This window comes from Sebastes umbrosus, chromosome 23, assembly GCF_015220745.1.
Source record: "Sebastes umbrosus isolate fSebUmb1 chromosome 23, fSebUmb1.pri, whole genome shotgun sequence".
Lineage (NCBI taxonomy): Eukaryota > Metazoa > Chordata > Actinopteri > Perciformes > Sebastidae > Sebastes > Sebastes umbrosus.
Window position 1 is genome coordinate 21,811,244 of NC_051291.1, and position 576,716 is coordinate 22,387,959.

Genomic DNA, 576,716 nt, shown 5'->3' on the forward strand with positions numbered 1-576,716 from the left:
AATTCCCTTGGAAGTTTCCAAGAAATAACTATTTAATTTAGTAGGGAAAACAGACAAGGTTCAGTTATTTTAGTTAGAATATTAAAAGGTCCCATATTGTAAAAATTAGATTTTCATGTCTCTTATATTATAAGCAGGTTTAAGTGCTTTATAAATACTGTTAAACTATCAAACGCTCAATATATACGGAGAAACACACACAGCCCGTATTCAGAAATTGTGCGTTTTGAAACAAGCCGTTTGGATTTCTGTCCATTTGTGATGTCACCAATACTGTATACAATATTTAGACCATTTCACGGTTTTTAAAAGTAAACATTCTGTGTTATACAATGAGTCCCCAATTTATTTCCTGTTGCAGTGTATGTGAATAAAATCAGCTGCCAGGAAGTAAACGTGGACCCTGGTTGCCTAGCAACGCCATTCCGTTGCAATTCCATTGAAATGCACTAAATGGAGCGTTTCAGACAGAGGGTGAATATAGGCATATTACATAGAAAATAAAGTTTTTTTTTTAACATTAAAGCATGTAAACATGTTCTAGTAGAAACATAAAATACAAGTATGAACCTGAAAATGAGCACAATATGGGACCTTTAAGAAAAATCTATGTAAAAGAATTGTTCTATTTGAATTAACAGCAGACATCCAACTATGAATAATCCTAATAATTTGACTTTTTTTTAATGTTTAATGGCATTAATGGTGCATTTTCACAAACAGTGTTCATTCAAGCATTTTCAGATGCTTGAATGGAGGAAATGAAGCTGCACCACAATAACAGTCAGAAGGAATGGTACAGTAATATTATTATTCATCTTCAGGGTTAATTCACAGTAGGACATTATAATGAGGCCATTGTTTACCCACGTGTTTTATTATAATGTAACACTCAGTGATAGTGGCAGCCACAGGGCGGTGGTACTGTGTGCTGAGAGGAGAGGCGGCTGTGTTTCCGTCCTGTCTCCGGAGCAGCATTCACCGCTCACGGCCCCTTTAAGAAAGCAGCACCCGAACACTGACGAAACCTCCTCGGCCTTCTCCGCCCGCTCCTCCCGCTCTCCCTCCGCTCTCCGTGCCCGTTTCTGTGAAATCAACAAGAGACGAAGAGCAGCTAGTATCTGTAAGCTCCAGGCCGACGGTGCTGGTCAGGTCAGCTCTCTCCAGGCAGGAGGAGACGCAACTGGTATTTTGTTTTCTCAGTGTTTTTGCCACTCGACCCTCAGCAGGAGACGACATTGAGTCTTTGGACAGAAAGCAGCGGATATGGTTGAGATGGATGGATGGAGCGAGGGAGCAGGTTTCACCGTCACACCGACGCTACTGTAGCCGTCCAGAGCTGAGCAGCAGAGCAGCAGTGTACTGAAGGATAAAGCAGACTAAAGGCAATCTCAGTGTTCATGAACTTTGCTACGATTTACGTGCTGGGTAAGACTCATTGTTTTCTCTTTATAACGTCTTCACATGTTAGACAAAATGAAGGGGATTGTTTTCTGTCAACAGTCTGTCTCACTGTGTCGTCGGGTTCAGACAAGATGCGGATCATTATGCTCCATGCCTGTTAGAGATATGAGAAGATGTCCGACCGTCTGAGGGTTCATTAAAACAGTTAACTGGAGGCCTCGTTAACTTCAGACTCGATTGTTAAAATCTAACGGACACGTTTGAATCTAACGGTTCAGTTTGGCCTCGCTGGACTGACCGTTGGAGCCGTTGGAGCCGTTGGAGGGAGTCGTGACCGTTAAAGTCAACCGTCGTCCGCTGCCAATTAACGTTACATTTGATATTAATACCGTAAATTGCTGCTTTTTTAGCCTTCGAACACCCCTAATAACGCTATCACTGAAAACATATATAGCCTAGCTACTTTGTGTTCATATTTTTCAATGAATTTTTGGCAGCCATCGTTCAGTGTTTCATTCATGTCCGTGCATTATTAAAATTAACTTTCCCACTTGAGAGTTGACCTTGAATCTATCACAGACATTAAACGTGATACCTTGTTTGACGTTATTGTCAAAGTTACGTGATGTACCTGAACGTGCATAATGATTGGAAAGTGCTGGTGTGGTGTGTTCACTGACAGTAGGAAAGTTCTGCACTAACAGGTGCTGTCAAACTCAAATTATTTCCCCGTTCATATATCAGTGGGGGGAAGTGCCTGAAATACCCTGAATTGATCCCCGCTTGTTGGCCTCACGCAGAGTTCAAATGTGGTGACACTTTGTCCCCGTTGTCCATCTAATTTGCGAGAGAGGACAGATTGACATGTTGTTAAGGAAGTATTGATTGCTTCATATCCTTGTTTTATATAACTGCATGGTGAAATAATAGCAGGAGGGAGGCTGTGTTGCCAGTCAAACCCTCATGCTAGCTACTATGTGCTTGGAAATCCATCTTCTCAATTTAGCCTTGAATGCACCACGAGAACATACATTGACTATGTTTACATGCACCAAATATACCAAGCCACAGCTCCTACTAAGCAGTTTACATGGCTAATGAACATGAATATTCCATTAATATTCCTGTTTACATGTAGCCGTGCATACTCTGATTTAATCTTAATTTTTTAAAATGTCACCACCATCATCATCATCATCTGGTCCATTTGAGGAGCTCAGGGCATCCTCATCACCAGGGCCATCGATGTAGGGTGACCAGATCCCAACAAAACAATGAAGGACAAAGACTATGTTTGTGTGACACAATGTGGGACATGTTGCTAATGCTGAGAAGTAGTCTTCAATTTTATATAACGTCTGTCTAACTTAAAAAATAAACATTGTTATTTCGCCCTTAGCTTGTAACGTCTCTATGCTTTGCCCTCTGGTTGAAAAATAACTAATTTTGCAAGAACTCTTTGAGAATGACCTTCCACCGGCTTCACCCAGTTACAAGTAGTTTAACAGTCTTTGTTGTAGCTGCGTTTCCTTTTCTTTGTGGTAGTTTCCATCATATTCTGCCTAAATCTGCATAGCTTGTGACTTTCCCCCGTTGGCCGTAGCGTAACAAAGACAGGTTAACCTGCACTTGACCCATGTGATTACAGCCTTCCCTGCTTTCTTCACAGCCGTTTAATAAAAGCCATATTATAGAAAAGTGTCTGTCCTGCAGCGGTTCATCATCTTGTAGTTAATCAAGTTCTGGTCACATGACCGGAGCACAGCCAATACGAACGCTCTCTCAATGAAATGACCTGTGATTGGTCAAAGTCTCCCGTCACGGGCTGGATGTTCTAAATCCTGAAAACAGAGCCATGAGGAGGAGTCTAGTTTTCTCTCAGAACATTTAAATATGCTGAAAGGTTATTATGGGATTTTTGCCCAATGATGCCAGAAATATACTGACTACTGCCACTTTAACATCTGAATAATATCGGCATATTCCACGTCTTAATTTGAAAATGCTCCATTCGGAATAAAGCCTAATTCAGAATATCCAAACAGAATATGCTGGTCACATGACCCTTATCAAATTCAGAATATTGTCATATTTGTAATAATTGTGGAATATGAGTGTGCATGTATATGTAGTCAGTGTTATTGTCTTCACAAGATAATTAACAGTTCAAGAGTTGTGAATGATATACTCTGACATTTTCAAAAAAGAGCCCATGGAAATGCAGGAAAAAAGAGCGGTCACCATTTACATATCTGTGGTGTTTCTAACAACATAAAGGCCAAACACGTCATGCGCCTTTTGTGAAAACACAAACTCAAGCGTGCACTATAACAAAAAATAACTTGGACATGACGTTGGCTTTGACAAAATACATGCCATAACTGACTTTTATTTTTGTTCAGCCAACTCCACTGCATTGCCCAGAGGCTTGCATTAGTGGGCTTGGTTAAAGCATGCTTCTTGTTCCTGCCATTTCTTTATATTGTTCTTGAGTCCACATATGTTGATTAGTCTGGGACTCAGCTGAGACCTCCCGTTTAGCCTCCAACTCCAAACAGAGCAGAATGTGTCTAATAGGTCTAATTAAAGTTATCTGCACTCTCCTCCCTTCTTCCTGCTCCATCCCCAGGGTTGACATCAAATGGAAATAAGGCTTGGTGGAAACACTTAGAATAATTCTGTCGGGCACTTTGGTTGGAGAGGTGATACAATAGTTGCCCATCTCAGTTGGAATGGCACCTGGCAGCATACTTTGTTTCAGACAGTTATTATGCAGCATGGCAGTAACCGGATGCTTTTTTTTCCTTCTGACCATCTGTTGCCTGTCTCTGCTTCACTATGAATGCAGGAAAGTGAGCTAAACTAAAATTTAAACTACTCTTTGGAACATTGTGGTTAAAGCTAGAGTAAGCAGATCGGAGCAAATATGATTAAAAAAAACCAACCTATTTTTATAAAACGATCACTATATCCTGACAGAAGTGCAATCTGAAAAAAGATCATGTGCCTCTGTGTCCTCCGGTGCTCCTAATGGCATCTGCAAGATTTCACAGACCGGAGGAAAACAACCAATCAGAGCCGAGCCGCGTCTGCCGTCTCTGAGCAGCTGTAATGTTACTGTAATGCCTATTTCTCGAATATTTTCAGAAACATTTTGTAGTGCACTGTTTAGCTGTAAAATGAAAAAGTTTATGACTCGGCCGCCATGTTGAGATCAGTTGAGGAAATTCCAAGCACCGCCCACCAGCCGGAGCAAACGTTCTCATTTTACAGCTAAACAGTACACCACAAGATGATTCTGACAAGATTTTATTCGAGAAATAGGCATTACCGTAACAGAATATTGAGTCATATTTGATCAGCGCTGCCTCGTTTGACCGTTTGATCTGAGTTTGTGAATGATTGACAGCTGCCTCCGTTTCAATGAACAGCCAATAGGAATGCTCTCTCTCGGAAATGACCTGTGATTGGCCGAAGTCTCCCGTCACGGGCTAGATGTTCTAAAGCCTGAAAACAGAGCCATGAGGAGGAGTAGAAGTCTCTCTCAGAACTCTTGAATTACAATATGCTGAAAGGTTATTATGGACATTTTTTCCCAATGATGCCAAAAACACTCTGCCCACTGCCGCCTTAAATCTAGCAAATGAGATATCTAAAGGTCACGTTAATCTCTCTCTCTGTCTCACAGTGTCTTGAAACGTTGAATTTCGCTCTACAGGTGAGCCTCTTGCTATACTGAGCCCTGTTTCTACAGAACCAAAGCACTGTGCACGATGATGACAGGATGGTATTACATCGTTTTATGCCGCACACTCCAGTCAGAGCACCTGTAAAAGGAAACGAGGTTTGCATCAGTCGCCAAAGTGAAAACGCTCCACTGTGGCATTCCCAGCTAACAAGCAGCTATTGTCAAAGTTTCTGTTACTCCAAAACAAAACCTGACTGCCTGACATCCCAGAAAATCTAGAAAGTGGCCTACTTGTGCGAGAGCTCTGTATTGTACTCAACAGTGTGTGTTGTTTGAGTAATTGTAGAAAGAGCAGCTCACGTCTCATGTGGCTATACCGTGCCAGTATCGTCTTATAGAGAGCCAGGGCTGATAGTGATGCCATGCACCTGATTAGTTATTAAAGTAAGATGAGTGTGTTGGTGTACAGCTGAGAACATAAAGGTTTATTAACCTACCATTCAGTGTACATTATGAACCAACAAATTGATGCCCAGATGAAAGTAGCCCTCAGAACTAATACATAAAAGAATGTGGTGCCTGTAATAGCACTCATAAAAAATGCATTATTATGGTCCCCAACAAGGTTGTATATCTGAAACCATTGCATGTTATACTTGCAAATCTTGGCTTGTGATCAGTGTAGCGTGGTGAATACATTAGGGCTGCTCAGCTAGAATGACAATTACTTAACACGATGCTATATGACCTAAAACAAATAGTCCAAAAGACAGAAAGGAATCAACTCTTTAGTAAAATGTGATTGTCTGGATTTCTTAGTCTTTCATGATAGTAAACTGAATATCTTTGAGTTTTGAGCTGTTGGTTGGACAAAAGGAGGCTTTTTAAGATCTCTCCACGGGCTCTGGGAACTTGTGATGAAGCTATTTGCTGATATGACCAAAGGATCTAGAATGAATTTAGAAAGTAATTGTTTGATGAATTGATCACAAAACTAATCGTTTGCAGCCCTCCTGTGATCTTCTGTAGCGTCCCACTGGTGTTCCTGAGCTATTCAAATCATAACATTACAATTTTGGTCAAAGTATGTATGTTTTAGTGTGAAAATGTTATTTTCCCAAGCCCTTCTTAAAGCTTTTTCCCACATGATCTGACGTATGTTTCTGCATGATGACGCTGCTACATGTCCAGTATATATTCATCCTTAGTCAGTGTATTAACGTTACATACAGTAACTTAGATGGCGGTCGGTGTGCTCCCAGTGTGGAGAAGCAGACAGGAGTACTGGCACGGAAGCTAAACAATGTACTGCTGTGGACGCCACGTTAGTTGGATCAGAAAGTCACACAATAACATAAACAGTCTTACTGATGGATGCCAGCGGTAGACCAGCAACTCTCGTGTTCTGCACCGTTGTAGTTATTTCCAAATTTAGCACAGCTAACTTTGACCCAGCTAGCGCTAGCGTTCACGGCGGTTATCATAACCTCAGCTCCATGATTTGGTAACCTACACTACTGCGTTATGCTACCGGCTGAGTGGGCATATCCATTTGAAAAAATAGGAAAAGGCATAATGGACTCACCCTTAAAACAAAATTACTTTACCGGTTATATTTTGAATATCATTGACCAAAAAATGGACATTTTAAATGCATGTTTCTTAATGCCAGTTTTGTTTTGCGTTTTAACTGTAGAAACTAGGGATGACTGACAGTCCAAGAACAAAATATTGTCAATTAAAAACATAAGTGGCAAATCCAAACATTTCATGTCATTTTTGTTAAAGGTCCCATATCATGCTCATTTTCAGGTTCATACATGTATTTCTACTAGAATATGTTTACATGCTTGTATGTTCCAAAAACCCTTTAGTTTCTTCATACTGTCTGTCTGAATATACCTGTATTTACCCTCTGTCTGAAACGCTCCGTTTTAGTGCATTTCAACGGAATTTCAACAGAATTGCTTTGCTAGGCAACAGTTTGGGTCCATGTTTACTTCCTGTCAGCTGATGTTATTTACATACACTGCAACAGGAAATAAACTGGGACATATTTAGAATGTTTATGTTTAAAACCGTGTAATGGTCTAAATATTGTATATTTGTGACATCACAAATGGACAGAAATCCTAACGGCTTGTTTCAAACGCACAATTTCTGAATACGGGCTGTGTGTATTTCCCTGTGGATTGAGTGTTTCGATACTTTCACAGTATTTATATAGCACTTACGCCTGCTTTATAATAACAAATCATGAAAATCTCACTTTTTTATAATATGGGACCTTTAAATGACAAACTGATTCTGAAATAGTTTCAGATTGAACTTCTGTGGATCAACTAATCATTTCATCTCTAGTAGGAACTTGAGTAACAAGATTCCTTTACACGATTGTCTTCTGTTATAAAATTGAGAAATGTAGGGCAAAGGGCATTTGTCTGCCTCTTCCAGCCTGATATCCATGAATGACTGTGATTGGCTGTCGCAGCGAGTGTGACCAAGAGTAACCTCGAGCTACTATGGGTCATTAGCAGGAGATTACTCAGACAGACGTAAGCATACACATGCACACTCAGAAACAGTATTCAGGCTTGCGCAGCAAACCCACACAGCTCCTCACCCTGAACTAATGTATGCAGTCATAAACAAACACCATCCGTCTGCGTGCGCGGTGCTACATTTTGTTTTATGTGCGTATCTTTGCCCCTCTGTTATGTTATGTCTTCTAACCTCTCTCTCCCCAAGCTGCTGTTAGCAATGCCTCATGGTTAGGTAAAGGTGGATGGAGTTGTCCTTGTGTCGGCACATAACCGAGCAAATGTATCATGTTCGTGTGTATTCCCACAGTAATACTCACATAGTGATCAGACCTTGAGCCCCTTCTTCCTCCTCCTCCTCCTCCTCCTGTCCTCTCTTTTCATCTTTTCATCCTCCTATTTAAGATGATGTTGTGGTTGAAACTGCCTCTGGACTGGAGAAAGAAATCCTTCAAAAAGGAAATAAATCAAGAAAAAGGTTGCCTGGAGATTAGCACGGGAACAAGTAATGTGCTGTTAAATAGCAGCTTAGTTTATATCAATTATGGCTCTTTCATAAATATTAGCACAGACTGAATGATTTTTTTTAAATAGCATTTTTAATTGAACTCTGAATGAAAACGTCAATTTCTGGGGTGTTTTTTGGATCGGTAAATGTGAATCTGATGCTCATTAGCCTCTTTTGTTCTGGTTTGATTTTATGGTCGGTAGGTAACTGTGGGTTTCTCACTGAGCTGTAGCACCGAGCAGGCTGGTTCAGGTGGTGATTGTGAGAACAGATTGCATCGTGACAGGTGTCTTCTCGACAAGAGGAGCGAAGTGTTTATCAAGCTGCCACTCACCATGTTTCCACTCACCCCACAGGGACGGAAGGTCAACCTCTGCAGTTTCCACTTATACGTGTCCATGTGGGTGGGTTGTCTATACGCGGAAATAAAATATTTGCGCCTTTTCTTCTCATCTTAGTCTCTCCTACACATGTGAAGTTCTGTAAGGTTAATAATAAGGACAAACAGTTAATTTTTTATTTCATTATTGATGTCCTCCCACATGGTACAACAGAATGTGAAATATGAGTCTGTCTGTGTGTTTTACCCCAAAACAGTGTTACTTGTGTCTGCATTTATTGATATGCGGCTGGTAATGTATCATCTAATAATCCAGGATATAATCAGAATAAAAATAATTTAGTAACAAGATCATCTTTGAGATGGAGCTCTCTGAGGTCTGTACTGATGTCTTTGGACTTTCCCATTGTCATGTTTGTGGCTCAATCTAATGTGTGTAGTCCAACAAGCTCTATTTATACAGTTTGAGAAACGTTACCAACTGTAGTAAACCACAGACGCCAACAGGAAGTTAAGAGGCACAATAAGAGCAAGTGTCCTTCATGATGGCAGACAGGAACAATGTCTGGTCCCGCGAGGATCGAGGAGTGATCTCATAAGGGATTTGGGATGTACCAGCCTGTCTGTCTATATTTACATGATATGAAAGTTCATTCATTCAGCCTAAACACCAAATCAGGGGTCAGCAACCTGCGGCTCCGGAGCAACATGCGTCTCCTTAGCTCCTCTCCAGTGGCTCCCTGGGGATTTTAAAAATGGAAATGAATAACTGTTTTTTGTTTACATTTTCATTTTTATTTATCATTGTTGTAGGTCTATGGTACGACGGAGTATTAGGGCCATACTGAGGAAAAAAATAAATCTGAGATTTAGAGAATAAAGTCACAATATTACGAGAATAAAATCAAAGGTTTACAAGGTAAAAAAAAGTTGTGGTATTACGATAATAAAGTCATAATATTACGAGAATAAAGTCATAGGTTTACAAGAAAAAAAAGTCGTAATATTATGATAATAAAGTCAGAAGTTTAAGAGAAAAAAGTCGTAATATTAGGATAAAGTCATAATATTATAAAGTAGTAATTTTACGTGTTATTTTATATTTGTAAAGTTATGACTTTATTCTCGTAATATTATGACATTACTCTGGAAATCTCAGATGTTTTTCGCCTCAATGTGGCCCTAATACTCCGTAGTACATTGTCTCTTTGGCCCTCACTGCATTAGACTTATATACTATATACTTAGACTATAAACTGTGTTACCTTCATCACAATGATCAAATGTTTTGTGGCTCCTGACAGATTTTCTTTTTTGCCTAAAATGGCTCTTCTGATAGTAAAGGTTGCTGACCCCTGACCTAGATGAATGCGTAGTCATTGAGAAACCCAGGCTGGTAGGTCTAGGTTGCCAGTCAGCGGTCTTCTGAGCTTTCAGAAAAGGAGTGAGTAAGCAAGTCCACCCGATTCCACTGTTATCAGGCTATTAAATGTGCGTTATCGGTTGCTATAAGCACCACAGATGTGGGTTAGTAGGAGCCTACCATACCTACTACATTGTGAAAGTGAAAGCAAAACTTAAAAGCAACACGTTCTAACATGTTGTAAAAGTGAATGAAATTTTGCGCTTTGAACAAACAAAACGACTTCTTTAGATTTAGGTCACAAAGCCACTTAGTTTAGAGAAAAACATTATGTTTTGGGTTAAACATTGGGTTCTGGGATAAAGTTGTTGCCAGACACTCACTGTCAATCTATTCATTATATCCATTTATCTGTTTTTTTTACCAAGAGATACCACGTGAAACCAACGTTGTTCTACTATTAGCTCACAAGCCTTGTTAGAAGTGAGAACTGAATGTCAGAGATAAACAAAACGTTCATTTTTGACCCGCCAAAACTTTAAAAAATGATTAATTCACAATCATAATAATTTTTACAGGAAAAGCCCTACTTTTATTCGGCACCTTTCTAAAAGCTCTGTGGATGTATTATTATTTTTTAAATATTCGTCAATATAAAATGTTATCAATAACACCTTTTAAAATAACTACGTTTCAAAAGTGAAATTTAACGCTTATGAACACAAAGACCACTACACACTGTTGGTTTCACACAGGATGCGAACCCCGGCCTCCCGGGTGAAAGCCCTGTGTCCGGTCATTGTTACTACGGTCACTAGTGGTGGCTTTTGTCTCCTTTTATACTTTCTTTCGGTGATCGACCATGTTAATAGATGATAAAACCTTCTATTGGGTGTAGCAGGGCCCTACTGACCCACATCTATGGGGCTTATAACCACCAACAATGCCTATTTAATCAGTCTAATCAGCTGGCAAGTCAGACCTGCGGTAAATTCGACAACAAACCCGTCATCTTATCGGGTAGCCAATCTTCACAAAAAAACCCGACAGTTTATCGGTCAGATGAGCATCTCTGTAGTGTGGCTGCTAGTCGTCCAGTCAAGCAGATTAAGTAATCTGTGAGGATTACATCAAGAAGAGCGACTCTTGATCCCTTTCCCAAATGACAAATCACAGCAGTCAAAAATCAAACCCATTATGTGGCTTCGTGCTTAAACTGCTGGAACGGATGACGGATCGTTGTGATAATTTGTTGAAACGCTGCATTCGGTCCGATCTGTGCTCGTGGAGTAGTACTACAGCTGTTGTTTCACACACTCAGCGTTTCTCATTCAAAGAAAGGACTTAATGGAGGTGGTGTCTAGAAAGTCTACCGTTTGGGTGCAGTCAGAGTTTAATAGGCCAATAGGACATTAGTGAGCTCGTAGCAGTGAGGGGGTGGGGGGGCAGTGTTTGCTAGCAGATGCATTTCCAGTAACAGTTTAGCACCTGTTGTGGTTTAAAAATGACTCCCGTTTTGACGCTAATCATGTTCTATAGCAAATTTGTCCTGTAGTTGTCTTATATTGGTTTACTTCTGGTGAGCATTAACGAGGTCATAAATCCTGGTTCTACCAGGGGATTAATTTTACTGCAGTATCAGGCTACCGCTCCTGAATGCAGAGGAACGCTGCAGCAGCTTGACTCCTGTGACTCTGTAAGACGACACAAACAGACCCCCCGTTCGATCTGTCATCGTCACACCTCGGCCCCTCGGTACCAAAACACCAGCATTAAGCCTTTCACAACCGCTCCCCGCTATGGAAATGTAATCAATAAATTAGGTCAGCAGATCCGCTGCTGTCGACTCACCAGAGGAGTGAAAGGATGTGGTCGTCATGGCGCTAAACAGGGTTACCGGCTCCATCTTCCTGTGTAGGCCAAAAGGGAAGGGCAAAAACGCAATTGCTGACGAGGTTAGAGCTTCAATAGCATTAAATGTTAGAGGTTGGCACGTGTTATGTCACATGTTACCTTGGGGGGGGAATTTGCTGAGTGCAAAAAGGGGATGTAGATGTCTGGCTACTTCAGATTTGGGTGAGTAGTTTACGGTGCTCACAGTGCAAGCTCTGAGATGCATTCCAAAACTAAACACCAAAAAGAGGTAGCACCTACTTTGATGAAATAATTGGTGTCATCACAGTAAAAGTCACAGTTTGTTTTGTTGAAGTCATTGTCTAAAATAATTATTTTTAGATGTGCAAATTGTGTTGATACTGAGCAACAAACAAAAGATGATAGACGTACTGTAGGGATGACAACGCCTGTCGATCGGTCGGTCTATGTATGTGTTTATATGTATGTATGTACTGTATGTATATATACTGTGTGTATGTATACTATATATTAGGGATGAAACGGTTCAAGTAAAAAATGCGACCCACTAGTCCCGGTTCGGGTCGTGTATGAATTGTTCGGTTCATTTGAAATAAGTCATGAGGCCCATTGTGTGCTGTTTTTCATGTAGAGTTTGGCTCACGTTTATTGTTACAATCTTTCTGTAAATTATTAATAATAATAACTTGAATGTCAACGTTATGAATGAAGCTTTGAACTGTACAGCCCTGGAAAACACCTGCTGGGATGGAAGGCGTACTGTCGTGCCAGCTTTGCCGATCCGGGGGAATCTCCCCACGTTCACTTTCCACCAGTCTGTCGGCTCAGTATCCCGTGAAAGGTTTTCAACCTCCGTGTCCACGCTGCCGGCTAGAGCCATGGTGGAAGCCTGATGCACGGCTGCAGCTCCCGACGCTGCTGACTGAGCATCTCTGTCGGGCGCATCACCATCAGCATGTGGGCTCAGCGTGACCACCTCCACCGCCTCTACCGGTGCCCTCTGGTTGCGAATGCGGGTCACTGAAACATACTTTGACAATACATCATTCTACTGATATCTAGAATGCAATTACACATTGTTCATCCTTCAGATCTTTATTTGATAGTAGGCTAGATTGATTACATTTCTCGTGCTCGATCAAATTCTTAATGACCAATTGATTGAACATCGATGAATCGTTAACATCCCTTATGTGTGTGTGTGTGTGTGTATGTATGTATGTATGGATGTATATACAGTATGTATGTGTAGAAGAAGAAGGAATCGGTTTACCACACAGCCGTACCAACAACAGGCCCTGTGTCTTGTGTCCCCGCAGGGTTGCCGTCCGCCATGTTAAGGTAAAGCCCAGGTGCGCGGTGTTGACCATGCTAAAGCGCCTGGACAAGATCCGCTTCCGAGGCCCCAGGACGAGAGACGACTTCCCGGATCTAGCCGAGTCGCCGCCCGCCTCCGACACCGAATGTAGCGACGACATGCAGCTGAAGCCCAGAGCCGCGCTGCGAGACACGGAGGAGCTCTTGCGAGACCCTGTAAGTGCTCACCATACATATAAATGTATATATATATACATGTGTGAATGTGTGTGTGTGTGTTTGGACTGTAACTTTTTGACGCCATATTTGGAGTTGATCATCATGGAGGAAGCAGTAAGTGCTTTTTTTGTTTCATTTCCTGTAGTTTCTTTTGCTTTTTGCAACCTTTTTTCATAAATTGAACCTAGGTTTACATCCTTCCCCTTTCTCTCTTTCTTTCTGTTTCTCTTTCTTTCTGTCTCTCTCCCTCTTTATATCTCTCCATCTCTTTTCATACTGAATATACAGTTACCTTGCTTTTGTCTTGTATATACACATTTAGCCTTGACTGGCTAGGATGAACACACATGGCAGCCTTTTTGTTTTTTAATCTACCCATGAGTTATTCTGTCTGAAAAGGATGCTCTGACCTCAATATAACCTTTGGCATCAGTTCCAGAATAACACAAAAAACAGAGAGGAGAGAGATATGCAGCCGCTGCTTCACCTTTCTGATGTTGTTTTAGCATCCTTAGCTAGATTAATACATGCTTAAGGCTAAAGGAAAAACACAATGTTGTTTTGTTTATCCCCACTTGTTTTTGGTTATGCCGAAGAGAATGATGCAGGGAGGGGCTGTCATGATAAAGACAAATGGAGGAGATGACAGCGATACAGATTTTCCATCGGCAGATACAGAATAGAGATGGCAATCAACAGCAGACGGAGCAGAAATAGTGAAAGCAGCCGGTGAGATGAACAGATATTGGATCGCAGGGAGAGGATGAAAAATGGAAGGAGAGAAAAGATGAAAGCAGGGAGAGTGATAAAGGAGGCCAGAGGACAGGAAGGGAGCCTCAGAAGATTGGACTCTGAGATGTCTAGAGGGGAGAAGATGGACACGATGAAGAGGGAAAGGCGACGACATCGCCAGCATCGAAAAATCCAGATCATGTTTTTTGATACTTCATCCTCCCACGCTTGATACTGTTCATATTTCATGAAATCCGCTGCAGCTCTCTCTCTCGTCCTTGTGAGTCACTAAAAATGGCATTATTGTCGTCATCATCATTCACATCCACCGATAGGAAGATACCCGGATTAAAAACACCGGATTAGTCACTTGATGGTATCATTTCCTGAATGAAGGCCCCGAGGGATCTCTGTCGTTCTTTCACTTTCTCTCTTTGTCTCTCCTCAAAATAGACATCTGATATGACTGTTGCACGGGAGTCTTTTGAGCATTTCTCTGGGTTTTCCTGCATCAGCTTCAAAAGGAGCAAAATCATTTTTAATCAGTGTCTGACTATGGGCATTTACAACGTACAGTATGTCTGTATTTGCATGTACAGTATGCTCTTGTGCCTTCTGTAAGCTGGTGTTTGCATGTCTGGGTGCTGGTGTTTGCCTGACTGTGTGTACCATCCCACTGGGACGCCGTCGCCCACATCATGGCACCGATGAGTCACACGCCATAGCCCCCAAAATAGACCGAGCTATCTCCCATCCCTGCTGGGACACGCATACACACACACACATGAAGCATGCACTCTTCTCTCCCCCAAAGCACGCTGTTGCTTTCAATATCTAAAAAGCTGCCACTGCTTGGTGGCATCCTCCCTGCGTAGTGCCCTTTATAGATCCCTACTGGCACATCAGAGCCCACCGAGACATGCACACTCCAGGACTAGATCACACGAACCGCCTCTAAACCTCACCTTTATTACCTCATATGTTAAAACGAAGACGTGGTGCCCTTGGGCTTTCTGACAAACTAGCCTGCGTCTTCCATACTAAATAGGCAGAATGTCACCGGGGCAGATGGTGCTTCAGTCATTGCACCGTCGACTGCAGGCCTCCCCTTACTCCTCCTGCTAGATCAGGTGGCTTCCTCACTGCATTTGTCATATACTTTGTATCATCTTATTCAATATCTATAGTACATCTAAAGTACATTTTCAGATCAGACAGGTGGGATGATATGATGCAGGTCAGTTCGGTGCCTGATAATAACATAGCAGCAGGAACGCTGGAAGGCAGTCAGAGTTGGGGGTGCTGAGAGACAGTCAGTCTATATAATGACGTCATACTAAATACTGAACATTCATGTTTGTTGCTTTAATTTGAATAGTAGGGGTGTGACCAAATATATGCATCGTCGAGACGAAAAACTGAATTGCGATATCAGGCCGTAAAATATGTACTACGTACATACGGACTCCGGGGTTAAAGCTGCAGCCTCATCCTGCTGCTCTGCAAAGCCTATGGAAGGAGGCTGAGTATGCGTCATATCTTTGGGATACAACACATGCGCAGTAAAATCTGCTCTGCCCTCGCTGAAATTGAACCAATTGCAACGCACGGCCGCAGCTTCAGTTACACTGCACATGTGTCATACCCCCAGAGCCATGTCCGCCCGTGACCCAGCCTCCTTCAATAGGCCAACACACACACAGCGCAGTCAGTGAACAGCTGATCAGAGAGACCGCGGCGTAGACGAGTTGACAGCTACGCCCGTCGCTGTAAGTGCAATAAAACTTTGCAAGTGCAAAGCCAAGATACGTTATTACACCTGTCCACTCCGTCCACAGTCTCCCATCCACCGCCGCTATGTTTACACAAGCAGAGCGTGTTAGCTCGGCGGCTAACAGCTAACTGTAAACACGTGTTAGTTATTTATTTGAGTTGTGAATGACTTTACTTCCTCCAGTAAGCCGTGCCTCAGTGTATGTGTCCGGGGAGTTTACTGTGAAGGGAGGAACGGAAGAGGTGAAGCGGCGATGTGCTGCTACCGACAAGGGTGCAGACAACGGAGGCTCCGTGCTACCAACTCATTACCTTCATAAAGTATATGAGCAGCGTAACCCTCGGCCACACAAGACTGAAACTAAAGCTGACAGTAGGCTGTGTAGTCTGACTGTTTAGGTCAGTTTGTCAACCCCCTGACTGATACTGACTGATGGAGGACAGAGGACAGGAGGACAGAGGACAGGACAGGACTGATACCATAACAAATGGATTTATAGGGCAAACAACAGCATTGTTTTACATTTTGTGTCTTTTGAATAAAAGGCTATCTTTTTCAGTCATATATTTTCATCATTCAAGTTCTGTTAAAATTATTGTTATAATATCGTATTATATCGAGATCGTGAGTCCGATATCGTGTATCGTATCGTATCGTGAGCTGAGTGAATCGTCACACCCCTATTGAATAGCTAAGATCATCTATATCTATATCCTAATTTTCAAGTTCCCCTCTGGGTTTTTAGAGGGCTTAGGTGCTGTGTAGCAGTTTGGGTATGGGGAATAGGGAAGTTTAGGGGAAATTTGAAGGTTTTTGACTTAAAACTATGTAATTTCACACCATTTTGGACCATTATTAGTACTATAGATAATAGCCCTGAATCTTAAAGACAAAACTTTCTATAATTGAATGATTATTGTATTATTTACACATATCACAGCCTTTGTCTAATATTCAGTAAATCAAAAGAGCAGATTCAGAAAACAGAACATGGTTTTATTAGGGCGTAATATTGCGCATTAGTAAACAACCAGTTCAGCTCCGGCATTCTAACAGCATAGACGATGATAGTAGATGATTCGCTCTCGTTGGTGATATTATGTTATATTATGAACATTGTATTGATAAATTACAGCACCCTCATTCTCACCCCTCCAACTTGCCTGTGCCGTCCTGTGCCGTCCTGTGCCGTCCTGTGCGTCGGCTCGTCCGGATGTTCTCCACGTTGTTTTTTTATGCAACGCTGTAATGACCCTGATTTTTAGAAAAAGCAAAATTGAACATCAACATACTGTATGTCAAAGCAGCCACAGCAACTACACAGACAACAACATGGAGCTAATGCACGAAACCTGAGGAGAGGAAGAGGGAGTGAGGCAGTGTATGGATGACCCTCAACCAGGTTAATATAGTTTAGAGTAATGCAAAAACAGTGAGGATACAGCCAGTTCATACAGGAGACGAGCGAGGAGCTGCCGATATGCATTCACCTCGTGGAGTTTTTTTTAATAATATATGTTATTTTTAATTTTGACTGTAGTTAAAGCTGAAGTAGGCGAGATTGGAGCAAATATGATAAAATAAAAGTTATTTTTTATAAAACGGTCGCTATATCGTGACAGTAGTATATGTATGATGTCATGTGCCTCTGTGCACAGCCAATAAGAACACTCTCTCTGAAATGACCTGTGACTGGTCAAAGTCTCCCGTCACGGGCTAGATGTTCTGAAGCCTGAAAACAGAGCCATGAGGAGGAGCAGAAGTGTTGTTATCTCTCAGAACACTTGAACTACAATATGTTGAAAGGTTATTATGGGATTTTTGCCCAATGATGCCAAAAATATACTGACTACTGCAGCTTTAAACAATAGGCCCACAGAAAAACCAGTGGGTGCTGCACCCCCCTCAGCACCCCCACTTCCCGAGCCGATGCATCGGAATAATCCCTGATAGAAATTTACAATTAACTTAATTTTTTAATTGGCATTATTGCATAATTAATAATGAGCATTTCCAAGATAAATGTAATTGTAGATAGTTTCACATACCTGTTTTTTTTATGGATATGTTTCCATTTTGATTAGATGCATTTAATTGTTAAATGAAGTCTCTCAAAGCTTTAATGTTATGTATTTAAAATTCTGATTAGAAGCCACTTATCCAACCATCCGCACTGAGCAGCTCTTCAATTTGCCGCTCCATGTAGAAGTCAGCAGTCTCAGTAGTGGGGTCATGAATGCTTGAGCCTGTAATCATTTCCTGAGGATTTAACATCAAGTCTCTTATATCCTCCAGTTTCATAGTAAGGGCCGAAGATCAATTCTATCATGGCCGAAAAATCCCAAAACAGTCTGCAGTTGTGAATAGTAATGTCTCCGTTGAAATGTAAGCTAAGGAAGTCAAACCGTATGTTGTTTATTTATGGTTTAGACTTGTATCCACCCCAGAATACAGAAGATGTGGGTTTTGTCTACTAGCTGTATGAAGAGCTGTGGATTGCACTAGGGGCGTCACTAGAACCGATACTTCGGTACCAGGTCGGTGACAACATCATGAAAACGTGACAGTTTTTCTACAGTTGCAGCAGGTACTGTAGGTACCGTCACGGCGTCCCAGGAACGTTAGAAAGTGTGTTGGGGACGAAGTAACTATAATGTAATAATGCTTCATTGTGAACAACACATCTGTGTTGAAATCAGCAGGACGAGAGCTAGCTAGCGTTAGCTATTAGCTTTGTGCAGGACTGCTTACCGGCTGCTAACAGCTAACACTTACTAGCTCTGCCGATTTGAACAGGAGAGGTGCCATTGATGTACATGATGATGCGTTCAGGCTCTATTCAGTAAAAGCGAGTATTTGGCGAAGGTAAATTCTAACGTTATCATGATGTAATGTAATCTTGTAAAATGTAATTTTTGGCGAGAAACTTGAATAAATCCAGATGTTTGAAGGAGATGTTTTCACGGCAATATAAAATAGATAATAGAGAGGGAATTATGACCGGTTTAACTTCCTAACAAAAAACAGTACGCAAACGATAATAAAGGAGTGGATGTTCACTGAATTAGTAAGGAGAATCGTGGTATTTCACTGATATTGGTATCAACTACTACATTTCTGTCATGGTGACATGCCTAAATGTCGCCCTTGCAGATGATGCTGTGGAGGATGGTGCTTGTCTTTACCAAGAAGACTGCTGCCTAAACCACTGTGGTAGTTCAGATGGTTTGTTCTGCGGTAGGAGATGCCCGTCTGATCTGAGCATACCTCGGAGCTGAAATGTCTTGTGTTTTGTTAAGCTCTTTAATTTTTATATAAAGTGACAATATTTGCAAATATTGCAGAATTGCACTCCTGGTCCACTTTCTGCAACAAACTGGAGTTGAGTTCTTCTCAGACAGTTTTAGATGGAAATCACAGGATTAACAGGAAATCAAACATGAAAAGTAAAAGTGAAAGTAGGACAGGCAGTTCAGATAATATAACGTCTTCCAAGTAGAGTATAACCACAATATCCTTTACCTGTCTGCATTTTCTGGCATCAGCAGGGGATTCATTACTATCTGTGCTAGATCAGCTCTTAAACTGCTGTAATGTAGAATGATGAACGCTTACAGAAACTTACAAATTCCACTCACTCTTACTTGTGGCCTTATAAAATGTGCATTAGCAATTACTGGTACGCCTATGTAGTCTGTCAGTGTCCATTGTGTAAGAACATTTTCTGTGACGGCCCAGATATCTTTTATTAATTGTTAATTATTAGACGTAGCTAATTAAAAACACTACCAGCTGGACCAACAATCTGCCACACATGGAGAAAGTCTCTCGTGATATGTGTGTGTTTCTGAGCAGAACAAGGCCTTGTAATCACACCTTCTGTTTCCCTTCCTACTGTGAGACACATTGAGCCTCATGAGAAAGTCGCAGGCTTAAAAAGCACACGCCTTCTCACAACATAGAAGACAAGAGTATTTAAAAACTATGTGAGATCCCTGAAGCTGTTCTCTAAGATCAGCGGTCTGCAACCTGAGGCTCTTCAGCCCCTCTCCAGTGACTCCCCGTGGATTTTTTAAACAAATTGTGGAAATGAATAACTATTTTTTTGTTTAAATGTTCATTTTTATTTATCATTGTTGTAGGTTTATGGTACGACGGTACGACGGAGTATTAGGGTCACATTGAGGAAAAGAAATAAATCTGAGATTTCGAGAATAAAGTCAAAATATTACGAGAATAAAGTCGTAACATTACGAGAATAAAGTCATAATATTAGTATATATATATGTATAGTAGTATAGTAGTAGTATAAGTTATTTTCTTTTTTTCTTGTGAAGTTCTGACTTTATTCTCGTAATATTATGACTTTATTCTCTAAATCTCAGATTTCTTTTCCCCTCAATGTGGCTCCTACCTCACTGCAAATGTTTTGCGGCTCCAGACAGATTATTTTTTTTATTTGCCTAAAATGTTTCTTTTGATAGTAAAGGTTGCTGATTTTATTATAGCAGATATGTGATTTTAGCATGATTTCAAAAGCTAAACTACATCTGCTGATCGGGAAATTAGTTCAGGAAGCGATCTTATTGATCTGTGTTTAAGGCCATGTATGCTGTATGTGCACGTCACCGTAGTCAAAAAACGGTTAAAACTAATGTGCTTGTATCCGACTCCGTGTACTTTGTCAGTTCATACACAGTAAAGGTCTTCGCACACCAAGTCCGTATTTTTCGAATGTGTTTTTTTAATCCGTTATTCGATAAAAATTGTTAAGCACAGAAACCTCGCTCAGAGTCCGATGCATTTCATTATTCTATTCGTTGTGAAAATTCGCAGTACAAGACTAAACTGAATTAACTACGTGGGTGCGATGGATAGCACTAGTTCCACACAGGGCTAATAAATACATGACATTAGCAAGAAGCTATCACTTAGCTGCCTAGAGAACAATCACTACTGTCTAATCTTGCCTACATCCTTTGTTTTACATTCATCCCCGATTCCAAACTGTTTTGCGATCACCTGCCACAATCTATCTTTAAATTCTGCATCTCTGTGTTCTCTTATTTCTTTATCATAAAGTGCTTTGTACTGGGAGACGCAGTGAATGTTTATCAGATGCCATGTTGGATGATGACGTTTGCATGGACGGTGGCTCTGAGTGGTCAAACAACCCTCTTGGCTTTTTGACGGAAACTCAAAAACTCAAACCTGTTCCGAAAACGTAAATTACGGAGGAACGTTCTGCAGTCGGCGTGTTAACGTGATCGACACAAGGTGAGGTCGTATTTATTTGTTAACGGCGACAATTTTGGACAAAAAATAGAGAGTTTGTGTGCAAAGGCCACGCCTCGTGCATGCGTGTGTCCTTGCTAAGGATGCACCGATACCACTTTTTTCAGACCGAGTACAAGTCAAGTACTTACATTTGGGTACTCACCAATACCGAGTACCGATACGAGTACTTCTCTGTGCCAAAAGACCCTCGTCCAACCAGCTGGAGGGTGTGAGCGCCACATGGCAGTCTGGGGAGTCCTGCATACGAGGCGGTGCGCCGCGACCGGCTCTAGGTTGGCTTGGAAAGGCTCGGGGTGAAGGTGCTTCCCGGGGCCGTGGACAAAGTGTCACCGGGGCGGACTGTACTCAGTGCGCCCCAACTGCGTCGTGCCCCAAGGGCGGGGCTCGGCCCACGTAAAAGGCGCCAGGGGTCTTGAAATACGGACCAAGGAGTCTAACGCATGCGCCAGTCAGGGGGTGCAAGCAAAACCCTGTGGCGCAATGAAAGTGAGGGCTGGTGCGCGCCGGCTGAGGTGGGATCCCGGCCCCGCGGGGTCGGGTGCACCACCGGCCCGTCTCCGTACCGTCGTGGAGGTGGAGCGTGAGCACGTGTGATAGGACCTGAAAGATGGTGACGAGGGTTAACTTCACGCTGCCGTAAAGTGGTATCGGTGCCGTTATATCGGTGCCGTTGTATCGGAGCGGTTTTGCGAATACGGGAGCAGAGTATCGGACCCGATACCCGATACTGGTATCGCTATCGGTATCGGTGCATCCCTAGTCCTTGCCCTCCCGACGTTCTCACTATGCGTTCACACCAGTCATCTTGGAGCGCACAGAGGGGCTTTTGCACAGTCCTGTCTCGACCATTATTCATCATAAAATGCGTTTGATTTGCAGTCTAATAATACTAACTAATGCTTATAATCAGTTATTAATCAAAGAACATAAATATACATATCAGAAGCATTAAAGTGTTGCATGAACTTCTGTCAGTCACTGGAATTTGATTTCCCCACGTGGGTCCTTGTGCAGGACGACAATCGCAAAAACCAGTCTGTATAACTTCACGTTTACTCTTCTTGGTTCGTTTGTGAAAAGTCAGTGTGAACCGGACCAGAACTAAAATGCAACAATGTATCATTTTTTCCACCTTGGTCTGGACCGAATTAATCCAGCTACAGGTGTGGAAGCACCCCGAGTGTGTAAACTGTGACTCTGCAGTCAGTGGAGAGCTGGAAACGCTGTGTGAGGAGTTTTAGTCTAGACCTGACACAGCACATCCCAAACTTCTCCGGTCTTTAGAAGTGACAAAAAGAGTCTGTCAGTGAGTATATGGATGCTTCTGGAAGTGTTAGAAAGGGTTAGAATGACTTCATGATTTTAAAAGACTGAGTACATCCAAACTGATCATGGGTGAATAGTGTCAGAATAGTGTCATTCACATTGCTGTATGTGTTAATGTAGAGTTTTGTCAAAGTGAACTGTCATGGTCTGTTACACACAAATATGTACCTTTTTTTTTTTTTTTTCTTTTGGTGCGGGCGATTGATTGCAGTTCATTTAGTTAGAAATGACAGAGTTGTAGATTATTTGCAATTTAGATTCATAATACAATGCAGGAAAATGTGTGTTGGCAACATCTGTTCACCTCTGTTCTTACACCAGACAGACAGAGAAGATTGCTGTTCCATCTAGAAGCAGCTCTGCTTACAGCTACATGTTGTTGGAAGGTTGGAAGTGGGAGTGAAGCTATGAATATATCACAACATTAATGATTAAAACATGGACGAGATAACAGAGTTTTTCCAGCAGCACACGGTGAGATTCCTATGCTCACATCAGCCACAGACATGAAGAGAGGGAGGGGGGGGGCACAATAATTAATCAGCCGATAATCGTCCGGGTTGACGTCAGGGCTTGACCTACTTCTGATAACCAGGAGGGACTGATGGAGAGTTGACGGCAGCATTAAACCACATGAAGGTGCGCTCGCGTTATGTACCGTCTTTGGACCAAACCATTTTGAAAAAACAAAGCCCAAACCAAAGAGCGCCGTAGCCGAGCGCTCCCACCGTGTGCTCCTTTCATCTCCTCCATGTCCTCCACGTCTTTGTCCTCTCTGCCTCTCTCTCTCCTTTATCCTCCTGTCTCCATTTCATTCTGTTTCTCTCCTCCATGACACACTTCTAGAAGAGGCTTTCATTTGTTTTCTTTTGAAGTGCTTCTTAATTCAGGGACACTCTCTCCATCTCTGTCTCTATGTCTCCAAACCCGGCTTATCTTGTTAGGCTTTGGCTCTCTTCCACAGCACATTTTTTCAGGTCAGTGTCAGTTTTATGCTATCTCTCTCTCTCTCTCCCTCCCTCCCTCCCTCCCTCCCTCTCTCTTTCTCTTCCTCCCTCCCTCCCTCCCTCTCTCTCTGGCGCTCTGTCTTTGCAGAGAGCACACCAGCTCAAAGACATTGCGGTGTGTGTCTACGCAGGCACACACACCATGCTGGTAGCTGTCGGGGAGAAGCTGCTGCAGCGCGCGTGTCTTTTAAAGGACCCTCGCTGTAGTCGAGCAGCGATTCTCAACCTGCAGTGCTCATCATCCGCCAGCACAGCAGCCATCTCTCCCCTCCTCTCTCGCTCTTTCCTCTCCCTCCATCACCCTCTTTTCCCTCACACTCTGTCCCCTCATCGTCACCTCTCAATCCTCACCATTCACTCGGTCCACCTACACATATGTTGTGTTTGTGTGTCGAGGGTTAAAGCCCTTAGTCATAAGGGTGTGTGAGTCATCAGTGTTGCTGTAGTCAGAAGAGGGGGATTCTCCTCTCTCCTCTCTCCTCTCTCCTTCCTCATCCTCACCTCGCTCCAGCTGGACTTTAAACCGGGAGAGGAAACGTTAGCGTGAGTCACGGCGGCGCCATGCTAATCTGTGTGTGTGTGTGTGTGTGTGTTAGATCATATGGGATATCCCTGCTAAGTGTTCTCTTGTATGTATTTTGTTGTCAAGTCATTCTAAACCTCTCTTTCTTGTGTTTTCTTGAATGCAAATGTTTGTGTGTGTGTGTGCGCGCATGGTCGCTTGTGATGTATGTACACCTGTGTGTGTGCATCAATATGTGTGTATGTGTGTGTGTGCGTGCGTACACAGGCAGGTTCGGGGTCTCCCACCATGGCTGCGGCCATCCAGGACTTCCAGAGGTCGGAGTCAGACCGACTAAATGAAGTCAAAGGTCACCTGGAAATTGCCTTATTGGAGAAACATTTCCTACGTGAGTATACACACACGCACACACACACACGCACACACACACAGACACACACACAGATCACGGTTCCAGACACTCTCTGGTCTTCTTTTAGAGATACTCACTCAGATCGTACACCAATTGCTAAGATTTAAAAACATATTTAAAGAATTTGTCTTCAGAGTCATCACACAAACACAGTCTAAACTAGAGCTGGGATGATACGCCTATCTCCCGATTCTTGGGCGCCGATTCAATATGTGTTGTGATTTTTAAGTATTACGATTTATTACGATTTAGGGACTATTTGTATGAATCAGAAATGTCTTGTTAACAGCGACACCTGTGGCTGTTAAGTCAACGAAAGTCAGCGTCCTGTTGCTCGCGCTTGTGCTCGCTCTACATAGACATGAACGAGCATCGGTCAAAACATTGACGCGACACACGTCAGCTAAAAGCACAATATCACTCTATATTTCAGCTGCTTGGCAGTAATGTTAGCTGACCAGACGAAGGTCTCTCCATGAATCACTGCTGATCTTAGTGTTGGCTTTTCCTGCCTCAGCCTCCCCACCGCGGCCGGCGGGAACAGGGGAGACACCAGAGTTTTGGTCTGAGACGATAACGTTTCTCTCTGCGGAGCCCCGTCACTTCACAAGACACGGGAAACCTCTGTTGGTCTGGAGGAGCTGCAGCAGTTATTTCTGCACAAACGTCCACTGAACATTCACTAGATATTCTCAGAGCTAAACTAACTCTTCTGCAGTGTGTAGTGTGCGCACATGCACGTAAGAGTGGAGCGAAAGAGCGAGAACGAGCGCGGTGTGTGAGTGAAGGCAGGTAGAGGAGCAGAGTACAGCAGAGACTCCGGTCCTGGAGACCAAAGCTACGGTCTCCCCAGCGTCCTCCGACCGCGGCCAACACTGTTTAACAGACGGGCTTCACTAGATACAACCAAGAGGTTTTGGTGCTTCCGTGTAGTTTGTGTTGTAGTCTGAGTCTGAACAGCGTAGCCACACGCGAGCGCACATGGGACACCGACCTGCAATGATTTATACATGTAAGAAGTTACAAACAGTCCCTTTTTACGTTTTTTAACACTAGACCATGGTGAAAAAGTTGAATCATATACTTTAACTTTGGGAAATTTCTAAATTGATCCAGTAAAAATGTTTGATTTTCAGCATGTATGTAGTCAGAGATGTCCTGAAGTTGAATATATCAGTCATTGTCTGGAATTATGGAGCATTTTGTTTTTATAGCACCGCAAGCATTCAGAAATGAAGCTATTTCAAGGTACAAATATGGGACTTTTACTTGGGAATATCTCTAAATTGATACAGTAAAAAAAAATATTAAAAAGTATTTAATTTTTTAATTCATAAGGGACATGTAACACGGATGTAAACGCATATGACGTCACGTTACTCAGACTACATCAATACAAGCGGTAACTTATCTCCGCATAGACTCAAATTAAGCAATTATGTCGATTCAAGCATTGCAAAATCTATTTCAAAATCGTAAAAAGAAATGGCGATACATAGGTAAATCTTTGTTTTTCCCACCTCTAATCTAAACAGGTATTGTAGTTGGGTATGTAGACCAAACATCTGCTGGCAGTTCATGTTATCCCTGTTAAAGTAAATAGTTCTAATAGTTCTCTGTGTTGTTCAGTGTTCAAGTAGTAGTGTTTTACTGGTTTTGATTTCCCACAAGCTGCCTTGTCTTCATCTAATTTCAGTTAGAGGATCAGAATCACCTTTATTGGCCAAGTATATGTACACGCTCTGAATGTACTTAGACCGAATTAGACATAACAGCTAGGAACAAAGCTGGACAAATAAGGGGAAAGAATAGACAGTAGGGATGCTAATTTAGAAAAAAATTCTTAACCGATAACCGACCCTCGTTAACCGATTATTAACCGTTAACTGACCAGATTTGTGCCTCGTGCCAGCTGCAGTGTATGAGCACAACAGACAACTGAGTCCCCAGTTCAGCGTCCGGGAGCGTTAACTTAGCAGCTACGGTGCTGCGTGTAGTGTCGCGGACATGCAGCCACTTTCCCAGTAAAAGTCTCCACCGCACATTTAGTTTAGTTTAGCAGGTTGTCAGCTGTGTGTCTGTAACTTTAGCGAGTGGTCAACAAACAGTGTGTGTGTTTGTGCTACGTTAGCAGCTCTAGCATTGTCAGAGGCTTCGTGCTTGCCGCCGCACACGTAGTCTGAGTAACTTTAGAGAGTTTTCAACAGTCCGTGTGTGTGTGTTGGTGGTGAGTGTGAGGTTGTTGGTGGCGTTCTAGCTGTGAACGTAGGTGTAGCAGTGTGTGGACAGTTTATTTGTCGGTGAATAAATGCTACTAAACTACAACTCCTCCACTCCGCTCAAGAGAGCTGGAGACCGGAGACGACTTCCTGTATCCTGCAACTCTGGCTCCGCCTCTTAAGGTGGACTGTTAAGGTGGACCAGCTTTTCTCCTTAAAGAGACAAGCCGCTCCTCTGAGCCGCTCAGCTTTTGAGTTAATTATTAACATTTCTTTTAACCGTTTTAACCGATAGCTTTAATCGGTTAAAATGCTTAATGTCGATTAACGGTTAAACGGTTAATTATTAAAGGTCCCATATTATAAAAAGTGAGGTTGTCATGTCTTTTACATTATAAAGCAGGTTTAAGTGACGTATAAATACTGTGAAAGTATCAAAACACTCAATATATGGAGAAATACACACAGCTTGTATTCAGAAACTGTGCGTTTGAAACAAGCCGTTCGGATTTCTGTCCATTTGTGATGTCACAAATCTACAATATTTAGACCATTTCACAGTTTTAAACGTAAACATTCTAAATGTGTCCCAGTTTATTTCCTGTTGCAGTGTATGTGAATGACATCGGCTGACAGAATGTAAACATGGACCCAAGCTGTTTCCTAGCAACCCAATTCCGTTGCCATTCCGTTGAAAAAACGGGACGTTTCAGACAGAGCATAAATACAGGTATATTCAGACAGACATTATGAGAAAAATAATGTGTTTTTTGAACATTACAGGATGTAAACATGTTCTAGTAGAAACACAAAATACAAGCATGAACTTAAAAATGAGCACGACATGTCCCCTTTAACATCCCTAATAGACAGGACTATTATGTACACGTATGTGGAAAAATAGGTGCATATTTAAATAGAGATTTTTACATTACCCAGAATCGCTCTTGTCAGTTCCCAGAGAAAAGCCCCGGACTTGTGGCATTCAGCTCATGGTTCTAGAGTATACAGTATATGTGGGTGGTGAGTCTAGAGGTCTTTTAGTGGTGGCTTTGTGTTGTGGAGATGCTGCCTCTTTCTACAGTTTCTTATCTACACGGCCTTTTCCTACAACTTGTGTTTGCAAACCAAACGGTGACGCTAGCAGGGAGTGTCCTCTATTTGATGAGAGGCTCTGGATAAACTCAAATGAAAATCTCCTCTCAACACCCTATGCCGGCACTCACTGATGTCTCATCAATTTACTGTAACAATGAACACACACTTTGAGAGGGAAGCACTTAGAGCTTTTAATGACATCCAGCTCTAGCTCTATGGAGGTTGAATGCATTCGATGCGGGTCGCTTTGGCAAATGAGCGTGATGTAATGTATCTCTTCCAGTAGATCTTAATGTGTGTGTTTGAACTCTAAGCATCCTGTGATATCAGTCTGTGCTGTGGTTTCACAGTCGGGCAGCCAGGAGGTTGCTCTCGGTTGCTGTGTGCAGCTTTACGCTGACAGAACGGCAGTCCAACATAACCCTGATGTGATTAGTACATGAAGCACTGTTGCTCAACTCAACTTGAAAGCTATAATACTACACAATTGTATCTATAAGCACTATTTGGTTCCACTGCTTGCTATAATGTTATTCATTTCAATGACTTTGCCAAATACAGGAGTTCCATCCTGTCAGTCTACACAATATTTTTGTCTTTGACGATGGTCACCATGTCAGATCTAACGATCACAGAGCCATAAACTCTTGCAGTGTCTTGGTCGGATGACTGGCAAGACTACGACCAATCACGGCACGTCGTACTCCACGATCACGCGCGAGTTCAGACGTCATCGGGGAGGCGGTTGAAGCAACTGTCAATGCTTGGGTAATGATCATTTTGCATATTCCCGCAATTAGGACCGGGGATATGCCGGCATAGCTAGCATATCATAGCATATCATAGCATATCTACTCACCTGGTTGATGAAGTGCTTCCGCTGTTTCTCGCCAACATTTGTCTCTTTTGACTCTGTCATGGTACTCCCTCGACGGAACGTCAAATAGACAGGAGTACAGTTGCCACAACTCAATGAATTTTTCGTCAGTTTGGTTGTCCCACCTGACAGCAGCAAACTCACCAACCCTCCTCCTTTTCTCCATGTTTGTTTATTACCTATTGACCTGACTGCGACTGCGCGCTGGAGAGAGCACCTGATTGGTCAACGCAAAGGAACACGTCGTTGGAGATGTCACACTAGGCGTGTCAGGATGAAAAATCCTGACAGGCTAGATTTTTCTTCGGGGTGTCGTGGGGCGTCCCAGACGTGGCGTCGGTTGTCGTGTACTATGACACACTACACAAGATGAGAGGATCGATTTTTGCACACGACACTCATTTATCGTTCCCGATCCCCTACGACGGCCGTGTCGGGCTGTAATCGGGTTGATATCGTATAGTCTGATCTCGGCATACAACCTTTATAATTTCGGATAGCTCAGCCGTCTGCTCACTGTAAAAACAAACTTTTCTCCAGTTTCACAGAAGCAGCTCTAAATGGTGAGGGGAACTATACACACACAGTAATCTGATATTTGGAATGGGAAGTGACAACAGTAACATCCTTGTTTTTCTAACTGTATGTTATCAAACCCTGAAATTACACTGGAAGCATAATGGAAGCAAGCAGCTGCCGAGCTAACGAGCTAACGTTAATCAATTTACCATGCTACACCAAAGAGGAGCACTGTGAGGTGAAGCTTCCATGAAGCAGCAGTGCATCCTCCATTACCCTACAAAAGCTTTCTATTTATTCATTCATTCAGTCATCTCTTGTGTGTACCATGCATACTCTCAACAGTAGAGTGTCTACTACAGGGATTTAACAAAAGGTGCTATTATAAGTTGCTGGCCACATTATAAAACATTTAACACATGATTTACTGAAAACATGTATCTAAGAAGCCTGTCAGGGCAGTTTTTTTGCTCTAAATTATATTAAATCTGCTATAGTATAATCCATTTTTATATTAATAGCTGATTGAATGACTTCTTGTATGTAAAAGGGGTCGCACAAAATGATGATCCCACTGAAAAAAAATTCCTAAAACCTGACTGTATGTTACCGGCTCAACACTAAAACACAGGTAAACAGAGTTAGCGACTAGCTCATGAACGTAGGGGAGCTTTTAGAAGCTAAAGAGACAAATATCTCTCTCAGGAGTTGGTGGAAATCCAAACAGAGCTAAAATAAGAGACTTGTTAATTAATACTAATAATACAGTATGTACTTTAAAGGTCCCATATCATGCTCATTTTCAGGTTCATACTTGTATTTTGTGTTTCTACTAGAACATGTTTACATACTGTCTGCTTGAATATACCTGTATTTACCCTCTGTCTGAAACGCTCCGTTTTAGTGCATTTCAACGGAATTGCGTTGCTAGGTAACAGTTTGGGTCCATGTTTACTTTCTGTCAGCTGATGTCATTCTCATCCACTGCAACCAGGAATAAACTGGGACACATGTAGAATGTTTACGTTAAAAACTGTGAAATGGTCTAAATATTGTAGATTTGTGACATCACAAATGGACAGAAATCCGAACGGCTTGTTTCAAATACACAATTTCTGAATACGGGCTGTGTGTATTTCTCCGTATATTGAGCGTTTCGATACTTTCACAGTATTGATATCACACTTAAACCTGCTTTATAATATAAAAGACATGAAAATCTTACTTTTTACAATATGGGACCTTTAACAATATGTTTTTTTTAAACCTACGCCGTCATTTTAACTCAACTCAACTTTATTTATATAGCACCTTTCATATAAACATGCGGGCCAAAGTGCTTAGCATAGCATGATTAAAACAGACAAAAAATAAAAACAAAAATAGACACAATTTTGCAAGACTGAAAATTACAACAATAAAACAAAATGTTGAAAATAAATAAGTCAATAAAATCAAATAAACACCAGGGATTCAAAAATAGTTAGTATAAACTAACATATAATTTGTTGGAATTAATTTGAACACAGCCTATCCTACAATTGATTGTAGATGGGGGATTATGCTCCCCATTCATGAAAACACAGAATTCATGAAAATACAGACCAGAATCCTGACTCCCTCTCACGGTAAATTGCATTTTCTATGTTGACAAGAACCTGGCGATACGATACGTATCACAATACAGAGGTTCCAATTTAACATACTGCGATACTGTAATCAAGCCCATAAATTGCATTTTTTATATCTAATTTTACTGTCATAGTATCAAGAACACATCGCCATTTGCTAGGGATGCACGATGCACGACGGGTCCAATACTGTGCTCATGTACTCGTACTCGCAAAACGGCTCCGATACAACGGCACCGATACCACTTTACTGTGGTGTGCCCGACCCCGCTGGGCCGGGATCCCATCCCAGCCGGCGCACGCCGGCCCTCACTTTCATTGCGCCACGGGGTTTTGCTTGCACCCTCTGACTCGCGTGTGCGTTAGACTCCTTGGTCCGTGTTTCAAGACGGGTCGGGTGGGTTGCAGACATCGTCGCAGACCCCTGGCGCCTTTTACATGGGCTGAGCCCCGCCCTGGGGGCACGACCTGGTCGGGGCGCACTGAGAACAGTCCGCCCTGGTCGACAGTCGCACCGGGCTGTCCCCGGTGGGGAGAGAGGGCGCAGCGAGCACTTGGTCCACTGTGCGGCGAGGTCCGGGCAGGGAGCGCTGTAAAGTTGCGGCTGCGAGCCACCTCCGCCCCGAGCCTTTCCAAGCCGGGTGCAGCGCACCGCCTCGTATGCGGGACTCCCCAGCCTGCCGTGTGTCGCTCACACCTTCCAGCTGGCTGTTAACGAGGGTCTTTTGGCACAGAGAAGTACTCGTATCGGTACTCCGTATCGGCGAGTACCCAAATGTAAGTACTTGTACTCGGTCTGAAACAAAGTGGTATCGGTGCATCCCTAACATTTGCATAAAATCTGAGTACATTTTTAAAAACATTTTTATGCAGTCAGAAAAGTGGGATCTGCATTTGTTCATTCATCACAGTCCCTGTAACATCCAACATCATAGCACTACTTCTTGTGCAATCTCAGCCACAAATCTTTGCATGTAAACTATTAATTAAAGAAATGGATTCAGTGTTTTTGAGAATCGATACAGTATCACAATACATTATAGCGCAAGTGGAGCGATATTTTCTTACACCCCTATTATGTATAGCAGTTGGCAGTTCTGGATCTACTGTTTATGTGTATACTGTAGAAGGGCGGGGGGGATGGGGGGAGGAGTGAATGGGTGATGAGAGAGAGGAAGAGGGGAGGCAGCCTGATGATGATGATGATGATGATGCTGCGTCCACCCACTCAACTCACACACATTTGCCAGCTTGTCTAACCTGCTCTCCGATGAGGGGTACTGGTTGTCCTGTGCCGCGCAGCAGCACGTTGACAGTCCCGTGGTATGTAATAGACTGTGAAGTCTCCCCCCCCTTGCCATTTGGACTGTGTGTGTGTCTACTAGAGGGAGAGAGTGAGGGACAGGGAGAGAGAGTGTGTGAAAGAGAATACCTCAGGCTATGTCCTCTCCCACAATGCCTGTGCCTGAGCTAAAAGGGCTGGATTCATTGTCACCCCGTCAGGATGCTAGCTAAAAGAGCTCACCCTTCATGGACCTTCCTTCCTCCCCTGTTTGCCCTTTCCTTTCTTCCCTCTCTCATTTTCCTCCCAACCTCTCCCTTTCTTTAAAAAAAAAAATATCCTCTAGAGCTCTCTTTGCCTTTTTCTCTCCATCCCGCTGAGCTGCTCTTTCACATTTTGCCTGCCATTCCTTTCTCTTCTTTTCATTTCCCTTTTTGCTTTCTCACTCTCTCAGACACAATTTCTGAGATTCTCTGACAACCCCACATGCTTGCACGTGCAGGTAAAACAGCTGTGACCTAGTCATGAGCTCAAAGGGTTAAGAAGAGAAATGTAATCTTTGCCCTACCTAAGATGGCAGCCACTTGGCATTTTGTAAAGGGGAGTCCGAAGGGGAGCAACCTTCATACATGCCTGGAGTTGTTGATTGATAAAAGGGTAGTAGTACCTCTGGGTAATGTTGTGTTTTTCTTCCAACATAAGTGCTTTGTGTTTGTATTCCCTCTGTTTTCTTGTAGCAGTTCTCCCTTCTGCCTCTCACTGACTCTTGTTATCCATTTCTCTCATGCCTCTCAGCCTCTCGTCCTATCTGTGGTCGGTGTAATCATACTGCGGGGAACACTGAAGCGTGACAATCCATTAGCACCTAATGGAGTCCTGAGCTCTCTGCCCTGTACTCTATACTTATTGTGTATTCTATTTCTACAATTTCCCTTTGCACCCTACTCTGCTTTCCTGTGCTTTATGTAGTCATTGTATGGCGTTGCACAGTATATAGCCCGCTATAGGAAGACCTATACGAGTGTGTATTCATCATATTCTCAGTTACGTGTTGAGAACCGGCGGATACAGACCTGTACTGCATATACAGTTAGTCATTAGTTAAAGCCGATGAGATTAGTGGGGTGAAACAAAAGAGTCCCTGTAGCAAGACATTATGGGTTTATGTGTTGTGTAATGGCTTCTTCTGGAGCATAGGTAATATAGGAAAACAACATAACATACTGTGAGAAGACTAGCCATAGTTTGCACATTGAAAGGATTAAGAAATGCAACAGTACTAAAGATTTTTGTTGATTTGGCGACACCTGTGGTTACTGGTAGGGCTGGACAATAATTTAATATGATAATTTATCGTCTTTCAATGGAATCGTATCATGATGAAATCATATAACGAGATATCGCGATACACAATTACTTTGTCTAATTTGATAATAACAAGCACATACTAACTCTCAGAAAATCGTGTCATTTTGCACTAAAGTTCTTAAATAAATGAGAAAAACTTTTTCATTTGTCAAGTATTTAATTCACACAGGAGTATACAGAAATAGGCTTTACCATGTGGTTATTTCATATTGACTAGTTATTTATTGAATTACCAGAAAACATGCTATATTCACAACAATGATCTGCTAGCTGTACATTATCCTGCTTATTACACGGCTGCTTACGTAAGAAATCAATAATTTAACACAAAAACGGTCCTCCAGAGTCCGAGGTCAGAACTGTGCCCATAGCAACGGTCTGTTATACATAGCAACGGCCTGTTACACATAGCAACGGTCTGTTATACATAGCAACGGCCTGTTATACATAGCAACGGTCTGTTATACATAGCAACTGCCTGTTATACATAGCAACGGTCTGTTATACATAGCAACGGTCTGTTACACATAGCAATGGTCTGTTATACATAGCAACGGCCTGTTACACATAGCAACGGTCTGTTATACATAGCAACGGCCCATTACACATAGCAACAGTCTGTTATACATAGCAACGGTCTGTTACACATTGCAACGGTCTGTTATACATAGCAGAGGTCTGTTATACATAGCAACGGTCTGTTCTACATAGCAACGGCCTGTTATACATAGCAACGGTCTGTTATAAATAGCAACGGCCTGTTATACATAGCAACGGCCTGTTATACATAGCAACTGCCTTCTATAAAGAAAAAATAGACCTTTGAATGTCGTGACTGATCAATCAGAATTGAGTATTCAACAAAGCCGTGTAATAAATAGTGATAACCTTATCAAGATATGAAATGATCTATAATTCGGGATAGACGATTTTTGCCTTATCGCACAACCCGAGTTACTGGTGTTAACCGCTAGTGCGGTTCAATATTACAAGTCCCAGAATTCTAGGGGCAGCAGACACTCCTTTCTGCTTTGTCAGAAACACAAGAGAAGAACATCTGCTGTATCCGTTAACAACACAGCCAAACAAACCCACATTGTTTGATAAGGAAGTCAGTCAATAATTGTCCGATTTCTATCATGCCATGACCAAGTACAATCTGATTTCATGCTGTACACGCCGCAAGTATTGCTGTATACGCCACACAACGATACAGTAAAGTTTGTTTCCTTACTGAGGATTTGAAGTGTGCAGCCTGTGGCCTGCAGCTCTCCATCTGACAGCTCACTGTGACTGCTTGCTCTGGTTACATTAAACTGATCAGCTGTCCAACATGCTGAATGAAACACAGACAGCTCCCGATTGACTCTGCTTCTAGGTCTTTCATTCATGTTTTAAATTCATCAAAAGTAATCAGATTTCCCAGTTTCAACAGCTTGTAGTGTATTCCAGGAGAAGGGAGCGGAACAGCTAAAGGCCATCTTAGCTAGTTCTGTGTGGACCTTAGGTACAGATAATAAGTACAGGTCAGACCAGTGTAGGCTATAGCTGCCAGTGTTGCGCGATATGAGAGTGCACAGATAGGAGGGGAGTATACCAAGAATGGACTTATAAATAAATGTGAGCCAATGTTTGTTCCTTCGCATAGACAAAGAGGGCCAGTTAGCCTTGGTGTACAGGGTACAGTGATGTGTGAGCACTTTACAGCCAGTAACAAACCTCAGTGCACTATGATAGAGAGAATCTAACATTCGTAAACACTGGACAGATGCATCCATATAAAGCAGATCCCCATAATCTAGCAAAGGTCAAAATGTAGAAGTAACCAATTTCTTCCTACCTTCAATAGAAAAACAGGCCTTGTTCCGATAATAAAAAATTCAACGTGAGGTTTAAAAAAGAGCTGGCTGTCAATTTGTATACAAATGTATACAAATATGTATACATTTGAACTTGTTCAATCTTCTCACCCTGCACAGTTATAATGCTTGGACTAGTATCAACTGTTTTCTTGGATTTTGAAAACAACATAAGCTAAGTTTTTTCTGCATCCAAAACTAGCTTAAGATTATGTTATTGTGACTGAACAATGTTAAAAGCAGACTTTAAATATGCATAAGCTTGGCTGAGAGTGGTGGCACAACAGTAAATGACAGTGTCATCGGCATAGAAGTGGAAATTGGAATTTGGAACATTTTGACCCAGGTTATTGATATAAATAGTGAATAATATTGGACCAAGGACTGAACCCTGGCGCAACTGTATCATTTCCTGTAAATCCCTTATGTGTAGGTAGGCAAGTTGAATGCAGCACAGGAATGGCGGACCCTACCACTAACAATGAAAGCTACTATATAGAGAAGTATTTTACTGAATTTAAATACATTGAATGGCTGTTGCAGAAAAGAATGCTGACCATAAAATGAGTGAAAATGTGAAATCAAAATATATTTAATATTAAAATGAAAATGTTATTAATATTAATAGTATGTTTTCTTTAGTGTATAATCACCTGGAAACAGTTGGTGTTGTTTTCGTTACCTTAGAATGAGCCGTTTATAGCTACATAGGGAGCGGGTCCTCTCCATAGAGTCCGCCATGTTTCAACAGTAGCCCAGAACGGACAAACCAAACACTGGCTCTAAAGAGGGACATTTGTGTTTTCATGTTTTCGCGCGGGCCACCGTAGTTCTCCTACACGCTAGGCACACGGGAGAAGCTGTAGTTGGTCGACCGCTAGATGCTGTCAGATCATAGAGACTGCACCTTTAATATTTTTGAGTTTGGGACCGTTGATCAGACAAAACAAGCCGGAGAATTTGAAACAAAAAGGTCACCGTTGTTAAACAGCCACGACAACTTGCTTGTTAATTTTACGTTGCTCCAAATGAGACCATAAGCTCAACACCTAAAATATGAATGAGACAATTTTGCAGCTGTTAGCCTTTTGTCTCCCCAAGGCTAATTTGATTTTACAGTGTTGTTCTTTCTCTGCGGAGACAAGAACCTGTTTGGCCCTCTTATAACGTGCCTTCCCACAGGAAAATGACTATAATGGCATGATAGAAAATAGGAGCGAAAGACTCATTCCAAACCTAGAAGTGTGTGTTGGTTTGTTTTCCTCTAATGGCGCATCAGCATTTAACCCGAGAGCTGATTTGGGCTTCTTGGATCTCTTTCACACTGGGAGTGAACCGAGCGTAGGCGTATCCTCTCTCACGCTGACGTCTTTCCCTCTCTGCTGCTTAAAATAAAGCTGGGGCCCACGCTGTATGCTAAAACAAACACACTGCTTAAGTATATTGTCTCCTGCCTTCACAGGAGGCATGAGTTTCCATTCCAGATGGTGTGTGCGTGCGTGCGTGCGTGCGTGCGTGCGTGCGTGCGTGCGTGTGTGGAGACAATGGCCCATGCCTTTTCCCCTTGGCATTTGTTGTGATTGACCAGTGCTATTCTTAGGGCACTTAATTGGTTAATTTGTAACCATGTTTCCGGACGCGAGATCAGAACATATGCAGCGGAGGTCGCGATGGCCTTTCTGCTGCATTACAGTGCTGTTTTCTTTTCTCTTTTTCCTCTTCCTTTCTGCCTCCTCATTCACTCCTCTCATCTATTCTCCTCTTTCATTCCTCTCTTCTCCTTATGTTTGCGTGTCCACACACACACACACTCCACGTCAGACTAATCAGATTAGTTTAAAGGGCCAGCACTGATCTCTCAGTCATTTTAATAAATACATAAATTCACCTCATTCTACCTTGACAAAGTGAAGTGCTGCAGTAGTCTCTTAAGTCTGTCTGTGTGTGTCCGTGAGAAGAAGTGGTTCCCTTAAATCACAAAGTACTTATTTTCTCACATACCCCTGTTGATAGCTAGGTGTGGAGATAGTTTTGGTTTAATTTGGTTTCAGATCTCCCTGCTGAGACCTCTAGGGCCACCTCAATACAAAGAATGGATTTTATTTTTTTATTTGTGGTGCAAAACATTGAAAAATGACATTTGGAGAAACACAACAACAGTGTGTGTTACATTGTTGTGGTTACATGTGCAGGATAATCCACAGACCTAGAAAGAACTGCAGCTCCTGATAAACCGTGTACAGTGAGGCCTGTGGATTATCCGCAGCCACAAGAATTATTCAGTGCTGACTGGTTTTAACCAGGTTACTATAATAAGCACTACAGGTGTGCATTATCATTACAATCAAGCTACAAGATACTGTACATGCTAATAATACCAAGTTTTTGCTTAAAATTCAAATGTGAGATAAAAGCGAGACAGACTTCAACCTAGTGCGTGCATTGTGTTATGGCCATTAGTGGCTGTCATGTTTTGATGATGGTCTTCCAGTGGCAGTAGGCAGTATATTTTTTGGCATCATTGGGCAAAAATTCCATAATAACCTTTCAGCATATTGTAATTCAAATGTTCTGAGAGAAAACTAGACTTCTGCTCCTCCTCATGGCTCTGTTTTCAGACTTTAGAACATCTAGCCCGTGACGGGAGACTTTGACCAATCACAGGTCATTTCAGAGAGAGAGAGCGTTCCTATTGGCTGTGCTCTGGTCATGTGACCGTAACTTGGCATTCATTCACTCGATTTCACGATGGCGGCGGCGTCACAAACTTTCTCATTTTACAGCTAAACCGTGCACTACAAGATGATTCTGAGAACATCTGAGGAGAGAAATAGGCATTACAGTAACAGAATATTGATTCATATTTGATCAGCGCTCACTAGTTTGAGAAAAATATACACGGCCGTCAGATTATTTGATCCATACACTGTTTGTTGAGTTTTTAGAAAATGTAATATAAAATGATCTAGATTGATATTATGATATAAAATGACTATTGACAGTGTTATGGATAACACTCTGTGTTATCCATAACACCCACCCCAAATGTCAAAATGAATATGCAATGTTTTAAGAGCTAAAATGCTATACTTTATGTTGCTTTTTTTATGGGTATGGCTAAAAGTCCAAAAGCTGAGATAGCCAGTCTCACTGACGGCTAATTAGTTGGTCAATCATTCCTTCATTATACTCCAACTGGCTGCTTCATCTTCTCTCCTGCAGAGCTCTGTAATTTTGAAGATTTATGACATTAATCACAGAAGACACAAACACAAGGGAGACGTAAAACCTGCAAATGTTTGAGCATGAAACTGTGCTCCTAGTGTGTCTAAAATGACCCATATTGGAGTATATGGATGTGTGTCGAGTGTATTTCTGTGTTTCTCAGTCCTCGCATACTGCATGCCGAGATTTACAATGCACACTCTGAGAACAGCGTTTCCTCGAGGGCTAGCCTTGTTGGTAGTTTTATGATTATTATAGCAATGGATGTTAAAACTAGAGGGATGTATATTATCAACTAGAATATGTCCTGTGGGTGACAGAGCTGAGCTGAAGCGACCCTCCTACTGGTGATAAAATGGCCGAGGGCAGTGCCAACGGAAATCACCTCATGTAATTATGTGAGCCGGTCTAAATGTGCTAAGCTCCCTTTCTCCGTCTCTTGCTTTTATTCTGATTCCCTTTTACTTCTACCTCTAAACCTTCTTTGCCCTTCAGTCCTCTCTGTGCTTTTGCCTACTTTTTATCCTTGGCTTGTTGATATCTCTATCGCTGTTTTTACATCACAAAAGCCCTGATTCTTTAGTTTGAGCTGGTAGAATATGTGCAATCTGTCCATCCTGGACCTGGCTGGCTAAAGTGTGTACTTGTTTGTAGTCTTTCAATATCCTCACATTGCACTGTGCAATAGACAGGTCCTGCTGTCATCGGGTTTATCGGTTTTACTGGTACCGTAGCATTTGAGAGAACTAGATGCGTGTGAGGGTGTGTTTATGTGTGTGAGAGAGAGAGAGGCTATCCTGTTTGAGGTCGTACATTGAAGGTCACTGCGGGGGAACAGGCTTTGTGCACTACAGGGACTTGCTGATCAATACAGTGTCCTAGCTGCTGCCCTACTTCACACTGGGCAGAGAGGCACACACAGAAACATGCACAATGCAGCAGCAGCAGCACAACTGAGAGCTGATGGAATCACAGATGAATTGCAGTAGATCTGTAATGCAATGCGTTCTTTACTATACCATCTGGTATAGGGATGTTCATAATTAACTGTTAACCCACATTAAGCATTTTAACCGATTAACGCTATCGGTTAAAACGGTTAAAAGAAGTATTAATAATTAACTCAAAAGCTGAGCGTCTCAGAGGAGCGGCTCGTCTCTTTAAGGAGAAAAGCTGGTCCACCTTAACAGCCCACCTTAAGAGGCGGAGCCGGAGTTGCAGGATACAGGAAGTCTGGTGACAAGAGGTTAACGTCAGGCTGCTGTAAACTGTATCGGTGTTGTTGTATCGGAGCCGTTATCAAACCACAAAAAGTGACGTAGAAATGGCAGGTTACACTGCTAATAGCTGTTCTTTCTGAGTCCTGTAGTCTGTCTTTAAAAGATAAAACAGAATAAGAAAACTTGTTAAAAGCTCATTAAGATATTCATTTAGAAGTAAAATACATAAGAAATGGATTTCAGTAGTCGATGGGCACATTGTGTGCCTTTTAGTATCTAGAGGGTATACAGCAGTGGAAATGGAAGTCAATGAAAAGTCTTCTTTCTGTATTCTTGGAGATTAATTATGCCAGTGATGGAGTATTCTGCAGGCCTCTGCCTCATTACTGTTTACTCATACGCTGATGATGATTCATTCTCCTTGTAAGACAGCTACAGGACACGCTGCATGATAATGAATGGATCTCGCTCAGCGCCTGCTAAGGAGGCTGTCATACGTGAGCCCCGTACAACAGGAAATGAAGCCTTTGAGGCAGAACGGGTCGAGACAGCTCAGAAGCGGAGGTTTCTGTAATTGGGATGTTTGAGTTTGTGAAATGTTAAATGGACCTGTAATTCATGTAACCTCCGTGTCTACACACAGCTGCTGCAGATATCTCATTTGACATGAGATTCTCTCACTGTACTCTAGTCTACGTCCCAGCTCTTACATTTTAATTTAGTCGTGCCCTCGTGAGTTTAGCCGAGTGTGTGAGAATGCAACAGGTGGCCATGTGTGTAAAGAGAGCAAGTTCTCTCAGTCTTTTGAGCAGATGTCCATGACATACTGTGTGTGTTTCACTGGCTTAATGACTGACATGATCTAGAACAGAGAATCTTCTAATAGCTTCTAGTAAATTTGCAGTGTTGAACTGTGGATATGTCATCTGTGTTCTCGCTGATTCCCGGAAAGCACTCGGTCCCCGGTGCTCAGAGGAGACTGCACTCTTGACCAGACATCGATGATGTAATGATGTCTGTTATCATATTACCGTTCTCCAAACAAGCACATGCTATCCTCCCTGCTGACACAACATTGGATTATGGAACATTGTTTATCTAGATCATGTATTGCATGTTTCTCTCCCGCATAAATATTTGCACACAAATAACACAACAGTGACACGGATTTGGATTCAAACTACTTTCCACACATTTCCTGTATGGCACAAGAAGGAAAGTGTTGTTTTGATGTTACAGGGAGGACTGTGAAGTTTGAGAGTTCACCATGAAGTCAACATAATGTTGTCGAGGGGAAAAAAGTGAAACAAGTGTGTGTGAGATCTAGGTCACCTACAGATATCAGGGCCAGAGTGGAAGGAGGCCACAGAGAGGCAAGATCAAAATCCAGTACAGTACAACCTGAGCTACAGTATAATAAGTATAAAATACAAACTAAAAGGGCAACATTTTGAAAGAAAAAAATAATAAATGATGAATATCCAGGCCTGATATTTTGCTAATTTGATACTGTTATTCATTTAAAACACTTTTAGAGAAACCCCAAAACTGAAAGAACCTGATGTCTCACAATGAAAAATATGATGTTGTATTATACAGAGAGAATAATATTACCATTCTATTTGAGCTTTTCTCAAACGCTCTACTTTCCAGGTCTGACTACTGTTTTCTTTGCCCTTTCTTCCAGGGCTGTAAGAAAATATTGATACACACGAGTATCGCGATATTAATGTTTTGCGATACTGTAATGATTCTCCAAAACACTGTATCCATTTTATAATTAACCTCTTAAAAGTCTGCCTGTGACAGACCCGGCCGCTATTCTATCTTTCAGAGGTTGTAGACAGCATCATATGGCATCATATGAAACTACAAAACCGAAAGAATCCATCGTTACTAACCCTGTCGTACTTGCATGTCACGAAAGAGGTTAAATAACGCTCAGAAGTTGTGCTAAATATGGTGAGGAAAAACTGGCTATTTTCAAAGGGGTCCCTTGACCCCTGACCTCCAGATATGTGAATAAAAATGGGTTCTATGGGTACCCACGAGTCTCCCCTTTACAGACATGCCCACTTTATGATAATCACACGCAGTTTGGGGCAAAGACCAAGTAGATTTTTGCATGCAGTACAAATGTGTTATTTTCACCTTCTCTAAAAATGATATCTGAATATTTCTGCATATGGGGGTCCCTAAACAGTCTTAGTCAGTCTAACAGTCTTAGAATTGCATAAATTGGGTCTCACTGTAAAGCTGAGACTCTTGTGGATCCAATGAGCCCAAATGTATTCATGTGTGATGATGTTAGTCCCCATAGGAGACATTTCACATGATTTTTTTACTCAGATTTGATATATACTATGTGTGTTCTTTATACTTTGACAGTTTTCCTAAAATTAGATTTAAATCGCCTCGCTTACAGTGTCGCGATATATTGAATCATAAACCCTGTATCATGATACGTATCGTATCTCCAGATTCCTGCCAACACACAGCCCTGCTATCTTCCCTTCCACTTCGTCCTCGGTGTCTTGAGTGGCGTGTTAACATCTGCAAATCGGCTGGAGGCCACAAAGCACAGCCTCCCTTTCTGCTCAAGTCAACCAGTATTGTGGCAAACACTGTAGAGAATGGGAACAATGAGAGGCCAAAGCCAAGCAGCTGATTCTCCCTCTCTCTCTCTCTCTCTCTCTCTCTCTCTCTCTCTCTCTCCCCCTTTCTGTCTCTCTTTCTCTGAACCCCCCCCCACCCCTCGGTGCCCCCACCTTCCTTCAATGAAAGGGGCCATTGTCTCTGGCCTGGATTGAACAACTACACAGTACTTTTCCTTTGAGGTCTTAAAAACTTTGCCTGCTTAGATGAAAAGCGATTCGCTTCGTGTGTGTGTATTTACAGTACTCGTGCACACTCACGGATCCTCACGCACAGAAATATGAACATGCACAGACCAAACCACATAACACATGGCCACCCGTATGTACACAGACCCTCAAATAAAGCCATGCTGACACATGAACATGCATAATGTGTGTGTGTCTGACAGCTCAGGGGGGCTCAGAAATCTCAGATTCCAGGTTCTCTTGGTCTGCCGGCCACCCAGCAAAGCCCCACCTCTCTCTCTCTCCACCTCAGCTGCCCTCCTTCTCTTTTTACCAAGCGCCTGACACACTCAGACCAGCTCCGATCACTGACCATCACTCTCACTGTGTGGAGGCCTTTTCACAACAGTCTCTTGTGTCGCTAGTGAGCGATTAGCACTGAGGAACCTGTCTCTGGACGGGACATGTAGACATGGAGCAGTAGGGTTTGATGGGTTTCGAAGAGGTTCGAGGTCATTATTAGGTAGCAGAGGGTACTAAACAAGTTGGACCGGACCAGGAGAACCTGTAGCCCATGGCTCAATTTCAAGAAAGACCCAAAGCGGCCACACTGCCGTCCCGCTCGTGCACGAGCGTCCCGGGGTCCGGCCGGATGCACAGACGGATGGCTTTGTGCAGGATGGAGGACTTCACCTTCGACAGCTTCGAGCTGCTTTACAGCGGAGCTGTCAATAAGATCAAAAGCCACAAAAGTAACCTCAACCTCAGTAAGTTTGAAAATCAGGAGTTGAAGTTCAACCTAACTATATTGTTCTGTAAACTAGAATAAGATGCTGTAACTGAAGCCTCCGTACATTAGCCAGCCTTGTTTGGCAACAACACTGCTCCGTGTTAGTGCTACGTATTGGCAAGAATCTGGTGATGCAATATGTATCATGATACTGGCGATTCAGTATATTGCGAAACTGTGAGCGAGGTGATAGATTGCCTTTTTTTTTTTAAATACAATTTTAGGAAAACTGTCAAAGTATAAAGAACACACTAGAAACACACCGTTTTGGAATAGGCAAAAATAACACATGAAATGTGTGTGCTGCATGAAAAAGTGCATGGTTTTTGCCCCAAACTGCATGTGATTATCATAAAGTGGGCATGTCTGTAAAGGGGAGACTCGTGGGTACCCATAGAACCCATTTACATTCACACATCTGGAGGTCAGAGGTCAAGGGACCCCTTTGAAAATGGCCATGCCGGGTTTCCTTTGAATAGTCTGATTTTTAAGAGGTTAATTAAAAATCGCTAGTGTTTTGGAGAATCGATACAGTATCACAAAACAAAACAAAGCGATACTCGTATATTAATATTTTCTTCCACTGTATACACTGTATATTACAGAGTATACAGAGGTGATACAGTAAACTTCTGTTTTTCATTTGGTCAACCCCAGGGAGATATACAAAATACCAAGGCATTTGATAGCCTTGTGTTTATTGTAATATCAGTCAACATAAATGTGTGTCAGCTCATAAACCCCAGAATGTCAGTCCCTTTTAGTCCTCTCCTAGATAACCTTGATCCTACTAGACTAATATTTGCCAACAGAAATATGATCAACCTCAGTACAACTCTATCCAACTAAAAGTCTCCCACAGTGGTGAATCGTGACCATAGAAGCGTACTTACGTCCTCTGTTTTGTGTCATGGTGTCGATTTTGAAAGTTGTGCCATGTAGGGTTTATAAAGGAAGACTCTATTTGACACCAAAGATCCACAACAACAAAATTGACTCTGACATTTTTTCCAAAATCTCACTAAATCCATAAGTTTTGTTATTCCATTCCACCTTTCAGATATTTTGTCTTAAAGGTCCCATATTATGCTCATTTTCAGATTCATGCTTGTATTTTGTGTTTCTACTAGAACATGTTTACATGCTGTAATGTTAAAAAAAAACCTGCATTTACCTCATACTGTCGGCCTGAATATACCTGTATTCACCCTCTGTCTGAAACGCTCCGTTTTAGCGCATTTCGACGGAATTGCGACGAAATTGCAACAGCATTGTGTTACTAGGCAACAGCTTGGGTCCATGTGTACTTCATGTCAGCTGATGACATTCACACACACTGCAACCAGGAATAAACTGGGACACATTTAGAATGTTTACATTTTAATCTGTGTAAAGGGTCTAAATATTGTATATTTGTGACATCACAAATGGACAGAAATCTTGACAGCTTGTTTCAAATGCAGAGTTTCTGAATACGGGCTGTGTGTATTTCTCTGTATATTGAGCATTTTGATAGTTTAACAGTATTTATAAAGCACTTAAACCTGCTTTTATAATAAAAAAAACATGAAAATCTCACTTTTTTTTATAATACTACAACTTGACCACCTTCGTCTTCAGACTTTAACCTCATCTGATGCTGAATGTACTGTATTACAAACCAAACAAGACCACATTAGCTCCCCTTGGCTTCAGTCGCCTCCTCATATCGCAATTAACCCTCAACATCTAGCATTTTCTGCTGCTTTCCAACCTTTTATTAGCAGATGATAATGTGTATAACGCTTATCAGATTGATGTTTTTGTGGCATTCTCTTCTCAGAGATTACAGTTGTCATGGAAAGCCTGCATGAGAGAGAAGGTCAGCGCTATTAAAAGTGACATCTCTTGGCGTGGCATTTAGCTAATCCTGTGCTTGTGTTACTGATAAATAGCCTTTAGCTGCTAGTCTTCATAATGGTCAGAGACCCTGTGATCTGGTAACCCAGGAAGAAGTTTTATATATAGATGACGGCAATCCATTTTTAGAAGCGGAGCGTGCGTGTTGACAGTATTATTAATATGCTATCTGATGTAGAGGGCCTCTGTGGAACAGGATTCAACTCTGTCTGTGTCTGACACACATAGCATATTGTGTCATGCTGTGCTGTATCGTACACATCTAACACAGCAGTATGGACTCTTGGAATGAGGCCTCTCTGTTTCTGGTGTTGGGGAGGAAACGGTCTGTGTGGAAGGAAGGAAACTAGGGTGGAGAAATGTAAAGGAGTGGAGGGAAAGGAAGGGAGTGAGGGTAAAAGGTGAACAGGATCAGGGGCTTTAAGGTATTGACAACTGCAAATGAGTGACAGCGGCATATGAGTGTAGTACATCTAGTATTCACTCTTTATAGCAGCATTATGATTGGTTGGATGTAAATTACGGCTGTGTATTGGCAAGAACTAAAAATCAAATTTTAGGAAAACTGTCATAGTATAGAGAATACATCACCATATGGATCAAATCTGAGTTAAGAAGTTGACTTTTTTTATGCAATCAGAACAGAGGGATGTGCACTTGCATTCATCACAGTCCCTGTAACATCCAACATCATAGCGCTACTTTTTGTACAATCTGAGCCACTGGTTGCAACGAATATTTGCATGTAAAGATTAATTAAAAATCTGTAGTGCTTTTGAGAATCAATACAGTATTACAAAACACAATATCGTGACACTCAACTGTATTGATATTTTGGTGTAAAAAATACAGTTACGTTACTGTAAATCACAAAATGGGACGACAATAGAAAATAGGGATGCACCGATACCACTTTTTTTGAAACCGATTACGAGTACAAGTACTTACATTTGGGTACTCACACTTCTATTTTCAACAGTTGAGACCAAAATCTGATATTTACTTTACTAAATAGTTTCTGCTGTCGCATGAGTTGTAGCAATCCTGGAAATATCTTTCTATAATGCAACATGGTCTGCTATTTTTCTGTCTTTCTTTTCAGTTTTCCTGCAATAAGACATTAAGGGATGTACCGATACCACTTTTTTTCAGACCGAGTACAAGTACTTACATTTGGGTACTCTCCGATACCGAGGACCGATACGAATACTTCTCTGTGCCAAATGACCCTCGTTAACAGCCAGCTGGAGGGTGTGAGCGACACACGGCAGGCTGGGGAGTCCCGCATACGAGGCGGTGCGCCGCGACCGGCTCTCGGTCGGCTTGGAAAGGCTCGGGGCGAAGGTGGCTCGCGGCTGCAGCTCTTTACAAGGCTCCCCGCCCGGACCTCGCCGCACCTTGACGGGACTCCATGCTCCCGGTGCGACTGTCGACTGGGGCGGACCGTCCTTAGTGCGCCCCAACCGCGTCGTGCCGCGGCCCACGTAAAAGGCGCCAGGGGTCTGCGGCGTTGTCGGCAACCCACCCGACCCGTCTTGAAACACGGACCAAGGAGGCTAACGCACGCACCGTCGGGGAGGTGGAGCATGAGGATCCGAAAGATGGTGACGAGAGGTTAACGTCACGCTGCTGTAAAGTGGTATCGGAGCCGTTTTGCGAGTACGAGTACATGAGCATCGTATCGGACCCGATACTGGTATCGGTATCGGTGCATCCCTAATAGAAAATAATGTTGCCTTCCCTTTCATTGAAACCACATTCACATTGAAAACACATAATGCTGTGTGTTGTTTACCGACAGCATGTGATATTAATTTACGCTATTGTTCTTCAATTTAAAGCAATTATCTATTTCTGCATTTTGGAAGCACCAACATTTAAAATGGACAACATTTTTTAGCGTGATTAATCTTTGAAACTGCCGCGTGTCTGTCAACCAAAGACTGAAGTAACTTAAAGCTTCAACCAATTCACCATGTTTTTATATTAACAATGGACCAAATGTTGACATGTAATGTGAAAGCGATCGCTCGTAGTAACCCAAGCAGCAACCTCCGGGGTCTGAGAAGTGAAGCCAATGCTGAAGTGCCCTACACCTTCATTCTTTCTAACAGCCAGCAGGGGGCGACTCCTCTGGTTGCTAAAAGAAGTCTGATTGCATAGAAGTCTATGAGAAAATGAGCCTACATTGTAAACATGAGTTTATGGTCTCAATCTCTAGTTTCAAGTCTTCTTCAATACAGCATGATGTTCATTTAGTAAATGATGGTCCCATTTAGAGTCAGATAGACCATAAAGCAGGGGATGCTTTAGGGCGGGGCTACCTTGTGGTTGACAGGTCTCTACCACGGCGTTGTCTGGTCTGGGAGTTGTCCGTGTTTTCGATGTAGAACTTTAACCCTTTCACAGTGTGTTTTCAGTTCATGAAAGTTCATTGTAACATTTTGGTTGCCTAAAAGACTAAGCAATAGTAAATGTCTTTTAGCCACAATTTTCTTTGACGGAAAGGACAAAATATGAAGTCTTTTTGTCTGTCAAGTGAGATTGTCATCTGCCACTGCTCACGTTGAGTACAGCGTAAACCACTGGTCTAGTTGTGCCTACACTACCCAGGGTGCATCGCTGCTGCTGCTGTTAGTCATTTGTCTAATAGGTTTACAGTTGGCTGTGGATCTCCTGGCACAGGGTAACCCAGCCGGCGCTAAGCTGCTTAGCAACCTTTGGCCGGCCTCTCGCTTACTCTTTACGCTCCCGCTCTCGCTGTCTTGTTTACATACATAAATACTGTACCATAATAAACACATTCCTATGTTAGCAAATAGAGAGACAGGCTGAGCTGAGCCAGTGGTGTGGGTGAGAGTGTATGAGAAGAGTCATATTACATAGATGATATCATACTTCTGTTTTCTAAATGAATACCAAACTGTGCCTTACTGCTCTTATTTAACCAGAAATTCAAAAAGCAGATTATACTAAGTGAGTAGTGTACGTGGGATCTGGAGATCCAGTGTATGTCTTCTCAGCGAGAGCACACGGTGTTGTTGCCGATACTTCAGCTGCAGGAGGTGCTGCCTATGAATGTTTTATTAGCGTTAATGGGAAGAGATAAAGGACAAGTGAGATATGAGATTAGGTGATGAGAGAGAGAAAGAGAAACTGGCAGCTAAATTCATGTAATATGACTCCCCTACTGTACCGTCTGTGTGATGAAATGATCTCAGGGAGAAGACAAGGGGGCCAGTTGATATACACCTTCTATACACGTGGATGTAACTTTGTGTGTTTTGAGAAGGATTTAATCTGTTTTTTTGCTCGTTCTTGCCTCATTTTGTCAGTCCATAAATGTGTGCAGGTATTCATTCATTTGTGCCTCGTGCACGTGCACACACTTTTATTGCCTTGTCTCCTCCAATATTCATGTGTCCCTTTTAGTCGGGGGGACAATAGACTGAGAGGAAACACTGCTGATGTTGCACCCCGGGCTTAGAAAGCCCTGATACCTGAAACCACCAAATGCTAGGAGCTGATTGATGATGATGATGAAGGAGGAAGAGTAGGGTGGACGTGAAGGTGAAGGTGAAGGTGAAGGTGAAGGTGGTAGATGGAGTAGAGGGTACATTAATTAACATTAGTTAATGCATTAATACGCCTTAATTAATAGTTAATTAACAGGAACTAAAGTGTCTAGTAAGCATTTACTAATAGTGTTCATGTTAACTAAGGTATTCATTTATACATTATTTAATGTTTAAAAAGACATTATTAATATTGGTTAATGCAGTAATAAGCATTAACTAAAGGTTAAGTAATACAATAATAAGCATTAAGTAGCTGTTAACAATTGTCTCTTGTTAACCCTCTGAGACCAACAATAGACCCGTTTTTGGGTTGATACCATTTGTTACACAGATTTGGTGCTAAATTTAACCATTTTTTACCACTTGAGAATTAATAAATATGATCAATAATCCCTCCAAAATACCACATTAAGACACCAAGACCTTGAGAAACACCATAGAAAAAGCCATGCTGTGATTTGGGATCAAAAGCTTTTAGACATTTTGAGATTTCTGCAAGAATTGCATTTTTCGGCGATTGGATGGCGAGCACTCAGAAACCCCCTTATTGTCAATCTAGCTAGTAAAGCCATCCATCCTCTGAATGCTCTAGGTCTCTAGTCTGATAAATCCATCCTCTGAATGCTCTAGGTCTCTAGTCTGATCCATCCATCCTCTGAATGCTCTAGGTCTCTAGTTTGATCCATCCATCCTCTGAATGCTCTAGGTCTCTAGTCTGATCCATCCATCCTCTGAATGCTCTAGGTCTCTAGTTTGATCCATCCATCCTCTGAATGCTCTAGGTCTCTAGTCTGATCCATCCATCCTCTGAATTCTCTAGGTCTCTAGTCTGATCCATCCATCCTCTGAATGCTCTAGGTCTCTAGTCTCATCCATCCATCCTCTGAATGCTTTAGGTCTCTAGTCTGATCCATCCATCCTCTGAATGCTGTAGGTCTCTAGTTTGATCCATCCATCCTCTGAATGCTCTAGGTCTCTAGTTTGATCCATCTATCCTCTGAATGGTTTAGGTCTCTACTCTGATCCATCCATCCTCTGAATGCTCTAGGTCTCTAGTTTGATCTATCCATCCTCTGAATGCTCTAGGTCTCTAGTCTGATCCATCCATCCTCTGAATGCTCTAGGTCTCTAGTTTGATCCATCCATCCTCTGAATGCCCTAGGTCTCTAGTGTGATCCATCCATCCTCTGAATGCTCTAGGTCTCTAGTCTGATCCATCCATCCTCTGAATGCTCTAGGTCTCTAGTTTGATCTATCCATCCTCTGAATGCTCTAGGTCTCTAGTCTGATCCATCCATCCTCTGAATGCTCTAGGTCTCTAGTTTGATCCATCCATCCTCTGAATGCCCTAGGTCTCTAGTTTGATCCATCCATCCTCTGAATGCTCTAGATCTCTAGTCTGATCCATCCATCCTCTGAATGCTCTAGGTCTCTAGTTTGATCCATCCATCCTCTGAATGCTCTAGGTCTCTAGTCTGATCCATCCATCCTCTGAATGCTCTAGGTCTGTAGTCTGATCCCTCCATCCTCTGAATGCTCTAGGTCTCTAGTTTGATCCCTCCATCCTCTGAATGCTCTAGGTCTCTAGTTTGTGGCTGTAAAGCTTCATGAGGCTGTGATTATCCTAGAGGTCACCACAGGTCATTTTATACAGCGAGGTCAGGTTTAAAAAAAATGGTGTCACTACAATGAAATGTCTCCTATGGGGACTAACATCATCACACATGAATACAGTTGGGCTCATTGGATCCACAAGAGTCTCAGCTTTACAATGATTCTTAATTTATGGAATTCAAGACTGTTTAGGGACCCCAGTATGCAGAAATATTCAGATACACCATTTTAGAATAGGAGACAATAACACATTTATACTGAATGTTTTTTGCCCCAAACTGCATGTGATTATCATAAAGTGGGCGTGGCTGTAAAGGGGAGACTCTTGGGTACCCAAAGAACCCATTTACATTCACATATCTTGAGGTCAGAGGTCAAGGGACCCTTTTGAAAATGGCCATGCCAGTTTTTCCTTGCCAAAATTTAGTGCAAGTTTGGAGCGTTACCGATGGACTCCTTAGGTATATATATCTATATCTACCCTCTAGCTCTAAAACTGAACCTGCTACATCCTTGATAAATATATTAATATGTATGTAATGAAGTTCACAGCTAAGTTATTTAATTGAGAGAAAACTGTTTTTATAAATGTTCATTTTCAATAACGGTTAATTAACTTTAGTTAATGCATTAATAAACCTTAATTAACAGTTAATTAACAGGAACTAAAGTGTCTAGTAAGCATTTTTAACTTAAATTAGTTAATTTTTTAACTAATTTTAATTAATGCACCCAGGGTCTGAAATTAACTTTCTTCTCTTCCTGCCACTGTGGCAGACAAGTATTTTTTTATCTCTGCCACTCAGAAATTTTATCTGCCACTTTTGAAATCTCTGCGCTAAATGAAGGAATAACATTTTAGATCTGATGTCATTCAATGTACGATATATTTAACATTATATACTGGACATGGTAAATTACAGAGTTCGAATTACACCGTAGCTTCTGGCCCAATGGTCATTTTGCTGAGCAGATCGTGAACGCCTCATAATAATAACTCGATGGCACCTCCGTTGACGTTAGTAACTCCGCTATTTAACCAAGCAGGACTGTGCTGCCCACCAGCTTCTAACAGATAATGTTACTAACGCTCCTCCTGTTGATTTCAACACAGGTTTGTTGTTCACAGTGTCGCTTTATCAGAGAAAAAATAGGGTGCACCCCCTCAGGTTTAGTAGCGCCATGCTGTTGAGAGCTTTCTTTTCTCTCCGCCTAGTCTACGGTCCAAAACAAACTGCAACATGATGCAGCACGGGTATGCGTCATTGTGCATCCATAAGAGGAATCGATAGTCACATAGAGATGAGATGCCAAGAAAGCAGACAGCTACGGTTCTCTATTCCCTTCACTAGCGTTTTCCCTGCCTGCCAAAGTGGCGGATGTCCTGATGATTTCACACGCCACTGCCAACAATTTACCTGCATTTGGCGGGGTACGGGTGCTAATTTCAGACCCTGAATGTACCCTTATTGTAAAGTGTTACCTTTTAATTATATAGTTATATAGATGAGATCTTCTGCGGGGTAGTGTATCTGAAATACTGCGTGAAATGTTCCACATAAAGTTTGAATTACCTTCTTCCGTACTCATCAGATGCCTTTTTCATGACCCTGAATGTGTGTGTGTGTGTGTGGAGCTCTTCGGGGTCGCACTGTTTTCATATTAAAAATGTGTGATACTGATCTCCAGCTTTATTGTGTTGTTCTCCAGAGGAGGAGCTGAGGAAGCTGCGGGAAGAGACCAATGTGGACTCCCTGCGGCAGGAGCTGGACCGAGAGCGGAGCAAGAGGATAGACCTGGAGCAGAAGATGAACGAGGTGCTCAAGACCAGGTGAGACAAGAAGACAGCGAGCGGAGTCAAAGTGCATGAAGCGGGGCGACAGGAGACGAGGACGGGGAAGTAAATAATAAGGGAACGACAGGAAATGGTGACACAGCACTTTGTAACATTTCGAGTCAGCAGAGTGTATCATCGGTCAAGTCGGATGGGGTGTGTGTCAGTCCCAGTGCTACCCAAGGTTTGGACTATAAATAGAGCAGTAGCTTGGTAGGCGGGGAATTCCATAAGGAGGTGTGTGTGTGTGTGTGTGTGTGTGTGTGTGTGTGTGTTTTGACTGAGGAGAGAAAAAAACAGAAACGAGTCATGCGCCGGTTTGCGTCGCCAAGTGAATGCTGTGACACAGTAGCTATGCTGGTGTCAGGAAAAGCCTGCGCCTCCTGGCACCGAGCGAGGCACCCTTAAACCCAGGGTGTGTATGTACGGCTCTGCGTGTGTGTGTGTGTGTGTGTGTGTGTGTGTGTGTGTGTGTGTGTGTGTGTGTGTGTGTGTGTGTGTGTGTGTGTGTGTGTGTGTGTGTGTGTGTGTGTGTGTGTGTGTGTGTGTTTGTGAGTGATCAGATGATGCTTCTCTGCCTTGCCAATGGGAAATTCCACTGGTGCTCTCCAAGTGATTAGCAGCACAGATACCCGACCTAAAGAATGCCAGAGAGTTCAGGATTTTGTAAGAGGTAAACTAACACACCATGACCTGACTTTTCTCCTGGTAATCCTTCGTCAGCAGCATCCAGCTGGAGAGAAGTAGGTGCTCTCTTTCTGTGGCTAACTATCCAAGTGTTGTTGTTGAGCAAGGCAGTAGAGCTCGGTGACCGTAACGAAAACACTCTGGTTTCACTAGGAAGCTTCCAGGTGTGAACACAGTGTTAAGTGTTTTTAGACCAAGACGAATGACTATTTTGCAACTTTATCTGAATTTTCTGTAGGATAATAATCTGATTAATTATGACTTACACTTGTTAACTCATTTTAGATAGTCCACTATGGCAGGCTACTAGAGAACTTTATTTTACAGGTCCAGAAAGTTCTTTTCAGGAATGTTTAGGGATGCACCGATACCGATACCAGTATCGGGTATCTGGTCCGATACTGTGCTCATGTACTCATACTCGCAAAACGGCTCCGATACAACATCACCGATACCACTTTACAGCACCCTGATGTTAACCTCTTGTCACCATTTTTCGGGTCGTCATGCTCCACCTCAGTCGGCGCGTGCCGGCCCTCACTTTCATTGCGCCACAGGGTTTTGCTTGCACCCTCTGACTCGCGTGTGGCGGCACGACGCGGTAGGGGCGCACTGGGGACAATCCGCCTGGTCGACAGTTGCACCGGGAGCAGGGGGCCCTGTCCCTCCCCGGCGGGGAGAGAGGGCGCAGCGAGGTCCGGGCGGGGAGCGCTGTAAAGCTGTGGCCGCGAGCCACCTTCGCCCTGAGCCTTTCCAAGCCGACCTAGAGCTGATGGCGGCGCACCGCCTCGTATGCGGGACTCCCCAGCCTGCCGTGTGTCGCTCAAACCCTCCAGCTGGCTGTTAACGAGGGTCTTTTGGTACAGAGAAGTACTCGTATCGGTACTCGGTATCGGCGATTACCCAAATGTAAGTACTTGTACTCGTAATCGGTTTGAAAAAAAGTGGTATTGGTGCATCCCTAGGAATTTTCTTGGAAATGATTATGTTATGTGGTAGTGATTATAGGGAAAATTGAGACATAAGTTGAATAGTTACACTTGCAATTTATTGATCCTCATTGATTGATTTGTAGTGTAGCAGGTTAGTGTCCTGGGTCCAGACCTTTGAATCGGCCCACTCCACTGAGCTGCTTCGTCTGGCATCGTGACATCAAACCGTGGTTTCTTGTTTAAAAAGCAACTAAACCAATGAACGCCACGGGGGATTAGCCAATTATCAAATCAGTGCCACAGGCGGGACTAACGCCGTTGTCAAGCTGTGCGCAGTAGACCACATGTCTTCTCAATTAGGGATGTCACTAGAACCGATACTTTGGTACCACAATTCAAAAAATGTGACAGTCTTTCCTACAGCTCCGCAGGTACCAACCGGGCTGAGACTAACGGCGTCCCGGTGTCCCAAACAACAAATCTGTGTTGAAATCAGCTGGACGAGAGCTAGTTAGCGTTAGCTGTTAGCTCCGTGCAGGACTGTGCGGCTTACCGGCTGCTAACAGCTAACGCTAACTAGCTCTCAACCTGCCGCTGACACGAAATAATCCAGTTGTCTGAAGGAGATGTTTTCACAGCAATATAAAACAGATAATAGAGAGGGTATCATGAGCTGTTCAACTTACTAACAGAAACCAATATGGCTACACACCAATGTGGACCTAACATTCCGTCAGATTCAGACGGATACGTTGGTTCCTAGTGATTAGAAATTGGTTAGAATGAAGGCAATGTCAGACTGAAGATGGAAACGGAGTGTAACCAGTTGTCTGATATCAACTGGTTAACTGAACATGCAAAAATGTGATATTTGTCTACAGACAAGCATCATTCAACACACTGTATATGAAGATAATGTTATTTATCTTCATAGGAAATTATTAGGAAAATAAGAAACCCTTTAAAATGAAACATTACCATCTTATTTGTTGAAGCCTGAACTTTTAAGGACAAAGGATTGCTTTGTTTTTTTAGAAATATCAACACACTATTTCTTTTTAGAGCAGGCTTTTATTGGCCATTAACATGATATATGAGTAGCATTAAACTATAAAGATGAAAGGGCACCAACGCTTGCCAAAGCCAATAATCTCTCCGTATGCCGGTTCATCTTTTGATTGATTTTTTTTTTTCTGCATTTCCACCTATTTATGGCAATATTTATGGAGACATTTGAATAGAATTGGCTTGAATTGGTTGGCAAATCCTCCAGCAAAATGTTAAGCTAATGTGCGAGATAAGTTCCTAGGTTAGTAGTGTATGCTCTCTTAGTCTCAGCGTAGGATCTTTTTTTCATTTTTGATTGTCCAAAAAAATTTTGTTTTTGTTGGCACCTGCTATGAGATTCTACCAGTGAGATTATTGACTTCACAACGGCAGATCCACACTGAGATAGTTTCTCCTCATTCTGTCTCCATCCCCGTATGTCTAATCTAATCTAATTCTCCCGACAGTAGATTCACTACATGTTAAAAATACAAACTGCCTGAGACATGCCTCCAGTGGGACTGCAGCTCTGACAATAAGAGAAGTGAGACTAGAACACTTGACAAATCTTTCCGCCTTCTCTCTCTTTTCTTTCCTCTTCAGGCTGGAGGACTCTCCGCCACAGCCTCCCCGGAAACAGCAGTCGCCCTCTAACAATGGAACAGGTACAGTACAGTAAGCCCCCAGAGGAAGAGTGTGTGAGAGAGTGTGAGAGAGTGTGAGTCCAGGGGGACTGACAGGAAATGAGCTGGGAAGGAAGATTTTGACGTCTTCAGAGTGTGGGAGTAAATCAACAGGACTGTTTGTGTGTGTGCGCATGCGTGCAGAGGAGGGAGGTTTGGATGTAGGATGTGTGCGGCGGAGTGCTCGACAGGAACAGAACAGTGTGTCGAGCGTCGGAAGTGTTGGCGGGTTACTGTAGGACACGTAGCAGTGTGTGTGTGCAGCAGCAGAAACACATACTGACACGGTGCTTCCTGGGTGGTGTGCAATTAGTTGTGTCAAGACCGAGAAAGCAACAACAAAAACCACATTAAACAACAAGTCTTCTGTTAGAGAGGTTAATTGATGTCAGCACTACAGATCTGCGCTGCTGTGTTTAAGATATGTCAGTGAGGGAAGAGGGGAGCTCATTAATGCAGTATAGTAGTCAGTGTTCGGGTGTGTTTTCTCTATTGTTGGACTGAATAACAACTATGACAATACCAGTCGTAGTTTGACTTCCAACACCCCTGTGTGTGTGTGTGTGTGTGTGTGTGTGTGTGTGTGTGTGTGTGTGTGTGTGTGTGTGTGTGTGTGTGTGTGTGTGTGTGTGTGTGTGTGTGTGTGTGTGTGTGTGTGTGTGTGTGTGTGTGCGCGTGTTGATAGTGCGTGTTTGGAAAGGGATGGAGGGAGAGAGACAGAGCGGCTAATTTTGGAAAATGGGTTATGATTGTAGATCACTTCATCTAGGGCAGACAGGCCGGTGCTCTAACTAGTGTCGGAGGTGTGTGTGTGTGTGTGTGTGTGTCAGCGTGGATGGATTAAGAGTGTGTGTGTGTGTGTGTGTGTGTGTGTGTGTGTGTGTGTGTGTGTGCGTGTGCGTGCGTGCGTGCGTGTCTGGATAAAAGGGCAGAGCGAGAGTGAGTGTAATCTGTTAGGAAAAGGAGAGAGGATGAACAGAGTAATTTGGGCTGATGGGACTGATGGGTAACTGTAAACTACAAATTAAAGGGGCTTCAAAACTGAATGTCATCAGCACAATATTACATTCTCTTGTTTAAAACGGTGTGTATTTATCCTCTCAGTGACGCAGCGTGCTTCTCGTTCACACGGTCGTTAGTGTAGCCGTTACATCAGAGCAGCTAAGGGGGGTGTTCTTTGCTTAGGGGCACCTAAGTGTTAGTTTTTAAACGTTTGCTAACACCGTTTGCTAACACCGTTTGCTAACACCGTGACGGGGCTCCCTGCTTCCGGTGCAACTGTCGACCGGGGCGGACTGTCCTCAGTGGGCCCCAACCGCGTCGTGCCGCGGCCCACGTTAAAGGCGCCAGGGGTCTGAGGCGATGTCGGCAACCCACCCGACCCGTCTTGAAACACGGACCAAGGAGTCTAACATACACGCGAGTCAGAGGGTGCAAGCAAAACCCCGTGGCGCAATGAAAGTGAGGGCCGGCGTGCGCCCGCTGAGGTGGGATCCCGGCCCCGCGGGGTCGGGCGCACCACCGGCCTGTCTCGCCCGCACCGTCGGGAAGGTGGAGCGTAAGGACCAGAAAGATGGTGACGAGAGGTTAACATTGCGCTGCCGATGTATCGGAGCCGTTTTGCGAGTACGAGTACATGAGCACCAAACATGTGTGCCTCTGGTGCAACAACACAAGTTGTTGGAAATTGCTCCGATTTGGTGAACTCTTCGAACCCTAATCTAAAGCACACACCCTGTTTGTTCTGTCCGGCAGATAAACAGCAGAAGGAGGTGTGGAGTTCGCGGCTGCAGAAGTGGCTGCACGAGCGCTTCGGGGTTTACATCGAAGACTTCCGCTTCCAGCCGGAGGAGAGCACCGTGGAGGCCGAGGAACCGCTAAGTGCTAAAAGGTGGGTGAGAGCTGCTGTGGAATAGAACATGAAGTATCTGTCCTCAGGTATCGATTCTGTGTGTGTTCAAGGAGACGGGCTAGTCAGACAGCAGCTGGGGAGTACTGAAGGTGTGCAGCCAAACAGCAGTTGTCTTGATTGTGTCACATTAGTCTGGATTTTTTTTTTTTACATTCATTGCTTTTTTTTTTACCTTGAATGTGCACTTTAGATAATAATCAAATTCATATTGTGGCATATGTACCTTTGACATGTGCTAACAATGCATCGTAGCTGACTCACCGCTCTCTGAACGGTTCACTCGCTGTACGTCGAGTTGCTAGATGACGTGGTTTCAGGTCAGGCTTTATTCTGCAGAGAGGGGAAGCTGGAAACACTTTTCAAATTCATTTTCCTCTGTTCCGTCTTTCTCTCCTGCTTTATAAAGGCGAGTGAGTCACGCCAGACTGATGAAGGCCAAAGTGTCACCACCTCCTCCTCCTCCTCTAGCTCATAAAGCAGCTTCTTCTTTGTGTGTTTAGAGCATCTGTTTGTTCTGACCTTCACTGTTTGTGTTCCCCGTCCAGGTTAACAGAAAATATGAGGCGACTCAGTGAGTACTCAAAACACACACAAACAAACCTAGAAAACTCTGATAGAAGCACAGTTCAAATAGTGACTTTGCTGTCAGTACAACATTCATGTTTGGAGCAGTTGTTTACTCCTCAGTAGCCTCTACAGAATGCTGTAATGATGGGATATTGTACTAGTTCCACTACCTGTCTTCTGCACATGATTTTCAATTACACACTTAGACATTACCTTGAATTTGAATGAACTTAAAGTACACTTTGACCACCCATAACTGTTTTTTTAAGTAAGAAATGTCCATCTAGAAAAACAAAAATACTCCCTGTACGGTTACAAATTATTTCATCCTTTTCAGTGCCTTGAAATCAGTATTGATACGCAGAAAATAGACGTAATCAGGCACAGTGCCACTATGTATTTGTCCTAAACCACGATGAATATTTCCCTCTACTCTTGTGTTTTTAGAGCGAGGAGCCAGACCCGTCACCAACTTCTTAAGGAACCTCTCCGCCTTATCTAATTGGCACTCCGTCTACACCTCAGCTATTGCCTTCATTGTGAGTTTACACCTTTCTTATTCGTGACTGCTAACACATTACTCTATTACGCTGAACTGTGTGCTGTGTTGAGTTTAACGTAGGGCTGTCATTCCATTCAAAAAGTTCATCACGATTAATCGCAAATGAATCGCACATTTGTATACTGTTCAAAATGTCCCTTAAAGAGAGATTAGTCAAGCATTTAATACTCTTATCAACATGGGAGTGGACAAATATGCAAATGTATGTATATATTTATTAATGGAAATCATTTAACAACTCAAAACAATGGCAGATATTGTCCAGAAACCCTCACAGGTACTGCATTTAGCATAAAACAATATGCTCCAATCATAACATGTCAAACTGCAGCCCAACAGGCAACAACAGCTGTCAGTGTGTCAGTGTGCTGACTTGATTATGACTTGCCCCAAACTGCATGTGATTATCATAAAGTGGGCATGTCTGTAAAGGGGAGACTCGTGGGTACCCATAGAACCCATTTACATTCATTGATCTGGAGGTCAGAGGTCAAGGGATCCCTTTGAAAATGGACATGACAGTTTTTCCTCTACAAAATGTAGCACAAGTTTTTTTAGCGTTCTGCATTATTTAGCCCATGGTTGGTATCAGTGGATTCCTTTGTTTTTTAAAGTTTCATATGATGCCCGTATCTTCACTCTAGCTTAAAAACTGAGCCCTCTACAACCTTGCGTTAGTTGTGTTGATGCGTTAGAGAAATTAGTGGCGTTAAAATTAATTTACATTAACACATTATTATCATGTTAACTTTGACAGCCCTAGTTCTTAGCTTTAATAGACTAGAGAGTGAGATGTATAAATTGACTGATGATCCCCGTTTGGTTGTACATGTTGATTTCTGCTCCACGGTGACATATTACTGTACAGTGGTTCTGCCGAGGACCGCAGAGGTCTAATCAGATCTTCATTAATGTCCACAGTCTGTGATAATGATCCCACTCTAATGCTGACAGGTGGCTTTAATGGCATCTTCCACCAGCATTATAGCACCCCAAAATGAAAGGCTTCAAATCAGTGGGAATCTTTATGTCATCAGTTTGTCTTTCTCGCATGCATAAAGCCACACAGAGGTCTGTCGTATGAAGCTTGGTGGTCAGATTCTGTCGATTGAGCTGCATTATGGGGCTGAAAGGATTCAAATGTTTAAATCAATCTGACTTCAGTCCTGCAAGACATTGAATTAAATACATAATAATGGTAAATGTAGCTCTGTAAACCAAATATCTAAAGTTGTGCTGTGTTTCCTTTTTGCCTGCAGATCTACATGAATGCTGCTTGGCATGGCTGGGCCATTCCAATGTTACTCTTCCTGGCTATCCTGCGCTTGTCCTTAAATTACCTCATCGCCAGGTAAAAACATTTCTCTTCCCTGAGTAGACAGATATTAGAGGAGCTCAAACAAGAGCGTTTCAGACAGAGGCTGAAAAACAGGTGCAGCAGCACAGCTGGTATGAGAAGAATGATGTTCTAGTACAGGAGTCAGCAACCTTTACTATCAGAAGAGACATTTTAGGCAAAAAAAAAAAAAAAAAATCTGTCTGGATCCGCAAAACATTTGAGCATTATGATGAAGGTAACACAGTTTATAGTCTAAGTATATAAAGTATGTAAAGTATATAAGTCTAATGCAGTGAGGGCCAAAGAGCTAATGTACTACGGAGTATTAGGGCCACATTGAGGGAAAAAACATCTGAGATTTACAGAATAAAGTCATAATACTAGGAGAAAAAAAGTCGGAATATTACGAGAATAAAGTCATAACTTAACATACAGTATGTATGTAACATACAGTATAATATATATACTAATATTATGACTTTATTCTCATAATACTACGACTTTTTTTCTCGTAATATTATGACTTTATTCTCGAAATCTCAGATTTATTTTTTTCCCCTCAATGTGGCCCTAATACTCCATGGTACCATAAACCTACAACAATGATAAATACAAATAAAAATGTAAAAAAAGAAAACAGTTACTCATTTCCACTAATTCTTTTATAAATCCACAGGGAGCCACTGGAGAGGGGCTAAAGAGCCACATGTGGCTCCGGAGCCGCAGGTTGCTGACCCCTGTTCTAGTAGAAACCCAAAATACAAGTATGCACCTGAAAACAAGCAGAATAGGTCTTCTTTAAGATGTTTTCATCTGTGAGAAGTATTTCCTGTGTGCTTTGTGTAATAAAACCTTATTAAACTGAACCACTGAGGCCACAGCTGTGCTTATTGGTGAACAGATGTCCACTGCTGACCTCTTGTCACTGTGCGAGCCACACACAACCGTGTGTTGATGATAATGGGCAGACTTTTTCAAAACATGCACACATGCCTGTGTTTATGATCATTATTATTGTTGCTACATGACACCGGTACATCACAGCAAACACTCCTGATTGTGCCCACCGCTGCAGACGGACAAATATAGATTAAGTTATAAAAACATCAACAAAATAATCTAAAGTGGGGCATTTTGATGATCACTATGAAACATGGGGCACATTGGTATTTGTCAGACATCCGTCTTGACTTGGGCTCATCAAACTGGGACACCTTAAAAGTGATGCAGGTCGTAAAGATGTTGGAGACACAAGCTGTAGAGGTTAAAGAGAGAAAACCCCCTCATAAATATGTACATTCTTCTTCTTCCTATCTTCCAGAGGTTGGAGGATCCAGTGGAGCATTGTGCCTGAGGTCTTTGAACCCATGGTAAGACCATTTCACACCTCCTGTTTAACTGCTTCCTGTTTCTGTGTCAGGAGGAAATCATATGTATCAGTGGAGGTTAATTATTAACTGTTGTCTTTGTCCTGTGCAGGAGCCTCCAAAGGAAGACTTGACTGTATCTGAGAAGTTCCAGCTCGTACTTGACGTTGCACAGAAAGCACAGGTACAACACCGCTCATGCTCCCTCTTAACATCAGTTTACACAGATAGTGAAACGGCAGCGGTTCACACAGTGTGCTTAAACTCTCCTTACAGAACCTGTTTGGTAAAATGGCAGATGTTTTGGAGAAGATAAAGAAGTAAGTTTAAAAAATGTTAAGGCTCAAGTCAAATAGTATTTATTATAACTAAATAAACTGACTTATATTTCCCTTCTTTCTTGTCTGCGTGTGCATTTATCTGTCAGCCTCTTCATGTGGGTGCAGCCGGAGAGCACCCGGAAACTCTACATCTGCCTGTGGTTGACTTTCATCACTTCCTGCGTCTTGCCATATAAACTAATGGGATTCATGATGGGTGAGAGACAAAGCTGCTTTATCCTCCTGACATGCAGTACTCTGCATACTGCATTGGCCCTTGAAAGAATGCAAATACTTATACTCAATCCAGTGCACACAAACAAATGCATTCATGCAGCACTTGTGTAACTGTTCTCCTTCTCCCTGTGAGGGGCAGCTGCAGGCTACTGGCTCGCCTATCTGGCAATATTAGCTCCTGCTTTTTCTTGTCAACAAAGTGTTTCCGAAGTTCCGTGGGCTCATACTGTATGTCCTGAGAAGATGCTTAGAGCAAAACTGTTAATACAATGTTCATTCAGCCAGCTAAGTACAGCTGTCACTTCTCATGTGAGGCCTAAATACATTTCTTTATACTGTGAATGATGTGACAATAATGTTCTGTAATCATATTTGGCAGGTAATAGTCACCAACAGTTGTTACGTAACAAATTTGAACTCATCTCAACATCTATTGGGCGGATTGGCATGAAATGTTTTTACAGAAATTCTTGTTGCCCAGAGGACGAATCTAACTGACGTTAGTGATCCCATGGTTTTTGTAGTTCTGAGTGAAATGTCTCGACAACTTGTTGTTATATTCTCAATGCACAGTATAATCTTCTCATGACCTACTGTGTAATCATACAACCGTCGCGATGATGCGAACGCTCGCAAGTCATCAACACGGGTATCTTTCATGGAGGACGGAACCTGCCAAAGACAAAAATGTATAAATAAATGACTCGATGAATGAATAAATATGCAATTAAATGTACCAAAAATAATACTAAAATGAAATATAGGCATTAATTTGTAAAATGTGACATAAATTGATATTTCTGCTTTATTTTTTTCCCTACCTTGTATTAATTACCCTATCCGTTTACTTTTATTTATTTATTTTTTATTAAATTTTACATATATTTATTTTTTGTAGCGTTTATTTTAAATATATATTTATTTAAATGTATTATATATTTATTTAAATGAATTTATTCATTGCGAAATTGTATGTTTTTATTTATGTATTTATTTCTACATGATTTTTCCTTTGCATATTTTATCAATGAATTAATGTCTACATTTATTTTTAATATTATTTTGTATATTTAATGGCATATTTATTCAGTTATCGAGTCATTTATTTATTTATTCATTTATTTTTATTAACTTTTACATTTATTTATTTATTAAATTAATAAATGTATTTATTTAAATGTATTATGTTTATTTACATGTATTTATTTATTATTAAATTGTATGTCTTTATTTATTTTTGCATGTTTTTACCTTTGCATATTTTATCAATTAATTAATGCCTATATTTATTTTTAATATTATATTGGTACATTTAATGGCATATTTATTCATTTGTCGAGTTGTTTATTTATTTATTTATTTATTTATTTATATATTCATTCATTTTTTATTTTGGCAAGTTCCATCCTCAATAATCTTTCCCATCTATAACATACGTCCCATATACTATGAACGTATGCCTCACAGCGCCGATAGCATGGCTGACCGTTCTTTTTCTTGTTCTTTCAACCTTTATTAGTACTGTAATTCTTGTAATTCTCTATTTGTCTGGGTACTGAATTGGACAACTAACTAGTAGATTTTATGTGTTAGTAAACTTACTAACACATAAAATCAATAAATTGCATATTATTTAAGTGGCCCATTGTTTCATCAAAGCTCTGATAGGATCAAAACTCTTTAGATAAGTTTGTTGTTTCGATTCAGTGTTCAGGCATTACTGCAACAAAAGCATTCAAAGTCATTGTTGGCCGCCACCACATTCTGCATTTTTGGTGTTTAGTAACTCTCACTGTTGTTCTTGTGTTGTTCCTTTGTTGTTCTTGTGTTGTTCTTGTGTTGTTCCTGTGTTGTTCTTGTGTTGTTCTTGTGTTGTTCCTGTGTTGTTCTTGTGTTGTTCTTGTGTTGTTCCTGTGTTGTTCTTGTGTTGTTCCTTTGTTGTTCTTGTGTTGTTCTTGTGTTGTTCTTGTGTTGTTCCTTTGTTGTTCCTGTGTTGTTCCTTTGTTGTTCTTGTGTTGTTCTTGTGTTGTTCTTGGCTATCGACATTAGTTTAGAGAGCTGACTCCGTTTGTCCCATTTCACCCTACTCTGCTCTAATATGTCCAACATAATTCAAGGCTTGTTTCTGATAGTGAAGAAAGACAGATATCAGTCCCAGACACTATGAATAGACATTTAAAAGTTGAGCTCTTTTCAATGTGTGATTAAAAAAACTATTGAAATGTGGATGATCTTAAAAGGGAAATTGAATAATGTGAAAGCTACAGAAGTCTGCGCCATAAAAGGTAGTGAGATTTAAAATGATAAAAGGCTTTTTGAACTGAAAAAAGGAAGGCCTTAAAAAGTATTTGGATTATTTGAGGATGCGGTAAGGAGGAAGAGACAGTTTTTCATGACCTTTTTTTTATGATAACCTCTTCTTCTATATCAGTTTTTTCATCCTTATTCTGTGTTTGTTTTCTCACTTCCTCGCTCTCTGTCCTCTCCAGGCCTGTACGCCGGTATCAAGTTCTTCATCATAGATTTCCTGTTCAAGAGCTGTCCGAAGCTGCGGGACAAGTACGACACGCCCTACATCGTGTGGAACAGCCTTCCCACGGACCCTCAGCTCAAAGAGAGGACCAACGCCACTGTGTCGCGGCGGGTAAGGAGGCAGAAATACAAACATATATACACATCTGTATCAGCTCTTTGCCGTCCCTCTTCCTTCATTACCTCCTCTCTCAGGTTCTTGCTTTCCCAAACTAAGTCTTAAGTGGCTTAAACATATAAACACACACTGACCATCCAACACAGCTTAGTCTGAATCCTGTCAGACAGAATATGTTCAAAATACATGAGGATTATTACAGCTACCCTAATTCTTTGTTTAAGCTTTCCCTGTTAAAGGGATAGTTTGCGTGTTTCTTAGTGGGGATGTATGGAGTACTTCTCCATAGTCAGTGTATTACCTACAGTAGATGACGGTCAGAGCCCCCAGTTTGGAGAAGCAGACAGGTGTTACCACGCGGAAGCAAAACAATGTTCTGCTGTGGACGGGGCCGGCAGCAAAACGGATTTTAGCCACCTAAAAGAAGGCTCACTTAAAAATATCAATATTAGTTTAAGTGTACACTATATTTAGAATATATTCACTGCTTCACCTCGCCGTCAGACGGCCCTTTCCGACGGGGAACTGAAGTCGTTGTATCCATCTATGCTCTCGCCAAACTGGAGAGTCTGGTTGCTTTGGCGAGAGCACAGTCAATGGTTTCCTGTCAGTAACGGCAAGGTCAACCGTCCACAGCAGGACATCACTTTGCTTCCGTGTGGTAACTCCTGTCTGTTTCTCCAAACTGGGGGCGTGCTGACCGTCATCTACTGTAGGTAATACACTGACTATGGATGAGTGCCTCATACAACCCCACTGAGAAACACCCAAACTATCCCTTTAATCTAAAGTTGACCAAGCATACCTATAGAAGCTTTGAATCCTGTGAATTCAGGTTATTGCCATATAACTAACAAGCTAATTTAGCAAGAAAGCTAATCTTCATAACATGTTAAAATACCCAAAAATGTCTTCATCAACACAAGGTAGAACGTCAGGTGTGCTACAAATAACGTGATTCCTATAATGACTGAAGAACATTTATATTTGGAGATAGAGATGTCCTTCAACTGTAGGTCAGGTTGAATCTTTCATTTCATCCACTCTCCCAAAGAGAAAAAAGACATCAATAAAGTATGAAAACAGCCTCCCTCCTGTCAATAATCCATCAGCCGCTCACGTGTATGCGTCTCTGTCATGTGTAGGACTGAGTGTGTGAGCATGTGTTGGTGGCATCAGTCACAGGTGTGCTCTGTCGTTTTCTCTCTCTCAGCTCTCTGGCACTGAGAAGGTAGGGACTCTGGTGTGTCTCCCTTTGGTTCCTCCGCTGCGGCCGGGTGTGCCGCAAGCTCACCTCAAAGCGTGTGTGTGCGTGTGTGTGTGTGTGTGTGTGTGTGTGTGTGTGTGTGTGTGTGTGTGTGTGCGTGTGCGTGTGCGTGCAAGATGTGATACACACCTCAGGACTAGCAGTATTTGTAGACAGAATGGATCAAAAGGTCATGATACTACTATTTTTTAACATTACTTTGAATTATTTCATCCAATTCAAATGTAAAACTAATTCCCAGATCGTTGACGTTTTTGATCCATTGACACAGACGGTCCTTGAGAAGTAGCAGTGTGTTTACTGAATAGTTCAAATGCACATAGAGTAGCCCCCTCGACCACTGTACTTTCATATTAGCTCCTTCCCTTTCTCCATTACACGTAGTCATTAACCCTGAAACATCATTGTTGGTTTTTAAATGTCAGCTGACTTCAACACTCTTACTGTAACTTACTGTAACTTCTATGGAGGACTGAACAGTAAAAAAGACCTAAACATGTAAATCCAGGTACATTTCTAGTCTGATTCTACTAACCGATAGAAACTGTTGCTATGTCCGCTGAGTGAATGACGGCCTCACTCTCTGCTTTGCACGTCACACCTGAGCCTGCTGCAGAGAATGCAGAGCAGCACTTAATGCAACACTGAAAGTTGAGCTGTTTTAGTTTTGGCCACTTTTTCTCACCAGCTCTGGGAACACTGTTGTGTGGAGATACTTTGCTTTTAAATATTGATATCTCTCCTTCCTCCTTTCCCCTCATCATCACATTCATTCTCCCTCTCTTATCCCTCTCTCTTCCTCCTCTCCCACATGCCCCTTTTCGTCTCCTGCATGGCGTTTTACTTCCATCATCCTCTCTGTTTTTCCTCCTCCTCCTCCATCTCCTCCTCTTCTTCCTCTTCCTCCTCCTCCATCTCTCCTCAGGTTCAGCCGGTGGTTTCTCGGAGCAGCCTCGCCACCATCCCGTGCGGGGTGAGCAGGGAGGAGGAGACGGGTCGCTCCCACAGCACCAAGAAGGGAGCCTTCCATGAGATCTTCAGCCTGTCGGAGTCAGAGCGCCCTCTGGCGGGTGAGGGGACTTACTGCAGCACAAAATAAAGCCCATCATGTACCGGTTTTCATTTGGAGTGGGCCAAATATCCACAATTCTGCATTCTGCATTCTCATTAATTTCTTTAACCTTTATTTATTAACCTTTATTAAACCAGGTTTAGAGCCAGTGAGATTAAAATCTCTTTTTCAAGAGCGACCTGGCCAAGAATGTCAGCAGTACAAACAGTTTCATACACACACATTAAAAACCAATAGATCAGCTCAAAGGTGCCAAACTGTAAAAGTGCAGGAAAGTCATATAATCCTATTTCAATCAAAACAAGTACAATTATCAATAGAGTCTGTTTCTATAGATTTCACCATGCCTTTAAATTCATTTAGAGTGACTAGGTCCTGGAGTTTAAGTTCATTTAGAGTGACTAGGTCCTGGAGTTTAAATTCATTTAGAGTGACTAGGTCCTGGAGTTTAAGTTCATTTTGCAGGTTATTCCATGATGATGGTGCAGAAAACATAAAGGCCTTCTTTCCCTACTCAGTGTGAACTCTGGGAACCCTGGTCATAAGCATCGTGTCCTGAGACCGTAACCAATAATAATATCCATGTTTTCTGGTTAGAAAGACAGATAAATAACAGGGGAGTCTACCCAGAATGGCCTCATAGATAAAAACATACCAATGGCTAAGCCAACGTACTGACAGAGCAGGCCAGTTTACTTTGGAGTACAACATCCAGTGATGAGTGAGGGCTCTACAGTTTGTAATGAACCTTAAAGCACCATGATATACAGTATCCAACATATGGAGACAACGGACTGATGCATTCATGTAAAGCAGATCACCGTAGTCAAGAACAGGCAAGAACGTCACTTCAACCAGTTTCCGTCTGACATCAAGAGAAAAACAAGACTTGTTTCTAAAATAAAAACTTTCAACTTTTTCCACCAGACTCTGTATATGAGGTTTAAAAGAGAGGTGGTCATCAATTAAAAATCACTAGTATTTGTATGTGGAGACTAGTATTTGTGTGTGGAGACTAGTATTTGTATGTGGAGACTAGTATTTGTATGGGGAGACTAGTATTTGTATGTGGAGACTAGTATTTGTATGGGGAGACTAGTATTTGTATGTGGAGACTAGTGTTTGTATGGGGAGACTAGTATTTGTATGTGGAGACTAGTATTTGTATGGGGAGACTAGTGTTTGTATGGGGAGACTGCCTCAATTTGCACAATTAAGCATCAATCTGTTCTTCAGGTTGATTTTCTCATAGTTTGTAGACATGTTTAGTTTTGACTGGATATTTGAATCCCTTCTCACTGTGTTGTCTCTGTCCTCTGTCCTCTGCCCTGCTGTGTGTGTTCAGTGTGTGAGAACGGCTGGAGGTGTTGCCTAATAAACAGAGACAGGAAGATGCCCACGGACTACATCAGGAACGGAGTACTCTACGTCACAGAGAAGTAAGTGAGGACATTATTTATCATTAATCTTTGATAGCATGAGAGCACAGAGGAGGAGGAGCAGGTAACAATTGAGGCCGGTGGGTTTGAGAAGGTTGGTAACTGAGCTACAACAACTCTCCCTCTCTCCCTGTCGGTCTCCGTGTCAGTCAGTCAGTCAACAGTGGATCAAGTAGGACAGCCTTGCTCCTGAGAATATCTCTGATCTTTAAATGTCTTCACCTCCTCCGATATGTAACTGACAGGAAGTCCATTTGGTTTGTCGTCTGGTTTCCTCGCCTGCTTGTTTTTTCCTCAACACCCCTTTCATCTCTCTCTCTCTCTCTCTCTCTCTCTCTCTCTCTCTCTCTCTCTCTCTCTCTCTGTCTCTCCATCAGTTACCTGTGCTTCGAGAGTTCCAGCTCCAGATCCAGCTCTTCCAAGAAGAATAAAGTAATCAAGCTGGTGGACATCACTGACATACAGAAGGTGATCACTCAGGGAAACACATTATTGTACACGATGTAGGAATTCTGTGCAATAAAACTACTAATCCTCTGAATTCCTCCTCAGTACAAAGTGCTGTCTGTCCTACCAGGAAGTGGGATGGGCATCTCTATAGCTACTCCTTCCACTCAGAAGGTACAGTACAGTGTGGAGAGACTTTTTTTCCCCCTATTTACATTCATATGGTGCTTTTGGATTTGATTTAGCTTTAATGCTAACTAGAAGAAATCTCATATTATTAACACTTCCCTACTGTTGCTTTACCTTAAAGATCCCCTCTAGACAAGCTTCAAGACATATACAAATACTCTGCTTTGACTATCTGATGTCACTTTATCAATTACCTAGTTAAAGATTCTCTACTCCTTCTCCATCTTTGAAAGAAACAGAATCTATGAATACATAGTTTGTTCATTATTTACTTAACTTTAAGATAATGCCGACTTGCAGTTATTGCTTCTGGTGTTTGGATTCCACATTAGAACCCTCCACAGGTAGAGGCTAGATTGCTCAGTAAAATAGGTCATGAGATGACCAGTTCATACTGTGTTTTATATCACTTTAGATTAGCTTGAAGTAGGGCTGTCAACAAGTATTCTAAATTTGAATATACTGTATATCGAATAGCAAAAAAAAGAAAAGAAAAAAGTTTGAATATGAAATTACTACAGAGGCTGTCTGCCTTACGCGCACTGAATGCACCATATGATGGGAGTCACACATCGTCACTTTCATTATTGAAAATGAAATGTAACTTATAGGTCAATCTGTACGAGGAATATTCAACAACCGTAATGATGGCAGAGAACTAGGGATGCACCGATACCGATACCAGTATCGGGTCCGATACTGTGCTCATGTACTCGTACTCATACTCGCAAAACGGCTCCGATACATCGGCACCGATACCACTTTACAGGGGTGCGTCCGACCCCGCTGGGCCGGTACCCCACCTCAGCCGGCCCTCACTTTCATTGTGCCACGGGGTTTTGTTTGCACCCTCTGACTCTCGCGTGGGTTAGATTCCTTGGTCCGTGTTTCAAGACGTGTCGGGTGGGTTGCCGACAACGCCGCAGACCCCTGGCGCCTTTTACGTGAGCCGAGCCCCGATCTTGTGGCACAACGCGGTTGAGGCGCACTGAAAACAGTCCGCCCCTGTCGACTGTCGCACCGGGAGCAGGGGGCCGTCCCCGGCGGGGAGAGAGGGCGCAGCGAGCCCTTTGTCCACGGTGCGGGGAGCGCTGTAAAGCTGCGGCCGCGAGCGACCTTCACCCCGAGCCTTTCCAAGCCGACCTAGACACGGTGGCGGCGCACCCGTCGTATGCGGGACTCCCCAGCCTGCCGTGTGTCGCTCACACCCTCCAGCTGGCTGTTAACGAGGGTCTTTTGACACAGAGAAGTACTCGTATTGGTCCTCGGTATCGGAGAGTACCCAAATGTAAGTACTCGTACTTGGTCTGAAACAAAGTGGTATCGGTGCAACCCTACAGAGAACACTGTATCCAACAGCAAGCATTATGTTACGTCATGTAAACAACGTACCTGTCAGCTGTGAGCTCCAGATCAGACTGGTGACGTAGCCACTTTAAAGATGGGTGAGTAGTGCTCGCTATCTTCCAACGTTTGTACTTTTTAAACAGAAAACACATTTTTTATGTGATGGATAATGTACAGCCAGCTGGTCATTGTTGTGAGAGAAACCCTGACAGGGCGATGCAGAGGGGTCTCTCATCGCCCTGAAGGGGTTTATTTCACAACAATGATCAGCTCGCTGTACATTATCCCGCTTATTACACAGCTACTTACTGAAGAAATCAATAACTTGACACAAAGAAAAATAGTCCGCCAGTCTGACATCAGAACTGCGACCATAGCAACGGCCTGCTATAAAGAAATAAAAAAGACTGCAGAACGTCGTGATTGATCAATGAGAATCGAGTATTCAACAGAGCCATGTAATAAATTGTAATATTTGCTGGAAATGACAGTATATATGACAATAATAAGACAATATAGTCAACAGCGAGTAGGAAACTTTCAGGCGATCTCCGTCCAGCCAGCTGCCACCTTCTTTAGGTGTTAGTAGTAAAACGAGGAGGTATGGTATAGATCAGGTTTGGGCGATTGGATGAAATAATCAGCTGTAGGCGAATAGATGTTCGAATAGTTTGAATATGTTTATTTAGAATGAATATTCAAACGTCCTTTTCGGACAGTTTTGACAGCCCTAGCTTGAAGCTGGACTTGATTATGTTCCATATTAGCTCTACACATGGGAGCATGAGAACACTTGAAACATGTTGAGAACCTCCATAGTTTGACTGTCTGAACACTACTGAACTTTTGACATTGAACATTTGATGATGTTTAACTCAGAGATGAGATCTTCATTACCGTTCTAGCTTTTGTTGCTTTGTGATGTGGACTTCCTGCTGCTTCATTTCATAACAAGGCACTGCAGCGCTAACATGTAAGATGTAGATACTAATTAACAAACATTTGTGTTCCCTCCAGCCATTAGTGTTTGGTGCCATGATCCACAGAGACGAGGCTTTCGAGGCCATCTTTACTCAGTACATGAAGATCATGACCACCACCAAACCGCCGGCCAGCGCAGAGCTCTAGACAGCCTGCATCTCAGCAACAGACCTCCACACTGGGGCTAACGTCTCCTGAGTTTCAACTGGACTGGAAGATACTTTAAGAACACACTCCTCTGCTCTGCGTGAGCCTCCTCCTCCTCCTCCTCTTCCTCCTCTTGCGATGGGCATCAGCCTCCTCATCGACGGCCAGCTTCGATCGGTGGATTTTCCTCTTTAGGCCACATCGGAGAGGACACGTGGTTCGTGTCGGCCTCACGTAGTTAGGATTTAGTTACATCACACACTATTTTTGTGGGTGTCGGATAACGAACAAAATCCGGTAGCTGGTCCTGAGGAGGAGCGAGGAACGGTGTGGTTTTTAATCAATCAGCAGAAGGCTGGCGAGGGAGGCTGGTTCTCCTCTCCCACCTGACTGACCAACTGGTTTCCTGACTTACTTGTTTCCGTGTTTTGCATGTGTGAGCGGGTGTGTGTGTGTGGGCAGAAATGATGGTCTTAAAATTGCGTCCGGTGGCTCTATTTTTCTCTTTGTTAGTGAGTCAGTGGAGTGACTCAAGAAGTGATGAAACAACTAGAAGAGGTTCTTTTAACTGCCAGATCTGTAGGAACAAAGTGTAAAGTTTAGCCTCTTAAATCAGTGTGAAAACAACCGTCGATGTTGAAATATTTAGACGTTTAACTGGCTGATCGGTGCCTCGCGGCGTAGCCCGACAAAACCATATGTGTGAGTGGTCAGTTTTATTTTTGAAACGTGTATTAGCTGTGACAATGTCAGACTTCTGACACAGAGCCTTCCTGTTAGTTTACATCGCTGCTGTCTAATTTCTCGATTTTTTTCCTCTTCTTTCTAGACATGTTTTCGGCGGCGACGGTATGTTTTAGTCCAACAGAAAATGTTCGCCGTGTCCGGCATCCTGCTTCGGTGTTTGTAGGTGTGCGTATGTGAAACGTGGAGTGAAATGTTTCTTTTTTCTTTTTTTTTAAATGCCTTTCTTTTGAAAACTGTCTCTTTGTAACAAATAGCCTTTTAGGGGATGAGTAAGCGGGCGGTCCCGGCGCTGCTGACAACCGCCGTTAGAGGGTTCAAACACTGACTGCCATTTAGAGCTATAGCGGAGAACACAGCCTCCCGCGTCTAACCGTCTCCTTTCAAGGCACAATCTGTATATTTAGAGAGAGATCTTCTTTTCCCTTCCATCAACGGTATTCTCCCTGCACTTTATTACAACGTTAACTGGACTTCCTGACATTAAGTGGTGGCGAATAGACGTTAAATACTCCCCACTTCAGCTGGAATCCATGGTCAGTGTTGGCAAACAGTCCCCACCTCTATATCCTGGGGTGTTTCTCAGTGCAGGACAAATGCTGTCTGAGCATTTGGTGTCAATACTAGGGCTGTCAAAGTTAACACGGTAATAACGCCAAATTAGTTTAACGCCACTAATTTATTTAACGCAATTTGCGTTGTAGCGGGAAATCTGATGAATCCATCGGTACCAACCATGTCATACTAACTTGTCACGAAGGAGGTTAAATAACGCTCCAAACTTACGCTACGTTATGGCGAGGAAAAACTGTCATGTCCATTTTCAAAGGGGTCCCTTGACCTCTGACCTCCAGATCAGTGAATGTAAATGGGTTCTATGGGTACCCACGAGTCTCCCCTTTACAGACATGCCCACTTTATGATAATCACATGCAGTTTGGGGCAAGTCATAGTCAAGTCAGCACACTGACACACTGACAGCTGTTGTTGCCTGTTGGGCTGCAGTTTGACATGTTATGATTGGAGCATATTGTTTGATGCTAAATGCAGTACCTGTGAGGGTTTCTGGACTATATCTGTCATTGTTTTGTGTTATTAATTGGTTTTCAATAATAACTATATACATACATTTGCATAAAGCAGCATATTTGTCCACCCTCAGAGTATTAAATACTTAACAAATCTCCCTTTAAGGTTCATTTTGAACAGATAAAAAAATTGCGATTAATTTGCGATTAATGGCGATTAACTATGGACAATCATGCGATTAATGGTGATTAACTATTTGAATGGATTGACAGCCTTAGTATAAACCAGACTGATGTCTGCCACAGCGAGCCAGACAACCTTCAAACTGACCATAAAAGAAGAAGGTGTTTTGACTTTAACATTAAAGTGTCTCAGTATTTCGGCCAATACCAGCGCAGAAATATCCATTAACCATGTCTCCTTCTGATTGGCTGATCCCACTTGCATAAATGCAGCTGGTCAGGCTTGTTTGAGGTCACATAAGCAGTCATTTAGATTCTGGGTTTATTTGTGTAAATCCATTTTTTTTTTTCCAATCTGAAAACCATTATTATGAGCTATGAAGACATGCCTGATTACTTCCTGTTTTGTTTTCTTATTTTTTTCACTTCTTCGTAACGCCACAGCGAGTAGAGATGGACATCTGGGTGCTCTTCCATTCGTTCCAGATCATCTAAATGTGAGCTTTTTTTGTAATATATGAAGTATACGGATAGACTGAACAGAATATTTCAGCGTCACTTTATTTTAAAGACGCCGTTCGCAAGAATAAAGCCGGTCTTTACTCTCGCGGAACGGTTTGATAATGTAGAAATATGATGCCAAACTACGTCAGACACTTCGCCGTGTTTTTTGCGAGAGGAACGGAGACGGGATACGGGACTGGAGGTCGACATTTCTTTTCAGATTTTGAGACAGAGTAGCTTTTCCAACCTCTCCTATTTACTGTACGCCCAGCAGCACAAGCTTTAGTTTCTAAACGTGTAAATCTAACACTGTTAAAAAGGGACACCTTGACATTTCTATTTTACTTTTATTCTGGTCATTTTAACTTATAGTTTAACAATCCTAAATCACACCGGTGTCATCGTTCCTCCAGAAATCCAGATTATTTCTACACTTAAAAATGTCAAGGTTTCTCTTAAAGTCTATACAAAGTCCTCTTATCATCATTAGAATCAGCTGAGCTGGATATGAAGTTGCCAGAGAAGCAACGGACCAGTTTAAAGAACCACTTTATTAGTTTCTAGTTGAAACTAATTTAAGGATGGAGGTTTTTCTTCGACATCCGTTTGGCCTGTTATTATTCGGCTGCCTTCCCAGACATGGATTTTCTATTTTTTTTGTTTAGGAATAAATTGGATCCATGAACGGAGGGAAACCTGTAGGATATTAGAGCAGGTGAAATCAGTCATTAACGCTGTCTCACTGTGTGATTCCATGGCTCGTTGTAGTCTTTACAGCTTTTACCTGAAGCCTTTTTCTAATCTGTTAACTCTGAGAAGCAGCTCTCTTGGGGGGGGGGGGTCTGGGTCTGGGAGGTCCCAACAAGGCTGCACTCAGATAAAGCACAGAATGTATCACGTTCTAAATGTCTAAAATCTATTTTTCTTTTGCCAAATCTTTAATTTTCTGTCTGCCATATTCTGCCTACGCTCATGTTTACAGAAGGTTGTACAAATGATTTTATTTTTCTGAACCCAGTTTGAATTCCTTTTGACTTCCGGAGTTATGAAGACTGGACTGCTGTTCTTGAATTAATGTCTCATTGGCTCTGCATCTCTCACATGACTGTTTCTGCTCACCTTTTAACCAATAGGAAACTCAAATCATGGCGACAACGACAAGCGCAGTATTTTTAAAGCTCATACATACATACAGCGTGTAAATGGTCATATCCAACATCCCAGTGCTTGGTTACAGTGAAGTGTAAGTTGCAGTGAAGCATCCAGAGCAGAGATGGTCATGATGGACTGAAATGGCAACATCAGTGTTTTTGACATCTAGTTTGTCCATTTTGACTTGATGCACCTTTTTGAAGAGTGAGGCAGGAATAGAATTTGATTCACATTTTTTTTTTTTTTTTAATGAAATCAAACGTGTGCACTCATATTACTGTAAGGCACTTTGGAGAATCCAGCAAAATTCAAAGGAATATTGCGACATTTTAGGAAATTAGATGAGAAGTTTGATACCACTCTCGTGTCTGTACGCTAAATATGAAGCTAATGCCAGCAGCCCGTTAGCTTAACTTAGTTTAAAGGACCCATATTGTAAAAAGGGAGATTTTCAGGTCTTTTATAGAATAAAACAGGTTTAAGTGCTATATAAATACTGGTAAACTATCAAAACGCTCAATATACGGAGAAATACACACAGCCCGTATTCAGAAATTGTGCGTTTGAAACAAGCTGTCACGATTTCTGTCCATTTGTGATGTCACAAATATACAATATTTAGATCATTACACGGCTTTAAACATAAACATTCTAAATGTGTCCCAGTTTACTTCCTGTTGCAGTGTATGTAAATAACATCAGCTGACAGGAAGTAAACATGAACCCAAACTGTTGCCTTGCAACGCAATTCCTTTGAAATTCCGTTGAAATGCACTAAAACGGAGCGTTTCTGACAGGGTGAATACAGGTATATTCAGGCAGACAGTATGAGGAAAATAAAGGTTTTTTTTAACATTATAACATGTAAACATGTTCTAGTAGAAACACAAAATACAAATATGAACCTGAAAATGAGCACGATATGGGACCTTTAAATAATTACTTTGGGAGCATACAAAATATTCATAATTCCATAATATTCCCAACTTTTTAGCTTTATTTACCACTGTCTAAACGTCTACATCTTTCTAACTACATTGTTTAACCTACGATGGTCTATTTGTTGAAACCCACTATAAAGAAGATCAATATTAGATTGTTCTTTAACAGTCTGATAGAAGCTTTCAGTCAGTTCCAAGGTTGATTCAGTATTATCAGTTAAGCTAGAAGATTCTGTCTATACTAGGAAGCTAATAAACTATTCCCCAAAATGTTGAAATATTCCTTTAATTTTGTGAACGTTGCGCTGCACATAATGACTGCCACACTGTGTACCTCGCTGCAGTAACTGTTTGAGGATTTAACTGCTGTTAGAAGTGACTTGTCAAAAACAGTGGTGTTGTCCTCTCAAGGTTCTCCTGCGTTTTTGCTGGTGTCCTCGCTGTTGTATTAAATATGTAGTTCCTCTAACTGTGATTGTTGTTTTTAAGGGTTTTCCAAAAGCATTTCATCCAAGTGATCACCACCGAGCGTACAGCACCGACTGTACAGAGGCTGCAAACAGCCTCAATCTGACATCATGGCTGAAGAGAATTGAACTGGTTAACTAATTAAAGTCCTGTTTTATGGACTGAATCATACAACTTGGTACAGTCAGCTAATTATAGTGTTACTGGGGAAATTACAGCGAGTTATTAATTTGTCACCTGTGACGGTCCTCTCAGACCTTTTTCTCCTTTTTTTGTCAAAGAGGAATTTGTATACAAATTATTGAGCTGTACAGTGAAGAAAACGAAAACCACTGAGTTTTTAAAAGACATGTCTATTGTAAAGGATAATGTGATGTACATTTTTTAATTTAAGTAAATGAATTTAAGGTATTTTTTGCTCTCGAGTCTGTCTTCTTTTGTTCAGACAGTTAGACTTTAAGGTGATTTTTGGCTCCAAACTGCAGTGCCCCTTCACGGCCACAGGAGGTCACTATGAGACCTTGTATCAAGACTAGTCAGCTGGGAGAGTTCTCCTTTTGTTTCCCCCTCTCCCACGGCGAGGTCAAAGGTCAGGGATAGCTGCTCAAGGATATTTCAGTACTTTATTGCCTGTGTAGGAATAAGAAAGTTGGAGGTTTGGCATGTGACACAATCTAACTCCATTTCTATGGTGATTGGACGGCCAAAGAATCAATAAGGAGGTGGATGAAGATGTTTGCAGTCCGTCTTCATCTTTTCTGGTAAGTGACTCAGATGAGAAACATCATAGAATCTGATATTTTTCTATATATTTTTGGGCCACAATCTTAGATGTAACAACCAGATATTGTTCCTTTGTGTTTTTCACACATCTATATATATATATAGATATATATATTTATATATATATCTATATATAGATATATATAAAGAAAACAACTCTTAAATTCCAAACGCAACCGTCAAAATGCAGTTGAGGACTTGATGTAGACCCATGAAATGGTTTCCTTTTCATAATGTTTTACATCCAGCGCAATTGAGCCTAAATAGCACAATTTCAGCTATAATTCCAGGTAGCGTCTGACAGGTTCCCGTTGTGTGCTACGGTGGAAATGAGCGTCCATAAAGCGGATTCAAGCTGTGAAAGTGTTCCGTCTGTCTGCGAGCCCTGATTGCGAGGCAATGTGACGCACGCCAGTATTTCTGTGTAGGTAGAGAACATGGCTGCGATACTTGGAATAGTGTTACTTGTAAGCAGAAATGTTTAAATCCAAGGTATAGAAAGGCCATTCGAAAGAGACAAGTTAGATTATTGACCCTTTCACCCTTTCACCTTGCTTTATCTCATTTCCATTGCAATGTGTGTATCAGTTAGTCACCAGTCATTCAGCGCAGTGGGAGGTGGACTGTTAGGATGCTCTTGACCTAATTTTGATTAAAGCATCAGTAGGTGAGATTGGAGCAAATATGATTAAAATAAAGTTATTTTTTATAAAACGGTTGCTATATTGTGACAGTAGTACATGAGACAGGTAATCTGAAAAAAATCATGTTCCTCTGTGTCCTCCGGTGCTCCTAACGGCATCCGCAAGATTTCACAGACCGGAGGAAAACAAGCAGTAAGAGCTGATCTGAGGTCTGCTGTCCATCTGCCATCTATGAGAGCCGGCTGTCAATCACTCTGAACTGCGACCAAACGGTCAAACTAGGCAGCGCTGATCAAATATGAATCAATATTCTTTTACGTTGATGTTTATTTCTCTCCTCAGATGTTCTCAGAATCATCTTGTAGTGCACGGTTTAGCTGTGAAATGAGAAAGTTTGTGACGCTGCCGCCATTGTAAAATCTGGTGAAGGAAAGCCAAGTTCCAGTCACATGACCGGAGCACAGCCAATAGGAACGCTCTCTCAATGAAATGACCTGTGATTGGTCAAAGTCTCCCGTCACGGGCTAGATGTTTTAAAGCCTGAACACAGAGCCATGAGGAGGAGTAGAAGTCTAGTTTTCTCTCAGAACACTTGAAATACAATATGCTGAAAGGTTATTATGGGATTTTTGCCCAATGATGCCAAAACTATACTGACTACTGCAGCTTTAAGTTGTGATTATTCCAACTACACTTGCAGATGCTAAAGCGTTAAACTATTGCATCCCTGTCCATATGAAAGTATACTAAAGGCTTAAATGTATAATTTATATCAAACTATCTGTATGCTAAATATGAAGCTAATGCCAGCAGCCCATTAGCTTAGCTTAGGCTAACCATTGGACAGAGCCAAGCTAGCTGTTTCCAGTCTTTACGCTGCCGGCTGTAGCTAGATATTCACTGTAGAGGTAGAAATTATGATTCTTTTGCCGATTCGAGTCTTCGTTTGTAGTTCAGTTCATAAGATTTGTAGTCAATCTGTAGTTTGTTCACTTCTTAGCTAAGCTAATGAAAGGAGCTGTGTAGCATTTAGGGGATCTATTGGCAGAAATGTAATATAATATTAATTAGTATGTTTTCTTTAGTGTGTAATCGCCTGAAAATAAGAATTGTGTTTCCGTTAGCTTAGAATGAGCCGTTTATATCTCCATAGGGAGCAGGTCCTCTTCACAGAATCGGCCACCATGTTTCTACAGTAGCCCAGAATGGACAAACCAAACACTGGCTCTAGATATAGGGCCATTCATGTTACGTTGTCACGGCGGGCATCATAAGTCTCCTCCTTTGCACAGACGTTTCATTCTAAACCTGAGAGCTCAGTTGGAGATCAACAACATAAATCAAGACAATATGGTTTAGCTTCAAAAGAACAAAAATCAATCGTGGCTCATATAGAAGAAAGGCAACATTTCATCCTGAACACATTTCCTGCTGAGGACCTGTCAAAGCTTAAACGCATACTGAACCCAAAGTGATTTTTTTTCTTCCATTGACACCCCCTTCACTGATCTGTGTTGACTGTTGAATATGAATCTATTTCCTCTGTAACACACGAGCAGCTCTGACTCCTTCTCTTTGTTCATAAACGCTCTATTTCAAGACGGAGCGAGAGGAGGAGTGTCACAAACTTTCACTCCGTTAAAGGCAGTTTTGACGAGACACCGCAGAGTCATTCGGAGGCTTCTGTCAAGCCCGCCGCTCTGCTTGATGGATTCGGTGTATTTTTAGTCAACCCAAAGGAGACATCGCCACCACACGTGGCACAATTTACCATTTGTATGACGTTGCTAAATGGTGACGCGGTTTGACAGCTCTGTCTCCTTGTCCATGTTGGGGTCACCATCAAAACTTTGGTTGAACAACTTACCGTATCCTTTAAGTCCTTTTCCTATTGGCATTGTATCTGCACACTCTGGCTGTAGCATGAAGCAGCACAGTGTTAAATAAGTGATTAAACTGCTTAACTTGACTCAGGACTTGGTCATTGAAGCATATACCTGTATAACAGCTAAATATCCAACTAAAATCTATTCATTTTAAAGGTCCCATATTGTAAAAAGTGAGATTTTCATGTCTTTTATATTATAAAGCAGGTTTAAGTGCTATATAAAAACTGTTCAACTATCGAAACGCTCAATATACGGAGAAATACACACAGCCCGTATTTAGAAACTGTGCGTTTAAAACAAGCCGTCAACATTTCTGTCCATTTGTGATGTCATAAATATACAATATTTATAGATCGTCACATGGTTTTAAACATAAACATTCTATATATGTCCCAGTTTATTTCCTGTTTCAGTGTATGTGAATAACATCAGCTGACAGGAAGTACACATGGACCCAAATTGTTGCCTAGCAACGCAATTCCGTTGAAATGCACTAAAACGGAGCGTTTCAGACAGAGGGTAAATACAGGTATATTCAGGCAGACAGTACGAGGAAAATAAAGTTTTTTTTTTAACATTATAGCATGTAAACATGTTCTAGTAGAAACACAAAATACGGGGAATATTGGATCTTTAATGTACGGTAAATTGCCATTCGCTTGCAAAAGCAAAATACATTTGATAATGTGAAGTGTTCAATTTTGGTGAACGTTGACATGTTCAATTTGACAATTGCAAACTGTCTTGACAGCTCTGACCTTAAAGAGAAGAATGGTTAGAAACGGGGAGTCCAAAATGGAGGAAGCTATCATATTAGCTGTGACAAACCATCCAAATACTGTATATGTAACCCTGCTCCGGAGTGCAAAGTGAGCAGGCTGTTCTCATACAATGTTTGTAGCTACACAAAAAGTAATGCATTATAATTCGTATAAACCACATAATCAATTCGCTGCTCTGCTCTGCTCTCATACGGGGGGGTACAGTGGATAACGCCGTCGTCGCAATCTTGGAAATTTGTGAGTTTTTTTCTCTTGTAAATTTACCACTTTAATCTCAGAGAATATCAGAGTTTTTTTCTTGTATATTTATGAGTTTAATCTAGAAAAATCTGAGTTTTTTCCTCATAAATTCCCCCTCCCCCGGCTGCGTGATTATTATTATTTTTTATCTACAATGGCCCGAATACGTTGTCATAAAGTAAACATCCACGAACAAGATAGTCAGTACTTGAAAAAGCCATTACTTCTTAACCCTACATCCCAAGCTCATATTTCCCACCTGCCAGGACATTATTCACCCATGGTCCACCTGCACAGGTGTTTCCATTCATCTGGCCTAATTAGACCTCTTCTCGGGATAGTGAGGGAGCATACGGACTGTTCTCTCCTGTTAGATCTGGACTTGAGCTTTTTAGGGCAGGACAACCTTAAAGCTTTGTCTTTCTATTATAAAAAGTTTTACTGTATATTTCTCATATAAGAGTTGTACAAGTATGTGGAGTTAAGTGACTTCCCTTAGTTTCCGACTTAGCTGTACCCAGCCTCAGCCTGAGCCTCAACCTCACTGAAAACACCTGTTTACAATGTTTTTGGCATCATTGGGCAAAAATCCCATAATAACCTTTCAGCATATTTAAATGTTCTGAGAGAAAACTAGACTTCTGCTCCTCCTCATGGCTCTGTTTTCAGGCTTTAGAACATCTAGCCCTTAACAGGAGTCGTTGATCAATCATAGGTCATTTCATTGAGAGAGCGTTCCTATTGGCTGTGCTCCGGTCATGTGACCAGAACTTGGCGTTCCTTCACCAGATTTCACAATGGCGGTGGCATCACAAACTTTCTCATTTTACAGTTAAACCGTACACTACAAGATGATTCTGAAAACGTGAGGAGAGAAATACACATTAACGTAACAGAATATTGATTCATATTCGATCAGCGCTGCCTAGTTTGACCGTTTGGTCGGAGTTCACGAGTGATTGACAGCCGGCTTACATAGACGGCAGCTGGACAGCGGACCTCAGATCAGCTCTTACTGCTCGTTTTCCTCCTCTCTGTGAAATCTTGCCGATGCCGTTAGGAGCACTGGAGGACACCGGAGGACACAGAGGAACATGTTTTTTTTCAGGTTACCTGTTTCATGTACTACTGTCACAATATAGCGACCGTTTTATAAAAATAACTTTTTTTAATCATACTTGCTCCAATCTCGTCTACTGCTGCTTTAATCGCTTAAGTCTGAAACATAGAGAGGTTAGGGAAATACAGAAGTTCTTCTTAATCTCAAGAAAACTTGTATTAAAATTAAAGTGCAAATTTTAAAGGTCTTATTGATAACATTTTTATGTTGACAAATATTTAAAAAAACAAAAACAAAAAAACAAACATCCACAGAGCTTTTAGGAAGATGCAGAATAAAAGTATGGCTTTTCCTCCAAAAAATATTATAACTGTGAATTAATAATTAAAAAAATGTTAGCAGTCCAAAATGAATGGTTTGTTTATTTCGGTGGAAGATATCAGACGTTTGGTTCCCACTTCTAACAAGGTTTGTGAGCCGATAGTGAAACAACGTCGGTATCATGTGGTATCTCAATGTCATCAGTTAGTGTGGAAAAAAACAGATAAATTGCTGAGATTGACAGTAAGTGCTGGCAACGACTTGTTGTACGGGGGGAGGGAGAATGTGACATCTAGTGGCTGAATGTTATCAATGTTATCAATCGCACCTTTAGAGGTCCCATATTATAAAAAAGTGAGATTTTCATGTTTTTTTTATTATTTATTTAGTTCTATATAAATACTGTGAAAGTATCGAAACACTCAATCCACAGGGAAATACACACAGCAGAAACTCTGCATTTGAAACAAGCTGTCAGGATTTCTGTCCATTTGTGATATCACAAATATACAATATTTATACCCTTTACACAGATTTAAATGTTAACATTCTAAATGTGCCCCAGTTTATTCCTGGTTGCAGTGTATGTGAATGTCATCAGCTGACAGGAAGTACACATGGACCAAAGCTGTTGCCTAGCAACGCAATTCTGTTGCAATTCCGTCGCAATTCTGTCGAAATGTGCTAAAACGGATACAGGTATATTCAGGCCGACAGTACGAGGAAAATAAAGTTTTTTTTAACATTAGCATGTAAACATGTTCTAGTAGAAACACAAATTACAAGTATGATCCTGAAAATGAGCACAATATGGGACCTTTAAGTCAGCATCTTATGTTTTTAATATTTCTGATAGCACATACAACAGGAGAAACACTAGGGCTGTGTGTGTGTGTGAAGCTCCAGTTTCTAGCTGTGGTGGGTTGAGGTGACCTCTCTGTCTCTGTGTGTGGTATTGTGTGTGTGTGTGTGTGTGTGTGTGTATGTAGGACAGGCATTTGGCCGCCCGGCAATCAGTCATTAGTTAAATGTTGAAATGATGCTTCCCCCCCTAAAGGATAGCAGGCCATTCTGGCCATAGCTCTCCCCTCTAGCAGCTGTCAGCGCCCAGCATGGTGACTTACACACACACACACACACACACACACACACACACACACACGCACACACACTCGTGCACAGTCTCTCTCTTAAACATGATACATCTGCTTGTCTAACCAAAGCACTCATCATGGATGTTAATGACAATTATAATAATGTGTACACAAATAAAACCGAGTTCATATAGTGCATGTGTGTAATAAAGATTATTCCAGAGCAACGATAAAACTATAATATAATTTCTTTTGGTCAACAATAGCATAAATATGCAGCAATATCAGCTGCCTGGCCTTCTCTTCCTAATTTAATATTCCCTTTCACACACACGCCACATATCGGCTGTTAGATTTGATATGGATCAGAACACTGATCTACGTTTAGTGAGCACACACTTCAATAACGCTCACTTAATTGCATTCTCACCCCAAAACAGCTCCGAGGAGCGGCAGCAACAGCCCCTTTGTCTTCACGGATGATGTGTCTTTTATGCAGATCCGGCGTCAGCTTTACCCTCCCAGTGAACCTTTTGCTTGTTCCACGATGAAGACAACAAAGCTGCGTCGAGAGGTACGCCCACGCTGACGGGAAGCAGCTATTTCTGTCTGCAGGGCCACATTGTCTGCTAATTCACAAAACACACTGCACGCTGGTTTTACTGCAACCAAATGAGGCTTTTCGAGCTGGGGGGGGGAGGGGCCTTCAGGGGATCACGAGAGACAAACACACCCGCCATAGAAAAACTATAAAAGCCTCTGGCTGGTGATAACGGCTGATGGAAGCATTGCCCATAACTAGAGGTAATTAGAAGTTAGTCAGCCTCTTTCTCTCCGGCACAGGGCCGCAGCCACACATTTAGAAACACTGAGGTCTAAGAGTTACCCGCTATCCCCCTAAGTTTCTGTTGCTACGCCTGTGAAGTGAAATTCGTAGTAATTTTAAGTAAATAAACGCAGGTTTCTCATTTCTAGCCGACAACCAGGCAGCAAACCTCCAGAGTCTGGGAAGTGTTTCCAATGCTGAAATGCCTTAAACTTGCATTCTTTCTAACAGCCAGCAGGGGGCGACTCCTCTGGTTGCTAAAAGAAGTCTGAATGTATAGAAGTCTCTGAGAAAATGAGCCTACTTCTCTCTTGATTTATTACCTCAGTAAACATTGTAAACATGAGTTTATGGTCTCAATCTCTAGTTTCAAGTCTTCTTCAACACAGCATGATGTTCATTTAGTAAATGATGGTCCCATTTAGAGTCAGATAGACCATAAAGCAGGGGATGCTTTAGGGCGGGGCTACCTTGTGATTGACAGGTCGCTACCACGGTGTTCTCCGGTCTGGGAGTTGTCCGTGTTTTTAACCCTTTCACGGTGTGTTTTCAGTTCATGAAAGTTAAAGGGACTCTATGTAAGAATCAGAAATTGTTCGTTATCAGCGACACTTGTGGCCGTTAAGTCAACAAAAGTCAGCATCCTGTTGATTGCACTCACACTTGTGCTCGCTCTACATAGACATGAACGAGCATCGCTCAAAACAGTGAGGCGACACACGTCTTATTCAGCGTTCAGCTGTAGGCTACTTGGTTCAAGGAGGGTGGAAAGAGGAGATGTCACGCGTCATCAATACGTCATGTCTTTGTGGTACAACACGTGCAGTAAAATCTGGTCTGCACTCGCGGAAATTGAGCCAATCGCAACGCTCGAACCCGTGTCCCAGCCTCTTTCAATAGGCCTCGTTGTGGTTGCAAAAAACCAAAATGGCTACGGCCAAAAACCAAGATGGCGAAGGCCTAAATGCCGAAATTGAGGCTTCAAAACGACAGTCCACAAACCAATGGGTGACGTCACGGTGGCTACGTCCACTTCTTATGGTGCCTTCAAATTGGGTCGTGTTTACAGTGTTCACCAGAAGAGTCCATATGAACGCCCCCATCTTGTGGTATTTCACGACCTCGTAAGTTTCTGAAAGCTCCGAGTTCACCACTTGTGACGTGTTTGTTGACATTGTGAGAAATGGCGGTGACCATGGAAGTTAATTTCTTGAGGCATAATAAGTTAATATATTGTAATTTTAGTCGTATATTGTTTTTCTTCGTAATTTTATAATATGTCTGGGGAAAATGTCTGTTGATATTTCCAACGGCCTCATCTTTCTCCTCTGTCATTATGCCTTCGCATTTCCTGCATTATGTTACCTCCTTGCTAGCTTGCTAACTTGTTAGCCTCTGTGGCTTCTAGACGCCGACAGTAACGTTAATATTGCGTTACTTAGCGGCGGTGTTCTCACGACTTAACCACTTGAACTGCACGCATACCGTGTACACAACTTCCCATGTTGTAAACACAAGCTCACAAGTTTCATTTGAAGGCACCGTTATATATACTGTCTATCTATGCAGACAACTGTGGATTTTATCAGCTGTAGCTAGCTTGCGTAAGTTCATGCTAAAGCTAAAACGTTGTGATTTTGTTGAAAACTAAGCTAAGCAACGTAACCAGTAACCAGTAACCAATGACGCCACAAAATATTCTAATTAGCTAATGTCATGCCCTTGCCTACCGCTAGGTTACAAGGCTACTGTAGGTAGTGAGCTAGTTAGCCTGGCATGCTAACATTTGTTACGTTAGCGCACATAAAGTTTAATCCATTCTTTACACTTTTGCCTTTCTGTTTTTTTTGTTTTTGGTGAGGTGATTAAGAAAAACACACAAAAATCAAGATCATTTATTTGTACCTTCCCCTTGAAACAAACTGAAAACGCTGCAACACCCTCCCCCCAGTGATTCACCATTAATAACTAAAAGAGGCAAAGCATAAAGAATTAATTAATCTGCGGGGAGGAATTTAAATAAAGTATAAGTCTAGGGTGAGAAAAGAAATGAAAAGACTCTCCCCTGCTGTAAGACTGACCCCTCTCTAATAATAGAAACACTAACATTAGTCTGTGAAGATTAACCAGAATATGTATGATATAAAACATCCTAAAAATGTGAATATGTGACAGTAGAACATGTCATAAGATATTAAAATATGCAATATAAATTAGGACGAACCATAATAAATGAGAGGCACTTGAGCTGCTTAATATCCATAAACCATATCTCTGTGATATATTGCACATAAGTAGTTATGTTAATGAGGTCATTAATTAAGATAATTCGCATTCATTAGCAAATAATTCGATGTCAGCATACTCTTCTCTACATAATGGCCGGTATTAATGGTAGCTCTGCTTCAGCAGGCAGTATATTTTTGGCATCATTGGGCAAAAATCCCATAATAACCTTTCAGCATATTGTAATTCAAGAGTTCTGAGAGAAAACTAGACTTCTGCTCCTCCTCATGGCTCTGTTTTCAGGTTTTAGAACAGAATATTGATTCATATTTGATCAGCGCTGCCTAGTTTGACCGTTTTATCGGAGTTCTTGAGTGATTGACAGCTGCTCAGAGACGGCAAGGCTCCAACTCGGCTCTGATTGGTTGTTTTCCTCCGGTCTGTGAAATCTTGCAGATGCCATTAGGAGCATCGGGGGAAACAGAGGCACATGATTGTTTTCAGATTACCTGTCTCAGTCACTACTGTCAGGATATAGTGACTGTTTTATAAAAATAAATAATAAATACATTTTTATATATATCAATTTTTTTAAAGGTCCCATATCATGCTCATTTTCAGGTTCATACTTGTATTTCATATTTCTACTGGAACTTGTTTACATGCTATAATGTTAAAAAAAAAAAAAAAAAATCCTCGTACTGTCTGCCTGAATATACCTGTATTTACCCTCTGTCTGAAACACTCCGTTTTAGTGCATTTCAATTGAATTGTGTTGCTAGGCTAATACTTGGGTCCATATTTATTTCCTGTCAGCTGATGTTATTTACATACATCTGTAACAGGAAATAAACTGGGACACATTTAGAATGTTTACATTTAAAACTGCGTAATGGTCTAAATATTGTATATTTGTGACATTACAAATGGACAGAAATCCTAATCCTGCAATTCTAGGCACTTTCAAAGTCGAATCAGATCATGGACTCTGTGGAGCACGTAGTGAAGGGATGATGCTTTATAACATTGTTCCGGTAGAGTTTGTATAAACATAGATGCATCATGAAGAAGCAGCTCATGATATACTGTATGTTACAATGAGAGAGATAAATGTTGCTTCACCTTCACCACAAAATCATCACTTTATTGGGATTTAGATGTTTGCGACCTCCTGGCAGTCATTTTAGGTTATGAGCCGCGGTATTTTTTTTGTATGTCCATTTTAATAAAGTGATTTTTCCGATCCCTCCAGCACTCCTCCCTCCGTCCTCATCGCCTGCAGCACCGGGATGCTAAAAGTCACTCAGGGGTCGGCAGACTTATTCGCATTCATGCGCTGCTCCGTTTGTTGGGATCGGGGAGTTTTGACGTACCGGGGTGCCAGCTTGGTTCACGGAAACATTTGACATGCCGGTGCCAATTAGGTCCAAAACCTTCCCTCAGGACTCACACACACACCCACACACACACACTCGCACATAAACGCTCACGACCTTCCCCGAGGCCTCCAGCTGTTTGCTGTATAATGAAGACTGTGAAAGTGGAGAAGGGAAAAGTCTGTGTGCTGCGCTGCTACCTGGAGCCCTATGTAGCTCCAAGTATTTGATCTAATAGCGGTACAACTGTGCTACAAAATGCATTTTATATGCATCAAATATAAGTCAAGCTCATGCTGATGTCTCACACAATCAGCCCCTAATATTTGAAAAAGTTATGCAATGGTTTGTTTGCACTTTTGAGTTCTTGCTGCGACACTTTAATGAGCCACTTTTTGGTTGTTTTTCTCGGCTGTTCTGTTGAACTGTTGTTCCACACGCATCAGGCTGCGCTATCCTCACACATTATGTAACTATACTACATTTATCTATTTTTTTATGTGTTGGATGTTTCTATTTGTATCTCAGTATTGGCCTTCAGCCACATTATTATTGCATATTTGAAGATTTGCCTTACTTGACCTGGCTACATTTTATTGTTCATTCATTGAATGTGATTTAAAGCTGAAGTAGGCGAGATTGGAGAAAATATGATTCAAAAAAGTTATTTTTATAAAACGGTCGCTATATTGTGACAGTAGTACATGAAACAGGTAACTTAAAAACAATCATGTGCCTCTGTGTCCTCCGGTGCTCCAAACGGCATCTGCAAGATTTCACAGACTGGAGGAAAACAAGCAGTAAGAGCTGATCTGAGGTCTGCTGTCCAGCCAGTCTATTAGAGCCGGCTGTCAATCACTCTGAATTCCGATCAAATGGTCAAACTAGGCAGCGCTGATCAAATATGAATCAATATTCTGTTACGTTAAGGTCTATTTCTCTCCTCACGTTCTCAGAATCATCTTGTAGTGCATGGTTTAGCTGTAAAATGAGAAAGTTTGTGACGCCTTCACCAGATTGTGAAATATGGTGAAGGAACGCCAAGTTCCGGTCACATGACCGGAGCACAGCCAATAGGAACGCTCTCTCTCTGAATGACCTGTGATTGGTCAAAGTCTCTCATCTCAGGTTAGATGTTCTAAAGCCTGAAAACAGAGCCATGAGGAGGAGCAGAAGTCTAGTTTTCTCTCAGAACACTTGAATTACAATATGCTGAAAGGTTATTATGGGATTTTTGCCCAATGATGCCAAAAATATACTGCCTACTGAAGCTTTAACAGTTTTCCTCTTACAAATGAAAAGTTTAATTCGGAAGCAATAAAATGTGCGACGGAGTATTAGGGCCATATTGAGGGGGGGAAAAATCTGAGATGTCGAGAATAAAGTCATACTATTTCAAGAAAAAAAGTTGTAATATTAGGAGAATAAAGTCATAACTTAACGAGAAAAAAAGATTTTATGCTGACGTTGCTGCGTCTGTCAGCTGTGTATGTGTGAGAACATTTGGCTGCCGTTCCATATAGACTTTGTTGTGTCTAAGTGTCATTTTGAACGTTACTAAGCATGTTGGTGCCTGTGTACCTCTATCCGTACGCTTGAATAATGATGCTGTTGTGTCTCTCAGCTGTGTGTGTGTGTGTGTGTGTGTGTGAGTGTGAATATGGCCGCCCTGCCAGGCTTTGAGATGCTGTTAATGTTTGTCTTGCTGGATCAGTATCGGTTTTATTGGCCGGCTATGAGGCTACACAAACCAGGAGTTTGAGTGCAAATATGATGGATTAAATATTGAATGATTTAATATAATGTACATAATGTAGGTGGATATGTATAGGCCTACTTGTCAGGTGCCTGTAACACAACACTACCTCTGATGATGATGTTGATGATGTCATTTTAGAAAATTACTGAGCCTTTTTTGGCTGGACTGCAGAGGGCCAGCCGTGCATTCATTGTCGTAGGTGTAGCTACGAACGGTGTTTGAGAACAGCCTGCTGTTTCTTCATCATCATTATCATCGTTTATGTTGCATCGAGGAAAAGAAAATCCAGTAGTGACACATGTCGACTCAGGCCATAGCATGTCACAGACACACACCCACACACATCCTCCTATGCAGACACACACTGTTCTCTCTGAAGTATTCGCAGTTCCTTTAGAGAGACTAAAACTATGAAAGCAAACAAATTGGACTGTGAAATTATCAGATTATTAATCACATAGATAGAAAGCCTGGTATGCTCATTAACAATATACAAGCCAATATGGTGGTTAATGGAGCACTTTGTCATACTATCAATCAAAGATAAACATTCGCTGTTTATTGGCAAATATTTAAGGTGTTGACATCAGCTGGAAAATCTTCTCAAAATGAATCGGAGGAACCTTTTCAAAATAAAATGCTCTTTGCCAAGGACACACTGACTGGTTATTAGCCATCAGGACAGTCCATTCTCCAAACTACCTGCCAACCTCTTCTATTCAAACAACTCCTTTCTTATTCATCGAGCACATTTATTCATGTATGAAAAAAAAAAAAAGAATCCAGGCTTCTAATTATCTTCAGGGTTGCTTTTTCTTTTCAGCGCTCAGCTCAGCGAAACATTAATGCGAGTTGAAGCCCGCCCTTTGATGGCCTAACAAATCTGTCTCTGTTCAAAAGAGGCAAACATGCTTCAACAGTCAGTAAGACAAGAGAATAACAATTAGAACATGCCATTTAAAAACTCAAACAGCGGAGATACAAGGCGACGGCCGTGTTCTTTCGTACGCCGGGGTCGTGACACTTTTCAGATATCTGCGGGAGTTATCTGCTTGATGTGTTCCCTCCCTCATCTTAAACATCTGCCAGTCACTCACACACACACACACACCCACGCACACCATCCCCCGTTCACTCCTCAGACGTGTGCCAAATAAACATCATTAAAAGCAGGCGGCGGCTGCCCCCGTGCGACACCCACCATGCGTGTCGGGTAAACACCACAACAGCTCATTAGCATCAAAAGTCATCAAATCACGGTGTGTGCGTGTGTGTGTGGTGGATGTGTGTATAAGCAAGAGTGTGGTGATGACTGTGTGTGTGTACCTGTACTTACAGTGGCAGTTGTAGTGTAGTAAGAAGAAATATACATGTTTGTGTGTGTGTGTGTGTGTGTGTGTGTGTGTGTGTGTGTGTATACTCGACTTCACGCATGAGATGCTGCATGTATGTGGCTTCGAGCAACGGGGGGAAAACAGTTCATTGTGCAATGAGCAAACTTCTGCTAAAATATTCATGAGTGGCCACCTCAGTGGGGCGCAGCAGGTTGAGTCAGGTCGAGCTCATTTAAACAGCAGAGCGAGCTAAAATGGGAGAGGAAGCTCTGGAGAGCGGCGGTTTGTTGAGGTCAGTGGTTTCAAACCTTTAGCAGCGGTGACGCAAATGTGGAAATAACAACATCGGAAGGTTTGCTTGATGATTGAAGATGTTCCAGAAAGCCTCAAAAGGCTTGGATGAAGGCATCATTTGTGAATAGAGAGATTTAAAAATAAAGGATGGGGGTTATGATACCCAACAATGAGTTATAGCCCTTTTGATACTCTAAATTGTTACACCGATAATCAGAGGTCATGTCTATAATGTTTTGTGAACAGTTTTTCCACTTATATCTTAATGTTTGATTGAAACTCATAATGAAGCAAATGACATTCAGTAAAAGTAAATGGTAACATTTACTAGTCAGTATATTATACAGTTATACAAGGTGAAAAGGTATTAGCATGACATACAGTATGCAAGGTTAAAAGTATTTCATTCTTTTATTAAAGCATGTGTATCAAAAGCATTCATCATATAAGTGGTGTGTAACAATATATAAATACTTTTATTTAAAGTTTAAGTTTATCAGCGTTGAGATTCTCCCGCTGTCATCACTGACGTTGCTGCTGCCGTATTTATTCCTAGATGGAGTGTTGATGGAGCAGCTACAATGTTAGCATAGCCTGGCACTGATCGATCCGAACTCCGTTCAGAAAACAAGCATTTTAAAAGTTGTTTGCTTGTTGTGTTGCAGACAGACCTGACAAAACATGAATTCAGACTTTTTACTAATCAGCATCATAATGTTATTTCAGCATCATTTTGATCCGTTTATTGCAATTAAATCACAACACAGTCTGTTTACTTTGGGTTCATACGGCAGTAGCGACGTGTGGCTTGCTATATAGTCAGTTCAATGTCGCTGTATGTGAATACAGCTCACGGCCGACGAACATAAACAATAGCACATGCACAACAACAGCACTATGTAATAATACATTGAACCACTGACACGCTCCCCAGAAAACCTAAACACAGAACTGTTCTCCGCCTTTTCATTTAGAAAGAGCAACGACCAATGAGGAAACTCCAACAGTCGGCCGACCAATCCTGTAACTTCATCACTCAGTCAGTCAGGCAGTCAGTCACTCACTCAGTGACAGACTTTTGCGTAATTCGTATACATCTCATGAAATCAGTTCGTATGTAATCCATGTAATTGTGAACCAAGAAGTGTAAAGAGTGACAAACGCCGCATAGGGAGGTGGTCAGGGTCGATGGGTGGTTCGAAAAACACCGGACTTTCGCCCAGGAGACCGATGTTCGTACCCCGTGTGAAACCACAAGTCTACTGTGATTTACTTGTCATGTAACATTTGTACTTAAGTTACGCCACTTCCGGAGTTATTTTAACCCAAACCACGATCTTTTTCCTAAACCTAACCAAGTTGTTTCTTGTGAGGATGGAGGAATATTTTGCAAAGACTGTATGCATGTAACATGCGGATATTGATAGAGGTTGCTAGACATTCATAGGAAAACGCATGAAAATTGAGGAGAAACGTTTCATAAGATATTATACAAACCATTGTATGAGGAAACATTGTAAAACACATGCTGTAAACTATTTAAAGCTGCACTAGTTGAAGTCCGGTACACACCAGGAACGTCAGGAGCGCCTGGCGGCTGCGTTACCTGTTGTTTTTTATTTTGCCGTCCGTGTTAACAGGTTAGAGCAGCCATGCTGCCCGCGTGAGACACGCGTCTCAGCTGCGTCTCTTCTAGAGAATAGAGGTCTCGCCTATTTGTGACGCGTGTCGAACGTCTCACAGCAACAAAAGACAGTGAAGGTGATCTATTGACTGCATATTAACATATCAGCTACATTACTACAGTTTCGATGTCTATCTGTAGAAAATGTTACGGAGATGAAAAAAAGTAAAGACTTATTTTTAAATCAACACTTCCTGCTTTCATTTAAAAATAAAAGCCCTCAAGCATTTTTTTCTGTGGACAGACTTCCTTCATTTGTTAACACAAGGATTTTATTCTGAAATATGTGCCGGACAGTGTTGTAGAACATGCAGTGACTTGGAGAGCACCATGAATGAATATAGTACGGAGTTTTAATTGTGGATTATTACTATTATTTACAAATTACCACACGTTTCTTAACCTTTCTCGGTCTAAAATAAATATAAATGATATTTATAATGAAATTAAATGGCCATTAAAAGGCAAACTATATGTAGAAAGAAAGGGCTGACAGCAGCAGCTGACATGCAGCTGAAATGCAGGTGGTGTGAACAACCGACGCTTGAATCACACAGCCACCATGCCACGCAGACGCCACGCACTCCTGGCGTCCCCTGTGTGTCCCGGGCGTAAGATTTGGTCAATGTTGTAAATTGAAACAAAAAACAAAACAAAAAAACTTGATAGGTTTAGGTAACCTTACTACTTGGTTAAGTCTGATCATCAACCTCCTCCCTACAAGGACTTTCGTTTGTTTTCTTTAGAAAACGTATTTGTGATGTAATGTGTTTTCCTCGAAACGTAATTCACAATGCAGTTTCATTGTATGGGAACATCATTTTAAGGAGACGAGGCTGATATATTCATATTAACGATGTGAAAGGGGTCACTTGTAGTGACAAGCTCACACTACAAGAGACACAGCAACAGGCTGCAAGTCATTTTCAATGGAAGCCGGTGACATGAGGCTACAAACTGACACCTGAGATGCTCACAAATAAAGTTGAGTCGGTCTATTTGTCTTTGCTGTTCAACTTTCTACTGTTCAGTCTTACTACTCTTACCAGTGAGTGTGTTTACATATGCACAAGAGATCTGGTTCTGATCAGGTTTTTGGTGTATGAGTAAGGTATGAGTTTTGCCTGTAAATACAATTTTCTGGTTTTGATAAACCTGTGTGTGCTAGTTGAATAGAAACTGGCATACTGTGGCATGCAAACAGCTTATCCAGGTCTCTGGTGTTCACTGCTATACTTCATAACATTGCACCTTGAACTTGAACCCTCTTGCTCATACAGTATATCCCCTGCGCAGAGGATTGTGGGTCAGAATATCCAGAAAAGCATGCTTTCTTGCATACTGCAAAAGGCAGCAGGACATCCTGGTATTTTTGGCATACTGCATTTGATATATTGGGAAATACGTACTAAATAGGATGCAACACACACATGGTCAATCTTTTCAGAGCAGGAGACACCTGTTTTCCTCTCATGAGCTAATTGAGCATCTTTGTTTCTATTGGCTGGTTTGAACTGAACGCAGCCAGATGACGGTTATAAAAGAAGACCTGTGTGAGGAGCTCTGTTTCTTCTCTCTCTGACTGCTGGGCTGACATCTACTATTGTTTTTATTCTCTTTATGGAACCACCATTTGGTTTTATAAAGTTGCCACTTCCGAATCTTTGAAATCTTTCTCGATTTTTCTTTGCTTTTGATCTGATAAAAGCAAATCACTTCAGACAATTTAATGTCTAGATTTGAGGTTTTTTGTTTGAAGCTTTTTATAAAGTAAATTATGGATTCTTACATTGTTTGAGTTCTTTTTTCCCCCTTTTATGTCCCATTCATATTACATAAGACATTTGTTTTTTTGTGGGCAGTTTACACACCTAAATAACAAAGCTGCAACAAAGAAGAACATCTCTCTCCAATTAATTGAGTCCTCTCTGACTATTTACCTTAATTCAGTTCAAATATTGGGTTTGGCCGCAGGCAGTAAATCCACTCTGCACAGCAGGTGATGAAACAAATTGAGAGTGAAAAACAAAATTTCGGGGGAGTCCACAAAGGCAAAACTAGGACAGATGACACAAATCTCAATGCAAATTAAATCCATTCCAATCAGGGTGGCTCGCGTGGTTCAGGGAAAAAAACTACACCGGGAAGGACAGAAAGTCACAGGAAAACAACTCGTAAATAGCAGTAGTTTTTTAACTTCTGTTTATTGGAATTTTGCACTTTATAAATCACAACAATCAACTTGTGAAATAATTCCAGTATAAACCTCATCTCTCCCCAACATATCTCCCACCCCACCCCACCCCCCAGCATCCTCCAAAGATGATCAACAAATAAATATATAACAAACATACAACGACCTCATTTAGATAGACACCAACGAGAAAAGAAAGAAAGAAATTAAACATTTTAATTAAAAACTAAGAAAAACACTCATCATAAAATAAATCTTAGTTGGACTGCTGCATTGTTGCTCCAAACCAAGGAGTTAGGTTATGAACTCTCCCAGTCTGTTGTTTAGGTTATGTTGTCATAGTAGGTAAGAAAAGGCTTACAGACTCTTTCATTCCCCTTCAGTGTAAATTAGATTTTTTTCAATCAAATACAACATAATTTCACTTTGTATGAGACGGTGTCAAGGTAGAAATAGAGGTTTTTGAAAATAACTAGTTATAGTTAAAGATGATAAACATGATCTTTTTCAGGTATTATGGGAGGTATATAGGCTGAGACACACCAAGAACGTCAGAAGCGCGTGGCGGCTGCGTGGCATGGTGGCTGCGTGGTGTGGTGGCTGCGTGGCGTGGTGGCTGCGTGGTGTGGCGGCTGCGTGGCTGAGTTCAGGAGAAGTGTTTCTGTAGGGGAGAATAACTCCCTTTGGCGTGGACTTTGGGCTTTGTAACTTTGCAGACCTTTTACATGCACAAAAAACAATATAACACACTAGAGGAAAGGGAAAAAGCACAAAAGCATAATAGGTTCTCTTTAAGTTTCCATCCCGCACTGTCCATCTTAGTTTTCTCTCTCTTCTCTCACAGTTATCAAACCAGAGGCTCCTCACACTACGCCTCACTTCATCTTCTCCCATCTTTCTCATTTTCCCTCTTCTGTCCTGACACTCAATGTTATTTCTCAAGCTTTTTGCTCTCTTGATTTTAATTACACAAAGTCCTTTGGAATTGGAGAGCTGTGTTGGTGGTCATCATAATGTGGTTATTCATTCATATCACATCTTAAAAGAAGTTAGGAAGGTGGAAGTAATTGAGTCCACAGCAGATACGCGGCTCCTCTGCTGAGGCCAGAGGGTAATGAGCAGAAGCGCTGTGGTGTATTTGTGTGGATGTTTATCAGCCTGTCTATCAATGTTAGGGGGATATGTACAGCACAGTGTGTTTGGAGTTCACTGAATCGTTGTTAAATTCACTTTTGATAGTTTGGAAAAGACAAGATCCAACAGAACATGTAGTGTGGAACTATTTCTGAGCTCTACAGTAGTAGAAGACAGAAATGGTCTTTACTGTCTATTCGCTATATTAATTCGGTATCAGTTCTCCTGAGCCTCAGACAGGATCTAATCTCCAATAAGTCTTCCATTTTTAATAGTATTGCTCCTACAAAAGGTAGAAATATCATGTAACATAACGTAACAGCGTAACGTGACAGCGTAATGTGACAGCGTAATGTGACAGCGTAACGTGACAGCGTAACGTGACAGCGTAACGTGACAGCGTAACGTAACAACATAACTACGTAATTAAATAACGACTGCCCTTAGCTGACTTTCCCATGTAACATAACCTAAAGAAAGCGTAACTATGTTACATAAAAAGCGTAAAGTCAACGTTTTCTTTTGGTTTCACAAAGGACATGAACAACAGTCTCCGGGTTGAAAGTCCTGTGTTTGTTTGACCCACCCACTCCGTGTGGACTCACACTTTATGCTTGATATTACATCACGTAACATTCAATAACAGTCGCTTGATATACTACGTCACTCGCTCTGACCGAATGGAAAAAACTTCCACATTCAACGTTTCCGTGGTTTGCAGAAACGTACAATGTCAACATTTTTTCCCAGGGACTGGTCTGATTAAAAGTCTTCTTGAATCTCACTCCCTGTGGTGTTGTGATGCTCTCAAATGCTGATTTCTTGCTCTACTTTCTGAAGTATCCTTTATCTGCTAGAGGTAGCAGGATTACTGCCCACACTCCCCAGAAAACTTTCCTGTTATGTTGTTTAACAACCTGTGTTCAAGCCTTCCAACAAAAGAGAAATCAGAATTTGTCATTTTAATCTCAAAACTTTGAGGATGTTTGTCTTTAGAGCCTCTGTAGGTTTGCTAAAATACCTTCTTGGCTTCAGTTTGGCTCTAAAGCCAAATGTAATGTATAGACCAAGTGAGTTTCCATGCTTCCTCCGAGATGCATAACACAAGGACGTGTCATTTTAATGTCTGTGCATGACTGTGCAAGTGATGTGCTAATGAACAGTCCTGAGTGTGTTTCCAGACAGTTGGCCCTGCCCTTAGTCTGCAGCCTGCCTCTAATAACTAACAAGTCCTTTTGGATGCGTCCTCAATTTATTATCAACATAATAAACAACTCTTCTAGTCATGCTTTTCCACCTTTAACCAAACTAAGAGACAGGACCTTATGTATCTCTGTATCTCTGCCATTTTATCATCTCCACAGTGCTTTCTTCACCATTAGTAAAATAATTATTAAAGCTGCGAGCAGCGATGAACGGGCCCTCGCACCTTCCCGCGCGTCGGGGTTACTGGCGGGATGCTGATCGACGCGGCCAGGCACGATGAAACCGAACTCTGATGAGCGCAATGACGCCTGCCACAAGACTCTACGACAAACGGTTCATGAGTTATGAAAGGGTGTGTGGCTAACTTCTTGGGGCGGGGCTATGACATGATTCATTGACATGAAAAAGACCTCAGGCCTGGACCACCATCATGGCTGAGAGATTTGGAGCAGATTGGACAAAGTATGCTGAAGTTACAACAACTTCCTGTTTCATGGCGAATCATGCTAAATGGCCGCTATGCCACGGCAACGCCGTTCAACGAAAACTCATAGTCTTCACAAAAATGCTTCATCAAGGTCTTAAGGCTTTTCTGACCACATTTGAGATGGATCTGGTCAACCTGCTAGGAGGAGTACATTAAAATAGAAAACATGTAATTTCCTGTTGCCATTAGGGGGCGCTATGACTCAATATGGACATGTAAATGTCCTTAGAACTGGACCCTTATCATGGCGGAAAAATTTGGGGCAGATCGGACTATGTACATTGGATTTACAACAACTTTCCGTTTCATGGCTAATGGCTCAAAATGGCTGCCAGTGGTTCAGTGAAAACTCACCATTTGAATAACTTTTCATCGTTAAGGTCGTTGGACGGTCCTGACCAAATTTTCAAGTTGATCTAATTAAATCTGTAGGAGGAGTCCATTACAGTACACAGCCTATAAAACGCTAAAAATGATTGAGAATCGCACATTAAATTCAAAATGGCTGACTTCCTGTTGAGTTTTGGGCATACCTCCAAGAGGGTTTTTTTTGCGTCTCCACATGTTACATGTGTCTGCCAAATTTCATACATCTAGGTGAAACCAGAGCGAGGGGCTCAATTTTTCCAACTTCCTAGGGGGCGCTAGCGAGACATTTTGCAACACCCAAGCCCGAGACCCTTAAAATATCAAATATTTCACTGTTACTAATAAGTAAATAAGTATGCCAAGTTTAACAACTTTTTGAGCATGCTAAGGTTGTCAAAAAGGCAATTCATTTGGGAGAAAAAGAAAAAGAAGAATTCCCACAGTTTCAATAGAGCCTTCGCTGGCCCGACGTTGTCAGTGCTCGGGCCCTTATAATAATGCTTTATGTGCTTGGCCTTGAACTATCTTGCATTTTATTTCAGATGAGCCTTCGTGAAACTTATTTTCATTTCGTCCCGACGACAAATTCTTTACCTTACTGCTCATTCTGTTTCAATCTCACCTTTGTCAGCCTTTCGCCTCCCTTGATTGTGAAGCACTTTTAAAACTTTCATTTCAAAAAGTGCCTGTAATGTCTCAAATGATAGTGATAATGATTTATTGACGTTAAAACTGCTACACCCAGCACCTTTAAGCGGGGTATTTTTTGCTCTTTTGTGTCTCTTACAAAGCCTTAGTCAGGAGGAGATTGCACACTGCGGTCAGCTATTTTTTACATCTCTCGGCAGCCCCGTAATACACACTATACTGATGACGGTGATGAACGATCTAATCCAGAGAAGACCAACATTTCACTGCTCCCCCTGGGCTGCAGATGAGACAATCAACTCCTCATATTTATGTCTGTATGATTTAGTGAAGAGCAGGCGGCTCACGTAGAACTGCTTACCTTTATCATTATGGCTGCGTTTGGTAGTCAGCATTTGTTTGGGCCAATGTAAATATGTATATTAGGAAGTCACTGCTAGCGTTTAAACTGTTTTTCTTCACTTTCCAGTGCTTTATGGTCTGTTTTTCTTTTGCCTCTGTGCAGAGCTAAAGTACGACTGTGATATAAAAATTATTCTTATTTCAGTATCGCTTCTTTTTCTTAAATTAATATCTTCTTTGTAATTCAAAAATCAGTGCAGAAATGAGGGAAGTTGCTTCCTCATTATCTCATCTCACCACTTGGTGGCAGTCTGAGAACACAGCAGCACAACTTGGTCAGCTTCAGATGTCCATGTGCAGGGGTCTGCAACCTGCGTCTCTTTAGCTCCTCTCCTGTGGCCCCCTGTGGGTTTATAAAAATGGAAATGAATAACAATTCAATTTTATTTATCATTGTTGTAGGTCTATAGTTCGACGGAGTATTAGGGCCACATTGAGGAAAAAAAAGAAATCTGAGATTTCGAGAATAAATTCATAGGTTTACAAGAAAAAAAGTTGAATATTATGAGAATAAAGTCATAATATTATGAAGTAGTAATTTTACGTGTTATTTTCTTTTTCTCTCGTAAAGTTCTGACTTTTTTCTCGTAATATTAAGACTTTTTTTCTCTTAAAATTACAACTTTATTCTCGTAATATTAAGACTTTTTTTCTCGTTAAGTTATTACCTTATTCTCGTAATATTATGACTGCGTTCTGTAAATCTCAGATGTTTTTTCCCTCAAATTGTCTCTTTGTCCCTCACTGCATTAGACTTATATACTATATAGTTAGACTATAAACTGTGTTAGCTTCATCACAATGATCAAATATTTTGCGGCTCCAGACAGATTGTAGTGGCAGGGATCTATGAGATCTGTCGAGTGGTTCATGGATTTATAGACTCATCTGAACAAAATGTAGAGTTATATTGAGAAAGGATTGACCTTGGCCTGGCTACCTTCAGAAAATGAAGTTCTAGAAAAGGAAACATTTTCAAAAGAAAATGTATGTGTGCTTGCTGCTGAAAATATTAAATATTTGAAAATGCTGAAAGGAACTATGTGTCAATTTTAGTGTGAGCGTTGAGCGAAGTTGAAGCAACAGCGCTGAAAGAAGCTGAAGATTCAGTTGAAGTTCAAGCACTGGAAGGAGTGGAAATGTCACTTTGAGTGTAAGTGATAAATGAGCTAGAAGGGTCAGGTGAAGTGGAAATCCTATAGGATTAGGATGGGATTAATGTCTTTTATAAAAGACATTAATACCACGTCAAGTGTATATATCTAACAACAGGTCAATTCAAGTGTCGCTGAAGTGTAAGCCCTGGAAGCAGTACTAGCTGAGGGTTTTTAGTTTTGTTGTTCAAAGCTGAAAGTGCCACTTGAGGTGTAAGTACCGAAAGGAGTTACGGTGTTAGTGGAAACCTCTGAAAGCAGATCAATTAAGTAAAAGTACAGAGAGTAAAAAGTGGTAAAAAAGAATAAAAGATGAAAGCACTGAAACTGTCTAATCTACATAGTAGCCATATTTTTATTCACATTTTGAAGTGTCACATTAGAAAAGTTGTATGGAAACGGTAGAAACTTCTTCAATTGCACAAAAAGGTTTTTAAGCTTGCTTGAGGTGGTTTTTGCCTTGTCGAAAAAGAGTTGATATGCTAAATGGGATACGGAAACGCTTTTGTGGAATAAGTTCTGACCTAGTGAACGCTAAACTCACATGACTGACCAGCTGATTACGCTTTCGCTGTCTGCACGGATATAGAGTGCAGCAGGAATGAGTCTTGAAACACAGAAATGAGTTCTCATTTTAGCACTTCCTGTTACCTCGTCTGGAAGTCAACGGGTTTTTAGTTAGATGCCTGAAATAAGGTCTGTGGTTAACACAAGCTGAAGAGATTTTAACATTTTGTTCTACGACATAAAATACATCGGTAAATATTCCACTTTTTTTAAATTTTGAAGCTTTTATGTGTCTTTAAAAAGGCGGTTGCTAACAAGTGGCTGAATGAGACTAGTAAACGTCATCACGCCGACTCGTCCGACGTTACAGCCTCGTTGTGTATACTCACGCTCATGCGACTGTGGTGTAGTTGGTTTATAGCCTAACGCAGGGGTCAGCAACCTGCAGCTCCGGAGCCACATGCAGCTCTTTAGCTCCTCTCCAGTGGCTCCCTGTGGATTTCTTTTTTTTTTTAATTAGTGGAAATGAATAACTGTTTTTTGTTTACATTTTCAATTTTATTTATCATTGTTGTAGGTCTATGGTACGACGGTACCACAGAGTATTAGGGACATTGAGAAAAAATAAATAAATCTTAGGTTTCGAGAATAAAGTCGTAATATTACGAGAATAAAGTCATAGGTTTACGAGAAAAAAAGTATTATAATAGTATTATGAGAATAAATTCATAATATAGAGTAGTAATTTTATGTGTTATTTTCTTTTTTTCTCGTAAAGTTATGACTTTATTCTTGTAATATTACGACTTTTTTTCTCGTAAAGTTATGACTTCTGGCGATTGCATTCACACTTCAAAAATCAAAGTGGTGTTCATTCGTGGGGTCTTTAAGTCTATAAGTATCATAAACGTGTGTTTGACACAGAGTTCATTTTCTGCAATAATCCAAAATCAAATGGAAAAATCCGATTGGCTTTTTGTCCAGGAAACCAGGGCGATGCTAACTTCCTGGTTGGCCTACAGAAATACATCATCCCCGCAGCACTCCTGAAGACCTGTCTCCATTTTCCTCTCGTAGATCGGCCGAGGCGACTTGTTTTGTTTCTATGTCTTCGTCTCTCTCTAAATGGGAGTGTCCTTGTGAAGACAGGATTCTACATAAACACATTAACATCAGCATGTGTCCATCTCTGCCTTGACCATCAGGTCGCTATTCCCAGCTACTTGGCTTCTTACCAGGTTTCAGGTTACCATAGCGACATGACGTGGGCGAAAAAGAGCGGGTGAACCAGCGAGTTGTTGAAGATGAAGATGAAAGGAGGTAGAAGGCTGTAATCAGATTGTCTCCTTCGGTCACGCCTCGGATCCATCTTCTCCCCTCCGCCGGCCCACGTCCCGCACACCCGAACCCACCACCACATAAATCACAATCGGCCACAAGTCACCTCTCATTGCTGCACCCGACCACAGATCCACGGAGGAGGGGGGAGAGAGAGGGTGGGAGAGAGACATCGCCTTCACTCTGTGGCCGTGCCCAGACTCTGGGTTTGTGGGTTTGTGGGTTGGGGGGGCGGGGGTGTTTAGTGGTCCTAGCCCTCGCTCCACCCCATTTCCACAGTCAACTTCGAGAAGCTCCATGGCTTCTTTACTGATATAGTTTCTTACAGCACGGTCAAATGAAGATGGATTGGAGGTTAACGGCGTAATGATTCTGTTTTACAGGCAGCTCGCTGGCACTTTCCTCAGTGGAAAACCCTGCTGGGAAGACTGCAGCTGAGGGACGGCTGTTTCTTTCCGTCTCACTATCTGCCCACTCTTTCTACTTTTTACTTTCTTTCTCATTTCTGAAACTCTCTAGAAGTTTTTTTTATCCGCCCCTCCCACCACCATTTTTCCTTCATCCTTAGTTTTTGTCACCGATCCTGCAGGCTGTGAAATAAAAAAAAATAAAATCAAAGTTTCAGTGGTCGACACAGAACCACCAAAGTGCTCCATAATTAGAAAACGGTTCATAATTACAGCGCGGTCACAGGCTGTTAGCTCGCTCACTCAGCTGCCCTGCGTGGGACGGCGGCCTCCTGCAATGTGTGTTTGTATGTGTGAGTGTTTGTGTGTGTCAGCTTCCCTCAGAGAGGTCAGGCTGAAGTTGAGAAGGATAGCAGATGCGCTACCCCATACTGCCTAGTACTACACCAGCTGGGTGCTCTGTCGAAATACTATTAGTCACAATCAAGGAAGCGAGAACATGTGCATTTCATAGCAGAAACACTATGCAGATGATACTCTGAATTCATATTCTTTTACTGTTCAGCCTCGTAACAATGACAAGTCTAGGCCTTTGTAAGCCATCCACAGATTAGGATTTTGCCAAAAGCAATATTAACCAAAGGCCATCTTAACGTCTGGATATTGTTGCCGGGCAACGTTATTTCATTATCATTATCTTAATAAATATTTTTGTGTGGGAGTTTCTAACATTCTTCTGGGACTAAAAGAAGACAATTAGTGCTTCTGAGAAAGCCGGTACAGTATGACCCTCATTCATCGGCTGAAAAAAAATTGATTTTCAATAACAATTGCCTGTTCGCTGCATTTTTCCAGACTGTAAAACATAACCCTGATGCTTTATATGCTTTCTTGCCGATAGATGTTCGGTTGATACCACTCACATCTGTACTGTAACAATGACAAATGTTGTCCAGAAACCCTCACAGGTACTGCATTTAGCATGAAATAATATGCTCAAATCATAATAGGGCAAACTGCAGCCCAACAGGCAATGTCTGTAAAGGGGAGATTCGTGGGTACCCATAGAACCCATTTTTTGACATGGTTGGATGGAGCAGTGGTTTGCTAGTTTCACATGATGCCAGTATCTTCACTCTAGCTTTAAAACTGAGCCCGCTGCAATCTAAAAGCCGCAAGTTGCTTTAATGCATTAATTAAATTAGTGGCGTTAAAACTAATTTGTGTAAACTTGTTGTTATTGCGTTAAAGGTCCCATATTGTAAAAAGTGAGATTTTCATGTCTTTTATATTATAAAACAGGTTTAAGTGCTACATAAATACTGTGAAAGTATCAAAACGCTCGACATACGGAGAAACACACACAGCCCATATTCAGAATATGTTCGTTTGAAACAAGCCGTTAGGATTTCTGTCCATTTGTGATGTCACAAATATACAATATTTAGATCATTACACGGTTTTACACGTAAACATTCTAAATGTGTCCCCGTTTATGTCCTGTTGCAGTGTATTTAAATAACATAAGATGACAGGAAGTAAATATGGACCCAAGTATTAGCTTAGCAACACAATTCTGTTGTAATACTCTGTAGTACATTGTCTCTTTGGCCCTCACTGCATTAGACTTATATACTATATACTTAGACTATAAGCTGTGTTACCTTCATCACAATGATCAAATGTTTTGCAGCTCCAGACAGATCATTTTTGCCTAAAATATCTCTTTTGATAGTAACGGTTGCTGACCCCTGACCTAATTCAAATGAAATGGGATCAGATCATTTCATCAGATCATCCTTGGCATTAAAAGCAAGCAGTTGACTCCTGTCCTGTTTGGCCTTTTCAGATGTTGTGAAATATTTGGGGGTTGCTGTGGTGCGAGGTGTTTACCTGGATCACTTGCCCCCCCCCCCCCCCCCTCCCTCTCTCTCTCTCGGCCAGACCCAGATACGCTGGTTTCTGTGTCTGCCATTTGGCCTCCATCCCCTCCCACGATACCGCAGTATGTTAGTGACAATGACCACAGAAGTGGAAAGTGGACATCTGGTGCACCTGTCCAACACCGCACACACTCACACACACTCATACACACACACTCATACACACACTCTCCGACGTTCTCTCCTTTCAGAGAGTGTGCGTTCCGGTCGTGTGTGTGATGATTTGGCGGTCATGCGTGGTGAAGCTCAGGATCACTGAGACCTGACTACTGGCCCACCAACCAACTGGCTGACCATATGGATGGAAACTACAGCCCTCTGTACTCCTTCTCCTCTCCTCACCCCCCCCACCCATCCATCCTCTCCTCCCTCCCACCCCCAACCCCCACCTGCCCAAGTATCCCTCCTCGCCATAGCACTCCTGCTGACTTGCTCGTTCTTTTTAATGAATCATTGGGTTCACCTGCACCGGAGTGGAAATTCCACCCTCGTCATCCCCCCTGTGTCACACTGGGTTTTATTTCGTGCTCCTGGTGGAGATTCAGAGGGACAGGCGGGCGCATGATGCATGGAAACTATAAGATGAGATGAGATTTTAATCATTCCCTCGCTGAGAAAAGGGGCTGTTGCATTAACAAATAGTAATAGGGGTGGGGGGGGAGTTTAAAACATCTTTAAAAAAACTGTCATATACCGTGCAAGAGGCTGTGTGGAGAGTCCTAGCATCACTACCTCGCTAGCTGCCATTACGTTAGCTTCTCTAACAAAGTGCAACTGTCATTGAGGGTTTCTATCATCTGTCTTTCTGAAAAAACTGAACTTGTTCCTTGCGTTTACGATCCATATTCTACTATAGCACCTTCTATTCAAATTTGAACCTTTTCATGATTTTAAAGGGACTGTTTGTAAGAATCAGAAATGTCTTGTTCACAGCGACACCTGTGGCCGTTAAGTCAACGAAAGTCAGCATCGGGCTCGAGCTTGTGCTCGCTCTACATAGACATGAAGGAGCATCGCTCAAAACAGTGAGGCGACACACGTCAGCTAAAAGCACAATATCACTCTATATTTCAGCTGCTTGGCAGTAATGTTAGCTGACCAGACGAAGGTCTCTCCATGAATCAATGCTGATCCTAGTGTTGGCTTTTCCTGCCTCAGCCTCCCGACCGTGGCCGGAGGGAACAGGGGAGACGCCGGAGTTTTGGTCGGAGACGATAACGTCTCTCCGCGGAGCCCCGTCACTTCACAAGACACGGGAAACCTCTGTTGGTCTGGAGGAGCTGCAGCAGTTATTTCTGCACAAACGTCCACTGTACATTCACTAGATATTCTCAGAGCTACTAACTCTTCTACAGTGTGGAGTGAGCAGCATGCATGTGAGAGTTGAGCGAAAGAGTGAGAACGAGCGCGGTGTGTGAGTGAGCTCCAATCTCGCCTACTTCAGCTTTAATATTTAAAATGTTGGTTCATAATAATTAGCATTAAAGTGCTTCATCAATAGACAATGCAAACCAGGCAATTACATACTAATGACTAACGACCTTTCCAATCATTAGGAAACTCTCTCCTGACTGACATGCAATCATTTATAACAGCGCTGCTTTAGAATCACATGCAAATGATAAACATGTCAATATGCTATTATGTATGATGATCAAAATAAAAACCAAGCTACATGTGAGCCATAATAACATAATCAATGTATACAGCAGAAAAGTCACTCAAACAGGAAGGTTGGTCCCTGTAGCAGATAAGTAATCAATAAAAAAGTCTGTCATATTGGACTAGACATAAATATTTCAATATGTCTTCAGGACTGTCTTCCCGTGTCCAACCAGTTGTCACGTGGAGATGCAACTCCATAGACCTTCATCCATACAGTGTGTTCACAACAGTACACTCAAACAACGTGCATACTAAATACAATTTTTGGAAATTGAGGAGCAGCCCAAAAAATAATGTGAACATTTATTTTAAAAAATGTGAAATGTGGAAACAGCTTCAGAAAAAAATCGAAAATAAGTATCAAAACTTAAAGGGACTATTTGTAACCTTAGAAATACTTTTTAACAGCGACACCTGTGGCCGTGAAATCAACGAAAGTCAGCGTCGAGCTCGCGCTTGCTCGCTCTAAATAGACATGAACGAGCATCGCTCAACACAGTGAGGCGACACACGTCAGCTAAAACCACAATATCACTCTATATTTCAGCTGCTTGGCAGTAATGTTAGCTGACCAGACGAAGGTCTCTCCATGAATCAATGCTGATCCTAGTGTTGGCTTTTCCTGCCTCAGCCTCCCGACCACGGCCGGAGGGAACAGGGGAGACACTGGAGTTTTGGTCGGAGACGATAACGTTTCTCTCTGCGGAGCCCCGTCACTTCACAAGACACGGGAAACCTCTGTTGGTCTGAAGGAGCTGCAGCAGTTATTTCTGCACAAACGTCCACTGTACATTCACTAGATATTCTCAGAGCTACACTAACTCTTCTGCAGTGTGTAGTGTGCGCGCATGCACGTGAGAGTGGAGCAAAAGAGTGAGAACGAGCGCGGTGTCTGAGTGAAGGCAGGCAGAGGAGCAGAGGAGCAGAGTACAGCAGAGACTCCGGTCCTGGAGACCAAAGCTACGGTCTCCCCCGCGTCCAACACTGTTTAACAGACGAGCTTCAATAGATACAACCAAGAGGTTTTGGTGCCTCACTGTAGTTTGTGTTGGAATCTGAGTCTGAACAGCGTAGCCACACGCGAGCATGCATGAGACACCGACCCACAATGATTTATACGTGTAAGAAGTTACAAACTGTCCCTTTAAACAACAATTGATTTGGTAGCATATGAAAAGCCACAGCTCCACTGAAACTTTTTCTGCAGCGGTGTGCACTTGTATCGTACCCTTTTTCCATCTATGGCAGTCATTCCCAAACACTGGGTCGGGACCCACAGGTGGGTCGCAGGACATTTTATTAGGATCACCAAATAAGTGTGTAGAATTTCTTCCAGTGTCTTTCATTAAAGATGTATATGTGCAGTACACCTCAGAGCCACATGAGGGAGCCTGAATGTTCTTATGTTCTGATAATTGTAGCCTATTTATAACATTGAATATAATATGAAAGGCTAGCGTACATTCTGTTTTTACTGATGAGAGTAAAGCCTGTCAACTCTGACTAAATGGATTTATTTGGTCTCATTTATAAAGTATTTAACATGTGTTTTCACATGAATAAAACAAAGTTGTGATTTATCAATCGTATATCTCTTTGAAATGGCTGGTTTACCTATTACAGATAATACAGCATGAGGTGATGTAGAAATGGCAGTAAAAATGGTCAGGAACGTTCATTTAGGCACAAATTTGCTCTTCTTGCGATTTATAGATAAGGCTTATTGTGAATTGGGTCGCGATTGGTTTGTCATTTTTAAACAGCGGGTCACCAGAAAATCCATCCTATCCCACCTCAACTAGCATCAGTCTGTCAAGCTGTTGACCTCTAACCCCTGATGGTGTTGGGCTTGGGGCGAAATGTGTTCATTAAAATACTAAACTACAATTTAACATTGTTTTTAAAATGGATTGAAGTGCACAATATATTGTTGAGCAAGGTCATAGAGTAGATTTGAATATTTAAGCAGTTTGTTTGGACCACTTGGGAGCAGCAGAACCTATAAAGTGGTTATAGAATATGTGCAAACAGCTGCCTATATACACATCAAGCAGTGTAACGAAGGCTCGCTGTTACTGGATGTTACTAACTTAAACTATAACTATAATTACAATGCATAAATGGTTATTGAGCGCACTTTTTAGCCCGTATTGTTAACAGAGTAAATAAACACACAGATGTATTTATTGATCAATTAATTTATTGTCGATGTATTTCAGTGGGGTGAGGCTTGTGTGCAGGGTATTTAACAGCAGGGACGCAGGGCGATTCCTCCTCGTCGTTCTCCTGTAAAATATCAAAATACTTATTAAAATGCACATTGATTTATACCCCAGTAGTGGAAAAAGGTAATGTGGGATAAGGAAGTAGATTGAAGATTGTAGATTGACTTGTATTAACATTAAAACGGTCATGTCGATATCATGCATGGACTTAGCTCTGCCTGTTTCCGTCTCCCATGGTGTTCGGGCAAAAGAGATCCCAGGGGGCTCGGGCACCAATAAATAGTTCCGGGAGGGTAAAACCTGTGGGAAGAGGGTAGAGGGGAGTTCGGCGGGACTGTTTTAAATGTATTTATTCAGGTGAAATATTTATTGGTATTTAGTAAAGATATTTAGGTGTGTATATATTTATTAAGAGTATTTATATTTTGAGTAAGGGTTTATGTAAATATATTTGTATATTTTTGTATATTTGTGGGTTGCATTTAATATAAGGAATGGTATGTGCTAATTGAACAGCTATATAAGGCGGGGGAAGCTCAGTGAGACAAGATGCTAAGGTGGAGGCCAACATGTGTGTACATGTGGAAGAAAAATAAAATGTTTTCATGCTGAAACGCCATCAGGTTGTGGACTTCTCCTCATTGCCTCCGTGACCGCTCGGGCATTCTAACAAGCAGCATTAGCATTAGCTTTCATCTGGAGTCATGTTTCTGGCCATCTGATGAATAAAAGTCCAATATTTACTCTGCTTTTAGCTCTATGATCGTTACCACCAACTCTTGAGAGAAATATCTGGATCTTTAGCTGCTATGACCGGTGAGTAACAATTAGGGGGATCTATTGGCAGAAGTGGAATATAATATCAATAATTATGTGTTAAAATAAGACTTGTTATGTTTCCGTTAGCTTAGAATGAGCCGTTTATATCTACATAGGAGGCGTGTCCTCTTCACGGAGCCAGCCACCATGTTTCTACAGTAGCCCAGAACGGACTAACTAAACTCCTACACGTTTGGCACACGGGAGAAGTTTCTGCAACCTCACCACTAGATTCTACCTTCAACACTATATTTTTAATATAGAAATATTGATCAGTACAGCTTTAATTTAAAGGTCCCATATCGTGCTCATTTTCAGGTTCATACCTGTATTTGGTGTTTCTACTAGAACATGTTTACATGCTGTAATGTTCAAAAAAACACTTTATTTTCCTCATACTGTCTACCTGAATATACCTGTATACCCTCTGTCTGAAACGCTCCGTTTTAGTGCATTTCAATGGAATTGCAACGGAATGGCGTTGCTAGGCAATAGTTTGGGTCCATTTTTACTTCCTGTCAGCTGATGTTATTTACATACACTGCAATAGGAAATAAACTGGGACACATTTAGAAAGTTTAGGTTTAAAACCGTGTAATGGTCTTAATATTGTAAACTGCCTGCATGAAATAAAAATCTGGATGTCATCTAGCTTCCTAAAACTCAACAGCAACAAAACCGAGCTCATGGTTGTGGCTCCCAAGGCCCTGCTCTGGAAGGTTGGAGATCTACACCTGGACGTCGACGGCTGTTCTTTCTCCCCATACTCGGAAGTCCGCAACCTGGGTGTCATCCTGGACCCAACTCTATCATTCCAGCCGCACATTAAGTTCATCACCAAATCTGCTTTTTCCAGCTAAAAAACATCTCTCGACTCCGGCAATCGCTTTCTGACTCCGTGGTAGAAACCCTCATCCACGCCTTCATCACCTCCCGTTTGGACTACTGCAATGGAGTTCTGTCCGGGGTTCCCAACAAAGCCCTGGACAGGCTCCAGTATGTGCAGAACTCAGCTGCCAGGGTTCTGACCCGCACCAAGCCCTGGCAGCACATCACCCCCACCCTCATCCACCTCCATTGACTCCCGGTCAAGTCCTGCGTCACCTACAAAATCCTCCTCCTCACCTACAAATCCCTCAATGCCCTGGCTCCTCAGTACCTATCTGACCTCCTCCACGCTTACACACAGTCCCAGAACCTGAGATCCTCAGGCACGGGTCAGCTCTCCATCCCCCACACACAAACCTGTGAACCTTTGGGGACAGAGCTTTCAATGTAACAGCCCCCCCCCACGCTCTGGAACTCTCTCCCCATAGAGCTCCGCAACGCCCCATCTTGTTGTGTCTATTTATGTCTATGTTAAGCGTCCTAGAGTTTCTTGAAAGGCGCTATATGAATCCAAGTTATTATTATTATTATTATTATTATTATTATTATTATTATTATTATTATTATTATTATTAGATTTGTGACATCACAAATGGACAGAAATCCTAACGTCTTGTTTCAAACGCACAATTTCTGAATACGGGCTGTGTTTATTTCTCCGTATATTGAGCATTTTGATAGTTTAACAGTATTTATATAGCACTTAAACCTGCTTTATAATATAAAAGACCTGAAAATCTCACTTTTTACAATATGGGACCTTTAATCATTTTCATGATTACAAATGAATCAAATCCGTTTTTTTGTACTTTCCGTACTAACATGTGATTGTTAGCATCTATTACTGTCTCCAACAACAGGATAAACCTCATCACATTCTCGTCCTTACATCTCTAAAAGCCCTGGTTTATTTCCACACATAAATATCACAAAGTGTTTTTAACAGAAAAATCAAACAGTATGAGTAATCGCACCTTTTTTCCCTCATCTGCCTGTACCCCAAACTCCCCAGACATCGTACCTGTAAATCCACAACACCCCCGCCAGTGATTCCTCTGCCCCCTTTATGACAAAAAGTAACAATTAGTGTGAGTCCCACAGCAGTGCTGGCTTCATACTTTACTATCCCGTCACCCCCCAGCCTATTCCCAGGCTACACACAGGCGGCTTTGGCACACAATGCTATTATCCAGGCCAGCCCATAGGAAATAGACTGAGAAGAGAGCTTATTGATTGTCTCTCTGTGTGAGAGGTGGTTGATATTCTCTCTCACCTGTATCACCTCTCTCTCTCTCTCCTCTCCCTCCTCTTCACGTCTGTTGCTTTCTCTTCTCTGTCTCCCCGCGTTGCATTACAACCCAAGGCTGCTTCGCCACACAATCATACAGAAGCACACACTTTGTGTCCATCTTTTCTTCTCCTCCCTGTCTGTGTTTCTGCTGTCCCCCCCCCCGCGCCCCCATCCCCTCTGCACCCATGTGGACACTCACATGCAAATTCATGTGCACTCAAGTGCATCTTTTTCCAGTGCGTGTCAGCAGAGTGTAACGTTAGAGAGAAGGAATGTGAAATGATGAGATCAAACCAGCACTATAACTCTCCTTGTTATCCTTATTACCCCTTATTGAAAGTGTTTGTTTGTGTGTGTGTGTGTGGGGGGAGAATGTTAAGAGAGAGAGAGAGGAGAAAAAATCAAAGCCATTAGGCCTCTCCAACACTTTTCCCATGTCTCCCTGTGTCTTTTCACGTGGCGAGAAGCTTTTTGGCGTCGAAAATAGAGTCAATTTATTATCTGCCCTTTCCCACCTAATTCTGTTTCGGTGCCCACTAACACACCACTGTTTGATTTACAAGAGGACATTTAATATTCATGCGTGCCTCGGAGACATCAGCCAAACTCTCCGGAGACAGCCGGAGATTTATCGGCCGTGTGTGCTTTCCCGGTGCGCGTCTATTTGCAATCGAATATAGCGAACTTGTTTCATCTGAAATCGGCTCGTCTTACGCATCTCAATTATCTCACTCTCTCATTGTCTTTCTCTGTTTGCTCCCTTTTTCCCCTCCCGATTCTCGAAGCCTCTCTGAGTCGCAAATACAGAAACATATCGCCGACGCCGAGACGGGGGTCCTTCCACATCTCCTGCAGGCGCCGCCGCGCCATACGCCCTGACTTTTAATGACCCTGTTTGCTCCTTCGGGGGGAGTTCGGAGGAAGAGATTAGAAACCAAAGAACATCCAATATTTCTGAATGTCATCAGCACTAAATAGCAAAGTCCTTTAAGCGCCCCGAACGGAGTGTGTGTCAACCCCCCGACTCGTGCTGCCGTGAATGCACCATGTGAAGGATGTTATGCTAGAAAAGGGAGAAATTACATCTCTGTCTCCATGCGGATTTATCACTGTGTGTGTGTGTGTGTGTGTGAAAACAAGCCATATGTGTGTATTTCCCCTTAATACTTCCACGTCTCCGAGGTGAAGTGTATTCTAGATTGGCTTGTGGTTTGCGGCCGGATCCTGCGCCTCTTGTTTGCACTGGCATCAGGCGTAACCTTTTCCGTGACGGATCCTTATCCACCCACGCATATGCACACACACACACACACACACACACACACACGGGACTTAGAGGAGAAGCCAACTGTCAGCAGCAAGAAATCATCAGCACCATCATCTGCACTCTCCCCTGGTCTCCTGTGTGTGTGTGTGTGTGTGTGTGTGTGTGTGTTTGTATATACGTCGGAATCCGTCTGCATGTGTGTGTGAACATTTGTCTTTGAATCTCGGTGTGTGTGTGTGTGTGTGTGTGTGAGTGTAAATGCTGTCTGGCTGCGTACAGGGGCTGAGGTGAGTGATTGCCTTGTTTCTGTGGGCGGCAAGCTGTGGCGGTTTGCTCTCACTGTAAATTTAGAAGAATTCTTAATGGAACTCCGGAGCTGTCAGACCTCAAAGTGTTGCACCTTTTTTTCCTTTTTGTTCCCAATGATAAGAGAGACGCCTGAACCCTCCACACACAACTTTATTCTCAGTGTCACGAGAAGGAAAGACAGACAGCGGCGGATGCACATGTGTTGTGAGATGTACTGCGGCGCTCTTAAATAAAACGTGTAGAAAAAGAAGCGATCGCTTCACTGCGATGACACTGTTATAATGAGAAGAAGAGTAGTTCTCTGTAGAATAAAAACTGTATGAGTAAAACAACAAGATATCCTTGTGCTTCTAACCAAGGTGATTGTTTTCACACCACATCACAGAAATGTTATCAGAGGTCTGTCTCTTATCTCTATACTGCAACACGGTCCATTTCTGTCTATCATGAGTCCTGATCATCTGATTTTCTTAAAATGACTAAAACTGTCAATAGAAATCAGCTTGTTTTAGAAATTAAAGGTCCCTTATTGTAAAAAGTCATATTTTCATATTATATATACTAATATATAGAGTATATAATATACTATATACTAAAGCAGGTTTGAGTGCGATATAAATACTGTGAACGTATCAGAATGCTCAATATACAGAGAAATACACACAACTCGTTTTTAGAAATTGTGCGTTTGAAACAAGCCGTTAGGATTTCTGTCTATTTGTGATGTCACAAATATACAATATTTAGACCATTACACAGTTTTAAATGTAAACATTCTAAATGTGTCCCAGTTTATTTCTTGTTGCAGTGGATGTGAATAACATCAGCTGACAGGAAGTAAACATGGACCCAAACTGTTGCTTAGCAACGCATTTCTGTTGAAATGCACTAAAACGGAGCGTTTCAGACAGAGTGTAAATACAGGTATATTCAGGCAGACAGTATGAGGAAAATAAAGTTTTTTTTAACATTACAGTATGTAAACATGTTCTAATAGAAACACAAAATGCAAGTATGAACATGAAAATGAGCACGATATGGGACCTTTAAATTAGTCAAGCAAAGACAAAAAGCAGGTTGCTGCATTAAACTGGATTTATGCTTGAAGCAATAGGGTTAACTAGAGTTATAGTTCAGCCTTGGATTTAATCTGTGGATAACGCCGCACTGCAATACTATAGATCACACCATGATCAGGCTGTATGGTGTGTTTAAGGGGACATATAGTGCTCATTTTCAGGTTCATACTTGTATTTTGTGTTTCTACTAGAACATGTTTACATGCTGTAATGTAAAAAAAAAATCTGTATTTTCCTCATACTGTCGGCCCTCTGTCTGAAACGTAAAATACAAGTATGATCCTCAAAATTAGCATAATATGGGACCTTTAAGTGTTTTTTTGCCTAAACCTAAAGAAGTTGTACTTTTGTTTCCTAAACCTAATGAAGCCTTTTTGTTTGTGTTTGAAATGTAACATTTCATTCAGTTATACCACATGTTAGAATGTGTTGCTTTTAAGATTCACTTATACAACGTAGTACTGTAGGCGCAGTAGGCCCCTACTGACCCACATCTATGGTGCTTATAGCGACTGATAACGCCTATTTAATGGTCTGATAACAGTCTAATCGGCTGGTTTTAGCCCCTGTCCCTTTAAGATGCTTGTCTTCACATGTTTTCTGATCCAGGCAGCCCATAAAAAAACTGACTTGAGTTGTCTTATTTCACAGTTTGTCGCTTGGTAGGCACTCCAGGTACCCAAATGTATGTGCACAAGCACTGAGAAAGTGAGCTTTTCATGATACGTCCCCTTTAATTTCCTAACAGTAGCCGTGTTTATATGCAGTAATGATTGGTAGCCGCATGGTAGCTTTCACATTGTTTCATTCGCTTTGAAAGAGAGTAATGATCGTGGTGAGCAGAGAGTTTGCAATGAGGATGGTTTTGCTCGATGTGTGTTTCTGAAAAGGATTTTTGAGTCTTTCTTCAACTTGCCTCATGTTTTCTTCTCAATCAAACAATCTCTAACGGCATCAGAAACTAGTAGACGGAAACACGAGGATGTGTGGAGGTGCACATCAGCCACACAACAACTACTGCGGAAAAATAAAACTTTATTATAGAAATACTCCCAACAAGTTCATTTTCATTGGAAATTGCGGGAAATATCCTGCACGAGCAGATACATCCCATTGTTTTCAAGAAAATAAGGCGATGGCATTTTGAAGATGGTCTTGGAGATTGCTGTCCAACATTTCGGTCTAAAATCTCCCACGTTATCAGGTCATTAAATGTGCGTTATCAGTGGTTATAAGCATCATAGATGTGGGCCAGTAGGTCCCCTTCTACACCCAATAGTAGGTTTTGTCATCTATCCACATTGGCGATCAGCGAAAGAAGAAATAAAAGAAGATGACAGCGGCCGTAGTAATTATGACAGGAGCAAAAGCATAAGTCAGACACTGTAGCATAAACAGCATGAATGAAACTCCATATTGGGTGGAGGTCGGGAGCGATGGATGGGACACAAAACACAGAGCTTTCACCCAGGAGACTTGTGTGAAAAATGAGTAGTTGTCTGTGTTCACAAGCATTAAATGTCTCATGTTGTAAAAAGTGAGATTTTCATGTCTTTTACATTATAAATCAGGTTAAAGTGCTATATAGTATTAACCTGAAAATGAGCATGATATGGGACCTTTAAGTTTATTTTTTGAAACATAGTCATTTTAAGCCAAAGCATGATGTTTTTCCCTAAACTTGGTGGTTTTGTTGACCTAAACCAGTGGTTCCCAACCTGTTTTCCTTTAGGGACCCCTGACGACTCCGGACTAAGTGACATATTTTATGGATATGTCATATTATATTCAATGCGTAACAATAACAGGACAGAACAACTGTACAACTGTACCTAAATAGTAAACGCAATAACTGCAGGAAGTTTGTGTAAAATGAGAGATTTGAATTCATTTTGAGCAGATTATTTCCTTTTGAATATTGCATCAGAGATGAGTTATTTTTTAGGACCTTTTATACAATTCTCTGCATTATGTTTTTTTTAAACAATCATAAATACTTAATCTTCTCTTTTTTGACAAATTCAGTGTTTTCTTCTCCCTGACACTTGGTCATTGTTCCATCAGCTCTTTGACTGTTTTAACTGTGTGTATTTCTAATGCAGGATGAGCAGAGAGAGAAGGCTCTTGTGTTCAGGTATTCATCAGACCTTTATCCTGAGAGTTTTTTTAAAGTTTAAATGATAATTAAAACTTTCAAGTTTAAATGATAATTAAAACTTTAAAAATATCAACGTAGTGAAGTTTTCCTCACAGAAATGAATGAAATGCTGAGATAAAGGCTAACTGCATATTTAAAAAAAATAAAGTTGTCTTATACCACCTTAAATCAAGAAGGCGTCGTGGCCCCCCCGTGAATTTTTGGCGATCCCTACTGGGGGTCGAACCCCAAGGTTGGGAACCAATGGCCTAAACCCCCAAAAGAAGCAGTTTTGTTTGTGTTCAAAACGTAACGTTTCGTTCGGTTTTACGTGTTAGAACGTGTCGCTTTTAAGTTTCACTTTCACAACGGCTTTGTAGGCCCCTACTGACCCACATCTATGAGGCTTATAGCGAGCGATAATGCACATTTAACGGCCTGATAGCAGTCGAGATCTGGTGACGGTGAAGGCCGTAGCACTTTATTCACATCGTTTTCATTAAAGCACTCAGTGACCCCTCGTGCCCTGTATGGAAGCATCTGCATTCACTGTTCCTCCTACTCATTTACTCAGGTTTTTCCTTTGAATTTGTTGCCCATCAGTATGTGGCAATAGGAGCTGCAGGGTCTAATATCAAGTTACTCTGTATAAGTCAGCTGAATAACCAAAAAGGGGATTGCAGTATTTTCCCCCAGGTTTGTAAATCAGCCACAGATCTGACTCGCGTGAGCCAAAAAATACTTTTTTGGAGCGGCGAGCAAGGGATGATGAAGGAAGGTAGGAACAGAGACATGACAAGCGATAAAAACAGTGTGGCCGATTAGATTTTGATAGTCTGCGTGGAGCAGGAAGGCGACAGCCGAAGATGGATATTTGATTGGCTAATGCGATGAGGCGGGTAGCAACAGAGGGCATCCCGTTCTGGCCCTGTTCTCTTTTTCTCTCTCTCTCTCCCTCTCGTTTTCTCTCAGCCTTGACGGAACAAGACCACCCATTGGGGACGTCTCTGATCAATGCAGTCATTATCCTTGCTGCACAGACACACACTCACGGACGTAGGGGACAAATGAGGGAGAGATGTGCTATGACTAGGTCAGAGCGGCAGCAAATGTAAATGTGTCTGGTGAAATATGCTGGCGAACGTCGCACCATTAGCCAGGCTGCAGAGCGAGCTGACTCTCTGGCCTCAGGTACAATAACAAGTGGAGATTTAGGTTTGTCCCTGCCTCTCTCTTAGTTTGCCATCTTTGCTTTTTTTACCCTCTACTGCATCTTCTCCCTCTGTGTTTTTTTATTATTACCTCCCGTCTCGCTGTCGTGAACTACGACTGAGACAAAGCAATAATAATCCTCGCTGACAAACGCTCACTTCCTGTGTGTACCTGCATGCATGCATTGACATGTTTATGTTCTGCATGTGCACCATATGGGATTTTCAATCTGTATTTGTGTGTGTGTGTGCACATCTGTGTGGAGTGTGTGGAGGCTCGGTCCCTGTGGAACAGCAGCGTTGTGAGTGGAGCAGTGTAATGATTCCTGTCTGTTAGCTCTGCACCACCTGTACGCACACCAGTGTTTGCAGACCCCACATGTCTGTTTGCTGTTTCTTAACGTCTCCCCTCCTCCTCCTCCTCCTCCCCGACGGCAATACTCCGTGGCTTCCCTGAGTCGCACAACAAAGAGAGAAGAAAAAAAGAAAGATGTTGTGGTGGAAACAAACGCATAAGATATTGCAGATGAAAGCGATGAAGAGCTGGAGGTGCAGGAGAGATCCTGATGGGGGCACTGGAGGACCTGCTATCGCTTAAGAGCTCAACTACTGGATGCAGAAGACTCGGGGACATGAGTCCATCTCACATCCTCAAAAAAGATCCATTTGTGTGAGCACCACGGAATGAGTTTTGTGGGAAACACAAATGAAGTCTAATACTTGTTACCTTACATCCTGCACAGCGGCATGTTTGATGTTGTCAGCCTTATGAACACCTATCTGTCGGTGGAGCAGTCGGGTGGTGGTGTGAACGCAGCTCAGAGAGCTGAAGTGATGCTCGCCGTCGATTGCTCCCTCGGGACACATCATTTCGCTGTCAGAAGCAATGACCACTTGTATGAATAGGATGTTCAAGAAGAATAGAGTAAAGCAGCTCAGCAGATCTGAGGCAGGTTTGATCAGGCATATTTCAGTCAGCGATGATGAGCAAACTGGTGTATCTACAGCGATGGAGGCAGTACACAGATACAAATATTCCTTTAGCTCCTCTCCAGTGGCTCAATGGGGATTACATTTATTGTTTACATTTTCAGTTTTATTAATCATTGTAGTAGGTCTATGTTACGATGGTACTACGGAGTATTAGGGCCACATTGAGGGAAAAAAATAAATCTGAGATTTCGCTAATAAAGTCATAGGTTTACGAGAAACAAAGTCGTAGTATGAGAATAAAGTCATAGTATAAAGTAATAATTTTACATGTTATTTTCTTTTGTTTTCATAAAGTTATGACTTTATTCTCGTAATATTACGACCTTTTTTCTTGTAAAGTTATGACTTTATTCTCGTAACATTCCGACTTTTATTCTCATAATATTATGACTTTATTCTGTAAATCTCAGGTGTTTTTTCCTTCAATGTGGCCCTAATACTCCGTAGTACATTGTCTCTTTGGCCCTCACTGCATTAGAGTTATATACTATATACTTAGACTATAAGCTGTGTTACCTTCATCACAATGATCAAATGTTTTGTGGCTCCATTATTATTATTATTATTATCATTATTATTTTTGCCTAACATGTCTCTTTTGATAGTAAAGGTTGCTGACCCCTGGCCTAGGAGATTTGAACTCATGGCTGTATCCTATCCTATCTCAGACCCCATACCTTATCTTAACGTAAGAAATCCTAACTATAACTGTAAATTTGATTCTTCAATCTGCACTCGTCCTGTCATGCCTGTGTATTTGATTAGAATGTACCGGTAGGCTACCTTAGATGGACGAGCCATAATATCAACGACTCTCACTCATCACTGGCTAGCTAGCTTAGCTATCATGGACAAAAGATGGGCGTTCAATTTTAGCTACAAGGAGTTCATCATCTAGGCTACGGTTTGAGTATCCTTTCAGTCAACGGCGCTGGAATGGGTTTTGAAGTGGGGGGTGATTACGTAATAGGGTGTTTCCCACAGGATTTTGTGAGACTACGGTGGGCGGACCTCGGACCCTCAAGGGAGATCTGGGGGCACACTCCCTCACAAGAAAATGTTGTACATTTTAAAGTCCCACCCACAAAGCATGGTAAATGAGCCAGGGTCCGTGTTTCAATATGGGTGGGTTGCCGTCATCCCCGCAGACACCTGACACACTGAGGACAGTCTGCCCGGTTGACAGTCACGCCGGAAGCGCCGGGACAGATGGCGCACTGCGCAACGAGCACTCGTCGGCCCGGAAAGGCGAGGGAACTCACAGTTGGAGCTGTGAGCCATCTTCACCTTCGCCTTTTTTCCAAGCCGACCTAGAGCCGGTGCACCGGAGGAAATGCGATGCGATGGTCAACCGACTGCGCAGACCCCGTCCGCTGAGAAGTGTAAAAGTATTTTCAGCTCATTATGAAACTGTAGCAGATTGTGGCAGGCTGGATGTCAGATCACTTTGAACTCATATAAAATATAGACTTTATCACCAACGTTCTATGACCTTAATACCTGGCTTAGACATTGCCACTTTATTAAAATAACACCTGGAAGTGGGGGGACAAAAGGTCTCGCCCCCCCCCCCCCTATTCCGGCGCCTATACTTGCAACCATTATATTTCGGTGTTCATGGTGTTCCCTTTTCATTGTCATTGTCATACAGACCTAACAACAGTGCTGCTGCTTTGGCAGTTATTTTTAATTTAGGACAGGGTGTATGCTTATTTTGCACGGCAGCTGGATTCTTGCAATATGGACAGATCACACGAGAATCCATCTTGTTAGGCTTCAAGTGATGTGTTTGTGTGGCCGTAACCAATCGGCGTGCAGTGAGGAGCTACTGGCAGCTACAGGCGTAGCTTAGGTGAGCGTGAGACGACACGGAGTGGCGACTGTTCGTTTTAAACAACAATGGTGGCTCCTGAAGAGGTTAGCGTAGCTGCAATAGCATCAGTTCTAGCAGAACTGGAGAGTATTTCTTCATTGAAAGAAGAGCAAAGAACGGCACTGAAGGCTTTTCTCGAGGGAAGAGAGGTTTTCACTCTCCTCCTGACTGGCTTTGGTAAGAGTTTGATTGACAGATGGTTCATCCAAACACCTGCCAAGTATTCTGTTGCGTCAGGTTAGGTCTATGCCTTCCTAATTTAGGATTCCTAACTTCCCTAAATTACTGTATCACGGTTCTGTAATAGCTAAATTCTTATCCTAAGATAAGATAGGATTTTTTTCCAAAGTGCAGTTAGGAAACATGTTTCTGTAATACCAAAAACCTAAATATTATCCTAAACTGAGATGGGAAAATATGGGATTTCAGACTTTCAGTAATGAGGCCCCTGGTCATGTTCTGGCTCCATCATTAGAGTTTATAACCTGGCTATTCTTAGCTGGATGGATGGTTGGAGTGACCATCATTGTGACAGGTCACCCTCTAAACCAATATACTGCTGTTAGAGGATGAAACCTCTGCGAAATTGCAGCCGTAGTTCTAGGAACACAGCTGGAGACGTGGAACACATCACCCTGTCAGTCCTCTCATGGGACCGAGGACTTAAGTTGTCAGCGTGCTTCAAACAAAGCGCTCGTCGAACCGTCGAAACAAAGCAGGATTTTTCTCTCTCGAGTTCTCCAGCTCTTCTTTTTCATTCTTCACACGGCACTTTTCATGTGTACAATCAAGTGCAGCGGCTAGAATGTCTTGGAGGAGTAACAGTCCCAAAGTGTGTCCCATTATCCCCATCGTCCCTCTCTATGACAGCGTCCAGAGAGTTTCCACCTCGCCTGTGAGGGTAGCCATTCTGACCAGCTATAAACACTTGTGCCGTCTTTTGACATGTTAGACATGATCAAATCGTGAAACACCATTTCACTTCTCATTGCGAGCATGTCAATAGCAACCTACAACTTTCTCCAGAAATTTAAACTTTTTTTGGCAAATCTCTGCAGCGGGTTAGGGTTAGGCCATTTAGGGTTAGGGTTAACCCTAACCCTAACCCTAACCCACCATATGGCTGGAATGGGCTCACCATGGCTGTCTGAGCACATTCGTAATATTTAATCGCTATACTTGTTGAATCTCAGTACTTCAAAATTGCAATACATATCGAATCGGCACCCAAGTATCGTGATAGTATTGAATCGGGAGATAGGTGTATGGTCCCAGCCATAATTCCCAGGGCGTCAAAAACCACTGCACAAGGCACTCGGGCCTTCCATGAACTACAATGTAAACCCATCTCAACAGTAAACGCACAGAAAAAGTGCTGCAATGACATAGTTTAAAGAGCGAAAGAGACACACAGGGTGGGCGGGATGGGTGGTGGTTGGGTCCAACAAACACAGGGCTTTCATCCAGGAGACCGCTGTTTGTGTCCCGTGTGTTATGTTTCACTTTACTTTACAGCGTCAAGTCACATTTTCACTGTAAAAACGTAGTGACTTTAAGCCCAACCATGATTAGGGATGCACCGATACCACTTTTTTTCAGACTGAGTACGAGTATAAGTACTTACATTTGGGTACTCGCCGATACCGAGTACCGATACGAGTACTTCTCTGTGCCAAAAGACCCTCGTTAACAGCCATCCGGAGGGTGTGAGGTTCACACGGCAGGTTGGGGAGTCCCGCATACGAGGTGGTGCACCACAACCGGCTCTAGGTCGGCTTGGAAAAGCTCGGGGCGAAGGTGGCTCGCGGCCACAGCTTTACAGCGCTCCCTGCCGGGACCTCTCCGCACCATGGACAAAGGGCTCTCCGCACCCTCTCTCCCTGCCGGGGAGGGACAGGGCCCCCTGCTCCCGGTGCTGACTGTCGCCCGGGGCTGACTGTCGCCCGGGGCTGACTGTCCTCAGTGCGCCCCAACTGCGTCGTGCCGCCAGATCAGGGCTTGGCCCACGTAAAAAAGGCGCCAGGGGTCTGCGGCGATGTCGGCAACCCACCCGACCCGTCTTGAAACACGGACCAAGGAGTCTAACGCATGCGCGAGTCAGAGGGTGCAAGCAACACCCTGTGGCGCAATGAAAGTGAGGGCCGGTGCACGCCAGCTGAGGTGGGATCCCGGCCCAGCGGGGTCAGGCGCACCACCGTAAAGTGGTATCGGTGCCGTTGTATCGGAGCCGTTTTGCAAGTACGAGTACGCGTACATGAGCACAGTATTGAACCCAATCCCCGAAACTGGTATTGGTATCGGTGCATTCCTAACCATGATGTTTTTTCCTAAACCTAACTAAGTGGTTTTATTGCCTAATCCTAAGCAAGTGCTTTTGTTAAATTCACAACATTAACCACGTGTTCCCTGCGAGCGAAAAGTGACGACGAGGGGTCTGACAAAGCGTCAGTATGTGACGAGTTGGGATGAGAACTTGTTGGTTCAATAAAATGAACGGACTTCTAGTGCCTTGACTGTGCTGCTTGCAACACAAACTCTGGGTTAGAAATGCTGGATCCCACAAGCTATCTTTTGGGAGGCCTTGAACACACACTCTCTGTCTGTCCAGCTATGACAGCTATAGGTTTCTCACACTGCCACAAATAAACATGACATGCTGTAACATGTCCTTCCTTCCTCCATCACTCCCTGTCTCCTCTCTTCCTCCGTGTCTCCCCGAGTTGGACAGCGATGGCTGGTTGCACAGTAAAGTAGGACGCCCTATGGTCCTGTCACTGCGGGTAAATCAGAAGGTCTCGTATCCGTTCTTACCCACGGCGCATCTTTGCACCGACATATTGGCCTGTTTTTCTCCCTGACGCCTCTGAGATAAGATGTCTACCCCCAGGGAGAAGGCTGCACACACACACACACACACACACACACACACACACACACACTCAGACATTCACACTCCTCCAATGTCAGTTGAACCCCTCCTAGAAGGTGACAGTTTTTGTTTGTCCATGTCCTGCTGCGTTCTCCCCCCGGAGCAGGGCTGACTCTGGAGCAACGCGCCTCAATCATCCACAGTCATAAACAGAAAACAAGTCTGTGACATCAAATGGAGAAGGAAGAATAAGAGGCAGGGAGGAAGGAGGAGAAGCGCAGACACAGGAGAAAATGACTTAAACAAAATATCCCTCAGGGGGTTTGGAGGCTCGGGTCGTAAGGGTGATTGGAGACCGGAGAGAGGAGGTATCAGTTAGAATTTTCTGGAGGGCAAACTGCCTTACAGCGGCAGTCATTTCAGTCACACTGGCAGAGGTGCATTAATATTGGATTGTGCTGCACCTTGCCTTGACAGGGACCGAGACACAGAGGAAAGGAGCCGTTCTATCCTGTGCTGTAAGAAGGCGATATATTTGTGACATTGTGCTATGTCAGAGGTGAGGTTGAAGGTCATACGGAAAGTTGTTAAGTTTACTTAAAGACTCTGAAAACTTAGTTTCAAATCCTGTGTATGCTCTAACACTGAATATTCATGACTAAATAAGCAACAGTCAATGTCAAAGTTATTATTTATTAAGAGTTTAGCAGCTTCCTCCGAACTATGTGGGTGGAGATCGATCAGAGCTGGCACCATAAATAAAAAAATGTTTCTGATTGATGCAGGGCAACTGGAGACATGGCCTTTTTGAGCCTCACTCGCTTCAAACCAGAAGAACAAAAGCAAAAAAAACAAAAACAGAATTCTCTTCCAAAACTGTTCAAAGTTTGATCAAACATTTTGTCATTGAACAACCCCGTCATTCACGATGAAAAGCTGATGTAAAAATGTTTTCAGGGCCTTAACATTTTAGCATCATTTTATGAATATCACAATGAAACTTTTCAGATACTTTTTTTTCCTTTTTGCTCATTTTGTAAATTTGAAATAGAATCACTACAGAGCTCGTTTCAAACACCTGCTACTCTGAAAAAAACAGGTGTTTCTTTATTAATTTGACACTTTTCTGAACACTGTACATGGTTATGTTTTTAAGTGCTAACCATAGGATCGTCGATAACGAGGGTAAAATGTCTCTGTCATATGGACATACTTAGGCACAAACCCCAATAACTATGTTCCCAACTTAAAGGTCACATATCATGTTCATTTTCAGGTTCATACTTGTATTCTGTGTTTCTACTAGAACATGTTTACATGCTGTAATGTTCAAAAAACACTTTATTTTCCTCATACTGTCTGCCTGAATATACCAGTATTTACCCTCTGTCTGAAACACTCCGTTTTAGTGCATTTCAACGGAATTACGTTGCTAGGCAACAGTTTGGATCCATGTTTACGTCCTGTCAGGTGATGTTATACAATATGGGACCTTTAAGACTTTTTAAAATGTATGTTATCAAGAGTTGACAGCAATGTGAGCGGCTGTGTGAGGCTGCTGTAGATAGACTGTATATAAGAAGTTGACGTAGTCACCGTGACATCACCCATTGGTTTGTGGAATAATGTTTTGAAGCCTCGAGTTCGGCATTTTGGCTGTCGCCATCTTGTTTTTTTGTGACACAAGAGGCTACCAAAATGTTTCAATTAACTCTCAAGAACTGAAAACACACTGAGAAAAGGCCGTGGTAGCGACCTGTCAATCACAAGGTAGCCCCGCCCTGAAGCATCCCCTGCTTTATGGTCTATTTGACTCTAAATTGGACCATCATTTACTAAATGAACATCATGCTGTATTGAAGAAGACTTGAAACTAGAGATTGAGACCATAAACTCATGTTTACAATGTTTACTGAGGTAATAAATCAAGTGAGAAGTAGGCTCATTTTCTCATAGACTTCTATACATTCAGACTTCTTTTAGCAACCAGAGGAGTCGCCCCCTGCTGGCTGTTAGAAAGAATGCAAGTTTAAGGCACTTCAGCGTTGGCTTCACTTCTCAGACGCTGAGGTAGCTCACTGGAGGCTGTACATAGACACAGCAGTGCTTTAAGCTAAATGCTAACGTCAGTATGCTAACATGCTCCCACAGTGACAAAGCTTCATTCTGGATGCAGATCTTTGTTCTGTAGCCTATTGTTCAATTAAGTCTTTGTCAAAGTCTTTCATATCTTTAAGCTCTCTCTCACAGACACACACGCACACACACGCACACACTCACACACGTGTTCATAGAAAATATCAGGTCTTTTGAAAAAAATGTGACAAATGGGGACGTGTCTTTCCCAAGGTCCTACAGACCTGGGAATCAAAGTATTTCCGAGCCATGCTTCTACGAATACATCCATCTGTTGAGATTTAAGGCTAAGGCTATATTTAAGGCTATATTTTGGTCAGACCTTATTTTAATGCTATGGATGCTCTATAAACACTGTGGTGAGCTTGGAAAAGTGAGGACGCCAAAAATGTCCTCATTTTTCCAAGCGTCCTGATATTGAAGGTGTGTTATCATAAAATTGTCCTCATTTGCCATGAAAACAAGTACACACACACACACACACACACATACACAAACTGGCGTCTCACAATGCTTATTACTAATACATTGTTTGTGTGTTTGACCAACTTGTATGCAGTCAGTTAGGCTGCTGGTGAAGCGTGCCTCATATTCCCGCACAAGACGAAGCGACTGCAGATGCATTCTGGCTAATGGAGTCATTTAGGGGTAGAATGGTGTCTGTGTATGGTACTTCTGAGCCACCATGCTGAGGCTTGCTGGAGAGGACTAGACAGCGAGTAACATTACAGGGTGTAATTACTTCAAGCACCATTAGGAACACAATAACATCTGTGCTTAGCAGAAAACAAAGTCCAGCACGCTCGCCCGAATGTGTTTGTGCACGTGCGACTCGCTTTATGTGCGTCTGCACAAACAGGGAATCTGTTGCCGGAGCAATCTACTCATTACTTGTTAATCACTTGAAGAGGAGGACCTGTTTGCTAACAAAGCGCCAGCTGAGGTAATGACTTGTCACTACAAAGCACTCTGCAGAAGCCCGCTGGCAGAGGCCAGAGTGTAAGTGTGGATTCAGCAGGTCCAACTCCAGCAGCACTTTGGGTCCTAACCCAACTTCACCTCAGGATATTGAGTTGGGTTGAGTTTTTGGGAAAGTTGCTTTTAAAAGTAAGAAGTAAAACATTTGGAGTAATTTGCATTACTCATCTTCATAACTTATTGTTGGAACATGTCACCTTAGTGCGTTTAAAGTGTTCGCTGTCTAGTTCATCTAATTCAGGGGTCAGCAACCTGCGGCTCCGGAGCCACACGCAGCTCTTTAGCTCCTCTCCAGTGGTTCTCTGTGGAGAAAAATGGAAATGGATAACTGTTTTTTGTTTACATTTTCATTTTTATTTATCATTGTTGTAGGTCTATGGTACGACGGTACGACGGAGTATTAGGGCCACATTGAGGAAAACAAATAAATCTGAGATTTCGAGAATAAAGTCATAATATGAGAAAAAAGTTATAGGTTTACGAGAAAACAAATTGTAGTACTATGAGAATAAAGTCAGAATATTATAAAGTAGTAATTTTACGTGTTATTTTCTTTTATTCTCATAAAGTTATGACTTTATTCTCGTAATATTATGACATTTTTTCTCGTTAAGTTAAGACTTTATTCTCGTAATATTACGACTTTATTCTGTAAATCTCAGGTGTTTTGTGTGGCCCTAATACTCCGTAGTACATTGTCTCTTTGTCCCTCACTGCATTAGACTGATATACTATATACTTAGACTATAAACTGTGTTACCTTCATCACAATGATCAAATGTTTTGCGGCTCCAGACAGAATTTTCTTTTTTTTTTTGCCTAAAATGTCTCTTTTGATAGTAAAGGTTGCTGACCCCTGATCTAAATAATCATATTTCCTTGTTACTGTTAGTCGTACCAAGCCATGAAGATCATTTAGTTTTTATCTGCCAAGGTTTTGAGTTATCCCATCTGAAAGCTGTGTTGCCACTCCCATTAAACACTGAATTTTATAATGACATCGACAAGTAAACCGTATTTAAAGTGGAAGTCATGTCATGGCCGATACCAATTCAGTGTATCGGATCAGTGCATCTCTAGTTACTAATGATAATCCACAATTTGTGTTGGGACTATTTCTTCTGTAAAAAGTGGCTCTAATAAAAACAGTTCCAAATCCAAACTTCGTACAAATTATACAGGCTACAGTATGTGCCACATACTAATCATCATAGTATATTGTTTTAGAAGTTAGTATAAAAAAAATCAACATACTTTACCATTTTATACTAACCAAGGAACTGTATATAAGAGGTAGGCATAGTCACCGTGACGTCACCCGTTGGTTTGTGGACTGCTGCTTTGAAGCCTCAAGTTCGCCTTATTGGTCGTCTTCATCTTGTTTTTTGCATTTAAATGTTCAGAAAGTTAATGAACCTGAGTTTTGTTTGAACCCCAGTCGATTTATCTACCAAAGACAAACGATGAAAATTAATTAAATAATACAACGATCAGCCATAACATTAGCACATCACGGGCACCCTGACCGGTCCCCATACGCAACAAACTGCTCCTCACTGTGTGTTCTGACACCTTTCTATCAGAACCAGCATTAACTGTTTCATCAGTTTGAGCTCCAGTAGCTCTTCTATTGGATCAGACAACACGGGCCAGCCTTCACTCCCCATGTGCATCAAGGACCCTCGGGTCTGACCCTGTCGCCGGTTCACCGGTTCTCCTTCCTTGGACCACTTTTGGTAGGTCCTGACCACTGCAGACCGGGAACATCCCACAAGAGCTGCAGTTCTGGAGATGTTCTGACCCAGTCGTCTAGCCAGCACTATCTGGCCCTCATCAAAGTCACTCACATCCTTACACTGGACCATTTGTTCTGCTTCCAACACAAAGTTCAAAATGTTCACTTGCTGTCTAATATATCCCCCCCACTGCCAGGTGCCATCGTAACGAGATAATCAATGTTATTCACTTCACCAGTCAGTGGTCTTAATGTTACGGCTGATCGGTGTACATAATAGGTATATTTTTTAGTTAGATTTGAATCCATCAAATAGTGGAGCTTCATGCTGAGGCACTAAAACAATTGTTTCTTAAAAGTTAGCCTCCATCTTCAGCATGCAGTGTGTGCCTTTATTACTTGTTTGTTATTATGTTCTGCACAAAGACTGTATATAAGAAGTGGACGTCACCCGTTGGTTTGTGGACTGCCGTTTTGAAGCCTCAAATTCGTCTTGTTGGCCGTCGCCATCTTGGTTTTTGGCAACCGGAAGTGACGCAAAAGGGTGGAGCTTAGTATAACCTAACCAGAAACTGAATAAGACATTTTTAGGCGTACATGTAGACTTCTAGACAATCGGACTTCTTTTTGCAACCAGAGGAGTCGCCCCCTGTTGGCATTCATTAGAAAGAGTGCAAGTTTAAGGCACTTCTGCACTGGCTTCACTTTGCAGACTCGGAGGTTGCCCACTGATACTAACAAAGAGAAAGTAAAAAGTTTTGATACTTATGTTTAGATTTTTTTCTGAAGCTGTTTCCACATTTCCCATTTCCCAGAGAGTTTCCTAATGATTGGAAAGGTCGTTAGTCATTAGTCTGTAATTGCCTGGTTTTCATTGTCTATTGATGAAGCACTTTAATGCTAATTATTATGAACCAACATTTTAAATATTAAAGCTGAAGTACGTGAGTTTGGAGCAAATATGATTAAAAAAAGGTATTTTTATAAAACGGTCGCTATATCCTGACAGTAGTACATGAAACAAGTAACCTGAAAAAAAATATAGTGTCCTCCGGTGTCCTCCAGTACTCCTAACGGCATCTGCGAGATTTCACAGACCGGAGGAAAACAAGCAGTCAGAGCTGATCTGAGGTCTGCTGTCCATCAGCCGTCTATGAGAGCCAGCTGTCAATCACTCACGAACTCCGACCAAACGGTCAAACTAGGCAGCGCTGATCAAATAAAAATCAATATTCTGTTACGTTAATGCCTACTTCTCTCCTCAGATGTTCTCAGAATCATCTTGTAGTGCACGGTTTAGCTGTAAAATGAGAAAGTTTGTGATGCCGCCGCCATTGTGAAATCTGGTGAAGGAATGCAAAGTTACGGTCACATGACTGAAGCACAGCCAATAGGAACGCTCTCTCTCTCTGAAATGACCTATGATTGGTCAAAGTCTCCCGTCACAGGCTAGATGTTCTAAAGTCTGAAAACAGAGCCATGAGGAGGAGCAGAAGTCTAGTTTTCTCTCAGAACACTTGAATTACAACATGCTGAAAGGTCATTATGGGATTTTTTTGCCAAATGATGCCAAAAATATACTGACTACTGAAGCTTTAATGTCAATACATTTTAAACAGTAACTAACAGCACATGTCAAAAGATGAAATAAATAAAAGTTACACCTTCAGTCCAACATATGTCATCATTTGTTGCATGTGGCTACAGGTGAAATATTATGGTAGAAAAATATGTTGACATTGGTACAAACATATCTAGAACTTCTGTGTAAAGTTTGACATCGAATCTTCCCAGAATCTTTTGAGTCTTGTCAGGAAACAGAGGAGAAAAACGCTGTAATATTGTGGTGTTTAATCATGTTGTCACTGGTCCGCCCTCAACACATTGACGTGTGGTCACTTCAGAGAACCTCCTGGAATCCCTCCAGTGACCGGGAACATTCTTCAATATCATGCCAGGATGACGCGGGCTGACATTAGTCTACTTTACAACACAGGAAAATAAAACTGTGGCAATATGTATCTTTTTTTTTTTTTAAACAGAGTTTATTTCTGAATTTTGTTAATACAACTCTGACAATCCACTGTGTACAATAGTGTACAAAAATAATTATAAATAAATAAATAAATACACACAAATATACAAATAAAATAAAATAGTCATAGTAAATAAATAAAAAATAAATAAAAATAAAAATATATATAAATAAATAAAATAATAATAATAATAAAAAAATAATGATAAATTGTTAGAGGTCTAGGACAGTACACTCTCTCATCTAGGGCACCAACATGCATAAAACAAGCACAGGAGTTAAGCCGAAGAGAGACAAATCAGGGGTCCTCCCTGTGCTTCGTTTGAAATATTCCTGGTCAAATATATACACACATATACTGTATCCATATATATATATATATACACACACACGCATACACCAAACTCTAATCAGCCACAAAGTTATCTGAGTCTAAGGAATCAACACGACTAAGAAAAGGTTGCCAAATCAATGAAAACTTGTCGGCTGACCCCTTAATAGTATACAGGATTTTCTCCAACTTAATAAAATATAACATATCTCTGAGCCATTGTGAAAATGTTGGAGGGTTGCAATCTTTCCATCTAATCAAAATTTGTCGTCTGGCCACCAGCATAGCAAAAGATAAAAGGTTTAGTTTATTGTTGTTTATAGTGAACTTTTGCAATATGTATCTTTTAAGGCATAAATAATGCAACTGTAGCGTGAAAACCCGACTCATTCAAAAACGATAGCACCACAGGCAGAAAGTTTTCACCCCCAGTGCACATTAGAATAAACTTCCTCTGAGATGAATGCATAGTGGAGTAAATCACAAATCCCAGCGTTGCTTCCAGACCATTATTACGATCCGCAAGATTAGGAAGACGCTGGGCGTACAGCTTTGCTAATTGCTGTATTAATGCTGATTCAAGGGCCTCTCCTTTTGAGTGTTGGATTTTACTCTGACTTACCATAATAAGGAGAAATGGTTCCGGGCTGTTGCTGAAATTGCTAACACAGAATAGTCATGATAAATTGGTGATAAGTGCTTAACTAATACCTGAGCTCAACCCAAACGCAGTGCGGTTCTGATCAGACCTGTTTAATCAGCATGAAGTCTTCCACTGTTGTTTTTAAGATGCACCTCAGGCACAATCATCTAGTTTTCAAAACCTGCTTCTCTATAACATTTAATGCCTTATGAACTACAATGAAATGATACCATCTCCATCTCATCTTCAACCGCTTATCTGGGGTCGGGTCAAGGGGGCAAGAGCTCCAGCAGGTCACCCCAAACATCCCTTTCAAATGATACCAAACAGCAAAATAATATTTTAGATTTATGACTTATACCCAGTTATTTTTTTGTTAATTTTTGACAGAACTGCCCCATGAACTACTCTTTTGTTTCTGTATTTTTTTTTTGATCATGCTTTTTATTGTTTCCTTAAGAAAAAAGACTTCAATAACCTAAACCCCAACATATAAAATAAAATGGACATATAACAGATAGTAACTATAAATTGAAAAACAAATTAGGAGAAAAAAATGGTAATAATAATAAAATGAACAACAAATAAATAAATAAATAAATAAAAAAATAAAAAAATAAAAAAATAAAAAAATAAAAATGTACTGTAACTGTATTTTTTTTACAGTAAAAAATAGCTCTATAGTTAAGAGAATATTACACAGTAGATCCAAGATGAAATTTATTCAGAGAAAAAATTGCAATTACAAATCTGTCTGCGACTTCAGCACCATGGACAGCGCCGCCATGGATTTATCAACACAATGCACAGTTAGGCTGTTGAGCCGTGGTCGGGGGGGCCCTAGATTCTAACTCGCACAAACCTCAGTCAGATAACGGAGCAGGCAGACTAGACTAACAGATTCAACCTCTCTGCCCCGGCACCTCTCTGTGCTACCAGAGGATGGAGAAGGGGGATGGAAGGTTAACAAGGGGCATCCCCCTCATCCCCCTCAATACTACTGCTTATAACTGATCTATAAAGCATTAGTAAATGTTGAGCTTTGCAGTCAACAAAACAATCTCAATTTGACTCTTAATTTGGAGGAGCTGTAGGTGGAAGTGGACCTTCAGTTGAGATTGGTTTAGCATCATTGGTAAATGATATATTAACCATTTTACCCACATTACTAATCATTGACCACCAACACTTATTGTCATTATTGATCAATCAGCCGTTTTTGTTTTTTTCCAAATTTACAAATTTTGTCTGCTAAAGGGCCGGTGTGTAGGATTAACGGAGATTTAATAGCAGAAATGGAATATGATATTCATAACTACATTTTTTATTAGTGTATAACTAAAGAAACTGAAACTAAGAATGGTTGCATTTTCGTTACTTTAGAATGAATAGACATAAAATCTACTGTAAATAGAGAGCAGGTCCTCTTCACAGAGTCCGCCATGTTTCTACAGTAGCCCAGAACGGACAAACCAAACTCTGCTAACTTTTCCTGCTTAGGCTGGAGTCAATAACGTTACTCACTGCTGCCGTCGCCGCCACTCTCTCGCTTTTACTTCACCACTCACCTCCCACGTACACACACACTCTCAGCACTGGCTCTGCGCCAAATGACCTACAACTGGCTCTAGAGAGGGCCACCGTAGTTCTTGTACACACTTAGCACACGGGAGAGGCTTCAATGTTTGCAATGTGCAACCGCAACGCCAGACCGCCAGAGCCTACACACTGTACCTTACTGCAAATGTAAGAAAATAGCTGAAAGGGAAATATTCAAATTGCTTATTTTGTCCAACCAACAGTCCAAAACTCACACAGTTTACTATCATATAATCTTATTCTCACATTTGAGAAGCTGGCATTTTGCATGTAAAATTACTCAAACTAATGAATCAATTTTGGTGATTAGCTTACTTAGGCAATTAGTTTTAGCTTCTTTTTTTTTAACTTATTAGAAAATAGTACCAAAAAGTAAATTTTTTTCTGAGTGAGATTGTAAATGCAACAGGTACGATAACCTGATAACCTGAATTATTCAGTAGAAGAGCATGGAGAGCCCCTCCAACAATATAAAATGCAGTGTTTTCAGTCTTTCACCACACTCCACCACGGATATCAGAATAATATATTGATTAAAAAACATTGCATGGTTCCAGCTTTGAGGTCTGACCTCCAGCGTGAGCAGAGTGCATTAGTGAGTGGAGATGAGTGAGCGAAGGTGTATGTGGGCGAGGGACGGGAGAGTGAGAGATAAGAGGCCGGTAGTGGCTACTGACTGAGAAGATGGACTGTTATGGCCTCATTGATCTAAATCTCTCACAGGGAGCCTCGTTCCAATCAATACGGAGAGAAGTAGGCAACAGCACCGCTGCTGTCTGGACCAGCGGCCCACCGGCTCACCGGCCCTGCAGTATCGCCTCTCTCTGTCCCTCTCAATTGTGAAAACAATGTAAGTGAGAAAGAGATTCTCACTTACATTGTTTTCACACCGCCCACCTAATTCCCCTCCGTCTCTCAAACAAGCAAATATTTTGGCTCTTGTTAGCCGGCCTGCTGGGGGAAAACAGCAATTTTCCAGATTTGGCCGCTGCAATTATTGGTGTTATACAACCGCGGCTACCTGCTGTAGCGGCACCTTTACCTGACCTCACCTTCTCCCGCTTGCCACCACTGCAGAGCAGTTTGTTTGTCCGGGTGTTTCTGCTGTTTGTGTGCAGAAATGAGACAAAAGGTTATAGGATAAAAAAAACAAGGTGGGAAAGGTACAAAAATCTGTCATACTTAGCTCCTGATTAGAGGAACTGGTTGAAAAGGCCAAATCAGGCCAATAATAATGAAAATATTCTTGAAGTAGGGGTCAATAACAAACTTCATACAGCCACTAGGTCCCCAGAGAGAGTATGTATGAGAGAAGAAAATGAAAAAGGACGAGAGATTGTGTGTTTTTCTGGTATATTTTAAGTGTAAAACTTGATGTGAGAGAGAAAAGAGCTGCGTGTTGAAGCAAAGTGGATTAAACGTTGAGTGACAGCCCCCCTCATTTGCATAATGAGGCAGAAATGCATAAAGAAATTTGAAAAGAAATGTGTAAAAAAAAGAATACAGAAATAAATAAGTTTCAGAAAATTGTGCAAAAAAAAAAAAAAATACACAAATTTAAAAATTAATAAAAAGTGAATACAAAAATAAAAAATAAATGCAAAAATACATAAATAAATAAAAAATAAATGCAAAACATAAATAAAGTCCCCGTAATGTAAATCATACATTTTTAGGGAGACTTGGTTTAAGGCTAGGGTAAGGTTAGATTCAGGTTAACGTAGGGTTAGGATTAGGCAAGTAGTTATAGTTAGGGCTAGGTTAAGTCTCCAGGAAATGAATGTATGTCAATGTAATGTCCTCTAAAGTGATGGAAACATGAGTGTGTGTGTGTGTGTGTGTGTGTGTGTGTGTGTGTGTGTGTGTGCGTGTGTGTGTGTGTGCGTGTGCGTGCGTGTGTGTGAAGGTGAGAGAGGGACAGAGAGTCAATGAGAGTGTCGAGGGGACACAACAGCGCCGTCATCTCCTGTTAGGAACACTTTTTTTTTGTAAAGAGACTACTGAATTGAGGACAGAAGCTGTTTGTGTGTGTGTTAGTGTGTGTGTGTGTGTGTGTGTGTGTGTGTGTGTGTGTGTGCGTGCGTGCGTGCGTGCATGCATGCGTGTGCGTGCGTGCGTGCGTGTGTGTGCGGTAGAGGGTCTTTGCCCCTGTTTTGTCTCACCTTGCGTCTCAGGTGGGATGTGGGAATGAGATAGCGGCTCTCAGGGGCGCTGCAGAGAAGCAGATGGAGAATATATCAATAAGGAAGTAGCAAAGCAAAGAAAATGAGACAGGGAGAGGGAAAACAATTTGGTTGCCACCGCGGACAAGAGAGACCGTAAAAATCCCTCTTGTCTCTGCGGTCATACTAGATCTCACAGCAGAGTAATGCACGGCCATTCTGAGGAAACTCACACATTACAGATTACTGGACAGCTGTCACAGTCGTCTACAAGTGGTGGCAGGAGATCACTTTGAAATCTCTGTGGATTAAAGGAACGCAAGTGACAGGGATAACCTTTATTTAATTCTTTTCTCCTTTGGAAAGTACAACACACACTCAAAAATTTAAGTACTACACTCTTCAGAAGTTTATTGGACTACACAATAGCTCTTGTGGGCTTTAACGTTGTCCTGCTGGCTCGGACTTTGTGCTCCGTACTGACAGGAATGATAAGTTCTCTGTAATACTGTAGATTACAGGCCATAAAGTAGTGTGAAACACTTCAGACCGTACTATCAGACACATTTGAAAAAGCAGGTCTTTGCTTAGAATTACTAAGATGTTTATCTAATAACTCCTTAATGTCTGGCTGATGAAAACAAATCCCTTCAATTAGATTAAGATACATGTAAAACATTATCATTTCAATGATAAGACTACAAATTTGTAACAAACATTGTAAACATTGCATTATTTTTTTATCAGGAGTTTTAAAGATAACAGTGTTTGTCAGGCAGAGAGGAGCTAACTAAAGACTAATTCAAAGACTTGGAGTGTAGGATCCAGTACTTTAAAACTTGACCAATCTGCAACACATTCTCTTCCCAACTCATCACTTACTGACGCTTTGTCAGACCCCTCGGCGTCACCTTTTGGTTGCAGTAAACACCTGCTTAACATTGTGAATTAAACAAAAACACTTGCTTAGGTTAAGGCAACAAATCACTTGGTTAGGTTTTGGAAAAATACGTAAAATTCCAACTTTTGGGGCGACTTCTGGGTCACTTAGAAGGTAGGCTGAGTCCAAGGCCCCGGGTTTGATTCCAACTCATGGCACTTTGTTGTGTCTCCTCTCTCTCCCCCTTCCTGTCATTCTCCAGCTGCACTAATAAAGGCAATATAAACCCCCAAAAAATAATCTTAAAAAAAAAAGACTACATTTCTAAAGTGAAAACACGGGACACAAACGAACAGTTAATTGTAATGTGAAGGTGAAATTTAACCATGAATGTATTAAGAGAACTGGATCCAGCGTTGGAGGCGGGGCCCCGGTCATTCCTATGAGAGTTGCTCATTGGCACATGAAGCCTAAATGGTTCGACTTCCGTCTGGAAAAGCACCCGGATCTTGGCGGAGTAGCGTCCGAGAATATTGGCGGAGTAGCGTCTGCTCGGTGACATGACTCAGTCAGGGGGTCCCAACATCACGCTGTCGTCACAGCTTGCGTTCCAGCCTCGGTCTGGGTCTCATTCACATGAACGGAAGAAGGGAAATAACTCTGGATCAGCTATTAGTGCGTTTTACAACTTTAAAAACTTCATTTTTTAAATAAGGGCTATTAGAGTGTTCGTACTGGGGAGTTGATTCACCAAAACAAATTGTCCGCTGAGTTACAGATGTTTCTTTCCCAATGTAAGTCAAAAAGTATTTTTGGGCCCAATGCATCACGTGACGGACACGGAAGTTGCAGTACTGCCGTTTGGCCACTACGAAAGTAGGGATCGACGACCGGCGCACTTCCTGGGGGCTTGAGCCGTACACCTGCAATGTTTTTTTGTGCCCCTCAAATCCATTGTTGTTAATGTAGACACACAGCAGGCGCACTCAAACGTTCGAGTGACGCCGTTGCAACACGCAAGCATTTCCAAGCGCCCATTTTTCAGAGCGCAACAGCTGCTCCCCGATATAGACACAGTTAAACTTTTGGAACGCTGCTGCACATGTCATGTGACGAGGAACGACCAATCCCAGCCGGCAGATATCTTTTCTTTCTTCTGTAAATATATGGAGGAAAAGTGAATCATTTTAGTGCAGGGCTACCCAGAGCTTTACAATCTGTCCCACGGACTATTTTACTTGCTTCACCCTTTCCGTCCGAGGACATCACAACATCCGGTTGAAAGGTCGGCCAAACTGACACAGACATCGAGTATAAAGCTATTGCGAGGGATTAACGGTGCATCAATGCATTTATCTTTGTTCTGACTTTGTTTAGTTTAGTCAGTGAGGATCCTACTGCTAAATTACCACAACTTCATCATCATCGTCATCGCAGCGCGCAGGTTTTGGTTACTTAGTAACGGCAGGCGCAACCTCCCAAGCACCTTGGATCAGGGCTGGACTGGGACAAAAAATCGTCTCTTGCTTTTTTGCCCAGACCGGCTCCTCCCCCAGAAAAATTTGAGTTTCAGAGACTTTGTTTCCTGAATTCTGGTGACTTTAAAACAATGAACCAACGCGGCGCAAATACTCTGACGCTGCGCCGTTATGTATCTCCATTATGAATCTCCCAGAGAACCTGATATGGAGAGGGCAGAGGAGAGTACCGGCAGCTTGTGAGAAGCTCCGGTACGCATGAAAAGGTCACGGTACGCCAAGGAGTAAAATGTGTAAAATATTGCGTATCGTGATACCTACCGGCCCACTTTGATATGTCATCTCTCATGACATATGTTGAGCCAGGCAGCCATAACTGCTTACCGCACACTCTACACTCCCTCCCTTATCTCTCTCCGTCTCCTCCTCACTGTAGCCGCCCGGCACAGAGTTGTTTGTATGTTTGTCCTTTTGCTCTTTAAACTACGTCACCACACACCTGGACCTGAGTGTCTACTGTTGCCATAGACAGGTTTACAGTGTAGTAAATTAAAAGCCCAGTGCGCCTCAAGGGTGCCATGTGCGTTGGTATCACATGCCGATGGGCATGACAAAGCAATGGTAATTTATGCACTCGGAATGAGAACGGACTGGACCAATATACTAACTAAAGGGCAGGATGTATCAGCCTCTGCTCCATTGATTTTGATGATTTAAAGAAAAAAAAAATCTATCTCTTGTGAGTCCTCCAACTTTATGGAAGTAGAATACTAAATTAATGGAGCCCTTTATGCTTTCCATATAATAATATAATTAACTCGGGGATCATGATTTAATATTACCATCTCTATGTCTGGTTCACTTCTACTTGTGTTGTTAGGCCTGAGGATATGCTGATATATAACTCCGTCTGGGTTTAGATATATAGTTAGATTTAGATATGTTGTCTTTAATTGACATTGAATTGTCTCACACCAGTGTCCAATCATCGTAGACCTATTTCAGATGAACTGGTGGAATTGTGGGGGTCAGTGCTGTAAAAGGTAACAAAGGTGGTGTGGGCCCAAGACACATAAGAAAATTGCTTTTTTATCACTTGCAAAAGGTTAGAACATTTGAACAGGTGTTGGGTTTGACTTTGTGAAGTCATGAGTAGCTAACTAGGACAACCTGCATTGTCTGCAACTTGAAGATTCACGGGATTATTTGGGCGTCACCGCGCTTAGTCAGTTACCAAATTCAGATTACTTTTCAACACTTTTGGAATTGCCCCGCGGTATCAAAAAGAGAAACAAGAACCACACTGTGTGCAGAATGAGCACAGCGTGAAATACCACTCCATCTCAGCGGAGACCTTTGATGTCTGATGTTCTTTAATGAAACATCTCGCTCACATCAGAGCACCCTATTAAATTCCACTCATACGGGGAGACAGAGAAAGAGCGAACAAGTGAGATTGAGAAACGCCAGAGCGAGGGGAGCGAGCGCTGACCTTTGTGTGCGCACGTGGGAGTGTGTGTGTGCGAGAGAAAAGGAGGGAATGAAACACCGCTGGTGTCGAGCACACCATGGAGATCAAGCAAAGGACATGAAAGGAAGCACTTTTCAAAAAGCACTTTATTAAACATTTTCATAAAATAAATCATGGATTTACTCACATCACAGTTTATTTATTTGTTAACCCGCATACGGAGAGCAGGAACATTGCATAAAAACTTAATGTCGAACTGAAATTTAAATGTATTTTTGCTAAGAAGTCAGTAGACCTACAGGTACTCAGTGGGCATTGAAATGGCATAAACAAGAAGGAATGTCTGGGAATCAGTGCAAACGTTAGCAAGCTAAGCTAACTAGCAATTGGCGTAAGCTAGTTTTCCTAGCTTGCTAGCTTCCAGTGGCTGCAATATCATTATAGTTTCCTTTGACAAAAGTGAGTGGGATTTCAAATTTCAGTTGGACTTTGGTTGCATTGTCAGTCACAAATTGCTAAATTCTTAACCTTTTCAAATGTGGTCGTACCTGCAATCCTCACTCCTACAGTTTCTGTGTGTGTGTCTGCCTGTAGCTACATTTCAGTGTGTCTGTGTGCGCAGATGATTTAGAAGCATCTGACTCTTTGAAATAACATCATACTGTAAGCTGACAAAATGTGAGCACTGAAAGTGAAACATTATAGACATTCATAGAGTATTAACAGAGTTGGAGAGGATTCATAGAGACGAGCAGGCTTTTATGGTGTTAAAAGTTAAGGAGTTTGTGTGTGGGGGGGTGCGTATGTGTGTGACAGAGAAAGACAATGAATATCAGCAGCAGCCTAATAGAAAGACAGAAAATGTGTGTGTGTGCCTGTCTATAGGTGCTTGTGTTGCCAGTGTGTTGGCTGCAGTGAGAGAGCATCTGCAGAATGGCAGTCATGAGGCTAATTGTGATAGAGCTAACTCATCACATTGGCACATTCATAATACATTAACGCACACACACACACACACACACACACACACACACACACACACACACACACACACACACACACACACACCAATGATTGCACATCCCTAAAGGGATTGTGGAAAATACACTTAACCCTACTCACACACCACCCGATTTGACTGTTATCAGGCCACTAAATGTGCGTAATCGTTATAAGCATCATAGGTGTGGGTCAGTAGGGGCCTACTACGTTGTAAAAAGCGAAACATAAAAGCAACACGTTCTAACACGTTGTTAAACTGAGTGAAATGTAACGTTTCGAGCACAAACAAAACAAAAAGCTTGTTTAGGTTTAGGCAACAAAACCTACACAAAATAAGTTTAGGGAAAAACATTGTGTTTTGGCTTAAAATAACTACGTTTCAAAAGTGAAAGTGAAACTTGTCATAATTACTATGGTTGCTGGAGGTCGCTGTCATCTTCTTTCATTCCTTCTTTTGGAGGTCAACCATGTGAATAGATGACAAACCCATAGATATATATACGTTGATGCCGCATTGGCCTTTGGTTCATACGTCAACGTCGCCGCCATATTGGGAAGGTCAGGACTGGCCCGTTAACACATACAAGTGAACGGGGACAAAACTTTCTTTTTCTGCTCCTCGTGGATCATAAATCCTTGAATATAAAAAAAACGACTAATTGAATTTTCTATGAAAAAACCTACTCTTGGGTGTGGCGGGACCCTGAGTCACATTTCTGGGGCTTATAACCACTGATACTGCACATTTAATGGCCTGATATTACACTAACAACTTACCCTAACTTATTATTATTGAGTATGTGGTATAATAGAGTTTTATCAATGCAGGAGTAGCATCCTCCGATGGTCTGGCTTCACAAAAAAGGAGCTAATGAGGCTAATTTCACAGCAGCACAATAGATTATCTTTAATTAAGTTAATATTGTGTTTTGGCTTAAAATAACTAAATTCTTTTAGTCCTTCTTTCAGATATCAACCATGTGAATAGATGATAAAACCTACTATTGGGTGTAGCAGGGCCCTATTGACCCAAATCTATGAGCCTTACTCTGATACTCCACATTTAATGGCCTGATACCCAACAAACAACCTACCTTAACGTCTTATTATTGTGTATGTGGTTTCATAGAGTTTTATCAATGCAGGAGTAGCATCCTCCGATGGGCTGGCTTCACAAAAAAAGGAACTAATGAGGCTAATTTCAGAGCCGCACAATAGATTATCTTTAATAAAGTTAACAATGTATAATTCTGGCTAATCCCAGGCGATGACTCAACCGTCAGTAGTTTTTGGCCAGGGAGGAGAAGAGCTCAGAGCCACAGGTGCACCGCAGCAGTGCTGAGACACACCAAATCACTTAGCAACCACTTTGCCTTATTACCCAGAAACCACCGGGGTCCTGTTAGTGTATTAGCAGGGTATTCAGCTCTTTTCATTAGTGCCCCTGGCTCATATCTGCTTTCACCTGGGTCACAGATGAAATGCTTTTTCCCTCCCAAAAATATGCGTTATTTTGGGTGGCATTTTATGTCTTTTCAGTTTATCGGCGCTCTTCACAAGCCTTTCTTTTTCATCCCTCTCACAAAGCACTATCTCCTCGGCTGTCTCTCTCTTTGCTACACAGGGAGAAATCCTATTTGTGTTGTCCTTCATGGCAGTGTTAAAAACCTTTCGCCGATTGTCGCGGCTGAGTCCAGCTCAGTCCAGTTCAGCCGTTTCATCTGGCGGCTTGAGCTTCAAATCTTCCCTTTTTTCCAGAAAGTACAGATAAAAAAACAGGTTTGAATATGGCAGCGTTGGCACTAGCAGCTGTGTCATATCATATTTTCGGTTAGTTAAAGCTGCATGAAGCAATTTTGCACATAACAGTCCCAAATGGCAGCGAGGAGATAACTGAATCTCTTCAGTAACAACAAATCATGCTTCTCTTTATCCTTCAGTTTTCTTCCCTTTTAATGGCTGCTGATGGTAGCTTTTTTCACTTTCTTGTGCATTGGGAGGACTTCCTGCAAGTCTCATTTCAGCAAATACACTAAGGAGGGATGAGACGCCAGCGTTTGGGATTTACACTGATGTGATGCGTGTATTTCTCCAGGAAAAATCTTGCCAAGTGCAACTTGTTTTTTTTGTTTTCCAGCAGCTAAATGTCCCATTCAGCTCTCAGTCCACTGACTAGTGTGTGCTCGGCTCCAGGGCCCACAGCGTACAAGGATCTTCTAACACACACTGCTGCTGCTGCTGCTGCTCCTCGATACCGCGGGCAAACAGCCTGATCAACTGGCACTGGACACTGCAGAGGGGAAGAGAGTGTACACACACACACACACAGACACAAAGAAGCACACAACGCATCATTTAGCCTGAATAACAAACCATCAACTTAATGACTGTGCTCACTTCGATGAGACTTTACTGTCCATGTGGCAGATGTAAAAGCGACGGAACGGCACCCCTGTGTGCAGACTTGACAAGCAAACTTGAGAAAATCTTTGCGGTGTGTTAAGTATAAAGACCTTTAAAGAGACACCTCTAACAGATGTTAGAATAAAGATGGGGGCTGACGCAATATAATGACATATATAGCACATCCTGATGCATAGCCTACAACAACAAGTAAAAGTATACGGGCAGAAAAATAAGCTGTGAAAAGGCAAGATGGCTATTATGGTTACAGTGTGTTACCTCAATTACAGCCTGTGCCTTTGTCTTCTAAATGACACCTGTATTTTTACTGCAACACCTGTTGTTTACTTGCAGGCTTCAGCGATAGTTAATATGATGGAACAGCACAGTAACTTATCATTTTCAACCCAATGCGAGGGGCGTATTTCCAGAACGGCATTCATACGTGAAATAACAATAGCAAAAGTTCAATAGTGACTCTGAAATCTACGAAGCACTACGTTTGTGTTATAATTACATGATGGGATCCTATTTTGTTGTAATTGTTCGGTTCAATCATCATGGCAAGTTTCTTTAAATGTGTATTCCTCACTTCCAAAGCTTCACTCCTCCTCTCCGTTTCGCCCGGGCTATTACCATTAATTATCCGAGCAGCACTCTGGCTCACTCCAAGAACGATTAGCGGCGAGGAAGAGGCAATAAAAGGACGGACTTCTGCTTTAATTAAAGGGGAGTAGCCTTTTAACATGGGGAGGGCTGTTAAATTAGCAACATTACAGCGCCATGCATCATTGGCAAAGTACAATGGAGCATGAAATAAATGATGCGTCCAGCAGTGCCACACCGGCTGTATAGAGATCTGATAGTGGGGGACGCTGAAGTGTGGACAGGCCCAGAATAATGAGGGGGGGCTAATTCCGCAGAGTTGCCAAGATGGTCCAGCAGGGAACAGTGAAAGAGTCTCCTGACCACATACTGTTGGACACTAGCAGCACTAATGGCACCGCTGCTCTTCTCTCTGTCTGGCTTCTTTAACACCAGCTACTGCTAACCATCAAGAGGACCTGCATTTCCTTCATGTTGACTTAGAAGTTACATATTGTTGGATGGTGTTACAGAGGTAACCATGTTGGAACCCTCTTGTTGGGAATAAGTCAGGGGTCAGCAACCTTTACTATCAAAAGAGCCATTTTAGGCAAATAATAATAAAAAAAAATCTGTCTGGAGCCACAAAACATTTGATCATTGTGATGAAGGTAACACAGTTTATAGTCTAAGTAGTATACTATAGTATACTCTAGTATATAAGTCTAATGCAGTGAGGGCCAAAGAGAAAATGTATTACGGAGTATTAGGGCCACATTGAGGGAAAAAACATCTGAGATTTACAGAATAAAGTCATAACTTTACGAGAAAAAAAGTCATAATATTACGAGAATCAAGTCATAACTTTATGAGAAAAAAAGAAAATAACATGTAAAATTACTACTTTATAATATTATGACTTTATTATCGTAACATTACAACTTTTTTTCTCGTAAACCTATGACTTTATTCTCGTAATATTATGATTTTATTCTCTAAATCTCCGATTTATTTATTTTTCCTCAATGTGGCCCTAACACTCGTCGTACCGTCGTAACATAGACCTAGAAAATGTTAACAAAAAACAGTTATTCATTTCCATTTTTAAAAATCCACAGGGATCCACTGGAGAGGGGCTAAAGAGACGCATGTGACTCCGGAGCCGCAGGTTGCTGACCCCTGGAATAGGTCAACATTTTGGCAAATATACTTATTTACTTTATTGCCAAGAGTTATATGAGAAGATCAATAGCACTCAAGCTTAGCTTAGCATAAAGACTGGAAACAGGGGGAAACCATGCATGTATAAAGAGAACTGAATACCGTGTTGTAGGCAGGGCCCCGTTCATTCCTATGAAAGTTGATCAGTGGCGCATGAAACAAAAAAAAGCTTGACTTCCGAGTTTAAATTTCCGAGATCTTACGGTAATTTCCTGCATCCGTTGAGCCCGTAGAACAGGCGCGGTAGGGTTTCCTTTAACTCCGCTTCCCAGCCCTCGCTCCAGCCTCGTACTGGGTCTCATTCACATGAACGAAGGAAGGGAAATAACTTTGGATTTGGCTATTAGTGCATTTTACAACTTTTAGGACGTAATGATTTAAATAAGGGATATTCAAGTCTTCGTACTGGGAAGTTGATTTACATAAAAAAAAAAAAATATCCACCAAGTTACAGACATCTATTTCCCAATGTAAGTCTATGGAAAAAAAAAAGTGTTTTTGGGTCCAATGGCGTCATGTGACCGACTCTGAGGTTGTAATTCCACCATTTGGCCACTATGTAAAATTAGCTTCAAAGCTCGGTGCTCTTTCTGGGGGCTTGGGGGAAACAGCTAGCCTGGCAAGGAAACAAACTCCACCTACCAGCAACTCTAAAGATAACTAATCAACGTCTTGTTTGTTTAATCTGTACAAAAAAAGTGTAAAAACCCAAATTTGCCGTCTGTTCCAGATTATTCCTTGGCTACCTTGTGGTTACCCACAAGTTGCAAAACTCTAGTGAGATGGTTAAGGTTAGGCATTGACCTTGAATGGTTAAGGTTAGGCAGCGAGTCTTGCAAGTGTTTTTGCACGTTTTTGCAACTTGTGGGTCACTTGCTAGACACAACCCGCTGCTGCCTGGTCAGGCTAGCTGTTTCCCCTATTTTTAGTCTTTATGCTAAGCTAACCAGCTGCTCCAGCAGCTACATACAGACACGGTGGTATCGACTGTCTATATACTGACCTTTATACTGTACAAACTTTACACTTTGAAATCTTTTGTATCCTCCTTTATTGTCCTTTGCCCGTTTTCCAAATAGTGTACCAATATAACATGAGACTATAACCATGCTAGCAGCTCAGTAAGACTGTGCTGTGCTAAATGCTAACATCTGCATGCTAACATGTTGACAATGACAATGCTACTAAGGTGATGTTTAGGAGGCCTAATGTTCGCAATATTAGCTAAGTTTGTTAACATGCTAACAATTCCTAATTAGCACTAAACACAGACTACGGCTAACGGCCGACCAACCAACATTACCATCTATGGAGCCATACTGCTAGTGTGGCTAAAAATGGTATGTGTGAGTTTTACTTGAGTGCACTGTGAATACAGAGCTGTCAGACATATAGAACATTACCTATTTCTACTTAGGCTTTAAGTCATGATACCCAGGAACATTTTAGAGAAATTTAAACTGGAGATTATATCTGTAATACCCAGATTTCATTGCCGTGAATGCCAGCACCGTGGTGATGCAATAGGTATGAGCCCTGCAAGTATTTCCCTTTCTTTTCCCATTATACCTCTTCTACGATATTATATTCACTGATTCAAAGCCATTTGCCAGTCCTCAACTCTGCTGAGAGTGATCTAGCCTGTCTTCATCGCCTCAAAAAGTTAATTTCTCCGTCACAGGCTTCATAAAGCGCAAAATAAGCTGGCACGGTAGAAAAGTGATTGAACCGTGCCTGTCTTCAGCAGTCAAAATGATTACTTCAGTTTTACAGCATTAAAAAGCCATATGCATGGGCAAAACATCCATCATTACTGGTAAATGACAATTCAGTTTATTGCTTTTGCCAACGCTGAGTCGAAATTATTTCAGATTTGTTTGTTTGCACCTCGGTCGGACTTTCTTAAGTTTTGAGTTGTAGGCTACTGTACATTCACGGTTGATTTTGTGATTAGTTACCTGACTTGGATGGCAGTGTGAGGCAGGATCTCCCCGTCGCAGGTCCAGCTGCTGTGGGAGGTGCTGTAGTTGCAGGTGGTTTGGCCAGAGCATATGGGACTGAAGCCCGTCTTCTTTGGACTCTCACTCAGGTCCTCTAGTGAAACCGGCTCACGGTGCCGCGGCTGGAAACGAAACCTCCGCACCCGGTGGACCTCCACAAACGAGTGGTCAAACTGGGGGAAGGAAGCAGAGAAGGATGAGAAATAGATGAAAGAGAGGAGGAGGAGGAGGAGAGATGGACGGATGGATGGATGGATGGATGAAGGAACAGATGTGCCCACAGATGGTGCAAAGGTTAAAACCGCCACTCTCCAGAAGCACTTGAGAGTTTCATTTCAAAATGCAGCAGACTGAGAGGGAACACAAGAGTCCATCTTTGTTTTGTGCTTCACCAAATAAAGTTTTGTGTAAAATTATTTTTTGAATAAAGTGCTCTTTAGAGTCAAATGCATTTTGAGTCTATTATTTTCAAGCGTATTTTCATGACTACCCTATTCTCCATGTTTCCATAAGGGTGAAAGGGTTAGTTCGGATTCTACTCCTGCGTTTTGCGAGGTTAAATGACTGTTTTGTGAATTGAGTCTGGTCTGGTCTAGAACACCGTGATGTAACGGCTTCAGTCACTGTCGGAACAGACAGCCCTTTCTGAAGGCGGGACTGAAGTCGTTATATTGCGGTCTGCAAAACCAGACCAGACTCCATTCACAAAAGCAGTTATTTTACCTCGAGGAACACGGGAGTTGCGACTTTCGGATCCGAACTAACGTGGCGTCCACACAGCAGTACATCGCTTAGTTTCTGTGTTGGTACTCCTGTCTGCTTCTCCACACTGGGGGCACGCCGACCGCCATCTAACTTACTGTATGTAACGTTAATATACTGACCATAAGGATGTGTATATACTGTACATGTAGCAGCGTCATCATGCAGAAACCTACGTCAGGTTATAATAATAATGGACCTGCCCTTTAACAAACATCAATTACAGACAAGTGATAAAGGCACTTATTAAAAGATTATTTTAGAGCCTCAGCATGAAGCTCCACTATTTGATGGATTAAGGTCAAACTAAAAATATTATATATAATCAATTGTCATCATTTGTCTTTGGTGGATCGACTGGGGGGTCATTCAAAACTCAGGCTCATGAACTTTTGAACATTTAAATGTCTCAAAGTGAACATAAACTACTCAATCTTAGACACAAAATAGCAGTGAAAATGGGCACATTTCTCTGAGATATGATGATCATATCGGGCGGTAAAATGATTCTTGGCACGCAATTCTTCTTTAGTCTACAGGCTCCTATTGGGTGAGCTAAAAAGCTAATTTCTCCTCCATTGTCTTTCTATGGCCTCCTGCTGATTTCATAATGAAATCTAAAACTACACACAGGTTTCTTCTGCTTCTTCCTCCCCATTTACGAAGAAAGGAAAACGGCCAACAGGAGATCAAATGCAAAATGGAGGGAGGGAGAGAAAAGGTCAGATAAAATGGAGGTTTATAAAAACTATGTAAACGGCAGGAGCGAGGAGAAGAAGAAAGAGAAGAGATGAAAAGAAATAATTTTGTCAAAGACCTCTTTCATCTCACTCAGTGTCGCAGAAAGGTTCAGCTCTGTCCGGCGCACTTTCTTCTACTTCACGGGGTGCCACTTTCTCTCTATCCCCATATCTTTTCTTCCCCTCTTTTCCCCTTTCCCCCCCTCTCTCCTCCTTCCTTCTCTCCCTTTCTCGCCCTCTCTCATCCAGAAAAGCGGAGTGACAGCCATTTATTTCACATCAGACCCACTTTATGACTGCAGCCGCTTTGCATTCATGCTGGACTGTCTGCCTAAAAGGCTTTCTGACAAGGCCATGAATACGCTTAGTGGCTCCTCACTCCTTGTTTCTCTCCGCTTGGCTGGACGGTGATGCTGATATTAAGTGAACTCTGATGCAAAGCCCCTCTCACCGTACTCATACGACTACTTGTCTACCTTTCTGTGTTGCAAGTGAAGCAGCAAAGACGGCCTCAAGCTGGAGACGCGCCACGTCGAGCCTTTTCACTGCCGTAACCCCACACTGTGGGCGCACGGAGATCTGTGGTCCTTAGACGGTTAAAGGGACTGTTTGTAACTTCGTAGCCAAAGTGTCGGCAAAATGCAAATTCTGACCTGATGATGGCTCATTCTGAGGGCGACATTATGATCTTTACCAGATTTCATGGCGATCCATCCAATAGTTGAGATATATGGACCAAAGTGGTGAACCAACCAACTTTGTCATCCCTAAAATTCAAATTGTGTCTTACAGTAGATGGATGCAGTAATATCTTGCATGTGAATCTCACTATTGGATGTTAATATACAACATACTTTATTGGGGAAATTCTCTGTCATAAAATCAGTTTGAGGTCTCTTTGCATTAGCATCGCCAGGGAAAGTTGTTAAATTGTTTTTTCCCACACACATTGGTAATTTCATTCAGTCATCTGGATGTAATATAGTTTATCAGGACTGTGGTATTCCAGGGACATGCTTCATATCACAGAGAGCAGCAAAACCTTTCCTCATTGGCTAATCTTCACCATTCTAGCAGCAGATTTTCAACCTTTTTCTATCATTTTCTTCATTTTTCTTGGTATTAAACGGTTTTCCTTTTCTACGGTTGAATCCATGATTTTAAAGGGGACATATCATGCTCATCTTCAGGTTCATACTTGTATTTTGGGTTTCTACTAGAACATGTTTACGTGCTTTGATGTTAAAAAAAACTATTATTTTTCTAATACTGTCTGTCTGAATATACCCGTATTCACCCTCTGTCAGAAACGCTCCATTTTAGTGAATTTCAACGGAATGGCAACGGAACTGCGTTGCTAGGAAACAGCTTGGGTCCATGTTTACTTCCTGTCAGCTGATGTCATTCATTCATTCTGCAACAGGAAATAAACTGGGACACAATTAGAATGTTTATTTTTAAAACTGTGAAATTATCTATATATTGTAGATTTGTGAAGTCACAAACGCACAGTTTCTGAATACAAGCTGTGCGTATTTCTCTGTGGATTCAGTGTTTTCATACTTTCACAGTATTTATATATCACTTAAACCTGCTTTATAATATAAAAGACATGAAAATCTCACTTTTTTCAATGTGGGCCCTTTAAAGCTGTGAATACATTCTAATCAAATCTTATTACGAGAGTGATATCTGTCTTTGTAATCTGAAATGTTGACCTCAAGAGTATAAACTCACCTCAGGATGTCAGTGTTAGCTCAAAACACAGTTTGCAATTGGAACACTTTCACCAAGGCAGCTACTGGAGATGAAATTACTTACAAGTTCCTTCTAAATGCGATAAACTTCCCGAGGTCCTTCCTGAGGTAATAATTACTAATCACCACACTTCCCCTGGCAATACTTGTGCTCTCCAGAAAGGGCATTAGTCTGGTATCAGCCTGTTCTCCCATACAGCATATCCCTGATGCAGCGATTACCGGTGCCTCCCCGGACCAGGGTGGAGGTTATTTATGATACGTGGGAAGGCACTAGGGCGAAGGCATTTGAACTAAAGTGAACCATACTTGGGAGATTGAGCCGAGTCAGCAAATGGAGGTGCTAGCACAGCAAGTGGGCAAACTCCTGCCTTCTGCTCGCTCGTTTACGGACCGAACACACACTCTCAATTCATCCGTGCACGAGCCGAGCAACTCCCGATGATGAAAGATGAATTCTGCAGCAAAATGATTGACAGGAGGCTTTTTGCGAAGGATGAAATTGTCTTAAAAGTTTTGCTTTATTCTGGTGATTCCTTCACTCTTTGAAGGATGTATTTTTCTCATCCCCCGCTGGATACAAATCATACATTTTCTCAGCTCATCATAACTCTCCAAAGCATGACTCGTACTGTTTATGTGCACTTATTTTGTATGTATGAAACCATAAATCCAATAGTATTCCCACTGGGTAATACCTTAGAAAGTGCTCTTGCAGTTCAATCATACACCAACTCCTTCCCTCCTACCTGGTCGTCTTTGTTGGTGTGTCGAAGGAGGTGTCTGAGGAAGTCCAGACGGGAGCACTTCCTGACGAGGATGAGGTCCGTGGTGCCGTCGGCGAGGTGGGCGGAGGGCGACAGGCCCTGTGGACTGCGGGGACACGCGCAGCTCATACTGGCCGCATTAATGGCGATAAACTTTCCTCGGATCACGCTCCAACCACCACCGCCATCTGAAAGAGGAGTCGAGAGTTGGAGTATGACCACAAATACAGTTTACTTAGCTGAGCTCACTTCTGTTTGACTCACTAAAGTAAAAACAAACAAAAAAAGTATTTTCGATCAATATATAATTCACACACTTCAAAACAGTATTCCACAAACCAGTGGGTGACATCACAGTGACTACGTCCACTTCTTATATACAGTCTGTGCATAAAACAAGGCATTGTCCAAGAAATAAGAAAAATTAAAACCTTTCTACTAACCTCAAGGGACTTAAGCCTCCTGTGAAAAAAATATTTGGACTGTGCCTTTTCTAAAAACAGCATTCATATTTTCTGCTCAGTTCAGTTTCATTCATCAGTATGAACCGCAAGATATTTGTGTGAGGAAACGGATAACTGTTTTTTTGTGCTGTGCACAAAACTTAACCAGAGCTCGTCATTTAAAGGGACTATTTGTAAGAATCAGAAATGTCTTGTTAACAGCTTCACCTGTGGCTGTTAAGTCAACGAAAGTCAGCGTCCTGTTGCTGGCGCTTGTGCTCGCTCTACATAGACATGAACGAGCATCGCTCAACACAGTCAGGAGACACACGTCAGCTAAAAGCACAATATCACTCTATAATTCAGCTGCTTGGCAGTAATGTTAGCTGACCAGACGAAGGTCTCTCCATAAATCAATGCTGATCCTAGTGTTGGCTTTTCCTGCCTCAGCCTCCCGACCGCGGCCGGAGGGAACAGGGGAGACACCGGAGTTTTGGTCGGAGACGATAACGTTTCTCTCTGCGGAGCCCCGGCACTTCACAAGACACGGCACTTTTGCAGCGTGTAGTGTGCACGCATGCACCTGAGAGTGGAGCGAAAGAGTGAGAAGGAGCGCGGTGTGTGAGTGAAGGCAGTCAGAGGAGCAGAGTACAGCAGAGACTCCGGTCACGGAGACCAAAGCTACGGTCTCTCCCGCGTCCTCCGACCGCGGCCAACACTGTTTAACAGACGGGCTTCACCTGATACAACCAAGAGGTTTTGGTGCTTCACTGTAGTTTGTGTTGGAGTCTGAGTCTGAACAGCGTAGCCACAGGCAAGAGCGCATGAGACACCGACCCGTAACGATTAATACGTGTAAGAAGTTACAAACAGTATGTGAGTGATGCTGTATCCCCCTCACCAAACTTCACCATCAATATAGACATTTTATTTGGCAGCCATAGTGGCATCCACAACTAAATGTGTTTTATTCTATTTATTAAAGATGACTTATAATGCTCATTTTCAGGTGTATACTTGTATTTTAGGTTTCTATTAGAACATGTTTACATGCTTTAATATTCAAAAAACACTTTATTTTCCTCTCCTCTTTTCACCCTCTGTCTGAAACGCTCGGTTTGAGCTTCTTTGTACCGTTTCTGGTTTACTTAACTCTTCTCTTTTTACCGCAGCATTAAATCTCCTCCGTCTGACATTGACACTTTTAAATGAGCAGACCTTGAGCTGCGGTGAATACACCGTACTGTAATTTATTTACAATGCAAAGCAGCTCCTCAGCACTTGCAAAACACGCCACATTAGATTTAGTTCGAAGCCGACTCCTTTCAGCCCCCCGGTTTGGATTTTCCAGTGCTGGTGCTGATGTTCGACTGAAACAAACAATCTGTGTAAATTTGGTTTTGAAATTACACTGTGTATTTTGCGAGTGCTTTAGGAGTCCTTAAGGTTAAGCTCCCAGCTTGTTACACATCGGCAGTGATGCTGATGAGGGTCCATTAGGATCCAGATGTCTTGGCAGGAATTCTCAGAGCAGCTTTACCCTGATGATTGAGCCAAGATGGAAACTTTGATGCTGAAAGTAATGTGCGTTGCCCTTGTGGGAGATCTGAATGTTTTAAAAACGCAATCAAGTTTGGCCAAGGAGGGGTTCACAATATCTAAAAGAGGAAGTCGTATAGATAGGAGACTGATTGGATTAACCTCCAGTTTGCATTGTTATGATTAAACGCATCACGCTGCTTCCGAATCTCAAACGACAGACGCGGCGGTCGCACTTCACAAATCACCGTTCTGTTCCTCGGAGATGTTTGCAGTGATGGCGTATCAAAAGACACAGCGTCACCCACGGGGGGCTGCCAGTGCCTGTCACCGGGGTGATAGTCACTGGAGTAAGCTGCAGAAATAAAAGTGATCACAGGCGTCCAAACCCTCAGAGGGAATATTATGTGATCTCGGAAAGCAGAACGATTCATTACCTTTCCCCCTCATTTCACAAAACAAACTTACAGAGGTGATAACGCGAGCCGATGATAACAAGCCCGCCGAGGCTACATAAAAACAACAATATTCTAATTGGGAAGCAGTGATTAAAGCTGAATAATAATAAAAAAAACAACAACAAATCCAACTGTGGACTGTAGGCTTTGCATTAGACGAATGTTTCCAAATGAGTGTTTGCTTTCGGAGGAGAGGCTGGCTCATTTGCAGAGAGAGAGAGTGTGTGTCGTGCCTCATTGATTTAGCAGTTGTCTTGAGATTTCCCTCGCCAGGAAGGAGAAAAAAAAAAAAAACCAAAATCGCAAAACAAACGGCAGCACTGGCGTGAGACAAACCCCCTGTCGGAGCTGGCGAAGCCAAATTTCTTCCTGATTAGTGGGAGGCTGTCACACATCACACACAAACAGGTTGCTTTCATATTTACACAGGAAACACACACACCATAGGAAGTCCCACATAGCCAGGCCGAGGCAGGAAATGTGGATTTTAATATCATGACACTAATTCGAGAAGAAAAAAACACACACAGCTCAAATTACACATACAAACACGCACCAGGGCACACAAACAGGAGTCGGTATACAGAGGTGTAGTCCCGCCCCTTCCGGTGGACCACATGGGACTTTATTTTGGAAAAAAAGTGAACGGTAGTCAGCAGCAAGATACAAATATTTTTTTGATCCCGCTTGAATTGCGCCATGAATCACACATATGATGTTTGTCAATTTAAAAGATAATTTTGCAAGTCAAGAAAGTCAGTTGTTGTAGGTTTGTTGTTTTATAATTTAGTTTAGAGTGAAACCGCTCAGTGAGCTACATCTCTTGTCTCGCACAACATACGTCACCAGCACTAGCTAGCTAGCTAATGACCACGCACAAATGAAACGCTATTTGACCTGATGTGTTTTATCCAGCAACTCCTGGTCTGTTTATCAGCCGGGGAGAGAAAGAAGGATCAGACCCGTTGCTGGTGTGAGTTCATCCCAGTAGGAAACACTCAGGCATCATACTTCAGCGAGAGAGACGTCACTTAATGAGACTTCTTGATGTGTAGTAGGGCTGTCAAAGTTAACGCGATAATGATAAAATCATTTGAGCGGCACTAATGTCTTTAACGCATTAACGGAGGTTGTAGCGGGCTCAGTTTGAGAGAACAGTGATGATACTGGTATCATATGAAACCAGAAAACCTGACGAATCCATCGGTACCAACCATGTCACACTAGCTTGTCACGAAGGAGGCTAAATAACACTCCAAACTTGGCGAAGAAAAACTATCATGTCCATTTTCAAAGGGGTCTTTTGACCTCTGACCTCCAGATCAGTGAATGTAAATGGGTTCTATGGGTACCCACGAGTCTCCCCTTTACAGACATGCCCACTTTATGATAATCACATGCAGTTTGGGGTAAGTACAAGTCAAGTCAGCACACTGACACACTGACAGCTGTTGTTGCCTGTTGGGCTGCAGTTTGCCATGTTATGATTGGAGCATATTGTTTTATGCTAAATGCAGTACCTGTGAGGGTTTCTGGACAATATCTGTCATTGTTTTGTGTTGTTAATTGATTTCTAATAATAAATATATACATATGTTTGCATAAAGCAGCATATTTGCCCACTCCCATGTTGATAAGAGTATTAAATACTTGACTAAGGTACATTTTAAACAGATAAAAAAATTTGACTAATTTTCGATTAATTGCGATTAACTGTGGACAATCATGCAATTAATGCAATAAAATATTTTAATTGATTGACAGCCCTAGTGTGTAGTCTTTCTCATAATGTATTTTCAGTCTGATGGTATGTGTCCACAGCCTTCGTCCTTTCCCCGCTTCCCATTCATTGTCTATGCAAGCAGCCGTGCAATGCAGTCTGGTAGCGTGGCGGAGCGATTCGAGAGACAGAGCGTCACATTGGCTGCTCCTCATTTGCATAAAGTTGAGGTCTAGGCTACTTCATGCAAATCAGGGGCGTCCGATGCGACCTTGAAATGGTCTAAATATTGTATATTTGTGACATCACAAATAGACAGAAATCCTGACGGCTTGTTTCAAAAGCTCAGTTTCTGATTATGGGCTGTGTGTGTTTCTCCGTGGATTGAGCGTTACGATACTTTCACAGTATTTATATGGGAATTAAGCCTGCTTTATAATAAAAAAACATGAAAATGTCACTTTTTAAATATGGGACCTTTAAATAAGGTCCCACGGTGGTCCGCTTGAAGGAGCGGAACTATGCCTCTCTATTTCATCTGCCTCCAGAGGTTTGCGCCGCTGTGTCGGTTGTTTGAGAGAATCGTAGCAAAATAAAATGTGTGCACCACGGTCAGAGTGACACAACCAGGGAACAGGAGGTGACGTCGTCCTCCTCCTCGAGGCTCGAGCGGACGGACCCCGGCCTCGTCGGGGGAACGTGTAATCTCATCAAGCAGACGCAGGGGTGGATGCTGGACATTTGGAAATCGATAGGCGAAAAAAAAGGCTCCGGCGAGGGCGCGGCGGGGAGTCGTGCAGTGTCACTAAAATCAGTTTATATTTTCTCGTCAATAACTCATCAAGAATCTCATTTTGCTGTGCTGCAGGAGAAAAACAACCCCCCAAACAGAAAAATGGAGATATGATGATGTTATTTACATTCGGTCCACTTCAGGTACAGCAGAATGGAAATCTCCCCTGATTTGTGTGACTTCACGGGAGCCAGCATTGGATCGTCTCATCTCCTTTTTTTTGTCTTTTCTCTCTAATGACACCTTTAGAAAAACTTTCACACACCTCAGAAGTGTTTCAAAATAGACAAACTAGCAGATAACGAGGCAGAAAGATGAGGTTTTCGGTGTGATTAATTTGACATATTTCGAGTAATAAACCCCAAACTAGTACCTTTATCAGCTTGTTCCTTCTCCTCTGACATCTCCCAGTCTCTTGACGAGGGCTCGTGCTGACAGATGCGGCACCTGAAACATTAGCGTAACCTTGTTTTACAATCATCAAACCATCAGCGTTGCAGGTTTTAACAAGCTTAGATAATTCATTAGAAGGGAATACATCCAGTCCAACTGAAAATGCCTTGTACTGTGTTAAGCTATTTAAATAGTAGTTGTTAGAAATACTCAAAGGACAGCCTGAGATGCCTTTTTTAAGGTAAAATAAGTTGTCAGGAAACATAATAATGGGTCTCAGCTCCTTTCAGTCCCCATAACAAATGCAAACAATGGCTGCGCCCCAGCATCTCAAAAAACCAAAGCACTTAGTCGAGCGCCTTTTGGAAACGACTGAATGGGCTCTCAGTCCACAATAAATCAGATAGGCTTCCTGACAACGTGAACGATCCCATTTAAGCTCTGGCAGGTGCACTGCTACTATTGAAGTGCATCAGATAAAGTTGTAAAAAGCGGTAGAAATGGATATCTCCCATGCTTTATTCACCCGGATAGACACTGCAGCGTGTCCCTGGGGTCCCCCACGTTGTTCTCGGCGGGGAGGAAAGAGACGGTGCCTTCGTAGTAGTTGTGACTCAGGAAGGTTTTTACCCCTGGAACAAAAACACAGCGTGGGCCACCGTCAATAGGTTTGATTTGTTGTGTTTAATTTAACTCTAATTATACCTCAAATTATAAAAGCAACACATCTGAATACTTAATTGGACCACTATTCTTCTCTGACTATTGTAATTCTTCTATTCTCTAAAGCAGTGGCTCTCAACCAGGTGTCTGGGAGGGAGCTCCAGGGGGTCCCCAGAAAAAATGGGGAATAGTTTATTGCACTATTTAATTCACTAAAGAAGTGTATGTGAATTAGGGATGTCACGAGAACCGATACTTCGCTAACAAGTCGATGCCAAAATTTAAAAAAAAGTAACGGTACTCTTTTTCTACAGTTGCGAAGGTACCGTACGATGCCTGTAATGGTCATTGGTAGTGATGTGACAGTGAGGAAAATGTTCCCACCGGTTAATAAACTTGTGACAACACCGGTGTTACCGGTTACACCGGACATTTTACAAGAAAGATGATGGTCAACATGTGCAGAGCGCTGACTCTGATCTTTACCACCAGTAGAGCTTTTGCTGCGGGGCTCCGCTGCGGGGGTCTATCTGGCGCTGTTTACTTCCTGTCAGCTGACATTATTTACATACACTGCAACAGGAAATAAACTGGGACACATTTAGAATGTTTACGTTTAAAACCGTGTAATGGTCTAAATATTGTATATTTGTGACATCACAAAATGACAGAAATCCTAACGGCTTGTTTCAAACGCGCAATTTCTGAATACAGGCTGTATGTATTTCTCCGTATATTGAGCGTTTTGATAGTTTAATAGTATTTATATAGCACTGTTTTATAATATAAAAGACATGAAAATCTCACTTTTCACAATATGGGACCTTTACAGTACCTTGCAGTAAAATGTGTGCTAGTATTTTGCCCCAGTGGGAAGAGAAATCTTGGTGGTGTTAGTGAGCCTTTATGGTGTTAGTGAGTCCCACCAGCTATGAGCTACACAAACGCTTGCACTGAATCCACAAGCCCAAGGGCTGTGTGTTAGATTTATATCTTAATCCTCCAACGTCTGGACCCGGAGCAGGACCAGCAAGCTCAGGGATAAACTCCAGGTTACCTTGCATTAAAATAAGCCGGCGCGAGGTCAGTAAGCTCAGAGGTCAGTGAGCCAAGGGTTAAAAAAAAAGGTTAAAGTGTGTAGGTAGGCTTAGCCTCAAGAGTCACTCGAGTTTAGAAAATGATGGCCCTCATACCTGACAGGTCATATCTAGCAGGACCCAGCCATCTCTTCCTCTCGCTGTCTGTCAGTACATCACCATAGAAACCGTAGCCAAGCAAAGAGACAGAGTATTTGAGAAAGATGTCATCGTGGTGAACTGAAGACACGTCCATCGGCTGTGAATCACCTGTAAAGAAACCCCCCAGTAGAGTCATAAAGAGCCGCTCCCTGCTTTGTTACCACAACATACACACAACAAGTTGCTGTAATAATCACTCAAAGGTTGTTTCTACACACTGATAACATCTGAGAAAAACTGAAACAGCATGCCACCCTGACACATAGCGTGCTGAAAGTCCACCATGAATCTTTCCATTACTCACTCACCCACAATGATGTGTAAAGCAGAAGTAACTGGATCGTTGGTTCCCACTGTGGCAAAGCAGATGCAATCAGTGGACCCTGTTGGAGAAGAGACACACAGGTCGATGGTCAGTCATTATAGCCCCGGTATAGGCATGTTAAAGACACTGTGACGTGAAAAATTACTTTTACGAAAAAATTCTGTCGCACATTAACTATTATCACCAAAAATTAAATACAGCAATTATTTTTTTTATAGCAAACCTCCACTGTTTAAAGCCAGGATGTGTGGACATTTTCAATGAGTTTCTGATTTTGGTGTCTCTGTGGTAGTAATAGACACCCTCCCGTCTGATTGTGTCAGTTTTTAAAAACAACAACTTATGCCAACAGAAAAACTTGAAAGATCACATACTAGGGGTGTCCATAATTAACAGTTTAAAAAAATTGAGTCCGCTACAAGCTCCGAAAATCGGCAGCTCCTCGGATTTTTAAGAGGTTAATTGAAATTCTTGCGTTAATGCGTTAAAGAAATTAGTGGCGTTAAAACAAACGCGTTATTATCGTGTTAACTTTGACAGCCCTATCATAAATTAAGGAATTGGACAAATTAAATACAAGGCCTATTATCAGATTATAAGGTCAATAGTTTCGAGACATTTCGCTACAAACCACAATTGGTTTGCATCTTGGTGGGGCTAGAGGGAGAGTCAGGGGATCACTAAAGTCATCATGAAACAACGCGTGGGAAACATGAATGTCTGTACAAAATTTTATAAGGAGTTTAGTTTCCGTATTTCCTTATTTTCATGCATCAGTGCAGGTCTGGCTGGTCGACCCAGTTTGTTGTCCCGGGGATGTGTCAACCGTCATGCCCGTTTTTTTTAAATACCGTTTCTTCCTCCAGTGCTGCAGACAGGAAGTGGATCAGATGCTTGGTTTAATCTCTCGTCTTTGTGAAGTTACTGACTTTGTAAATCTATAAATTACACAGTGGAGTTTGGTTAGACCAGGGGTCAGCAACCTTTACTATCAAAAGAGACATTTTAGGCAAAGAAAAGAAAACAATCTCTCTGGAGCTGCAAAACATTTGATCATTGTGATGAAGGTAACACAGTTTATAGTCTAAGTATATAGTATATAAGTCTAATGCAGTGAGGGCCTAAGACACAATGTACTACGGAGTATTAGGGCCACATTGAGGGAAAACACATCTGAGATTTACAGAATAAAGTCAGAATATTACGAGAATAAAGTCGTAACTTTACGAGAAAAAAAGAAAGTAACACGTAAAAATTACTACTTTATAATATTATGACTTTATTTTTGAAATCTCAGACTTGTTTTTTTTCCTCAATGTGGCCCTAATACTCCGTCGTACCGTCGTACCATAGACCTACAACAATGATAAATAAAAATGAAAATGTAAACCAAAAACAGTTATTCATTTCCATTTTTATAAATCCACAGGGAGCCACTGGAGAGGAGCTGAAGAGACGCATGTGGCTCTTTAGCCCAGGTTGCTGACCCCTGGGTTAGACCAACTTGTGAAATTTGTACAGATACAATATCAAATTGATATTAATATGATTTTTTTGGGAGTTACTTTTCATTTAGTGACTCTACAGAACAGTCAACGCACAGTGTCATTAATATAAGTACAATGGGCAGTGTGTCTTCATAGTTGCATGTGTTGCTATCTACATTAATCAGAACAGACTATACAGGCATGTTGTGAGACTCTACTGGCAGGTAAAGCTGCAAGGATGTAAATCGCACGTCTCTTATTCATAGCTAAAATCAGTCATAAAAGATGCCGTGCTTGGTAGAGTTACATGTCTTTCAAAGCTGCGACCAAGTACGACGAATTCAGTGGGATGATTTTATTAGCCGGAAGTAAGGAGTCCTTTCAGTCACGAAGTGAACTAATGGGATCGCTCCGGGCCCTGAGCTATCATCAGCTCTCTTCAGCCAACAAATGAAGGATGAGAGGCATCCCCTGCCTCGAGAAAAATGTTGAGTTTGATATTAAATCTTTCAACTTGAGAGGTAATAAGGCCCCATCTCTCTTCCTGCGCCACATGGCGTAATTTCAGACCTATCTGCCCTACTTTGATCATCTTCAAGTGGTGAAATGAACCTACTACTGCAGCTGATAAAAGACAGAGAGAGTGAGGGAGAGAGAGTGAACTCTAACTAGTGGTGTTTGGAGCTGGCTCACAGAAGCATGACAGCGGAGATCAGCTCCGTCATTCAGCGGTGGACACACAGATGAGTATGAAGATGAGCTCCTTCTGACTCTCCCCTGCACTTTCTATGAATATCACTTATCTGGCCTTCACCTCTTCCCCCTCCGAGCTTCACAATCACACCCGAACACTTTCCGATTGCTCCCGACAGCGCTGCGCCGCCTGCTATTTTGCTGAGCTTAAAAAACAAACGGTGACATATGCTATTTGACTCTTCTGAAGTTACCCAGTAAAAGCCAACTGACTTTGAATGGATTTAAGTGGCTCACACAGATGTTCAATGATGTTCAGTCCTCAGATGTTCAATGTTTTATTCTCCTTAAGTTACTGAACCCGCAGTAGCCTGTTGGCATATTCAGAGGAGAGAGCGTAAACTGTCACAGGGCATATCCTCAGCGGAGAAGCTCCAGTTTTTATCCCCCAAAACTGTCTCGCCAGTAAGATCATCTCGGCAGTGAAATAATCTTTATCTCTGGGACAACAATGGAGTTGAGATGTTTTTTAGCGCTGCCCCAAAAAGGATATTTTTGCTGTTTTGAATCCTCAGTACATGAATGTATTTATAGCTGCACTTGTGACCGTGTCATATCACGACAGCAGTGAACCCTTTCAAACTTGACAAGTGGACCTTTGAACAACTTATCATTCTTGTTTTTTTCATCAAAATAAGCTACTTTCAGTGCGTCAGGATTAACTGGCATTCCTTTTCAGACCATAAAAGCTAAAATCAGTTGTGCAGGAACATGTCATGAGAAAACATCTGACAGAAAGCATTTGTGGAAATTATAGCTCGGTGACAACGAGGCCATAAATTAGTTCATGACTCTTAATTTGAACCTTGGCATAGAGGACTTTGATACCTTACTGACACATTACCAGAACTTTGACAACGATATTGATTTTTTTTACATTTATAAAAATCATGAATCGCACCCAGGTAGCAAAAGAAAAACAGGTCTACAAAGCATGAAGTGTATGGTTGCAGAGCAGTCTGTGACTTTTGTAGCAAAAGCTCAATCCCTGCTATTTTTCTCCTTTAGTAAAAGTACATGTGCCAAGATGTTAGAGACACTTTACATTATCGCCATTATTTGAGACTTTACTGGCACTTTTAAATAGAAAGTTACAAATTGTTTCACAATTAAGGGAGATGAATGACTGACAAAGGTGAGATCTTTTTCCTTAAGTAAATTTGGGGGATTTTTATGCATTTATTACTACCTAGATTTGTTGCCTAAACCTAACTACATGGTTTTGTTGCCTAAACCTATATGTAGTTTTGTTGCCTAAATCTAACTACCTAGTTTTGTTGACTAAACCTAACTACCTAGTTCTGTCGCCTAAACCTATACGTAGTTTTGTTGCCTAAACCTATACCTAGTTTTTTTGCCTAAACCTAACTTTGTAGATTTGTTACCTAAACCTAACTAAGTACTTTTGTTGCCTAAATCTAACTATGTAGTTTTGTTGCCTAAATCTAACTAAGTACTTTTGTTGCCTAAACCTAACCAAGTTGTTTCCTGTGAAGACGGAAGTTTATTTTGAAATGACATTTGTAAGAAAACATATGAAAAATGAGGAATGACTTTTTGTAAGATATCATACGAACCATTGTATGAGGATACGTGTGGTTTATGGTCAGTACCTCAGTACTTTCAGACTTTTTTTCCCCTACTGTGTCCGTAGTTCTCATCGCCCAGGCAATCCATTCCTACTGAAAACGTAAATCTTTGAAAACTGGTTGCAAGTATATACTTTAGTTTATTTAAAACAAATGGGCAATAACTCCCTAAAAACGCTGGGCACTGTAGTTTTTTGCAAATGTTCCTCAAACTGGAATAAACGATTCATTTGTTGGGCACTACTTTTAGCTGCGGATTAATACAAATTCGATGCTTTAGTATTTATGTCAGCAGGACAGTACTGTATATAGGGGATTGATTTAAAACACAGTGCCCACGTTCAACAGTGTGGCTCACTGATGTTCTTTTAATAGATTTCGGAGAACAATGGATCTCGATGCCACATAGAAATAAGATATATCAGGTTTTGACTACACAGACAATACTTGTTAGTACTGCAGTTTATGGATTGTTGTTGTTGCTGCTGCTGCTGTTATTCTCACAAAGATCAAACATCTCCTCTCTGATTGTCAGTAGTTATTTCTGTCAGTGACTGAGTAGAGGAGAAACTCTCAAAGGTGACTTTTTTAATTAAGCTGTGCTGCTCATCAACACACCTGTGCTCATACAATGCTCTTGATGGGATGGCAAACACTCGCGTTGAGTTTCAAAGCACCGAGGAGAGGTTGGCCTTGGTCATTTGAGGGGTTTGTTTACCTCCTGACGGAAGCAAACCAAAGCTGCCTTTAACTGTACAATCAGCCAATAAAGTCCTTGCATTAAATGGCATACAAATGACATTTAAATACCTCTTTGGAGCAACTATTGTACATCTGCAGTACTTGAGAGCTTTCATCCCATGCGGCCCTGAGTTTTCACCGACATCTTAACGTGTCTGAGCTGAAGTGTGACAAGACCTTTCTACAGTCGTATGAAAAGATTAGACATTACACACCTAACTTTTTTAATTCATCCGTGATTGTGAAAAGGCAAAAACAACTCATCTAACACATCCAAATCATGGTTGTAATAGGCCTTCAAATCATTTACTTTATCACTCCCCAGTCGACATTTAAACCCCTCTGCTATTGACATCACGCTCTGCAGCCTCATATCGGTCTCCATGCACGGTGTTTCTATCCTCATGAACATTACAGTGATTTCAAAATGTCGCACAGCACGTCTCCATTTATGGCACTTGGAATGATTGACCCTCGGCAGGCCCCTGGTGGGACCCCCAGCCCTGTTGCCATAGAGATTCTTATGTAACTCAGTAACCCCGCATCAGCAGGCCTGAAGTTCTTCAATATTGAAATCAATAACAGTTCTGTTAAGTGTTTTTCTTTTTTTAGACTCTACCACCTGTTCTGTACAATTTAGGAAAAAAACAAAAAAACAAACATTCATCATGTAACACTTATCTTGACAAAACACATAAACACTATTAAAGTATCTGAAGGTATTGCCAGAGGGCTGCATTAAATATACACGTACAATTTGTGACTGCAAGATATATTTGATGTGTAATTAACTCTTTGATGGAGAGTTATTTCCTATGTTTCCCACTTTTTGACAACTGTGAGCGACCTGCTGTGAACTCTGGGCTTTCACCTCTGGATCACACCACATGTGAAGGTAGAGAGAGGAGAGTGACAGCGATGGTGAAAGTGGAGCTACAGTTTTTTTTCCATTTGAGAAAAAGTACAAGTTGTTTCCTTCAGGCAAATTATAATGTGTCACACTAGCATTACATTATGTTCTTTTTTTTTAACGCATGGCTTAATGTAAAGGCAAGACGGTGAGCTTAAAGGGGACATATCATGCTCATTACCAGGTTTATACTGGTATTTTGGGTTTCTACTAGAATAGGGGTCAGCAACCTGCGGCTTCGGAGCAGCATGCGTCTCTTTAGCTCTTCTCCAGTGGCTCCCTGTGGATTTTTAAAAATGGAAATGACTAACTGTTTTTTTGTTTACATTTTTATTTATCATTGTTGTAGGTCTATGGTGCGAAGGTACGACGGAGTATTAGGGCCACATTGAGGAAAAAAATAAATCTGAGATTTAGAGAATAAAGTTAGAATATTACGAGAATAAAGTCATAGGTTGTAGTATTATGAGAATAAAGTTACAATATTATAAAGTAGTAATTTTACCTGTTTTTTCTTTTTTTCTCGTAAAGTTCAGATTTTTTTTTTAATAATACTCCGTCGTACCATCGTACCTTTAGACCTACAACAATGATAAATAAAATTGAAAATGTAAACAAAAAAACAGTTATTCATTTCCACAATTTTTTTTTTTTAAATCCACGGGGAGCCACTGGAGAGGAGCTAAAGAGACGCATGTGTCTCCGGAGCCGCAGGTTGCTGACCCCTGCGTTAGAGCTTTTAACTAAACACTAAAAGTTAAATTCCTTTAGTATGACATTCAGATATCATTATCACCAAAACCATTCCTTACCCTGGAGATGTTTCTATGTGATGTAATGACCAAAGCTCACCTGCAGGAATGATCCCTATGTGTAGAGAACACGGCACCAACTCGGCATCTGCTTGGTTCTGGTCCACGCCGTTGTCCGTTTGGGTCCTGGAGACCAGCCCGTGCAGGATCTCACTGAACATCCCATCTCCACCCACACACACCACCCTGGACAGACAAATGATGTCAACAATTCACACGAGTTTGACACAAGATCTGTGTAGGGATGTCCATAATTAACCGTTTAACCGTTAACCGACATTAAGCATTTTAACCGATTATCGCTATCGGTTAAAGCAATAGGTTAAACCTAAGCAATAGGTTAAAAGATATGTTAATAATTAACTCAAAAGCTGAGCGGCTCAGAGGAGCGGAGTGGGAGTGGAGGAGTTGTAGTTTCATTGCATTTATTCACCGACAAATAAACCGTAGACACACTGCTACACCTACGTTCACAGCTAGAACGCCACCAACAACCTCACACTCACCGCCAACACACACACACACGGTCTGTTGGAAACTCACTAAAGTTATTCAGACTACGTGTACGGCGGCGAGCACGAAGCCTCCGGCAATGATAGAGCTGCTAACGTAGCACAAATACACACACTGTTTGTTGGCCACTCGCTAAAGTTCCGGCGGGCAGACACACAGCTGACAACCTGCTAAACTAAATTAAATGTGCAGTGGAGACTTTTACTGGGAAAGTGGCTGCATGTCCGCGACACTACACGCAGCATCGTAGCTGCTAAGTTAACGCTCCCAGACGGTGAACTGGAGACTCCCGTCAACCAATATCTGTTGTGCTCCTGTAGCTGGTACACCGCTGCATGCCAGGCACAAATCTTGTCGGTAAGCGGTTAATAATCGGTTAACGAGGGTCGGTTATTGGTTAAGAACATTTTTCAAAATGAGCATCCCTAGTTCTGTGATACATTTGAACATTGTCGAGGGTGGATGCCACATGAGGAGTTCAATCATATGTGCAGATTTGAGAAACCTGCTATATAGCCAGAAACCCTTGACAATAATAAGCTACCAGTGGGCAGCGGGTGTAACAGTGAGAACGTTAACTAAATACGAATATCACACTGTAACACCCAGCATCACACCTTTTTTTTAAGTCTATGGCAAAACCTTACAGAAATGGACCTATAAATTCTATAAACTGCAGAGTAAAAGCATAATGGACTCTAACCCTGCTCTGCTGGACTGAATATGTGATGAATAGAAGCTGGAGTCGGCAGGGCACTCGGCAGGAAACACCTTTCATGTTATTGATGACCTTTATGTTAAGCTATCAGCTGCATTTTACCCTCCCGTGCTCCCTTTACTTGCATGTGTGAGCTGTGGCTTGTACAACTGTTGAAAACATCAATTTATGTGATTTATGGGAGTGATTTGTAGATTTAGATTTATTGTGAGTGATTCTAGAGAACAGAATCAGCTGCATGCCTAAAATTATCAGAAAATGTGGAAAATTCTAATACATGTTCCTACTGTCATTTGTTTTATTGCCTTCTGATCTCATCTGCTGCTTTTGCTACAGTTGACCACTTGATAATAATTGAATGTCTGAAGCATTGAGTAGCATACCGGGGTAAAAGATAGATTTTACTCCCATCTCTCTGAAAGGACCTGGTCTGTCCCGGGTCCTTTACTATTCTCTCTACAAGCTACCTTTAAGTCAAATATTTCAAAAGCATCATATCAGTTTCTATTTTTATGCTGATGGCTCTCAGATCTACTTCTCCATTGATTCCAATCATATCTTGCACCTGAGCACACTGTGGGTGCTTTCACATCAGGGACCCGGATCTGAGTACACTTATCCCCAAAGTCCAGTTGGATTGATTAGTGTGAACGCTCCGTACCGTACTCGGGCACGGTTCGTCCATCCGTACCCGAGTCCACTTGAAAAGGTGGTCTGGAGTACGGTTTATGTGGACTCGGGGTACGGTTCGCATCAGGTGTGAAAGCCAACCGTACCAAAACACGGAAGTGGACCGCTATTTAACACGAGTAATGTTAGCAGTTAGCGAGTAGTTTTGAAAGGGCAGGCTTCTTTCAATGTCGCCGGTCTCCTCCGAAATCTGTATACATATAAAACAGTTTCATATCTATGTCTGTATCTGAGCGCAGCATGCACTGATCTCATCCTCTGAACTGCACGGCCGTGGATGACACAGCAGGAAGGCCAGCGAGAGGTTCCTTAAAATATAAACAGTAGGCGATGGGGTTGAGTGATGTTGGTTATTTTATTTAGCTGATTTAATGGTCTGTCTGTGAAGAACGAAAGACGCTCAGCTGCTCAACGGGCAGAGAGAGAGACGGTGTGGGGGGGGAGACAACGTGTAGAGTCGGCCTATTTTCACATCAAACTCGGTGAAATAAGAGTTTATTTCAACCAAACCAGAGTTGGTGATTGTTGCAAAGACTAACGATGACGGTGTTGGTGAGTTTTATTTAGTTTCTGTCCAATTTGAATGAAGTGTTTTATGATGCTCCGCCACTAGAACAGCTGATCTCAACATAAACAAATACACGTGGATGATGGCGCAAGTGGACTCGGGTACGAAACAACTTTACTAATGTGAAAGCAGAGCAGAGAGGGGGGGCAATCGTACTCGGGCACGGTACGGATCAATCGTACCTAATGTGAAAACGCCCTAAAAGTCTTGTCTTATAGAAGTAGAAAACAGCTGAACTCCGATAAATCTGAAATTATTATTATTTTAGGTCCATATGTCGAAGTGTCCTTGGGCAAGATACTTTTAACCCCAAATTGCTCCCGAAGGCTGAGCCGTTGGTGTGTGAATGAGTATTTAGATTAGATCCGGATGAGCAGGTTGGTATCAGCCTCTGCCATCAGTGTATGAATGTGTGTGTGAATGGGTGAATGCTGACATGTAATGTAAAGCACTTTGAGTGGCCAGAAGACTAGAAAGGCGCTATACATTCACATTTATATCGAACATCACCGAATGGCGGACCACTGTCCAGACCAGGACCGAGTGACAGGTCTATCCGGACCAGTGACCAATTTCAGATAAATTAATGAGAATAAATAATAATCTTTACGGAGCGTTGTTTATATTCCAACGGTCTTGCCGACCGCAGGCGCTGCTAATCCAGTTAAAGGCACGGCCACAAATGCAGGAAATTACCATTTGCTTCCTGTTCACTTCCATTCAATGCGAGCTAAGGGGGTGGAAATACTGTACACTCACTTCCGGTGGCGAAGCAAATTTGCGTGGAGTTCAACTTTTGGTGATCTTTAGGGGGAATATCGCCTCGGCAGGCGATGGACACTCGCCTGCATTATGTGACCGTGCCTTAAACAAGACGTTTTTTTTTTTTTTAGCGTAAACAATAAGCAATGTCTGGGAATCAGTGCTAATGTTAGCAAGCTAAGCTAACTAGCCATAACTTTCCAAATGGAAGCCATGTGTGGAAGCTAGTTTTCCTAGGAAATAGCATAAACAAGAAGTTAAAAAAAAAAAATCATAAACAAGAAGTAATGTCTGGGAATGAGCGCTAACGTTAGCAAGTTAAGCTAACTAGCGTCAACTTTACAAGTGGAAGCCATGTGTGGAAGGTCATTTTCCTAAAAAATAGCATGGACAATCGCCTGCATTCGGATATGTGTGACCGTGGCTTTAAAAGACTTTCATGGTTGTTCATAGTTGACGAATCCTACTGACATTGGTGATCCCCTCACTTCTCCTCTAGCGCCACCATGAGGTTGACATTTGTGTTTTTTGCGTAAAATGTCTCGACAACAATTGAATAGATTGCCATGAATTTTGGTACGCCCATTCATGTTCAGCTCGGGATGAATTGTAATCACTTTGGTGATACTTTAAACTTTTTCTCTAGCGCCATCGTCAGGTCAAAAAGCTGACTTGGCCCACATTTGAATATGAGGTTGAAGGAAAAAGTCCTAACAGAAAGGATAAAAACAGTATCTCTCTGTTACGCTACCAGCAACCTGCCAAATGTTCGGAAACCCTGATCTAAAGAGAGTATCAAAAATCACGGCAGGTTCCAGAAACCCAACTCTGTACAAGGAAATACAGGTCCACTCCTGAGATCATCAGAATGACACCGGTTGTCAGGTATGAGAAACACACAGGGCTTTGTCTCAGTGATTACAATGTGACACAACACAGATTACAGCACAACAGGGCCTCATAACAAACTCCTTATATGTGATAATTGATACACAGCTCATGGGAGAGTCTCTCAAAGGACTTCATTACAACATCAACAGACAAGAGTCAACTCCTATCACAGTGAAGAACCAGCATTGAGAGCCCGAGAGCAGCAGCTACCTGGCTCAAGTACTCACCCGTCATATTTATCTAGATTGGCCTCCGTTTTCAAGTGGTCCCTGGCATGATTGGCTCGCTCTGTAACTATGGAAACAAATCAAATGGCAAGTTTTAGTACAACTTCAATGAGAGGGACAAAAATAAATAGACCCTTTGTGGCCTGACTAGCGCTACTGGCATTTTTGATATGCAAGACGAGGAAGAGTACTGCACTTTTCAAACATTCCCTGGAACCCGTCGTTCAGATTAATGTTCAGAAAAGAGCAAAAGGCAGGGTGGCACAAAACAACCTAATTCAGCTATTGTATATTAGCCCGCAAAATGAGCCCTGGGCCCACAAAAACAATATTTCAACAGTAAATCTGCTTTCCAGTTATAGAACATCAACACAAATACAATCCTGCAACTCACAGCAGCTGTAGGAAGCCCAGAGTGAATAGTTTTCACTCTGATGGACCATCAATACCGCACACTATGTGTAGCTGTAGCAAACACTTATTGAATAATAGATGTGTTTTGGATACCCGAGCTTATCAACTATCACAGCTTCCATTAAGGTGGTGGCATGATTAATGGCACTATAAGTCAAATCATATCCTTGCGAAGCCACTTCGGCCCCTCCGAGAGGCCACAGTGGCAGTGGAGATCTATATGGCGGCCACCGAGACTCATTTTTTATTTAAATGTTAAGGAACGCCACTGATAGGGACCCACCAATCACGTCGGCAGAGATGCAGGCGCGGCGAAACAGCGGAGCCACCTTCTGCTCGTAAATGCGCTTCCCGCACCGCTTCCCCCCGTAGGGATTGATGTACACCAGGAGGCTCTTCGGTCGGTTGGCTGCAAAATGAGGGGAGGGGTGTGAGATAGTCATTAAAAAGGCTCAGCGTTTACCTTTACAAATGTGGAACTGACAAGCAGCTTGATGAAGTTTTCATTAACCGGAGACCTTTCTCAAAATGCTCAGTCAAACTGACTGGTCCCCCCAAAACGCGGCGCTCAAGAAATAAATGGTGTGTCTACCGACTATGGGAGGTGTGTGAAGCAATTCAGAGGTGCTGCATCATTTGGTGATAAACCTACGAAGCTACCGCGATGGAGAATACTAAATGGCTTGTTTATGGCTGTTGTGGAGGACTGTGTTCAGGACAACAAACTGAGATACAGCAGCTGCTCCGATTGAAAACAAATGGATCGGGATCAAGAGTTAAATGAGCACAAAGAAATATAGGCCGCAATATTGTTTGGCAATAAGACAAAAGTTCCATTAGATTGCATAAATGGGTTGCCAATGGGTGATGTAAAGGTGTGCTGTGGAGGAGGCTAACACTATTGAACACACTAAGGCTTCATCCTCACAATGAATGCAGTTCATTTACTTGAATTGATTCATCCTGCCAGGCAAAATGGGGCCAAGTAGACCATTTCAAATGGGCTAAAACCATCTAATAGTCTGATTTCCACATGCTAGTTACACGCTAGATCCTGAAGAACCCAATCGTGTAATCACTCATGTAATATGTTAATTCATCATTGGAAAACATATTAAATTCCTAAATTCTTCAGGGTGAGGTAAAGATTTTGATGGATGATGTCCAGAGTTTTATAGTTTGTGATTAAAAAGCATGTTAAAGGTCTAATATTATAAAAAACTGAGATTTTCATGTTTTATTTTATTATAAAGCCGGCTTAATTCCTATATAAATACTGTGAAAGTATCGAAACGCTCAATCCACAGGGAAATTTGAAACAAGCTGTCAGGATTTCTGTCCATTTGTGATGTCACAAATATACAATATTTAGACCCTTTACACAGTTTCAAACTTAAACATTCTAAATGTGTCCCAGTTTATTCCTGGTTGCAGTGTATGTGAATGTCATCAGCTGACAGGAAGTACACATGGACTCAAGCTGTTGCCTAGCAACGCAATTCTGCTGCAATTTCGTCGCAATTCCGTCGCAATGTGCTAAAATGGAGCGTTTCAGGGTAAAAACAGCTATATTCGGGCAGACAGTATGAGGAAAATAGAGGGTTTTTTGAACATTACAGCATGTAAACATGTTCTGGTAGAAACACAAAATACAAGTATGAACCTGAAAATGAGCATGATATGGGACCTTTAACATATAGGAGTAGGAGATTCCTTGGAGACAGTAAGCTGGACAGACATCCGCTTCATGCTTTGTGTCCAAGCAAGCCAAAGATATTTTTAGTATCACTCTTATAATGTTTGTAAAACCACCATTTCTATGTTTTTATCAGACTGCCGTTGCTGGCTCCATTCTTTATGTCTGTGCCTGTGAGGTACTGTCTAGAAGAGAAATGCAGGAGGGCAACCTCCTGTTGTCGGTTTGCCTCTGGGCTCTCCTGAGGGCTCTGATACTACTGGAAAGAATGAAATGGGTTTTTTTATGGACAATAATGCACACTTCCTTTACAGTCCCTTTAAGGAGTAGAAGATCTACCATTTGGTCTGAAACAGATATATGAACTGAATACGCACCGTTACCTAATCTTTATTATTACAGTTTCTCTAGGGATGCATATCAGTATCGGGTATCGGGTCCGATACTGTGCTCATGTACTCGTGTACTCGGGGTGCGACTGTCGACCGGGGCGGACTGTCCTCAGTGCGCCCCGGTCGACAGTCGCATTCATCATAATTAGCACATGGCTAATTATTATGTAAAATGACAATCGGACCTTCACAATCGCAATATTGTTTTTCCTACCATGGCGAAGGCATGACCCGCCCTTACTCTGCCTCTGGTTGACTTACCCTGATGTTCTTACACTATACCTGACTAATCTCACTCCTCATGCCTAAACCAAGCCAACCAACGAAGGCAACGAGTAACAAGAGGCAGAGTGTTGGGTCATGTCTTCACTAGTAGGAAAAAAAATCTGGAAGATACAATGTCATTCTAACACACAATAATCAGCCATGTACGTACTGTTTGTTGCACGGAGAGTGTGTATTTTTGGAGCAATGGGCCTTCGGAATAATTGGCAATCCCCTGCACTACCCCCACGACAAAAAGTGACTTATAAACCGATTAAATCCATGAAGTCTAAATGTTAGGCATGGACTAGGGATGCTCATTTTGAAAACATTTCTTAACCGATAACCGACCCTCGTTAACCGACTATTAACCGTTAACCGACCAGATTTGTGTCTCGCGCCAGCTGCAGTGTACCAGCTGCAGTGTACCAGCTACAGTGTACCAGCTGCAGCAGCACAACAGACAACTGAGTCCCCAGTTCACCGTCTGGGAGCGTTAACTTAGCAGCTACGATGCTGCGTGTAGTGTGTAGCGTGTAGGACATGCAGCCAATTTAAAAGTCTCCACCGCACATTTAGTTTAGTTTAGCAGGTTGTCAGCTGTGTGTCTGCCCGGATTAACGATAGCGAGTGGCCAACAAACAGCGCAACGTAACTTTAGTGAGTTTCCAACAGACCGTGTGTGTGTGTTGGTGGTGAGTGTGAGGTTGTTGGTGGCGTTCTAGCTGTGAACGTAGGTGTAGCAGTGTGTGTACAGTTTATTTGTCGGTGAATAAATGCTATGAAACTACAACTCCTCCGCTCCGCTCAAGCGAGCCAGAGACCAGAGACGACTTCCTGTATCCTGCAACTACGGCTCCGCCTCTTAAGGTGGGCTGTTAAGGTGGACCAGTTTTTCTCCTTAAAGAGATGAGCCGCTCCCCTGAGACGCTTTTGAATGAATTATTAACATTTCTTTTAACCGTTTTAACCGATAGCATTAATCGGTTAAAATGCTTAATGTCGGTTAACGGTTAAACGGTTAATTATGAACATCCCTAGCATGGACCACACATTTCTAAAATCAATTAGCTTTACCAAAACTGCTGTGTGTTACTAAAGACACTGTGTGTTACTAAAGACACTTTTCCTACAGTTATATTTGCCGTTTGGCCTTGTGTAGTGCAGCTCAATGACTCGTGTAACCTAGTAGTACTCACTGAGCCAGATTCCTAATACGTGGCACTTTTATGGCGCCTACTCAATAAACTGAATGGGATTAAGTTGAGAAGCCGCGATCAAGGTCAAAGTACATCACCACACCATGAGGACATCATTAAACAGTACATACTGAGTAACGACAGTTGCTCATTGATAACTTGGATCCACTGCTCGCAGAGTCCCTCGTTGGCAGAGTGGAAAGTAACGTCACTACACCGCCACTGGTGCTGCCTCGTTCTTCTAATGTAGGAAACTGTAGAGGAACCAAAAACAGAAGGAAGGAACAGAGTGTGAGAAACACGCCTTGCCATTCTATGATTGTTTATATTTGTCATATCAAAAGAGCCATTTTAGGCACAAAAAAAAAAAGAAATATGTCTGCAGCCACAAAATCATCATTGTGATGAAGGTAACACAGTTTATAGTCTAAGTATATAGTATAAGTCTAATGCAGTGAGGGCCAAAGAGACAATATACTACGGAGTATTAGGGCCACATTGAGGGAAAAAACATCTGAGATTACGAGAATTAAGTCCTAACTTTTTTTTTACGAGAAAAAAGGTTGTAATATTACGAGAATAAAGTCATAACTTTACGAGAAAAAAAGTTGTAATATAATAAGAGTAAAGTCATAACTTTACGAGAAAAACAGTCTGATATTATGAGAATAAAGTCATAACTTTACGAGAAAAAAGTCGTAATATTACGAGAATAAAGTCATAACTTTGCGAGAAAAAATTTGTAATATTACGAGAATAAAGTCATAACTTTACGAGAAAAACAGTCGTAATATTACGAGAATTAAGTCCTAACTTTTTTTTTACGAGAAAAAAGGTTGTAATATTACGAGAATAAAGTCATAACTTTACGAGAAAAAATTTGTAATATTACGAGAATAAAGTCATAACTTTACGAGAAAAACAGTCGTAATATTACCAGAATAAAGTCATAACTTTACGAGAAAAAAGTTGTAATATTACGAGAATAAAGTCATAACTTTGCGAGAAAAAATTTGTAATATTACGAGAATAAAGTCATAACTTTACGAGAAAAACAGTCGTAATATTACGAGAATTAAGTCATAACTTTTTTTTTACGAGAAAAAAGGTTGTAATATTACGAGAATAAAGTCATAACTTTACGAGAAAAACAGTCTGATATTATGAGAGTAAAGTCATAACTTTACGAGAAAAAAGTCGTAATATTACGAGAATAAAGTCATAACTTTATGAGAAAAAAAAATCGTAATATTATGAGAATAAAGTAATAACTTTATGAATAAAAAAGAAAATAAGTAAAAAATTACTACTTTATAATATTATGACTTTATTCTCAAAATCTCAAATTTATTTTTTTTCCTCAATGTGGCCCTAATACTCCGTCGTACCGTCGTACCATAGACCTACAACAATGATAAATGAAAATGAAAATTTATACAAAAAAAACAGTTATTCATTTCCACAAATTTTTTTAAAAATCCACAGGGAGCCACTGGAGAGGAGCTAAAGAGCTGCATGTGGCTCCGGAGCCTCAGGTTGCTGACCCCTGCACTAACCACTAAGCAACCAACACCTCATTGTTCTTAGACTGAGAATGGAAAAAAAGAGTATGAACAGAAGAAAGATGTTATCACCAAAACAAGAGAATACCTGATCTGATTCAGGAGATACAGTATGTGCTAAATAAAGCCTTTTCTTCCCAGATATTAATCACTGTGAAACACCTATCATAGATTGTGACATATAATTTGGGGAGTATTTCTGGGCACTAGGGCAGGTCGGTTAACGTCAGCAGAGAGCTATACCACTTCCTCCAGTTGGTCATTTTGCACAGGCTATATTTCATACTACTTGGCCTGAGAATGAACCCTGGCTTTATCCTTACCAGCCGGGTCAATCGGATATGTGAACGAGTAAGGAATGAGTGCATATGAGAGTTATGTAAAACAGAGCTCTGCTGATAGTCAGACAAAAAAGTAGAGTCACATAATATCCTACTAGGAACATTACTGAAATATTTACATTAAGGAGCAAAAAAATTAAAAAAAATCACTCGCTAAGCACTTTGACGGCAGATTCACTGTCTAAAGCACTTCAAAGTCAAAATATCACACTAAGCATTCTCTTCATCAGATAGAAAAGTTAACTTCTCAGGCTAGTTCTTCAGTCCAAATCACTTACAGTACCTCGCACTCGCAGCGGGGCAGGCACGGAGACGTTTAGAGTGGGTGTAAAATCATCCTTTAATAAGTTACATAATCAGGATGGAAGTGATGGGACGTGTACTTTGAAGCCAAGTCGCCACCGATCGTGGGAATGCTCGACACACTCTAATGCCAGTAAAAGCTCACATTAGCGAAGGTAATTTTTAACATTTGGCTGTGATAAATAATGTAAATCCGATCTTGTTTGGATATAATCTAATGGCTCAAAATTAAGCATTAACCCACGAGTCGCTGGCGTGCTGCCATCTTAGTCGGCTAAGCTGCGAGGGACTCTCTTGTTAATGCATTACTTTCAGACTGTGGAGCTGTCTGCGGGCTTATTTCCAGTGTCAGATCACTTGTGATTGGTGGAGCTGAACTCAGGCTTTTGGCACACTTACTTGAAAAGTAACTGATGATGTGGCATTAACCTACTATAGTAAAATGAAAGTGACAGTGATCATAACTCGCTTCAGGCAACTTAGTGGGAAGGAACAGAAGACACTGGATCTTTTTCTTAAAGGTCCCATATCGTGCTTATTTTGAGGTTCATATTTGTATTTTATGTTTCTACCAGAACATATTTACATGCTGTAATGTTAAAAAAACTCTTTATTTTCCTCATACTGTCTGTCTGAACATACCCGTATTCACCCTCTGTGTGAAACACTTCGTTTTAGTGCATTTCAATGGAATTGCAACGGAATTGCGTTGCTAGGCAACAGCTTGGGTCCATGTTTACTTCCTGTCATCCGCTGTTATTTACATACACTGCAACAGGATATAAACTGGGACACATTTAGAGTGTTTCAGAATGTGTGATGATTAAAATATTGTATATTTGTGACATCACAAAAGGACAGAAATCCTAACGGCTTGTTTCCAATGCACAATTTCTGAATACGGGCTGTGTGTATTTCTCCGTATATTGAGCGTATTGATAGTTTAACAGTATTTATATAGCACTTAAACCTGCTTTATAATGTAAAAGACCTAAAAATCTCACTTTTTACAATATGGGACCTTTAAAGCAGCACCTGAGCTATTAAGTATTGTTTTTCCATAAAGATGGAGGACTTGTGAGGGACAGATTAAGAGATACAGTATCCTGTCTTTTCGTCCCTTATATGGGTCAACCATAGACTGTATATTAAGATGGACGACATGACAGCTCCCCAAAAGTGAAGCCAAAACATCTGATCGCTCCCTGGTGGCTGGTTGCAGTACAGGTCATAAAGCCCGCCTCCTCCATGTTAGCGGATGGGACATGGGCCAAACTAAAAAGTCAAAGTACATGTCAAATAAATTCATTTTAGTCATTTTAGGTAGTTCTTCTTATCACGCTGATGTATATTCAAATCTTAGTTTTTCTGATAAGTTTGGTTTTAATCAGTTTTGTGATGCTATAAAAGAGACGTCATGATTGACAGCTGTGTCAATCTGCTCTGAGTGAAGTAGTCGCGGAGTCGGAAGCTCTGGAATTGTACCAGAGAGGAGACGTAACTTTAACTTCCCATAACCGTCACAAGTCTGTGTAAATTATGTAATCTAAATGTAGTTCAAGAGATATTATGGTTAGTTGTTGTGTCTTTTTAGCCAAACAGCAACTGTGGTGCTAACGTAGCGTGTAAAATCAGTGGACTGTCCCTTTAAGTGTGTATATCAGTGCAGGTGTTCTACCTGTGAATGCATGGGGATGCAGCTGGGCTTTTTTCTGACTCCTCCTGGTGTCCGTGTTGTCTTGGTCATCATCTTCGGTCTTGCGGACAACCACTATTTCACACACCTGAACAGCATGGCTGTGTGCTGGAGAGACATAAATACATTTAGATTTTACACAATAACCAATGCATGTTGCTGTATAATACATTCTGACATGTACATCGACGCACATTGACAAACCAAAGTAATTGTGGAACTGATTATTAGATGTATTGCCAAATATCATTCATCATTTTTGTTAAGATCATTTAAGCTGCAATAATCAATATTTTTATATTAACAATGAATCACATGTCCATGCGTAATGTGAAAGGGGTCGCTCATAGGGACAAACTAAATAAGAATTACCACTCAACTCTGCAGTTCCCCTCAGCTCTACAGAGCTCGTTTCAGATCATTGTTTCGGTTTTATTGCCCACAACTTTTACTGTTCATTGTTTTGGTTCAGTCTCACCGAACTCATCGGCCTCATTTCCAGATGTAGCAGGCAGCTGTTTAAGTGAAACCGCTCCGATAAACCCACGCTTCCTGCCCAGCACCAAATGGCACATAGACAAAGTTCGCAAACTAGCTGATAAAGTTGAACATTTAGCAGCTAAAGAGCCAGATATTTCCCTCAGGAGTTGGTGGTAACCAAAAACAGAGCAAAAAGTCGAGTGAATATTGGACTAACATTCATCAAATGAATGCTAATATTGCTCCGTATCTGCTGGATGTGTAAACAGGCAACCGTTTGCTAACCTTTTATGAAATTAAGGTTTAAAGGAGACCTATCATGCTTATTTTCAGATGCATACTTGTATTTGGGGTTTCTACTGGAACATATTTACATGTATTAATGTTCAAAGACCGGCTGTGCTGCAGCATCTCTTTTCACCCTCTGTCTGAAACGCTTTGTTTTTGCTCCTGCCCCCCCTTCTCCCGAAAAGCACAGTCTGCTCTGATTGGTCAGCTGGCCCACTATTGTGATTGGTCAACTGAACCAAACTCTTCAGACTCCGCTACAGCTCCTCTCTAACTAGCTTTGTTTGAGGGAGTGCCAAACTAGCCGCTAGGCAGTTATTGTGTTACTTGGTGACATCACCACCTTCCGGAAGAAAAGGCGGGACTTCAAGCAAGGTCTTTCAGGCAGTTCAGGAGCAGTGTTTCTGTGGGAGACAGGGACAACCTTTGGAGTGGACTTTGGACTTTGCAGACCTTTTACATGCACAAAAAACGATATAACACACTAAAGCAAAGGGAAAAAGCACAAAAGCATAATAGGTCCTCTTTAAGGAAGTTTAGTTTTCCCCTTTAAAATGACGTCAGCTTCCTCCATTCAGTTACAAAGGTATCTTGTGCTTACCATTCATTTCACAAACAGTAAAATGAATGGGAGGAATAACAGAGCCATATCCCAAGAGAGCTGGTGGGTGTTTGGGAACAAACTGTAACTGCTTGTTGTTTTTTTCCCCCCACGGGAACGGGATTCAGGCTGCTGGTTTAAAATGAGTTTGGGATTAAAGACTTTGGCAGTGTTTGAATAGTTTGTTCATTAACAGAATTTGTATAGTATGATGTGATCTGATACCTCCTGGCAGTGAAGAGATGGGGTGGGTCAGTCGCCTTAAAGAGCTGCTAATTGACATCAGAGGATTTAATAGGTGTTAATTTACTGTGTTTGAAAGGCAGAGATTGGGAAAATAAAGGGAATTGTTGGGAAATGGTTTCTTTTCATCGGTAAGTGGTAGGGATGCACCGATCCCACTTTTTTCAGACCGAGGACAAGTACAAGTACTTATATTTGGGTACTCTCCGATACCGAGTACCGATACGAGTACTTCTCAATGTCTAAAGACCCTCGTTAACAGCCAGCTGGAGGGTGTGAGCGACACGCGGCAGGCTGGGGAGTCCTGCATACGAGGCGGTGCGCCGCGACCGGCTCTAGGTCGGCTTGGAAAGGCTCGGGGCGAAGGTGCCTCCCGGGGCCGTGGCCAAAGTGTCACCGGGGCGGACTGTACTCAGTGCGCATCAACCGCGTCGTGCCCACATGGCGGGGCTCGGCGCACGTAAAAGGCGATGTCGGCAACCCACCCGACCCGTCTTGAAACACGGACCAAGGAGTCTAACACACACGGGAGTCAGAGGTTGCAAGCAAAACCACGTGGCGCAATGAAAGTGAGGGCTGCCGCGCGCCGGCTGAGGTAGGATCCCGGCCCCACGGTGTCGGGCACACCACCGGCCCGTCTCGATCGCAATGTCGGGGAGGTGGAGTGTGAGCGCGTGCGATAGGACCCAAAAGATGGTGTGTAGAGGTTAACGTCACGCTGCTGTGAAGTACCATCGGTGCCGTTGTATCGGAGTCATTTTGCAAGTACAAGTACATGAGCACAGTATCAGACCCGATACCCGATACTGGTATCGGTATCGGTGCATCCCTAGTAATTGGGGACAAGCTGGTCAGAGTATGAAACAGAGTGGCCCCGGGAAATCCAGATAAAAGCAATGAAATCCTTAAAGAAGAGCTTAAAAAGCCATGATATGGACTGTTAAAAGGTGCAACTCAATGCTAGGAAGGTGATGCCTAAATATTCAACATTACATTTCACAATAAAGCTCTCCCCTGGGAACGTTTCTATGTTTAAATCTAGAAATTGTGAGCATTCAAGCACAATAGATGGCTACGCTACTAACAGAACAAATTCAAAAGAGCACTTTTGTACGAGGAAAGGGCGATATTACTTGCAATGAGTTTAACTGACCTCTTCAACTGCATCACATACAGGCATTCCAGTCTCTCCGACAAATTTATTCAGCTGATATGGTGAAATGGATGGGAGGCAGGCATGACATATTATTTCTCTCCTGGGAGTCTGAGGGAATAGGATTTCATTTCTTTCTCAAATAAAGATGATGCGCCATGCAGGCATGAATAACTTTATGGCCATCGACATTCACACTTTGACAAATAGGAAGAGTTATGGCCATGTGGGTAATAGCTTTATTTCAGAAAAAAAAAATCAGAATGAGGAGTTTCATTCCAACTGTTTGAAAAATGGCACCTAGTGCTCTGCCAAAGTGATTGTTGGTGTTCTATTAGAATGTGTAATGGATTACTGAAAGTTACTGACTTACTGACACATGCCATCCATTTTCTAAACTGCTTATCCTGTACAGGGTCACAGGGGCCCGACACTATCCTATCATTGGTTGGGTCGCCTATGGTGCTTTGTTGACATTGCTGGGCCGGCTGCGCATGCCTTTTTAGTGCATGTGAGCGTGCCCCGCTGGCTAAAGTGGTGGACACACTGCCCGCTTGAGGCTCGTGTGAGTCTCGCGTGGCGTGTTGTTTTTTATTTCGGCGTCCATGTTAACAGGTTAGAGTGGACACACTGCCCGCATGAGACGCGCGTCTATTTTATAGAATATTTTAAATTTACTTTATTTTACACACGAGCCCCTCGCGTCTCAGCTGCGTGTCCCAGCGGCAACAGACAGTGAAGGTGATCTATTGACAGTATATGGATATCATATCAGCTACATAATACAGTTTCCATGTCTAGACATCTGTAGAATATGTCCCAGACAGTGAAGGTGATCTAATGACTGTATATTAACATCATATCAGCTACATAATACAGTTTCCATGTCTAGACATCTGTAGAATATGTCCCAGACAGTGAAGGTGATCTAATGACTGTATATTAACATCATATCAGCTACATAATACAGTTTACATGTCTAGACATCTGTAGAATATGTCACAGACAGTGAAAGTGATCTAGTGACTGTATATTAACTTCATACCAGCAAGACTTTACTACAGTTTCGAGGTTTATCTGTAGAATATGTTACGGAGATGAAAAAAAAGTAAAGTTAAGTAAACTTGTTTTTAAATCAACACTTCCTGCTTTCATTTAAAAATAAAAGCCCTCAGGCATTTTTTCTATAGTCAGAATCCCTTCATTTGTTAACACGAGGCTTTTATTCTGAAATATGAGCAGTCAGTGCTGTGGGAAACGCAGTCACTTTGGGATCTCAAAAAATTGATAAAGTTTGGGGTTTAAATCAACACTTCCTGCTTTCATTTCGAAATAAAAGCCCTAAAGCGGGTTTTCTTTGCACAGAATTCCTTCATTTGTTAACACGAGGCTTTTATTCTGAAATATGTGCCGGACAGTGATGTGGAACAAGCAGCGACTTGGAAAGCATCATAAATGAATACAGTACGGAGTTTTAATTGTGGATTATTACTATTATTTACTAATTACCACACGTTTCTGAACCTTTCTCTGTCTAAAATAAATATAAATGATATTTATCATGAAGTTAAATGGCCATTAAAAGGCAAACTCTATGTAGAAAGAAATGGCTGTCAGCAGCATCAGAAACACAGCTGACAGGTAGCAGACACGCTCCCGACAGGCAGCTAACTCGCATCTAGTGTGAACACCCTAGGTGTGCATCACGCAGCCACGACGTGACGCTGCCGTCAGGCGAGCCTCATGCGGGCAGTGTGCCCACGGCTTTAATCATGGCTGTCTGGAGGTAATAGATATAATCAGAATATTGAATTTAGTACCTTTAAAGCTTTTCCTCGGGTACTATTTTTTCACAGCAGACATTTTGACTTGTCATATGAAGAAAAGCAAAGGAGTTACTACTAACATTAACGTTGGCTCTGTTCTATTCAAGTGTCCCAGTGAGCCATGACAGTGTGACAGTGAGCCAGCATGCACAATACTAGGACCTTGAAGCGGCTAAATGGAAAATAAACCATCATTTATTTTATTAGTTACACCTGTGCTTTTACTACTGTGACATGTCACAATGTCTGCTGTGAAGAAGGCCTATAATGGCTCATTACTGACAATGAGATTTAGGTTAATAGGTCACTTTGGCACCAGTGGATGTTTACAATGAGTCTTAAAGGAGTAGCCTACACAAACAGATTATTGAGGAAGATTCTATTTTGAGCTGTTGATTTAAAGGTCCCATATTGTGCTCATTGTCAGGTTCATACTTGTATTTTGTGTTTCTACTAGAACATGTTTACATGCTGTAATGTTAAAAAAAAACAACTTAATTTTCCTCATACTGTCTACCTGAATATACCTGTATTTACCCTCTGTTTGAAACGCTCCGTTTTAGCTCATTTCAAGGTAATTGCAATGGAATTACGTTGCTAGGCAACAGTTTGAGTCCATGTGTACTTCCTGTCAGCTGATGTTATTCAAATACACTGCAACAGGAAATAAACTGGTACACATTAAGAATGTTTACGTTTAAAACCGTGTAATGGTCTAAATATTGTATATTTGTGACATCACAAATGGACAGAAATCCTAACGGCATGTTTCAAACACACAATTTCTGAATACGGGCTGTGTGTATTTCTCCGTATATTGAACGTTTCAATACTTTCACAGTATTTATATAGCACATAAACCTGCTTTATACTATAACAGACAGGACAATCTCACTTTTTTAGATAGCCGAGTCTAAAATCTACTTTTACTTTTGTTTCTGTTCTGCAATATGTTAAACTGAGTTGTGCTGACAAAATAGACACGGCGTATTGAGGATGATGTGTTCACATCAAAAATAATTTCATGCCACTTGTATGAAATTATTTTTGACGCAGATAAGCAAAAGCAGATTATCTTTGGTAAAATGTTGCATGTCGATAGTGACAACTACCATACAGTAGGAATGAACCCGAGATTACAACAAACTGTGTTAGATTTGAGATTAATTCAACGTGAAATCTTGCATTTGCCGTTTGTTTCATATCCGAGTACCAAACTTGTACTCGATTTGTGCCAAAACATTCAGCGGAATATATAAGAATATCTTATCTTACACATTTACATGTTTGTTATCTGCAGCTCCCCGGCTTATACGCTGAAATCCGAAAAATGAAAAATGTATGAAATCTTTTCTCTGTTAGCCTGGTGTGCAAATCAACTTCTGTCAAAGACAAAAAGCGAACATTAATCATTGAGTCAGTACAGGCGGTAAAGTCAGGCTGGCCTTTTTGAACAACTTGGTCAAATTAACCCCAGAAACAAGCACAAAGCCAACAATCCCAGTGAACTGTGCAGAGAAGGAACTGGAAACAATAGCTGACATTCCCACACTCTAACACTGCTCCAATAACTCTGCCACACACACACACTCACAGAGGCATAAACACACACACGCTCAAGTGCACAATAATCCCATCACCACACACACACAGAAGACATACCCACACACACAAATTCCAGACTTTTTTAGCCCAGTGCAGTCCCTAAGCTACATGCTAAGCCCTCGGCCATACAAGGCAGATCCTCTCTGCTCTGACATACTTTTCTTTGTGCTTGAAAAGAATCTTAGCACTGGCAGCCAGCCAGCGTGTGTGCTGCCTATTCATACCACAGGGGCTCAGTGTGTTGCTGTGAGCCGGAGGGGTCTGCTACCTGCAAAATAGTCAGCTTTTCCGGGACTGAAGGGGTGAAAAGGGTTTATTTTCTAATGTCTGGAACTTGCTCTGCACTTAGTATTCAAATGTTTGTTTTGTTGCTGCAAAGCTAACGTGATACCTAACACCAAATGTTGTGGCCAACCAAGCCGATACTGCTTCAGCTATCAGTTACACCTAAATAAAAGACTTGACAATTAAGTGCAAGAGGAGGAGCCCTAACATCACCACGAGACAACAAATAATCACGTCAACAGCAGGGCAACCGAGATATATAGCTCAAAATTAAAAACAAACATTAATTATGTCACTTCAACTATATTCAAAGCACAAGTGATTAAATGAGTGTGACCTGGAGCGTGACGCATTGTGTTTGTGTTACTGACTCATGATTCCCGGCAGAGCCTACAGTAAACACTTGCCAGGTGATATTGATATCAATGTTTTCATACAAAGCCACAGAGTTTTAACTATGTGAGTCATGGGAAAACATATCGTCATCTCCTGACGTGCAAAAAGTATTGTTTATAAAGAAGTGGGCTGTACATAATTAACAAGATTTATGGGTATGATTCCAACTGACGTGATATCTAAACCCCTGAAGCATGGCCCAAACAAAGTAGCTACTGCTGCTTAGGCATAATAATCATTAAAGAGGACCTTATAAAAAAATTCAGATGCATACTTGTATTTTTGGTTTCTACAATGACATGTTTACATGCTTTAATGTTCAAAAAAGCTTTATTTCTCTCATAGCAGCTGTGCTGAAGCACCTCTTTTCACCCCCTTGGTGACATCACTATGTTACGGAAGAAAAGGCGGGACTTCAAACGAGGCGTTTCAGGCAGTTCAGGAGCAGTGTTTGTCCCTTTGGCTTGGACTTTGGGCTTTGTAACTTTGCAGACCTTTTACATGCACAAAAACAACTATATAACACATGAAAGGAAAGGGAAAAAGTGCAAAAACATAATAGGTCCCCTTTAAATTAAATCAATATCCACTTAAATTTAAATGGAGGATTAAATTAAGCAGGATACATGCAGATAAAAAATATAGGGCAAATACAGTTTATCACTTCAAAAGAAAAGTTCAACATTTTGGGAAATACACTTATTTGCTTTCTTGCCGAGAGTTCCAACTGAATATTGTCCTTATGATGAATATGTAGCTAAAGCCAGTAGCTGGTTAGCTTAGCTTAGCATAAAGACTGGAAAAAAGGGGAAACTTCTAGTCTTGCCTTGTTGAAAGTTCCAACTGAATATTGTCCGTATGGTAAATATGTAGCTAAAGCCAGCAGCTGGCTAGCTTAGCTTAGCATAAAGAGTGGAAACAGCTAGCCTTGCCCTTTCCAAAACAACAAATACCTCCACCTACCAGGAAGTCACTGCACCAGGCCAAGAAGTGGTCCTGCACATAAAACCACACTTCAGATTTGACACAGATTTGAAGTGTTAATTTTTGAGCTTTAGAGGTGCTGGTAGGCTCATTTTGTTTTGGACAGAGCCTGGCTGGCACTTTCCCCGTTTCCAAAAAGCGTATAAGCATATATCCCCAAAATGTCAACAACAACAACAAGAACCTCAAACAACCTGTGAAGTTTCAGCTCAGGCTCCAGGTTCCCCACATGAGAGGTTCAAGTCGACTACCATGGAAATAAGGCCAAGTTCAAAGAGACAATCGCATGGGATCCGATGAGAACAAGGAGCAGCACAGAGAATAATCCTGGCATGCGCAACTATCAATGTGCAAGACGGGGAATGGACCTTGAATTCTGGCGATGGCGGTGCGCTGCTTTGCCCAGAGTGTGAATGTGTAATCCCTGACTCTGGCATTGTTAGTGCCTTTCTCTACTGAGCCAGAAACATCCGAGTCCTCAGGGCCCAGGGTGCTACTGGTTTCCATTCTAACCACAGGAGATGGATTAACACCTGCGGTGCACTGTTGTAATCTGTTAAAGGGCCAGGACCAGGACCAGTTTGCAGATTTTGTGTGAATATGTATTTGTATGTATCAGTGGCTCCGCAACCTTTTTGGCTTGTTACTCTTTAAAATGATGCTTGTCACGGGTAGCATATGTCTACAGGCTGTGACCAATTTAACCAAGGAGTTATTATTCCCTCTCAGAGGCCTATAGGTAAAGTTGTATTCACAAGAAGAAATAATACTCTGTTCTATCATTCCAGCTAAATTCTATACAAGATAAAGCCTATAGTGTCTATTCAGCCCATGACCGTATCATCCAGGTGATTTAGGAGAGCCTGCCTATGATAGAGAGCCCCGACTACTGTAGTGGTTTGTTTAAGTACGCCATATTAAGAGAATAACCTAAGCATATAGTTGAAAATCAGTGAAGTGGCCCTTTATCTAGAGGGCTAGAAATTTAGCACTACTTGACGAGGTTTGAGTGCCACTGGTCTCGGCAATAATTGTGTCCTATAACGATGGAACTAAGAGGATCTTTCAGTTAATGGAGCTTAAGAGGTCGGCTAAATGCAGCTCTTTGATTGCAGCAATTCCACTGAAATAACTTTTGCCCTTTTAAATGCTGGTGCGACCAGGCCTTTATGGGTTCAAGCCGGAAGCACCGCTGCTGGGGTGTTGAACCTCAGTCTCTGTGGTGGTGGGTTAGTATCTTTCCCCTATGACAAATTAAAGAGTGACCTTTACTTTAGCAGAACTACCTTAAAGGTCCCATATCGTGCTCATTTTCAGGTTCATACTTGTATTTTGTGTTTCTACTTGAACATTTTTACATGCTTTAATGTTAAAAAACAACTTTATTTTCTTCATACTGTCTGCCTGAATATACCTGTATTCACCCTCTGTCTGAAACGCTCCGTTTTAGCGCATTTCAACGGAATTGCAACGGAATTGCGTTGGGTACATGTTTACTTCCTGTCAGCTGATGTTATTTACATACACTGCAACAGGAAATAAACTGGGACACATTTAGAATGTTTACGTTTAAAACTGTGTAATGGTCTAAATATTGTATATTTGTGACATCACAAATGGACAGAAATCCTGAAGGCTTGTTTCAAACGCACAATTTCTGAATACGGGCTGTGTGTATTTCTCCATATATTGAGCGTTTTGATAGTTTAACAGTATTTATATAGCACTTAAACCTGCTTTATAATATGAAAGACATGAAAATCTCACTTTTTAAAATATGGGACCTTTAAAGCATGAAAACATGTTCTAGTTACAAGTATGAATCTGGAAATGAGCTTGACATGTCCCCTTTAAGTTCAGACTAAAACATAAGAGACTACTTTGTACCTTTATGGTGAATCAACAAGTACCTGTGCCTGGTACATCTTTGAAAAATATTTTGACTGGATTCATCATCCCGCTTCCCTAAAACCGTGAAGCATCCCATCTGACAGGATTCCAATGAAATGGGTGTTGATGTGTCCCCAGACATTCTCTCATCGGTCCAAAATGAGGAAGTGTCTGATATATTGGGGGATGATCTTACAGGATCTGATCTTAACTCAGTATATCCTATATGCATTCATGTATGTGTGCACAAGAGACTTTGTGTCTGCTTGTGTATATGATATCGGTGACAGCACAGAGCCTGGACTCACCTTCTTTTAGTCCTCTGACAACAACAAGCTGTCATCATATTCATATTCTGCTGTTGTTCTCTGCACCCCTCCCTTTACACACTGGATCAGGATGTAATCCCTTTATTGTTACTGAGGTTTTGGCACTGACAATGTGCCAGCACGAGCTTAAGGAAATGCTTGCGTTCATAGGTGTCCCCGCACTATTTATGTAGTTTTTATGTCATTCCTGTTTTGCTCGTTCATTCCAAGTGGCATGCAACACGGGTGCAAGAGAAGGACAAGATTTAACTGTGGGTGTGAAACTGATAAAACTGTTTTGTTGTTGGGTGATGCAACCCAATATTTAAGCATTTTTGGCCCCAGATGTGTCTGTGTACGCAGGTGTACTGCAATATATCCAAAAATATGAGTCATTATCAAAAAAGGTGGATGTCCTGCCATCGTCAGTCAACCACACCAACATATGTGTCAATGATTCATTGTGTAATTAGCTTTGGAAGTCCTACTCTTTACTCCTATTGACCCAAGCTGCAAGTAAATAAATACAATCAATGTAATGAAAGGGGCCTGTATTGCTGCCAGTAATGCAGTAGAAACCACAGTCTACCCGTTCTCCAGCTGTTGTTTTCTAGCAGTGTTTATTTCTCTGTATCTCTCTCCATCCCTCTGCAGCCGTCTCTCAGTGTACAGACAGGCCTGTGCATTGAGCGCCCGCTTTAGATTACAAAGCACAGATCTGCCTGGGTACACATGGCAGTGAGCTGTCAAACAAGACATGTGGATTCCTCCCAGGCACAATGGGTTTGTTAAGCCAAGGTTTAGGCAAACAGATGGAGGCGAAAAGGACAGCAAAGGTGGAAGGTATAACAGGAGAACAGTCACTAGGGCTGCAGCGGTAGTTCTATATCGCTACATGTGCCGAGTGTATCAGTCAATACAAGTCTAATACTCTGGATCCCTATTTACACCAGCAACACGGCTCTACGGATGGCAACGTCACCACTTTGGTTCAGACTGAAATATCTCAGCAAATATTCAATACATTTTCCATACAGTTTTGTACAGACATTCATGTTCCCCAGAGGATAAAGCCTAATGACTTTGGTGATGCCCTGACTTTTCCTCCGGTGCCACCGTGAGGTTGGCGTTTCTGTTTTTTTGTCAAATGTCTGAGGAGCTGTTGGCTGGGTTGCCATGAAATATGCCATAATATGCATACTATTATAACTATTTACTTACTTAACGTTACATATTTATTTATTAAATAATTATTTCCAGTCTACAATATCCAGTGCTACCACAGCACCATTTAGTGGTCAATAAAAGCATCATAGTTTCATCTCTTTGCTTCTGTACTCTTTGATAACAGCTAAACATCAGCATGTTGGCATTGTCATTGTGAGCATTTCTCATGTTAGCATTTAGCTCAAAGTCTAATGCTGTGTGATGCTTCCAACAACTATTCCATGCAGTACCCTGTGTACACCATGTACTTACTCGCGTAGAGCAAGGATTTCAACAGGGCAGTGTTTTCTCAAATCGAACACGGCTGTTGTGCACTCACCGGAAATGATGATTGCCACTGTTAGCTAGCTAGCTAGCTAGTGTGGTATATTTTCAAGTCTTGCACAAGACAGCGAGGCCCCTCATTGTAAACATAAGATAGCGAGGCCCCTAATTGTAAACATATGTGTAAGAAGCAGACGTGGAGTCATAGGGTCATACGATATGTCCAGGGGCTGAAAGATAAACATGTAGGACCAAGGTCACATACCTAGTCATACGCTCAGCTCAGATGTTGCCTGAAATGAACCCGATATAAGGGGGTGTAAGAGCCCCGAAGTGCAGGACTTTCAGATTTGACTCGAGACCTCCGGACGCTCTAGACGTTCGTTATGACATTTGTTGCTTGTTTGTAATAAACTCTATTATACCAGCCAGAACAGTGTCCGCGGAGCATCCTTTCTCATCACTTCAACAGCACTGTCGCAGGCAAGATACTACACTAGCTAGCATCATGGTTTACGGTACCAAATCATTACAGACTGTGAAATTAACCCAATAAACAATACTGACGGCTTCTATCTGACAACAGTATGGTGGGATTTCTTTTCTTAACTTTCTTAATTTACATTTGTATAGTGCAGTGTTAACCAGAGCAACCACAACTGCTGCTGGAACCTCCCCCGCCGTTATAGAGCCAAGATGGTGGCTGTTGAGGAGGAGAATTGTCCAGCGTTCCACTCAACTTGTTGACCACTATGAGTTAGGGATGTTCATAATTAACCGTTTAACCGTTAACCGACATTAAGCATTTTAACCGATTAACGCTATCGGTTAAAACGGTTAAAATAAATGTTAATAATGAACTCAAAAGCTGAGCGGCTCAGAGGAGCGGCTCGTCTCTTTAAGGAGAAAAGCTGGTCCACCTTAACAGCCCACCTTAAAAGGCGGAGCCGGAGTTGCAGGATACATGAAGTCGGCTCCGGTCTCTCCAGGTTGCTTATGGAGAGTGGAGGAGTTGTAGTTTCATAGCATTTATTCACCGACAAATAAACTGTAGACACACTGCTACACCTACGATCACAGCTAGAACGCCACCAACAACCTCACACTCACCGCCAACACACACACACGGTCTGTTGGAAACTCTCTAAAGTTACTCAGACTACGTGTGCGGCGGCGAGCACGAAGCCTCCGGCAATGCTAGAGCTGCTAACGTAGCACAAATACACACACTGTTGACCACTCGCTAAAGTTACGCCGGGTAGACACACAGCTGACAACCTGCTGAACTAAACTAAATGTGCGGTGGAGACTTTTACTGGGAAAGTGGCTGCATGTCCGCGACACTACACGCAGCATCGTAGCTGCTAAGTTAACGCTCCCGGACGGTGAACTGGAGACTCCCGTCAACCAATATCTGTTGTGCTCCTGCAGCTGGTACACCGCTGCATGAGAGGCACAAATCTTGTCGGTTAACGGTTAATAATCGGTTCACGAGTGTCGGTTATCGGTTAAGAACATTTTTCAAAATGCATCCGTAATATGAACACACTTATGCACTCAAAATAGCAAGTTTTTTTTCTTCCAAAACTTTTGAGACTTACTGTAGTTCTACAAGTGACTGATGCACAGAATCATGTAGCTTTGTTTTGCTTCTTTACTTGTTATATGAAGATTTTGCAGAGGGATTTTATTACAGGGGAAAATTCAGTGATGCTGATACCTTATTCCAGCCTGATTTCCAATACTCCCTGTATTGCTATAAGTGAATCCCTGACTGTAAACTGTTGGATCTGTATCCAGCTCTGCCATATGGGAAAGCAAATATCTAAAACCCCCCTGGCCATGAGAGATATCCAGGCTTAGAGGGCCTGAGGAAGTACTACTCGCTAAGCATAGTGATTTGGAGGAAAAGGGGAGATGCTTTCTAAAGCATATGCCATGATTTAGTCGAGATTTTCCTCCAAGATGGGAGCATGCATTGTATAAGAGGAGTGACTCTGGCATTATGTGAACATAGGGTTTACTCTAAGCCCAGAGGCCATCTCAGTGATTGAATTTTGCTTGTGTGTTTGAGAAAGTGAATCTGTGTGTAAACAACACATGCCTGGCTAAGACACCCTGTCTTGTTCTTTACTCAGCACCTCAGACTGACGGACGCTCTGATTCGACCAAATCTACTTAAATGTCAAAGGTAATATCCACTAATGTCGCCTAAACCAAAACATCAAGACCAAAGTGGTGTTTACCACTCATATCAATTCCTCTTGGCATTCATGGCACAAGTGAGTCAGTTTGATGTTAGCGGGGGAAAATAGAAATTTTGGGCAGAAAAATGGAAAATAGGAGCTGAAGAAGACCTGTCAAATTTGAGTCCCGCTGCATGATTTTCTGCTATCAGCTGGGATTAACTTTCTCTGTCTTCTCTCAGTGCTGCGGATGATTCACCGATTTTTTCTCGACTTCTAAATGTTATTTGATGGGAAATGTTAAATTTGTACCAACTAACATGTCCCCTTCTATCTTAATATCCCTGCTTGTTTTGTCAGATTTTTTCATTTTCAATATTGGAAAATTATGCTGTAAAAAATTATCCATTTTACTCTTGATTTACTTATCTGTTTGCATTATTTCTGCTGGCATGGACACTGAACCTGTGACCGTGCAGGTAAGGGGCTGGCTTCTTGAACAACAACCCTGCAAACTCTTGGACAAATATTTCAAAGACACTGTCACTAACTAGAATGGCACTCGGAGAGCACAAAATGTGCATGTGTTATACCCTGTGGTCTTAATGCTCAGGCTGATTGGAATTCTTAAACATATTCCTGAATCCGGATCATGATTCGGATTGCCACCAAAATCGAATGGATTGTTCAGTGTGCCACACCCCACCCCTCTAAAAAATTTCAATCAAATCCACTGTGGACTTTTGGAGTAATCCTGCTAACAGACAAACAAACCAACGCCGGTGAAAACATAACCTCCTTCCTAGGCCTTCGGCCTTGGTGGAGGTAATTAGTCTTATAGACAGCTGCACACTTTTGCAGCTCTAAATGTAGGTTAAACACGGAGAAAGAACTGCCCAGTGCGGCAAGGGAAGTGTGGAATGTTTGTGCAGCCCGTGATGGAAGTCAATAACTGTAAAAAACGTGGAGTGCAGAAATACAGCATTTCTTTGTTTGGGAAAAAACACCACCGACGTCTCTACCAGTCACTGATTAACTAGACTGTATTGACTACCAATGATAACCACACTCCACTCAAAGTATAAAAAGATAAATAGAATACTTCACTTTAGCTTGCTTAAGCACTTCAGTCACTTGATTTTCTCATAAAGAACGTGATGTTTGCTGTTGGACTTACTGGATATTTATTACTGGCAAAGTCTCCTTGTTTGATTCCTAACTCCAGGGTAAACAGAGCCGCTCTTGTCACAGCGCTCGCTGGGGGAGATTTTGGTGGAGCCGTGTTGAACATTGACTCAATAAATGGAAGTCTTTATGGCAGGTTATTATAGGGCGCTTGATACCACTTTGAGGAAGGTCAATGGCCAGGTTTAAACTGAAGTGTGCAGTGCCAGCTGTAATAACTCCACTCGATATGGTACAGTAATTGCAGACCGGGGAACCCATCTAGATGAACAAACATTAGCCTCGGGAGGTTATAAGGACGTCTGGATTAAGTGAAAGTTGTCTGATGCAAAAGATGGAAAGTCATCTATAACATCTCTCCCCATTCGTCGTCTATGGAACAGTTCCAGACATCACAAATTTGAGTTTTAGCACTCTAGTTTTTTGGTAACCCGGTCGCACTAAATGGCGTTTGAATGACACGGTAATTCGCAAGTCATTTCGCGTGCAATAAGAACGCCATTCTTGCTTTTGGTGTGTCATTTGTATGGCATATAGTCTGTACTGACTGCAATATAAACAGACCCACATGAATATGCTACGCTGAGAGCTGGTGACGTAAAATAAAGTGAGAAAGACCGCTTATGGTGGGTTGGATGGGTCCAACAAACACAGGACTATCATCCAGGAGACCAGTGTTCATGTCCCAAAGTGTTTTTGACTTATATTGAAGTTATGTTAGTGATGTTTGAGACGTGTGTTTTAGTGACATGTTTTTCGTACTTCTGTTATGTTGTTTCCGTACGTATTTTACTTTGTTTACGTACTTATTTTAAGCCCAACCATGATGTTTTTCCTAAACCTAAGTGAGTGGTTTTGTTGCCTAAACCTAACTGCGGCCGTTACCGTAGCTTTGCTGCATGGTACTCAAATGACACATGATACAGTCCTTGTAATGCCGTGCTATTTATATGCCTTCACATGAGATCAGGTTGGAATAACGTGTGCATTTTGAAAATAGGCGTAGTTGCCCTTTAACCCCTTTAAAAATGTTGTCAGTTAGCTAGGCAACAGTTACACCTGGCAGTTAGTGGGTGTAAACATTAAAGCTAGGGTGGGTAATGTATTTTAGAATTTTTTTTTGTTATATTTGTTGAAATTCTCTTTACATCCTGACAGCAATCAATAAATCAAATGCTCTGAAAAGAAAACGCACTCACTGCAAGTCACCGGAGTCTTCCACAAGCTGCTAGCTTGACAGCTATGAGTGCTAATAATAGCCATGTTGGTTGTTTACGTACATTATGATGATTTAGGTGAGTGGCTTTGGAGGGAGGTCTGAAGGGACGGACTGTCAGTGATGTCGGCTTGGCGACTTTCTCGTTAGATTTAGGGACTTTTGGAGCTAGTGCTGCTAGCTACTTTAGTACTAAAAATAGCCATGTTTGTTGTTTATGTTCATTATAATGGTCATGTCTAGAATGTAACTCCCAAGTTGCGAAACTCTCGCAAGATGGTTAGGGTTAGGTATTGACCTTGAATGGTTGGTTAGGATAGGTCGTCGGCCAGCAAGTCCTGCGAGAGCTTTTACACGTATTCGCAACTTGGGGTTTACCTTCATTCATTGGTTACCAATTATTATATATTTACATTCATAATGATAATTTGGGAATTTCCATTTAAAGGGACGGACTGTCAGTGATGCTTACTTGGTGACTTTCTCGCTAGATTTAGCCACTTTCACAGCTAGTGCTGCCAGCTACTTTCATTGGAAAAGAGATGGCAACACAGAGCTGGGTTTTTCAGTTGGATCACTTTTAAAATCTAGTGTCTTGCTGGTTTCCCCAATGTTACCTACCCAAGCTTTAAGTAACAACTAATTTCGAGTCTACATAAGAACTACTTTGTGTGGTGCAAAAATTTTATATTAGAGATGCGTAAATCTCTACTTAGTAAACACTAACTAGGCTAAGTTGGAACTCATGAAGAGTTAGTGCAACCAACTCCTGATTTGGAGTACCCAGTGTGTGGATGAACGGATGTAGTGCAGGAATCCTCTGCCGTTTTAATCTGAGTGAAGGTCATACCCTGTACTGTATGTTTGGAGATAATTCTGCCACTTTTTGCCTCAACATGTTCAGTGAAAAAGCTCAAAACAAGATCCTCTTGGCTGTAGGCCCTAAAAAGCTGACATCCTGTAGATTTTCCCAAAGCTCACTGAGGCAGAAAGGCCCCTTTCATGAATGAGAAAGAATAAATGAACTCCTTCCTGGGGGACATATTAGATAACAGTCAACCCCTTCTAGTGTTTACGTGTAAGAAACAAGAGCCTCCTAATTATCTCAGACTGAAAACCCACTTGTGTGACCTGCTCTTGTCAGGGTACAGACCCCAGTTACAGTCGCTACACGACCCGACTGTTGCTCCCTCAACATGTGCGTGATCCTGATAAGGAGTGCAGACTGGGAAGACAGCTGCTCCACACTTTTTTGCATGGGTGACGTGGTTACTGAAGGCAAATGATTTACTGGAGGGAAATATAGACTTAAATACAACTGAACAACATTGGTTACTTTCTAAAACATATTTTAATTTGATGGTTTTACTTTTGGTGTTTAGTTCATTTACATATTTGTTTAAAGGGGAACTACAGCCATTTTCAAAATTCATACATGTTATTCCTATGGTCAAAAAATATTAGTAAACATGAACACCTCTCTCCCAAAACCAAAAACTGAAGTGCTAAAACTCAAATTAATCAAACAATGAGCTACCTCAGGGTCCGAGAAGTGAAGCCAATGCTGAAATGCCTTAAACTTGCATTCTTTCTAACAGCCAGCAGGGGGCGACTCCTCTGGTTGCTAAAAGAAGTCTGATTGTATAGAAGTCTATTAGAAAATGAGCCTACTTCTCTCTTGATTTATTACCTCAGTAAACATTGTAAACATGAGTTTATGGTCTCAATCACTAGTTTCAAGTCTTCTTCAATACAGCATGATGTTCATTTAGTAAATGATGGTCCCATTTAGAGTCAGATAGACCATAAAGCAGGGGATGCTTTAGGGCGGGGCTACCTGGTGGTTGACGGGTCGCTACTACGGCGTTGTCCGGTCTGGGAGTTGTCAGTGTTTTTGTCTTACAACTTTAACCCTTTCACAGTGCGTTTTCAGTTCATCAAAGTTAATTATAACCTTTTTGGTCTCCTGAAAATGTCCTATTAAACATTCGGTTGTATTTAGCTCCACCCTCTCTTGTCACCTCTGGTTGCAAAAAAACAAGATGGCCACAGCCAAATACCAAGATGGCGACAGCCAAAATGCCGAACTCTAGTCTTCAAAACGGCAGTCCACAAACCAGTGGGTGACGTCACGGTGACTACGTCCACTTCTTACAATCTATGAGTATAAAGTGTGGAACTGCTCCATAGACAATGAATTGGGAAAGATGACTCTGAGAGCACCCAGGGGAATTTTCGGAGTATATGGGTACATTTTTCTGTTTCACAACTGACAACACTACAAGAAACAAACAACTGTGGGTCCACAAAAATCAGTCTCCCATTCATCGTCCTGAACGGGAGCAGCTCCAGACTTTATACCTGATGACATCACAAGTTTGAGACTTCTTTCTCTGGTTTCTGCTTTTGAGAGAGAGTAGCACATGTTCACAAATATTGATTGAACTTTCCTTGGCCATGGAAATAACATGTCTGAATTCTATATTTAAGTGGTGTTCCCCTTTAAATATTTATTAATCCACATTTTAACAGGATTAGTTAGGCTGTTTGGCCTATATTTCATTAGTTTTAAGGCATGAACCAAAGTCTGTTTTGTGGAATTATGACAAAGCTATTAAACTCATTCACTTCTCCATGTTAGACTCACCTGTTGCAGCACTGTTGCCGATGCCAGAGCTTCGTTTTCTGCTCCTCTCAACTTCCTTCCAGACCAGAACGCAGCTGGTCAGAGACACTTCTACCTGTCTGTGTCTGTGCTGGAGGAAGAGCTTCGAACAAAGTAACATGGCTGGTTCCTCCATAGTGTCGCTCAGACGTGTCATTAGTTACGCAGTCGCCCGATGGTTGTCATCTCAACTTTGTCACAAAACGCTGGAACAAAACGCTGCTCGGCGTCTGAAGTGCGTGGAGTCAGTGTGTACGGGTCGGTCGGCCGGTGCTCTCAGGGGAAGAGGGGACTCAACAAAGATCGTCTATTAGAAAGATGATTCACTTCATAGTGAAAACTTAACTGGTCTACTTCTCATGCTGTGCTGTCCTGAAATAGACATACAATGGAAATAAAAGGCTCGCTTTAAATGACATTGCCTGCATTTATGGAGCAGAACAGGCCTATATTATGCAACTTATGTTGGCCTGAAAATAAAAATGTGTTTGTTTTTGACAGTTCATACCAAAGAAACATTGTTATATTAGTATATCAAAATCTTAATCTCCAAATGTAAGTTGTGTCTAAACGGTGTGCTGAACTATTAAATGTATAATTCAAGCAATAATGCCATTTTCAAGTATTTTTTAATACTTCTCATTAAACATAATTCACAGATGTTTAATTATACTGTTTCATTGTGTATTCCTTGTTTAGCAGTGACTAATGCTACTTAATTTCTTTCTTTCAAATGTGACTTCATATGGCCTTTATTCTGTTTTATAACTAAAAACTAATTGTAAAAAGAGTAATATTTTTAATTTTGGGATTATGTGTAATTTTATTTTTAAAATAAATAAATAAAAGAAAATAACTAAATCTTAAATGTTTTTACAGAACATTTCTGCAGAAATAATACAACTTGTACTGCTTTTCCACTACCACCAATACCGTAGCAGCATACATGACTTTTGCGGTACCGCGAAATAGTGAAAGAGTGAGAGCTCTCGCCTTTCATCCTCTCTGCTTCAACCCTGTGGAACTAACACTGAATCAGCACGTTGCGTAAACACACATGAGCTCTCTGAATCATGACTCAGGGCAGTGAGGTGCTTCCACACTGTTCCAGACTGAAAAGTTGAATAATTACCTCAACCTCTCATAACCTTCCCTCAGACAGCAATGAAGCAAACACCAGCATTAATGATGACTAAACGGTGTTTATGTGGGTTTTGCCCTCCACAACATCCTTATTACCTCTGCTTTTAGCTGAGTGGAAGCTGGGCTGATTTCAAGATGATGCAAATAATGTCACAATACAGGTGGTTTGTCCTGTCTCTCTCCACCTACAGTGTTTGTCTTTGTTGTTGTTTTTCTGTGTGACTGTGTGTTTGACAGAGTGAGAGAAGGGAATTCCAGGAGGCATTGTCCAAGTACATCTTTTGCTTCTAATATTGAATTAATAGTGTGTTTTCATGTTTAGGCCAAATCTGGCCCTGAGGCAAATGCACTTAGCCCCCTAATGAAAGCTGAAGTATTAGTGTACGTTAAAACTTTTACAGGATTTTTTTCTCAATCTCCTGTAGATATAAATACAAGGCTTATGTAAATCCCAATAAATATGACCTTGAAACATCTAATACTGTCCCAACATGATGAGAAGCCGTCATTTGAACAGCGCATGGTGCTGAAATGAAGTTTAATAAACTTAATAATATGGTTTATCTGCCCAGAACAGATTAAAAAAAGTACTTTTATTCAACCATAAATAAAGCAGGCTACTATTTGTGCATATCTATGTGGAGTTATATAGTACATCTCTATTCTCTCAGTGCCACACTACTTTTTTTTTTTTTGCCAAATGAGGATTAACATAAACAGCTTTAAAGCTGTTAGTCCTCATTTACTAAAAGGAATTATGACATCTGCATTTATACAGGAATGTGTTTCCATCATGCCAGTAAAAACATTGACCCCCCAGTGAGCAATGCTGAAAAACACTTTCCCATGTTGAAGCTAATTTGCTGACCCCTGCTGTATTGTGTCAAGACACATATACTGTAATACTTGTAATTTTGGGTGAAAGTCTTAAAACTAAGATGTAGTACTTTACCAATACTTTGTAAAGTCCATTATGCTATAATTTTACATATTCATATTTATATGATGATCTAGTTCATGACCCATCATACCCCACGGAGTGTAAATTGATGAATTGGCTTTCTGATGTTTTTTGGGTTAGTGACATAGCAATGAACATCTGTAATAACTATTGCATCCATCAATACAAACAATATATTCCCAGAAAAGAACATCTATAAAGACCTCATCTTTGTCTGAGTAACAATGTATGAATACTACAGTGGGCATATATAAACAATTAAAAACAATAGTAAACTTAACTAAACTATAAATACATCCGCTTATACCAGGGGTCAGCAACCTGCGGCTCTTTAGCCCCTCTCCAGTGGCTCCCTGTGGATTTTTAAAAATGGAACTGAATAACCGTTTTTTTGTTTACATTTTTCATTTTTATTTATCATTGTTGTAGGTCTATGGTACGACGGTACGACGGAGTATTAGGGCCACATTGAGGGAAAAAAAATAAATCTGAGATTACGTGAATAAAGTCATAGGTTTATGAGAAAAAAAGTTGTAGTATTATGAGAATAAAGTTATAATATTATAAAGTAGTAATTTTACCTGTTTTTATTTTTTTCTCATAAAGTCATGACTTAAATCCCGTAATATTACGACTTTTTTTCTTGTGAAGTTGACTTTATTCTCGTAATACTACGACTTTTTTTCTCGTAAAGTTAGGGCTTTATTCTCGTAATATTACGACTTTTTTTCTCGTAAAGTTATGACTTCATTCTCTTAATATTACAACTTTTTTTCTCGTAATGTTACAACTTTTTTCACGTAATATTATGACTTTATTCTGTAAATCTCAGATGTTTTTTCCCTCAATGTGTCTCTAATACTCCGTAGTACATTGTCTCTTTGGCCCTCACTGCATTAGACTTATATACTATATACTTAGACTATAAACTGTGTTACCTTCATCACAATGATCAAATGTTTTGCGGCTCCAGACACATTTTTCTTTTTTTGTTGTCTAAAATGTCTCTTTTGATAGTAAAGGTTGCTGACCCCTGACCTATACTATAAACTGCTATGGGAATAGTAATGTTAAATGGTAAGCATTTTGATCTCCCAGCTTGTGGTCCTGATGCTGATGGCCTCTGGTTTGATTGACAGACAGTTTGGAGTTTCTGTCAACAAAGCACAGACAGTGAACGGTGACGTAGTCAACTTCCCATGCCACCTAGCAGTGGATCTCACTTGTGATTGGCTCACAGCGAGAAAGCGTCGCTCCAGCCAATCACAGCAGCGTTTGCTTGCCGATGAGGCAGTATCAAACATGGCGGCTCTCTGAGTTTAGGAGGAGGAACCTGGTGTAAATAAACACACATCTCACCTTTTACACCTTTTACACACAACCACAACCACAGCGACCAGGTGCTCCTGTCTAACACTGGTGGGACCACACAGGGAACATGTCGACTGACGGGAATAAAAAGCAGTTCTGGAAAAGAAACGCAGCGAAGGTTCCTGGCAGGTGAGTGACGTGTTGGTTAGCTTAGCTTTAGCCTAGCTTAGCATAGCTAGCCTTCCTCTACTGACGCTGCTCTGTTGAGCTTCAAAAGCAACTTTCTCTTCCACTGACGGCCCTGCGCTGTTGCACACAGTTTGCGAGTTTCACTACTTGTAAGGTGCCAGTGTGTCTGCGTTCAACGAGTCTCTTAAACCCAGTTTACTCCTCTCTGCTGTTAGCTGGCTCAGAGCTACGATGCTAACAGCGGCTAACAGTGGAGCAGTGGAGCCACAGAGTTTAAACTAGTGATACTATAATCATGTTATATTACAGAGTAGTCCTGCTCTTACAGCACATTACAGTTCTCCTCCTCACACTTAGTCCCAGTGTTCTAGTATATTAACTGGCCTTGTTCTGGCTAATAACAAGCTAACATGGCTAGCTGGACAGCCAGTTGTGAGTTAGCTCATTCATTCACATTCTCTCTTCTTTTTTATTGGCTTTATTTCACAAACTGGTCATACAGGTTCAATTACAAAGACATGTGCAAAACTGTAAAAGGAACACAAGACAAAATAACAGATGTCAGGGGATAAACAGCTTACCAGTACAAAGCCAGGGGAAATCAATATTTCGATAAAGATATTAAAGGAGGTGCATAAAGTTACCGTCTTAATAGAGGAGAGAATATATTCAATGTATTGTTTGGTTTCATGTTCAAATACAAAAAAATAATGTTGACTAAATTTGGATTTATGTATCTGAAATTTAGCTAAGAGAATAATCAGATGAATAATATAATGTTCTTTGATTTTACTGTTACCTTTATGGAAACCAAACAACACATTCTCTAGACATAGAATAAAACCAGGGTCAATATTATCAATGATGAATCTTTTCCATCATTCTCTCTTCTTCACTTCCTCAGCATCCAGCATGTGTACGGAGCTCAACATCCGCCTTTCGACCCGCTCCTCCACGCTAAGTAAGTTCAATGCACTTCCTTATTGTCGCTAAATGTCATCTGAGTAGTTTAGACAGCTGTTTGTGTTAGTTTGGACTTCTGTGCTAATGCTAACCATTTGCCTCAGTTGGTAAACTACATGCTGCCCCAGCTCAAGTTGACCTCCTTGTCTCTCCTCTACGTTTGCTCCCAAATGTCTTTTAAAAGCTGACATGACACATTTCTTCTGCATGGAACATTGGATGAAAATCTCATCCCTTATCATGGCAGATCAGGTTTCACTGATCACATGATGTTTGGACTAACAAACAGGTTTATCTGGTATGTATTACGTTAAAGGGTTCTCTTTCTCTTCATCTTTGAATGGGAGGTGAATGATTTGTTATGAGCAAGTTTAATATTCCCTCGATGACCTTATAGATGATTACACAAGACCTTTATTGAACCGTTAGTCCCTTGGTAGAAATCTGAATACATAAGCATAAGCCAGGACTTAATTCACTGGTTTGAGTTCTTAGTTTTCTTCCATTTCAATTCACCCCTGCCAGTTGAGTGAGGTTGCGTCTGAAATTCCATACTAACATGCAATTTAGTATGCTAAAACAGTATGTAAGATATTTTAGTATGTCTGAAACCTTAATATGAATCAAACGTGACGCAAATTGCTTACTATTTCTGGTGGAATATTACTGTATGCAAAGCTGGACACTATGGCGGCATATACAGTATATCCCAAAATGCAATGCAGTAGTAATGACAACATTCATAACAAATGTTGACGACTAGCTCTTTAACATCAATAACGCTTCAATTTAAGTGTAAGTATAAGATTTCCCTTTGTGAGGCGTAAAATATATTTTAAATTAATTCAGACTTTGATTCTCACAAACCGTCGTTTTGGTCACATTAGGTTGGCACGAGTTACCATGGCTACATGTCTCCAAACGGCAAGGAGGCTCTCGGGAAGTGACGACGTAAATTACTGCTCGGTGCGTCCGAAAATATACATACTACTGTTTATCCACACAAAAGTATGTTGCACGATAGTACACATATTGGGTATGTAGCACATAGTATGTGATTTCGGACGAAGCCTGAGTATTTGGCAGAAGACATTTAAACAACAAAACAGCACAGAAATTTTGAAGGGTAGCTACCGAGCCACTCGCAGAAGACAGACTGAAAACTGCTGTGGTATGGATTTATACTGTAAAACATGTCATACTTGTAGGCCTTATGCTATAGGGACATCCCAGTCAGTAATGTTGGGAGTGTTTGTTTTGCCATTTGACAGCTGCTAAAGACACCAGTGTACTGGACCAGGCAATTATTGCCACGTCCCTAATTGCAACATGCTTAAATGTGTGAAATGCCATAAATCGGGTTTCCAGTATAATTCTGATAACCTTTTGTTTGCATTGTATGGCCTGTGCTGTTCTGCAGTGTCCGTGGAAATGCATCTACCTGACAATCTAGTAGTTAGATGGCTGTGTTGACAGCTTAAAGGACACAAGACATGCTTTCAGTTAGTTTTATTTTGACTTGTTTGAAAAGCTTGTATTCATGTCCAATACAAACGGATTATGTTACGTGATTTGAAGCTCTAAGAATTCAAATAGAAGTTCAAAGTATCAGTAATTCAGGACTACAGGGTACCTACACAGGTCTGGGGTGTGTGAAAATATGGGCATGAATTAATGTTTGATTGAATTCATTAATTAATAAGAAAAAGACGGGACTTTACAAATATTTTTAGGGGTGACCCAAATGCTTTGAGGCTTCTACTGTTGCCATAGTAATCAACCTCCAAATCAGTATTTGAATGCTTTGTTTTTTGTTTTTTTAATATATTTAAGTATGGATAAATATTTATAAATCCCAAAATAGCCCATGAAATAAGGAATAATCCCACAACATTATTCATTATTCATATTCAACATTAATTATTATTAGTTTTTCTCAGATAGATATCGCTGTTTGTTGTGTGTAGAGGTGCATGTGTGTACAGTAGTGCGGGAGCGGCACTGTCCCGAGGCTTTGAATACCTTCGAATATGTCTCACCGAAGCTTTGAAGCCCTAAATATTTTATATACAACTAATAAAACTGTAAAATCTTGAAATTTAAAGCGTGTAGAAAACTTTTTTTTAATTAACCAACATCATTTACTTCTGTGTAGGAAATACTTTTCACTTTTTGAGCTGTACCTATCTCACACGTACACACACACACTGATAGAAAAACAGCCTATTATTCTGTGAAAGTCCTTTTATTTCTCCTGACTGATGTTTAATCATGTAGATTTCCACAGAGGGTTGAATTCAATTTGCTTGTTTTTTTTGTCAGGGTATATGTTCAGACTCTCTCTTTTCTTCTAAGTTATGATGGAAATAAGCTAATATGGACAAGTCTCTCTCTTTATTATGGTAATCCTTGTCTTTGTAAGAAATCAGAGCACCCCCCCCTCCTCCTCCTCCTACCTTCCTTTTTCCGCATCGCATGATAAGGAAAGGTTGAGTTTAATTGAATTCTCTTTTTTTTGTAGCATTTCTTGTTCTGGCTGAATGAAACGGTGTCCTTGCAGCACAAAGACAGCAACTCGGTGTCTCTTGAACACGACCAGATTCAGTCTTGTTAGGTGCTGAGAGACCTGCTTCTGATTGTAGTGCTTAAGATTAAGTGTGAGAGGTGGTGACTCACTTCATTGTGAGTCTTCTGTGTTGTTACTGGTAAGCTAATTCTTTCAAAAGCCAATGTCAGTGCGTAAAACGGTGACATTTTGCAGACTTTGTTCAGGCCAAATGTTGATTAATTTATTAATTGTTAAGCTCCTTTCTTTTTTTTAAAGGGCTAGTGTTCTTTTATTACTTTGCCCAGCCTGTCAGTTTCAAAATAATTCACTTCTCGTCTCTCTTTTTTCCTCCCTTATCCTCACTGTGGTTATTTACTTTATCTCCCTCTCCTCTTCTCTCCTTTACTGCCACTTCTGTTCCCTTTCCTACACCCCGACTCTCCACTCCCCCTCACCCTTTCCTCTCAATTTCTTTAATCTCATCCTCTTCCCCTTATCTCCTCTCTTTTCACGGCACTGTCTCCGTCCCCCAGCCTGATTAAAGCAGGCAACAGGCCTCCTCCGGCCACGCCGGGCAAGCCCAAGAAGGCCACCACCTTCCAGGAGTTTGAGAGCATCACAAGCGACGCCTGGGATGTTGGGGACGATGACGACGAGTTGCTGGCCATGGCCGCACAGAACCTTAATATCGAGGTTGTCATGGAGACAGCCAATAAGGTGAACAACCAGATGCAGTGGTTTGCTATAAAACCCTTCAGTCAGACTGACCGATGACACATATTTTTCTGCCACAGTTCCTTGGACAAAGTACAGATGCCCTACCCACTATAACAGCATACCTGTAGTTCATCTTGTCTTGGCAGTCCATTAGAAAGCATTTTCATGAATGCACCTTTCAAACAGCTGCTTCCTGCTCACATTTTTACATAAAATGTATTTAACATTTTACTTTTTCCATACATTTAAAAAAAATGTTAAGCAACTGTTTATGATTATTCTGTCAGGAAAACATGCTTCAAAATGTTTTCCTTGGTTTTCCTGACAGTATAATCAACAGTTGATTTTTTTTTAAGGATCGAAATGACATTAATAGACGTTAATTTTTGTGCTCACTTTAAGATTGGTGTCTGTTAGGGCTGGACAATATGTCAATGTTATATTGATATTGGGATATGAGACTAGTTTTTATCTTAGATTTTGATTATTTTATTTTTTTTAGGCTGGATTACAGTAAAGTTACGTCATTTTTGGAACTTTCCAGACTGTTCTAGCTGTTCTGTTATTTGCCTTTATCCACTTAGTCATTATATCCACATTACTGATTATTATTTATCAAAAATGACATTGTGTAAATATTTTTGTGGTCAACCATACACTATCGTCGCAATATCGATATCAAGGTATTTTGTAAAAAATATCATGATATTTGATTTTCTCCATATGGCCTAGCCCTAGTGTCTGTATACCAAAGGATGTTTGGTATAGTTACTCATGTACTTTCTGCATAAATGTTGAAGCTCAGGGAAAATTGCACATTGTTTACAAAGTCTTGCAGTTTGTGTTAATCTTTAAGGAACAGTTTGTAGCATTTAGAGGGATCTATTGGCAGAAATGGAATATTATATTAATAAGTATATTTTCTTTAGTGTATAATCACCTGAAAATAAGAATTGTTGTGTTTTCGTTACCTTAGAATGAGACGTTTATATCTACATAGGGAGTGGGTCCTCTTCACTGAGCCGGCCGCCATGTTTCTACAGTAGCCCAGAACGGACAAATCAAACATTGGCTCTAGAGAGCGCCATTCGCATTTTCACGTCAGCCACCGGAGTTCTCCTACATGCTTGGCACACGGGAGAAGTTTCAGTTGGTTGCAATCTGCAACCTCACTGCTAGACGGTGCCAGATCCTACACACGGCACCTTTTTAAAGAATTATTAGATACACAGAATTTAAAGTTGCAAACTTAGTTTACAGATTACAGAGATTTGCACAGATTTCATCAGCAAAACCTAAGGCTCACCAGTGACACACCTTGTTTTTTCTGTCAACCGAACAGGTCATCGAGAATCACAGCAAGCAACAGGAGCGACAGAGGCAGGATGACACATCAGAGCTTGAACAGAGAGAAGAGGACACACAGGAGGAGGCGGCAGAGGACGAGGAGGAGGACGAAGACGATGAGGAGGACCTGGTGAGGGAAGGAGACGTGACCAGCCCAGAGGTCTCGTTTGCCTCCCAGAGCAGCCCTTACACTGATGGCCGTCTTGTAAAGTCCCAAAGCGAAGCTCCAATTGGGTCACCTAAAGGTTAGTGAGCACCATTGCTCAGTGTCCAAAAAGTTTTCTGGCTCATGTCACCTGCATACTAAAAGCTTGACTGCTTTTACTTCTAATGCACCAGTGTCAAGGGATATTTGGAAAAAACCCTCTATAACTGGAAAAGTTCTCAGTTTTGATAGACAGCTTTGATATTATTCTCGTATGTGTGTATGCTCTTATGGTTCAATAATTTATTTTAGTGTAACTATAAACAGGTTGTTCAGCCAATGTGTCCTGCATAAATAAGAGTTAAATGTGGGGGAAATAACAGAGTAAAATGTCACCATATCAACTTTTAATGCTATGCTGTAAATATGATTATTTACTGCGGTCTCACAGCTGCTTTGTGTCACCACATTCAAATAGTATCAAAGTTTCAACAAAGCCATCCAGCATCCAAACAGCTTAGAAATGAGGAGAAAATATTTGGCAGATGTTATCGGTCTGTAGAGCAGTCAGTGTTAATGATAGACTGCCAATGCTGTGCTTTGATTGGACTTGTGTGCAGTTTACACACAGAGCGTGCAGCATTGACACAGTCTTAGATTATGCAAATATGGAAGCCTTCATAACAATAACATTCAGATTTTTGTTAATAGGTAGTATTAAGTGTTGCAAGTGATTGTTATTCATGAATGTTGGGTTTTTTTGTCAGAATACCCTGTTATCTTCTCTCATAAGCAAAATAAAAACAAAGCAAGAGAGGGAACACGCTGTAGCAGGGCTGTCACAATATCAGATTTTCCCTACACGATTATCATGCCCAAAGAATTCACCGTACCGATAATATCTATGAAAAAAAGGCTATCAGTCATATTCATCTTTAGCTTTGTTCATTGTGCGTTTTGTCTCTTATTTGGCAAATGAATTACACTCAAAATATGAGTGTAGGGAGGTGGAGAGAGTCTGTAACCATAACTGTATATATACAATGATTTAAGAGGCGCTGGATTATTTCCACAATATTATCATATATCTATTATTAACATGCTGTCAATATTTCATTTTTCATTTTTAAATATTGCGGTTATCATCAATATATATTGCAACACCTCAGAGGCCCCATGATACGATAAAATCACAATACTTCAGTCACAATATGATCATGTTGCTATTTTTGAAGTTTGTGAACATCTGTTTTATCTAATAAGATACAGTTTTCACTCTGTTCACCTCAGAGTTTCATTCACATATCGTGAGGTCAGAGGTCAAGAGACCCCTTTGAAAATAGCCATGCCAGTTTTGCCTCGCCAAAATTTTGCGGAAAATTCGGAACGTTATTTAGCATTTTTCTCTACAAGCTAACATGACATGGTTGGTACCAATGGATTCCTTATGATTTTCTAGTTTCACATGATACCAGCAGCTTCACTCTAGCGTTAAGACTGAGCCTGCTACAACCTCCGAAAGACAGAATAGCGGCCAGGATTGTTAAGAGGGAAATAGTTTATATAATAAATGATTGATATTTGACGTCCGTGTATTGATACTATGTTATTATTATAATATTGCCACGCAGAATATTGCGATACTGTGCTATATAAATTTTCCCCCCACCCCTATGCTGTAGTAAGGAGCAATTTTTCTGTTTCTGCCCTTCCTTTCTTACCTTCTTTTATTCTTATATTTAAACATCAGGTGACAGTAGAAAGAAATATCACTATCTCTGTCCATGAAAGGCAAAAGTCAAGAGAAAGAAAGAAAAGAAAGAGACACCTTTCCTCCAACTCCTCCTTTTCAGTTTGTCTCTGTTTTCCTTGAGCACCTTGTCTTAAGCCTGTAGCACACAGAAACTGTTCTGTGTCATGGCTCCTATTGGCCCCGTGTCACTGTTTAAGACCTCTTCCAAATGTCACTTCAGTGTTTAACTCAAAACGGGGCACAGCAGCACTGTACAGCAACACCCAATCCTTGTGTGAAACAGTTTTATCCTCGTCCTTGTAAACATAGAAGAGGACAGCTGTGGAGAAATGGTTCTACTTTTGCTTTATAGATTATAACATCAGCAGCACTAGCAGCAGACGCTGTATGTGGTGAACGTCTGTCTGGCGGGTCATCATCTGCCTGTCTGCCCGGGTGTCTGCCGTCCTGTCTGTTGCTGTGTTTAGATACAGATCACATAAGAAGCCCGTTGCCTTCAGGCAATTCCTCTTATCTCCTCAGAGAAGACTATGCACAGCCAGGCTTGCATGCGCTGCCACATCACGTATGGATTCACAGATATGTGAGACGACACCTTTTGCACCTCCATGAGCATGTTGCAGAACACTGAAGCTTATATATAAACCTTAATACGTGCACACTCAATGTTCTTGGCAGGTGGGTAAACAGCTTGACAAGCATAGTTACAGTAAGGCTGACTGCTGGTTTCTCATTTTTCCTTCCTCTCATTTGTTTTTTTCTCTTTTCTTCTCCTAAGTGTGTGCAAGATGTCAGCAAGGACTAGCATGAACACACTTGCCCCATTCTAATCAGATAATGGCACACAGCATAGCTTTCATTAGTGACTCTCTCCATATACTTCTACATTATGTACTCCTTCTTGGCACTGACCATCCCAGTGCCCTGCAGCTTAGAGAACGAGGGACACACAGTTGGGCTCTCTGAAGCCTCTGGGGAAGTACTCTGTTTGTGTACTTTCATGTAGGTATTTATCCTTCCTTCCTTGTCATAATTGATGCAGTATACTGTGACTGATGAGTGAACATTACTGACTTCCTCTATCTTGGCTTTGTCGTTTATAGCCCTTTAAAAGTTATTAAATGGACTATAAAAAGGGCTTATTGTTAAAATCACACAAAAGATTCCACTACAAAGAAACTTTGATAATCTTTTTTAATTTTTGTAAGTGCAAATAAAGCAGCTGAGAACAGATTTGTAGCTTTTTATTTGCTCTTGTAAAGAACAGAAAAGGCTATTAAAATCGGCAGCATTCCAGTTTTCTTAATTGCTATGGAGTGTTTGTGCGACGCGACGCGCGGTAGATGTGTCGTGATTTTGCTCTAGCGCTGAGAAACGTTGGCAGCGGCGTTCACAGGGATCTTCATGAACTTTTGCTCACTGTCTAGTGTGACAGACGGAGCACCGCTCTCCGCAGTGAAGTCTCGACCTCACCGGCTTGTTCATAACTTGTCTGTGTGGTGCCACTGTTTCGTTCTGCGTCTCTTATTTTAGCACATCTGGGGGGAACATGTGGCACTCAGCAGACTGAGTTAATGTGTTTGTCTACCCGTTATAAAGGCTTCACAGTTGAATAAGAGATTTTGCAGCAACCACAACTGCTGCCGTCCTGGAGGCTCTTTGCAAAGCAAGGCACTAACAGTAACTGCATTCATCACCACCTGGGTAGGATATCGAAATACTAAAGGACAGTAGTGACACTTGTTTCCACATTTACGTTACTGTGGCATGATGTCATTCATGCTCTTTGCCACATTCCTGCTCTTGAGTACTTTGTTTAATATTAGGGCTGTCAATCGATTAGGATTTTTAATCGCATGATTGTCCATAGTTAATCACGATTAATCATAAATGAATCGCACATTTTTTATCTGTTCAAAATGTACCTTAGAGGGAGATTTGTCAAGTATTTAATACTCTTATCAACATGGGAGTGGACAAATCTGCTGCTTTATGCAAATGTATATATATATTTATTATAGTAAATCAATGAACAACACGAAACAATGACAGATATTGTCCAGAAACCCTCACAGGTACTGCATTTAGCATAAAACAATATGCTCCAATCATAACATGGCAAACTGCAGCCCAACAGGCAACAACAGCTGTCAGTGTGTCAGTGTGCTGACTTGACTATGACTTGCCCCAAACTGCTTGTGATTATCATAAAGTGGGCATATCTGTAAAGGGGAGACTCGTGGGTACCCATAGAACCCATTTACATTCACTGATCTGGAGGTCAGAGGTCAAGGGACCCCTTTGAAAATGGACATGCCAGTTTTTTCTCGCCAATATTTAGCATAAGTTTGGAGCGTTCTTTAGCCTCCTTCCCGACAAGCTAGTATAACATGGTTAGTACCAATGGATTCTTTAGGTTTTTCTAGTTTCATATGATGCCAGGATCTTCACCCGAGCTTTAAAACTGGGCCCGCTACAACCAAAAAAATGACAAGTTGCGTTTATCCGTTAAAGAAATTAGTGGCGTTAAAATGAATTTGCGTTATCACATTAACTTTTATAGCCCTATTTAATACAGATAAGAATTGTAGATGGAAAAATATCAACTCTCTTTTTTTTTTTTTTTTTAAAGTTATTTTTTTGGGGGCATTTTCCATTTTATTGAGAGGACAGTGGATAGAGTCTTGAAAGGGGAGAGAGAGAGAGTGGATGCGGAAAGGGCCACAGGCTGGATTCGAACCCGGGCCGCCGTGGTCAGGACCAAGCCTTAATACATGGACGCCCGCTCTACCAACTGAGCTAACCCAGGCGCCCAAAATATCAACTCTCTTAACCTTCAACTTAACTTTGGTAACTAGCTAACTGGTCAGTTTGTAACATGGAAAGCTGCTGTGCACAGCAGTCACTGTGCAGCTTCTAATCACTGCTAGTCGCATTGTGTCACCTCACTGCTGCTGAAATTAAAGCCTAGCTTAGGTCATGAACATTTCTCAGTAAGAGGCTAATCAAAGTTTTATACTGCAACATAAAAACTGTCCTCCAAACAGAATCAAGGGAATACTCCGTTCAGAGGATGCTGGACTCAATAATGTCAGGCCTTAGTGTCAAGTGCTCTGAGTGAAGTTTACTAATTCAAATGTTTAGCCATGCGAGCGGCCCGGGTCGAGGGATGGCAGTGTCAGTTGCTCAGCCGGTCGATCCACCACTTTGGTCCAGGCTGAAATATCTCAATAGTTATTAGATGGGTTGCCATGGAATGTTTTACACACATTCATCTCCCCCTCAGGAAGGATTGTAGTAACTTTGGTGACCCCTTAACTTTTCATCTATTGCAGAGGTTTTCAAACTGTTTCAGGGCAGGTTCAGTGAATGGAAGTGCAAAAAATGTTACGTTAGTTAACAAAAGATCACATAGAATAGCCTAAATGTGTGTGATTTGGTTAAAGAGATATTTCAGAGCTACAGTAGTTTTGGGGAATTATACGTTTTTACAACTTTCTCAGAGTCATAAATTAATAAAAGCCTCATAACAGACCTATTAATGTATTTGGGGTAGTCTGAAGTTATGTCAAATAGTAATATTAGGCTATCTGGGCTCAATTGTTGAGTGTCTATTGACTAAAATAACATAATCATGACCCCATGAAGTGAAACTAAGCAAGTAAGCTAGGGGGGGGGGCTTTGTCTGACGGGAGGCCCCGTCGTTGAGACCATAAACTCATGTTTACAATAATTACTGAGGTAATAAATCAAGTGAGGAGTAGGCTCATTTTCTCATAGACTTCTATACAATCAGACTTCTTTTAGCAACCAGAGGAGTCGCCCCCTGCTGGCTGTTGGAGAGAATGCACGTTTAAGGCACTTCAGTATTGGCTTCACTTCTCAGACCCCGGAGTTGCCCACTGGGAGGCCCACAGTCTCAGACTTTGAGAACCCCTGATCTAGCACCATCATCAGCTCAAAATTTGTGTCATTTGTGTTTTGGTTTATGACTAAAAACTAATGACCTTTCCATCAGCCTCAGCTGTACTTTGTTTTTAATAATTAGCAAAAGTTAGCATGCTAATATGCTAAACTTAGATGGTCAACATGGTAAACAATATATTTGCTAAACATCGGCGTGTTAGTGTTGCCATTGTGAACATGTAAGCATTTAGCTCAAAGCACTGCTGTGCACTGCTAGCATGGCTGTAGACCCTTAGGCTGCATTCACACCAAATCAGCGAAAAAGCCAGTCTTCCCATTCATTTGAATGTGGGTGGTGCGTGCAAAAGATGTTGGGGACCACAGGGGATGCCGGAAAATGCAGCTGCCTGTGGTGAAAAAGTTGAAACAGAATCAACTTTTGTAGAAAAGCAACCCAGCGTCACGCTGCGGTGGTCAATAGGGCTGCACGACATGAGGAAAATATGCGATAACATTGTTGAATATTGCGATAACAATATTACTTGCGATAAATAAGCAGGGAATTATTTCCAACATTATTTTATTGAGCAAATTGAACATTGAACTGAAGTGTGTTTATTGCACAAGTTGACATTGAGATGACCATTAAAAAACAATATATTGTGCAATCCAGCCATGAGGGAACAAAAGATGTTAATTGTTGTGCAGTTGCTTGATGTTAATGGGCCATGAAGTCACACTCCCACACCGCCGCACAACTCTGCGCTATATCGTCGCAACGCCTGATTTGGTGTGAACGCAACCTAAAGCCGTGGGCACACTGCCCGCATGAGGCTCGCCTGACGGCAGCGTTGCGTCGTGGCTGCGTGATGCACACCTAGGGTGTTCACACTAGATGCGAGTTAGCTGCCTGTCGGGAGCGTGTCTGCTACCTGTCAGCTGTGTTTTTGCTGCTGCTGACAGCCCTTTCTTTCTACATAGAGTTTGCCTTTTAATGGCCATTTAACTTCATGATAAATAGAATTTATATTTATTTTAGACAGAGAAAGGTTCAGAAACGTGTGGTAATTAGTAAATAATAGTAATATTTCTAAATGAAAGCAGGAAGTGTTGATTTAAACCCCAAACGTTATAAATTTTTTGAGCTCCCAAAGTGACTGCGTGTTTCCACAGCACTGACTGCTCATATTTCAGAATAAAAGCCTTGTGTTAACAAATGAAGGGATTCTGACTATAGAAAAAAACGCCTGAGGGCTTTTATTTTGAAATGAAAGCAGGAAGTCCATCCATCCATCCATCTTCAACCGCTTATCCGGGATCGGGTCGCGGGGGCAACAGCTCCAGCAGGGGACCCCAAACTTCCCTTTCCCGGGCCACATTAACCAGCTCTGACTGGGGGATCCCGAGGCGTTCCCAGGCCAGAGTAGAGATATAATCTCTCCACCTAGTCCTGGGTCTTCCCCTGTGGTCTCCTCCCAGCTGGTCGTGCCTGGAACACCTCCCAAGGAAGGCGCCCAGGAGGCATCCGTGCTAGATGCCCGAACCACCTCAACTGGCTCCTTTCGACGCAAAGGAGCAAGGACTCTACTCCGAGTCCCTCACGGATGACTGAGCTTCTTACCCTATCTCTAAGGGAGACGCCAGCCACCCTCCTGAGGAAACCCATTTCGGCCGCTTGCACCCGCGACCTCGTTCTTTCGGTCATGACCCAACCCTCATGACCATAGGTGAGAGTAGGAACGAAGATTGAACGGTAGATCGAGAGCTTTGCCTTCTGGCTCAGCTCTCTTTTCGTCACAACGGTGCGGTAAAGCGAATGCAATACCGCCCCTGCTGCTCCGATTCTCCGACCAATCTCACGTTCCATCGTCCCCTCACTCGCGAACAAGACCCCGAGATACTTAAACTCCTTCACTTGGGGTAAGGACTCATTCCCTACCCGGAGTAGGCAATCCACCGGTTTCCTGCTGAGAACCATGGCCTCAGATTTAGAGGTGCTGATTCTCATCCCGACTGCGTCACACTCGGCTGCGAACCGATCCAGTGAGTGCTGGAGGTCGCAGACCGATGATGCCAACAGGACCACATCATCTGCAAAAAGCAGCGATGAGATCCTCAGCACACCGATCTGCAAACCCTCCTCCACCCGACTACGCCTCGATATCCTGTCTATGAATATCACGAACAGGATTGGTGACAAAGCGCAGCCCTGGCGGAGGCCAACCCCCACCGGAAACGAGTCCGACTTACTGCCGAGGATCCGAACACAGCTCTGGCTTTGGGCGTACAGGGATTGGATGGCCCTGAGAAGTGCCCCCCTCACCCCATACTCCCGCAGCACCCCCCACAGTATCTCCCGGGGGACCCGGTCATATGCCTTCTCCAAGTCCACAAAACACATGTAGACTGGATGGGCATACTCCCAGGCCCCCTCCAGGATCCTTGCGAGAGTGAAGAGCTGGTCCGTTGTTCCACGGCCAGGACGGAATCCGCATTGTTCCTCTTCGATCTGAGGTTCGACTATCGGCCGAACCCTCCTTTCCAGCACCTTGGAGTAGACTTTACCAGGGAGGCTGAGCAGTGTGATACCCCTGTAATTGGCACACACTCTCTGGTCCCCCTTTTTGAAAAGGGGAACCACCACCCCGGTCTGCCACTCCTTAGGCACTGTCACCGACTTCCACGCGGTGTTGAAGAGACGTGTCATCCAAGACAGCCCCTCCCCACCCAGAGCCTTCAGCATTTCTGGGCGGATCTCATCAATCCCCGGGGCTTTGCCACTGTGGAGTTGTTTGACTACCTCAGTGACTTCCACCAGGGTAATTGATGATGGTCCCCCATCAGCTTCCAGCTCTGCCTCTACCATAGAGGGCGTATTGGTCGGATTCAGAAGTTCCTCAAAGTGCTCCTTCCACCACCCGATTACCTCCTCAGTTGAGGTCAACAGTGTCCCATCCTTACTGTACACAGCTTGGATGGTTCCCCGTTTCCCCCTCCTAAGGTGCCGGATGGTTTTCCAGAAGCACTTTGGTGCCGACCGAAAGTCCTTCTCCATGGCTGCTCCGAACTCCTCCCACACCCGCTGCTTTGCCTCCGTCACGGCAGTGGCTGCTGCTCTTCGGGCCCGTCGGTACCCTGCAACTGCCTCCGGAGACCTCCGAGATAACATATCCCGGAAGGCCTCCTTCTTCAGTCGGACGGCTTCCCTGACCACCGGTGTCCACCACGGTGTTCGAGGGTTGCCGCCCCTTGAGGCACCTAAGACCTTAAAACCACAGCTCACCGCCGCAGCTTCAGCAATGGAAGCTTTGAACATCGTCCACTCGGGTTCAATGCCCCCAACCTCCACAGGGATGCCAGAAAAGCTCCGCCGGAGGTGTGAGTTGAAGATCTCTCGGACAGGGGCCTCCTCCAGACGTTCCCAGTTCACCCTCACTACGCGTTTGGGCTTACCAGGTCTGTCCAGAGTCTTCCCCCACCCTCTGACCCAACTCACCACCAGATGGTGATCAGTTGACAGCTCCGCCCCTCTCTTCACCCGAGTGTCCAAAACATGCGGCCTCAGATCAGATGATACGATTACAAAATCGATCATCGACCTTCCTCTCCGGGAACCATCACCTTAACGTGGTGGAGAGGTTTGTGTGTCCCTATGACCCTGAGGGCTGTGTTGTCTGGAGCCTCGTGCTCCTGGTAGGGTCTCCCATGGCAAATTGGTCTTAGGTGAGGGGCCGGACTAAGAATGGTTCACAAAAAACCCAATGACGACACGAGGCAGAGGAGGAGTTACCCGGCCCGGAGGAAGCCCGGGGCCCACGTCTGGAGCCAGGCCCAGACGGAGGGCCCGTCAACGAGCGTCTGGTGGCCGGGCTTGCCACGGAGCCCGGCCGGGGATACCCCGAAAAAGGAACGTGGCACCCCCCTCCTCTCCATCCTGTGGGCTCACCACCTGCGGGAAGAACCGCTTGGGTCGGGTGCGCTGCCACACGGGTGGCAGTGAAGGCCAGGGACCTCGACGGACTGGACCCGGGCGGCAGAGGCTTGCTCTGGGGACGTGGAACGTCACCTCTCTGTGGGGGAAGGAGCCGGAGCTTGTGCGGGAGGTGGAGCGCTATCAGTTGGATCTGGTAGGGCTTACCTCTACGCACAGCCTCGGTTCTGGAACCGTACTCTTGGATAGGGGTTGGACTCTATTCTTCTCTGGAGTTTGCCCATGGTGTGAGGCGCCGGGCGGGTGTGGGGATACTCACAAATCCCCGGCTGAGTGCCGCTACGTTGGAGTTTACCCCGGTGGACGAGAGGGTCGCCTCCCTACGCCTTCGGGTTATGGGGGGGAAAACTCTGACTGTTGTTTGTGCGTATGCACCAAACAGCAGTTCGGAGTATTCGGCCTTCTTGGAGACCCTGAATGGAGTCCTGTATGGGGCTCCAGTAGGGGACTCCATAGTTCTCCTGGGAGACTTCAACGCGCACGTGGGCAACGATGGAGACACCTGGAGTGGCGTGATTGGGAGGAACGGCCTCCTGATCTAAACCCGAGTGGTCGTTTGTTGTTGGACTTCTGTGCTAGTCATGGATTGTCCATAACGAACACCATGTTCGAACATAAGGATGCTCATAAGTGTACGTGGTACCAGAGCACCCTAGGCCGAAGGAAAGCAGGAAGTGTTGATTTAAAAACAAGTTTACTTAACTTTACTTTTTTTTCATCTCCGTAACATATTCTACAGATAAACCTCGAAACTGTAGTAATCTTGCTGGTATGATGTTCATATACAGTCACTAGATCACCTTCACTGTCTGGGACATATTCTACAGATGTCTAGACATGTAAACTGTATTATGTAGCTGATATGATGTCCATATATTGTCAATAGATCACCTTCACTGTCTGTTGCTGCTGGGACACGCAGCTGAGACGCGAGGGGCTCGCGTGTAAAATAGGAGACCCTTCTATTCTATAAAATAGACGCGCGTCTCATGCGGGCAGTGTGTCCACTCTAACCTGTTAACATGGACGCCGAAATAAAAAACAACACGCCACGTGAGACTCACGCGAGCCTCAAGCAGGCAGTGTGTCCACCACTTCAGTCTTGTTTTTCTGCTCACTGACATTCGAAGCTGCCAATATGCAAGCTTTTACAAAAGAACTTTAAATTCAGATATTAACAGCGTTTTTAAGAAAAGCAAATTCTATGGTTAGCTTGATTATTTGCAAGCGAATACTATGTGAACAGAAAGTAATCTGTCTCCAACACTGTTTACAGGTATTTGGCAAAAAGCTATAGGCTGTCAACCCTGCCTCAAGATCTGGTGGTGCATCATGTGAAAGCCCTCCATTTGTTGTGTGTGTTTACATAACCCTTTGCCCCGTCTCCACTCTTCATCCTCCCATCAGATGCAGCAGGTGAGCACGCAGCCCTCCACAGACAACGGTCTCTGCCCCACCGGCCGCCCATCATCCCGCTAGTGGCTCGCATGGCTGACCAGAACACATCTGGCACCCCGGCCATGACCGAGAGGGAAGCATCCCGTCTGGATAAGTTCAAACAGTTGTTGGCTGGGCCAAACACAGATCTGGGTAAGAGATACTCCTCCAAAAGGTCTCCACTTATCTGTCAGCGTGTGTCACAATATGCGCTCTTGCACAGTCCATTTTTCTCGCTCTACATTTCTCAGCTTTTGTCTAGTTTTGTCCTTTTCTTTTTGTTCTCTAAGCTCTTTAACTTTTTCATTTCCTTGTGCTCTTTTGCTACTCACTCTTAGTTTGCTCACTCTCAGTCTGCCAGCTGTGATGCGCTTTTAACGATGCTGTGAGGGGGAAAGTCATCCAGCCATCTGGACATGCAGATTACAAGGGGAAAAAATACCAGCAACAACAAAAGCAAATGACAGGCCTTTGTTCTAACCAAACGACAGGCCTTTATTGTTTATCCAACCCCAGAGACTTTGTCTGCTCCCACTGCCACCCCAGTGGCCGTGAAATCCTTGCAGACCTCCCTCTTTACAGTTGACTTCGTGTCCTCTGAAACTAGCTTTTGGCAACTGCCACCGCACCAACTTGTTGCATCAATCTCGTAGTTTCAGTAGATTAACTAAATCAAAGTGGCTATCAGACGAGTTTGGGAAATGAACGTGTCTGAGGGTACATGTTGAATGTTAAGATCCAGCCAGTGACCAATCCATAATTTACAGAGTGCTATGTGATGAAATGCTTGCTGTTAAAGAGCAGTAGCTTCCATGAATTCCAAGAGTTTTTACATAATTTTTAAAGCTAAGGTTGAATGGAATGAAGGCGGCAAAGCAATGATTTGTAAAGCCTAAAAATATCAAAATTGATAGTGGTCTGCTGAAGTAGGCTGAAGTAGTCGAACACCAGAGTTTTTATTTAGGCGGTTAGTAAACATATAATAATAATAATAATAATAATATTTAATTGAAATGATAAAAATACAACATTTTTTGATATAATATACAGAATATGTAGTTACATTTTTTTTTCCATGAACTAATAACACTTAATATCATTATGTAACATCATCATAATGTATATGATGTCTTGCCAGACCAGTCAAAGGCCTAAGCAAGCATGATGCTTTATACAGTATGTCTTACTTGGAGTCCCTGAATTCTGAGGACAGAGGATTTTTGTGCATGCTGTGAAAACAACAAATAATGCTCAAGCTAGAAGTGGGTTCCTATGACCTCATTTAGCTTTGGTCGAAGCACAGAGACATACTCATTCAAATTTTGTGGATTTATGTGGAATCAAAAAGTGAAATTTTCATGTCTTTTATATTATAAAGCCAATTTAAGTGATATATAAATTCTGTGAAAGTATCAAAACGGTCAATCCACAGATAAATACACACAGCCTGTATTCAGAAACTGTGCGTTTGAAACAAGCCGTCAGGATTTCTGTACATTTGTGATGTCACAAATCTACAATATTTAGACAATTTCACAGTTTTAAACGTAAACATTCTAAATGTGTCCCAGTTTATTTCCTGTTGCACTGAATGTAAATAACATCAGCTGAAAGGAAGTAAACATGGACCCAAACTGTTGCCTAGAAAAGCAATTCCGTTGCAATGCAGTTGAAATGCACTAAAACGGAGCGTTCAGGCAGAGGATAAATACAGGTATATTCGGGCAGACTATGAGAAAAATAATGTGTTGTTTGAACATCAAAGCATGTAAACATGTTCTAGTACAAACCCAAAATACAAGCATGAACCAGAAAATGAGCATGATTTGTCCCCTTTAATGTTCAAGAAACGCTTTATTTTTCTCATATCGGCTGTGCTCTGTTTGAGCCCAGTCTGCTCTGATTGGTCAGCTGGCCCACTGTTGTGATTGGTGAACAGCACCAAACTCTTCGGACTCCGCTCTAACCAGCTTGTTTGAGGGCGTGCCAAACTAGGTGCTAAGCAGGTATTATGCAGATGTGTTACTTGGTGACATCATCACGTTACAGAAGAAAAGGGGGGACTTCAAGCAAGGTGTTTCAGGCAGTTCAGGAGCAGTGTTTAACAAAGAGTAACTCCCTTTGGTATGGACTTTGGGCTTTGTAACTTTGCAGCCCTTTTACATGCACAAAAAACGATATTACACCCTAAAGGAAATGGAATGTAAAGGATGTGGTCCTTCAGTGTTTTTTGTGTGTTTATGCTGCATTGTGTGTGTATATATGAGCCTGACAGAAGGGGAGCATGAAGTGAGACCAAGGGAGAGAATTAAAAAAGTGCAGTGCTTAGCAAGAGAATGGGTTATGTGCCTGTCTAAATACCCTAAATATGCTAAATACAAAAAGAGTGTGTCGGAGATATTTCAGTGCAGAAATGAAACAGTTTAAATACCGTAGCCTCCATTCTCAAATAGTGGCTGTGGTCTTAATTTGCCACAACTGAAGAGGCTACCAGGCATTCATTTGAGACAGGCTATTATTAGAAGCAAGCCTTTATTCAGATCCTCTTGTATAAGTATACTTAATCATATTTTAGTAAGAATCTCCTCGGTTTTCTAATCTGCTCTGTTTCTGCTGTTTGCTGTAAAATGTATGCTCAACACTTCCTCATCTGTTTCACATCCAAAACTGTACAGTGTTTCAGAAGGTATAATCCTATTACTGGGAGGCTTTATTCTAAGACATTTTCAGTATAGACAGACTGACACTGGATTTTTGAAGCGGATACTGATATAGATATTTGAGAGTTTAAAAAATCTGCTAACAATATGTCAGCCAATGTTAGTGTACATACATTTGGTTATTACATTTTTAACTTTCTTAGCTCTCTGATGGACAAACTATGTAGCTGAGAGCCTGAGACACTCTCTAAATGGCCTAAAACATATCTTTGGCATATCTGTACAGACATTTCTTGAGACTTATCAGCTAACATATTTGCCAACAATTAGAGCTTAGATTCTCAACCTGAACCCAGTTGGGCCCGGCCTGATCCGCCGGGTTCGGGCCCCGATGTAACTTCTCAAAATTCCCTCAGGCTTGACTCGAGTTGGGTTCACAGAAATTTCCAGAAGTAGGGCTGCACTGAATAGTTAGAAGCTTCATTCACAACGTCGACATTCAAATCTAAATCAACATTCTAATCTAGTTTTTGCATATCTATTCAGTCTGTTTAAACCTGGTATTTCTGCACAGTTGCAGATCCAGTGGTGGCTGCGTAGGATAGTTCCTGACTCCCGTGATCCAAACTTTTTCAATAACTCCAGAGCGTTGTAAAGTAGGGATGTCACGATACCAGAAATCTAGTCGTAGATTTTTTTAAAATATTGCCTATATATTATTTTTAATGGAAATGTGCTTTATTTTATCTGGCTCGGGCCCAAAACTGCAGATATGATTCAAGCTCAGGTCGGGCTTGGACAGAAAACTATGTAGGTTCATGTAGGGTCAGGCCTAAATTTGTTTTTCTTCTCCATCATATCTCTACCGCCAACACCCATCTATTTACAATAAGATAATATTGGCTGATATATATATATATATATTGGCTCGGCTGATTTATCGGTCAGGCTTGAATTTGCAAAATTCCCCTGAATTATGTGCATTTAAACACTCCGAAATTCCGCAGTACATTTGTTATGTTATTAATGATAAATGATAATCACATTTGCATTGCCGCCGATAGATTATCTAGACCAGTATGTTAACCTGCATCCACAAATCATCTTCTGTCGACAGACATAGCCGACTGGTTTACAATTTGAATGAAAGTGTGAGTTTGTACCACTGCTTTAGTTGCCACATGTAGATTACTCTGAGGTACACACACACACACACACACACACACACACACACACACACACACACACACTAGGAGCATTGGCTAAGATCCTAAAATGTAAATGCTGGGTTTCATCATTAAGTTTGAACGGCCTTAGTCAGCACAGCGCTTCACCTCTACGTGTGATCCCCTTGAAAACTTTTTGCAAACAAACTGGTTGACATGTAGTCAGCGTTAGTCAGCAGCGGTTTGCGGCCCGCTCGGGCAGAGTGTACCCTGTACATCAGCAGAGTGTCTCGAGGTGTCAGTCCCCATTAGGGCCTGCCAGGCATCACAAGCCGTCTGTCTAAATTTAGTTTAGTCTATGCACCATGATTAGATAGCCCAGAACGGGCGAGCCACGCTGCCGGCTGCTGGCAGCATGAAAGATGAACTTCATTCACGGGACATAATTAAGTGAAGGATTGGGGAGGGGGGGTTGATGAGGGGTGATAGGGGAGGGGGAGGGATAGGGGCAGATAAGATAAGATGAAACTTTAATGATCCCCGTGGGGAAATTGGGTCATTGTAGCAGCAAAGAATGGGATATAGATGAGAATACAAAAAAAAGAAGGAAAAAAAAGGAATTGCCACCATCTGAAGGAAGCCTACTGTAACACAATATTCCTGGGACAAAAACAAATAATATCATTGTTTGCGAGTAGTAAAAATAGGGCTGTGTATTGGCAAGAATCTGGCAATACAATACGTATCTCGATACAGGGGTAAAAATGTAATACATTGCCATATATTGCGATACTGTAAGTAAGGCGATATATTGAATTTTTTTTAATCTAATTTTGGGAAAACTGTCATAGTATAAAGAACACACCACCATATGCATAGAATGTTTTTTATGCAATCAGAACAGTGGGATCTGCATTTGCATTTATCACAGTCCCTGTAACATCCAACATCACAGAACTACTTTCAGAGGGGACATACTCCGATCAGCCATAACATTAGGACATCACGGCACCCTGACTGGTCTGAGGCTATGCAGCCCCATACGCAACAAACTGCTCCTCACTGTGTGTTCTGACACCTTTCTATCAGAACCAGCATTAACTTGTTCAGCAGTTTGAGCTCCAGTAGCTCTTCTATTGGATCAGACAACACGGGCCAGCCTTCACTCCCCACGTGCATCAAGGACCCTCGGGTCTGACCCTGTCTCCGGTTCACCTTCCTTGGACCACTTCTGGTAGGTCCTGACCACTGCAGACTGGGAACATCCCACATGAGCTGCAGTTCTGGAGATGCTCTGACCCAGTCGTCTAGCCAGCACTATCTGGCCCTTGTCAAAGTCGCTCACATCCTTACGCTGGCTCATTTTTTCTGCTTCCATTACAAAGTTCAAAATGTTCACTTGCTGTCTAATATATCCCCCCCACTGCCAGGTGCCATGGTAACGAGATAATCAATGTTATTCACTTCCCCTGTCAGTGGTCTGAATGTTATGGCTGATCGGTGTACACTGGGAGGGCACATATCTTTGAAAATGAAATAAAGTATTGACTAAACTGTAAACTATTAATTAAGAATTAATACAGTATCACAAAACATAATATCGCGATATTTGTCTTTTTCAATATTTTCTACACCTCTAGTTAAGAGTCACTTTTAGACCTTGGTTTAGAAAGTTTAAGGTATGGATATGTCTCGTTTAAAATCCTGATGTAATTGCTTTCATATAGAGCATGTTACCATTTACATATTAACAGATTTTTGCAGAGGAAGATGACAAGACGGATTAAACTCCTTGTCCTCAAAGCGGAGGTCATTGTCCCCGCACGCTGTCGCTGACACATATACACTCATACACGTACCAGTGGACACTGTCAGCGGGGATGACGCCCCCTTATGTGGGAGAGAAACTCGACCGACTGTCCTTGAGCTCAGAGGAAGAGGGGGGCTGGGATGATCCATCGGTCGGTTCCTCACTTGAATGGTGTAATTAATTGCGGAGGCAGCCATGTTTTTGGGCCAAGCCCCCCGACATGTCAGGACTGCCAGTCTCTGGAGTCCACAGGTGTGTTTGTTGCAGTCTGACCGTGTTGGTCAGTGTGTGACTGTCTGATGTTTGCTAAAATGATCGACTGATATAGCATTATAGCTGCCTCCTCTTTGTGTTGCAGGCTTGTTAGTCTTGTCAGGGGGTGTAGCAGAGTGCAGCATAAAGTTTCACTGTGAAACTTTGCCTGTAGAAGAAGAAAACTGGATTGAATTGAAGGGAATAGATGGTGAAAAAAGGCAACAATATGCCTACTTTTTTCACTAGTTTTTCACACCTGTCAGTGTTTTATGTTTTTTTTTTTGGTCTGCCTAACTTGCCTTCATGATCTCCTTTGTACTTGCATCTTTAACATCCCTGTCAGTTTCCCTCTCTCTCTCCCCCTCTCCATTGAGCCTTGCGACAGGTTGTGATAGCGGTCTGTTTAGCATGTAAGGTCATGTAGAAGGTGATGACCTGTGCGTGTGCGAGAGCAGGGTGATTGATGTCAGGTTGATTTCGGCTAATTATTCCTGATGTCCTGAGGCGAGCCTGTCTGTCGAGTGAACCTGAACACAGCGCCCACTGAATGCTCAGCGTGGAGGGAGTTATTTCAGCTGGGAAACTGAGAACAAAAGCTTCCTGATTTAGTCAGTCCCTTCATGAGTTTCACTTCTTGTTAATGCAACATCTACTACAACTGCATTATTTGCAGATGGGTGGAATATTTTCACATAAGCTGCCAGATTGGAGAAATATGGTTGAATATTTAGCCAATTACTAGACTTTCCAGCATAACTCAAGCAAATCCAGAACCACTCTGATGATAGATGAACGTAAATACATAGAGCAACAGAATTAATCTGTGTTGTTTCCTCATGTGACCACTGTCATAATTCGTCATTGGTGTAGGATTGGTCAAAAGGGACTTTTAGCTCTTAGTTTAGTTCCTCTGGCTCCATAGTTCCTGGAACTTTTTGTTCAAAAAGGTCTATTATGCCGAATGCACACCAGAGCAGCGACGTAGCGCGGCCTGTGGCGAGCTGACATATATGTCACACGTGCTATGAAAAAATGTGTTTGCGTGATTAAGGAAATGGCCGCAGTAGCACTCGTGCGATGCGTGTGTGAGAGGCAGAGCCGCTTGTTTGAGGTGAGGGTGGGTGTGCTTGTTTGTGCGTGAGGCGCATCACTATTCTACTTAAGTAGTTGAAGTATATCGAGCGATTAAAATGCATGCCCCGGCTGCATAGAGTCTATACACCTGTGCCACCACCGGAAAAAAATAATCACAAAAGAAACTAGTACTACTCACTTGTGGTCAAACCATGTACAGTCTATGGTTTAAACTTTCTCGTGCATGCAGCTGAGAGCAACGCACTGCGCGTGTGTAGTTTAGTCCCGCCTTCCACCTCGTTCACTGGCCAGGAGGCCAGAAGGACATGTAGCTGCTCAGGCGCACAACGCTACTAAAACAAAACCAAACATGTGGACTATAGTGTGAGACGGATAATCGTTAGGAGGAGAGCTCAATAACGTTAGCTGTTAGCAGGCAGTGAGCAGCACATTATGATGCGATCAGGTTATATTCAGTAAAAAATTACTATTGTGCGAAGGTAAATTATACATTATCAATGATGCGTTCAAATGTAATCTTTTAAAATGTAGTTTTTGTTGAGAAACTTGAACAAATCCAGTTGTTTGAAGGAGATGTTTTCACAGCAATATAAAATAGATACTAGAGAAGGAATTATGACCTGTCTAACTTTCTAACACTAGCTCTAAGCAGCTTATAATGTTTTTATCTAAATCATTTTTTTAAATTTATTTTTCAAATAACCACCATAGATGACAACAACAAAGTAAAACGATAATATTTAGAATTTTTGACAGTTTATACTGACTTTGGTATGTTTTAAATTTTTCAGGATGGTTCCGAGACGGTGGTAAAAAGAGTTAGTGTGGAGCCTTGTATACCAGCTGCTAGAACAAAAGAAAACAACAACAAAAACGATTTATGACAAACTCATGCTACCATTTTGTTGCCTGTGCTACAAAATGTTCAACCTCTGTAGTACCGGTGCTATGTGCAAAAATTAAGTTAACGTCTAGCCCTGTCTATGGAAAGCTGCGATGGCCACTTACGAGCTCAGCGAGCTGCGGCCGTATGATTCTGCAGCGAAATGCAGCCAAACTAAATGTTGGGAAAAGTTTAACTTTTAGCGGCGAAGTGTGGCTAGACTACCTGCAGCCAATCAGTAAACAGAGTCCTGTGACTGCAGTGACGTGTTAACCTATGTTGTAAAGAATTTCTTCCAGCCTGAAACACATGAACACACCTCCCAGCCATAGAAAAGTGTATTTACTGCAATGAGCCGCACTTGGCCGCTGCGTGGTGTGAATTCGGCGTTAGTTGTTGATTAGTGATCAGTAACAGCCCGTGACATTTTTACTGCATGCCAACGAGGGGAAACAAATTCACAAATGCAACACTAGATGGTCTGATTTTCACATTTGTAATAGTTTTCAGCTGTTCAGTTTTCAGCTTCTAAACAAAACATATTATTTTTCTGCCTGCTCGGTGTTTAAAATTCAGGAGGAGGCAGGGTTTGTGGTTGATTTTGTGTGTTGTATCCACCGTAATGCATTTTTCCCCAGACTGTGTTTAGTGTTGTAGCTGCTTGCTCTATGATGGGCTGTACGTCACAACGCCACATTTTTACAGACTTCCTGCATATCTTGTTCTTTTTAATTTACTTCAAGACCAAGAGCTGGCATCTGACATCAAGCAGTTATTGCTGGATGGCAGAAATACTGCTGTTGCTATGGCGATGGCCCTTTCCCCTCTTCTCCTTCCTGGCAATTTATCCGTACTCTATCTTTTACTTCCCTTTTTTCATCAGTTGCTTTCCTTGTTTGTCTCTCTTTCTTCCTCTTCTTTTGTGTTTGCTCTTTGTGTGGTTATTATATGAGTCAAAGTCCACCTCACACATGTACTCCCACACATACTTATTGATCTATGAGCCATAAATAAACACCATAAATAATATACAAGAGCATACAAACACAAAGAAACTGTTAAGCAACAATGAGATCACAGGAAATACAATAACTGCCCGCAAGAATACACTCATACACTCACTTCCTTTCATTGCCTTGCTGGCTGTCGGTGTGTCTCTGCCCTCTGTTGGGGGTGCTGCAGCTCTTTGTTACACCTCCACCACCACTACAGTACACTTCTCCCCAACTGCCGTCGCCCTCACTGCAGCAACTACGGTCGGGAGGCCTGCTACTTTCCGCCACAGTTCGCCTGCTCCACACTCCGTAGCGCTACAATCCCGTTACACAGCAGCCACCATATGATAGGCTTACCATCAGCACTGTTTGCAAAGTTAATAGCCGCCATCAAAGTGGGAAGTGGCGATGTAATTCAATTTAACTCAGTCCTAATGCCTCATTTGAAAGCCCATGTCCATGTGTGACAATTTTAAAAAAGTGTGTGTCACAGGCTTAGAAAGTGTAGAAGAAGAGATAATGCAGCATTAGACTGTCTATGTAGGTAAAGCTCTGGGAACTCAGCAGAGAAAAAGTTTCCATGTGGATTCTCAGATGGTTTCTCTTTTATTCAATAGCACCTATTTGATGAAAGCTAGCGAGAGAAAAGAGAAGACACTGTAGGTTGTTCTCTATAAGTGTCCTATTCTTAGAAAGTGGATACTGTGAGAAATCTCCACGTCACAGCAGTTTGTTATTTCCCATTTTTCCTGCTTTGAAATTGCACTCCACTGTGTGTTCCTCGCAAGGTTCTAACAGTCAGTGGTATATGTATGCATCTGTGCATGAATGTTCGTGTGTGTGTGTGTGTGTGTGTGTGTGTGTGTGTGTGTGTGTGTGTGTGTGTGTGTGTGTGTGTGTGTGTGTGTGTGTGTGTGTGTGTGTGTGTGTGTGTGTGTGTGTGTGTGTGTGTGTGTGTGTGTGTGTGTGTGTGTGTGTGTGTGTGTGTGTGTGTGTGTGTGTGTGTGTGTGTGTGTGCGCGCGCGCGCTGATTCCTAGCATGTCCCCAGGCAAAACACCTGACTTAATAAGGTTGGTCCAACCTCCAGCTGTCTCCTGTGTCAGTAGCCTCCCAGTTTGTCTGGCTTAGTTTATTCAGTTGTTACACGGTGGTCTTCCATGTGAATTTTTCATCCTTTTCTTTTCTACGAGAAGCTTGACTGAACAGACTTTCAGTCCTTACAGTCGGCACCTGTTCTCTGCCGGGCACTGGGAAGAGCTGCTTTCTGTGCAGGGGAAGTCATGTTGTGTCCAGTACCGACAGTTTTCACTTTTATCCTGCAATTCATTATCTATATGTAGGGATTTAAGAAAGGAGTGATGCCTCTAGGGCTGTCCTCAACCAAAGAAATTCTTAGTCGACTAACACTCAGACGATTTTGTCGACTAATTGATTAGTTGATTTAATCGACAGATCTGTAAAACTGAGTTTCTCCACGAAGAATCGCACAAAAACAGCACTTTAAATCTGTTGTTTATCAGAGATGTGCTCTTATGTTTCTAGAAAATCAGTCATTTAGTGTGAAAAAAGAATAAAAAATGACTAATGGACTTAAGAAAGACAAAAACGACCCATTAGTTGACTAATTATATTTACTATAATATTCATCACTATGTTTTCATTAGTGTATAATCAACTGAAACTAAGAATTCTTGTGTTTTCGTTAGCTTAGAATGAGCCTGTCCGTGTTGCTCCACCATGTTTTTCTACAGTAGCACAGAATGGACGAACCAAAAACTGTCTCTAGAGAGAGTCTTTAGTGTTTTTTACGTTACCTAAAGGCCACCGTGGTTCTCCGACACGCTTGTGAAAACGAGTTGTTTTTATGTTAAGGATGAACTCTGAGCGAGGCGAACGCCGTTACCACGGTTTTGCACTCTGCGACTCACGTTACCGCAGTCTTGGAAAAGGAGTGAGCGGAAGGGTACTTGGTTGGTTGCAATCTGTTACCAAATCCTACACACTGGACCTTTAAAGTTAACATTAAGGTTAACCGGGAAGTAAGCTATAACTTAGTGTGAATGTAAAGACCAGATATACAAAATGATTTATATCAAGCTCAGGGTTTGATTTCATGTATCACCATACCAAATGACTCAAAACCAACAAATCACAAGACAGTGAAATATGCAGTTTTAAATTTTTATCGTCTGTTAATCAACTGATGAGTTTATGAAATGTCAGCAAAGTCCAAGTGACAGCTTCAAACTGATTGCTTTGTTCGACGAACGAACAGAACAATTTACAATTTACAAAAGAACAAGACTCGGTCCAAACCCAGTATATGTCTGGACCGTTTATGGTCAGTCTGTGAATTTGTGGCTAAATTGTTACACCGCTAGTCAGTGGTCATGTCTATTATGTTTTGTGAACAGTTTTTTTCCACTTCTATCTTAATGTTTGATTGAAACTTATAATGAAGCAAATGACATTCAGTAATAGTAAATGGTAACATTTACTAGTCAGTATATTATACATTTTATACAAGGTGAAAAGGTATTAGCATGACATACAGTATTCAAGGTTAAAAGTATTTCAGTTTTTTATTAAAGCATGTGTATCAAAAGCATTCATCATATAAGTGGTGTGTAACAATATATACACACTAAGTGAACGTTTATGTCATCACTGACGTTGTTGCTGCCGTATTTATTCCTAGATGGAGTGTTGATGGAGCAGCTCCAATGTTAGCATAGCCTGGCACTGATCGATCAGAACTCCATTCAGAAAACAAGCATTTTAAAAGTTGTTTGCTTGTTGTGTTGCAGACAGACCTGACAAAACATGAATTCAGATTTTTTACAAATCAACATCATAATGTCGTTATTTCGGCATCATTTTGATTCGTTCATTGATATTAAATCACAGCACAGTCTGTTTATTTTGGGCTCATACTGCAGTAGCGATGTGTGGCTTGCTAGATACAGATACAGTATGTGAATACAGCTTGCCGCTGGGTGACGTTATGAACCCAGACACAACGGCGCTATATGTAATGATACATTTAACCACTGACATGCTCCCCAGAAAACCTAAACACAGAACTGTTTCTCCGCCTTTTCATTTTGAAAGAGCAACGACCAATGAGGAAACTCCAACAGTCGGCCGACCAATCCTGTAACTTCATCACTCAGTCAGTCAGTCAGTCAGTCAGTCAGTGACAGACTTTTGCGTTTTTTTTGGCTGGCCCTCTGCGGTCCAGCCAAAAATGAAAATATTTACATTTGCCAAACTGAAACCAGTGTATTTTTGTTTAAAACATTACTTAATTGATTAATCGGTTCCTGATTAATTTATTTGTTGACTGGCTTATTGAATAGGCTGTTTAAGTGTAGAGAATAACATACGCCTTTTATAGGCAAGAAAAAAACGTTTGAATATTTGGATGGATGGATGTTTTTGTTTGTGTGTGTACATGTCTTCCTATTAGCATTACTGTTTAACTGAATTGCACAACTACCGGTTGCACTGTGGTTGCTCATTATCCTTTGAATCTGCACTGGTTTCATTTAGCTTATTAATGAGTTATTTTTTAGAACAGCTGAAAATGTGTTCCTTCCAATAGAACCATTACCTGTAAAAGTAACATAACGGACATTCAAAATATCTACATATTCCCTCATAAAACTTTTGCTTAAAAAAAAAAAATGTCACCAGGTCAGATATTTGGAACCTGTTTCATCTGAATCAGTTAACGCCGCAAGGCAAGCCTCAGGGAATTGCCTATGCAAGTCTGTGTTATAGCCCACAAAAGAACACACACACACACATTGTCACACCTGTACACTCATCTTGGCTCGGTGTCCTCTCCCAGCCATCTGGGCCATCCATCAGGCCTCCTGAGCAGGTATAATCCAGGGGGGAGTATCTTTTTACAAGAGTCCCATTAGTTTACGAGCCGTCTGCTCCCCGGCGCCATCACTTTGTCCTCTAGATGAGTTAGACCGTTCAGGACTCTCTCACTGCATTCAAGGTTTATAGGAGGGGAGCTTAACTTTTTAATAAACTGCATGATAAAGGTGTCTGTCCTGATTGTATTGTTTTTCTGACCTCACTGGCGAAATGGCTTCAGATGACACAGGGACAACGCCTGCAACAAGGGAAGAGTGGATGGCATTTACCTAGTGATATTATCACACAGGTGGCACACATTGTAATAGCATAGAAGTACTTGTGAGTGTTCTGACTTTTGCATTTTGCAGTGAAGCATATATTTAAAAGCAAAGAGATAAAATGAGTTTAGATGGCAGTACATGTGAAAACCTGGATTTGCTGAGGTAGCTCCCGCTACAGAATACAAACCCCAGCTTTGGCGGGTGTGTGGTGTTCATGTGTACCTTGTGGTGTTTTGCCCCAGTGGTCGCGCTCCGTCTGAATGATGCCTGAATAGTGCATGGCTTCGGCCCGCCAACCGTCTTCCCTCCTTCTCCCGTCAGCTCCCTGCTCAGCCAGCACTGACTGACAGCGCTTCTCGCTGTCTTCCATTCTTCTTACCGGCCTTCCTACAGAACCGTGCACACTGGCAGGTAGACTGACTGACGGGCAAGTAGACAGGCAGACATGGAAGAGGTGCTGGAACACACTATCGCATACACACTTACAATCACATATACACACACTCTCATACTTACTCCATTTGATTTTTTTTACAACACAACCACCTCATGGTTGCTTATAGTGAGAGCTTCTGTCGGCCAGTTAAGCTCCTATAGCTTCTGTGTCACTCAGGAAGCAAACAGTCCTTTTGAATGCATATATCCCGGACGGTGAACTGGGGACTCCCGTCAACCAATATCTGTTGTGCTCCTGCAGCTGGTACACCGCTGCATGCGAAGCACAAATCTTGTCAGTTAATGGTTAATAATCGGTTAATGAGGGTCGGTTATCGGTTAAGAAAATTTTTCAAAATGAGCATCCCTAATCCACGTTATAGAGCTGCAACAATTAGTCAAATCAATTAGTCGATCGACGGAAAAATAATCAGCAACTATTTTGATAATCAATGAATCATTATTTTTTCAACGGCAAAGAATGAGTTTCTGTACTGTTGATCAAATAAAACACGCAAGTTAAACACATCACCTTGGGCCTCGGGATATTATAACGGACATTTTTCTCTATTGGGCAGATGAATCTTTAGTGAAATTTGCAGCTTGATTGGCCATCGTTATTGGTCGATATTCAGTAAAAAATAGGCAATAAGGAGATCGTTCACTGGCCAGATGCTGCACATGTGGTTGCTGGGCACAGCTAAAGTGTGTGAGATACTCTGCAGGAGGAGAGCTATACCGTTAGCTGTTAGCAAGCCGATGGGCAGCACACTCCTTGGCTAAATAACGGAGCTATCAGTCAGGCTTATTTAATGGCGGCCTGTGGGCCGAATCCGGCCCTTTAACATCCTCAAACCGGCCCTTTGATATAATATGAAAAACAAGTATTTTAAAAAAGAATACGAATTTCTTCCAATAAGAGAGTTTACTTACCTTCATCAATGTTACCACTCCGTCTATTGGTTAATATCCTATCATACTGTTAATAGCAATATCAATGTTTTATTTAAATAACCTGCCAACATAACACAAGTTTATGGGTGTTTACATTGTTTGATAATTAGAAGATCATCATTTTATTAGTAGGCTAATTATCCCATTCAGTAGTTATGTCTTGTCAAGCACAAATATTTATTGTGTTAAAAATATTTTTTTCCCATACTGATTAAGCTGTGGAATTGTAGACTTTTTTGAGTCAAACTGAGAAGAAGATGTTAAATGCAACATTGTGTTTATTAAAACAATAATCTACTACTTTGCAGATCATGAAATATAAATGTCCGGCCCCTTGGCACCTCACTGTTTCTCAAATCTGGCCCTTCTATACAAAGTAATTGAATACCCGTCTTAAGTAATATTTACAACTTTTAGCTGTTATCCCTGCTGTCTAGAACGTATACACCATTCTCTCCTCTCTGTCCCGTCCTGTCATTACAAACATGTCTGAACAAACTGCGGACACTGGACTCACCAAAGGAGACATTATTACAAATGTCAGTGTGATTTCCATCGAGGTTTTCTTACTTCTTTCGTCTAATTTTTTTTTATGTAGCCCAAAATGTTAAAGAAATAATGGTGTGACCCACATGTAAGTGGTTCAAGTCCCCATGCAGCTGAGAGAATCTGGGCCAGAGAGGTGAATAAGACACATTCTCTTCTCCCTCAGCAAGTACAGTACAGTTGAGGCACCCAACCCCACCTGCTTCACTGGAGCTGCTGTCAGCAAAGACACGAGTGACTGCGGTGGGGAAATTCACATTGTGTTAATTTGACATGACCTTCCGTCGCTTTGTCACTACTCTCAAGCTGCCGTTTATATAGTGGTGTAAGAAACATCGATACACATGAGTATCGCAATATTATGCTTTCTGATACTGTGTCGATTCTCCAAAACACTGTATTGATTTTTAATTAAACTGGCGTCAGTTTTAAAATAGAGTGGATTTACTGGCATCATAAGAAACTAGAAAACCTAATGAATCTGTTGGGACTAGGGATGTCAAGATACCAGAAATCTAGTAGTCGATACCAATACCAGTGAATTTCCATGATTCTTGATACCAATTCGATACCACGGTAAAAAAACAAAAACACAACAACAATGAATCCCATGTAATTCAACACGCACTCTTTTATTAAAAACATTTGAACATTACAAAAAACAGACGCATGTAGCCTTTAAGTAATAAATAAAAAGAATTGACCCATTTTGTTCATTTTGGCGTATCAGCGGCATGTTATCAATCGATAGTCAGATGACGGAAACTACATACTGTCTGTGAATGCTTCTGGTCCGTCAGCTCAGAGTAGCAGGAGCAGGAGGCAGAGGATTTGTTGTTGAAGTGAAAGCACTACGCACCTATTTGGCAATATTTCATGTTTAATCCCAATGCTATAAGGGAACCATAACATTAATGAGGTAATCGACGTGAGGCGGATGGAGCCGTCACAGCCGGTGTGCACGGAGTAGCGGTGCCAGATAGACCTTTGACCTCTGACCTCCAGATGTGTGAATGTAAATGGGTTCTATGGGTATCCACGATTCTCCCTTAACAGACACGCCCACTTTATGATAATCACATGCAGTTTTTTGAATGCAGTACACCTGTTGTTTTTGCCTATTCTAAATAGGTGTGGTTCTTTATACTATTACAGTTTTCCTAAATTAGATTTGAAAAATCAATATATCATCTTGCTTACATTATCGCAATATATGAATCATTCACCCCTATATCATGATCGTATCCCCAGATTCCTAGCCAATAAGCAGCCCCAGTTTTCTAATACAATCGGTTTATCTTGGCTGGTTAAGTAAGTTACAATGAAATACAAAAACAATATTTAGTCCTATTTTGCCCTCTGAATGTTTCAAGAAGTCATTGAGCATTCATTACCTCCGAGGGTCCCACATCAGAGCAGCTGTTGTGGGGTGTTCAACAGAAGGTACATGGTGTCCTAATCACCCCCCTGTGGTCCCCAGCTTAACTCCAGCCAAGACAAAGTGCACCCCTGTAAGTTCATGCATAATGGAATACAGTAGAGGAAACACTAGCAGCGGTTGTCCTGAGTTGCTAATGTTACAGGTGTTTTACATGCCGGTGAGGAATCTAGCTTCCTCCAGGGTTGGGGACCGTCTCTCCAGACCAATCCCCTGAGGTCTGTGCCTGCCAGCATGATAAAACACCCACAAAATTTCATCCAACAATACTGATCACACTAATTCCAAAAGCATGTATATAATAATGTGATATTTTTATTGGTCCCACAAGGGAAATTCTGTTTTTCACTTGCCCCGCTTGCACTTTTTATATGTACACTTTGAAATGATTGCCTGTGGGGTGAATTGACTGTAAATTGCTTTAATGAGTTGTCTCTACATTGTTCTGTAGAGACCTGTTAAAGGAATGTCTTTACAGCTTCAATTAGCAGTTGTACAGATTACTATGTTTAGAGGGGAGTGACACATTTGTCAGCTTGAAATGGGGCTTGTTTGCATTGTTAACTTGGGAAACTGACAGGCACAGCTAGTCCCTCGTCGCCTCCGGGACAGTTGCAGATATATATTTTTTTCACCCACATTGTGACAAGTGCCCGCTGAGCAAAAAGAAAAAACCCAACAGATTACTTTTCGAAAATGTCACGAAATGCCTTTAATTTATTCCAGTGGAGCTATGGGCCCGGCTGTCTCATTCATAATGCACAAGAGATGCCCCAGAGAGTCAGATATGCTTTCTGAGAGATGAGCTAGCCTCCCACTAATTAAACGACTCTGCAATTTAGCCTGTACATCAACGGTGCTCATGTTGGCCTCTCCGTCTCTGCCACTGTGGGGGTAACGGGAGTCTTATTCCTCAGAAATTATTTCTCTGAAATTGGAGCTGAGATGAGTATAGCTTATATAGCAAGCATGTAGGAAATGGACAGCATTTCCTCTGAGAGTGTATTTGCATTAGAATAAAGCATCACACAGAGTCTATTTCACAGATGGATTATGGATTACATATTTTTCTTATGCAGGTGTCCTCTCAAAGCAGCCCAGGACTAATTCAGATGTGTGAAACTAGAAGAATATGATAGAATATACTATTGTCCTTTGATGTACTGTACCAGTGCAGTGCATCAGTACTACCTGGGTCTATAATGGATCCGGGCTCACATTGGGATTCTGCAGTGGTCCGTCTCTCTGCTGGAGTGTTTGGAAGACGGCGATTTTCAGGAGCAGAGGCTGCTCGTGCACTTTTCTGTATATGATGTATGGGCCTAACGGGCACATCAGCTTGTTCTGCTGGCCACATGGCGCCAAGTAAATATTTGCCCCTTGCCCTTCCCGCTCACTTCTACCCACACACAAACTTCACTTCAGCGCACACGTTCCTTCTTTCCTGCAATACAAAGTGTTTAACCAAAGGGGACAGGGCTTATCTGGAGATCACTGCAGTATCAGGATGTAAAGACCATTAACTAAACTTGTGCCTCACGTCCTTTCACCCCCTCCTCTCTTTAACCCCCCTATGGTGAGATTAATGCCGGGTGGGAGAAATATAACATAGTTTAATTAAGCCCGAGCCCACAAGATTCATGGACTCATTTCTTTGTCTGACAGTGCAAATGAAGGTTCAAAAGGTGCAAGGCAAGAGGAGAGACACCCTCCACTAGCTGTTAGGAGAGTAATGAATGTAGAGGTGCACATAGGAGAACGATTTCACCCTTAAAGTCTTGCACTTTGTCGTAAGCACGTTCTGCATAACTTCACTGCGGTTGTATAGCTCTACATGTGTAAAAGGTAGGCGTCATTGCGAGCATTCATACACACAAACCGGTACTGACAGCAGAGATTCAAAGATGTAAAAAAATCATCCGGGAGTATTGCAACGGGGAGCTGTGGAAGCGGATGCAAATTTGTAAATTTTATGCACATATGCTTTGACGCAATCGATTGCCACAGCTCATGAATTAGTCTTTTATGAGTCTGTGAAAAAAAGGTTGTACTTTAACAAACCACAACCGGAATGGAAATGATTTCAGCACCACAGAGGACCACAGTGCCAATCAATCTTGTCAATCAATATTGTATTATACCATGTCAGTAACATGAAAGTATTGCTTGAGTGTTCCCCAATAAAACAGAAATGATTTGTTAAAGGAGCGCTCCAATTGATTTAGCACTGAACTCTTATGGTGTCATGTTATGGAAAGTTAAAAATGGTCAAAATCGATGCAACAGAAATAGGGCTGTCAGTCGATTAAGATATTTAATCTCGATTAATCGCATGATTATCCATAGTTAATCACGATTAATCGCAAATTAATCTCACATTTTTTATCTGTTCAAAATGTACCTGAAAGGGAGATTTGTCAAGTATTTAATACTCTTATCAACATGGGAGTGGACAAATATGCTGCTTTATGCAAATGTATGTATATATTTATTATTGGAAATCAATTAACAACACAAAACAATGACAGATATTGATCCAGAAACCCTCACAGGTACTGCATTTAGCATAAAACAATATGCTCCAATCATAACATGGCAAACTGCAGCCCAACAGGCAACAACAGCTGTCAGTGTGTCAGTGTGCTGACTTGACTATGACTTGCCCCAAACTGCATGTGATTATCATAAAGTGGGCATGTCTGTAAAGGGGAGACTTGTGGGTACCCATAGAACCCATTTACATTCACTGATCAGGAGGTCAGAGGTCAAAGGAACCCTTTGAAAACCTCTGTGCCAGTTTTTCCTCACCAAAATGTAGCGTAAGTTTGGAGCGTTATTTACATGGTTGTTACCAGTGAATTCAGGTTTTCTAGTTTCACGCGATGCCAGTATCTCTTCTGTGGCTTTAAAACTGAGCCCGCTACAACCTCAAAATCGCAAGTTGTGTTAATGCGTTAAAGAAATGAGTGGTGCATCTCAGCTGCGTCTCTTCTAGAGAATAGAGGTCTCGCCTATTTTTGACAGCAGCAGCAACAGACAGTGAAAGTGATCTATTGACTTTATATTAACATCATATCAGCTACATTACTACAGTTTTGATGTCTATCTGTAAAATATGTTACGGAGATGAAAAAGAGACCATGTGCTCTTGATGTTTCTGGTGTGTCCGAGGCTTTAAAATCTCTGTGTGTTCAGTTCTCAAGAGAACAAGCAGCAAAAATAACGGGTGATGGGAGGACTTTTATAGTGAAGAATGTAGGAAATGAAATGTGTTTATCCACCATTTTACAGCCACTTTTTGACCACTACACCCACACACCTTCAAGCGGGTAGCCCAGTTGTAATGGAAATGTTAATCCCTGCCGTGCCGGACTGATGTGCCGAGTAAAACCGAGTCGAGCCAATCCAGCGCATGTGTAAGGAAAAACCATATTTGATGTGTAAAATTGGTGGACTTCCCCTTAAAGTGCCTCATAGTGCCAATCTCAGAAAACTGGCAAATTGAATTTACAAGCACAGTCCTAACTGTGCCTGAAAGCTACAGATTCAGGGAGACTCAACAACTGTTCAGCTTTCCCTATGTCTGTACTCACCATACCTTAGTAGCAACACTTTCACACATTTTCTTCCACTTGTTGTAGTAGTCCTGAGGAGAGGGAAGGGGAAGGAGCAAAGAGACACAGACATAATCTGTGGAAAACCTGCAGCACCTTTTGCTTTACAACTTTTATGCTCTCTGTCATGTCTGAGAGAGTTCTTTTCATCTGTGCTTTTAAATGCGACTTGCTGCTGCACAGGTAACCTTGGGGTAATCGAAACCTTCCCACACTGTGGGGCTCTGGCTCCCTATAAACCAACAGAGCCGCGCTTTGCACTAGATCACTGTATTGAATTTCTATATAATTAAAGTCACTGGGGACAAGGCGAGGGAGAAATTTTAAGTGGAAGATGCACAGGAACTATAGTGAATAAATAGCTTCTCCCATCAGCTGAACAAGCTCTAATGCGTTTCACTCAATTTAGCCAATGGACTTAGCCCATTGCTGTTTAGCTGATTGTTATTTCCTATTCTGCTATCTGTCTTTGGCTCTCCATTGCATTTGCCTTGAAGAACTGGCAAGCCAGAGTCATTTGGAAGCTCTAATCAATATCGTTCACTCCGTGCGAAGGGCTTATCAATTACCAGCCTGTGCCTTGAATAAGAGTCGAGGAGGAATTTGGCTTATTCATTAGGTACAGTTGTTTCTTCTTTTTTTTTTACTCAGAAAAGTATATTAAGGCAGTGCCATTTCATTTGCACGGAAATCAATTTCCCCCTCTTCCCTTCACTCTTGGAATGCAGGTAAAACAGTGGCAACACAATTACAAGTGAAGAGATTTCCATTGTGTTTTTTAATGTTTGTCTCAGTTTCGCTGTGGCAACTCGTCTTGTTGAATGCTAATGGGGTGGGGGGGTTGTTGACTCGCAGGGCCCGGGCAGAGGGAGACTTATCTGTGAATAATGGATGAGTTAATGTTAGCAGGAACCTCCTGCGTCTAAAGAAATATTGCTGAAAAACGCACACTCATACATCTTGAATATCCTAAACTCGTAGACAAGGTCACTTCCCTCTAGGAACAGTTATTTAGATGAATAATATATATTGTGAAGAAAATGTGTCAGGAATTATCCATAAAGAATTGGCTAATATGTCATAGCCCAAAAGAAGGCCCAATGTGGGTCTGAATATCAGTTTGATTGGTAAATAATGAACTGGATGGAGACATCAAGGCATTAGTAAGGTCAAATTGTTACAGAAGCACTTCTCCAAAAAATAGCTTTAGCTCTATTTATGAACTCTTTTTAGTGCAAGGATCCTACACCACTGGTTCCCAACCTATTTACCTTGAAGCCCCCCCCCTACATGTATCTAAGAATAAATGAGCCCCCCCGTTGTATATTCTGACGTCATCCCCCTGAAAAATCATCGAACAAAATCCTCAATTTGAATAAGGTCATTCAGTTCATTAAATGAGTTAGTCTTGTTTTATTAAATCAACTTTCTTTAATGTATATAACTCCACCGTTTCATCAACAGAAATAAAGTGACTTAACTAACTAAATAACTTTTGGCGACATTGTGGGTTTCTATTTTAGATTTCAAAAACCAGGTTTGTGAAGACGGCCGGGGTTATGTTAAGGATGGCTCCAGTGCGTCATCAAGCCATGATTTCAGCCCCGCCTAAAAAATCCTGAACACAAAACTGTCAAAAACAGTTTAACAGTCTAACTCCACAATCCAGAACTACAATGTTCAGTCTTTGCACGTTTTCAGTAATTATTTTCCAACGTTTATAATGTGTTTAGAAACAAAACTCTGAATTTCCTTTACACGGCCTTTAAATAGTTTATAAACTGACTTTTTTATAAGTTATCCAGTAAGTGTGTTATTATGTGCAAATGTAATTTTGACAACCTCAGAGCAGATAAATCCCAGCCACCCCTGTGATCGGACCCCAGGTTAGGAACCACTGTCCTACACCTTCATTGTAGTCCAGTAATTATGTTGGATTCACTAGAAATAGGTTGAAATAGAAGACACAAGTTACTAAAGACCACAAGACAAAGCACCTTCTCTTGAGTCACTGTTGATCCTGCACCCGCCCATCCTCTCTTATGTGTGTGTGTTAGATTGAGACGGATATGGGTTGGATGTCTGTCTAGCAGCACCTAACATTAAGCCATTTTTTTCTGGGTCTCCATGGACCCAAAGGGAAGAACTACTCTCTGTCAATTTAAAAGTTCAATTTGCACCTCTCCACATTTATTTTACATTATAGCCTGCTGGATCTCCCACCCGGCCTGTGGAGAATCTAGTTAATAATCCACTTTTAACCCATCAGATGATTTCAGTGAAGTAAAAGGGAGAGGAAAGACGGGAAGTTTGGACAGCGAGGACACGGTTGGTTGGCTAGTTGGTAGATTGAATGATGTCCAAGAATGACTTATGATCCAATAATGGTTTGAAAATAGTTTTTTTATATGGATTCCTTTTATCGCAGTAAGGTTGTATTTGTTAGCATAAAAGGCCATGAAGTCAGAATTTGGGTTTGCATGCATCACAGCTGAATAAGTGTGGAATAATCATATCTCGGTTAAATATTCTGTTATTGTAGAATTTTTAGTGTTTTAACATGTCATCAACTTTATAATGAACAATGACAACATGGACCACACACTGCACTGGACTCAGCTAGGACACATTAATCATGGTGGAAGGCAGAGACAGAAACGGAGACAATTGAAAACGTAATATTGTTTTGGTTCTCAAGAAAGTCATTTTTTTTCAATAAAATGTGAATTTCAGGTGAAACTAATCTAGTGAAATACAAGGTATTTATCTCTTTCTTTTTACTTCCATCTCAATATCTCTTTGGCTGTTTATTGCGTCATTCTTTATCTGTCATCAAAAATATTCAAAACAAGGGAAGGAAATCGAGCTCGCTCTGACGCTGATGCCAATGTTGATATTTGAGATTAAAGTTTGAAACTTTCTGCACAGCTATACACACGTAGGCAAAATTGTTGGTACCCTTCCGTTAAAGAAAGAAAAACCCACAATGGTCACTGAAATAACTTGAAACTGACAAAAGTAATAATAAATACAAATTCACTGAAAATGAACTAATGAAAATCAGACATTGTTTTTGAATTGTGGTTCAACAGAATCATTTTAAAAAACAAACTAATGAAACTGGCCTGGACAAAAATGATGGTACCCCTAGAAAAGATGTAAAATAATTTGACCATAGGGACATGTTAAACTAAGGTGTGTCCTGTAAATAGCATCACAGGTGTCTTCAAACTTGTAATCAGTCAGTCTGCCTATTTAAAGGGTCAAAAGAAGTCACTGTGCTGCTTGGTATCATGGTGTGTACCACACTGAACATGGACCACAGAAAGCTAAGGAGAGAGTTGTCTCAGGAGATTAGAAAGAAAATTATAGACCTTCATGTTAAAGGTAAAGGCTATAAGACAATCTCCAAGCAGCTTGATGTTCCTGTGACTACAGCTGCACATATTATTCAGAAGTTTAAGGTCCACGGGACTGTAGCATACCTCCCTGGACGTGGCCACAAGAGGAAAATTGATGACAAATTGAAGAGACGGATAATACGAATGGTAACCAAAGAGCCCAGAACAACTTCCAAAGAGATTAGAGGTGAACTCCAAGGTCAAGGTACATCAGTGTCAGATCGCACCATCCGTCACTGTTTGAGCCAAAGTAGACTTAATGGAAGACAACCGAGGAGGACACCAAATCATAAAAAAGCGAGACTGGAATTTTCCAAAATGCATATTGACAAGCCACAAAGCTTCTGGGAGAATGTCCTTTGGACAGATGAGACAAAACTGGAGCTTTTTGGCAAGTCACATCAGCTCTATGTTCACAGACGCAAAAATGAAGCATACAAAGAAAAGAACACTGTACCTAATGTGAAACATGGAGGAGGCTCGGTTATGTTCTGGGGCTTCTTTGCTTCATCTGACACAGGGTATCTTGAATCTGTGCAGGGTACAATGAAATCTCAAGACTATCAAGGCATTCTGGAGCGAAATGTGCTGCCCAGTGTCAGAAAGTTTGGTCTCAGTTGCAGGTCATGGGTCCTCAAACAGGATAATGACCCAAAACACAGCTAAAAACACCCAAGAATGGCTAAGAACAAAACATTGGACTATCCTGAAGTGGCCTTCTATGAGCCCTGATCTAAATCCTATTGAACATCTGTGGAAGGAGCTGAAACATGCAGTCTGGAGAAGGCACCCTTCAAACCTGAGACAGCTAGAGCAGTTTGCTCATGAGGAGTGGGCCAAAATACCTGTCGACAGGTGAGGAAGTCTCATTGAGAGTTACAGAAATCGCTTGTTTGCAGTGATTGCCTCGAAAGGTTGTACAACTAAATATTAAGTTAAGGGTACCATCATTTTTGTCCAGGCCAGTTTCATTAGTTTGTTTTTTAAAATGATTCAGTTGAACCACAATTCAAAAGCAATATCTGATTTTCATTAGTTCATTTTCAGTGAATTTGTATTTATTATTACTTTTGTCAGTTTCAAGTTATTTCAGTGACCATTGTGGGTTTTTCTTTCTTTAACGGAAGGGTACCAACAATTTTGCCTACGTGTGTATATTGCAGTCTGGTGCTGGTCAAGCCCAGGCAATGAGAGAATAATCCAAAATCTACAAGGATAATACGCATTTTCGTCAAGGAAATCAGTTGATTAAAATATCTTTCAGTTCAAACCTCAGTTAGTTTTACTCTGGTCCAGAGTGTGTGGCAATCCCCTTTTTCATTATCAATATTATATACCGAGAAAACAAAACATACATTTTGTGGTTAAGAGATTTACTTGTCAGAAAGACTTTCCAGACTCTCTGGTGGAAAAACTTTGCAACTAAATTACCTCACACATATCTTTGGCATTTTTGTACTACAATCTGTTGTTATTTATTGACATACAGTATATGCCCATATGGACATATCTCTAATAAGATAGTATTGGTCATAACGTAATATCGGCCAATATTATCTACCTGACATTTATCGGTCGAGCTGTAGCTGTAAATCAAAGTCTCTGAGGTGAATCTGAAATGAACCCTCTGGTATTTTTGTTCTTGTTTTACAGAGGAGCTACGGAAACTCAGCTGGTCTGGAATCCCCCGACAGGTCCGACCGATAACGTGGAAGCTCCTTTCAGTAAGTTTCACTCACACACATGCTGTACATATGTACTGTACATTCCTACACCACCATTAAACCAAACACTGATTTGTGTAAAACATAAAAAACGCTTGGATACAGACACGCTTTAAGAAATACCTTTGTAACCTCATTCATAAACCTGCAAGAGATTCATCAAATGCACATACACTAGGGATGCTCATTTTGAAAAAAAAATGTAACCGATAACCGACCCTCGTTAACCGATTATTAACCGTTAACTGACAAGATTTGCTGCAGGAGCACAACAGATATTGTTTGACGGGAGTCTCCAGTTCAGCGTCCGGGAGCGTTAACTCAGCAGCTACGATGCTGCGTGTAGTGTCGCGGACATGCAGCCACTTTCCCAGTAAAAGTCTCCACCGCACATTTAGTTTAGTTTAGCAGGTTGTCAGCTGTGTGTCTGCCCGGCGTAACTTTAGTGAGTGGTCAACAAACAGTGTGTGTGTTTGTGCTACGTTAGCAGCTCTAGCATTGCTGGAGGCTTCGTGCTCGCCGCCGCACACGTAGTCTGAATAACTTTAGTGAGTTTCCAACAGACCGTGTGTGTGTGTGTTGGCGGTGAGTGTGAGGTTGTTGGTGGCGTTCTAGCTGTGAACGTAGGTGTAGCAGTGTGTCTACAGTTTATTTGTCGGTGAATAAATGCTACTAAACTACAACTCCTCCACTCCACTCAAGAGAGACAGAGACCGGAGACGACTTCCTGTATCCTGCAACTTCGGCTCCGCCTCTTAAGGTGGGCTGTTAAGGTGGACCAGCTTTTCTCCTCGAAGAGACGAGCCGCTCCTCTGAGCCGCTCAGCTTTTGAGTTAATTATTAACATTTCTTTTAACCGTTTTAACCGATAGCGTTAATCGGTTAAAATGCTTAATGTCGGTTAACGGTTAAACGGATAAGTATGAACATCCCTAGATTCATTAAATGCACATACACACATGCTGTACATACAGTATATAATGTACATTCAAACACCAGCGTTGAAACAAACACTGATTTGTATAAAACATAAAAAAAAACTTGCATATAAAGACGCTTGAAGTCAAAAACCTATGTAATCTCATTCATAAACCAAGAGATTCAGCAAACGCACACACGGGCACGTACACACAAAGAGATAATATCGCACTAATGAAAAAAACACATTACAGAGGATCTTAGGCGCACACACACACAAACACACAAAAAGTCGCTGTCATGTTCTCTCTCCCAACCCCCTCCCTTTTTTTGATTTATGAAGACTGGTAACAGTCCCGCTTTTCTTTTTTTTCAAACTTCAATAGGGAAAATTAATTGCGAGGCACAAATAATTTATTCATGAGACACGCGGTGTGTTTACTCATTAAAGCCATTGTTGTGGTGTACAGCTCCTAGTCTGCAGAGAGAAGACTGGCTTTTTGAACACCATGACTCTCCCATTAATTACCGCACAATAGCTAATGTGCCGCAGAAAAGATGTCATTATAGGTGTGTGTGTGTGTGCGTGTGCGTGTGCGTGTGCGCGTGTGCGCGTGCATGTTTGTGTTTTTTGGTGGTGGGAGGTTACCAACTGGGTGCTTTAACCGTTAACGACTGCTTTGTTTGGTACTCTACTGAAGTGGAGGCTCATAATGTTGTATGAAGTTGCAAAGCTTTGGCTGCAGTATAGGCAGCCAGGTAGGGAGGAGACAGGAGGGACTGTTTGTGTACGTGTGTGTATGTGTGTGTGTGTGTCTGGGTGATTAACTAATGTACCATAGATAACACCCTATTAATGGTTTGTCCCAGTCTGTGTTCGATTGTGCATGTTTGTCTGTCCGTGTTTGCGATTCTATACGTTATGAGAGCATGCATGTGTGTGGTCGTGTGCATACCTGTGTTTATATGCAGTGTGTGTGTGTGTATATATATAAAGATAACACTGCAGTGAATATTGGGCTTGCAAAGCACAGCTGCCCTGCGGCCTGTATAAATGATGGTTTGACCGCCCGAAGGAGCATGAAGGGAAAAACACAGATTAAAAAACAAAGAAACAAGGGAAACAAATAAATGACATGGTTGTAGGACAACAAGGAACAGTTCCACATTTTTGAAATACAGCTTTTGAGCTTAAGAGGTGCTGGTAGTCCGATTTGGTAACTTTCAAGAGAGCTAGGCTAGCTGTTTCCTCATGTTTACAATCTTTGTGCTAAGATAAGCTAAGCTAATCGCCCCTTGGCTCCAGCTCCACATTTACCCTACAGACATGAGAGTGGTATCGATCCTCTCATCCAACCCTTGGCAAGAAAGCAAATAAGTGCATCAAAGTCAAAGACATACTTCACTTCAAATCTTTAAGTATAAAATATTCACTCTGTTCAGGATTGAACGCTGGCTGTCTCAAGAGTCAAGTCAAGTAGAACTTTATTTGTCCCCAGAGGGGCAATTGGTTTTGCAGCAATGAAAACGGTAATAACACAAGATAAAAAATACACACCAGGCAATTAAATACTAGAGGTGTGAATCTTCACTGGCCTCACTTTTCCATTACGAGTCACCTGTCAACAATTCAAATGCACAATGATTCTCCAATCCTCCATTTTCTATATTAGTGCAGTACCCGTTCAAAACATACCTTCTCAGAACGGGCTGAATGCTTGGCCTGTGGGCTACAGGTGTTTTGAAAACACACCCAATTCGTGGTTACTCGCGGTCGATAATACACTAATGCCCGGTTCAGACTACACGATATCAGCCCGATTATAGCCTGACTCGGCCGTCGTAGGGGATCAGGAAATCGATCCTCTCATCTCGTGTAGTGTGTCATAGTACACGACAACCGACGCCACGTCTGGGACGCCCCACGACACCCCGAAGAAAAATCTAGCCTGTCAGAATTTTTCGTCTTGACACGCCTAGTGTGACATCTCCAACGACGTGTTCCTTTACGTTGACCAATCAGGTGCTCTCTCCAGTGCAAGTCAGGTCACTTGGTAATAAACAAACATGGTGAAAAGGAGGAAGGATGGTGAGCTGCTGTCAGGTGGGACAACGGAACTGACTGAAGTACCGAAAGCCCGTACCGTCCTCTCTTTGCCAACCAGGAGCGCATCCACAACCGTTTTTTCTTTCTTTTCTTTTTCTTTTCGCAACACCAGACCGCCAGCATCACACACAACGCTTCTGTCGCCATGATCGACAGTTGCTTCAACTGCCTCCCCGATGACGTCTGAACTCGCGCGTGATCGTTGAATAGGATGTGCCGTGATTGGTCGTGGTCATATGTGTAGTCTTGCCAGTCACCCGACCAAGACACTGCAAGAGTTTATGATCGTTAGATCTGACATGGTGACCATCGTCAAAGACAAAAATATTGTGTAGTTTGATCCTCCATAAGTGGAGGTAATTTCCAAATAGGTATTAGTCACTTGCTAGGACAAAACTACTGCAGTTGTAAAGTAGAGCATGGATTTCATTAGCAGAGGTATTTTGCTGGCAGTAACATAATGAGTGTTAGCAAGTCATACACCGGGGAAACACAGTCTGGTTCGGCTCTGTTCGAATCTACTCGTGTTGACTTCAGGGAAGTGAATTAGAGTCCGGTTGTAACGTTAAAATATCCAACATCAAGCAACAAAAGTGCATGCTTGACTCAAACACTAATTATTAGGGCTGTCAAAGTTAACCCGATAATAACGCGTGAACTCAGATTTGTTTTAACGCCACTAATTTCTGTAACACATTAACGCAACCTGCGATATCCATATTTCAGAGGTTGTAGCGGGCTCAGTTTTAAAGCTAGAGTGAAGATACTGGCATCATATGAAACTACCAACCATGTCATACTAGCTTGTCGCGAAGGAGATTAAATAACACTCCAAATTTACGATAAACTTTGGTGAGGAAAAACTGTCATGGCCATTTTCAAAGGGGTCCCTTGACCTCTGACCTCCAGATGTGTGAATGTAAATGGGTTCTATGGGTACCCACGAGTCTCCCCTTTACAGACATGCCCACTTTATGATAATCACATGCAGTTTGGAGCAAGTCATAGTCAAGTCAGCACACTGACACACTGACAGCTGTTGTTGCCTGTTGGGCTGCAGTTTGCCATGTTATGATTGGAGCATATTGTTTTATGCTAAATGCAGTACCTGTGAGGGTTTCTGGATCAATATCTGTCATTGTTTTGTGTTGTTAACTGATTTCCAATAATAAATATTTACATACATTTGCGTAAAGCAAGCGTATTTGTCCACTCCCATGTTGTTAAGAGTGTTAAATACTTGACAAATCTCCCTTTAAGGTTCATTTTGAACAGATAAGAAATGTGCGATTAATCACGATTAACTATAGACAATCATGCGATTAATCACGATTAAATATTCTAAGCGATTGACAGCCCTACTAATTATACTTTTGCGTCCGCACATACGTGAGGGTCTGCTAGGGTCAGTGTAAATTTCGTCATGTGTGGACAGACCGCACGGCGATCTCCCGTGTATGTGTGGAACGCGTCCCTCCAAGTGGACAGTATAAATAGAACTACTACGCATCCGTGCTGTCCGCAGCTGTCCGTGTATGCCTCCGTTTGGGAGTATAACCGAGGCCCCCCCGCTGCTGCACAAAGCTCCGTACGCTTGTTTATTCAAAGTTTATTAATATTGAAATTCAACACAACACTCCCTTGGGTCGCCAGCAATACACCCACCAAGTGTGAAGTAGATTAGCTGAACGGTTCTTGAGATATGTGAAGGACACACTCACAGACAGACAGACAGACAGACAGACAGACAGACAGACAGACAGACAGACAGAGATTCTTTGCTTTGTAGTTAGATTACTGCACATGGCTACTTTTACAGTCAGTCTCAATATTTGATTTACTTTCTGTCTGTATTGTTAAAAAACAATCAGGTGCTTTGCTATCCAACATGGCCACCACAAGCTGAGATATTTTATCTTTTGTTTCTGTCTTTCATGGACGGATTGGACTCAGCTTTAACAAGTTTAAACGCAGTATAACGGAATACAACTCCTATCTTTATTGAGGGTGTGTATGTCCAGATGACTTTGATAGATATATAGGGGGCGTTTTGACTATAAGATCCACATCTGGAGTTATCTCAGCCCCACCTTGCAAGCTTTTTCAATACATTCCCAGAGCCTCGTGCAGCGTGAATTATCCCAGGGTTAAATCCAAGGTTTGGATTAAAGCGAAAAGTGGGCACAGTGTCAGAAGCAATCATATCTCCTGAAGTGTCATAACACTTGACTGCCTACTCCGTCCTGTCTGTAGTATGATCCAGTGGAGAAATAGATAGGAGGGATCAGGCTCGAAAAATCTATTCGCCGTCTGGCACGCACGCACACACACACATTCAGACTCCCAGCCCACGCCTTGTATTCCATAAACTTGGCAGAAGCACCTAATAAAACTTCACTCCAGTGGTGTCCCTTGTGCCCTTCTCCTGCTCACCAGCGTGCACCAACTTATTTGATTTTTCTCTCCCCTCCAGCAGGCAAGCTTGAGCCGCCGCTCTTCTTTACCTGACAAAGACGAGAAACAAGTTAGAGCTCGGTAATGCTCCCCCAACGGCCCGCATTTACCACCACATCCCAGAAACCGTATATGACTGTCTCAGACTGTTATTAGCCTGTGTGGAAATTAAAAAGCAGTCAAAAAAAGAGAGGGAGAGAGCAATTTTTAGCCTCAGTGGATAGCTCCATCTACCTTTCACTGTTTGAGCAAGAGGCTCCACAGGTTGCCCCCGGCCTCAGGAACACATCCGGTTGAACTTCCTATTATTTCAGAAATAATATCGTCTTATTTCATTTTTTTTTTTTTTAAAAGCACTTGGTGTCCGAGCCCGAAGGAGAACGGAGAAATTAAATGGCTTTTTCTACTTTGTGAAAGAATGTCAGCCTGTGGCAATATGTACATTTGCTAATGGAGTGTGGCTGTTAAATGTGAAGTGGTGAGAGGGAGAGAGAGGAGAAAACTAACTGGCTGTGGAATTATTGACAAAACTAAAGGCTTGTATGAGATGTAGCAGGGACAGATTTAGATATTATGTTTAAATGTTACCTGACCTTTTTTTTTTTATATATGAGGCAGATTTGTGATCAACCTCCCTCGGTATGCACAATCTAAAGAGGCATCTCACACCTCGGCAGGAACATGTTGTCCCTTTTCAGTTTGTACACTTCCACTGAGGCTCCTGAGTGCAGATCCACTGTCACCTCTCAGTATTAACTACTAAGACCTGTGCAAAATGCTTTGTGTAAACTGATCCAGGACCAAGAATTTCAAAGAATATGTTGCCTTTGTGTTTGTATATCTTAAGTTTGTGTGAGGAAATACACTTTAACATACTCTCTGTTAAGGATGGATCCGCATGAGTGACAAGCAGCACTGCTTACTGTGTAGTATCTGTTCCTCTTCTGGATTATAAACTTACTTATTGACCAAGTAAGAGGAGGAAGTCAGTTTAATGAAAATGACATAAAAAAATACAAGAGATTCAAATCGGATCAATTAAACAGTGAAGCCCTGGTGATGCAAGGTGGAACAATCTGCATCGCATTAGATATCAGAGAACGCATTTGAAATAATTTAGTTTTTAAATAGATATACATACAAACATACAAAGTTCTGCTTCATGTAGGGGTGTCATGATTCTCCAACTTCACGATTTGATTTGACTTTCCATTTTAAGATCATGCTTAGATTCGTTTTAAAGGTCCCATATTGTACAAAGTGAGATTTTCATGTCTTATAAAGCAGGTTTAAGTGCTATAGAAATACTGTTAAACTATCAAAACGCTCAATATACGGAGAAATACACACAGCCCGTATTCAGAAATTGTGCGTTTGAAACAAGCTGTTAGGATTTCTGTCCATTTGTGATGTCACAAATATACAATATTTAGACCATTACACAGTTTTAAACATAAACGTTCTAAATGTGTCCCAGTTATTTCCTGTTGCAGTGTATGCAAATAACATCAGCTGATAGGAAGTGAACATAGACCCAAACTGTTGCCTAGCAATGCAATTCCATCGCAATTCCATTGAAATGCATTAAAACAGAGCGTTTCAGACAGAGGGTAAATACAGGTATATGCAGGCAGACAGTATGAGGAAAATAATGTTTTTTTTTAACATTATAGCATGTAAACATGTTCTAGTAGAAACACAAAATACAAGTATGAACCCGAAAATGAGCACAATATGGGACCTTTAAACATTTGTATGCCTCCGTGCTGGCGACTGTCGTAGCCAGAGGCCTCCTTCGGTCCATCCATCCCATTCTTGTGAACGCTCTATCTATTTACCCATCTATCCATCTATCCATCTATCCATCTATCCATCTATCCATCTATCCATCCATATTTGTCGTGTTGCCTGGGCTGGTCTATGGTACCCGCATGTAGCATAGCCTACAAACTGTACTGTAGTTTTTTTGTCAACGGCATGTTCATTGTTTTCATAACTCTCATGGAAGGCAAAATGTTTCTCCATCATCTCAGACAGAAAAGTGTAAGGTAAGCTACGCTGTGTCACTTTGAAGTGTGTTGGGGCGTGCACAAGTAGGCCGGGTTGGAGAGGAAAAAAGGACCGGGAGAATTGCCGATCCTGCTTTTGATTTTGAAGGTCAAAATTTGAAAAATTTTCGATTTAGAATCTCAATCGTGACACCACTATAGTTTCATGCAAGATAAAGTAAAAAATGTCAATTTAGGGTGCAAAATACAAAATGGCATCCATGGCACAAGCTTTGCCAGACCACAATTTTCAGCTCATTCAATATCGTCTCACAAAGCATGAGACTGCCCAGACATTAACACGAACCCTTCTACACCTGATTGGATGAACGCACCTCTTACTTGGTTGTTATTGGTCATTTAGGTTGGAAAGCCACAGATGCAGTCCAGGAAACATTGTCAAACCGAAACTATCCACCAAAATAAGTTTCTGAATAAATCTGCGGTAAGAATGAGTCATGCAGTGGCACAATCATGCTTCATTTAATCTCGACAAGTCGAGTGGCGGTGAGTCACGGTATGAAATTGATTCTCATGTGGATGTTTCCAAACTCAAATCATGTCGTGAAACTCCAGATGCAAGTGTTAAAGATGGCCACGTACTGTAGAGACACAGCGACAAGAGCATTTTAGAAAGACGTTTTATGTGTTCAACTTTTGCCGTGCCCGTAGTGGGACAGTTTATTTCCAGTCTGCTTCCAGAATAATGTGCGTCTGCTAAGTAGAAATCAATTTAGATTGCGAGAAGACAAAAAAAAAAAGAAGTTTCATTTAAATTCCCCAAATGGATTCCCCAAGCATATTTCCCCAGTTTCTTTTTACAGAGAGCTCACTGAAGTGGAGGCTCCATCAGAGAGATGGAAGGATCCAGGAGTAGATTGATGCAAGGAAGAATGAAGACTTGAGGTTTATGTAGACTGATTAGCGGAGGCAGGAGGAAGCACTGTGCCGCCGCATTTTGTACCACCGGCAGGTCATGCGGAGCCGTCATGCATTTATGCTTCACTTTCTGTCTTCCATCTTTCTGTTTTTAACAAATCTCCAGTCACCCTTTTTAACCAGCAGACCACAAATGAAATGGAAATTAGTCACTCAGGTTCAAGCATAAGTACACTTCAGATCTTAGGCACTTAATGCACTTTACTGTGAGATACGCTCCGTTATTTGAATTCTCTATTTTCTAAAAGAAACGCATGGTGCTTATGCTGACTGCATCCTTTTCCTTCTAAACAGTTCTTCTTTAACCTTTTCCACGCCTCCCCTCTTTAACACTGACCCATTTTTTTGTCTTTTTTAGGGAGGTACAGGGGGTGTTTAAGGGGAGATAGCAGGTCAACAGTAGATGTCACATAGAAGTGGTGCACATCATCTGAAAGCTGGAACCTGAACAGTAATTTGAGTTGCACATCACAGTGTGTCAAGTTGTTCTAGTGAAAATCAGAGACTTAGAACATTATGATAGAAGTTAGGGGTGGAATGGTTCACAGAATTCACGGTTCAGTTCATATCACGGTTTTGGGGTCACGGTTTTGGGGTCACGGTTTTGGGTTTGGTTTGGTACATTTCTGTTACAGCGAGGAGGTCATGTTCTGATTTCAACATGCTTTTCATTTATTTGGCAAAAATAAGTTAACAAATGTTTGTCTTAACAAAAGTATGACTTACATAAGGAACATAAACACTTCTTCATTGTCAAATATTAATAGAAATATGCACGAGTATGCAGAAATATTCAAATACAGCATTTCTAGAAGAGGCGAAAATAACACATTTATACTGCCCCAAACTGCATGTGATTATCATTATCATGATTTATAAAGAGGAGACTCGTGGGTACCCATAACACCATTCACATATCTTGAGGTCAGAGGTCAAGGGACCCCTTTGAAAATGGCCATGCCAGCTTTTCCTCGCCGTAGTTTAGCCTAACTTTTTGAGCGTTATTTAACCTCCTTCCCGACATGGTTGGTACCAATGCATTCCTCAGGTTTTCTAGTTTCATCTGATCACGTTCACTCCAGGTCTAAAACTGAGCCCAACACAGCCTCTGAAAGACAGTATAGTCGGCCGGGGGGCGCCCTCAAGGAGTGGAAGAGGTTAAACATGCACAATTATGTTAAAAAATATTTCATATTAAAAATGTATAGCCTTGGTAATCTGGGAAACCGCAGACCTATATTAACATGTGGGCACATTGAAATATTCCAATTTTCCGATATCCTATCGTTAGTGATAGAGAGCCGTAATAAAATCAAATCCCAGCATAGTGTATGACACAGCTTGTGTCCTCTTTATAGTCTTCAAATCCCCCGTGTGAATGTGTGTCCCATCGAGTAGTAATGCAGCTGCAGTGTGATTGACCTCCACTAAGCTGTCCATTAACCTTCAACACACACATGCTCTCCTCTCCCTCATTTGGCAGAGTGCACATCACACCGGAGCCCAATGTTTTGTAGCTGGCCTGTTGGTTGTGGTTTGTGTGTGTGTACTCATGTGTATTTGCACATGGAGCAGTTTCAACATGTGACGCATGGACGTTTTTGGCAGAGACCGGGCCGTGAAAAAGTCCCAGTCAGTGCTTAGCCTGATTTCTGCGGGCACGAAATGTAACCGTCTGGCCGACTGGCAGCGGTCGGGGAGAAGGGACATGAGGCGAGGATGAGTAAGGAGTCTGCCTTGTTCGCAGTGTTTTGGTCGTGAAAAGATGCACATTTTAGTTTTTCAGCAGAAAAAAGAGAATGAGAAGTCCTTTGAATGACTAGGTTTTTGAAGGTGGAAAAGATAGATGGGCTGGCAGGAAATGTGAAATGTAGGAATGCACCAATACCACTTTTTTTCAGACCAAGTACAAGTACTTACATGTGGGTACTCTCCGATACCGAGTACCGATACGAGTACTTCTCTGTACCAAAACACCCTCGTTAACAGCCAGCTCGAGGGTGTGAGCGACATACGGCAGGCATGGGAGTCCCGCATTGGGGCGAAGGTGGCTCGCGGCCGCAGCTTTACAGTGCTCCCCGCCCGGACCTCGCCGCACCGTGGACAAAGGGCTTGCTGTGCCCTCTCTCCCCGTCGGGGAGGGCTCCCTGCTCCCGGTGCGACAGTCAACCGCGTCGTGCCGCCAGATCGGAGCTCGGCCCACGTAAAAGGTGCCAGGGGTCTGCAGTGTTGTTGGCAACCCACCCGACCCGTCTTGAAACACGGACCAAGGAGTCTAACGCACGCGAGAGTTAGAGGGTGCAAGCAAATCCCCGTGGCGCAATGAAAGTGAGGGCCGGTGCCCGCCGGCTGAGGTGGGATCCCGGCCCAGCAGGGTCGGGCGCACCACCGTAAAGTGGTATCAGTGCCGTTGTATCGGAGCCGTTTTGCAAGTACGAGTACGAGTACATGAGCACAGTATCGGACCCGATACTGGTATCGGTGCATCCCTAGTGAAATGGGATGTGTGTGTTTTATATGTCATAACAGAGACATATGAGTGTGTGGAACCATGTTGTTTGGAGCATTTTTCACAATTCAAGTGTTTTTTTGTGTTGATGTGTTAGCCAGGTGTATATGTGTGTTTGTGTGTGCAACAAATAAGCCTCTAGACTCTCCAGGCTTTTCTAGGGGGCCTTGTCGAGATAAAATAAAAAAGAGACTAAAAAAACAAAAAAGAGAAACTTTTATTTGTTGCCGCTCTTATTGATTTTCCACAAAACAGTTGCCCTAAATTGATACTTTTTTGTGTGTACATGTGTGTTTTTTTCGATATGCTTCGCTAGGGTGTTACCAAAAAGTGGCAGCCAGCTTCCAAAAACAACAAACGGCAGAGTCACAACAAAGACAAAGATGCACTTAGATAACAAACACACACACACACACATATATAGGACACACACAGTCACTATCAGCCTTTTAAGGCCTTTTGTGTTTTCCCGTCGAGTCTGATGTGCAGACTGTCTTTGTTGGTGCAGTTTGATGGCCATTCCACTAAAGCCAGTCCAAAACACAGTTGCTCTCAGATGTGACTGAACAGCGGCCAAATGCGTTCTCAGAAAAAAAAAATGCTCTGTTTAAATTGAAAGTGATGACAAATAAATGTAAGAGATGGACAGGATGATGAAGAGAGCACTGGTCTACTACAGCATTTGTCTGCTAAAACATTTACAAGGAAGTCTTTGTAAAATATGAGCATGGAGGTTTAGTCTTGACTGGGGCTGTCCGACCAAAGACATTGTTAGTCGACTAACACTCACACGAGTTTCTCCACAAAGAATCACACAAAAGCACCACTTTAATTCTTGTGTTTACTAGAGATGTGCTCACGAGGTTCTTTTTAGACAAAAATACAATTTTACATTAGGCTCTACATTGTTGTTTAGAATAGTGTTTATTTCAGGTGCAGTAGCGCTGAAACTTGCAATTCGATCAATCTACCTATTGTTTTCTTGATTAATCGTTTGGTTTATAAAATATCAGAAAATAGTGAATGAATAGTGAAAAATGCACATCACAATTTCCCAGAGCCCAAAGTGACATCTTCAAAATGTCTTGTTTTGTTCAACCAACTGTCTGAAGCCCTAATATGTTTCATTTATTATCATAAAAGTCTAAGAAAACCAGAAATGTTTCTTATTTAGAAGGTAGAACCTTTTAAGGTCATTGTAGGTGAAAAAAAAATGATGGAGCCAGGAAAGGGGGGTAATAATCCAAGAAAAAACTCAGAGAAAAAATTGCCAAATTTACGAGAAAATACACACAAATTTGCGAGATTATAAAGTCACAAATTTACAAGAAAAAAAAAAATCGGAAAAAGAGTGGAGTCTAAAACCGTGGTAATGAAAAATAGCCACACCCTTGCAAGGTTGGATCAACCTCATCACACCACATATTCCACCGTTAAACACTGAGGTAACGTGAGCCCCAAAGTGCAAAATATATTATATTGTAGCGGACAATCCATCCATCCATCCATCCATCCATCCATCCATCCATCCATCCATTCATTCATTCTTATCCGGGGAAGCCCAATTCCGTAATTATTATTACTTTTTTACTTATTATTTTTTTACCTACAAAGGCCCTAAAACGCCGTTTTAGGAACCAGAGAATATTTGCATCTTAAAAAATTACCCAACGCTAGTAATCGATTATCAAAATAGTTGTGATTAATTTTCTGTCAGCTCACTACTTACTGATAAATCGACTAATTGTTGCAGCTCAAATTTCAATAACTCACACTACCATAAACATATACATCGTGGTAAATATAGGTTCAGTATCAGATATCACAAGCCACTAACATTATATACCATTAGTTTATAAGGCTCCTGAACACTGGTCCTGTTGTTAAAATTGATTAAATAACCTCTTTGCCTTCAATAATCATAATGTTATTGTAATTATACAGCAACAAACAAATGCACTTGCACATAAGGCAATATAAAACATGTAAAGGAAAAACACAAAACGGACCCTTTGTAGGTTTAACAGCGACACACTCCAGCTTTTTTTTTATCACAGGGACAAGTTTTTGGAGCCAGCAGTCATGTTTGAGTTGTGTTTTGAAGATGTTAACTGTGTGAATATTTCAGAGCCCCTGGTCCCAGCTCTCGCTTTTAATAGACTTTAGATTTGTTGTTCAGTTTGGAGTTGACTTTCTCCTCATTGCATAAGCCTGACTGCGCAAGGAGGATACACTCTTTTCACAAATGCATGCTCACATACTGTAAACTGTCTGACAAACACATCCCCAGAAGCACACACACAGAGAAAGGTATCTCCCCTAAGAGGCAGAGAGCATTCGGTCAAGCAGCAGAAAGTTTTCTCCGCAAAGTGAAGTGTGTCTTTTACAGACTAGGTATGTAGTCCCAGGTGGTGGAGTTTGGTTTGGGATTGAACTTGGCCGACAGACTCAAAGCAAGTCGAGGCTTTAGAACAAGAGACTCATTAACTAGTATATACTGGCAGACAAATAATTACGAGAGACGCGCAACATGAAATGCCATTCAGTTTGAGACGGTGAGAAGACGGTCTTGCTGAATGTCTACGGAGCTGTATTAATGAGTCCCATGTGGAACCCACAAGCGCTTCTGTGCATGCGTGTCACAAATAGACAGGTTTATTAGTTTTTAGACTATTACCAGTTACTTGTTAAAGTGTTTTTGGGCCTGCACTAGTATCTGTACACTGTTTTAAGGCTTGGTAAATAATGATAGTACATTTCAGACTAGGGATGCACCGATACCGGCTCTAGGCCGGCTTGGAAAGGCTCGGGGTGACGGTGGCTCGCAGCTTTACAGCGCTCACCGCACCGTGGACAAAGGGCTCACTGCGCCCTCTCTCCCCGCTGGGGAGGGAAGGGGGCCCCTGCTCCCGGTGCGACTGTTGACCGGGGCGGACTGTCCTCGGTGCCGTTGTATGGGAGCCGTTTTGCAAGTACAAGTACGAGTACATGAGCACAGTATTGGACCCGATACCCAATACTGATATCGGTATCGGTGCATCCCTATTTCAGACTATGTTACTTTAGAGTAGTTCCAGGCAATTTAAAATTTTCAGACTAATGATAAAGTATATTTTTTATTTTAGTGCATTTTTTTCTTTCTTAATTTGATAGTATGATGATTGAAGTCACTGCAGTTATAATTGAATTAGATTTTAGGACATTTGACATAAGGAATAATTCCACATTTTGGGAAATGCGCTTATTTACATTCTTATTAGGGTATTGTTTAAAAAAATGACGATGCCAGTACCAATACCAGCACACTTAAAATGATACTGATACCAATGGAGTACTTAATTCAGTACACATAATGGGAAGGGAAGCTGTGTGTGTGTGTGTCCCACTGGCTGTCCTGCCACAGTGAACATGTTATTTTTGAAAGGCTAAACGCCAACAAATATGGATTGAATCAGAACATTTCATTAGATAAATGTTTTTATGATTTTTGTGAATTTTTTACAACGGAGTTATTGGAATTCTTCGGATCACATGAGTCTGAAACAATCCTATGCAGCCGCCGTTCGCAGTACACAAATGTATTCTGGGTCGAGCTCGCTCGGGCATGCTTCAAACTCATGGTGTGAGTGGTACCGGGGCGAAATTGGAGTGGGATAGAGCGAGAGATAAGGCGACGCTCCAACTTAAAAAAAAAATCCGCTCTGCGCTCTATCCAAAATCCTTTCGCCTACACTCCCCGCTCGCTTCACTCCACTTGGCTCATATTCTCTGAAAAGTAGACATTTTTTTCACGATCTGGGCACAGAAATGATTGATTGCAGGTATTGTTAGACTGGAGAAGTTTCGATACTACTTGGTACTGGGTTAATTCCATACTCAAAACCGATACCCAGCCCTAGTTCTTACTGAAAGTTAGATGAGAGAATCAATACCACTCTGGCTTCTGTCAGTTAAATAGCTTACAGGCGATGGTTAGCTTAGCTTAAAGCCCGGAAACAAGGGGACACAGCCAGTCAGAATCCACCTGCCAGCACCTCTAAAGCTCACCAATTAACATATCTTATCTCATTTCTTTGAATCTGTACACAGGCTGAAGTGTAAAAAGAACATCTTCTTGTTCAGTCATTATTTGTTTCCATCAGTCTGAGCTCCTGAATATGAATTATAGTTGAGCAACAACTCTATGCTACCTTTTTATTTACCCTTTCTTTCTTTTGTCCTCTTCTCACCGTCTCTTAGGGGTACCTACCAGCTAACGCAGAAAGAAGAGAGAGCGTCCTACAGAGGAAGAGACAAGAATACTTTGGCTTTATCCAGCAATACTACGACTCCCGCAATGACGAGCACCATCAGGACACATACAGACAGGTATACATGCGCGTGCACACATTGTCCTGTTTACTCGTTGTGTGTTTAATCATTTTTTTACATGTGACTTTTATTAACACCTGAATCCCAGAACTCGAAGGACAGAGTGACAAAAGGTTCCATTTTCAATTAAAAGAACAGCGTTTTGTCACTAATGTATTCCCTCAGCACAGACCCGGGACACGTGCGTGCGTGCGTGCGTGCGTGCGTGCGTGCGTGCGAGAAAGTGTGACAGGATTCGGCCCTGCAGACAGGATTACTGGAACCAGCTCCATGCTTTTTCTCTCTCTCTCTCTCTCTGTCCCTTCCTCTTTCTCCCTCATATACTCATAGGCTTGTTGTCTGCGTGTCTGTCTGTGTTGACATGCAGCGAGTGTGGTCGAGCTCTGTTCACCGAGCAGAGACAACCAGCCCCGAGCTTCAGAGCTGCTTAAATGAACACTTTTCTTTGGCTTTGAAAATAATATCTCCTTTTACTCTCTGTTTATCCGTCTCTCTCCACCCCTCCATACACTCTCTCACTTTAACACTCCACTACTTCCCATTCATTCCGAGCCGATAAGAAACATCAAAGTGGGCTGTCGATAGCAAAAACACACATTTCTCATATTCCGTCCAATTTCCCATTGATCTCCTCTGCACTGTGCCAGAAAGCTGGCATACTTTGTTTTGATGACTGTTTGGATCGCGTCTTGGTGCCTGTTTTTCTGCCAAACTCTGCTTGTTCCAACACTGTTGTTGTGTTGACGGGCTGAGCGCTGATTTAAAGTGGATTTTTTTTTTTTTCTGTGTGTGTGATTATGTGTGTTTGCACATATGTTGATTTGGCACTGGAATTGCACATGGCAGTGGGTTTGTATGAAGTTTGTATATATATTATGTCTAAGCCGCTGTAGGCATGCATTACATGTACCTATATGTCTTCTGTTTGTCTGTGTGTTTGCTCATAGTCCATCAGCCAGTGTAAATCTCTCCATCTGTCCCCGTAGTTAGTGTCTCTTCTTGTGTCTGTCCATCTGTCTCTTTTATATATCTGTTTATGTTGTTGGTAACTTGCCCAAACAGCTTGTATGTGTGTGTGTTTATGCATATGCATATGGATGTAGCAGCCATTGTAGAAGTCCCAGCTTGCATTGCGAGCTTTTTGAAGTACTGCTGCTGTTTTGTTCCATCCCAAGAGAAAGTGTTGAAAACAAAAATCTAGTTTTTTTGTTAGGCCATCAGAAGATATAAAGTGGAGTTGTGTGTTTGAAACAACTGATTGAGTTCTACTGTTAAGGCTGCATCAAACCATTTTTGACCAAAAACCACTTCAGAAATACCCCTCCTCCTTGCCACCTGTCTACTATAACATACATCCACTTATCTTTTAGTCTGGATTTGTTTGACTTTTTCCACCAGTCACTCGTGTACTTTGTCTCTCCGCCATTTTGTACTTTGCAGAGATTGCACTGTGATGCTGCGTTCACACGACGAGCGACTCAGCAACAGGCTACAACTCCTGTTCAATGGAAGCCGGTGACATTAAGCTACAAACTGACTCTTGACACTTGTCACTGTCTGACGGCCGTGACTAGGGACGCCACGATACCAGAAATTTAGTAGTCGATACCAATACCAGTGAAATCCCACGGTTCTCTATAACAATTCGGTACCACGGTAAAAAAACAAAATAAATCAATAAATCCCATGTACTTCAACATACTCCTTTATTATCGTTTGCATACTTTTTTCTGTTCGGAAGTTAAACAGCTCATATTCCCTCTCTATTATCTATTTTATATAACTGTGAAAACATCTCCTTCAAACAACTGGAGTTATTTAGGTTTCTCGCCAAAAACTACATTTTACAAGATTACATTTGAACACATCATTAACTTTAGAATTTACGTTCGCCCAATGCTATTTTACTGAATAGAGCCTGAACACATCATGATGTAAATCAGTGGCACCTCCCGAGCTAGTTAATGTTAGCTGTAAGTAGCACAGTCCTGCAGGGAGCTAACGTTAGCTAGCTCTCATCCTGCTGATTTCAACATGGACTTGTTGTTCACAATGGAGCATTATTTGTGAACAAATAAGGTGTGTCCACTGGACGCATCCATAGTGAGTTTACTGCGTCCCAAACACATTCCCTATCATCCCCGGGATGACGGGACGCCGTTAGTCTCGAGCCCTGACCATATCTACGGTACCTGTGGTACTATAGAAAAACATGTAACGTCACGTTTTCAGAATTTTGGCATTGACTTGGTGCCGAAGTATCGGTTCTCGTGACATCCCTAAGCGTGATGCTTTACAAATCAAAGTTGAGCTGGTCTCAACTTTTTTCATGGCGCCAATGACACAGTGAAACGTCAACCAATCATATCAGTGCTATATAACGACATACCTGCGTCAACAAGCGCAACACTCCAACTCAGCAACAATGTAACTGGCCATGCTGGCTGTTTTGTTGCTCTTGTTAATCGTAGTGTGAACATAGCATTAGCTGGTGTGATTTTGTGAGCTGGTGAGCAGCTTACAGTTTTATATGGGGTAGTTGAAACCGTATAGGCCACAATGGGCAGAATGCTGCTGAAAGTTGCATAGAGGGTTGTTGATTCTCAGTGGGATGAGCACAACAAACATTACAGAATGGTTCAAATGAGTGCAAATATACAGTAAATAGAGTGCATGCATGTGCACATTCGCCTGCAAAGAAGTGCAGTATAATACCAGCTTAAGTCCAACCAAAAGTAAACAGAAAGTGGCCCCATAATTACCTATTGTGGCTAACTGCATAGGCCAGGGGTCTGCAAACTGTGGCTCCGGAGCCACATGTGTCTCTCTAGCCCCTCTCTAGTGGCGCCCTGTGGATTTATAAAAATGGAAATGAATAACTGTTTTTTGTTTAAATTTTCATTTTTATTTATCATTGTTGTAGGTCGAATGTACGACGGTACGACGGTACGACGGTACGACGGTACGACGGTACGACGGAGTATTAGGGCCACATTGAGGAAAAAAGTAAATCTGAGATTTCGAGAATAAAGTCATAATATTTCGAAAGTAAGTCATAAGTTTAAGAGAAAAAAGTCGTAGTATTATGAGAATAAAGCCAGAAGTTTACGAGAAAAAAAGTCGTAATATTATGAGAATAAGGTCAAATATTATAAAGTAATAATTTTACATGTTATTTTCTTTTGTTTTCATAATGTTACGAAATTTTTATCTCTTAAAGTTATGACTTTATTCTCGTAATATTACAACTTTTTTTCTCGTAAAGTCATAGCTTTATTCTCGCAATATTACGACTTTATTTCTTGTAAAGTTAGGACTTTATTCTCGCAATATTACGACTTTTTTTCTCATAAAGTTAGGACTTTATTCTGTAAATCTTAGATGTTTTGTCCCTCAATGTGGCCTTAATACTCCGTAGTACATTGTCTCTTTGGCCCTCACTTCATTATACTTATATACTATATACTTAGACTATAAACTGTGTTACCTTCATCACAATGATCAAATGTTTTGCGGCTCCAGACAGATTTTTTTTTTTTTCTTTGCCTGAAAAGGCTCTTTTGATAGTAAAGGTTGCTGACCCCTGGCCTAGGCTATATACTTTGGTAAGAAGGGCCACAGTCATGAGAATATGACCCAGTCTTACGAACATCTGGGGAGATCTTCCAGCTGGCTAAAAACATGTTAAATGTAGAATATTGAGGACCTGAAGGGGGACTTCTACATTGGTGCTGAGTGTGAGTGTAAACGTGTGTGTGTGTGTGTCTAACACCTTTTCTCTCCGATGTTGCTGTCAGATCCACATAGACATTCCCAGGATGAGTCCTGAGTCTTTGGTGCTGCAGCCAAAGGTGACAGAGGTAAGGTGGACAGAGCAGACAGGACTGTGAATACAGCTCAATCCCCTCAGTCCTGTCAGCAAAGCAGCCACACACTCTCACAAACGGTCCGGTGTGGACTATTTCAGCTGGCTCAGCTCCAGCCGCCGTCCTGCATCCGTCTGGCTCCCTTCTGACGAATCTGTCTGCCTGTCGTATCGCTCATCTGGCGGGGCAGACACTCTGAAATGGTGTAAATGTGGTCCAACACACAGAGACAAAAACACACACACATGTACTGTGAAGCACATAGTATCAAAGAGACATATCAACATATGCACACTTGCATTCAAGACCACCGCTGCTATCCATTTCAGAGCAGCGAAACCCCCGCCTGCCTCCAATCAAGGACACCAATCCACTAACTGTTGCTCTCTCTGTCCCTCTCTGTCTGTGATGCCCAGATCTGTGCTAACCTGCCCGATGCTTCAGTGTTTGTCTTTTTTTTTCTCTCTTTCTCTCTCTGCAGATTCACATTGACATACCGAGAACTAATCCTCTTATTCCTCTCTTTCAACAAGCTTCTGTCCAAGAGGTGAGACCCCCTTCCCCTACCCCCTGCTGCACACACACCACCTCACCTAGCAGGGTTTTCCCCCCGCTGCTTTTAGGCAGATATGGGAGGTAACATCATCAGTGGCACTGATATTGTGGGGCAATAATGATGATGAGTGATGAATAAGATATCATAATAGCTTGGATTACATTAAATTAGGGCTGTCAAAGTCAAATAACGCTCAACACTTAGGCTACATTTTGGTGAGGAAAAACTGGCATGGCCATTTTCAAAGGGGTCCCTTGACCTCTGACCTCCAGATCAGTGAATGTAAATGGGTCCTATGGGTACCCACGAGTCTCCCCTTTACAGACATCCCCACTTTATGATAATCACATGCAGTTTGGGGCAAGTCATAGTCAAGTCAGCACACTGACACACTGACAGCTGTTGTTGCCTGTTGGGCTGCAGTTTGTCATGTTATGATTGGAGCATATTGTTTTATGCTAAATGCAGTATCTGTGAGGGTTTCTGGACAATATCTGTCATTGTTTTGTGTTGGTAATTAATTTACAATAATAAATATATACATACATTTGCATAAAGCAGCATATTTGCCTACTCCCATGTTGAAAAGAGTATTACATACTTGACAAATCTCCCTTTGAAGCTGAAGGAGGCAGATTGGAGCAAATATGATTTAAAAAGAATTATTTTTATAAAACGGTTGCTATATCGTGACAGAAGTACATGAAACAGGTAACCTGAAAAAAATCATGTTCCTCTGTGTCCACCGGTGTCCTCCGGTGCTACTAACGGCATCTGCAAGATTTCACAGACTGTAGTAAAACAAGCAGTCAGAGCTGATCTGAGGTCTGCTGTCCAGCTGCTGTCTGTGAGAGCCGGCTGTTACTCACTCATCTTGTAGTGCACGGTTTAGCTGTAAAATGAGAACGTTTGTGACAATTGTGAAATCTGGTGAAGGAATGCTAAGTTCTGGTCACATGACCGGAGCACAGCCAATAGGAACGCTCTCTTTCTGAAATGACCTGTGATTGGTCAAAGTCTCCCTTCACCGGCTAGATGTTCTAAATCCTAAAAACAGAGCCATGAGGAGGAGCAGAAGTCTAGTTATCTCTCAGAACACTTGAATTACAATATGCTGAAAGGTTATTATGGGATTTATGCCCAATGAAGCCAAAAATATACTGCCTACTGCCACTTTAATGTGCATTTTGAACAGATACAAAAATGTGTGATTAATTTGCGATTAATCGTGATTAAATATTTGAATCGATTGACGGCCCCACATTTAATTGATTCAAAAGGTTAGTGCTGAAAATTCTGAATTAAATAAAGTGCCTGCCTAGGAGTTTAAAACGGGAAAACCCTTGCTTCAGCACACTGCATGGTCTGGCATGATTGCACACACACACACGCACACACACACACACACACACACACACACTCACACACACACACACACACACTGTAAAAGATTACATATAGAAGAATTCTATAATACCTGCAGTCATGCATGTGATCAGATACACAAACTCTGCATGGTTAGCGCTCTCTTTGCTCCGCTTTGTCAGCGTTACCAAACAAAGCATTTCTTGTTCCAGTCGGGTGTTTTTAGGGGATATAAGAACTAATTATCTTAAAACCCTCTTAAGCAGATAAACAATAACTATCAGAGGTAGTTAGGGCACATTAGGAAAACATACGGCAAGGCGCACATTACCAGAATCCTTAACTATTAAATCATGGTAAGCTGCTTCAGATAACAGCGTTACTTAAAGACTTAAAATGTAAATGCGGCATAAATGCGAGTCACTTTTGTTTCTGCAGCGGTGTGAGAAGAAGTTTGGCTCAGCCGGGCCTGAGGGACCATCAGTGCAGCCTCCCAATGCAACTTAACACGGGAATTAACATGATTCCCTTCATTTATATGAGGATACGTTTATCTTATTATTATTATTATTACAGTGCTTCTAGGAGGCTCTGTCATACATACTGTAAAACCACTAGCCTGAGAAGCAGATAGAAACATCCCATAATGAGGCGCAGGCTAATGAGGTGTCGAGGGCTCTGGACTGCTCTCTCTATATACACCTACACATAGGTGTGAACAACACACAGACTGTATACACACCTGAAGGAATTCACAATCACATACTGTATGCATGTGTTTACATTAGGGCTGGGACGATACACCTAGATCCGATACTATCATGATACTCGATTTTTAAGTATTGCGATTCGATACCACGATTTAGACCATGGGGAAAAAGTTGAATCATACATTTCCATGGACTTTAACTTTGGAAATATCTAAATTAATCCAGTAAACATTTTGATTTTCAGCACGTATGTAGTCAGAGATGTCATGAAGTCAGTTAAATTAGTTAACGACGCATTATTTATGAAAATTAAAAAAATCAAAGACTAAAGACATGTCCCTCACAAATTAGTGGTATTTTCCTTTTAATGTATAAGGGACATGTAATGTTTTTAACTTCTGGTTAATTTAATCCAATCAATCTTATTTCAATAGATGTATTTTGTATATACAGTTCCCTTTGTTAACACCTTATTTGGAAAACCAGATGTAGTCACACGTGTCTACCTCCTGTAACTTCGCCAAGTCCGTCACTACCTCTCCCGTCAGCTCCGCTCTCTTTATCCATCCATGGTCAGCTCCATCGGGGCCGTTTGAATGCAGAGAACAGAAATGTCAGTATATGGGTGCTCTACAGTTGTAGCGTCGGCCCATTTGACCACGGAGATGAGTGGCGGCTGGCTTGACCGACAGAGTCAGCATGCAGCTTTAGCTCTGCTCTGTCTAGCTCTGCTTTTCCTGTCAAAGTGTTTCCATCCTTTACTGGATGTGTGATGTTTACCATGCTGGATGTGACGTGAGAGTGCAGGGCGTATCCACGCAGGCTCTCCGCCGTCTTCTGCTCTGTCATATCTGGCAGTTTCTGCTCGCTACGGCCGGCCGGCTACCGTTTGTTTTGGTTGATGGATACGGAACGGATATGACGTCCCGTTACTCAGACTACAACAATACGCATAGACTCAAATGAAGCAAATTCTGGCATTATAAAAATTTATTTCAAAATTGTAAAAAAAAAAATTGCGATACATAGGTGAATCTATTTTTTTCCCCACCCCTAGTACACATGTAGAACAAAGGGACGACATACTATCATTCATCAGTGCACAGCCTCATGTACAGTACAAGCACATTAATTCATACACACTGTGCCCCAGGCTACGCCACCTTCAGTTAACCCCCGTCTTGTACGGGATATAGCGCCGGAAGGTGAGGAGGGAAATACGATCAGACAACGGGGGATGTATAGCACGTATTACTACTGTACATGTCCTCTGTATTTACCTCCTTTCTCCCTCTCATCCCCACACACCACCTCTCTCCTCTTTGAGTGCAAAATAAAAGCCACCAATATATTCCAGCAGCGTGCACCTCATATATTTTGGTATGCAACAGACTCCAAAGGCCCACTTTTTTTTTTATATGCTTATGCTTGCTGCGGTGCCACCTGAAAATCACCTCCGCTTCATTTCATTCACTTGTTTGTCTCCACCCCCCCACCTTACCCGAGGGGCTCGGAGAGATTTAGTCGAGATGGAAAGCAGTCAACAGTCTGTTCCATTTCGGGGGAGAGAGGGATATTGAAGCAATTTCTGCAGTGGTTCCCTAAGTGGTATCTAAGTGTTTGCGTTTTTCTTGTTCTGGAGAACAACGCCGTCTTCAAGAGATGTTGATAATCGGCAATTACAAGTTCCTGACGTGCAAAGAAAACATCTTGTTTTGCTTCCAAATTGTGATTAGAGGCTGAAAGAGCAGGATTTACTGTATCAGTGTCTGCCATATTAAGAAATCTTGTTTTTTCATTTTAAGCGTTTCGCTGATGCTTTTTCAGTGGATAAATCAGAAGGAGTGCATACGGAGCAGTTTAGTGTGTGAATACAAAGGATATTTGAGCGACTGAGCCCATGGTGATGACGACAGTGGGATCATCTTTTAAGCCCCTAACACATAGACTGTATATAAAGATGGACGACATGACAGCTCCCCAAAGTGAAGCCAAAACATCTGGATCGCCCCCTGGTGGCTGGCTGCAGTATAGGTCATAAATGGTACATGAGCCAAAACTAAAAAGTCAAAGAACATGTCAAATGAATTTTTCCCAAAGAAAGTTTCTGTCATTTTATGTAGTTCTTATCACGCTGATGTATGATCAACCTGTGATTGACAGCTGCTCTGAGTGAAGTAGTCGCGGAGCCGGATGCTCGGGAATTGTACGAGAGAGGAAACGTAACTTTAACTTTCCATAACCGTCACGAGTCTTTGTAATAGAACATGTGTCAATTTGATCATAAATGTAGTTATAGAGATATTATAGTTAGTTGTTGTGTCTTTCTAGGCAAACAGCTACCGCGGTGCTAACATAGCAGCTAGGTGGCTCACGCTAGCAAGCTGTGGCCGTGCTCGGCTTGTAATTTGATTCTTGATACCACAGCTCCAGCCCCCCGATCACTACTTCGCAGACTATGGCTCCAAATGGCGTAAAAATCTCAAAATGGCATGTCCCGTATCCGGGATATTTTAGCTACACTTCTGTACAGCGGGAGGAATTAGAGACACGTTGCCCATCTACATATACAGTCTATGATCTTACCCCTCCTTAAGTTTCTTTTTCACTTTACGTGTCAGATGTCAGCGAAGAGTTCTTTGACTCCGCTCTATTTTGTTGTGTCAATTTCCTCCCTTTCCTCCTGAGATCACCCTTATCAGGGTCCTCGGGGGTCTGGAGCTAATTTGATGGAGCCGTAGCCGCTATGACACAGGAGACACGGGGAGCTGATTTCCTGTCCTAGAGATGCACGAGAAGAATATGAAATAATGGGAGATTAACATAATTTGCAAGAACGTAGCTCGCTGCCTGTTGAGGACTGAGTGAACTCTGTTTAAACTCAGGAAAGTGTTGTTTGGGTTGCCGTTTGAAGCGTCTTCCACATACAAACATCCTTTGCTCATAGTAAACAGTGTGTGGGTAGAGTCATGTGCACGTGCAGGGGGTTCACTCAAAGCGCGAAGGTGCCGATGTGAAATATGCATGTCAGCTTTTGAGGTTGCACAAAAAGAGAGTCCCATTACCCAGACTCCCCCTGCAAGCAGCAGCAGCACCTCTCCCTGTTTGATAGATGGGGCTTTGATAAGGAACGAGGAAGTGTGAGGTGTAGAGGCAGGTAACAGGGGTTTGAGGAGAAAAGCCAGAGAGAGTTGCATCTTAAAAATCCCTCCGGTTCTCTTAACATTGATTACAGACTTAGAATAAAAATCTTTGCACGCACAGCTTCTAAAAAAACGTTGCCATGTTTTTTTTGTCTCTCCATAAAACAATGAGCTATGAGGTTATTTAGAAAGTGACAGAAACATGACATATATCCCCAGAAAAATCTGCTTGATGGGTGTGGTACGGCAAGTTGTGGGTGTACTTTTTGGGGGAAAATCCATTTGAGCTCCAAAAAAAACCCCATCAAGCCGGCCTCCTCTAATTCACCGCGGCTAACAGCATTAAACAGCCGCCCATAACGAAGATGGAAGTGTTCGCCTTGCAAAAAAAATATTGAGAATCAGGGAGTGTGAGAGAGAGAGAGGGAGATGGAGGAGGAGACGGACTCAGAGGGGAGACGGACACAAACTGAGGGAGGAGACCAACACCAAAGCAGAGAACAAAGTTCAAAGGGATGAGGGGTTTTTTTGTGCATAAAAAAAAAAATGCAGCTGAGAAAGCGATTGCTGAGGTGTGAGAGAGAGAGAGAGAGAGAGGTGAAGAGATGGTTCTTTTTAAATTTAGACTGGGTTGGTCTGTTTCCATGAAGCCCAAAATCCAGATTCTGCTTTCGTAGTTTTTAATGTGGACAAACGTTCATAACCTGCAAAACAATAGACAATAAATACCAGGATGAAAAAAGATGGGATTTAGTAACCACAAGGAGGGTTGTGGTGGAATAAAACAGGCTACACACACACACACACACACACACACACACACACACACACACACACACACACACACAAAATGACGCATACAACACACACAGGGTTTAATCTAGAATCATTACTAGCAATTATGTGACATTTACCTCAAGTGATATCTTTAATTAAGTGTTTTCTGATGCATTTTCTTATTGAAAGTCAATATTAAAAGCTCTCAGGGTTCAGAGCTGTTATTAGAACATATGCCATTAAAGGCGCCCTGTGGAGTTTTCTTGTAAACAAGCTAAGGTTACGTGTACGTTCAGTGTTTCTCACGCAAAGCACTATCCTTGAGGTCTAACAAGCAATTAAAATGTATTTCCTTCCTCATAAAACATTTGTAAAACAGATGTTTTTCAACCTGTCTCCCACAAAATGATGTTCCCATACAACTAAACTACATAACCAAAATACCTTTTAAGGAAAACATATTTACTTCCTGATTACTGTCGCAGTTTTAACAGTTTTAAACACGGGATTTACATTGTAAATTGAAACGAAACAAAACAAAAATGCAACAAAACTACTTAGTTGGACATGGTACAAAAAAAACAAAAAACTAAACGAAAACGCAAATGTCTGTTTCACACAGGACACGAGCAGTGGTCTCCTGGGGGAAAATTCTGTGTTTGTTGGACTCCATCCACCTCCCCTCCGTCCACCTCCCCTCCGTCCACCTCCCCTCCCACCTACCAGCAGTGGACTTATAAAACTTATGAATAAAGTTTTTCTTTAACGTAACTTTCTTTCACGGTCCCTCGATATATTACGTCCCTCGATATATTACTTCACCTGCTCTGCGCATCGCTCGTTGTAATACGTAACTTGCAAAGACTTACAAAGGCATTTGTGATACGTCAAACACGGACGTAATCCGAGACAAAACACGTTGCCTTCCAAATGGAATTGAGAATGCAATTTAGTTGTATCGGAACGTCATTTTTAGGAGACAGGCCTAATTTAATTTTTTATCCCTCCGCGCTGGTGACGGCCGTGGCCGGAGTCATTATATTTTCACTTGTTGTGAGTGTGATATCTCTGGTACGCCACGATCAAAATCCTTCAAATTTGGCACAAGCATCCACTTGGACTCAAGAATCAACTGATTCGATTTTTTATGGTCAAAACACAAAACACGTTTTTGGCCAAGAATTCATATGCTAATCATGACATTTTCACACAAATGTCTAACAGGATAAAATGATGAAGTGATGATATTTTGGACAGACATGGATGTAAACAACAACTTGACTTGTTGGCGGAGGCGTACAACCGTGAGGTGGTAATTCTAGTTTAACAATATTTTGAATCCTGCATTGTATAACCCATATTTCCTAGCTTGTAGTCTTTTTCTTGCTTGTCTTTTTTGGCGCATTGCTACACTATTTTGCGCATTACCGCCAGTCCATGTGCATCCTCATGCGCCCGCCCAGTACAAAGAATACAGGGACCCACTCGTAAAAATATTACCCTATAGTGATACTAGTAAAAGAATTCCACAGGGTACCTTTATTGTTGTTTTTCTAACACATCCACAAAAAAAGAGATGAATACCACATACATTCTTTGCCTGTGATCAGCTAGAATGCAGTGATGGCTCTAGAAGAGTCGCACATTAAACCAAATTAATATCAGCTTTAAAAATCGATATCCAACATCTGTAGCACTCCACTCCCACAGCGAGCAAGGTTGTGCCCATTCAGCTGCTTTCCTCCTCACCAGCTTGGCATGCCTCAAATTGTTCTTATTTCTACTACTGCCTTCACACACCTCGCTCACTTTCTAAAATGTACTCGTCTATGATTACAACTTGTCGTTCTAACTAGCCTAATGTTTGGCTGTCGGGGAATAACCATTTAGTGTCAGCAAACATGCTTTATTATTAACATATCATTTGTGAAGGGAGGGAAATGATTAATCAATTAATTGAGTAGTTCATCAAGAGAACATTTGACAAATTGACCGATTGTTTACGTGGTTTTCTACTGATTTGAGCTTAGTTTCTGTATGTGTTTCTGTGTGTTTCGTCTACTGTTCTGACACCATGTCTCTGTTTGTATGTTTGTGTGTAAGATTTTTGAGCGGATCCTTTTTATCTGGGCCATCCGCCATCCAGCCAGCGGCTACGTGCAAGGCATCAACGACCTGGTCACGCCGTTCTTCGTCGTCTACGTCTTTGAGTACATTGGTAAGTGCCAATTCTCCCTCTCCTTCTCCCTTTCGCTAGTAGTCCCTAATCTTTTGTGTGATGTGCTATTGATGTGAGGATCAGTCATCTCTTTTTGCTGCCCGGCGTCTACTGCTGCTGCAAGTGGCGCTCTCCACAGTGCAGAGTGGCACCTTTATGTAGCCGGCGAGACTCAAGGTTCACTCGCCGGTTCATCACCACAGGTCACAGGGAATCAACCCTTGGTCCCAAGAGACACCCCCTCCTCCCTCTTTTCTTCTGTCTATCTGCTCTTCTTTCATTTCGACACTTCTTCTCTCAGTTTGTGTTGAAATGTGTTCGGGAGTTCCGTTCATCAAAGCATTCTGGGTACTTGCATGTTTGTGTGCACCGTATTGCGTTCCGATCACCCAGTACAGGGGTCAGCAACCTTTACTATCAAAAGAGCCATTTTAGGAAAAAATAATTAAAACAATCTGTCTGGACCCTTTTTTTTGATCATTGTGATGAAGGTAACACAGTTTATAGTCTAAGTATATAGTATATAAGTCTAATGCAGTGAGGGCCAAAGAGACAATGTACTACGGAGTATTAGGGCCACATTGAGGGAAAAAACATCTGAGATTTACAGAATATTACGAGAAAAAAGTCATAACTTTACAAGAAAAAAAATCGTAATATTACGAGAACAAAGTCATAGCTTAACGAGAAAAAAAGTTAGAACATTACAAGAAAAAAGGCGTCATGTTACGAGAAAAAAGTCAGAAGTTTACGAGAATAAAGTCATAACTTTACGAGAAAAAAGAAAATAACATGTAAAATTACTACTTTACAATATTATGACTTTATTCTCGTAATATTATGACTTTATTCTTGAAATCTCAGATTAATTTATTTTTCCTCAATGTGGCCCTAATACTCCGTCGTACCATAGACCTACAACAATGACAAATAAAACTGAAAATGTAAACAAAAAACAGTTATTCATTTCTATTTTTAAAAATCCACAGGGAGCCACTGGAGAGGAGCTAAAGAGACGCATGTGGCTCCGGAGCCGCAGGTTGCATATATTGTAATATTACCCATCAATCATTGCGCCTCATTGGAGCACTAGCATAGGACTATGCTAACCAAATCAATATTGAAGTTATGACTCTGTAGCTTAAATATTACATAAAAGGTTAACATTAGTTGTCAGTGCTAATGTCAGCTGCTGGAGTTAGAAACAAACCTAACCAACCGTCAAGTTGAGTACAGCAGTCCTGCTGCCGCAGCCGGCGTTGTGCTCTGGAGCTATAGCTGTTCGCTGAGTATTGTGTTATTGATATTTAGCTGTTAATTCAGGGAGGGATATATATATTTTCAATATATATTTAATATTTTATTTCAGTAGTGTAAAATTTGTACAGTAGAAGCGACATGTATCCGAGGTGTTTAAGTTACCAGGGTAACGCACGGAGGAGGCGATGCCTGCATTGGAGACGTCGCTGGGTGTTACGTTCGGAAGAATTTTGTGGAGGGAAGTTCTCTAAACCGACAGTCCCTGAACAAGGAGCAGGGAGGAGGGAGCACTGTTTATGTACGCTCACTGTGGAACGGAACGCAGCTTATGTGTGTGAGAGAGAGAGAGCGTGACCTCTAGGCATCGTCTGCAGAGCCCTCCTGCTGTGAGCGTTTCTGCTGTGCCACATTTACTTTAATCTCACACTTAATTCTTTCCACAGTAGAAAGAGTATGCTCTGTCAGATACGAAGCACACAAAGACTGCTGAAGAATCATCATTTCATGGAGGATTTGAATACAATTCAAATTCCTAACAACTCTTCGTAACCATAGTACGACCAGCGTAGAAAATACCAGTCCAATAATACATTTTTGGCTGGACTGCAGAGGGCCAGCCCTACAAACGCAAAAGTCTGTCACTGACTGAGTGATGAAGTTACAGGATTGGTCGGCCGACTGTTGGAGTTTCCTCATTGGCCGTTGCTCTTTCAGAATGAAAAGGCGGAGAACTGTGTTTATGTTTTGTGGGGAGCGTGTCAGCGGTTCAATGTATCATTACATAGTGCTGTTGTTGTGCACGTGCTATTGTTGATGTTCGTCGGCCGCGAGCTGTACTCACATACAGTACCATTGAACTGATTATCTAGCAGCCACACGTCACTACTGCCGTATGAACCCAAAGTAAACAGACTGTGCTGTGATTTAGCTAACATTGTAGCTGCTCCATTAACACTCCATCTAGGAATAAATACGGCAGCAACAATGTCAGTGATGACAGCGGGAGAATCTAAACACTGATAAACTTTCGCGACATATGTATATATTGTTACACACCACTTATATGATGAATGCTTATGATACACATGCTTTAATAAAAACCTGAAATACTTTTGACCTTGCATACTGTATTTCACCTTGTATAAAATGTATAATATACTGACTAGTAAATGTTACCTGTTCTCCGCCTTTTCATTTTGAAAGAGCAACGGCCAATGAGGAAACTCCAACAGTCGGCCGACCAATCCTGTAACTTCATCACTCAGTCAGTCAGTCAGTCAGTGATAGACTTTTGTGTTTGTAGGGCTGGTCCTCTGCGGTCCAGCCAAAAAACACATTATTTTTCTCATACTGTCCGTTTGAATATATCTTTATTCACCCTCTGTTTGAAACGCTCCATTTTAGTGCTCCTGTCTCTTTAAGACCCCCTCCTGAAAAAGCCCAGTCTGCTCTTATAGGCTTGTGAGATAATATGGTGCACCTTTGCAAAGGTAGTTCTCAGGCCGTGGGTGGTAGATTCTAATGGGCCTTGAAGGGGAGCTAAATCTGAACGGCTTGTTGAATCACATGTTTTCTGATCCAGGCAGCCCGCAAAAAAAACTGACTGGGTTGTCTTATTTCACAGTTTGTAGGATGGCAGGCACTCTAGATACCCAAATGTATGAGCACAAGTACTGACAAAGTGAGTTTTTCATGATATATCCCCTTTAAAACCAATTTCTTCTTTGATTGTGTGCATAGTTGCATAACTTACTTTAGTCAATGCTTTGTTGTTTTTATGTTATGGAATCCTTCATGTGGGTATTTGTCAGGATGTTCATGAATGAACCCCAACAATGTTTTAGGACCCTGGTTTTTCCCTCATTGCAAAAGTTTCCATAGAACGGGTCCCTGATGGCGTTTTCAATCACCTACTGGGAGTTGTTCTTATGGAGGTTTTCCAGCATACAGAAAACAATCAGCGTTTTTTTAAGAAGCAATTTTGCAGCACACTCCTTCTCTTCATGACTTTTGTTGATAATCGGAGGGAAAGTGTACAAACAGCAAGCGATGGGAATTGACCCCGTGCTGTCGTGGCAGCTTTATAAGTGGCTCCGGCTCTACTGGATGTGTGCATGTCTGCATGCTTCCTGTGTGATGTTAGCTCCTCCATACATCCCACATACAGTACAGTTTCTTTGCGCTGTGTTTTGGCCCATCAAGCTCTTTGAAGCCATTCAAAATAAGAGCCGCTAAGTGGAAACCGCAATGCTCCGTGGACCGTACCTTCGCACGCTCCGGACCGACCGCGGTCGCAGAGATACAATTAGGATCCACAAGTTAAGTGGTGGGAAGCACGCGAGAGGCTGGACTCCTGTGCTTCTCTCTACTGCTTTTTGGCACACAGCAGTTTTTGACTCCGAGCTAATGAGTGTTTTGTTTTAAAGGGTTTTCTCTGCTTTTATTGCAACTTCTACTTTGGTTCACTTCTTTTAGTATAACGCAATACAATGCAACAGCACTGCAAACTACAGTTCAGACCATGAAGTTGAATTAACACCTCTAAATGAACATTATAAGCTTTCATTAAGGTAGGATTTATCACAAGGCTGTTGTATTAGACTGCATTAGTTGTAGCTAGGTGGAGTGAATCCTTTTCTCTTCATTTAGCCCCTTTTGTCCTTCGTTATCATCTTCTCCCGTGTCTTGTTTCCTCTGCCTTTTCTATCACTGTCATTTTCCACTTTCTTTCTTCATTCCCACCTCTCTCTGCATTTGTTTCTCCTCTCTCTATTGCCTTCCTCCGTGGGCGAGTCAGACTCTCGTCAGATCTTCAAGGCATTCGCCACGCGCTTTGTTCCCCCCCTGCATCTCCATGCGCTGATGAGCTTTGAATAACACACAAGCCAACAAACCTTCAAACGTGCCTGGCTGGCATCTTACATCACGGGTTGATGCGCTGTGTTGTTGTTTGTTAGGTGTTCTTGTTTTCTGACGCAGAGCGAGAGAGAGAGAGAGAGTTGGGCTCTTTCATGAGGTATAGGCCTAATTCTGTTTCTTTTGTGGAGGTGTAGGAAGTGTGAGATATACTCTCTCATGCTGCCGTGCTCTTTCTTGCTCTCTCTTTGGCTGTCTCTCTTCTTCTCCTGCATCTCTATTTCCTTCCTCTGTTACATTGCCCCTCCCCTCTTCCTCTCTCTTTCCCTCCCTCCTTTGTAGGTGAGCTCATGAGTGTACGGTGAAAGCAGGAAGTTAATTCTCTCCAATCATTCCTTTACAATTAGACACAATCACCATGGGCAATATAGACATGCCGTCTGAATACTTCTTACACATGGAAGTAGTAACATTTGAAGGTTTTTATAGGTCAGACACCTGAACTATTCATCTTTCTCACTTTTCTTTTTCTTCTCTGAATGAGGTCAAACCCAAGAGACATGAGCCTATGTGGTGAACACACCGCCCTCTTAAGAAACATGGCTGCAGGCCATACACGAAGAGACTTAGAAGTGAAATTTCAAGCGAAAAAAAAAGAATTTAATAATTCATAATTCAGTGTTTTTCTAGGAATATTTGTAGTGAAGAATGCTCAAGTGTATCCTCATGCCAAAATATTATTATTGAGACTATTGATCCTATATTTTTTTGGCCACTTGGGGCAGTGTAAATATGCTGTAAACAAGTTTTAAACACTGATAGATCAGCTTGAATGGTCACCATAGCAACCTTTCAAGCCGATATAGCAAACTTGCTAGCCCACAGTTGCTTGTTCACACATCGGGCAAATAGAGAGCAACATCCGCATTCATGTGGAGTCATATTTCTGGCCACCTGGCACATTCAAGTTCAATATTCACAATCCGTTTAGTTCTGTTTTGGCCTCCACAAACTCCTGAGGGAAAGATCTGTCTCTTTAGCTGCTAAATGCTCCGCTATGTTCACCAGCTAGTTGTTACCTTTGTCTGCTGTTTAGTGCTGAACAGGTAGCGTACAATGTTGTTGTTGTTGTTTTTTTTAGAGCTCTTTTACTGCCTGCTCAGCTGCTCAGCTGGTTAGTAGGGATGTGACAGTGAGCAAATTTTCCCACGGGTTAATAAACCGGTGTTAACGATTATACCGCACATTTTACAAGAAAAGATGACGGTCAATATGTATGGCATGCTTACTTTGATCTTTAACGTCGGATGGCTGTGTCTGGCCTCTTTGGTTGAGCTATCGCTGCGGGGCTGCAGGTTTTCACCTGGCGCTGCTCCGCTGCGCACACCGGTCAGATGTCAGTCTAGTATAGATAGCGTGAAACTCCAGATGTTCACAAGCATTAAGTTTCACTTTCCAAACGCCGTTATTTTAAGCCAAAACACAATTCTTTCCCTAAACTTAGCCAAGTGGTTTTGTTGCTTAAACCGTTGCCTGTTTTGTTTGTGCATTCAAATGTGTTGCTTTTAAGTTTCACTTTTACAATGCAGTAGGCCTAGCGGGCCCCTACTGATCCACATCTATGAGGCTTATAACGAGCGACACTGCACATTCAATGAGCTGATAACTGTTGAATCGGGTGGCCTGCTGCATCTGAAAACAATGTTGATGAGACCAGCAGACACTTGTTCTGCAGTAACAACATTATCCTGTGGGTAGTTAGTGGCTGGAAAGGCCTTTGTGCATTTATGTCCTGCAGAAAGTCTACACTGCAGATGTCTGTTTAATGGACTCACCATTGGCTGTTGTAGGAAGTGGGCCTTGATAGTTCATATTATGGTGCAGTGACCTAATCAGCAGCCCTTTTAAAAGCTGTAAAACTAAACGAGGAGCGCAGTAGGTGAGAAAGTGGCTTAGATCAGCTTGCAGCAAAAGAAAAAAGAGGCCAATATAGGCTGATGTCCTGCAGCCAAACCCAGAGCCAAAGTGTCTGTAGAGATGGACTTGTTATTCATGCACACTACGTTTTCATTCACAAAATGTTCATCACATCGTGTTTGTGTGTGAAGCCTTGTGAGTTTGAGTGACAGCCAGTATCTGAGGATGTGAGCCAGTTCATTGATTGGGAACCTGATTAAGACTTTGACCTGTTTGCAGCTGCTTAATTTACCCTCTAAACAAGTCTTCTCTGTCTATTCTCTTCTCCATGTTGTGTGTTGTCTCTGTCTCAGACATCATTTCTTTGCCATTCTCTTTCTCTCTCCTCTCTTTCTACTGTACGTCTCTGTCTCGTTGTGTTTTTGAGATTCTTCATTGATTGAAGTCTTTTTGCGTGATAGTCTGTATAGGCCAGTGTTCATTTTAGCAGCTATTTTAGATTTAGCCTAAGTCTTAAAGGTCCCATATCATGCTCATTTTCAGGTTCTTACTTGTATTTTGGGTTTTTACTAGAACATGTTTACCTACTTTAATGTTTAAAAAAAACTATACCCTCTGTCTGAAACGCTCCGTTTTAGTGCATTTCAATGGAATTGTAACAGAATTGCGTTGCTAGGAAACAGCTTGGGTCCATGTTTACTTCCTGTCAGCTGATGTCACTCACATACACTGCAACAGGAAATAAACTGGGACCCATTAAAAATGTTTACGTTTAAAACTTTGAAATGGTCTAAATATTGTGACATCACAAATGGACAGAAATCCTGACGGCTTGTTTCAAAAGCTCCATTTCTGAATACGGGCTCTGTGTATTTCTCTGTGGATTCAGCGTTTCGATACTTTCACAGTATTTATATAGAACTTAAACATGCTTTATAATATAAAAGCCATGAAAATGTCACTTTTTACAATATGGGACCTTTAAGACGACCTTTAATGTAAAAACAATTTGCTGTTTGTTACACTTTGTCTAAACGACTCTTTTTTACTGTGTTAGCTGATGGATCTTGTTTTTTGCACTATCCCCTTTGCTGCTGTACACTGTAAATTTCCCCACTGTGGGACTAATAAAGGAATATCTTATCTTATCTTACCTTATCTTATCTTATCTTATCTTATCTTATCTTATTTTATCATATCTTATCTTATCTTATGGGACCTTTAAGACAAAAATGCTGATTAGTTTTAGACACATTTTAGTAATTTTCTTCCTTCATAGTTTTAGTCCAATGTTCGCAACCATCCCAGATTCCAAGCTGTTCTACCATCCCCTGCCACAATCTACCTTTAAATTCAGCATCTCTGTGTTCTTTTATTTCTTTATCATAAAGTGCTTTGTGCTGGGAGAAGTGAATCAGTTCATCAGACGTTTGCAAGGACGGTGGCTCTGAGTGGTCAAACAACCCTTTTGCCTGTTGACAGATGCGAAAAAAACGCAGCAAATCGAACCTGTTCCGAAAACTTTAATGGCGGACGAAAGTTTCGGAGTCGGTGTGTAAACGTGACAGACACAACGTGAGGTCGTATTTTTAAACAAGCGACAATTGCAGACGAAAAATACCGACTTTGTGTTCAAAGGCCTTTAGTCTTAGTCCTGTGTCAAATGTCCTTCTATAGTCAGATTATATTGAACATTGACTGTGCTCATTAAGGATTAAGCACGATTCAGTCGCACTCACCGGCCCGTTATGAGAGTCAATCCACCCGCTGAACATGCAAAAATATGCGCTAATCAACCACCCGAACCCGACCCGAAAACCGCCAACCTAATGATTAGCACAATTGTCATTTTGTAACTGAGGACTGAGAAAAGAAGGACCGAGACAGACTGAGCGCTGCCACCGTGGTGTGTGTGTTTGAGAGCGTGACAGAGAGAGAGGAAGAGAAGGTGGAAGGAGACAAAAATAAAGATCTTGTTGACGTCTTTATTTTTGAAACTTTATTTTTAGTCTCGTCTTTTTGGTCAACGATATTGCACGTTTAATATCGTCACTGTTGGTGTTTAATGACGTCTGTGCCGTCTCGTCATCGTCTCGTCTTCGTCATAGGCTGCCCTCCGAATCACACCCACTCTCTGCTGCCCACCAGATGCCCCTTCATATGTTTGTTTGGTCGTGTTAGTTTACTAGTCTTCCTTTTGTTCCACTATTCATTCTGTCACTTTGTTAGCATCTCTTTGTTTTTTCCTTTTAGCTCTCTCGCTTGTGTTTCTCCGGCTTCTGAGTCACAACACAAAGCCTCGGCCTGGCACTGCAGCGCTTGTTCGGCTGCCATACACCTCCATTTACCTTTTGATGATGCAATGCGGAGTGACGGCCCGACCACTTAACCACTCCGTCTTCACAGCGCTCCCACTTTCCCCCCCTGTCACAAACTTTCATTAACACCTGACTGTTAATCCAAATTGAAAAGTTCCAATTGGTAGATTATTGATAAACTCTTGTAGAAAAATACCAGCCAAGTTGTTGTGTATTCACCTGGACTGTTGGGCAATCTAGCAGGCCTCCTTTCGTGTCAAAGGAGAAATTGATTTGGAGAGTCTATCGTTCTCGTTCTCCACCTGTGAGGCATCGCTTTGCTTTTGTCTTCTCCCCATCTTCCACGGCATAGCGCCTCTCCCATTAGCCGACAATAAAAGTCATCTAATTAAGGCCAGGATGGGCCGTGACGGGCCAAGGAGCGGGGCCGGTCCTCCTTTAACGTGGAGCGGCCATTGATCGGCCAGCAGATCCATAATGTAATCTGCATGCCAGTGTCTAAGTATGGATCCACTCTGAAGAAAGATGAAACAAGGGAGCAGGTTAGAGAGACAGGGGAACAAAGATGAGGTAGTGCATTTGAAATACATTTCAGAGGTGAGGGTTTGATAGAGAACTGCAGCTAGAATGAAGACGAAGTAGTAGAATATAACAGTGTCTCCTGGCGGCGAGACACTCCGGCTTAAGAGTAAGGAAGAGTGAGGGCATGGGGAATGACAGAGGGGGACAAACAACAGAGCAGGAAAATAAGATTTTCAAAAAAGGGGAAAATGACGGACTGGTAAAGTGCCCACCATGCTGTCAGGAAGCGGCCGAGCCAGGCAGTCCTTCGTCCCATCAACTAAGAGATGAATGGCCCGGTGTCCCCCATCGCCGTCCTCTGCTGTGAAGCTGTACTCGTCATAGCAGGCAGAAAGTGGCTGGCAACAGCTTCTCTGCTGCCAGGGTTCCATGAAGAATTCAGCATTAGCTCTGTACTGAGAGTGCTATCTAACCGCTGTGTGAGAGCAGTGCTTCCTATAGACCAGGGGTCAGCAACCTTTACTATCAAAAGAGACATTTTAGGCAAAAAAAAAAACAAAAGAAAGAAATCTGTCTGGAGCCACAAAACATTTGATCATTGTGATGAAGGTATCACAGTTTATAAGTCCTAAGTATATAGTACATAAGTCTAATGCAGTGAGGGCCAAAGAGACAATGTACTACAGAGTATTAGGGCGCATAATATGAAAAAATGAAATAACAAAATGACCCGCCCCAAACTGCATGTGATTATCATAAAGTGGGCATGTCTGTAAAGGGAGACTCGTGGGTACCCATAGACCCATTTACATTCACTGATCTGGAGGTCAGAGGTCAAGGGACCCCTATTGGAAATGACCATGACTGTTTTTTCTTTGCCAAAAAATTAGCGTAAGTTTGGAGAGGTTATTTCGCCTCCTTCGCAACAAAGCTAGTACATGAGTTGGTACTGATGGATGCCTCAGGTTCCTGGTTTCATAAGATGCCAGTATTTTCACTCTTAATGCGTTAAAGAAATTAAAAGTAGTGGCATTAAACAAAACACATTATTATTGCCTTAACTTTGACAGCCCTAATAAATAATCTAATGAATATTTGTCCAGAAACACGACTCCAAATGAATCCTGATGTCGCTCTACGTATCTGCTGGATGAATATATAAGCAACTGCAGTTTCCTAGAAAAAGAAAACAGCATTCTGTCTTGTTTTGATATTTGAGAAGTGGAGAGTCTCTCTACCATTTTGTAGACGTATGTTGTCGTCCCCGTAGAAGTAGGATAATGTGCTTAGTGAGCAGGAACCCTTGAGGAAGTATGTTTAAAAAATTTAAATGCGTTTTATTGCAACAGAAGCAGAGTCTCATCTCCAAATGGCAACGTGAATTACTAAAGAAGCTGGGGTTTGAAGAGAGAAGCCGTAGACATTTACACAACGCACTTAGTGTCCGACCAACCGGAAGCCGTCGGTCCAGTCCAGAAAGGCTTTGGAGATGTGTCCTTGTTGTAATTAGAGAAGATGGAGGGGGATGAGGGGTGAAAAGAGCACATGCCTGTATGATGGAGGTCCTGATAGTGCTGAGGAAGATGCTGTGTGTGTATTTGTGCATAAACTATATGTGTGTCTCTTTAAAGACTCCTCAGATCCCCCTAGACGCTTGCCTTTCTCCACAAGCTTCTTTAAAAGCTTTCATCAATGCAGTGAAATGTGTCCTTCCTTTTATGCTCTTCATCACTTGCTTATGTGGGGGCAACTGTTGTCTGCTTAGGGCACGTTTGTGATTATACACACAGCTTTTAGGAAGTAAGAGCTTCATGTCATCCATCTTGGCATTTTACATTGTTCTATAAAGTTTGTCTCAGTCCTGTGGTCACAAAAACATGCTTTACAAGATGAGAAAAAGTGCTGTTAAACATGCCTCCTTTCAGATTATGTATTTTATCATTGGGGTCTAGCAAAGCTGCAGTTAGCGAGCACGGATTGCGGTCACTTTGCTCACTCATTGAAAAAAAAAAAAACAAAGCGAAGTGGACAGTGTAAGTAGAGCAGGCAGACATTTTCCCGGGACTATCGCATTTCTTCTCATACGCAGCTTATATATATATTTTATTTGCCGCAGTTGTTTAATTTGAACCGAATATGATCGACTGTGATTCCTTCACTATACACAGATTGCTGGACATCACTTTGTCCAGCTGTTTTTCACTACACAACAGGGAATGTCATACTAGCTTTTCTCCTCAAAGAGACGAGCCGTTCCTCTGAGCCGCTCAGCTTTTGAGTTAATTATTAATATTTATTTTAACTGTTTTAAACCGATAGCGTTAATCGGGTTAAAATGCTTAATGTCGGATAACGGTTTCAACGGTTAATTATGTACATCCTATTGATCATTATGTAGAATTCAGTTCTACATACTTTATTTTACAGCTGTTTTCCTTTTGACATTAGAATTCGTAAACTGGTAGAAATGTGTGTGATGTTTCTCTCTAACTGGCACAACATGTTTGTAATTTGATGAAGCTGCTTTTATACAGAACAAACTCTTTTCTGTGTTAGTATTATTGCCTGAGCTGGTCTTTATGTATGATCCATTTTTACACATGCCAACGTAAAATGCCTAGCTTCCCCCCTCATGCAAATGAGTCAACTGGCCTCTAATGTGAGAGCCTGACGGGGGGGGGCTTGCTGTGATAGACAACTTAAATACTGCTAATGTATCATAATTAGAGAAGCTATATTACTATACAGAACCACACTTTGAACAACGCTTCAGAACGGAGAGAAAGAGCTCCACTGGATGTCTCTTTGAGAAAGTCAAGGTGCGGCAGGTACCACTTATATACCTACACACACACACACACACACACACACACACAACCACACACACACACACACACACACACACACACCACGCACACACACACACACACACACACAGGCCCTGCATTGTCACTGCGTGTGGAGAGAGAGGAGGGATATTGCAGATAGACTGGCTTGGTGGGGCACCCAGGGACAAAGCTTGGAAGATGGAAACATACTGTCAGTCAGCTGTGATGAAATGCCCGCAGGAGTGTAACACCACCACCACACACACACACACCCACACACACCCACAACCCACACACACCCACACACACACACACCACACACACACACACACACACACACACACACACACACACACACACACACACACACACACACACAGGGCACAGCCTGGCGAGGTGAGCTATTACCAATACAAGACACAGAAGAAACTTAAATTCGATGACACTAGAAACCGTGTCTGTGAATTAAGATTTCTTCCCTTCTGAAACCGAGTTGTCATGTTCCGCCTGATTGTTATGTCCTTAGTTTCGCCCCGTCTTGTCTTTATACATCTCTCATTCCCTTCTCTGCATTTCCCCCCTCACATCTCCTCTGATCTGTTGTTTGTCTACTGGCATGGAGCTTTAGCTGTGGCACAGCGAGCCCTGCCGTGCTGTGCTGTGCCGTGCTCATTTGTATTTCTATTGCATCCTCCCATCGGGGGATTACAGTGCTGATGATTGGCTCAACATGTGTGGTCATAGAAAAGAAAGTGGCATTTCTAGAAGACTTGATATATTCTGGTGTCAGTAATATAGGTGCCGCCGTCATTTGGTGTTTTTTGGTCACTTCTGTGTTACTGCTCCTAACATCACGTAACAGATGGGAGCCTCAATGAAGTTTTACACTGTTGTTAATACACTGTTAGGGCCGTACCAAATGTCTTTTTTATTCCTCCGCTACAGCCGTGGCTGGAGGCATGATGCTTTTGGGTTGTCCGTCTGTCCGTACCATTGTCGTGAACACAATATCTCAAGAACGCCTGGAAATCAAGGATGAAGTGATTAGATGTTGGTGATCAAAAGTCAATGGTCAAGGTCACTGTGACCTCCTGTCCGTCCCCATTCTCGTGATCTCTCGTGAGCGAATTTCTTCAAATTTAGCACAAACGTCCAGTTGGATTCAAGGATGAACTGATTAGAGTTTGGTGGTCAAAAGGTCACTGTGACCTCACAAAACAGGTTTCACACAAACGTCAAATAGGATGAAATGATGAAGTATGACATTTTGGACAGACATGGATGTTAACTGCAACTTCACTGGTCGGTGGAGGCATACAACTGCAAGGTGGTAATTCTAGTTTTACATTTGCTGCTTCTATTAAGTTTTCAAATGAAGCTTTAAATGTCTGTCGTCATATTTTATGACGTCAAAACTAAAAAAAAAGGGAAGAAAATTGATATTTTGTTATTTTGATTATATAAATGTAATTTATGGTGCTGTTAGATTGCTACCTGACCGTTAATATAGGTGCGGGCCTCCCTTTGTGTATGGCAACACATTTTTTGACCGCAGTGAAAATGTTGTTTTTGAAAGGCTAAACACCAACAAATATGGATTTAAGCAGCATATTTCGTCAGATAAAAACATGTTGTGATTACATCTTTTTTCAATAAATGTTGACTCTTGGGCTTTACAAAGCTCTGGAGTTATTGGAAATGTTTGGATCACACAAGTCGGAAACAAATAGTATAATTCTAATAATATTAGTGTAGCCTAATCTTAACTGCAACTGTACAGAAATACCAGGTTTAAACAAAATGAATTAAGTATGTCACGATACTAGAAATGTAATAGTCCTTACCAATACCAGTGAAATTCCACGATTCTCAATACCCAATTCGATACCATGGTAAAAAACAAACTATAGATCCCATGTACTTCAACGTGCACTCTTTTATTATCATTTGCATACTGTTTTTTACAAGTTTAATATTAATCCCTGATGATCCGCCTCATATGTCTTGACAAAAACTGAATTTTACAAGATGAAATTTGAACACGTCATGATTCGCTTAGAGCTTGAACGCATCATAATATAACTCACTGTATCCTCCGTGCATTAGCTGTTAGCGCTGATATTTAGCCTAGCTGGACTGCGCTGCCCACCGGCTGCTAACAGCTAACGTTAACTAGCTCTCTTTCTGCCGATTTCAACACTGATTTGTTGTTCACAATGTAGCATTATGAGGGAAATGTTCTATCATCCTCCGTACAACGGGACGCCGTTAGTCTCGAGCCCTGGTATGAAGTACCGTCACGTTTTCACAATTTTGTAATCAACTTGGTACCGAAGTATCAGTTCTCGCGACATCATGCAAAAAAAAAAGAAGCTGTGCAGCATTCAAATGTTGATTTAGAATTTAAATGTCAACGTTATGAATGAAGCTTTAAAGGTCCCATATTATGCTCATTTTCAGGATCATACTTGTATTTTGTGTTTCTACTAGAACATGTTTACATGCTGTAATGTTCAAAAAAAACTTTATTTTCCTCATACTGTCGGCCTGAATATATATCTGTATTCACCCTCTGTCTTAAACGCTCCGTTTTAGTACCATTCGACGGAATTGCAACGGAATTGCAACAGAATTGCGTTGCTAGGCAACAGCTTGGGTCCATGTGTACTTCCTGTCAGTTGATGACATTCACATACACTGCAACAAGGAATAAACTGGGACACATTTAGAATGTTTATGTTTAAAACTGCGTAAAGGGTCTAAATATTGTATATTTGTGACATCACAAATGGACAGAAATCCTGACAGCTTGTTTCAAATGCAGAGTTTCTGAATACGGGCTGTGTGTATTTCCCTCTGGATTGAGCGTTTTGATACTTTCACAGTATTTATATAGGACTTAAGCCTGCTTTATAATAAAAAAACATGAAAATCTCACTTTTTTATAATAGGTCCCCTTTAAACTATTTGGTACAGCCCTAGTAACTGAACACTGTTTAGCAGCTTTACATTTATAACCTTTCAACCAGTGAACCACTAGAAGATTTTTATAGTGAAAGTGTCTTTTTTGCTTATCCTGTTGATCCCTCTCCTCTCCATCTCTGTATCCACTCATCTGTCCGTCTGTCCGTCCATAGATTGAGCAATCTGTGGAGTGGATCTTGGCCAGTAGGCGGTTAACTAATATCGGCTTCTTTCTCCCCATGGTCTGGCCACCGTTGGGCGAGCCTTCTATTCTAAGTCTCCCTCTGATTAACGGCCGTTATTAGCTCTAATGAGCTGCTTAGTGATTGCCCGAGCACAGCTGCTGACATCCAGCAGGAACACTGTCTTTTCTACTTTGTTCCTTATCTACTTTAGCTCTCTCTAATTTCTCCTGCTTTAATCATTGGATGAGATTATTGACTCGGCGTGGGCATTATTCTCCCCCAGGCAGTTTGTTTGAGATTTGTTCTTCAATTTTCTTTGACGCCGTCTCTCTTTGTCTCTCCCCTGGCTTGAGCTTCGTCTCAGTCTCCGCTCCTCTATTTGGTTTAGAACACAATCACCATGTTTCTGGGGTTAAGTAATAGCATTTGGACTGGCAGAAATTGAATCAGCTGTGTGGTTTTGACCCACAGTCTCTGTCTATCTCCACCTTTCTCTCTATAAATGTCTCTTTCATTCCCCTGAAATTTGTTCTTTTCTTTCAGACTTTTGATGGTTGACACTTTACATTCGTGCATTAAGTATTCTCACATCTATACTTGAACACACTGGTTGCCACTCTCATACATTTTTAAGGCCTCTGGATTATAAATCAATCCCAACATGAGAGTAAACTTTGTTTACGTTGTGATGGATTTTATTCATTATCTATGTCTGGTTGTTTTTCTGTGTTTGGATGTGTCCATGCAACAACAGCTTTGTCCAGGAGCATTCTCTTTTTCTATTCTTCTCTTTATATTTTCTTATAAATAAAAAGGAGTTGGAAACTATTTTCTGTGGTTAGAAAATGTGTCCAGATATACAGTATAATGCATATCTTAAGATTTCTTTGTGCATAAAAATAGGTGAATAGAAATTACTTGCATTTTGTCATAAATGCATTTCCCATTTATGACACAATCAAAAATGCAAGTTATTTCTATTTCTATGGTGTTTCTAAGCAAGAACAGATTAGCTTACAGATTGAACAAAATAATATGATACTTTTCTATTAGAATAACATAACCTATAGGACATTTTATATGATATAACAATGATAAAAGGGTTTAGTATTCAGCAGCAAGACACCAGACTGTTTCTGTTTGAGCGTACTAGAGACCAGCGTTGGTATAATACTCGGTAGGGGTGGGCGATATGGCCAGAACCTTCTATCACAGAATATGTAATAAATTTGATCACTATGGAAGTATACATCATGACACAGTAATTGTTCTGAAAATTCAATAAAGAAAATTGTTAAAAAAAATGACCATACCTGTCAGTCGTTTAAAATATTGAATCATGATTAATCACATGATTTTCCATGATTAATTGTGATTAATCGAAAATTAATCGCACATTTTTATCTGTTCAAAATGTACCTTAAAGGGAGATTTGTCAAGTATTTAATACTCTCATCAACATGGGAGTGGACAAATATGCTGCTTTATGCAAATGTATGTATATATTTATTATTGGAAATCAATTACCAACACAAAACAATGACAGATATTGATCCAGAAACCCTCACAGGTACTGCATTAGCATAAAACAATATGCTCTGATCATAGCATGGCAAACTGCAGCCCAACAGGCAACAACAGCTGTCAGTGTGTCAGTGTGCTGACTTGACTATGACTTGCCCCAAACTGCATGTGATTATCATAAAGTAGGCATATCTGTAAAGGGGACACTCGTGGGTACCCAGAGAACCCATTTTCAGGTCAAGGGACCATGCCTGTTTTTTCCTCGCCAAAATTTAGCGTAATTTGTGATTGTTATTCAGCCTCCTCCGCGACACGCTAGCATGACATGATTGAAACCAATTCTTTCAATTTTGTAGTTTCACATGATACCAGTATCTTCAGTCTAGCTTTAAAACTGAGCCCGCTACAACCTAAAAGGCTCAAGTTGCGTTAATGCGTTAAAGAAATTAGTGGTGTTAAAATACGTTTTGTGTAAAAGACTTACTATCGTGTTAACTTTGACAGCCCTGATTTTACCAAGAGTCTGCAGATGTCTGGTTATTATGTACCCAGAGTTTTTCCTCATCTCCTGCTCTGTATTTACAACTTCACTCTCCTCTGCCATGTCTGCCCAAATCTTACCTACGTTGCCAGGCAGCTGGATTCTCGAGATCAAGAGGTCATGTGAGAATAGCCACCGTGGTGGAGACCGTGTAGCCAAATCTCTACCGGTGGACACATATCTCCCGTCGCACAGTATATACCGTGATATTGCCCAACCTTTATACTCGACATAGTCAAAATCCTCTCAGTGTGTTAAAATCTGGAACAGTTTATCAGATGACTTGAGATACTCAGAATCGATTACAGTTATCAAAAACAGGTGAAAACCTGTTTATCAAAGGAAGTGTAAAGCTGAGAGACAGGTGAATGTTGTCTGTACTTTAAGTCTGTGATGTTGCAGTGGCACAGCAATCTCTATTGTTATCATGTTTTAGGGCAGGCCAAGACCACTATGGAAATATGTTGTATGAACTTATAGTGTTTATATGCTTCAATTCTTCTGAATAACACCTTGTTGGTGTTTATATTCAATTTAAAGTTTATTTTATCTTTTTATTTACTACATGTCCAGGTGTCGGGTGACAGATTGAACTTATGTCTTATATTTTTAAAATGTATTTTTATTTCGTTTTGTGAATATTTGGACCAAGTGTGTTGATTTGTAGGTTGTTTATGACCAAATCAAACCAACCAAACTACACCCGGCTATTGAAATAGGATATGGTGTCAACCCAGAGGTGAAGTGAAGGGAGGAAGTATAAATTGATGTCACTGGGCATACAGTTGTTAACTAAAATCAAAACATGTGGCAGAGAACAGGACAGTAATTGTTTCAGACGGTAAACATGATTACAAAAATGGAAAATCTCTACAAGCCATTGTGATAACCGTTTGTGCTCCAGTTGTTGTTTTCAACCTTCCATGTTTTGGCCTGCGGTGTGGAGATGACCGTCGTCAGTGCTTGACAATCGGATATATAAAAGCTAAAAATCAATAGCTGTGCTTTCATCTGCATCCGGCCTGATCTTATTTCCCCACATTACCAGAGATTTTTTCTCATTGCTCCTGATAAAAAGCAATAGAGCTCTGAAATGATCCAGAGAAATAGTTCTGTCAAAAATGATTTATCTTCTGTGAATAATCGCAGGGGGTTATTGAATATTTTTAGATTAAGTTAATTACTTGACTATAAAAAGCCATAAATTGAAGTTCTCCTCACCGAGAAGCCTCAGATCTCTCCGAGTTCTCTATTTCTCGTTCTCTCTGTCAGCCGTTTCATTGGAGAAAAAAAAAAATCTGTTTTATCATTCTGTCACCAGCGAGACGCGTTCCGCTTGACCTGATGCAATTGGAGGCAATTGAAACAGTCATCTTACCGTGCTGCTGCGATGGCGGTGTGTGGTGTTGCATCATGACTTTGTGCACTCGCGCACAAAGACTCATACACATTTCAGATATGTGGGAACATTTGAAACAAAGCAGTCGCACACAACGACGCACAAAGGATCTGGACGCCGTGTCCTCACTCATATTTACACAAATATCAGTGTACGCATCACCACAGTACTGCTTGTCTGTCGACTGCCTGTGCGTTGTCAGCTGCCGTTCATAACGTCTGCTTATTGCTGTTACCTAATGTTTTTTTTCCCCTTAACTAAGCCTGCAGATTACACTCACTAATGACTTAATGGACTGATCCTTCACTTACATCTCAGGAAACTTTCCCCTCAGCTCTCAAATGTGTCTTGTACATTAGCCAGGCAGATTTACTCTTCCTTGAGTGGATTGGACGTCTTACGTGATTAAAAAATGTTTATGTGTGTCTGTAAAAGGAGGCGGCCTTTATAAAGTGACAGTGAATATGGGATTGAGTTCCTCACATTATCGGCTTGACACATTTGCTTTTAAATCACTTTGTTAGAGCATGGCACATAACCTGATTATGCATACTGGTTATAGAGGTAGAAGAACGTTGTGTTACATGCAGGGTCTAGAATTAACTTTCTTCTCTTCCTGTCACTGTGGCAGACAAGTATTTTTTTTTTCTGCCACTCAGAAATTGTATCTGCCACTTTTGAAATCTCTGTGCTAAATGAAGGAATAACATTTTAGATCTGATGTCATTCAATGTTCGATATATTTTACATAAAAAACATTATATACACGGTAAATGACCGTGTTTGAATTACACCATGGCGGGAGGGTACTGTACACAGTACCCTAGTGTACTTTGTTATTGTCATCTAAAGTGGTTATTTGCATAAAAACACAATTCAAATGATTATGATTATTTAAATATTTGCTTTGATTAAAAAAAATCTTGGCAAGCTGCTTAGAGCTAGTGTTAGGAAGTTAAACAGGTCATAATTCTCTCTCTAATATGCTAACAGCTGACGTCACTAACTCTCCTCCTGTTGATTTAAACACAGGTTTGTTGTTAACAGTGTCGCATTATCAGGGTAAAATAGGGTGCACCCCCTCAGGTTTAGTAGTGCCGCTGTTGAGCGTTTTTATTTTCTCTCCGCCATGTCTCCGGTCCAAAACAAACTGAAACATGATACGGCGTGCGTATGCGTCATTGTGCAGCGTAACTATGGGAAAGCATCAATAAGAGGAATCGATAGTCACGGAGGCATGAGATGCCAAGAAAGTGGACAGCTACGGTTCTCTATTCCCATCACTTGCGTTTTCCCTGTCTGCCAAAGTGGCGGATGTCCTGATGATTTCACCCGCCACTGTCAACAATTTACCCGCATTTGGCGGGTGGCGGGTGCTAATTTCAGACCCTGGTTACATGACCTGAAAAAGAATAGTCAGATGTAGGGTAATTGCTTACATAAATGTTATTTAAACACTAATTGGGTACCAATCCCTAATACACACACTCGTTCACCAAAGCTGAGTAAGAGCACGTGAGCCAGTCTTCCACGTCACCTGTAACATGTAGCCAAGGACCCACAAACCAGTATAGAAAACAGTATAGATAAATACATTAAATGAACTTTTTCTGTTATTACCAAGAAATGGTTCTAATACTACACACAATGATGTGTTTCAGAAGAAAATGAAAAAGATTGTGTTTTTATGACAAGGTAACCTCGATTACATAAACAAACACTGAATTCCTACAATGTATACAGTAGAAGACAGAAGAGGAAACGCTTTCTCTTTCCTCCCTCAGTAAGGCTTTATGTGGCATAGTGATAACAACAAACAAGATGTTCATTTGGGTAAAGTCACGCTTCCAAACCCATCTTACCTGACAGGCTTTTCTCAATCTTTTGTGGCATAATAACAGTAATTTCCAGTGCTTTCGTCGGATCAAAGTAGGGCTTCAACGATTCATTTTCAAATTAATCAATTTATCTTTGACTCTTTGAAATGTCTGAAAATAGTGAAAAAGATTCTCTGAACCTAGGTGATGTCTTTAAATTGCTTCTTTTGTCCAACCAACAGTCCAAAACCATAAAGTATTACATTTACAATCATAATAAAACGGTCACTACTATGAGTAATGCCCAACAAACCTTGGATCCTACACTACCCATAATGCAACTTGTTAGCGTCTTTCATTAGACCCTCTCTGCCTCCTAAATGTCCACCTCGTTCAAGGTCAACACCCAAGTTTATAACACAGGCTTTCTGTTACACATTTTAAGTAGGGCTGCACCTAACGATTATTTTTCATTGATTAATCTAACAATTATTTTTTTCGATTAGTCAATTAATCTAATGACTAATTTATCAATTATTCTAAAGATTATTCTTTAAATTCCCGATTAATATAACAATAACTTTACCCGAACTTAATATGAAAATGTGTCTGATTAATATTTCAATTCAATCAGTTTTTCTTAAAACAAATAAATATAACAAGATAATAGACAGTATTTGTCTGTAACAACAGTCTGTAACATTAGTTTAAAGGTCCCTTATCGTGCTCATTTTCAGGTCCATACTTGTATTTTGTGTTTCTAATAGAACATGTTAACATGCAGTAATGTTAAAAACAACAATTTATTTTCCTCATATTGTCTGCCTGAATATGCCTGTATTTACCCTCTGCCTGAAACGCTCCGTTTTAGCACATTTCAACGGAATTGCAATGGAATTGCGTTGCTAGGCAACAGCTTTGGTCCATGTGTACTTCCTGTCAGCTGATGTCCATTCACATACACTGCAACCATAAATAAACTGGACACATTTTGAATGTTTATGTTTAAAAACTGTGAAATGGTCCTAAATATTGTAGATTTGTGACATCACAAAATTACAGAAATCCTGACGGCTCATATAAAGGGCACAACCATTTTTGCGACGCACCCTGTACAAATCAATGTCTTTTTGTAATCTATGATGCTGTTTACGTCGACAACTGGCCTTAGCTTTAAGTTTAGCATAAACTGAGATAACCCTAATGACGTCATCATCCCAAGGTGGAGTACCCCTTTAAACAATCTGTGAAGCAATCTGCAGCTGTTTGGTTGAAGAGACCAATCGGGGCCTCCTGTTTTATTTCTCCACTTTTCCATTACATGCCATGATATTTGAACGTTTCTTACCAGAAAGTGTGTTTCAGATTGCTCTTCATGTGGGCACCCTTGCAGTGTAGTTGATCCAGCTCTGATTTATACTACTGGTCGCCAATGCCCACTCTCCCCTTGCTCATGTTAGCACTGTGGGTGGAGGAAAACACAAACACACCTCATCCCAGGCAATGTTGCATCTCTCTGGCTTTGCTGTGGTTACACAATTGTAATTGACTGTTTCGCCAGCTGCGCACATGTTGAATGACAAGTTTAACACACAAACACACATCTGTGTTGTACAAACATCCCAAAGGCCAATAATAGGAGGGGTGGCGATGGGGAGGGACGCAGTGGGAATAGAGGTATTGGCAGCAACAGTTAATGCGATGCGGTGTAGCCTCACTCAACATTACACACTTCCTCATACAAGACACCATCTTACCTCGGGGGCGAGTGGATCATTATGTGTCTGCACATACGCAGATATGGTATTAATAGCCGTATTCCATTTGATGTCAAGGACTTACATTATCTCGCCAACAGCTGTGGGGGCCTGCTGTTTGATGTATGGACACATGGCTTATAGTGCAGATAGTGGGAGATGAGAACATTGTTGGAGTGATTGTGTAGATTTTTATGGCCCAAAGCGTTCTTATCACTGGCGAGGCTGAAGTTCAGCGCTTTCAATGAGTAAGCTTAGTGGTGTACTTTGAAGAAAAAACCTTGTAACTTCTAAGAACTATGAAATGAAGAGACTGGATAGCATCCCATTGATTTTTTTTTTGGGGGGGAAACTAGACTTTAGTGTTTCTCAGGCCCTGTCTACACATATACAGATTAGGGCTGTCAGTCGACTCAAATATTGAATCGCGATTAATCGCATGATTGTCAGTAATTAATCGTGATTAATCGCAAATTAATTGCACATTTATTTACCTGTTCAAAATGTACCTTAAAGGGAGATTTGTCAAGTATTTAATACTCTTATCAACATGGGAGTGGACAAATATGCTGCTTTATGCAAATGTATGTATATATTTATTATTGTAAATCAATTAACAACACAAAACAATGACAGGTATTGTCCAGAAACCCTCACAGGTACTGCATTTAGAATAAAACAATATGCTCAAATCATAACATGGCAAACTGCAGCCCAACAGGCAACAACAGCTGTCAGTGTGCTGACTTGACTATGATGCTATCATGCCAATAGATTTCTTAGGTTTTCTAGCTTTATATGATGTGAGTGACTGACTGACTGACTGACTGACTGACTGACTGACTGACTGACTGACGAGTGATGAAGTTGAATGATGAAGTTACAGGATTGGTCGATTATCATAAAATGGGCATGTCTGTAAAGGGGAGACTCGTGGTTACCCATAGAACCCATTTACATTCACTGATCTGGAGGTCAGAGGTCAAGGGACCCCTATGGAAATGTCTGACAGTTTTTCCTTACCAAAGCTAGTATGACATGGTTTAAAACTGAGCCCGCTATAAGCTAAAAATCGCAAGTCGCGTTAATGTGTTCAAAAAATTAGTGGCAATAAAACGAATTTGCGTTAATGAGTTATTATCGCGTTAACTCTGACAGCCCTAATACAGATATTTTTAGAAAGGGATATTTTTCTACATTTCGGCCTCTTTCACACAAACAAGAGTTTTGGGTCACAAAAGCAGATATTTTTGAAAACTCCTTCAAAGGTGCAGATTTTTAAAAGCTCTGGTTACTTTGTATCGTTGTAGACGTGTAAAACGGAACAGAAACAATAACAAAGAGGGCGGACTACCGTTTTCTTTTTTTTACATGTTGTTAGCACTGCTCAGACTAATTACTACTTTACATTTGTAAAACGTTCCAGTCACAGGAGGCCAAAGCAGGAACACATTAAACATGTGGAGGCCGCATGGTGATTGAATGTGCTTTTAGGCGATTGAAGGCGAGGTTGGAGCACTCAGAAGGGTAATGTAAAGAGTGATGATCGACCAGGAAGCCCCCCCCACCAACAATAACTGTTATCGAACTGACTGTAATGAAGCCAAAGGAAAGACGGGTGAGAAGGATGGTAACAAAATTCTTTGACCCTAAACTTGTGATCTCACTTGTGGTGACGTAAATATTACAGCGAGCGTTTGGAGTGTTTTTTCTAGACGGAGATGTGTGGACAAGGGAAAATATCCATTTTTTAAAATCTCTGTATCCATGTAGACATGGTCTTAATGTCATGAACCCAAAGAGAAACCTTCACTTCCACCTGTTCTTTCTCTCTCTCCTGTCTCTGCATTCCTTCACCTCCAGCTGTCTTTTTTCACATCTTCACATCTTGTTTTACACACAGCCATAATTCTATCCTCATAACGCTCTCATCTCTTGTGTTCCTGCATGTGCGTGCAAGCGTGTGTGTGTGCTCCCGATGTGTCGGTGACACCAGCGTTGCCGGGTCGACTCTCTTCTTAATTATCCAACAGTTTGAATGCCACCTCTCTGGAAAAAAAAATGTTCAGCTTTCATTAACAACGGTGTTATCGCGCTAATTGTGCTACGATGGGGAAATCACATTTTTGTTGATGCAGAAGCCTGAGTGAGACCTGGGTGGGGGGGGGGCTTCGTCAAAGATGTCGGGAGCTGGAAGTATTACATGTCTAGCAGCTAACATGTGTCTCGTTTTAAAGTGTCGAGCCTTCGGGCTGTGTCACTCGGGTGTCATTCTGAAAGCTGGAAAGTGGATTTGCGACATGTTTGGATCCGGCAACCCGAATTGTAAGTCATTAGATTCATTAGATTTAACCCGAACCGGCGCTGTAAATTATAAGTAATGACTGCGCCACTTCCTGCGATCTTATGAGCTTTGGATGGGGAAATCTTGTTAAAACCAATAGCGTTCTCTCTCTCTCTCTCTCTCTCTCTGGCGGTCTACAACTCAGGTTTGCTTGTGATTAATCTGAACCAACAGAAGGTTGTCAAACGGGACTGTTTTTTATTGCTGTCTGCAAAGACACACAAAACACACACACACTCGGGACGCACACACTTTATGATTACATCAGGCTAAACTAGCTCGTTTATCATCTTACATCACATTACCTTGTGGCCCATAGTTGTAGAGGGCAGATGGCAGCACTGGCGTGAGTGTGTTTGTGTACACTTGCGCGCGTGTGTGCACGTCGCCTGTGTGCACGTCGCCTGTGTATGTAAGGCGCCCCGCGCTCGGTCTCCGGAGGTGTAACCCGGCTCCGCATGCCAAGCTGTGCCAAGCGCTCACAGCTGGCAGCGACCAAGCAGTTGGTCTCTCCGGACAAGTTGCCCCCTGCGCCAGGACAAACAGGAAATAAGCCCCGAGGCCTGGCAGGAAACCGGCTCGGCAGGCCAATGGGAAGAGAGGTGTGGAGGAGGAGGAGGAGGAGGGAGGAGAACAGCTTGGGAGAGGCAGGGTAGCAATAGCAACAGAAGAGATGTCAAATAGGCTGGATAGGAGAAGAAGCGGAGGGACCAGGGGAGGAGGGAGAGCGGAGAGGAAACGCATTGATGTACCAAAGAGAGATCAAGAGACTACCAGAGGTCTAAAAAGAGACGGCAGCGGCAGATTGATGGGGGAGAGGAAGTGGCAGAGCTGAAACTATGTCAAGAGAATAATGGTTCACCTTTAAATTTGGGTTGTTTGAGAAAGTTGAGATTCCTACATTAACCATTCCCCGCTGTAAATAAAGGATTTAGGGATGCTTTTTTCCTTCATAGAAATTGCAAGTTAGGGCTTTGTATTGGCAAGAATCTGGCAATACCATACGTATCTTGATATCGGGCTAACGACTCAATATATGGAGATTTTTTCAAATCTAATTTTAGAAAAAAAAAACATATGTATAAAATCGAAGTAAAAAAAGTCACTACATGAAATGGCTACTATGGGAAATAATAGCATTACACATGAATACAATTGGACTCATTAGATCCGAAAGAGTCTCATATCCAATTTATGCAATTCCAAGACTGTTGAGGGTCCCCAGAATGCATAAATACGCAGAAATAACACATTTGTACTGCATGTTTTTTCCCCAAAACTGCATGTGATTATCATAAAGTGGGCATGTCTGTAAAGGGGAGACTCATGGGTACACATATTTAACCTATTTTCATTCACATATCTGGAGGTCAGAGGTCAAGGGACGCCTTTGAAAATGGACATGCCAGTTTTTTTTGCCAAAATGTAGCGTAACTTCGTAGCATTATTTAGCCTCCTTTGCGACATGCAAGTATGACATGGTTGGTACCGATGGATTCTTTAGGGTTTTCTAGTTTCATATGATGCCAGTATCTTCACTCTAGCTTTCAAACTGAGCCCGAAAAAAAACCAGTATAGCTGCCGGGTCCACCATTGGATTTCTAAGAGGTTAATTAAAAATCGATTCAGAAATTTAGAGAATCAATACAGTATCGCAAAACATAATATCGCGATACTCGTGTATTGATTAGGGCTGGCAAAGTTAACGTGATAATAACGCGTTAATGCAAATTTCTTCAATGCATTAATGCAGGCTCAGTCTTTTTTTTTTTCAATGCCTTTATTGATAGTGAGTGAGAGATAGTATTGAAAGGGGGAGAGAGAGAGAGAGGGGTTGACATGCAGCAAAGGGCCACAGGTCGAAGGAGGTTAAATAACGCTCCAAACTTACGCTAAATGTTGGTGAGGAATAACTGTCATGGCCATTTTCAAAGCGATCCCTTGACCTCTGACCTCAAGGTATGCGAATGTAAATGTGTTCTATGGGTACCCACGAGTCTCCCCTTTACAGACATGCCCACTTTATGATAATCACATGCAGTTTGGGGCAAGTCATAGTCAAGTCAGCACACTGACACACTGACAGCTGTTGTTGCCTGTTGGGCTGCAGTTTGCCATGTTATGATTGGAGCATATTGTTTTATGCTAAATGCAGTACCTGTGAGGGTTTCTGGACAATATCTGTCATTGTTTTGTGTTGATAATTGATTTATAATAAGAAATACATACATACATTTGCATAAAGAAGCATATTTGCCCACTCCCATGTTGATAAGAGTATTTAATACTTGACAAATCTCCCTTTAAGGTACATTTTGAACAGATAAAAAAATGTGTGATTAATTTGGGATCAATCGTGATTAACTAGTTGATTGACTGATAGCCCTAGTATTGATATTTTCTTACACTACTATTAACAATTCACGCTTTGCAGTCAGTTTGAATGTTGAGTGCGTTTTCATAGTTATGTCTGCATGCATCCGACGCTCCTTTGCTGTGCCTCCAAGTCTGTGGTCTGTGCGTCCGGTGCTTTTTCCTGCCAATTTGATCACACACCTCTTCAGAGGCCGGCGCAGCTCTGTCTGTGCACAGACATGAGAGTTTGTCGCCCGGCTATATCAAACGAGTTCTCCTGCAAAGGTGAGTTTGTGTCAGAACGGCTTTTTCTCTCCCTCTGAAGAACCTGAGAGTATAATTTGGCTGAAAGGTTGTTTTGGAGGCACATCTCTCACAGAAGTAAAGCCAGCGAGACTCTCGTTCTGTGATGCGAGGCTCACTGAAGCTTGAACCTTCCAGAAATTCCCCCAGGTTCTTATTTGTGAAAGCATTTCTACCGAGACACGGATCATGTCCCAGACATGTATTGTCAGCTGGTCCTTAGTGTGGAGGCACCGCTCCAAAAGTAATTGCCAAGAGAATATCTTGAAGGACTTTTCTACTGAGGCATGGATCTAGGGGAAGCAATTAGCAATTGCTTCTTTTGAAGGCAGGTCAACTGAGACAAGCGGCCTTCAAGGTGTTCTCATGTTGCTGTTATTTATGTTACCAAAACGCTCCTAGTTTGAAGGCGGTTCATGAAAATTAGCCACAGGTTGTAACATCATCACCACACAGCTTTGATTCTTTTATCCTTTAAACAGGGAACAGAAAGCTGTGTGGACTACCTGGCCATGAAAGTGACTAATGACCTGAGCTTCGACTGTCTTTAAGCACTCATCAGTTAGTTGGTGGTGTTAGTTCCACCAGCGACCACAGGGGGCACTGTTGCCTTGTGATCCGATCCAGCACAGGCACTCCCCTCCACATGGCCTCTCCTCCTCCTCCTCCTCCTTAGCCCTTCCTCTTGTGTGTCCTTGTTATTGTGATGAGCTATGCCCGATTCCAGTACGACCACTGGACTCCTGGAAGCCGTCCCTTCTAATCTGCTCCGGAGTCAAGGTCTAGCTTTGGAACCGAGCCCCGACAGCAAGACTGATTTGAGACTTCGGGATGCTCAGGGTCCTCCCAGAACGCCGGAGCAGCGCCGCTCTTCGCCACCTTGTTAATCAGCAACGACACCACGCGGATTGCCAGTCAGCCTGTTTACAATTAATCTTTTCAGCTACAAATTTAACTGCATCACTGTCGCCCCAGAGAGAGAGAAAGAGAGAGAGAGAGAGAGGGGCTGCATTCATGTGTTCTGCATCACTGTTTAGAGAAACGAAATGCTGACTTCAAATTGGTCAGATGGTGGCCACTTTTGTCTCTGAGCTTTTTGCAACAGCTGCTCCAACACTACATGTGTATTTAGTTGATTGTAGTTGACTTCTTCTGTAGCCTCAAGGAGAAATATTGCGAGTTTTCATCCCATCAGCTGTCTCTGATTTCTCTTCAAATATTGGATTTGATGAGATTACGCACTAATAACGGCTGTTATGTGTGCCCTGCGGCTCTATCCCATTTTGCTTGTGTTAGTATTGTGGTTAGAAATGAACTACACTGACATCTCATCATAATCCAGCCCCCTGACCACTTCCATATCTGGTATTAAAGATCTGGCAGCTATGTGAACACAATTTCTGGACGCCTTGATCTGCGCGGGTGTGATAGGATGAAAGGTCTCGCTGAAATGAAGGAGCTGCAGCCTCTCTGTCTGGTCTCTATCCGTCCTTACCTGACTTCAAGCAGACAAGACAATGATGAGAGCACATGCACGGCGGGATGTTGGATGAGTGCACACACACACACACACACACACACACACACGTATACGTATACAGCCTAGTTGTTACTGGCTTTGTAGTCCTGGCCCGCTGCCAGCTCCCCATCCGTCTGTCTGTCTGTCTGTCTGTCTGTCAGACTGAGCATGCTCATTACAACCTTGACAACATTCCACTGGGGTTGCCAAGGATACCAAGCAGAGCTGCCAGGCCTTGTGTATGTGTGTGTATTAGGAATGCAAAAATACATAACTTCCAATTTTTTAGTAATATGACCACACACACACATACGCGCACACACGTACGTTCCTTTTCTCCGTTTCTCTCTGTCCCTCTTCTGTCTCTCTGTAGATCATTGTTAATCAGTCCCGTCCCATCTCCTCTCCACTGGCTGTCAGTGGCTTGTCAGAAGCCCGTCAAAGCCCCTGCAGTCCGTCACACACTGCTGCCGTTAATGACATCTGATGACACCCGTCGGTTGAAGTCACCCGCTGGAGATGACTGGGGAACTCGGGGTGCTCGCTGCTTGGAAATAGTTTCTTCTGTGCAATCTGCAGTGCATTTTTTAGGAAACGTCCTAACCTAAATTCTGCTGCATTTATTTACAGCCCGCCGTACGCAATAACACATTAACAAAAATTTGTTTTAATGCCAATAATTTCTTTAACGCATTAATGCAACTTGTGATTTTTAGGTTGTATTTGACTCAGTTTTAAAGCTAGACTGATACTGACATCATATGAAACTAGAAAACCTGATGAATCCATCGGTACCAACCATGTCATACTAGCTTGTCGCAAAGGAGGTTAAATAACGCTCCAAATTTACGCAAAATGTTGGCGAGGAAAAACTGTCCTGACTATTTTCAAAGGGGTCTCTTGACCTCTGACCCCCAGATCAGTGAATGTAAATGGGTCCTTTGGGTACCCACGAGTCTCCCCTTTACAGACATGCCCAGTTTATGATAATCACATGCAGTTTGGGGCAAGTCATAGTCAAGTCAGCACACTGACACACTGACAGCTGTTGTTGCCTGTATGGCTGCAGTTTGCCATGTTATGATTTGAGCATATTGTTTTATGTTAAATGCAGTACCTGTGAGGGTTTCTGGACAACATCTGTCATTGTTTTGTGTTGTTCATTGTTTTCCAATAATAAATATATACATACATTTGCATAAAGCAGCATACTTGCCCACTCCCATGTTGATAAGGGTATGAAATACTTGATTGGTCAGCTGGCCCACACTGCTCTGCTCTGATTGGTGGACCGAACTGAGCTCTTCGGACTCCACTCCAGCTCCGCTCTAACTAGCTTTGTTTGAGGGCGTGCCAAACTAGCCGCTAGGCAGGTATTATGCAAACGTGTTACTTGGTGACATCACCACGTTACGGAAGAAAAGGCGGGACTTAAAGCGAGGTGTTCCAGGTTGTCTAAGAGCAGTGTTTCTGTGGGGGGGAGGAACTCCCTTTGGCTTGGGCTTTTGCAGACCTTTTTACATGCACAAAAAACTATATATCACACTAAAGGAAAGAGAAAAAGCACAATAGGCCCTCTTCAAACAGTGAAATGCAAATTAAATCATAAATTGTAAAAATGAAAATACCAACAAAAATAGAGCATAAAATGATAGAAATATATAGTAAAAATCTGATAAAAGATTACATTGTGCAGTGTGAAGGCAACTCTTTAAAAGTTAGTGTAATGATTCGGAGCGGTTATTTAACTTCCAACAAGTTCACAGACGAAACAAAAAGTTGCATCATTTGTTCTGTTTTTTTCGCAGAAAATATGTTAAACAGACTCGCTGCTGTGTGTGCAATTTAAAAAGCACATATTATGCTGTGTTCATTGAGACTGTGTGACATTTCCTGAATGTTCAAAGTAGCCGTGGAAAAAGGTTGAACCGCCGTTGTTTGTAAAAGATGGTAATCATTTAGCTGCTATATTAGTTTTATTTTCTTCCCACACGCTCTGCCGCCACACTGCCTCCGTCGCTTCATCCCTCCTTTATTCGTGAGCTCCCAGTTTGTCAGCTCCTTGGTTCCTTTCCATACATCTCTTTCATAACCCACCGCCCTCACTTCACCCACTCTCCCCATCGAATTTGTCCTCCCTCTGCACCTGATGTTCTTGTTCTCCTGTCTGAGTGCTGAGCTTATGGCGGAGCCCCTGCTGTGCCGGTAGGCCTGAAGTGCTCTCTGTGTCTTTCTCTCTCCTTCTTCCACCTTTCTTAAACTTTCCCTTTCATTTTCTTCCACCTGTCTCTTTCCCTCTCTCTCTCCATCTCTTTCCCCCTGAATTGCTTATTTCTAACTCTCTCTCTCCCTCTGTTCTCCTTTGTCTTCTCTAGAGGAGGAAGTGGAAAACTTTGACGTGTCCAGTCTCCAGGAAGAGGCACTGAGGAACATCGAGGCTGACAGCTTCTGGTGCATGAGCAAACTGCTGGACGGCATCCAGGTAAGCATGCGCGTGTGTTGAGAAAGATGTAGGTTGTCTTAGAACAAACTCAAAATGCCCACGTATGGTTTTGTACTTTCATATATCTCCAACTGTCTCGATATATTCTGTCAACGCATCTCTTCTCTCTGTATGGACTTGCATTTATATAGCGCTTTTCTGACACTACATGTCAGCATTCACACACACACACACACACACACACACACTCATACACTGATGACAGAGGCTGCTAAGTAGCCAACCTGCCCATCAGGATCTGATCTAAATACTCATTCACACAGCGATGGCTATGCCTTCGGGAGCAATTTGGGGTTAAGTGTCTTGCTCCAGGACACATCGACATGTGACCCGGAGCTGCCGGGGATCGAACCTTCCGATTGGAGGACGACCTGCTCTACCCTCTGAGCCACAGTGTACATTTCTTTTACTCTCTTCCATACTTGTTTTGTATTGTATGGATCCATGCTTCCCTGATCTGGTCTTACTAGAGATAAGTGTTTGTTTACCTCAGCTCTACCTGTTCGCACTTTGCAGGAAGTGTACAACCGGCTCGCGGCACAGCAAGTACATTGTCCACAGTTTTTATATGAGGTGGGTTGGATGATAACCCAAGGGTGAGATCTCCCGCCCACGTAGACCGCTGATCCGAAACAGTGAGCCGAGAGTGGCTGGAAGCTGTGTACAGCTGCACACTGAGGTGTTGATTCTCAGTGGGGGGGACAAACTAGTACTACACCTGGGGTTATTAAACACTCTCGTGCACACGGCTGAGAGCAACGACCTGCCTGCGTGTAGCGTAGTCCCGCCTCCCACCTCATTCAATGGCCAGGAGCTGCACATGCGATTGCTTGGGCGCACGACACGCTCCTTAGACAAACCAAAACATGTAGGTGGTGCGGAACTTGATTCAGGGCCTGCAGCCTTCGAAGGATACGGCCGCTGCATGCATTGGGACACACAGCTAAAGTGTGTGAGATAATCACAATGATAATGTTACTAGCTATAGCTGTGAGCTGTTAGCAGCCAGCGGGCAGTACAGTCCTGCTCGGCTAAATAACGGAGCTAACAGCTGTTAACAGAGGTTGCATTGAGTTACATTATGATGCGTTCAAGCTCTATTCTGTAAACAATTTAATAGTATTGGGCGAAGGTAAACTCTAACGTTATCATGATGTGCATCAAATGTAATCCTGTAAAAATGTAGTTTTTGTTGAGAAACTTGAATAAATCCAGTTGTTTGAAGGAGATGTTTTCACAACAGTATAAAATAGATACTAGAGAGGGAATTATGACCTGTTTATGAACTGTTTAACACTAGCTCTAAGCAGCTTATAATATTTAATATTTGACGCCGGTGTCTCCCTCCGGCCGCGGTCGGGAGGCTGAGGCAGGAAAAGCCAACACTAGGATCAGCATTGATTCATGGAGAGACCTTCGTCTGGTCAGCTAACATTACTGCCAAGCAGCTGAAATATAGAGTGATATTGTGCTTTTAGCTGACGTGTGTCGCCTCACTGTTTTGAGCGATGCTCAATCATGTCTATGTAGAGCGAGCACAAGCGCGAGCAACAGGACGCTGACTTTTGTTGACTTAACGTCCACAGGTGTCGCTGTTAACAAGACATTTCTGATTCTTACAAACAGTCCCTTTAAGTTTAGGGGGGAAAACATTGTGTTTTTTGCTTAAAATAGGTACGTTTCAAAAGTGAAACTTAACCCTTGCGAACACAAAGACGACTACACATTGTTGGTTTCACATGGGATGCGATCCCCGGTCTCCTGGGTGAAAACCCTGTGTTTAATGTCCCATCCATCACCTGTCATAATTACTACGGTAGCTAGAGGTAAGAATAATAATAATACATTTTATTTGGTGGCGCCTTTCAAGACACCCAAGGACACCTTACAAAGATAAGATGAGGAAAAAGAGGTCGCTGTAGTGTTCTTTTTATACCTTCTTTCAATGATCTCCCATGTGAATAGATGATAAAGCCTACTACTGGGTGTAGCAGGGCCCTACTGACTCACATCCATGGGGCTTTTAGCTACTGATAACACCTATTTAATAGCATGATAACCTAGTTCCAGTGTTGATGTGGTCTGACATTCCTGTGTGTTATAAAGCCTGCAGTACGTCTCTAACCCTGCGAGCATCATGTATAAAACAGCTTTTCTGTGTGGGGGTTTTAAAAAATGTGATTGTCTTGCATATTCTGAAGCAGGTCTGAGCGTCTGGAGAGCAGATAATTGCATCCAGACCGCAGCACCGAACTTCATTTTGTTTCATCATTTCTTCCCTAACCCTTTTTGCCCACCAGCTCTCTTAATCGACCTCGCTCTCAGCGGTCATGGTTGAGCCATATGTCAATTCTAAACGTGGCTGCCTGGGCTGGCGGTAGATTGGCCCACAAACGGTACCACTGTTACCCACCATCCTCAATTCTGCCTCAGTGTATTTACCATATGTCTCTATGCTGGATTAAAGCTCATGTTCTTAGGCCATAGAACAGTTTCTACCTTTGTAGATGCTATTTGTGTGGTTAGGAAATATGTTTCTCATCATAAAATATCAAAAAATGTTGCCACATGTCGGTACCTTCTGACTTCCTGTTAATACCATAGGTCTGTTTGGCTCTGATAGTTGTGATCTGGGTGTCACTGGTCATCTCTGTGACCATGTTTTAGCACAGCTACTCTAATCCTCGTTTCCTGGCACAGTTAAAGAAGCACCTGCCAAGTGTCCCCCTGTCGGGTCAATGACCCCTAATCTAAAGTAACACTTGATGGAACGGCCACAGCAGTTAGTCTTTAAATATATTGATTAGGCAATATGCTTATTGTTGTATGGAAATGAGTGTTTCAGGAGTAAAAGAAAGCCCTGTATCTTGATGGTTTTAGTGAGAAAAGAGGCTTTTAATTGATCATTTCTGTTAGCTTGCGTTGTTTAATACATTAAAAATAGTGAAAATCAATATATCGCCCTAGCCCCACACTAAAGGTAATTAATAGTAAGGAGCATGTGTTGTGCATAAAGTGTGATCATCCATAAATAACTATCAATTGGTCGGCTATTCATTTAGGAAATTAATAGACGCTGTGCCTTGTTGGCCCGGAGAGAGTGAGACGGAGGGAAGCTCGAGAGCAGAGGAAGTGAGAGAGAAGAATAGAGTGTGTCTTCTTGTATGTGTTCGGATGCTGTTTGTCCCCCCCGCGCTTGTGTTTGTTTGTGACCTTGCCTCCAAACTAATTACGTGCAATGCACCAGGGAAGTCCATGTTCCACCCCCCCTAATGCTTTCTAAACAATCTGACGGAGGCTGAGTGCCTCAGCACCGTAATTAGTTGGTGATCCTTGCTCTGACCTCGTCTCAAACCCTCTCACATCCACTATACACTATTACACTTAACTGAGGGCCTGAAGGTGGGGGGTCTAGGGAGGTTAGAGAGAGTCTGCCCGTGCAATTACATTTGCTCACTGCCTTTTAAGCACCTTATATAGCCCGCGTCTCCAGTGCCACACTGGTGTCCACTTGTTCCGGGGACCAATTTGTGTGAAATATTTAACGGATTGCTAAAGTAATTGCATCACAATACAGAACAAACTTGAGAACACGGTTGGGAAATTTCACAAAGTAAAAAAAATCTCCCATCCATCCATGAAACAGCTGGTGTGGTTTTTCCCGCAATTTGATATAATTACACTACCTGGTGTACAGTGGAAAATACTTTTGAAAGTTTTCTTCATTTTTAATGCAGTAAATTGGCCATTAGCTGTGGTTTTAGTGTCTCACTGCCATGCCTGCCTCCCACCTAAAAGTGAGCAGGCTATTTTGGCTGTCAATTCACTTAAGCAGCTTCTCTAATGAGCTGCTGCTTTAATTTGCAGCGCTGCAGCCCCCTCCCTCCTCAAGGAGCAGGCTGGGATACGCAGGTTAGAGAAATCAGTCGATCCCAGGCGAGCGTGATGTCAAAACAAGAACGACCTCTGCAGATGTCTCGTTCACGATGTTTTATTTTGTGTTAATCTTCACACTTCAAAAAATGACGGAAATTGCTACGACCCCCTTTTAATGGCTGAGAACTCGAGAGCAACTCTTTCTGTGTGTATATTATTGATGAAATTAAAGCAGTGTTGTCCAGGCTGACATCCAGGACTACACACCCACACACCAGAACAACATGCTGCACTCTTCCCCCCCCCACTGCTATAGCAGACAGTGAGTGACGGTTGCAGGGCTAAATGAGTGAAGACAGCCTTTCTTATGTCCTGGCACGACCTTTAAGGCGCTGTTAAATGGACAAGCATCAACAACAAGATAACAGCACACAGCCCTCCACAGGCCATTTACACATCAAACAGGCTGCACACGGCGGCCACGTCCAGCTCTGACATGATCAAAAAACCCCGGCTGAACTTGGCTGAGCTACCAGACTTGAGATGGGCCCATTAGTTCTGTTCAAATAGGCCACTGTTTGTTATTGTTTATGATTATTCAGCCACGTGATCCATTCAAGCTGAAGACGGTAACTTTCAACAAATAAATACTAAAAAAGTTATTTTTATAAAACGGTCACTATATCATCATGTGAGAGATAATCTGAAAAAAGATTCCTCTGTGTCCTTCTAGTGCTCCTAATGGCAATTGCAAGATATCACAGCGCCAAAGGGAAACAATCAGATCTGAGCAGTCTCTGAGCAGCTGTCAATCACAGCTCGCCAAGCTCGTGAACTCCAATAAAACTGTCAGACGAGGCAGCGCTGATCAGATATAAATCAGAATCAGTTTTTATTTTCCAAGTACATTCATACAAGGGATTTGACTCTCTGATGTAAATATACTTACACAGAAATGGAAATAACAGCTAGGGACAAGGACAACAAAGCGAGTATAGAGTAGACAGGACTGTTATGTACACAAGCAGTGATAGTAATAGTGATAGTGATAGTAGTGTATATATATATATATATATATATATTTATATATATATATATATAAAGCACCAATGACAAACAATTAAATAAGAAATAAAATAAAAATATATATTATGAAATAATAATAATAATAAATTTAAAAATATAGTATACACAAGTCAAGTGTTCTTTAAGTGTAAATAATACTAATAGTGCAAAGAAATAGATACTGAATGAATATACATGACTGGATGATTATGTACAGCATGTACTAGGGCTGTCAAAAGTTTATGCGATAATAACAAAAATTCCTTTTAACGCCATCATTTCTTTAACGCAGTAACGCAACTTGTGATGTTTAGGCTGCAGCGGGATCAGTTTTAAAGCTGGAGTGAAGCATCATATCAAACTAGAAAACCTGATAAATCCATCGGTACCAACCATGACGAGAAGGAGTATAGATAACGCTCCAAACCTATGATACATTTTGGCAAGGAAAAACTGTCATAGACATCTTCAAAGGGGTCCCTTGACCTCTGACCTCCAGATATGTGAATGTAAATGGTTCTATGGGTACCCACGAGTCTCCCCTTTACAGACATGCCCACTTTATGATAATCACATGCAGTTTGGGGCAAGTCATAGTCAAGTCAGCACACTGACACACTGACAGCTGTTGTTGCCTGTTGGGCTGCAGTTTGCCATGTTATGATTGGAGCATATTGTTGTATGCTAAATGCAGTACCTGTGAGGGTTTCTGGACAATATTTGTCAGCGTTTTGTGTTGATAATTGATTTCCAATAATAAATATATACATACATTTGCATAAAGCAGCATATTTGCCCACTCCCATATTAATAAGAGGATTAAATACTTGGCAAATCTCTCTTTAAAGGTCCCATATCGTGCTCATAATCAGGTTCTTACTTGTATTTTGTGTTTCTACTGGAACATGTTTACATGCTGTAATGTTCAAATGTTAAAAAAAAATTTATTTTTTATTTTCCTCATACTGTCTGCCTATATTTATCCACTGTCTGAAACACTCCGTTTTAGCGAATTGCAACGGAATTGCGTTGCTAGGCAACAGCTTGGGTCCATGTTTACTTCCTGTCAGCTGATGTTATTTACATACACTGCAACAGGAAATAAACTGGGACCCATTTAGAATGTTTACGTTTAAAACCGTGTAATGATCTAAATATTGTATATTTGTGACATCACAAATGGACAGAAATTCTAACGGCTTGTTTCAAATGCACAATATCTGAATAAGGTGCTGTGTATATTTCTCCGTATATTTAGTGTTTTGATAGTTTAACAGGATTTATAAAGCACTTAAACCTGCTGTATAATATAAAAGACCTGAAAATCTCACTTTTTACCATATGGGACCTTTAAGGTACATTTTGAACAGATGAAAAATGTGCGATTAATTTCTGATTAGTCACGATTACATATTTGAATCAATTGACAGCCCTAGTATTTACATGTATACATGTCTATATACTGTATGTACAGTGTGTAGGATTTATATTGACAATGACAGGTGTTATATACATAACATACTGCATGTGCGTTAATCTTACAAATGCCATTAGGAACACTAAAAGGAGGAAGAGGAACATGATTTTCTACAAATGATCTGTCTCATGCACTACTGTCAGATTATAGTGAGTGTTTCATAAAAATATCATATTTGCTCAAAGTTACCAACTGCAGCGTTAAAGTGCTTTTAGCCATTACTACCTCTAAACCGATACATAAATTATCATCATTCTCTAAGAATTCTGGTGTGTTCGGATGACAGCTGAACATAAAATAAATGGACAAAAAAAGTCAATGTAATTTCTACAGATCAGTACCCATTTGAGACACACCTCTGTTAAGTTGACCCCAATGTTACCCCGGTCCCTCCAGCAGCCAATTAGTCTTGTACTGTGCTAAATTGGACAGCGCCTCTGGCTAACTCGGCTAATTTAACTCGTTAAAATGGTTCCATTTATGCCGTTTAAATGAATTTAAATGGAGCTGTCATCTCTGCCCAATATCCTGTTGTTGATTTAAACATGTCCTGTTAATCCCAAACCAAAATATATTAGTAACCTCTGCAGTAAAAGCAGTCAGTCAAAGCTTCTGTAATTTAATCTTTGTCACATTTTACAGGTATAGACAGCTGAAAGTGCTCTTAACTGTCACTCTCAGTGTGTAGCAGCTACAGTTTGTGCCGTCAGTGAGCCAGTGTTTTACCTGCCATGCCCGGCGAGGGAAATGAAGTCAGAAAGTTTAAAAAGTCCATTATTCCGCCAGCACACCCCCGAGGGCTCTCAGTTTTAAAGCCAGCAGATGAAAACCTGCCTTTTATGTTAATTCTGCAGATATGCCTTTTTACAGTGGGGGCTCTTAAATGTATTTTTCCAGTCCAGGACCTAACTCTGAGAAATGTAATTTCGCCCTGGGATCTGAACTTATTATATTTCAGCAGCGGTCTTGACAAATGGGGGGTCCAACAGGAAAATGTCTCTGACCCTTTTTTGGTTGGGATGTACTAGTCGGCGGCATGATGCAAACCTGCTAGGAAATGTCGATATTATTCATCAGACGCACAATTGTAGACTTTAATTTAACTTCAGAGTCATTTTTATTTATAGCCACAGAGAGGAGAACATGAAGGATGTTTATATTCATTCTGCTTTTTTTCAACAACTTTTTGGCTGGAAAACTTTAAAGTAACAGTGTGTAACATTTAGGGAGATCTATTGGCAGGAAATGGAATATATTATTAATAACTGTGTTTTCTTTAGTGTAGGGGTTGGCGGTACATCGGATATAGTCGATGTATCGCGGGTTGTCCAACGCGTGGTGTATAAAATGACTATATGATGAACATTGACTACAAATTGTCATGTAATGTTTTTAAGCCACCCCGCCGGCATGAGACTCGCTTTGGCATTTCCTTCTTTCCCTCCGGCTCCCTCTCAGACAAACACACACACATACGTCACAGACTCCGCCCCAATCCAGACTGTCTCCTGGGCGAGTGTGTGTGACGTATGCGGCCGGCATGTTTTTGTATTTGGAGAGATGAAGCGGAGAGAGAAAGCCCGGAGAAAGCTGAAGACAAGAACACGATCAAAGCAATCAGAACCAGAATGACTCTGGCTTCCTCGCTTTCCAAAGCAATCCCATATGACAAAAAAAGTGCAAAATGCAAAGAAATCAAGGCAGCTGTAAACAACTCCATCCGGTTTGCGTAGTTGAAAAGCCCGGATTCAAAAGACTCATTAAGACACTTGATCCAAAATATGAACTGCCTGGTCGCTGTTTCAGTGTACGCTATATTTAGAATATTTTCACCGCTTTACCTCGCCATCAGACAGCCCTTTCCGACGGGGGACTGATGCCGTAGTCTTCAAGAACCAGACCAGACTCCATTCACAAAAACAGCCATTTCACCTCGAGGAACACAGGAGTTGCTGGTCTACAGCTGCATCGATTGGCTGGTTTGTTTGTGTGATTGTGTAACTTTCGGACGTGGCGTCTACAGCAGTACATTGTTTAGCCTCCTGTCTGCTTCTCCACTCGGAGCACGCCGACCGCCATCTAAGTTACTGTATTAATACACTAGCTATAAGGTTGTATATATACTGCACATGTGGCAGCACGTTCATGCAGAAACCTACGTCAGGTCACGATGTGGGAAAAACATAGAATGGCTTGGGAAAATAACAGTTTGAGACTAAAACACACATACTTTTGATTGTTGGGATTTGAATACATAAGGAACACCAGTGTGAAGCTACAGAATGATCTAAAAACCTCAAAAATAATGGACCTTTAAGTCATCAACAAGATAAAGAAACAACATTTAACTAATGTAAAACGCACAAGGATTGAATGGTCAACAGCTCCACGTCTGAGTTGCCGCCAGCCCAGTCTCTTACACTGTGCCTGCTCATCGTCAAGGTAACCATCTGTTTCCGCGGAGCCGGCTAGAGACGGGGTCTCCCTCGAATGGGAACAGGGGTCCGTGGACCGACGTCTAGCAGACGGTAGCCAGACCGAACCAGACGCCGTGTCCTGTTCTGGTTTCCCCAAGGGTTCCCTACTGTCACCTTGGGCTGTCACTCAATCCACCACCAACACACACACACACACTGGAGGAGTGATCTGCCAGCTGGTGTGTGTTTGATGCTTGACAGCTTGTTTGTACATGTGTTTGTGTTGTCTGTCTTCCAAGCCTTTTTGGTGTGCATGTAAATGTGGCCACTGTTCGATAACAACTTGGACCTTAACACCTCCACCTCCCTCTATTTTTTTCTTTTTTTTTTTACTGGAATTCTCATTCACACATACTGCCCCCCCACACCCCTCCTCTTTTTTTGTTACAGATTAAGTTGTATCATGTTAGCTAAGCTAGTTTACATGCAGCTCAGTGGAGATGGAGGCAGTAACAGCTGCTGGGGGGGAAGAGGTTAGAATAAAGGCTGAGGCTGGAAAATCGGGATAGAAGGAGACATTTATGTAATAAGAACGGCATAAAGGAAAGAGTGTGCACCCTTATGCTGGATAAAAGCTTTGTTAGCAGAGAGACAAGTGGTGCTGATCGCGTTAGGGGTCACGTAAGGCAAGGCAGGTTTCTTTCTACACAATCCATCCACCAAGGCAGTCTCAAAGTGCTGGTTAACTCCCGGAAACAGTTGTACTTTCTCCTGATATAACAAAAAAGCTTTTACATCTGCTCTTCTAAGTAATTGTCATCGGTTTGCTCTTGGGTAAACATGGCACTTCACAAAGTTAAATGCGATAAATTTAAAGGTGTGGAAGATGGAAAAGATGTTTCCTTGTGTTCAGAATGATGTCTGGAACCAATGTTCTACTCCGATTTAATCATCCAAGAGACATGGACTTAGGTAACAGTTTACATCCACATTAGCCAGGCAACACGCTGCCTTCTGCAGTGACCTGATTTCTTAAATGTCACATACTGTATATGAGTAACACGGTTTGTGTAATTGGGGGAGGGAATTGGAGGAACCCGGTGACCGGCTTTTTACATCTGTCCCCTCGGGTTGTCCCTCCGTCTGTAACATTCTCATGAACCCGATATCTCAGGAACGCCTTTAGGGAATTTCTTCAGATTTGGCACATACGTCCACTTGGACTCAAATATGAACTGATTAGATTTTGGTGGTCAAAAGCCACTGTGACCTAGGGATGCACCGATACCCAATACCAGTATCGGGTATTGTGTCCGATACTTTGCTCATGTACTCGTACTCGCAAAACGGCTCCGATACAACTTTACGACAGCGTGACGTTAACCTCTTCACCATCTTTCGGGTCCTATCGCACATGCTCATGCTCTACCTCACCGACGGTGCGGGCGAGACGGGCCGGCGGTGTGCCCGACCCCACGGGGCCGGGATCCCACCTCAGCCGGCGCGCACCGGCTCTCACTTTCATTGCGCCACGGGGTTTTGCTTGCACCCTCTGACTCGCGCGTGCTTTAGACTCCTTGGTCCTCCTTGATGGGTTGCAGACATCGCCGCAGTACCCTGGAGCCTTTTACGTGGGCTTTAAAGCTGCGGCCGCGAGCCACTTTCGCCCCGAGCCTTTCCAAGCCGACCTAGAGCCGGTCGCGGCGCACCACCTCATATGCGGGACTCCTAACTGGCTGTTAACGGAGGTCGTTAGCCACAGAGAAGTACTCGTATCGGTACTCGGTATGTAAGTACTTGTACTCGGTCTGAAAAAAAGTGGTATCGGTGCATCCCTACTCTGTACTATAGTCACATTTTGGTCAGTACCAAAAAAAGAATTTAGATTCGATACCCAGCCCTACGCAGATTATTTCGCACTAACCTTTAGTTGTTTGCTGTGTCTAAAACTTGTGGACTACCTACCTTCTTGTACTTCCCGTACACATTAAAGTTTACTGTCGTCAAACTAGACACAAACACACATGACAGCAGCCAATCCTCCTCTGTAGCTCTGAACAACCGTTATTGTCTACGCTTTTGTCTATACCTTATCACGACCTGTCATCTCTCTCATACAATCACTTTGTGCCTCCCTCTCTCTCTCTCTCTCTCTCTCTCTCTCTCTCTCTCTCTCTCTCTCTCTCTCTCTCTCTCTCTCTCTCTCTCTCTCTCTCTCTCTCTCTCACACACACACACACACACACACACATACCAGAGAATGACAGATCATTGCCGTGTCCTTCAGTTTATTGTCTGCCCTTTATCTTGACCTGTCATCTCTCTCTCTCCTCTGTGTCCTTATGTCTCTCTTTCTCTCTCACACCCTCGCAGCGTTGTTGTGTTGGTTCTGTCCAACTTGCTGATAGACATCCGGTGCCACAATAGGAGGCAATCTTAGTCCAGCGTGGAGCTATTGTTGCCTCTAATAGAATGGACTGAGAGGTGAAGAGGAGCTATTGATTCAGACTGAGAGAGAGGAGAGAGAGAGAGAGAGAGAGTGAGTGAACAAAGAACGAGAGGATGTTGACACCTGGTCGAGAAAGAGAGACACCGATTTCATGTTTGTGTGCCGTGCGTCTGTTCGCTCATGTGGGTGAAACGGGGCAGTTCCACTTACTCGCCGGGTCAGATGTAGTGGATGGACAGATGGCGGGAGAAGAGGAGAATGTATGAATAATGAAGGAGTGAGAGTTGATTTCTTCCTGTTGCCTCAGCTGATCAAAGATCCAACATATTGGATTTGACAAAGAGAGGAAGTGAGTGAGGACGAATACAGGACAAAGGAATAAAGGAGGTGAGAGAGAGAGGGAGAGGGGAAGAGGAGAGGAGAGGAGGCGAGGAAATAGGAGAGGCAGTTAAGACAGAAAGGTAAAAAGAGAAATATGAATGCAGAAAAATGAGAATGAAGAGAGAATTAGTGTCTTACCTTTGTCACAGATATGTCTGAAGAAAACAAAACAGATCTAACTAAACAACAATCAGTCACAAAATCAAATGCAGTGCAGCATGGAACACAATGAAACACCAGGGAACCAAACAAAGCAGACGACACATAATAAGCATGTTGAAAACACTTAGTCAAGTCTGGCCTCATTAGCACCACCAAAGTGATGAACATAGACGCAATAGAAGGAAATGGAGAGGAGAAGGTGGGAGAGGAGGAGAGATGGATTGATAAAGGAAGAAATGAGAGGTGGGAGGGATGTCGAAGGATTCAACATTCAGAGCGAGATTTAGAGGGAAATAAAGGGGTATGGAAAGACAGGAGTATGGACATTCAGTGAAAATAGAGAAAGGGAAAAGGAAGGAAGTGAGAGAGGGAGAGGGTAGTAGTGGGAGGAAGAGGAGAGAGAGACAAATGAGGAACCAAAGTAAGCATCTGAAAGCACCGACAAACAAGACAATGAAAACCCCCTGATCCTCAAATGCATTACCGTCTTTTTTTTTTTACATTTGGTTGCAATTATGTGGAGAAAGAAATGTACAAGTCCTTTCCTTTTCCTTTTAGAAAAGTAAAAGAGCACGATACTGTAGCACAATGTTCTGATATTAAAAGTAAAAGTCTCATAAAAGTAGAGTTAAATGAAACTATAGAATAACATACAGTAGAATGAAAAGTAAAAGAAGTCATTTGCTTGCACTTGTATCGGGGAAACTTCAACACATATACGCACAGTCTTAATCTCTAGATAGATAGATAAATAGAATAAAAGATGTTCTGCAGCTAGTTTCATGCTATTCCAACTGTTGGAGCCTGTAATATGCTTTTTTCCTCTGAGAGCTAATTTGACAAAATGAAAGTGTCCGAGAGCTACTCATAGCACCAAGTAGTACATCGCCAGTAGCAGACATCATTTCTGTCTTTCTTTTATGATCCTTTAATAATGTTTCAGCCACCGCAGTCATCGCCTCTATTACAATCCCGCCATAGGTGAAGGGCTTTTTGTGTTTCGTCAGGATGTGCGCCACTAAACGAAGCCTCCGTTGCTGCGTTAGCCTTCTTCATCAATTTGGTCAACAGAGAATGTTGCCTTTTTTTACCTTCTCTGTTCGTATACCGCTACCAGCCGGAAAGTCCCATGAAAAGTTGCTGTGGACATTGGCGAAGTGGCGCTCGACGGCGCATCTTTTACCCACTGACACGCTCGCACACACTTGTCATTCACATTTGTGAAAAAAAATTGTACTCATAAGTTAATCGTATATTTCTTTATCTTTTCAAAATGTACCGTGAAGGGAGATTTGTCAGGTATGTAATACTCTGATCAACATGGGAGTGGGCAAATATGCTGCTTTATGCAAATGTATGTATATATTTATTATTATAAATCAATTAACAACACAAATCAATGACAGATATTGTCCAGAAACCCTCACAGGTACTGCATTTAGCATAAAACAATATGCTCAAATCATAACATGGCAAACTGCAGCCCAACAGGCAACAACAGCTGTCAGTGTGTCAGTGTGCTGACTTGACTATGACTTGCCCCAAACTGCATGTGATTATCATAAAGTGGGCATGTCTGTCTCGTGGGGACCGATAGAACCCATTCACATATCTGGAGGTCAGAGGTCAAGGAATTCCTTTGAAAATGGCCACGCTAGTTTTTCCTCACCAAAATAGCACAAGTTCGGAGCGTTATTTAACCTTCTTCATGACAAGTTAGTATGACATGATTAACACCAATGGATTCCTGAGGTTTTTTAGTTTCATATGATGCCAGTATCTTCACTCTAGCTTTAAAACTGAACAGCCTACAACATAAACATCGCAAGTTGCATTTATGCGTCAAAGAAATTAGTGCCGAAATTTGCGTTAGCATTAGCGTTATTATCGCCTTAACTTTGACAGCCCTAATTTTTGGCCTTTTATTGGCCTGGCTATTTTCTACGGCCATTGTCAAATCTAGTATGCGTTTGCTGGTCTGCTAACATCGCCTAATGTTCCGCCGTCACTGCAGAGTAGCTCAATTAATTGACAGCTGATTGGCAAATAATCATTTTGTGTCAGAAGGGGGCGGGATGTCTGTGGATTTTTATTGGATAGGAATTTAAACAGGTTTACAAAGTGACTTTGTGTTATCAAATTTATGTAAATATTCTTTGAACCTTTAGCGAGGCCACTCAGAATAGGGTAGCGAGCCACAGGTAGCTACTTGTTGGAGACTCTTGATACAAACAATGCACAATACAGTTAGAGGCAGCGCAAATACACACAAATATGTTAACAACGGCAAAACAATGAAAGATGCATCTGAGTTGAAAATCAGTACGAGTGAAAGTTTTCAGTTCTCTCAACTTGGCTGTTGTCGCTCATTCTAACTACCTGGTCCATCTTCTGTTCATTCCATTCAAACCAAACATGCCTTCGATTTTATACAAAGAAAATAAGATACAAATCGATAACTCCCCGTGTGGCAGGGAAATGTTTCACTGGAAAGATGGAAAAGCAGATAGGATAACAATATAAACGCAAAAATAAGGACCAGGCATTATTGAATCACCGATGTACTAAAAATGATGAGTCATAACTTCAACAGCAACAAACTTTGTGTTACAAGCAATGATTTTACCAGTTGAGGGGCGAGATTGTGACAGACACATAGTTAAGGGATGTGGATGTGCAAAAATTTGATTAAGACAGCCAGACAGATATAAAATATAGAAAGTGTGAGACTTAGTTATAAGAGACAGGGAGACAAAATAAAGACGGAAAATAAGTGTGAGAAGAAGGCTGTTTGAAAACCAATAAGGAGAAAAAAGAAGAAGAAAGGGAATGTAAGCAAGTGTTAAGAGGTATAGAGAGAATTTGAATCATAGGTATAGGATTAGAAAATGCCACAAGATGATTTTGAGACAGTCAAGAGATGCAGAAAGAAGAAGCTAGTGTGAGAGAGATAGAGGGAGAGAGAGAGTGAAGGGCAGTTGATTAATGCCAGCAAGCTTCAATAATGCAAATGTAATTACTTGTACCGGCCCTCACACTTGCTTAGCACCTAACCACATTAACACTGGGGTGGTAGCAGGAAAGAAGGGAGCCAGAGAGGGAGACAAGAGAGACGGACAGAAAATGGAGACGATGTACAAATAAAGAATTAACAAAAAAATCAAAGTAGAACAATAAGAATGATGGGAGTTGGAGTAGGACTATGTGAAACAACAGTGGAAGTTGACATGCCATGAGCAACGTTATCTAAATGAGCTGCTTGAGTTTACTGTAGTATTGTTTTGATTTTGGACTAAGATGCCTTGATATTATAGCTCAACCTCATTTTTGAGGCCGATATTGATATCCATATTTAGTATTTAAAAATCAGCCGATTTAACTATATATCAGCCGAAAAAACATAACAAAAAAACAACCTTGATTTAGATCCATTAGATTTTTTAAAGAGGACCTACTATGCTTTTGTGTTTTTCCCCTTTCCTTTAGTGTCTTACATAGGTTTTTGTGCATGTAAAAGGTCTGCAAAGTTACAAAGCCCACACCAAAGGGAGTTCGTCTCCCCCACAGAAACACTGCTCCTGAACTGCCTAAAACGCCTCGCTTGAAGTCCCGCCTTTTCTTCCGTAACGTGGTGATGTCACCGAGTAACATATTTGCATAATACCTGCTAGGGATGCTCATTTTGAAAGAATGTCTTAACCGATAACCGACCCTCGTTAACCGATTATTAACCATTAACCGACAAGATTTGTGCCTCTCATGCAGCGGTGTACCAGCTACAGGAGCACAACAGATATTGGTTGACGGGAGTCCCCAGCTCCGCTTCTTAAGGTGGGCTGTTAAAGTGGACCATCTTTTCTCCTTAAAGAGACGAAGCCGCTCCTCTGAGCCGCTCAGCTTTTGAGTTAATTATTAACATTTCTTTTAACCGTTTTAACCGATAGCGTTAATCGGTTAAAATGCTTAATGTCGGTTAACGGTTAAACGGTTGATTATTGACAGCCCTAATACCTGCCTAGCGGCTAATTTGGTACGCCCTCAAACAAAGCTAGTTAGAGCGGAGCGGAGCTGGAGCAGAGTCCGAAAAGTTTGGTTCAGTTGACCAATCACAACAGAGTGGGCCAGCTGGACCAATCAGAGCAGACTGGGCTTTCCAGACAGAGGGTGAACAGAGGTGCCGCAGCACAGCCGATATGAGAAAAAGAAAGCATTTTTTGAACATTAAAACAAGTATACTTGCTCTAGTGAAAACCCAAAATATAAGTATGCACCTGAAAATTTGCATAATGGGTCCTCTTTAATTTTATTTTATGGTGACCACTGAGCGGGACATTTTAGAGCTGAAAATTCAACTCGTCAGTGACATCTGGTTGGCAAACACTGTTTCTAAATCACCTCAAACCAAAATGCTATTATTTATCGGCCGACATGTACACAGATAGCAATATATCTGCAATAAGCTGATCAGCCTATATATGCTGATTTATCCATCTAGTTGATGTACTTGTTAGCGACTTCTAAAAGCATGAAAAAGTTGTGTCAGTTCTCTTAGAATATTACAAATATGGTTGAAACATGAACTAATTAATTGTGAGATAAAAGTGAAATGGCAAGATAGAGGTAATGGCACATATAGAGGTTAGCGAGGGGTGGAAGAAGTGTGAGTTGCTGTAGATCGAGGAATGAGTAAAAAAAGCAGGAGAGAATGCGGTTTGTAGCCTGCCAGCCACTGATGGACTCAGGAGGACACACACGCCTTGGTTCTGCTGAGCCTGAAGGACAACTGGAGCTGTTTATTGCTAAATGACTTCTCCCCCCTCCCCTCTCTTTCTTTCTCTCTCCCCTCTTTCTCCTTCTCATTTTCTCTCTCCATCTCTCTCCATCTGTTGGATAGTTTGCCACATCAGCTGTTCTCCAGCCACACTGAAATGACCCCTCAAGGAAACCTAATCCTCGTTGTGTGTGTGTGTGTGTGTGTGTGTGTGTGTGTGTGCACACACACACACACTCAAACACACGCACACAAAATGCTTATGTGCTGTGTTCACATGTATTGTATTCTGCAAGTTCGACTGACCGACACTGCCCACTCTTGCGATCATATTCAGGTTCAGTAATTGTCTCCATATCCCCAAATAGTCCTAAAATATATATTTTTTAAAATTATGTTATATACTAAAATGTGAAGTGTATGATCTCCACAGCGCCATCATCATTCAATCGCCTCTTCTTGCGAGTGTTTTTTTCCGCACTACTCTGTACTGCGCCTTGTCTACTGGCTAGCATACGTTGGTCAAGCTAACGGCCCCGAGAGCCTACAGCCGCCTTAAGTCCGAAACACACAGGGAACGTCAGGAGCACGTGGCGACCACCTGGAGTGGTGGCTGCGTGATTCACGCATCAGATGTTCACACCAGCTGCATTTCAGCTGCTTTCTGCTGCGTTTCTGTATATTTATTTGAGACAGAGAAAGATTAAGAAACGTGTGGTAATTTTTAAATTAAAACTCCGTACTATATTCATTCATGGAGCTCTCCAAGTCACTGCATGTTCTACAACACTGTCTGGCACATATTTCAGAATAAAAGCCTTGTGTTAAAAAACTAAGGAATTCTGTCCACAGAAAAAACGCTTGAGGGCTTTTATTTCTAAATGAAAGCAGGAAGTGTTGATTTAAACCCCACACTTTATCAATTCATGGAGCTCTCTAAGTCACTGCATGTTCAACAGCACTGACTGCTTATATTTCAGAATAAAAGCATCGTGTTTACAACTGAAAGAATTCTGTCCACAGAAAAAACGCTTGAGGGCTTTTATTTTGAAATGAAAGCAGGAAGTGTTGATTTAAAAATAAGTCTTTACTTTTTTTTCATTTCCGCACCATATTCTACAGATAAACATTGAAACTGTAGTAATGTAGATGATATGATGTCAATATACAGTCAATAGATCACCTTCAGTGTCTGTTGCTGCTGTGAGACTCGCGGTACGCGTCAAAAATATGCAAGACCTCTATTCTCTAGAAGAGATGCAGCTGAGACTCAGCGGGCAGTGTGGCTGCTCTAACCTGTTATCATGGATGCCGAAATAAAAAACAACAGGTAACGCAGCCGCCATACGCTGCTGACGTTCCAGGTGTGTTCCGGTCTTTACTGCCTACGCTCCGTCAGAGCTGGTTGACCGAAAAGGAACAAAAAGAGGAAAATTCTCATAAACTACCTTTCTGTGTGTCATTACACAGTAATTGCATAAAAAAAAACGTATAAAAACCCATAAAAAAGCAACATAGCAACTGAGCCCAACCCATTAGCTGCCAGGAATTCATTCAAATCAAAAGAGTCACAATGTTACTAAAAACCAGTAACATAATATCTTTGAAATTGCACTCTAAATTTCTGTTTGAATGGTGCTGACCAATTAAAAAAATCTTGCTAAAAGTTATTTAACATTTGTGTGCGGAAAAGTTTAATTAAAAAGACAGCAAAGTGCCTCCGTAAAAATGTATTTTTAACAGCTTTGTCATTTAAAGGAACAGTGTGTAACATTTTGGTGGATCTATTAGCATAAATGGAATACATTATTCATAACTACATGTATGTTTTCATTAGAGCTTAATCACCTGAAACTAAGAATTGTTGTTTTCTTTAGCTTAAAATGAGCCCCTCATGTATTCATAGTGAACGGGTCCTCTTCACGGAGTCCTCCATGTTGCTCCTCCATGTTTCTACAGTAGCCCAGAACGGACAAACCAAACTCTGGCTCTAGAGAGAGCCTTTTTGAATTTTTACATTACCTGAAGGCCACCGTAGTTTTCCGACATGCTGAGGTGAGCCGCGGAGTGCAAAACCATGGTACCGCCAGCCGCCGTTTGACCTCCATTTCTCCTAAAGTAGTGTTATTATGGCAAGGATGACCTCTGAGCGAGGCGTGTTACCATGGTTTTACACTCGGCGGCTCACATAACCGCAGTCTTAGAAAGGGAGGAGTGAGCGGAGGGTTACTCAGTTGGTTGCAATCTGCAACCACACCACTAGATGCCTCCTAATCCTACACACTGTACCTTTAATACCCAGTTCAGACTACACGATATCAGCCTGATTCTAGCCCGACACGGCTGTCGTAGGGGATCGGGAACGATAAATGAGTGTCGTGTGCAAAAATCGATCCTCTTATCTCGTGTAGCGTGTCGTAGTACACGACAACCGACGCCACGTCTGGGACGCCCCACCACACCCCGAGGAAAAGTCTAGCCTGTCAGAATTTTTCGTCTCGACACGCCTAGTGTGACATCTCCAACGACGTGTTCCTTTGCGTTGACCAATCAGGTGCTCTCTCCAGCGTGCAGTCGCAGTCAGGTCACTTGGTAATAAACAAACAAGGAGAAAAAGAGGAGGGATGGTGAACTGCTGTCAGGTGGGACAACGGAACTGACTGAAGTATGGACAGCCCGTACCGTCCTCTCTGTGCCACCCAGGAGAACATCCACAACCCTTTTTTCTGTCTTTTCTTTTTCTTTTCGCAACACCAGACCGCCAGCATCACACACAACGCTTCTGTCGCCATGATTGACGGTTGCTTCATCCGCCTCCCCGATGACGTCTGAACTCGCGCGTGATCGTGGAATACGACGTGCTGTGATTGGTCATGGTCATACGTGTAGTATTGCCAGTCACCCGACCAAGACACCTCAAGAGTTTATGGCTCTGTGATCGTTAGATCTGACATGGTGACCATCGTCAAAGACAAAAATATCGTGTAGTCTGATCCCGGCATTAAAGAAGAAAAAAGATTGAATTGGTAGCAGATACTCAAGGTTGCCGTATCAGTATCGGTATTGAACATGGAAAAGTGGTATTGAGCCATCCCATATACTTAAATGACCGTTTAGGACATCACAGGCCTGGTGTCCATCTCCCTATATGTGGCCTTCCATGTGGCTTCATAAACATCACTCCCACCATCTCATTTTAACAAGCCTTGTTAACCAGCTGGTATTATGCAGTCCAGATGAGGCACAGTAACTACTTGAAGGGGACAATAGTGAGATGAAGGCCTTCAGCTCATTGGACTATTATATAGTTCCACCACTTCACACCACAATCTGAGGCCGGGACCTATTCACGGCTCACCTGTTCTGTTCTTCCAGCCACATTCACAGTCAGCCATCTGCTTTGTCTTCGAGGCCACAGCAGCACTTGTTTCATCATGCCAGTGTTCGTTAGGCGGCCTATTTTCTCTATCTGCTGTTTAAAGATGCCTCAGGCTTTGTGTGAGGTGTGAAATGAGCCCTGGCAAACACTTCACATCTTTAATGGCTAACTGCACTTCTCTGAAAACGAATCCTCAAAAGTGAAAATGTGAGATTTCTAACCCGTTTGCTCGTGTGCTGTGATACGCCGACTCTCGGGCCAAATGGCTGCAAAACGTCAATGTGAAACTAATCATGTTAGTTTTCTCAACAAGGGATCAATTTCACAGCTTGTCTGAGAAATTACAGAAAAAATGTGACAAATATTCCTGTAACAAAAAAGATCTCCTTAGCCCCTGTTTTTATTGCTTTTCCTTGAACTTTTTGTTCTGTGGTCATAAACACATCCACTTACTAGTTTGACCTTTGTATTCCTAGCTGTTGCTTGTGTGTTTTAAACACAGCGTTTGAAGCCTATTTCATTCTTTGAATCGGCTAAATGCTTGAAGTATAAAAATGACATGTTACAGTCGGGCTGTTTTAGGTTTTTCCACCGTTGGAAATAGAGCAATGGTCCATATTGACTCTGTCTGATTTTGCTTCTCCTCAGGACAACTATACATTTGCCCAGCCAGGCATCCAGAGGAAAGTCAAAGCCCTGGAGGAGCTGGTCAGCAGGATTGATGGTGAGTCATCTGTCTTGCATCCATCCATCCATCCATCCATCCATCCATCCATCCATCCATCCATCCATTCTTCCATTCTTCCATTCTTCCACCCATCCAGAAAGTACTTTCTGTTCACAGCTCTGCCATTTTTACTTGATTTCCATTTACCTCTTCTTGTCTTCCCAGTTGATTCTTTTCTCTTTTCTATCAGCCATTTCTCCTCCCTCACAAACCAACCATTCATGAGAACAAAAATACACTCAAAATCCCGATCCTCTGCCGGGTTGTCTGCTCTACAGTGGACATGCAAGGCAATGGGCTTCATTCACAAATGGGTTGTTATTTTTATGCCAGTGAAAATGACCTTTTTGACCGTATATTGACATCATACCAGCAACATTACTATAGTTTCAATGTCTACATCTGTAGAATGTCACAGACATGAAAAAACTAAAAAAATATTTTTTCACTCAACACTTCCTGTTTCTGTTTCAAACTAAAAGCATTCTAGTGCTTTTTGCTGTGGACAGAATTCCTTCATTTGCTAAAACAAGGCTTTTATTCTGAAATATTTGCAGGACAGTGTGGTGGAAAAGGCAGTAACTCGCATGGCTCCATCAATTAAAAGAGTACCAGCTTTTAGTTGTGGATTATTACTATTTTTTGCAACTTGACTGGTTGGCGGAGGCATACAACCACAAGGTGGTAATCTAGTTTCTCTTAAATTCTTTTGTGAAAACTGATACAAAAATCTTCATTTATCTGGTATTTTCCCTTCAGTTTGTCGGTTGTAGTTTCTTTCCTTTTCATGGCCTGAACTCGTCACAAACTACATACGGACTTTGTGTGCATCACTTTAAATTTGTTCTTGCCTGTAAATTAGGGCTGCTAGGTTATGGCAAAAATCCTAATCATTATTATTTTGGTCAATATTGAGATCACAATAATTCAACACATTAAATACTCATGACTTTGGAAACATCACGCATTTAGAAAGACACTTTTGTAGCCTACATTTTAAAGGTAAATGCATCAATCTGGTGCACATTGAGAGCAGAATGAAGAGGCTAGATCTCTGAAGAATTTTGTGCTCTAGTAAACAGTTTAATCATAAACACATATAGATATGAATGGTGATGACACGGCAAAAAAAGTCACATCCACAAAGCGTGGTAAACGAGATGGGTCCGTGTTTCAAGACGGGTCGGGTGGGTCGCCAACATGTTGTATTCTACATGTTGCACCAGGAGCAGGGGGAGACGGCACAGCAAGCACTAAGCGGCGAGGTCTTGGTGAGGGGTACTGTAAAGCGCCACTTTCGTCCCGGCCCTTTCCAGGCCGACCTAGCGCGGTCACGGCGCACCTCCACGGAGGATATACGGGTGGAAGAAGCACACAGCTGTAAAGGAAAGGGGTGCGCTGGATTTATAACACAAGACAAAACAACAGCGTCATTGCGGAATGCAGCAAAATAAACGTTTTTTTGTGGATAATCTTGTTTTCATAATCGTTGGATATAAGAATGTTGATTAGTCGGACAAAAGGGGGTGTTAACTTATGCATTTGCACACATGCAGAGAGGAGGAATGGGGGCGGTTATTGGGCAACACTTGTCCCACATGTGTGTTTTAAAGTTCTTAGTGATGTTCTCAGTGTGGGCACGTGAACGGTATTTGTCTGCCAGCAAATAAGCCGGGGCGCTTGAGGCCAGGCAAGTCAGCTAAGTTTCCCTTTAATGAGGATTCTTTTTCCCCCTTTTTCTTAACACTTAAACTTTCTTTGATAGTTTGAATCCAAGTGTTAGATCTGGATACACACCAGGAAGTAACATTTGTTTTCACGCCTCGATTCCTCCGCAATTTGTCATTACATGACACCGCGATCGCTGATCGTCATTCCACTCTGCTGTCGGGGGAAATGTAAACGTGTTGGTGATTATTAGCACAAAATATTGGCCCGCTGAGGGCTGGATGTTAATGTATGCACACAGAGTGTACTCATAGTGTTAATTAGCAGGGCTGCTATTTTCCCCTGTTTCCTCCTTCTCTTTTTCACATTGTCAAAACAATATCCAAACTTAACTTGTGTCACCGGTGTGGCGTTCGTAGCGGTGCCCACAATGCAGTGTGCAAAACAAGGTCTTATCAAAGCAAGCCTTTTGTACAATGGTCATGTTCTTGGCTAACCTTGGTGCTGTCCGACCATCCTGTCATCCGCTCCGTCAGCCAGAGGGAGGGGAGGACTCGCCCGCTGCATCCAAATGGATGGAGAGAGAGAGCGCATACGTGTGTGTGTGTGTGCGGGGGTGTGAATGTCAGAGAAAGTTAGTGTGCAGGCCTGTCTGTTTGCGTGTGTGATCGTGACAGCGTAAACTTGCCGATAGAGAGGGCGGAGGATGTGCGAGAGTATGAAAAAATCCACTCACATACTGTAAGTGTGCGTCTTTTCTATGTTTACAAAAAATAAATTGACAAAATGAAGAAGCAAAGTCCTCCCGAGCTCCTCCACCCCCCCAGCAAACACATAAAAAATGACTTGACATTTTTACTGTATCTTATTCCATAAGTGCTCCGTCATCACAGTTGGGGCAGAGCCATTTTATACCTCGCTAGCTTGACATTACCACCTCTAATGAGATCACAGATAGCTTTTATCTCGTGTTACAGGATTGTTTTTCGCCCCGCTGTCGACATAGCATCTGTTTTGGGAACAATGGCCTCTCATCTCTTCCAAAATTACCTATCAGCGCTTATCTGATGCAGGGTTATCCAGAGTGTTTGTGCTTGTTGGATAAAGGTTGGGGTTCTTTTCACAGATGTTTTAGCGACTGACTGGTACAAGATTTCACTCCTGATAGAAATCCTGTGTCCCGGAGAATCCGATTTGATGATAATGTTTATTGTTTCTTTATTGTTTTTCTCCCTGCGTTTAATCTTGTTTTGTATGTTTCTGTTGAGATGACATTACAAGCACTAATGGTACTTAATCTTGCAGCTCATTAATTTTATATTTGTTGGACAAAATTTAGTGCAGAATGGAAGAAATCTATTATTCTCCATTAGAGCGAGCTAGTAACCTTCCCCAAAATGCTTCAGCTGTTGCTGTGGGTGTTCTGTTTCAGCCTCTGGTATCAGATACAGGGACATTAGTAGTTGATGGGGTATTTGTTAAGCCAATGGGAGGAGAGGCGAGGATGGCGGGAAGGTTTTTTTCTTACCTCTATAATTGCATTATTTGCAGTACGGGGTCAGTAAGGAGAGGACATTGCTGATCTGTCTGTCTCGCACCACTTTCTCTGTCACCTTCTCTCTTTTTCTTTAAAATGACTGCACCCAGCTCCTCCTATATCTGTCAGATAGAGGGGAAACACACATATACTGTACGTTCACAGAGAGGGTTAGAGAGATAATGTACAGGTTTTATGACCATATCCCCACCATCCATTACCTGCTATATCTTTTTGCACAGTAGGGGAGGGCAAAAAGAGTCTGGATTTGTGCCACGAGGTCACAGCCATTTTTTTCCACAATGTTCTTCTCCTCCTACTCCTCCCCATTTTCCCTCAACTGTAACTTTTTAAATACTCCTCCACCTCCACCCTTTGAAAGGCACATTTGGTGGTAGGACTGGAGTGATATACCCAGGAAGAATAGAATGACTGGCTGTGTGAAAGGCAGCAGATATGTCTGACTGAATCAGAACTGCATGATTTAGAGAGTCTAAAGACTCAGGATGTCCTGATACCAATACCAGGGAAATTCCACCATACTCCATACCAATTCCATACCACGGTAAAAAGCAAAAATAAAACAATGAATCCTATGAACATCCACTCCTTTATTACCGTTTGCATACTGGGTTTTTTCAGACCGAGTACAAGTACTTACATTTGTGTACCGATACCGGGTACCGATACGAGTACTTCTCTGTGCCAAAAGACCCTCGTTAACAGCCAGCCGGAGGGTGTGAGCGACACACGGCAGGCTGGGGAGTCCTGCATACGAGGTGGTGCGCCGCGGCTGGCTCTAGGTCGGCTTGGAAAGGCTCGGGGCGAAGGTGGTTCGCGGCCGCAGCTTTACAGCGCTCCCCGCCCGGACCTTGCCGCACCATGGACAAAAGGCTCGCTGCGCCCTCTCTCCCCGCCCGGGGAGGGACGGGGCCCCCTGCTCCCGGTGGCGACTGTTGACCGGGGTGGACTGTTGACCGGGGCGGACTGTCCTCAGTGCGCCTCAAACATGCCGCCGGGGCGGGGCTCGGCCCACGTAAAAGGTGTCAGGGGTACTGGCATCGGTATCGGTGCATCCCTATACCTTAGTATTGGTTCTCGTGACATCCCTACTGAAGACATATGTCATCTTATGACTGAGGTGACAAAGGTGCCTCGTCCTCAGCTCGGTCATCTTCCCAGTATAACGAAGCTAAAAGATACTTTTATGATCAAACATTTTCTGCAGGTGTTCTCTGAATATTCCATTTGTATTTGTTTTCTGTGAATTCAGTGCTATAGTGTTAGTTCTAATTGAACTTGAAGTAAGGAGGCTGGAGGATTTGTTAAAAATTCAAAAAAATCAAAGCTGTTATTTTCTTTACTTTGATTCTTTTAGTTGGGTGACATTGTTAGAAGGCTTTTACTTTGAAAAGTCTTTGTTTCTCCCCCTGCCTGCCCCTCCCTCAGACTCCCCCTCTCTGTGTAATTATGCTACTTGTAATAAGTGACGCTAACTCCCATTAGCCTTGCTTGACGCTAGCACGTGTACCTCCTCAAAAGACAAGCCACTTTGTCGGCACGCTTGTAATGTTTCTCTGATCTCTTTATCTCCCCCCATCTCTTTCTGTGAATTTGTTGCATGCAAGTGCATTAGCACGAGTTCATCAACATGCAAATTGCCCAAAGGTGAATGTATTTATGCAAATGAGAGGACGCACTGGCAGCGGCACGCTCTCAGCCTGAATTGTGTGAAAAGGCTGGTAGCTGGGTTGTGAGACTGGATTGCATAATGAAAGAGGCTGTTTTTATGGGTTTGGAAAAAAAGCTTCGATAATTTGCCTTTCTGTAGCAGCTTCTTTTAGAAGTGACTATGCATTCTGTGTGCGTGACAGTCTGTGTATATTAACCATTCTATTTGTTTAATGTGTATTTTTTGGGGGCCAGATTTGTATATAAATTCACACTGGTGTCCAGAGAATGTGTTTTGCTTCTCTGAAGTTTTGGGAATTTTTAAGTCGTGCCATTTTTTTTCTTTTTCAGAGCAGTATTGAGTTTTTGGTTAGGCAGCTCTGGTGTCTTTTTTAACGGGGGCCCCGAGGTCAATCACACCATCTTTTTTCCTGTCTTCCCACACAGTCCTCCACAACCTCCAGACATCACCCCTACAATGTTCATGCACTCTGCTCTCTCCGCCTTACAGCAATTTTACATTTCACATACTTAACATAACGCATGTTGCGGCTTTTTCAAGCATTTATTTAAAGAAATTCACAGATTTCTAACAGTATTTCTTTCAAATATTCTATACCAAACTTGTGTGAAAGTTACTGCAGTGCCTGTCTTTTAGCTGCTATCCCTTTGGGTGTTAGTTGTTTTTGCTCTCGGCTGCTGCACATCTTGTAAAATAGGATGGCATTTCTAACGTTACATGACATTCCTTGTGTGCTAATTAAGCGTTCTTATGAACACACGTTCATTTACAAAACATCTATTATGTTTATGCATATCATTTACAGCTTTCTGTACCTGAAGGCATCATCTGAGACACTCAGTTACTAGATATAAATACGTAATGTACTTGCATGAGGTCTGCCTTTCCACCTGTTTTCATGCACCAGGTTCCACGAGAACATTGTCGTTACGCTGCATGTCGACAGAGAGAAGCGTGGTTGATGTTTGACCTTGCACACGCATATTGTATATGTACAGTGACACCATAAAGATAGATCTGATCCCACAATTGCTGCAGTCTCCCTCGGGCAATCGGTGACAAACGTGTGACCTTGTGGTTGGTTATTGTGTGAGAGGAATAAGTAAGCATGCATCACTCAGTGGACTCTTATCTTTGCAGGGTTTCCACCAGCGTATTGCAAGCCTGCCGGGCCTAAGTTGACTTGCTGCCGCGGCCTAAGCATCAGGGGAATTCTGTATTCGAAGATGCTTTTTAAACTGAAACGTGTTATACAATTAGCAAACTCCTTTAACCTTTTGAACCCTAGCCCTATCGCTCAGAAAAAAACGGCTAAAAGAACTACCCTAAATGAATCAGGAATAGCTCCTGAACCATAAGGCTTATATGCATATATCTGGTCTCCTTTGAAAGGTAAGAAGCTAAGGAATATGAATAAATTGTAAGTAAACTAATACCATGGAGATTACAATGGAGATGCAATAAAGGAAAAAATAAGATTAGATCTCATAGGCAATGATGCAACTGAATGTCGTCTCCTGCACTTTAACTACAACTATAACTATATATTTGATGAAAATACACTAAAATACAACATTATGCTACAATTTACAAAGATACACTCAGGCTCTCTCTGTTTACACATTGAATGTTTAGTTTTACTTTTAAAAAAACTATTTATTAGCATATAACCATGTTACAAATAACATGAATATCCCCGAAACATTGAAATAGTAATAAATGAATACTGATCAATATTCATATATGACCAAAGAGAATCATGTTATACAGCAGAAAAATGTAGAATGCAAAGGCCCGGTATCATTAGATTGGTCTGAACCAGGGGAATAGAGTGATATATGGCATGCTGGTGTCCGGCTGAAATAGTTTTGCCAAGAACATAGATTTATGTCTGTGTGACTGTTTCCTCCTGAGTGAGTTGAGTCAAGATGTGTTAGAAAGGTGGGACTTTCTAGTTTCCAACGACATCAAGTACGGATGGAGACGATCCCAGCTGACATTGGGCGAAGGCGGGGTTTACCCTGGTATATATTATTGGTATAATGTTTTATTGTTCAACACAGGACATTTTGGTAGAATATGTCAATAGAGAGGAAATATATATTTTTTTACTGTTGTACGTAATTTTTTAGACGGATGTTTTACTGGTGTCCGGCAGTCACATTCAGTCCAAAATGGCGGAGGCGTAGCTTTGCTGCTGGGCGCTGATGTTGCAATGGAACGAAAAATTGACTTTCAACATACGTCCTTTGTTAACGTCACCTTAATGAGCTAGCTGGCTACAACTGATCAAATCTGTTAGCAGTGGTTATTATTTCAGCTGGCATAATGAGAAGCCGGCTTTCATCTACTTCTGTCTGACATCAAGGACCCATTATTTTAAACATTACTGGAGTGGTTAATCTGCCACTGGTATCATTGAACTGCACATGTGCTGCTTACTGAGAATGGAAAGCTTGACACGCATAGCAAGGTTTTATCAAACGGCCAATTATAACCAAAGAAAAAAGACCAGAGACCACGAAATATTGCATGTACACAGTAGAGACTGACTTAGTGTTACAGAAAAGCAAGCACTGGTGAACAAACAGAACTCCGTCGCCTGGTTTCTATCTAAAGTAGGATTTGTTTAAATCTGTGCTAAAGCTGGCAAGAGTAAAATAAAAGAGAAATGGATAAAGGTTACAGTCAGATGACTACATTCTCTTTTTATATATACAGTATATTTACAGAGACAGGGAGTTCACAGTGAAAGAATAGATTAGAAATAAAGCAGCTCTGTTAGAACAGACTGAGTGAAAGTGAAACGGTCAACAGCCAGTGGAGGAGTGTAACTGTAATTACGTTTTGTACCAAGGAGAGCATGAAGTCAGGCAGAATTGGCGTTGTCAGCAGAATCCTGGGAGCCGCTCACTAGTCACTGTACGACCTCTGACCTCCCGCTGTCCACCCGCACTCCACCAGCCATGAAGCTACACTCCACTGTGGAGAGCGCGGACTAGCTGGCATCCTGGCCTCCGTCCTAAACTTTAACCGGCAGTGGGAGGGAAGACAAGACTCATCAGTCAATCATTGTCTATGAGATATGTCATCCTCAACCTCCCTCAGCCCCCATACCTATGCTACCCAGCATGCCGAGCACGGTGCCAACTGGACGCCAGCCAACGGTTTAAAAAGTCACAAGTTTTAGCGCCGTAGTTCATTTCATGGTTTCATCACTCAGGCTTTTTTTTTCTTGCTGTTCTTTTTTTGTTTTATGATTTTTAATTTCTCTCCTCTCCTCCTGCGATAACTCCTCATGACAAACAACTCACCCCTCCGCCACTCCCCCTCTTCCTCCCTGTGTTTGGTGAAGGCGCTAATATTAGGCAAGAGCAAGTTCATTAGTGTAATTTAACATTGTCTAAAGTTGTTCCACTCTCTCCCTCTCTGTTTGGCAGCCGGCTAGGATCTGTCACCGTGATGCATTCGCTGTTAATGAGCTCGCCTTGTTTATGCTTTTACAGCAGCATGTGATAATTAAACTGCAGAGACGAGTGTGAAATATTCGCTTTGTGTTTACTTCGCCCCGCCGCTCGCGCGCTGGAGTGTGTGCTATAATTGTCAAACCTGCATGTGTGAGCGATGGAAGGCAGGTGCCATTCATGTGATCTCTGTGTGTTTGAGGGCATTAATGTATGTGTCCTGGGTTAGAAATATCTTACATAACGTTTCACCAATTAAAGCTTTAATAAGGCTGTATATGTGTGTGTGTGTGTGCTTGTCAGTCAGCCCTGATTAAGAGCACAGAGTGTGAGAGAAGAGGATGCTATAGTTCCTCCCTAACTGGCTTTTCTCATAGATTCTCTGACAGCTCTGTAATTACAGCTCTATTGTGAAGTGCGTGTGTGTGTGTGCGTGTGTGTGTGTGTGTGTGTGTGTGAGACAGAGCGAGTGTCATTGGTTTGATGACTATGAAATAGGGAGTCGCTGAATACTGAGTGGTATTTTTAATCTTTTGTTATGTAAAGAAGCATAAAACAAACATTTATCAAGAACAGAAAGGAACAAAGGCAGCCGTCCTCGGTGTCACAGCCTCATATGCAGCAAATCTTCGGCTGACATTTTTCTGCTTCTCATCCATTCTCGTCGGCAAGCGTTCCTGCCAGCCCGCCACGCCACGACACTGACATCGCCACTGAACTCCACATTGAGTGCATATTGAGATCACCAGATGCAACGTATGGTTCTCTCTCTGTGTGGTTTGTTGGTAGTGAGAACATAATCTGAACCAATTTAAGGAGGAGGATAGAAAACACATTTTATGGGTATCAGGAGACAGATGTGGACATCTAATAGCCAGCTGAGGTTTATGTTTGGAAAGTGGAGCCTAACGAAACAAACTGAGTGGAAACTACAGCCTTGACAGATGATTATATCTCAGCTGTTATTGGTACCAGTTTAAGTTTTAACTTAAGATTGTATTTTTAAGTACTGGAGAAGTTTAATAACAGTAATGTGCACAGCAAAAATCCATCCATACCTACCTTAAAGGTCCCATATTGTAAAAAGTGAGATTTTCACATCTTTTATATCATAAAGCAGGTTTAAGTGCTATATAAATACTGTTAAACTATCAAAACGCTCAATATACGGAGAAACACACACAGCCCGTATTCAGAAATTGTGTGTTTGAAACAAGCCGTTAGGATTTCTGTCCATTTGTGATGTCACAAATAAAAAATATTAAATTATTTCACTTTTTATTTAATGAACGTTTTTAAAGATTTAAATCTATCTTATATATCATATTGCATTGAGAGATGGACACATTGTTGGTTCTGGTCTTTTCATTGGATTTCTTGAAAATAACAAAAAAATATACAAAAAAATATACAATATACAAAATTTTTATATATATATATATATATATATATATATATATAACATTTTTCTTTTATTAAACTGTTGTTTTTGTCATGAGTACTTTCACACACAACGCAAATATTACGCCGTGAAAGAGCACCGTCATTTTTTTTCCAGAACAAGGTCGATCTTTCTGAGCTTTCGCACCGCAAATAAAGACATCAACCAATCCCGTTGTGCCCAACGGACATATTCAACATGTACACTATAGTGGACAACAACACGGAGGCTCTGTAGTCCAAACTGAATCCGAACCAAGACGGCAAACTTTATCGCCCCTTTCAACCTTGACAAAGGCAGCGCAGGACAGATCGACACCTTTCATTCGTACCTTTCACAATAAAAGCCCCTAGACATATACACTACGTAACTGTTTACCAGATGCATATTCACTGAAAGCATTAAAATAGCTTACTGTAATTTAGGCTATAGAACCATTTGTCTTACAGACTACCAGACGCTGCTCTGGGTCAGTAGGATCCCGGTAGTTGGTCCTCTGCATGCGCAAATCTATTCAAACCTTTTATTGAAAAAGTGTTGCAACTGTTGCAAGTTTGCATCGCTGCTGGTATGAATAGTTTTGAAGCGAAATACTCGCCCGCGTTGTGTAAAAGCCTTTACCCTTTAAGTTTGAAGGACAGGAACTGGATTCGTTTTGCCAAACTCTCTAATGTCACGGTGATGACTGGTTACTAATTCTCTGTCCAATGAACCAGCAATTGTTGATTTGATGCGACTTGTTTATAAGCCCGACTTCGCCTAAAATGTGTTAGTGGCAGCCTAAATAAAACTGTTACATTTTGTACCAAGGAGAGCATGAAGTCAGGCGGAATTGGCGTTGTCAGCAGAATCCTGGGAGCCGCTCACTAGTCACTGTACGACCTCTGACCTCCCGCTGTCCACCCGCACTCCACCAGCACACAACACAAAATTTCAGGCACATTGACACATGATTGATATTCCAGATGGTAATGAAATATTTACCATTCTCCTTAGTAACTACATGCATTTTAGCCATTGTCAAATTATATATTTTATAAATATTATAATTAATATTTTTTTCCCCCCACAGGAAAATCATGCAACCATTGTTAAACAGAGCGAATGAGGCTTAACAGGAAATGCAGCCTGCGTCATAGAGAACTGAAGTGCTACATTCTAAAATACAAAGTGTCTGTTATGACAGGGTTTGAATTATGCGAGGGCCAATGTGCCTGGTAATAGTAGGTATTTATGACTCAGGGAGAGAAAAGTCACACACGTATATGCTTTGTATAGTATTAAAATCTGTGTTGAGCTTGCGCGATATTAAAATCACCCTGCTTCCCCTTGTCAGAAACAAGATAAATAGTCACAATTTTATTAAAACCCCACAGGGGTTGGAGCAGGTTTTGCACACATTGACCTTGTGTGACAGAGATAAACAAAAATACAGTTTTAATCAGCTCCTAGTAGAAGTAATAATGTCAAAGAAATAATAAACACACGCTCTGTACCTTGCATAAACATGCTGGATGGGTCATACAGTATATATATATATATATATATATGCACTCCGTTCCTCACTGGACTGACATGCTTTGGAGTTTTATTTAATAACGAATACACTTTCTCATCTCAGTTTGGTGTGTAGCTTTGCTCTGACAATTCTGATAGCTCCGTAATTACATCTCTATTATGAGGAAGAGGCTGTGTGCGTGCGTGTGACACTGACTGCAGTAGTTATTAACAGAGAGGAGAGCTATGAAGGAATCTGTCTATCTACACACTTGTCACTGTCACCATTACTGTCGCCAGATCCTAAAGGAATTGCTCGCCTCTCTCTTTCTGCTTTTTTTCTTTTGCTGGTCTTTATACAAAGCAGTGGAACCTTAAAGGGATAGTTTGGGTGTTTTGAAGCGGGGTTGTATGAGGTACTTATCCATAGTCAATGTATTACCTACAGTAGATGGCGGTCGGCACACACCTCGTTTTGAGAAACAAACCGTTGTTACCGCAAGAAAGCAAAGCTGCTGGGGACGGGGCCGGCAGCAAAACGTATTTTAGCCACCGAAAAGAAAGGCCCACCTAAAAAAATCAAGTGTACAAAATATTTAATAGTTTAAATATAGTGTGTATATATATATATATTTTTTAGGTCAGTCTTTCTTTTAGGTGGCTAAAATCCGTTTTGCTGCCGGCCCCGTCCACAGCAGTACATTGCTTTGCTTCCGTGTGGTAACTCCTGTGTGTTTCTCCAAACTGGGGGCGTATTGACCGTCATCTACTGTAGGTAATACACGGACTATGGAGAAGTACCCCATACATCCCCACTGACAAACACCAAAACTATCCCTTTAATCTATGTGTGATGTTGTCTTTTTTTTAAAAGAAATTGTGATTATTATTTTGACAGATTCTGTGCACCGCCACATGCAGCAGTACGAGGTGGAGTACCTGCAGTTTGCCTTCCGCTGGATGAACAACCTCCTCATGAGGGAGCTGCCACTACGCTGCACGATCAGGCTGTGGGACACCTACCAGGTAAAAAAACAACACACACACATAAACACACACACACACACACACACACACACACACACACACACACACATACACACACACAGCAAAAGCTCCTCTCATTGAGCTTTTTGTTATCTGTCCGTCTCTATCTGTCTGGCTCTGCATGGGATCTCAGAAAACGGGGGATACTCTCTGATAATGACATCTATGATTGCCTCAGAAGTGGTGCTTTTGTAATTTCTACCATTATATCCCAGCCAACCCAGGCAACATAATAACAGATATTTCTTTTTTAATATGAAGGTATTCAATCATGACAGCTTTTATTTGCGATAGTCTTAATTATACAGAGCTTATAATATAGCCTAACTACGCCGCTCAGCCCCATCACACAGCCGTGCTACTGACAATTTTACACTTTACTTGTTAGTTTAACAGGATGAGTTGATTTGTTCAGAAAAAGAAAGGTTTAAAAAAGTATGCGAAAAAGACTTGAGGGATTGTAACGGATTAGTTAATTCAGGAATGAAACAAAGATGTCTGTAGCCACTTTCATGCATGAAACAAAAGTTTTTTGGTTTAATTTTATGGCTGCTCCGTTCTTTTGTGTGATTGTCAAAGTAAAGCCGTATTACCGTGTTGACCTCGGTATGTAAATGTGAGCATCTTAATCTCATTCAAACACATCTGGACCTGCTCATTCCGCCGCCATTTCACATTTATACACAGCTTAAATAGGCGGATCCTACAGTTACACCAGATTGTTAACCTCAGTTGGCGTTGTCAATAACACCTAATGTCTGCTATTGATTCAGCGGGGTGTGTGTGTGTGTGTGTGTGTGTAAAGGCTGGAACGTGTGTGTGTGTGTGTGTGTGTGTGGATAGTCCAAGGCTTGAGCTGAGTACATATAATGGATTTTCCAGCTGATGCAGAGGTTTGAGTGTGCGATCGTGGTGTTTGATCAGATGAGGAAAGTGGAAGAGAAGGAGCAGGAAGATGAATGAAGAGTCGAAGGTTTAAAATGAACTTCTCCACTGGTGGCACTTCCAACTGCGGTGGGCTGTTTGCACAAACATGTATGTATCTTTTTCTGCTGTTATATTGGCGACAGTGTGTGTTCAGCTGTCTGCCCCCGTTGTTCTCTCTGCTGCCTGTTCTCAGCAGCTTCAGCATCAATCAGAGGTTAATTTTTTTCTCTGCATATTATCGTTAAAAAGGGATCGTATAAAATGTCATATTTAACTGTTTGTCTTTGCTTAGCTCAAAAGTCTGACATTTGCAACTGTAACTCTCAAGTCTGACATTCCCACAACTCTGAAGTCACTGTGTGAAAGTGTAATGTAGCACAGTGTCTTCCCATCAACACACGTAAATTCTGGACTTTTGTCAAATAACCGTACCTTACTGTATACTGTATGTGACTTCTTTTCTTTTTTTTTAAACAATGTCTTTATTGTTTTTTTGTTATACAAACATCAGCATTATTATGCAATATATTCAATTCAGGATTTACTTTAACAAACATAACATCCCCCACACACCCATCCGTTCTCTCTCAACTTTTCCCTTTCTCACAGGGCCAAAATCAATACACAGCTTCATAGTATCAATCATACAATTAAACTGTTAAATGGCACCTCTAACACAATGAAGATACACATAGACAGAAAATAAATATATAGAAAATAAATAATAAATAAAATAAAAAGATTTTCAAAAACAAGAATCCATTCCCTTCTGAGGGTCTACCACTATTGTGATTTTTTACATATCCTATCTTAATTATTCCTCCTGTAGAAGCTCTCCAATGTCACTACTTTTCCTCATAAACACCCAGTTTGTTTTTCAAGGTATATGTTATTCTCTCCATTGACATACATTGTGCCATATTTTTAATCCAAGCGCCCGTTGTAGGTGCATCGGATTTCTTCCAGTTAAGAGCAATCATTCATTTTGCCTGCAATATAGCAAAACCAATACATTAATATTCTTTGGTTCTCAGATTGAGATCTGGTGGGTACAAATGGAGCTTTATCATGTAAAGAAAATGTAGAGAAAGTGGAAAAGACCTTAAAAAATTTAAGTGAGGGCGCATTGCAGTTTACAGCTGAAGTGCTTAGTCCGCAGCCTTCGACGAACCACAGCTCGGATGAATAAACACCAAATGAGTCTTGTCTAAATCTTTCTGAACTCTAACTGACTGAACTTCGGGCAGCATGAGGTAGATTACAGCTGACGGGTGAAAGCCGACGTAACTTTTCTTGCTTTACTTGAATTAAAAGACAGCGGGCGTTTTTGTGTCAGGTTCAGTTGTGCAAGCACCCTTTGGATGCTGATAGAACTTCATTGCTGGCTTTTACTAATTATATAAAACATATTACTTTACTTTAAGCTCAGGGTGGAGCAAAATACCATTTTATCTATCATCTTATGTAACTTTGAGTGCGACAGCTGTGGCCGGGGTATTATGTTTTCGAGTTGTCCGTACGTCCGTCTGACCCATTCTCATGAACGTAGTATCTCAGGAACGCCTGGAGGGAACTTCTTCAACTTTGGCACAAACGTCCACTTGGACTTAAGGATGACCTGAGTAGAATTTAGTGGTCAAAGGTCACTGTGACCTTGTGTCCATCCCATTCTCATGAACGCGATAACTCAGGAATGCCTGGAGGAGAATTGTATTTCATCTGTCACAAAGGTCCACCTGGATTTAAGGATGAATTGATTAGAATTTGTTTGTCAAAGGTCAAGAACTCACAAAACACCTTTTTGACCATAACCCAGAATTCATATGAATTATGACAATTTCATACACATGTCTAACAGGACAGACATGGATGTAAACTGCAACTTGACTTGTTGGCGGAGGCATAATCTCTAGAAAAAGTTTCTGCATTCACATGTAGTATCTGTCGGCAACGGGACAGGATTTTGGTATCTGGTTTCCGTTTGAAGTCAGAGTAGTATTAACCAATCACATTCGAGCGGCCTGTGGGTGAATGCAGGTAAACAGTCCGTGTGGAAAGCTAAAGAGGCGGAACGCATTGGCACAAATGCAATCTCAGAACTAGTGATGTTAATAATTAATCATTTAACCGTTAACCGACATTAAGAACTTTAACCGATAACGCTATCGGTTAAAACGGTTAAAAGAAATATTAATAATTAATTAAAAAGCTGAGAAAAACTCAGAGGAGCGGCTTGTCTCTTTAAGGAGAAAAGCTGGTCCACCTTAAGAGGTGAAGCTGGAGTTGCAGGATACAGGAAGTTGACTCCGGTCTCTATCTCGCTTGAGCGGAGCGAGTTGTAGCCTCGTAGCATTTATCCACCAACAAATAAACTGTACACACACTGTCTGCTACACCTACGTTCACAGCTGTAACACCACCGATAAACCCACACTCCCCGCCGCCACACATACACGGTCTTTTGGACACTTGCAAAAGTTACGCCGCAATGACAGAGCAGCGACGGCCACGGAGCCTCCGGCAATGCTAGAGCTGCTAACGTAGCACAAATACACACACTGTTTGTTGAGCACTAACTAAAGTCACTCCGGGCAGACACACAGCTGATAACCTGCTAAACTAAACTAAATGTGTGGTGGAGACTTTTACTGGGAAAGTGGCTGCATGTCCGCGACACTACACGCAGCATCGTAGCTGCTAAGTCAACGCTCCCGGACGGTGAACTGGAGACTCAGTTGTCTGTTGTGCTCCTGCAGCTGGTGCACCGCTGCATGCGAGGCACTAATCTTGTCGGTTAACGGTCAACTCAAGTTGTTAATTGGACTGTAAACCACGAGGCAGTAATTCTAGTTTTTACATATTTACTAAATGTTAATCAAGCTATTATATGAGTACTTTAGACATCCAGGTAATCCAGGTAATTTCAGCATTACCATTGCTTCCAAATAATCATATCACCGTAATCCTACTTCCAGTAACTGATCCCTGCCAGCGAATATTCTCTCCACTTCCTCCGTTCTCAGTGACATTAACGTGCTGGGTCAGCTACAGTCCAGTACTAGCCAACCTAAAAAAATCCTGAACATCCCTCCAGTTTAAGTGCAGTCCGTCCACTCCCGTGACTTATGTGGACATCAGCGATTAGGAAGCCAAAGAATCGCATTTTTCTCCGAAAGAACACTTTAGCTGACCCGACAGCAGCACTATGTTTTCATGGACCAGCTTCGTGGTCAGCCCATCCTTCATAATTACTGATAGGCACTGCATTTTACTCGAGTGAGGGATTGATACTAAATCATTACAACCAGTGCTCTCCCATTTAGGCTGCTTTTTTCTGGTGCATTTTGACTGAAGCACAGCCAGCTGGCAGGAGATGGAGGCATATCTAGAGGTGTAAAGGTGGATAGGAACGTCTTGCAGGTGTGGTTATGTGTAGATAATATCGGACCCATCTTTTGCTTTTGCTCGAAAGATGGAAAGGGTGAATAAGTGAGGAGTGGAAAGGGTGAGAGGTGGAAACGTTTTGTATATATTCGTGGAAATGCATCAAGAGAATGACGTTGGAATCAGAGTGCGTGACCTTTACAAATCCTCTGGTTTATCCGCGTGAAGTAAATTAACACATAATTAAGATATACTAGCTGACCCAGTACTGCTCCCTACCTCAGCCAGCTCTACTGTATAATGGTCTCTATTTGTACGTGAACTCTGCATGGTGTCCATAGTAACAAGCAGCTATTTGTCATCACGCATCAACAGTAAAGAGCTCAGCGGCAAATCTAATCATCATCCTGCTGAAAGAAGGAACAAATAAAGGAAAACAGAGTGAAAGAGTGCAGAACAATCCAATGAGCAAAATACAGTCAGAGAGACACACTGACGAATATATGAAGGGAACAGAAAGTTCTGCTTTTAAAATGGATTTACAGCATCATAAAACATAATACCTTGTCCAGACATTTAATTACAATTCATGTCTCATTTCCTGAACATAATTTACACCTCGACTTCAGAGCAGTAGGTACACACTGATAGATGAGTTAAAGCCACTGGGACGCCTCGGTTTATGTTGTATCCATTATGGTTTTGAATAGTTTTGCTGATTTATAGATTTACACAATACATGTTTGTTTAGGCAGAGAGTTATGACACGCTCACCAAGCAAAATATTGATATTGGACCGTTGAGGGATCCTGAGGTATGGGGGCTTCAGAGTGCCTCTGCATTTAGTGGATGATGTGGTCCTGCTGGCTTCGTCAGACGGTGACCCCCAGTGTGCACTGGGTTGGTGGGGCTGAGAGTCTGCACCTCCAAGCCTAAGACCACGGTACTCTACTGGAAAGTGGTGGATTGCTCCCTTCGGGTTGGGAGTAAGTCACTGCCCCAAGTGAAGGAGTTGAAGTATCTTTGGGTCTAGTTCACCAGTATGGGTAGGATGGAGCTGGATCTGGTTTGGGCTAGGGATGTCACAAGTCAATGCCAAAATTCTGAAAACGTGACGATAACCGATACCATTTTTTTTCAGACCGAGTACAAGTACAAGAACTTACATTTGGGTTCTCGCCGATACCGAGTACCGATACGAGTACTTCCCTGTGCCAAAAGACCCTCGTTAACAGCCAGCTGGAGGGTGTGAGCGACACACGGCAGGCTGGGGAGTCCCGCATACGAGGCGGTGTGCCACGACCGGTTCTAGGTCGGCCTGGAAAGGCTCGGGGTGAAGGTGGCTCGCGTCCGCAGCTTTACAGCGTTCCCTGCCTGGACCTCGCCGCACCGTGAAGGGGCTCCCTGCTCCCGGTGCGACTGTCGACCGGGGCGGACTGTCCTCAGTGCGCCCCAACCAAACCAATCCGCGGCCCACGTAAATGGCACCAGGGGTCTGCGGCAATGTCAGCAACCCACCCGACTTGAAACACGGACCAAGGAGTCTTAACGCATGCGCGAGTCAGAGGGTGCAAGCGAAACCCTGTGGCGCAATGAAAGTTAGGGCCGGCGCGCACTGGCTGAGGTGGGATCCCGGCCCTTCTCGCCCGCACCGTCGGGGAGGTGGAGCGCGAGAACCCGAAAGATGGTGACGAGAGGTTAACGTCACGCTGCTGTAAAGTGGTATCGGTGCCGTTGTATCTGAGCTGTTTTGCGAGTACAAGTACGAGTACATGAGCACAGTATCGGGCCCAATACTGGCATCGGTATCGGTGCATCCCTAACCCTAAGTACCGGGGAGCTCGAGACTAACGCCGTCTAAAATCCCAAAAGACATAGTAAACTCACTACCGACGCAGCCAGTGGGCAACTCTGGGGTCTGAAATGTGAAGCCAATGCTGAAGTGCCTTAAACTTGCATTCTTACTAACAACCAGCAGGGGGCGACTCCTCTGATTGTATAGAAGTCTATGAGAAAATGAGCCTACTTCTCTCTTGATTTATTACCTCAGTAAACATTGTAAACATGAGTTTATGGTCTCAATCACTAGTTTCAAGTTTTCTTCAATACAGCATGATGTTCATTTAGTAAATGATGGTCCCATTTAGAGTCAGATAGACCATAAAGCAGGGGATGCTTTAGGGCGGGGCTACCTTGTAGTTGACAGGTTGCTACCATGGCGTTGTGTAGTCTGGGAGTTGTCCGTGTTTTCGTCGTAGAACTTTAACCCTTTCACAGTGTGTTTTCAGTTCATGAAAGGTAATTGTAACATTTTGGTCGCCTAAAAATTTCTTATTTAGCGTTCGGTTGTACTTAGCTCCACCCTCTTGTGTCACTTCTGGTTGCAAATAACCAAGATGGCGATGGCCAAAATGCTGAACTCGAGGCTTCAAAACGTCCACTTCTTACTTCCAGTCTATGGACGCACCCTATTTTTTCTCTGATAATGGTAAATTATAACGTTATGATCATCAAATGCAATCTTGTCAAATGTAGTTTTTGGTGAGAAACTTGAATAAATCCAGTTGTTTGGAGAAGAGTTTTAACAGTTTTTTTTACTGTAACTGTTTTGTTTTTGTTTTTTACCGTGGTATCGAATTGGGAATTATCGAGAATCGTGGAATTTCACTGGTATTGGTATCGAATACCAAATTTCTGGTATCATGACATTCCTAGTTTGGACGGGTGGATGGAGGATATTGACATAACTGTCTGTAACTAAGAATTACGAAGGATACAGTGTTCATAATGACCTTAATTCTTTACCAAAACATCTGTAGGCGAAGTAACGAACAACCACACTCATACGTCTACTTCAAGTCTAAAAAAGAAACCAGGAATGAATGATTAAACAGTGTTGTTTCTTTGTCGTGACTTGACATCAGCCCAAGTACACGTTGTACTTGTAATCCATCCTCTAAATATTTGATGTTTTACAATGTCGTTTGGATCGCATCCCCCCCCAACACAACCTTTCAGACACAACACGCACATACACCTTTCTTTTGGCAGGCTCTGTCACAGTCCCTCACCTCCAGTCCTACCCTAGTAGGGATATTAGGTCATTTCCACTCATGAAACTTTCAGTAGAGCTGTAAGCAACGCTGTTCTTATCTCTTCTATTCTGCTCTCTTCTATATTCTGTCCTTTTTAGAACTTTTTTTTATTCTTCCACTACGATGTCCTTTCTGCTCGTCATCTTTCTTCTCAACTCATCCTAAATTTACCCCTCTATCCTATCTTTTCCTCCATGTCCTCACCGTTGCTCTTCTCCATCATACTTGACCTTAAATGGCACTTTTGAAAGATAGTCCACAACATACAACCACATGGAGAACTTTTATCTCAAAGGACAATGCCATTGAAGCCTTTAAAAGCTTTTTGTAAGCGTGTGTTCCTTCCCATTGTCGGCATGTTTTCCTGTGTTTGTTTGAGCTCTTGTTACGCTTTACCGACCTTACCTCCGAGGTAAGAATGCTTCTCTGTTCGGTACATGCTTCGGTTGTTGTATAGGCCCCTTTTCACCACAACGAAACATGCATTATTCATTAATGTCAAACAAACAAACTGGATTTACAAACTAGATTAATGCAGCTTTTTTTTGACAAATGTCCTTAACACACGCAGGAAAATGTTGTTGGCCTCGTCTGGACAAAAAAATCTGGTTCTCTCACAAATGCAGATAATAAACAGAAAAACCTTGCCCTTTGCCACTGAGCGTGTGTGTGTGTGTGTGTGTGTGTGTGTGTGTGTGTGTGTGTGTGTGTGTGTGTGTGTGTGTGTGTGTGTGTGTGTGTGTGTGTGTGTGTGTGTGTGTGTGTGTGTGTGTGTGTGTGTGTGTGTGCGTGTTCGAGTGCGTGTGCGAGTGCGAGTGCATGTGCGTGTGTGTGTGTTCCAGGGGAGATTTTAACCTGAGTGTTGTAATGTCTCCGCTGTGGTCCTCTCTCTGCGGTGTGGCCATCTGTTCAGTAGCCTGATCCAGCACACGAAAGGCTTCCTCTGTCTTTCTCTCTATCTCTGTCATCTTCTTTCTTTCTTTCTATCTGCAGTGTCTTCTCTAAATTTGTCTTTTTTTTCTGTCTCTTTTTTTTGTTGTCTATTTTGCCCTCAGTCTGATTCTGCTTTTTCCCTATTTGTCACTATTGATCTCGAGACGACGAGGAGAGGGAGAAACAAGAGAGAAAAACATGAACGATGTAGAGCGAAACACACTCACACACACAGATATACACACACCTTCCCCCCCCCGGCATACACACACACACACACACACACACACACACACACACACACACACACACACACACACACACACACACACACACACAGACGGACAGACAGACAGACAGGGACCAAATTATCCCTGTTGCGTGGAGCATGAAATTAGCAAGTAGCTCAGTGTGGCAGCATTAGCATGGCTGTTAAAAGGATACTGTGACATTTTCAGGTCCTGAAATATACGGTCCTTTTCCATATGGACGGTTGAGTTTACCAGGCAGGGAGCTGTTTAGCGACGTTAGTGGCCATGTTTAAAAGCATTGTGTAAGATGTGATCAGATGTGTCGATTCCTGGTGGAAAAATGGGCTAATTTACTGCAACAAGGGTCCGAAGATTAGCTAAGATTGAGATTAAAGAGCACAGACTGAATGAATCAAATATGTACGTTGGTCCTTGTATTGCTTTGATTCTATTTCATGCTACTTTATACTTCTACTCCATTAAAGGTCCCATATCAGGTTCATTTCAGGTTCTTACTTGTATTTAGTGTTTCTACTAGAACATGTTTACATGCTGTAATGTTAAAAAAACTTTATTTTCCTCATACTGTCTGCCTGAATATACCTGTATTTACCCTCTGTCTGAAACGCTCCGTTTTAGTGTATTTCAACGGAATTGCGTTGCCTGGCAACAGTTTGGGTCCATGTTTACTTCCTGTCAGCTGATGTTATTTACATATACTGCAACAGGAAATAAACTGGGACACATTTAGAATGTTTATGTTTAAAACCGTGTAATGGTCTAAATATTGTATATTTGTGACATCACAAATGGACAGAAATCCTAACGGCTTGTTTAAAAAGCACAATTTCTGAATACGGGCTGTGTGTATTTCTCCGTATATTGAGCGCTTTGCTTCGATTTGCTTTCACAGTATTTATATATATCACTTAAACCTGCTTTATAATATAAAAGACATGAAAATCTCACTTTTTACAATATGGGACCTTTAAATTTCATAGTCAAATATTGTACTTTATAGTTCCAGCTTTTCTGAATGTCTTATATGATTTTGAACTAGATATCTTTTGATTTTGGACTGTAAGGCCTTTTCACACCTGGTACAAAACAAAATGAAAAATGCAGAATATTTGTTGACAATTTGTCACGTTCAAACCCGTCACATCAAGGCTGACACAAATATTTGCGTTCCGTACTAAGTTCTGCACCATCACACAATCATCGTTGTTGTCTTTACTATAATAAACCTTCACTCAACTCTACACACTGCAGACGGGCCTGTTATTCACCATCACAAGCCAGTTCAACTGCTATATTGTCTTTATGTTCATAGTCTTTATAGTCATAAATTATCGATCAATATCTATATCGCTGTGTGACGGTATGAACAGAATTATGACATTGACGTCCGAGAAAATCTATTGATCACATGAGCAAAAGTCATTATGTTATCGGTTGGCTTGCTTTTATCGGCATCTGACATTTGCAGTTATCGAAACTTCTGCGAGAAAAAACAAATGTGAAATATGAAAGTTTTGGATATTTTATAGACTAAATGATGGATTTATTGACTTATTGATAATCAGTAGATTATTTGATACTGAAAGCAGTCATTAGTTGCAGCTCCAGTACTTTATTTGACAGCAGCTATATTTCTTTTCTGATTTAGATTTTTACATGAAAACAAATATGATAAGCTGATTATAAAATAGAAATCATTGTTTAGGATTAAACTAAGCGTTTAAGCTTGTGATCTCTTACCAACAAGCAGGGTCTATTTGTTGCCCCCTGTCACATTTCAGATGCCTTTGGGTTGTTAGAAGTTTCACCAATTAACCATTTTCCCTCTAAACTTTTGAGATAGATTAAATAACTCTTAGAAAGGTAGAAGTGTCAAATAATTCATAAAAGACCGAAAAAAATCACAGATTTGTATTGCAGAACTTTGTTCTATTCTTCTTTCTTACACCATTAATCATGTCATGTCCTCCCAGTTTCATCTAGTGACCCTTTGGTGGGACTCGACTCAGAGGTTGGGAACCACCAGACTAAATGTAGTTTAAACTAGCTCCATCTGACCATCAACACACTCACTCACAACGCTCACTTCCCACATATACACACTCACTCTAAGCACCGGCTCTGCTCCAAATGACCTCCAGTCCCTACAGCTGGCTCTAGAGAGGGCCCTTTACATCCTCGCCTCGGCCACCGTAGCTCTCCTACACGCTGGGCACACAGGAGAGGCTTCAGTTGGTTGTAATCTCCTCACTTCACCGCTAGATACCGCCAGGTCCTACACAATGTTCCTTTAACTATAGGATCTGAATATTTGTACTACCACAGACCTCAATATATGTCCTCATCTAGCCTCAGTCTAATGTTTTATAACTGTCATTTTCCTTCGCTTCATATTGAATGAGGGGACAATATTCTTTGTTAAGCATATTTTTTTGCATGCTGTATTTTTCTTTATATACCTTTTAGGCCCTTACATGATGAATATTGGCAATTGGCTGACTCCAGCACTTTATCTTTCATATTTAATGTGAAAATGCAGGTCTCAGATAAAGTAAAAGGCAATGAAATTAGATTGAAATATTCTTCTTTAGGATACTGATAAAAGATAAAGTCCCTGCCACGACAATTAGCTATTTATACAGTATATTCGTATCTGTACCTTACCAGAATTTGCATTCTTGTTTGTTAGAGATTTTCTAATAACCTGAAGGGGCACAGCTTACCTGCTAATATGATCCAACTTGCAGCATGAGTTGATGCTTCTGGGTGTCCTTCCCCTCTCACTGCTCCTAATAAAACCCTACACATAGTAGAGTATTATATGCATATTAAGGGTGAGAATCACCAGACTCCCCACGATATGATACTATCATGATACTTAAAGGACCGGTGTGTAACATTTAGGGGGATCTATTGGCAGAAATGGAATATAATATTAATAAGTATGCTTTCTTTAGTGTATAATCACCTGATAATAAGAATCCTTATCTTTTCGTTACCTCACAATGAGCATTTATATCTACACAGTGAGCGGGTCCTCTTCACAGAGTCCTTCATGTTGCACCACCATGTTTCTACAGTAGCCCAGAACGGACAAACCAAACACTGTTAATTTTTCCTGCTTGGGCCAAAGTCGATAACGTTACTCGCTCCTGTCGCCGCCGCTCTCGCTCTCGCTCTCTTTTGCTTCACAACTCGCTTCCTACGTACATACACACTCTACGCACTGGCTCTGCTCCAAATGACCTACAACTCTTACAACTGGCTCTAGATAGGGACATTCGCGTTTACGCATCGGCCACTCTAGTTTTCCAACAGACTTGGCAAAAGGGGGAACCCTCAGTTAGTTGCAATCTCCCCACCTCACTGCTAGATACCGCCAGATCCTACACACTGGACTTTTTAAGTCACGATACAAAGTTATTGCAAATTTAAATATTTTTGGAGTATTGCGGTAAGGTATGTTACAATGTACATTGCGATTTATTACCTTTTTTCAACTGCAAATTATGCATTTTTCAACCTCTGTTTTATCTAATAAGATACAGTTTGTTCATTTCAGAGTTTTCATTCTCACACCCTGAGGTCAGAGGTCAAGGGACCCCTTTTGAAAATGGCCATACCAGTTTTTCCTCGCCAAAATTTAGCGTAATTTCGGAGCATTATTTAGCATTCTTACCGAAAAGCTAACATGACATGCATGGTACCAATGGATTCCTTAGTTTTTCTAGTTTCATATGATACCAGCATTAACAACCTCCGAAAGACAGGATAGCGGCCGAGAGATTGTTAAGAGGTTAATAGTTTATATATAATAAAAGATCAATACTTGACATCCGTGTATGGATACAATATTGCCGCGCAAAGTATTGCGATATTGTGCTGTATCAATTTTTTTTCCCCAACCCCTAATGCCAATCCGTTACCACCAAAAAAAGCAACATTAAAATGTTGCATGGCCTTCACCAAACAGAATCATTTAGTGTTAATACCATAGAGATGAACGATGAGAAAAACATTCTCCCATTGAGGTTGAATTTCTTTGGCAGCATTATTTAATCAAAAATAGAATTGTTTATCATGTAAAACCAAGAGAAATAACCTTTCTAAATGCAGTGCTTCAGACCTTCATATCTTTATCAGACTACACAAGGGTTACACGCACTCTTGGATATGAATAAAACACCTGGCTGCCAACAGAATAAGAGGGAGATTGTGTGAGCATCCCAGAGGGAAGCGGCCCTCCTCACTCCTCCTGCCTCTCTGTCTCCTATCTGTAGTACCGGTTGGCCTCGCGGTCACTCCAAACAATGAGACGGGCCTCTGTAGACAGGACCCCGATCATACACACACACACACACACCGGCTTCCATAAATGCACATAAAACTCTCCTCTTTGCGTCCCTCCGTCACACTCCCGCTGACATGAGCATCAATAACTCTCCCCGTTTTATTATCTGTCTCTGACAAAACTCGCAGCACGAAATGAACATTAGAAGTTTCACAAAGGTAGCATTTATCGCAGAGTTAATGTCCTGGGTTACATCGTGATGTTTCTAATTTTCTCGTCGCTGCTGTATGTTTTCATACACATTATCTTCATTTTCACATATTCTCACTCACCCACACATTATGGACACCTGTGAATTGCTTTCACTCCGGTGCTTTTTCTTTCAAATCCAACATAAACACGGGGAGGTTGAAGGGATCTGAAATGGACCAAATCCATGGCAAGCTGGGAATTATGATCTTATTATTTTATGTTGCTTTTTTTTCCTCCCCTCCTTTGATTAACCTTAGTGCTTGGCAATTTAAAATGTAGCCTAAAGCAAGACATGGCATGGGAGAGAGAAGCACACACAGGGACAGAAACAATGCAGAAGTTACTTTTGAATGTATTTAGAGCCATTCCTCTGGCGTTTTTTTCCCTCCTTTCCTTTTTAAATGGATTTCATCATGACCTGACTCTTGTCATCCCTGTCAGCAGTCTTTTTTTATTCTCTATCTTATACTTACGATGGAATTTACAATTCAAAATGTCCCTTCTTTGCCTTCGTTTAGTGTTTAAAGGGGACCTATTATGCTTTTATGCTATAGGGGGAGCTCAAACAAGAGCATTTCAGACAGAAGGTGAAAAGAGGTGCTGAATCACAGCCGGTGTGTGAAAACCAAAGTGTTTTTTGAACATTAAAGGTCCCATATCATGCTCATTTTCAGTTTCATACTTGTATTTTGTGTTTCTACTAGAACATGTTTACATGCTGTAATGTTAAAAAAAAAACTTGATTTTCCTCGTATTGTGTGCCTGAATATACCTGTATACACCCTCTGTCTGAAACGCTCCGTTTTAGTGCATTTCAACGGAATTGCATTAGTAGGCAACAGCTTGGGTCCATGTTTACTTCCTGTCAGCTGATGTTATTCACATACACTGCAACAGTAAATAAATTGGGACACATTTAGAATGTTTACGTTTGAAACTGTGTAGTGATCTATATATTATATATTTGTGACATCACAAATGGACAAAAATCCAAACGGCTTGTTTCAAACGCACAGTATATGAATACGAGCTGTGTGTGTTTCTCCGCATATTGAGTGTTTTGATAGTTTAACAGTATTTATAAAGCACTTAAACCTGCTTTATAATATAAAAGACATACAAATCTCACTTTTTACAATATGGGACCTTTAAATCATGTAAACCTAAAATACAAGTATGCACCTTATAATAAGCATAATAGGTTCCTTTTAAATGTATTCTGCAGTCATAAACCCACATGACGCACACTATCCCAGCCCTCAGAGATGAATTGCACACAGGAATACTTGTAGCAGTTAATGTCAACTATCGCCAACAGTCTTGTTCGTATAATATGAAAAGAGCATTAGAATTACCGTTGGAGAGCCGGCGCTTCATCATATGCTATCAGTTTTAAATCTGCTCGTTTATCATCATGCATCACTCCCCTGCAGCACCGTCACCTTTTCACCTTGTCTGGAGTTGGTTCGTCAGGGTATCGAGTTAGTCCCACGTCAGGCCGCTTTGTTTCGGGGGGATGAGACTAGTCAGACAGCCAACGCAGCAGTTTCAAGACACCGTGACATTGCAATACTGCTTCTCAATCTCTATCTGCATTCCCTCTTTGTCCTCTGTTCACCTTTAGCCTCCTACCCTCTCTGTACCCTCATGTACTCCCCCCTTACCTCGTACCCCTCCCTCTGTTGACTCCTCTCCCCCGTATACCACCATTGGCCTTTCTCCCCCGTTGCTTCCCCCCTTACCTACCCGCACTTTCTCCCTACTTTGATCAGCAGAACTTGTCACTCAGAGTCTCGCCTGTCTCTGCCAATATGGCTGCCCTGACACAAGAGGGGAGGACCAAGCATAACAATGGAGGAGGAGGAGGAGAGGGGGGAGACGAGTTTGACGGAGTTACCTTGACTCCCACGACAAACTTTATGTTGCAAATCATAATGATGCGAAAGCCTTCAGCTGAAGCAGCAGCAGTGGATGGATAGAGCAGGAGGGAGTGTCAGAGAGAGAGATGGCTGGTAGGAATGGAGGGAGAGAGAGATATGTGGTGGGAGAGAGGAAAAAAGATGTTGAAGTTTCACACTGTATTTCATTTAGAAATTTTTTGATACGTTACTGTGTAAAACCATTTATAACAAGCAGGACTGTGACTAAGAGTTATTGGCATCATCATTAATCTGTTGATTATTTGTTCCTACACTAGGTTGTATACATACACTTATTTACTTTATTGACAAGAGCTAGATGAGAAGATTTGTACCACTCACTGTGTTTAAAATATGGGGCTAGAGCTGGGAGTCGATAAGCTTAGCTTAGCTTAGCATAAAGACTGGAAGCAGGCACAAACGGCTATCCTGGCTCACTCCAAAATATGAATGTCACGAGAACCAACAGGAACACACCCTGTTTTTTAGAAATTTAGAAGGTTTACGTTTAAAACCGTGTAATGGTCTAAATATTGTATATTTGTGACATCACAAATGGACAGAAATCCTAACGGCTTGTTTCAAACGCACAGTTTCTGAATATGGACTGTGTGTATTTATCTCTGAATTGAGTGTTTTGATACTTTCACAGTGTTCATATATCTCTTAAACCTGCTTTATACAGACATGAAAATCTCACTTTTTACAATATGGGACCTTTAAAACGTAATTTTTTATCAGTGCATAGACGTTTTCCACAGTCAAGTACCAACCAATTTTTCAAAAATGTTTTGCTTGTAAAGCGACTTTGCAATAAAGGAGCATTACTATAGTGATGTGTAGTTTGACTACATACAGTATGCAGTGGCAATTTGCACTTAAAAAGCTTAACACACATACAAGTGATTCAGTAATGCAAAAACAAAGTGAGCAGTTTGTTCTTTTTATAGCCCTTTTTCTTCTTTCTGCTGCCTGAAACACATCACAAGTCCTACATACTGTCATTAGTTCACTACCATTCCTACTGCAGCCAATGGAGCCAATAGATCTCAAACTAATGGTGGAGCGCCATGGAAATTGATTGGTGACAAATCAAAAATATCAAGATAACTTGTTAACAAAAGTTGTTTTTGATAAAGATAAATGGCTTTTTAATTTGTGAAATATTCCTCATGGTCTTATTGATGAGAAAGAGAGAGGAGGGTTTGGTGACAGACATTTGTTGAATGAGACCGAAGGAGGTGAGAGACTGTGAGAGCAGGGAGGATAGATGGAGGGGTGATTGAAAAAGAGGGAGAGGGGGCAGACAAGAGAGACTGGATTTCAGAGTTTCAACAGTCCCTGAGAGTTCATTGGTGCCCTCAACCATGAACTCACACACACACGCACGCAAAAACTCATAGAAGAAAGGAAATTAAAACCGTGCAAAGCTTTGGGGGCTGATAAACACTGCGCTCCCGTATGCTGCTCGTATACGAACTCATCTGTGTGTGTGTGTGTTTGTGTGTGTGAGGGAGAGAGTGTGTTTGATGGCTTCTGTTGTTTGGATTGTAGATGCAAGGTTAGACCAACAAGCCAATCACCTGCCAGTTTACAACTCACATCACGCTACGCTTCACTGTTCACAAACACCCATCTTTTTTTCTCTCTCTCTCTCTCTCGCTCACCACACTCTCTATTTCTATCACTCACTTTCACACACAAACACTCTCAGTTGGGGAATTCTGAGAATTGGTTTAACTAAGTGGGAGGTAAAGTAAGAGGAAAGCCAAACAACAGGAGACGTACACAAAGGTGTAGGCAGGATCAATCTGTCTAGAAACACCTAACACGAGAAAAGCAACGACGCAGTAAAGAGCGAGAGCCAACACACAGCTGGTATATTTTTCCGACTACTATTTTTGTATCGCACCGTGTCTCTGTTTAAATCCATCCATCCCACTATTATTTCTCCCCTCGTTCCTGGAGGGAAATTCAATTATCACAGCAGAAAGGCAGTTCCTGTTAATTCCTGCAGAGTTATGGCTCGCCGTTATACACAAACGAGTGTGGTGGTTAAAGAGCAACGCTTGCGGTCGGTTTGCTCAGACAAAGTGGAAATGAGTAATGCTACACCTCTATATCTAATTGCGATCCTGTAAATTAGAAGTAAAATGTGATAAACACGGCTGAATTATTGGAACACGTGTGTCTTTTTATTAACTCACCTGTGCCAAAGAGTCTACAGAGCGTGATATTGAATTAAAGAGTCAGTTTTCTACAACTGTAAATGAAGCCTGGGTAGTTAAATGTGAGAGCATATTAATGCAGCATTGCTTCTTTAGCACCACATACTATCGAAGATGACACATCAGAGAGCACACGTCTGGAATAATTCATGAATTTATGCTATTACTAAGAGTGTGATTTGGGTAGCGCATATTACAGTAGAGAGATAGATTCATGAGTGCAATTCCACACTTTTAAGGTATAATATGCAAGAATTTCCTAAAAAACGATATATAGATTGATACTATAATAATCCCTCTCAATCATCACGTATGCCCTCTGCCTGGATTTTCTCTTCTTATTTTGCTTTACTCGTCGGGACGCTTATGGGCGTCTGCAAAGTGGCTTTGTGCCCCATGTGGGGGTGCAACCCCGAGCCAATAACAGTGTGCAGCGTGTACAGCTGTTCAGGTGGTCAAATACCGCCGCTTTGTCACGCCCCTCGGCTTCTGATGCCGACTCACAAATTCCCCTTTACTCTGTTAGATACAAAGCGGCCGTATTTCACAGATTGGAACAGGTTGCGTTATTGTGTCCCGGTGATCCTGCTCCTCTCTGTGCTGTGAGTGCAGCTATGATCAGTGTGTGTCTGTAGTTTGACAAGAGCAGCGCTGACCCACAGCCATCATACAGGAAGTCTGCATTCATTCAAAATCCGGCAACTTGGGCACCTTCCTGTAGGATTTCGTGGAGTTAGTTGTGTGTTTATTGTTGTGTGTTTTAGAATCTAACCGCCGTGAAACAATCAGAAAATAGTGTTTTATTTCTCCGATTCGCTGCTTTGTTCTCACTAACGCCGCTCCCTCTCTTCAGTCACTCTATAGCTCCCTCCACCATCGCAGCTCTCTCTCCTTCGCTCGCTAACTGAGCCGTGGAGGAGTCAGTTTACAAACAGCACCCGACAACGGTTACATATTCTACCTTTAATTCCAAGCATTTTAAGCTATAAATAACATACAGTATGTGGGTAACTAAACCCTCCAGACAAGCGTGCCAGAACACATTCAGATAAGCTTACACATTAAAATGCTCTTGATATTCTATATCAGAGAAGAGGGCATATACTCTATTCACATGCATTTAAAGGCCCTGGTAATTATTCTTCCTGTTATAGGGCTCCGGAGAGAAAAAAATTAATAGAACAAGGACCATCTCATCCTTTGTCTCCCTCCCTCTTTAATTCCCCCGCTCATTGCCGAGTCATGGAAAAAAAAAAAGAGCCGCCAAACGTAACGAGGGGCTGGAATAAAAAGCTGTGCAAAGAAGAGGGGATTTGTATCTTTCGTTGTCTCCGTCGCCCTGCAAATGTAAATTTCTGGATTGTGACAGATAAATGTTTTATATTCTTCTTTTTTTATCTTCTGTTTGTGTGTACTAAATACATCATGTAGAAACGTTTCTTAATCTCAAAATGAAATGTGATGAAAGGCTCGAGCTATTTGAGGTGCTTTCCTTCCATCCTTAAGCTTCTATTTGAACAATAGCTGTGTGTGTGAAATGTTAAACTTGTCTCTCTCTCTCTCTCTCTCTCTCTCTCTCTCTCTCTCTCTCTCTCTCTCTCACACTCTTTCTCACTAGGCTGAACCAGAGGGCTTCTCCCATTTCCACCTCTACGTGTGCGCCGCCTTCCTGGTGAGGTGGAGGAAAGAAATTCTAGAAGAGAGGGATTTTCAGGTAATGTGCACACAAGACACAGGGGGCGCCATACAGCTTTGTGTTCTCACACAGACATCATTATTCCAGACCGGTATGCGCATGTAGATTATATATTTCCATACGCAGCTGGTGACGCAGACGATGATATACCGTACATAGCTTTATATGGATGTAAATGAATCCCGGTCATGTGCAAAAACCAGTCCACCAGACTGTAGAGCTGCTCGTGGCCTACATCCCTCTCCATTACCTCCCCGGTCATTAACTGTGAGGTTCAGAAGTCGTTGTGAGTGCATTAGTAGATGACAGTAGACAGCTGCCAGAAGGTGACTTTGGTTGCCAGCTCACTGGGGGACCTGGCTCCTTAACAGTAGCAACACAGTCTAATATCATCACATACAAACATCATCTCTGCTCTTTGGCCGCTCTCTCTTCTTCTTTTACCTTTTTTTTTGTGTCTTTTCGTTCCGTTGTTTCACGCTTCCTATACTCCCTCATATTATTTCTTCAAGTTCTGCATCCTTTAAATCGTACTTGTTCTTTCCTCTGCTGTTTCAAGACTTTCCATGTCTCCCTTCTTACCAATACTCACTAATACAGAGGTCCGCAACCTGCGTCTCTTTAACTCCTCTCCAGTGGCTCCCTGTGGATTTTAAAAAAAAATAGTGGAAATAAATAACTGTTTTTTTGTTTACATTTTCATTTATCATTGTTGTAGGTCTATGGTACGACGGTCGAGAATAATGTCATAATATTATAAAGTAGTAATTTCACGTGTTATTTTCTTTTTTTTCTCGTAAAGTTATGACTTTATTCTCGTAATATTACGACTTTTTTTCTCGTAAAGTTATGACTTTATTCTCGTAATATTACGACTTTTTTTCTCATAAAGTTATGACTTTATTCTCGTTATATTACGACTTTTTTTCTCATAAAGTTATGACTTTATTCTTGTAATAGTACAACTTTTTTTCTCGTGAAGTTATGACTTTATTCTTGTTATAGTACGACTTTTTTTTTTCATAAAGTTATGACTTTATTCTCATTATGTTACGACTTTTTTCTCGTAATATTCTGACTTTATTCTGTAAATCTCAGATGTTTTTTCCCTTAATGTGACCCTAATACTCCGTAGTACATTGTCTCTTTGTCCCTCACTGCATTAGACTTATATACTATACACTTAGACTATAAACTGTGTTACCTTCATCACAATGATCAAATGTTTTGTGGCTCCAGACAAGTTTTTGTCTTCTTCTTTTTTTTGCCTGAAATGGTTCTTTTGATAGTAAAGGTTGCTAACCCTGAACTAATAGAAAAATGTCAAAAGCCGTGATAGACGAAGAAAAGAGTAAGAGGAAATTAAAAAAACAAAAAACAGATATCATCAGATTAGTGCAAATGGACTAGCTGAGTCTGCTTGATCAATACGGATCTTTAAGCCAATTTCAACTCAATTCAGACCATTTTTTTATCTCACATTTTCACCTGACTGTGACTAACTGTGCCAGAGGGGAAAAAAGAAAGGTTTGTTTTTTATATTGAGAGTACATTTTATGGTGTGGCTCACTTTGGAATAATGGCATAGAGGGTATACCATTACAGAAAAAACACAATGTTACAGATGATTAATTAAAGCTGACTATGCATCGGGCTGCAGTTTGCAACAAGCTTGAGGCTTAAAGGCTATAACCACCTTTCCAAATGGACACAATGACAAACATTAGGACTTCTGTATCACTGGTTTCCAAATCCAGACGGTGATGTTTTCTTCTGATAATACTAGATAGTATCATCAAATCATTTAAAATATTTAACCGCGATTAATCGCATGATTGTCTATAGTTAATCGTGATTAATCGCATGTATTTTATCTGTTCAAAATACACCTTAAAGGGAGATTTGTCAAGTATTTAATACTCTTATTAACATGGCAGTGGGCAAATATCCTTGGTCTATGCAAATGTATGTATTCATTATTGGAAATCAATTAACAGATATTGTCCAGAAACCCTCACAGGTACTACATTTAGCATAAAACAATATGCTCAAATCATAACATGGTAAACTGCAGCCCAACAGGCAACAACAGCTGTCAGTGTGTCAGTGTGCTGACTTGACTATGACTTGCCCCAAACTGCATGTGATTATCATAAAGTGGGCATGTCTGTAAAGGGGAGACTCGTGGGTACCCATAGAACCCATTTACATTCACTGATCTGGAGGTCAGAGGTCAAGGGGACCCTTTGAAAATGGCAAAGGCTGTTTAACTCTCTAAAATTTAACGTAAGTTTGGAGCGTTATTTACCTTTAAAACTGATCGCGCTACAACCTCCAAAAGGTCGATTGCGATTAGTGGCGTTATCGCGTTAACTTTAAAAAAAAGTTAACGCGATCCTACAAGATATGAGTATCCAGTGAGGATTTATTTACTGTAAGAGTTTTTAGAGTAATGTACTATCTACAGTACATCAAAGAGGACCTATCATGCTTTGTGCTTTTCCCTTTCCTTTAGTGTGTTATATCGTTTTTGTGCATGTAAAAGGTCTGCAAAGTTACAAAGTCCAAAGTCCACGCCAAATGTAGTTCCTCTCCCCCACAAAAACACTGCTCCTGAACTGCCTGAAACGCCTCGCTTTAAGTCCCGCCTTTTCTTACGTAACGTAATGATGTCACCAAGTAACACATTTGCATAATACATGCCTAGCGGCTGGTTTGGTCCGAAGAGTTTGACTGGGCTTTTTGGGAGGAGCTCAAACGGAGCGTTTAGACAGATGGTGAAATGAGGTGCTGAATCACAGCCGGTTTGAGAAAAATAAAGCATTTTTTTTAACTTTAAAGCATGTAAACATGCTCTAGTAGAAACCCAAAATACAAGCATGCACCTGAAAATGAGAATAATAGGTCCTCTTTAAATGTTTTTACTCAGGCGGTTTGAATGTAATAACTTTCATAAAGAAGAGACTTGCCATTTGGGCTGAGTAAAAAATGTAATTAAGTAAAGTGAGTGATTTTCCCCTGCACTGCCACTTGTTAACAAAGCTTTTTTGACAAATGTGAAAATAGCAATTTCCCACAGTGTGTGAGTAAAGAATGAAAATGACTTTGAATGACACCTTGGATCATGGTAGCAGTCCTTTTGACTCGGTCCATCATGCTGTTTTTTTATTTATTAACATCACTGTGGAGTTATATTATTCAGTCCTTGAATGAGAAATGACTCTTAGCACTTCAGAGGTCCTGCACATCTGAGTTTTAGTATAGCTTGCCCTCAGGTGGTTACAGTGAAGAAAAGAGGGATTAAACCAATCAAATTACAGTTCATACAAGGGGGCCACTCCAATTTTTCTGTCACTCCCACCATGTAATAAATCAGAAGAAGTCTTCAAAGATGATAGCAGTCAGAGGGTTACAGTTCTAAAGAAGCTGTGTTTTCAGATGGAGGCCAGTTGATTAAAGCTGATTCACCCACTGAGTGAGACACCGGAGGCTGTCGGAGTTTGAAGATGAGGCATCAACTGACTCATCTGTTCTTACTTTCATGCCCTTCTTACCCTCTCTCTCCCCTTTTCTCTCACCCAGGTTCAAATAAGATTGCTACTTTTTGTTGGATTCCATTTCAGATTGAATTTTAGATGGCTATAGGTTTTTTTAAATGGATTTCTGCAGCGTTTTGAGCTACGCACACAGAAAAGCCTCGCTAACCTTTGTGTAGTTACAGTGTGTCCACTCTTGCGTTAAAATGGTAAAAAAAAAAATCATAATTTGAACATGACTTGGCAGGCGTATGAGAGCAGACAGAGCCTGTGGGGGTGTCAACAATGGCAGACTTCAAAATCATAATGAATTCAGAAAGTTCCTAAACACCATCAGCTTGAAGACAGCTAGGTCAACTTCATTTTCTTTGCATGATCAGAACCCACAAGTATGAGAGAGGCTTGTGACTAAACATCACTGCAACAATGCACATTTTAATTTCCCCCTTTCTGCTTGTTAGCCATGCTAGCAGTGGGACTCACCACTTTGGTCCAGACTGAAATTTCTCAACAACTACTGGTCGGAGTGCCGTGGAATTCTGTACAGACGTTCATGGTCCCAAGAGGATTTTTCCCAAACCCTCACTTTTTGTAAAATGTCTCAACAACATTCAGTACGATCACACAGATATCCATCATCCAGAATTTTAATGTAGCACATCTTATCCAGTGAAATATCCCAACATCTACTAGATGGCTGTTCTCATACACCGTTCATAGCTATACCTACGAAAAGTAATGCACTGTAATTCCTATATATCCCACAAAGTCATTGTGTATTGAATCCAGGTATAAGTATAAAGAGTGACAAACGTCACTTAGGAAGGAGGTTGGGCTGGATGTGTGGGTGAAAAAAAACACCGGACCGCCCAGGAGGCTGGTGTTCGTGTCCCGTGAGAAATCAGAAGTCAACGTTGATTTATTTGTCACGTAACTTCCGTACTTTAATTAATGCCATTAAGTAGTTATTTTAAAACACACGTTGATTTATTTGTCACGTAAATTCCGTACTTAAGTTACGCCACTTCCGTAGTTATTTTAACCCAAACCACAATCTTTTCCTAAACCTAACTAAGTTGTTTCCTGTTAAGCCTGAAGTTTATTTTAAAATTGACACGTGTTGCTGGACATTCGTAGGAGAATGCACGAAAAATGAGCAATAACTTTTAGATAAGATAGAAGATATCATACGAAACGTTGTTTGAGGATACATTGGCTAGATAGATTGGCAACATATTGTACAGATATTCATCAGGTCAACATTTTGATTTCTCCATTACTTTGGTAAAAACCTGCAAAGTAATGGAATTTCCATGAGCCTTAGTGCTGAATAGCAAAACTAAGATGGCGAACTTTACATTATACCTGCTTAAAGTTAGCAGCGCTGTCACTGTGTGCATGAAAGCATGCTGATTTTAGCATTTAGCTCAGATCGCCGCTGTGAGTCGACAGCATGGCAGTAGATTTTTTGTTCTTGTTTTAAAGGTCCCATATCATGCTCATTTTCAGGTTCATACTTGTATTTTGTGTTTCTACTAGAACATGTTTACATGCTGTAATGTTCAAAAAAACCTTTATTTTCCTCATACTGTCTGCCTGAATATACCTGTATTCACCCTCTGTCTGAAACGCTCCGTTTTAGTGCATTTCAATGGAATTGCAATGGAATTGCATTGCTAGGCAACAGTTTGGGTCCATGTTTACTTCCTGTCAGCTGATGTTATTTACATCCACTGCAACAAGATATAAACTGGGACACATTTCGAATGTTTACGTTTAAAACCGTGTAATGGTCTAAATAATGTATATTTGTGACATCACAAATGGACAGAAATCCTAACGGCTTGTTTCAAACACCGGTTTTCTGAATATGGGCTGTGTGTGTTTTTCTGTATATTGAGCGTTTTGATAGTTTAACAGTATTTATAAAGCACTTTAACCTACTTTATAATATAAAAGACCTGAAAATCTCACTCTTTGCAATATGGGACCTTTAAAATGTGTCTCTGCTGTTGGACAATGTTGAAATGTTTGAAAACCCAGTCAGTGGTGGCTTTCTTCAACATCTACTCTGGCATGCACCTCACACTCGGTCCAAACTTTTCTGCAGTATTAGTTCAGGACTCCAGACTCCTAAATGATGAAACATATCATACAGTAGGAATAGTATATACCCCTCACAGACTGCAAGAAACCTAAGAAATAAAAAATACTCTCCGCACTGTGGTGTTCCGAAGGCTCTGTAGATACTGTAAATCCCTAAACGGTGGCCTCAACGACAGGAAGAACGAGGCCTTTATTTATAACAGGCTTATATTAGAGAAAAATATTTTTATTTTTAATATCCCCCCCCTCCCCCCTTTTTTTCATATTTTATCATATTTCAGTATAACTTTTCCCAGGTTTCTGATCTACCTGGTGGTAATACAAACTCAACACTTCATCTGTGATTACCTGTTGTCTGATGAATTCAGGGTAATGGGCATTCCTAATAGCATTAACTCCATCAGTACAACAACAGTGACGGCATACACTGTTCCTCTTGTCACTCTCAAGCCCGGAACACACCAGGAACGTCAGCAGCGTGTGGCGGCTGCGTTACCTGTTGTTTTTTATTTCGCCGTCCGTGTTAACAGGTTAGAGCAGCCATGCTGCTCGCGTGAGACGCGTCTCAGCTGCGTCTCTTCTAGAGAATAGAGGTCTCGCCTATTTTTGACGTGTGCCGCGCGCGTCTCACAGCAACAACAGACAGTGAAGGTGATCTATTGACTGTATATTGACATCACACCAGCTAAATTACTACAGTTTACATGTCTAGACATCTGTACAATATGTCACGGAGATGGAAAAAAAGTAAAGACATTTTTAAATCAACACTTCCTGCTTTCATTTCAAAATAAAAGCCCTCAAGCGTTTTTTTTCTGTGGACAGAATTCCTTCATTTGTTAACACAAGGCTTTTATTCTGAAATATGTGCCAGACAGTGTTGTAGAACATGCAGTGACTTGGAGCGCTCCATGAATGAATATAAGACGGAGTTTTAATTGTGGATTATTACTATTATTTACAAATTACCACGCATTTCTTAACCTTTCTCTGTCTAACATAAATATAAATTATATTTATAATGAAATGGCCATTAAAAGGCAAACTCTATGTAGAAAGAAAGGGCTGACAGCAGCAGCTGAAACGCAGCTGGTGTGAACATCCGACGCGTGAATCACGCAGCCACCACGCCACGCCACGCGCTCCTGACGTTCCCTATGTGTGTTCCGGGCGTCAGGAGTCTTTTACACATCCTCTCTAAAACCATTTCACTCAAATACACACACACACACACACACACACACACACACACACACACACACACACACACACACACACACACACACACACACAAGCCCATACATACTCAGAAACAGACACAGCCAAATGTCATCCTGGCATTTTTCCCTGCACAGTATACAGCAAAATGAGCTCTCATCGCCTATTTGTTTATGTCTTCACAGGAAGTCTGTTGTCTGTACTTAATGGAACACAGATGTCCTGTGTGTGTGCGTGCGTGCGTGCGTGCGTGCGTGCGTGCGTGCGTGCGTGCGTGCGTGCGTGCGTGCATGCGTGCGGCTCAGTTTATATGTGTCACAGACTGGATTCATACTGTATATATTCAGATTATTAGAATGTCAAATTACAGTCAAACTCCTCCTGCAGTTCTTAACAACACTCACATTTTGGTTTGGTTGGGGGGGTTGTGGCTGTGAGAAAATAGTTCATTTTCACAAATTGATCAATCAACCAAATATAATGCATTTCACTAAGTACTTTTTTGACACAGATTAGTGTCAGTGAGGAAAGAGAAAAAGTAAAGATTTCTTCTCTTCTCAGCTTTAGTAGTTTAATTCCAAGAGATTTCTGCCTGGGATCCACTAAGCCTCAGAGTTCAAACGTGGGCCTGCCAGGTTCTTAAGGGCCTGTTCAACAGCTCTTATCTCCACATGCTTTATCCAACAACCCTTTCGGCATCCTTTCCCTCTTATGTTTGCCTTTCTTTCTCTTTCTGTCTTTCTCTGGATCTCTGTCACTCTTTTTCTCTCTCTAATTCCCAGACGCTCTGTTTTTGCCACAGTTTATTTCCTTGCTGCTCAGTTTCATCTTTTGTTTTGTTTCCCTCTGTCTCTTTCTTTCATTCTGTTCTTTCTTTTCTCATTCCTGCTCTTTCTTTTCTTCCCTTTCTTTCCCTCACTTGGCGCTTATGATGATTATAGGGCTTCTAGAGATGGCAATGTGTGTCAGTCGGTCGTGCCATCACTTTGGTCCAGACTGAAGACTGAAATATCAACTCGGATGGATTGCCGTTTAATTTTGTACGGACATTTATGGTCCCCAGAGGATCCAGCATACTGACGTTGCCAATCCTCTGAGGTTTTTTTTGTGTTTTTACATTTGTGGGTTTTAGTGAAATATCTCAACGAACAATGGCTTCCCATGAAATTTTGTTTGAGGTTTTTTTCTACTGCCATCAACAAGTCAAAGTTTTCACTCATCCAGTGATATATCTCAACATAGATGACTTTACACAATAATTTGTTCAGATATTCATGCATTCATGGTTCCCAGATGATGAATCATGCTGACTTATTTGATCCCCTGACATGTCCTATAGTGGCATCATGAAGTTGACATTTCTGTTTCTCGACAACTATTGCACGGATTGCTTCGAAATTTCTTACAAATATTTATGGTCCCCAGAGGATGAGTCCTATTGGAGTTTGGTAATCCCCTGAGTTTTGTTGTAGTAACACCATGGGGTTTACATGTGTGTTTTTAGTGAAATGTCTTGACAACTATTAAATGCCATGAACTTTTGTACAGAAATTCATGATCCCCAGAGGATGAAGCCTACCACTGACCTCGGTATTTCCCTGAGTTTTCTTCTACTTCTACTTTCTTCTACTACTTAAGACATCTTAAATGTGTCTGCTTAAAGTTTGCGAGAGGATTATGATACGATAGAGCCCTGAAACATGTCGGCACTCAAAAAGACAACACACAGATCAATGGTTTACAGAAATCAGTCTTGCCTTTTCAACTTACAACACGCATTCACACAAACAACAGGCCCCTTCCAGCAATTTAATAAAGGTTTCCAACCTGTTCTCATCAATCTGCTCATTATTACACTGAACTGCTTCTCCCAGTTTTCCCAGGCCTGGAGGCTAACTAGACTCGTAGCAGCTAGTTAGCACAACACAACATTAACAGCTTGTTGTTTTGTGTTATAGCTGGAAATTACTGCTTTGATTGATTTGTTCTGCTGAAATACATCAACTACTTACATCCAGGTCACAGATTTCACCATGTGGGAGTTGAAAAACAAGTTGTTCTTTTGAGGTCATTTTGTTTAATTCATATAACCCTCTAAATTTGCTCAGTCACTGCAGTGTAGTCACTCTCTGTATAAAAGTGTGAGCTAAGTGTCTTTACACAGCAGTGTATGACATACTGCTGGCGAGTTACATGCTTTGGGTCCTGAGAGGGAACACAAATGATTGATTCACTTTTAATAGTTTTAATTTAAAAAACGCACGCAGAAAGCAATTTGAAAAGGATAATTCATGCATTGTTATCAAACATAGTAAGGAGAGTAAATGTGAATCTGCTCTCCTGGTTGTGGGGATTGGATTGGTTAAGCTGCTAAATGAAAAGCAGGAGGAGTACGGCACTCCCCGAGCAATCTGCCTTCCAGCGTTCCACTTCAGGTAGCACACTGCTGCTAACTGCAGGCCTGGGCTGCATGGATAAGTTAGCGCGTGCACCAACACACACACACACATTTTCATGCATTTTCCTCTGTCACTCAACGCTCATAGACACAACAACATAAACATGCACATAAACAATTCTCTCTCAGGCCGTACACACATTTTTATTCACACTTTCACATTGCACACAGTAATGGGCAGAGGTATTATGCAGGTCTGCTGTTTTTAGCAGGTCCAGCACAGTCAGCGCCGTTTCCCATTAGTCTGTGCTACCTGCAGACACCAACAGGGCCACTGCAGAGCGGCCTTTAAAAACCTCTGCAATCTGGTCCCTGTGCCTGCATCAGTTCAATATGTGGAGCTGCTTGATTCTGAAGTTGTACCTCATCCTGGAAATTAGAGAATGGACCAGTGTGCATTTGAAAACCCCGTCAAGGTTCAGGTGCAGAAAATACCCATGTTTTTGGCTGGACCGCAGATGGCCAGCCCTACAAACGCAAAAGTCTGTCACTGAGTGACTGACTGAGTGATGAAGTTACAGGATTGGTCAGCCGACTGTTGGAGTTTCCTCATTGGTTGTTGCTCTTTCAAAATGAAAGGCGGAGAACAGTTCTGTGTTTGGGTTTTCTGGGGAGCGTGTCAGTGGTTCAATGTATCATTACATAGTGCTGTTGTTGTGCATGTGCTATTGTTTCTGTTCGTTTAAGTTACGTTATGTTGTGCTTCGTATTGTGTTACCGTGCATTCACACCAAGCGCCAAGCAAATTTTCGCCTCGCTTTCCTCCAGAAATAACCACTGTTGCTGCTTTGTACATGTTGGTGAAGTCCCAGATATGTCAGAAAACCAAACGCCGTCGTGTCTGGGTTCATAACGTCACCCGGCGGCGAGCTGTATTCACATACAGCGCCGTTGAACTGACTATCTACCAAGCCACACGTCGCTACTGCGGTACGAACCCAAAATAAACAGACTGTGTTGTGATTTAATTGCAATAAACTAATCAAAATGATGCCGAAATAACGACATAATGATGCTGATTAGTAAAAAGTATGAATTCATGCTTTGTCAGGTCTGTTACCAAGACGACAAGCAAACAACTTTTAAAATGCTTGTATTCTGAATGGAGTTCGGATCGATCAGTGCCAGGCTATGCTAACATTGTAGCTGCTCCATTAACACTCCATCTAGGAATAAATACGGCAGCAACAACATCAGTGATGACATAAACTTTCACTTAGTGTGTATATATTGTTACACACCACTTATATAATGAATGCTTTTGACACACGTGCTTTAATAAAAAACTGAAATACTTTTAACCTTGCATACTGTAGGTCATGCTGATACCTTTTCACCTTGTATAAAATGTATAATATACTGACTAGTAAATGTTACCATTTACTATTACTGAATGTCATTTGCTTCATTATAAGTTTCAATCAAACATTAAGATAGAAGTGGGAAAAAAACTGTTCACAAAAACTGTTCACAAAACATGATAGACATGACCACTGACTATCGGTGTAACAATTTAGCCACAAATTCACATACTGACCATATACGGTCCAGACATATACTCGGTTTGGACCGAGTCTTGTTTTGTGATATTTTCAAATGGTGGTAGACGAGGGTTCTTGTCAGGTTTTAGCACTATTGTCAACTTGTTATGCCACAAAGAAGGGAATCATTGCTGTTTTTGCAATTTAGCCATTTTTACCGATTTGTTTCCAAAGATGACGGCCTCATAGAGGACTGTTCCAGGTGGTGCACTAGCTCAAATAGACGTTCATTTTACTCACATTGTCTCGCAGTTGCAATATTTCCTGGTGCTTGAGAAGGAATCTTTTGCTGCCTGTGTTAAACTACCGTTTGTTTTATATCTGTTCAAACAAGGCCTGTTCATTTCTCACAAAGTATTCGGCGTGTATGATACAACCTCAGCTCATAAGCTTTGAAGTTGGCAGTGATGTGCAGCAGAAATGCTAGATTGCAACTCTCCAGAGTTCATCCAGAGTTTTATAAAGGCACATACTCTTATATACTATATTCTCTATATGCTACGTCTGCATCTCTAATGTGTAGTTTTAATTTTGTATGCATCAAAGTACCTTTACATACATTATATAAGTCACGAAAGTCAGTTTTTGGACAGCAAAACATATATTTTATGGTCAACACACATCTCACGCCTCTGTTTTTATACCATACATGTTGCCCACTCTTGCACCATATTGATATTTATGAAGATGCATATTGCGTAAAAACATTAGCCCTTGCACTTGATAAAATGTGATAAAAGAAACAGCTGGGCGCTTAATTATGCGTGAGATCTACTCTGTTCATTTTGTAATCTGTACGTCCTCCTATAATACCGTGTAGTGTGTATTTATATTTAGCATCTTCAAGGATATGAGATCATAGTATCTGTGTTTAAATGAATCTGCAAGGACATGATTACATGTGTGAAAACTAAGAGCATTATCTGTCAGCATGGGTTTCACGGCCATCAGTGGAACCTCTTGATCTCGGGCCATCTAACAGTGTTTCCCTGAGATTTCATCAGTAAGCATTGCTGAACAGTCCCCGTCGTGAGGCCCCCCCCATCGTGATCGTTAATGTGAGGCCAAGCGTTTATGTGAAAGCAAACCTATTAGTTCGGTGTAAATGGAATCTGGCTGTCACTACCGTTTTCCCGACGCCATGCAGAGGAGGAGCTGAAGTGAGGGGTTTGGAAGAGTGGAAGAGGGAGACAAAGATTTGTTTTCACTTTAATTAATGGTGTGTGAAAAACTGTGGACCTTTTGTAAATGTCAGCATCTGTCCTCAGATCAGCTGCGTGTGGAGAACGCCTTGGGTTAGGCAGCCTTGGCAATAAAGGAAAGGAGGGCACTCCAGAGGAACCGGAGTGTTCTGGAAATGTCAGCACTATTTCAATCACCGTCCCTGGGAACACTTTGAATTCTTCTATTCTGTAGAAGATGAAAACAAAAATTTTGGCTAAAATTCAATTTGGCATAATGGTTGTTTGCCAGTTAGCTTGAGATTGATTAAAGTATTAGGGTAACCCTGCATTAGGGTTAGGGTAAGGGTTCATCCCCAAGCACCCTAACCCTAGACCCGTAAACCGCAACACACATCAGACCTCACAATGGTTTTAAAAGTCCCATATCGTGCTCATTTTCAGGTTCATACTTGTATTTTGTGTTTCTACTAGAACATGTTTACATACTGTAATGTTCAAAAAACACTTTATTTTCCTCATACTGTCGACCACAATATGCCAGTATTTACCCTTTGTCTGAAACGCTCCGTTTTAGCGCATTTCGACGGAATTCCGACAAAATTGCAACAGAATTGCGTTGCTAGGCAACAGCTTCGGTCCATGTGTACTTCCTGTCAGCTGATGACATTCACATACACTGCAACCAGGAATAAACTAGGACACATTTAGAATGTTTACGTTTAAATCTGTGTAATAGTCTAAATATTGTATATTTGTGACATCACAAATGGACAGAAATCCTGACAGCTTGTTTCAAATGCAGAGTTTCTGAATACGGGCTGTATGTATTTCTCTGTTGATTGAGCGTTTCGATACTTTCACAGTATTTATACAGGACTTAAGCCTGCTTTGTAATAAAAAAAACATGAAAAACTCAGTTTTTTATAATATGGGACCTTTAAGACAAAAATCCAGATTATTATTTTCATAAATAGCTGTATTTATTATAATATAAATAAACAAATTACCCCCTGATATTGTTGGTTTAAAAGTGTTTAGTTAGTTTCACTACAATTTACACTTTTATTAACAAATAAGTGCGGATGAAAAAGTGTTCAGAAAGAGTAACAGGGGTGAAAAGTATATTTCTTTCTTTCTTTATTTAATTGTTCATTTGTTACCTCAATGCAGAATATGATGAAGGGCGCCCACCATCCTTTTCTTTTCTTTCTTTTTTTCAAAGGGCAACTAGGCGACCGCCTACTGGGCCTATGCCTTAAGCCGACCCTGTACTCTGTTGTTTTTGATTATTGAACTTTTGTATTTATTTCGTATGTCTCCGCGCCGGCGATATCCGTGGCAGGAGGCATGAGGTTTTCTGTTTGTGCGTTATTCCTTCCGTCCGTTCGTCCGTCCCATTCTCATGAACGTGATATCTCAGGAATGTCTGGAGGGAGTTTCTTCAAATTTGGCCCAATGAGCTGATTCGATTTTGGTAGTCAAAAGTCAAAGTCACTGAGGCCTCATGTGTGTCCCATTCTTGTGAACGCGATACCTCAGGAACGCCTTTTGTGCTTAAAGGTCACTGTGACCTCACAAAACACATTTTTGGCCACAACTCAAGAATTCATATGCTAAATATGACAATTTCACACAAATGTCTAATAAGATAAAATGATGAAGTGATGATATTTGGGACAGACGTGGATGTAAACTGGAACTTGACTGGTTGGTGGAGGCATACAACCGTGAGGCGGTAATTCTAGTTTCTGTAGTGATTATGTCTCTTTTATTTGAAACCTCAGTTAGTTAGTAACTGCAGCACATGTACATGAAATGCACCAGAGCCCAAATGACACAGGTTTGTAGAACTGAAAGCGCTATTAGAGAATAAAACCAAACTCCCAGTACATTCATACAGAGAGACAAAGTAGCAGTGATTTGCGCTGCTGTGCTGCTGTACTGCTTGCCCATCTGTTTTCTGTTTAATGTAGATAGAAAGGGAAAGAATTGTATGCAATTATCGTATTGTCAACATGTCAATTAGAAAAATATGCCCATGATATGCGCATATATTAAGCGTCCTTTTGATTGTGTGTCAGAGTCTGAACTCTACAAACCTGCCTATAGATAAATCTCTGTTTCTGCGGAGGCGGTAGCGACAGATCTCTGCCACCTTTTTCCCCATTTAGCAGACTAATTTAACCAGTTTGTGGCTAAGTTAGAGCTCCATATTTGTGCTTTCCCTGCCACTGTTCTGTATACTGACACAAGAGAAAGTGTTAATTTACCCCGACCATCGTCCTATAATAAAGCCATTATTTCTGCATGGTGACACATTTCACAAAGACATCTTTTTAAAGTTTATTTTGGGAAAAACTGAATTCATTCAGTCTAATTATCAGAACAAAGTGTGTCCCTGTCAGAACGCCAGGACAAATGCTGGAAAACTGGAACTCTCACGGTTTAATCGGGACATCTGGTCACGCTAGATGTTTTACTCTGCCAACACCTTTTCTCTGTAGTTACTGCCATGCATTCTATATGCACATTTGTATTTCTGTCATTTTCTGATGTGATATGTTGAAAAGACATTAATCATCCCATAGAATCTAGCCTTGGTCCACAAGTGCACCACTCTATGTGACAATTGATGACTACTGGTTGACATTAGGTAGCTTAGAAGGAGCTTTTTTTGGAGCAGTAATATTCATCGTTTCCTTGCTGCTAATTTGAGTTTTAGTGTGCACCATCTTGTGCATGCATGTTTCTGTTCCTGTTCCTGTATGTGAAGGCTCTGAGGAGCTTCTTCACTGCATATTAGCGCACTCCCCATTCGTCAGCTCGATCCCTCCTCTGATTAATTCCATACTCTCCCCCCATTTATCACGACAAGACCTCCTCATTTTCTCCCCCATAACTTTCTCCCCAAACTTGGCCGGTGTTGAGCAGCTCCTCTCAGGGGTTTGCAGCTCCTCTGATGGATGGCGCCGTGGTCAATAGTGTGGAAAGTGAGACAAGGCCACCCCTGGTAAACAACTTTTAATAATCACCCCGTTTGATTGAGTGCTGCGCGCAATGTGGCATATGAATCTATTCGTTGTGCCAAAACAATAGGAGAAGAGGAAAAAAAATGAGAGACTTAATATGGTGGAAGTTAATTATTTAGCCCCTCCACCCCATCCTGCCTTTTATTCTGTGACATCCGTCTTTCATTTCCGCCTCCACGCTCTCCATCACTGACAGCTAAAGTTCACTTGAAAGCTAACTCACGTGGGCATGTGCGCTGAATTATTGCGGCGTATGGTTTTTGATGACCAAAGCTGCTTGGAAAGTTGCTAGTGATCCGTCATGATGTGGCATTGGGTAGACATGAAGTGAGTGTGTTTGTGCTGGAATAAGTGCTCAGACGCTGTTGTTTATTAGCTGTACAATGGAGATGTGTTGTTGCTCCGTTGATCAATGCGTGCGAGCACAAGTTTGCCATTGCCAGGAGTCTCTTGGAAGCATTTATCAGCTCAAAACAATCGTGTAGGGGGATGATTAGCTTTTGGTAGGGATGTCACCACCGACATTATCACCGGCTGAGGTTTATCCACAGTAGAGAGGAAAATAGAGATAGGAAGAGTCAGCGTTTTATGGCTTTTTTGCCCTAAGATAACAGCATAACAGCAGTTGTTCCGTCAGCCCATGAGCCGACCGCATGCCCCCCCTGCTCAACTCAGTTAAGACACAAAAATGCCAAATAAACAGCAATATCGACCCGCTGGTAAGGAATAAACAGACTGCAGCAGCAGGAGGAGGAGAAATAGATTTTTAAGAAAAAGAGAAGAAAGGAGATTTGAGGAATGGACTGGGTCACGAACTGAGACATAAATATTGAATTTTAGATTTAAATGCTCTTACATGCAGTCAAAGCAAGAACTGAGATATTTCTGCTTCTGGGTGTTTTTTTTCAGGGATCACGAACTCTTGATTAGGGTGGCATTAAACTTTGTGAACTCAGCAGTGGGTGACGGCTGCAGTAAAACTGTTAAGGCACTATTTTTCTTTTGTAGAATTCAGTATGTTAAAGTTCACGGGGCCTCTTCGAGGTCAGGTGTCCATTGTGTGTGTTCATATTGTCAGTTTTGCGGGGCAGTAGTCGCCATGGGTCGTATATTTCTGAAGTAGGTTTGCATGTTTGAAACTGTGAAAACCAGAATGTTTCAGGTGGTAATGGTTGAGACAGAAGGGGCGAACGGTTAAATATCGACTGCTCTTGAACTTTGAAGTTGGTACGTGCTGTAAAAGGGAAACTTCTCAAGCAGAGTGAAATATCACTGTAAATGCTTGGATACACAGAGGAAGCACAGACAACTGTTTTAGTACTTAGATTGCTTCTGGCCACGTTTATTCCAGAGGTTATGAACTTGTCATTGAGCTGGCATTGACAAATGGGTACAACAGGGCCTGCCCTACGATTCTGCTAGTCCTAAACAAGATTTTGTGTGTGGCCCCCCCCGAAATGAATCAGGAATAACTCCTCAACCATAAGGCTCATATGCATATTTCTGGTCTCTTTTGAAAGGTGAGGAACTAGGGAATATGAATCTATTGTAAGTCAACCTATTTCTATTACCATTCCAGAGTAAACACAGATGCAGTGAAGGAAAAAATTAGATTTTTATCCTTGCCGGGAATATAATCTAAATTTCAAAGGCATGATTGATCCCATGGATAATGATGCATCCGAATGCATCCTCCTACTCTTCACTGCGACTAGGACAGTACATGTTTTGGCCATGTTTACTGTTTACATGTTGATTTGGAGTTTTACTTAAAAACTGTATTTATTTCCGTATAGCCGTGTTACAAATAGCATAAATCTCTCAAACACATTGAAATAGGAAATCTCAATGAATATTAATCAATATTCATATATAGAGTAGAATGATATAAGGCTCGTAGGTGTTCGATAAAGCTGCCAGGTGGCCACGGACAGCCAGAGCTCCCACCAATTTAAGTCAGCCAAACTTGACTGAGATGGCTACTGATTCCTCCCTAACCCCGAACTCTCACCAGGCAGCTGCGAAGTGCGGCTCGCCGCAATAATTACATCTTCCTGCGTCCAGGAGGCGTGTTCATGTGTTTCAGGCGGGAAGAAATTGTTTGTAACATAGGTCAACATGTCAACATGTCACAGGACGTGTTTACTGATTTGCTGTGGCTATTCTCTGGCTGCAATCCGCCGCTAAAAGATCAACTTTTCCCAAATTTTGGTTCAGCCGCACTTCGCCGCAGAGTCAAACGGTCGCCGCAGCTTACCATAGACATTGCATGGCCTCTCACCGCCGGCCACTGCTTTGGTATGATTTCGGCGTAAGGCTCATCCTGACTTCCCATCGGCCCAGAGCTTTGCTGTAGAACTGAAAGCGACTAAAATCTGCCGTTTCTTTTTGCAAAAATAACATACAGTATGCCCTGGTGAAATATTTTAGCAAGAACATAGATTTATGTCATTGTGACTGTAGAATGTGAAGTTTGACTCTTTTGTTTCCCTGTTAATAGTGGATGCTGTGTGTTTCAAGTCATGGTGCATTTAGGTGATTTAGAAAACTAGTTCTAGTTTCCAGCGATACCAAACAGACTGAAAATGATCTTGTATCTTTTGAACAGAAACAGCCCTGAGGTGCAAGGCTAAAGCCCGCTGACTGTGAGCGTGAACCAGCTGATAGCTGAAGTTATTTCATTGAAGAATATTTACTAACCCTTTTATTCTTTAGTTTTAATTAAAACCGTTAAAATACATCATTCTATTAGGTGTCAGCAGGGTTTGGAGTATCCAAATGTTAACCTCAACACTAACACCCACGCTTTTAGTTTCATGCCTACTGAAAGCTTTCAACCAATCTGTCATCCATTCTCATTCTCACTCCCACAGTATTTAAATGACCAAAGGCTGTACCCACATCCCACATGTCTCCTCATCTTTTCCCTTTTAGAAATGCCATCTCAGGACTTTATCAATTAGGTCCTTTTACACATTCATGGACTGATCTTGACCTGCTGCACATTAATGTCAAATGAGACAATATTTTATTGACATATTCTTCTTTTTTTGCTCTGGTGCTTTTTATAGCTGCATGACATACACAGAGATTCGCTAAAACTGTGTCTGTGATTGCATAAGTGATCATATTTCATTACTAACTGTGCTGTCTCTCATCACTCTGTGAGTGCAGTATGCGAGCGTGGGCCGCAGCAGGTTTATAAAATATCCTTTTGCATTTATTTCGGCAACATTTTGCAGGTCAAGCACATCTTTTCATTCTTTTGATCATACTCAGGTTGACCATATAAATCCTGTTTCTAACCTTCCTGCCAAAACAGATCCGAAATCCATTCCATGGATATCATACAAAATACTATATACATTATAGACAATACACAGTCTCCTCTTAATGTGCCAAAGACAGCTTAAACCACCCCCTTTGCCCCAGGTATAAAAAGAAAGCTCCCCTAGAGACATCTGTTGACAGGCGAGGTGTGAATGTGTTTTCTATCCGCTTAAAACTGAACTGACACGCCTGCACAGCACAGTTCCCTCCAATGGTCCTTTACCACAACAATGGAATACAATTTACTTTCTTTTTTTATGTTTTTACTGCATGAATAATTTGGCACCGCTGTTTCAACTGTGGTATAGTAATGTAATGCAAAGGGGAAATATGTGATAGGCACGAATGTGTATCTTGTGTACTAGATGTCATTAACAAGTATATCTTTTTTTAATTATAAAATAAGAATTTCATCAAAACCACATAAGCTTGGGAATAACTGTTGTTAAACATGTAGCGTTATTGGCAATTGCATTACTATTTCATGCTGGTTCCGAGGGGACTGAGCAGAGGTCTGCAGGGGAACAGGTGGTTGTGTGGCAGAACATTTAATTAGAGAACTTTCTCTAACTTTCTAGACAAAAGACAATTTAAATGCTGATCTAACAACCACATCGGTGTAAAGGCCTTTACATACCGGGGGCGTGACGAATAAAAAACAAGAAAATGCAAAATACTCGGCTGCGAATATTATATGTCTTTTAATGTGAAAGGTAAGAACGGAAGGAGTGGATCTGGTCTGCGTCACTGTTGTAAAGGTTGAAAGGGGTAATAAAGCCATCCTAGTTTGGACTACGGAGCCTCCGTGTGTTAAATAAATATAGCTGCAACTCAACCAGGTCCGCACAACGTGATCGGTTGAGGCCTTTATTTGCGGTGCGAAAGCTAAAAAATAATTAACTTTGTACCGAGAAAAAGGGTCGCTTTTCACATAATATTTGCGTTCTGTGTGAAAGCACTCATGACAAAAACAACAGTTCAAAAAAATATATTGAAGTGCAAATTAATTGCATGAAAAAAAATTCTTCTGGTGTGTAAAGGCCTTAAAGGTCCCATATTGTAAAAAGTGAGATTTTCATGCCTTTTGATATTATAAAGCAGGTTTAAGTGCTTTATAAATACTGTTAAACTATCAAAACGCTCAATATACGGAGAAACACACACAGCCTGTATTCAGAAATTGTGCTTTGAAACAAGCCGTTTCATTTCTGTCCATTTGTGATGTCACAAATCTACAATATTTAGACCATTACACGGTTTTAAACATAAACATTCTAAATGTGTCCCAGTTTATTTCCTGTTGCAGTGTATGTAAATAACATCAGCTGACAGGAAGTAAACATGGACACAAACTGTTGCCTAGCAACGCAATTCCATTGAAATGCACTAAAACGGAGCGTTTCAGACAGAGGGTGAATACAGGTATATACAGACAGACAGTATGAGAAAAATAAAGGGCTGTTTGAACATTACAGCATGTAAACATGTTCTAATAGAAACACAAAATACAAGTATGAACCTGTTAATGAGCATGATATGGAACCTTTAACAGGTGGCTGTGTGGCAGTAAAGTTGATAAGACAACTTTCTCGAACTTTCTAGACATTTTGAATGCCGATATAACAACCACATCTGTTTACCTGAGTAAAGCTGTGTGTAAGCTGAGTGTCCCCCACTGACAGTATACCGTAACGCGTGCCGTGCTGCGACTCAAGCGCACTGCAACTGCCGCTAAAGGTGCGCCACACACTCGCAGCAGGGTGCTACCTCTGTATTATCCACTGAGCTTTTTACCGGCCAACATTTTTACAAGATAACTCAGCTTTGCTATCCAATGTCGGCTCTTACCTCCGCATGCTACAGTGCCCCGCTCCCACATTAGCACCCACTGTTTGCCAGAGTGCCCATTTTGTGTAATTATACGAACTACAGCAAGCTAATGGCCCTGACAGAGCCGTGCCTAGGCCCATTACACCTCAGGGTGCTGCAAAACACCATTACCACCACCAGCAGCCCGGGGTGTTTGTGCACGTAGGTGACAGCCTGTTTATGAGCAACCTCATCTCTGTGTGTGCGTTCATGTAGATGTGTTGGAGGTGGAATGATACATGTCAAAGGAACACAGCAGCCATACAGGCGATTGCCATTTTTAGCGCCAAAAGTGTGTGTGCGTTGGTATGCTTGCCAGCACCGCACCTGTCATCACCCCCCCATTAAATCCTCCAAGGCGTCTGCTGCTTGCTGAGGGGAGCTGGAGATGACACGGCAGGAAAGACAGCGAAGCACCTCGCAGGACTTCGGGCACTCATTGTACTCACTCCACTTAGCACCGTCTCATTCTGCCAGCTAATAGACTATTTGGTGCACAGGAAGTGTGCGTGCGTGCGTGCGTGCGTGCGTGCGTGCGTGCGTGCGTGCGTGTGTGTGTTTTATCTACTGTATATCTATGTGTGTGTGCGTGTCTTCTGAAGGAGCCACCATTACTGCAGATGGCTTCAGTCACTGTGTTAATAGTATTTCAGCAACTCACATGCCTACATAATCATTTTGTTTTAACGCCACTAATTTCTTTAACACATTAACGCAAGTTAAGGTTATAGCAGCTCAGTTTTAAAGCTAGTGTGAAGATACTGGCATCATATGAAACTAGAAAACCTGATGAATCCATCGGTACCAACCATGTCGTACCATCTCGTCACAAAAGAGGTTAAATAACGCTCCAAACTGTCATGTCCATTTTCAAAGGGGTCCCTTGACCTTTGACCTCCAGATCAGTGAATGTAAATGGGTTCTATGGGTACCCACGAGTCTCCTCTTTACAGACATGCCCACTTTATGATAATCACATGCAGTTTGGGGCAAGTCATAGTCAAGTCAGCACACTGACACACTGACAGCTGTTGTTGCCTGTTGGGCTGCAGTTTGCCATGTTATGATTGGAGCATATTGTTTTATGCTAAATGCAGTACCTGTGAGGGTTTCTGGACAATATCTGTCATTGTTTTGTGTTGTTAATTGATTTACTATAATAAATATATACATACATTTATATAAAGCAGCATATTTGTCCACTCCCATGTTGATAAGAGGATTACATACTTGACAAATCTCCCTTTAAGGTACATTTAGAACAGATAAAACGTGATTAATCTGTGATTAATCGTGATTAACTATGGCTGTACACCGATCAGCCGTAATATTAAGACCACTGACAGGGGAAGTGAATAACATTGACTATCTCGTTACCATGGCACCTGGCAGTGGGGGGGATATATTAGACAGCAAGTGAACATTTTGAACTTTGTGTTGGAAGCAGAACAAATGGTCCAGTGTAAGGATGTGAGTGACTTTGACGAGGGCCAGATAGTGCTGGCTAGATGACCGGGTCAGAACATCTCCAGAACTGCAGCTCTTGTGGGATGTTCCCGGTCTGCAGTGGTCAGGACCTACCAAAAGTGGTCCAAGGAAGGAGAACCGGTGAACTGGAGACAGGGTCGGACCCGAGGCTCATTGATGCACGTGGGGAGTGAAGGCTGGCCCGTGTTGTCTGATCCAATAGAAGAGCTACTGGAGCTCAAACTACTGAAAGAGTTAATGCTGGTTCTGATAGAAAGGTGTCAGAACACAGTGAGGAGCAGTTTGTTGCGTATGGGGACCGGTCAGGGAGCCTGTGATGTCCTAATGTTATGGCTGATCGGTGTATATTATATATATATATATATATATATATTAATCCCTAATATCCCTGACAGCCCTAATACAGAACATAGTTTCATCCAACTCAATGCTCACAAAAGTGACTTTCCTGGTAGAGCATATTTCACAAATGTGGCGTCTTCATGTTCATCAGCGCAGTCTTGCCTCGGTTTTTGTTTTACTTCCTCCACACCTACGCTCCCGCTACCACCGGATCAATCAGCAGCTCTTCTCATTCACCAATGGTGGATCCACTGAGCATGTGCGGCTTTACAGATGTGAAGTGGAGATGGTGATGGAGTGTATTAAATCAGCTCACCCCCGGGGTCAGATGCAGGTTAAAGAAATAACTATCCACACAGCGAGTGAATATCAGTTGACGGTTGTCTCTGTGTAACCGTTATGTTATCCAATTCACTTTTAGAAGAAAGAGCCTCAGCACCGACTCTATTGACAATCTGCTTTCCCCTCACTATCAATAGCCATTAACCACTTTAAGCCTCGCCAAGCGTAGGAGATGGAGAGCTAATTGCCTTCCTTTTGTAGCGTACTGTATACAGTAATGGTGGATCAATGTGTTTGTTAGTATTGTGGGATAAATGGATATTCATGCCTGAATAACCACAAGGCATACAAGCGCCATGCACACCTAGAGTACACATACATCTTAGTCTCCTTGTTCTGTCTCGCCTGTACCTTTTCATTTGCTTTATCATCCCTTTCACCCATTTTAACACTCACCGTAACAAAACATGCATACATCCTCTCACACCTTCACTACCCACAAACACAAGCTGAACATACATTCAATTTCATGGATTCCTTTTATTTTGTACTCGCGCTAACGCACACTCACACAGACACTCGTGGCCTCTCAGCGTGGAGTGTTGCCACCTGTGTGGAGTGGAGTGAGTGCCGCATTCCCCCCTGACAGCGAGATGTATGCAATTAAACCGTATTAAAGTCATTAGCCCAACAGAAGTGATAGCCAGCAGATGGTTACCACGCAGAAATATGCTCCTAATGAAGCTCCTCAGTCACTATGGGTGTGTGCTTGTGCAGTGGACGATGCACGAGTGCATTCGTGCATACGTATGTTTGTTTGGGTGGGTTGCTGTAGTGGCTGTAACACTCCAAGCATGACTTGATTAGACACCCATGGTTGTTGGTCCTTCTCCTGTAGCATAGCAATTAGTGCCTATTGTTGGCTTATAAAGACGTGGTAGCACATGGTAAACGTCCCTCCTGCTACTTATCATCCATCTCTACGCTGTGGAGGCCAACATATAACACTGTGTACTGTATATGAGGGCTGGCTTTAAGATGTCCGTATGAATATCAGACAGGGGGCTAGCTAGCGTTAGCTGTCTCTCTAGGTACAGATGTCATGACACAGAAGATATATGCTAGATATACACACTTTAAAGGTGCAGTGTGTAGGATTTGGCAGCATCTAGTGTTGTGGTTGCAGATTGGTTGCCATCCTTCACATGATAACACTACTTTAGGAGCAACGGAAGTCAGACTAGCGGCTGGTGGTACCAAAGCTTTGTACTCTGGGGCTCACGTTACCGCAGTTTCACAAGTCGGAGAATTACGGTGGCCTTCAGGTAACGCGAAAGGCTCTCACTAGAGCCAAAGTTTGATTTGTCCGTTCTGGGCTACTGTAGAAACATGGCGGAGCAACATGGAGGACAAAAACACGACGATTCTTAGTTTCATGTGATTATATACTAATGAAAACATAGTTATGAATATTACATTCCATTTCTGCTAATAGATCCCCCGAAATGTTACATACTGTTCCTTTAAAGGAGCAGGAACAGTGGGAGGGAACCAGAGGGTGGGTGCTACGCTTCCACAACGGCGCCGTCGGTCAGGACGGCGTTATCAGCTGTAACCGCCACATGAGCAGTGCAGAGCGGCTGCTGTGAGCTAGCCAGTGGGGCACGCTCACATACACATACTGTATATGTAGCCAGCCTGGCTATGTCAACAAAACACAGAGAAGCTCTGATAACAACACACAGAGAGGGGAGGGTGACTTCATTCTCTGCTCAGGTAGACGTTACTCCTCTATATCTTTACATAGCAAATAATTGTTTGCAGTTATATTAATGCTGTGGATATCATATAGAGCACCTTTAAGTCTGTTACATTTCTGTTGCTGTAAATAATACAAGCCAACATTTCCCATCATTTGTTTCAAAGGTTTGCTTTAAAACAACATCAACAGCAACTCAAGTCTCTGGTCGGGTTATTAAATCCCTCCATTGAATTCAAAATGAATTTTAAAAACGGAGGACTCTTTTAGTACAGCGATGCTCCTCAGCATATATTAATTTCACTGCAAGTCATGTGCATCCAGGATACAGTGTTGCTATTCCACAGGGAAGCTCTCTTTTTTCTCCTGAAGAGCCTGCGGCAGTGAAGTACAGTAGGAGAGGTACACGGTGTCTAGCCCCAGGCAGGCATCCAGGACCACCGGGGCAATGTACAGACTACTTCCTACACAGAAATACAGCCCATACATACAGATGAACGCTGCTCTTTACGTCTGACTGACACGGGAACTACATGGGATTGAATTAGTCGCTCCCTCTTTGTTCTGTTTACGTGAAATATTTGTTATTTGTATTCAGCCTGATGTGCCTGACAGATGTTCGGTAGGACATCTGCAGTTCAAAAAAATGTTTTCTTTAGCATCTGATTGTTTTCACGTGAGCAGACTTAACATAATCATAAATACACACCGCATGAACCCACTGGTGTTGACACGCAGTCCTTTTAGCTGTGAGCAACATTGTTGGGTTTGGATTGTGCGGACGGGAGAGAGGGTGAGTGATGAAAGGAGGGAGCGCTGATAGTGATGCTCTATTGAATACAGATGAGAGAAAGGCACGCTGAATTCTGATCAGGCTGGCTCCTCTTCTCTTTCCTCCACTCTCCATCGCTCAGAGCCAGAATACTTCACAGAAGTGCGTCTTTCTGAACCAAGCATGGTGTTACTAGGTCAGCCTTTCAAGGTCCAGGTCCTCTTCTCAAAGGGACATCTAGTCTTTTTTAAACTGTAGAATTAACAAGCAGCTGGATGTAGATGATAATGACATGGAGCTGCATGTTATAGAAATCTGATCACATGTTTTACATTTGACGATACCGGCGGTGGACTTACTTTCAGCGACACTCGCTCACCGCTTAGGGAATTTCTTTTAGAGTTTTAAAGCTAAGGAATCCATCGGTACCAAACACGTCATACTAGCTTGTCACTAGCAGACCTATGCTAAATTTTGGCGAGGAAAGACTGACATAGACATTTTTAAAGGGGTCCTTTGACCTCTGACCTCAAGATATGTGAATGAAAACTCAGAGATAAACAGATGTTGACAAAATGCAAAACGTTTGTGACATTTTTTGACAATTTTCAGATATTTTTTTCGACATTTTTTAGAACTCTTGCGGACAATTTCAAGTTTTTTTTTGACAATTTTCAGACAATTTTCAAGTTTTTTTTCAGACAAAAGCCTTCACACATTCACATATCTGGAGGTCAGAGGTCAAGGGACCCCTTTTAAAAATGACCATGGCAGTTTTTCCTCACCAAAATGTAGCGTAAGTTTGGAGTGTTATTGTCCTCCTTCAGGACCAGCTAGTCTGACATGGTTGGTACCGATGGATTCTTTAGGTTTATAGTAGTTTCATATGATGCCAGTACCTTCACTCTAGATTTAAAATGAGCCCGCTGCAGCCTAATAATCACCGCGTTAACTTTGACAGCCCTAATAATAAAAGATTGATTATTGATGTATCGATACAATATAATATTACTATTCTATAGTATTCAGAAGGCAGAAATGAAGCACAGCTGCACCCTAATCTGTAAAATGGGGCTAGGATGGCAGCTTTGAGCTCAATTAGTTGAAGAAAACTTGTGCTTTTCCACCCTCTCTTGGAATACAAATGCCTTTTGTTGAAAAGTCATCAGGGTCGTCTCACCGGCTCATTAAAAACGTGCGAGGAAGGGAAAAAATTAATGGAGCCAAACACCATCAATTTAATACGTAGGAGGGCAAAATAATACAAAGGGCCTCGCTGTAGTGAATATAAAGTTTAGTGTAGTTTGACTTTCTCAGCAGTTGTAGTAAGATAAACTTAGAAGTACTTTGACACTTATAAAATCGAGGTAAGTAAGATTCACTTTACATTCAAATAAGCGGCGTTGAAATACTTTTTGTAGCGGGGTCCTTTCAGACGGCAGCGAGCTGCTCAGGAGTCAGCAGGAGACCCGACATGATTTGCCCTTCGATGTGATTATCAACACCATGATTGGTAGTAAACCCTGTTGTCACGGCAATGATTTCGGCCGTGATGATGAAAGCTCCCGGGACACTGATCCATAGCATGCACGTACACACACACACACACACACACACACACAGAATCAGTCCGTCTCACTGCTAACCAGTCTCATTCCCCTTCTAGAGAGAGGCATTAGTCGGTGAGATTGAACCTGCGTGTGCGTGTGCGTGTGCGTGTGCGTGTGTGTGTGTTGCTGTTGTCTGTCTTCTTACTTACATAGTAATGTACAGAACAGGAATCTGGGGAAAGGCTGGAGCTCCACTGAATTATACTTGACACTTTACTCTGTTTTTCCTGATTTTTTCCCCCTCCATACCCGCCTCTTCATCTTCTTTCTCTTTCTCTCTCACAGCTGTTATTAAACCTCTTTGACTGAGTTAATAACATCTGTGTCACACAGGAAGAGGCAGAAAACAAGTGGAACTGTGCCTGTCTGCTACACTAGCATTACCCCAAAGGGGGTACTTTGTATGACCAGTATCCCAAATGCAACTGCACTTTGTAATAATAATACTTTGTGCTGCATTTCGATAGTTTTACGTTGTTTTGGGCTCTGTATGTTTTCCAATAAGAGTATTTTTTGGGCCCCACTCATACCTGGTATTAACATGTGTTCTGTATCTGGATGCGTATACCTGGTGTTAGTCAGTGTTCTTTATTGTGTCCTCATTTAATGTTCCAGGTTGGGACCAGACCATAGACTTTAAATACAATTTGATGACATGACAGCTCCCTAAAGCCAAAACATCAGCAGCTCCCGTATCCGGGATATTTTGTACAGTGGGAGGAAGAAGAGACGCATCATCCATCTTTATATACAGTCTATGGACCCGACAGAGTCCAACAAAGACCTGAGGCTGGAATGGTTTTTCACCGCTGTTGAACAAACTGGAAAATCTGAAACAGAAAAACAGGAGAAATGTGTTGCATAAAATACATTCAAATGATGCCGTTTTTTACAGTACTCTATGTAATATTCCTTACGAGTTTACATATCAGGGCCGGTGGGCCGGGCTGGTGGTCAACAACAGTGGGTCCTTCCTTCTTCAGTCGGCTTGGTTCTCTATTGGCTGTCGTTCTTTCCCACGTGACTGTGTCATCGTCTGTCCTCGGGGTTCCCCACACACAACAGGAGATCCCATCATAAATATTGAACATGTTTAATATTTACGTTTTGAAATCGAAGCGGCCAGGATGGACTTCTGAGCCGATCGGGGGATGTAAAAAACACTGTTAACATCCCTCACACCACAGGAACATCTGACAGGATGATCTCTAGATCATCAGGTCTTTGCTGATGGTTGATTGGAGGGAGATATTTCCCAAAATGGGCTTGATTCTGGTGTAGTGTGCACCGCATTACACCATCAACTAATGATCTAAATAGTTGCTGATTAGTTCTCTGCAGACGACTAAGCTCTAATTCTAATTATTTTTTTCCCAACAGGGTCTGATGATCCTCCTGCAGAACCTTCCCACAATGCACTGGGGAAACGAGGAAGTGAGCGTACTGCTGGCTGAAGCCTACAGGTTGAAGTTTGCCTTTGCCGACGCGCCCAACCACTACAAGAGATGATGAGCGGGGCTCTCTGCAGCTGCTCCTCTTCCTCTTCCTCCTCCTGTTCCCCCTCCTCCTACTCCTCCTCTTCTTCCTCCTTTCCTGCCCTGCAGTCGTCTGCTGAACTTTGAGGCCTCTCTCTACTCCTACAGGGAAGGACCTTCTCCTCTTTCTTAACCTCCCTTCCCCATATCGCCCAATGGGCCTTTTCAGCTACTAAGAGATTTGAATCAAGCAATGACTGAGAGGACGTGCGGTGTAGCATTTTAACATGTTGACGTGGAGCCTTTTTTAAATTATTTTTCTCTGAAACGTGCACTCCTTCAGTCCAGTGCAGAAGCCTTCTTCATCACTGACAACCACGACTTTTTGTTGGAGTTCGGTCCGCTCAAGCTGACACCTCAAAGTCCCTCCTCAGGCCTGATGCAGGACCGTGAGCTCAGCTCCGCCGGGAGTTTAGTGTTTCTGGCTCAGAAAAATGTCCTTTCTGCTAAAACAAAAACCTCCACCATGGCAATACATTGTGTTTTGTTTCCCGAGGCCAAAATGTGACCTTTTTTTCAGTTTTTGCAAAGACAAAGAAAGATGGCAAAAGGGCACTGCGCTAGATGGTTTACATATCTGAGCCCGCTCTCCTGGTCACGACACCACCTGAAGGAACATGACCTCTCCTGCTTTTCTGCTTTTTTTCCTCCAGCTGCGCGACAGGAGGGACGCAGTTTGTTTCCTTCATGAAAAACTAGGACTTTACAGAGAGGAGGATTGTCAGTCTGCGAGGTGAAACATGTCTCCCTCCTTCTACGAACCACACACCGACTCAATCTGCTCCCTTATCCCGTCCTCCCACCCGCACTGCAGCAGCACGGTGTTTGAGTGTAAGACTAACAGTAGTAAGGGGCTGCACATCCACATCACAGGAGGTAATAAGCCATTTGGAGGCAGAACTTCCCACTCAACCTGCTTATAGATGAAGGGCCATGTCTTAAGTCTTAGAATTACCCCTCCTCTCTGAACCCAGGACTACCTCAGAACACACACGTAGTGACAACTAGAAATCCACACACATAGATTTACTCTAAATTGAGAAACATGCACACTCAATACAGGGTCGAAATAAACAATTTGAAGGTCAATTCAGAAATTGAATCATCCTTACGGAAGCTAGATTTGGTATTCACAGACAGAAAAAGTGCTTCTTCTTCTTCTTCTTCTTCTTCACAGGGTTGTTTATTGAAAGTAAAGATCCAAATGAACAATTTTGCCTTAATTAAGATACATACCATCTTTGTTTACTCTCCCCTCCTGTCCATCTGTCTTTTGGGCGTGATTTTCATGGGCGCACAAAAAAAAGTGAAAAACAACATTCTAAGGTGTCGTCTGTCGGTTTGGTGTAGGTGGAAAGAGATGTTTTGCTGAAAATAGGCTTCAGGATTCACTCTTTGGATAGTTTGATTCCAACAGGAAGCACATATGAAATGTGCAACAGTTACAGATTAAGTCCAAATATGATTGCATACTCTCCAAAAGTAGTTCCACCTCAAAAATACAACTTTAATTCAAGTTTTGGCGAGAGAGCAGCGGTAAGGCTGTCTGCACTGAGCTCAGCAATATTGAGAGTCTCTCATTATATGTCACCCACAAGGCCGTCCTTGTCACTCCACTTCAGTGCCTATAAACATGAAAGCAGCAGGTGCATGGGCCTTTTTGCAGCCTCTTTATTTAAAGCTAGGGTTGGTAATCTTCTTCAAAAACAATTGTTATATTTGTTGAAATTCTCATTACATCCTGACAGCAATCAATAAATCAAATGCTCTGATAAAAACCAACAAGAATCAGTCAGAACTGAGTATCTGTCTGGACCGTGTTGGTCAGTCTGTGAGTTTGTGGCTAAATTGTTACACAAATAGTCAGTGGTCATGTCTGTAATGTTAAATCCAGCGCTACATGTCCACCAGGTCCGTTGAGGACACTAGGGGACGCGCTGCTCCACTCAGCTGGCCGTTCAAGCGGTGACGTACCTTTTTGTGTATTGCACCTGATTGGTCCCTGGTTTTCTGCTCGCCGTTTCAAACAGGAAACAACATGGCAACCTGCGCGTAAACTTCCTGTTATTCCGTCTAAACAATCCACCAGACTCTACTTCTGAAAACATTTGAAGCGAGAAACAGACGATGCCACTGCTGAATCTGGTTTCATTCTAGAACTACATCGCCTGGTTTGACAGCTTGGTCCAAGATTAGTGAGCCGGACGCGTCGCGCAGGACGAGCTCATTTGCATAACGGACTGTTCCCGCCCTTTCATTTTGAAAGAGCAACGGGCCAATGAGGAAACTCCGACACTCGGCCGACCAATCGTGTAACTTCATCTCTTAGTGACAGACTTTTGCGTTTGCAGGGCTGGCCCTCTGCCGTCCAGACAAAAAACGGTATCTGTGGTTGTCTCAGGACTGTAATAAGACTGCCTGCCTGCCGACCTGTGCGCTCTCTGCCCATGCACTCATTGCGCGTCACCGGAGTCTTTCACAAGCTGCTAGCTAGACAGTTGTGAGTACTAACAATATCCACGTTTGTTGTTTACGTTCATAATGGTCATTTTGGGGGAGTGTCTTCGGAGGGAGGCCTGAAGGGACGGACTGTCAGTGATGCTGACTTGACGACTTTCTCTCTCGATGTATTGACTTGGAGCTAGTGCTGCTAGCTACTTTCAATGGAAAAGAGTTGACAACACCAGGCTGGATTCTTCGGTTGGATCATTTTTAAAATCTAGAGTCCTCTTGCTGGTTTCTCAACATTACCAACCCTAACTTTAAGGAAGTCTTGCACCTTCTAAAAACAATGACATGTTTGATCCATATTGGTTCTCCTCATTGAATCATGTGTAACCAGCACCAATCCTGCTTCGCTATACTCCATGTTGTCATGAAAAAAAGTGTACCATCACCTTTTTTTGGTCTAGCAAAATTAGATTTTTTTTTAAATTTTCAAAATGCATTTTTAATTTCACAAAGGACAGAGCTTTGCTGTGAATAAAAACACAACAGAGAAGAGCAGAATCATGGCTTTAAATAACAGAAACGTGACAGATAACAATCATTAAACTCACCGACTGATGTAAAATACTTTTGCATATAGTGAGCTGCACAGAAATGAACAAAATCAGCAGGTGCATTGAAATAGAAGCATATTATTGTTGTGTACACGACCCCCCCCCCCCCATAACACTGTCTTATCGTCTTTCTCCTGTCTCTGTTGCTCTGTTCATGTGGAGCACATGGGATGTCTTAACCCAAAGTCAGTAGCACCATATTGGTGTAATGTTGGGTGGGGGGGGGGGGGTAATCAGACATTCATGACATAACACGGAGCTGTTAGCGTCTGGAGCCTCCTGTCGCGACTCCGCCAGGATCCATTATTGTCACCCCGGCCCGCAAAGACGGTGTGCGTAGGTGTGTGAAGGAGAGAGGGACGGGGGGACGGGGGCGGGGGGGATCTTTTTGAAGTTTCAGCGCTTTTCCGTGAGAGCTGTCAGTCTTTGATCACACTTGGGATATTTTTTTTTTACACAATCTACACCAGTTCCGCGAGCCCCTCATCTCCCATGCTCTCTGACAAGGAAAGAGCTGCACTTCATTTAAAAGTCTATAGCCTTTTTTTCTCTCCTCTTTTTGTACGAGATTTATTCTTTCAATCAGCATTTTAAACATTTGTCTTTTTCATTTCTTTGCTTTTTAATTTTTTATGCTGTTAAGTTGTGCCTGACTCTGGAGATATGAGATCTTAGTTATGTTTTTGACCTCAAATGAACTTTAAAGGTTTTAGATTCCTGTAAGCAGTCGTAGGAAATTTACTGTGAAAAGACAGGAAATATCACATCTCATTCACCAACATGAACTGTTTAATAATACTCTGGGCATTTTAATAGTTCAAACTCAGCAACTGATGGTTAGCTAACCTCTCCCCGAACAGGGATTGTAATAGAAACAGCAGGCCTGTCAAGCTTTGGATTCCTCCACATGTTGAAGCAGTGTGCATGAGGTTTATTTAGTCTACCCAAAACCAAAAACATGAGGTGAAGTGTAAGGAAGTCTAGCTTACTACCTACAGTAGTACTACCTAAAGTAGTACTAGCTACAGTAGTAACCTAGAGCTCCTTTCACATCATAGAGGGCTGCAGGTGTGTCTCAACCAGGAAGTTAGCATCGCACTGGTTCCCTCGACTAAAACCCAATGGGATTGTTCCATCGATTTTGGATTATTGCAGAAAATAAGTCCTGTGGCAAACACACATTTATGATACGTACTCGTTTTGTTCAGCACTTTTATGAGTTTTGAAGTGTGAATGCAAGCGGCAGAAGTACAAAGCCAACGTTAGGCTATAAGTAACAACGAGGCTGTAGAGGTGGACTAGTGTTCATGTGATGGCGCTTAGTCGTCTCATTTAGCCGCTTGTTAGAAACCGCCTCTGTAAAGACACGTAAAGGCTTCAAAATTCACGAGTGGGATATTTATTGACGTATTCTATATGGTAGAGCACAACGTTAATCTCTTGTGTTAATCACAGACCTGATTTCAGGCATAACTCAAAATTAGGGCTGTCAATCGATTAAAGTATTTAATCGTGATTAATAGCTTGATTGCCCGTCGTTAAAGCTGCAGCGGGTAGAAATGGAGCAAATAGGATTAAATAGAAAATAAAAGTTATTAATATATAAGTTATTTTTATTAAACAGTCACTATATCGTGACAGTAGTGCATGAGACAGGTAATCTGAAAAAAAATCATGTTCCTCTGTCCTCCGCTGCTCCTAACGGCATCTGCAAGATTTCAAAGACCGGAGGAAAACAAGCAGTAAAAGCTGATCTGAGGTCTGCCTATCACTCTGAACTCCGACCAAACGGTCAAACTAGGCAGCGCTGATCAAATATGAATCAATATTCTGTAACGTTAATGTCTATTTCTCTCCTCAAATGTTTTCAGAATCATCTTGTAGTGCACGGTTTAGCTGTAAAATGAGAAAGTTTGTGACCCGGCAGCCATGTTGAGATCTTTTGAGGAAATACCACGCACCGCCCACCAGCTGGAGCACAGCCAATAGGAACGCTCTCTCTCTGAAATGACCTGTGATTGATCAAAGCATCCCGTCACGGGCTAAATGTTCTAAAGCCTGAAAACAGAGCCATGAGGAGGAGCAGAAGTCTAGTTTTCTCTCAGAACACTTGAATTACAATATGCTGAAAGGTTATTATGGAATTTTTGCCCAATGATGCCAAAAATATACTGACTAACTGCAGCTTTAATCCCAAATTAATCATACATTTTTTATCTGTTCAAAATGTACCTTAAAGGGAGATTAGTCAAGTATGTAATCCTCTTATCAACATGGGAGTGGACAAATATGCTGCTTTATGTAAATGTATGTATATATTTATTATTATAAATCAATTAACAACATAAAACAATGACAGATATTGATCCAGAAACCCTCACAGGTACTGCATTTAGCATAAAACAATATGCTCCAATCATAACATGGCAAACTGCAGCCCAACAGGCAACAACAGCTGTCAGTGTGTCAGTGTGCTGACTTGATTATGACTTGACCCAAACTGCATGTGATTATCATAAAGTGGGCATGTCTGTAAAGGGGAGACTCGTGGGTACCCGTAGAACACATTTACATTCACTGATCTAGAGGTCAGAGGTCAAGGGACCCCTTTGAAAATGGACATGACAGTTTGGAGCATTATTTAACCTCTTTTGTGATGAGATAGTACAACATGGTAGGTACCGATGGATTCTTTAGGTTTTTCTAGTTTCACATTGTAGCCCGCTACAATGTCAGAAAGATTGATTGTGTCAATGCGTTAAAGAAATTAGTGGCGTTAAACGCGTTGTTATTGCATTAACTTTGACAGCCCTACTAAAAAGCCATTCAAAAAACCCATTGACTTCCAGAAGAGGGAACCGGAGGTGCTAACACGCTGACTCATTTCCTGTTATTGGACTCATTCCTGCAGCTCTCTATTAGCCAACTCCAGTAGTTTGTGCGGTTACAGGTTATGTATATTAAAAAAAGGGGGGTGCTTGAGGCCACTAATGTTGGCGGCTGACAGCTACTGTATGAGTGAATGTGTTTCAAATCATCAGAAGAGTTTCTCTATTTTTGCCGTAATGTTATTTGCAGTAATTCCCCCTTAACAAGACGTCGCTGCCTCCTCTGAGAGAAGAGATGGTTTAATAAACAAACACATTCACACCATAATACACATCTAGGATTAGCCTGTAACCGACTGTCTCTACACACACACACACACACACACACACACACACGCACACGCACACGTGCACGCACGCACACACACACACACACACACACACACACACACACACACACACACACACACACACACACACACACACACACACGTACACGTCTCCATGGTGATGAAGGCCTAGGTGGTATCTGGCTGGAGCCCGTTTTCTATTAGCCTACACACACACACACACACACACACACAGACAGACAGACAGACACACACAGACAAGCTTCAAACATTCTTCAGAGCATCTTCAGCAGAGGTATCCTTAAGTAACATTTTCAGCTGCTTTCATTTCTTTTCATTTTTTTCCTCTCTCTCTTCTCGCTCTCCAGACATGAAAATATGTTTATGAAAACCAAACTGAAAGAAAAAACTCCCTCCATGTCTTTTGCCTCTTGAGTAAAAAAAACAAAATCTAATAAAACTGGAGCGAGTGACAGGAGTCGTGGTTGTTGAATTTAAAAATGTGTACAGAGAAGATTTTGAAACAAAAATCTGTAAATAGAAAAGTGTAAATAAATCCTATATATGACAAACTTGCTTTGAATGAAGCGTCATGTGGTCGATGTGTGTTTTCTTGCAGTGTGTGCACAATTTGTATGCTTCAATGAGAGAAAGATGGGCTACATAATCAGAATCAGAAATACTTGGGGAAATTGGAGTGTTACAGTTGCTCTTTTATAAATGCAAAGAAATGTAAGAAAATAGAAATAAAGGAGTAAGTAACATGTAAATTATGTACATAATGATATAATATAAACAGAATATGTGAAGAAAACATACAATATATAAAGAAATATAAGTACTAAAATAAGAAAATGAGAATAGAAGAAATATGAAATGCACAAATATTTGCATTAAAGGTCCCATATTATAAAAAAGTGAGATCTTCATGTTTTTTTATTATAAAGCAGGCTTAAGTCCTATATAAATACTGTGAAAGTATTGAAACGCTCAATCCACAGGGAAATACACACAGCCCGTATTCAGAAACTCTGCATTTGAAACAAGCAGTCAAGATTTCTGTCTATTTGTGATGTCACAAATATACAATATTTAGACCCTTTACACAGTTTTAAACTTAAAAATTCTAAATGTGTCCCAGTTTATTCCTGGTTGCAGTGTGTGTGAATGTCATCAGCTGACAGGAAGTACACATGGACCCAAGCTGTTGCCTAGCAACGCAATTCTGTTGCAATTTCGTCGCAATTCCGTCGAAATGCACTAAAACGACATTTCAGACAGAGGGTAAATACAGGTATATTCAGGCCGACAGTATGAGGAAAATAAAGTTTTTTTTTTAACATTACAGCATGTAAACATGTTCTAGTAGAAACACAAAATACAAATATGAACCTGAAAATGAGCATAATATGGGACCTTTAAGACAAAATATATAACAAACAAACACAGTGCAAATAAGTAAATACAAAATGCTGAGAAGTGTTGAGCCATTCCATGACTAATTGCCGTCAAGATATGATATATTTCATACATGTGTCCCTCATTGAGCCTTTTAATATGATGAAAATGCAGTAATAATGCAGACTTGTGCCTGCCCATGCATTAGCCGAGCACGGCAACCGGGCCGTTGCTAACAGCTGTGCTAATGTGCCGCATGTATCTAATTGTATTCACACAGCGTTCCCGTAAACGCGGTGTAACAGGTAAACACTTCTCGTGTGAGCCCTCCGGAGGAAATGGCAGCTCCAGCTCCGTTAATGAGACTCTCTCTCGGTTCGTGTGCGTTTCAGAGGACACAAAAACGAGAGTGAGGCCGCATTCACTTGCAAATGAGAGTACATACCTCCGTGTGTGTGTGTGTGTGACAGCAATGTGTGTGCGCCCACAGTAGAAGCTCCCGCGCTCTCGTTAGGCTGACTGATGTTCACACAGGCAGCCAATTATGGAGTGCCGGCCACTGAGGACTCCAGTCACTTCATGGGAAATTAAAAATACATTAAAACCAACAATGGTCGCAGGAAGGCGCCCATTTGTGCACACATACACACACACACACACACACACACACACACACACACACTAATATATGAAGAAAGATGGAGGAGGTGCCAAAGAACCAGCTGGAGCACACTGAAGCAAAAAAAAGATATAATGCAAATATTAGCAAAATCAACTTTTCCTTTGTGTTCTCCTCGCGGACATTTCCCTCTCTCCATGTTGTAGCTGTTTACTATTTATTTGTACAGTATGTCACCGTTATTAACATCAGCCTTCGCTGTTTACCTCCCAACGCCCTCCTAAGTCCCCTAATTTATAGGCCTATAAACCACCTCTCCTCAGCGTGAGTCCTTTCATCACACTGGCAAATGTTACGACATCCCGGTGATCACTAAAGGCAGATATGTCGAGGCAGACTTCACGGCTTTTCATGGAATCTTAAGCCCCGAAATCAATTTCCCTGACTCGTTTTTTTTTTGCGGATGGGGGGTGGGGGTGGATAGAGGAGCTGCCACAGCGATGGCGTTATTGTCACAATGAAGGATAACATGCAGATTGAGGGTGTCTCTGGAGAGGATTTGAGATGCACTGCGGAGGCACTGGCAACTGTGATGTAAATCAGTTTCAATTTCAAGTTTTGTGCCGTGGCAACGGAGGGGAGCAAATACGTCGGCTGGTGAATGGGAAATTATTTCTAGCTGCCTCAGAGTGGCATGTTTAACGTTTTAAAGCTCTAAATATATACATAAGCTGTAACAACCGTCTTTATAAGAGTTTCATCTCCTTAACTCATTCTGCAGCTTTTCTAGCAGCATGAAAATGTGTTCTGTGAGGTCAAATGACTGTTTTCTTAAATGGAGTCTGGTGGCTTTGTTAGAACACAAACAAACTGACCAATGGAGGCAGCGATGCAACTCCTGCGTTCTGTGAGTCTGGTTGCTTTGGCGAGAGCATACTGTAGTCAACGGCTTCAGTTCGGCGTCAGAAACATAGACTGTATAGCTGTCTCACGGCGAGGTAAACTGGCGAGCATATTCTAAATATAGCGTGCACTTTTTACATAAATTGTATTTTTCCCCAATAACTTCATGCTGAGTGGTTTACAGTGAGTGAATCTATGCATTATCTTTGGAGCGGTCCGAGTAATCAAAGTTTGATTTATTGCTGCCAAAAGTGTTGGTTGTGACAGACCCAGAATCAGTATGAGCTCTCTTCTGCATCCCACACAACGCCTGTAGAAAAAAAAGTATTATTTTTGCCAAAAAAAGATATCTTCTAATAAGCTCATAGTCATCAATTAACATCACTCCTCCCACAGAGTGGAAGCATGTGTCTCTGTCTGAACACCATCTCCTGGCAGCTCCATGATGTTACTGGAGCTTTATTCAATTTGAGCAGAAATAGGAGTCATTTTGTAAGTTAAGAAAGTTGCTTTTACACTTCTACGTGTGTTACTCTGAGAAGTTTTCACCACGTAGGTGAAGCAGTTAGAAGCTGTAGTTCCTTACAGACAAAGGTAGATGCACTTCTGTGGATATAATGGAGACAGAACACACTGCTGCTGCCTCAATCGGTTAGTTAGTTTGTGTTATTGTGTGACTTTTTAGTCAAACTGTGTGAAATTAGTTTTTTACCTTTTGGGCCCAAGGAGGTTGTTTTCACCAGCGTTGGTTTGTTTGTTTGTCTGTCTGTTAGCACGATTACTCCAAACGTTTTCAATGGATTTGTATGACATTTTTTGGAGGGGTGGAATGCAGTGCAATGAACAATCCATTTGATTTTGGTGGCGATCTGGATCATGATCCAGATTCAGAAGTTTTTTTAAGGATTCCAATCAGCAAGAGCATTAAAGGTCCCATATTGTAAAAAAGTAAGATTGTCATGTCTTTTATATTATAAAGCAGGTTTAAGGGCTTTATAAATACTGTGAAAGTATCGAAACGCTCAGTCCACGGAGAAACACACACAGCCCGTATTCAGAAATTGTGCGTTTGAAACAAGCCGTTAGGATTTCTGTCCATTTGTGATGTCACAAATATACAATTATATAGACCATAACACGGTTTTGAACGTAAACATTCTAAATGTGTCCCAGTTTATTTCCTGTTGCAGTGGATGTAAATAACATCAGCTGACAGGAAGTAAACATGGACCCAAACTGTTGCCTAGCAACGCAATTGTGTTAAAATTCTGTTGAAATGCACTAAAACGGAGAATTTCAGACATAGGGTGAATACAGGTATATTCAGGCAGACAGTATTAGGAAAATAAAGGTTTCTTTTAACATTACAGCATGTAAACATGTTCTAATAGAAACACAAAATACAAGTATGAACCTGAAAATGACCACGATAGGGACCTTTACGACCAAAGGGTATAACACATGCGCAGTGTGACTGATGACGCATTGATGACGCGTGACCCCGCCTTCGTCTTTGAGCAGAGAGATAAGTGTGTGGATGTGTGTGTGGAGCTGCTGGCCGTCCGTGGTGAGAAAGAACGAAGCGGTAGCTGACGGGATGAGAGACAACGTAGTGTAACGTTCTACAGACATATCAAGGCTGCTGAATGAGAGAGGCATCCTCCGATACGTTACACAGAATCACACCGTGTTGATAACAAGCCGACCATCTCACGGTACCGCCAGCTGGGAGCTGTGATCTGTTTTTAAAGTCGTGCACCTTGGCGGAGGTCTGCGCTCCTCAGAGTGACATTCTAGTTGTATTTGTTTTGGATTTCCATATGTGTTTTTGAATTATAAATAACGAATTTCTCCTAATGGAGATGTTTTGGGCTTGCCGGCCACCGTACATTTAATATATGGAAAAAGTACTTATTTAAAGCCATGTTTTTCAGGCACTTTAAGGTTTTCCTTAAACAAATATGAAACACTCCTTGATGTAAATTGGCATTTATTATGCACCTAGTACATAAGAGTTTGACTTGAATATATTGAAATAATACCTTTTTACTTGTATTGTGGGTACTTTGGGCTGCCAAAATAGTTCACATTTTATTAAGCACAGCGTATGTTATATAAATGGACTTAGTATATAAAATACATGCTTACATATAAAACATGTTTTATGATAAATACTGGAAAGTTATAGAGTAGAACTATAGTTAAGGTACGGAAACTATAATCAGATGACATTTAATCATTATAAATCACTGGTTCAACCTGGGGACCAAGAAATCCCAAAATGTGGAACACAAATTATCGTTCCTGCTGTTACTCTAATATTTAGCTCTTTTTTTTTAATCTCTTTATCATGTAAAATCCCCCAAATAATTCAAATAAAAAAAGGAAAATAATTCCTCTTTGAATGAAACTGTTCATAATCCTGACACATATACAGTATACATTTTTTATTCTGCGAACGTTCTTTCGTGATTGGTCAAACATCTTGGTTGCCTTTCCCATATATGTGCTTGATTTCCTTCCATGAAAAGAATGGAGCTGGTGTGTTATTTTCTTCGCTCTGTGAAGTCATTGTATGCCTGGCTCATGTTTTTTTTTGTGGCTGTGCGTGACCTCCATATAAATGTGCCTCTATCACAGACTTATTGGATCACTTGACACAAAAATGCTCCTAGAGGAACCCAAAGCACGTCCTCCTCAGCACCGTCACACATGGTGTCAAATCATGAGGAACATACAATCAAGGCAAAAGAAAAGTCTTAATATAAGAAATGAAACGTTCATCTTTGAGTAAGTGAGTGGATGGAGCCACAGTTTTAAATATGTGGAAATGGATTGCCCAAACTCGTGTGCAACCCAGCAGGGTGCCTGAACAAATCGGCCTCTGAAGTGTGGAAATCTACGGTACAAATGAATAGTGTTAATCTGGTGGGTTGAGTGCTGCACACTTGCGGAGAGGAAGTGCTGTGAAATCTTGTTTGGTACCCTTTGCTCTTGCTTCCTCTTGAACCACCTCTCTCTAACAGCCCTTCCTCACTCCACGTTATCTCCTCCTCTAGCCCCTATTCCAATTCTCTGCCCTCCTTCTTATTTCTCCCACTCTCTCGGTCTCACTTCATCTGTCCCCTTTTTCCTCTCTTCTCCGCTAGTTTATTTTTTCTCCAGCTCGAGTGTTTAGAGCCTGAAACGAAACAGGCAGCGTCTCGGCGGGAGGCTGCCGGTGGTGCTGAAATCTGCCCGGCTTCCTCCCACAATCTCCTCCCCGCTCCCACCCTTCTCCTCCCTCCAGTCATCCACAATTTACACAGCTCACTGAAATGTTAATCTACCGAAGTGATTGCCGCATGCAACATTCACGGGACCCCCACCAAGAACAGAGGAGACGGCTTCCACACCACTTCATAGAACACTGTGTGTTCAACTGTGGTGCTGGATGTACTCTTCCTGGAGCAGATTGGACTTCTGCTACTAACAATGCATCTCTGTGTGTTCATCCATGTGGCCTCATTTGTTCTGATTTATATTAACATAGAGTACTCTAGTTTGTCTTTACAAAGACACTCATAATTAATATCATTTTAAATATTTATAAAGGGTTAATATGTATTATATGATATATTAGTATTCTTATTTTGTTTATTTCTTCTTATTATTATTATTAAAATTTTTATTCTGTATTATTATTGCTATTATTATTATTATTATTATTATTATTATTATTATTATCATCTGTTTAAATTGTCTGTTGTGCTTTTTTATTTTTTATTATCACTATGTACCATTCTGTTTTTCTTTTCTTGTCTTTTTTGTGTGTACACATGTCACTGAATATATCACACAGAATTGTTTATTGTGATTATTAACAAGTGGAACAGCCTCTGAAAAACATTTGTAAATTAAAAAAAAGTATATATATATATATATACACACATATATATACACAGTATATATATATATGTATGTGCATATATATATATCTATATATATGCACATACTATATACATATATATATAATTTATTTTTTATTATTATATAATTTTTAATTTACAAATGTTTTTCAATGCACAATCTTTTTTCTTCTCATAATTTTCTCTTCTGTTTTATAAGAAATATTTCTGTGTCAAAAGCTGCTGTATTCAATGGAGGGATGATAGATGCCCAGTGTCAAACAAGCTCTAGGTTCAATCAAAAGCTTTGTGCTGGTGTTGAGTCGCTCTCCGATAACAGCAGGTTACATTCCTGCAAGAAGTGTTGCAGTTCTACTTCAGGCAAAATCCTGTCATGTTGTCGGTGGATATGGCAACAAAAAGGTTATGAGAAGACTCTGAGAGAGTGGAATACACAAAAAAATACAAGAGAAGTGATTATGCTGTGTGGTGGAGAATGATTCTGGAGGAACTATTACACTACTGTGTAATGCTAAATAAAATGCAGCACAATCAAGATGGCATTGGTTCAAGGAGAGATCCCTAACCTCTCATTAAAACAAGGGTTAAGTTAAGGGACTGTACAGGGAGGGGGGCTGAATCTTATATTTAAATCATATAAAAACATTGGTCCCACGGGGTTATTAATGTCTTCTGTGGACCCTCTCTCCGACTTAAACAAAGTGTAATTCCCTTCCCCAATATCTCAAAATAATACATTTATGGCAATCATGACAAAAGTGTGAAAATACAGCCACTCACTCCTGTAGTCAAGATCACCTAAAACTGAGGCCAATCAAGACCAAGACCTGAGTGTATCGAGACCGAGGAACAAGACCAAGATTTTGAAGGGTTGAGACCAAGTCAGGACCAAGACTCTGATTGGTTGAGACTAAGTCAAGACCAAGACCAGACCAGTGCAAGTCCCACACTGTATGACACACTTAAGATAAGATATAGAACATGCAGACTATAGGCACTCCTCAAATTGATCTGAAAGATCAACATTCCCATAAAAGCACCACAGAAACCAAATGCAGATTCCTCTTCATTCACCTCTTCTCTTGCCATATACTGTATATATGCATGGAATATGTATGAGCGTACCATAAGAAATGTCTTGATTAAAATAATCCAAGATGAATTATATGAGTGGGAGTTTTCTTTTTTTTTGTATGAGCAATCACAGGACTGATGTTAACAAAGAAATCAGACAATGCACATGGCTATTAGGTGATATACATATAGTTGTGGTCTTGAAATCCTCTTTGTCTGAGACAAGACCAAAAGATGTGGTCGATTCCGAGACGAGACCTTCAAAAAGTGGTCTCTTTGACTGGTCTCGAGACCAAGACCGATCTTGAGTACTATAACACTGCTTAACACCAAAGGCACCGAATGAGTGGAGCGGCCCAGGACGTCTGCAGGACTCAACACTGGCAACATTTTTGCCCCAAAATCATAAAATAAAAAAATATATATAATTATATAGATGAGGGAAAAAAATGTTTCAAATGCTATTTTTCTTTTTGTCATGGAACTCTTTGTTGCAATCACTTGACTAAGCTTTCATTGTTCTTCCATTCCTCCATGTTTTGGCCAACATGTTTAATGTAGGGTGTTCCTATAATAATGTGCAGCATTAACATGAGAGTGACCTTTCCTCAACCCTATCTGGCATTACTGACACTCTTTTATCCAGGCAAGATTAAGGGAGCATTGTACCAACTAAGATTATTTCTAAAAACAGACCTTTGGTAAAAGTGAAATCCCGATGACTACTTTATTCTCTCTGCTGTTTCTTTTATTCGTCACTAACAATAGGCCTTTTTTCACAGCACACGTTCTGAAAAGCAACAGGTGTTACTAAAAACATGAATGGTGGCTCGGAGGCGCTGAGATGGCACTTATAAAAAAGAACAGAAACTTGTTTACATATTGTTGAGTGCTGATATCCATGTGTCGATGTTAATCCAATCAATAAGCATGGAGGTGCTTTCAGACAGGCAATCGGTTACCGTGGCAACGTGATGTCTTGTATCTGAAAGTACCTTAAAGCTTGTTGTATATATATATATATGTATATATATACGCACCGTTGTGACGAAAAGAGAGCTGAGCCGGAAGGCAAAGCTCTCGATCTACCGGTCAATCTTCGTTCCTACTCTCACCTATGGTTCATGAGGGCTGGGTCATGACCCAAAGAACTAGATCGTGGGTACAAGCGGCCAAAATGGGTTTCCTCAGGAGCGTGGCTGGCGTCTCCCTTAGAGATAAGGTGAGAAGCTCAGTCATCCGTGAGGGACTTCGCAGTAGAGCTGCTACTCCTTTGCGTTGAAAGGAGCCAGCTGAGGTGGTTCATGCATCTAGTGAGGATGCCCCCTGTGGCGCCTCCCTAGGGAGAGACCAGCTGGGAGGAGGCCACGGAGAAGACCCAGGACTAGGTGGAGAGATTGTATCTCCACACTGGCCTGGAACGCCTCGGGATCCCCCAGTCAGAGCTGGTTAATATGGCCCGGGAGAGGGAAGTTTGGGGACCGCTGCTGGAGCTGTTGACCCCCGCGACCAGACCCCGGGTTAAAGAGTTGAAGATGAGTGATAGAGTGAGTGACATATACATATACATATATATATATATATATTAGTACCATCATTAGTATTACTATTATTATTATTGTTGTATTAACCTATACTAGACTACACATATTATTATTATATCTTATAATATCTTCTCATATCATTTCTTACATGTTTTTTGTATTATCATATTATACAGCTATACTACGTTATACTATTACATTACACCTACTGTATCATACACTATAATATACACTACAATATCAGTACTCTTGCACTATTTACACTACCATTGGCTCACTGGTCACCTCACTGCTGTACTTATGTTATCTGATTTTTTATTTTATTTTACTTTATTCTATTTGACCCCAGCTCAGCAACCCTAAAGCTTGCAGCTCCACTCCTCATGAATTCAGGCTCACTGGAGAGCTGTGCACTTATTGATAAAACACAGAAGCGAAGGCCAGAATATCATGTACAACAATGTGATGGTGCATACTGGCAATATAGCACCAGATTCAGCGCTGCTCGGGACAAAAAGGTGCTCAGACGACCCACTACGACAACCCACCGGGGGCTCAAAGTGCCTTTGTCCTGTATCAGATTATGCTCCCACTGTTGACATGAGGTTGCACAAACTACACAACTAATCTCAGACTAGGTGTACTGATTACAAGACTGATTAGGCTTGCCGCGGTAGTCGGTGTTACCGCTACACGGTGGTTGGGCATACAGCGATTACATTACATAACCCAGCGACCCCACCGGCGTTTTGCTTGTTTTATAGAACCAAACCATTTAGTTAATTTTCTCGTATCAGCGCCGTGTTATCAATGCATAGTCAGACGACGGACGCTACAAACTCAAAGTGAAAGTATCTGCTCCGTACAGGAGGACTCAGCACAGAGCAGCAGGAATCAGACTTCACACACACGAACATGTCGTCAGGAGAGCTACGATGCTGCATTCCACTGTCTCCAGTTCACCGTCCGGGAGAGTTAACTTAGCAGCCACGCTGCTGCGTGTAGTGTCGCGGGACATGTAGCCACTTTCCACTTTTAGTTAGTTTAGCAGGTTGTCAGCTGTGTGTCTGTCCGGCGTAACTTTAGCGAGTGTTCCAACAAACAGTGTGTGTATTTGTGCTACGTTAGCAGCTCTAGCATTGCCGGAGGTTTCGTGCTCGCCGCCGCCGCCATACACATAGTCTGGTAGCGTGCGTAACTTTAACGAGTGTCCGACAGACCGTGTTTGTTGTGGCGGCGTTGGCGTTATAACTGTGAACGTTTAATTAATTATTCATATTATTTTAACCGTTTTAACCGATAGCGCTAATCGGTTAAAATGTTTAATACGGTAAAACGATTAATTATTAACATCCCTAATCTACATGTATTAAGCGCCGTCTTTTCTTGTATAATGTACGTATGATCTGTAAAACGAGGTTTTAACCGGTGGGAAGATTTCCTCACTGTGACGTCCCCAGACTGAATTAAATGTTCTTGTATTACACGTGAGAGGTCAGAGGTCAGGGGCAGAACTGCAGCAAGTTTATCAGTGCAAATGTGATGCATTGTTCATCAGACATATGTTTGTGTAGGGTCGGGGTTGGGAATCACAGAGTCCCTGCAATACATATTATCACGATACAAAATTATTGCAATTTTAAACATTTTGCGAGTATTGAGATTTATTACCTTTTTTTCAAGAGCAAATGATGCAGTTTGTCAACATGTGTTTTATCTAATAAGATAGCTTTGTTTTCACGGTTTATTCACTTCCATTATTGTTTTATGCAGCAGAATGGTATTATCAGACATGAGTACAGACTGACCAGCACGGTCATAAAAACATGAATGTTGCAATCAGCACCTGACAGACTGAATGGTTTGTATTACAGTCGTACATTGTATTGCAATATTAATATGAATTAATTAATAAGATTGATACTTGATGTCAGTGTATTGATACAATATTGCCACGCAAAATATCGAGATACTAAGCTGTATCAATTTTTCCCCCCACCTACTGTTGTGTATGTATCAAACAAAGGAGCAGGTCTAAAATGAACAGAACGGATATACTGTATGTACAGGAGCCACAGTGAAGTGACTTTTTATCTACAAGACTATCATTGACAGCAGACATAAAGGGAGCACACCACACAATAAACTAGAGAGCAAAATAGTTAACTATGATAACTAAAGTAATAAGGAATAAACTAAAAAACGATTCTTGGAGAGAATTCAAAGAAAAATCCAGATTAACTGCAGCTGAACTCAACTGAATTGGATTCTGCTCTTTCCTTGTCTCACACTCGTTTTCCAAGGCGCCCCAACTGCAAGCGCATACAATTTTTGGCAATGAGAAAGACCAGCCCGTTTGAAAGCTGTGGTAGCTTCTGGGACAGTTCACGATGAGGTGAAGACACGTCTCTGAACTGCTTGAATTAGAGGACCCGTTCTGACTTCAGGGTTTTTATCTCTAATCAAAGAAATTTGTCTGAGATGGGCAAAAGTCTTGTAATGTACACTAGCACTTTCCCACTCAGCTGCCAGATCATTAGACTGTGATCCACTGAACAGGTGGATTCAAGCCTCCTGCTTTTCTGTCACCGTTATTTTGATAGTGTATTTTTCTGTCCTGGGTAAACCTGTGAGCGGACCACGCCTCCTGACGCTTGTGAGATGACTTCTCAATAGGCAAATCTGAAGTCTAGTCTCATGCCTATCTTGTCTATCTTTTGCATTTGCCGCTACCAGACTGTTCTTACCTTTTCCCTCCTGCAGCGCCCTGACATGAAGGAAGACCCCTCCGAGGATTACCCAGCAGGCCTCATCAAAGCCAGACAGCCAGACTGCTGACTCTCAGACATCTAAGTAAAGAAAAAAAGCGTTCATTAATGCACTACACTTGCTGACATTTCTAAAGAAGTGAAGAGACAAGTTATCGCAATTAAAGTAGGGACCACATAGCCAATGGTTTAGTACAGAAAATACACTTTGAATTAGTTATATTTGTGTGTTATTTTAGATAATCATGTGCTCAATATCAGTGGTAGATGCTCTAAATTAATTTGCCTTGGCTCTTGGCGAAGGTGACGGCAGTGCTGTACTTAGGTAAGCAGTAATTTGGGTGAACTGACCCGTTAAATAGCGCCGGAGGAGAGAATGAGGAGAGAGGCCACAGTGCACTGGAGGGGAGAAAAGTTCACCTCTGTGAAGCAAATCCCACAAGACACTGATATCACCCCAAATATGCTCTCCGTGTTGTTGAATTTAGGATTTTCTAAATACTGAAAATCAGGTCCATGCATGGTGAAACAGGAAATGATGGTATGATGAAAGGTGTTGTCGTTGTTGCTCGTTCATATTTAGTTATTTCATTTACCAGGTGAAGTGGCAGAAAATGAAGTGGGGCCATGTCTCCCCAAAAGACATCACCAATGATCTAGGGCTGGACCCCAATATTCCACTGTTCGTTGGGTAATGAAATCAATTCTCAATTTTGGTATTCGGATATTTGTTATTATTGTTTTATAAACCTGCAGTAGGCAGTATATTTCTGGCATTATTGGGCAAAAATTCCATAATAACCTTTCAGCATATTGTTATACAAGTGTTCTGGGAAATAACTAGTCTTCTAGGTCTGCACGATATGAGGAAAATCTTCAATGTGCGATAATATTGTTCAATATTGCAATGACGATATGACTTGCGATAAATAAACAAATATTGAAGTGTGCATATTAGCTATACTTATTAGGGATGGAACGGTTCAGGTGAAAAATCCGAACCGTTCAGTTCACGAGTCACGGTTCGGGTCGTGTATGAATTGTTCGGTTCATTGGAAATAAGTTATGAGGCCGATTGTGTATTTTTTTCATGTAGAGTTAGGCTCCTGTTTATTGTCACACTAGAAATCAAGGCCCATGGAAGGAGGCTGGGACACGGGTGGACATGGGTCTTGAGGTACGGGGTTTAACACAGTTTTATATTTGATCAGCGCTGCCTAGTTTGACCGTTTGATCAGAGTTCGCGAGTGACGGCAGCTGGACGGCAGACTCCAGCTCGGCTCTGATTGGTTGTTTTCCTCCGGTCTGTGAAATCTTGCAGATGCCGTCAGGAGCACCGGAGGACACAGAGGAACATGATTTTTTTTAGATTACCTGTCTCATGCACTACTGTCAGGATATAGTAAAATCATATCTGCAGCTTTAAACCGAAAGACACATGTTGCAGCACTCTGCCGTCCATCTCAGCCGAGAATGGAGAAATGTCTGGCTGAGTCCTTCCCGAGTCATGTCACGGAGACAAGCCAAACCAGAGGCCTTGTCGATGTTGCTTATGTCGGAGCGATACACACGCGAGGCTCAGACCAAAAGGAAGCCTCTGCGGGCTGCGTTACGCACAGGCTTGCAGCGGTGTGTATATGAGACGCTCAGCACAGACACAACTGCCTCAAAACGCCGCCATTCAGGGGGAGAGGGCCCCGCAAGACGCTGAACAAGGACAGAGGCATGTGAGCACCGTCCACACGAGGCGCAAAAAACATAATCTATGGACTCATCATGACACTTTTTTTTTGAAAAAGCATGAGTATGGGAAGCCTCTGATTGTGTGACAGAGGTATTGTGCTGCTTTAATGAGGAGTCTGTGCTGCCTACTAACCGGGAGGTTAAAGTGCTCCTCTACTTACGGTGGTCGTGGCGGTCCCCAAACATTTGATGCAGATCCTTGGACAGCATTGCACCTAAAACCAAAAAAACTAAAACTAAAACAGGAAGTGATGATTTAAGGAAGAAGGAAATCCAAATGTTCAGGAAAAACGTAGATACAGAAGAAGGACAGAGAAGGCAAAGCCTAGATGGAGTGGAGACAAATACAGCATTTACTGTGATTGAATGTAAAGTGTATTACAAACAAAGCATCACTGCCTGTGCATTCTGTTCAGGTACATCCAGATATAGAGGCTCTAATTGGCTGAAGCGCCTCCACAACAATCTTTCCACTTGTTCACACGGACGTTTTCATGCCCACTTGTTCTACAGACAGAATGCAGAGTGTGTACATAACAGGAAGGTGAATAGAAGTGTTTGGTACTGTAGTGTATATAAGTTCTGAAATGTATGTGTTTGTGTGAGCACAGTATACTAAAGGACGCAGACATGTGCAGTCATCATGCGTTTCTGCATGTGCGCGTGCCCCGAATGTGCTTTGATTCCTCTCGTCTCTATTATCAGATGGATTCTTTTTTTACTGGTTAATCTTACGTAACTCTAACAGCTGTTGCCCAGCGTCTCCACTGACAGCCAGGTGGGAGCGAGACATAACCTCAACAACTCCATTTTGTTTTCATTTAGAAGTGGTGCGCCAAGCAGAGAAGCTTCAGGAGGAAGATGAAAAACACATTAGTCTCTTCTAATTAGCCAGACATGACGGCGTTCAAACACGAGGCTTTTTACGCTTGAGAAACCAATCAAGTCGGTCTATGAAACCCACATTCCATTTCATTTGAAAAAACATCATTATTGAAACATAAAAATATGCATTTGAATTAGTGCTCCTTTGTCACAGCTAACTGCTCTTTACTTCAAAACAACGCGTTGGCTGCTAACTTAAGCGGCTGCTTGTTAATTGTCTGGTGGGAGCTCTACCTGGAGAAACACAATGAATGTATGAGGTGTTTTAATGCCACCATGCTACTGCTGATGGATATCTGCTGTGTGTTGAGGTAAAGAAAAGAGGGATGACTGAGAAAAAACAAAGTAGGTGACAGAAAGTGTCAGAGAATAATAGAATAGTTAAGAAACAAGACTATGATCCTACAGCCAAGCCAGCAGTTCTGTGAGGCTGTACTTGGCTAAATGCCAAAGACGACATGCTAACATGTTAGCAATGGAGCAAATACATCACCATTATTCAATTAGGGGGAGCAAAGTTGTAGTTTTTCCAACCCACTTTTTGTCTTTTTAAAAATAAACTTTAGCATACAGTCACTGCAATCATGTGATTATATTTAAGCAGCCTAAATCAATGATCATTTTACTATTTTCAGCAACTGATAAAAACAAGTAATAACAAAATCACACATTTTGGGCCACCCTGTGAGTGGTACGGTTGCACCCGTCGCTGATGGTTTGCCACAGCATGCTTTGACTGTCAATCACCGTCCGTCAAAAATGACAAAGGTATGAAATATGCAGCCATTTAGCTTAACTGCGATCATGGACTGAAAATAGAACGTAGGAATAAATAGGCTAGTGTAGGTTGAATGAACCTGCTTGGCCCACTGACTCCAGACAAACTAAAATTAATATTGTATCACCAAAACGCCAAACCGATTTGCAAGTCAAAGTTAGCCAACTATGCCAGTCACCCCACCTAACGTCAGCCTGACAGGATTCAGCTGTGGAGATGGGACGTTCGCAAAAGGAGCCGAATCAAAGAGTTGGCTCCTTTTAGTGCAACATGGCTAATAAAGGTATCGCCAACTTCAACATGATTTTTGAGCTGTAAAATAATATGACTGTACTGTGATGAAACACATCAGTGCTAGTGTTAACGTTGACATTTCTGACCAAACTCATTTCATGCGTTTCAAATGGATCAACACAACATCCACTGTTTTAAATCAGCCCTGAACCTCGCCAGGCCAACTCTGACACAGCATCCACCGGTTGGGACTTATCAGCATCATGAAATTTATATAAAAAATGAATGTTAACGCCCTGCCCACTTTTTAGCATTTTTCAAAATGATGCAGTGGGTGGAGTTATCCTTGGACCTTGGATCCTTGATTTTATTATTTAGGATGAAGTGGAGGATTAATCCAAGAGTTTAGGTGGTGTAGAAATGTGGAAAATTGGTTTTACATTTTTTTTTTCTTCTAAGGAAGGACCCACAGACCCCCCTAATTATGTATCTTTCCAAGTTTAAAACATAACCAGGCGCCCATACTCACAAAACACAAAGTAAAGCTGAGGCTGATGGGAATGTCACTTGGTATTTAGTTCTTAAACAAAGTATTGGACACATTTTATGGCAATGCATCCAGTAGTTGTTGAGACATTTCAGTCTGGACCAAAGTGTTGGATGGACCGACCAACAGACCAACATTACCATCCATTACCATTTGAGCAAACTGACAGACAAGGAGGGTTTAAAACAGTCTCACAATAATACTTTCAAAGTAATCCAAGGCCCCAGTGTAGCTGTCAGATGGGCAGATTAGCATTTGAAATGTATTCAATCTGTTGAGAAATCAAGTGTCAAGGTAGATGCGTCACTTCAATTAGCTCAACAGTTCCAAAATAATTGCACTACACAGCAGTCAGGCAGCTGCCTCACACTCACAACACATCTTGAGCTTTAATGCTGTGATGCCAGATTGTTCTGAGTAAAGCTTGTTCCACTGTAATAAAGTGGAGGAGACGTACTGTACCAACAAGGTATCGCAAAGGATTTATTTTGACATTGCAGCCTTCTTCTCAATCCAAATTAGTGCGGCTGTATTTTGAAGTGAATGCACTCACTTCCCGTTATAGCAATACACCTGTCAACACACTGGAGGACACATTCCTTTTTTTTCTGGGTTTAATCCAAAATTGACAAGTGAGGGTTTAAAAGTAAACGTAATAACACATCTTCACAAACATTCAGCAATGTTCTTTTCTGAAATGAGTCTCACAATACAAGTTTTAAATTAGATATATCATTTTGGCAGCTTCGATTTAAGCGAGCCAGCTCTACAGAGCGTTCCTATATACTAAAGAAATAACTGAGATGGAACAAATTCAACAAACTGGCCAACAGAAACTATGGCTTCAGTGGTCCTGTGGATGCTGAAGGCAATTACAGACCGACTTCGCTGACATTTTTACAGAGTGTGCTTTCAGATGTCTGAATTGTTGCCCACGTTTTGGTCACCGATTAAAAAAGTCTGAGCTGTTGCTGTATTTACGCAATGTCAGCAAAATGGGAAGAACAGGAAAAACTCTCATTTACTTGACTTTTATCCAGAGTTTTCTGTATGGTTACACCCATTGCTAGCATTAAGTCACATGGCATATGATAGCTATTATCATGCTACGTATTGTAGTTGTCTATTAAAGAGCAAGTTACAAAGCTAAACAGTATATAGATCCTTTAATTTAGCTAAATTGATTGTATTAGTGTTAATATAGGCTTTTATTTAGATGTAACTGGCAGCATTTCTGGCTTTGCAGCCATTTCACCACTAGGGTTCTTCAGTTATTTCAGCAGCATGAACAGCGCCTCAGCAGACAAAAAAATGTTTGTTTGTCTCTCAGAATCCACCAAAACATAGTTTATTTGAAAACTGTATAATAACACTAGTAAACACAAGGATGAGCGGTGAGCTGGAGACTTTTTTTTTTTCAAATTAGCATCCCTAATAGAAACACATACAGACAAATCAGTGTTGTAAATCAGACGCGTGGTGCACTGTTTCTGTTTTTATATTGGGTTAATGAGGGACAGAACAAGATAAACGTCTTTATTACAGAGCTCTGTTGAATACTCAATGCTGATTGGTCAATTACAGCATACTGTGGACTGCTATCAGTAACAGACCGTTATGCTATGGACTATGGCATTTCTAATCTCCGTACACAACGAGACTTTTTTTTCTTAACAGAAGCAATAAAATTAATTAAAAATATTTGTTTAATCAATAAAGTATTTTTAAATCAAAATGTTATATCAAACTATTGATCTCTTTAGTAAAAGTGCTCACCCTGTCGGGGTTCATTTCGCAATAACGACCAACTCGTTGTACATTATTCTTTATGTGCTGTCCGTGGTGAGGAAGAACAAAGCGGTAGATGACGGGATGAGAGACAACGTAGTGTAACGTTATACAGACATAAGAAGGCTGCTGAATGAGAGAGGCATCCGCCGATACGTTACACGGAAACACACCGTGTTGATAACCGACCACCGTACCGTGAGCCGACCACCTCACGGTACCACCAGCTGGGAGCTGGGATCTGTTTTTAAAGTCACGCGTTGGCGGAGGTCTGCGCTCTCCGAGTGCCATTCTACTTATTATTGATTTAATTGGGGTGAAAAAAAAGGTTGAAAACTGGGAATTTTGAGTGTTTTACAGATATATACAGAGGTCTTGGAACTCGGGACACCCTGATTGAAACCTGGACAAACTGGGATGTCTGGTCACCGTAACCAAAAAGCAACACTAATGTTACAGGTCTTACTACATGATACAACTTTACGTTAATGTCTTATCCTTGTGAGAAAACACATGACAAAAACAGCCAATGCAAATGTTAGTCTTTTAGGAGAGAGAACACGACAAGCTAGCTGGCTAACTATAGAGCAGATAGTCGTGATTACTTTGAGTTCATTAAATACAGACTCTGTTTGCTTGGCAAGAGACATGTCAAGTCATGTCATAAACCCACAACAGTGGAATTGTAGTAAAAGTCAGGTGACTCTTTTAGTGTTAGACCAGAGAAATTGGGACTCCTCTAAACAAAGTTGAATCTGTATTCAATCAGGTTTACAGGTTGGAGAACCACAGACTGTCTGTTCCACTTTGGCATGCCTTGTGGTTACAAGACTCTTCAGGGATAGCATAATCAGAAACATACAAGATTAGCCTTTTTTGAGTGAATGAACCTCTTTGTTGTCAGCCTCCTAGAGGTAACTCAAGGTCTTTGTTGTCAGCCTCCTAGAGGTAACTCAAGGTCTTTTATTTCTTTCTTTTTGTATTTTAAGAGCTGGCTGAAGGAAAACGGTCAGTGACCTTGAACTCCAAACAAGAGCTCAGTGTGTCGTCCACTGGACAGAAGAGGAGGCAGGAACTTTAAATAGCTGACTCCAGCACAAGGACAGACACTCCATGAACCTGGGCCACTAGGCTAATATGTGCTGAGCCACACTGACCATTTAGCTGCTCATTCTATTCTATTCTTGCCATTGAAGTCTTATCTATACTGAAATACTGTTGTCTACAAATAAGGAACATGTCCGATAAGTTCACTGTGAAACTCTCTTTGCCTCCACTCTTTAACAACAGCGTTCCAGTCATGTGGAAGCTGGAGGCCTCTTCTCTCACTCTGTCACGTCGGTCTGAATAAATCCCTAAAACCACCACCTCCATGAAATGCAGCAGTTTAGCCCTCCTCTGAAATTCAAATGAAGATTAATCAGCACTGCTAACAAGGCAGCTTGTGTAACAAGCCCTCCAAAGGCTGTGTGATTCACCGATCCACAAGAGAGAGAGACAGAGAGAGAGAGAGAGAGAGAGAGAGAGAGAGAGAGAGAGAGGAGGAAGAAGAAAAGCATAAATAGATGAAGAGGAGATACTGGCACTCAGCAGTGTCATTTGAAGTCTAAGGCCCGATTCCAAAGTCCCCCCTAAGGGCTTAAGCCCTGAACCCTCAGGGACTTAACCGACGTCACCTGGTAAATGGTTGAGTGTGAGAGGCTGGAGGGCTTGAGTAGTTTTGCGGGGACATATCATGTTACCTTGACAACGCCAATACTATTTTACTGCCTATTTGAACGTCTTCCAGGCTCTTGTCTCATTAGAGTTCATTGTCAAATAAACAATTTACTTGTTTTTGTCAAAACAGTATTATTAGACAAAATGAAAAGAGATGGTTGATGAATAAAGCAGGTATGTAATATAGTCTAATGCTGCATTCCTCTTCATGGGTTTATTTATGTACCATCTTAACCCCTTCATGTTAATGTTTCTGTGTAAATGTCATTATGCCAGGCTGAACATCATGTGCCGACCTCTTTGTTTACCTTTTTGTTTTAATGCCTCTGGGCTTCAACTGGTAACCCCGCCTTTAACGCCACAAAGCTATGAATTGTGGGTAATTCCCTCAGGCAAAGTCTACAGAAATGCAGACTTAAGGAAAGTGTTCATAAAGGGCTCAAAATCTCTGCAAGAGAGCCCTCATGCATTGACGATTTGACAGGGGGACAGCCCTAAACCTTCATGGACTTTGCGGCACGTGCTTCAAAATCCGTGAGTCCGTGAGTGTGGACATGGGGATTAGGCCTAATAGGTCAGGTCATTGTGTGTGTGCAATATGTATCTCTGGAACAATGACAAAATGATTGAGGGTGTAAAAGTGTTTAAAGCACATTAGTAGGGCTGTCGATGGATTAAAACATTAAAACATGATTAATTGCGTGATTGTCCATGATTAATCATGATTAAACGCAAATTAATCGCATATCTTTTTATCTGTTCAAAATGTACCTTCAAAGGAGATTTATACTGTATATAGATTTATATTCAGCCTAAAGGGAGAATAGTCAAGTATGTAATACTCTTATCAACATGGGAGTGGGCAAATATGCTGCTTTATGTAAATGTATGTATATATGTATAATTGGAAATCAATTAACAACACTAAACAATGACAGATATTGTCCAGAAACCCTCACAGGTACTGCATTTAGCATAAACATATATGCTTGAATGTCAGTGTGTCAGTGTGCTGACTTGACTTGCCCCAAACTGCATGTGATTATCATAAAGTGGGCATGTCTGTAAAGGGGAGACTCGTGGGTACCCATAGAACCCATTTACATTCACATATCTGGAGGTCAGAGGTCAAGGGACCCCTTTGAAAATGGCCATGACAGAATTTTTTGGAGAGTCATTTAACCTCCTGCATGACAAGCTAGTATGACATAGTTCCTTAGGTTTTTATAGTTTCATATGATACCAGTATCTTCACTCTAGCTTTAAAACGGAGCCCGCTACAACCTCTGAAGATCTATTGTGTTGATACATCAAAGAAATTAGTGGCGTTAAAACGAATATGAGTTAACACGTAATTATCGCGTTAACTTTGACAGCCCTATTTTTTATATAACGTGTGTTATGAGCTAGTATGATAATGGAAACATCCTTTCACTTGCTGTTCCTAAACAGAGTCCTGCAGCAACTGTCAGTAACCCAAAACTGTGTGTAACGTTAATGCTTACAAAAAGTTATAGCCTCTCTTTTATTCAAAGGCACATGTAAAGATGAGTGAAATGCAGACAGACTCTTAGTGAAAGGAACCAAAAATATATATCAAAAGCTGCTACACAACACAAGAGCCACAGACTTTGAACAACAACCACATTAGCTTTGCTGCTAAAGTTTCCTTCTTATCAAACTTACAAACATGAACACACGTCATGTCCTGCACCTTAGCTGGTTGAACGAGCCACCAAACAAACATTCACCTGACAAAACGTCACTTTAGCAGACTAGATGGCTCGTTAGCTGCAGCACATTAAACAGCATGTTAACATAGCTGTAAATGTCACTTTGGGTCCTGCTTGATGCCGGTGTGTTCCTCACTCACTAATCCCACTAACAACACACTGTCTGCCCATCACCTGTTGCTAAAGTGCAAATGTTTAGCCTACTTTGTCTCTTTTGTTACGTTGCACCGGCACTCCTGCCAGCTGACGTCAATCAAACACAGACACCTCCAGTACACGGCCATCCAGCCGGCTTATTAACAATACATTTAAAAAATGTTAACAGGACTTTTGAATACAAGAATAGATGACTAAATGTGATTACAATTTTTCTTTTGTGTCTTACTTTCATTCATTTTTAAAATGTCCTTTTTACTGTGAAAAGCACCGACAGGAAGTGATTGACAAACCTTGTTTCTCACTTATCCTTCAGTCGTCTTTTCTTAGTGACGATGCACTCAAAGCCCTCAGAGAGTACTGGATCTACTGTTTGAAGGACTGAAGAGGATTATTTCTAATTCTGTTCTAGCCTTGTTGGAGAAACATCTGAGTGGTGTTGCCTTTTAGTGAGCTATTTCCTCCTGTTATTAAAGGGCCATCAAACTGGCTTTTTACAACGGAAAGAGCTGAGCACGCTAGAGCCGTCTGGTACATCGCAGTCAATGTGGTCTATAGACTCAACAAGCCCTCCCAAAGTACCTAAAGAACAGTTTAGCTCAGCCTTTTGAAGGCTGCTGCCTTCCTCTTTAGTCCACCTTTTCTTCACAGTGGTCCAGAGGGAGTGGGAAAAAGTGAGGAGGTGTTAACTTGATAACAACAAAGTGTCTCAGGAAGCTGCCCACTGCCCTCTAATGGCTCTACTAGCCTGCTAGAAGAGTAAACTGGCTGTTAAAATACAAACACCGACAGTCAAACAGCAGTTTGTGTGCATTTGCTTTCTGTTGGATTTGTATTTCTGCTTGCATGTTTGTCTCCGTGCAAACATCCCTGGTCTGCGTTGGCCAGTCGGACCCTGTGATGTATCCCCGTGGGAAAACTAAAGCGGCCAACCATCTAACGCAGCTCAGATCAAATAAGCACAGCACAGACCTCCTCTACCTGCTGGCTGCTTTGGCCTGACTTGTCAGCAGTATTTCAGTCTTGGCGGGACGACAGACAAGAGTGGGACACTGTCATTAACTGATGATCTGACTCGCCCTGTGGGGTACGGCTACATAGGAACATTTCATTGAGCATTACTCTAAACAGTATTATCAAGCAGGCTGTTCTCATACACCGTTCATAGCTATACCTGCCAAAAGGTGTATATAGTCCACAAAATGAATTTGTATGTTATCCAAGAAATTCTGAACCAGGAAGTATAAAAAGCGACAAACACTGCGTAGGGAGCAGGTTGGAGTGGATGGGTGTGTCAAAAGACACCAGACCAAGCCTCCAGGAAGAGCGCAGAGCAACATTTCGTAGTGGCCAAACGTTGGTACTACAGTATAGGAATGAACGGGATCCTCCAACATGTATCCAGATCTCTTTATACATCCATGCACCTGACCTTCGTCCAGGACACCGGTGTTCGTACCCCATGTAAAACCAGAAACCACGTAACTTCCGTCCTTAAGTTTCGCCACTTCCATGATCTTTTCCTAAACCTAACTATAAGAATGCACCGATTGAAATATTCTGGGCCGATACCACTACTGATGTCTTTGTTTATTTTGTTTTTGCTGTTATTTATTCCGCTTCTGTGCCAGGAAAACAAGGACATCTTCATTATGAAAAAATGACTGAGCTGTTTTAAAGTCATTCAGCATTCCATTACACTGTCTTTGAATGAACACACATTCAATCATACAAATTTATGCAACAACCTTAAAAATGACCTTGTTTCACATGAAAAATATTCTTTTTTTTTCTGCTTCAAATGCCTTTTTAGCTGCTATACAACTACCTCCTCAATGAGAAGAATGTTTCAGTACACATAGCCCAACAAAAATATATTTGTTAAACATAAATTAAATGTATATGTAAAAGTGATTAGAAACATAAGCAGTGTTTCTTACATATTACTTGTGTGGGCCGCCCATATATTTACAGCCGCTGTAGTATATTTGGCAACCCATAAAAGCAAATTTAACTTTAATTTTTTTAATGAAGAGTTATACTCTTTTGGTGCAGCTTCTTTCAGTTTTATTTGTAAACTGGCACCCGCCGTCATACCAGTCATGTCCAGCCAGTAGCGTCTTCTCCTAATCAGCAGCTGGTTACTGTTGTCCAAGACTGACCACAAACACAAAATTTAGCCGGAGCAAAATTGATGCAACACAACAATTAAACATCGGCCACTGCCATTGTCGAATGTCATCTTATTTGCCGATAGGCCGATGGCAGTCAACAAGGCGAATATCGGCCGATACCGATGTTCAGCCGATAAATGGGTGCATCCCTACCTAACTAAGTAGTTCTGTTGTCTAAACCTAACCAAGTTGTTTCCTGTGACGACGGAAGTTTGTTTGAACAGACTGGAGCGGAAATTGACACGCGTGTCCCGTGTTGCTGGACATTCGTGAGAAAACGCACAAAAAGTGAGGAATAACTATTCGTAAGATGTCATAGGAACCGTTGTATGAGGACACGTATCAGGAAGCTGCTTTTACCACTGACTGCACTGGACTGTATTTATTGTCTGTTTCATGTTCACTTTTCCACATTACTAGAACGTATACAGTATATCCAAAACTGGTCAAAATATAACTTGTTCATGTGTGGAGACTTTGTAATCAATCCAGTTTTTTTTTTTGCTTTTATACAATTTGGCTTTGCAGCTATTTCAGTACTAATGAGTTTCATGAAAGTGAGCAGCTTTTATTAAAGGCTGGTGAAGCTATCGGAGGGGACTGTGTGCTCAATCTCTGAGAGAATCAGTAGACGTCTCTAACTTTGACAGTGAGGATATTCTGTCTGTTACTTCTTTTTGGTTACATTTTAGGGTTGAAGGTTAGAATTTTGTTTACGATTTTTGCCAATGATGGTCCACACAATTATAGCAGTACAACAGTGTGTGAGTGTGTTGGCATGGAGTAGTTGGGTTGGCGTGGGTGCATTCAGGACAGAAAGCAAAAAGCAAACATGTAGAATAATGATGCACCCACAGAGATTGGAGCAGGACCTGCCCAAGTTTAAGATCTCTGGAAGTTGTGGCTCTAGTTTAGAGTTTTTAAAATATTTCATGGCAAAGTCATGCGTTGCAGTAATACAACCAACCATGCAGGAGGAAACGTCGCTCAAATGAAGAAACACAGGGTCTGTTCTGATAAGATGCTATCTTACATGCCAGGTCTATTTTTGTTGAACTAGTTTGCATCTCTGAAGCATGAAATTCACTTGTGTATAGATATAAATGTATATATGTACTGGCAGTTTAGCACAAACACACAGGCACACACAATGGCAACATGCCAGGTGGCACATTGTCACAGCATGAGGTTCTGTAGCGCTAAAGGCGATGCAGCATGGCACTCTGTAAACTGTCATTTGGCAGTAGACATACAACGAAGATCTTTCATATCCTCAAACACACACACAGGCACACATGCATATAGTCAAACACTCATATTTGAGTAAACAGATGCACATAGGCTACGTTCACATTACAGGGATTTTTCCGCCTGGCCTGTTCACATTCATGTTTGAAGTGACCCGTATCTGACATCAGTTTGAACGGATCTCTGCTCTGAAACGCCTCACATGCATCCAATAACGTCACACACATTTGGGGAACTGCCATCCGGTGGCCCATTGTTCCGAAAATACACACTGGAGTTGTTGGAGTCCAGTGACTGCCAGACTCCGTTAACATATTGCCAAATTTAACAGATCTGGGTTCCCTGTTACCCAGATGATACTCCTAAATCATAACGTATATATATTATATATTAATATATTAAACTTTAACAGCTCTTCTGTGAATTAAGTTAAATAAACTAAAGTAAGATGTGTGACGTTACTTTTGGACAACCCGAAACACCGCCAGTCAGCACGTCGACGCAATTTTTATAACACATAATTTCATTAAATCAGAGTTCTGCTTTGTGAAACATGACGAATATATCAGAAGAACTGAGTGAATTGTGAAAAGTATGTTTGATACATTCATTTACATTTTAAGTGACTGACGAGAAAAATAAAGTCTTCTACTGTTCCCTGCTATCGGAGGAAAACCTCCGATGACATATTGTTAGATTTAACAGTGCTGAGCTTACTGGTATACATCTACTCCTTCTAAAAGATAGTTTATGATTTCTTATGACTCATAAACAGACAGTAACTCATTCGGCGAACATTATTTAACATAATTCTGTATTAATTTTAGCTCCGTGTAAAGTGAATAAACGTAATGTTTTAAAGATATAACTTGTCTGCCTTAAAGCATCAGTAGGCGAGATTGGAGCAAATATGATTAAAACTTTTTATTTTTATAAAACGATCGCTATATCGTGACAGTAGTACATGAAACAGGTAACCTCAACAAAATCATGTTTCTCTGTGTCCTCCGGTGTCCTCCGGTGTCCTCTGGTGTCCTCCGGTACTCCTAACGGCATCTGCAAGATTTCACAGACCGGAGGAAGACAAGCAGCAAGAGCTGATCAGAGGTCTGCTGTCCAGCTGCCGTCTATGAGAGCCGGCTGTCAATCACTCGTGAACTCCGACCAAACGGTCAAACTAGGCAGCGCTGATCAAATATGAGTCAATATTCTGTTACGTTAATGCCTATTTCTCTCCTCAGATGTTCTCAGAATCATCTTGTAGTGTACTGTTTAGCTGTAAAATTAGAAAGTTTTTGATCCCATTGTGGGATCTGGTGATGGAACGCCAAGTTCTGTGTGGGACCCATAGTAATGTTAGACATAGTGATGGACACTGGACACCCCCCATTCTCATTCTCATGTATATGTTATGTATTGTTTTATTTGTAATCTGATATGTGTATGTGCACTAGCAACTAATATTCTGGTAGGATTATCTGTGGTTATAAAGAGTAAAAGTCATACAGGCACTTCGGGCAGCTAAGGGGTCCTTGGGTGAGATGCAGGAGCGCGAATGCGTCATTCAGCAGACGTATCGGCAGTATGTAGCCGCGCAATGCTAATGTGCTGTGTTTCTGTGTTTCCAGGTGAGCTAAAGTAGTTAAAAGATGTATAAAAGTAGCGACACAGATGTATAAAGAATGTGTATGAATAAGGGACCAGCGGTAATGTAAACATGAGGTTTATAACGGAGTGTTGCAAGCTGTGAGAAGTATGTTGTGTGTAAAAGTGTTAGCCGTTTGCTAATGAGGACATTTATAGTGTAGCCAACAGGGGCCTACTAGGATATGAGTTGTGAGTGTACAGAACGTGGTCAGTGTGAATGTGTTTTGAAGATTATACAGGAAGCAGACATGTTATGTTTATTGTGTGTTCATAGCCAATGTGAATGTTTATGGTATGCGTCATTCAGCAGACGTATCGGCAGTATGTAGCCGCGCAATGCTAATGTGCTGTGTTTCTGTTTCCAGAGAAGAAGTAAAGATTTATTTTAAACTCATGCACACCTAGAAGTCACTTTGTGTCCAAGTGTGCAACATCTGGTCACATGACCGGAGCACAGCCAATAGGAACGCTCTCTCTCTGAAATGACCTGTGATTGGTCAAAGTCTCCCGTCACGGGCTAGATGTTCTAAAGTCTGTAAACAGAGCCATGAGGAGGAGCAGAAGTCTAGTTTTCTCTCAGAACACTTGAATTACAATATGATGAAAGGTTATTTTTTTTTTTGCCCAATGATTCCAATAATATACTGACTACTGCCACTTTAATGATGTAGATTACACATCTTATAACTGCTGATTTAATAAATCGGAGTTCTACTGAGTGTAACATGACATTGAATTTAACAGAAGAACTCAGTAATATAGATAAAGTCTTTTTTGTCAGGTAACAAACATTATCAGTGTCTGATAACCAATGAAGCCCTACCATAGAATCCTGTGGAGAGAGGGAGGTTCTACTTCTGTTGTTTCAATGGACAGCTCCGACACTGTATAGTGATCTGCACCTGCACCGTGTATGTGTGTACATATGACCGAGCAGTCTCACAACAGTCGCATGGCCAGTGATTGGATACAGGGCTCCAGACTAACTTTTTACATTGGTTGCACTGGTGTGCCTAACTTTTTTCATTTAGGTGCACCAGCACATAATTTAGGTGCACCCAAAACATTTTCACCACACCTTTTGGCACCACAGTAATACATTTTAAGCGTTTTTTTTCAGTTCCCACAGGCCTACACTAGGGATGTCATGATACCAGAAATGTAGTAGTCGATTAATACCAGTGAAATTCCACAATTCTTGATACCAATTAGATACCATGGTAAAAAACTGAAGTAAACCAATACATCCCATGTACTTCAACATCCACTCCTTATTTACCGTTTGCATACTGGGTTTTGTTAGGAAGTTAAAAGCTCATAATTCCCTCTCTATTATCTATTTCATACTGCTATGAAAATATCTCCTTCAAACAACTGGATTTATTCAAGTTTCTCACCAAAAACTACATTTTACAAGATTACATTTGAATACATCATGATAACATTAGAATTTACCATCGCCCAATACTCGTCTTTACTGAATAGCATCATAATGTAAATCAATGACACCGCTAAGCTCCCGTCCTGCCGATTTCAACACAGATGTTGTTCACAATGTACAATAGCATTATCGGGGGAAAAATAGGGTGGGTCCGCTGGATGTGTCGATAATGAGTTTAACAGTCTCAGGCTGTACTGTCAGGTATCAGCATGTTTAAATATTACGTTGGTATAAGAGCAGCGTAATGTAATGTGTGCACTGTGAGTGTGTAGTCGAGTGACGGAGAGAGATGCGCTACTAGTAGATCAGCTGTTTGGCGATCATCGGAGCAGAGAATAAATTAGCGGTAAAGTTGCCTCATGTTATTAAATGTACAGTGTCTCACACTCACATTCACACTTTTTGCTCTCCCCACTTGTGAAATGAACCCGGCACTGTGACCAGGATTAGGCATCTTATCGGGGACCGGGGAGACGGGTGGTGGAGTGGTGCTCCGCCATCGATGTTGGGTCTGGGCTGAGCCGTTCAGGGCCGGGAACAGGTGTAACGGGCATCGCAGCATCTGTCTTGAAGAACAAAAACAATCAATAGTTCTGTTCATTTTGAATTACTGGGTAGGCTACAGGGTGTGGTTTGACACATACACACACAGAGACAGACCTGTCAGGCGCCCCAGTGCGTCGAATTAAATATTTAGTCGCCCTCCACAGATTCTTGGTCACATATGCTCCTATATCTGGAACCATGGGATTGGTATCATATTTAGGACCACATATGAAAGTGGCCCAGATCTGATTGAAAAACATCAGATTTCTGTGTCCACACTACTCTGATAAAAATCACATCTATGTCACATGAGAGCAAAAAGATTGGATTTGGGCCAAATTTGTTTCTAGTGTGAACGTAGCCATACAGATGCATACAAATGTATCCACACACTGTGTTAAACCCGGGTTATCTTGAGTGCAGTGATGAGGTTAAAAGAAAATAGTCTCATTTATCAGTTTAAACTAAAACTAATTCAACAAAGGCCAATAAGAGTATTTCCCATTAGCGTGTGTGAATGAATCTACTGTCCAGTTGCAGGATTGAATTGGTTAAGATGAAGAGCAGGAGTAACAGTAGCACACACACACACATACACACACACCAGTTAATTACATATCCTGAGTGTGTCATCGCTAACCACTCTGTCTTTATCGCTACAGAGTCACTTAGGCTTAGGCCAGTGGGGTCGGCTGCTATTTTAGCTAACGCAGCAGCTTGGTGGCCTAACTCTGATAGAGGAAGTGCACACATTCACACTCTACACACACACACACACACACACGGACCACAACGTATGAGTGTTAAGACATTCGTATTGCAGTTTTTAAATTGATGTGGGCTTCAAATGCTACGTTTTCCTGCTCGAAGCTACTCTTACCCAATCACCTCGAAAAACAGCCACCGCAGCATGGAAGGGATGAGAGCAACTTTTACTGTAGGTGCTGTACATCTAGGTAGCTTATACCGTTGAAGGGCTTCATTGCAAAAAAGCAGAATCTATTTGGGGAAGATTGCAAACTTGTGTGTTCGTTTCTCACCAAAAACAGGAAATTACAGTCTAAAATGCCGTTTCCCAACCTTTTGTGTCTGATGTACCCCCACAGAGAGCACAGAGAGCGAAAGAAGTGAAGCGCCAAACATGCGTGATGTGAATATACTGTATGTGTTGAGGTTGGAAAAAGTGTTGGACTTCGAAAAAGACGGTCAACCCCCACGTTGTTTTTCGGTACGTGTATATACTAGGCATTACAGTAAGAGCGTGTAAGAACTGGTTTCAAAATAAAAGCGATCTTCCGGTGAATGCGATAGGAAATTTCACATAAATGCAATAAGTCAGTCAGTTTGTCAATAATTAATATGAATACAAATTGAATAACTAAAATTAATGATAATTTAAAAAAAAAATTAATGCCTGCAGCTGCATTTTGGAGAAAATTTGAATTTCAATTGTGTGAATAATTAGTTAAACTTAATAAGAATACATTTCCAAAGACCAATCTGACTTCAATGACAGTGCACCACCTCAGAGCGTTAAGAGTAGTTTGCTCACGCTGGTATGATCATATGCAAAAAGGTTAAATCAAAAAGTTATTTAAAAAAAATATGAAATATCGGGATTTAATTGTAAATTGCAATTATAGCCTAAAAATATCAAGATATTATTCAGAAATCATATAACTAACTATTTTAACCATTTATCTATTACTTTTAGCTAACTATTTTAACTGGTTATTAATAGTTTTAGCTGAGCGTTTCATTACTTTTAGCAAATTATTCAACCATTCATCCCGTTCAGCTAAGGACATTTACCATTTATCCATTACTTTAAGCTACACTAACTTTTTACTATATCTCACTGCTTGCTTGCTAACTAGTTTTCACATGTAGTGTGATATGTTGATATATCTTTTTATTCAAATCATAATTAATATTTCTTTCTATCAGTTGAGCTACTCCACATTCTGGGAATCACTGCTCTAAAACAGTGAGACTCTTTTTTTAAAGGAAATGAGACAGATGACGTTCAGTTTCATCAGAGTTCATGTGTAAAACCTCTCAGTCTCCTTCACTGTCAGTCCACTCTGTGAAATACATTTGCAGCCTGTGAAAGGGACATTAGACAGGCACAGATTGCGAGGCGTGATGTGGCATGTTGCAGTATGGGTTAGACCCGTTTCTCTGCAGCTTCCAGAGGTGTCAAGGCTTGACTCATCATCAGTCAGCTTACTGCTTGCTGCATTTTCAGGGGAAAAAAACTGCATCAAAGAGCTGAGAATGCAGATCTGGTTATATCATGTCTGTAGCAGATAGGGATGTCCATAATTAACCGTTTAACTGTTAACCCACATTAAGCATTTTAACCGATTAAAGCTATCGGTTAAAATGGTTAAAAGAAATGTTAATAATTAACTCAAAAGCTGAGCGGCTCAGAGGAACAGCTCGTCTCTTTAAGGAGAAAAGCTGGTCCACCTTAACAGTCCACCTTAAGAGGCGGAGCCGGAGTTGAAGGATACAGGAAGTCGTCTCCGGTCTCTGTCTCTCTTGAACAGAGAGGAGGAGTTGTAGTTTCATAGCATTTATTCACCGACAAATAAACTGAACACACACTACTACACCTACGTTCACAGCTAGAACACCACCAACAACCTCACACTCACCGCCAACACACACACACGGTCTGTTGGAAACTCTCTAAAGTTACTCAGACTACGTGTGCGGCGGCGAGCACGAAGCCTCCGACAATGCTAGAGCTGCTAACGTAGCACAAATACACACACTGTTTGTTGACCACTCGCTAAAGTTCCGCCGGACAGACACACAGCTGACAACCTGCTAAACTAAACTAAATGTGTGGTGGAGACTTTTACTGGGAAAGTGGCTGCATGTCCGCGACACTACACGCAGCATCGTAGCTGCTGAGTTAACGCTCCCGGACGCTGAACTGGAGACTCCCGTCAACCAATATCTGTTGTGCTCCTGCAGCTGGTACGAGGCACAAATCTGGTCGTTAACGGTTAATAATCGGTTAACGAGGGTCGGTTATCGGTTAAGAACATTTTTCAAAATGAGCATCCCTAGTAGCAGACAAATAATCCAACGGTTGTTACACAGGATGAAATTATTTGTCAGGAATGAGGGTGAACATCTGTAATGATGTGAAAAGGCAAAGAGTCTTGGATGGCACATCGTGAGCAACACTTGAGCAGCAGTTCTGGCAATTCAAAATCTATTAAAAACTGGTAACCAGTTCTAGGGCTCCACAATTAATCTAATATTAATCGTGATCACGATTTTGGCTTCCTACAATTAAATGAACATGATGGACTGCGATATAAACGTTTATAGTGCGTGCTCTAACCATAGAAAACTCCTCTGCAAATTGAGTGCTTTCTAAACTAACTGCCAGCCAACAACCGGCAGTCGAGATTATTTGGCTTCACTCTTGGGGAGCCGTCACGCTGATGCGTGCGCACCTTACAGCGGCAGCCTGTTTAAAACTTTCCTGAATGTTGCAGCAGCAGTCCAGAGTAGAAGAGCAATATATTACTCGTCAGATGGGCGTGTCTGTCCAGGGGATTCAACTCGGCGGCCGTTCGGTGTGGGAGGATCTTCTCCCCGGTGCTGGCTGGTGCTCGCCAGGCGCACTTCCCTGAGTCTTTACAGCACCCCTCGCCCAGACCTTGTGCTTCCCAGGACCGTGGACTCAATGCTCACTGCGCCCTCTCTCCCTGCAGGGATGGATGGGGCTCCCGGCACGGCAGTCAACCGGGCGTCAGGGGTCTGTGGCGATGTTGACAACCCCCCGACCCGTCTTAAAACATGGAGCCCATCTTGGTAACCATGCATTGTGGGTGTGACTTTTTTTTGCCGTGTCATCACCATTCATATCTATACAACCAATGTCTTTTATGATTGAATTATTTACTAGTGCGCAAAGTTCTTCATAGATCTAGCCTCTTCATTTTGATCTCAAAGTGCACCAAATTGATGCATTTAACTTTGAAATGTAGCCTACAACATTCAGGGTGAATATTCCTGTATTTTTTCATATAGCAATATATATTGCAGAAAAAAAAATATTGCAATGTCAGTTTTTTTCCAACATCGTGCAGCCCTAATTTGTACATTAGCAGGAATGTAGCACAACATGGAAGTGAAAGCAGTGCTCTGTTTATTTAAATATGAAAGTGCAATAACATATTTTTTTGCTAAAATCAATGAATAATTGTGATGAATAATTGTGATCTCAATATTGATCAAAATAATTGCTATTATCATTTTGGCAATAATCGTGCAGCCCTAGCCAGGTATGTGCTAATGCAGCGTTTAGTGTGATTCACTCAGAGACCATCTGGTAGCCAGATGAGACTGGTTCATCAATACACACAGCTGGATGGACAGGCTACATCAACAGAGCACAGAGAAACTCAGATTACAACACACACAGAGGAACAGTGCAGACTTGGTCTCTAACAAATGGAAAAACAAGGACTCGACAAATCAATCCCTCCCTCCCTCATTTCCCCATCTTCCACATGCTCTTTACTAAACAGCAAGCTAAACACAGTTTCATCAAACCAACAGGAAAAAGTTTATGACAACTACTGACTGACATAATTAAGTTTTCTTTGCAAGAATGAAAAATGATACACATGCACACACTCACACATATTCTGACACTTATAGGCGTGCAAACTGTATGCACTCGCAACACTGCCAGACACTGTGTACCAAAATTAAAGGGGGGTCAACTAAACCAGCGGCGACTCCGAGTACCTATGTGAGATTTCCTGTCACTTTCCAAAAGGGCACGACCTGTACTTCCTGTGTTCGGCTACATTAAAAACACAAGATTTTGAAGATGGATGTGGCGCTGGATTTCTACCAGCCTGCTGTGTGATGGGTTGTTTCTTGCAGAGCAGATCCTGGAATGGAGGGTTTATTACTATGTACATGCAGCGCACAAGCAACTCCACTAGATGAGGGTTTAATTCGCCATTTTGAGCTGAGAAAACAACCGATGGCTAATAGCCTACTTTTAGGGTTTTCCCATTCTGGAAAGTTATCACAGCCATAGACTCTTTATCCTCCCTTACTCAAGAGGTAAACACAGGACAGGTGTTCTGTTAGAGTCTGTTCCCCCATAGAATAGTGTCTCCCTCCTGTTCAAATGAAACTAAATAAAAAACAGTGGAAATCTCTACACCACTCTCTCCTGTGCGTCAAACACACACACACACACACACACACATGAAATGAGCGCAAGCAAGTTTCATCAGCAACTTACACAAATTGAGAGCAAATAAAGCTTCCCTTTTCACATCACGTCAAAGCGGGAGCACCTGCTGCCTCTTCTCTTCTGGAGCAACGGCGGTACCGTTAGCTAGTTGCGCTAGCAGCAGCGCTAGCAGCAGCACTAGCAGCTCTAGCAGCAGCTCTAGTAAGTAACCTAGCAAGCCTGCAGTTACTGCTATTGGTTACTTTATTTAAAACTTTATTTTAAATCTGTTAACAATACATTAAACAATGAAACCAATACATGAATGAAGGGATACAAATACAAATTAATAAAAAAAAAAAGGCAAACATAAAATTAAATAATATAACAAAACATTCCAGGGGTCAATATAAATAAATTAATAAATAAATTAATTAATTAATTAATTAATATTAACTCTCGTAAAAACATTAAAGTGGGAGCACATTCTCTCACTATCTTTTTTGTTTTTTGCTGAAGTTATTGTTTTAATATATAGTTTCATTTCTTTCTTGAAAACATTAAAGTGAGGTTTTACTTTTGCATATTTACATTTATGAATGTAAAACTTTGCAACAATGATAATGTGATTGATTAGAAAATACTCTCTCAAATATTGTGTTGAACTGTTAAAAAAAAAAAAAAAAAAAAAATTTCCCCTAGAAGTTCAAACTCACAGAATATTTTCCAAGATAAACCTACCAATATCTTGCCACAGTTTACTGTTATGTGTGCATTTCTGGAACAGATGGACAATAGTTTCAGTGTGGGATTCACACAATGTTATGTTGTAATGTTATTTTTGAATTTCAACAAAAAAGTACCTAAACGGGTAACATTGATGAATGATCACCTCTTTGACCTTATTTATCAAAAATAATTGTTGCGGGAGAGTCCAAACTTTTTTCAAAAATAAATTGTTTACGCGACTATTCCAAAAAGATATTCCAGGTGAAACAACAGAAACAATATTACACTGAAATAGAGCGTAGATCTTACGTACGATTGCACATGCATGTTGAACTAATGCAGTACGTCAGATGATGCTGTCAGAACCCTGCTGTACAAATACAGTGATCTCATTGAAATGAATGAGGGGGCTGAGTTTTTCCATGCAGTTCTGAACACGGCCTTACTGCGGAGATGGATTCAGAGTGACACGTGTATAAAGTCTTGTCGATCTCGGTCACCATGACGCTGTCAGCGGTGATGAGAAGACATACAGCGGATCTGATGGGAGCTCAGTCCCGCTGAACTTCATCTTGATGTGACGAGTAAGACAGTCAAAGTTAATTTCAGTTCAGCTTCCTCATCTTGTAAATATATTCCTCACAGGTCTCCTGAGTTTCCAGTCATGCTCTAATTGTGTGAAGTCAAGTATAAATATTCACTTCCTGTGTAAATCCTAGTTACTGACAGAGAGGTGCTCTCACCCACAAAGTAAAATAGATGCCATGCCAAGGTTCAGGCTCCATAATTGCGTGCACATACTTCTCGATTCAAGTCAGCAGACACTGAGATTTGAAAATATGACGGGAGAAATTAAAGGACAGATCAGTTCTTTGTTGCCAGAGTTCAGATGAAGTGCATTCTTTAAATAGCCCTCCAATTTAATCTCTGAAGAACACACTGTTCCACATCTAAGGAGCAGCGAGGGGAACTTTTTCAGTTGCTATGTGTCAGTGTCCCAGTGTTACTAAGCTACTTTTACTATTAACCCAACTGACTAAAATAAGACACGTCTCTTAGAGGATCACAATATTGTAAATCCAGTCATTGTACCTCTCATTTTCCCCCCATCAATGACCAGCTGTGGTGACGTCAACTTGTAGCAGAGATGTCTCATCACCTGGTCTCACTTTTCCTACTCAACTCCACATTTTTTAAATGTGTTGGTTCCTGGCATCAGTTCCACATGGTGGCATTTTACCTGCCAGAGTAACTTGTAAATCCGACGTCAGAGCCAGCATTTAACAGCATGTTAGGTGAACCCAAACACCTGCACGGTGACCATGATAATCTCTCAGTTAACATTGGCTGTGCCTGCTGTGATTCTCAGCTGAAAGATTATTACGGTCAGGAGATGTGATTTAGCTCCTCAGCTGGATGCCATAATCAAAAGATTACAACAGAAACTAAATTGCTGTTATTAAGACGATCATAGCCATCAAATAGTGACGTCAAGAGTGAAATATTAGGATCACCTGATTTGACCTAGATTATATGCAAATTATGACTCCCAAAATGATCTCATAATGCTATCTGCAATAAACCGTTTACAACAGGCTGTAACTAATCCCTGGCTTAAACAATACATGTATACAGCCGTAATTTAATATTGTAGGTCATTTAGTGCTAACATTAGCGCTGCATCTTGCATGTTTTGTGCATATTGCACACGCAGCAATGATGTTGCAAAAGGGCTGTCGGCATAACTACAACTTTAAACTACACCTCCCAGCAACTTCTGGTCTCTCAGTGTCACCCAGCGAGAAATGCACCATTACAATATGAACATATCTCTTTAAAGGGATAGTTTGGTTGTTTTGAAGTGGGGTTGTATGAAGTACTTATCCATAGTCAGTGTGTTACCTGCAGTAGATGAAGAGTTTGGAGAAGCAGACAAAAGTTACTACATGGCATCACACCCGTGGACGGGGCCGGCAGCAAAACCTATTTTAGCCTCCTAAAAGTAAGGCCCACCTAAAAATATACATATCAGTATGAGTGTACGCTATATTTAGACTATTTTCACCGCTTTATCTTTAGCTCTTTCCGACGGGGGAATCTGAAACCGTTGTATCCAAAGCCACCAGACTCTATTGAAACTAGAATGGCACTCGGAGAGCGCTGACCTCCGCCAAGGTGCCTGACTTTAAAACCAGATCACAGCCCCCAGCTGGCGGTACCGTGAGGTGATCGGCTTATTATTAACGCGGTGTGTTTCCGTGTAACGTATCGGCAGATGCCTCTCTCATTCAGCATCCTTGTTATGTCTGTATAACGTTACACTACGTTGTCTCTCATCCCGTCATCTACCGCTTTGTTCTTTCTCACCGCGGACGGCCAGCAGCTCCCGCACACACATCCACACACGGATCTCTCTGATCGAAGAAGGAAGAAGGCGGGGTCACGTGTCATCAACGCATCATCAGTCACACTGTGCATGTGTCATACCCTGTGGTCTTAATGCTCAGAATGATCGGAATTCTTAAAAAAATTCCTGAATCCGGATCATGATCAATGCCACAAATCTAATGGATTGTTCATTGTGCTATACTCCACCCTTTCAAAAAATTTCATTCAAATCCAAAGCAAACTTTCGGAATAATCCTGCTAACAGACAAACAAACAAACAAACCAACGCCGGTGAAAACAACCTCCTTGGCCCAAGGCTTTGGTGGAGGTAACAACGGAATCCTACTGCAAATGAAAAAAATGTGCTGCAGAAAGCCAAAAGAAAAGCATTGACAGTAAACGCGCTGCAAACACAGATGCAAAATCAAAAACGCACAAAACAAAAAAAAAGAACAAATGCAACAGAACACTGTTTTTGTGTTTTTGACTTTGCATCGTTTCTTTATTTGAAGCGTGTTTGCTGTTAATTTATTTGTTTTTTCCTTTCTGCAGCACGTTTAGTTTTCATTTGCAGCACGATTCCGTTGAATTTGTTTTGGAATTTTTAGTGTTTTGGAATTGGTATCGTTCCTGAAGCTGAAGCACGTTTCTCTTATGGAAATGTTTTGGGCCACTGTAACGCATTTGCACTTTTCAGCCATCATGTAAATGTTAATTAACAAATATACAACACTTAAAGTATAAATTTGGGTAAAAGCAATACATAGTTATTGAGAATTTAACACTTCAAAACTCCGCTCAGGATAGTGTTGGTTTGGTTTGGTCAGATTTGATTGACCATGGCTTTGCATCATATCCAGATAACCACATCATTGTCAATAGATTCTGATGCAAATGTTGCTAAATCCTGGCTGATATGACATCACCTTTCCATCCACTTCAAACCAGCGCCAAGAACATAAAGAAAACAAAAAATACAGAAAATCTCTCCGAAAAAAATACCCAAAACATCAGCAGAAAAATTTACGTTTATGTCTGACCCTTTCGATGATATTAAGGAGGTTCAGGGCCTTTAAAGGTAACAATCAAGTACAGAACCTACACCTTTTTTCATTCTTTTTCTCTACTGCAGAATTCCTGGTTAAGAAGTATGACATTTACTTTATTTGAGTTATTTTCATCAAAGCAGCCTTTTAGTTAGAACTTGACCTTTCTCTAAACTCCAGCACTAATTGTGAGTGTTTCTTTGGCCGGTCTTCAGAGTGACTGCAGCCCAGGGCGCTGAGAAGGGCTTACGAGTGGAACATAACAGCAGCTTGACCCTCTGTCTGCGGCGCACCGCTCTGCTTCTCTTGTAGCCCCCTTTTTTTTTTCCCCCGCCAGGTTTCCGGCTCCCTGCCGAGTCCCCGTCTCACCGCTGAAATTGAAATTAGGCATTAAACTCTATTCAGGCCTCGAACCCCGCTTTCTGGAATAAACCCACTTCTCATGCTCTCGCTATCTTTTCTTTCTGCTGTTCTTGTGCTCCTGGCTGGAAGGACTCAAGCTGTGCTGGTGAATGTGAATGCGCGTGCGATACGTTGGTGGTATATGTCATACATTTAATATATAAGGCAAAGAAAAAGAAACGTATGGAGAAGGCACTTGGAAAAAAAAAGATATTAGAAGAAATGGCGGTAGCTTAAACGTGTAATACCAGTTGCCATGGCAATGGAGTCAAACTAGCACTTAATTTTTGAGTCCATTATAAAAGAGATTGGCAGTAATATAGTGCTGGACAGAAGGGTCATGTACTAGTGTTTGCTGAAGCCTGGTTGCTGTCAGAGGGCAGCTGTGGACGCTGGTTCTGTCCAGAAGTACTAATGCTCTTCTAGTGTTTCAGTGTGTGAACAATACAAGAACATGCACTCGTGTATTTGTGTACGTTTGTTGCGATATTTCATTCTTGTGGAACTTTTTGTCGTTCAAAAAATATGTGTAGTCATTTTAATAAAACCAAATGAACCGCTAAATATATAGACAGCACAATTACAGATGATGATCATACACATGGAGAAAATCAATATTCTCATTAAGGCCTAATAATTTAGTAGCCTACCGGAATTATTTATTACAGTTTAGAAAAAAAATAAATGAAGTCAGGTACACGGAGACACAATTATTAGCCAGACTAGCAGCATGGCTCTAGGAATGGCAAGCCCAGTTTTTTAGTCCACCATTTTGGTCTCGACCGGAATATCTCGATAACAATTTGATGTACTGCCATGAAATTCAGCACAGACATTCATGGTCCCCAGAGGATGAAGCTGACTAACCTGGGACTTTTCCTCCGCAGGGCCACCGTCAGCTTCACATTTGTGGTTTTGACCATAGACTGTATATAGGAAGTGGACGTAGTCACCGTGACGTCACCCATTGGTTTGTGGACTGCCGTTTTGAAGCTTTGAGTTCGACGTTTTGGCCGTCACCATCTTGGTTTCTTTGCAACCAGAGGTGACACGAGGGGGTGGAGCTAAGTACAACCGAAAGCTGAATAAGATGTTTCTAGAACTAAATGTTACAATTAATTTTCATGAACTGAAAACACTGTGAAAGGGTTAAAGTTCTATGACGAAAACACGGGCAATGCTGTGGTAGAGACCTGTCAATCACAAGGTAGCCCCGCCCTAAAGCATCCCCTGCTTTATGGTCTATCTGACTCTAAACTCTGTTTGTAGTCAGGGTAATATTGACCAATCACGTTGGAGCAGGCTTTGGTTGAATGCAGGTAAACAGTCCGTGTGGAGAGCAAAACAGGGATGGCTGAAATGCTATCTCAGGACCCACCGGCTTTCGTCTGACGATGATTTCGCTTTTTATTGGTTTAAAATTATCTTGTAAACTGGCTACTGGTGAAACAATCCGATCGTACACGTCGTCTCTCAACTCCAGTCTTGCATCTGAAGTTGCTCATCAGATTGTAAACAATGAGCAGCACACAGAAGAGGAAGTCTTGGCCCGGATATCTGATGGCTACACCGGAACCCCAGATATTTAGCCCCTTGCCCCCCAGAGGCTTATCCGTTGTCAGACCGGAAGCCGGTGGGTTCCGCGACTTATTCTGGCTAAGGCTCAGGAGCTAGACGGGTTGTCCACCTAATGGAAGATTGGCGATTTGATCCCTTGCTCCTCCGGTCACATGTTTAAGTGTCCTTGGGCAAGATACTTAACCCCAAATTGCTCCTGAAGGCTGTGCCATCGATGTGGAAGTGTGATAGATCAGATCCTGAAGAGCAGTTTGGCTCCTTGTATGGCAGCCTCTGCCATCAGTGTATGAATGTGTGTGTGAATGGGTGAATGTTGGCATGTAGTGTAAAGCGCTTTCAGTTGTTGGAAGACTAGAAAGGTGCTATATAAATACCAGCGGCATACTATTGAAACTGTAGTGTTTCTTTTTCTTTTTCTTCTCTCAAATGAATTGCCTTTTTGAAGGCCTTAACATGCTCAAAAAGTTGTTAAACTTGGAACACATTTGATATTTTAAGGGTCTCGGGCTTGGGTGTTGCAAAATGGCTCGCTAGCGCCCCCTAGACAGTTGGAAAAATTTAGCCCCTCGCTCTGGACATGTATGAAATTTGGCAGACAGATGTAACATGTGGAGACGCACAAAAAAACCTCTTGGAGGTATGCCCAAAACTCAACAGGAAGTCAGCCATTTTTAATTTAATGTGCATTTTTAGCGTTTTATAGGCCGCGAGGTCCCGTTCATCGCTGCTTGCAGCTTTATTTATACTTGGGATGGAGAGGAGCAGAGGAGCAGAGTACAGCAGAGACTCCGGTCCTGGAGACCAAAGCTACGGTCTCCCCCGCGTCCTCCGACCGCGGCCAACACTGTTTAACAGACGAGCTTCACTAGATACAACGAAGAGGTTTTGGTGCTTCACTGTAGTTTGTGTTGGAGTCTGAGTCTGAACAGCGTAGACACACGCGAGCGCGCATGGGACACCGACCAGCAATGATTTATACGTGTAAGAAGTTACAAACAGTCCCTTTAAGAGGGTGACCAGCGCCCCCCAGAAGGTGGTGCCCTAGGTGACCGCCTATAAGGCCTATGTCTTAACTGGTCCTGCGTCCAGATTCTCTCCGCATTGTTTTTATGTTCATACGGTTTACGATGCTTGGCGTAAATACGCTGGCGCTGCGCTGTTACTAATCTTCCAGAGAACCTGATATGGAGGGGGCAGAAAAGAGTACTGGCAGCTTGTGAGAAGTGCCGGTACGCCAGAAAAAGTCACGGTATATCAAAGAATAAAATGTAGAAGTGCCGGTACTACGTACCTGTGGGTACCGACCCACTTCGAGCACTGGCTCTCTATGCTGTCAATAATTAACAGTAACAAAGAAAAAGTCCTTTTCCAGTTCCAATTCTTTCATTTTTCTTGCTATGTAGCATTCAGCCATTCCAGCTGCTCTACATCTCTTCTTTCAGTCCTGCCATCCCTTCTTTCTATTTCCTCTACAGACCGTATTCACCATTTTTGTGTCGGTCTTAGCTAGCTGTCCCTGTCCCTAACCTCTCCCCCTTCCCTTCTCGCCTTCCATCTCTCTCCACATTGTCCTCTTTTTTTCTACCCAGCATCTGCACCGAAGCAACGTCATCCACGGAGAGCTTGAAAAGGCATCTTGAAAAGGCTCGGCTTGGCAGCCTAGGACAGAAAACAAATTAGGAGTTCACAACTTCAAACGGAGCCCTCACCAAGGCAACCCCTACTCTTCTGCCAAGGGTTTGCCTCGCTCGCTCTGAGACAGCCCGTGAGAAGAGTTTTAACAAGCACGAGCTCCATCTGAAGTCCTTTAGTATAATAAAGAAGGATCATATGGCTCCATTTATAATCTTCCTTTCATTAGACTATGGATTTGTTGCCTTCTCATACACCGCGTAGTTAATTCGCAGCTAAGTCTAAGATGGTGCGCCACAAACTGACAGCAGATTAAAGTTTTGTCACTTTATTACACCTTTGTCAAATTTGTACAGCACCAGAAATGAGCAGGAAAAGTTTGCTGACCGGCCTGGCGTGAGATTTTGAAGCAGACGGAGAGCAAAAGAGATGCTCCAAGTTTCCTACACACAAGTCTCCACTGTATTCTGGAGCCAAGAGCTCTACTGACTGAAGAAATCTGCCTGAGAAATGTCAGCAATTACTCCTGTCAGCCGTCTTCCTATTCCCTTGTTTACCTAGGAGACTATACCTCGCTATTATTGATCTGCAGTGTGTAAAAGGTCACAGGATTGAAGATGACAGCAGCCGCAGTAACCATGGAGACTCCCTCTCTCTAGGAGCACAGTATCAGTCCGAGGGTAGAACTTTGATGCTTTGCTGCTTCACAGGTGAGAGAGTTATAATCTCCTTCCTGTTGCTGATATGTGCCTTTGCTCCATCTTTACAAACGTGCGGACGCAGGGCTAAAACTCTGAGACGCATACACACGCCGAGCTTAACCCCCCAATCCTACGTGCATCGCTCAAGGATTGATTTAAGCCATTTCCCGACATCAATGTTTGTTTGCTGCTGGCGGGGAGATTATTTTACAATCTCTCTGGTTTTCCTTCGACTAGGATCAGTAGTGTTTGATAAATCTACTTTCTACTGGACAGATTTACTGTAGTGCAGATGCAGTTGCATTAAATTCTAATTGGCAGCTAAAATATGGTAAATGTATGGCTCTCAAAAACACTACGCTAAGGTTAGGGACAGATAATGCAAGAAGAGGAATATGAAGGGCCACACTCCCGTTATGCAATAATTGTACTTTTTAATAGCAGGAGGAGAATGATAGGCTCCATTTATACTCAAGCATCTCATATCTGGATAACATCCAGATTGAATACACTTTCATTTACATACAGTATAGAGGTCTGTTAGCCAGATCACAAGGGCCAAGGGAGCCCATAAAAGGTCAGGGTATCTTTTGGTCATTCGATTTTCCTTTCACAAACGGATATTAAAGAACAAAAAATGATAGGTTATTTGATTTTCATTTTAAAATACAAAAAATAATTTCGAAATACAAGACGTTTTTTCTTTATCAAGATCAAAAAGGGATGAACTAAACTTAAAAAAACGGGTTGATTTTCATTTTCTATTTCTAAAAACAAAAAGACGGAGACGAAAAAAACGCCTGTTTTTTTCATATTCTGCGACCGGTAGTTGCTGTTTACAAAGTACGAGTGCGCATGAGGACGGTGCTATATGAGAGAAGAAGTACGGTGCTGCTGTGTAACTGAAGGTGATGGACATGGTTCAGTACGTCGTTTTTTGAAACATTAGGAGAGTGTGTCTCAGGGAAGAAGACATGTCACAGCACCGTCCTCATACGCGCTCTTACTTTGTAAATGGCAACTTCCGGTCGCAGAATATGAAAAAATAAATCGCCATGTGTTCGTCTGTTTTCACACTTATTGACAGGTTAGTATGAAACTGAATGATGGACATCACAGAAGTGGGCATTAACTTGTTTTTAGTTTGTTTGGAGTCATCTGAATAATTCATTGTATGGGAGCTGAACCTCAGTTCCTGCACTGTGTTTGCGAGAGCAACAGCAATGGAGAAGTTTAGTGCGGCTGCAAACTTGGGATGCTAAGTTTGAAAAATGTTCTTAACCGATAACCGACCCTCGTTAACTGATTATTAACCGTTAACTGACAGGATTTGTGCCTCACATGCAGCGGTGTACCAGCTGCAGGAGCTGAATAGATATCCGTTGACGGGAGTCCCCAGTTCACCGTCCGGGAGCGTTAACTTAGCAGCTACGGTGCTGCGTGTAGTGTCGCGGACATGCAGCCACTTTCCCAGTAAAAGTCTCCACCGCACATTTAGTTTAGGTTGTCAGCTGTGTGTCTGTAACTTTAGTGAGTGGTCAACAAACAGTGTGTGTGTTTGTGCTACGTTAGCAGCTCTAGCATTGTCGGAGGCTTCGTGCTCGCTGCCGCACACGTAGTCTGAATAACTTTAGTGAGTTTCCAACAGACCGTGTGTGTGTGTTGGTGGTGAGTGTGAGGTTGTTAGTGGCGTTCTAGCTGTGAACGTAGGTGTAGCAGTGTGTACAGTTTATTTGTCGGTGAATAAATGCTACTAAACTACAACTCCTCCACTCCACTCAAGAGAGACGGAGACCGGAGACGACTTCTTGTATCTCCGCCTCTTAAGGTGGACTGTTAAGGTGGACCAGCTTTTCTCCTTAAAGAGACAAGCCGCTCTTCTGAGCGTTCAGCTTTTGAGTTAATTATTAACATTTCTTTTAACCGTTTTAACCGATAGCGTTAATCGGTTAAAATGCTTAATGTCGGTTAACGGTTAAACGGTTAATTATGGACATCCCTACAGCAAACTGTTCTGCTAATCTTAGTGTGAGGGAGAAGTCGACGATACTGCTGATTTTAGTCAAGCTGTTGACAGCGAGGGTGGCATTCTTTTACTGGCTTCACAGAATATTTAAATCTAGTGTATTGATTGGTACTGAACTGATGTCGATTTGGTCGGCGTTTGGCAGGTTGCTGCGTGGATCACTGCCTTGCATGGCCTCTGGTTTATCATGCTGGTAGTAAAGGCCAGTAACACTGGGCTGGGTGTGGTGATCTGATGTGGGTGCTTTGTATGAACACACTGCAGCACCTGTGACTGGCAGACAAATATGTTGCCGTTATCTGGAGAGACTCTGGACAGGAAGCACAGACAGACGGCCCCCATCATATAATATTAAACTGATATCATATGAGAAAAACATCATAAACTCACTTTTGAGTTGCTACAAAAGGACATATATTACATTATATGATGAATATAAGACAACATTGGGTACACCACGAAGTATAGGAGTTGTAAATACTGAGTTCAGACAGCGTTATGATAGGAATAGTTATAGCAACATTATAGAGGGCTTAAAATGATCAATTGTGAAGTAGTAGACATCCATAGTATGACCGGAAGTGTTAAAGTTGATTATCCGCCCTCCTTCCTGTCACTTTCCAGGAAGAAAGTGGCTAATTTCAGATTAATGACAGTGTGACTTTAGCTGCCATAATCACAGGGGACAGTCCATGTAGCGCCTACTTCCACAGACCACTTACTGACGTAGTCCCACTTGGGAGGAGTAAAGACGACACGTGGAAAGTTGCAGTTTTTATGACATAATAAAAATGTCAAAGGCGTCTGCCATGAGATGGGATACAATGTCACAGGTGATGAATGTACGCATTTGTAGGGGTTCTACTTTGGTAGGTTTTCGTTATTAGCAAAATAATTAATAAATAATAATATAATTATTAATATTAATAAAGATTATCAATAAACATCAATAATAAACGGGGCACCACCCTGGAATCAGGGACCAATGACCAAAACGTTAATATAGTCTCATTATATATGCTAAACTATCAATTTGGAACGTTGATTAATAATTAAATTAATAACTATAACAAAAATAGATAGTAAAGGTTGAAGGATATCGGAGTTCTTGACATAGCAGAGGCTGGCATTATTCACTCTTGTGCAACATTAAAGAGACCAGCATGTATATTCCACAAACATTTATTTACAAGATAATAAAGGTTCAAAACACAATATTAATCTAACTAAATAACTAAACTAAACAAACCAAACACAGTGTGTAAGCATGTGTGTGTGTGTGTGTGTGTGAGAGAGAGAGAGGGGGGGGGAAACAAGATGGCGTCTTGTTTCAAAATGTCTGTATGGCCTACAAACAAAATGGCGAGCACTGTAAAACTACAAAGATGGCTGAATCAAAGATGGCGGAATCAAAGATGGCGGAATCGAAGATGGCCATCAGCATGTCATCACATGACCTCTTTGTTCTAGGACAGAGAGGGGGGTGATGTGGGGTTAAGATTATCTGAAGCTGTATGTTTATGTTTAACTAATTCACAGTTTCTGTATGTGATCTTAATGTGTGTTAGATATGCAGTGGGTTAGAAAAGATGGTTAGTTGCATGCAAGACCTTGTCTATGTGAAGCATAAACTAAACACATCAGATGTGGCGAGGCCAGTTACCCAGATATCAAATACAGATAAATCACCACAGTCAAACTCAATGAATAACATTAAACCAAATCAATACAAGTACTTTCTAGAAATCAAAGTTGGACAGTCTTGCTCAGCCCTGTGCGATTGCTAATGCTAAGTTAAGCCCAGTACGTTACCAATCCATGGAAGAAAAGGGTTTGTGATTCCATGTGTTGAAGTTGTGGTTCCCAATCAAAGATGTCGTCTTTGCTGTTAGTTTGGTGCTAACTTCTTTGCTTGATAGCTTGAAGTTAGCTGGTGAAAAGGGCAGAGCACTCGCGTCGTCTGCCGTTTGGTTCCTTGGTTGCAATGGCTGTTTCCTAACAGGCCATTGATCAGAACCAGAACTGTTTTGCAAGTTCTGGACTTGAGAGCCGTTCACCTCAACCAGGTCAGCTTAGGTTGAGTAGATGAAGAGCAGAGAGAGCGCAGCAGCTCACCTCTCACACGTCAGGAGAGATGAGCAGATGAGAAGAAAGAGGAGGAACAAAGGACATTCCTCTGGTTTTGTTCTGGCTGAATTTCACACCTCTGGGTGAAATGTTACTGTAGCCAATGAGGACTAAGCTGAGTCCTGTGGTCAAGGAGAGCATACCTCCAGGATTCTGGGAGACAGTTCACTGTGTCTGCCACCCGAAATGGCAGGTCCCTACACATTTATTTTATTATTCTTAAGCACCACCATCACGTCTGCCACACCCTTACTTTGTGTCTCGCTATATAAATGTCACACTTTGTCCTTATGGGCATAATTCAGAAGAGACCTCAATATTAAGTTTTGACATGGCAATATATATATCTTTATATGACACAGCAAAATGCTGATTTCCTTAGGTTTTAATACTGGCAACGAAATGTAAAATATACAGCGTGATGATGCTGACAAGAAAGTGTCGCATTTTTATTTGGTGGTTGTTGTTTTTTGACACATTTTTGATGGCATAAAATGTAAAGTTACAGCTCCAGGATTGCTTTTAGATTTCATTTCACTTGCTAGTAGAAGATCCATTTCAAGTCTTTTAGTTTCTTCGTGCAGGAACTATCTCCATTTATTAATATTAGATTATTTTATGCATGTTGTTTCAACACGTCTTCATATCCAAGTGGGCATCATCTTTGCTGAGTGAGTAATGTAGGAACTGGGAAGCGTCCAGCAGTGAGTGCCCCAGAAAGAGGCCTCTGCACTCTGGCCCACTCAGCACGAGCTCAACAGCTGGTAGCTGCTCGTGCTGAGAGGTTGGGAAGGAAGGCTATTCCCTACTGTATTAGTACTGTTGCTAGAACATGTAAATGCATGACATTCCTGCCCTGAATCTTGCTCTCTTCAATTTCTGCTCCAGTCAATGCAGCAGAGCTGGTGGGAGTGACTCATGCCTCATTTCTACATATAGCTCTGTGTACGTGTGCGAGTCAACCGGTAGTTCATTCATTTCGATGGGAGACGATCCGTGATCTCCCATGTGTTTGCAAAACCGTCTTTTTTTTCCGGTCCATAATTTGCCTCGACTACGTTGAAAATGTGAACTTTTTTCAGTAGATTACAGACATCTATCATGAACTTCCTTTATGCTAACTTCTCTGTGCATTTTATGCTAACTTTCTGTGCATTTTATGCTAACATTCTGTGGGAAAATGGATAAATGATTTATGAATGTAATATTATTCAGTATTCATACTTTTTTCCAAATGAAACGTTCAACGGCATTGTAAGCCAGTTTTTTAGAATACAGACGGTATGTAACAGTATGCACTCTAAATGTTACACAGCTACCACGCCACCAATGTTAGCTAAATATGCGTCAAAACTTTTCACTTAGATTGGACGGTGAAAACAGACCAGCATAAACTTTTCTCCCATATCGTCGGTAGCATTTCTATTAGGGGTGTAACGATACATTGATCTGGATCAATATATAGATTCAATGATAAATCATCCAATAAATCGATGCAAAGAGAAAATATCGATACAGATCGTCATCTTTAAGATACGCATTTATTTTGAGATCACACTTTATATTTAATTCTGTTTTATTGAAAGAATAGATTGTGTTTTTCATTTAATTGTCTGGAAGCTGCTCAGTATATAAATGGTTAAATCATATTTTAGTTGCCTTTGTGAGTTGATATAAATAACTGATTTGTGTTAAATGGGTTATATATTGTCTCGTATTGATCACAGGCCCCTAAATTGAATCAAATCAAAATCGTATCATGGCAGACTTGTTGATATCATCAAATTTGTATTGTTGTCCAAATAATGGATATAATATCATATTGTGATGAAACTTTTGATTTACACCCCAAGTTTCTATCCATCCGTTTAACGACCAGGGGGCGTAATCCATAATACTATAATGATTTACAGACACAAAACAAAACTGCATGGAAACGAGGCATAAAGACTCCAAACTGTGAAAAACGCTGCCTTAAGAACACCTAGAAAAATAATAGTGGACACTCCTGGTCAAAATGGGTGAGTCACTCTCTGTCCATATAAGCTATTTGTGATAGTAACTTCAGCTTCGGATAGGATTCTCTCTATGGGAATTAAATGGGTCCCCAGGTAATTCAGAGTAAAGCTATCATATACTTGTGTTACATGTCAAAAAATTATTATTGAGGATATTTTCAGAGGAATAGTTTGACATTTTGGCAAATACCTTATTCTTTCCACCAGCAGCCGGTTAGTTTAGCCTAGAACAAGACGGAAATGGGGAAACGGCTAACATGGCTCGGTCTATAAAGCTAACAAAATGTGTCTTCCAGCACCTTCAAAGCTTACTAATTACATGTCATATCTCATTCATTTAATCCGCTAGTTGTCTAACACCTCACAGAGATGGACAAGAACACCAGGAAGTCACCGCACCTCAACAACATCTCAACAAAAAAACGTAAATTGGCGGATTTTTTTAGAGTGTTGAACCATCCCTTTGATTTTGGTGTTTATGTACTTCAATTCAATTGCAAATGGAACAGAAAACAACGATGGCAACTTCTGCTTTAGCTGGTAAAGTTAATCCGACACTAGAGGGCGACACTTTGCAAAGTTGGATCAGGAATACTTCCGTTGTAAAGTTAACATGCTTTAATTCCACATATTCTGTTTCCATTGCAATAGCCAAGATGCGACAGGAGGTAGTGTCTTATGTCTACTGTTTCCTCTAATTTCTGCAGTTTCCTCTCCAAATAAGACTTTGAAACACATCCGTTATGATTCTGTGTGGTTATACCGTAATTGAGGCCCGTGATGTAGTTCGAGTCAAGAGCCAACAGACAAGTTTACAGCAAGATGCCTAAACTATAGTCCAAACAATTTACAATTGCTTAAATTGGAATAGGAGGAATGGAAAGTGACAAATATTATCATAATGTGTATAAAGCTAATGTGAACCATTTTTTAAATTATTAATGGTTCACAGCTGTATATTTTATATCATCCTCTAAAAAAAATGTTGGAACCACAGTCCTCTATCCCAGATGTAATATTTTAGAACAGGTATTTTATACCCAAATTAAAATCAAGATAATGTAATGTAATTCTGTATTTTTCATACTTCTACTAATTGTACATATCAGCCATTCAAAGAGTGACCGGAGATAGCATGGGCACCATTAGGGCGTCATGAATCCAGCCATTAGTAAAGCAACATGTCTGTTTTGGAGCAATTTGCAGCTTCTCATTGCACCCCTTCATGCATAATGTAATGGTTTTAGTCTGGGTGATCAGAGCGGAGGAGAAGTGAGCGGGGAGATCTCGGCTAACAGCTCGTTATGCCACGCGTTCCAGTAGCTCATCAGCGAGCAGACAGTCGGCCATTAAGTGTAATACGTTATTAAATTATTTATTTGGTCCAAGGCCACTGCTGTGCTACATTAGATCTACATGCTCGTCATAGAGGACATCAGCTGCATTATGAATCCAAGATGTGAAGCGCAGAAGGGCATGTTGGAGTTGAGGTTAGAAAGGGCAGAGAAAAGCTAAACACCTGCTGGTTTCGCTCACAATCACTTATTATAGTACTGTTTCTGGAAGGTGACTGGTGGTGTTCCTCGTATTACAGTTTTGTTGACCTGAGAACCTAAACTGCTCTAGCTTCTGCTCTGCTTCCTCTTGTTATTGTATGTTAGATAGTACAGTTTTTTAGCCATGCTAGTGACGGTGCACCACTTTGGTCAAGATTGAAATACCTCAACAGCTTGTGAAATTTGGTTCATTCATGGTTCCCATAGGATGCATCACACTGACTTTGGCGATCCCCTGACTTTCCTCCTGTGAGGTTGGATATTTTGGTTCAAATGTCTCATCAGCCAACGTGATCTCATCGCTACTGGACATATTTAGCCTCTTGGGCAGAAGCCCTTGTCATCAGGGCAGCCTTTTGTGTACTATTTTGACGCAGAAGGTTTGCTCGTGGTCGATCTCGGACTACTATCGGCTATTGGTCTGAAGACGGAGAAGCCTCTGGGGAGCAAGGGGCTACAGTATATTCTGGGTTCCGATGAAGCCAGCGATATCGGAGCCAAAGACTTTCGTTTTCCGTGTGCTGCTCATTGTTACAGTCTGATTAGCAACTTGAGATGGAGATGGAGTTGGAGTTGAGAGATGACGTGTACGACCGGATTGTTTCACAAGTAGCCAGTTTACAAGCTAGTTTTAAACCAATAAAAAGCTAGATCATCATCATACGATAGCCCATTTTGGCCAGTGCTTTCCGCCTCTTTGCTCTCCACGCGGACTGTTTACCTGCTGCGTACATATTCTTCATATGAATGCAGAATCTGCTTATAAGGATTAGCGCGTGGTTTACATTGTGAAACGCTGGCGGGTAGGTTTGGGCAACAAAGCCACTTAGTTAGGGTTAGGAAAAACAATCATGGTTTGGCTTAAAAATAAGTATACTTGTAACATTTCGTAAGCTACGGACGTAGCGTCACGTGGCATAACGTTGTTAGTGAAAATCACTCAAATTTTGGTTTCACCCGGGTCACAAACACCGGTCCCCTGAATGAGAGTCCTATGTTTGTTGACCCATCCACCACCCAGCCCATCCGCCTGTAGCGGACTTCTCGCTCTTAATACTACGCTCCGTTGTTCTGACCTTCTAATAATGACGCACATGGTTTTAACATTGGAGTTAGTTGAAAGCCCGGTGCGTCTCATATAGACGCTAAAGGGTGCCTTGTGCGTCGGCACCAAAACGCAGAGGGCCACTGCCCACGTGTTGGTATTAGACACCCTTGGAGTGAGACCAGGCCTGCAACAGCTATTGGTTGGATTTCCAAGAAATTTAGTACACCTCATTCATGTACCCGCAATAATAATAATTATAATAATCCCGCACAAGTTTAGTGACATTGCATCTAGCGCCATATTCAGGTCAAAATTTCATCTTGTCCAATACTTCAGCTGTACTTTGTGTTTAGTGCTAATTAGCAAATATGAATATGCCAAACATACCTGCTTAGCATCAGCTTGCTAGCATTATGTCTCTGACTCTCACTGTGACCATGTTAGCATGTTACATAGCATAATTTAGCTCAAAGTAATGCAGCTTCCAAGTACAGCCTCACAGAGCTGCTAACATTTTTGATTTTATAACTGCATCAACATTTGATTCATGATTTAGGTCAAACTACAAAATACAACTAGCTTGTTGAGCTAGTAAACCTAAGCCATGAAACAAAGGGGCATAGTTTGTTTATTGCCCTATTTTTCCATCCATATAATTTATAATTGCATAAGAATTCTCAATTGTTAGTGTAATCGGAATCAAATGTGTCTAATTTTATTTCTCATATCATTTTAATATTATTTTGTTGATTTTAACAGGTGTACAGTTTTTGCAGTATTGAATATTGTCCCCAAGAAAAGTATTGACAAGACTCTGTGGAAAATTCCCTCCCACGCTAACCTCCCTCTACCTGGCCTGAACTGCTTCCCGTGTGGGTGGAGCCCCTGAATCTATATAGGAAGCTAGCTCACTGGTGGCAAACCTTCTCTGAACAAAACAAGCAGGCAGGCCTCATGTGGATGCCTTGCCTTCAACAGTTTGGACCGCATGAATAATCTGGAAATTTGATAGTTTAAGAATATTCCACCTTTAAAGGTCCCATATTGTAAAAAGTGAGATTTTTGTCTTTTATATTATAAAGCAGTTTAAGTGCTATATAAATACTGTTAACCTATCAAAATACTCAATATACTGAGAAACACACACAGACCCGTATTCAGAAATTGTGTGTTTGAAACAAGCCGTCAGGATTTCTGTCCATTTGTGATGTCACAAATATACAATATTTAGACCATTACACGGTTTTAAACATAAACATTCTAAATGTGTCCGCAGTTGATTTCCTGTTGCAGTGTATGTAAATAACATCAGCTGACAAGAAGTTAACATGGACCCAAGCTGTTGCCTAGCAACGCAATTCCGTTGCAATTCCCTTGAAATGCACTAAAACGGAGCGTTTCAGACAGAGGGTAATACACAGGTATATTCCAGGCAGACAGTATGATGTAAATAAAGGGTTTTTTGAACATTACAGCATGTAAACATGTTCTAGTAGTAACACAAAATACAAGTATGAACGTGGAAATGAGTATGATATGGGACCTTTAATAGCTTTATGGTTTGTTACTTACTGTGTAAATGAAGTCCCCCCCTCGGCCCCAGACATCTGGGTTCAATCACTGGATTGTGAAAGTGTTGAGGTGTATGGGCTGCATACTGTCAGGAGTGTGTATGCTCATACCTTGGCTCGCTAGCCATTTAAACTCAGGTCCCAGGTGAACCTGGTTCCACCCAGCTTCCACGCTTGAAAGAGCTTGTGGGATTCACATTGAACTTCCTGCTTTCAAGTATTTTGTGGAACCATTATCGTCTTCTGTCTTTTTTCTGTCTACACACAGGTCCCACAAAGAGAATTTCTGGCACCAGACTTATTGTTTTCTGATAAAGGATTAATGTTAGCTGATGAACAACAAGTTTCCCTGCAAAACCAATTACCCCCCAAAGGACTTTGTAGAAGTTGGCACAGCTTACTGCTGGTATTTCAGAGCACTGCACTGCACCTGCCCATAACATTTAACTACTGCAGCACTACAGCACATTACACATAGCACTGTTCTCAGATTAGACCCATTGTACATACATGTATGTATATGTGTGTATGTATAAATATATATATTTTGTTATTATATGTACCTATTCAGAGTGTTCTCTGTTCATAGCTATACCTACAAAAAGTAATGCCCTGTAATTTGTACAGTATATATCCCACAAAATCAACTTGGATGTAATCCAAGTAATTGTGAACCAGGAAGTATAAAGAGCGGCAAACGGTGCGTAGGAAGGAGGTCTGCGTGGGTGTGTGGGTCAAAAGATCAGGCTTTCGGCAAAGAGACCGGTGTTCGTACCCAGCATGAAACCAGAAGTCAACGTTGATTTATGTGTCGCATAACTTCCATACTTCCGAAGTCATGTCACATCCGGAGTTATTTATAGCCAAACCACAGTTTTTCCTAAACCTACTGTAGTTTTGTTGCCTTTACCTAACTAAGTAGTTTGTGCCTTAACCTAACCAAGTTTGACCTTTGACTAAACCTAACTACATGTAAGTAGTTTGTTGCCTAAACCTAACCAAGTCGATCTTTGACTAAACCTAACTAAGTAGTTGTTGCCTAAACTTACCAAGTCGATCTTTGACTAAACCTAACTAAGTAATTTGTGCCTAAACTTAACCAAGTCGATTCTTTGACTAAACCTAACTAAGTAGGTTGTTGCTTAAACTTAACCAAGTCGCTCTTTTCCTAAACCTAACTAAGTAGTTGTTGCCTAAACCTAGCCAAGTCAATCTCTGTGTCACATGTTGCTGCACATTTGCAGGAAAAATGCATGAAAATAGAGAATAACGTTTCGTAAGATATCATATGAACCCTTGTATGAAGATACATTGAGCTATTCAAATCTATAAAGCATTCTTCCAAATCTCAGCTTCATTTCCTGGGATTTTTGGATAGTAAGTTTGGCATTACTCTTTTAAAAGGGAGTTTTGTAACTTTTTACAACGTATAAATCTAGCGGGTCGGGATCCCATGCGCGCTCACATATGCGAGCATGCACGCTCACAAATGCGCGCTCGCGTGTAGCCGTAGTCTCTGCTCCTCTGCCTCTTGCCTTCACTCACACAGCGCCGCGCGTTCTCGCTGTCTCGCTCCACCTCTAGATGTTGCATGCGCGCTCACGGATCCACACTACAGAAGAGTTAGTTTAGCTCTGAGAATATCTAGTGAACAAGTCGGGACGTTTATGCAGAAATAACTGCTGCAGCTCCTCCAGACCAACGGAGGTTTCCCGTGTCTTGTGAAGTGACGGGGCTCCGCAGCGAGAAATGTTATCCGCCTCCGACATGGGTGCCGGTGTCTTCCTGCGGCCGCGGTCGGAGACGGTAACGTTCTCTTGCTTCAGCCCAGCACCGACCCGCTTTTTCCTGCTTCAGCCCCGGAGGCTGAAGCAGGAAAAGCCAACACTAGGATCAGCATTGATTCATGGAGAGACCTTCGTCTGGTCAGCTAACATTACTGCCAAGCAGCTTGAAATATAGAGTGATATTGTGGTTTTAGCTGACACGTGTCGCCTCACTGTTTTGAGCGATGCTCGTTCATGTCTATTTAGAGCGAGCACAAGCGCGAGCACAAGCGCGAGCCCGACGCTGACGTTCGTCGACTTAACGGCCACAGGTGTCGCTGTTAACAAGCATTTCTGAAAGTTACAAACAGTTCCTTTAATAGCTCTTGAAGTTTGGGGACCTTTTAGCTTCATGCTTCAGTTTCAACCTGCAGCTTTTATATTTAGAGCCTTAATAATGAAAGAGGCACTAATACAGAACATTAGCCCCTGCAGTACTTTAGCTTGTGTATTTGGGTGAAAATGTCGCTTTACACAGTAATTATATTTATTTACTGCTACTACTAACCTCCAGCAGCGAAAGCAATGTTCTTTCAACTTTACGGGTAGCCCTGTGCTCCTGAAATAATAAAGGCAGAACATTGTGTGTGTTAACTCTAAGTGTGTGTGTATGTGCTTTTATGGACTAAACGAGGCCAGGAGGAGTGCTAAAACGTGTGCCTCTTACTATACAAACACATACCACAGTGAGGTGCTGCTATGCTGAGCTGTGCTAGGTGACTCAACATGGTTTAGACTATAGACCTCACTCCAGGATGCAATTTAGATGCTTACACACATGCACACACACGCAGCAGGTTTCAGCTACAGCTCATTACTGCTGGTTGAAATGGAGCGCAGCATACACACTGGGTTTAAATGGGTAAATAGCTCAAAGAGAGCTGGTCTCTTTGTCATTGATCTGTGTTTATGTGTAAATATATAGACGGCCATACACACATATGTGCCTTACTGGACAGCTCAGAGGTCGGAGACGGCGTGAGATTGGCGATTACTGCGTGACACGCAAACGTTGCTCTGCTGTATACACATAAACCTCAGTCACCGTGTATGTCAAAGCCGGAGGTTGGATATCTATATCCACAGCGGCACAGAGCATTCCTCACACACTACTGAGGCAATAGCCACAGTATACAGTGGCAGAAAATCCTGTTCCAGCTTTATCAATATCCGGCCCTGCAGCCAAAAACCCCGCCACGGCCAACAGAACAATACGACTGCGTGCAGGAGACAGAGAATATTCATCATTGCTCGGAGGAAAGGTTGGCTCTGGGGAAACTGCAGGTTGTTTGTTCAAGCCAGACAATGTTGTGTTTGTTTATTGTTGAGGTCTCTAGCCAGCTGGCTTCCCCTTCATTGCCACAGGATAGGAATAATGGACAGCCTGGCAGTTGGGGGGAAAATCACTACATTTTTCTGATGTTCCCCCCCCCCCCTAATATTGGTTTGTTTGAGCACAATTTCTCTTTTCCAGCAGCCCCGTGCTAAATGCTGTTACAGGCGTCCACAGCTGCAAGCTGCCCCGGCGACAGCAGTGTTGTGCTGCTGGCCAGAGTGCTGCTCCACTGGTGCTGCTGAGGGAGTTGGTTGCCTTTCTCACCTTGATAGAAGCTGCCGAGAGACCGGAGGGAGGATGCGATTCATGTTCTTCCCTGTCAAGATTTCACTGCATTCTAGCTTTCCTTTCGGGTTGTTCTCTCATCCCCACAACGTGCACTATAGGGCAAGTTTGGTGTTTGGTTGAAAGGTTCCTCGTGTCAGAGAGATCATTCACTAACAGGAAAGTTGGTTTCTTGTCCACATCCAAGGCGCTTGAAGAAATTAATTGGACAGGCGTTTGAAATCTGATTTTAACAGGTGGATTGTGATTATCAGTGCTGATTTTCTATTATCATTCATGTGCACAATGTGGAATTTGGAAAATATACTTATTTGCTTTATTGCTGAGAGTTAGATAAGAAGGTCAATACCACTCTCAGGTATGTCCTTTAAAGGTCCCATATCAGCTCATTTCAGGTTATAGGTGTATTTTGTGTTTCTACTAGAACATGTTTAAATGCTGTAATGTTCAAAAACTACTTTATTTTCCTCATACTGTCTGCCTGAATATACCTGTATTCACCCTCTGTCTGAAACACGGAATTGCTTTGCTAGGCAACAGTTTGGGTCCATGTTTACTTCCTGTCAGCTGATGTTATTTACATACACTGCAACAGGAAATAACTGGGACACATTTAGAATGTTTACATTTAAAACTGTGTAATGATCTATATATATTGTATATTTGTGACATCACAAATGGACAGAAATCCTAACGGCTTGTTCAAACGCATAATTTCTGAATACGGGCTGTGTGTATTTCTCCGTATATTATTGAATGTTTTGATAGTTTAACAGTATTTGTGCAGCACTTAACCTGCTTTATAACATAAAAGACATGAAAATAAAACTTTTTACAATATGGGACCTTTAAATATGAAGCTACAGCCAGGAGACAATTAGCTTAGCTTAGCACAAAGGCTGGAAGCAGCTAGCCTTGCTATCTCCAAAGTTTAGAAAAAGCTGGCTAAAGCTCAGTAATTAACACATGCCTTGCTTGTATAATCTGTAAAAAAAGCCAGGCTATCTGTTTTCCTCCGCTTCAAGGTTTTTATGCTAAGCTATTTGCCGCTAATTGCTTTAGCTTGATATTTAGCATACAGATAATGGAGTGGTAGGCTATCAATTTTCTCTTCGAACTTTCGCCAAGAATGCAAATGCAAAAAAAACTTTAAACAATTGTGTGACACTTTGACAAATTTGAGACATCCATGTCGTGGACATGACCATGAAATAGTGAAGTATTTAAAATATAATGGAGAGCAATAAACTATGACAGAGCTGTTGGGGTTTTATGTGAACTATACTACATAAAAATGTTTCTGCGAACAAATGCAGATGAGGATTGACTGTGCAGCTGTACCGACTGAACTAGCGAAACTTTCACCTCCAGAGGAGCCAGGAGGAGAAGAGTTGAGTCTTTGTGGACGTCAGCGCTGGGCTGGAGAGCCAACACTGTGGCCTCTTCATGCTTTCCGTGTTCCTGAACTGACAGTTTCTGCTGCCCCGCCAGTGAACTCTCGCATCTGCCACATTTCTCTACTTAGATACTCTGACAGTACTGTAATATAACATGATCCTGCAGTGTTTAATTGTATATTTAGAGATTGAAGGAAGATGTTCTCTCTTGCTCTTCTCAATGTGTCTCATTATTTCTTGCTCTCCTCTCTCTCTCTGTAATGCTGTTTGTATGTGGAGGAAGCAGATGATGTTGGAAGTGCAGTCACTAATTGCACAATGCTGTTCCCTTTTACTCTTATCTTGTTACCCGCCAATTGGGGGGAATCACGCAGGAGTTCTTGTCACTCAGCAAATTGTGTTATCTTGTTATACGTTGAATGTGGATTAGTTGAATGAAGATTGCTCTTGTTTCCGCACCCTGCGGTCGTTAAATGCTGTGATCGCGACAGGAAAGGAAGGATTGCTTGAGTCTTGTAGTTTTGATCTTGCGCTGCAATATTCTGCTGTGGTGAAAATCACATTTCTTGTGAAGGAGTTTGGTCACTGGAGATGCTGTGTATCTTATTTGAAGTGAGATCATTATAAAGGGGATGCTACTAATGTCTGTTTGAATTCTGATGAGCTCACTCATCAGTCTTTACAATGTTCATTATTTGTCATTTTACAACATAGGGTTGCAAAATGAAATGCACTGTAGTTTTTTTTTTTTTTTTATAACTCAAATTAAGCCAAAAATATGCAACCTGATATAACAATAAAGCGTGTAATTGACCTGCCTGTCATGTTTTGCCTGAATTATGAATATTACATGTATGGTATTAAGGTGCAGTACCAACAGGGTGCAACAAAACCATTCACTTAGGTCAGGGGTCAGCAACCTGCGGCTACGGAGCCACATGCGTCCCTTTAGCTCCTCTCCAGTGGCTCCCTGTGGATTTATAAAAAATGGAAATGAATAACTGTTCTTTGATTACATTTTCATTTTTATTTATCATTGTTGTAGACCTATGGTACGACGGAGTATTAGGGCCACATTGAGGTAAAGAAATAAATCTGAGATTTCGAGAATAAAGTCATAACTTTACGAGAAAAAAGTCATAATATTATGAAAATAAAGTCATAAGTTTAAGAGAAAAAAGTCGTAGTATTGTGAGAATAAAGTCATAATATTGATAAAGTAGTAATTTTACATGTTATTTTCTTTTTTTCTCTTAAAGTTGTGACTTTATTCTTGTAATATTATGACCTTTTTTTCTCGTAAAGATGACTTTATTCTGTAAAATCTCAGATGTTCTTTCCCTCAATGTGGCCCTAATACTCCGTAGTACATTGTCTCTTTGGCCCTCACTGCATTAGACTTATATACTACAGTATATACTTAGACTATAAACTGTGTTACCTTCATCACAATGCTTAAATGTTTTGCAGCTCCAGACAGATTTTTATTTATTTGTTTTGCCTAAAATGGCTCATTTGATAGTAAAGGGTTGCTGACCCCTGGCTTAGGTTCAGGCAACAAAAACCACTGACTTAGATTTAGGAAAAAATATGATGGTTTTGCCTTAAAATAAGTATGTAAACTCAACGTAACAAAAGTACGAAAACATGTCAGAAGTGTCACTAAAAAACACGTCACTACGTAACTTACAAAACAAAACCTACTCAAACACCGGTCCTCCTGGTTGGTCTCCTGGCTGGTCTCCTGGCTGGTCTCCTGGTTGGTCTCCTGGCTGGTCTCCTGGTTGGTCTCCTGGCTGGTCTCCTGGTTGGTCTCCTGGCTGGTCTCCTGGTGGGTCTCCTGGTTGGTCTCCTGGCTGGTCTCCTGGCTGGTCTCCTGGTTGGTCTCCTGGCCTGGTCTCCTGGTTGTATCTACTGCACACAGATGCATTTACATTGCAGTCGGTACAGACTACATGGCGCACAAATGTACACGCCTAAAGCAAGAACGACATTCTTATTGCACGCTGTTGCTTTGCACATCATCGTGTCATTCACACGCCTTTTGGTGTGACCGGGCTGAAATATAAGACACTCTGTAAAACAGATTTAGGACATAATGATCCAGTCATGTTGGGCTGCATTTTGCCATGTTATGATTGGAAGCATATTGTTTTATGCTAAATGCAGTACCTGTGAGGGTTTCTGGACAATATCTGTCATTGTTTTGTGTTGTTAATTATTTCCAATAATACATTTACATATACATTTGCATAAAGCAGTATATTTAATCCACTCCCATGTTGATAGAGTATTAAATACTTGACAAATCTCCCTTTAAGGTACATTTAGACAGATAAAAAAATTGTGTGATTAATTTGCGATTAATCGTGATTAAATATTAAATATTTATTTTAAAGGCCCAAATTCTTCCATGTATTCTTTGATTCTGCTCCAGTAACCTTCTGTTGTTGTTATTTAGCCTTCCTGAGGCTATCGCCATGACGCTGCTCTGATGGTCACCGATAGCACCACTTAGTCTACACTGTGATTTATTCACGCCAGTAAGGAGATTGATGGAAAGCACATGAGTTATTTTCACATTTTATTAACCATCCAGATCATCATATCCACACACTCTTCTTTCAAGCTAAGCTTAAGATCAGCTTTAAGACCATTAAATACTCATATTCCACTCTTGCATTAACAAACTCTCATTTCACTTCTATTAATGACTCTCCAACACACAGCCCTTCAAAGCTGTGCTGGCTGAAGCCATGGATGAAATTTCAAAACAAAAGTCGTGACATCTTTTTTAAAACCCTCCCCAGAGGCTCCCCTACCCTCAGGCAACTGAAATCCCTAATTTAAACCTTTTACCTACAGACATGTTTTCTTTGATTCCCTGTCCTCCCTGCACACCAAAAGACACCGTTTTTTTTGTTTGAGAAGAAAAAGGAAACAACAGGCACGGCTCTGTTTCTACAGGTTTTTCTTTTTTAATATCCCTGGGGATGTCGTGTTGCGCTGTTACAGTTGATTCCTAGTGACACCGAGCCAAAGAAGCGAGGAGGGTGGCTGAAAAGGAGCGTGAGGATGAGTTCACTCCAAATTCAAGCATATATCTAGATTCTTATCACTGGGATTTCCAAGAATTTCACACTACAATGTTCAAATTGTATTTTTTTACAAATGCATTGCCAAAAATAATACATTAAAATGTATGTCCAATCCAAACAGCTTGTGCAGCATAATCCAACTATTCTGTACCCACAGTGCTGTAGTTTGAGTTATTAAACTGTACAAGCTGGTTTGAAAAAAATTTGCATTTGACATTTAATGCTGTGAATAACGACTCCCTGATAACTTCATTAGCTTGGTAAATGGCTGCAATGAAACTACAGGGAATAACTCACTGGGAGGTGATCTTACAAGTTGGATTTCAGCGGACATTCAAGTGACATCAGGCAACTTCCTGTATAAATCAGTGGTGGAGGAAGTAGCAAGGCCCTTTAGCCTACTTAAAGCTACTACGAAGACCTTTCCTTTTGTGTTGATTTTGGCGGTCTCTGTGGACAAAAGCGGTAATGTGTCTAAGCACCAGAGTCCCCATTTATTTATATTTGTGAGGGCTGTTGTTTAGGACCCAGAAGCAGACACAGACACAGCTGGGTGTTGGTTGAAAGATAGGTGGATTTATTATAACGAAAAGGTGATGAGGGGCGCTGGAGTAGGCAGGGGACAGGCAGGCTGCTGAGCAGGGTGGAATGGCTCGATGGGAGCCTGGCACTGGAATCCAAGAGCACAGGAGAACACAACGTTTAAAACAGGAAGCACGAGGCAAAAGCACAATAATTACTCTAGTAACAAATGGTACAGAGCGGCCGAGAGTATACCACATGGTAGGTAGAACAATCTGGCAAGGACTGGCAGGAAATCTGGTGTTCTTGAACTGTGGGTTGATTAGGTTGATTGTTGAGAGGTGCAGAGTGCAGAGTGGGAGAGTGAGACCAGCAGTGTGTTCCAATCCGCGTACTTCTGTACTTACACTTACTATTTTGAGTGCATAAGTGCGTTCACACTGGGAAGTACGGCAAAATGCAGTGCACTCAAAGTACCCGGATGTTGTACTCAGAACGGTCAGATCGTTGAGTGTGGAACGCTGGACACTTTCCACACTCATTTGCCTCCATCTTGGCTACGCAGCGGAAGGGGCGGAGCCACGACCACTATTCAAACATACGTAGATAACAGAATAAAACAATACAATACGTAAACATACTGGTGCATTTTCAGCCAACAGGAGGACACATCGTAGAGCGTAGGCGACGACGTTGGAAACGTAATTTCCACTCTGCTTTAATTTTTTTTCAGAAGATACTTTGCGGTAGCGAGCCGCGGTCAAATGTTGCGATCGTCATTTCAGGTCAGTGCGCCGCAGAGTATTCCATTTGAGACGACCCTACCCCGTTACACACTACTCAAGTGAGTACAGAGTGCACAAAGTGCACTACATTGAAGTGTACTTCTGGAAGTACGTGGACTGGAACACAGCACAGGTGCCTGATGAGGAAACCGTGCCCGCGCCCACGCCACAACCCACACAGACAGACAGACAGGGGAGGGGGAGACACAGGGGAAACAGAACACACAACGGACGTGGGTCTTGAGGTATGGGGTATAACACATGCGCAGGCAACAACAGCTGTCAGTCTGTCAGTGTGTCAGTGTGCTGACTTGAGTGGGCAAAGTGGGCATGTCTGTAAAGGGGAGACTCGTGGGTACCCATAGAACCCATTCACATACCTGGAGGTCAGAGGTCAAGGGACCCCTTTGAAAATGGCCATGACAGTTTTTCCTCGCCAAAATTTAGTGTAAGTTTGGAGCATTATTTAGCCTCCTTTGCAACAAGCTAGTATAACATGGTTGGTACCGATGGATTCATCAGGTATTGTAGTTTCATATGATACCAGTATCTTAACTCGAGCTTTAAAACTTATCCTGCTACAACTTAAAAATCGCAAGTTGCGTTAATGCGTTAATGAAAATAGTGGCATTAACGCAATATCGTGTTAACTTTGACAGCTCTAATATAAACGTCACTTCTAGGATGCAGGATTGATCCTTGAGGTTTAATAAACGTGTTGAATTTCCTTTCTCATAAAAATTTGTGAAGCTGATTTTTTCTTTAAAATTTTGAAACCTGCATTGTTTATATCCATGTTTACCTGCTAGCAGTGTTTTTCTTCCCTTCCCTTCCTGGCGCATAGCTGGAATACTTGTTACCGCCACCTTTAGATCAGCGGAGGAGCATGAAACCAACAGCAGGATGTGCATGCATCATCCAAATGTTTGTATGTGTGCATGAACAAGGACCCAGTCATTAAAACACTGCTCCACAGCACTGCTAGTGGTCAAAAACTCCACAGGGTACCTTTAATGCCAATACCATCCTATAGACCTTCCTCACACTAATCAATGACAACCCCTGAAAAACTGGAATGCTAAAAGTTCGATAAAATAATGCTTTTTTCTCGCTTTCTTTTTTTTTTTTTTTTTTTTTTTTACGCATGGCTGGCTGACTTGAAAAATGGACAGGAATGTGGCAAATATCAATATGTGATTAAAGTGTATTGATAAAGGGCCCTTTAATTACACACTCCATGTCTGAATCTCTGATTAAGTGATTGATGAATGAGAGCATGCAGGGTTAATCCAGCATTTTATCTTCTTCCCACCTTCTCTCGTTACACTCTCACTTTAGTGTGCATACCATTTCTTCCGTGCTTTATTTAATTTCCATAACTTCTCACTCGTTGACACCCTATTCTTCCTCACTGAGCTTAGAATCTGTTATCCAATTAAGCCGCACTATTGCTTGTCATCCTCTTTTTTCTTTCTTCCTTTGAGGTGTATTCCTTTTTCCAAATCTCAGCTACACAATTAGAACTTTTCTTTCATGCTTTATCATTTTTATATGTGGAAAAGAAAAAAAACAAACAAGCACTGCAGGTGCTGTCACACCACATTAACACACATACAAACAAGCACAAACAGACAAAAACACAACTGGAAGTGCACATTTACACCCTTCACACCACACGGACCAATGAAAGAGGAGAGAGAGCGATCCAGAGCGGCCGGGCAGCTCTCCACTAAAGGACTGTATTAACCTTTCCACAGATGTCAGTATATAATAGGTGGTACTGTGTGCAGCACACTGGCATTTGTCTTGGATAAGGTGCAGGGGTCCTTCTGCTAAATGCCACCAGTAATGAAGCAGCTCTCTGTCTGTGCCTGTGCTTTCTCTAATCTGCACTTAATGTGCCTCTAGAGTATACAGTATGTATGAAAATGTGCGTGTGTGTGTGTGTGTGTGTGTGTGTGTGTGTGTGTGAAGACAGCAGAAAGTGTGTGAATTGTGTGTCTGTACTGAAGAGAATAATATGCACATATTAACGTGGGTCATCAAAGTGAGTTATATACTGCAGGTGGCTTCTGAAAAGTTAATGTCATTCATTGCCGATGTTGGAATTTGTGTAGTACTGACTTAATATTAGGAGGCATTATTGCTTTGAGCATGTGTTCAATAGAGCGCTGCAGGGATGATGTATTTTTTGTAGGCCAACAATGAAGTGCGCATCGCACTGTTCTTGAAAACAAAAAAGCCAATGGGATTGTTCCATTGGGTTTTGGATTATTGCAGAATTCAGCTCTGTGGCAAACACACGTTTATGATACGCAAGATAATCTCCACAAATAAAACACAATTTTCATGATTTTTGAAGCGTAAATGCAGTCGCCAGAGCTAACGTTAGGCTATTAACAAACTACACCACGGTCACATGAGTGCGAGTATACACAACGAGGCTGTAAAGGATGGCATGATGACGTCTTGTAGTCTCATTTAGCCACTTGTTAGCAACCGCCTTTTTTAAGACACATAAAAGCCTCAAAATTCACAAGTAGGGTAATTACTGACGTATTTAATATCGTTGAAAAAAAATCTCTTCAGTGTGTGTTAACCACAGACCTTATTTCAGGCATCTAATCATCTAACCCATTGACTTCCAGACGAGGGAACAGGAAGTGCTAAAATGCTGACTCATTTCCAGGTTGTAGGACTCATTCCTCCACCACTCCATGGTCGGTCTGTTGAACTGGTCAGTTTCAACTTTTTGATCTAGACTCAAATATCTTTGCAAACTATTATAACTATTGAAATTGGAAATCCATCAAATCTAGTCCAGTTAACCATGGTGCCCAAAGGATGAATCCTACTGACTTTGGTGATCCCCTGACTTTTTATCTAGCGGCACCGGCTGATGAAAAAAATGACTACTACTAACATCTAGTCCTATAGGATGGATTGGCGCTAATTATTGTACATACATTCATGGTACCCAGATGACAAATCCTCATGACTTTGGTGATCCCCTGACTTTTCCTCTAGTGTCGCTATGAGGTTGACTCTTACTTGCCGGACACAAATGCATTACTTGAAGCCTGACAAGATGGATTTTCGTGTGATATGTGAAATCACGAGAATCCAGCTGCCGTGCGAGGTAAAGTCTGGGGTGATAGAGGTAAGGGAACGACTTGTGTTTTCGTCCTCCATGCCAACGGGAGACTGCTTCACCGAGAGGGGAGTGTGTGGCAGGTCCGGGGGACAGAGCTTCAGTTGGCAGCTGCAGCCTAGATTCGTCCGCTGATGGGAGTCACAGTAGGCTGATGGAGCACTGGGTCTAACCTGAAAGAAAGTTTGCTGATCCGGCGGGGGACTCTGGGCTGTCCCCTGGGATCAGACCCCTGGAGCTGGGGTTTGCAACGCTGGCTGAACTGGAACTAGCTGCTATCTGCCAACAGAAGGTCCCTCCGTCTCCTGGATCTGCACGCTCTACTCCCCAGCGAAGTAGCCTCCCAGTGGCGGGGAGGACGAGAAGAGGGTATGAATCGTTCTCTCATTTCTGCAAATTTGGAATTAATCCAATAAACAAACTATCAAAACGCACACAGACCACGGATGCATTATTGACAAGCCCTCAGGTCAGCTCTACTTCTTCGTCCTCTGGACTGAGGACAAACATCTGGATCCTACAGTGACTGACTATTGCCTCGGCTAGTCAGCTAGCATGCTCATTTCAGTAGATATCTCTGCAACACAACACATAGACGTCTTTGACATATAGTCAATTCTGTTACTGTAAGAGCCACAATGTGTGAATAGAAGTTAAAATCCCAAAACAAGCAAAATTCCTAATTTCTAGTCATTGTAGTTGACTTAGGTAATGTTTAAAAAGGTGAAAAGACACATGTTTATCGAATTTTGATGATTGAAGCTCTCTTTAATATAGTGAGAGAGTGAGTGTGCAGTAGAGTCAGGCAGAGAGCTGCGTTAGGCACGGGAGCACATCGTTTTCCTACCGTGTGACACAATGTAATATAGAACTTTTTACAGTAAAGGTTTTTAAAACTGCATTCCGTCTCCTGTCATTGGGGTCAGACTGAAGTTACTGTGCCGACAGCTCGTTTGTGGATTATTTTTGGGATGCAGACAGAATGCCACTACAGTTACTTCTTCACATTCTGTTGATAATATCTTACACGTTGCATCTTTAAGAACTTTGTAATGCAACTAATTAGTATTGAGGGCAAGTGAGTTAATGGTGACCGTCAGAAATCTAACTTTCCACCGCTTCAACCATCACATTCCCCGACATTTCATTTCTTTCATCAGATTTAAAACACACTACACGAGTCACTATGTTCCTCTTCACTACTCTCTATCTGCATGCGCCTCTGATTTGAGCTCTGTTGCATCTTTAACTCTCCCCTTTGCCATACCAACTGATTATTGAAGAGGGTGAAGCGATTTGACTCTCAGCCCTCGACTCACTGGATATCACTGGATCATTATTGATTCTTCAAAGCCCTGAATGCGTAGAGTCTCTGAAGCCAGTTTACTTCAGCTGGTTGGACTGATGATTGATTGAGAAAGGGATAGACAAGTTATCCATAAAAAAAGCCAACATGCAAGACACATCAGAAAAACATGTAACTTCCTGTAGAATAATGATGTAATAATTTTAATTTCAAGAGCGATATTGAGACCAATTGATTCTCTGCGCACAACAACGTTATCTCAGAGCCAGCATTTAGTGACATTAGATGGACTGCGATTTAAGGCGCCGCTGCACTGCCTTCGCCACTCAACCGTGCTAGTAGCCGCTTGTGATGAACATACACTGGATGCATTTTTTATGATTCCAGCTGTGTCAGGCATGCAGAACAACCCGGGAGGTTGGAAGGTTTGAGCGCAAAATCAAAGGCGTGTGAATCTGGGATAATTCTGAAATAGTAATTACAGATGTAATTTACACAGCTTGATATGAGACCAAAAAAAAAAAAATAAAAAATGTAACATGGATTAGAATTTAGTGGGCTAATATTCAGTAAAACCTCCTTTCCTGGGGAGGAAAAAACGGGTCTAGTTTTCAAAATGTAAAACTCATCGAGGACATTGCACTATATGGATAAATGTTGTCTCATGTCACATGTGACCAGTAACCCGAGGACCCACTAAAGAACAGTAAAGAGTATCTGGTGAAGGTCTTTTCATTATCATCCACTCTCTCCTCTCGCCGTCCTGCTCCCTGGTTGCTAAGCTCTATCGACCAGAGGAGAGGACCCTGAGGGCCTGACCACGCACCGCATGGACGCTAAATTGGCCAATGCTGCTTCATACAAGGAGGATCTGCCCCAGAAATACTCCATGAAAGGCAAAACATATTGTTCACTGTTACACTGTTGTGTCATGAGATTTCAAAAGAAGAAGTTCAGAAGGCACGACCCAAGCTAGAACTGTAGAGATGGAAGAGTGAAGAACCTTGAATTAAAACGTTCAACGGTAAACAGCACAATTATGATCATCAAAAATGACAACCTACGCGAGATTTTCATGTAAATAAATGTCAGCTCCTCTTGATTGAATACGGTATGTGCAGTGCTGTTACATTTCAGGTAAGCCTTTAGCTGGAAATATCCTCCAGAGCAGAGGAAGTGATTCACTATATGGTTCAGGCAGCAATAACAGCAGTTTAGGTTCAAAATAGAACTAGAAACAAAAGGTGAACTGGATAGGATTAGCAGTGACACCACCAAACACAGCTCATAGACCAGGGACGTCAGGATACCAGAAATCTAAAAGTCGATACCAATACCAGTGAAATCCCACAATTCTCAATACCAATTCGATACCATGGTAAAAAAACAAAAGTAAAACAATAAATCCCATGTACTTCAACATCCACTTCTTAATTACCGTTGGGCATACTGGTTTCTGTTGGGAAGTTAAACATGTCATAATTCCCTCTCGATTATCTATCTTATATTGTTGTGAAAACATCTCCTTCAAAACAACTGCATTTATCCTCCAGAAAACACATTTTACAAGATTATATTTGAACATATCACGAAAATGTTAGAATTTACCTTCGCCCAATACTCTTTCTACTGAATAGAGCCTGAACGCATCATAATGTGAGACCTCCTGTGTTGAAATTGGTAGGAAAAGAACTAGTTAACTCTAGCTGTTAGCTTCGTGCTTACCGGATGTTAACTAGGGATGGAACGGTTCAGGTAAAAAATCCGAACCGTTCGGTTTGCTAGACACGGTCCGGACGTGTATGAATTGTTCGGTTCACTTGAAATAAGTTATGAGGCCGATTATGTATTTTTTCATGTAGAGTTTGGCTCCCGTTTATTGTCACACTATAAATCAAGGCCTATTGAAGGAGGCTGGGACACGGACGGACATGGGTCTTGAGGTATGGGGTATAACACATGCACAAGCAACAACAGCTGTCAGTGTGTCAGTGTGTCAGTGTGCTGACTTGACTATGACTTGCCCCAAACTGCATGTGATTATCATAAAGTGGGCATGTCTGTAAAGGGGAGACTCGTGGGTACCCATAGAACCCATTTACATTCAAACATCTGGAGGTCTGAGGTCAAGGGACCCCTTTGAAAATGGACATGACAGTTTTCCTTGCCGACATTTAGCGTAAATTTGGAGCGTTATTTATCCTCCTTCGTGAACAGCTAGTATGACATGGTTGGTACCAATGGATTCATCAGGTTTTGTAGTTTCATATGATGCCAGCATCTGCCCTCTACAACCTCCGGAAGATCAGTTGCGTTAATGCGTTAAAGAAATGAGTGGCGTTAAAACAAACTTGCATTAACGCGTTATTATCGCGTTAACTTTGACAGCCCTAATATATATTTCATTTCTGCCAATAGATCCCCCTAAATGCTACACACTGTTCCTTTAGATATAGCTGTGATATTCTCTCTTTGCTTTGTAACAGTTTATTAAATATGGGTGACTGCAATTAATTAAGAATTTCTTAAAACAGTCTTAGTCATTCTGGAAATGATGACTTATGTTGTAAAAGATGGGCCCCAAATATTGCAAGACCTTGCAATATTTGCATGGAAAACTGTTTTATCTGGCATAAAAAAAGCCAGTCCCTCCGCTGCAGCATCCTGGAGTTTCCTGGAGGGGCTGATTAATGTTGGATGGAGTCATGTCGAACTTGTTTGTGTCAACGGGTCGAAAGAAGTTAAAGTTGCATGATTCTGCTGTGATGTTTGAACAGGGAGTCTGATTCAGCGTCTTACTCATGCTTCCTCGGGCAAAACTCCCCGGATACAGAAATAACCATCAGCTTCTTCATACCTGTTGTTGACTCTCGAGCCGACAGTCACACTAGCAGATGCGTGCACAAACATGGGTGTAGTAACACACAAAAACATGTACACGGGTGGACGGACACAAAGGCAGACACGCGAGCCTTGTAACACATCCACAAAAGGCCGCTCCACACACACACACACACGCACACACACACGCACACACACACACGCACGCACACACACACACCCTCCTCTCGTTTTTCTGTAAATGATTTATCTGCTCTGATTTAGGAGAAATGATTCTCCGTAATGAAACAGACAGAGAAGATGATTTTTTTATTCATCTCGGGACAAAGCGGGCCGTGGCCTCTCTCTTCATGGTAGACAGCTCGTATAAACACCGCCAATGAGTTTGGAGTTTTCCCATTACCCCCTCACACCCTCTCATCATCTCCACTACGGATTCAGCACGCTCGGACGGACAGTCCATCTAATGAGGGCCCACAAATTCATTGCGCGACGCCTCGGAGAACCTCGCGGAGAATCTCTCTGTCGCCGTCCTCTCCTTAATCAATTTACAGGTCGTGAGCCGCGGGCTCAGCGATATGATTATTGTTATGGCGAGGCGGGCGTGCTCGTCGCTCGCTTGTCTAACCTCACTAACGCCTCCGGAGCAGGCGGGCAGATTGAACGATAAAGTCGTCTCTGCAAACCCATCCTGATTTAGAGCCCCTCGTAAAATTGATACTTATTTTTCTCTTCTCCGGTGCTCACTGAAGTGAGATATCATAAACTGCTCCTCCTCTTTTTCCCCCTTCTTCTCGTTTGGAGATTTAAGGCTCTGGGTCACAGGGATCACTGAGCAGGGTTCGCTCAATGTCAGCGATCATCAAGCGACTGCCTCTGAAGTTTCTATTCGGCTGAGGAGATCCAAGTCTGAGTCACTGCCAGAGCTGGAGAAACCGAGTGCTGACGGATGCGCGAGGCGGGCTCTTTGAGTGCTTTGAACAATTTTCATTTTCACAAGACTTAAGTGGATATTCGGGGCCTTGTGACCCCACCTTCACAATCTCTCTCTTCATTCTCTCTCCGCTTACACACTAACACATAGAAGATAGCTTCACTGTTATTATCTCCCTGTTAGTAAGCTGGTTATATGCGCTGCGATGCCAGAGTGGGTCAGAAGCTGTCATACCTCTCCAAGGTGATTGACAGACAGACGACTGCAGAATATTACTGCATTGTGACTGAACAAGAAAGCTTTGCACATGTAGAAAATATGTGTCTACCTCCTTAAGAAAGCATGTTGTACTACATTTAGATGAGGATGAGGGAGTCAGATCCCAAAATCATAAATAAATAGAATAAAAATCTCTTCTTTTACATGAACATATTCCAGATTATTCCCTGCACCAGCGTCCACACTCCCATTGGGAAGTGTGTTACAGTGTTATGTTGAGGACGTGTGCATGTGTAATGCAGCAGAGGGGACATGACCTGGGCTCGTACACTAGAGATGAGGAGGCTTTCGGAAGAGGCCGGAGACATCGGAATCTATTTTTCATCTAATGTGACCACTTTTAATTGCAAGGGTGCATAAAGTGCTCTGCATATTCATACGGACATAACTCCAGTTTGTATTTATATATATATATATATATATATATATATATATAGAGTGACTGCTGTGAAAAGTGATGGCACAATTTGTCAGAATATTTTGGACTTATTGGTGTTTTTTAGGGCTGTCAATCGATACAAATATTTAATTGCAATTAATCACATGATTGTCTATAATTAATTGTGCAAATTAATCACACATTTTTTATCTGTTCTAAATGTACCTTAAAGGGAGATTTGTCAAGTATTTAACACTCTTATCAACATGGGTAAGTTATGCGTATTTGCTGCCTAGTGAAATCCTGCACAAGCCATATTTGCATGCAACTCAATATTGCCAGTAAAATCCAGGCAAGATAAATAATTTGAGTTTTCTCTTCTCCATGTGTTTGGCCTGTAGTTGTGTGTGTGGGCGCTGCATGTGGGCAGTCAGGACCGGGATGTTGGAAAGGTTTTAGTCTCGGAGAGAAGACCCCCAGGGGCACCAGGTCTGAGTGACCACACACTTTACAAAGCCAACCTAAGTCCTGTAAATTCCTACTTTAGCAGGAGATTTTCTTGGAAGCCTGAACTGAAATCAGTTGAGGTTTTGTGCTGTTTCCAGCTGGAAAACGATAGTGTGGTATATAGATGATGAAATGAAAAAATAAAGGAACAGTGTGTAACATGGAAAAAAAATGGAATATAATATTCATAACTATGTTTTCATAAGTGTATAATATCCTGAAACTGTGAATCCTGTTTTCGTTAGCTTAGAATGAGCCCTTCATATTTACATATGAGCGGGTCCTCTTCATGGGAGTCCTCCATGTTGCAGTGCCATGTTTCTACAGTAGCCCAGAACGGACAAACCAAACTCTGGCTCTAGAGAGAGACTTTAGCGTTTTTACTTACCTGAAGGCCACCGTAGTTCTCTGACACGCTTGTGAAACTGCGGTAACGTGAGCTGCAGAGTGCAAAACCGTGTGACCGCCAGCCGCCGTCTGACTTCCGGTGCTCCTAAAGTAGTGTTATTATGGTATGGATGACCTCCTAGCGAGGCCAACGGCGTTACCACAGTTTTGTACTCTATGGCTCACGTTACCACAGTCTTGGAAAAGGAGGAGTGAGTGGAGGGGTACTCAGTTGGTTGCAATCTGCAACCACATCACTAGATGTTGCCAAACCATACACACTGAGCCTTTAACAACTATTTAGATTAAAGGAAACATTTGGGGTACAGATTAAACAGTCGAAATATAACATGAGGTTCAGTGATCTTTAGAGGTGCTGATAGGCAGATTTTGTTTCCTTTGGACTACGGATGTCCATAATTAACCGTGTAACCGTTAACCGACATTAAGCATTTTAACCGATTAACGCTATCGGTTAAAACGGTTAAAAGAAATGTTAATAATTATCTCAAAAGCTGAGCGGCTCAGAGGAGCGGCTCGTCTCTTTAAGGAGAAAAGCTGGTCCACGACGTATGACGTATGACTCCATGTTGGAACCAAAGAAAGCCTTGTGAGTGCCACATTTATCCAATAAGGTTTCATGTTGATGTCTCAGTCAGATGTCTCACATCACATGCCAATCACCTATTGTACAGGCCTCTCGAAATGATGGCCGTCCCAAGAAAATGTCCATCGAGACTTTCCAGTGAGTGAAAGCAAAGACTCGGCTTTGTTTGTGAGGTTTGAAGACGTATGTCAATAGAAATGTTACAGTCGCTGTGAGAAGCTGTGCTGTTTTGTAGGATACAACATGTTTACTGTAGGTTTGACAATTACCAACGCCTAAAAATGTCCCGATGAGACAGGAAAGAGAAATTAGTTTTGACTCTGAGTGTTGGCACTTTAATTATGCATGGAGGGGATATGATGAAAAACTGCTTATGTAATTAAAACATACACAAAACCTGCAAATCACTCGCAGTTCAACACACACCCCTCTTTTCATGTCTTTCTTCTTTCCGTTGTATCTTTTTATCTTTTTATCTTTTTATCTTTTCCCCTTTTCTTTTTGTCTTTCCTCTTCACGATTCCCCTCGTCCCTGCGTGTTCATTTCAATATTTAATTGGCGAGCTCTTACATAATTCAGGCGGTGCACTGGCAAGGTGTGTGCGTTGGTGTATTTCTATCTTTGGGAGGACCAATTAGAGTTGTAGATCTTGAGCGAGGGCATTCTGTCAATGCGGGTCCTCGCAAGGATAAAATTACAAAAAAATGTGTGTGCATGGGTGGGGGGGGGGGAGAGCACACACACACCGGCTATTTATTGACTTCCAGTTCATTTCAGTCCACACTGTTGGGATCCATTTTTTTTGTATCTTTCTTTCTGCTCATCTTGTGCTTTGTCTGGATCTCATCTGTTTGTTTGGGGCTGGGTATTTCAAAGGGCTCGTTGTAGTGAGAAGAAAGGCAGATTTTTGCCCACTAAGCAGCGAGAGCCCTGCTCCTGTATGAGATCTTGTGGGCTTACTGAGCAGCTTTGTGTTTTGACAGGTAGGAGGAGCTGTGTTTGGCTGCGGCGCTCGGCATGGGCAGGTTGTTAGATAGGAGAGACACGGGGAACGCTTTGTGTTGTTTTGTTTTCACTTTATGTTTCATGCAGGGATCCTTTACTATTTTCAGCCCTTTTTTGAAAGCCAATATTAAATATAGACCTATTTTTTGATGCAGACTGTTTGCACAACTAAAGGGCATAAGAGGGGAACACTGACCCTTTTAAAAACAAAATTAAATCTTGTCTACTATTTCACAGTTTTAAACTCTCAGCAGAAAAAAAGTCTTCAGGTGTTGTTAAAGGAATAGTTTAACATTTTAGGGCACTCACTCATATCTGTCCATTCAATATCAGTAAATATTGAGCTAACACCAGGAGACAGTTAGCTTAGCTTTGCATAAACACTAAAAACAGCTAGTCTGATTGTCCAAAGGTAAAAGGAAATCTGCCTGCAAGCACCTCTAAAGCTAATTAATTAGCATGTTATATGTTTTTTATCTCAGCTGGTGCAGTCATTTTCTTGTTTTTCCCCTGCAGCCATCCAAGAAATAGTTCAGCACATAACCCCCCCGTAAAACCACAATGTGCCTTTTTTTATTACTCTTCCCACTACAGATTAAACAAATGAGATTTAATGCGTTAATTAGTGAGCTTTAGAGGTTCTGGTGGGCATCTTTGGTGCTTTCGGCAGAGCCAGGCTAGCTGTTTCCTACTGTTTTCCAGTCTTTATGCTAAGCTAAGCTAACGGTCTCCTGGCTGTAGCTCAATATTTACTGTACAGACACGAAAGTGGTAAAGACTTTCTCATCTAACTCGGGGGAGGAAAGCAAGTACGCATATTTACTAAAATGTCAAATTGTTCCTTTAAGTTGACTCGGGTATCCTGGATGCTAATTTGTTCCCAACTTGACTGTTATCAGATCATTAAATGTGCGTCAGACATGCCTGCAACGCCGACTATTTTGTAAAAGTCAAAGCGAAACTTGAAACCAGCACGTTGTAACACGTTGTGAAACTGCATGAAACATTATGTTTTCAACACAAACAAAAACGCTTTTTTAGGTTTTGGCAACAAAACTACAACATATTTAGATTAAGGCAACAAAACCATCTAAGTTTAGGGAAAAACATTGCGTTTTGGCTTAAGATAACTTAACGCTTGTGAACACAAAGACAAATACACGTTGGTTTCCACAGGATACAAACCCCATCCATCGCCCCCGACTTCCACCACATATGGAGTTTCACGCTGTCTATACTACTGCGCCTCACTTCTGTTTTTGCTCCTGTCTTTACTACAGTCGCTAGAGGTCGCTGTCATCTTCTTTTATTCCTTCTTTTGGTGATTGACCATGTGAATAGATGACAAAACCTACTTTTGGGTATAGCAGGGCCCTACTGACTCACATGTATGAGGCTGCAAATTCAATGACCTGATAACTGTCGGATCTGTTTTAATTTGGCGCATTTGCTTTTTCATTTTTTATATATTTTAAATATTCACAAAGCACACACAAATCTACCAAAACAACTTGTTCTTTCTTTCATATATTTGTCTGCAAGCCTGCATGTGTTCCCAGGCAAAGTAATACTGAGACAATATGCAACATAATACTGACCCTGACGAGCTGTGGGGGGGGGGTGACTTGTTGGCAGACGAAGAAGAAATCGATACGGAGGCGGTAAGCTATATAGGCAAAAATAAAACAGTTATATTGTGACTCATGTAACGCTTATAAATAGGCCGGGTGCATGAAATGCTCTCGACTGTACGTACGTAAAGCATGACATACAGCATTTAAAAATATGTACAACAGATAATATATTCACAAATAGAATATGCTATTTTCATCAGAAGGGAATATAATCTCCAGCTGTAGTCCAACATCTTGCATCAAGGGCCCCTTCAACTCAAGTGATTGGAGATGCTCTCGGCCAGCGTGGAAAAAAACACAAGTTTAGTGCAACACTAGCAGAGGGGTGATTGAGATCCCTGCACACCAAACACAAACAAACGCTCTGGAAAAATGATTTGCTCTTGACATGTTGAGAGTGCCAAGCAATTACAAACAACATTAAAAATGTAATGAACCATATTCGCTTCTGGGCCGAGTTAAAGAGAGAGAGAGAGGGGTGAGGGATGGAGAGATGTGCAGAACGATATACAGGAGATAAGGGAGTCGATAGAAGCGTAGCAGAAAGTGTAAAAAAAAAGCTGTATCAAAGAGGTGTGGGGAGGAAAAAGAATTTGAGGGAAGAAAGAGTAGAGCAGTGAGAAAGACACAAAGATGAAGAGATGTTGAGGGAGTTGGTGCTGCTCTGTGAGGTGGATGTTTGTAGTCGACATGCAATGCAAGGTCTCCTGTAACAGAGCAATAATAAAGGGCCTGCAGACACTGTGGAAAATTGGATTTTTATGGCAGCACATCAAATATAATTAAAAGTTTGGGATATACAGAGTGGCACGGGTAAGAGTTTAGACAGGAGATGTGGCTTTGTGAATACCTCCGTCTAGAGTGAAAGAGAGAAGTCCCTCAAGGCAGGACCACACATTATGAATGTTCCAGTCTGGGTCAGTTAACATAATCGTTCTTATTAAGATTATTTAAACACTGAGCTTGAAGGTTCATTATTGACCTTGACAAAAAAATTGTTAGCACAAGATAACTCATTGGGATTTTTTTTTATCTCGTGGCCTTTATCAGCAGATTGACTTTGTTCAGTCATGATCTCCCTCCACCTGTTATCACACGACACAAATTCCACACATTGGTTAACCGTATCATCTCCATGACAACTGAGCTACATATGCTGATGAAGGCTACGAGGTAGGTTTCTAAGCTCCAGAAAATTGTTACCATGTGCTGAGAATTTTTGGCAAAATATTTCAAACATGTTAGATATTCACGATTGGAAGCTTGACATATGTGCAAGCAGGAGAAATAATAATAAAAGCCGACATATCTGAAATGGTGAGCAAACTCTGATACATTATGTTACTCTGTGATTTGATCTTAGAACATTCCATCAGCAAACTTCAGGAGAAAAGTCCAAATTAGAAGTGGATTGCGTCTTCGAAAGCTATTTTCGTGATCCCCCCAGGTGTACTGTACTAGTGTTTGCATAGTAAATGCTATGTGACTAGGGATGTCCGTAATTAACCGTTTAACCGTTAACCGACATTAAGCATTTTAACTGATTAACGCTATCAGTTAAAACGGTTAAAAGAAATGTTAATAATTAACTCAAAAGCTGAGCGGCTCAGAGGAGCGGCTCGTCTCTTTAAGGAGAAAAGCTGGTCCACCTTAACAGCCCACCTTAAGAGGCGGAGCAGGAGTTGCAGGATACAGGAGGTTGGCTCCGGTCTCTGTCTCTCTTGAGTGGAGTGGAGGAGTTGTAGTTTCATAGCATTTATTCACCGACAAATAAACTGTACACACATTGCTACACCTACGATCACAGCTAGAACGCCACCAACAACCTCACACTCACTACCAACACACACACACGGTCTGTTGGAAACTCGTTAAAGTTACATAGACTACGTGTGGCGGCGGCGAGCACGAAGCCTCCGGCAATGCTAGAGCTGCTAACATAGCACAAACACACACACTGTTTGTTGGCCACTAGCTAAAGTTCCGCCGGGCAGACACACAGCTGACAACCTGCTAAACTAAACTAAATGTGTGGTGGAGACTTTTACTGGGAAAGTGGCTGCATGTCCGCGACACTACACGCAGCATTGTAGCTGCTAAGTTAACGCTCCCAGACGGTGAACTGGAGACTCCCGTCAACCAATATCTGTTGTGCTCCTGCAGCTGGCATGAGGCACAAATCATGTCGGTTAACAGTTAATAATCGGTTAACGAGGGTCGGTTATCGGTTAAGAACATTAGCATCCCTATATGTGACGGAATCACAGGGTGACTTACGGAGTGCGAGGTCACAAATGGGCTAGTGCAGTGGCATAGTTGGTCTCAAAGTTCAACTCCCTCCTAGGAAAGTTCACTCACCTCCAGCTCTCCCTGCAGAGTTTACACTCCTAGATGTCCTCACCTTTCTATCCTCTATCACATCCAAATGCAGCATCTTTCTTCTGCTGTTTTTTTGCATAGATTGCAGCATACATCCTTCCGATGAATGTCCGAGAATTTGGGTTCCTGTGGGATTTCGGCGGTTACCTATAGTGACAAAGTAATCCAAGTTCAAGTTAATCATAGCATTCCTTGTGTTGTGTCCATAGAAATAGAATAGGAGTAGAACGGACTAGGAATGTTAATAATTAACCATTTAACCGACATTGAGCATTTTAACCGATCAATGCTATTGGTTAAAATGGTTAAAAGAAATGTTAATAATTAATTAAAAAGCTGAGAAAAACTCGTCACTTGAAGGGGAAAAGCTGGTCCACCTTAAGAGAGTCTTAGCCGGCGTTACAGATACAGGAAGTTGGCTCCCGTCTATAGCTCGCTTGGGCAGAGGAGTTGTAGCCTCGTAGCATTTATTCACCGACAAATAAACTACACACACTGTCTGCTACAGCTACGATCACAGCTAGAACGCCACCAACAAAACCCACATTCACCACCGCCACACACACACACACATGGTCTGTCAGAAACTCGCTGAAGTTACGCCGTGCTGACAGAGCGTATGTGTGTGGCTACAGCGGGCACGGAGCCACCGGCAATGCTAGCAGTTGCTAACGTAGCACAAACACACACACTCTTTGTAGGTCAATCGCTATCGTTAATCCGGACAGACAGAGTGTCGTTACGCCGGCCAGACACACAGCTGACAACCTGCTGAACTGAATGTGTGGTGGAGACTTTTACTGTGAAAGTGGCTGCCTGCTAAGTTAACGCTCCCGTACGGGTGAACTGGAGACTCAGTTGTCTGTTGTCCTCATACACTGCAGCTGGAGCACCGCTGCATGCGACGAGTAAATGTTGTGGGTTAACGGTTAATAATCGTTTAACGAGGGTCGGTTATCGTTTAAGAAAATGTTTCAAAATTAGCATCCCTAGAACGGACATTCACATTCAAATCAACGTAACAGAACGGTCAGAGCGGCGTATATTTTTATGTGTGCCGTAGCCACGCGACCATTGGAGTGGGCTAATTTCCGTATAAACTAAACCGACTTACAGGTGGCGGACTCACTGATGTGAGGTTTTGCAGAAACAATTAAAGCGAGCAGTGGAGTAGTTAACGTTAACGTTACAAAGCACAGAGAGCCAGAGTCAATGTGTACAATCGAACAACTTAATGCTTCATCCACACATTCTTGTCACACTGTGAGAAAACACAATACTATCGCCAGATGAGAGACAACTTTGTTCAGCTCATTTTCTGTAACCAGGGTAGCATTAAAGCACGGTGGAATTTGCAAGCTAGCTAGCTAGCGGACAGCTGGCTAATTCCACCATGCTTTAATGCTACACTGGTCTAATGGTCCCTCTGTCTCACTCCCCGCTAATCCAGAGAAGGACAAACTACCTAGCTAAATAGCAAGCCATCCATCTCCGAGAGCTGCGTCCGCTCTCTTCCCAGCGAGCTGCGACACCACTTTACGGCCCCGCTGGTGTGTGTTGTCGCCATAACAACTATCACCAATCGCCATTTTCTTTAGTACTAGTCAAATGACCACTGAAATGACAGTTCAATATCCGTTCTACTCCTATGGTTGTTTGTCTGTATCTTATTGTCAGAACTGAAATCTGTGCATGTTAAAGCTTTAGTAGGCAGACATTTTGGCATCATTGGGCAAATTGCACTACAAAATGATTCTGAGAACATTTGAGGAGAGAAATTGGCATTAACGTAACAGAATATTGATTCATATTTGATCAGCTGTCAGAGTTCGCAAGTGATTGATACACTAGTAGACAGTAGCTGGACGGCTGGACGGCAGACTCCAGCTCGGCTCTGACTGCTTGTTTTCCTCCTGTCTGTGAAATCTTGCAGATGCCGTTAGGAACACCAGAGGACACCGGAGGACACAGAGAAACATGATTTTTTTCACATTACCTGTCTCATGCACTACTCATGGATATAGTGACCGTTTTATAATATAATCATATTTGCTCCAATCTTGCATTTAATTGTATATCAAACAAATGTACAGTAGATAGCACACGTGAATCTCCTACATTCAGCTAGCTTTGGCATCAGCAGCTAGTGTCTCGACATTTTAAACTTGACACGGTAGATGGTTCGCATTTTTAATGAGGATCAGAAAAGTAAAATCAGTTTTTGGCAGTCAATATTTAAAACCTTTTCAGATGTTTTGGAAGTACACATAGAACCTTCTGCTATTATTGCAGTATTTGGAGTAGCACCACAAGATATACATCTTAGTCGCCAGGCAAAGAATATGATAGCTTTTGCATCTCTCTTAGCTAGACGACTTCTACTTCTTAAATGGAAGGAGACGTATCATCCAGCCTTTAGCAACCTTTAACTAACTATACTACAAGAGGGTGTGCTCTGAAATGTTATGCTATATGGAGACCTTTTTTAATGGTAAATGAAATTGCACTTATATAGCACTTTTCTAGTTTTCTGACCACTCAAAGCTCTTTAAAGCTCTTTCTATATAGAAAAAATGGATACCACTGACATTGAAGTTTTAAACTGCTGACCCCAGGTTACATATAATTCACAACTTATGCTTTTTTGTGTGTTTTTTGTTTATTTATTTATTATTATTATTATTTCTAATTTACTTATCATTTTCCTTTTTTTGCATGTGTTTCATTTATGTTTCTATCAGATTTAATTAATTTAAATGTATAAATGTAATGGTTTATGAAATTAACTCTGCTTATTTAATGGTGCAGTAATATTGTTATAGGGATGGGGGTGGGATATAATTTGTTTATACAATTATTTCTGTGTTTATTTAATTATTTAAATTATTTATTGGATTTTGTACAGAATACCAATAAAAAGACTTTGAGCAAAAATAAAAAAGTAAAATCACTCATCCTTAAAAATGCATCATATCCAAACACGCTGTAGCAAAATAGGCTCTGGTTGTGTCTCATCATGAGCCCAACATCACTCCAAAAACAGGTTTGAACTAATACTGGCCTGCACTCAAGTAAAACAAGAATAATAGGAGATGCGATCACAAATGGAGAACTAAAGTGGAATGGTCTTGTGTCATGAAGTGAGGAAATGCTTGGGTGAGAAATAGCAAGAGAAGAAAAGATGTAAAAAAGAAATAGACTTCACAGAAAGAGAAACATCACAGGGCGAGAGCGCAACTCAGACACAACAGAGGAAGAGAGCATATGACAAGGATCTAGAAGGAGAGAGATGATATTTTTCCCCATCGGATGACACTCAGATCTAATTCAGTCATTTGTCAGCCACACAGGCAGTATGGCTGGCTAATGGACTGGGAAGGCATGAGAGACACAAGCTCAGGGAATCCCTCCGTTGTTATCTGCAGCAGACATTATCAGACCTACTTACTGAGAGCTGGCTGACAACAGAGCTGACACCAGGAATGGCAGCACAGCCAGAACTGACGGGGAACATGGCCATTAACTTGAGGGTTAGAGGGAATAAAAGATGACTATAATCTCAGAGCAGTACGTGTGATCTGAACTCAAAATTGCATTGCCTTGGAACATGGCGCTTAGCCCGACCAGTGCTTTGCTAGAACTGCTTTGCGGTCACCAGCAGAAGTCTGTGGTTGGACTGGGCAGCCTCCATGTTGAATATGTGAAACTTGGGGATGTAAAAATGAACCCATATGTATTTGGAAACCAATGAAACAGAGATTTGGCTATACAGAACCAGATCTGACCCAGATTCTGTATAAAAGAAGAAGAAAACAAGAATATTGAGGGAAAAAAAATCAATATGTCTGTCAAAAAAACAATCGTTCTCTCTTAGATCAGTAAATGGGGGATGCAATGAAAAAAATAGATCTCAGCCAAATTCTTTGGAGATGTTTCAACATTTTTCACAACTGAAATTCAAGTGTGGTTTTGTATGGTGGCTAGCTAGTCACTTCAAATTCAGCCTGGACTCAACAAATTGAGTATGAATGAAATGGAAACTCTAAGTCATTTTGCATGGAATTTTCACGGAAACGACGTGGCGTTAAATGACATGCAAAGAAGCCGATTCACAATGTTAAGCCTGTGAAAATGTACACACACTAATACTCACTGTGTCACATTAACATAATAAAAGAATTACTTATCAATGATTATTTAAAAAAAAAACATCTCATAGAAAGACTGCATTTTCTTTGAAATACAGAAATGTCGTCGTCAGCAGGCGACCACGTGATTTCTGAAGATGGCCGAGTGATACAAGTGGATTTTCGTTCCGACTGGCGAAAAGTTTGTTTCAAAGCGTAGAATTCACATCCACTAGTGCCTTTTTCGATTCACAAATAAATTAGAAATAAATTGATTCACCTATGCCTGTTCGAAAAAGTAGTAAATGTTAGGAATATATTCTCAAATGCTTTTACAATAATTTGTAAATTAATTTAATGTATTCACAGATATTTCTTTTAATTTGTTTGTGTATTTGCAGATCCTTTTTATACAAAATATTTGTATGGGTTTACAAATCTTTTTTTTGTTTTTTGCGGAAAGTGTTTACAGATTACATATTTACATTAGGGATGCTAATTTTGAAAAATGTTCTTAACTGGTAACCGACCCTCGTTAACCGATTATTAACCGTTAACAGACAAGATTAGTGCCTCGCATGCAGCGGTGTACCAGCTGCAGTGTATGAGGACAACAGACAACTGAGTCCTGTTCACCGTCCGGGAGCGCTAATTTAGCATGCAGCCACTTTCACAGTAAAAGTCTCCACCCCACATCTAGTTTAGTTTAGCAGGTTGTCAGCTGTGTGTCTGCCCGGCGTAACGGCACTCTGTCTGTCCGGATTAACGATACCAATTATCCTACAAACAGTGTGTGTGTTTGTGCTACATTAGCAGCTGATAGCGTTGCCGGTGGCTGCGTGCCCGCTGTAGCCACACACATACGCTCTGTCAACGGGGCGAAACTTCAGCGAGTTTCCGACCGACTGTGTTGTCGGTGGCGTTACAGCTGTGAACGAAATGCTACGAAACTACATCTCCTCCGCTCAAGCGAGCTATAGACGGGAGCCAATTTCCTGTATCTGTAACGCCGGCTCCGCCTCTTAAGGTGGACCAGCTTTTCCCCTTCAAGTTTCATCAGCTTTTTAATGAATTATTGACATTGCTTTTAACTGATAGTATTATCGGTTAAAATGCTTAATGTCGGTTAAATGGTTAATTATTAACATCCCTAACTTAATACTGAGACAAATCTATCTCCATAAAACTGGATGTTTAATTGGCATGAATACTGATCAGAATTTGCAATTCAGAAGAAAGGCCTGCATGACATTAGAGCCTTTTAAAGCCATGAGGTTGTTAAGACCTCTAAAGCGTTCTCCTGTTGCATGACTGTTCCTTAGTAACATAATCAGTACATGGCACAAAGGCATTTACATCCCACTGCTGTGCCGTGCCTATAATCACAGCAAAGCATATCTATAATAGTGTCATTGGCAGAATTATATTGTATTGAAGTTTAGAATTCAGACTTATATGATAAACGTATTATTTTGTTTCACAGATAAAGCGCAGGCGTGCCTACTCTGTAGATATGCTAAACGGCTACTATCACACACCCAAAGCTGTGTGGATTTATGGCACAGAAATGGCTGAGTGCTGTAGTGATTTTTTTTTTTCAGGCATGATGTAGTTAAATTGGAATACCTCAAGCCGCTTAAATCTCTGCGGAATTAATTTCCGAGGAATGTCTTTTCCCCCCGTGGCATAGCAGCAAGCATGAAAAGGAGTGCAGAGTGCTATCACTGTAGGCTGCTGTTCTGAGTGCCATCGACACGGTGAAGAGCAGTGGGAGCTCTGTCTCGCACAAACAGCACACAGAGAATAGTGAAGGCACTTGTGGGTTTATCATACCTTTTGACTCAGCCGCTTCTCTCTCTCCACGGAGACACGAGAAGCGCTGATGCACATAAGGCTCGGCGAATCATATATAATGCATATAGTAAAGATGCAACACAGGTGAGGAGAGAGGACGATAGCTCTCACGTCAAGCAGACAACAAACGTGCACTGAATGTCGGTAATGGCTGCTGTGTTACTGACCTTAACAGTGAATTATTCAATGAAATCTCCGTTGTGGGAGCAGGCACCATCCATTTATTTTCTATAGCGCCTCAGGCTGTTGGTGGCTGGAGAATATCCCAGCACACATTTTGGACCCAGCATCACATCTAATCTCAGTTCAGGGGCTGGAAACCCTATAACCAATAAGTCCAACATTTTCAGGTTTACCCTCAGTGTAAAGGCAACAATGTTACGATTCTGTTAGTTTTGTTTTTGTTTTTGTGTTTGCTCTCCCCCTCCTGTTCTCTCTTTTTCTCCTGGCAGGGCAGGTGTGTGGCAGGGGGTGTGGCTGGCTCCTCTCAGGGCAGCAATGAGGCACACCAGGCTTCAATCAGATGATCAACCCCTCCATTAAAGCCTGGTCTTCACTCCACTACTCTGCCAGATACTTCCGTCTCGTTTGGTAGTGCACCGTGTGCCTTCTCAAGTGTTTTTGCATCTTACTAGTTTCCTAGTGTCTCTCGTGACATCTTGACTTACCTGTGTATTTCCTGTACTCAGGTTCCTTGGTGCCTTGTTGCTGCTCAGCTTCCGTGTTCTCCAGTGGCTAAGATATTCCATGTGCTCAGGCCTCATGTTCATTCTCTCTTCGCCACAAGTGGGGAACCCCAAGGACAGACGATGACACAGTCACGTGGGATAGAATGATAGCCAATTGAGAACCAAGCCGACTGAAGAAGGAAGGACAACCACCGCTGTCATGGCGGCCGCAGCTAATACATGAGCTAATGCATGAGCTAATGAAAAACACAAAGTATATAATAGTAATAAGATGGAGCTCATAAATGGAGGACCAACTTTGTGGCAACAACATGAGTCTTTATTTAACGTGTCTCCTTGACTTCATCCAGCCATCTTTCGTGAATTTTCAGTACAATGTGATGCAAAAAACTAACATCGCTAATTTTTCCTGTCCAATCGTCCACCATGTTTGTTTACAATAAAGTCATTTTTGATCGCGAGAGATTTTGTGAGATTACCGTTTTTTTTGAACAGCTCTTGTTGTCCATGAATGAATCTGTTAGTGTGTGGTGTGCTCTTTTTGCCAAATTGTTGCTCAGCACACACTCTAGGAACAAAACTGATGAGTTTAAGTGAATTTAAGTCTCGCATTTTAAACATCTGTTAAAATTTGAAACATCTTTTAGTCTGTGCCAGCCTTAAGCTGATGAGTCTTTCATATAACAAATCCAGCGCAGTCACAGAACAAACTTGTAATGTGTTAATTTTTTCTTTATTTGGTCCGCTTTAACTTGTGCACTGTGAAACTTAATAGAAAAGTTATCGATTTCACTGTGATTGGGACTAGCCAAACAGACTATGGTTTATGAAAGCGCTCTAAAATGTCAACAGTTTTCATTGACAGAAACTCTACTAAAATAGTTCCGGTTTTGTTTGACTAAGATAAGACTAAAAGGCCCAGACTTTAAATGAATTAAAACTTGACTTCAAAAAAGCAGTATGAGGTTGACTAAATATGATCAAACTGTCAAGGACATTTGACCCAGAAGTAAGACTAAATAGAAAACAATAACTAGTTGGCACACAGTGTAGATTTGTTCAATTTACTGCTTACTTAATAATAATAATAATAATAATACATCAAATTTATACATTGCTTTTCAGAGTTCTCAAAGATGCTTTACATCCTTTCCCTCAATGTCATTCTCAAGTGTACGCTTATACACTTTTGCACAATGTCTTTCCAAATGTGTAATTAACTGCGCGTGTCCGCCTCTGCTCGAGTTCAGCCTTGTTCACTTCAGGATTGTACCTTTTATGCTGCGGTGCACATGTGTCACGGACGTTTCATTTTGTAACAAAGGGACAATTCAAGGATCAGATTTTCACAATCTCCACTGTGCTTGAATGGGGGGAAGTCCACTATACGAAGTGCAACACCAGCACAAGCCGCCCTTGAGCAAAATACTGAATCCCCAGTAGTTCCAGCAGTGCTCTTCTCCTCGCATCATAGTGCTCAATAAAAAGAGAAATAAACAGTATGGTCTATGGTTGCTAGTCTTAGTCTATAATATAGTATAAATAAAACCATGTGTGCCCAGTTGTCCTGGATTTGCACCCTTACACCGCAGCAGGAGGCAAAACATCTGTCCCCGTTTCACAACATGTCCACTGGGGGCGCTGTGCGGCACATCTGGACCGGTCTACCGTTGCCAAGAAGCTTCAAAGAGCCTGGCATCCTTTGATGCTCGATCGCATTGTCCGCACCCGCCAAGAAGCGTCCTGGTTTTGGCTTCAGGTGCCACACCAGACACGCCAGAGGATACATCCATAGCTGGGAGCCTGTGAGAGGGGTTCCCAAAAGCAGGAGGTGGATGTCATTGTGCTGGTTAGCTGATATTATTTAATGTATTCACATTTCTGACTATAGATGTATAAAAACAAGGTGAACTAACATCCTCCAACTCTTAGTGCTCTTTATTAAATCTGAACAAACTGTCCTTTGGAGTATTTGTATCGTTCCTTTGAAACACTACAGTTCTAAAACTGGGCAAGTGGAGTTAGTAAGACTGAACTAGTTACATTTGGAGTGGTTTCAGCTTTGTTTTGAATTTGTCCCACATTATCTTTTTTCAGTTATCAATCAATTTTTTAATGGAAATACATTTTACTGACAGATGCGTGTGTTTAGGTAAATTACATTCATGAATGCAGACTTGCCTCAAAGACGTAAATGGATGGAAAGCCCACAGGAACATGAGTCACTCTGTTTGTGCCCCGCATTTTAAACAGGAATTTAAGTTTTTATCTATATCTGGTGCATAAATGCAACGGTGCGTTATCCCTATTAAATAAACAATTGAAAAAAACAAAGGGGGAAAAAAAAGTGTTGTTGAACAGCAGCCACTGTGGCCACGTGGTAATTACTGGATGATGGTAGATTGTCCTACATTTCCCAAGACTCTTATCACACGATCTCTTTAAAGATGTCATCATTAAGTGACCCGACAGCTCAGATAGCATGGTTTCAAAGAAAAGACTCCCAAGATTTTTTATTTAATAATTAGCCTGGGAGCTGTAGCAGTTTATTTGGTTACTTTACAGAAACTGGGTTGAGAAACTTCTTATCCGTGTGTCCCACTGTGTGGTCCATACTCTCATATAGTAGCTACTTTTAAGACACTTAACACTGGAGGAAGAGGAGGAAGTACACCTGACTGAAAGGGACCAGAACAGGACTAAAAGCAGGTTTTTAACAGAGGTCCATTGTATAAACTCATTATTTTACTCCTGTGATATTGAAATGTTACAGAAGCACAAGTAGACTCCCAAAGTGGATTATCTTGTATAGAGCAGCAATGATTAATTGACTAGTTGTCACCTATTATAGGTTTGAGAATTTTTTTTGAGAAAAAAAAAAAAAAATCAAACATCTCTGATTCCAGCTTCTTAAATGTGAATATTTTCTGATTACTTTACTCCTCTATAACAGTAAACTGAATATCTTTGAGTTGTGGACAAAAAAAGGACATTTGAGGACGTCATCTTGCTCGGCTTTAGGAAACACTGATCGACATTTTTTAACATTTTCTGACATTTTATAAACCAAACTAATCAATTAATAAGAAAGTAATTGACAGATTAAATTGACAATGAAAATAATCATTAGTTGCCGCCCTCATCATGTACACAGCATTATCTACAGTAGGGGACATTAGCTGACTCTAGCCACTTGTTGACCATGTGAACTGTAGCAGCACGATGCCTGTGTTGAATCGATAATCTTATTGCTTTTGAAGTCAACTTCTGAATCGTATGATAAATTCATATTTCTTTTTTCAAAGGTTATACTTTAATTCAAAGAAACGGTTAATTTCCTCGATCATCATCATAAATATGGTAAATGTGAAGCTACACCCAGCAGCCAGTTAGCCTAGCTTAGCACGAAGACTGGAAACAGCTACCCTGGCTCTGTCCAAAGGGAACAAAAGCAACTGTAAAGTTCCCCAGTTAGCACTGAAGTTAATTGGTTATGTGTTGGACTCACGACAAGCTCCAGTTAGCCACTGCCCCCCCAGTCTTTATGCTAAGCTAGGCTAATTAGCTGCTGGTTGTAGCTTCATATTCACCATATAGACATAAGTGTGGTATTGACCTTCTCAATTAACTCTTGGCAAGAAAGCCAATAAGTGTATTTCAACCCATTCTCATTCTCAATTTGTAACGTACAGACACTTAATCAGGACCCATTGGTGCCACTAAGTGTACCGCACATTCACGAGTGACAATCATGACTTATCACATTCACTAGTTTCACCCCCTTTAATCACAGGACTATATTATTATTATAATTGTGGAGCTCAAACGACATTTTGTCCAGAATGGAGACACCGTCCGGGTGAAAGACGGAACGGACGGTCCTGAGGGAGTTATAAGAGGAGCTAAATGCCTGTTGAGGGTGGAGGGTTCTCAGGTTCAAAACTACACTAAATGAAATTATGCAGATGATTTACAACTCTATTTACCTATGAAGCCTGATGGAAGTGATGCACTGAACTCTGTTGAACTGTATTAGTGACATAAAGCAGTGTCTGTCACAAAATGTCCTTCATTTAAATGAAGGTAAAACTGAATGCATTATGTTTGGTATGTTGTGCATGACTGATGTTGCAGTCTCAAGCTTTGGTGCTCTGGCTTCTTATTTCAAACTAACTGTAAAACATCTGGGGGTGACATTTAACAGCTGTTTGAAATTTGATAAACAGATTAACTCTGTTGTTCAAATGAGCTTTTTCCAGCTTCGTCTTCTGACTAAAGTAAAGCTCTTCCTCAATCGGCACGATCTAGAGAAGGCAGTTCACGCCTTTATTAGCTCGAGACGTGATTATCGTAATGCACTGCATGTTGGTCTCAACCAGTCTTCCCTTGCGTGCCTCCAACTTGTGCAAAATGCTGCTGCTCGCTTTTTAACGAACACTTCCAGACTGTAACACATCACCCACATTACTTTATGTACCTTTTTATGATTTTATGATATGTTATGTTTTTATTCCTGTTATTTCTTGATATTAATGTAAAGCACTTTGGGTACCTTTTGGTTATTGTAAAGGGCTATACAAATAAATGTTGATTAAAATCAGGATCTGTTGTGTCTGTGCGTAATTGTGGCTTGACTGCGCGCAACATCTCTATAGAGACTACAGTAGTGCGCTGTGCTGGCTCTCTTATCCCATGCGTACAGTTAAATTAATGAGTGTAACATGATAAATGTCTCTGTAAGTATAATATTATTATTTTAATTGTAGTGAAAACCGGGACATTTAGTTGGTGACTGTTGAAAACCAGGACATTTGAGTGTTTTACAGATATGTGTCGGGACTTGGGACACGTCAGCTTGAAAATTGGGACTGTTCCGGACAAACCGGGACGTCTGGTCACTGTACGTTTAATACAAGGTTGTGATTTGGGTTAAAATAAGTATGGTTGTTACTTAACTTCAGTTTCGTAGCCTTCCGTTACGTACGTAAATACTTAACGTAATGTACTTACGTAATTTAAAATAAGTCAATGTTTACTTTTGGTATCACACGGGACACACACAGCGGTTTCCTGGGTGACAGTCCTGTGCTTTAGGAATGCACCGATCCAACTTTCAGTCCGGATAGCGATAACTGGGCCTTAGGTTTCGGCCGATACAGAGTACCAAGTTTACTGAGTCAGTGTCTAATTAATAAGATGTATGCCTCACTGTGTGGAAGTACCCGATCAAGCTATTTGAGTCAATATCGGCCCGATATCCGATCCTGTATTGGTGCATCCCTAGTTTGTTTGACCCGTCCAGCCACCCAGTCCTCCTCCAAACGCGGACTTAATTGCTCTTTATACTACATCACCTGACTTCTGGAGCAGTTGCCCTGAGCGTCTAATATTGCCGCGGATGGGTTCACATTGAAGTTACTTGAAAACCTGGTGCGTCTCATACAGACGCTAAAGGGGGCCTTGTGCGTCACAGCCCAAACACACCAGGAACGTCAGGAGCGCGTGGCGGCTGCGTTACCGGTTGTTTTTCATTTCTGCCTCCGTGTTAAGCCTCACTGCCCGCGTGAGACACGCGTCTCAGCTGCATCTCTTCCAGAGAATAGAGGTCTCGCCTATTTTGACGCGTGCGTCTCACATCAGTAACAGACAGTGAAAATGATCTATTGACAGTATATTGACATCATACCAGCAAGATTACTACAGTTTCAATGTCTAGACATCTGTAGAATATGTCACAGACAGTGAAGGTGATCTATTGACTGTATATTGACATCACACCAGCAAGATTACTACAGTTTTGATGTCTATCTGTAGAATATGTCACGGAGATGAAAAAAAGGGAAAGACTTATTTTTAAATCAACACTTCCTGCTTTCATTTAAAAATAAATAGCCCTCAAGCGTTTTTTCTGTGGACAGAATTCCTTCGTTTGTTAACACAAGGCTTTTATTCTGAAATATGTGCCGGACTGTTGTAGAACATGCAGTGACTTGGAGAGCTCCATGAATGAATATAGTACGGGTTTTAATTGTGGATTATTACTATTATTTACAAATTACCACATGTTTCTTAACCTTTCTCGGTCTAAAATAAATATAAATGATATTTAAAATGAAATTAAATGGCCAATAAAATGCAAACTCTATGTAGAAATAAAGGGCTGACAGCAGCAGCTACAGTAGCAGACACGCAGCTGAAATGCAGCTGGTGTGAATGCCTGATGCGTAAATCATGCAGCCACCACGTCACGCGCTCTTGATGTTCCTGGTGTGTCTGGGCTGTAATTATCAGATGCCAAGGTCTGTGACAAAACTGTATTTTATGCCCGGTGAATGAGACCAGGCTGTGTATCTCCCAAAATGTTGTGCTATGTCTTTAATTTACATTTGTAAAGTTGCTTTAATTTAGTTGTAAAGTAGAGTCTTGAAGCACTCATTTCTGGCCAGTTCTGGTTGCTGTGTTGCCTCTGTATGAGGTTTCTTCTAGCCACAGGATGAGTCAGTGAATATTTTTCATCATTACTTGCAGGTTAAAGTTTGTGAAAACAAGTTAAAAAGATATAGAGTGATCTATCATTACCTCATCAGATGCATGTGACCTCAACACTGAAGAGGGAGTTGTAGACGGCGGCTGCAGCATTCGTCAATCATCTCTTTGGTGCTTTTTATGCTCTACAGCATCGCCAGTGTATGATAGGCTACTCACATATTGTTACGGTCAAGTGAATCTCTGAGAAGAGCATAATAATCTATTTTCCAGCTCTCTCATTCCGTTGTGCGCGGTATGTCGTTATGTGCTGTTGTGGACCGTAGTGGCAGGTATTCTATGAACCCCAGAGGAGCTCTGCCGCGGAGTGGTTCAGATGAATCACCTGGTAGGTGGCAGGGGGTTATTACAGGGAGAAAAACACTGAGATATAAAAAATCTCGAGGAGATAAAGAAGATTGATGCCTCTCCAGCGGGCACACGTGTGAAAACATGCCAATGACTCTATCACCTTTTAGGTGCTCTCTTTTTCTCGCTCTCCCCGCTCTCCTATTTCCTTCGCTCCGCTTCTTCCAATCTCGCAGTCTGCCCACTGCTCCTGCACTTCTTCTCTCCTCTCTTCACCCCTGGCATCTACGCTAATAAATCCCATTTAAGCTCTCGTTGCGACCCCTCAATCATCGCCCGCGACCAGCTTAAAATAACACTGTGGGAACCGAGAGAATGGGGCTGGTGTGCAGGAGCCCCCATGCCGATGTTATTAATTGTTTCAGAGATGAATATCCCATTACAGTCCGACTGAGGAATGGAGATGGAGCGGGGGTTCTACCGTGATTAATGCTAAGTTCATGCAATGCATGATTAATTCTGAAGTGCGAGTGGGTGTTTAATCAAGGCCACATGTGATATGATCAATTATAGGGTGAAGAAAAAGAGCTGGATGATTAGACTACCTTTCAGAGTGTGTGGAACATATGTCACCCGAGGTTTAGCGGGCTCAGTCGTAACGTAGGATTACACCGCTGGTAAAAAATGGGGAACGTAACCACAGAGGCTGGATTACACAGTTGCTTTGAAAAGATGGGAGCGTTAGGCTATATTGAGCTCATCCAAGTGTGAGCTGAATGTGTTCTGTACTCTCCAGCAGGGAGAGCAGTGTGAGTGCACCGCATGTGAGCACGCCCAGGGTATTGTATCAAGTCATTTTCAGTGTGGGGTGTGTCACCTGCCTTGCTTTTTATTCCAGTACTCTTTCACATTAAACAATGAATGTTCCTTTAGGCACAGAGTTGGCTGACAAAGAAGGGCCACTACTACATGAATAGAACTGAATAGTGTGGGTGGTAATAAAACACAGGCAGTGTGTCATATTGTGTGTTCAGGAGCGACTCTGTGGTCTAGTGACTGCTTACATTCGTTGCATGTCATTCCCACTTGCTCTCTCATTAGGCTTAAGTATTTGAGGAACATATGTAATTGTAATTTCCCATTCAATACATAACTTTAACTTCAGGCTGAGCATATTTAATAGGATATTACTTTAGTGGCATACTTGACATTAATCAATACTATTCAAATATAATCATGACCATTGGTGCAGGAAGGGGGGACTGTCGGGGCTGCAGGCCAGAGTGACTTTCTGCGTTTCAGAGTGAGAACAGTTTCTGTTCAAGTGATTGTGGACGCTAACCCTAACCCTAATGTCCTTGATTGACCAAGCAGTTGAGAAGTCTAACGCCTGTCCATTCATGAAAGTCACGCTTCTACTCAATCAGTTTGGACAGAAAGATATCGAAGTAATGGATATTACAGATATCAATTGACCCATCTGACGTGAGGTCTGTGTCTGTCCACTTTGCTTGTAACATTGTGGCCAAGGACCCTGACACCCATATCCTTTTTTCTAGGTATGGTTTACAAGACCTTGTAGGTTTCAGGGGCACCCTCTTCACCACACTGGGGATCCATGAGGCCACAAATTTTCAGAGCAATCTGGACAACACTGGGATGGACGTGAGCAAGGACTTGCTTGATGTTGTTGGGAAATATGGCAAGCTCACCTTCATTCAGCTCTATGTGGACTCACCACATGCTCACGTTCAGATGCCATACAAGTATCCTGTGACTGGTGCAATAGTGACATGTGGGTTGTCTCATCCTAATTATCAAACTGCCCTTGTCTCAAGGGCAAGGAATTACATGAGGCACATGAAGGAACTACATGACAGGATGGTGGGTCAGCTGGGATGCCGGATTGAACAGGTTCTGAGGTTTGAGGATGAACTGCCATGTATCCTTGACCCATCAGAGCACTTGGATTTGGAGAGATTGGCTTGCCTCTTGGAGCAACGTGCAATCCTTGTCCCATTCAAGGAAGCTCCTGCTGTGGGGCTGCTTTCAATCCTCCGTGATATGCTGTGTTATTTGGTGGATACCCTAACGCAGCTCTATCGGGAAAATGAAGGGGTGGCACGCTATTATGCCTCATGGAAGGCGTTCCAGTGTGAACTTGCACTTGAGGAGATCCTCTATGGGCGTCCTCTGTCACCACTGGATTTCCAGCTAAGTGTGTCCTTGTGCACTAGTACAGTGAGTGACAAGAGCCTGAGCAAGCGGAGAGGGTTCCTTGGCCTGGTACCTCATACAAGTGCCAGTTCTGAGGAAACACCACCCCCACTCCATCATTGGACCAAAGCCAACCTACAAAAGATGCGCATCGAGCGTCTTTTTCCTCTGTGTCAGACACTTGATGCAGCCCCATCAGTAACTGGGGCTGCCCTTGTCAGAGTGCTTCTGGGGGATCTCTACAAGAGCAACGAAGGAGTACCGCTGTCTGCTCTGACGTCCACAACCCCACTTGGGAGGCTGGTAGGTGCCTGGCCTCTTGACACCCTTTGCGAGGACCTTTCAGTCAAGGACTGTTTCCCAGGGCCAAACACATGTTGGTGAGGAAGGTTGGCAAAGACGTAAAGGAATGTCTTTTGCAAGGCTTCGTTTAGGCAAAGATCAACTTCCTCCCTGCTTTCAAGTTCCGGGACTACAAGGGCACCAAGAATGTGTGGTGGAATTTCAAAGACTACGTGCAGATCCCCTGCAGCGACACTGAACCCTTCCCAGTTCCCACTGAAGTTAGCGTGACAATGCAAGTCTGTGTGGAGTTGGAGAGGCGATCCCTTACATACACTAGGAACTTGGAGAAATACAGGGACCACAGCATGGCACGGATGACGAAGGTCCTTGCTCGCCTTCCAGCTGGACTTTGGAAAAAGCATCCAAACAGTCACTTGAAGGTTGTCACGTTCCTCACCTGTGTTGGCTTGGTGATGACTTCGTCAACTTCAACCACCTGAGGGACCTCATTTCAGAGATGAGCCACATACTCTCCCAGGGTGACCTGCAGAAGATGCAGATTCTTTCCAAGTTCACCCTGCCAAAAGTATTCAATGTCATCATCTGGAAACTCCACGAGGACATTCCATACTGCTCAGTGCCGCCAACTCCCCCTCTTCTCCGACGTGCACAACAATCATGGGGTGAACCTCAGGAGCCCCTTATGCCTGAGGAGGATGTTCAAGAGGTTTTCAGGTTACCTGTTTCTTGTACTGCGACTGTTTTATAAAAATAACTTTTTTTAATCATATTTGCTTCAATCTCACCTACTTCAGCATTAATATGTGAATGCACATATCCATATCCAATTTTGTATTATTTCCTTTGGAATATCTCTCACTGATATCGTTGAAAACGCCACGTTGACATGTCGAAAGTTTAAAAGGACTAGAAATAGTAACCAAGGGGGGAGGGGCTTTGCGAAGGGTCAATTGTTCACATATGGTAATAATGACAAAGTCATATCTGATAATGTTTTGATATTGGACTAACAACCCCTAATGGTACCGCTGAAAGCTCTGCACTGTAGCTGCGTGAGCTAAGGTGGATGAATAAGTGAAGGAAAGGGGAAAGAAGAGAAAAAAAGAAGAAAAAAAGGAGGAAAAAGAAAGGGGGGAGGTACTATTATCACTATCACATACTATCTGGTGGTCCAGATCTTCAAACGCAGTAAAATAAATAGCCCTTTAGCCATTTTAAACACACTGAAAACCATGTTGCATTATGTATTAAAACCAAAATATATTAAATTTGTATTGAGACCTTGTTCATTGTATCCCACCCTGTGCCAGAATCAAACTGTTTATGACTTTGATATCCACTAAAACAAGAGAGGGGGTTTGTATAAGGCAGGAGGTACAACAGGGACACATCAGAGTGTTTCCAGGTCAGAGTGTCTCTATGTGGTCACTTTTCTACACCAACCATCAGCTCTCCACGGCCTGGTGCTCGGGGAGAACCGCTCATGTGAACGCGCTCTTAATCTGGCCTCTGTAAATGGTTCTGTTGTACCGTGCCAGCTTTCATAAGAGAGCCGCAGAGACGCAGCAACATAGCCCAGAGCAGGACATCATAATTCAGGAGAATAATTGGGGCATTTAAACCAAACCTGGGACTCATCCATGCCAGACAGATACAGGTCAGAGCGGCCTGTCCGCATGGGAGGGAGGAAGGGATGGATGGATGGAGAGAGGATGGGAGGACGTGACAAGGGAGGAGACGGATGGTAGTAGTTGGAGGAGGAAATAATGTGGAGACGGAGAGGAGAAAAATAAATAGTAAGGTAAGGTTCAATTTAGAATAGAAAAATGGAGGTAAACACAGATGAGTAAAGGAAAAGAGGCAACTGAGGTGAAATGAGCAGGAGGGAGGACTAACTAGGAAGTCCATAACTATAATTATTTCCCCGCTCCATGTGGTGTAACGTAATCTGTGGTGCTCTCCTTTTCACACCTTTCCGTACAAGTTGGCAACAACCGATGCAGCATAAAAAGAAATCAGCAGTAATTTCTTATTTTGGCAGAAAAGGTTATTTAATATTCTGCTCTGCAGTTCTCAACAAGCTCAACAATGATTGATGTTCTGATTTTACCTCTAAGACGGCTGAGGAAAAAAAGTTTCCCCATCACAATACTTTTTTAAAGAAACATATTACTGATTAACTGTTTTATACTTTCATTTTGGAAATCCGCTTAACGTGGACATAATTTTTTACAAAATAAAATTAGCATCCTGTCTCTGTAGGACTTGTATCGATACGGTTTTATCAATACAACTACTCTTATCGATCCTGCTTAACAGTCTGCTGCTTGATCAATACTGCCTTTCAGTTCCTTTAATTACTGTGCAAGAAAAAGGAACAAAATGAACATAAATGTGACAGGGTTGACTGCTGGGCAGGTAATGGTGGTAGAGGGAGGGGGGACTGGTTGGTCTCAGCCTGAAAGTCTACAAAAATCTTCCAAATTTAAAGATTTGTCGCTATGTAGGCTAAACACATATACAATTAGCTTTTGTTTTAAGCTCGTTCATAAGAATTCACTACTAGTAAGTAAAACATACCGGCTGAAGTCATCGCTTTTCTGAAAATCCGTTATGCTTGTTCAACAGGTATTTGATAAATTGCTAGAACTGCCTCCCTTATTTGCAAAGGGCATTTTCACTTTCAGCTCATGCGCCGTCTAACCTATTGATTCGGTGCAATGCCATTGTTCCAACGCCCAATATTCCAAAACCCCAATGTCTGAAAAATGTCCCATTGGACCGAAAGCCCATTTGTCTAACAGCCCGTTAACGCACATTGTTCTGAGGGCCCATTGCTCTGAAAATACAAACTTTATTATTATTATGCTCATTATTATGCAGAATGACGTCATCGGACCTTCTTGATTGCAATATTTTTTTTCCTTCCATGGCGAAGGCTTGACCTGCCTTGCTCTGATTGGCTTACCCTGACATTCTTACCCTAATCCTAACTAATCTCACTCCTCATGCCTAAACCAACCCAGCCAACGAAGGCAACGAGTACTAAGAGTGGTGGATCATGCCTTCGCCAGTAGGGGGAAAAAAATGGTAAAGTCCGATGACGTCATTCTTCATAATAATTAGCTATGTCTGTTTGTTGCATGGAGAGTGGCTATTTTCGGAGCAATTGGCCTTTGGAACAATGGATGTGGACAAATATGCTCTCATTGCAATGGGACATTTTTCGAACTATTGGGGTTTCGGTATAATGGGCCGTCGGAACAATGGCCAGTCCCCATTGATTAAGCACAAGTGAGCACCTGCATTGTATATTTCTTGCCTTGATTTTATCCAAAAACAACGTCATTTCAGTTAACTTTTCCTGTATAGCCGTGCCAGGTTTTTCCAGTTTAAATTCAGATCTCACAATGTCAACTTACAGTGAAATCATAGTGATCAAAGTGCAACTTGTGTGTAGCCTACTGCTTATTGTAGTGGCATGTGCAAATTATGTAACACTGTAGCAATAGTTTGTTGGTTGTGTTGGTTGCAAACCAGTCGTATTGCTTGTAGCAATGGCGTTGATGTAAATCTGACATTGAGTTCTACTCTACATGCTCACCAGATGCATCTGAAACTTGGTGCATTGAGTGAAAGAGCTGGGGCTCAGGAACGCTTTGTTCAACATATAATGATCTTGTTTCGCTTCTCCACCTTGCTACCTAGTGATGTAAACATCAAATATTAATTTCATTAATAGAATCAATAACCCCAACCCTCCCGCCAACATCGTACCCTTGTTGTATATGTGTTCTATAATTCAGGCAGTGAGACAATGAGAATTTGCTGGAGACAAAAAAAACACGACTCCACACGCGGGGTTTCTTACATGGGTTTGAGAGACGGCTGCCTTATGGACTGTGCCGCAGCAGTCCCAGACCACAAACCACGGCCATCTGGCAAGTAAGGCAGGCTAAGGCAAACAGTCAAACTTTCCAAGTGGATTTAAATCTCAGTACAGAGGCCCCACCCCCTCTCTTTCTGTCACACACACACACACACACACACACACACACACACACACACACAGAGAAACCCATGCCACTCAGCATCACTCCTTATTGTTGGGCTTTGTGCTTGTCTTATACAAGGGGATGCAGCCCTGTTTATTTCTGCTCTGTAAACGCAACATATTAAGTCCAATAAACCAGTTCTTTCATAAGAATTCACTTCAAACACCAAGTTGTCTGAGTGTATTCCCAGCACGCTCATCCCACAAATTTCTTTCTTGCGTTGTTCTCAGCCGGAGCCAGTTTTTCGAGTGACATTTTTTTCTCGCTTTGTTAAGATTTTAAACTCCCGCTGAGATATTTCCACCTACTGTGTTTATCTACATGTGGCTGCCAAAGCATTTCCCTCACTCAGCCGTGATTTGTCAAGGCAGTTTGAATTTCAAAAGAGCATAAAGCAACACAAAGAAAATATCAATGTTAGAAATTGTATTTTAATCAAGATTATGTCAAAAGCGATTAAGCGCCATTCAATCCAGCTTCACCCAGTCATCCTTTGCCTTCATTATATCCCCCGGTGCCTATTATTGTGTGGGTTCCTCTCAAAAAGCAGGTAATTTAGTTCAAAGGGAAACACAAAAGGACTCGAGTGAAAGAACCTGTGTAATAGCTGTGTCTCTATTTTGAGTGTCAGTCTTAAATTATTGTTACAGAACTTCAATGGCAAATTAAAAACTTATTGTAATGAAATATGCCGTTAGGGGATAATCTAGGATTACTTATCCGTATCTGGACCTTTAATCATTATCAACTCTCACTGCCATAGTTCACAAAAAAGTAGGATAGAGAATGAGGTAATCAAATTCCTATAAGGAAGGGCAAAAACAAAGCCATCTTCACTGCAAACCCTCTTATTGCCATGATCACTGCTCCGTCACAGTGAATGAAAGAACTTAAACACGATGATGGCAGTCTCCTATTTAGTAGGGATGCACCGATACCACTTTTTTTCAGACCGAGTACAAGTACTTACATTTGGGTACTCGCCGATACAGAGTACTGATACGAGTACTTCTCTGTGCCAAAAGACCCTCGTTAACAGCCAGCTAGAGGGTGTGAGCGACACACGGCAGGCTGGGGAGTCCCGCATACGAGGAGGTGCGCCGCGACCGGCTCTAGTTCGTTTCGGAAAAGCTCGGGGCGAAGGTGGCTCGCGGCCGCAGCTTTACAGCGCTCCCCGCGTGGACTTCACTGCACCGTGGACAAAGGGCTCGCTGCGCCCTCTCTCCCCGCCGGGGGCGGCCCCCTGCTCCCGGTGTGACAGTCGACCGTGGCGGACGGTACTCAGTGCGCCCCGACCGCGTCGTGCCGCCAGATCGGGGCTCGGCCCACGTAAAAGGCGCCAGGGGTCTGCGGTGATGTCGGCAACCCACCCGACCCATCTTGAAACACGGACCAAGGAGTCTAACGCCTGCGCGAGTCAGAGGGTGCAAGCAAAACCCTGTGGCGCAATGAAAGTGAGGGCCGGTGCGCACCGGCTGAGGTGGGATCCGTAAAGTAAAGTGGTATCAGTACCGTTGTATCGGAGCCGTTTTGCGAGTACGAGTACATGAGCACAGTATTGGACCCGATACTGGTATCGGTATCGGTGCATCCCTACTATTTAGTAATGAGAAAACATCACTTGTAGCACAAAGTAAATGAAAGAATATAAACAGTTGCTGTGGGCTACATCATTAAAGCGTGATATGGCCGGGTCACATACAGTACATCCATCTACTGTAGTTTAATACAAAAAGGCGCAATGCTTTCTCCAGTTAGGCTGGATCGAGGTTGGATCATGTTCTCACCAAAAAAACGAAGCATACCGAACTGTACCACAGTTCATTTTGAATGGAAGCTTGTTTTGGTGCGATTGCAGCGTTCACACCCGCACCAAGAGGGTAAACGCTCCAGGGTTCCATTCAACCAAACTAAACAAGGCAGGTGTAAATACGCCCTTAGATGGCAAATTTTAAAGTTTGCTTATACAATACACAATATATTATAGTAGATTCGACACAATTATCTCTTCTCCGCCTTCTTTCATTGAAGTTATTACATGCTGCATCTCTTTCCTTGTAAGGCGCTGTGTTGGGCTGTTTTCATCTGAGACTGATCACTATAGATCTTATGGTAAGGTGAATTAAGGGAATGAATCAGGGCTAAAACACCGTCTCAAAACGTGCACCCTGAAGCCTTATGGTCTAATAATTGAAGCATCAGTGTGTGGTGAAAAGGCCAAGACGTAGTTGCTTCATCACATATCGCCTTAAGAGGAGTGACAGTGCTCTCTGTGTGTGATTTCTTCATCACGGCCCTTATCATTTTTAGTGACCTTTTTACTGTTATTGCACAGTGAGTGATTATCAGGTCAGTTATGGGTTATTTCCTGCATTTGCCGACACATATTACCTGTAGAATGTAATTATATGGAAGGGCTGGGGTTAATGGTTTATATGGACATCGACCAGTGTGTGTGTGTAGTGGTGGTGTGTCTATTATACGGCCACAGGCGGTGAACAGTGAGTGACTGTCTCTGTTCAGCCTACAATCTAGAGTGCTCTCCCTGAGGCCTAGCCTTTGGCGTTGGTCTATTAGTAGCCATTAGCAGCAATTACACAACACACCGTCAACTGTTATCAATAAAAAAATCTTGCTGGAGCATTTTTTTTCCATAGCAGGACCTAATAAGATTTTCTGCAACATTTAGTATGCCCCTTGAGCAAGATACGTAACCTGATGCTGCTCATTGGCCACCAGGAAAAGGAAATGGATCTCTTAAGTGCATCATTGAATGAGATACAAGAAAGGGACTGCATTTTATCAAGTCCAACTTTTTAGAAATACATTTGTTTAAGTTATTTTGAAGCCTTGTGTTGACAATGAGTAAATAAATGCTCTCTACAATACTCATTAATAAATAATCAGATATGGGAATTCAGTGTAGAGAGGTCCAGAGGGCAGAAAGGAAGGCTTTAACTGTTATGTTCTGGTTTCAACAATAGTTTGGACTCAAATGCAGACACAGACTCAAGTCTTTTAAAGGTGTAACAAATATAATTTATTTCACAGAATAATTAAATGTACAGTGAACAGGGCTGGGGTCCCTGGAGGTCCGAAATGTGGCAGTAATAAAGTCAATACTAATTCACGGAACGGAGGCACGGGGAGAGGGTGTCCAGGGATCCTTCCGGAGGAACAGATGAATTCACTAGAGCTCCGAGCGGTGGAATGGCGTCGGAGAGTGAACAGGCAGGTGAGTAACAAAGGTAAGGATCCTGGTCGAGGAGGAGCAGAGTGTAGGAGTGAGCAGGCAGGTTGGAATCAGGAAGCAGCAACAGCTGGCAGGTGAACAGACCTGAGCAACAGCAAAAAAAAACAAGGTAAGTCCAAAAACTCCAAAAAACACGAGCATGAGCAAGACGAGAGTAAATAACTAAGAGAGCCTGAATGTGTCTAATACCACTGAGGGCGACGGAACAATCTGGCGATGACTGGCAGGAAGACCGGGGTAGATATACTGCAGGTGTGTGTGATGATGTCTCCACACAGGAGACAAAAGGGCAGGGAAACAGAGGAAACACAAGGAAAACTAGGCTGCCAAGATGATATCATGACATTAACAGGAAGACAGTCAGCAGCTAATCTATTAATCCGATGCTAAAACACTCGTATGGTCCTCTCTCTAGGTTCATGGTGGAGAGGAGGTTGTGTTGCTCGGGCCCTATCTATCTTGACGTGGAGAGGAGGTCGTGTTGCTCTGGCTCTATCAATCTTGCGTGGAGAGGAGGTTGTGTTGCTAAGGCTCTATCTGGTTGGCATGGAGAGGGGGTAGTGTTGCTCTGACTCTACCTATATGGCGTGGAGAGGAGGTTGTGTTGCTAAGGCTCTATCTGGTTGGCGTGGAGAGGAGGTCATGTGGCTCTGGCTCTACCGGTTTGGCGTGGAGAGAAGGACGTGTTGCTCTGGCTCTATCTGTTTGGCGAGGCCGGGAAGCTGCTTGACATCCTCCTGGATCCAGCTTCTCACCTATATTCACATTATACATATACATTTTTGAAATGGATTGTCTATGTTGTATTTTCATCATGTTCTTACTCTGTACACACGACATCTATTGCACATCTGTCCATCCTGCAAGGGGGATTCCTCCTCTGTTGCTCTTCCTGAGGTTTCTTACATGTTTTCCCTGTTAAAAGTTTTATTTTTTGGTTACGTTTTTCCTTATCCGATGAGAGGGTCGTACTGTCAAGGACAGAGGGTGTCGTATCCTGTACAGATTGTAAAGCCCCCGGAGGCAAATTTGTGATTTGTGATTTTGGGCTATACAAATAAAATTGACTTAACTTGACATGTAAGCAGGCTGGTCATAACCATGTTAATGTGAGTGGTTAGACTAATTTGGGACTTTTATACCAGTGCTCTAGGTAACACCAGCAGTACAAGAAGCAAGTGTGTGTAAAAGTATGTGGGAAACCAGATATAATTAATGATTACATTAGCGCTGTCTACCCCAAATTGGATAATTGGTAAGCTCTCTTAGACTTAAACTTGGTTTACGTCAACATTTTTAGATAGCGATAGCATGGTTCTAAAGGGCTTTACACACTGAACATGTTTTTAGTGTGATTACCTCGCACATTTATTCATTTTTTTCAAACTGTTGTTTTTGTCATGAGTACTTTTATACGGAACGCGAATATTACGTGGCAAAAAAGCAATGTTATTTTTTTTCAGGAACAAGGTTGATGTTTCTGAGCTTTCGCACTGCGAATAAAGGCATCAACCAATCACGTTGTGCGGAATGGACATATTCAATAGGTACACTATAGTCTACAACAACATGGAGGCTCCGTAGTTCGAAGCAAGACGGCAAACTTTCCTTTCAACCTTGACAAAGGCAGCGCATACCAGATCCACTCCTTCCCTTCTTAACTTTCACAATAAAAGCCCTAGACATACTGCCAGACACTTCTCTGGGTCAATAGGATTTTGGCCTCTGCCTGCACGAATCCATTCGAACCGTTTTGTTGAAAAAGTGTTGTAACCGTCGCAAATTTGCATCGCTGGCGTTATGAATAGTTTTGATGCCATGCCATGATATTTTGTAGCGCTACAAGTGGGTAAAATATTTCACTTATCCAGTGACATATACAGTATATTGGCACTTTTATACCGACAATCATGGTCCACAGAGGATGTATCCAGATGACTTTTGTGATCCCCTGGTTTTTCGTCTAGCGCCCCCACAAGGTTGAAATTTGTGGTTTCCAGAGAAATGTCTCAACAGTTATTCAATGGATTGACATGACATGTGTCACACACATTCATATCCCCCTCAGGATGAATTGTAAATACTGGTTCATGACCAAATGCTAAGGTGCTATTGTCATTGTTCTCAGCTCAGTATAGCCTCACAATCGCATGGCTGTAGACTCTTGGTCGTATGTTTCTCTACAACTGAGCTTTTCTTTGACTTCCGCGGCATCACATCATCGCTGATTTCATTTGAAAATGTAATTATGACAGTGCTACAAAAAGTGAAATTAATTATGACAGTGGAATAGAAAATGACAAAAAAAGGCAGCAGAATAAAGAGCCAGGCAGTGACAGAAAAACAACTGATGGAGGTAGAGCATTACAAATAAATGGATATATTTGGCAAGACAGACAGAAATGGAGATATAAAGTTAGGTAAAAGCTCTATCATCCCACCTCTCTGAATCTTTCTTTGTGTCAAAACATTTTCACAGAGACAGTTTTACTCTGTCTCTGTTTGGGTGCAGGGCCTCAGCGAAAGACAATGAGAGCAACATAGTCAATAACTTGTGTACTCCCCCAGGTACAGACATCTGCAAAAAACAGGAATTGCTTAATGGGGGTTTTCACTATTGTAACATCCCTCTGAGGTACAATAAATGTATCTCTGCTTGGCTAAAACTCACAATCACAAATCTGTCGTAATGCCTTACTACAGATAAATCACATCAATTGCTCTGATGTACTGTACTGCAATACTTAACATGCAATCATATCAAATTCAGATTGAGATTTTCTCTGACAGTGAGTGTTTTAGATCAATATAGTGAGGGATATTTCTTTAAGTGGAAAAGAGAGAAGAAGCATCAAAAAATAATTTTGAATGGAACGACTCATTGAATTTGCCTGAAGCCATTCTGTACGACTCAGCTAAATGAACCAAAAGGGGAATTTCACCAGACAAGGCAAGTGCCTCTTTTTCACTGTTACAACCAACCTTACAGCAATTTATGTCAGTTAGCGGATGGAACATCCATGTGAAATGGCTCCATGGTTACATAAAATAAAGATAAAATACGGTAGAAATGAGTTCTTACCAGTGGCCAATCTGCGCGTCTGAGAAGTGAAGCCAATGCTGAAGTGCCTTAAACTTGCATTCTTTCCCAGCCAGCAGGGGGCGACTCCTCTGGTTGCTAAAAGAAGTCTGATTGTATAGAAGTCTATGAAAAAATGAGCATACTTCTCTCTTGATTAATTACCTCAGTAAACATTGTAAACATGAGTTTATGACAGTAGCAACTGGAATGTAATGCTATTATTATGCTGCTAGAGTAACTGGAATATGCACTTTTTGACAGTGGCAATGTTATACAATACTCTGTTAGAATACTTCTGGTGGCTTAATTTAAGACAGAATTGCTTGTTTGTAGTATGCTTTTTGAAGAAATTGTGTCTTATTTTCAGCAATTTTTGCTAATTATTCTTAGAGTTGAGGTATAAATTCTTAAAGTCAGCTTAATCAAGAAAGCAAATGTTCTGTTTGAAGAAAATGTGTCCTATAACAAGCTTTTTTTTTTTTTACTAATTGAAAATCTTAAGGTGTAAATTCTTAAATTCAGTAAACAAATCTTAAAGACAGCTTAATCAAGAAAGCTCAACACTCATTTTAAGTAAACATTTCTTACATAACAGATTCTTTGCTTGTATTAAGAACAATTTTGGCCTATTTTTTCTAGTTTTAAGACACATTACAGTCTTAACGTGTCTAGTTTTATAGTCTAGTTTTAAGAATTCTAGCCAAGCAAAATTTGCTTACCCCATTGGCAGATTTTTTTGCTCAAAACAAGAAAATTTGTCAAAATGTAAGAATATTTGGCTTATTTCTAGTAGGGCTGTTTTTGCAGTGTACTTCTCACTTGATTTATTACCTCAGTAAACATTGTAAACATGAGTTTATGGTCTCAATCGCTAGTTTCAAGTCTTCTTCATTACAGCATGATGTTCATTTAGTAAATGATGGTCCCATTTAGAGTCAGATAGACCATAAAGCAGGGGATGTTTTAGGGCGGGGCTACCTTGTGATTGACAGGTCGCTACCACGGTGTTGTCCGGTCTGGGAGTTGACTGTGTTTTTTTCTTACAAATTGAATCCTTTCAAAGTGTGTTTTCAGTTCATGAAAATTAACTACGGCATTTTGGTCACCAAAAAATTTCATATTCAGCGTTCGATTGTTCTTAGCTCCACCCTCTGGTGGAAAAAAACAAGATGGTGACAGCCAAATTGCCGAACTCGAGGCTTCAAAACCGTCCACAAACAAATGGTTTACGTCACTGTGACTACGTCCACTTCTTAAGTCAGTGCTTTATACGTTAACTATAGACTGTATACATACAGTCTATGTTAACGTATAAAGTACTGACTGGAAAGTATACTAAAAGTATACTGTATCGTACCTTATAATTCACAATAAGGCATAATCAAGTAAAAGAAATTACATAATGCCCAGTTGGAATGCACTGGATCACATAGCTAATATAGGCAGCTATTTAACATAATTTCATATTCCACTATGTTATACTTACATGATGAAATAGGCTCAATGCACTACAGGAGGGAACTAGGCCAAGTACATCGGCAATGGGTTGAATTGACTGTTCTTGTATATTTCTGCCCTATTAGTGCTCAATGCGTCACAGAGCCAATCAGTAAACTGTGATAGTATTATAATTTTCTGTGTATCATAAGTGCTGAAAATGAATGAACATGATGTATAAGCATTGGCATTCCATCGGTTGGATTGTGCTACTTTGTACAAGTGACACATCAGCCTCCATATGGTGAAAGTGCAGTTTGAACACCTTCAGTTTAGCTGTCTGCCCTACTTATACTTTTAAAAGACAGATTGCTGGCTGCCCATTGCTCTGATTTTAGTGGCAAAAGTTGACAATGGTACTTCCTGTGAGGCTATTGCTATTGGTCATAGTTGTTTACAATGTCTTGAAGATAGATAGCAGTATGATCGACCCATTGTTGATGGTCTGAAGCCAATGAATTGTCTTCAGTTCATGTAACAGAACAATAAAATAATCTTGATGGAAATAACTGCACATGCAAATGACTTCTCTTGTTCCGCCCTCAGCCTTGTTGCCTGATTTTTTGTATTCCTTTTTAGCTTTGCAATAATAATGATTCTGACTTGCAAAACAACAGCAGAGTACACGTGTTTGTTCCCTAGCTTACAGATAATGCACTCAAGTATGGAGCGCCAGCTGTTGCCTGCAGTACAGTATGCTAATTGCCGCCGTTTTGAAAGAATAGATATGCATAAGAGCATACAGTATTGCCTCAGCCTGTAGGATGTAGTGTGATGCATGGAGCGTATTTAAAATGCACATTAAGGTATCGTATATATTAAAATAATGCTGAAATTATAATGTTACATCTACTTAGATTTTACATTTTATTTCAACAGCTTGCTCATTTAAAGCTTCAGTAGGCAGTATATTTTTGGCATCATTGGGCAAAAATCCCATAATAACCTTTCAGCATGTTGTAATTCAAGTGTTCTGAGAGATAACTAGACTTCTGCTCCTCCTCATGGCTCTGTTTTCAGGCTTTAGAACATCTAGCCCGTGACGGGAGACTTTGACCAATCACAGGTCATTTCAGAGGGAGAGCATTCCTATTGGCTGTGCTCCGGTCATGTGACCAGAACTTAGCATTCCTTCAATAGATTTTACAATGGTGGCTGCGTCACAAACTTTCTAATTTTACAGTTAAACCGTGCACTACAAGATGATTCTGAGAACATGTGAGGAGAGAAATAGGCATTAACGTAACATAATATTGATTCATATTTGATCAGCGCAGCCTAGTTTGACCGTTTGATCGGAGTTCACGAGTGATTGACAGCCGGCTCTCATGGACATCAGCTGGACAGCAGACCTCAGATCAGCTCTGACTGCTTGTTTTCCTCCGGTCTGTGAAATCATGCGATGCCGTTAGGAGCACCGATGACACCGGAGGACACAGAGGAACATGATTTTTTTCAGGTTACCTTCATTCATGTACTTCTGTCACAATATAGTGACCGTTTTAAAATTTTTTCCTTTTTTAATCATATTTGCTCCAATCTCACCTACTTCAGCTTTAAATAGTGGAATTATTATCACTGGTATGCAGGTGACACCATCTGATTTCTGTAGTACAAGAATGGACACACTCATGCATGTCAGCTAGTTAACAAGTGTGCTGCACCAGTTTGGACTGCTTAAAGACTTACCAACAAATGTCAAAAGCTGTGCTGTGCTTAGCTGCTGAGAGGTGTTGTAACACCGCGGAACTCTACTTCTCTAATACCACTGCTTAGTAATCCACAGTATGTCTGTGATTTGGCTTGCGATCTGCGCTTACAACAGTTTGTCACGCTGCATGCTACCTTGTGGCTCACCTCAAAAATCGACGTCGAAAACTACGGCATCAAAAGTAACCAACGTTGAATCAACACCGCTCCGACACAAAACCTTAACAGAACTGAATTAGGGCTGCTAATTTTGAAAAAAATTCTTAACCGATAACCAACCCTTGTTAACCGATTATTAACCGTTAACTGACAAGATTAGTGCCTCACATGCAGCGGTGTACCAGCTGCAGTGTATGAGGACAACGGATAACCGAGTCCTCAGTTCACCGTCCGGGAGCGTTAGCTTAGCAGCTACGATGCTGCGTGTAGTGTCGCGGACATGCAGCCACTTTCCCAGTAAAAGTCTCCACCACACATTTAGTTTAGTTTAGCAGGTTGTCAGCTGTGTGTCTGCCCGGCGGAACTTTAGCGAGTGGTCAACAAACAGTGTGTGTATTTGTGCTACGTTAGCAGCTCTAGCATTGCCGGAGGCTTCGTGCTCGCCGCCACACGTAGTCTGAGTAACTTTAGTGAGTTTCCAACAGACCGTGTGTGTGTGTTGGTGGTGAGTGTGAGGTTGTTGGTGGCGTTCTAGCTGTGAACGTAGGTGTAGCAGTGTGTGTTCAGTTTATTTGTTGGTGAATAAATGCTACTAAACTACAACTCCTCCGCTCCGCTCAAGAGAGACAGAGACCGGAGACGACTTCCTGTATCCTGCAACTCCGGCTCCGCCTCTTAAGGTGGACTGTTAAGGTGGACCAGCTTTTCTCCTTAAAGAGATGAGCCGCTCCTCTGAGCCGCTCAGCTTTTTAATTAATTATTACTATTTATTTTAACCGTTTTAACCGATAGTGTTAATCGGTTAAAATGCTTAATGTCAGTTAACGGTTAAACGGTTAATTATTGACATACTCCACTGGCCTCTTTCTGGTAGGATATTAGGTTATAGAAGATGAATTATACGCACATCTTGTAGGTGATGACCTGACGAAGATCTAAGCAGAATGGAAATGTGGTCAATAATAATATTGTGGCATGGAGTAGTGTGAAGGCATTCCCTTATTCTTTACTGAGGATATTGGGTTATCCCAACTTTCTGAATTGCCATCTATGCATCTTTAAGATATGGAGTTTATATTTTATGCCTTTTGATGCTTTAAATCTGCTGTAGTTTCAGTTCTGTGCAGAATGTGGAGAAGTTCAGAAGTACAGTAGGCCAAATCAAACATGCTCTTTATCCTCTCTTTTTACAAAATGTAGTGAATAATATGCATTTAAGTTTAAATATTATGTCCCAGAAGTACCTCTTCAAATCACTTGTTAATTCACATTTCAAGATTTATTAAACATGCAGTTAGCCTACTTATGCATGCCATATGCCACTGTCCATGTATGTTAGCATTATGGATGTTTACCACTGTCCATGTATGTTAGCATTATGGATGTACCGATCATGGTTGTTTGGATCCTGATCCGAGTCGATACTTGTGTTTACCTAAATGTTGATTATCCGTCATAATAACAGCTGTAGCCTTCTAAATTCAGCCCACCTTATTTTTCATGATGTTACTGTATTTGATCCAAATACTGAAGGTCCATTTTCAAAACTATAAAGTTGATAATGTCGTGGTGTGGGGTGAATTTAACATGGAACCCAAATGCAGAGTAACAGGCAGGAAAATAGTTGAAATAAAAGCGAGCTTTAATAATACTAAGCTGAGAAATCCAAAACTACCAAAGGCAAAACAACAAAAGGCAGAGAGGGGAACAAAGTACAAAATAACAAATAGAAACAAACAACAAAAACCAAACAGAGGACCAAAACCAAAAATCACTAACCAGGGAAACACGAGGATCAGAGCAGGAGGTAACAGGTAACAAGTAGGACAAGGTAGATGGGGCTGGAGAGACAATCAACAAAAGGCGGGAAAACAAACAAAGGAGGGAAGTAAAACCAGACAAGACACAGGAGGAGTGAATTACAAAATAAAACAGGAAACTGGAAATGAGGATATAAAAGAAACCAAACACAAACCAAAATCACATAAACATAACTAATAAGAAAGACTGGCACAGCCAGAATATGACAGATAAGCTTAAATTTATTGATACATGAATGAAAGTTTAACTGGAGGATCTCTTGAAACTAACCTGACCTGCGGTCAGCTAGAAGAAGGACGTCTCACTCTGTTTGAGTAAATGACAGAAACAGTCCCAGTTGTACTGTGTGTCATCAAGTTATTCAGAGTTACCGTTAATTAGCGTTACCGGTGAAAGCAACGGTCAGCGACACCGACAAAATGAGAGGTAATAAATCAAGTGAGAAGTAGGCTCATTTTCTCATAGACTTCTTTTAGCAACCAGAGGAGTCGCCCCCTGCTGGCTGTTAGAAAGAATGCAGGTTTAAGGCACTAGAGCGATAAATCGGCCTGATATATGATATATATACAGTATATATAGTTATCAGTTTATATGGCAGCTGATTTTAACAATAAGTTGTCGAAGAGAAATGCCAAAGATATATTTGAGGTAATTTAGAAAATGTGTCACCAATAAATAGTTTATCTAGCAGAGACAGGGATTTTTGTTGTCAATAACATTTGTTTATATTATGTACTTATGTAATAATATGAATATCAGCCCTATATACCAGCTTCTATAAAGTCTCACATATCAATATTGTTATTTGCCTTTACATTTGCTTTAGTGGTATGCTATATATTGATATCTCATTCAGTAAAGCACCAGCTTTACATCAGCCTCAGGACATTTACTGCAGCCCTCCCCTGCTCCCATAACAACCTACTTGTTTGCACAATTTTCTCACCCAACACTTCACCTGGCCCTCTCTGTCAATGGATGTTGGGCTTGTGGGCAGATAGCACACACAGTCACACACACACACACACACACACACACATAATGCAGGACTATTGATTTGTTGAGCGCTGTGGTCGAGTAGCCCGGACTGGCCTTGCCCCTTGGGTGAGACACACAATCGGCAGCGGATGTGCTGCTCCTAAACTGTCCCTGGGCACCATTTCAAATCCCTGTAGATCCACAATATTGATTTGAACCGTTTCTCCCTCCGCCAGCGTCTTCTCCTCCTCCATCATGTCCCCTTTTGCTGCTTTTTTATCCGACCTTTGTTGTTTTGTTTCTTGTTCCTAGAGGAAATTCAGTGATAAATAAAAGACAGGCATCAGTACTTTCCCCCCCCTCCTTTTAAAAAAAAGGAAGGAAAGCAGCCATTGAGGAGGAACGAGGGGCGGAAAATCATGACTAGAGTCAAATCTAGGTAGCTTTTGTTGCGGAGGCAGGGGAAAGCACTGTCATGCAAAGAGAGAGAACAAATGATTAGGCTGGTGTAGTTGCAGAAATACCCACTTCCATACGCTGCTATCTCTCCGTCATAGTGGGATGTGAAGCCTCGGAAACACCAGGAACGTCAGGAGCGCGTGGCGGCTGCGTGGCGTGGTGGCTGCGTGATTCATGCGTCGGGCGTTCACACCAGCTGTTTTTCAGCTGCGTATCTGCTGCGTTTCTGCTGCAGCTGTCAGCTCTTTCTTTCTACATAGAGTTTGCCTTTGAATGGCCATTTAATTTCTTTATAAATATCATTTATATTTATTTTAGACCGAGAAAGGTAAAGAAACGTGTGGTAATTTGTAAATAATAGTAATAATCCACAATTAAAACTCCGTACTATATTCAGTAATGGAGCTCTCCAAGTTACTGCATGTTCTAAAACACTGTCAGGCACAATATTTCAGAATAAAAGTCTTGTGTTAACAAATGAAGGAATTCAGTTCACAGAAAATACGCTTGAGGGCTTTTATTTTGAAATGAAAGCAGGAAGTGTTGATTTGAAAATAAGTCTTTACTTTTTTTTCATCTCCGTAACATATTCTACAGATAAACATCAAAACTGTAGTAATGTAGCTGATATGATGTTAATATACAGTCAATAGAACACCTTCACTGTCTGTTGTTGCTGTGGACCGCGCGGCACGAGTCAAAAATAGGAAAGACCTCTATCCTCTAGCTGAGACGCGCGTGTCTCACGCGGGCAGCGTGTGTCTCACGCGGGCAGTGTGGCTGCTCTAACCTGTTAACTCGGACGCCGAAATAAAAATCAACAGGTAACGCAGCCGCATCGCGCTGCTGACGTTCCTGGTGTGTCCAGGCTGTCAGTGTGGATTCAATCAAACCTGGATGTGTGTTGAATATTAATTAATATGTTTTCTTTAAACAGAAATGGAGGATTGAATTGAGCGCGGTGGAGAAATTGGTTTTATGTACAGTAGCTGTTTTACATTTTCTTGACAGCTGAATAAAACGGGTTACAATTCCGCCGCCGAGTTCCTTCATTTCTGCTGAGTGAGACCTCTCTCCCTCATTCTCCTGTCAATCCCTCCTTCCTTCCTTCCTCCCCTCCTTTCACTCACTCTCCATCTCTCTCAGCTAGTTCTCATTGTCAGACTGTGTAATTGAGGTAATGCTGTTAATGATGTATGAGTGGTCTCTCTCTCTTCTTTCTCTCTCACACACACACACACACAAGCATTGATGGCAGCAGATAGGGCTCTTTCATTAGAGCTGGCACGGCGAAGACAAGGCAGCGGTGGCTTACGGGCACAGACGACCTCGCCGTGGGGGAGCAGGAGCTTTAAACACTAATTAGGATGACTTTGGGAGACAAAACAGGTAGGGAGGGGGGAGCAAGACTGGAGATTTGAGAAATACTGTACAGGAGTGAGGGACGGCATAGGTGATGCGTTGAAGTAAAAATGACAGGGAGATAAAGACACGAGGAATGGCAATGACAGAAAAAAGTCACAATAGATGGAGACAGCCTGAAGAAGAGGAAGACAAAGGTTGGGTAAAAAAAATTGGATAATTTAGGCGGACAGACAGAGAGTGAAATTTAGAGTGAAAATTGGCAGCTTCACTGCAATCAGACAGGTCTTGCCAGAGAAGGGAGGCGTACGAGGCTTCTAAAAATACTCCGAGTACCTGATGTGTCCACACTGCTATTACATTGGAGCTGCTCGCTCCAGGGATCTCGGTCAGAAAATATAATTCTTCGTTCATTTACTTCTTCCTATTTCTGACTGCGATGGAGAACGGTTATTATGCCAGTCTGATGTCAGCGACCGCTACAGACGTGACAATTACTGTGAACAAAACACAAGGTCAACAAGTAGTATCCATTTAACACTCCTGTGTAAAGAGCTCTGGGTTTTTAAAAGCGAGGGTTTGAGCCGATAAGAATATTAATCTTCTTCTACTCACAGTCTGCTTCCACGTTAAATGTGAGAATGCCATGGCTGCACTCTGATATTCATTATTTTAAAGGGAAGGACAAAGCCAGCCAGGATGGGACAGAAGGTTTCACTGTAAGGTCCTGATCGGACAGAGTGCGTTTTTTTAGTGCTAACAGTTTAACAGTGAAAACAACGGCAACACTGCTGACTGAGCTAACTGTTCACCTGAGGGGGGAACTGGGGGGCTGCTACGTTTCCGTAACCGTCGTATGAGCGTAGTGCAGAGCAGCCATGACCTAGCTAACAAAAGCGTAGACAAGCTCAGATTTCAACCTATGCAGAGGGCGAGTGACTCATGCTCAGGTAGACATTACTTCACTATATCTTTTGTCCCATGCAGGACACCATCTCAGTTCTGGAGAGCTCCTTCAGCGACAGGCTGCTCCACCCAAAGTGTGTGAAGGAGCGCTATCCCAGGTCCTTCCTTCCTGCAGCTGTCAGACTCCACAACCAGCACTGCTCCCAGTAGACCATATACACACCAAAAAACTGACAATAACCTGATATATTCAGGTGGAATTTCATTCATTCATTCATTCTCACTGTGCAATATCATTTTCCACTTGTGCAATTTTGTTAATAGTCTGTTTATTGTCAATACTGTATACACTGCTCCTATTTTTATACTTCCTTCTATTTAAATGGTTCATATCTTTTCACTTTGTTTAGCTCTTTTTTCCTGTGTTAGCTGATGCATCTTGTTTTTTGCACTATCCCCTTTGCTGCTGTACACTGCACATTTCCCCACTGCAGGACTAATAAAGGAATATCTTATCTTATCTTATCTTACATAGCAAATAGTTGTTTGCTCCTATATTAATGCTCTGGATATCGTACAGAGCACCTTTAACACAAACCATAAACTGTATGCTAATATGGTTAATGGTACATTTTAAATTAATGCCCCACCAGTTTGCCTCCTGGCCTGCTGTTTTGTGTTCAGATCATGGTTCAGCTCGAGGGTTGGTAAAGTCATACGGCTCAGGGTATCTGGCAAAAGTTACGACAATGACAAAAAACGCTAATGATGTCGGGCGCTTTTCCATTCTGAGTTGAATTTTTTTTTTAACTCAAGGCATTCAGGGTGCTCCAGCAAAAACATGAGGCACATAGAGCAGAAACACGGAACGCGCTCAGCAACGCAAAAGCAGCGTGCAGAACTCTTCACTCTCATTGAAAACAATTACAAAAAGCCACTCGGGCTGATAAAGTGCGCTCTCTCTCATCTGAGCCTAGAGGGGCTATTTGGCAGCAGCAGGAGATCATCAAATGGACAGAAGTAAAGGATAGAGTGGAGGTTAAAGGTCCCATATTGTAAAAAGTGAGTTTTTCATGTCTTTTATATTATAAAGCAGGTTTAAGTGTGATATAAATACTGTTAAACTATCGAAAACGCTCAATATACGGAGAAATACACACAGCCTGTATTCGGAAATTGTGCGTTTATAACAAGCCGTTAGGATTTCTGTCCATTTGTGATGTCACAAATATACAATATTTAGACCATTCACGGTTTTAAACAAAAACATTCTAAATGTGTCCCAGTTTATTTCCTGTTGCAGTGGATGTAAATAACATCAGCTGACAGGAAGTAAACATGGACCCAAACTGTTGCCTAGCAATGCAATTCCGTTGCAATGTGCTAAAACGGAGCATTTCAGACAGAGGGTAAATACAGGTATATTCAGACAGACAGTATGAGTAAAATAATGTGTTTTTGGAATATTAAAGCAAGTAAACATGTTCTAGTAGAAACACAAAATACAAGGATGAACCTAAAAATGAGTACGATATGGGAACTTTAAAGGAATCGTTTGACATTTTGGCAAATAACCGCTTTCTTGTTTAGAGTTAGATGAAAAGATTGATACCACTCTCACTAGTTTAGCATAAAGACTGGAAACGTGAAAAAGCTAGCCTCTTGAAATATAAAAAACATATGACACATAATATATTGTTTGTTTAATCTGTGAAAAAAAAAGTAAAAACAACACATGTCAGACTATTTCTTGGCCAGGCTCTTTCACTTCTTGGAGTCTCCGCTGAATGCCTGGCAACCTCACAGTGATGAGACTCCTGTAACTGACTGCACCTGGCAAAGAAATAAAGGTGAGCTTGGTAGAGGTGATGGTAAACAGGCAAGCTGCTTCGCTAGACTAGCAAACAATAAGCGTATATTTCTCAAAAATGGCGAACTGTAGAGAATGTTGGCCATTTGACATGTTTTTCAATCTTAAAGGATCCATATCGTGCTCATTTTCAGGTTCATACTTGTAGTTTGTTTCTACTAGAACATGTTTACATGCTGTAATGTTAAAAAATAACCTTTATTTTCGTTATACTGTCTGCCTGAATATACCTGTATTTACCCTCTGTCTGAAACGCTCCATTTTAGTGCATTTCAACAGAATTGCGTTGCTAGGCAACAGCTTGGGTCCATATTTACTTCCTGTCAGCTGATGTTATTTACATACACTGCAACAGGAAATAAACTGGGACACATTTAGAATGTTTACGTTTAAAACTGTGTAATGGTCTAAATATTGTATATTTGTGACATCACAAATGCACAGAAATCCTAACAACTTGTGTCAAATGCGCAATTTCTGTAGACGGGCTGTGTGTATTTCTCCTTGTATTGAGCGTTTTGATAGTTTAACAGTATTTATATAGCACTTAAACCTGCTTTATAATATAAAAGACATGAAAATCTCACTTTTTACAATATGTGATCTTTAAGGCATATTGTACATTTAAAAAAGATAGTGGTTATGGCATTTCTCACAGTTTTCTTGTTTTATAGTATTTTTTTTTTATCAAAGTCAAACATAATGGAAATGACTTTCATTGTACTGCACAGCAGCATTTAGTACATTTTCACAACGTACACAATGTGCCTTGTATGTAGGAAGAAGAAATAAAGGCATACAGACTCGGTACGCACCCACGCATGTTTACAACAACCTCCATGCCCAACATACACCAACATGTTCAGTGGAACACTGAATCAATAGAGCGTTTACTGTAAGTGCTCTGCCATGGTTGCTATGGTGCATGTACATGTTCATACTGACCAGCTGGCCGTCTGCTATCTGTCAGCTCGAACAGAGCAGTAAAGAGAGCTAAACTGCTCTACTGTACTGGCTCTGTGCTCCATGTCTGTTCTGACACTAGACAACACCTGCTCAGGGGCTCTGCTGCTTTACTGCTGTCAGCCCAAAGCCACAATACTGCTGGAACACACACACAGGAATGACGGCTGCAGCATGTATATGGAGATATGGACACATATAGTACATCCAAATGGAAACACACACGTACAGTCCAAGGGATGCTAACACACACACACAAACACACACACACACACACACACAGACTTATTATGGAAACACATGCAAAACCATATATGCAGGTCATACACATTGGTACATGAACACACTACCAGAGCTGATGTATACCAGCACACTTAATGCACATGCCCGTAGGCACACACACATACACACAACCTTGTATTTCTATCCTTACGAGGACACTGTTATGGTCGGAGCCATAATTCCAGTTTCCTAGTGTGTCTGTTCCCTTTTTCCCTGTTTTCCAGTTCCCTTGTCTGTCTTGTGTGGGTGTGCGTGGTAGTGTGTGTGTGTGTGTGTGTGTGCTATCCTCCCACCAGCAGTTTCCTGCGCTCCATGACGTGATCATCCACCTGACTCCAATCACACAGCTGGCAGTAATCAGATGATCAACGCAATACTTGTACTCGGACATCTCAGACACTCGTCGCCAGTTCGTTGATTCAACCCAAGTGGTAGACTTCCTCGGCCTCTCCTGATCTAACTTTTCTTGTTACTAGTTCTGCTCGTGTTTTGACTTTTTTGAATTAACGTATGCTCTCTTTGTGCCTATGTGCCCTGCCTGCCTTCCTGCTACATTATCTGCCTGTCTGCCTGCCTGCTACATTATCTGCCTACCTGCCTGCCTGCCTGCTACATTATCTGCCTGCCTGGCTTTAACCCCAGATCCCTTTTTGCCTTGATCATTTCATCTGCACAATTTTTGGAAATAAAGTATTTTTGTTAATTTTTCATCTGCCTCGTGTGTCTGCATCTGGGTCCGCCTCAACTGGTCTTAACAGACACTCATTGACATAATGCATTCCCAAGCCCCTTAACCTAACCTTAACCATCACAACTAAATGCCTGACCCCAACCCTTACCCTAATCTAACGGCGCATTTCCACAAGATCCGGGGACAGAAGGCGTCTCTACGCTTTCTACTAATTACCTATGGAAAGCATTAGAGGCAGTCGCTCAGTGCACGGTGAGAGTGTTGCGGGGATTTGGAGAGGGTCTGTATTTGCATAAAGTTGAAAAATCAAAATTTTTTGCAAATGAGCCCGTCCAGTGTGATGTCATACTGACCAATCAAAAGATAATATCACACAAACACAAAGAAGTTTAAGTCATAATTCAGGCTAAAATCAACACAGTTTAATCTGATGAATGCATGAAGGACAGCTGGCTGGATGCTGTGGGTGATGACCGCTTTGAATTATGTTTTTATATTTTTTTTTTTTACCAGCCCTCAAATCCGTTTCACACCGCCAGAGTCGGGGACGCAGCTGAAAGAAGGCTGAAATAGTCACACACACGCCACATCCTTACCAAAGGGCATAATGAAGTGTAATCTATTCATCCATTCTATTTTGAAAGCTAGTTATATGTCACTGCCCCATCTAGACGACTATATCTGACTTTTGAATATTCTGTTAAATTAATAAACTGTTAATTTACACATTCACTCATCCACATTTGTATCTCTTACCAGCTGTCCTTCCTGCATTTGGCAGCTTCAACTGTGATAATTTTAGCCTGGATTATGTGTTTACATTTTTCATATTTGTCTAATATTATAATTTGCTCTTCTTTTGTAAAATGTACCGCTCTGCTGACAGTAGACTTGTCCATGTTTGTGATTGGTTGTATGCTGCAAACACCGCCCCTTTTACAGGATGTGGATGCGCTCATAGCCAGACTGAGAAACCCTGGGTTGATTTACCGAGTTGATAACCAGCTTCACAGGACCGCTCAGCGGTATCGCTAGGGTTAGTTAAGCCAGATAATGAGAAGATACCCTGGGTATGTTGAACTCGCTACATAGTACAGGCCTCAGGTGGACATGTAGCGTAAACCTAATTCTAACCTGAACCTTCAACCCAAGTCTGAACCCTCAAACAGGCCTCTGAAGGTCGGTACCAGGGGTCAGCAACCTGCTCCGGAGCCACATGCGTCTCTTTAGCTCCTCTCCAGTGGCTCCCTGTGGATTTTTAAAAATAGAAATGAATAACTGTTTTTGTTTACATTTTCATTTTTATTTATCATTGTTGTAGGTCTATGGTACGGCGGTATAGTAATAGGGCCACATTAAGGAAAAAAAATGAATCTGAGATTTCAAGAATAAAGTCATAATATTATGAGAATAAAGTCATAATATTACGAGAATAAAGTCATAATATTACGAGAATAAAGTCATAGGTTTACAAGAAAAGAAAGTTGTAGTATTATGATAATAATGTCAATATTATAAAGTAGTAATTTTCCGTGTTATTATCTTTTTTTGACCGTAAAGTTATAACTTTATTCTCGTAATATTACGACTTTTTTTCTCGTTAAGTTATGACTTTATTCTTGTAATATTACAACTTTTTTCTCATAATATTCTGACTTTATTCAGTAAATCTCAGATTTTTTTCCCTCAATGTGGCCCTAATTCTCCATAGTACATTGTCTCTTTGGCCCTCACTGCATTAGAATTATATACTATATACTTAGACTATAAACTGTGTTACCTTCATCACAATGATCAAATGTTTTGCGGCTCCGGACAGATTTGTATTTTATTTTTTTGCCTGAAATGTCTCTTTTGATAGTAAAGGTTGCTGATCCCTGGTGAGGACCGATCAAAATGTCCTCTTTCCAAAAATAAAACTCACTCTGAAGGTCTAAAACTCACATTGGTCCCCACAAAGATAGCTGTACAAGTACACACACACAGATGCACATACATACACACTTTCCTTTGTTGCTGCTGTCAGTTTAGCCAAATCACTGCTGGAACTGCTCATCACTACAGCACCTCATGGGCTGCTTTAGCCAGCAGAGGACAGATGCTGCGTAGGAGTGTGATTGTGTGTGTTGGTGTGTGTGTGTGTGTGTGTAATTGCATGTGCCTGGGAGGTGTTATGTCGAGGAGTACTGTGTGTGTGTGTGTGTGTGTGTGTGTGTGTGTGTGTGTGTGTGTGTGTGTGTGCGAGGGTGCCTGCCTAGCAGAAGCAGGACAGGCTAGATCAGCTCAGGGCAACTGTCCTACACACACACACACACACACTCACACATATCTGCCTGCCTGCCTCCCAGCCATCTCCTCTCTCTCGCTGCTCCACAGTGGCCTCCCTTCAGCAAATAACACCATTCATTATCTGCATGAAGCCCTGAAATCAACTCCATGGAATAGATTTGTGTGTTGGTGAATAACAAACCGATTCCTTGTATCTACCCAATATGACCAGCTGCTGCTCGGAAGCCTCGTAAGCGTTGTCTTCAGTACGGCTAATTGAACCTAAAAGTTGTGTGCTGTAATTATCTCTGTTCTGTTCTCAGTGTGATGCCGTGAAACTCACAAGATCAAAGTGCTTGTAAAGAACTGGAAGTGCTTTAACAGTGACGTTGGATAATAAGGTGAGACAGCGATGTTCTAAATGTTTTGATACAGAAACGGGGAATTAGCGGGACGAGGAGCCTGCAGCCATGCCAGCAGCTCTCTGAGACTGTACTGGGGCATAACAGTGCTTTGAGATAACATCAGCATGCTCACAATGGCAATGCTAACATGCTGGAGTTTAGCATGTCAAATGTTTAGCATGTCCATAATCTTATTGAAGCATGCTAACATTATACATTTGACACGGATGGGAATATCATTAGTATTGCAGGTATTTGGTCATAAACGAAAGTATTCCCCAAAGTGAAATTTGGACCTGAGAATGGCGCTAGATGAATCGTCAGGGATCACCAAAATGTATGTAATTAGGGGGGTGTGGGGGGTGGGTCAATCAAAGTGTCAATCAAAACCACACGTGTCAATTTAATGGTGGCCACAGGCACAGTTTAGTGACCTGTAGATTTAGATTTAATGACACACAACTAATAATTTATTGTTATGATGAATAATATCAATCTTTGTGTGTCTTTTTGTTTACAGAATAAGAAACCAACAAGATAACTTTTTGTGGTCTTTTTTATTGACTTAAAGGTCCCATATCGTGCTCATCTTCAGGTTCATACTTGTATTTTGTGTTTCTACAAGAAACATGTTTACATGCTGTAATGTTAAAAAAAACACTTTATTTTCCTCATACTGTCTGCCTTAATATACCTGTGCTAACCCACTGTCTGAAACACTCCGTTTTAGTGCATTTCAACGGAATTGCAACGGAATTGCGTTGCTAGGCAACAGCTTGGATCCATGTTTACTTCCTGTCAGCTATCGTTATTCACATACACTGCAACAGGGAATAAACTGCACCACAAATGAAATGCAGAAAAGATTTAATGTCTGGAAGGTTTTGTTGCCATACGAAATTACAATTCTTTTTAGTAGGAAAGTCTTTTAATTCAAGCTTTTATTTCCTTTTTCCTATTCACATATTTAAAAAAATCCAAGTTTTAGTCATGTTTTTGTTGTCACATCCAGAGTAAAAAATTTATTGTGGACCAAGTTCAAAAGATGTAACATCTGTTACTTCTCTTGAATGCAACTTGAATACTATATACTAATATTTCAGTTTAGTACAGCAGATAAACATTTAACAAGAATGTTTTTCTTTCTCACTCACTGTGATATGAGATAAAAACATTAGTGTGCGATTGTTGGACCACTTTGTTCCCTTCACTGTGTAGATGATTCTGAAGCCATATGTTCCATTTAACCCGATTAGTGTTGTGATTGGATGTTACCATTTCAGAGTTACACAAATTAAAAAAAAATGACATTTTTGACATTTAGAATGTTTATGTTTAAAACCGTGTAATGTTCTAAATATTGTATATTTGTGTCATCACAAATGGACAGAAATCCTAACGGCTTGTTTCAAACGCACAATTTCTTGGTTTCTCCGTATATTGAGCGTTTTGATAGTTTAACAGTATTTATAAGGCACTTAAAACTGCTTTATAATATAAAAGACATGAAAATCTCACTTTTTACAATATGGGACCTTTAACATAACTTAAGACACTCTCTTTCCACACTGAATCTGTTAAATATACACTTCTGTTATGTCATGTAAACAAACCACGTACCCATCAGCTGTGTGCCCGATATCAGACTGGACACATAACCACCGAAAAGATGGGTGATGCATGCTATTTTCCTACATTTGTAGCTTACTTTTTAAACAGAAAACACAAGTTTTATATTATGATATTTACTGTAGATAACATACTATATAGCCAACAGTAAGTAGGAAACTTTCAGGCGTTCTCCTGGCGATCTTCCTCCAGCCAGCTGACACCTTATTTTGGTTTTTGTAGTGAAATGAGGAGGTATCGTATACATTAGATAACTCCTCATTTCAACTTCACCGATCGTTCCTCTACCATTGTGGCGCTTTCAAGCAAGTGACAAGAATAAAAAGAAACAGGGCGTCCGACAAAAGTTCAGCTCCAAAGCGTCACTCGCAATCAGTTAGGACAATCCCAAAGAAAACAATGCAATCAAACTGATATTGTTGCTGACACTCACGTCGCATTCAGTGAGGACACGGTGTGATACACACAGCATTCCAATACACTAGACCTCTCTGTATTTTAACATATGCTAGGGTTCATATTAGACGCCATGGATGGCCCACTGTAGGTCTATCAATGAACCTGCAGGGCTCATCTCGGGTTAACTATCGGATTTTGCGGTTTGTGCAACTTCGGTTTCTTTTTTTTTTCTTTAACCTTTATTTAACCAGGAGGTCCCTTGAGATTAAAATCTCTTTTTCGAGGGAGACCTTGCCAAGATGGCACACCATTTCAAAGTTACAAATATTATACAATGGAACATGTTAAAACAGACAAAAGACAACAGATACACAATACAAAATCCAGTTTAGGAATAGCAATTGCACTCTTCAGTTACACAGTTTTTTATCAGAGCTTTGAGCTCTCCCAGGGAGACTAAATCATTAAGTTCTAGTGTGTTCTGAAGGTTATTCCATGCCCAGTGCGCAAAACAGGTGAAAGCTGCTCTACCAAGTTCCGAGCAAATCCTCGGTACCCGGTAGAGCAGCCATCTAGTGGAGCGACAGTTCTAATAGCTGTTGGGGAGTGATAGGAGATTACACAGATATGAAGGGAGTTTGCCCAGTATGGCTTTGTAAATAAAAATATACCAAGGCTGCTGTCTCCTTAGGCTTAATGAAGACCAGGAGACCAGATCATAAAGTACACAATGATGTGTACGGGAAAATGAGTTGGATATAAAACGCAGAGAACTGTGATACACAGAATCTAGGCAGCAAAGTGTAGAGGAGGCAGCATGCATGTAAATAATGTCCCCATAGTCTAAAACACTCAAGGACGTAGCCTACACAAGTGTTTTCCTAATTGCTAAATTAAGGGAGGCCCTATTTCGATAATAAAAACCCAGCCTAACCTTCAGTTTCTTTACTAGGTTCTCAATATGCACTCTAAAAGAGAGCCTGTCATCCACCCAAATACCTAAGTACTTTAGGATGATAGTCTTTCAATGACGTCCCCTCCTAAGGTATGAATGCCAACATTATCTGAGATCTGGGAGCGAGCTCTGGAAAAAATCATGAAAAGATCTATGGTAATTCTTGCAATATTCCATCACTCATTGAACAGTCAGGATATGAAAATGCGCCTGTTGGTGCCTGGTTATTATTTAGTATTATATATTAATGAAGCCTCTGTTGTACATATTACGTTCCCTTTATATTTTATTTTTGGTGAACCCCTACCCTTAAAGTTCAAACTGCACCTGTGATGGTGGTGCAAAAAGAAAAAGTCAGCAAAAGATCACCAAAATCAGTAAGATTTATTTTCTGGGGAACATGAATGTCTACCATATTTCATGACAGTCCATCCAATAGTTGCTGAGATATTTCAATCTGGACCAAAGTGGTGGACTGAGCAACAGAGTGAAGTTCAAAGTATATAATGTATTATTCCAATAGACATAGACAGTATGACATAGACAGTTTAATATAGTTTGGGGAAATTCAAATGTCAAACTATTTGTAGATAAAATAACCAGACTGTCTATTTTTTGGTAGGGATGCACCGATACCACTTTTTTTCAGACCGAGTACAAGTACTTACATTTGGGTACTCTCCGATACCGAGTACCGATACGAGTACTTCTCTGTGCCAAAAGACCCTCGTTAACAGCCAGCTGGAGGGTGCGAGCGACACACAGCAGGCTGGGGAGTCCCGCATACGGGGCGGTGCGTGGAAAGGCTCGGGGCAAAGGTGCTTCCCAGGGCTGTGGACAAAGTGTCACCGGGGCAGACTGTCCTCAGTGCGCCCCAACCGCGTCGTGCCCCCAGGGCGGGCTTGGCCCACGTAAAAGGCGCCAGGGGTCTGCGGCGATGTCAGCAACCCACCCGACCCGTCTTGAAACACGGACCAAGGAGTCTAACGTGCATGCGAGTCAGAGGGTGCAAGCAAAACCCTGTTGCGCAATGAAAGTGAGGGTTGAGGTGGGAACCCAGGCCCAGCGGGGTTGGGCGCACCACCGGCCCGTCTCGCCCGCACCGTCGGGGAGGTGGAGCGTGAGCGCGTGCGACGGGACCCGAAAAATGGTGAAAAGAGGTTAACGTCACGCTGCCGTAAAGTGGTATTGGTGCCGTTGTATTGGAGCCCTTTTGCGAGTACTAGCACATGAGCACATTATCAGACCCGATACCCGATACTGGTATCGGTATTGGTGCATCCCTAATTTTTGGCAAATCAAGTGAATGAAATATTTGAAAAAATCAACCTATTTCACCAAATCAATGCTTCTTGTAAATCTAATATTGCTATAAAGCAGACCTGCTCATTGATTTGCCTTCCAGGATTGACTAAAGCAAGACATGTTACAGGAATACTGGAGGTAACTCGATGTTAACGATGTAGCAAGTTCTCCACTGGTTGACAAACCCCTATCGTCTCATAGTAAGGAATTAACGTTGCCCAACCCAACTTCAGATTCATCAGTCTTCACTAAAAGCCTCATGCTGACTTGCTGACTGTATATCTGCCAAGCAGATCTGCATTCTGTCATGTATTTCTCTGTTTTTCCTCGCAGATTTTGGGAGCATCTGCAGCAGCTATTTCAATACATCGCACAGACTCCCAACCAGATTCAAGTCTGGCTTTTTTGGCTGTGAAACCTTTACATTCTTGTTCTGAAGACAACTACTGTTTGTTTTGTTGTATGCTTATGGTGTGGTGAATCTTGTTTGAATTGAAATCTGCTCTACAATATACAATGTATTTCCCTTTTATGAATGCGCCTGCATCTGTCCCAGTTTATTCTCCACTCAATCGTCACAAGTCTCAGAGTCCCTGCTGCTGAAAAGCCCCCGCCTCAGTCTGATTCTTCCACCTGCATTCACCACAGTAGGATGGTGTTAGATGAGTGATGAGCTGTGCTGTGCCGGGGGTTCTGTCAGACATAAAACTGGCTGAAGGTCAATTTTTGTTTCATCAGACCACATATTTTGTGTCATGCTCTCAGAGCTTTAACATTATTTTTTTTTTTCTCAAACATTTGGCCTGCTGCTTCGGGCCATGTGTTATCTTCCTGATCGAGGTCCTTCACACCCGATTACTCAACTTGATAAAGCAGGAAGTTGTAGGAAGAGTGAAGATACTCACTACTATAGCTTTTCTATGTTTTGATACTGATGGAATGTATTTTCCAACTTCATCTGATTATCTGTGGGACCTTATATAGATGGGTTTTACCCTTTTTTTTGGGGCCATGCTAGTGGAATAGCTCTATGGATGATGTCGGTCTGCTTGTTCAGTCGGTTGGTCGGTCCACTACTTTATTCCAGACTGAAATATCTCAACAGTTATGAGATAGATTGCCAAATGATCTATCCCAATTACTTTGGTGATTACTTTTCCTTTTTGTCACCATGAGGTTCACATTTGTGGTTTTGAGTGAAATGTCTCAACAGCTATTTGGTTGCCATGGAATTTGGTACAGACATTCATCTCCCCCTCAGAATGAGTTGTACTAACTTTGTAATCCCTAACCTTTCATATTGAGCCACCATCAGGTCAAGTTTAATACTACGAATACTTTGCAAAACTAATGACATTACTATCAGCGTCAGCTGGATTTTGTGTTTAATACTAGGAGGCAAATGTTAACCATGTTAACATGCTAAAATAAGATGGTGAACATCAAACATATCAGCATGTTAACATGGTCACTGTGAGCATGTTATCGTGCTGACGTTAGCATTTAGCTGCAGAAGTTTACCTTCAAACCTCTGCTTACATACTGTAGCTGTAGAACTCTTAAGCCTCATCCACACCAGGAACGTCAGGAGCGCGTGGCAGCTGCGTTACCTGTTGTTTTTTATTTCGGCGTCCGTGTTAACAGGTTAGAGCAGCCACACTGCCCGCGTGAGACGCGTCTCAGCTGCGTCTCTTCTTGAGAATAGAGGTCTCGCCTAATTTTGAAGTGTACCGCGCGCGTTTCACAGCAACAACAGACAGTCAAAGTGATCTATTGACAGTATATTGACATCATATCAGCTACATTACTACAGTTTACATGTCTAGACAGCTGTAGAATATGTCACGAACAGTGAAAGTGATCTATTGACAGTATATTGACATCATATCAACTACATTACTACAGTTTACATGTCTGAAGAATGTTACGGACATGAAAAAAAGTGGACTTATTTTTAAATCAACACTTCCTGCTTTCATTTCAAAATAAAAAGCCCTCAACCATTTTTTTCTGTGGACAGAATTCCCTTTACTCATGGTGGCTTTTATTCTGAAATACTGTATATGCAGGACAGTGATAATACAGTGACTTGGAGAGCTCCATTAATTAAAAAAGTACGTGGTTTAAATCAACACTTCCTGCTTTCATTTCAAAATAAAAAGCCCTCAACCATTTTTTCTGTGGACAGAATTCCTTCATTTGTTAACACAAGGCTTTTATTCTGAAATTTGTGCAGGACAGTGTTGTAGAACATGCAGTGACTTGGAGAGCTCCAAGAATGAATATAGTACGGAGTTTTAATTGTAGATTATTACTGTTATTTACAAATTACCACACGTTTCTTAACCTTTCACTGTCTAAAATAAATATAAATGATATTATATATGATTTATAATGAAATGAAATCGCCATTAAAAGGCAACCTCTATGTAGAAAGAAAGGGTTGACAGCAGCAGCTGCAGCAGCAGATACACATCTGAAATGCAGCTGGTGTGAACGCCCGACGTGTGAATCAAGCAGCCGTCACGCGACGCAGCCGTCACGGGCTCCTGACGTTCCTTGTGTGGATGAAGCGTTAGGCTGCATTCACACCTAATCAGGCGATATAGCGCAGGGTGGGAGTGTCACTTAATGGCCCATTAACACCAAGCGACTGCATGACGATTAACGTTTTTTGTTCCCTTATGGCTGGATTGTAAAGGCATGGATCACCGGTTACATGGTTGGCCACCGCAGCGTGAAGTCGGGTTGCTTTTCTCCAAAAGTTTATTCTGTTTCGACTTTTTGCCGCAGGCCATTTAGTTTTTTTCCAGCTGCGGTCCCCTCCATTGCAGGTTAAATGCATCACTCACATTCAAATGAATGGGAGGACTGGCTTTTTTGCTGCCACACCTAATCTGGTGTGAATGCAGCCTCATGCTAGATTCACACTACGAGCAACAAAACCAACAAAACGGGCAGCACGGCCAGCTACATTGTCGGCGAGGCGCCGTTAAGTGCTGGTCAAGTGGTCATTGACGTAGTTATGTCATTAAATAACGCATTTTTTTAGACAGACCGGATCGGGGTGAAATAAAAACATGATCGGTTGATGCTTCACCGCGTCATTAGAGTGCCTAAAGAATTGAAACCAGTTCAACTTTATTTGTAGCGGCTTCCATTGAAAATGACTGGTATAACGTTGCTGTGTCGCTGGCAGTGTGAACACATCTTTAGTCTTGTTAAAGCATGTTGTACTCTAAATTATGTGTCATGTACTTTTCAATTCACACAAGGTTGGTAGGTTAAGACAAAAGTGTAAAATGTATCATTCTTCACTAGTACATGTCGCACGGCAGAAGTATTGGGTTTATTTTCTTATATTTACATTTGCTTTGTGTTATGATGAATTATTTTATATTAGTACTGTTTATTCTGCATGGTTTTAGATTTGAGTTTTTATGGGGTTTTTTTCTGCTTGACACTCGTTTAATGAAGCTGATCACCTTCACCTGTGTAGCGCCCACCGGTTGACAGACAGACAGTAAACCAATGAGACAGGGGAGCTGGGCGACAGGTGACCAATCAGCAGCTAAAGGAGGGTCTACTCGCTGCTGGCCCGGAAAAGAAAAGGACGAGCAAGCAGCGAGGTTCACCAGAAGTCGAGTAGTCGGGAAAGCCGAGAGAAGCCGTGACCAACGAGGAGAAGTCGGAAAGCCGAGAGAAGCCGTGAGCAGCTGTGAGCAGCGAGGAGCAGTTGAGAAGAGTAGCGGAAGGCAGTACAGCGGACGAGCCAGCCTGAGAAACGGAGAAACAGGGGAGAAGCCGTGAGAGGACCAGGCACGGAGGAGACACAAGCAGACACCAGTGAAGTGTGGGACGCCAGCAGCAGAGTTCAGAGTGTTACAACAAGACGGTACAGCAGCGGCAGAGTGAGGAGCTCTGCCTCGCCGCGTAAGTACCCACTGGTTTTAGTAACACTCTGGCATGGGAAAAATAAGAGTTGAAAGTAGCGCTGTTGTGCACCCCACTGCTGTTGTCTTTGTGTCTTGTTAGGTATCCGGCCAAAGAGTGGAGAGCGGCTCGGTGACGGACACGGTCCACCGACAGAAAAAGACAGCCTGCATTGGACTTCTTTTTAAACCCCGTTTTTAGCGTGGACCCTTGGCCCTGGGTATTTTAGCTGAATTCTTTTATTGACTTTTAGACAGGTGCAGCAGATTTTAGTGGACTCATTTTAAAAGGACTGTTTTAGTAATAAAAAAGAACTTGTTTTGCACCGGAAAAAGTTTGTTCCTCCTCCTTGGTTTTTAACACAGTGCTCACCACTTGATGTCCAAGGACCTTTAAAAAATGTTCTAATAATCCCTCATTTAATTTTTAACCCACCTACATTACATACATAACACCTATAAAAGAAACATATGAGCTTTAGTTTGGCAATCATACGTTACACTTCCTCTGTTTGGTGTGTGGATAGCTGATATACTGTTATGGTTACTCAGTCTTGGTAAGTCACCAAATAAAAGCTACTTTATTTGGGGTTGTGACCTCTTTTCCCCTGTAGTCCTCTTCTCCTCCTCTACGGCAAACACTTCTCATAGTTAACGCACAGATAAATATTTATTGGACCGAGCTGCATCTGGATTTTCGCCAGGGTTCCCTGTGAATTTTTCATCCACGGCGAAACTGCAGAAGCTCGATGGGAGCAGGCATCTTTGTGAACCTAATGTCAGGAGGCACAGTGGGCCGGTGTCACAGTTACAGTACAACTCCAGTGATACTAAAGCGGCGGGGCTGTTATAGGAAACACATGTCGGAGGATTGAATTACACACAGTGTAACACTGCAGAGATAGAGTGAAGGGGCTAAATGCTTTCTTGAACTGACACCTGTGTGTGTGTGTGTATACACAGTTGTAATGCTCGAGAGCTTGTTTTCAGTTGCGCATGTTTTATGGACTCTCAACTTCACAGCTTCCCTTCTGTTCCACCATTAGAGGTCAAAGGTCACACCACAGGGTGAGAGGTCAGACAATCAGGAAGACATCAGTGTGCAGGGAAAGCCAAGTGGCCAGCAGAGGTCTGGGTTCATGACAGAGGTTACAACCGCACTACACTTGTGGTATTGCATCTCTGTGTGTGTGTGTCCTGTTTACAAGGGGTCAGGCTCATTTGTAAGCTGTCAAACAGAGATGCTCGGACAGAGATCAAGAGCCGCTCACAGGGGCTAGTCCTGCTCTCCGGAGGGAAATGGATTCTGTTTGATGTTCAGTACGAGCACGAGGGAGCGATGGTGGGGAGCAGGGAGGGGAGAGAGAAAGAGTCGGGGTATGCAGAGAGACAAATAAAGAGGGAGATGAGTAGAAAGACAGGCATAAAGACAGACTGAGCTCGAATGAAAGAGGAGAGAAAAAAAGTGAAAGGAAGGGAGTGGTTGTGAAGTTGGGCAGATTAAAGGTGGATGAAAACAGGGAGATGAGGTAAGAAAACAGGAGCTTGACTAATGGCTGCCAAGAAAGTCATAGCTCTAACTGAAGGGGGGGGGGGGAATATAGAGAATCTGGGATAGTCAAACGTGAGCTACATGTAGACGGAGGCCATGATTACCGTTGTTTGTGGCTAGTAGACAAGGACATTTTACTAATGTTTGATTTCTTAAATATTTACCAGATGCAACAGGGTGAGGCCGGTGTTGTTTTCAGTCTGTGCGTGTGTCATCATGGTGGTCCTGGAGATGCCTGCAGTATCGGGAACTACCACACAAGTGGTTTAGAGTATTTTGCCAGGTGTTCATATGTCTGCCTGCCTGTCTGTGGACAGATTTTGTCGTCACCACGATAGCATCACAACGTACTAGATGCAGTCACAGAACTTTACAGTTGCGTTGTTGAGATCAACATGAAGGGTGAGTTCAAAGATGGCTGTGGTCCAAGCAAGGGCGCTGGAAGTAGGGGGATAAGAAGTGGGGAAGCCACTTCACTGGTGCCATGTCATTGTTCCAAAGGCCCATTTTTCTGAAACCCTAATAGTCCGATAAATGTCCCGAGACAGACTGTTATCCCAAACAGAAGCACATGGCTAATTATTATGCAAAATGACGTCATTAAACCTTCCCAGTAGCAATATTTATTTTCCTATCAGGGCAAAGGCATGACGCTCCCTACTCTACCTCTGGTTGGCTTACCCTGATGTTCTTACCCTGACTAATCTCACTCCTCATGCCTAAACCAACCCAACCAACGAAGGCAACGAGTAACGAGAGGCAGGGTGTTGGGTAGGGCTGCGCCTAACGACTATTTTTTTATTGATTAATATAACGATTATTTTTTTGATTAGTCAAACGACTAATTCATTGATTATTCAAAATAATTTTTGTATAATTAAAATATAAAATATATACCCAAAATAAATATTGAAAACTAGTTATTATTTCAATACTTTATTCAAACATTTTCTCTTATAAACATATACATAAAACAAGAATAAAACATGCACTGTAGGGCATTATTTCACAACAAACATAGCCCAGTAATCTGTTTTCAGTCCAACATAAAATTTCTCCAAAATAAATTAAAGCGAGAGCTTGTTAAATTCAAGTGAAAGGAATACAGCGTGATTTACATTTAGTAATCCAAGTCCTCCACACTGCTTTGTCTCATCCTGGAAAAGAGACACAGATAGCTCATTAGAATAATGAGAATCGTGCCACATTTTAAAATCGGTCTAATTTCCACATCACTGTTGTGTTATGACATTAGGCTAATAATAATAATAATAATAATCAGTATTTTACTTTAATCAGTATTTAACTTCAAACTTATGGTTTATGGTTTAGACATGGATTTATTTCATCACTGTAATAATATGCAGTTAAGATAATCACTAGCAAATGTACTTTTGCATCAGTGTGGAGCAAGAGAGAAATAATTGAAGCTATTTACAGACTAACAGTCACAGACTGTAGAACAATATGTAACGTTACTTTAAGTCATTTTCTCACTCATACATCGGCGTTAAAGTAAACAGAAAATATAAAACGGCCGACGTTAGATGACGAATGGTGTAACTTTACGTTATGTTACCATAACAGTGGTCCATAAAATAATTTTAACATGGTGGTGATGAAGAAACATTTTAAAAAACAACTTTAAATGACTACTGTTAACAGAAACACGCCCGCATTTTGACAATCTAAATAGATCATGCCCGGTGGGGACAAAGTCAACAGGACTTACGGTGGTGTCTTGCTGCTGTCTTCTTCACTCAGCCCTCCGGGATGCGTTCTTTTCAGGTGCTCGTGCATTGCACTTGTACTGCTGTGGTACGCCATCTCCATTTTGCACAACTTACAGAGCACCACATTGTTGGGTCTCTGTTTGAAGTATTCCCACACTTTTGATGAACGTGGGCAAGTTCTTTTGACGACTCTTGCTCTCTGGGGGAATAAAAAGCGATGCTTGGACCGGGCGGAGCCATTATCATTACGTCATCCGATGCGTCGCAGACGTTACGTAATCGACTATGTCGCCCCAGCCCTTGTGGTGGGTCAAGCCTTCGCCAGTAGGAAAACAATCGTGAAGGTCCAATGACGTCATTCTGCATAATAATCAGCCATGTTCTGCTGATTGTTGCATGGAGAGTGGGTATTTTCGGAGCAATGGGCCTTCAGAACAATGGGGAGTCCCCACTTCCACGTCCGTGGCCCGATTTGGTGTCACGGCTGGTGTGATCCCATTGCAAAATGGTCTCTAGTGAGATTTTGTCACTGAATTTTCATACTAATTCAAATCATGACTATAGGGGTACTGTATATGATCCTATATCATGGTATGTGTAATTTCATAACGGGATATGGAGATATAATGATTCCGTGAGTACTAATTGACAAGTTGTTAAAGGATAAAGTGACCAGACAAAGTAGATAGTGTACCGGGGGAAATCAAAGCGCTGATTTGAATTGATGGGAAAAATCATATAAAATCAATATTGCCATCAAAAAGTCCTTAATTTACAACATTGCCCACAATGCTTTATGCACCCAGACATGTCAGTGGGTTAGTTACCACGGTATAAACGGTATGGCAAAATCCCTCAAATTTGTATTATGTGATCATTCAGTCTATATCATGATTTAGATATTCATGCCTCTCTGTGTCCCGAATAGAAACCGTGCTCAACCGGGCTAGAACCAGCACTGTGCCAGTCAGGTTTTGGAGCGCACGCCATCAGTGGATAACAGCAGAGGCAGGCTACAGAGTTTTACGAGTCTATCTGGTGCTCTTGTAGCGCGTCCTTTACGGTTTCCCGATGTGATCACCGGTTGGATTTTTGTTACTGAACTGTGATTACAATTTTTTTTATTTTTCACATCACAGAAATTGATCGTGAAGTTTGTGGACGACACAGCAGTTGTGGGGTTGATCTCCCATGGCGACGAGACGGAGAATGCGGGTGCGCTCGGCCCAACACATCACCAGGTGCTAGCTGCCCAGCCTGCAGGAGCTGTACACCCAGCGGTGCCTCAGGAAGTCCCTGAGGGTCATTAAGGACACCACACACTGTGATGATTGTGTTAGTTTTTGTTTCAGGTTGTTGGATTTTTGTTTGCTTGTTCTCTTTGTTCCCTTCCCCTCTTATGTTTTACTCCTGGCAGGGCATGTGTGTGGCAGGGGGTGTGGCTGACTCCGCCTGCAGCAGCAGAGGAGGCACACCGGTTCTCAATCAACCTCATCAACCGCTCCATAAAAGCCTGGTCTCCACTCCACTACGGTGCCAGATAATTCCGTCTCATGCGGTAGAGCATCACGTTCCTTTTGTGTAGATTTTCTAGTTTAAGATTTTCTAGTTTTCTCTTGTGGCTGCGTACTTACCCGTGTTCTTTTGTCCTCCTGTCAGATCTTCCGGTCTGCCTCGCTGCTGCTGCTGCTTCCGCGTCCTCAGTGACTGAGTTTCCTTGTGCTCCGTCCTCGTGGTCAATTCCTCCGAGCCGGCCAGCTCCCTGCCCTCCTGCTTACATTTTTGCCTCGTTGTTAATAATAGACATTGTTACTTTTTTTACTTACCTGTGCCAGTCTCTGATTTGGTGTCCAACCTAAAACAAAACCTAACAGCCCTCCTTATTATTTTTAACGGAGCTTCCCAGCAAAAAGTGTTTCACACGATTGTACTTGTATAACCGGCGTGACAATAAACATCTTGAATCTTGAATACCTTGGAATAAGCTAATAGAATCATAATAAAAAAAAACATACACATAGTGTCCGAAATTGATAGTAGAAGAATAAATACCATACCGCTCATCTCTAAATCTCTAATATGTAGGGTTCATTCTGACAATATGTTTAAAAACTTGAATAGTGCAGTGCCCCATGTATAGTTAGACTAATGGCACATAATGGAACATATTCCCATGATACCGTGCTATGATCAAATATAAACATGATGACACCCAGGGGGTTGTTATATATATATATATATATATATATATATATATATATATATATATATAATACTTGTGGGTATGGCAGTGCTGTCTTGGCATCACATCATACGTACATACAGACATGGCACAAAACCCCCCCCCCCCCCCCCCCCCCCCCGCCCCCTCCTCCCCATGTGGGAATTGAGGCCTTTACACAATCGCTTCAGATTCAGAACAATACACACATCTATGATAAAAACCTCCAACAAATGCATGATCAATTGCTGCAGGCACATACAGGTGATATATTGTAAAGGTGGCCATATCTTTTCTCTCCGGTGGCTGTGAGGGTGAGATCCTGGCTTTCATCATTTCCTAATTACACTTCGACACTTTGAAGCAAAAGTTATAGTCACCTACAGCGAGGAGAAGTGGGGAGGGGGGGAGTCCATCTTTCTGTTGGTAATGCCTCGTAACATATCTCCATGTGTGTGCTCATCATCTCCTCTGTCAGCACCTCCCCCTCCCCTCCTCTCCTTTCCTCTCACTCCCTGATTTTCCTATCAAACTTTCTCCACTCCACTGTCTTGCTTTCTGCATCCATCTCTGAATCCCATTCCATCTCATTCTCACCTCTCAAACTCTCACCCTCCACTATCCATCTCCTCCTCCGCCCCCTATCCATCCTATTCTACTTGTGTTGGCATGACTGATTGCTCAAACTGGGGGCCCATTCTCCGCCGCGCCGCCTGCAAAGTATCCGTTATAACCACAACTATGTCACCCCCGATAGCCAGCCTCTGCGCGCATTGATTACCCCACATTGCACGGAGATAATCAGTGGGCGTGACCAGACTTTGAAACATGATGGGTCCGTGCTTGTGTTTAAATGAAGCCGATCTCGCTGGTTTTTTAATCAGGAGGCCCGAGGACGCTTAATCAAGCAGTATTTTGATGGATTCACGGAATGGGAAAGCCATTCATCAAGTCAATTACACATTAATCATGAGCTCACCCGCAGATTCGGGAGTGAGACACAAGGAGGGGCTCCACTTTGTTCTTGGAATGAATAGCAAGCGGCATTATGTAAAACCCTCTTATCCATGGCAATGAGCCTGTGAGTTATTGTACAATACGACGCGGCCTGTTGAAGGGTGTTGATCAGCCAACCGTTTGTGTGTTTTACAAAGACGGATTTTTGAAGTGGCTCTATTTGATCAATACTCTGTGAGAATATTAGTCGACATAAAAGGACCATGTACAGTACTGTAATGAGTAAAAAATGCATTGATTGTCTGTACAGTAATGCAGAGCTCTGAGCACCGTACATGAGATTGGATGTAAATTAAAGTCCATTCACTTCCAAGTGATTGATATTTAAATATTGATTATCATATTGGACTGCGCTGTATGGACCATTCAATTCAAATAACTCCCAGTGCCAGTTTGTATTGAGGTCACAATAGGTGAACTATTCCCACAAACCTTTCATCAATAAATCATTCAAGCTCTCAAGGCTTGTCGGGGAAATCAAGGATGAAATATGAATTATGAAAGTTATGGCAGAGAAACGATAGTGTGCATGAATACGATGACGCTACGATCACGTCTTGGCAGCAATGGAGGTGAATAACTGAGGATCTGGAGAGTGAAGGAGGAAACTGTAGTGTGGTATTTCTATAAATTATGTACATATCTTTCTATAAGCTCCATCTGCCTTCGGAACTGACCTGAAAATTCACAGTGTGTGCATATTCATAAAGGAGCGCTTATGTAAAAGTTTTTTTTTTTTTCTTAACATTGTCGACAGTCAAAGATGAAGCTAAAAAACATTCTCAAAGAGACATATGAAAGAAGTTTTGCTGTATGCTTTGCGCAATTCCTATGGCAGTTGAGTCCATAGCGTATTTGACAGGAATGCGCATACATAGATACATACATGGTCCATGTCTGATATTTGAATTTCTAATGATGCAATGTAACAAGTCAATTTGAAAAGATTTGATTCTGTTGCGATCTCCCCGGATTTAGTACTAGGATTTGCTATTTTTACTTATTTATGAGTAAAAGTATTATTTTTTAATAACGTTATACCAATCACAAAGGAAGCATCAATATTTCCTCAATTTTGATTTTAAGTGCTCAATTGGAGATGCACTGGAACATTTCCCCATTAAAAACTGTAAATATCTGCAGTAAATATGGCGGGGATAGAGCGCTGCAAGGATGATGTGTTTTTGTAGGCCAACCCGGAAGTTAGCTTCACACTGGTTCCCTCAACAAAAAGCCAATGGGATTGTTCCATTGAGTTTTGGAATACAGTGGAAACCGCTTATAGGGTACGTCCCAAAGCTCTTAATTTTCGTTTCCTCGCTCCTCGATCCTCGCTTGAACCGGAAGTTGTTCTGGTGCGCCATCTTGAAGACCGTCCCAAAGCTCTTATTTGTGCATCGAGGAGCGAGGATCGAGGATCGAGGAGGCTTGCCGGAGGAGCTATGAGCGAGGATACACCAGTATATCCTCCACGGAAGTCTTTTACTGACCGACACGCCCCCTTATTGGATATCAGTTACTGCTGGTCCACCTCAACAGCCCACCTTAAGAAGCGGAGCCGGAGTTACAGGATACAGGAAGTCGTCTCCGGTCTCTGGCTCGCTTAAGCGGAGCGGAGAAGTTGTAGTTTCGTAGCATTTATTCACCGACAAATAAACTGTACACACACTGCTACACCTACGTTCACAGCTAGAACACCACCAACAACCTCACACTCACCACCAACACACACACACGGTCTGTTGGAAACTCACTAAAGTTACTCAGACTACGTGTGCGGCGGTGAGCACGAAGCCTCCGGCAATGCTAGAGCTGCTAATGTAGCACAAACACACACACTGTTTGTTGGCCACTCGCTAAAGTTCCGCTGGGCAGACACACAGCTGACAACCTGCTAAACTAAACTAAATGTGCGGTGGAGACTTTTACTGGGAAAGTGGCTGCATGTCCGCGACACTACACGCAGCATCGTAGCTGCTAAGTTAACGCTCCCGGACGCTGAACTGGAGACTCCTGTCAACCAATATCTGTTGTGCTCCTGCAGCTGGTACACCGCTGCATGCGAGGCACAAATCTTGTCGGTTAACGGTTAATAATCGGTTAAAGAGGGTCGGTTAATCGGTTAAGATTTTTTTTCAAAATGAGCATCCCTACTTGCGGACCGTCTGCTTTCCGGCTGGATACCTGTGCTGCGTGCACATAGATATCGTTACAGGAAATTAAACATCACCCGTGAATGAAAAATGAATGCGCACAGGGAAAGCGCCCTCGTCAAGTGGAATGATAATGCCTGGTCACATAAGGCCCCCAAAGTGAAACTTTTTCCCGATCCTCAACCGACTCCGCGGCACACATGCAGTCCGGCGCCCGTCTCCTTCCATGTTGCTACCGGGTGAGAGAACGAGGAGCCCGGGTAAAGGGGCGCCGTTCTGCGTGGACGCTCGAACTGCAAAGCCGAACCAAAACGGCAATGCCTCGTCACCCTCGGTGAGGGACAAGGCAGAAGAATTGGCAGCAAGCCAGTAAATAGCGAAGTGGTCTGTCTCATTACTTTGTATTCATGTAATAAATATACAAATATCAATTAGATGGTAATCTGCATGAGAAATGATGCACAACAAAAAAGATTCGGTTATAATAATCATCTGCTTATAGCGATCAATTTGACCCGGACAGACGTGATCACTAGAAGAGGTTTCCACTTAATTGCAGAAAATAAGCTCTGTGGCAAACACAATTTATTATACTAACATGTTTTGTTCAGCAAGATAATCTCCACAAATGAACACCACTTTTATGATTTCTGAAGCGTGAATGCAATCGCAGAAGTTAACGTCATACAGCTAGAAACAAACTACACCACGGTCGCATGAAAGCAAGTATAGACACAATCGTGTCAAACCTTTTTTAAGACTTGTAAAAGGTTTAAAATTCACAAGAGGGGTATTTACTGACATGTCGTTGAACAAAACATTGAAATATCTTCAGCTTGTGTTAACCACAGACCTTATTTCAGGCATTCAACTATAAACCCATTCAAAGAACCTATTGACTTCCAGATGAGGGAACCGCAAGTGCTAAAATGCTAACTCATTTACATCATTCCAACATAAGAGATCTGGGACAATATCTCCTTTTTTTTGAGGAAATGATTTCCAAAGTTCAGTTGAAGCTAATTTGAGGCTTCAGCAGTCAAATCAAGTTGATATCTCCCTGAGTTACACTCTTTTCAGTACAAAATTCCCTCTTTGTGTTTCCGTATTTCCATGCTGAGCTGCTGTGCAGGGATAGTAACACAAAGAGGGAATTTTGTGCAAATAAGACCGTGACTTCGGAGGATTCCCACTTGATTAATCTGACTCTGCTGAAGCCTCATATTAGTATCCGCTGAATTCTTTGTCTCATCTCTTACATGGGAGTCACAGTACGAAGGGATCTCATCACAGCCAGTATGGACAGGAGTCAACATGGACAGGAGTCAACATGGACAGGAGACAACATGGACAGGAGAAAAATTATAATGACCGAAAACTGTTTCAGTGTACATACGGCCATGTGAGTATTGTCAGGGCTCGAGCTTCGGGAGGACGTCCGGAAACAAATAGGATCCGGGAGGATGAAAATTAATTTTGTGACGAGGGTTGAAAGAAAAACAGCTGTTAGAATGAAGGGCGGTGAAAATGACTGCATGTAAATTCTCATTAAACCTGCTTGACAACATAAACACACATGCACCACACACTGTAAGTGTCTCCCAATCCATCCCGCACACTAACACCCACACACACACACAGCACATCCCACCGGCCTCTGACCTAGCAGGAGCTTCTAGCTCCTCGGGGGCCCTATGCAACATTTTGTTAAAGGGACTGTTTGTAAGAATCAGAAATGTGTGTTAACAGCGACACCAGTGGCCGTTAAGTCAACGAAAGTCAGCGTCCTGTTGCTCGCGCTTGTGCTCGCTCTACATAGCCATGAACGAGCATCGGTCAACACTATGAGGCGACACACGTCAGCTAAAAGCACAATATCACTCTATATTTCAGCTGCTTGGCAGTAATGTTAGCTGACCAGACGAAGGTCTCTCCATGAATCAATGCTGATCCTAGTGTTGGCTTTTCCTGTCTCAGCCTCCCGACCGCGGCCGGAGGGAACAGGGGAGACACCGGAGTTTTGGTCGGAGACGATAACGTTTCTCTCTGCGGAGCCCTGTCACTTCACAAGACAAGGGAAACCTCTGTTGGTCTGGAGGAGCTGCAGCAGTTATTTCTGCACAAACGTCCACTGTACATTCACTAAATATTCTCAGAGCTAAACTAACTCTTCTGTAGTGTGGAGTGTGCGTGCATGCACGTGAGAGTGGAGCGAAAGCGCGAGAACGAGCGCGGTGTGAGAGTGAAGGCAGGCAGGCAGAGGAGCAGAGTACAGCAGAGACTCCGGTCCTGGAGACCAAAGCTACGGTGTTCCCCGCGTCCTCCGACCGCGGCCAACACTGTTTAACAGACGGGCTTCACTAGATACAACCAAGAGGTTTTGGTGCTTCACTGTAGTTTGTGTTGGAGAGTTTGAGTCTGAACAGCGTAGACACACGGGAGCGCACGTGTGACACCGACAAGCAATGATTTATATGTGTAAGAAGTTACAAACAGTCCCTTTAATGATACTTTTTAAACATGAAAATATATATTTTAATTTAACTTTGCTGCATTGTTAACATCAAAATCAAAACAAAAATGCAAATAATAAATAATATACCAATAAAATTACTTTAAAAAAAAAAAAATCGTTTGGATAAATTATACATATAGGGGAAAAAAATGAATCACTTTTGATGCTCGATTTATGTTAAGTTAATTTTGAATGATTTAAACTAATGATAATGTAGAAAAACAAAATCTTAAATTCTGGATGGTCCGCAAAACATTTGGGGATGGCTCAGGTTTTATTTCGGGACGGTTCCAAGAGGATGGTGAAAAAAGTTAGTTGAGAGCTCTGGTATTGTGCGAAGATTGACTTGAAAAAATATGACCCTATCCTTTAATCTTGTATCGGAGCATGCTACACATTATCTCCCTTGTTTTAATACGTGGAGTTTTTACATTCATTCATTGATTCGGGGTGTGAGAGGGAGTTAGCGCTGCAGCAGGTGTGAGTCCTTATATTTTCATAATTTGCAATTAACCTGAACATCGGGTGCTCCTGAACAAGCTTGATTCACAGCAAGAAGGCTGAATAAATGTATAATTAAAATAATGAGTAAAATATAAACACAGCCAATGACTTCTCAAGGGTACAGTACAGATCCAGACTCAATATGCATTCTGGGACTCGTGTTAGTCTTCAGGTTGCTTCATGGGGGTGAGATAACACTTGTTTTTACAGCCAGGTTGTGTAGTATACGGTATAATGCTGAACAATATTGCAGGCCACCTTTGGTTGATGGAGCATTTTCACCCCACTTGATTACAGACACACATCTACTTCTCTTTAAGAAAGCAATGGTGCATATTATCAGACTGCATGCATAACTGTGTGCAGCGTTGCAGACCGTCAGCTGAGCACCTTGAGTGCACATAAAAGCAAAGAGGAGCCGGGGTTCTGAAGGGGTTACCGAGAAAAGTCGTGTATTTAAAATGCTGCTAAATGGACTAACTGGACGGCCGACATGTTGCGCAACCACATTTGTCAGAACTACTTTTGCATCACAAGTGATTAGCACAGTGATGGAGCATTATTTTTTAATCACGGGGAAAACCAATTCATCATCCTTTGGTGCCCTTAATTTAACATGAGTGCAGTCAGTCATGGCGGCCACATTTGGGAAAGTGGACATTGCTGCAAATTGGGTTTTAATAGCTGCCTGTTCACCTGCAGAGTGGCAGAAACCTAATGTACCCAACTCAATGATATGTCTCTTTAAAATCTACACTGTGTTTGAACTTCCTGAGCATGAGCAGATATGGCAGTTTCTGAGTGTGTATATATATATCTGTTAAATAAAAGAGTGGTGCAATGCGTCAACAGATAGAAATACAGAAATATCGCAGCTGTTATGAACTGTGCCATAACCCATATGCACACTATTATTCCAAATGGTATTGATCTAATTGACTTAATTATTTCTTAGTTATTGAAGGTTGCAACAAATGTTAGCCTCTTTTAAGGTCAAGTGAAGACATTAAATATTGCAACGCCTGTTGTCAAGCAACAGTACTGTCGACAACATGGGTTAATAGCTAAGTTAAAGGTCCCATATCCTGCTCATGTTCAGGTCCATACTTGTATTTTGTGTTTCTACTAGAACATGTTTACATGCTGTAATGTTCAAAAAACACTTTATTTACCTCATACTGTCGGCCTGAATATACCTGTATTCACCCTCTGTCTGAAACGCTCCGTTTTAGCTCATTTCGACACAATTGCAACGGAATTGCTTTGCTAGGCAACAGTTTGGTTCCATGTTTACATCCTGTCAGCTGATGTTATTTACATACATATATATATACAGTATATATACATATATAAACTGGGACACATTTAGAATGTTTATGGTTAAAACTTGGTAATGGTCTAAATATTGTATATTTGTGACATCACAAATGGACAGAAATCCTAACGGTTTGTTTCAAACGCACAATTTCTGAATACGAGCTGTGTGTATTTCTCCGTATATTGAGCGTTTTGATAGTTTAACAGTATTTATAAAGCATTTAAACCTGCTTTATAATATAAAAGACATGAAAATCTCACTTTTTACAATATGGGACCTTCAAAGGAATAGTGTGTAGGGGCATCTATTGGCAGATATGGAATATAATATTAATAAGTCTGTTTTCTTTAGTGTGTAATCAGATGAAAATAAGAATTGCTGTGTTTTCATTACCTGTTGAAATATAGTTGAAGTCTGTGTTTTGTCTTTCCACCTGATGTGTTGTGATTAGCGCTGTCAAAGTTAACACCATAATTAATTAACTTAGCGCTTATTGTAAATTCGTTTTAACACCACTAATTTCTTTAACGCATTAACCCAACTTGCAAGTTTGAAGCTGTAGCTGGTTCAGTTTTAAAGCTAGAGTGAAGATAAACTACAAACCTGATGAATCCATCGGTACCAACCATGTCATACTAGCTTGTCACGAAGGAGGCTAAAGAACGCTCCAAACTTACGCTAAAGTTTGGCGAGGAAAAACTGTCATTGCCATTCTCAAAGGGGTCCCTTGACCTCTGACCTCCAGATCAGTGAATGGGTTCTATGGGTACCCACGAGTCTCCCCTTTACAGACATGCCCACTTTATGATAATCACATGCAGTTTGGGGCAAGTCATAGTCAAGTCAGCACACTGACACACTGACAGCTGTTGTTGCCTGTTGGGTTGCAGTTTGCCATGTTATGATTGGAGCACATTGTTTCATGCTAAATGCAGTACCTGTGAGGGTTTCTGGACTATATCTGTCATTGTTTTGTGTTGTTAATACACATATGTTTGCATGAAGCAGCATGTTTGTCCGCTCCCATGTTGATAGAAATATTAAATACTTGACAAATCTCCTTTTAAGGTACATATTAAACAGATAAAAAATATGCAATTAATTTGCGATTAATCGTGATTAAATATTTTAATGGATTGACAGCCCTAGTTGTGCTAAATCACGCATAGCAAATAATACTGTTACTGTTCCTTTTCATCAAGTACTGTAGCTTCAAATCTGCTTTATTGGTACATACAATTTAGGAATTGGGCACTTCTATCATCAGAATATCTTATCACATTGTTGTTTATTTTGGGCTTCTGCCGGGTCAAACCCAGTCCAAATGTAGCTGGTTGCTTTCACCCTTCCCTGGATTTTAAGCCATGAACAGTTGAGTGTTGTTGGCCAACCCTGGCCAATAGATATTTCTCCCAGAACCCCTTTCTCCTCTGGCAGTCCCCAAGACCATATTTCTCCTGTCAGTTCACGTCCAGACCTGGAGTAAGCCAGCTGGCCTTTCTCAATCACTGTCCCCAGCCAGAAAGCCATAGGGCTCTCTATCCGCTGAACAATTTCAGCCAGCAAAAGTCACACTTGTCTCCATGTGCCAAAACAGCAAAGAGCCATATGCACATTAAGTTCTCGACGCATGTGGCACAGCCACAAAAGGTTGCATGAAACGAAAAGACCAGCAGACTAAGCTGTCATTTTCAGTTTTAATATCAAGTGGAAGTCTGTAGGGTCCGATCGAGCTTAAAGCCATGAAAACTTATTGGCCAACAATGAAAGTGCTAATGGCTTAGTTCAGTGGACGGCGGCCACACTTGGGAAGGTTTATCTGTCTCTTTGCATTCACTCTGCTTCACTTTCTCATATAGATTTTTGCCTGCAGATGCTCATTGATGTGTCTATCCACACAGCCTCTGAAGCAAGATAACCTCAGCAGAGTTGGATCACATGAGTCAGATAACTTGGCCCAAAAATCACAGAGAAACTCACTGGTATCAGATACAAACCCACTGCTATGTTTGTACACCGGATGATAAATTACTTCTCAGTCACGATGGACCAAAACATTTCAGGGAGGAATGAAATATAATCTGCTTTGAGGAACACTGAGCCGACTATAAACGTATCACGTGAAAGTCTGACAGAATAGAACATCATGATCCGATGACACGTCACTGAAGCCAACACATTCTCACTCCCAACTCGTCAAAGACCGCCGCTTGGTCAGTTCCCCTCGATGTCGGATTAGGACGCTCTAGGTATCCTTCTAGCGTTAGTTTTGGACGTGTCAGGGACGACGTCTCAATATATGCCTGTTACATGCATGGTGTCTTCAAAATAAACTTCCGTTTTCACAGGAAGTTAGGTTTAGGCAACACAACCACTTAGTTAGGGTTAGGAAAAGGTCGTGGTTGACGTTAATTTTATTGACTAACGACTCACGTGACTAGCGAGTGCCTTACGACACGTGGCTAGCAAGTGCCTAATGACTCCCGTGACTAGGGAGTGCCTAACAAATCATGTGACTAGGGAGTATTTAAGGACTCACGGGACTAGGAAGTACCTAACAAGACACGTGAATAGCGAGTGCCTAACAAAACACGTGACTAGCAAGTGCCTAACAAGTCACGTGACTGGCGAGTGCCTAACAAGTCACGTGACTAGCGAGTGCCTGACAAGTCACGTGACTAGTGAGTGCCTGACAAGTCACGTGACTAGCGAGTGCCTAACAAGTGCCTAACAAGTCACGTGATTAGCGAGTGCCTGACAAGTCACGTGACTAGCGAGTGCCTGACAAGTCACGTGACTAGCGAGTGCCTAACAAGTGCCTGACAAGTCACGTGACTAGCGAGTGCCTAACAAGTGCCTAACAAGTCACGTGACTAGCGAGTGCCTAACGACCCACATGACTAGTGAGTGCCTGACAACCCACGTGACTAGCGAGTGCCTAACGATGACTAGCGAGTGTCTAACGACCCACTTGACCATCTAGTATCTAACAACTCATGTGACTGTGACTAGCGAGTGACTAACGACTTGTGACAATCGAGTCCCTATGGTCGCATACAGTCGCTGAAGGGTGCCTCCGTGCGGCGGTATCCAATGCTGAGAGGTATTAAATACATATTAAATTACATATACAATGATTTCTTTCATTCTTGCAACTGTCAAACCATTTCATTTCTTTTATTTTGTTACCGTTTGGATATTTCCTTACTTAAAAAAAATTCTTCCTCAAATATGAATATACATTTTCTGTACTTCTCATTTGTTCAGACTATATAATCTATTGATTTTGAGCATTATCTATTCTTCTGTCACATAACCAGCCAACAGAGAGCTGAATGCCTGTGATCAGGGACACAGGGTTTTGAATAATGGTCCTCTCAAGCTCCATGTAGATAAGACTGGCTAGAAACATGCTGTAGGGATCTATCTGACCGGCCAAATGAGACTCCCTACTTTGCTCAGTCGCTGAGCCCAAGCCAGAATGAAAAATGTGTATCTTTGTGCAGCCACCACTCGCCAAACACTCTCACAAGGTGTCTCTATTAGGTCTGGCTTGTGTGGGACTAGTGTCAGGACTGTTATGTCAGAAATTATATAATAACCCCCCCCCCCCCCCCCCTCCGACCCTCCCAAACTCTGCATATGGTTAGTTTAGAATATAAAGACCAAATGTAAAAAGCTAAAATGTTTGTCGCCTCCATTAAAATCTACTATTTAAATACAACAAAGAATTCACCAATGTCTCAAATCCTTATTCACATGCAAATAGAGGCCCCTGTATAGAAACTATTGACACTATTAAAGGATTTTATTTCACTGGTTTAAGTTTACATCAGAGGTTTTCAAATATGTAGTCTGTAGTGCCTGAGAATAACAATGGCCTTAACGGTGTTTGGCAAAAAATATGGTTGAGTTAAACTGAATTCGTCAAATTCAACTGAAGTTGAAGTCCTCACAGGCAGTCACAACAAAGCCTCCTGATTGGCAGAAAACACCAGCTCCTCTAACTCAAACGTAGTAAACCTGCTGAGAGGTTTTTCAGTTAGTGTGTCAATTTCGATGCTGCAAACTGGCCTGATTACAAAGACTCCGGCAATTCTTTCATGAGAGATTTAGAGGAGTCTTTCCACAATTGACTATTTGGAGTAACACTCCTTTAAAGGAACAGTGTGTAGCATTTAGATCTATTGGCAGAAATAGAATATAATATTAATAAGTTTGTTTTCTTTAGTGTAGAATCACGTGAAAATACAATTTTTTTTTTACTTTAGAATGAGACGGAGCGGGTTCCCCTCGCAGAGCCAGCTGCCATGTTTCTACAGTAGCCCAGAACGGACAAACCAAACACCAGCTCTAAGGAGGGACATTCACGTTTTCATGTTTTCGCGTCGACCATCATAGTTCTCCTACATGCTTGGCACACTTGTATCAGTTGGTTGCAATTCCCAACCTCACTGCTAGATGCCGCCAAATCCTACACACTACACCTTTAATATTTCAATTGGATACATATTAAATGTATAAAATAAATAAATAATGAATATAAATTAAAATATTGAATTAAATAAAACCCAATTATGGTTGGCTTTTCTTTTTTTTTGCAATTACCATTCAATGTATAGTATTTATATTCTGTAAATATTTCTCTGTATAGTAGTTTTCATTGTAAGTGGCGGAGTCCGCCATTGATTTAATCTCATTGATAACAGCCTCACTGTTTACTGATCACTGTCTTTACACCATGTCAGAGCTGGATTAAGTTACTGCGAATGCAAACTGAACACCCAAGCGTTCATATGCGTAACGCGGCGTTGCTTTTATTTGTTTTTTATTTGTATTTATTGTGAAGAGGCCACAGGAAACACAGTGCATTTGTCAACGCAGTGCGCGCTAACAACTATCGTTCATCAAAAATGTGTATGCAAAACAAGACATGGTCATTTTCTGTGTAATTTGACAGCGTATCAGTTTTAAATGAAACCAGATGGAGCAGCCTAGGGAGGCGGAAATGATTGCAATACAAGTGGTTGCAATTATTTTTGACTGACTTCTTTATTAAAACGATGTGAGTTTGTTTGGCTACACTGTAAAAAGGTACATCATTGCTCTTCTGTTGTATTTATGACAAAGTAGCTGCTCAAGGAGTGTTTGCTGTAGTATTACACTACACTACACCAGTAACGACAGGTGTCACCAAAATCAGCCAGGCCTGAAATCTTAAGGATTGCATTAAACTTTAACAGGTACAGTGTGTAGGATTTTTCAACATCTAATGGTGTGGTTGTAGATTGCAACCAACTGAGTACCCCTCCACTCACTCCTCCCTTTTCAAGACTGTGGTAACGTGAGTCGTGAAGTGCAAAAGCGTGGTAACGCTGTTCACCTAGCTCAGAGTTCATCCATACCATAATAACACTACTTTAGTAGCAACGGAAGTCAGATAGCAGCTGGCGGTACCACGGTTTAGCACTCTGCGGCTCACGTTACCAGCTTCACAAACGTGTCGGAGAACTACGGTGGCCTTCAGGTAACGTAAAAATGTGACAGTCTCTCTCTAGAGCCAGAGTTTGTCCGTTCTGGGCTACTGTAGAAACATGGAGGACTCGGTGAGGAGGACCCGTTCACTATGTAGATATGAAGAACTCATTCTAAGCTAACGGGGCGGCTGTGGCTCAGAGGGTAGAGCAGGTTGTCCACCAATTGGAAGGTTGCTGGTTCGATCCCCGGCTGCTCCGGGTCGCATGTCGATGTGTCCTTGAGCAAGACACTTAAGCCCAAATTGCGTGTGTTGTTGTGTGAATGAGAATTTAGATTAGATCCTGATTGGTAAAGTTGGCACCATGGCAGCCTCTGCCATCAGTGTATGAATGTGTGTGTGAATGGGTGAATACTGACATGTAGTGTAAAGAGCTTTGAGTGGTCGGAAGACTAGAAAAGCTCTGTATAAATGCAAGTCCATTTACCATTTCACGAAATGATTCTTAATTTCAGGTGATTATACACTAATGAAAACATAGTTATGATTATTATATTACATATCTGCTCATGAATACCCTGAAATCATACACACTGTTCCTTTCAGAAAACAGGCACGAATCGTGTGTTTTCCTACTGAAACAATGAGCGGATCAATCCATTATTTGATCAACAGAAAATTAATTGCCAACTATCCAACCAAAAATGTGTTAGTTCCATCTTCAGAAATGTTAGAATTTGATGATTTTCTCGGTAATAAATTGAAAGTATTTGAGGTTTGGACAAGCCATCACAATACATTGTGCTCAGGGAAATTATAATGGCCATTTTTTCTGACATTTGATATACAAGATGATTAATCAATAAATCAAGAAAATCAACAATGATAATAATCATTAGTTGCAGACATAGTTTACATATTTGATGATGTGTCAAAATGTTACTTTTTAAGTCAAAAGTCTAACTTGCCTCAAAAGTTGATTAACTTCTCACTCCTCAATTGCCTTTTTTGTCCAGAATAATTACCTGGAACTCAACTAATAAACAGGTCTTTGTGTCATGTATGTTACAAAACTTTAAGAAGAATCTTTTTGACCCATAAAAGGCTATACATATACCAGAACTGTCTTGGAATATTCTCCTAAATCCACAGTGAAACCAGCATACTGAGCTCTCTCACAGTGACACTTCTGATCTGCCTTTAAATCATAGTAATAACCAGCAACAATGAGCAGTTACGCTCCAAAAAAACGCCAGTGAGCGAGTGGAAATTGTCACCATCTGTCATTAATTGCCGAGCGATGACGGATTACTTTAACTGTGTCGTTGTCCACATCAGTGCCTGGCGTGTAATAACTGGTGACGATACAAGGGGCCACACAGATGTAACTGTTTGGAAGGGGCCCGGGGGTTTAAAATGCCAGGGCGGATTAATTCACCTCCTGCCATGACGGCTGCCCGCTGTTTAGATCCGCAGCCCGACAGCTGTCCTCGCTGGCTTTGATATGAGAGGGCTGGGGAGGCTGAGACAAGACAGGAGGGAGAAGGGAAAGAAAGGATGGAGGGAACCAGAAATGAATGGAGAGACGGGGAGAAAGAGGACGACTGCTTTCTATAACCAAGGACAAAGTCCATATCGGAGGGGCGTGTGTATGATTGACAGTGCTTTGCTTTTCATCAGCCGGGGGGAGAAATGGGATGGGACAAGTGTGTGCGTCGCTGTGTGTGTATGTAGCTAGGAGACAGTCCCCATGGAGACAGCTAGACTAAGCATTCAGTCAAGAGAGTGGAAGTGAGCACAGAGGGCAGTGTGTGTGTGTGTGTGTGTGTGTGTGTGTGTGTGTGTGTGTGTGTGTGTGTGTGTGTGTGTGCGTGTGTGACTGTGCACAAGTGTGACAGTGATGTGATGAGACTGATGTCCAGTGTTTGATCCTTTGGTTCTGGACTGTGGGAGCATGTTTCTACTGCTAATAGAAACCTAGTACTATAATGGATGTGGTGGTGATACACGGTACTGTACATACGGCCTGTTAGTGATTGAATATGTTAGCGGGTGCTTACTTTACCTCCATTATGTCTCAACCTGCGTCATGAAACCTTTGCAGACCAATTGTGCAGATATGTATATAGTGCACAAGCCAAAGCCCAGACACTTTCAACCTCATTTAACAACTTGCACAAACCACTGAACTTCTTAATCAAGTCTGTCTACTGCTACTAATGCAGGTTTCTCAAATAGAGCTAAATTACACTGTTTAAATTCCTCAGAGGCCCTGTCCCATAACATTAGAACTGGAATGTCCTTAAAGGTCCCATATCATGCTCATTTTCAGGTTCATATTTGTATTTTGTGTTTCTACTAGAACATGTTTACATGCTGTCATGTTAAAAAAACACATTAGTTTCCCCATACTGTCTGCCTGAATATGCCTGTAATATGTCTGAAACGCTCCGTTTTACTGCATTTCAGTGGAATTGCAATGAAATTGCGTTGCTAGGCAAACAGCTTGGGTTCATGTTTACTTCCTGTGAGCTGATGTTATTCAAATACAATGCAACAGGAAATAAACTGGTACACATTTAGAATGTTTATATTTAAAACTGTGTAAAGGGTCTAAATATTGTCCATTTGTGACATCACAAATGGGCAGAAATCCTGACAGCTTGTTTTAAATGCAGAGTTTCTGAATACGGGCTGTGTGTATTTCCCTGTGGATTGAGTGTTTCAATAATTTCAGTATTTATATAGGACTTAAGCCTGCTTTATAATAAAAAAACATGAAAATCTCACTTTCTTATTATATGGGACCTTTAAGTCCCTCAGAGGCCCTGTCCCATAAAATTAGAACTAGAATGTCCTTAAAGCTGCAGTTGGTAACTTTGAGCAAATATGATGAAAAGTTATATTTATAAAACGGGCACTATATCCTGACAGTAGTGAATAAGACAGGAGGACACAAAGGAACAGGATTTTTTTTCACAGATTATCTGTCTCATGCACTACTGTCATGATATATTAGCTCCAAGTTACCAATTGCAGTTTTAAAGGATGGGTTCAGATCTTTTCAAATCCATCTTAATACAATACTCACGTTATATGTACACTGGAAGAGCTCTTGGTCGCTGTAATCATTCCTCCTGCTCATACAGGCTGTGAAGACATCCCTTCATAATGTGATGCCAACCTAAGAGATGTAGGACAAAATCCATGGTCCTTGCTTTGTGCAAAGTTTAGCTGAAGCTAATGAAGTTTCAGCAGTCTGAGTTAGAAAAATCAAGTGCTTTATCTTCCTCCTCTTCATATTTTTTTCCCTGGACGGTGTTTCAATGCTGAGCGGGAATGTTGTACCAAAAAGACTGGACAGTACCCACTTGATTAGTCTAACACATCTTTTAAATGAATAGATTAATTCATTCAAAATTCATTATTTACTCACTTTGATTCTCATAGTACAGTATGTCATTCCTTTCCCAAACTACAGACAGTAGCTGTGTTTCCATTCAGTTGTCAAGCAAATTTTAAGCAAACTTTTGAAATGTTGCAAAAAAAAAAAAAGCGAATTAGGTGCATTTCCATCAACTGGTTTGGAGCGAATAAATGCATTTTTCAATGCATTATTTTACATTTTATCTACTGAATGAGTAGTTTAAGATACACAGTATTTTTCAAACAGTGACTGATAACTGAATATCTCACAAGCATGCTTAGTTTAACACTGCAGATCAATCAATCTGCAATCAAAAGCCTTCATACACTATAAAGAGCGTCCCATCATGCCCTATCTCACTCACTGTGCCGGAAAAATGGATGATTTTTTCCCAGATAGCCGGCTCTCAATCAAAGAGCTACAGTAGATGACAGTGGGTCATGGAAAAGGGCAGAAAGCCTTACAGATGCCTGTGGGCTCCCTGGCAGCGATATACATGTACATGTAGTTTCAAAGCATTTCATTACAGCAATCAATACTTCCTGTATCAGAGATGAATACATCTGAAAAAGTGAAGTCATGAAACTCTAATGAGTCATTTGATGGTTTCTAAATGATACAACAGCAAAAGAAAATTTCAATTAAACTCAAATTTGTGCTACGGATGAATGGGCAGATACATTATTTAATCTTAAAATATATTATTAATGCAGGTTAATGAATAAAATGGCCACAAAATATTTAAAATGTACCGTTTTTTTGCACTGGTGTTAAATCTCATATGTGTATACTGGTCACTGCCACACGTTTCTGATGTAAATATATATAGATAGATAGATATATATATCTATCTATCTATATATAGATAGATATATAGATAGATAGATAGATAAATAGAGCAGCACTGATTTAAATTGATTTTTAAAAGATAACGTCCATGAATAATTTCACATTGTGACTCAACAAATGGACCCTGTTGGTTAAGCGTGTCATGCTGTTTGATTGATGTTGAATGATGAGCTGGACCATTTCATTAGAGCTGTTTATGAAGGCGCCTCTTTGGCATGGTTTTCCACATTACCAAAAGAGGACTATGGAAGACATTTATCCTATTTTAGGTTCCAATTTCCTAGCGGGGACCATAAAAGAAAAACTATAATTCAAGCAGCAGCGTTACCCATAAGTTGTCGAGACAACAAACTGACGAAACGGCCTTCCCTCAGAGAACATCTTGCAACGGGTCTTCCATGTCTCGTATTGGAACACCCCCATCAGGCCCATATATCAAACTTAACTGCCATAGAGGGTGTTTTTATGTTGTACAGATTGTGGAGCCCCCTGAGGCAAATCAGTGATTAATAATATTGGTCTGTATAAATAAAATGTACTTGACTATTTGAATAAAGAAAGAATCCCATTTCAGGTAAAGTGCTCCTGTCATCAACTTTAGCACTTTACAGCGATTAAAAAGTTACACCTAATAGAGGTAGTTCATTCTGTGCTGCAGAGGAATGGTAACCAAGCAGTGGCCCTAAACGGCTACTGCTCTTTAAAGGAACAGTGTGTAATATTTAGGGGTATCTATTGTTGGAATATAATATTAATAAGTATGTTTTCTTTAGTGTAAAATCACCTGAAAATAAGAATCGTTGTGTTTTCGTTAGCTTAGAATGAGCCATTTATATCTACATGTGGAGCGGGTTCTCTTCATGTAGCCGGCCGCCATGTTTCTACAGGAGTCCAGAACGGACAAACCAAACACTGGCTCGAGAGACGGCCATTCACGTTTTTCCCATTTTTGCATCGGCCACCGTAGTTCTCCTACACACTTGGTACACGGGAGAAGCTTTGGTTGGTTGCAATCTTCAACCTCACTGGTAGATGACGCCGCACAGCACCTTTAACACACAAAAACACAGACAAACTTGTACAGTGCATATTAAACAGGACTGACCATGGTGGAAAAAATAAAGAAAATAATTACAGCTAATAGCTAATACCAAACTAAATATATGTGATCCAGTGGTGACTGTATTAAATACACTGGAAATAGAACACTCTACAACATTAATATTCGGAATGAAGAAAAAACAGGCAGGAACAGCTTAATAAATCAAAACCGGCTCACCAGTTTGGGCTCTCCAAAAGTTCACTTGGAGGCTACATCCACAATGAACAGAACATCAAAATCTCCAGCTGGCAAATCCTCAAAGAAAGGACTTTAGAAAATATTGAAAAAAAATATAATTAAGAAGTGGCGAGAATTGAAAGTTCTCCTAACGTATTTTACTCTGGATATTTTGTGTCAGTGTTAATCATCAGTGAAACATAGCAGCAGAGAACCTGGCTGCAGACATGACGGAGGATGTTAACCATGATGGTCATCTGTAGGAAGTCTTGACATCAGCACCAAGTGGCAGCTTTTTCCAACTTGATTTTGCTTCTAAAAAAAGAATTCAAGAGCAGAATTACAATTTTAATTTCTTTGCAAACTTTATTTAAATAAATTACTATCAACAACTGACGCCAATGGGACTATTTTCTGTCTTTCCCAACATATCCAGTTCATTGAAAGAAGTTGTAACTTTTTCTATTTATTTTATAGGCGCTCTATATGATATTTAGAGCATTAATGCAGCAGCATACAACTATTTGCTATACAAAGATATAGTGGAGTAATGTCTACCTGAGCAGAGAATGAAGTCTCTCTCTGTCTGTATGTGTTGTAATCCGAGCTTCTCTGTGCTTTGTTGACATCGCCAGGACGGCTGGGCATGCTTTTAGTGCATGTTCCTACATGTGAGCTTGCCCCACTGGCTAGCTCATGGCCGCCGCTCTGCACCGCTCTGCACCGCTCTGCACCGCTCTCATACGGCGGTTTCAGTTGATAACGTCGTCCCAACCGACGGTGTGGTCGCGGAAGTGTAGCGCCCACTCTCCGGTTCCCCCTCAGGTAACAACTGTTATCTCTGTCAGCACGGCTCCCCGTCACCATGTTGAGAGCCGTGTGGAGGCAATAGAAATGCTCTCAATCCCGTATTCAACACCTTTAGAGGCATTTGAAAATCTTGAGTCTTGATTTTGTACCCAGTGTAAGTTTGTTTAACCTGAGCCTTATTTCTAACTAGCTTGTTTAATGTTACTGTGTAAGACATCAATGGCTCATTTGCATCTCATGAGTCTCATCAGCATTCATCTTTGTTTAATTCGTAATATCTCATTTGAAATGTCACCTGGAACAAATCTCATGATTTATTGTCATCTCAGCAATGATTCATGAAACAATATCATATTATATACCTCTGTGCCCAAGATTCTCCGTCCTCATAGTGGAGGTTTTATTGAGTATTTGTACTGTACTTTGCAGTAACCAGTAAATCATGGATTATGACTCTGAGTAACATTTATTTAACATATTCAGTAGTTAAGAACACTTAGCTGGTATTTGTTCAGTAAAAAAAGTCAAATCAAAGGCTCTGTTTCACACCTCTTGACTATAAAAATGAGTTATATTACAATCAGATTTGAATAACACTTTCATGACATTCCATCTAGCAGATGTTTTATGGACAGTATTTGAACATTACTGTGATGTTATTTTACACGCTTGTATAACGAGCCTGCTTCATGATCCAGACTGTGCCCAGACTGCTTTACAGCTCCAGTGTGAAGTTAGCAGCTAGCTTCAGAGCTAACCCCCCCGTCACTATCTTCAGCTGCTGGGAAACACAACTCAGGAGCTTTGCTCGGCTCTCCAGGAGCTGGAGTATTTATTTTCTGACCAACTGTAGCTCTGAATATACACTGACTCACCTCAGCACTGGGGGGGGGGTTTCAGCTTCACGCTACAACCGCAGATAAAAGATTCAAATTCGTTATCCACAACGAGCAGTGAGAGCAGTGGTTCTCAATCTTTTCAAGTCGCGACAATGGCGCTGCACGGTGCTGGGCTGTGAGCACAGGTCCCACTAGAGGACGTCGGGCCCTCATGCCACCCTCATGGAGTCTGTTTCTCACAGTTTGGTCAGCAACATGCACACCAGTAGCCTGCTGGAGGTCATTTTGTAGGGCTCTGGCTTCTTTGTGCATGGTGCAACATGTATGGTAGAACACTTTTAAAAAAAATAAAGAAGAAGGCTGTCTTTGAAAGCTACAAGCAAAGCCACAATAATAACACCACAAACCAACTAATAACATCACCTAACAAGGAGAACACATTTCAGTACTTGTGTAACAAAATATCAGCGTTATGATTGTGCTTTATGTCTTCCAACGGACAGAATCTGACTCATCTGTTCACTAGATAACAATTCTCTAGATTTTGATGTGGATGAAATTCCATCATTAAAATTCATACTTTAGCCAAGTCATTATCAAGGTGCTAGATAATGAAAATTCTTTCAAAGTAAACGCAGCTTCTTTTTTATTACAGAGTACCTTCATTTCATTTTTTTCCCCCCGCAGGCGATTCGGTGAAAGGCTGGACACAGCAAATAGCTCTACCTTTTTATTACCATAACTTTCTGTTCCCAAGATGCCCTAAAACTTAATGATCAAGGATACTAAATGTTTTATAACAATATTTGGTGAAAAATGTCCTCACCTATTTCCTGCAAGAAATCCCTTTACAATCCACATCCTTTGGGGCAGGCCTCGTTCCAAATGTCATATAGACATTCTGTACAAAGTAAAAGAAAAATAATGAAAGTATTAACATTTTAGACAAATGCCAGGCTATTAAGGCAAGTATTGAGCTCATGCTTAAACGATTTTCAGCTCACCTCAGATCTTTGGGGAGGCTGTGGCTATGGGAACATAGGATCTCATCAAAGACTTTTGTTCTACACTTTGGCACAGTTCAAAGTAGGGATGTCCATAATTAACCGTTTAACCGTTAACCGACATTAAGCATTTTAACCGATTAACGCTATTGGTTAAAACGGTTAAAAGAAATGTTAATAATTAACTCAAAAGCTGAGCGGCTCAGAGGAGCGGCTCACGAGCATGAAGCCTCTTGCAATGCTGGAGCTGCTAACGTAGCACAAATACACACACTGTTTGTTGGCCACTCGCTAAAGTTATGCCAGGCAGACAAAGTATTGTTATGCCGGGCAGACACACAGCTGACAACCTGCTAAACTAAACTAAATGTGCGGTGGAGACTTTTACTGGGAAAGTGGCTGCATGTCCACGACACTACATGCTGCATCGGCAGTTTCCACACACAGTGTTGTGTTTGTCCTACATTATACAAAGTCGGGTGTCTAGATAGTGTTAGTTGTCTGTCTTTGACAAATTCAATTGAATTGACAGCAAGAATGTGAAAACTCACAGTAACAGGTAGTCCCCCAACCTTAGCATTTAACGTTACTCCGTGATTTGAGTCATGGAGTAACCTAAGGTATGCTAAAATCATGCATGGTACAATGGCTAACAACATTTGTTCCCTCCTGGTTAACTGTAACTAACTGTAGGAATTGAAGTAATATGAGGAACGATTTTTAGTGCCTGACATCGTTAATTGGAACCATAAATGTATACCCCATAGAGCACTCTCACAGGAGAAAAAAACTAATAAAATGTATAGCATGTAACATTTATTTAAAGATAAAGACATGTTAAGATATGCTAAGATATCTATCTATCTATCCATCTATCTATCCATCCGTCTATCTATCCATCATCCATCCATCCATCCAGCCACCCATCCATCCATCTATCCATCCATCCATCCATCCTTTCATCCATATATCTATCCATCTATCCATCCATCCATCCATCCATCCATCCATATATCTATCCATCTATCCATCCATCCATCCATCCATCCATCAATCCATCATCCATCCATCCATCCATCCATATATCTATCCATCTATCCATCCATCCATCCATCTATCCATCCATCCATCCATCCATCTATCCATCATCCATTGATCCATCATTATATTGATCCATCTATCCATCCATCAATCCATCCATCCATATTTCCATCCATCCATCCATCCATCCATCTATCCATCCATTCATCCCCAAAACATAGTTTTAGTTTCAGTTTAACTTTAAAATTGTAAATTGTACTTGAATGAAGAAAGTTATTTCCTCAACGGTACAATAGATGCTCATCAGGAGCCCAGACGTACAATAGGTCAGTAGTAAGTGATTTGTTATATAATAATAATTCCTTGCTCATTTTGTAAGCCGCTGCAGTTTTAATGTATTACTGAACTGATGTATCCTCATCTCTAATTTTATGCAAGAGGAGATGGAAAGGTCTGATTTTACACTTTATTGATCTCGTAAATAAACATTCACCATCTCTCCTCTTTGACTCTGACACTTTTCATCTCAATCTGCACTGCAGTACTTATTTCTCTCGTCTTCACTCCTTCTCCCACTCAGCTGATCTCCTGCTCATTTGCGCACACACACACTACACAAATACAAACACACACACACACACACACAATCTTGCTATCCTACTTCTTTCGGTGAACTCTTCAAGTATTACAAAACCCTCCTGTGAAACTAACCCAGTTGCTTTCTTTGTTTAAAAAAAAAAGGCACATTCCCTCCACAATTCACCAGCTGCCATATAAAACAAGTTTGAACACAACATAAAAATAGTATCAACATAACACCTGTCACCATTTACAAACTTACAACTTGAAATGGGAGGCAGTCTGAAGGAAAACACTTGGCAGACTGGCCCAAACTGCAATCATTTCTGCTTTAGGAGATTAAGGGACAGATGCTGCAAAACGTCTCTAATTGCAACCTTCTGCCTGTTAATTTACAAGATATGTTTTCTAATGTAAATGAGAGTGAGGCTTGTAGGAGGAGGGGGTATGTGGGAACAAAACACACCTCTGGGAATAATATGTTGGGCAGGTTGTTTACTGGATCAGAAAACACGGTACAATTCACCCCTACCATACACCCACACGTTATGGGAGTTAACCAGCACCTGTGCTTTTAGTGTTTATTCTTTCATATCACTCATTGTTAAATATTCTTCTTTTATATCACTGAATGCCTGTTGTAGTGCTTACACAAATTGGTCCATCATTCATATTAACCATAAACCAACAAATTTGTGTCATCCTGCCTACCATCTTTTAAATGTGTCTAGTCATCTAATAGATTGTCATTTATTTGTGAAAGTGAGCGTGGGTACTAGAAACATTATTGAAACACAGAACAGCAAACAGAAGAACTGGTTCACAAGTAGGGATGCACTGATCCAACTTTTTTAGTCTCGATAGCGATACCTGAGCTTCAGGTATCGGCCGATACCAAGCACCTATCCGATACCAGCGTTTAATTAATGAGCTGTATGCCTCACCGTGTGGAAGTGAGCTGTATGCCTCACCGTGTGGAAGTGAGCTGTATGCCTCACCGTGTGGAAGTGAGCTGTGTGCCTCACCGTGTGGAAGTGAGCTGTGTGCCTCACCGTGTGGAAGTGAGCTGTATGCCTCACCGTGTGGAAGTGACTGGGATCATTCTTTTATGTGAAAGGCAACATCAGGCTGGACTTAAACATTGCTTTCCTAACTATGTAAAACAAAGTGTAACAGATAAATATATAACGTAATTTTAGGGATTATTTTTTATTTATTATTAAAATAATAAGTTGTACACCAAGAACTTGGCAAAAAAATCTTCAAAATTACCAGGAATTACAATTCAGGTGTAAACATTTTTAATGCAGCAACAAAACTTAAACAGGAATTAAAATTCCAGTATATAGTGTATATAGTATATCAACATAGAATTGAATTTAATAGATCGGCCCCATTGTCACCGATATCCGATCCAGCTATTTGAGTCAATATCGGCCCAATAAAAAAATATGGCAAAATGTATGTCAATAGAGAGAATAACATATACTGTACCTTGAAAAACAAACTGGGTGTTTATGAGGAAATATGGAAATCATTTAATGATTTCATAAAAAGTAGTGATATTGGAGAGCTTCTACAGGAGGAATAATTAAGATAGGATACGTAAAAAATCACAATAGTGGTAGACCCTCAGAAGGGAATGGATTCTTGTTTTTGAAAATCTTTTTATTTTATTTATTTTTTATTTTCTATATATTTATTTTCTGTCTATGTGTATCTTCATTGTGTTAGAGGTGCCATTTAACAGTTTAATTGTATGATTGATACTATGAAGCTGTGTATTGATTTTGGCCCTGTGAGAAAGGGAAAAGTTGAGAGAGAACAGATGGGTGTGTGGGGGATGTTATGTTTGTTAAAGTAAATCCTGAATTGAATATATTGCTTAATAATGCCGATGTTTGTATAAAAAAATAAAATTAAAATAAAAACATTGTTAAAAGAAATAAAATAATAGTATCGGCCCGATATCTAATCCGGTATCGGTGCATTCCCACTCACAAGAACACATGTTGAGAAAGAATGTCTTATTGTCTTTGCTGAAGAAAACCACAACTATAGTGATGCTGAAGGATCTACTACACATAGGCTGCTGTAAGTTTGCATATAAAAAGTGACTTGGAGCCTCCAGCGCCTGCTGCATCATGGTCCTTGACATCCTCCACACATTTATTGGATGTGTTTTCTACCGTATTCACCGCAAGAAACCAGCAGAAAACATATGTCACCACCCACATCGCTACTTTGTCCCAGTTTGTCGACACCGAATTGAGGTCGCAATGCTTCCATTGCAGTGCACAGCCTGTGGTGGGTTTCTGGATGTATACAAGCCATGAGTGGGCAGGGGAGGGGAACCAGCAGAGAAGAGCTGATGTTGGACTCAGAGATAGGGAGTCTTACTTTTCTATATGTACTGTAACATTGAAGAGGCAAAGATCTGGTTGTACTATTTAGCTAGGCACCAGCTGCAAGTGCTATGGCCTTGGGCGTGCGTGCATCTTTATAGAAACTAATGGGGTCGATAATCTGTTAAGTGATGTGATTATACCAATTTCAAGCACTTTATTTGAGGTCGATAACAGATTCTTTTCATGCCAGGCACGGTATGAAAAACACAGATGTGATTAAAAACATAAACTGTAAAGGTGCACCAGCAGAGTGCAGATCTCCACCAGGTGTCTGCAGCGACTACTGTTGTAATGTTTGCACGTCTCACGCAACAGGTACACTCTCATTTGAATCTCCGTGCAGCTTAACCGCGGTTCACTGTGTAACACTTCATGTTAACTATTCTAACGCTTTGTCTGAACACAAACTGCCAGTCCTGCTGTGTTTAGTTCCCTTAGCCGCTAGCTCCTTTAGCTTAATAGTCCTGTTAGCTATTAGCTCTGTTAGCCAAATACACCGCAGGACTCCGGTTCCCACCAGCTGCTAACAGCTAACTAGCTCTCATCCTACCGACACAAGAGGACGCGCTCCGTTGTAGTCAACGCTCGGTTCAGTTTGTCATTTGCTAATTATTCTTCACATCCCCCGTCATTGCCAACGAGCACAGGTGTAATTAATAACTTATATTGCTAACGACGTCTGTCCCAGGTAAACTGTTCCAGTTAGCTAGCATGCACAATACCGGGCAGCTAACCTAGCTCACCTAAATACGATGCAGCCGTCATTTAAAGGTCCCATATTATAAAAAAAGTGCGATTTACATGTTTTTTAATTATAAAACAGGCTTAAGTCCTATATAAATACTGTGAAAGTACCGAAACGCTCATTCCACAGGGAAATACACACAGCCCGTATTCAGAAACTCTGCATTTGAAACAAGCTGTCAGGATTTCTGTCCATTTGTGATGTCACAAATGGACAATATTTAGATCCTTTACACAGATTTAAACGTAAACATTCTAAATGTGTCCCAGTTTATTAGTAGTTACAGTGTATGTGAATGAAATCAGCTGACAGGAAGTACACATGGACCCAAGCTGTTGCCTAGAAACGCAATTCTGTTGCTATTTTGTCGCAATTCCGTTGAAATGCACTAAAACGGAGTGTTTCAGACAGAGGGTAAATACAGGCATATTCAGGCCAACAGTATGAGGTAAATAAAATGTTTTTTTTAACATTACAGCATGTAAACATGTTCTAGTAGAAACACACAATACAAGTATGATCCTGAAAATGAGCATAATATGGGACCTTTAAGGAGAGTTCAACATTTTGAGAAGTCCAATTATTCGCCATCGTGCTGAGAGTAAGGGGAATAGTTTAATGCCTCGCTTGCATCTGCACGTGGCAGCAAACAGGCAGTGGTTTTATGTGGAGTTAGCCCGTATTTTAAGCTGCATTAGCTACTTCCAGTGTATGCTAAAGTGAATTGACTCCTAGCTATAGCTCCACAGTGAATGCACAGATATGAACAGGATATTTTTCTTATTTAAAGAAATTTTGTATAATATATTGGAGGATTAATTAGCAGAAATGGAATGTAATATTCATAACTATGTTTTCATTAGTGTATACTGAGATACTAAGAGTTGTGTTTTCGTTAGCTCAGAATGAGTCCTTCATGTCTATATAGGGAGCGAGTCCTCTTCAAGGAGTCCTCCATGTTGCTCCGCCATGTTTCTACAGTAGCCCAGAACGGACAAACCAAACACTGGCTCTAGAGAGAGACTTTCGTGTTTTTACGTGACCTGAAGGTCACAGTAGTTTTCTGACATGCTTGTGAAACTGCGGTAGCGTGAGTGCAAAACCGTGGTACCGCCAGCTGCCGTCTGACTTCCGTTGCTCTTAAAGTAGTGTTTTTATGGTTGGCCTCTGAGCAAGGTGAACTGGCTGAACGTTAACGCAGTCTTGGAAAGGAAGGAGTGAGCGAAGGGGTATTCATTTGTTTGCAATCTGCAACCACACCACTAGGGGTAATGTGAATAAGCATCCAAATTGTTAAGCTATTCCTTTAATGCTATATGCGACTTTGCTTTTCCTGCTAAGAAACATTGTGGGCTATTCTGCAACAAAGCCTAAATGTATTTAATCAAATAAAAACAAAACCAGATGAACACAATGTTTTGATTCTATAGCCTAACCGTGAAAAGTAAGAAGTTTAATTCAAAATGCACCATTACATCAACATCGTCCAAATTTGATGCTTGTTGGAATGATGCATCTTCACCAGTAGATATTGTTTTCATCAATTAAACTTGTATCACCTTTCCAGCTAGAAAAAGAGACAGACGGGTTTTTTGCCTCCCTAAGTGCAATATGTTTATTGCAAGGCCTTGGCGTCGACATATGGTCTCAGAGAGCTCCATTAAAATCAGCAGATGGGGATGGGCCTTGACTCCTTTTCCACTTGCCTGCCACCTCAAAGCACATCTCCACACAAAGAGTACCTTTGAAAGGATTTTGTACAAGGTTACCCTAACCCCTCGTTCTTCAAGGGCCAAGTCATATTGTTTTTTTTCCACCAACTGCTGGAGCAGTGAAACTGTTGAGGGTGATGTCATGTCTCTCACTCACATTTGGTAGAAAAGGTCCGCCATTCCCCCGGTGAACAATGGCTATTTAAAAAGTTGTAAAAAAAAATAGCAAGAGAATAGGGTGATGGAGAAAGAGGCTGACAAAAAGAAGATGCCGTTGGACAACAAACCAATTAGAGATGACAGACAGAGATTGTGTGTCTGTGCGCCTGTCATTGAGTAGTGTATAAACATAACTTTTAGCAGAGAGGTCACAACAAATGTCTTAAATAAGACTTTTTCATGAAAAAGGAAGTGACAGAAAGTGACTGCTTTCCTTAAACATGGCAGATTCTGGCCCACTGTGCAGAGTAGCTTACTCACATGCCTACTTTTTCCTGATGCCGTATTTGTGTGACTGCATGACTGAGTGAGCATGTGCATGTGTGTGTCTTTGTGTGCGAAAGCTCATCTCTTTAATGGGACCCATCCTTTGTCTACCACTGACAAGCGTGACCACTGTCCCAATCCCCCTCAATGTAGTTTCATGCATGGTTGGAACTAATCATTATGCATGTGGACACAGTGACAGTTTCACAGGGAAAAGATGGAGGATCTTGCAGCGGCGTGAGAAGAGAGAGCCGGTCTCTATGTAAATAACACGTTTAAAAAGTAGCTTAGATTATACACAGACACTTTAAGCTTTATAAAGGATATATTTTTTTATATCATTAGGAAAGTTTAACTTCTGCACTTTAAGATTAATAATGCTTGAAGATATCATGACATTATTCTAGTGCTGTGCTCTAAAATGTTATTACTTCAAGTTCAAATTAGATAAAACAAGATAGCTTTGCTCATCCCCAACATGGGCAAATCAGATTAAATATTGTTGATAGAGAGAAAAAACATTTGCATTAAATAAACACTTTGCCAATTTCAGACTCATTATAGCTTTTAATATGTATGTTTGAAATTTCTAACATTTGCCAGTGCTCTCTGAATCCTTCCAGCTGCCTTTACATCCAATGTCCGCTGATGGATTCTGACATTAACGGAGGGGATTTTGGCTGAGAATCGTTTTGCTTTCTTCTCTCCGCATGCACTGGCAGTGTCACTACCTACTACTCATATTGCTATTTGAATTTCAATTCAAAAGACCTCCCAGCGGGACCTTATGAATAACCTCACATTTTAGAAGCTTAGGCCGGCGCTGATAGTGCTGCCGCCTGGCAACTGCCCAGCCAACACTGGCAGGGCAGCTCCAGTGGCTGGCCAATAGAGAGAGCTGCTGGGAGCCAACAGGTAGACTATAATTTTTATTTAGTTCCAGCTGGCCACCAACGCTGTGGAGCTTTTTCTAGGTTGACCAAACCCCTGGAACAAAACAGGAGTGGAGTAACATCCATTTGTCGGTGTCCTCTACTGCCATTGGCTGACAGCATTGACAGGGATACAGCTACTGACTGTAACATTCTGGCTCTGTGTCCATATCATAGACTGTATCTAAAGATGGACGACATGACAGATCCACAAAAGTGAAGCCAAAACATCTGGATCGCCCCCTGGTGGCTGGCTGCAGTATAGGTCATAAAGCCCGCCTCCTCCATGTTAGCGGATGGGACATGGACCAAACTAAAAAGGCAAAGTACACGTCAAATAAATTAATTTTAGTCATTTTAGGTAGTTCTTCTTATCACGCTGATGTATATTCAAGTCTGCATTTTTCTGATAAGTTTTGATTTATGAGTTATTTGATTCTATAAAAGAGACGTCATGATTGACAGCTGTGATTGATAGCTGCTCTGAGTGAAGTAGACGCAAAGTCGGAGGCTGTGGAATTGTACGAGAGAGGAGATGTAACTTTAACTTTCCATAACCGTCACAAGTCTGTGTAATAGAACACGTTTCAATTTGATCATAAATGTAGTTATAGAGATATTATAGTTAGTTATTGTGTCTTTCCAGCCAAACCGTTACCGTGGTGCTAACGTAGCAGCTAGGTGGCTCACGCTAGCAAGCTGCAGCCGTGCTCGGCTCATGATTGACTTGGGCGGGTGTGTGGGCGGGACCTCGATACCGCAGCTCCAGCCCCCCGATCACTACTGCGCAGACTCTGGCTCCAAAGGATGTCTAAATCTCAAGATGACAGTTCCTGTATCCGGGATATTTTGGCTTCACTTTTGTACAGTGGGAGGAAGTGGAGACGTGGCGTTCATCTATATACAGTATACAGTCTATGATGCAGAGCCCTCAAACATTTGTAAAGACTATCTAGCATGACAATCCTTTAGTGGCCTTTATCAGTATTAGACAGTAGATCGGTCTTTGTCTTTATGCGATCAGTTCCAGAGGTTCTAAAGGTTTGGTTTTCTGGGTTTGTCTCACATTATTCATTGATGTTTAGTCTGTTTCCTGTTTTATTTTGTACGTTCACTCCTCATGTGTCATATTTTGTTTTACTTCCAGCGTTTGTGGGTTTCTCTGCCTTTTGTGATTGTTTGCCCCGTACTGATCAGTGTCTAATCAGCCGGCTCTCCTTGTGTATTTAGTCTGTGTTTGGTTCATTGTCAGTTCGTTGTCTCTCCTTGTGGGAAGTTACTAGTGTTAGTTTTGCAGTGTTTTAGTATTCCTGCTTTGTTTTTGGGATTTGCTACTGTTTGATTAGGACTGCCTCCCGTAAGTTTATTTTGTATCGTTAAATCATTGAACACCACATGCTGACTAGGGATGTCAATAATTAACCGATTAAAGCTATAGGTTAAAACGGTTAAAAGAAATGTTAATAATTAACTCAAAAGCTGAGCGGCTCAGAGGAGCGGCTCGTCTCTTTAAGGAGAAAAGCTGGTACACCTTAACAGCCCACCTTAAGAGGCGGAGCCGGAGTTGCAGGCTACAGGAAGTCGTCTCTGGTCTCTCCAGGTTGCTTATGGGGAGTGGAGGAGTTGTAGTTTCATAGCATTTATTCACCGACAAATAAACTGTCCATACACTGCTACACCTACGTTCACAGCTAGAACACCACCAACAACCTCACACTCACCGCCAACACACACACACGGTCTGTTGGAAACTCACTAAAGTTACTCAGACTACGTGTGCGGCGGCGAGCACGAAGCCTCCGGCAATGCTAGAGCTGCTAACGTAGCACAAACACACACACTGTTTGTTGACCACTCGCTAAAGTTACACCGGGCAGAGACACAACTGATAACCTGCTAAACTAAACTAAATGTGTGGTTGAGACTTTTACTGGGAAAGTGGCTGCATGTCCGCGACACTACACGCAGCATCGTAGCTGATACGTTAACGCTCCCGGACGGTGAACTGGGTGAATCCCTAATGCTGACTTCTCTTCAGTGTTTTCTGTGTTTGGGTCCAAACCTGCTGTCCCTGAATTGACAACTGAGGACAGAATAATTTCTCTGTAATGCTTTTGGATTTAAAAACTAAACATCTATTTTAGAATCTTATCTGACTTCCTCCCGGCACACATTAAAGGCATGAAAATATTTTACTGATATTTTACTTTGAAACTTTTTCATTTTTTACTGGACCTAATGGATCAAATTTTTGATAATACAAAGAGTCATTTCAGGACATTTGTGATGATCAGGAAATGTATTCATATTCATACACAGATATGGACTTAAGAAAAGAAAAGGAGAACACAGGGGAAAAAAACACCAAGCTGATTTAGCAAAAGGCAAAGTAAATGAATGACAATGAGAAACAATAAGTTGTAGTTTAAAACAAGAAAGAGAGAATTAGACATAATCAAGAACTAATTAGACATCATGAATTAAACGTGATCCCAATTTCTTTTCTAAATGTTTTAAGTGAGCTGCAGTGTGTACACTTTGGAATTCTGTACCGCGACATCTGAGGGAATACTGGCCATAATCATTTTGTAAAAGAAGGGGACGATTTCTGTTGGAAAACAATAATTACTACAAACCACCAAAATGTAGCACAACACAACATGAAATGGAAAAAAATATTTGTTCTTGTGAAAATTATAATTTTTTTCTTTACTTTTTCTTCCTTGTTTTAGGTGATGTTGTCATGTCATCATATTGTCGTGTTATGTGTATTTTGCCTGTATTAAATTTAAAGGGGCTCTATGTCAGAATGAGAAATAGCTTGTTAACAGTGACATCTGTGGCCGTTAAGTTAACGACAGTCAGCATCCTGTTGCTAGTGCTTGTGTTCGCACCACGTAAATGTGAACGAGCATCGGTCAGTGAGGCGACACACACAAGACTGAACGTGATTGACAGCTAAAACCACAACATCACTGTATATTTCACATGATTGGCAGTAATGTTAGCTGACCTGTCCAATAGGAATTTTGCCAGCTCGGTGTCCGTTTTGACACCCAAAACCAAACAAAGGTCCCTCCATGAATCGAAGGCCCGGCAGCTGTTAATCCTAGTTTTCCCCCTGACGTCGGTCACATTCCAGTTTTGCAAGACGAGCTTTACAAGATATAACTTTGTTTTTTTTGTGCTTCCCTTGAGTTTGTGTTGGATTCTGAGTTGTGCACTGTTATGGTACGTGTCAACAGGGGTGTTTTTATCGCAAGGGGACGCGCCGCTTCCCAGCATTGGACGCTTGGTTGGCTGTCACTAGAAACAAGGCACTGGCTCCTGATTGGAAAAACGCTTTCCCGCCGTTGGCTGCTGCTCCCAGCTTTCAAACCAGAAACAGTATAGAGGCTTGTTTGGAAACTTTCTTCTCTTATTTCACGAAAATAGTTCACTGAAATGTGTTTCTGAAAACATTTGAGGCGAGAAATAATCCATGCAGTTGCTGAATCTGTTTTTTTACTTTGGATCGACAATGTTTATTTTAAAAGAGTCTCGGGATTTTCGAGAGGCGGCGAGTCGCGTCGGACGCCCGTGATTTGCATAAAGTAGACTAGCCCTCAACTTTATGCAAATAAGGAGCGGGCGTCGTGATGCTCCGTTTCTAGAATCGCACCGCACACGCTACAAGAATGCATTGCACGGCTGCTTACACAGACAATGAATGGGGAGCGTGGAAAGGTACCATTAGTCCTGTAGCGGAGCTGAAGAGAGTAAAGGCACTCGTGAACACACGTGACATCACAGCCGTTGGATTTTCCCAGAAAAAAACAGGTTGGGTTACTTCACATTAAAAGCAGTCTACAGGCTGATAGAGGAAACCCAGGAAGTCACGGAAGGTCTCATTTTTTAGGTTACAACATGTTTACATCCAGTCTCTTTAAAAAAAAAAAGGTGGTCGACTGGTATGAGAATTAATTTGAGAATTACATTTGTATAATTTGCTTTAAAATGATGGGAGAGAGAGTGGCAAGAACACACACTAACTAAGGCTGAATCACACACTTTGTTTTCTTTGTCAGTGTCATCTGAGACAGTTTCACTTCATGGCTGAAATACCATCGAGGGCACTCAAACCTGACCTCCACAGGTAGATGTGGCTCTTGATGATGTGCTTTGTCCATTTTACGTCTGCGTTCAGTATCCAATACTCAAGTGTCCTCGAGCTTGTTTCACATGAGAGAGTTAAATGGCAGCAGGAGAAATGCCACGGGACCGATGTGACGGCAGATTCTGACAGCGGGGAATGATTGATGTGGCTCAGCCTGTTGGGAAGATTGTGTTTGACATAATCAGATAATTACTATAATATGGATGACTGCATATAAATGGAAAGATTAATGGGATATTCTTTTGCTCGAGAATCAAAACACAATAATGAATACATTTAAACTAAAAGTCATCGTTGATTTACAAGAAGCATAACTCTCTAAATGAATTGTTTCCTTGTGAAGTAAAAGGCAAAGGGAATGGACGAGTTTCAGCTAAAAACCAAATCAGTGTTTATTAACGCTATAAAACAATAAATATGTCTGTTAATGATATGCTTGTATCTCTGAGTGATTGCTCATTTCCATTTCTAGTGTCTTCATTAGGCTTGATGGAACATGTGAGACTCAGTAACATATAGCACACACACACAACTGAGCACAATAACTTGGCACAGTGCTAAGCACTCGGAGCGCTATGTTATCTTGATCAGCTAATTAAACAGCCAGTGTCGGTGCATACGCGGCTAATGATAATGAATTCTACTGTGAGTGTAAGGCTTAATGAGTACCACGTGTCATCACCTTAAGGCACAGTCAAACTTACCGTTATTTAGCACAGTAAACAGAGGAAAGGTCAGAGTTGTGTGGGTAAAATATATATTTATACCCTCATTTATGGTTTATTTGTGCACATCTTTGACCCATTTAATGGCCTTCAGCTGCATATCAGCTCCGTTAAATGCTAATGAGTGTTTTTGCATTGAATTACACCACTCTTAGATTATAACTGCACGCTATGCAAAGTTCAAGAAGTCAGGAAGAGAGAGCATAATCACAAGCTGTTGTTTTTGGCATTTACTCTTATTTTATATAACATAGCCAATATACACTATTGACTTAAAGTATGGTACGAGAAACCAAATGCACATTTACTGAGGTGTAATGCTCGGCCGAGTGAGGGAAGGAGAGCACACGGAGGCTGGAGTAATCCTTAACTGGTGTAGGTTTTATTTAGTTTACATAACACCCTTAATCTGCTGAGTCTGAGGTTGTAAAATACAACTATATACAACAAATGAAAAACCATATACATAGATTATTCAAAAGAACACAAGGAGATCCTTAAGACAACAAAAGAAAAAGTTAGACTAAGGTCATGGTTATTGGGCAGCTAGCAGCTTGCTTCAAGCAGGTCTGCAATTAAACTGACCCAACTTCATCAAAGAAGCTTCTACCTCTTCCTTATAAACAGGATCTCCTCCTACACACAAACTATGCATCTATTTTAGAATTTTCTCCAACTTCCTCCTGGCTCATCTTAAAGGTCCCATATTGTAAAAAGTAAGATTTTCATGTCTTTTATATTATGAAACAGGTTTATGTGCTTTATAAATACTGTTAAATTATGAAAACGCTCAGTATACAGAGAAATACACACAGCCCGGATTTAGAAATTGTGCGTTTGAAAGAAGCCGTTAGGATTTCTGTCCATTTGTGATGTCGCAAATATACAATATTTAGACCATTACACGGTTTTAAACGTAAACATTCTAAATGTGTCCCAGTTTATTTCCTGTTGCAGTGTGTGTGAATGACATCAGCTGACAGGAAGTAAACATGGACCCAAACTCTGCCTAGCAATGCACTTACGTTGCAATTCCGTTGAAATGCACTAAAACAGAGTTTCAGACAGAGGGTAAATACAGGCATATTCAGGCAGACAGAATGAGGACAATAAAGTGTTTTTGAACATTACAGCATGTAAACATGTTCTAATAGAAACACAAAATACAAGTATGAACCTGAAAATGAGCACGATATGGGACCTTTAAGAAAAGAGAACAAATGAAAATAAATACTAAGCTGATTCAACAAAATACAAAGAATATGAATGACAGTAAGACAAACACAAAATAAACAGGAGTTCACCAAATCAGCAGACAATAATCATGTAAAAAACATAAAAGTTCAGAATACAAGAATTAGTGAAGAACTAATGAGACAATTAAAGCTTCAGTAGGCAGCATGTTTTTAGCATCATTGGGCAAAAATCCCATAATAACCTTTCAGCATATTATAATTCAAGTGTTCTGAGAGATAACTAGACTTCTGCTCCTCCTCATGGCTCTGTTTTCAGGCTTTAGAACATCTAGCCCGTGACGGGAGACTTTGACCAATCACAGGTCATTTCATTGAGAGAGCGTTCCTATTGGCTGTTCATTCATCGGAGGCAGGTGTCAATCGCTCGCGAAATCTGATAAAACAGTGAAAATATGGAGCGTTGATCAAATATGAATCAATATTCTGTTACTGTAATGCCTATTTCTCTCCTCAGATGTTCTCAGAAACATCTTGTAGTGTACTGTTTAGCTGTAAAATGAGAAAGTTTGCTCCGGCTGGTGAGCGGTGCTTGGTATTTCCTCAACTGATCTCAACATGGCTGCTGGGTCATAAACTTTCTCATCGCCACAAAAAATGTCATTCAAATCCATCGCAAACTTTTGGAGTAATCCTGCTAACAGACAGACAAACAAACAAACCAACAAACAAACCAACGCCGGTGAAAACAACCTCCTTGGCCCAAGGCTTTGGGCCAAGGAGGTAATAAAAGGTTGTGGAACGATCGTGGTCATGCTTAAAAAGTAATAATGTTGATTCAGACTTTGATGCTCTATAATACCATCACCTTACGTCCTCCTTTGCTCCCATCATAATGTGGATACTAAAGAGCTTTGTCACTTAAAGATATATCGTTTTGGTTCACTTTCTGAAATGACCGATGCTGTTTTACACATTCAAGCGAATGAATAACAAATTTTGATGGATCCTAAATGAGTTTCGAGGCCTGGTCACACCTGAAAGTGGCACAGCGAACTTAATCTGTGCATCCTTGTGAAATAGGGGATGCTAGGACATAAGGAGTACTCGCCATGGATGTATTGAAAGATCTGGATCCAGCGCTGGAGGCGGTGCCCCGGTCGTTCCTATGAGAGTTGCTCATTGGCGCATGAAGCCTGAATGGCTCGACTTCCGTCTGGATTAGTACCCGGATCTTGGCGGAGTAGCGTCCGCTCGGTCACATGACTTGGTCACGGGATCCTAACGTCACGCCGTCGTAACGGCTTGCGCTCCAGCCTCAGTCTGGGTCTCACTCACATGAACGGAGGAAGGGAAATAACTCTGGATTCAGCTATTAGTGCGTTTTACAACTTTAAAAACTTCATTTTTTAAATAAGGGCTATTAGAGTGTTCATACTGGGAAGTTGATTCACCTCAAAAACAATTATCTGCTGAGTTACAGTCGTTTCTTTCCCAATGTAAGTCTATGGGAAAAAGTATTTTTGGGCCCAATGCATCACGTGACGGACACGGAAGTTGCAGTACCGCCGTTTGACAACTACGGAAGTCCGGATCAACGACCGGCCTTCTTCCTGGGGGCTTGGTACTCTCAGGGCTAGTTGGTAGATAGCTGGCAAACTAACTGCTAATGCGCTAGCACGTCAGAGATATTCTAGCGCTACTCAGCCACAGTAGCTTTCTTTCTTGTTTTTCTGTGCTGTGCCGTTTATTCCACTTGGCATTTTTGCTCAAGATTGTACATCCTTTCATGTAATATGGATTGAAGAGGGGGAAACTTCTCTGAGCTAGCTATCTTTACCTGTAATTCAAATATTGTTGTCTATACAATATTTGACCATGTTTCTATATAGGTCACACCCAAACACTTTGCTGTCTTCTATTTATGAGTCTGAGTGTGTTTGTTTATACGGTTTGTGAGTGTGAGTGTGTTTGTGTGTGTGTGTCTACAGGTGTACGGGCACCTGTGTGTCATTGTGTTTCTGACCCCTTGCATCTATATTTCATGGTGCTTCATACTGACACCGATGACTCTTCCACATCAGTATCTCATGGCTGTGCTGAAAGGTTCCTTACCAGGAAAGGAAACACACACAGACACACACACACACACACACACACTCACGCACACACGCACACACGCACACACACACACACACACACACACACACACACACACACACACACACACACACACACTCACTCACAGACCTTTACTGCCCCATCCAAACATCCTTTTCAGACCACGGTAAACAAGATATGTGAGGGCGGGCTTTGACCTGGTCTGTGTTAATCCACTCAAAGCACACACACACACGCACGCACGCACACGCACACACACGCACGCACGCACACACACACACACACACACACACACACACACACACACAATATATTTATATTCAGACCACATTCATCCAATCTATTGTAGCAGACTCGATGTGTTTGCAGAGCAGACAATAGAGAAGGTAGAGACACAAGCCAATGAGTGCTTTTGTGATATTTGTATGGTCATCAGGTTCCCTTTGCTGCCTCACTCATCAACGCTGAAGCTTAGCTTGCAAAGCCTTTCGAACCAGGTGTGTGTGCGTGTGTGTGTGAGTGTGTGTGTGTGTGTGTGTGTGTGTGTGTGCGTGTGTGTGTGTCTAAGTGAGCAAGAGAGAGAGAGAATGTTTTAAATAAAAGTCTCCAAGTCATCCTAATTGATGATGAAAAACTACTTTTCTAACTACCAGGACCTAAGTGCCTCCGCCATTAAGACAATGACCATTTTCTAATGACAACCACTTGAGAGAGGCTTTCATTTGTGTGTGTTTGTGTGTGTTTGTGTGTGTGTGTAGACACTGTTAAGTTTGTGTCCAATCTCGTCACCCTAATATTATCTCTGATGGTTACTGTAGAGCATTTTGGAATTACAGGAAGCGCTGGTAATTGCTAGTTGGTGAAATGAAGGAATATGTGTGTCTATTTCTATTTGGCTGATCTTTTCAAATCATTATATGATATTATATTGGTATATTAGGGATGTCACCATACCAGAAATCTAGAAGTCGATACCAATACCAGTGAATTTCCACGATTCTTGATACCAAATATGATACCATGGTAAAGAAAACAATAACTCCCATGTAATGTGTACATGTGTCTATTTATATCCTCAGATTGCAAGCAGTAGTTTAAATTCACTGACATGGTGACATTTCCCTGGGTAACGGCTACCAGAGGTGGGACCAAGTCATTGTTTCGCATGTCACAAGTAAGTCTCAAGTCTGTCACTCAAGTCTCAACTCAGGTCTGGAGTCCTAAACAAGCCATATGAGCTCTTCATCAAATGTAACTGGATCCAACTGGTGCTCAGTAACATAACGGTAGTTCTTCATGGTTTTCTCCTGAAACTTGATTGGATGCTGTTGGATTGGTTCAAGCTAAGTGGATCTAGGAAGTTAAGTGTAAGATAATCAAATGCAAGTCTCAATAACATAAGAGTCCAGAGTTCAATAAAAAAACACCACTTTTCAGAGATTTAGCAATAAGAAACAAAAGAGAGAAATTTAGTTTGTTCAGTTTTTTCCCCCACGAGTGAATCCTCTTCTCGAACATAAAGGATCTCTGCATCTCTGGATCAGCACCCGTAATCAGAGGCCATGGTTCTCAGCAGGAAACCGATGGATTGCCTACTCCGGGTAGGGAATGAGTCCTTAACCCAAGTGAAGGAGTTCAAGTACCTCTGGGTCTTGTTTTGAGTGAGAGGACTATGGAACATGAGTTGGCTGGAGAATCGGAGCAGCGGGGGGGCGGTATTGCATTCGCTTTACCGCACCGTTGTGACAAAAAGAGAGCTGAGCCGGAAGGCAAAGCTCTCGATCTACCGGTCAATCTTCGTTCCTACTCTCACCTATGGTCATGAGGGCTGGGTCATGACCCAAAGAACTAGATCGCGGGTACAAGCGGCCGAAATGGGTTTCCTCAGGAGGGTGGCTGGCGTCTCCCTTAGAGATAGGATGAGAAGCTCAGTCATCCGTGAGGGACTCGGAGTAGAGCCGCTGCTCCTTTGTGTTGAAAGGAGCCAGCTGAGGTGGTTCGGGCATCTGGTAAGGATGCCCCCTGGACGCCTCCCTAGGGAGGTGTTCCAGGCACGACCAGCTGGGAGGAGGCCACGGGGAAGACCCAGGACTAGGTGGAGAGATTATATCTCCACACTGGCCTGGGAATGCCTCGGGATGGTAAACAAAATTGTTTCATAATTTAATGTGGTGCCATATATTAGATATTTTGTATGATATACATTGATCATGCTCATTTACAAGGCCTGACTACAGACAACCTCATAGAGTGATTTTCTCTGCTGAACTACTGACGTCTGTTAGTCCATGAGACATTTGCATATTGGTATTAATTAGAATTTAGAGCAATATATTGGTCAGTAATTATATTAGATGAATGTGTCATGTCTTCCTCGCTCCCTGATCAAACACAGACATTTTGTGTGAATGAATCAGCCAACAAAAACAGCAACTCTTTATTTTGCCGTGGCAGCAGTCAGATCAGCTAGCAGCATCTACCTGTAGCTGTTGCAGCTTTGATTTGATTTTACTGCAGACAAGTTCTATATTTGACAGCGAGGTGGGGCAGATGGCTGCTCGCTGTATGATGTATTGAATCCTTAACCAGATCGTTTGACAGTTGCATCCTTCAAAAACAAAAACTATCAGGCTGATAGCTGATCTAAGCTCTTCTCTGTCTGCTCACAGATCCACCCTCAGAAACCTGTTTACAGGGCTGTGCTCTGTTCTCACAGTTTAAACATGTTCTCAAGAAAAAAAAGTAAATCACATCCAGTGGACATAACCTATAACATCCCATCAATTAATCAATGTGTCAGATTGAATTCTTATGTATAACCACATGGCCAGTAATACTGGTAGAAACCAAACAGTAGGGCTGTCACAGATAATCGGGATTAATCGCACCTTTTTTATCTCAAGATGTGTTGTATATCAGACTCCTACCCAGTGTCTCCCTGTGTTCCCAGCCCTTTTGTCTCCTGTGTGTGTGGAGGTACAGTTGGGCGTAACTTCCTTCCTCCTCCTCCTCTCGGACGTTGCGGCTGGCACACCTGATGAGGATCTTCCAATCATGTTCAACCTCTGCAGTATATCAACCCTGGGATTCCTTCCACAATCTGCCAGATCGTTCAGTCACCTTCTGTGGTATTGTTGTCCTCCGGCCAACTTGACTTTTTGAACTTGTTTTTTGGTGTTACCTGTCGCCTTGACTAATCCTGCCTGTTTTCCCTGTGTTCTAGATCCACCACATCTGCTTGCAGCCTTCGCTCTGCCTGCCTGTCTGCCTGCCTGCCTGCCTGCCTGCCACTCTCCAGCTACTCCTTCTTAGTAGCTTTATTGAGCTCACAAATCATCCCTGTGCTTAACTCTGGAGGAGAGTGGGAATTCGCTCCTTGTGCCCTGCCTGTCCACACTAGGATCAACTCTCCAGGACTGGACACCCCGAGCTCCTTCGACCAGCCCCCTACCCACTCCTCATTTTTGTTATTTAATAAATTTACCTTAACTTGATTTGTGTGTTCTGTGTGCTGCATTTTGGGTCTACTCTTGCCAGTTTATCTCAAGTTGGGCGTGGGCAAATATGCTGCCATATGCAAACATATGTATATATTTATTTTTGTAAATCAATTAACAACACAAAACAATGACAGATATTGATCTAGAAACCCTCACAGGTACTGCATTTAGCATAAAACAATATGCTCCAATCATAACATGGCAAACTGCAGCCCAATAGGCAACAACAGCTGTCAGTGTGTCAGTGTGCTGACTTGACTATGTGGACTATCTGGAGGTCAGAGGTCAAGGGACCCCTTTGAAAATGGCCATGCCAGTTTTTCCTCACCAAAATGTTTGGTGACCATCTAGTATGACATGGTTGGTACCAATGGATTCCTTAGTTTAATATGACACCAGTATCTTCACTCCAACTATAAAACTGAGCCAGCTACAACCTAAAAAATCGCAAGTTGCGTTTATGCGTTAAAGAAATGAGTGGCGTTAAATCGAATTTGCATAATGTTTTGTTGTAATCGCGTTAACTTTGACAACCCTACCAAATAGATAGCTGCTCTGCAGTTTCTTGTATTTATTTATGGACTGAAATTCAGATCTTCCAAACGGAAAACAAAATATTTGTATAGAAGGTCAAATGGGAACCTCTGGCAGCGGGAGGTATAATAGTCTTAGACAGGACGACTCTGCTGCTGTGGGATGAACTGGGTCATGTCTTTGTTTGAACCAAAGCTTGTTTTATTGTGCATTCAGTAGAATAGTTTTCAGGATGTGAATCGGCCTCTGGAGCTGACATCTCACAGTAAGATATGCAAGGCTCAACCCCATGTGTGTGGGCGGGAAACGGACCTTTGCATGGGTCAGGGGCGACCGGCATCGGCTCAGACATGGATCTCAGGACATTGCATGTCAGTTAGCGAAATTATAAGGCAGAAATTAAAATCAATTAAAAGTAGATGTAATGGGATTTGTGGTATCTGTAAAGTACATGGAAGAATGTTGGTGTGTGAGCGTCTGCGTGAAGAAAACTGTTTCATGTGTCTTAGGAGGATTAAGTTTATTCCAGTGAGCCCACTCAACAAAAAAACCTGCTGTAGGTTGATAAAAAGAGGAATAACTTGTCTTAAACAGCAGCTTGTATGACATCCATGTGCAGCCACTGTTGTCACAGATGCTTCCAACTGTCTGTCAAGATGGTAACAAGGGATCCTTTGGTGCCAAATGGTTAGAATATGGTGTGGAAAATTCCAGGTTGAGTGGTTTGATTATAACTCCGGGTACTCGTACTAAAAATAAACATGTGGCAATTTACCGAAAATCGTCCACTAAAATTCATAGAATCGCACCTCAGAGCCATTTTCTCACAGCAAGAAGATTGCCTATTCATGCATCTGTGAAGAATGCCTTGTTCCTGTGATTACTCACATTTCCAGGAGCAGGAGCTGTCTTAAAGTGGTTTGATTATAACATACGAGACTGGAGGCTTTTAGCAAAATGTCGTGGAAGATGTAGACATCGCTGAAATGTCACATCTGTGTTTGTATAATTGACAAGCAGCTTTGCTTTGTGAGAGGGGCAAGTACATATGTGTCTATCGGAGCGAGTGGTGTTTGCTATGTGGAAAACGGCACACAAACCCTCGGGATAAAACCTGCAATAGTTTTGTGCTAAGGTAGTCAAAGTGTTATTACTTCTGTATAATGGACCGTTTGTCCAGTAAGTAAGCTGGCTGGAAACAGATGCACTGAGAGGATGTGTTTGTGTGAGTGAGCTCAGCCTCTGACTGATCTCAGAACTCACTAGGAGCTCCAGTCTTTTCTGTCATCTCCTTCCAGCCTCTCTCTCCTTTCTCCTGTCGTCTCTGTACATTAATGGATTTGATTTATAAAACCCTGGGATAGGCATGAGTTTTTCACTAGAGCTGGAACATTTTCCAACTCGGGACATTCCCTAGGCTTTGTATGCAATCGCGGCATCTCTAAAATTTGTCTCGCCTTCTGTCGTAACACAGCTTGAAAGTCTGCAGCCATGCTAGCAGCTCAGTTAGGCTCTATTTAGGCACAGCGGTGGTTTGAGCTTAAGGTCAAGCAAAGCTAACACGCTCACAATGACAATGCTAACATGCTGATGTTTGGCAGGTATTACCATCTTCTGCTGCGTCTCAATCAGTGGGCAATTTTCAGGGTCTTAAACTTGCATTCATTCTAATAGCCAGCATAGTCTGACTGCATAGAGAAATATGAGAAAATGAGCCTACTTCTCTCTTGATTTATTCCCTCAGTAAACATTGTAAACATGAGTTTATGGTGTTAATCACTAGTTTCAAGTCTTCTTCAATACAGCATGATGTTCATTTAGTAAATGATGGTTCCATTTAGAGTCAGATAGACCATAAAGCAGGGGATGCTTTAGGGCGGGGCTACCTTCTTTTTTTTTTCTCAAACTCTTTTTTTATTTGAGAACAAAGAACATGAGGTTATCATGCGTGTTACAATGTCAGATCACAGTACATTTTTGTAGATACATCTTGATATACAATGTCGCACTTCAATCAATGGTGTAAATACACAATCCATTTTTCCCAGTACTCAATACTTTTTTCCAATTGAAGCCTTAAAATAGATGTGACTCTTTCCATACAATATATTTCATTTATAACACCCCACCATTGGTCTAATGTTGGAGGATCAGTCTGCAACCAATTTCGAGTTATGGCTTTCTTACTACTTGCCAAGAGAATCTTTGTTAAATATGTATCTTTGTGCAAAACAATTTCTGGTGTTTTTCCCAAGTATAGTGTAATGAATGAGTACTTTAACTTTATTCCCATTATTTTATGGATCTCAGTTGCCACCTCTTGCCAATATGGTTGTATTTTAGGGCATGCCCAAAAAATATGGAAATGATTGGCCATTGATGTTCCACATTGCCTCCAACAACAGCCCTGGCTCTGCGTGCGTGGCTACCATCTGATTGACATGTAGTGACTATGGCGTTGTTCAGTCTGGGAGTTGTCCGCGTTTTCGTCTTACATCTTTAACCCTTTCACAGTGTTTTTTAGTTCATGGAAGTTAATTGTAACATTTTGGTCGCCTAAAAATGTGTTATTCAGCGTTCGGTTGTATTAGCTCCAGCCTCTCGTGTCACTTCCGGTTGCAAATAACCAAGTGCCGAACTCGAGGCTTCAAAACTCCAAACTTCAGCTCACCAAAGTTACAGTTCATCCTGAGAGGAACATGACTATCTGTAACAACTTTCATGTCAAACCATCCAATAGTTGTCGAGACATTTCAGTAGAAACTAATCTCTCGGTGGTGCTTAGAGGGAAAGATCCATCTTCTGGGGACCATGAATCTCTGAGAAGGGCTGGAAGAAGTGACATTTCTCATAAAAATGACTTGGAGGAGGGAAAGTGGCAAATACTTTGCTCTGATATATTTTAAGACGGTGTGCTGTTTTGAAATGTCCAAACCCTAGAAATGCAAGCTACATATGGTTTGGTGTGGTGTATTCAACGTAGGGCTAGGCGATAATTAAATATGATGATTTATCATCTTTGCATGGAATTATATCGTGATTAGATCATACAGACGTAGGCAAAGTTGTTGGTAACGTTCCGTTAAAGAGAGAAAAACCCACAATGGTCACTGAAATAACTTGAAACTGACAAAAGTAATAATAAATAAAAATTTACTGAAAATGAACTAATGAAAATCAGATATTGTTTTTGAATTGTGGTTCAACAGAATCAATTTATAAAACAAACTAATGAAACTGGCCAGGACAAAAATGATGGTACCCCTAGAAAAGATGTAAAATAATGTGACCATAGGGACATATTAAACTAAGGTGTGTCCTGTAATTAGCATCACAGGTATCTTCAAACTTGTAATCAGTCAGTCTGCCTATTTAAAGGGTGAAAAGTAGTCACTGTGCTGTTTGGCATCATGGTGTGTACCACACTGAACATGGACCACAGAAAGCTAAGGAGAGAGTTGTCTCAGGAGATCAGAAAGAACATTATAGACCTTCATGTTAAAGGTAAAGGCTATAAGACCATCTCCAAGCAGCTTGATGTTCCTGTGACTACAGCTGCACATATTATTCAGAAGTTTAAGGTCCATGGGACTGTAGCCTACCTCCCTGGACGTGGCCGCAAGGGGAAAATTGATGACATATTGAAGAGACGGATAATACGAATGGTAACCAAAGAGCCCAGAACAACTTCCAAAGAGATTAGAGGTGAACTCCAAGGTCAAGGTACATCAGTGTCAGATCGCACCATCCGTCACTGTTTGAGCCAAAGTGGACTTAATGGAAGACAACCGAGGAGGACACCAAATCATAAAAAAGCGAGACTGGAATTTTCCAAAATGCATATTGACAAGCCACAAAGCTTCTGGGAGAATGTCTTTTGGACAGATGAGACAAAACTGGAGCTTTTTGGCAAGTCACATCAGCTCTATGTTCACAGACGCAAAAATGAAGCATCCAAAGAAAAGAACACTGTACCTAATGTGAAACATGGAGGAGGCTCGGTTATGTTATGGGGCTGCTTTGTTGCATCTGGCACAGGGTGTCTTGAATCTGTGCAGGGTGCAATGAAATCTCAAGACTATCAAGGCATTCTGGAGTGAAATGTGCTGCCCAGTGTCAGAAAGCTTGGTCTCAGTTGCAGGTCATGGGTCCTCAAACAGGATAATGACCCAAAACACATCTAAAAACACCCAAGAATGGCTAAGAACAAAACATTGGACTATTCTGAAGTGGCCTTCTATGAGCCCTGATCTAAATCCTATTGAACATCTGTGGAAGGAGCTGAAACATGCATTCGGAGAAGGCACCCTTCAAACCTGAGACAGCTGGAGCAGTTTGCTCACGAGGAGTGGGCCAACATACCTGTCAACAGGTGCAGAAGTCTCATTGAGAGTTACAGAAATCACTTGATTGCAGTGATTGCCTCAAAAGGTTGTGCAACAAAATATTAAGTTAATGTTACCATAATTTTTGTCTAGGCCAGTTTCATTAGTTAGTTTTTTTAAATGATTCTGCTGAACCATAATTCAAAAACAATATCTGATTTTCATTAGTTAATTTTCAGTGAATTTTTATTTATTATTACTTTTGTCAGTTTCAAGTTATTTCAGTGACCATTGTGGGTTTTTCTCTCTTTAACGGAACGTTACCAACAACTTTGCCTACGTCTGTATATCGATATCTCATGATACACAATTACGTTGTCTAAACTGATAACAAAATGCACTTAACAACTCAAATATTTCAGAAAATCTCTCTCTTTTGCACTAAAATTCTGAATTATATGAAAAAATACTCCGTACTTTTCATTTGTCAAGTATTTAATTCACACAGGAGTATACAAAAATAAGCTTTACCATGTGGTTATTTCATATAGACTATTTATTTAATTACCAGAAAACATGCTACTGCATATCGTGATATATATTATATTGTTATTGAGATATGCAATGAGCTATATCGGGATAAAAGATTTTGGCCATATCAAAAATGTATATTGCCAAGAAGTGAAAGTCAATTGTTGGTTCCATTGCAACATCAGCACCGCAGCAACACTACGCTTTGGCCATTTTGGACTGAAGGCGACTACTGGACGGCAGTAAAACGTCCGCCTAAAAAGTGCCGTACAGAAATAAAACTAAATTATTTCTATTCTATTGTCATATTCTACTGAAATGGCCTGTTTTGAACAATAAAATATTATTGATATAATAAGCGCCATCAGTGCAGCTGGCAGTGGCTGTTGTAAAAAAAAAAAAAAACGAGTTTGGTCTCTTTGCTTCTATACTCTTTAGACATATCACCCAGCCCTAATTCAACGTTGGATGAAAGAGAAGAACTATCCTAATACAGTTTCATATCATTTAAATGACTATTATTCTATCCATTTTTAACCCTTTTCTTGATTATTGCGTAGGGTTTGCAGTCTTCCAGCAAACCCTGCTGCAGCAACCTGAGCCGTCCCCTGCATCTTTACCCGCCAGGTGTATGTGAGCTCTACTTATTGCAGCTGTACAGAATGTGTGCACATATGAGGCCAGTCACACACCCGGTGGTTTAGAAAAACGACACATTCTGACCTTAGTCTCGACTAACAGTGTGTAGGAGCTGCATGCCCTATAAACTGCACAATAGACCCGGCGGCTGGCAGGTAAACACAGACGCATTGGAAAAGGTCATCCTATACAGCTCCTAACAAGATTAAAAATGATTCATGAGACCTCCGCGATGCCTTTCACCTTCCTACAGAGAATTCATCCTTACTTCCCCAGCGGTGGGGGAGGAAGAAATATAGGTTTTTAAACTTTTCGAACACCAGAACTATTACGAAGGTGAAGCAGTGGCACAATTTCCTGGCAAGTCGATCTTGAAAAAGAACTTACGGCAGAGCGCATTCACCACGTGTAGCAGTTTTAAACTAGATGGAAGCAGCTTCCTTCCTCCACTGCAGTCAATTCACATCCACCCTTAGAGTTCAGATGAGGCAAGTTTGTGCCCGTTGGACCATCTGTGCACACGAGCCAGTGAAAATATTGTCCTTCTTCCTATCTGCATGTGTCTATTTGTGTGTGCATGTGTGCATACACAGCATTTGCATCTGTATATATGAGTCCCGAGACTGCGGGCCATTTTATTATCTAAATGGGCCCAGGCAGCGCTGGGCTGGAACCAATCACACCAACCTGCTATGATAGGAATCCTGGGGGACGGCATCAACTAAATTCCTTCACTTTTCCATCTCAAATGTGGCTCTTCTTTACTTTATATGCACATGAATCAGCCAAATATGAGCATTTAAGATAACGGCAGTCATGAAATTGTCAAACCGAAGAACACCACCTGCATACGCATTGTAGTTGAATACAGAGTAATCGCAAATACATTTTTTACCTTGCATCTGCATACACAGAGCCGATGCCATGCACGCTTTTTATTGCTTTATTTTTACCGAAATTGATAGCAAAGCACGACCTCTTCTGTCACAACTAGAAATACAAATCTTAATAATAGCTCAGGACAAATCTTTGATTGTGAAAAACTGGCATTTTATGTGAAGTTTCATCACAGTCTGTGATAATAATGTACGTATGAGCCGTTTGTTTCATTTGTTGTTTCTAAATTAAACATGAAAGTTCACTTAAACATAACAATGATTTGTTCAGGTGCTGCTGCTATCTTCACGTCACGTATACACACCATGAAAAACATCACTGAGAGTCCATGCTAGCAGCTCTGTGAGGCTGTACTTAGGCACAGCTGTGCATTGTGCTAAATGCAAATGTCAGCATGCTCTAAATGATAGTACTAACATGCTGATGCTAAGCAGGTGTGATGTTTAATAATCACCATGTTGGTTTAATGTGTTAGCATGCTAGCATTTGATAATTAGCATACAAAGTACAGGTGAGGCTGATGGGAACGTCATTAGTTTGTGGACAAATTGAAATTTTGACCTAATGATGGCGCTAGATGAAAAGTTAAAGCTAGGGTAGGTAATGTATTTTAGATGTTTGTTGATAAGTTCATTATGATAATTATAGGGGAGTGACTCTGGAGGGAGGCCTGAAGGGATGGACTGTCAGTGTTGCCGATTTGGCGACTTTCTCGCTAGATTTAGGGACTTTTGGACCTGCTAGCTACTTTCGCTGGAAAAGAGATGGCAACACTGGGCAGGGTTTTTTGGTTGAATCATTTTTAAAATCTAGCTTACTCTTGCTGGTTTCTCCAGTGTTACCTACCCAAGCTCTAAGAGTACTACATCAATTTAGCATTGCATTCCTATAACATTGTCGGAGTTACAATGTACTTTTTAAAAAAGAAAAAAGATAAAAATTGATGCTGCAGAACTAGAGATATCGTCTTTTTTATGCCATGCATTCTTGTTCCTTGTTAAAACCTGGCGCCTACATTAGTCTAAGATTCAATGCAACTCGACCGCCGACAGTTTTGGCAGGTCGGAGATTCGGGTGTGATATGCTGCTGTGGTAGCGACTAATGTAGCCTCAAGCTGCTAGCCTCAAGCAGAAATGAGCGGCGGACTACAGAGGTCTGGTACTTCTGTCTAACTTCAAACCCCCAGATTATTTTTGTAGTCTTCAGCCCAAACCGATGTTGACTTAAGAGATGTATCAGATTTCACACAACTCCCTCTGGAGCCTCAAGGTTTTATATACTTTCACATATACAGTAGTACTCCCCAAGACCTGTAAACAGACTTTGATGTGTAAAATTTTTTATTAGCTTAGAATGAGCCCTTCACATCTATATTGTGAGCGGGTCCTCTTCATGGAGTCCGCCATGTTGCTTCACCATGTTTCTACAGTAGCCCAGAACGGACAAACCAAACTCTGGCTCTAGAGAGAGCCTTTCACTTTTTTACGATACCTGAAAGGGATGCACCGATCAGACCGAGTACAAGTACTTACATTTAGGTACTCGCCGGTACCGAGTACCGATACGAGTACTTCTCTGTGCCAAAAGACCCTCGTTAACAGCCAGCTGGAGGGTGTGAGCGACACACGGCAGGCTGGGGAGTCCCGCATACGAGGCGGTGTGCCGCGACCGAATCTTGATCGGCTTGGAAAGGCTCAGGGCGAAGGTGGCTCGCAGCCACAGCTTTACAGCGCTCCCCACCCGGACCTCGCCGCACCGTGACGGGGCTCCCTGCTCCCGGTGCGACTGTCGACCAGGCTTGACTGTCCTCTCTGCGCCCCAACCGTGTCCTGCCACGGTCTGCGGCGATGTCAGCAACCCATCCGACCCGTCTTAAACACGGACCAAGGAGTCTAATGCACACGCGAGTCAGAGTGTGCAAGCAAAACCCCGTGGCGCAATGAAAGTGAGGGCCGGCGCGTGCCGGCTGAGGTAGGATCCCGGCCCAGCGGGGTCGGGCGCACCACCGGCCCGTCTCGTACATGAGCACAGTATCGGACCCGATACCCAATACTAGTATCGGTATCGGTGCATCCCTACCTGAAGGCCAACGTAGTTCTCCGACATGCCTATGAAGCCGTGGTACCGCGAGCCCCAGAGTGCAAAACTGTGGTACCGCCAGTCGCCTCCTGACTTCCGTTGCTCCTAAAGTATTGTTATTATTTTAAGGAAGGCCTCTGAGCGAGGCGAACAGCGTTACTGCAGTTTTGCACTCGGCAACTTACGTTAGCTCAGTCTTGGAAAGAGAGGAGTGAGCGGAGGGGTGCTCAGTTTGTTGCAATCTGCAACCACACCACTAGATGTTGCCAAATCCTACACTCTGTACCTTTAAAGGATCACCAAAGTGATTACAAACCATCCAGAAGGGGACATGAATGTGTGTACCAAATTTAATGACAATTCACAATTTTCAGCCTCATCATGGCACTAGATGTGAGGGCATCGCCAACGCCACTAGAATTCATCATCTGGAAATTTTCCTTCATTGTTATGAAGGAAAATTTCATGGCAAACCACCCAACAGTTGTTGAGATATTTCAGTCTGAGCCAAAGTGGTGAACTGACCAACAGGCATCCAGTACTCATCATCCCTTCTTCAAAGCCCCAAAATAAGTAATTACCCCACATAAAATTTGTCCACAGCCTTTGTTTATTGCATTCATAATTAAAAAAAAGAGAACAATCATGAAATGCAGCAGCCTTATTACTCATTCCAATTTGAAAGTGGTTGGAAGGCATTAGAATTATGAAAGCTGATTTCTAATCTCAATAAACACCTGCAAAGCTGCTACTTAGCTTCAAGGGAGTTCCACAATTATTCCATATTAGTAGCGTTGTCGTAACCACGGCTTTGTCTCGGGATACGACAGGCCGGATCGGCGGGAGGCGGTGAATCTTGGTTAGTTTGCTTTACTTCCTCACATCGATTAAGGATGGAAACTGCACCGAGCATTTGTGCTGCTAAATGTTTCATACGACATGAATTAAGTATGTGAGGATCCCGAAGGGAGGACCAACGAAGGCAGGCGGATAGTGAGAGGAAAAAGGTATCCAACACCGGGAGAGGTGTGTTTGTGCGTGTGCTTGGTCAGTCATGCATCTCGTAGGTTAGCTTTCCTGGAAGCCATCGGGCACAGATGCAGTAGGACACTAGAGACACACACAAATCCTTGCGCACACACACACACACACACACTTAGTAGAAGTCCACTCGTGCATATCAGTAAAGGTGATGATCTCAAAGAGTAATCCATCCTGAAGAGCAGCTTTACTTGTGTCTTCAAGCCCTTTTCAAAATATGCGATTCTCTCAAATTTATGCTGAGATCAAACTCCATTCAACCCATGTTGTAAAGCTCCTTAATTCAAATCAATAATGAAAAAAAGCTCGCAAAATCTCCTAAGGGTATTTTAGAAAGTGAAAAAAGAGAGCGATCGGATTACTGCCAACAAGAAAAACAAGGGACTGGATCAAACTTTATTCACAAACTCTAACACTCTAACACATTCATCTGAAGAAATGTCTCCGATCAACGTTTTATCTGATTCAGTTAAAGTGAAGACCATTCAGCACATCATGCTTACCCATTAGGTCTCCTGTAGTGAGCCTCTTATCACAAAATTAAAAGCTTTTTTATACCAGTTACACTAAATAACACTTTTTATTTTCTAATGGTCATTTAGGAATGACAATGTTTAACAGTATTTGAACCCATATTCCCAGCCAAAGCAGTAGAAACTACAAGCTGATTTAAAGCCAGGTGGAGTCAGGTTCAGGCATCAGCCCCACACCTTCCTTGTTTATAGACGATTGAACTACCACTGGGCCAAGGAGAGGAAATATACGTGATCTAAATGAGTGCTGAGAGAGAGGGAGGATTGGGCTTTCCAGGAAAGTGGTCTTTCTTTGAATTCAGTCAGGGAAATGAGTGTTGGCTGTAATGGGTTCATTAAGGAGTTTGCCAGCATCCTGCACACTGGCACGGCTGCTCAAATTGTCCTTCTTTCAGTGAATTCCAAAGAGTTTCTTTCCACCGGGAGGAGAGGTGAGCACACTTAGTAAGTTTGAGAAGACGACCAGGTGGCGTGAACAGGTCTGTGGAAGCGCAGAGACAAACAGAATCTGCTGCATGATTTAATTAAATTTGGGTGGTAGATGAATACGATGCCTGGCACAGTAATTCACGTCTGAGATACAGATGGGTGGAAATCTGAAAGAAATAACAATATAAAGCTGCTTCAAGGCCCGTGAACACTAGCCTTTAAAATGGGCAAAATTTTCGTCTCAAAATTGTGTGTGCATGGAATGTTTGGTGCCATACAGACGTAGGCAAAGTTGTTGGTACCCTTCCGTTAAAGAGAGAAAAACCCACAATGGTCACTGAAATAACTTGAAACTGACAAAAGTAATAATAAATAAAAATTTACTGAAAATGAACTAATGAAAATCAGACATTGTTTTTGAATTGTGGTTCAACAGAATAATTTTAAAAAACAAACTAATGAAACTGACCTGGACAAAAAATGATGGTACCCCTAGAAAAGATGTAAAATAATTTGACCATAGGGACATGTTAAACTAAGGTGTGTCCTGTAAATAGCATCACAGGTATCATCAAACTTGTAATCAGTCAGTCTGCCTATTTAAAGGGTGAAAAGTAGTCACTGTGCTGTTTGGCATCATGGTGTGTACCACACTGAACATGGACCACAGAAAGCTAAGGAGAGAGTTGTCTCAGGAGATCAGAAAGAACATTATAGACCTTCATGTTAAAGGTAAAGGCTATAAGACCATCTCCAAGCAGCTTGATGTTCCTGTGACTACAGCTGCACATATTATTCAGAAGTTTAAGGTCCATGGGACTGTAGCCTACCTCCCTGGACGTGGCCGCAAGAGGAAAATTGATGACATATTGAAGAGACGGATAATACGAATGGTAACCAAAGAGCCCAGAACAACTTCCAAAGAGATTAGAGGTGAACTCCAAGGTCAAGGTACATCAGTGTCAGATCGCACCATCCGTCACTGTTTGAGCCAAAGTGGACTTAATGGAAGACAACCGAGGAGGACACCAAATCATAAAAAAGCGAGACTGGAATTTTCCAAAATGCATATTGACAAGCCACAAAGCTTCTGGGAGAATGTCCTTTGGACAGATGAGACAAAACTGGAGCTTTTTGGCAAGTCACATCAGCTCTATGTTCACAGACGCAAAAATGAAGCATCCAAAGAAAAGAACACTGTACCTAATGTGAAACATGGAGGAGGCTCGGTTATGTTATGGGGCTGCTTTGTTGCATCTGGCACAGGGTGTCTTGAATCTGTGCAGGGTGCAATGAAATCTCAAGACTATCAAGGCATTCTGGAGTGAAATGTGCTGCCCAGTGTCAGAAAGCTTGGTTTCAGTTGCAGGTCATGGGTCCTCAAACAGGATAATGACCCAAAACACATCTAAAAACACCCAAGAATGGCTAAGAACAAAACATTGGACTATTCTGAAGTGGCCTTCTATGAGCCCTGATCTAAATCCTATTGAACATTTGTGGAAGGAGCTGAAACATGCAGTCTGGAGAAGGCACCCTTCAAACCTGAGACAGCTGGAGCAGTTTTCTCACGAGGAGTGGGCCAAAATACCTGTGGACAGGTGCAGAAGTCTCATTGAGAGTTACAGAAATCACTTGATTGCAGTGATTGCCTCAAAAGGTTGTGCAACAAAATATTAAGTTAAGGGTACCATCATTTTTGTCTAGGCCAGTTTCATTAGTTTGTTTTTTTAAATGATTCTGCTGAACCATAATTCAAAAACAATATCTGATTTTCATTAGTTAATTTTCAGTAAATTTTTATTTATTATTACTTTTGTCAGTTTCAAGTTATTTCAGTGACCATTGTTGGTTTTTCTTTCTTTAACGGAAGGGTACCAACGATTTTGCCTACGTCTGTAACTGTACTGAAGCTCTATCTTTGATAAAAATCATGCAATGTTCTGTTACACAAAAGTAATGACATTCTTAAATTCTGAATATTTTCTTATTAAATTGTGGATATTTGATTAATCTACCACATGATTAGACACTTTCTGATGACAAAATGAGCTTGAATCGTAAAACACAGAATTTGAGAAAAAAATAAAATATAATCAAACTAGGGATGCTCATTTAGAATAAAATGTAACAGTGTGTGTACAGTTTATTTGTCGGTGAATAAATCCTATGAAACTACAACTCCTCCACTCCGCTCAAGAGAGACAGAGACTAGAGCCATCTTCCTGTATCCTGCAACTCCGGCTCCGCCTCTTAAGGTAGGCTGTTAAGGTGGACCAGCTTTTCTCCTTAAAGAGACGAGCCTCTCCTCTGAGCCGCTCAGCTTTAGAGTTCATTATTAACATTTCTTTTAACCGTTTTAATCAATAGCGTTAATCGGTTAAAATGCTTAATGTCGGTTAACGGTTAAATGGTTAATTATGGACATCTCTAAATCAAACAGATTTCAGAAGGCCCTACCGACGGGAGCAGGACGAGGAGGGGCTGAGTGAATCAGTGCACTGCGTGCAGCTCTATAATGAAATAAGATTTTACCCATTTTAAAACTAACTATAAAGCAAGGAATCTCTGTCTGTATTTGTGTGTGTGTCCTTCACATATCTCAAAAACTGTTCATCCGATCTACTTCACACTTGGCGGGTGCATTGCTGGGGACCCAAGGACGTGCAATGTCAAGTTGGTGCAACTTTGACATGCGACACATCCAATATTAATAACCTTTGAATAAACAAGCACTCTGTGTGGCAGCAAGGGGGCGGGGATTCAGGGCTCTGTGGACTGAGTTGAGAATGTCGGCCGCAGCGGGGCTTTACAGGCTTCAGCTCATTGACTGCAGTTCACTTTTGCTGCTGGATGGTTCTTCAGAACACTGCAAGCAGCACTTCTGTGGGCCACGCTGTTGGCCCACTACAAACGGGCACGCTTTTTGAACGGCCACTGCACTAGTAGCAAAAAAAATCAATATGTGGTGGTCAATTTTGATATTGTGGCAGGCAGCCACTAGGCGGCAACCTGCGGGTCTGAAAAGTGAAGCCAATGCTGAAGTGCCTTAAACTTACATTCTTTCTAACAGCCAGCAGGGGGCGACTCCTCTGGCTGCTAAAAGAAGTCTGATTGCATAGAAGTCTATGAGAAAATGAGTCTACTTATCTCTTGATTTATTACCTCAGTTAACATTGTAAACATGAGTTTATGGTCTCAATCACTAGTTTCAAGTCTTCTTCAATACAGCACGATGTTCATTTAGTAAATTGGCGACGGCCAGAATGCTGATCTCGATGCTTCAAAACAGCAGTCTACAAACCACTGGGTAACGTCACGGTGACTACAACCACTTCTTATATCCAGTCATTGGCCGCCACAAATAAATCAATGTATGGTAAACACTGGGAAAGTTCGTCGACAGTTATATGGCAGGCAAACTCTTCATTAGATGAAATGATGTACGATTCCAAGAACACAATGAATAACCAGCAGAATACAGAGACATTAGAAAGAACCTCTGGGAGATATACTGATATATTGTTTGTAATTACCCTCAAGTATGACGCACAGGCATTTTCTGATCTGCCTCCACTATCAGCAGGGTGACATCATTTGCCTGTGCCATGTGAAACTGTTACAAAAGTAAAACCATTTTTATAATCTGACACATCTATGTTTAAAGGGACTGTTTGTAAGAATCAGAAATGTCTTGTTAACAGCGACACCTGTGGCTGTTAAGTCAACGAAAGTCAGCATCCTGTTGCTCGCGCTTGTGATCGCTCTACATAGGCATGAAGGAGCATCTCTCAACACAGTGAGGCGACACACGTCAGCTAAAAGCACAATATCACTCTATATTTCAGCTGCTTGGCAGTAATGTTAGCTGACCAGACGAAGGTCTCTCCATGAATCAATGCTGATCATAGTGTTGGCTTTTCCTGCCTCAGCCTCCCGTAGCCGCCGGAGGGAACAGGGGAGACAACGTAGTTTTGGTCGGAGACGATAACGTTTCTCTCTGCGGAGCCCCGTCACTTCACAAGACACGGGAAACCTCTGTTGGTCTGGAGGAGCTGCAGCAGTTATTTCTGCACAAACGTCCACTGAACATTCACTAGATATTCTCAGAGCTAAACTAACTCTTCTGCAGCATGTAGTGTGCGCGCACGCACTTGAGAGTGGAGTGAAATAGCGAGAATGAGTGCGGTGTGTGAGTGAAGGCAGGCAGAGGAGCAGAGGAGCAGAGAACAGTAGAGACTCCGGTCCTGGAGACCAAAGCTACGGTCTCCTCCGCGTCCTCCGACCGTGGCCAACACTGTTTAACAGACGGGTTTCACTAGATACAACCAAGAGGTTTTGGTGCTTCACTGTAGTTTGTGTTTGAGTCTGAGTCTGAACAGCGTAGACACACGCGAGCGCGCTTGGGACACCAACCCGGATTGATTTATACGTGTAAGAAGTTACAAACAGTGGCTTTAATATTTGGTTTTGTTTAGGCACTGAAATTAATTTGTTAGAGTTGGGGAAAGAGCCTGGTTTGGGTTAGAATAACCCCTTTGTTACGATTAGGGAATGATTGTTGTTAAAAGAAACCAACGCTGACTGTTGTTAGTTAATGGGAAACGAGCAGCGGCCCGATGCTTTCTACAGCAGCTAGAGGATTTAGTCTCTGAACATAGACACCATACAGTATTTCATATTTGTCCATTTGCTTGAAACAACTGCTGTTGTCTTTTGTTCTCTGGATGACATTCTCTTGCTGATATACAAAACACACAGTGGACTAATTGCCTAAACTTTGCCTCACACAGTAGTTTAATTTGGTGCACACAACCAGGCATCTCTGCAAAGGGCAGGCTGAAGAACATAGTGACATTTTAGGGAACCTTGCAGCCATTCACTCATCCCCGTCTCCCTGCCGCTTCTCCCTCGGACTCCCTCCGTAAACCAATACTGATCCCAGGCCAGCGCAGCGGCTGACTGAGTGCCTGTCTGGTAGACATGCCGACTGTGCCCAGTGGTGGATTAATGTGGTTACTATTGAATACCCGGGTTAGGAATCGATCCGTCCGCCCGTGGCATGAATGAGTAAGGAGGTTGTGCGAGTGCTGTTTTTTGGTGTGTGTGTGTGTGTGTGTGTGTGTGTGTGTGAGTGTGTGTGTGTGTGTGTGTGTGTGTGTGTGGGTGGGTGGGTGTGGGATGCGCATATGCAGTAGTGTGTTTCTGGGATTGTCATGACCTTTAAACTGTGCTTGTCTGTCTAGTTGGGACGTGTGTACTACATTATTCTCCTGCGTCTTTGTTATTTCACGTCTGTCTCCATGTGTGCACAGCTTCCCTTTAGATTCCCGTTAACTGTACCTGCGGGCCGTGTCTTTGCTGATCACCTGCCTCCATCTGAACGATGGATGGAGGGCCGATTCCACAATAGGTTTCTTCATTGCCCGATACAGCTCTATTAAATCTTCCCTAATTTAATTTTCCTTGGTGATTTGGCCACATGTCTCCAGCAACACAGGTCTCAAATGAGCTCTAGATTGAATTGGATCAAGGCATATCGGCTTCTGGAGAGATCAGACTTTAGTTACATGGCAGCAGGTGTGTGTTCTTGATTTGATTGTGGTAGGATGTATGTTGTGTATGGTTTTCTGGGTTGAAACAGAATATACAAAACTCTCCATACATATGAGAAATGGGATTGTAGGAAAAAATAGCAGAGTTGAACTGGAAGTAAACCAACAGGAAGCATGAACGTCCTTCTAACTGCACTAACTGACCCAACACTTAGACACAATTTATTGTGTTTTCCTCTTTTCTACCAGACACTTCTTTGTGCTGTACCAGCTGTTGTACGAAACCGTATCTCAGAGTGACTTTATTAAGATTTCATGTTTTGTCTTATCAGGTGTTCACGGAAAATGGGGTCAAACTCTGCGGTTACATTTAAATTTTTAGCTTGTAGATGAAATCAGTCTAAAATCAAATGGGCTCTTTGAAAGTTTTAAAAGCTACTAAATAAAAAGGGCCCACCTGGTCTAATGAAGCGGAATGAAATATTACTAGTTATTATGGCATTTCCTTTCATTTATTGTTCAAGAAAAGTGTTCATTATTTCATTTGAGGCCTTTGAAACTGAGGCTCTGGAGATTGGCTTTCATTCATTTATTAAAAGCTTTATTCAGTAATCAGTGATATTGAGGAGAAAGCCTCATTTGGACTGGCGTCATGTGGTATAAATAATTGAGAGAGCACAAAATAAACATACAAATATTTATAATAAATCATGTTAAAATAAAATGTTTTGTCTGGACGGCAGAGGGCCAGCCCTAAAACACTAAAGTCTGTGACTGAGTGGCTGACTGAGAGATAAAGTTACACGATTGGTCGGCTGAGTGTTGG

General features: G+C 41.7%; 3 protein-coding genes and 4 long non-coding RNA genes across 15 annotated transcripts; 5 read left to right on the forward strand and 2 right to left on the reverse strand.

The window, feature by feature from the left end:
* Positions 1 to 725: 725 nt before the first annotated feature.
* Positions 726 to 72,929, forward strand: gramd4a (GRAM domain containing 4a). Of its 5 annotated transcripts, XM_037760570.1 has the most exons (20): positions 726 to 1,428; positions 13,038 to 13,251; positions 24,182 to 24,302; positions 52,038 to 52,158; positions 55,431 to 55,492; positions 57,266 to 57,401; positions 57,968 to 57,993; positions 58,437 to 58,528; positions 59,811 to 59,902; positions 61,212 to 61,260; positions 61,370 to 61,441; positions 61,534 to 61,577; positions 61,685 to 61,794; positions 64,304 to 64,458; positions 65,678 to 65,695; positions 66,657 to 66,801; positions 68,149 to 68,242; positions 68,620 to 68,710; positions 68,795 to 68,863; positions 71,243 to 72,929. In XM_037760570.1, the coding sequence occupies exons 2-20, from the start codon at positions 13,087 to 13,089 to the stop codon at positions 71,351 to 71,353; spliced, it is 1,773 nt and encodes a 590-aa protein (XP_037616498.1). In that variant the 5' UTR covers positions 726 to 1,428; positions 13,038 to 13,086; the 3' UTR covers positions 71,354 to 72,929. The 5 variants fall into 5 exon arrangements, with proteins under 5 accessions (XP_037616498.1, XP_037616499.1, XP_037616501.1 ...); XM_037760571.1 differs by lacking the exon at positions 65,678 to 65,695 and having other exon boundaries at positions 750 to 1,428; XM_037760573.1 differs by lacking the exons at positions 726 to 1,428; positions 13,038 to 13,251 and adding an exon at positions 23,472 to 23,934.
* LOC119482741 lies at positions 4,919 to 12,743 on the reverse strand. Its single transcript, XR_005205520.1, has 3 exons — positions 12,458 to 12,743; positions 7,953 to 8,620; positions 4,919 to 5,231 (listed from the first exon to the last, which is right to left on the reverse strand). It is a non-coding gene; the product is annotated as an uncharacterized LOC119482741 (long non-coding RNA).
* A 28,338-nt stretch (positions 72,930 to 101,267) lies between the features above and the next one.
* Positions 101,268 to 118,525, forward strand: LOC119482909. Its single transcript, XR_005205575.1, has 2 exons — positions 101,268 to 101,363; positions 118,481 to 118,525. It is a non-coding gene; the product is annotated as an uncharacterized LOC119482909 (long non-coding RNA).
* Positions 118,526 to 139,456: 20,931 nt separating this feature from the next.
* On the reverse strand, positions 139,457 to 195,041 carry cerk (ceramide kinase). Its single transcript, XM_037761073.1, has 13 exons — positions 194,670 to 195,041; positions 175,868 to 175,993; positions 172,115 to 172,237; positions 168,716 to 168,841; positions 168,019 to 168,085; positions 163,690 to 163,835; positions 157,341 to 157,415; positions 156,988 to 157,140; positions 155,658 to 155,763; positions 155,112 to 155,185; positions 149,768 to 149,973; positions 145,718 to 145,932; positions 139,457 to 141,840 (listed from the first exon to the last, which is right to left on the reverse strand). Exons 1-13 carry the CDS (start codon positions 194,842 to 194,844, stop codon positions 141,723 to 141,725), a joined length of 1,710 nt encoding a protein of 569 aa, XP_037617001.1. The 5' UTR covers positions 194,845 to 195,041; the 3' UTR covers positions 139,457 to 141,722.
* A 2,978-nt stretch (positions 195,042 to 198,019) lies between these two features.
* Positions 198,020 to 380,441, forward strand: tbc1d22a (TBC1 domain family, member 22a). 5 transcript variants are annotated; one of them, XM_037760157.1, is made up of 14 exons: positions 198,026 to 198,291; positions 199,196 to 199,252; positions 202,336 to 202,519; positions 203,862 to 204,111; positions 215,069 to 215,251; positions 240,159 to 240,229; positions 255,444 to 255,572; positions 259,373 to 259,435; positions 268,096 to 268,210; positions 298,995 to 299,101; positions 319,748 to 319,823; positions 332,025 to 332,152; positions 351,093 to 351,188; positions 379,075 to 380,441. In XM_037760157.1, the coding sequence occupies exons 1-14, from the start codon at positions 198,230 to 198,232 to the stop codon at positions 379,201 to 379,203; spliced, it is 1,650 nt and encodes a 549-aa protein (XP_037616085.1). In that variant the 5' UTR covers positions 198,026 to 198,229; the 3' UTR covers positions 379,204 to 380,441. The 5 variants fall into 5 exon arrangements, with proteins under 5 accessions (XP_037616087.1, XP_037616085.1, XP_037616084.1 ...); XM_037760156.1 differs by lacking the exon at positions 259,373 to 259,435 and adding an exon at positions 259,923 to 259,988 and having other exon boundaries at positions 198,028 to 198,291; XM_037760158.1 differs by lacking the exon at positions 259,373 to 259,435 and having other exon boundaries at positions 198,028 to 198,291.
* Positions 380,442 to 512,694: 132,253 nt separating this feature from the next.
* LOC119482386 lies at positions 512,695 to 513,634 on the forward strand. The gene is made up of 2 exons (XR_005205416.1): positions 512,695 to 513,032; positions 513,135 to 513,634. It is a non-coding gene; the product is annotated as an uncharacterized LOC119482386 (long non-coding RNA).
* A 45,055-nt stretch (positions 513,635 to 558,689) lies between these two features.
* Positions 558,690 to 559,320, forward strand: LOC119482454. The gene is made up of 2 exons (XR_005205430.1): positions 558,690 to 558,954; positions 559,050 to 559,320. It is a non-coding gene; the product is annotated as an uncharacterized LOC119482454 (long non-coding RNA).
* The last annotated feature ends 17,396 nt before the right edge of the window (positions 559,321 to 576,716 follow it).

Excerpts from the sequence above, each read along its gene's own strand:
- gramd4a (XM_037760570.1), top strand. The coding sequence starts at position 13,087 with ATGCTAAAGCGCCTGGACAAGATCCGCTTCCGAGGCCCCAGGACGAGA. Across the intron at positions 52,159-55,430 it reads AACGAGGTGCTCAAGACCAG|GCTGGAGGACTCTCCGCCAC; the intron begins GTGAGACAAGAA and ends TTTCCTCTTCAG. Across the intron at positions 57,402-57,967 it reads GAACCGCTAAGTGCTAAAAG|GTTAACAGAAAATATGAGGC; the intron begins GTGGGTGAGAGC and ends TTCCCCGTCCAG.
- cerk (XM_037761073.1), bottom strand. The coding sequence starts at position 194,844 with ATGACACGTCTGAGCGACACTATGGAGGAACCAGCCATGTTACTTTGT. Across the intron at positions 168,842-172,114 it reads TGAGCAACTGTCGTTACTCA|CCAACCGACCGAAGAGCCTC; the intron begins GTATGTACTGTT and ends CTCATTTTGCAG. Across the intron at positions 141,841-145,717 it reads CACACTGCCATCCAAGTCAG|TGTCCAGTGCCAGTTGATCA; the intron begins GTAACTAATCAC and ends TCCCCTCTGCAG.
- tbc1d22a (XM_037760156.1), top strand. The coding sequence starts at position 198,230 with ATGTCGACTGACGGGAATAAAAAGCAGTTCTGGAAAAGAAACGCAGCG. Across the intron at positions 319,824-332,024 it reads GCTGGTCAGCAGGATTGATG|ATTCTGTGCACCGCCACATG; the intron begins GTGAGTCATCTG and ends TTATTTTGACAG. Across the intron at positions 332,153-351,092 it reads GGCTGTGGGACACCTACCAG|GCTGAACCAGAGGGCTTCTC; the intron begins GTAAAAAAACAA and ends CTTTCTCACTAG.